Source organism: Grampus griseus (assembly GCF_964374135.1).
Source record: "Grampus griseus genome assembly, chromosome: 6".
NCBI classification, from domain to species: domain Eukaryota; kingdom Metazoa; phylum Chordata; class Mammalia; order Artiodactyla; family Delphinidae; genus Grampus; species Grampus griseus.
Window position 1 is genome coordinate 42,251,592 of NC_139000.1, and position 576,716 is coordinate 42,828,307.

General features: G+C 38.5%; 2 protein-coding genes and 2 pseudogenes across 4 annotated transcripts; 3 read left to right on the forward strand and 1 right to left on the reverse strand.

Annotated features, from left to right (window-relative positions):
* Window positions 1–55,982: 55,982 nt before the first annotated feature.
* Window positions 55,983–211,228, forward strand: GNA14 (G protein subunit alpha 14). The gene is made up of 7 exons (XM_082656229.1): window positions 55,983–56,096; window positions 115,789–115,973; window positions 202,118–202,272; window positions 204,856–204,984; window positions 206,376–206,505; window positions 209,050–209,203; window positions 210,206–211,228. The coding sequence occupies exons 2-7, from the start codon at window positions 115,827–115,829 to the stop codon at window positions 210,394–210,396; spliced, it is 906 nt and encodes a 301-aa protein (XP_082512355.1). The 5' UTR covers window positions 55,983–56,096; window positions 115,789–115,826; the 3' UTR covers window positions 210,397–211,228.
* A 17,416-nt stretch (window positions 211,229–228,644) lies between these two features.
* On the reverse strand, window positions 228,645–464,370 carry VPS13A (vacuolar protein sorting 13 homolog A). The gene is made up of 72 exons (XM_082656304.1): window positions 464,156–464,370; window positions 439,268–439,311; window positions 437,006–437,048; window positions 433,748–433,843; window positions 433,382–433,483; window positions 428,991–429,100; window positions 428,235–428,294; window positions 426,005–426,064; window positions 425,715–425,795; window positions 422,902–422,959; window positions 419,744–419,871; window positions 419,438–419,544; window positions 417,826–417,997; window positions 416,177–416,239; window positions 415,563–415,692; window positions 414,636–414,730; window positions 414,157–414,299; window positions 400,246–400,435; window positions 400,045–400,159; window positions 395,562–395,698; window positions 393,630–393,762; window positions 391,055–391,172; window positions 377,204–377,342; window positions 376,514–376,595; window positions 375,135–375,289; window positions 374,455–374,611; window positions 362,357–362,436; window positions 361,033–361,098; window positions 360,690–360,843; window positions 359,887–360,003; window positions 359,705–359,808; window positions 347,570–347,737; window positions 345,936–346,240; window positions 332,061–332,208; window positions 328,842–328,992; window positions 321,696–321,823; window positions 321,227–321,396; window positions 320,467–320,684; window positions 319,250–319,482; window positions 308,479–308,571; window positions 307,668–308,024; window positions 306,415–306,516; window positions 304,951–305,109; window positions 304,520–304,775; window positions 303,014–303,174; window positions 297,988–298,091; window positions 293,992–294,274; window positions 291,623–292,018; window positions 291,255–291,359; window positions 290,988–291,134; window positions 286,241–286,369; window positions 285,499–285,632; window positions 280,374–280,503; window positions 272,990–273,222; window positions 269,395–269,548; window positions 268,740–268,886; window positions 268,461–268,542; window positions 267,803–267,872; window positions 266,834–266,939; window positions 264,397–264,510; window positions 263,369–263,514; window positions 262,088–262,169; window positions 261,134–261,247; window positions 259,927–260,002; window positions 259,677–259,840; window positions 259,318–259,363; window positions 259,085–259,208; window positions 254,645–254,759; window positions 238,246–238,331; window positions 234,921–235,044; window positions 232,251–232,325; window positions 228,645–230,354 (listed from the first exon to the last, which is right to left on the reverse strand). Exons 1-72 carry the CDS (start codon window positions 464,253–464,255, stop codon window positions 230,304–230,306), a joined length of 9,525 nt encoding a protein of 3,174 aa, XP_082512430.1. The 5' UTR covers window positions 464,256–464,370; the 3' UTR covers window positions 228,645–230,303.
* Window positions 353,157–354,505, forward strand: LOC309823762 (transcriptional enhancer factor TEF-4-like; annotated as a pseudogene). The gene has a single exon. The product of its transcript is annotated as a transcriptional enhancer factor TEF-4-like (transcript).
* Window positions 367,112–367,305, forward strand: LOC309823763 (translation machinery-associated protein 7-like; annotated as a pseudogene). The gene has a single exon. The product of its transcript is annotated as a translation machinery-associated protein 7-like (transcript).
* Window positions 464,371–576,716: the final 112,346 nt, after the last annotated feature.

A 576,716-nucleotide genomic window follows, 5' to 3' on the forward strand; every position in this document is an offset into this window, starting at 1 on the left:
TCTATTTTGTCTGATATGAGAATTGCTACTCCAGCTTTCTTTTGGTTTCCATTTGCATGAAATATCTTTTTCCATCCCCTTACTTTCAGTCTGTAAGTGTTTCTAGGTCTGAAGTGGGTCTCTTGTAGACAGCAAATATATGGGTCTTGTTTTTGTATCCATTCAGCCAATCTGCGTCTTTTGGTGGGAGCATTAATCCATTTTCACATTTAAGGTAATTATCGATATGTATGTTCCTATTCCCATTTTCTTAATTGTTTTGGGTTCGTTACTGTAGGTCTTTTCCTTCTCTTGTGTTTCTTGCCTAGAGAAGTTCCTTTAGCATTTGTTGTAAAGCTGGTTTGGTAGTGCTGAACTCTCTTAGCCTTTGCTTGTCTGTAAAGGTTTTAATTTCTCCATCAAATCTGAATGAGATCCTTGCTGGGTAGAGTAATCTTGGTTGCAGGTTTTTCTCCTTCATCACTTTAAATATGTCCTGCCAGTCCCTTCTGGCTTGCAGAGTTTCTACTGAAAGTTCAGCTGTTAACCTTATGGGGATTCCCTTGTGTGTTATTTGTTGTTTTTCCCTTGCTGCTTTTAATATGTTTTCTTTGTACCTAATTTTTGACAGTTTGATTAATATGTGTCTTGGTGTATTTCTCTTTGGATTTATCCTGTATGGGACTCTCTGTGCTTCCTGGACTTGATTAACTATTTCCTTTCCCATATTAGGGAAGTTTTCAAATATAATCTCTTCAAATATTTTCTCAGTCCCTTCCTTTTTCTCTTCTTCCTCTGGAACCCCTATAATTCGAATGGTGTGTTTAATGTTGTCCCAGATGTCTCTGAGACTGTCCTCAGTTCTTTTCTTTCTTTTTTCTTTATTCTGCTCTGCAGTAGTTATTTCCATTATTTTATCTTCCAGGTCACTTATCCATTCTTCTGCCTCAGTTATTCTGCTATTGATCCCATGTAGAATATTTTAAATGTCATTTATTGTGTTGTTCATCATTGTTTGTTTCATCTTTAGGTCTTCTAGGTCCTTGTTAAATGTTTCTTGCATTTTGCCTATTCTATTTCCAAGATTCTGGATCATCTTTACTATCATTATTCTGAATTCTTTTTCAGGTAGACTGCCTATTTCCTCTTCATTCCTTAGGTCTGGTGGGTTTTTATCTTGCTCCTTCATTTGCTGTGTGTTTTTCTGTCTTCTCATTTTGCTTATCTTACTGTGTTTGGGGTCTCCTTTTTGCAGGCTGCAGGTTCGTAGTTCCCGTTGTTTTTGGTGTCTGTCCCCAGTGGCTAAGGTTGGTTCAGTGGGTTGTGTAGGCTTCCTGGTGGAGGGGACTAGTGCCTGTGTTCTGGTGGATGAGACTGGATCTTGTCTTTCTGGTGGGCAGGTCCACGTCTGGTGCTGTGTTTTGGGGTGTCTGTGGACTTTTTATGATTTTAGGTAGCCTCTCTGCTAATGGGTGGGGTTGTGTTCCTGTCTTGCTAGTCGTTTGGCATAGGATGTCCAGCACTGTAGCTTGCTGGTCGTTGAGTGAAGCTGGGTGCTGGTGTTGAGATGGAGATCTCTGGGAGATTTTTGCCGTTTGATATTATGTGGAGCTGGGAGGTCTCTTGTGGACCAGTGTCCTGAAGTTGGCTCTCCCACCTCAGAGGCACAGCACTGACTCCTGGCTGCAGCACCAAGAGCCTTTCATCCACTCGGCTCAGAATAAAAGGGAGATAAAGTAGAAAGAAAGAATTAGTAGAAGTAGAAAGAAAGAAAGAAAGAAAGAAAGAAAGAAGGGAGGGAGGGAGGGAGGAAAGAAGGAGGGAAGGAACAAAAGAAAGAAGATAAAGTGAAATAAAATAAAGTAAGATAAAATATAATAAAGTTATTAAAATAAATAATTTTTAAGAGAAAAAAAGAAAAAAATTAAAAAAAACAGACGGATAGAACCCTAGGACAAATGGTGGAAGCAAAGCTATTCAGACAAAGTCTCACAGAGAAGCATACACGTACACACTCACAAAAAGAGGAAAAGGGGAAAAAATCATAAATCTTGCTCTCAAAGTCCACCTCCTTAATTTGGGATGATTGGTTGTCTATTCAGGTATTCCACAGATGCAGGGTACATCAAGTTGATTGTGGAGCTTTAATCCGCTGCTTCTGAGGCTGCTGGGAGAGATTTCCCTTTCTCTTCTTTGTTCTCACAGCTCCCAGGGGCTCAGCTTTGGATTTGGCCCCACCTCTGCGTGTAGGTCGACGGAGGGCGTCTGTTCTTCGCTCAGACAGGACAGGGTTAAAGGAGCCGCTGATTCGGGCGCTCTGGCGCACTCAGGCGGGGGGGGGGGGGGGGGGGGGGAGGGAGGGGCACTGAGTGTGGGGCGGGCCTGCGGCAGCAAAGGCCACCGTGACGTTGCACCAGCCTGAGGCCCGCCGTGCGTTCTTCCGGGGGAGGTGTCCCTGGATCCCGGGACCCTGGCAGTGGCGGGCTGCACAGGCTCCCCGGAAGGGGATTGTGGATAGTGACCTGTGCTCGCACACAGGCTTCTTGGTGGCAACAGCAGCAGCCTTAGCGTCCCATGCCCGTCTCTGGGGTCCGTGCTTTTAGCCGCGGCTCGCGCCCGTCTCTGGAGCTCCTTTAAGCAGCGTTCTTAATCCCCTCTCCTCGCGCACCAGTAAACAAAGAGGGAAGAAAAAGTCTCTTGCCTCTTCGGCAGGTCCAGACCTTTCTCCGGACTCCCTCCCTGCTAGCCGCGGCGCACCAACCGCCTGCAGGCTGTGTTCACGCAGCCAACCCCAGTCCTCTCCCTGCGCTCCGACCGAAGCTCGAGCCTCAGCTCCCAGCCCCGCCCGCCCCGGCGGGTGAGCAGACAAGCCTCTCGGCTGGTGAGTGCCGGTCAGCCCTGATCTCTGTGCGGGAATCTCGCCGCTTTGCCCCCCCGCACCCCGTTGCTGTGCTCTCCTCCGCGGCTCCAAAGCTTTCCCCCTCCGCCACCCGCAGTCTCCGCCCGCGAAGGGGCTTCCTAGTGTGTGGGAACCTTTCCTCCTTCACAGCTCCCTCCCACTGGTGCAGGTCCCGCCCCTATCCTTTTGTCTCTGTTTATTCTTTTTTCTTTTGCCCTACCCAGGTACGTGGGGGGTTTCTTGCCTTTCGGGAGGTCTGAGGTCTTCTGCCAGCGTTCAGTAGGTGTGCTGTAGGATTTGTTCCACGTGTAGATGTATTTCTGGTGTATCTGTGGGGAGGAAGGTGATCTCCGCGTCTTACTCTTCCGCCATCTTCCCCAGCAGTTCCCGGGACTTCCTTTGAGGAGAGTGTTCGGGAAGAGGGAAGAGGCAAAGGAGAAGGAGAAGAAGGGGAAGGAGAGGGGGAGGGGGAGGGAAAGAGAACAGAAGCCTATGGGCCCTCAGCTGCTGGGCCTGGCTCAGCCTACTGTTTATCTGGCGACTCACTACTTTGAGACAAGGCTCAGTTACCGCAGCGCCATAGAAACTACGTTATGTGCTGACCCGGGGCCTGGCTTTCCTTTTATGACTGGCTTAGTCCAACACAGACTTGCTTTTCCTCTCTCTACACACGTCTCAAGAATCTCAGACTGGCTCAGTCCAGGGTTCCTCAGCCTTAGCACTACTGGCATTTGGGGCTAGATAACCATTACTGGTGGAGGCTGTCCTGTGCACTGTAGGATGGTCAGCACCGTCCCTGGCCTCCACCCCAAATAGCCCTCCCCTCCCTAGCTGTGACCATCAAAAACGTCTCCAGATATTGCCAAATATCCCCTGGGAAGGCAAAATCCTCTGGCTAGTTGAGGATGACTGCCAAACTTCCCTCCCTGGAGGGGAAAGGAGTATTGGCTCTATTTCCTGAACACACAGGGTTTTTGAGGCTTTGTTTTGGGAATGGTATTTTCAGACCAATAAGCTCTGATATGCAGTGTATAAAGCTTTATTTTTTATATCCAAACAATTTCTTTTTTGAGACTCCCTCCACAAACCAGTCAATGCTGGGTAAACTCAGTCAAATCAGATCTTTCCTCCCCCTCCCTTCCCCTTTATTAACCATAAGTCTGTTTTCCATGTCTGTGGGTCATTTCTGTTTTGTATATAAGTTCGTCTGAAACTAACACAACACTGTAAATCAACTATTCTTCGAAAAAAAAAGTGCTATCTTTTCTTCTCTCCTTTAAGATTAAAAAAAAAAATCAGATCTTTCTCAGTCAATTCATGGTCTCATGTCTTTCCTCTTCCCTAAGTCCCAAAGGAAGGAGGAGGGTGGAGGTCAGGGAGAGGTCTGGTCTGAGCTGGCTTTTGTCAGAGCTGGCTTCTACCGTGGTGTCCTCCTCTCATCCAGTCCTGGGTCAAGGCATCTCTTCTCTATGGCATCCACTGAGATACCCAGATTTCTCTCCCTGACTCTGAGTGCTGTGTTTCATCTGGGCATCCTCTCCTTGAGTCCCTACAGCCCTTCCGCATGCCACTTCCTTCTCCATTGCCTACATCTGTACCTCTCTCCAGGAAGACACAACTTCTTTCACATGTTCCCTCACAGGGCTCCAGAGCCATAGGAACAGAGATTTTCTTCCCCTGCATGTTCCAAGTTACGCTTTTTTCTATTCTATTCTGTTCTATTCTCTTGTGTTCCATTCCATTTCATTCTACTTATGCTAAAATGAATCTTTAGAGTTGCCCATCCAATGCGGCTAGTGGCTGTCGAACACTTGAAACGGGGCTAGTCCAAATGGAGATGGCTATAAGTGTAAAATACGCACTGCAAACTCCAGTTTAATATGAATAAAAAAGTCATTAGTCGGGCTTCCCTCGTGGCGCAGTGGTTGAGAGTCTACGTGCCAATGCAGGGGACACGGGTTCGTGTCCCGGTCCGGGAGGATCCCACATGCTGCAGAGCGGCTGGGCCCGTGAGCCATGGCCGCTGAGCCTGCGCGTCCGGAGCCTGTGCTCCGCAACGGGAGAGGCCACGACAGTGAGAGGCCCGCGTACTGAAAAAAAAAAAAAAAAGTCATTAGTCATTTTAATATTGAACAAATGATAATATTTTGAAAATGTTCAGTTAAATAAAATACATTACAAAAATTAATTTCATACTTGAGGGGTGGATATCTGATCTTGGCCTGGTCAGCAGAGTACTCCGTTCCCCTGGTCATAATGAAGCAGTTCAGGGAGGGGCGATTAATCAGACTCAATCTTGGAACTTTTGCTGGAATATTGAAAAGGGGAAGTTCTCTTTCTGCTGAGGTTGCTGGTAGATATGGATGAGCGTGGGGTTTCTGGCAGTCATCTTGCCACCATGCGGGGAGAGATCTACCTGAGACTAGAGTTCAGAGGAAAGTCCAGCCAAAAAGGTGGAGAGAGATGGCTTCCTTATGACATCATTTGAGCATCTGGATCCAGCAGAGCCTAAAACCAAGACCATCCCTGAACTTCTCAGTCTTAAGCACCAACACCTTCTATTTAAACGTCTCAGCTCATACCAGGGCTCTCCCTGGCAACCAACATGTCATGGCAAATATAGGCAGGGTCCCATTTCCACAAATCAAGCATCCTCAAGGGTGTTTTGTTTTCCTTGGCATTATATGAAGTAGAAAAAAACAGACAAATCACAAATCCCATATATATATGAGGCACCACAATTTGCTGAATATTCTAAGACTTGACTGTATTGTTGAAATGGTATCTGGACAGAGTTCAGACATCAGTAGTTCAGGATGATGCAGCCTTCTCTCCCTCCCCCCCACCCACTGCCCCCTCCTCCAAAATCATTGGGCAAATAATTCTGAATAAATATTTTTTCTAGTAGATGATGAGATCTGTAAGGATAAGTCTTGTTTGTCACAGTTGCTATTGTTCCAGTGCTCAATACGTAGTGGGTACTCAAAAAATTGGTATACGAATACCACGTTCCTTTGGATTGCTTGTGTGCGCTGGGTCCTTTATATCCTCACTGACACCACAGTTAGTGATGAACATTCAGTGCAGCTCACTCAGAAGAAAGAGGTATCCGCTCCACAAAGTGGAGACTGTCATCATTTAGCCTTTCCTGGCCACCAAACCACTCTATGTTTGATGTCCAACCTGCTTTAAGGACCTCCTTGTGGGTAGTTTTGGTGTGCTCTTTCAGTCCCAGGTCAGTTCAGAAGTAACCTGATTTAGCAGATTACTAACTCTGGCACTATATGAAATATTGCCAGAGGGTTCAGGTTACCCACAGCTGCTTAGTAAACTACCTCAAAACTTAGTTGCTTAAAACAACCACCATTTTATTATATATCAAGATCTGTGGGCCAGAAATTAGGGCAGGTTTGCCTGGTGGCTCTTCTGCTCTACATGGTATTGACAAGGGAGCCACTTGGTGGTACCCAGCTGGGCCGGGCTGGAGGGCCTGGATGGCTAGACTTACAGTCCTAGCACCTTGGTGGTGCTAGACTTACATTCCTAGCACTATGGCTAGAAGGATGAGCTCAGCCAGGTGGTCTCAGGGTCTCTCCAGGTGATCTCTCTAGATTCTTCATGAGGCAGTTCAGGGCTCCAGGAGTGAGTGAGTCAAGAGACAGGAAATGGAAGTTGCTGGTCTCATAAAGCCTGGACTTGGAGACTGACACAGTGTCATTTCCACTTTGGTCCATCAGTCAAAACAACCACATAGCGTGCCAAGCTTTAAGAGGAGGGAACATATGCCTCACCTCTTGAAGGAAGGTGTGTCCCAGAATTTCTGGGCATGTTTAATCTACCACAACGCCATTAAAAAGGGACTGGGTGGACTTCCATGTATCTAAAGGCATCAAAAAGTGACTTGGGTACTGAAGAAGCTAGGAGGCAACAACATATATTCTTTTCAACTCTATATTTCTAACTGTATTAACCAGTTACATTAACCAGTAGATTTTAAAATCATGAAGAAGATACATAATGTATTGAATATTTAGGACAGAAGAACTTGAGTATCTTCTGATGTTAGCTCTCTTCATGATGACTTTTATTTATTTGTTTTTTTTTATTGGAGTATAATTGCTTTACAATGCTGTGTTAGTTTCTGCTGTACAATGAAGTGAACCAGCTATGTGTATACATATATCTCCATATCCCCTCCCTCTTGGACAACTCTCCCAACCCCCCACCCCCACCCCCCCCACCCCCACCCATCTAGGTTGTCACAGAGCACCGAGCTGAGCTCCCTGTGCTATACAGCAGGTTCCCACTAGCTATCTATTTTACGCATGGTAGTGTATACATGTCAATTGTAAGCTCCCAATTCGTCCCACCCTCCCCTTCCCCCACTGTGCCCACATGTCCGTTCTCTACGCCTACGTCTCTATTCCTGCCTTGCAAATAAGTTCATCTGTACCATATTACTCAGCCATAAAAAGGAATGAAATTAGGTCATTTGTGGAGATGTAGATGGACCTAGAGTCTGTCATACAGAGTGAAGTAAGCCAGAAAGAGAAAAACAAATATTGTATATTAATGCATGTATGTGGAATCTAGAAAAATGGTACACATGATGACTGTTAAAAGGCTGAATATTTGATTCAAATATTTAACTCAACATTGATTTTCAAGAGGACTCAATGGCTAAATTCCTATCTGGGTCAGACAGGCCATGCAAGGTGGTTGTTTACTTCTCTACCTCTGCTGGGAAGCCTTGCAACATGATTCTCATCTGCTATTGCTCCCAGACAGTCGGAATTATTCCAAATGACTGTGCAAAGTTCAATCTTTCCTTCTCCCCACAGTACAAGAGTAATCATGAATATATCTTTTCATTCTCTGACATAAATCATACCAATGTTTTCTTAGGTGAGTCCCCAAGGCAATAAAAATAAAAGCAAAAATAAACAGATGGGACGTAATCAAACTTACAAGCTTGTGCACAGCAAATGAAAAGATAAGAATGGGAGAAAATATTTGCAAATGATGCAACTGACAAGGATTTAATTTAATTTCCAAAATACACAACGGCTCATACAACTCAATAACAAAAATACAAACAACCCAATAGAAAAATGGGCAGAAGATCTAAACAGACATTTCTCCAAAAAGGACATACAGGTGGCCAACAGGCACATGAAAAGATGCTCATTATCGCTAATAATTTAGAGAAATGCAAATCAAAACTACAATGAGGTACCACCTCACACTGTTCAGAATGGCCAGTATTAAAAAGTCTACAAATAAGTGCTGGAGAGGGTGTGGAGAAAAGGGAAACTTCCTATACTGTTGGTGGGAATGTAAATTGGTGCAGCCACTATGGAAAACAGTATGGAGTTTCCTAAAAAAACTCAAAATAAAGCTGCCATATGATCCAGCAATCCCACTCCTGGGCATCTATCCAGACAAAACTATAATTCAAAAAGATACATGCACCCCAATGTTCATAATCATAAGAGCACTATGTACAACAGCCAAGACATGGAAATAACCTAAATGTCCATTGACAGATGAATGGGTAAAGAAGATGTCATACACACACACACACACACACACAGTGGAATACTACTCAGCCATAAAAAAGAATGAAATAATGCCATTTGCAACAACATGGACAAACCTACAGATTATCATTCTAAGCGAAGTAAGTCAGAAAGAGAAAGACAAATACTGTATGATATCACTTATATGTGGAATATAAAGTATGACACAAATGAACATATCACAGATATGGAGAACAGACTTATGGTTGCCAAGGGGGAAGGCGGCAGGGTGGGAGGATTGGGAGTTTGGGATTAGCAGATGCAAACTAGTATATATAGGATGGATAAACAACAAGGTCCTACTGTATAGCACAGGGAACTATATTCAATATCCTATAGTAAACCATAATGGAAAAGAATATGAAAAAGACTATATATATATATATATGTGAATCACTTTGCTGTACAGCAGAAATTAATACACATTGTAAATCAACTACACTTCAATAAAATTTAAAAAATAAAAATTAATGTATCTGTTGTGTTGAAAATGAAATTTTAAAAATAAATTTATTTATATTTATTTATTTTTGGCTGTGTTGGGTCTTCGTTGCTGTGCGCGGGCTTTCTCTAGTTGCAGCGAGTGGGGGCTGCTCTTCGCTGTGGAGCACGGGCTTCTCATTGCAGTGGCTTCTCTTGTTGCGGAGCATGGGCTCTAGGCGTGTGGGCTTCAGTAGTTGTGGTATGCGGGCTCAGTAGTTGTGGCTTGCGGGCTCTAGAGCACAGGCTCAGTAGTTGTGGCGCAGGGGCTTAGTTGCTCCGCGGCATGTGGGATCTTCCCGAACCAGGGTTTGAACCCGTGTCCCCTGCATTGGCAGGCAGATTCTTAACAGCTGCGCCACCAGGGTAGTCCTTGAAAATGAAGTTTTTGATGATAATGCTAATGATACTTAAAAAAAAATAATACTATCTACTACTAATGAGTGCTTACTAGCTTCAGGCAAGGAACCAAAAGCTTTATATATTACTTTTTCTAATCTTCACAACAATCCAATGAGATTGGCGTTATTCTTTCATTAATTCAGCAAATACTTATTAAGTACTACATGGCTTCCTTATCACATCACTTTAGTACCTTGATCCAGCAGAATTTAAAATCAAGACCATCCCTGAAATTTTCAGTCCTAAGCACCAATAAATTCTATTAACTTAAGCCTATTTACACTGGGTCTCTGTTGCTTGTAATTAACATATCCTGGCAAACATAGGCAGGGTCCTATCTCTACAAATCAAGCGTCCTCAGGAGTGTTTTGTTTTCCTTGGTATTACATAATGTAGTATAAAATCGGCAAATATTAAATCACAAATCCCATATTACTGATTTTTCCAAGATTCAACTTTACTTTTGAGAATGCTTCTGAACAGAGTTCAATTTTAAGATGACGTAGCTTCCCCTGATGTAGGCTCTAGGGATACAGTGGTGGATATGACAGTCATGACCCTTCTTCTCATAGAGCTTACTTTCTTTTACTGGTGTGAGAAGATGATAAATAAAGAAGAAAGGAAACAAGAGAAACCAGAGAGAGACAAATGCTACAGTGAAAATACAATGATGATATCAAGTGGATTGGCAGGGAGGAGTGGCTACCTTAGGCTAACGGGTCAGGGAAGCCAGCACTTAGTAAGTCACATTTACGTTGAGACCTACCTGACAAGTAGAAACCAAGCACCTCAAGGCTTGGAGGAAGCGTGATTCAGGCAGCAGAGCTGATAGTATAAAGCTGTCCTGAGGTATGCTCAAAGAAAATAGATACAAGCATGATGGGAACATATTAGGATAGGAGGGAGAATGTTAGGATAGGAAGTTAGAGAGGTAGGCAATGGCCTATCATGTAGGGCCTGTGGTCTAGAACAAGGGCATTTAATTTTATTCTCTGATGGAAATCCATTGGAGGATTTTAATCTAGAGAATAAGGAGATCTGCTCTGGGATTCTGAAAGCTCATTCTGGCTATCTTGTCCTGTGGAAAATGGATTTTAGAGGTTCAAGACTAGAAGCAAGAAGACTAGTGACAAAGCTTTTGTTTTAGTCCAGGTCAGAGGTGCTGTTGGCTTGCTCAGAAGTGGAAGCAGCAAAAATAAAAATGAACATACCTGGGGGGGGGGCACTTATGATCTAACAGGGAGCCTCATTCACAAAGATTAATTGTGCATGACAGCTCCAGAGCGGCTCAGTGCAAAAGCTGTTGGCTGCATGCAGTGGTTCTAAAACAATATATGGTTTAAAGGAGGAGTTCATAACTGCTAAGACTGGGTGCCAGAGGTGGGGCAAAGAAGCAATCCATTGGGTGTTTGGTGGTCTGAGTTGGAAAAGATAGCAGTAAGGTAAGTTTTGGAAAACAAAATCAGAGTTTTGTTTTGTCTTGTTACATCGAGATGCCTCTAATATGTAAGCCATTATGTCAAGAAAGCAGTTGGAGTTAGGGTTAAGGTTAAGCTGTGACGTTCAGGAGAGAATCATTGATAAATGGTATTAAAGACGGTCCCCGACTTACCATGGTTTGACTTACAGTTTTTCGACCTTATGATGGTGTGAAAGCAATATGCGTTCAGTAGAAGCTGTGCTTTGAATGTTGCATTTTAATCTTTCCCAGGCTAGTGATGATATGTGGTGGCATACTCTCTCATTATACCGGGCAGCAGAAGCGAGCCGCAGCTCCCAGTCAGCCATGCAATCACCAAGGTAAGCAACCCATACACCTGCAATCATTCTGTATGCATACCAGCATTCTGTTTTTCACCCTCAGTACAGTATTCCATAAATTACATGAGATATTCAACACTTTATTATAAAATAGGCCTTGTGTGAGATGATTTTGCACAACTGTAGGCTAATGTTACTGTTCTGAGCACCTGTAAGGTAGGCTAGGCTAAGCTATGATGTTCAGTAGATTAGGTGTATTGAATGCATTTTCAACTTACGATATTTTTATTTTTTGATGGGTTTACTGGGACATAACCCCATCATAAGTTGAGGAAGAGGAAGATCAGTATAGTTCATATGGAAGAATAAGTATCTGAACACAACTAAGAAGAGTTGGATAACTCTGAAGGGGTGATATATCCTATCAGATACCAAAATGTTTCATAGAGCCCCTGTAATCAAATCGAGATGGTATTGATATAGGAATAAATAGCTCAGTGGAACAGTCCAGACTTAAAGAAATGGATCTCAGTCAATATGAGAGTGTAATACATGACAAAGATTGAAGTTTAATTCATTGGAAAAAGGATGGAATGTTCAATCAATGATGTTGGCACAACTGGCAATCCATCTGGAAGAAAATAAAATTAGTGTCCTATCTTACATATTTTACAAAAATAAACACCAGATGGATTAACTATTTCAATGTAAAAAATGAAATAACGAAAGTACTTGCAAGAATATCTAAGATACTGCATGTACAGTATAGAAATGGAGAGACCTTCTTACAAAGACTGGGGCTCTGGAAGCTATGCAAGAAAATAGAGATATTTGGATACGTAAAAATAAAATTTTCTATGGCAAAAGATGCCATTAAAAATGATAAAGAACAAAAAACATATTTGAAAATTTGTAATTCAGATGACAAAGAGTAGATATGTAATATGGAAGAGCTCTTACAGATTGTCAAGAAAAAGACAAATGACCCAATTAAAAAAAATGAGCAAAGGATGTAAATAGACAGTTCACAGGGTAACAAATGCAAATACTAACAAGCTATGAACAAATGTACAGATTCACAAGTAGTCATGGAAACACAAAGTAAAACCACACTTTAAAATTATTTGAATCCCTTCAGGCTGCCAAAAATTAATAAGTGGTCGTATTTATTGCTAGTTGGGACATGGGTATTTCTATTTTTGGTAGAAATGTGAATTATTTTAGTCTTTTTGGAAAGGAATCTGGCCACCATAATGAAAACGAAAAATGTATATATCCTTCGATTCAGCAGTTTTTACCCTGGGAATCTATCACACAGAAATAAAAACACTAGTGCATGAGGATTTATATACAAAGATCCTATTACAGCTTTGTTTTTAGTGGCCAAAATTGGGAATAAAAGAGAATGTCCTTCAAAGGGGAAAATTAAATAAAATATGGTCCTTTTACCCTGTGGAATATTATGTATGAATGTATGAAAGACTGAATCAGAGTTTACTGAAATTCCCACAAGGTAGTATTAAAAGAGAAAAGCAAAATATAGAGTTCATGTAATACAATACAGTCCCATTTTTAAATTAATGTTGACAAACTCCCTCTGTGTATGTTTATTTACATTTATGAGTGTTTGTAAGCTTATATATGATTATAAGAGCATAAAAAAGAAGAAAACATACTAGGTTGTTAACATTTGTTCATTCAGGGAGAGAGTGATGTAAGTGGAGGAGGGGAGAACTTAAGCAAAAAGGAAAAGAAAAGAAAAAGAAAAAAAAAATATCCAAACTCCTCACCTTGAAGATTTTTACTTAAATTCTTGAGATACCTAACTCCCCTGGGAAGTCAGATTCAGAAACAAACAATAGCGATTCCTGCCCACTCAGAGTCATGTGTGTTTGAAGGTGGGCTTAATTGTCGATAATTCTAGCCTTTTCAGTAGAAATTATACAATAAGCAATTTCTGGTCTTCAGGCAGAAAATATTTTGGAGCAACACGTTGACTGCCTTAGAAAAATAGATGTTAAGTACATCCAACCACCAGCTACAATTATTACTTATTCGTCTAAATACCCATCACCACTCCATCGACTCTTACGTACCACGCTCATCAAAACTGGAAAATGATTGGGTGGAGGAAGAGGGGAGTGGTGAGGGGAGAGGAGGACTGAAAACATTTTAGAGAACACATTGGATTCAGAAAATTGAATGAAAAATTGGGAACATGTCAGTCTCAGAAAAATGAATTAGAAAATTGGGAATTATTTAGACCAACCCATCTGGGATATGGAGAAGCAAACCCCCATTAATGACTTGTCTGCTTAAGAGTTGATATTTATGTATACAACTGAAACAAAAGTTTCATGAAACAATAATACATGTTGCATACTTTGTTATTTCCTGTTGATATTCTATTCTTTTTCTTAAAAAAAAATGCTGGTCACAACCTAAGAATGGGTCACATGTGCAATTTGAAAAGCAGCATAGGTGTATTATTATTAGTGCTATTTTAGCCTTGTATACTTCTTTAAGGTCATGTTTTTATTCTATGTTACTTGTTAAAATTCTAAGATGCCACATTTGTCAAAGAGAATAGCATTTTTCCAGCCCTCTATGTGCACGTTTCCTTGGAATTTCCTTAGAAACAGGGCACTCTTTCCCTCTAAGGGGGCAAATTGGGGACAGAGTCCTTCCTAAGTCATACATTGATTGGCTGTGGACTTGCTTGCTGTTGTTGTTTTTACTGTCTTCCACCATAAGAACTTTCCGTTCTCTGTTCTAGTTTCTTCTTTCTCTTATCTCAGGTTAATTCGTTTTGGTTTCAATGTTATTCAGTCAACGAAATGTTATTAATTTAGAAATACCAGGATGAACAAGAAAAAACTCTCTACTTGTGAGTAACTAATGGATTAGGAGAAGAAACAAACAGGTATAATAGAGTGAGATGTTGAAGAGAGGAACATAGGAGGTGCTCAGGCAGCAGAGAAAGATGGGTCTGACTGACAAGGGGTGGAGATGGTGTCTCAGAAGAGATGTGTTTGGGAAAGAAAGTACCTAATTTTGTCTGGGGTGAGAGAGAGCATTCCTGGAAGAGGGAACGCATGAAGTAAGACATAGAGGTGTGGAGAACATGGAGTTACATTTGTCTGAGGTTCCAGGAGAATGATGGGAGATGAGGTTCAGCTGAAGGGCCCCTGTGCACATCTAAAGGCTGTGGGGAACCGCCCAGGTGATTCTGTGCTCCACTGTTTGCTCTCTGGGAGGAAGCAAGGAGGGCTGACTTCAGATTTCAGGGTTATAGTCTTACTTCTTTCTACTAGACTATAGCCTACCTAAAACCTGGAATGTCTCAGTATCTGAATTCCCAGAGCCTGGTAATGGGCTTGGCATGGACTCGATGGACATTCAGACAATTAGTTCACCTTTGCAGCCCAGCACTTGGCAGGTATCTGAAAAGTCATGTTCAGCCTGTGCTCTGATCTTCAAGAGGAATGAAATGGAATTGCAGCACTTCGGGAATAACCCAAGAAAACAAATATTCTTTTTTACTGAGACTTTTTTTCCAAACTACCCCTTCCTGGAAAGATGTGGTAACAGAGCAGGACCCTGTGAGGCCTTTCCAGAATAGACACCCACTCATGTCCTCTGCCTGCCTTTTGTCTGTAGAAAAACTTGTCAAAGAATATATTTAATCAGAGAAGCGAGAAAATGCAGAAAGAAAGGAAAACAGTCAAGCAAGACCAAATAATAATATTTTAGCCATTAAACAAAGTCAAGGTCCTTTAGTGCTTCCTCAAGGACTATAGATAATATTGAGCCATGTGCTTTGAGCTGTCTGGCAGATACCGAAAGCCCCACCAGGTGGAAGAAGTTAACTGTATGGGGCCCACAAGCACATGTACCCCCAGACCAGCTGGAACCAAGTTGATAATGCTGACTCCCAATTACCTCACCACCAGCCAATCAGAAGAATGTCCACGAGCTGATCACACCCTGTTACTTGAATAGTGTAAGACTCCTCACTACCCACTCCAGGATGGGACATAGAGCCTTGAAGCACTACCCAGCTGTGGCCCCCTTTGCCTGACAAAGCAATAAAGCTATTTCTTTCTGCTTCGCCCAGAACTGTGTCTCTGAGATTTAATCAGCCACCAATGTACAAGAAGCCAAATTTCGGTAACAATGTTGCAAATGAATCAGTAACTTAAAATTATTCCCATCCCTTCCCCAGATCCTAAAGATAGGGAAAATAGAGATGTGAATTTAAAAAATAGAAGTATAAAAATAATTGACTTGCGATATCCTAGTTTTACAATCCTCTCTAGCTACCACTCGTCAATAACAACTTTTGGTTTATGATTATTTTTATACTATCTTATAAGTGTGGAAATCAGCAAAGAAATAATTGATGTTAGAGTTGGGAGATCCCTGTGAGTTTATTCTGGTTCTTCCTCTTTGATTTTACAGCTGAGGAAATTAGGGCCTAGATTACTTTATGCAAGCTGCCCCCAATAATTTTATATCAGAGAATTAAAATCAAGCGAAAAGCTATGACTCAGAGCAACTTACCTTGTTGGTATATGTTCTTTTAGTCCCTTAAAAATGCATTATGTGTTCCCATAATAAAATTTGTATCATACTGTTTATATTTTTGTATCTTGACTTTTACACTCCATATATTTTGAGGTTTTCCCCCCAAATCTTTGTTATTCACATTTTTCTTACATATTCACATATTTAATGACTATATAATATCTCATTGTATGCATAATACCATAATTTATTGGAACTATTCACCTTTGTTGGGCATTTAGATTGCTTTGATTTGTTGCTATTAGAAATAAAAACTTTGGCCTCTCCGATTATTTCTTAAGGGGAGAATTACTAGTTTGGTCAAAGGGGATGGACATGTTTAAGGCTTCTGATACACACTGCCAAGTTCACCAGCCCAGGAAAGTTTTGCAGATTTGCTGTAAACAATACGCTTCATATCTTTCTTGCAATCTTAGCAATTTTAGACCTAATAAAGTTATTCCAGTTAACTTGGGAGTTCAAATTTGCCCTAATTTTAATCATTTAAAAAGTACTAATAATTATGACGCAATTATTAATTTGAGAAGCCAAGAGGTCTTACTCTCAAATTGTAAATGAATGTAAGAGCTAAGAGAGATGTGTGACTAAATGGCTAAGATCATGTCCAGAAGCTTTCCTGTAGGGGTCGCTGTTACTGTCAATTTATGCCTGCAAGGCAACTAAAATAATTATGCATTTTAGAATGTAAGCACATGCATTTTTAATGCCTGATTCCTCTACATTCCCTAAACTGTAAAATAAATAATAAGACCTTGCAGCCAGATAGCATCCTAATGCCAAGTTCTTTATATAATGACATATACCACTCTCTCCACTCAATATGCTCCTCAGTTTGAATTGAAATATATGCTACTCTTAAGAAAGGCACTTGGGCTTCTATTAATAGAGGAAGCATTAGCTAATTGCCTAACGCCATAAAGTGTTTACGTGGCACATGCTGACTTGACGAGAAGGAAAAAAAAACATTCATTGCTGTGGACGACGGGATCCCCTCCCTCCACCTTCACTTTTCTGCTTTTCCCGCGAAACTCTTTGCCCTCTGCCTCAAAGTGTACACAGAAGACAAAATCAGATGTTGTTAATACGCATTCTATTGTGCCACTTGAGTACAAAGAGGTGCTTTTTAATTTTTATGAATGCAGCTCAAACGTGATCCCCACGTTCCAGGAGCCAGGCCAATGTGGCTGTGCGGACACAGCTTTGCGAGACGGCTATCAGGCTTCAGGGCTGGGGCAGGGACCATGCCAGGGGCTGCTGGAAACGGGTCAGCCCTCTTTACAAAGGAGGAGTCTTTCCCATCGTAAAATGCAAAGTAGCCAGCCGTTTTCCATTCCTCACGTCCTCAACCCTCCTCGTCCGGCGGGTTACGAAGGGGCCGGGAGGATATTTACCCTCCGCTCTCTCACTTCTCTTATTTAACTGAACCCAGGGGCAGCTGCTTCTGAGTGCAGCGCCAGCCGGCTCAGGCCCAGCCCCACCTTGCAGGCAGACTGCCGAGCTGACCAAGGGCTTTGGCCGAGCCGGCGCTGGGCTGCGGCGTCCGGGAAGCGGAAGGAGCCCGTCTAGGAAACCGCGGTGTGCGTCGTGCTGAGGCTGGCGCGAGAGGCTCAATTTCAGGTCGGCAGAGCTCAACCTCGCCGCTCGCGGGCTGCGTCGCGCTGCGGACGCTGGGCTCGGCTCCTCTCGCAGCTGGGAGGAGTTGAGGCTGCGAGTTGGCGAACCTCACTCACCTGTCGGAACCTGGCTCCGGACAGGGAGCTGGGCCTGGCGGCCCCTCGGCCCACCGTCTTCCCCGCACCGGGACGCCACGGCCAGGGAGAAAGGTGTGGGGGCCGCTCCCCGAAACTCGAGACGCCTGGGCTCCGCGCCCCAGCTCCCAGCTCACCTCTTTCGCCCCCAGGCGCCCTCGGCTTGGCGTGCCCCGAAGACCAGCTTGGGCAGACGCCAGGGCTGCGGGTTCGAGAAGCTCCGCCTCCTTCTGCCACTTAGAACCACGGGGGCCTCCAGGAACTTTTCCATTCGGTCTTAGGCGGCGATCACTGCTGAGGTTTTCAGAACTTTGTAGGAAAGGGCCAGCCAAGGACCTCTGCCTCCATCCCACGCCTTGCCTGCCACCTGCCTGGGACACCGCCAGGCCGGGAGTTCCCGCTCCCCACCGCCCCCCGCAGCGACGCCCCAACTTCTCACGAGCGGTCTGCGCTCCCTGTCACGCTCCTGTGCCAAGGGCCGCGCTGATCTTCCGGGGGCCGGCAAAGCTGTCTCCCCCGGCTCGCCCTCCTCCTCCCCTGAGCGAGCTTGGGGCTGGGTGAGCCCAGAGCTGCGGTGCACTTGAGCTTTCCCAGAGCTCCAAATTCGCTCCCGCCCCGGAGCCGACCCTTCGAGGAGGGATTGAGCCGTAGTGGTCCCGGCCTTATACTCCGAAACTCGAGTCGGCCCCCCAGTCTTTTCCCACCGACCTCGGGTGCTGTCGCGGACCGGCTGGGAGAGCGGCCGGCGGAGCGTCCGGGCCCTGGAAACGGCGTAGCCCGTCGGGGGCTGCGCGCACCATGGCCGGCTGCTGCTGCCTGTCCGCGGAGGAGAAGGAGTCGCAGCGCATCAGCGCCGAGATCGAGCGGCAGCTTCGCCGGGACAAGAAGGACGCGCGCCGCGAGCTCAAGCTACTGCTGCTGGGTGAGTGGCTGCGTCTCCCAGACCCCTGAGCGCCGAGTGTTTCCCTCCGGGCCGCTTCCCTCGCGTGCAACCCGCCTGGAGGACCTGGAGCCGAGCGGGGTGCAGCGCAGCTTCCTCCCCTCCCTAGGGGCTCGCGGATGGCAGCAAGTTGGGCCCAGTCCTTTGCACCTCCAGCTGGGCGGCATTCTAAGGCACCCCCTTTCTTACCTCCAAACTAGGGCTGAGGTGTAATATTCGACCCCTGTCTGCTTTCCCCGTTGTGCTTTGCCTCTCTCCCTAAAGCCTCATCCACCCCACCCCTCGGTCCCCAGAGTCGTACAGCCTCTGCAGAACCGTATCTTGGATGTTGGGGGTCGGTGGTGGGGAGCTGCTTGATCCCCATCTTGGGTTCAGCGCTAGCTCTGCCCCCTGCGCTCTCAGGTCTAAACAAGCACGCGGGACCGAGAGCTTACGAAGTGTGGAACTGCGCTAAGTTCTTGGCATCACCGCGCAGTGATGCGAGCAGGTGATTTCTCCGTTTGAGAATTAAAAACGGAGGACGGAAAGTTGGCGAACTTTTCCTGACTGAGGAAAGGAAGGCACAGCAGATAGCGGGTCGGTCGTCGGGGTGAAGCCCAAGCCTTAACCACTGTCCCGCCTGCCTCCCGGGGGTCCCTTTGGGGAGGCTTGTTTGCCGAAGGCCCACACCTGCCTAGCTCAGATCCGCTCAGCGTGTGCTCGTATGCTCGTTCCTAGGGTTGGGACTCCGCTGCCCCAGCCGCGCTGGCTAGTTCTTCGTCGGCTTATTTTGGCCTCCGCACAGGCCTAGGTGGGACGCCCACTTTCAAAACCGGAAAGAGAATGTTAGGGTTTGCCCCAGATATGCCATAGGGCAGGGTCCCTTCTCTTCTGACGTTATAGAACCCTGTTCAGTCCATTTGCTGTTTGAGGAATATTTACCTTTTCCTTCTTTCAGACCAGGGTAGCAGCTATCATATCTTTCTAGAGAGCTGCAAATATTTAACTTTTTCTTTCATCTCTTCCAGACAGGAATCCTCTCTTATACCAGTTTATTCATCTTTAAGGAGTCACCCTCCCAAAAAGCTTCAAGGAAAGAAAAGTCCATTTAGCTAGAGGAAAATAGAGAAGGTTTTTTGTCAGTTTTACCTTCAGACCTGGGCAAGGGAACCCCTGTGTAATTATTCCCTGGGTTTAGGAGGGCAGGGTCTGCCCTTCCACAGGTTGTGCCCTTCCCCACTGGGCTAGTGTCTGCAGGTGGACCGGACTGCCTACCCAGAGTCCACACTGCCCACTGCAGCCCAGACCCCCATTGAAATAGGGAATTCAAAGACCCCAAGCCTGCTCTGTGCAAGTAGGGGGAGCAGACCCCCTCCCTGAGGAGTGCGTAATGAGGCAGCTGTACTGGGGGTGTGGAAGAGCCTGGCAATGTGGGCTGAGGGCCTACAGGTGTGCCCAAGAGGCCTTCCTGGAGGAGATGGAGCCTGGGTGGGGAAGGGAAGGGATTCTGTCCATTGGCTGGGGCTGCCCTCTCACACCTGGCCCAGAACTCTGAGGGGTCTGAGAATTCTAATTGTACCTGGCCTTCCAGGTTGTTATAAAGCTGCATATGTCAAGGAAGGACGATTCTGTGACAGTCTGCTAGAGGATAGCAATTTCGAGTAATTATGTGGGCCCTCATCGTCCTCTTGCCCCGGATCCCCCAGAGGTTAGGGGCGGGCCTGGCTTTAGCTGCATACTTTTTCTTTTCAAGGACAGGCTGAACCCTCTATCATTGTGAAATACTCTGATCTGTGTCAGTGTGTGAAGTTCAGTGTCTGGAATATACCAGGAGCTTGACAAATGAAAATTAAACAGTAAGCTGAGCCACTCTGGTGATTCTTATCACCATTCAGGTGATAAGCCTGTTCCAAGTAAAATGCTTGGATTTACTCACGCTCAGACTAGGGTAGGAACGTTTGTAGGTATGTTTTCCCTGGAAGTCATACTTAATCCAGGTGATTAGCATCCTTCTTTGTACCCGCCAGGCCCTTGCCCCTCTCAGCACTGCCTGACCTTCCAGGATCCCCCTTTTCATCGTGCCCAGCTGTGACTAGCACACAGGCTCAGTGCTAGTCACTCAGAAACTGTTAGAAAGTTTCCATACCACATGGAATTGTCTACAGTCCCAAGGATGGACTTTGAAACCTCTGGTCACTCTGTAAGGGAGCCGGTCATACTTGCATTTCTTAAGATGGAGGAGGAGGAGGTGATGCCCAAGATAAAGGAATCAGGGAATGCTGCTTTGTCTAAAGTCATGCAATTTAATTAAAAAAAAATAAAACACCTGAGCCTCTGTAATGGGTGCATTAGATGATCTGCTGCCTGGATACCTCAGGTGAAAACTCTGTTTTGCAAATGGGAATTGAGGATCCTGTGTGGAGCATGGAATGACCTGAAAGGCCACCAACTCTTTGACAAGGAAGCATGTTGTTGCAACTAAATGATTTGAGGATGTTTCCAAAGTGCATTCAGTGGGGCAGTATCCCGTTTGTGCATAATAAAAGCATGGGTCAGTGTCCGCAGGGAAAGATAAAAATTGCTGTCTGTTTGGGGCTGGTATTCGCAAGATGTCAGCATGGTGGTCTCTCAGTGGAAGGAGATGGGGGAAATAAAGGAGACGGCTGACTTTAGTAGAAAGAAATTCCTTATCAGTTCTTCAGATAAAAGTGGGACAAAAGAGTTCTAAGAGCCCTGATGAGCACCACTCAGTATAGGAAGAAAGTGTCTGGACAATAGCAATTAAATGGGGAGAAATGTGATCTTTTATTGGTTCTTGGTGTGGAATGAGGCTTGGGAAAGTGTTGCTTGTTAATTGGGTTGAGGGTCGCCAGCAACTCTGATGGCTTAATTTTGGATGCAGACCCCATCTTGGAACTGTCTGGAAGGAATGTGTACTGGGGCATTGGTATTTAACTTATGCTGGTATAGGGATTAAAAATGTAGGTTATGAGGCCTGACTGCCTGGGTTCAAGCCCTGCCTCTACCCTTTGTTAATTGTGGACTAACTTCTCTCGGCTCTGTCTGGCAGTGGTAAGTGGCAGCTAGCATCACACTGTTTTTGAGCATTTTTAGCCACCAGTGAGGTGTCATTTCCATTTTAGTTGACCAGTTGTAGGTCTCTAGCAGTTTGTGTAAGTTGTCCTGGTCGTGCTTTAACAAAAATGTTTCACCTTGGGTTTGCCTTACTGTTTTCTGAACCTTAAGCTGACTTTAAAATCTTATTCTCCTTACACTAAAACGTTGAAAAATCTGAGTCCCCCAAAGTTTTATTGCATTGGTTATAACAAAATTCCATTGTAGAACTCACTGTCATGTTCCTGGGCTGGAAGTCTATTAGAGGGAATGGCGTAGACAGTGTGGGTTTCTCAGTAGAAACTGACAGAATTTTCTTGCTTTGTGAGGAGAGGGAGCAAAATGGTGAATATGCACATGTTCCTTCCTCTTGGCTTTGTTCAATCCAGAGTGCCAGGCACTGCACCGGATTTGCGCAGTGGTTCCCGTGTCCCGCCCCCATCGCTTTTGGAGCACCTTCTTCTGGCATAACTACATGCCCCAGGCTCACCTCGTACCACTCTGCCCAGTCCAGGAATAAGACATTTCACTGCAGGGCCTTGATCACTTTTAGTAGAGAACTGCACCCTTTCTTCTAAGATGTTTAAGCCACTTGAAACAAAGATATCAAGTCCCCTAATTCAAATCAAATCACCGGTATAGTATCTAAGCACCTGAAGAACCACATCTCTAAAGCACTGAGTCAGAGGATGAAAATTTTGAGGCTGTGCTGCTGTGAGCAGATTTAAAATGGAAAAATCTACCAGTGAAGTTTGACGAAAAACAATGTAAAAAGAAAAAAGGCTTAGCCCTCAAAGGTTTTCTTTTCTGTAAAAGATTAAAAAAAAAAAAAAAAGATGGCTTCTAGTCTGTATCACCTTTTTATTTTCTTTTTTTCTGTGATACCTGAATCATAAGAGAAAAGTGTCCTTGTAAGAAGCCCCATGTGTGGCGTTGCAGGGAGGGAGATGGCTGGATTGAGAAGGCAGACAGAGAGGGGTGTCAGCAAGTCAGTGTAGCCAAGCTATTGTGTTACTAAAGGCAGAGATTGAAATTCAGGCAAAAGAGGGACTTTATTGGAAGGATTCTTACCAGGGCCTCCCATGAAATGAAAAGGATCAAATAGTAAAAAGCGGGAAAGCAAGTGCCAGGGCGTTCCTGGGGCCCTTCTCCACGGCCACCAACATGACTTGGCTCTGTCCCCTTTGGAGCTCTAGAGCCCCTGGGCCTTTCTTGTCCCTGTCAGAGAGCCTGCGGCCCCGTGTGGGTGAGGGTGCGCTCCTGGATCAATCACTTTTGTCTGGGAGACACACAGCACAGACGTGGCTTCATCTGAATACAGGTGGCCTGGGGCCCGGCTCCCTGCAAGGGCAGCAGCCACTGCTGCAAACACTGCCCAAGGAATCAGAAGCGTACCAGCCGAAATCCCAGGGCTCTGAAAGTGGAAAGCACGGCAGGACCCTCTGCAGAGCCCCGCTTTCATTGCAGCAGTTGGCTGCTGGGTAAATTAATGGCTTATCACATTGGGCGGGGTTCTTGGTTGCAGACCATTTAAGCCGAAGAATAATTTGTTGGCGGGGAAGCAGGAAGCTCATAGAATTGATAGGGATTGGAGAGCAGGCTAAGCCAAAGGGCAGGATCCAAGGTAGTCTTGACGTTGGGGTCAGACCAGACTGCCAGGCACACAGCCAGAGACGCGTCACCCCGAGCCGAGAGTCGCCGAGGCTGCCCTGGATGCTTACCTCCACGTGAGAGCCGCAAATGACTGTCTCCCGCTACTCTGTCACTTTTCAAAACCTCGGGCCATCTGATTGTGCCCATCTGCCAGAGAGCTGGGGGGAGAGGCAGGAAGGTATAGTGGTGAGAGCGTGCTCTCTGGAGCCAGGCTTTGTGAGTGTAAAATCTAGGCAAGAAATCGTTCCCATTGTGCTGCTAACCCCCGTCTGGGCTTGGTTACAAGGTCACTGATAGAAGTAGCATGCAGTTCCCAGAAAGGTATGGAGATAGGGCAGCCAACAACATGAAGTCCCTGCTGGTGCCCCTTCTCAGAGAGCAGGCACCGGATGTGGGGTCATAACGTAGAATCTTTTTTTTTTTAAATTTATTTATTTTTGTCTGCGTTGGGTCCTTGTTGCTGCGCGCGGGCTTTCTCTAGTTGTGGTGAGCGGGGACCACTCCTCGCTGCGGTGCGTGGGCTCTTCACCACTGCGGCCTCTCCCTCTGCAGAGCATGGGCTCTAGGCGTGCGGGCCTCAGCAGTTGTGGCTCACGGGCTCAGTAGTTGTGGTACACGGGCCTAGTTGCTCCGCAGCATGTGGGATCTTCCCGGACCAGGGCTCGAACCCGTGTCCCCCACATTGGCAGGCTGATTCTTAACCACTGCGCCACCAGGGAAGCCCCATAACTTAGAATCTTGAAGGGAACAGCACGTTAAGGCTCTGGAAACCTGAGTGTTTTGTTTTGTTTTGTTTTTGTTTTGGTGGAGGTAGCCCCTGAGTAGTCGGTATATGACCATGAGCAAGACATTCCCTTTTGAACCCTAGGATCCTCACCTGTAAAATGAAAGGCTTGGATCAGGTGACCTCTGAGGTCTTTTCCATTCTGTCATCAGATGGTTTATACCAGTGGTTCTCAAAGTGTGTTCCCAGGACCAGCAGTATCAGCACTGGGAACTTGTTGGAAATACAAAGTCTCAGTCCCCATCATGTCCTTCTGAACCAAATTCTGGAGTGGGACCCGCAGGCTGTATGTTATAAGGCCTCCAGGTGACCTGTTTTATAGCATTAGCCTGCAGCTCAGGACTGGCCAGACTCTGCTGCCCTAGGCTCTAAGGCAGATATCCTTCTCTTTCAGCGGATATCTAGGAGGCCCCTAGGATCAACCTGCCTAGCGGATGCTCTCTTTCTTGAAGTTGAAGCAATCTTTCCCTCACCAACTTGAAGAAGGGTCTTCAGAGTGTGAGCTGGGTAATCTGTAGCGACTGTTTAGCCTTTGTCCTCAGCTGCCGGGTTGCTGGGCAAAGAGGAAGAGCAGGCACGCATGTATGTACGTCTTACCTTGGCAAGAGTCCTTACAAAAGCAACAGTGTGCATTTGCGTGGACCCTTGCACTTTGATGTACAACTCCAAAAGTTGTGCTCCTATAAATTGCAATGGTTTTATGGCCAATAACCATTAAGTAGTTACCTTTCCAGTATGGACTAAGTGGTGCGGAGGAGACATATTTTAGCGTGAGCCACCATATATCAGTCTGCTCTTTGAAAGTTCACCCTCTGTGGAACATTGGCTGGTATTTCCATCCAAAGGGTAATATTCCTGGTTCTCAAGTTTTGTTTTCTTTCCTAAGTAACTGATACATTCTCATGTTTTGTACTTTTTTAATGAATGAGAGGAAAAGAGAACATTTATCTTTTATTATTTTGTCTGAAAGGCATCTTTTGTATGGTCAGTCAGTTGTCAGTGACCCACAGATGATTAACTATTGCCACTGCTGTCTTGAACCTGCCATGAATAACACCTTCATTTGAGTAACTCATCCCCAGGATGCTTTTCTGTTGCTCAGCTACTATGTAATTGGGAAATATAAGCTAATTGTATTACTAAACAAAATGAGATAAATGAAGGTGATAAATCATTTGCAGAATCATCATCTAATGTACCTAGTGGTCTAAATCCTAGTTGTCCGAGTCAATGCCACTCAAAAAGTAGTTGTGGGCCCCGGACCAGTGTGCATGTAAGACAAGTACAGAAATCAAGAATAAGCATCTAGAAACTTTTATAGCAATTTAACATTGCTGTGGCATCAGAGGGTATTTTTATTGTATTTCATTGATGTAACAGTCTGCAACTGAATGGGAAAAATTTAAAAACTGGTCCCTTACCACAGTTTGAGAATCACAAGTGCAAACTTTTATGGGTGGGGTGGCAAAGGTCCAGAGGACTGGAGAGACTCAGCAGATGTCACAGGGCTTGTAGTCAGTAGCTAACTGACAGTAAGCCATAGTGAGGAGTCCAGTCTCTTAGTTGCCAGCCCATTCTTTCATTAAGTCACCGAGTCTTCATACTGAATTTCATTTCTAAGGCAACATCCATTCTAAGATATGCCATTGATTTGAAAACAGATTTTCATTTACTATACTGTAGGAAATATACACATCAATGCAAAGGCATCTTGACCTTGAGAATGTTAATTTGTGTGGCAATAAATCTTGAAATCAAGGATATAAGGTTATGTTTTTCTCTTTTTTTCCCTCTGATAGTACACATTTAAAATGAAGCAAAACTGCCCCAATTATTGACAAAGAATTCAATTTCGTACAACTGATTAAGTGCTGAAATTAGATTGGAAAAGAAGCCTCTGTCATATTGCCATCAGCCCACTGAGTGCAAGTAATCTTATGCTATGAAACTCTAAAAAGAGTTGCTTCCTAGATTAGTGGGACTTTTATATATAAAGAAGTTTAAGAAGAAAATTAGAGCAACAAAATGTTGTGAGAGGACCGATATATGCTACTGTTTGCTCCAGTGTCTGAATAATTGTGGATGGGCCACATTCAGGCAATTGGTTGAGTCTAGGAAGAGTTTCACATGAGACCTTGAACTCTCTGGTGGCTTTGTTCACCACTGAACCCGCAATGTTGAGCACAGAGCCTAGCTTAAACACTGGTTGAATAAATATGTTTCTCTGTCTCTATAGTGGTTTCCATGAAATACCAGATGAGTAGTGTGAATTTCTTACAGGAGCTGGACGTCTCTGTTGTTTGGGGCACTGTAGGAACATTCATGGAAGGAAGACAAACCTGGTTTGGGCCTTGAAGAAAGGAGAATTAGAAAATTCCAGGATTGGTTTGTTTTTTACGTGTATAAGATCTGGGCTAATTACTCATTTTGAATGTGCTTATACCTGGATTAGTGGTGTCAATAAGAAAATTGAGCTCGGATCCTAGAAGTGAAATGATATTTGGCAAAATATATTCTTTGTACTTCTTTCCTAGTAATGGTACTTGATAAGATTTTGATATGTAAACAGAACTATAGTTGAGACATTTGCTAATTGTTCTTCGCTATTGCTTTATTCTGAAATAATTTGAAAAAAATCATAGTTCATCTCGTCTTTATGTAATTTTTGTAAACATCTAGTAGTTCTGTCTGTATTTAAGAGTTAGACTTCATGATTTTGGAGACCCATCTCACAATTTTATGAATATGAAATTTGGAAGCTCTAAAAGAATCTTTCATTACAATGACTTAAATCCTCTGAAGCTTAAGACCTAGTCTGATGTGTTAAGAGCCACACCATAACCTGACCAAATTTCATAGGAAAATGACCTCTTTCTGTGCAGCTGGCAGAAGTGAGCATCTGATATCGCACTAAGTGGGGATATTTGAAGTGGCAAGACCTTATGTGCTTCACATATATATATGTTGGTTTGTTGATATAAATCTTTGTAATTGGTATTATTTAAAACAGTGGTCTTCAGATTTTGTAATTTTGAGTTTGTTTTTAAAAATTTGGGAAAGTAAACAAAATGGGGCTATCCATTCGAAAAATTTACCAAGTGAGAATGTTAAAAATATTTTAGTGTATTCCTCTGAAAAGCAATTTAAACGGTGATATTAGACACATTTAACAACTCCTTTCTTAACATGTCCAAAATGGAACACATTGAACCAACCTGAAGGGTCTTCACTTTACCTCTCCCTGATTCATGCGTTTCCACCCATCTTTCTTATCTCAACAAATGGTACCCCTGACCACCCGTGTACTCAAACCAGAATCCAGAGAGTCTTTCTTGATCTTTCTTCTACTACACCTAACACTAGAAATGGAATAATAATAATAAAACATTAACATGTGTACATCCCATCATCATTCTGGGCACTTGAAATGAATGATCTCATTTGTTTCTCTCTGTGCTTGGAGGTGCAGTGACTATGGTCCTCCCCATTCTACAGATGAGGAAACTGAGGCTCCAAAGCAAGGTTCACCAGCCAGGGTAGAACCAGGGTTCGAACCCAGAGAGTCTGATTCCAGAGCCCTGGTTCTGAATCATGGTCCTATTTCTGTCTCCCAGAACCAACATCTCACCCCAATGTACTTCAAGAGGCCAAATCTCCACTGTGCCTACTTCTTGCCATTGTATTTGCCCCAACTCTTGTCTGGATTACTTCATCCTCTACTGCTCCCTAGCCCTGAGTCCTTTCTCCATGCTGCAGCCAGAGTGACCTTTTAAAAATGTAAATTGGATTCTTGTTTTCCCACTCAAAACCTTTCTATGTCTTCCCATTGCCTTTGGATGCAAATCTAAAATCTGTGCGCGGCCCGTGAGACCTTCTACCCATCCCCTGCCACCCCTCTGCCATTATTCCCTGGGATCACTCACTTCTGGCTGTAGAGCCCCCTTTTAGGACCTTTATTGGGGCCAAATGCTTCCTTTTTAGATGTCTGCACATGCCAATCATCTGCCTTCAACATGAGTCCTTACTAGTCTTCTAGCTAACTGCTACTCATTTTCAGAAGGCATCTTAAATACCCCTTCCTCCTGGAAGCCTTCACTGACTCCCTGATCCAGAATAAGTCCCCCCAGAGTATTCTCCCATAGCCCATTCTGTATTTCTTTTTTAAAATGGTAGTCATCATGGTTTGAAACTCTGTTTCTAATATGGTTCTTTTCATCTTCCCCGCTAGACTCTATATCTGCTGAGTGTAGGGATTATTAGAACCAGTGAGTCCTCAAGATCTTGTATAGTGCCTGGTTCTTCCAGAAACATCTGCTGAATGAAAAAATGTATTACCATTTAGTATCAATATAATTGCATAAATGAAAGGATATTTTAACTTCAAATGGTGGAAAGGGCTTATTCTTAATAGACGATACTTTAAATTGGATAAATAAATATTTATGACTCACTATTTGTTCATATTAAACTTTCACTTTTGGACTGATGAAAACTTTGTTACATACTGACATTGGATTGTGGGCCGATGTTCTGGAACCAAGGATTTATTGCATGCATCTTATTTGTTTCCTAAGTTTTCATATTTTCTTATGCACAAAAGTGAAAAATTAAGTTAAAAATTTTTTAACTTAAAGAGTGGCATATTTGTACCAAAGACTGCTAGCAGTCTCCTGCATATCTTCTTTTCTCCCTCCTTCTGTAGTAAGGTAATATCTTGACACATGACCCGGAGGTAAAGACTGTATTTCTCAGTTTGCCTGCTGCTGGTGTGGTCATTTGGCTAAGTTCATAGCCCATGGGATATAAACTGTAGTCATATAGGCGATTTCTGAGTTGTGACCTTAAAAGGAAAGGGGCCTCCTTCCCTTCTAGAGAAGAATGCTGATTTGGTGGTAGCAGTTAGAGCAACCATCTTTTCCCCATGAGATGGAAGTTGGGTGTTGAGGATGAAAAAGCAACACGGTAGAAAAGGCCTGTATCCCTGATACTACGAAGGTGCCATACTAGCCCTGAGCTAGGAACAATGGGACCCTTTTTCAATAGCAGCTAAACTGGTATCCTAGCTAATAAAATATTATACATTCTGTTGTTGTTTTTTTAAAGAAGATGTTGGGGGTAGGAGTTTATTAATTAATTAATTTATTTTTGCTGTGTTGGGTCTTCGTTTCTGTGCCAGGGCTTTCTCTAGTTGTGCAAGCGCGGGCCACTCTTCATTGCGGTGCGCAGGTTTCTCACTATCACGGCCTCTCTTGTTGCGGAGCACAGGCTCCAGACGCGCAGGCTCAGTAGTTGTGGCTTATGGGCCTAGTTGCTCCACAGCATGTGGGATCCTCCCAGACCAGGGCTTGAACCCATGTCCCCTGCATTAGCAGACAGATTCTCAACCACTGCGCCACCAGGGAAGCCCCATACATTCTGTTTTGCACTCAGCTTTTAAACTCCCGATATATCTGGGGGTTCTTTCCCAATCATATGCAATTCTAAGGCAGAAAAGTCAGAATGTAATATGTTTGTGGGAGGGGTGTCTAATATCCAAAATGATGAGGATCTTGGCTGGAAGTCAATACCATATCTGGGTCTCTCATTCTCTGGACATTCTAGTGATATATGACATACTTGTATTTTCTGCAGTTGACTTTTCAGATATTTTATAGGAGGTTTTTTTTTTGCGAGCAAATAAACATTTGAAGCTGTTTGTTTTACTTGATATTGAGTTTGTCAAGGTTGAGAAATATAAAAGCCTAGTTTTCCTAAGCCTTTAATGTCCATTTTAATTTTTAAAAACCTCATAATTTTTTAATAAAAATAACTATGACTTTCACTTAATTCTTTGGTTAGTTTTTAATTTACTACTAAGTTAACTCTACTTATTAATTCGGTGAAGTAAATAATTAAATTTCCCTTAAACACTTAAAACCTATTAACACATTTAAAAAACCTGAGTGTCCTCAAATATATCAACGCACTGACAAAGCTGGCAAGAAAAAGCTAAGCATTTAAGTGGCTCCAGTGATCTCATAAACCTAAAGTTCTAGATTAAATTAATCTTATTCTTTTAAACAGTCAAATACTGTTTTCTAAATGTAATAAAATAAAATACTATTCTTAAGTGTAATCAAATCAAATAATAATCTATACTATTAACTCCTGTAAATTAATCACAACTCTAATATTCAGATTACTTTGTATCAGATTAAATGCTTTAAATGACAGCATCAAAAAAAATTCAGTGCTGCTCATGATTATCATACCTATTCTTAAATTTAACTTGAGCATTATTACTGTATATTTGATTCGTTCCTTTTTTTTTCTCTTTTTAAATTTATTTAATTTATTTTATTTTTGGCTGCCTTGGGTCTTCGCTGCTGTTCGTGGGCTTTTCTCCAGTTGCGGTGATCAGGGGCTACTCTTTGTTGCGGTGCGCAGGCCTCTCGTTGTGGTGGCCTCCCTTGTTGGGGAGCACGGGCTCCAGGCACGCGGGCTTCAGTAGTTGTGGCATGCGGGCTCTAGAGCACAGGCTCAGTAGCTCAGCGGTTGCGGCGCACGGGCTTAGCCGCTCTGCCACACGTGGAATCCTCCCGGACCAGGGCCCGAACCTGCGTCCCCTGCATTGGCAGGCAGATTCTTAACCACTGTGCCACCAGGGAAGCCCTTGATTTGTTTCTTATTCCTTCACCTTTTGTGGCTTGCAAAGTTCAACGCAACCAAGAAGATGTACAGTCTCAGCCTAAAAATCAGCCACCAGGGAAGTCCCTACTGTCACTGAACTTTAAAGAAGAAAAACTTAGATCTCAGATTCAAGAGATGAGAGCTATCAGGTTGTTTCTTAAAGCTTGTCTATATTCTGCTTTTGATATTCTGTGTTTGAACATATCAGTCTAATATTGTTTATACGTTTCTTTCCTTTCAATAGAAACACTAAGCTATTTAAGAATGAGTTAATTCACCCTATTTCATCCTGTTCTTTAAATATAAAGCCCTTGTCACAAACCATAAGCCTACCCAAACCTCTACCAACTGTAAGCCTTCAAAGCAAGTGTTTGGGTTTAAATGCTTCTTCTTGGTCTAAAAGTTGACTGAATCACCCCCTTTAATATCTTCTCTCTGCCTTTGTATTTGTCACTGTGGAATTGCAGACTGACTACAGGTAGCTGATGGGTGAGGAACCTGCTGGAACTTTCCCTGACCATTTTCAAATTACCGTTCATTTAGGGTAATGAGGAAGTCTTTCTGCCTTGCCTCAGTTAATTTGTGTCTGTGTTTGAGGATAGACTGGTGGAAGAAATGTGGAGGAGGCTTTGGTTTATTTGACATAAGCTCATCAGAATAGGATTGGACACTAAAGGTAGTGACTATCAATTAGGCATGGCCCCAGTGAAGCCAATTTGTGTGTACACATACACACACAAATACACACATACCACCACCACCACAACTACCACCAGAGAATTTGCATTTACAAGGCAATTTGAATTTGCCCTTAGGAGAATTAAACCAATTTTATCTGCAATGTAATTATATCTTGGTGCAAACCAGAAAATGGCAAAATTTATTATTCAACAAAAGTATATTCATTTGTCTAAAGTGTTCATTTTGAGCATCTAAAATTTCTGTTTAAAGTCACCTTGCTCTTTAAGGAGAATCATACTGGTCAAAACAGAAAGGGTTTTGTTTTTAATTATTATGATTCACAAAACTCAAAGAATACCTTAATTTATATTATGACATCTGGTAGAGCAATAATTAGAAATATTATTTCTGATTTGTATTTTTTCCAGAATTGTAAACAGTTCCTTATTTCATCTGATAATCACCTGTTTAATGAATTGCTTTTCCCTTTAATACTTTTCACCTTTCGACTACCTGAAAAAGCTGGTTGTTGTCTAAATGCTTGTGGATGAATTGCCAGAAATCTTTGGTGTAGGTCCCAGAATGGCTTCTATTTTGCAATGTGACCCTGGGCAAGTCATAAAGGCCTAGAGGCTCCTCAATGGTAAAATGAAGAGGCTGGATTCAGCAGCTCTGAGTTCCTGTGGTAACTCTTCAGCCATAGTGGAAGTGTTACCTTGATCACTCGGGGCAGAAACTGTGTGTGTGTGTGTGTGTGTGTGTGTGTGTGTGTGTGTGTGTGTGTGTGTGTTTAGTGCCTGCCTCCAGCATAACTGAGGAAATAGTAGCTGGTTGCTGTTTGCCTGGGTGACAAGTGACAGAAATAGAATTCTTCATATTCCTTTGTTCTCTGTGTTTGTATTTTCAAGTAACATGAGACTTTACATATGCGTTAATCTCAGGATATCAGAACAGGTTTGTCAGGGACAGAAATGTATTGAATTGGTAATCTAACTGGAACTTCTGATTGTAGAAATATCTGTTGACATAAAAATGACTCCTGGGGGGGGTGGGTGAAATGGGTCCAAAGGTATAAGCTTCTAGGCATAAGATAAGTCATGGGGATGTAGTATACAAATAAATAAACAAACAAATAAGTAAATAAATTAAAATGACTCCTGAACTAACACTATTTGTCATTAGCCAAAAACTTTCTAGCCTTCAATTTACTCTAAAGCATAGGAACATTTAATAATAATAATGGCAGTAAACTTATATAACACTGTTTATATGTCAAAAATGATTATAAGGGTTTTATATCTATGAATTCATTTCATCCTTACAAGTTATTGAAGCATGCAGTATACTTTGTCCATTTTACTGATGAGGAAACTGAGGGTAAAGAATGATTAAATGAGTTTCCCAAAGTCACTCACTACTAGATGTGAAGCTGGGATTTGATTGACCAGGCAGTTTGATTCCAGGGGCTCCTTACTTTTCTTATGGCTCTTCTCTTCTCCTGAATCACCCTAAAGAATCACCTGAAGAATCACTGTAGGACACCCATGGTTGGATTAGGCAGTGGAAGGAAGTCCAAGTGGAGGCAGAGGTCTGGCACGCGATTCTGGGTCTTCCATTACAGTGCAGTAATGTACTTGCTTTGCAAAGCAAGTGCAACTTGCTTTGGGCAAGTCATCTAATCTCGCCAGTGGTCTGTAATGGAATAGAATGTGAATTGCAAATGTGAGCCACACATGTATCAATAACTTACAATTTTCAAGTAGTCACATTTTTTTAAAAGTAAAAAGAAACAGGCAAAATTAATTTTACTAATATATATGTATTATATATATGTTTTTTTGTCATTTAATCTAATACGCCAAAATATAGTCATTCAACATGTAGCCGATAAAATGTATCAATAAGATATATTCTTTTTTTTCATATTAAATCTTTGAAACTTTACACTTACAGCACATCTCAATTCAGATTATCCACACATTGTGTTCAATGACCCCATATGGCTAGTGGCTACCCTATGGGGTCATTGAACGGTTAATATGTGGATAATATGGGACAGCACAGCTCTGAACCCTTGGGAGCTCCTGTAAAATGAGACCATGGTGATGGATGATCACTAAAACCTCAGCTCTGAAATTCTAGGAATCTATGATGAGAAACACCTGTACCACTTAAGCTGCTTACCGCGAGATGACTTGTTTCTTCCCTGCTTAAGTAGCATGGAGAATGCATTCTAAGATAGAGAATTTTTTTCACCGTTGAATTCTTAAGACTCACAAAGGCAGTATAATGTCAAGATAGCGTGTACATACCAAAGAAGGATTTTCAAAAAGTAACTGTGCTTTAGTGGGTAAAAAAAATAATAAAAGTCAATTATTGATATTTTCGCCGCAAATGTCTGGAAGCTTGCTGTCATCCAGGTCCTGTTCCAGGCCTCTGGGACTGAGAAGAGAACAATTTGAAGCCTCTGCTCTCTTGGTGCTTACACTGTAGTGAGACAATAAATAGATACGTGGGACGATTTTAAGTTAGGCAAGTACCATGAAGAAAAATAAAGCAGAATAAGGGGTTAGAGAGTGGAGACCTGGGGGATCAGTGGGTCTAGTTTTGAAAGGAAGACTTCTCTGAGGAGGTGACTGTTGAGGGGAGATTGGGTTGAGAGATGGGACAATCTGCGTGAAGACCCAGAGAACAGGGACCAGGGAGTGACAGAGTGTTCTAGGCGGGGAGACAGCCTGAGGTGGAAATGGGCTCAGCGGGTTTGAGGAAGAGCTGAAGGCATTGAGTTGAGTGAGAGAGAGGACGACAGGAAGCATGGTTGGGAAGCAGCGTTTTGGATTTCAACTTAAGTGCTGTGAGAGGCCAAGGGAGAGCAGTGATTAGCAGAGAGAGAGGTGATTTGATTGTCTTTTTAAAAAGAACACTTGGACTTCCGGACAGAGAGTAGACTGTATCTGGTAAGAGTAGAAGCAGGAGGACCAATCAGGAATCTATGGAATTGTTGAGGTGATCTGTCATGGTGACTTGCCTGGCATAGGAATGATGGAGGTTGACTGAATTGGTTAGATTTCGTATGTGTGTTGAGGGTAGAGTTGATTGGAAGTGTTAATCAATGGCCCAGGGGTATCCAACGACAGAATCAGATGATCCCTGGGCTTTTGGCTTGACCGACCCAGCCAGTGGCAATGCCATTTACTGAGGTGGCTGAGAGTAAGTAAGGGGAAGATGGGTTTGGCAGCAGGGAGGGGGACAGAGAATCAGTAGTTTTGGTTGTAGACATTTTCAGAGTGATGTCTACATATGAATGTAGACATCAGGATTAAAATTGAGGCTAGAGAGATCCTCTTCATCTTAGATATCTGGAGAGAGGATTTTGCTCTGACACAGGGAGCTGGAAGTAGAGTTACTGCTTATCTGGGCACTGACTCTAATTTTTTCCCCAGGATAAGGATGAGGCCTTGATGATGCTTAGCTCTGGATAGTGATATGCGTAACAGGGCCGGGGATCATGACTTAGATAAAGAAGTATTTTCCTTTTATTGCTGCAGGTCTTGGTTCTGTGCTTGGGCAAGAGCTGTAACCAGCAATAATAATCAGATGCTGAGCATGCTTGCCGGTACAAGGTGTTAATATTGAAATATTCCTGTACCAACTGGTAAATAGCCATTGGCCTGAGTGCTCAGTCCTCTTTTTTTTTTTTTTTTTTTGTGGTATGCGGGCCTCTCACTGTTGTGGCCTCTCCCATTGTGGAGCACAGGCTCCGGACACGCAGGCTCAGTGGCCATGGCTCACGGGCCCAGCCGCTCCGCGGCACGTGGGATCCTCCCGGACCGGGGCACGAACCCGTGTCGCCATGATCGGCAGGTGGACTCTCAACCATTGCGCCACCGGGGAAGCCCGCTCAGTCCTCCTGATGTTGTCACCCTAGCCATCAGGGCCTCACCTCTGGAATATTCCACATCTCCCTGTACTTAGCAACTAATAAGTAATGCCTCACACAGTGATTAGCTTCCTTGGCTCCATTCCAGCCACTAGAGTGGGTCAGCATCTGTTCTGATTGGTCAGCACCCACGCCACGCCATAAGCATTGTTAAATATTTTGAGTATAGCGCATGGTTCTACCCCTGGGTAGGCCATGACCAAGCCATGTGAAGTTAGGAAGAGTCACCTTCATGGACCAGTCTCTTGCAAATAATTCAGGATGTTGATGTCCTTGATCTCTTGCATGAATTATGTTTCCATTCTACCTTACTATTCCATGAACACTGCACAACACGTTTTACAATAACCATTGTCTGGGTTGACAAGGCCTGACGTGCTTTACTTACATCCCAGCATGAATACTACAGTGGGCACACTCTGTCTTGTCTTACTCTGTGGCCAAGAACTATGAGATTTCAGACAGACCCTTTAATCGTTTATTTCACATTTGTACCATAAACCAAACTTATCTTGGTTCCAAGACCAGGATAAAAAATATCTGAGTTACTACATTGAAACAAGAGAAGATCTTGTTCTTTCCTTTTGACTCCACGTTATCTTTTATACTTTGAGCTGTCTCTGATAAAGAATGAAAACAAAAGCAAAACTGATGATTCTGTTGTACTTTGAGGGCTTGCATGCAAAATGAAGCCTTAGATATGATAAAATTCTTCACTCATAATTTAACTAAATATATATATATACACATATATATAAAAATGGTATATATAATGTGCAATAATTTTTATGTATAATTTATATATAATAATATATAATTTTACATCATTTTCCACCACCAACATTGAGTTCGGGGATGTTCTGAGTACAGACTGTGCATGATGATAAACAGGTTGGTGAAGGGACTTGGGTTGAGGGAGAGTGTGGACTCAGCTCCTTCTTGGTCATCCTGTTCTGAAGGAGGGTCCCGTCTCCTTAGAGACCTGGATGAAGGTCTACAGCTGGATGAAGCACATGCTGAGGGCTTGGTGAGGGAAGGGCCAAAAGTGCTGTTTCCTGAGGGCTGGGCTTGGGAAAGTTTTCCTGGAGGTAAGAGAACTGATCAGGACCTTGCCATGTCGGAGGTACTTAAATAAGGAGACAAAGAGAGAAGGCACTTGCCATATTCTAGACCATAAATAAGTGTTTGTTAAGATTGATTTCCCTTTAATGGCTTAAAAGCCATTCTCTCCAGACATCCCAATTAACTTGGGATAATTTCTGAGAAGTGCTGGGAGAGTTCTCTAAAAGTTAATGGCTAATTTGGAGACTGATGGACTCAAGCGGCCATCACATTTGTTACTGGGTCGAGGTTCGATGATGGTGCTCCAGGCACATTTGTTTCAGCCACAAATCCATTTGCCTTAATTCCACAGGCAGTAGAGAACTTTCTCTGTGCCAAGAACTGTGGGTACAGAGAAGAGTAAGATTGACAAATGTTAAGTGGATTTTTGGTTAAATTAGACTTTTCACCCCCACCCCCACCCCTGCTCCGGTCTTTCCAAGTTTATGACCATTTAGGAGGCAAGCTGGCTTCCGCTGCTTTAAATGCTTTTGGCACTTACAGTAAATTATGATTGTGGGAGTATTTGCAATCTACCACCGCTGGCTCTTTCTTTGAGGACAAGACTTTTTTACTAGGTCAGCCAGTAGCTCTCCCTGGGAGCATCTAGCATCTAGCTCTCCCGAGAAAATGCTAAAGAAGCAAGGCAGACCAAGTTGATATATAATACAGAACTGAAGTGGGGAAGAGGAAGGACAGAGAAAAACCATGGGCTGTATGGCAGGGGGCTTTTTGGGAGGGAGGTTTCAGTTTAGGAGGATTTCAGAGAACATTTTCTGTGTGGAAGATATTCAGAGGAACAGTGATGAGAGAACATTTTGAAAATTAACAATATACCTCCCCTTTGGCACTTTATAAAGGTTCAGAAAGAATTGGAAAATAAAACAGGTATTAGTTGCCTCACTGTGTTTATGTGAATGTGACACAATGTCAAAACTGAGCTGCCTGGGGCCCCAGGACTTTTTGAGGAAATTCACTGAAAAAACAAAGACGTGGGGCTCTGACCCAGATGTCCCAAGAACTGAGGACCCAGAGTAGTTTGGGCGACCCCTGTGTGACAGTGACACTGAGATGGATGGGACATATGTCTAATTTTGGTCATTGCAATGTGGGTGGATGTGATGTGCACTATTTCCGTGTATTAATTGGGACATTAGGAGATACTTTTTTTAAAGTCATTAGAGGGAAACCCATCTTAAGGGAGGTTTATTTACAGTTTTCTCTCTTTTTCTGCTTAGGCGAGTATCACCTATTCGGCAGTAGTAAATCTGGCGCATAAAAAGACCTCCCATTCACAATCCTCTTTATTTCCTATAGTCATCTTTGAAGCCATTAGTTGCAGAGTGTATGGCTACAAGGTAAACAGTGCCTTGTGACCTGAGTTACCACTTAGAGGAAAGCTGCTCAACCACGAGCACCTGCGTTAGACTTCGTTTGCATGAGTAAAAACTAAATGTCATTGTGTCAAGTCACTGAGATTATGGGATTTTTTTGTTGCTGTTGTTACTGCAACAGAGCCTAGCCTACTGTGACTAATACCCTCTATTTCCAAGCGGGAAGTACAGCAGTAACCTCTCTGCTACTCTCACTGACTAACCACTCTACTAGCTGCTGTTTCTTTCCGCACACTGTGGGAGAAACAGCTGCTTATCCTAGTGAATATATTCCTCTAATCTTCAATGTGTTTTACAACAGGATTAAACTATTAACGATGCTGCTTTGGCAACTGGAACAGGAGATAGAGTATTGGGAACAATTCAGTGGCAGATCATCAGCGCATACCAGATTATGGTAGAATTTTCCTGAAGCCAGTTCAGAGTCTACAAGTTTAGCTTATGGATGAGCGAGTCTTTGTCTTCCTTTCTTTTGCCCTGTGTCTTCGTATTTGTTTGCATTTTAGATTTTGGTATTTGCTTTTTAGTTTTATTTATTTGTTTCCCATTTTCCCTGGTTTCCGACTCAAAGAACATGAGAATCCTTGTGGAGATATTTGGGAGATAGGGATAGTGTTTGGAGCTACCTACCCTCCCAGGTTAGTAGGAATGATGTCTGGAACAGGATCTTGGGGGAAAACCTTTTCCATGGTTGTCTCACTTTGACTACCTGCTAGTCATGGTCTTTTGGTGAAGATTTTGATTTTGGTTCTTTGAATGAGTATGATCTTACTTTTTCTTTCCTGTCAGAGGCAAATTGGTAGACTGTGGAAGAACTCAGTTTTTGGTGTCTATATTCCAATTGTCACTTACTGTCTATGTGACCCTTAATAAGTAACTTGAAGTTTTAGGACTCTGTTTACTTTCTTATTTGTAAAATTAAAAAATATATATGTATTTAGCATAGCTTCTGGTTTATTATGTCCATTAAATAATAACTCTTGTTGATACTATTATCAGTGAGAATATTACCTGTTGTTTCCTCTCTAGCTTTTTCTTATGTTGATGTTTTTTAAGTTGTAGCCTTGATCATAGGTCTTCATATTTTGCATTTTGGGGGCACGTGAAGTTTAGAAGCTTCCAGATTATGAGAGCATTCTGAGTAGATTTGTGTCTACAATGGCAGCTCAGAAATCTAAAAGATAAATGCTGTTTGGATTACTCAAAATAGTCTTTTCCATTTTTAACTTCAGCAGGCTGTGTTGGGTACATCAAGAAGGACAAGTTACTAAAATCCACCAGTTGCAGAAAAATGAGTTATAATTTTCATTGCCTTGTCTTTGATTCCTTCTTTTTCTCTGGAGATCACGTGTGTGTGTGCAAGAGAGGGGCTGGAAAGGGGGCAGTACAAAGGAGGACCATTAAAGCCAAGGGAGATTCATTGTCCGAAATCTGTTTTCCACCTCCATGGCCATTCTTGGGAGGTAATTTCTCACGGACCTCTCCTGTTTCTGAATGTCTTGGAAGCAAGGCACTAACTGTCCTTTCCTTGGACTTTCTTTTCAAGGATGTTGGTATAACGGTCTTGAAAGATAGTGTCTTTCTCCAGAGTAAAGGGCAGGCCTGCTTACTGCCCACTCAAAAGATTCAGGTTTCCTAAGCTCAGAGTTCCTCTCCTGTAATGAAACCACAGAGCTTTCAGGCATCCATCTGGCCCGTCCACATAGCTCCCTTGGGTTGTTGGGGCAGAAGAACTGATACAAATATTCGGGTGCTTATGCTTCTTTCAATGCTTTTTGTAATAGAGTCCTTTGTCTCTGACCCTGGAGTTTCATGCCTTCTCCCAGCATCTGTGAAAACTGTGGCAGGCTAACTTGCTAACTTGCAAGTAGGGTAAAATCCCACACCCTTCTTAGTTCTTGACAGCCACCACTGTAGTCCCAGTCTTCTAGCTGCCTTAAAACCACTTGAGGATAAAGCAAACAAACAAACAAACAAAAAATAAGCACTTGAGAATAAGGCAGAGTAAAACAAATGTAACTGGATCTAAGCCCTGAGCCATGCGGTTCGTTCTGAGTGTGTCTTTATCCACTTACTTCTTACTCTTCTGCTCCTCCTTTCCTCCTAATTCTGCATTATTAAGTCTCCAGTTTGACAAGGGCAAAATCATCCTTGAAGGATGAGGGAGGAGAAAATGCTTAGGGAGTGAAACCAGAATCCTTTTTAACACAAGTGAGAGGGGGAGAATGGGTGGCATTCAGATGTTAATCCTCTCTGTCCCATTACAAGCAAGAGTCCAGTCTTCTTAAATCTCACAAATATTTCCAATAGATGATTATTGTTTTTCTTTGCTCTGGTCTATAATATTATAACAGAATTATGTATCACAAGTAGTTTATTTGGTTGCCTGCTCTTGATCAAACTCATATAACTATTGGCACTAATGAATAAATGGCCTTTTTAGCTTTAAGTTTGTGAGTGTAGAGGAGCATGTTATAGACTGCATGGCTGTGTGCCCCCTCCCCTGCCACACCCAATTCATATGTTGAAGCCATAATCCCCAGTGGGATGGCATTAGGAGATGAGCCTTTGGGAGGTTAAATAGAGGTAGATGAGGTCATGAGAATGGGGCCCTGGTCTAGTGAGATTAGCGCCCTTATAAAGAGACACTAGAGAGCTTGTTCTCCGTCTGTCTGTCTGTCTCTCTGTCCCCCATGTGACGATACAGTGAGAAGGCAGCCATCTACAAGGTAGAAAGAGAGCTCTTGCCGGGAACCAAATTGACCAGGACCTCCCAGCCTCCAGAACCATGAGAAGTAAATTTCACCCAGTTGTTTAAGCCACCCAGTGTGGTATTTTGTTATGGCAGCCCTAAGAACTGAATATAGAACAGGAAGCAGGCATTGAAGAGACGTTAAACAGTCAGAAAATTTCGTGAGGGTCTTTGGAGTTGGTCTCCCTGGGGAACCTTCTGGTTTTCCCAGCCATTCTTTATACCAGGTTCAGGTGTGTGAGGCTCAGATGATGTTAATCTGCATTAAGATACGTCTGAACAAGTTTGGCCCAGTATGCCCTCCTCAAGAACCTTCACTGTGCCATATCAACTCCCATACATACTTACTTGAATCATCTGCCTCAGACAGTGCTTCTATCAAGCCACTCTCCCTGCTCATTGATTTATAGTGGTTTCTGTTTGTAGGATTCATCAGTAATCACTTATTATTCTGATTTCTTACTAGCGCCTTCCCAGCATGTCACTTGATACCTCTGTCTGTATGAGCCAGTGATTAATTTGAAATTCTCTTATTCTACTTCTGTGGTAACCTTTCCTTTCTTTTATTATCGTAGACTTTTGACCTTGAAAGAATCTCAAATAATTCCATGCAAATCCATTGTTTTCCAGATAAGGAAAGGAAATTGTTTTAGCTTGAGCTGCTATAACAAAACACCATAGGCTGGGTGGCTGAAATAATGGACATTTATTTCTCAGGCTTCTGGAGGCTGGGAAGTCCAAGATCATGGTGCCAGCATGGTTGAGTTCTGGTGAGAACCCTCTTCCTGGCTTGCAGATGGCTGCCTTCTTGCTATATCCTCACATAGCAGAGAGAGGACGTTCTGGTATCTCTTCTTAGAAGGACACTAATCCCATCATGGGGACTTCACACTCATGGCCTTGTCTAAACCTAATTACCTGTCAAATGCCCCACCTCCAGTAACTGTCACATTGGGGGTTAGAGATTCAACATAGGAATTTTAGGGACACACAGACATTTAATCCAAAACAGAAGGCTTAGGGAAGTTGAAGCTTTTGAGCCATACAGCATTTTTCCTGTCTCAACATCTACTCAGAAAATGACTCCTCCATGAACTCTAACTAATTAAGCCCTTTATAGCCCATTTGATGGCAGCATTTATGCAGCAATTCTCTTTTGAGCTTTGCTAAGACACAGTGGGTATGCTAATATGCAGGAGACACAGCATCTGAAAACAGAGATCTCAGTTTTGATATTCATTATACTTGTTTTAATGATAATGGCCATCTACCTCCTGAAAAGAAGGGGGCTATGCATATTAATGAAAAAAGAATTCAAGAGGTTGATATTCTGATTTTGCATCATCACAGGAGACTATTTATTAACTAGTTCCAAAAATAACAACCAGCATAATGCGTTTATAGGGAGAAATGTTGCTTGACTTCAAAGAGATTTGTACATATGTGTACTAGAAAGATTTAGTAAGAATGAGATTTTTTTATCCTGGTAACAAGAAAATTACTTTCTCAGAATGTAGTTTTTGGTTGGAGATAGCCTTTTTTTTCCTTTTTAGAAAACAATGGCTTTTAATTGTTGGTGATTTATCCACATCAATGATATATTGCCTTCTCCTGGGTCAAGGCCTTAAAAAGAGAGAATAGTTTTCTTCCTTTTTTTGGAGAATAGTGAAGCACTTACAGTGTTCCTGTTTCATTTCACGGCTGCCCACCCACCAAAGAATCTAGCTCATCTTGCTCTGGCAAACGTTTCCTGAATTACTTCATTGTTTGAATGGTTCCCCCTGCCACCACCCCGCCACACCATTAACAGGAAAGGGAGATGTCTCTCAACAGAGTGTATTAAACCTACCGAGACTTGCTCTTTGCCAATGGATAGTCTTCTATCTAGTTTTGTTTTGGAATGGAAAAATAATGCTGCTTATGATAGGATCCGAGGACTTGGAAGGAATTTAGAAATTGTATAGTTCAACTTCATTATTTCAAGCTGAGGTTACTGGGACCACGAGAAGAAACTTGCTAATTAGTAAAGCATCAGAACTAGAACCAAGAGTCCTTGGCTTCCAGCTCAGTGTGGTTTCTGACCCATGACAGTGGCCTCTTTTCTCATTGGATGGGTCTTTGTCAGCTGTATTTCATCCTGGTCCGTGATAAGTGACAAACAAAAGAGCAACTCTCTTGGCAACGTTCCTGCCATAATTCTTTTTTGAGCCTTCTCTGTGATGCAGAAATGACTTGTCTCACTTGTCTGTGAGACAAGTCACCAGAAAACAGGAATCTTGGCCTCTTGAAAATTTCCATACTGACTGATCATTTCTTTGTGCCAGACACAGTGTGGGTCCCAGGGTCAAGTTGGCATTCACACAGCAGTCAGTAACTATCATGTGCAGTGAACACTTGTTTTTTTTTTGGCTCTGCAGCTTGTGGGATCTCAGTTCCCTGACCAGGGATTGAACCCGGGCCACGGCAGTGAAAGAGCCGAATCCCAACCGCTAGACCACCAGGGAACTCCCTGCAGTGAGCATTCTTGCTTAGACTCTTCTTGAAAAAGAAAGAAGGAAGAAAAGAAAATTCTGACAGTGACTCTAGTTTATGAAGGACTCTGGTAGTCCAGTGGGGAAACGATAGGGACTTTCTGTGCCTTAAAATGCAGAGATATGGTACATGAAAAGAGAGAAACATGAGTGAGTCTTAACCTGATTTCTGTGTTAATCTTCCTCTTTGAGTTAGCCCAAGTGAAGTTTCTCTGGGATTTCCAGCCTCCTCTTCCATCACCTTTTCACCTTACACCAGTGTTTCTACTTCATGTCATTCTGCTTCCTTGGTAAGAACTACAGGACTGCCAGGTGGTTAGTGATGAGGGAGAACCAGATGTCATGTTTTCAGACAGTATCTGTGGAAATGTAGACTTGTGAGGGTGGTCAGCTGGTCCTGTTGCCCACGTGACCAGTTTCACCATAGTGACTGTCTGAGTAAGGAATAGCATCCACCCTGAATTCTACTCTTCTCTGCTGACTTAGGGCTTTGCCAAAATGAGAGCAGCTCAACCTCAACCTTTGAAGTTCTGCCATTTTATAGGATTTCGGGAACATCTATTTCCACCAGATATTTGCTTTCTTCCAAATACAAAGCACGGGACTATCATCCTGTGAGACCTTGCCATACTGTGGTTTTGGACATAAGCAGAACAGAACATCTCAATTTTTTTTACCCAAGTGTCCTTAGCCGCAGAGGAGAATGAAGGAGGAACCCCAGGCACTTGGGCATAAGTTCAAGGTAACTCAGCAGGAAATATCTCTGAAGTCTTATATTTACAAAAATGAATAGGGATCTTACATTAAGCTCTAAAACATTCCCATATTAAAAATAACATTTCAGATTAATTACAGTGAGAGACAGAGACTTTCTAGATGTTTCCTTTGTGGCTTTGTGAACCCAGCACACTGCTGGCTGCCCTTGGGTTTCTCTTTCCCCGTTTAAGAAGCACAGACCCAGGCTAGTACTTGAGGTCTTCCTGTTTTCCTGGGACTGTAGGAACCTGGGGTCGTTCCTGATAACACAGGTAGATGTGGTTTGGGGTCTGCATCAGTGGCTCTTAGACGACAGTCATCAGACCAAACCTGTCACACGCCACCCACTCTCCATTTTCCATACCCCAAAACTGTCACAGTGATGTAGCCAGGAGGAGGGGCATTGCTTTTGTAAGAGTAAGAAGTGATGCCTAATTTTAATACAAATGTCACTGTATTTGTATTCTTCATGGGAGAATGTAAGTGGGCCCATAAAACGGAAATCAGTGTGAGCCTGCTGACTGTGAGAAGAGCTTTGTGGGCCAAAGTTTGACGGCCACTGATTTGTCAGGAGCCTGGCGTGACTGCCGTTCGCCCTACTTTAACAAAGGCAATAAAGAGTTGTCAGCAGGCAAATATAATCCAGGACGTGGAGGGCCTTTATGAGTTGGGTGGCAGGTGAAATGATGTTCAAGACTTGTTACATAACTTGCAGGCCGGTACAAAATCAAAATGTACAGTCCCTTGTGCCAAAAGGATGAAGAGTGTCAAGGTGGCAACAGTAGAGCATTAAACTAAGCCCAGGGCCCTTCTGAGCGGGAAGCGCTGGGCAAATCGCACAGCTCACCTGCCATGCGGCTGGCCCTGATAAAGCTTCTTCAATTGGGAAAGTTCTGGGTGTAGCAAGAGTGTAAAGGAAGAGATCATAAATACAAAGTTTCCAGGAGAAAAAAGGGAAAGAGAATGACACAAGGAACAAAGGTGGTGGGGTCGGCTGTAAGCACCGATGAGTAATATCCTAGTAGACAGAGTAAGACCTCCACAGAGCACGGAATTGGTTGGTTAATTAATTGTAAGGTTCCCTTTCACACCATTCGTTGAAACTCATTGGCAGTTGTATTTGCTTTGAGGTCAGAGAACCATGAATGAGCCACTACTATTTGTTTTGTCCACCTTGGAAAAGAATTTAGTCTGTAGTATGGAGAGATTCAGGGAATTGGCATGGACGATGCTTTCCATGTCTTAAATAATGGAAACTTGAACATCTGTGAACTATAAAGGGCTGAGAGCATAATTCAAGCCTTAGGGCACCCAGTAATCAAATGCAGTGCTCGTTTATTTGTTCAGGCAATACCATTAATGGGGTGAGAGGCCAGACTCATACATAAATAGGAGCAGGCAGGGAAGGTAGACGTGTGAGGCAATGAGGGGCAACAGTGACTCAGGCAAGCCAGAGAGCGTGGAGCCTGCTGAGAGATGCTCAGAATCACGTGATTCTGAAATACAGTGAGGACTGAGCAGAATCCTCCAAAAGGTGAGGTTTCATTGGTTGGCCATCAGTTTACAAGCCCTGATAGACGAGTCACTGAGAAAAAGAAGACCCTTTAGTGGCTCGGGAAAGCGCTGAATCATTATCTCCCAAGCAGGAGGCAGGCACGGGGCTTCTATCGTGCGTACGCACAGCCGCCTTCTGCTGTTCAGCGGCAGTGTTGTTCTGTGTCCCTAAGGTGGCTATAGGCTACTTTCATGATCTACTAGGGTTTAATTACTAATTGGGAAGCTCTTTTATTGCTGTGGGTAAACGCACTTCATTTTCATGATGTTTCTGCTTTGTGCAGCGCTACCTGCTCCTAAGAATGACATAGAATTATTTCTACGTAGAATAAAGCCCTGTTGTTACAGGAGTATGTGTTGTTTTCCCATTTGAAAATATTGGAAATCCTAATTTCTAAAACATACAGTGTGCGGGGCCCGAGGGTTTGGTACCATCAGAATAAATGAGGGTTCTGTCTGTGAACACAGATGTTAGTGATTGATTAACCTTGAGTAAAAAATATTCTTCCTTTGGCTTCTCTTTTGCCAAAGATCCCTAGATCTTGCCATCATTCGTACTGTGTTTTTAACACTTTGGTTCCTCATCTTGCTCTCTGAAATCCCTGAGTCTCTCAAGAGGTATCGCTTGAGTATGTTTTAGCAACTCTGGGTGTCATGTGACAAGCATAGAGAGTTCGTACGTTTCAGGCCGGGAAGGAGATATTGGAAGCCACAAGTTTCCTAGCTGTATCAAAGAGAACCCTCATACATTCCTGTGTACTCCAGGCATTAGCAAACGGAAGAATCAATTGCTCTCAAATTTTTCCTAAGGGAAAAAAAGGTTTAAAAAATCAATTTTACTGATAGAAGCTCTTGGTAAGAATACTTGAGTTCTCAGAGACTTGACCATCGTTAATTTTTACTGGTTTAAATTGTGATGAAAGGGGATGTGCTCTAGCTTTCCCCTCTTTGTCTCCATTAGGGAGATACAGAGTTTGGACATCATAATCAAATCTGGGCCTCCAGTACTTTTTTTAACTAGAGAATTGTGAAAAGCCCTCCAAACAAGGACCTTCAGACCATTTACAGCTGGATCTTAAACAAAACAGGAAGAGAAGTGTTGTTACCTCTCTTTTAAAACTGAGATACTTTGTGGTGTAAATGCATACTGTACAGTTACCTCTTTGTTTTACTGGTTTAAAATTTTTCCTTTGCTTTATTCCTGTCAGCAGCCCCTATGTCCCAGGAAAGGGACACCTGTACCCTTCATCCTTGATGTTACTCGGTATGACGGAGGATGATGGAAGGGATGTCTCACCAGGAGAAATGCCTCAGATTGAAGGAGGCCCAGTGGCAGCTGTCAGCTTGTGGTCCACACACCAACACATCCCCGCTTGACCGTTACAGGAAATAGACCACAATAGACCAGGCAGGCTCCCCTGGGGTTGGCAGAGGCTGTGTCCTCAGGGCTGGGCTTATCTCAGTGATAAAACTGGTGATATTTGTCCCCACTGTCCTCTGTTTTCCGTATGGCAATCAAATTTTGTTAACCAGCACAGGGCTGCAGTTAGACGCTACAGCGCCTTTGTGGGAATTAGGAAGGGTTGTCTCTCGGAGCAAATCCAGCGGCTGGATTCAGCCTGCTGGCCACCCTTTGTGTGAAGTGTGAGCTACCCACAGTCCCTTGCAAGGATGCTCAGTATCACAGCAGAGGTGTCTAGCCTTTCTCCTCCCGACTTGAAATTTCTCTGTTGTGTGGCTTTTTCTTCCAGGGCCTTCATTTTCCTGAGTGGCCTAATTACACAATGCATAAATTCAGACCAAGATGTTAATAGCGGTGGTTATTCCAGGCATGCAGTTGTATCGCCAGTGCTGTTTTCATTGTCCAGAATACTGTCTCCTGAGTTGACATCTGCTAAAAATCCTATTCATTTTGCAAGACTTAAGTCTAATATTAATTACTCTGTGGAAAAAAATCCTGACACTCTCATCTGAGTGAGTTTTCTTCTCTGAATGCTTGTAGTACTTGATGTGCTCATCTGTTTTCTTTTCTTACATTGCTTAATAAGTATTTTCTTATCAGTCTCCCCTAATAGGGAGATCCCCTTGAGATCAGAGGCAGTGTTACCCATTTTTATATCCCTGGCTCGTGGTTTATTATTTAGACATAAAGAGGTGCTCAACAAATAAATAGGAATCATGGTGTTGAATGAACTGATCAATCAGACTTAGTACCCACCATGGTGCTTTTCGCTTAAATAGGGGACGCCTGGAGACTACTCATTAAAGCAGCTAATCAAAGCATAGACAGCCCGAAGGACAGAGCCCTCCTGGCTCTTTGCCTGGAGCCCAGTCCGTGTTTTGCATTCCATTTGTGGTTGGATCAGGAATTAGTAAGAATTCTATAAAGAGTGGTTTTCATGCCTGTTTCTTGCTTTTTAGATTCCTTGAGCCTCAGAAGCGATGGGAACTTCCAAATATATGCTCGGAAATGTTTTGATTTCCTGGACTTAAGGCAAATTTACAGCTTACATTCGCTCAGCAGCGCTATTGATCAGGAAACACTTTCTGTGAGAGCTAAAGAGATAAAGTGAGAAACTACACAAGAGGTCAGAAATCACCACAGTCTTTGGTGACCAAAGAAGTCTTCATGGGAGTGGATTTTGAGCTAGATCTTGGAGGTCTTGAATGATGAGTAGAGTTTCTGTTTGTTCATTCAACTGAGAAATAGTTATCTGATGTGTTCCATTCTGTCCTAGGATGTAAAGATACAAAGATGGCTCAGTCAGGAGTATGCTTGTGTTAGTTCCAAACTTTTGAGGTGGTCCAGCCCCTAAAAGTAATAGAGTTCTTTGCGCAACCTCATGAAATATTTTCCAAATTAACTCAACATGACTAAATGGGCTAAGTAATGTATCAGCCAGGTTTCAGTGCAAACAAAAGGAAAGAGGTTCCGCGTGTTCAAAAAAAGTTCTTTTTTAAATAAAAAAATTTGTTGGAGCAAGTTAAAGGGAGAATTTTTATCAAATATCTCATCTTTCTGTATATGTGGAAAAAATTCTACCAAGAAGGGCACTGGGGCTGGAACACCAGGCAAAACCAATATTTTAAAAACTTACTGAAGATGAGTCATAAAAATAATCTTAAATTGAGGTAGAGGCTGTTCATCCAGTTCATCAGCACGATTGGGTATGATGCTATAGGTTTTGTTTTCAAAGCTCAGTTTTGTCTTTGAAGTTATACTGTGTCCATTTGAAAGCCACTTAGTTAGAGCCATTTCTGCTAACTGTGTTCATCAATTCTCGAGAGAAGTTCAGGCTGTGGGATTAAAAGTTACGTGGTACAAAGGCAACATCTTTAGAAAGAACCTAAATGTGGACAAGATGTCAGCTTTGTCAGGGCAGTTCTGATGGGTCGAATTAGGTCCCGAGGAATGCTGTTTGAAGTGCGGCCAATAGCTATCAAATCATCCTTCAACAAATTCAACCAGGATTGAAATTCAAGACTTATTTCAAGATAATAAAATGGCCAGGCTTCCTTTTTCTCCCTTTTGGGATATTTTGGAATTACTCTAATCTCGTATTCCTGTTTCTTCCCCTGATGCTACCACCTGAAGTGTATCCCAAGGAGCATTTCATCTCTTTTAATCACGGCAGCATCAGAAGCGCTCATTATGGGATGCTGGGGGGAGGAGGCATAGAAGAGAGCAAGAACCTGAGTTAAAAGGGAGCCTTTTGGATTTCTCAGTCAGGTCTTTATTTCTAATCCTAAGTAAAAACAGTCAATAAATATCAGGGTGTTATAAGCACCCTTTGGCCAGAAACAAAGAAATTAATGTAAAACACTGTCATCCTTCCAGAGTTTTTGTCATCAGTTTGATGAACCATAGCTTAATTTCAATCATTAAGAAAATGGTATCCTTTCATTGATCCCTACGTTTATGTTTATACTTGATGCAGTGAATGACGTTTGCTTGGTGCCACTGTCTGTAAAGGATGAACTTAGGCATACTGGCATTCAGAGAGAAGCAAGTCATCACGCTGAGGGGTATGAAGTGGCTTTGCATTTTTCTGTTCAGAAGCATCAGTGGTGCTGGACATTTTCATGCAGTGCACTGAGTGATGCGTTCATGGCCTCCCAGCCCGCAGGGGACATAACACCTCCCTCCCTGAAGGTCTGACTGAGCCCCAACGTACCATTTCCATTTTCCCTGTCCTGGGAGATAAACAAAGTCCTGTGCTTGGGCCATCTTCCAAAAGACTCATATCTTGTCTTTGTTTAAAAAAAAATCAGCTCAGTCCACGAAGAGGCGCTTGTCTTTTGAAAACATCCCCGAAGGCCTTGAGTGCTTCTTTCCTATCTTTCTCTTGTCAAAATGGTTGCTATTTGAATTTCGCCACAGTAAAATTCATTTCCTGTTCGTGGCGCTGTCCAGATTTACTTTATCACACTCACATGCCTGTCAAGTGATAGCGTGGGTTAGTTGAGAGCAGCAGGAAGTGGAAAGGAAATGAGAGACACAGTGTTTCATAATCTCACAATCAGCGTTTGCTTTGAGAACAACAGTTCGGAAGGGAGTCGTACGATGGGCTGGATAAAAGCAGTGGCTTTGAGGAAGAATCCCACTTCTTCCTAACTTGCCTCTTCCTAACTGTGCGCTCTCAGGCTCAGGGAAGTTACATAGCCACTGGTTTCGTCTTCTGCAAGCTGTGTGAGTGTGCGTGCGTGCGTGCGTGCGTGTGTGTGTGTCGCACTCAGCACAGTGGATGTAGAAAGCCCGCCATAAACGGTAGTTATGTTAATATGAGTTAGGAGCTAAGAGGAATCACTGAAGGCATTTGTCACTGTGTTCGTGAGCTGTGATGGCCCATTTGGGGTAGAGAAGGCACAGTCCCATCTGTAATTGATTCATGTAGCTCTTTAAATCCTTGGTGAGCTAAACCAAGGAATAAATCTAGATGTTAATTTAACAAACGTTCATCTGGGGAACACAAATATAAAAGATGTGGCAACAGTAGCAACCAGTCTAATGGGGGCATGACACGTGCTGAGCAGCTATAAGGCTTAACTCGTGCCAAGCCAGGGGTGTACAGTGTTGTGGTTTGGAAGTAGTCAGAGATTTCTTGCAAAAGGTGGCATTTGAGCTGGGCATTGAAGAGTGGGGGAAATTCTGGGGAAGGGTATTTCAGGCAGAGGCTTAGTTTAATCCCCTACACTTACACACAAAATGCTGGTCGCTTATTTTCTGTTCACTAGGGACTGTGGTATTTTTATTTTTTTTATAGATAACACATTAGTATCTTCTTGCTTTAAATAAAAACAGAGTTGTTTGCACTGGGCATGGACTTATTGAGTGTAGGTTGCTGTACTTCCCCACACGTAGGGAAGATGCCATCATTGATGGGAAACTTGCATGAACCTGGCCAGGCCAAGGTCAAGCTCAGTGTCTTCCATTCTGAGCAAGGGTGGTTGTTACAAACTCGGTTAGGACTCAGGAGAGGGCTTCTCATGGCAGTTGACAAGTCCTTCAGTTCCTTTCACTTTTTATAAAGTCTTGACTTTTCAAAGTGAGTGTGGGACCCTTTTCAAGGTGGAAATTCTAGGGAAGAAGGTCGTTTTACCAAGACCAACTAGCTCTAGAGCATTGATGTCATCTCAGCTCGCGTTCTTTAGAATCCAGCAGCCTGCCCATGGACACCTGAAACTTTGGGTGTAAGACATGTTTTGATTTATTTTTAGTTCTTATCCTATTTACGGCCAGCCGGAAACCAGAGCTGTAGGATGGTCCGTGGAAACGTACCTTTTCCTTCCGCTCCTCTGAGCTGATGTAGAGAGGGCTGAGAGTGCTGATGAAGTTCTGAAACTCGGACCATGCCTGTTTCTGCAGGGCAGGCATCACGTCACCTGGAACTAGAAGAACTGAGTATCTGGAAAAACGTCAACCTAGATTCAAGGAATGGGCCTGCCCAGTCTCTAAACTCAGAGTTCTTGTATTCTGACCCTTTTGAGGGTCCAACATGCAGCTGCTGAATTATTTCTTTATCCCTGTATCTGTTTCCAATTTATTTAATCTGTGCGGTGGTGTAATCTTACCCCCTGTCCACCCACCCCCTTGTGAGAAGACTCCAGCAAATGAGGCCTTGCTTGTGAATGAGCTTTTCAGATTCTGATGCTTTAGGCAAAAAGGAAGCAGTTCTAGGAAGTACTTTCTGAACGGTGAACAACTGTACAATGTAAGGTGCTTTTAGCATTATCAGACCATCTCATTTGCTCACTAGAAGGGAAGAGTTTAAAAAAAAAAAAAAAGCTTGGGACGTCCCTGGTGGTGCAGTGGTTAAGAATCCACCTGCCAATGTAGGGGACACGGGTTCGTGTCCCACATGCCATGGAGACACGAACATGCCACAGAGCAACTAAGCCTGTGCGCCACAACTACTGAGCCTGTGCGCTAGAGCCCGCGAACCACAACTACTGAAGCCCGTGCGCCTAGAGCCTGTGCTCCACAGCAAGAGAAGCCACCACAATGAGAAGCCCGCACACCACAACGAAGAGTAGCCCCCACTCGCCGCAACTAGAGAAAGCTCGCACGCAGCAACGAAGACCCAACACAGCCAAAAATAAGTAAATAAATTTATTTTTAAAAAAATAGGGTTTTAAGCAAACTTTTAAAACTATGTACATATTTGACCTGGATTTGTTTTCTTTTGCTTTTTCTCTGTGTTGCCGATGTGTAGTTGAATAGCACAGTTGAAAAGGAGAATCTGTAGAAAAGAGAGTGATTGTGATTCTTTGCAGGATGTGTGGTGACAGCCCTGATCAGAGCTTAGATGGTGCAGACCGACATGTTGCCATCAGTTCTCTCTCTCTCTCTCTCTCTCTCTCTCTCTTAAATATTAGGGGATGGATTCAAGCACTTACTGCTCTGCCCTGTGCAGGTCTGCATACCCTTTCAGCTTTCAGAAGTTAGGAGCTTTTAGGGAGGGCGTTTGGTTCATACAAAATACAGTTTCAGCTTCCACCTCTGTAACTGGAGGCAATAACACTGCCTTGACGTTACAGTTTTTTTGTGAGCCTACAGGAATCATATCTCTGAAAATACACAGAACAAAATAAAGTGTTAACCAGATACAGAATTATAACACATCTGCTATTCAAGAGTTTAAGGAATACTTTCCTGCAAATGAATCTAGGACAAAATTTGAAACTGGACATCAGGCTTATACGTGTGACTCTCTCTCCTTCCCTAACGGACCTACCTTCCCCCGCCACTTCTTGCCATCTCCCTGCCCCGGCTCCCTAGTAATTTCTCCTAGGAGGAATAATTGATGATTGAAACTTAGCCCAGCCCAGGGAGAAAAGTGTGCATGCCTTGTGAGATGTGGACTTTCTCATGATTAAATACCTGATTAAAAAAAAATTTTTATTGAAGTATAGTTGATTTACAATGTATTAATTTCTGCTGTACAGCAAAGTGATTCAGTTATATATATATATATATATATACACATATATATTCTTTTTCATCTTCTTTTCCTTTATGGTTTATCAGAGGATATTGAATATAGTTCCCTGTGCTATACAGTAGGACCTTGTGTGATTTTTGTTCAATTAAAATTATTAATCAAACGCCTGCTTATATCTAATGCCAAGCCAGGCATGGGTTCTGTCTCACAGGGCTTGTACTTCAGGAAGGGCAATAAAGTAAAAATACAAAGTATTATACTACAATATACTGTAGTGTTAGTGTTATGGCAGGGACATGCCTTAGCAAATACAGCTTATGAGAATTGAAAAAGAGGAAGAAAAATCATTTCTAAAACCGAAGAATCAAGGAAGAATTTATGAAGGGCTTAGGATGGGTAAAGCTTCGATCAGGAACTGCAAATTCAAATGCCTTTGGAATGCCAAGCCGATAACCTAATGAGTAAATCAGGCTGGTGTAACACTATAGGGAGTGGTGGTGACAGGAGTAAATCGGAGAAAGTTTGTCTCTCCTAAAGTTTTGGCCACTGCTCAGGCCAACCCAATGGTTTCCACCCAACAATGTAGGCCCAGAGTGGCCAGATCTTATGTTTTATGAGAATGTAGAAATCCGTTCTTGGGTGAAATCTCCCAATTTTTTACAACTGATAAAAACAAGCTAAGATTCCATGCAAGTAAACATGAACACACACACATATTTAAATGTTGGGGGATGGACTGAAGCACCCCAGGCAGAGAGAGCAAAGTGTTGGACGGGAACAAGAAACTCGGGTGGTTCACATGAAGCTGGAACACTGAGTGCATGAAGGGCTTTGTGGCAGATCTACTTGGAAAGCAGGTCAGAGGACCTCGCATATCAGATAGGAAGATTGAACCTTATCCTCTCGGAATGCGGAGTCACTGAAAGTTTTTGAGTGAGGGAAAGGAATTACCAGATAGTGGACTAATCTGATGCACTACAGAGATGCATTAAACCAGAGAGGGCAAGGCTCTGTGCCTACTTATTTATATACCCCTGGGCCACGTGTTTCCTGCAGATTATGCCATCTCACCCTAACAAGCTAAGGGAGAGGGAGATGTTGCTAGTTATGTTTGCTTAACACATGAGCAAATGGAGGCTTCCAAGAGTTCCCCCAAGATCATAGCTCGGGAAGGGAGGGGTCGGGATTTGAATCCAGAGACATTTGATTCTAAAGCCTGCATAGTTAGCCTCTCTGGTGTACCCAGATTTAGAGAGAGAGAGAGAGAGAGAGAGAGAGAGAGAGGTCTATTATTTCTTTTAATCTACTACCTTTATCTTCCTGTCACTTCACCAAATAATCAAAGATCCGAACGCAAGGATGGAGCAACCAGTAATCAGTTCACCCAGAACAGCTGAAATTGTTAGGAAGCAATTTGCTGTAAGAGGGAGAGCTCTGGCTGTGGGAAGAGCATGCATGATCAGTACAGTTCTCCTTGGAAACAGTGGCTGATTATCCTGAAAGTACAGGATTTCACTGCAATGTCTACCTTCCTAGAGGGTGAGGCACATCTCCTGAAGCATGTTGACATTGTCATTCATTGCTGTATATGAGATAACTAAGTCTACTGATTCCTTCTAGGTTGTGACCCAGGTTTCCTGTTCCTTGGGAGGAATGTGGAATCTCTCACCCCAAAGCCAGGTCTGGCATGTGGTCCACACTCCTGACCTGTGGCAGTAGTGATTTCAAACATCACTACGTTCAAATATGCTTAAGGTGTACAATATGTCATTCTTACTTATTTATATACCTGGCTTTGTGGTTTTCTAATCAGAAAAGTGAATAAGATAAAGTTTAAGATCCACTTAAGTTCTGGAATTTCTTAGTTCTTTGAACATGAGCTGACAACTGTCAGTAGACCTATGGAACAGTTGGACAGAACGTATGAAATCAGGCTGTCATGAAAAATGTGGGACATCTGGTCGCCATGCCATATCTCCAGCAAAGAAGAGGGACAGTTTCAGGGCTCATAGAAAACGTGAAATTGTGCTTGCCATCTGCGTCTTTAGATCACTTTGGTTTTGTTGGGGTCTTATGGGTATTCCCTCAACAATGTGCACACACCAGTTTCCTTCAGTGCAAAGCCTGAGCTCAGAAACTTTATTTTGCAGGGAGAAATTGCTTAGTAACTGACTACCAAGGGTTAGGAAAATGATGGGGAGTTTGGCTGAGTTTAAACTTGACATTGTACTGGTTTCCTTATTCTTAAGCATTGGTTTTCTCATCATGTTGGAGGGGAAAGGCATGATTATACTCTTACTCAGCGTTTCCCTGACTATAAAAGACATAAGCTGCAAAACATCATTTTAGGACATTAAGTTCTCAGTACTGAAGGCAGTAACTCTGATGGTCACACTTAATTAAAATCCTAGAGACTATGCCTTCACTGGCAACTCCAACCATCAGTGTTTCTTTAGGTAAGCTAGTTCATACAGTGTGTACCGACTGAAGGTTATAGCCCAAGCAGAGAGGAAAAAGGCAATATCCAGCCACCCTCAGTGCTTTCTCCACCCTGGACGAACAAACACCATCTTCCCCTTTCGACAAACGCATATCTATAAAGGCAGAGCTGACCCATGCTATGGCTCTTGAGAATGCTAGGCAAGGAATGCCTGAACACCAAGATGATACGTTGAACAAGGAGTGTTCTTTGCTCTTCCAGGAACCTTGACTTCCTAATAAAAACCCGGCTCGCTTGACTTTGTGTACATAAAATTTCTAGGTCAAAGTCGAAAGAATTGGCAATACTAGCAGAGTAAGGCAGAGGCAGTCAGATAGCTTTGCTCTGAAAAGACTCGGAAATAAAGTGGCCTGGCCTATCAGAAAGTTAGACTGTTCCCACAATTAATGATTAGCTCATCGGGCCAGCAGGGCTTGCGGGAAATGCACCTGTGAAAACTAATGGCAGGTTTTGGTAAACTCACCCTAAAAGTTACTGAACTAAATAGTTTCCTGGGGCATCCAAGGGTTCTGTGATTCTCAGCTTGATTTTTTTCAAATATGTTGCAATCTGTATGAAAATGGAAAAAAATGAAGATGCCTTTGAAGGCTGCCTCCAAAAGCTCTCTGTCATTTTGCTTTTCTTTCTTTCTTTTTTTTTCTTTTTCATTTTGCTTTTCTTAATGTGATTAACATGCGAACCCCCACGGTGTTCCTGAGCACTTTTAGGCAGTGGCTGAGAGCCAATTTGAAGAACTGACCATGCCTCTAACAGCTCAGAGCAACACAGTGTCAGTACATGGGTGGAATGGAGAAAGCTGTTAATTCTGTCTGGGGACAACAGAGGACTTCCTGGGGCTGAGGTGATCTCTGAATCGGATTCAGGCTTGACGGTAGGAGGCTGTCACCCCATAAAGAAGGGTGGTTACCGGCTTTCACGCTGTATGTGCTAAACAGTGCTGTAACTTGGGGTTTTATATTTAATACATTTTCCTGACGCTGTGCAGATTTATCTTGCTTCTATGGCCTCTGATTAAATGCTTTAGTTAAACTTTCCATATTTTATTCTTATCCCTTTTTTCATTCAGCCCTCAGACACTCATTAAGTATCTGTTTTTCTGGCTTCCTTGTTCCTGGGGAAAGCACTATACCAAACATAAAATTCTTACATATTTCCTTAGTCATTCTCCCGTCATGGCCAAGACATCACCAACCCCTGCTTGCTACTTGATGTTCCCCATTCATTCAAAATGCAATGATGAAAAATAGAAAGCATTTTATTGTTTGAGGTTCTGTGGTTACAAGCAACAGACACCCACTAACTTAAGCAAGTAAAGGAATTCATTGAAGGGGTAGGGAGTGTGATAGAGAGAATAATGGCCTCCCAAAGTTGTCCATATCCTTATTCCTGAAACTCGTCAGTATGGGTTTTTTAAAATTAATTTTTATTGGAGTATAGTTGCTTTACAGTGTTGTGTTAGTTTCTGCTGTACAGCAAAGTGAATCAGCTATACATATACATATATCCCCTAACCTGTCAGTATGTTACCTTACATGGCAAAAGGGACTTGAAGATGGATTAAGGATCTTGAAATGGGGAGAGTAGCCTAGATTATCCAGATGGGTCCAATGTCGTCACAGGGGCCTTACAGAGGGAGGCAGCAGGGTCAGTCAGAGAAGGAGACATGATGACAGAAGCAGAGGTCAGAGGGATGCCATTGCCAGAAGGAGGCCACAAGTAAAGGAATGCAGTAATCTCTAGAAGCTGGAAACAGCAAGGTACGAATTCTTCTGTAGAGCCTCCAGAAGAAATGCAGACTTGTCAACCTTTTGACTTTAGGACTTCTGACCTCTAGCATTGTGAGAGGATAAATTTGTATGTGTATGTGTGTTTTCTGAGGTGAAGTTTACATAACACAAAATTAACCATTTTAAAATGAACAATTCACTGGCATGTAGTATATTTTCAAAGTTGTACAACCACTAATTTGTCTGGTTCCAAAACATTCTCATTACCCCTAAAAGAAACCTTGTACCTATTCAGGAGATGCTTCTCATACCTCTGTTCCCCCTTCCCCTGGTAACCACCCATCTGTGTTCTGCTCTGTGGATTAATCTGTTCTGGGCATTTCACACAAATGGAATCATATGTGACCTTTTGTATCTTCTTTCACTTACCACAATGTCTTTGAGGTGCATCCATGTTGCAGCCCATCTCACCTTCATTCCTTTTTGTGGCTGAATAATATTCCATTGTGTGGATGTACCACAGTTTGTTTATCCGTTCGTCTGTTGATGGACATTCGGGCTGTCTTGACGTTTTGGCTGTTGTGACTAGTGCTGCTGTGAATATGCATGCACGTGTCTTTACTTGAGTACCTGTTTCCAAGTCTTTTGGATATAAACCTAGGATTGAAATTGCTGGATTGTGTGGTAACTATATGTTTAACTTTTAACTGCCAAACTGTTTTCCTTAGCAACTGAATCATTCTATACTCCATCAGAAATATACAAGGGTTCCAATTTCTCCACATCCTTCTCAATACTTATTAATTTCACTTTTCCTTTTAAAAAAAAACTATAGCTATCCTAGTGGGAATGAATGCTATCTCACTGTGGTTTTGAGTTGCATTTCCTAATGACTAATGATGTTGAGCACCAATTTTCATGTGCTTGTTGACCATTTGTATATCTTATTTGGAGAAATGTCTATTCAAGTTCTTGGCCCATTTTTTAATTGGGTTTTGGTTTCCCCAAGTTGTGGAAAAGATGCTCTGGGATTCTGGGTCATAGGAATTAATGGATGGTCTATTTGAGTCATTTCTTTTAAGATGTATCTATTTGAATTTCTTTCAATTCTTAGGTCCTTGATTTAAGAGGGGCACAGGGGCTGGTATAGGCTGAGGAATGTTCAGTCCCTAGGTTGGTCAGAAGAAAGCAGACTTCCTTGACTGCTAGTACCACTAAGCCTGCATGTAAATGAAATAGAAGTGCTATCACCAGAAGAAAGGTGAATGGATGCTGGAAAGGCAAAAACGAAAGGGATCCACATAGACATACTAAGTAGATAATACTGAAGAAAAACAATAAAACAAACAAACAAACCCTAATATGATAGAGACTTTAAAACTCTGATAGGGGCTTCCCTGGTGGCACAGTGGTTGAGAATCTGCCTGCCAATGCAGGGGACATGGGTTCGAGCCCTGGTCTGGGAAGATCCCACATACTGCAGAGCAACTGGGCCCGTGAGCCACAACTCCTGAGCCTACGTGTCTGGAGCCTGTGCTCTGCAACAAGAGAGGCCGCGATAGTGAGAGGCCCCTGCACCATGATGAAGAGTGGCCCCCACTTGCCGCAACTAGAGAAAGCCCTCGCACAGAAACGAAGACCCAACACAGCCATAAATAAATAAATAAATAAAATGAAAAAAAAAACCTCTGATAGTCCAAGAGATAAATCTGGAATTATTAAATGGGGAAGATGTAGCAGAAGACAAGCACCAGTAAAAAAAAAAAAAAATAGAGGGTTCAGTGGATAGACATCACAAGCTCCATCATTTTGGGCAAACTATCTGGGAAAAAGGAGGTGATGATCCTGTTTGTTCTGCACTGGTCATACCCCACTTCAGATGAGCAACTCCATTTTGTGTCACTACCTTGAGGGTCACACAGGCAAAGTAGAGCATGTTCAGAGATGAGAGGCCAGGGGACTGGAATCATGCCATTGGAGTAATGGTCAGAGAAAATGGCATGTTTAGCTGAATAAGATTCTGGGCAAGAGGATATAGGCCATGATGAATGTACTCGAAATGGGGAGGATCAAGACCAAGATCTCAGTAGCTGAAGAACATGGAAGTCCATTTCCCACTCACATCACAATCCCAGCAGGTCTGTGATGGTAAGAAGTGAGTTCAGCTTCGTGGATCATATGTCTCCACCTTCCTCCAGACTTTTGCCTCCTCATGCAGTTAGGGAAGAGGGGAAAAGAGTGAGGAGCCTGTGTGTGTTTGTGCGTGTGTGTGTGTGTGTGTGTGTGTGTGTTCTTGGACCACGCCCAGCTGCTCTGCACAGCACTGCTCACATTCCGTGGGCTAAAACTCATCTACATGGATACGCCTACTGCAAGGAATGCTGGGAATGTAGTCTTATTGAGAAAGAAATGGTGATGTGGCTGTTAGTGAGCACGATCACTTTCCCAAGGCCATGCATAGTGGGCCTACAACTCTGGGAAAGCAAGATTGATTAATTACTGACACTCCCAGGAGGAAGCAAGCAGGAAAATTGCCTTTGCTCTCTCGTTCTCATTAGCTTGGCCTCTTCATCTCCTTTTCTTGCCATTTCTTTCTCTTTTCCTTCCCCTTTACAGATTTTAACATTGTGTTGACTCTGACTTCATGACTTATGAAACTTGCTCTTCCTTTCCTGCCTCTTTGATTAATTTTATTAATTATGATTAATTTTATTAATGAATTATGACTGCAGTTGAAGGTTTTATACTACACACAGTGGGTAGAACAAATGAATGGCTCATGGTCCAAATGTGCCTTGAAGTCTTGGCAAGTTAAGTGTGTGTATGTATCTTTGTGTGTGTGTGTGTATGCACGTGCATGCACCTGTTTAAACATTGTGTAATATCCAGTAAAATTTGAGATGCAATTTTCCCTTGAAATATCATAAAATCTGGCAACTCTGGGTCTGCATGTCCATATGGGCAAAGAATAGCAAGAATAGAAGGCATGCATTCTCCATGCTGCCACAGTCTCTACTAATCCTTATTACTTCTTAATGCTAAGACCTAGAGTCAGTTTCCACCTATTGTCACGTGTGTGTGTGTGTGTGTGTGTGTTTTTAAAAATACTCTTCTCTCTTTATGATTTTGTGACCCCTTCCTGACTGTTGTGGGCATTTGAGTTTGGGATCAACAGCTTTTCCTACTGTTACTTCATCTGAAACATAGGTTAGAGTGAAGGGTGGAGGGGATCACAACACCCGAGACAAGGTAGGATGCGGGGTGGGGGTTAGCCAAGGATGCCAGCATATTTATTACATAGTGCAGGGGAGGCCAGCTGATAGTATGGAGCAGTAGTCTCCAAATCTTGATTGTACACCTAATCAGAAAAATAATACTTGCATACGTACCCATCAGAGTAGGAATTATTACCTAAAAATTATATGCACATACTCCTGTTATTTCCAGATACAATATACTCTCAAGATCATAATTAAAGGACTTCCCTGGTGGCACAGTGGTTAAGAATCTGCCTGCCAATGCAGGGGACATGGATTCGAGCCCTGGCCCGGGAAGATCCCACACGCCGTGGACCAACTAAGCCTATGTGCCACAACTACTGAGCCTGTGCTCTAGAGCCCGCGAGCCACAACTACTGAAGCCCGTGCACCTCGAGCCTGTGCTCCACAACAAGAGAAGCCACCACAATGAGAAGCCTGCGCACGCAACGAAGAGTAGCCCCCACTCGCCGCAACTAGAGAAAGCCCGCGTGCAGCAACGAAGACCCAACACAGCCAAAAATAAATAAATAAATAAATATATATATAAAAAAAATCATAATTAAAGAAGGCTATATGTCCATATTCCAAATAACCATTATAATTTTGGATTTCTGGTCCAACTTTTTGGTTGGCAGATGTAGGTTCTTAATGGCATCTTTAATTAGCAGTTTCTTGACATTATTTAAGCCTCATACATTTTGTGAGGGTTAGTTTAATTGAAACTAGTTAATGCATTCTGTAAATTCTGTGACATACACATTTCAGCATATGGCAGTGAGCTGAATGGGAATGAAAAAGTTGGTTCACCTCTGACAACCCCGTCTGAACTGCAGAATTTTATTTCTACCCTTTTCTTAGGATTCCTTTCATTCATCCTGATGGGAGGCCATTTGACAGATGAAGGTACCTGTGTTTGTTTAGATTTAAAATTTTAGGTAAAATTAACACAAATAGAATTCTAATACTTCCTGTGGATCAGTGGAACATCTTGTTTGTTTGTCCCCTGGATGACCCACTTTGGGTCTACTGGTAGAGGGGTAGAGCCTTGCTACTCAAGGAGTGGTCCCCAGAACAGCGCTGGCATCACCTGGGAGCAAGTTAGAAACACTGACTCTCAGACTGCCCTCTCACACAGACGTAATGAGTCAGAATCTGCATTTTAACAAGAATCCCAGGAGATTGGTATACACAGAAAAGTTTTAAAAACATTAATTAATGGGACAACCAAGGATCTGTGTGTGTGTGGGGGGGAGGATGTTAGGGGGCAGGAGGCATGTAGAGGAGATAATAGGATCTCATCATAACCTTCTTAGACACTAGACACAGTAGTGAGGATGTTCAGCCTCTTCCCAGACCTATACTCAGAAGTGTGTCAGTTGACCATACTTCTCAAGACAGTCTACAGATTCAGTGCAATCCCTATCAAATCACCAATGGCATTTTTCACAGAACTAGAACAAATAATTTTAAAACTTGTATGGAAACACAAAAAGTCCCTGAATAGCCAAAACAATTTTGAGAAAGAAGAATGGAGCTGGAGGAATCATACTCCCTGACTTCAGACTATACTACAAAGCTGCAATCATCAAAACAGTATGATAGTGACACAGAAACAGAGACATAGATCAATGGAACAGGATAGAAAGCCCAGAAATAAACCCACACACCTATAATCAATTAATCTATAACAAAGGAGACAAGAATATACAATGGAGAAAAGACAATCTCTTCAATAAGTGGTGCTGGGAAAACTGGACAGCTCCCTAGAAAAGAATGAAATTAGAACATTCTCTAATATCATATACAAAAATAAACTCAAAATTGTAAATGTTAGACTGGATACTATAAAACTTCTGAAGGAAAGCATTGGCAGAACGCTCTGTGACATAATTCGCAGCAATATCTTTTTGGATCCATCTCCAAGTATAATGGAAATAAAAACAAATAAACAAATGGGACCTAATTAAACTTAAAAGCCTTTGCACAGCAAAGGAAACCATAAACAAAAGAAAAAGACAACCTTGCAGAATGGGAGAAAATATTTGCAACTGGTGCTAATTTTTGAGGATTAATCTCAAAAATATACAAACAGCTCATACAGCTCAATATTTGCAACTGGTGCTAATTTTTGAGGATTAATCTCAAAAATATACAAACAGCTCATACAGCTCAATATCAAAAAAACCCCAAACAACTCCATCAAAAAATGGGCAGAAAACCTAAATAGACATTTCTCCAAAGAATACATACAGATGGCCAAAAGGCATATGAAAAGATGTTCAACAACGCTAGAAATGCAAATTAAAACTACAGTGAGATATCACCTCACACCAGTCAGAATGGCCATCATCAAAATGTCTGCAAATAATAAATGCTGGAGAGGGTGTGGAGAAAAGGGAACCCTCTTGAACTGTTGGTGGGAATGTAAATTGATACAGCCTCTATGGAGAACAGTATGGAGGTTCCTTAAAAAACTAAAAATAGAACTACCATATGATCCTTCAATCCAACTCCTGGGCATATATCCAGAGAAAATCATAATTGGGGGAGAATGAATACATGTATATGCATGGCTGAGTTGCTTTGCTGTGCACCTGAAACTATCACAACATTGTTAATCGGCTATACTCCAATATAAAATAAAAAAGTTAAAAAAAAAAAAGGATACATGCAACCGAATGTTCATTGCAGTACTGTTTACAATAGCCAAGACATGAAAGCAACCTAAATGTCTATCAACAGATGAATGGATAAAGAAGATGTGGTACATATATACAATGGAATACTACTCAGCCATAAAAGGTAGGAAATAATGCTGTTTGCAGCAACATGGGTAGACCTAGAGATTATTATACTAAGTGAAGTAAGTCAGACAGTGAAAGACAAATACCATGTGATATCACTTACATGTGGAATGTAAAAAAATGATACAAATGAACTTATTTACAAAACAAAAATAGAATCACAGACATAGAAAACAAACTTATTGTTACCAAAGGGGAAAGGTGGGAGGGGAGGGATAAATTAGGAATTTGGGAGTAACATATACACACTCCTATATATAAAATAGGTGAACAACAAGGATCTACTGTATAGCACAGGGAACTCAGTATTTTATAATAACCTATATGGGAAAAGAATCTGAAAAGGAATGGATATATGTATATGTATAACATATCACTTTGCAGTACACCTGAAACTAACCCAACATTGTAAATCAACTGTTCTTCAATTAAAAAATGTAAAAAAAAAATTTTAAGAAGTGGAGCCACATAGAACTATGATGAAAAGATTTTTAAAAATCTTCAACTCCTCAACCAACATGAAGATAAAGCAAAAACAATTAAAATCTCAAACAAAAGTTTACTGGAATTTCATGAACTTACAGAGAAAGCATTTGTTTTGGAATCTGGAGTCAGAGGAGTCCAGATCCCTGCAATGGTGTTGTTGTTTGTTGTTGTTGCCAAAGCGTCCACATTTCCCAGCTGCCTGCAATTTATCTGCCTTGTTAGCTGGAGGGCTAATGACCTCAGGAGTACGCTTAATGCTTTCTATCTCCCTTGGCTCTTTTCTTTCTTCCTGTGCCTCCAAACTTGAACTCCGCGTTTAAGGCCTTTTGCCTCCTTTTCCTGAGCAAATTCAAAAAACAAAGGCTTTGCTGTCTCTTGCTTTGTTTGGGAATTAGGGCAGTTGGAGACGTGGTAAAGCTCTTGCTTACCCCAGGACACCTAAGCCTTGCACCGGTGGGGCTGCGGGGAAGTCTCCACGCATCCTTCTATATGCAGTGTGACCAAAACACATGTCAAACCCGTGAGCCGAGGAGGAGTGGGAATGATTGGTCAAGTTGTAGAGGGTAGCGCTGAAGGTGGGAGTATAGTGGGTGAGTGACTGACCACAGTGGAGGGAAAGTGCAGCACGGAGGGCCTGCTGAGACTGTAAACTATAACTGAATAGCAGCACACGTCTCAAATATACTGTAGCTGCTTTTGGGCTTTCATGTACAGAGTAGGATTAATTTAGGGTTGGGAGCTTTGGGTACCCTGGGTGGAGAAACACTGGAAGGTGAAAGTAAAGTGCTGGTGAAAGGGAATTAAAATGATAGGACACGTGATCCAGGCTGTGTAGAAAAGAAAATGAAGCCAGGAGGAAAAATACTTTGAGGCACAGTGAGGGCTTCAAGGACAACAAGGTATAGATGAGCTTCAGGGAGGTGAGTTGATCTGAAGCTGTGATCAGAGAGTAGGATGTAGGATTGACGATTTCACAAATGGAAGGTTCCATCTGGGGTCCCAGATTTTTCCTGCACCTCTTCTTCTTTGAATTAAGCTTGGCCTGTCCCCCGTGAATTTAAGGTGGCAGAAGAGATCCATTAACAGATGAAACTGGGTGATGGGAGATTATAACAAGCATACACAGGAGTATGGGGTCAGCGCTGTTTCTTCTAGGGATTCAGGAACCTTGGGGCCTAAGGATTCTGTGACTGGGCCAAACTGTGGGAACATAACTTCCTGTCACTTGAGATTCAACTTCAGTGACCTGCCTTGTCCATCAAGCATTTATTTCCTAGAAGAGAGAATCTTATTGGGTCGATTTTGTCAATGCCCAAACCAAAGTCTTTTGCGCCAAATCTCCTCTGAATGTGGACCTTCCTTATGTTTGGCCAATGTGTAGTTGTCTGTGACTAAGATTGGGTCCAGGGCAATCCTCTGTGGCAGAAAACACTTACAGCAGTTAGTATGCACAGGCCCATTGACTCGTGTTATTCACAACGACCTCACGAAGTAGGTATTCGTATTAACTTCACTTTACACATGAGGAAACTGAGGCACAGAGAGGTTATATAACTTGCCCATGTGTACATAGCCTGGAAGTGGCAGTGCCAGCTTATCTGGCCGTGGAGTCCATGCTCTCAACTTCTCTATGTGGCTGCGTCTGAAAAGAAATGATTCCAAACATGTTTCTTAAAACGTGACAGCAGCCTTCATAGTTTCCTCCCACAGCTTGTGCCGGTCTAGCAGATAACTAAGGCTTCTTGTGGTCTCTGTGATGTGGGTCCTTCTCCTCCCCCACTCCCACCCCACACGAAGCCTACAAGAACTGCAGGTGGATCTGCTTATCTGGTGGTGATGTAAGTTATCACTCAAACTGGGACAGTCTGAGAGTGAATGAGGGCACTGTTAATAGCTATGCTGGTACCACAGGCACAAACTAGGACTGCCCGGGGCAAAGCAGTATGTATGGTCACTCTAGTTATATGATATATATTACATGAGAATTGAAAGAATCCATATGTGGACCTATAATATTTCTGATCTGCCAGAGGAAGACAAAAATTCCAAATCCCAAAATGCCTGATTGATAATAGGTGCATAATAGATTTTGAATGGATAAATAACTAGGTTCCATTATGTCCCCAAGATGCGTGGAGAAGGACAGAAATATATCACCAGGAGCAAGGAATGGTCCGAGCTAGGAAGTGCCAATGGGCCACTCGTAGCAATAACTTCTGTCCAAGCACTTTGCAGTTGAACAAGCTATTGACCTAAAGAAATCAGTCAGCAGGCCCAAGGGAAACTTATTAAATCCCATTTTTGCATCTCTCTGTGAGACTGTCATTAAAATATCAGTATTTGGAGGAGAATTTGGGGTCCACTCAGCATAGCCTGCTGTAGAAAACAACCATAAATGGCTAAAAGGAGGAATAATAGGTCTTTGACAAGCCCAGGACCAGGGACTGCAGGCATCAAGAGTTCCTTTGAATTTGCAAAGCGAACATCACTTTACAAAACTGAAGAAACTTGATTGTTGGGAAATTGAAAGAATGTGCTCGAGGTCACAGAGCAGACATGAAACAAGCAGCTGGTCTCTGGTTCTAAGTCTTTGTTCTTCTCTGTTGTTGGCGGAGGGGGAGGGCTTGGGACACCCCGCTTCCTAGAGCTTCTGGGCCCAGTAGCATTGGGGTTTGGGGGAATGGTTGCAGGATGTGAGAGAGAGCAAGTGGTTCATGTTGGCACAAAGCATTCTCACCTGAAGACGGTGGTGAGCCCCACCTGCCCTGCTCCTTTGCACTCAGCTGGCTGTACCCAGCCTTAGAGTGAAGACCTCTAACTTGTTCCGGGTGCCTGAGGGCTAGCCACATAATCTGGTATCCCAATTTTACAGGAGTGGCAGAGGGTGGGACTAATGACCGGATCTTAGCGATCCTGGTTAGAGACAGCCTATCCCATCTCCGCATCACACTCCCAGCCTCCCAGGGTTGGACTCCCAAGGAATAGGACAGGACCAGTGACCTGGCAATTGCCCCAGACATCATGACCAGTGTCACCTTATATAGTCTGGGATAAGGGCCACGGCGTTCTCTAGGTCCATGAGGCTTTTTTTGAGATGGCAGTCAATTTGGAAGGATTTATTATTTCTGAAAACGATGGATCTCTAGTTTTACTGGAGTATTTTAGATGGACGTATAGTCTCTGCCCCTCTTACCCAACTGGTCCATTCCCTTTTCTGGTAATGAATCCTCTTTGTGTTTGAAACCTATTTCTTTATAAGGACAAAATCTGTGCAGAAATGAGGCACTTGAGGATTTCAGCTAAACTACAATATGGGAAACATTAAATGAGGGTAAGGTTTTAAGTGAGATAAGTGTTGGAAAAACAGTCATTACTGTTCAAACTGAGGATCTGGATATACTTGCACAAAACTAATTTTTTCATTATCATTCAATTTTTAAAATTTTGTCTTTTAAGGTAGCCTGTGCTAATCTATAATTTAAGATTGTAGCACTTGTGACCAAACTTGTTCCTTTCATATTATAGATTAAGATTTTTCACCATTATTTTTATTCCAACAGCTGAGTCATATTGGAAACACAATGTAGAACAAGTTCTAAACAAGTTTTTCAAGTGATATAAAACTGTCATTGGCCCTAGACATAATACAGTTTTCTGGAATTATGTGAGAGACTGAAACCACTGAGGCACTGATAGGACAGTCCCAGAGGTCCTCACATAAAAGCGAGGCAAGACTTCATCTTATTGCCATGATCATTCATTGTTTCACTCCATCACCCCTGGTCTGCTGTTTGTGGGCTCTGATGATGAGTGTCTTCACATTAAAGTGATATGAACTCTTAATGGTGAGAGAGGAGTATTTATGATTTCTTTGTTTACTTCCATAAAAAAACATGACTCCTTGGAGAACAAGAGTTTTGGATCATTTGATGGGAAAAACAAATTTACTGCAGAGCTGTGTCAGCAGCTGAGCCAGACACTGGGGTACTGGGATCTGTCGTAGCCTGAGGAGGTTATGAGTTCACCATCAAAGCAGCCCCCTGGAGCTCCGGTAGTGTGACCAGAAATTCCAAAGACCTTCCTTCAAAATCTTTTTCTGTCTTCCTGTTTCTGGATTCTACAGAGCCCTCTTTGAAAGTGGTCAATAAATAGGCAGGTTCCCAGAGTGTTTAGTTTATAGATAGGGAATACGAGTAGTTTAAAAGAGGCTATGCTAAAATGATTCTAATTGTGTTGACAGTAAACTAACTCTCTCCTGAGAGCCCTTTTGGCAAAGAGAAGTCTTCTCTGATGACAGCCTTGGCGGGGGGAGGGCCCCATTGGAATATGGTTGGACTTGAGCGTTGGTAAAAACACCTTGACTTGAATCCACTAAAGGCTTGTGACTATCAGACCCACTCATTAAATGTCTGAACAGATGAAGGATAAGCTGTGTTCAAGGTGTGAGAACTGTACTCTGTTTTATTGCTATACTAACCAAATTGGCAAAGCTCTGAACTTTCATTTAGGGGAAAATGGAATTTATCTGAAATTCTTTCTTTGAAGTATAGAGTGTTTAAGAAAGGATGGGGCAGATACTCTTCTTTTTCCCAAAGTAGTAAATTCAGGTGTTCAAGCTTATACAGCCTGGTAATAAGTAAAATGAGTTCTTGAGTGATTTTAACTTAAGATGAGGGATATTTTTCCCCTCATTAACTCTTCAAACAGCCCATGGATCATATTAGCGAGTGCTGCTTTGGGTGTCTAGCCTAAGGCCCTTAGTTTCCAAGTGCTTGTAGAGGAGTAGGAAGGTAACTGCTCCAAAGGAAAGTCCTGTGTGATTGATTAGATTTTGTGCATGCACATACTGCTGCCTTTTGGGAAAGGTTAGAATTTAGCAAAGAAGAGGCATATGTTTCCGAGCTGTTTGCTGATAAGGTGGGGTTCAGATGTTTGGCATTTTCAGGTTAGCATATCAGGCTCATATCTTCATAATGTAATTCACTGTGGAAAATGTTTTCTGTGTTTCAGAGAACAGTCATAAACTGGAGAAGGTTTAAAGTGTTCATCCCTTTTGTTACTGAGTTGTTATTGAATGGAGTCATGGAACATATAGCATAGACGTTTGAGGGAATGAGCGTAGGTTTTTAGACCATGGAGAATATAAGAAATGACTGACTGGAAAATTCAGTTGTGGTCATTATATAAGGAATGTGGAGGGAAAGGTGGGAAACGTTAACCTCTAGGCCATATCTAGTTATTGGGGTTATAGCACCATATTAATTCCTTTTTTATGAAGCTCACAAATGCATCAACTAGAAATCTTCAGTGGTAGTATCATTAAATAGTATAAGATGAATGTTACTCTGTGAAAATAGGTTGTTTCTCAAACTATTTCACTTCCATCTTCTTAAGCAGAAAAATAAAAACAATAAACATTTATGCTTTCCAATTTTAGATGGGAAGTAAAGTATCATATTTTTAAAAATTCTAATAATTTAAAACTTTAAAAAATATTCAGGATACTATCATAGCTAAAAAATAAAAATGTATAGATTTTCCAAGCGCACCAGTCATAATTATTTTGATCTTTGCCCTATCTGATCTCTGGACAAATAGCAAAGCAAATCCTCTTTCTTTCAAAATCTCTCTCCCTTAACAAACCATAACATAGAACCGAAAATATACATACCAGTAGTTCTGTGCTTAGGAGAATTTTTATATCTCTCAATTAAAAATATGAAATAGTAGAAGGTTTTGTTTTATCAAGTTGAAAATAAATGTTCATTGCTGCTACCAATTAAAAATTCCTTGCAGTTCCATTTCAGCACCACGGATAGCACCACATGGTGTTGCTTCCCTCTCCCCAATTTTAGTCACTCCATCTCTGGCCTGACAAGGCGGTTTAGGGATGACTGTGACACCATAAATAGTACTTATGCTTGACGTTACAGTGAAATCACCTGAGGAATATCCCAGTGTCCATTCCGCACCACTCTGACCAGTTAAATCAGACTATCTGGAGTGGGTCCCAAGCATTAATTTTACTTCTTAAAGCTTTCTGGCCTTAAAACCAGTAACAACTGGTAATTTCTAGGGGATGGGGTGGCTGTCTTCTAAAATAGAGATTCTGAGACTTAATTGCCCCTTAGAATTACCCAGATAACTTAAAAAAAATCATTATCTGGGCTTGTCCCTAGACATTGTAACTCAAGTGGCCTGAGTTGGGGCACAGACATCGCTAGTTTTAAAACAAAACAAAACAACCATTCCAGGTGATTCTAATTAACAAGGTTGCCTAACAGTACTCTAAAGTAAGACCTGAAATTAATTTTTTTTCATGTGGAAAGTTTAGGCGACTTTGATATTTCAGTAGGAGCCCCACATTCTAGAAGGAAGCAATGTCTAGTTTTTATGACATTGGACTTGAAGTTGAGAAACTTGGATTCTAGCCAGATTTGAAATCAAAGGGGACCCCAACAGCTACTTTCTGTACCTTGCCTGGGCCAAAGCCCCGACCCTAAATGTAGAGCAACAGCATGAAGTGTGAAATCATCACCTTCTCGCAACTTGTCACAAACATTATGTTTTGTCTCTAGATAAGGTTGGTGATTTCAAACTATCCTCTAGAGAAGTTAAAGTGTCCTTAGTAACCTTATTTACTTTACCCCCAGTGAGGCATGTGTCTGGCGGATTCATACTTCTTCAGTAAGTTAGGAGTGTGTGGCAGACATCAGTTATATTTGGCAGACACCAAATATTTTTCGTGCCCCTCTGTGCTTTCCCTCCTCCCTTGCTGTTATATCAGAGCCACGTGCTTTGAGCAGAGAGTCTCTTCTGGGGCAATGCAGGTAAGAGCCTACGTGCACTTCTTCTCTTCCTTTGCTGCCTCAAGGTTGGATGGACCATTGTTGCAGATAGCATAGCTTCAACATGGAGGAGGGCTGCCTGCCTGTGTGAGATTGAGTGTAAATCAAAAAGCTACTGAGATTATATACCAGAGCTTGTCAGATGTGACGGCTACTGTTAATTGCACGTAATGAGATTCTCAAAGATTCGTGAATATTTCTAAGAGTGTCAGCTGATGAGAATCCTTATGTTACCACCCATTATAAAGTGAGAGGAGAATACATATGTACATTAATCCTTATGTTCCCATCTATTCAAATTAAGAGAAAAAACAGTAGATACAATATATGGATTCCAGGTTGTGTAAATGTTTTTTCTTCCATTATTCTTATCAGTAGTTCTCCTGTGTACGTTTAACCACCTTTCCAAATTTATGGCAACCTGGAAAAGAACCTCTTCATTTCACCCGAAATTACCAAACAGGTTCTTTCTTTCAGAAGTAAGGCACAGAAAATCGTGATTTCTTTCAACCTTGCTTTGCCTTTTTCTTCACACCTTAAATACCCATAAGGTCAAGTATATCACTCTGTTGCTGAGACTAGTTTTTACGCCAAACCCTTGTTTATATTCAGTGCCAACTTGCTCCCCTGTGTTTCTTGCAGGTCCACTCTTTTGCTAAGCTGATTGTGTGCTGCATTCCCTTCTTCCCCGAGGTAGAGCTATAGGATGCCAACCCCCAAATTTCCCCCAACCTCTGGTCTAGTGACCACAGAGAAGCAGACACAGGTTAAAATAAACAAACAAATGGCGGTACCTAAAGGGTACAAGAAGTCCAGTTGTTTTGGGCCACTGACTGTCTTGAGCTATGGTGGTTCTCCACCTGATGTCAAGCATCCAGGTCTCTTAGAGGTTTTGATGAAAGATCTTTCTCATTCTACTGCTCATTCCTTGCCTTCCCTCCTTCCCACTTCACTCCCTCACAGAGCCTGCAGATGCCCTGGGAAGTGGAGCCAGCTTACTGGCATTCAACTCCTTGAGCACAGGTTGATTATATCCCAGTGGAGGCTGAAACCTAGATCTTCACTATAAATGCTCCCCTCTCCTGCATCCCCAACGTGCTTTATACAGAAAGATTCAACCTAGATTGTTCTCTGGAAGTTTTCAAGGTTTGAGAAAAGTAATTTTCAAGCAGGGTATTAAAGTAACCTATAATCTAATTTTAGCTGAAATAGCGTTACTAAATGTTACTAAGTATTCATTTAGCACTAACTGTGTTGTGGGCTTATTATTCATGGCTTATACCTGCAGGTCCTAATCACTTATAGACCTGTGCTAATCTACCTACAATATTATCTCCATGAAGCCACCAATGGAACATTTAGCAAATTATTGCTATAGCTCATTAAATTATGACCCCAAAACATTCAGAAGCATCCTGTATTCACCCTTCTAATTGGACCTGGCCTGACCTCGTTTTTAAAATGTACAGAGTCCCCAGGAGACACGCAGGCAGCAGGTTTTTGCGAGATTTGCAAGGCACTGGATGCCTTTTAGGCTAATTTACTGCTTTAAAATATTTAATTTCTCTGATAGACTCCATTACCTTGGCTAGTTCAAACCAATTAGATTTTTTATTTGTACCTAATTGTAGTTAATTTCTATTTTTAATTACAGATTGTGATTCTAACATAAATATTTTTAAAAACCGTGGGTCACAGGTCACAGATCAGTTTATTGCATATTGAAGCAAAGCTGCCTCTTGTAAGATATCTTTTGGAAGGTACTTGGAACTAGTGTCTCATTGCATAGTCTGGAGAACTAAGAAGTATATATTTGTTTTCATTTTATGAAAGAAAGAGAGGGTGGAAAGAGAGAAATGTCCGAAAGGTAAGACTAATCCAAGATAGAAGGAAGATGTAAGACTTGTCTGAATTTTTTTGGATATTATTTCCCAGTCTAAATACTTGTACAGACACCTTTTATAATTTCTCCTCCCTCCAAGTTAGGTCTGTGTTTCTTCTGCTGATATTTTTTTCTTGTGAAACATTTGTTGCCACTGTGACTGTTCCTTTTTCAATTCCTTATCGCTCGCTGGCCAAAAAAATCACTACCTACCACTGAAGACCAACTGTAGTTTTCCAAATGACCTGATTTTTCTGCTTAACCTTCTGAGTTGTCATAGTCTTTCCAGTTCCCACTGCTCAGGGCTTCCCCCAAGCCCTTTGATCTCAGCGGCCTCTTTGAATTGCTCCTCAGTTGCTAGAATACCAACATTCCCACAGTGTAAACATGCTCAAGTGAAGACAGACTCTCCTATAATGTGACACCCTAGCATCAAAGGCAAGGCCCCCTGACTTTCCTCAGTCCATCTGTGACCCTCCTCCAGCTCCTGAAGGAAAGGACCAATGACTGTTTTCTCACTGAATTCAAATTCTCAGGATAAAGGCTTAGTTTCAGGTTAAATAAAATGCGCGTTCTACTTCTTCACATTCTCATCCTCCAGAAACTGGCATGTTACGGGAACACCAGAATGATCACGGGAATGAATGATGGGACTGAAAAGCAAAAGAGTTGAAGGAAAACAGTTCTATATTTTAATATTTCTATGTCTTTTCCCACTTATGAACTGACATAATGCTTACCATTTACTCAAATGACTACACTGTTGAGGATAAATACAAATGGCAAAATAAGTATTTTTCCTCCTTTGACTATTAACTGCTTATAACGTAGAAGCAGCACAGACTGGCCTTTACCCTGTGTCGTATTGTGTGGCCTCATCTCTATACCCGTGTCTGCCTAGTCTCCCAGTCTTTCTCTCTAGTTTTGGTTTCACTTTTTCCCATACCCAGTCTGAATTCTTAGCAAGGCGTCACCTCTTCAACGTTCTGTGACCACTGTTTTGCACCTAGCTCGGGCAACCCCGGGTAACCTCAGTGTTTAGGCCACACCTGAGATGGTGTTTATGGGAGTCCATGGCAGCCGGGCCCTCCCTGCCACTCGTCACTGTTCCTGGGGCCTTCCTTGTCTCAGTCCAAGCATCAAACCTTGTTGTAGGCCCTCAGCCGCTGTGCTCCCCGTTCCAGAAGAGCTCCGTGGCTTAAATGAGTATCATTTTGAACCTGTGGTGGACATCAGCACCTTTTGCCTTTTCGAAGGCTCCATCTTTGGTCATTATCTTCCTCTAAACCTGCTCCTTCGTTGATTCTTCTTCTTGCCTTGATCTTTAGAACCACTCTTCTGTTTGACTGACTTCCTCCGTATGACTCTTGCTGCTAAAAAGAAATTCCTTTGATCTGTTTCTCTCTTTAAGCGACCAGCAACCTGTCTCTCCAAGTCACTTCTAAAACGTTCAGAGAAGGTCGTGTTTGCTACCCTTGCTTTTTTCTGTTCCAGCCACCGTGCTGATACTGCTGTCTTTGAGGCCTGGGGTAACCTGTAATCACCAGATCAGAAGCACTGTCTCATCTTTGTCTGTTTCCACTACGGCTCAGCAGTTGGCACCCGTGCGCCCCCCCCCCCCTTCTCGACACTGCCTTTGCTTAGCTCACCAGGCAGCACCATCTCCCAGTTTTCCTGCACTCTGTCTTTACAGGATCCTACACCGGCTCCTTTTCTTTTTACTGACATCCCTTGTCCAAGCTTCTGTCCTTGCCTCCACCGGCAGGATTTTTTTCTAGTGCCAGTTTTACGTGTGTGTTTCAATTTCTCATCCCTTTTTGTGCAGGGCAGTGACCTGGGCTCCTCTCCCCACACAGATGTGAAAGCCTCAGCCCCCAGATCTAATGGCCTGTGTCCTGTTCCAACACACCTGAGCTTCTTGACCCATTGCTCTGGTATTTAATTGCTTCTGTTTATGGCAGCTGGGAATTCCTTTTCCTGCTTTTCCAAGTTTGGCTGTGTATTCTTGTGGCATTACACTTGATCCAGCATTTTTATGAGTTTGGAGAGTTGTGGGGTGGGTTTTGGTCTGGTCACCTCTGTCAATGCTATTGACTAAGGGTTGCCAACATCCGCCTTCTAAGGCACAGACCCGATGATTTCACTCCCCTTTCAAAACCTTTGACTCTCTGTTACATCCAGACCAAAGTTCAAACTGCTTGGCACTGCAGGGCACCTGAGCCCTAAATAGTTAGACCTTCACCTTCTTTCTCAAGTTTGTTTCTTGTTACACCTCTTGGATTTTTCAGTGATAGCAATCGATGATCCCGGCATATTCTCTGCCATCTTTATTTCTTAGAGCTGCACTGTCCAATAAAAATATGAGCCACCTAGATAATTTTAATGTTCTGTTAATTGTATTTTTAAAGGTAAAAAGATAGGAAAAAAAGTAAAAAGATAAATAGGTGAAATTGTAATAATATATTTTTAACTCAGTATGTCCAAAATATTATCAACATGTACTCAATATAAACATTATTAATGAGATAGTTCACATTCTTCTTTTAAAATACTAAGCCTTTGAAATCCAGTGTGTTTTTACAGCACTTCCCAATTTGGACTAGTCATGTTTCAAGTGCTCAATAGCTGCATGTGGCTGATAGCTACCATATTGGATGGCACAGTCTTAGAGCATTGATTCTACCCACACCTGCCAAACAAAACCCACCTTAAATACCACTTATCCCAAGATTCCAATATTTCCTGTATAATTTGATCTCTGGCCACACAGAGTACTTTTAGAATTCCTTTGATTGAGTACTTATCACAGCCTGTTTTGTATTCATTTATTTATGTATTTATGTGTCTCAGAGATTGTGAAATCATAGAAAGTACATATTATCCCTTGCTCATCTTTGAACAATAGTGAGAAGGTATAGAGGAAAATTGGACTTTGGCAGAAAATCAACCCAAGTTCAAATGCTAATACTACCATGGTGCAGTGGCAGAGACTATATAATTATGGCCCTTTTTCTTTTCTTTTTTTTAAATTAATTAATTAATTTTATTTACTTATTTTTGGCTGCGTTGGGTCTTCCTTGCTTCATGCGTGCTTTCTCTAGTTGGGGCAAGCGGGGGCTACTCTGCGTTGCGGTGCGCGGGCTTCTCATTGCGTTGGCTTTTCTTGTTGTGGAGCGTGGGCTCTAGGCACGCGGGCTTCTGTAGTTGTGGCTCGCGGGCTCTAGAGCGCAGACTCAGTAGTTGTGGCCCACGGGCTTTGTTGCTCCGCAGCATGTGGGAACTTCCCGGACCAGGGCTTGAACCCTTGTCCCCTGCATTGGCAGGCGGATTGTTAACCACTGCGCCACCAGGGAAGCCCAGCCCTTTTTATTTCAATTGAAGCATAGTTGATTTACAGTGTTGTGTTAATTTCTGCCGTGCAGCAAAGTGATATACACACACACACACACATTCTTTTTTATACTCTTTTCCATTATGGTTTATCACAGGGTAGTCAATATAGTTCTATGTGCTATATAGTAGGACCTTGTTGTTTATCTATTTTTTATACAATAGTTTTCATCTACTAACCCCAAACTCCCAGTCCATCCCTCTCCGCCCTGACCTTGGCAACCACAAGTCTGTTCTCTGTCTGTGAGTCTGTTTCTGTTTCGTACATAGGTTCATTTGTGCTACATTTTAGGTTCCACATATAAGTGATATCATATGCTGTTTCTCTTTCTCTTTCTGACTTACTTCACTTAGTATGATAATCTCTAAGTCCATCCATGTTGCTGCAAATGGCATTATTTCATTCTTTTTGTTATGACTGTGAGATAGATAGATAGATATCACATCTACTTTACCCATTCATCTGTCGATGGACATTTAGGTTGTTTCCATGTCTTGGCTATTATTGAATAGTGCTGCTATGAACATAGGGGTGCATGTATCTTTTTGAATTATAGTTTTGTCCAGCTATATGCCCAGGAGTGGAATTGCTAGATAATGTGGCAACTCGATTTTTCATTTTTTGAAGAACCTCCATACTGTTCTTCATAGTGGTTGTACCGATTTACATTCCCACCAACAGTGTAGGAGGGTTCCCTTTTCTCCACACCCTCTCCAGCATTTGTTATTTATAGACTTTTTAATGGTGGAATTATGGCCCATTTTTGAACCTCAGTTTCCTCATCTACAAATTAAGGTAATACCTCTGTTACAGGGTAAATGAGCATTAAACAAGGTGTGCCTAGTACTTGGTTGAGGCTCAGTGAATTATTACTATATCATTATCTCCCTTATTCTAGGATACCACTAATTTAAAGTGCACCATTAACTTAATAACAGACAGCTATTAAAGAAAGTAAGGAAAAGATCACTATATTAAATATGCACATGGATTATAAATTGTACCCACATTCAGAAACATTAAAATTTGAGGACTTGTACATTGCTACTGGGAATATAAAAAGATGCAGCCATGTTAGAAAACTCTTGGACAGTTCCACGAAATGTTAAACGTGGAGCTAATATATGACCCAGCAAGTCTATTCCTAGGTATCTAGCCAAGAGAATTGAAACCTAGGTCCATTCAAAAACTTGCACATGAATGTTCATAATAGCCAAAAAGTAGAAACAACCCAGTCTATTAACTGAAGAATGGATACATGAAATAGGCATAGCCATACAATAGAATATTATTTGGCAATAAAAAGGAATGAAGTACTAATGCGTGCTATAGCATTGAAGAACCTCAGACAACGTTATGGTCATCGAAAGAAGCCAGTCACAAAAGAGCACATGTTACGTGATCCCATCCTGAAGTGTTCTGAATAACAAAATCTTTAGAAACAGAAAGATTAGTGTTGCCTGGGCTGGCGTGGTAATGGCACGGGGAATCTCTGCTCATGGGTCTAAGGTTTCTTTTTGGGATAATGAAAATGTTCTAATATGAGATTATGGTGACCTTACAGCTTAAGATGCATCTGGATCAGTAGGGCTCTTTAATGAAATAAGAGTGGGCGTGTGGGACTTGGGTTCCTCATCAAGGCTCGGCTAAATGGAAGGCCCGGCAAACTTGTCTGATGTGAAGTTCCACGAGACTCAAGTAGCAGAGCGCTCTGCTGCTCTCAGAAGTGGTGTGACATTCGCTTTACCAATTGAATCCCATGAAGGCTTGCTGAAGGGCCACTCTAATGTCTAAATTGCATCTTTGCTGCCTCCACCCGGCAGCCAAAAAGGGTTTGCTGGGCGCAGGCCTGTCTGCTCTGAGCAGGCTGCCAAGGGTGAGCAGTGGCAGAACAAGAAAGGGCCCCCTGACCGATTCTGAGAGACTTGACTATCCCTACCCACCGCTGCGCCCCCAGAAGGCACAGTTAGTGTTGCCTCCTCAGAATGACTGGGGCTCTGCTTACCCTCTGCCAGCCTATCCAGTACTCCCAATTTGGCCAGATCCTCATTTGTGCTTCTGAACCAGTATCTTAGTCTAACTTGTGTGCTTTTTTTTTAACCTGGGTAATTATTTTTCTCCGCCTTGCATTCTTTTTTTTGTTGTTAAAGTATAGTTGATTTACAATATCATGTTAGTTTCAGATACACATAGATAGTACACATATCTATATACACATATATAGATTCTTTTTCAGATTTTTTCCCTTATAGGTTATTACAAAATATTGAGTATAGTTCCCTGTGCTCTACAGGTCCTTGTTGGTTATCTATTTTATATATAGTAGTGTGTATTCTATCTTGCATTCTTTAATCATGTGTTTGAGTTATGTTAGCTATGTTGAGACCTGGGCTAGGAGCTGTGGATGAAGTGATAAACAAGAAAGATGATGCTGTTTCCTCAAGGAGTTTCCAGTCCAGCCTTTCCTCTGTCTTTCTCCTCTTCCTCCCCTTCTTTTTTCTTTTATTATCTGGAATCTTTTAGGCCCCAAATATGAAAGTCAATAAGTATCAGTTTAGGGGCTTCCCTGGTGGCGCAGTGGTTGGGAGTCCGCCTGCCGATGCAGGGGACACGGGTTCGTGCCCCGGTCCGGGAGGATCCCACATGCCTCGGAGTGGCTGGGCCTGTGAGCCATGGCCGCTGAGCCTGCGCGTCCGGAGGTTGTGCTCCGCGACGGGAGAGGCCACAACAGTGAGAGGCCCGCGTACCGCAAAAAAACAAAACAAAACAAAAAATAAGTATCAGTTTAGACCAAGACATGGTAAATGTCATCACAGCGCTTGCTGGCCACAGTTTGAATACTTTAACTCTGAAAACTGCCCCCTAAAAACATACTTTTTAAAACCTGTGTGGGAGAAATGGTGATAAGTCAGAACTAATTGTAATTGTTTCTAGCGCTTGTCTCATTTTGCGTGCTCTCATACTGAGAATGAATTCATGATTCAAGTTCACTCCAGGAAGAAAGTTAAAATTAGTTCTTTATGAGGAGTTCATAACAGAGGAAGCTTATAAGAGTCACAGTTCTCCTAAAGAGCTTTATGGCTGTAGAGTACCTTACACTTGTCATGCGGAGAACTTGGAACATGAACCATGTTTGCTACAGTTTGCATTTTTGTAAATATGGAAATTGAAAATTGGAGAAGGTTAATAATCTTGTTTTCTAAAAAAGAGTAGGTAAAATGTAAGTATAGGAACAATGCATTTCAAATCAACATTACCTCTGCGTTTGCATTAACAGATTAAGATCTGTAATGTATTTCTACGTGCGGCCTTGTTTGGCAGGATAATTTCTAACTCAAAAATATATGGTACCTTGGAGAACAAACACCTGATCCTGGCACATGGCTTGTATTATCAGTTACTATACATGAAGGTCATTCCAAGGGTGACATTTGCTGGGAAAACAGACAGTGCTCTAGGGCTCTGGACGAGGGTGTAAGATAAATACAAGTTATTTTTTAAACATTAGCAAAGTATTTGAGATTTGCAGTTCACTCTTCCAAGATTCAAATTTTAGCCACATTTGAAAAGCAGAGAGATATACTAGTTAGTTGTTTAGTTAGTTATAAATTAACTATGCTAGGGCCCCAAATGATTTATGTTCTGAGAGCAAAGAAGACAGTTTTTAAAAGGGTGGGAGTAGGTTAAACGTCCCAATATTACTTAAAACTCTGGGACTTAGAGTTGTATTGTCATTCCTGGTGATGAGAGTAAGAACTTACAATATTGAGTGGACATTTTGAAGCCTTTTGAACTTTTCTTGGTTGGGTTATTTGTTCTTTTACGATTAATTTGAGTATTTCCACGCACTGCTGATGAGATATGCTGACTGGCATATCCACTCCGGAGGGCAGTTTTTGTGGTGTCTCAGTGTTTCAGAAGCACAGGCAGTTTTTTGACTTCAGGTCTACCTTTGAGAAACACTTCCATATGTGGACAAGGATTCATGCATAGCTGGGTTTTTCAGCCTTAGCACTACTGATATTTCGGGCCAGACGATTCTTTGTTTTGGGAAGCTGTCCTGTGCATTGTAGGATGTTTAGCACTATCCCTGGCCTCTACCCACTAGATGCCAGTGGTAACCCCGGTTGTGACAACGAAAAATGTGTCCAGACATTGCCGAATGTGCCCAGGGGAGCAAAATTGCTTCCTGTTGAGGGCCACTGATGTATAAGAATGCTACTGGGGCACTTTCCTTGTAATGTCAGATGAACGGCAAATATCCTAAACGCCCATCTTTTAAAACAGAACCGTTCAATAGAAATATAATGTGAGCCACATAAGTAATTTTATGTTTTCTAATGATTGCATTAATAAAAGTAAAAACAGGTGAAATTGATTTTAATGTTTTATTTGATCCAATATATCCAACATAGTTTCCTTTCAACATACAATTAAGATTAAAAAATTATTAACAAGATAATGTATATATTTTTTCTTAGTAAGTATTCAAAATCTGGCATGTATTTTGTACGTACGGCACATCTCAGCTCATACCAGCTTCGCTCAAGTATTCGACAGCCACCTGTAGCTAGTGGCTACCATATTGGATGGCATGGATTTAGAGGAATGGCTTCTAAAAATAACTATGCCATGTTCCTACTGTGCACCAGTTACAAATAATGAGGCTGAGAAGTACCGCATGGAAAGAGCTCAAAGGCATATTATTAAGTGAAAACATGGCAGCAGAATAATACGTGTGGTATGACACATGTTAAAAATTATTTTGAGGGACTTCCCTGGTGGCGCAGTGGTTAAGAATCAGCCTGCCAATGCAGGGTACACGGGTTCAAGTCCTGGTCCGGGAAGATCTCACATGCTGTGGAGCAACTGAGCCCGTGCACCACAACTACTGAGCCTGCCCTCTAGAGCCCGTGCTCCACAGCAAAGAGCAGCCACCGCAATGAGAAGCCCCTTCACTGCGAGGAAGAGTAGCCCCCGCTCTCCGCAACTAGAGAAAGCCCACATGCAGTGGCGAAGACCCAAAACAGCCAAAAAGAAATAAATTAGTTAATTTAAAAAATTATTTTGAAAAATGAAATGTACATGTATTTTCATATATATATATATTCACTAATATATCTGTGAAAATACATATGTATGCAAATAAATAGAAAGAGTTCTGGAAGAACACCCATAACTGAGAAGGGACTGGGGTTTGGGCAGGGGAGCAGTGGAGGTGGCCAAGGCAGGATTTAGCTGTAATATTTTAACTTTTTAAATAACGAAAGATATATTCATGTATAATATATTCGTGTATAACTTGCGTAGTAATAAGGCTTTAAAAAGAGCTCATTAGGTCTAACTGTACTGACAGCCTCTGCATGTCAGTGGTTTTCAACCTGGGCTGTACCTTAGAATCACCAGGGGGGCTTTCTAAAAATATCCTGCCTGGACCCCACCTTGCACCGATCTTCTATCTTAAACTCTTCAGGTGATTCCAAAGTGTGGCCAGGATTGAGAACCACAATCCTGGTTGAAGCTGTGTCCTTCAAACAATTATCTGAGGACATTTCTCGAGAAAAGAGTTTGATAAGGATCTGATGGAAGGTACTTTGAGGCATATTGTCTGGTGAGGGTTTTCTGTTGTTGAAAAAGGGCAGATTCGTATTTTAAAGATAAACAGATCAAATGAGCTGAGGGATGGGTTTAACATTGTTTTGTGAAAATTGTACTTCCTGACAAGACTCTTCCTAATCCATGGCCATCCAACTTCAAGTCAAGTTTCGCCAAGAGTCTGTAAAAGTAGCGCTGGGGGCTTCCCTGGTGGCACAGTGGTTGAGAGTCCGCCTGCCGATGCAGGGGACGCGGGTTCGTGCCCCGGTCCGGGAAGATCCCACATGCCGTGGAGCGGCTGGGCTCGTGAGCCATGGCTGCTGGGCCTGTGAGTCCGGGGCCTGTGCTCTGCAGCGGGAGAGGCCACAGCAGTGAGAGGCCGGTGTACCACAAAAAAAAAAAAAAAAAAAAAAAAAAAGTAGCGCTGGTCTTTCTTTAAAGCAATTCTACATGAACTCTAACAAACGAACATATATAGTGGCAAGACCCAAAGTTGCACTCCATAGAAAATTGTCTAATAGGTAGTTCACAAAAGAAAGGATTATATAGACTTTAAAAAATTATTTATTTAGATTCTTGAGCGCATCGTCACCATTTGAAAATAGGAGATTAACCATCCTTGGTATTTAGAAAGTACCACTTCAGTTGGATTGATAGGAAAAATCTCGTTAAAAATTTTTTTCCCTTTGCTGTGTTCTGCCTGAGTGCATGACAATTACAATGTCAGTGCCAGCCAGGGTGAAGCCAGTGTAATTTCATTTGACAAGATAAGCCCCTCTGAGAATCAGGCTTATTTTACACTTGATCCAGGGTCAATATTGGTTTGGGATGCAGTTCTTATATATTTCTCCGTCATTGGCCTCCTCTGCACTTAGAAATGAAACAAATCAATGTTTGGTAAGACTTAGAGCCATTATCTGTCTGTTCTGAGGCTTTGAAAATACACAGAAATTGCCTGACTTACTGAATGCTCCATTCATTTGTCCCGGGGTTTAAAGGAGCACACTCTTGTCACCATGGAAACAGACTCACATTCTAAGGAAACTGATTCAGAGCCTCCCTCCTAATGATAATATATAGCATGAGCTGTGAAGAGAATAAAGGATCTATATTAGATTCCATTGTTGAGACGATGGTGTCGCCTTGATCCACGGATCTCTTCCTTGTTTGGTTTTAGTCCCTAGGTTGACATTTGCGGGGCAATAGTATCTGGTGAGAGTTTGAGACTTTAATCCCTTGCCACTGAGCAACTGCATTTGTGTGAACAACCCAAATGTCCGATTGGTTTCATACAGACTCTGAGGTTGGTGGGCATTTGATAACAGCTACCAGTGTTTGTTCCCAGAAGCCTAGTAATCTGGTATTGGCCTCTAACTCTGGCTGGGGCTGGAATAAACTAGTTAAGACCTATAGGAGGCCCCATGATCTGAAAATGGTCGATTTAGGAAAAAGACTACTTAAAGTGACCCTAATTAGAATGGGTCCCAATATTTTATACTAAATACTGGGGGTAGGGGTGGCTTAATTGGAATTTTCATTTTGAAAAATAAAACAAAAATTCTAAACATAAAGTTATTTGATCTTACAATTTAAAAACTTAGCTTTTAATGTCAAGAATGGTTGTAGGGCTTCCCTGGTGGCGCAGTGGTTGAGAGTCCGCCTGCCGATGTAGGGGACACGGGTTCGTGCCCTGGTCCGGGAAGATCCCACATTCTGCAGAGCGGCTGGGCCCGTGAGCCATGGCCGCTGAGCCTGCGCGTCCGGAGCCTGTGCTCCGCAACGGGAGAGGCCACAACAGTGAGAGGCCCGCGTACCGCAAAAAAAAAAAAAAAAAAAAAAAAAAAAGAATGATTGTAAATATAGGTTGAATCAGCACGAAACAAGTATGGCATTTTTAAAAATATTTATATGCACAACACACTGTCATAAGCAGGTATAGATTTTGATATCATCTCTCAACTCACCACCTACCCAATAGACACAAGTATGGTATTAAAAAAACCTTTTTTTTAAATTGAACTATAGTTGACTTACAGTGCTGTGCCAATCTCTGCTATACAGCAGAGTGACTCCATCATACGCATATAGACATTCTTTTTTTTTTTTTTTTTTCTTTTTTCCTTTTGTGGTACGCGGGCCTCTCACTGTTGTGGCCTCTCCCGTTGCGGAGCACAGGCTCCGGACGCGCAGGCTCAGCGGCCATGGCTCACGGGCCCAGCCGCTCCGCGGCATGCGGGATCTTCCCGGACCGGGGCACGAACCCGCGTCCCCTGCATCAGCAGGCGGACTCTCAACCACTGCGCCACCAGGGAAGCCCCATTCTTTTTTTTTTTAATATTCTTTCCCATTTTGGTTTACGGCATATTGAATATAGTTCCCTGTGCTATACAGCAGGACCTTGTTGTTTAAATATGGTATTTTTTGTTGTAAAATTTCCAGCAGAACTTGGTAGCTAATAGGTGTGTTCCGGCACTTGGGGCTTTTGCCAGATGCTAGTGTTTGAATGTTTCAATCATTCAAACCACTCCCTCTTCACTACCTCAGTAGGTTCCTGCCTCCCTTTTTCCTGTTACTTTCTACTTCCTAGAATAAATGCCTTACTCTAGCTTCGTGGCTCCCTTCTTTGCCCTCCTCCTCCCTCATATGTGATAATTATTTTGGATTCTGTCCCTTCATTTGTGTTCTTCAAGTAGCTTCCTTGCTCCTAGCCCTCATCCCTTACTCACTTTAGGTGCTCCGTCCTTGTTAGGACTATTCAGACTCTACTCTTTCTTTCTCCCTAGACTTTCCGTAGCACTTACCTGTTCCATTCAATGTGGCACTTAATCACACACTACTTTCTAAATGTATTTAAATGATGTGTTGTTATATGCCTTGCCTACTCACACAGTGTCCTTGAGAGAAGGGATGGTGTATCTTCAGGACCCTAGCACAAAGCCATTCACACTCTTGGATCTCAAGATCCTATTGTCGAATTTTGTTCAGTTATTTGAACTCAGTGGTTTCCGAGTTTTCTGAATACATAGCGTTAGCCTATGATTTTACTTTTTCACAACTGCTGAAGTTTTCTAACGAAATCCCATAAGCAGCTATTCCAGAAACATCTACAGACTCATAGGATGTTAGAGGGAATTATTTCTAAAAACACATATGGGTAATTCCTGTGGCTAAAATCTTGACTGTGGGTTGAAAATGTCCTAGTCCATCAAGCTTTGAAATCCTCCAAAGAAAGTCAATAATATTGGGTTGGCCGAAAGGTATGTACCCAATACATCGTTTGAGCTTTATCCCAAAGTGAAGGATGAAGCAGTGCAAAAGAGGAGAGATTTCCTAAGAAAGAAAGACCCCTCTGTAAGGCCCCTTTTGACTGGTAGAAACTAGGCAACAGGAAAATAAGATATAGCTTTGATGTTTGTTAGTGTACTAATAAGTTAGCTAGCTAAAGGAAAATGGAATCACATCCTAGCTTCCTGAGTTTTGTGCTAAGTATTGACTTAAGTGTTAGGAAACACTTATTATAAAACATATTTTTAAAAATTGAAGTGTAGTTGATTTACAATATTATTATTAGTTTCAGCTGTATATCATAGTGATTCAATATTTTTAGAAAAATATGGAATACTTCACGAATTTGAGTGTCATCCTGCTAATCTTCCCTGTATTGTTCCAATTTTAGTGGATGTGCTGCAGAAGTGAGCACCACCATTTTTTATTGTGATAAAATATATATAACAAAATTTACAGGCTTTCCTGGTGGCGCAGTGGTTGAGAGTCCGCCTGCCGATACAGGGGACACGGGTTTGTGACCCGGTCCGGGAAGATCCCACATGCCGCGGAGCGGCTGGGCCCGTGAGCCATGGCCGCTGGGCCTCCGCGTCCGGAGCCTGTGCTCCGCAATGGGAGAGGCCACAACAGTGAGAGGCCCGCGTACTGCAAAAAAAAAAAAAAAAAATTTACTAAACCATTTTAAGATGTACAACTCAGTCATTAAGTACATTTACAATATTGGGCAACCATCACCACTATCCATTTACAGAACTTTTTCATCATCCCAAAGAGAAAGTCTGTACCCATTAAACAGTAACTCTCCATTGCTCTTAACCCAGCTCCTGGAAACCTTTATTCTACATTCTGTTTCTATGAATTTGCTATTCTAGCTAGGTACCTTGTATAAGTGGAATCATATAATATTTTCCCTTTTGTGTTTGACCTATTTCACTTGGCATAATGTTTTTAAGGTTCATCTGTGTTGCAGCATGTATCAAAATTGCCTTCCTTTTTAAGGCTGAGTGATATTCCATTGTATGCAGATACCACATTTTGTTTATCCCTTCCTCTGTTGATGGGTGAACATTTTGTTAAACTGTGAAATATTGGTATCACTTGCTTGGCATGTTATAGTGTTTTTTCTGATTCACCCTCACCCTTCCCCCCTTTAAAAGATTTCTTATCTCTGGCCTCTACAGAGGGATTTCTGTATCGCAGTAAACAAGTTTGTTCAACTAGTCTGGGAAGGTATTTTGACCCAACAGAGAGGGATGGATGAGACCAGGTGTGATCAGCTTAACCGCACGCCATCCTTACTGTCAGCCCTGCATGGAGGTGCCTTTAGAGGCCTAGAGGGAACAATGCCATATATTATAATGGGTACAGAGTGACACTTGTGAAGCTTGTTTAAATCTTTGTGTAAAAGCTCTGAAAAAATTCTGATCTAAGTTTGTATTTGTGAAAGCTTTGGGAAGGAAGACTAAACATTTGAGAATTATCATTCTGGCTGAGGCAGCTCTCTGGAGCAACACGAGTGGAGGCTCAGAGGAATTTGTGGAGTCCTAGCCAAGAATCCCAAGAGACAGTATTTCTTCTGGTTCATGTGAAAGTGGTGAGAGCAACAGACTTTAAATCAGGCTCAGAGATAAGAGGAAGAACAAAGGCAGGCAGCACCGGACAAGACCCAGATATTCAGGTCCACCTGCTCATGACGCTCGGGGCAGGGTTTCCATTTTCACTAACGGTACTTCCTAGGGGAGATACAACACGGGGTTGCTTTAGAATACAGAGGAAAACAATGGTCGTGAGTGTCTGAATTCTGTTTTTTGTAGGCTTCTTCTGCCTTTCTATAGAAGGCAGGCCCCAGTCTCCATCCCCACCCCAGCCTTTTATGGGAGGAGCAGCAAGCAGGGACACCTGGGTCCAAGGTCTCCTCATCTACGCTGAGTGGACAACCTCACCTGGTTTCTACCACTCCCTACACACACTTTCTAGACATGATTTTGCTGTAATTAGGTTTAGACATACTATCTGGGAACCCCATAAACCCCCTCCCCTGGAAGGCCTGGTTAGCTGTGTCACATGAGGTATCTGAGCAGCTGGGCACAGAGTCGGTCTATTACTTAAAACTGGAAATGCTTTAAAATAATGAGTTTTGAAAACATAGCTACATTTCCTCATTTTTATTATGCAACATTTAAAAAAATAAAAACATCAAAGCCATGGTATAATGAACTCCCCTTCTCGTCTATCTAAATTCAATAATTTTAAACATTTTGTTATATTTATCTATCCACCTGTCTATATCTGTCTATCCTGTTTTGCTGAACCATTTGAAAGTTAGCTGCAGACATCATGGCAGGGCATCTCACTGCTTCTTAATTAAGAACACTCTTCTACAAAAACAAAACACCATGACCACACCTGAGAGTATTAACACTTCCATATTATGAACGATACAATCTAGGTGGAGATACTCTCAATTTTCTTAAGAATAATAAAAAAATTAGTTTCCTAACAGAAGCCTCAGAGACTGGGAAACTTAGATTTCAGAGGCTGAAGAATTATAGAGGAGGAGTGATGTGGTGTCAGGTGGAAACTATGAGACTTGGAGTCGGAGTCCTATGTTGCGGTTCTAAATCATTATGAGGCGTCAGGGAAGGCATTTGGCTTTCTGAGCTCATTGACAAAATGAGGGGGTTGGGTAGAATAATCCCTAAGGTCCCTCTGATTCCCCCCTCAAATATGTGATTATTAATTGCTAATGTAAAAATATTGTGCAAATGATACCCTGGGTGTTTGGAGAACGTGTCTTTTTCCCTCTTCGTTCTTGATTAGGGATTGTCTAGTTGAGTGATGAAAATGAAAGGTAGCCTGCCTTTCTGTGGTGCTGTTTTCTCCTATGAAATAATTATCTGTTAACCACTGCACCTCTTGTGCCACTGGAGGAAGAACAGTTTTAAACTTGGCTGACTTCTTTGTACCATTTATTTGTATCATTTATTCCAGGCCTGCTCTTGTTTTTCCATCATATTTTTGGTTAGTCATTGAAAAGACGGTTTCATCCCCAGAAAGGCTCCCTAATGTGGGCCATTCATATTCCCTGCTAACCAATATTTTGTTTTTAATGAAACATTGTTTGAGTCATTATGGAGTGAGAGTGCTCAGCAGAATGTCTGTACTTGGCCCTGGTCCATGAAAACACTGGGAAGACCAAGGTGGTCTTCTCTGCCTTCCCTGTGATTTTATTGATACACATCGGGTTCTGGTTATGTTCCCAGTGGGCCAGAATTGTTATACTCTCGGCTATAAGTCTGGGAGTTGTGGCTGGTTCTTTCAGCTCACATAGTCCCACTGAGTCGGTTGCTTCTTTTTCTGCTTCTATCATCCTTTTTTCTCTCTCCCTTCTCCTTTCTTTCTCATTCACTTCTTCATTCGTTCATTTCTTCAGTATATGCATGTATTGCGTGCCTCCTCAGACACAGGGCAGGGGCTGTGGGGAAGGGGCATCCCTATCCCGTTGGTTTATTTCTACATTGGCTGTAACCCATGTCAAAATGAAGGGCTGTTAAAGGGTCATGGCCTTGAAGACCTTGCTTGATTCCCGTAATGAAAAAGAAAAGAGACCTGTGGAATGTGTGTGTAGCATATTAGTTACTTAGGAGGCAGTTTCCACCCAAGCTTCTGATTTGAGAAACCTGGGACTGGTTAGGAGCGAGAAGGTGGGGAACTGAGCGCACACGGTGGTGACCGGCCTGGGCTGCAAGAAGGCGGAAGGCTGGTTCTCTGGGATTTGCTGACACAAATGCAGACGCGTTGTGATGTTTTGGTGGTGGCCTGGAACGAACTAGTTTTATGATGAGTGCATTCTCTTCCTTTCTAAAACATTGATCCATTAGGTTAAGAAAATAGAAATAAAACCTTCCCCAGATGTAGTGCTCAGAATTGGATTGCTTTCATCAGTGTCATCTTTAAGCTCTGTCATGGCCCCTCCTTTGCCCTCATGATTACCCCCCCTCCCATTAACATCCATCTGGATGTAGCCACCATGGATTCTTTGAAGCCATTCTCCATATATTTCATAGCTATGTAACTGTGAAGTACCACATTTTGTGTGTACTTAAAAATGAATGTGGAAGTAAATGGTATGTAAGACTCATTTGGCAACCTCCTTTGATTTATATATTTATCTTTCACTCGGCACTGCTTTATAAGACCCATCTATGTGAGAGGGTGTGGAGAAAAGGGAACCCTCTTGCACTGTTGGTGGGAATGTGAATTGGTACAGCCACTATGGAGAACAGTATGGAGAGTCCTTAAGAAACTACAAATAGAACTACCATACGACCCAGCAATCCCACTACTGGGCATATATCCTGAGAAAACCATAATTCAAAAAGAGTCATGCACCACAATGTTCACTGCAGCTCTATTTACAATAGCCAGGACATGGAAGCAACCTAAGTGTCCATCAACAGATGAATGGATAAAGAAGATGTGGCACATATACACAATGGAATATTACTCAGCCATAAAAGGAAACGAAATTGAGTTATTTGTAGTGAGGTGGATGGACCTAGAGACTGTCATACAGAGTGAAGTAAGTCAGAAAGAGAAAAACAAATACCGTATGCTAACACATATATATGGAATCTAAAAAAAAAAAAAGTTCTGAAGAATCTAGGGGCAGGACAGGAATAAAGACGCAGACATAGAGAATGGACTTGAGGACGTGGGGAGGGGGAAGGGTAAGCTGGGACAAAGTGAGAGAGTGGCATGGACATATATACACTACCACATGTAAAATAGATAGCTAGTGGGAAGCAGCCGCATAGCACAGGGAGATCAACTTGATGCTTTGTGACCACTTAGAGGGGTGGGAAAAGGAGGGTGGGAGGGAGACGCAAGAGGGAAGAGATATGGGGATATATGTATAGCTGATTCACTTTGTTATAAAGCAGAAACTAACACACCATTGTAAAGCAATTATATTCCAATAAAGATGTTAAAAAAAGTTATTAAAAAAAATAAAAGAGGGTTGCCTGCACTTAGAGACTTGAAAAAAAAAAAGAAAAGACCCATCTATGTGACTCTACACTAGATCCCATTAGAGTAGAATGAAAAGCACTCCTTTTCATTGCTATGAAACATTTCATCCAACAAATACACATTTCTTTGTACATGGGGGCAGTTTTCACTTCTTCACATTAACAAACAGTAGTGCTGCATGTTGCCTTGTGCACGTGAAGATATGATACTTTTTTCTCCAACTCTTTTGTTTTGAAAATTTTCAAACCTGTAGGAAAGTTAAAAGAGCATACAATCATCACCTGCTTTTTTTAAAACCTAAAATATCCAATTATTTAATTTGACTATATTTGCTTTCTCATCTCCCGCACTCCCCTGCCCCCAACACCAGTCCATTTAGGCTGCTATAACAGGATACCGCAGACTGGGTGGCTTATGAACAACATAAACCTTTCACCGTTCTGGAGGCTGGGAAGTCCAAGGTCAAGGTGCCAGCAGATTCTGCGTCTGGTGAAGGCCTCCTTGCCGGTTCGTAGACTACATCTTTTCACTGTGTCCTCATGTGGCAGAAGGGGGAAATCTAACTCTCTGGAGTGTCTTTTATAAGGACACTAATCCTGTGAGAGTGGAACCCTTATGACCTAAGCACATCCTAAAGGCCCCACCTCCTAATACTGTTACCTTGGGTTCATAATTCCATCTTCCTAAAACTTTTTATCTTTTTGAGCAAAAAACTGTTCCAGGTGCCTTTTACAGCCTTCCAGGGAATTGAAATTTTTTCCATTAAGAGAATTGTGTAAAGACCGAAATAAATAGAAATCCGAAGGTCAGTGTGTCTGGTGAATGTGGCGGATGAATCAGAACTTCCCAGCCAAGCCGTAACAGTTTTTTGCCTGGTAGAAACATGTGGTCTTGCGTTATCCTGATGGAAGATTATGCGTTTTCTCTTGACTAATTCTGGACACTTTTCATCGAGTGCTACATTCATTTGGTTTAATTGGGAGCAGTACTTGTTGGAATTAATTGTTGGGTTTTCCGGAAGGAGCTCGTAATAGAGAACTCCCTTCCAATCCCACCACATACACAGCATCACCTTCTTTGGATGAAGACCGGCCTTTGGTATGGCTGGTGTTGGTTCATTCCGCTTGTCCCACGATCTCTTCTGTTCCACATTACTGTAAAATATCCACTTTTCGTCGCCCGTCACAATTTGTTTTAAAAACAGAACGTTTTCATTACGTTTAAATAGAGAACTGCATGCAGAAACACGGTCAAGAGGTTTTTTTCGCTTAACTTATGTGGGACCCAAACATCAAAGCGATTAACATAACCAAGTGGTGCAAATGATTTTCAGTGTTTGATTTGGATATTTTGAGTATGTTGGCTATCTCCCGCGTGGCATAACATTGATTGTTCTCAATTTATGTCTGGATTTGATCACTATCAACTTCACCTGACCGTGGAGCATCGTCCAGCAAGAAATTTCCAGCACGAAACTTTGCAAACCACTTTTGACACGTTTGATCAGTCACGGTACCTTCTCCATACACTGCACAAATCTTTTTTTGCATTTCAGTTGCATTTTTACCTTTCTTGAACTAATAAAGCATAATATGCTGAAAATGTTGCTTTGTTTCCTTCCATTTTCAGTATTAAAATGGCTACAAACATTCACCAATTTTGATAAGTTCTTTTAAAATGCACGCTGATATGACAGCTGTCACAATACAGTCTAACAAAATTCTTTCCAATGAAGTTAAAGACAACGAAGTGCTAGTAGTGCCATCTTACGGGAAAAACCGAACAAACTTTTTGGCCAACCCAGTATATACACACACATGTATGTATATGTGTTTAAGTGTTTTTTTTTAACTGAATCTTTAAAGTTTTAGACTTCACTCCTAAATATTCCGCCACAGATCTTCTAATAACAAGGTCATTCTCTTATATAACCACAATACAGTGATCATGCCTAAGAAATTAAATAATTGCAGAGTATCATATAGTACCAATCTAGAATATGTATACTTTTATTTTAAAAAATACTGCTGGGACTTCCCTGGTGGAGCAGTGGTTAAGAATCCGCCTTCCAATGCAGGGGACATGGGTTCGATCCCTGGTCTGGGAAGATCTCACATGCCGTGGAGCAACTAAGCCTATGTGCCACGACTACTGAGCCTGCGCTCTAGAGCCCGTGAGCCACAAGTACTGAGCCCGCATGCCACAACTACTGAAGCCTACACGCCTAGAGCCTGTGCTGCACAACAAGAGAAGCCACCACAATGAGAAGCCCACATGCCACAATGAAGAGTAGCCCCCGCTTGCCACAACTAGAGAAAGCCCGCAGGCAGCAACGAAGACCCAACACAGCCAAAAATAAATTAATTAATTAAAAAAAAATACTGCCAAAGTCTTTCCAAAGCATCTGTACTAATTTATTGTTACGAACAGCCATGCATGAAAATTTCAACTTCCCCAGACATTCATCAACATTTTATTATCTCACTTTAATTTTTGCTAGTTAGTTGGATTAAAAAAGGTATCAACTTTTACATTCGCATTTTAAAAAAGAAAAATCAGCCACAAAAACATGTAATTTAGCTATAAGATTTTATCTTTGTCAAAGTCGAAATGAGATCCCAATTTGGCTTCCAGCACAGGGTAATACGCTGCATGTCTGTGAACAATTTAGAGCAGGATTCTTCCTTTTTTTCTGAAAATTTAGGAAAAAAATATAATGCAGCTCAGTTCTTCATTTTGTAAACATAGACCTTTCAGCCAGAAGTCTTGTCAGAGAACGTTTTGCCACAGTTATCTTGGGGGTCTGAAGTTTTTTCAGTGATGCATTAATAGTATCAGTTTAAAATTCATATAAATCGTTAACTTTAATATTAGAATAGCCTACAGGATATGAAGCCCTCACTGAGAAGCTGAGAACAGAGAGGAAACAGAACAGACTGGGTCCCTGCTCTTCATGACAGTTAAACTGATACTAAAACTTAAAAAAATTTTTTTTAGCAAAAACTCTTAGGTTTAACCTTTGACAACTGATAGACATGGATGCTCATAACCAAACGTGGATAGAATTTTGTTTACTTTTATGAATAAGTAATAAAAACAAACAGTATATCTGTACTACCCAGTGATTAACATTTGGTGACGATAATTCTGACTTACAAGTATATGTATGTGTGTGTGTGTATGCAAGCATAAGAATAATCCAGATCGCTTTCACCTTAAAGTAACACTGACACTCATTGAGTGTTTGCTGTGGGCTAAGCACTGGTTTAAGTGCACGTACTATTGTCATTCCCATTTTCCACAGTCAGTCATTGAGGTTCAAGGTTAGGCAGCAGATGAGTGGCCGACCTAGAATTTGAGCACTGGGAAGCCCTCTTCACCTTTACTGTACTCCCTCCAGTTTTATGCGTTCCTTTTTCATTCACTGTACTAGAAACATCATTTCATGTCAGTAAGTATCTATCTACATTGATTTTCTTAGCTATATAATATTTCCATTGTATAGTCACCATAACTCATTGATTTTGTCACCTACCACTGGGCATTTAATTGTGGTTTTTTTGCTATTGTGTTTAATGCTGTGATCACTGTCCATTATATTTATATTTGGCTACTTGTCCAACAATTTCTTCTGAAATCCTAGAATTGGAATTTCTGGATGACATGACACATTTTGAAGTTGATCCAAGCTGTCCTGTTGCTTTGTATTGCTGCACAGGTGCTGCAGGAATAAATTGGAGTAGGGGGTCTGTTTTCTTATATTCCCACTGACACTGGAGTTTTTTCAAATTTGCCCCTCTAATAGACAAAATACGGCACCTCATGGTTTTCATTTGTACTCTTCCATTATAGTGAGGCGAAACATTTTTCATATGCCTACTTGTATTTTCTTTTTATGAGTTGCCTTTTTGTACTTTCCATGTTTTCTCTTCTATTGATGTTGTCTTTTAAAAATTGATTTGCAATAGCTCTTTCAATGAAGAATATAAATTCTTTGTTATGTTAGAACAGTTTTTGCCTAGCAAAGCCTTTGCTTTTTCATGTTTTTTTAATGGTGTATTTTACATTTTGTTTATAATTTTTAAATCTGAATTTCCCCTAGGCAATGTTGGACAAATTTTCCCCTTTACTTTCTTGACATATATTGATTATTTAAATTTTTTGTATATAAATCTCGCATTCATCTGGGATTGATTTTGATGTACCATACAGATCTGATTTTTTCCCTTATGGTTAAGATCTAGTCCCCACACTGTTTATTGAAATGCCGTTTATGAAAATGGTAGGAGCAGTGCCTGGGACACACAGTTTCTCCATAAACAGTCCTAGCCTCCCCCTCTCCCTGTCTCTGTCTCTTGCATAGTCTTAGAGGTACAAAGTAAGGAGCTTTGCCATATCCAAGAGTTAGGTTGGAGGAGGGGAAATAAGAGCAAGACTACTAATCGGGATTTGACCATTTCATCAATGATAAATATTTATGAAGCTCCTCTGAGGGATGTATGAGGATTGTTAGCTTCCATAAAGCTAGTTTGGGATCTCGATAGGCCTTTTCTCTTGGGACGTGTTTTTCCAGAAGGTCACATCATCACTAGGTAAATGGGAGTTGGTCCTTATCTGGATTTTCATAATGATGCAGCAGACAGCAAGCTTTAGGAAACCCTGGATGAGTTACTTTTGCTTTTCTCCTGTTAGCCTGCATTACAGTGTTTCATTTTCATGGTCTGGCAAGGTTTCCATTGCTTGATGCTAGGTGGAAAATAAATTAGACTCTCATTGTTATAGGCATGGTAGTGTTAAGCAGACTAATTTTATTTGGTTACAAGCACCCAAAATGTCTGAGACATTAAAAAAAAAAAAACAACTAAGGTAAAATAAAATAATCATGATTTTTAAATTAGCTCTTGTTTCTCTGATGTATCAAGGCTAAGTAGGGCTACAATGGTAGATCATTGTGGAAGAGATTGCTCCTGCCCACTTGCTGGGTGAATTGGGTCTTCATTTGTTTCCTTTATTGTATCAGAGAGTAATCATCCTTTGTGAGGTGATCTTGGAATTCTTAAGGGAGCAGAAAGTAATTATTATAACTAATATGCCATAACAAAAAAGATAACCTAATTTACCAGTTAATGTAACTTGTATCATACCTCAGAGTATAAGACTAAGAAGAATGTCAGTTTTCAACACTAGTTAGGAAGGTTCATCAACAAATTCTGTTTTGTGCCAAAACCCAAGGTTTTACGAATCTAAAAATGCTCAGAGCATCTTTTCTCATATTATTTTCATTTCTAAATCTTTTTTCTCAGATTTGCTCATCTCTCAGTATCTCAAAGCCTCCACAGTTCCTTCATTTTTTACCACTAACTCCCCATAAAAATAAACCAAAAAAAGCAAACACATAAATAAATAATCCCCTAGAATCTGGATATTATAGATTCTTTCTGTTTTATATTAGAGCTTTTGGGGAATAGCTGAATGCTTCAGTTTCTTTGTATTAAGGCTGTATTGCAAATATTGTCATTCTAAAATCACTGTGCATATTTTCTACCATATATGCCAAGAAGATGAAAATGATTGTCTTTTAAGAAAAACAAAGAACATGCCACCAACACCCTTTTTTTTTTTTTTTTTTTAAACTGTTTCTTGTTTCCTAAAGATGCTGCTTGAATCGGATAGGAGAATAATCCTTTTCATGCATTTTTTACTATATTTCCTCCTGTGGGGCTGGAATCGACCAGGCTTTAGGAGCAGGGGAGGGTCCCATGATAGAGACCTGCAGCTTCAGTTTGGAAACAGCTTCAGAATCTGATGGCCTAATGATTTGGGGTCACTTGGAAGGGTGAATGGGTGAGCATGTGTATATGTCTGAGGCGATCCCAATTGAACTATCTCTTGACTAGTCTTACGTCTGCCACAGTTGTACTTCATGGGGGAAGAGGGCAGGCTGAGGTGGACGGAAGGTGAGTTTATGCCAGCTGGCGGTTGACCAGATGTCACAATCAGGATAAAGAAAGTTAAAGACCCTGCTTATCTGCAGGACAGAATTTGGATTGTAAAAACTTAGTAGATGAATGAAAATTGTATCCTCCAGAAACCCAAGAAGATTCAGAATTTGAAAAAGAATGAGGAGGGAGAGGAAGAAAAGAATAGCTAGAGGATGTACATCAAACTGTGCAAAAACATGAGCCAAGGACTCTTGATTTGGGTGGTTGCTGATTTGCAGGCACAGAAGTTTGCATAAAGTATAACGAAAAGTCTTAGCTAATCTGCCAGAGGTTGAAATTTTTCCTCTTCATTCCATCATGGAAAAACATTCATCCATATATGTTCAAATGGGGGTAGGGGCAGGGGAAAACTAAGCAGACTGCTTGGAAATATTCACTGTTTCCATCAGGAAAATCAGAACTGAATTTTCAATTTCATAGAGGACTTAAAGCAGGAATTAGGCCCACAATATTATACCAGTAAGAGAAAGTCTCACGTCTGATCTTGAGACCTAATGTAACTAAATTTTCAGTGTATGAGAGTGAGTATGGAAGTGACCATTTTATTTATTAAAATATTTATTTACTTATTTATTTTTGGCCGCATTGGGTCTTGGTTGTGGCATGTGGGATCTTTCATTGTGGTTCGCGGGCTCTTTGTTGCGGCGCGTGGTCTTCTCTCTACTTGTGGCGTGCGAGCTCAGTAGTTGCAGTGGGTGGGCTCCAGAGCGCGTGGGCTCTGTAGTTGCAGCATGTGGGCTCTCTAGTTGTGGCGTGTGGGCTTAGTTGCCCCGCAGCATGTGGGATCTTAGTTCCCCGACCAGGGATCGGACCTGCGTCCCTTGCATTGGAAGGTGGATTCTTAACCACTGGACCACAAGGGAAGTCTTGGAAGTGACCATTTTAACACGCACACTATAGCCTATAACTAATCTTGTTTCTCCTGTGGACAACCTGACTCTGGTAAAAGTCCTGCCAAGGCCAGCTCATTTCCGTCTCCCATTAGATTCCGTTTGGATTTCAAAGTGTAGATAATGGTTAGATTATAGGAGAATATATAAAGTGTGATGTAATGGCTACTTCGAAGATACTTTAAATGCACTTTTAATTAATATTTTCAAATTGATTTCACACTGTAGTGCCTAACTTGAATGCATTTTATGATAATGCACGTGTCTGGATGATGATGGTTATTTCAGGGTGGATATTGATTTAAATGTGATCCCATGACATCACTCCCAGTTATCCTGGGTGATATGGCTGGTCCAGAAGCACTGGCTAACTCAGAAGAATCTTAGCATACTTAGGAAACAGCATGAACCATTCTTACCTGCTTTTGAAGTTTTCTTCAGTTCTTAAAAACCCTGGGTGAAAACAAGTACTCTCTCTTTTAGTCTATCATCCTTTCAGCAAATAACTAAAAGTCAGGTGTTTCTGCACTGGGTAGATATCACTATATACCAAAATATATCCAGGCTGGGAGAGTATATCCTGGGTAAAAGTGAGAAATACGAGTATTTGCCATGGATATTTACCTCTTCGACCCCATGTGTGTGTCAAGCCAGGGAGGCACTTAACATTTGTAGGGCCTGAGCAGGAGTACAAATGGAAGCCCCTGGCTGGTGTCCCTTGGTCACCACCACCTCCCACGCACACTGCAAAGGGCTCTGCATGCACTCAGGCCAGCACATCCAAGCTTTGTCCACTACGCCTCACACACATCTGTCTCTTGGCTACCTTTCAGGCCTAGGGATGTGCACACCTGTGTCATGCTCACCCTCAAGTGGATGGATTGGGGAAGGGCCTGTGTAGGCCCTGAAAGCGGGTGGGGGGCCACTTTCCAGGATCTCAAGTACCTTGAGCACGGCCTTGCAGCTGGGGAGAGGACATGGACTAAAAGCGAGTATGTGTCCTTGGCCCTGGGGCCTCATGGCACCGCTGGGTGGGGAGAGGTGAAAGCGGGCCAGAGCAAGGCCCTCTAAAGTTTGGAAGCTCTTTTGTCAACTCTGAAGGTGGCACTGTGTCAAGCCCTGGAATATGAGAATAATTGCAGGATGTTGTTTTGCTGGCCCTTTTGTTTTTAGCCAGCACACGCTGGAATGTCTGTTCTGTGCAGATTGGGAGGCTGGGTATTGTGGGAGGATACAAAATACAAAGCTGTTTTTAATCGAGTTTTGGGGAGATAAAAGCTGAACTGAGAATAATTACAAAACAACTGGTTAACGAGGGAAAAAGCTAGCCCCTAACTGTTAAGGAAGGGAATTTGGGGTGAAATGGAGTAAAGTCATGTGACTGGTTTTGTGCCCGACCTGGGCTCTGGGACTCTTTAATCAATAGAAATTGAGAAGAGGCCACAAGAGGAATTCAGGCAAGGCTTTATCGGGACTGGTGCTGCAGCATGAGAGAGTGAAAACAATTAACAGGTTCCCTTGCTCGCTCCTGGAGATGGGGCGAACTGGTTCCTTAAATGGGGTGAGTGTAGGGGTGTGTCCAGGGGTCGGGCAGGAGGGGTGGCTTAGGTGATCTGCCCACCCCCTGGGGGGTGCTGTGTGCGGGGATCATGCGCAGTACCTTGCTTTTGCTCCCAGCACCTCAGAAGTGGCAGCTGGGTTTTGGCTTTTTTGTATCTTATTGTTCATAGTTTGTCCCAACTGCGCATTCATGTTTATTTTTAGTTCCTTACAGTTTCTTTGTATTCTGTTACTAGAGGAGACGTTCGTCGAGGTGGCAGCAGTCCAGTAAAGGGTCCCAGGTCCCAGCCTGTCTTAGTTTCAGGGTCATAGGGTTTAGGGATCATGGAGATCACGGCTGGCAACCTTGTGCTTCCAGGTCTCCCGCGGGTACCATAAATGTGTGACTGGACCAGATACAAGGCAGTGGGACCTAGGGGGAGACTGTGGGCACACTTGTGTTTAACTAGTGAGGGTGTGCCCCAGCAAAAGACGTTCAAATTAAAAATAAAAAGCTGAGCAATGTGCTGACCAAACAACATGGGAATGCAATCCCTGACTCTAAACTTCTGGGGTTGTTGCTGATGACATTAAAGTGATGTTGCCACACTGATGCAGAAACTTAATTGCTCACCCACAGTTACACCTAATAACGTAACTTCAGTTATGGAAGGTGCTTCACATACAAAATAAGTGGGAGGGGAAAAGCTGTAAAGAGAAAATTCTTTAGGATCCTGCAAACAGTCCAAATGATGGATAAGACAAGTGGAAAGAAAGAAGAGCCCTTTCCCCTTTCATACTAGAAGTATTAAAAGATTGCTCTGTTTGGAAAACATAGAGGAATCCCCTGTTAGTCTTTTCATTTCTGTAAATCCTACCAGTAATTATTATATCAAGTTTCTCTGAGTGTGAGCCTGTGATCACCTTTCCCAAACAGGCACTGCACTGGGTTAACCAGGGTGCTCCCCCAATTCAGGATGAATTAGGAACCTATGAATGTGAGCTTATTTGGAAGTAGCGTCTTTACAGATGTAATCAAGCCAAGATGTGGTCCTACTGGGTTAGGGTGGGCCCCAAATCCATTCTGACTGGTGTCCTTATAAGGTGAGTTAAATTTGGACCCGCCCCCCCCCACACACAGAAGAATGATGGCCATGTGAATACAAAGGCACAGATTGGAGTTATGCTGCTCCAGACCAAGTAGCATCAAGGACTGTCAGCCACCACCAGAAGCTAGGAGAGAAGCAAGGAGCAGATTCTCTTTCAGAGCCTCTGGTGAGAGAATAAATGTCTGTTGTTTTAAGCCACCCAGTTTGTGGCACTTTGTTGCAGCAACTTAGGAAACGAATACACGCACCACTTCTAACTTCCTCATTGTTATTAGAAATGCCACCAAGTTCCTGGTCTCAAAGGTTATCATTCCCGCTTCTAACCTTCTCTTGCAAATGCATTCAGTCTTCCAAACCATTACATTTCCTTCTTCCTCTCTACTTCCACAGTTATCACTCATCATAATAATTAATATTTGAATTCTGCTTTCTAGAATTAAAGCAATTTTAATTCTCACAACAAATGATGATAGGAATGGTATTGTTACTGAACGTAAGATCTTGTGCCCGACGCATAGTAAACCCAAACAAACCAAAACGTCGCAGTTTGGAGCAGAGAAAGGTTTTTGCAGGGCCATGCAAGGAGACGGGTGGCTCGTTCCCAAAGAGCCCCAAACTCCTCGAAGGCTTTTAGCAAAGCGTTTTTATTTTATTTTATTATTTTATTTTTTTAAAGAATTTTTTTTCTGATGTGGCCATTTTTAAAGTCTTTATTGAATTTGCCTCAACACTGCCTCTGCTCTATACGTTGTTCCCTTGGCCACGAGGCACGTGGGATCTTAGCTCCCTGACCAGGGGTCGAACACTCACCCCCTGCATTGGAAGGTGAAGTCCTCAACCATTGGACCGCCTGGGAAGTCCCAGCAAAGCGTTTTTAAAGACAAGGTGAGGGAGGGATACGGTTTGTCGTTGCAAACTTCTTAGTGTTGGAATCCTTTGTTCTCACATCTGTCCACGTAGGTCAGGTCGTGATGTTCCTGTAAACCTCCAACAAGACAAATGTTATTCTCTGTTCTGCAACTTTTTATCTCCATATGAATGGACTCTTAAAGGTCAGAGCCCTGAGACTAGGCTATCCTGTATATTTCATGCTATAGGCAACATTCTTTTACAAAAGGTGCAGAGCCAGCATGACTAAGCACAGGAAAAGGAACAGATCTAATATGGTATCAGATTTGTTCTTGCTTATTACAGTATTATTCTGCCCACTTAATTGATGAGGAAACTGAGGTTCAGAGAGTGTAAGTAATTTGTCTAAGGTCAAACAGCTTTCTAGCATATTACAAATTTCGGATTCCAACAAGGATAGTCCCTTTACTCCAAGAAACAATACTCAACCCCAAATGGAGTGCTTGGCTTTAATTATTTTTCTATACTGCTTTCTCCATCATTCCAAAGAAAAGACTATAAGAACTTATCTGTATCATTGGGGTAAAACGAAAATAATCCTCAAATCATTCTCCTTTGCTTACCCACACCTTGGAGGACTATCCCTTAGTTATTATCCCAGCAAAGGCATCCCAGTGTTGATGGAACAAAAGAGAGCTCATTTGCCTCTTTTTTTCCTTGTAACAACAGAATTTCTTTTATATGTTTAATTACAGCCTTAGAAGAGACATCAAATTGGCTTTTAGTGGAAAGGTTTTTTTTCCCGTAGGTGGGTCACTGGAGATATAATTAATACAAATAATAGCTATCATATGCAGATTTCTTTTAGTTGAAATGACCTCTTTTGCGTACATTTTCCCACTGTCTGTAACAAAGCAGCTCCTTGGGTTATGTTGTTCAGCTGGTTTTACAGCAAAGTCAAAGAGTACATCCTTCCCATATGAGAAACATGTTAGCAACTCCCACAGTTGTCTTAGTGAAAAGCTGTTTTTTTTTTGTTGTTGTTAAGGTGGAGGTTTATGAAAAGAAAAAGCTGGTTGGTTATTGATTTTCTTATCTTAAGCTGTATGTTTTAGCAGTAAATTAGTGTTGTAATGCCAGAGGAGGCTGTAAGGTCTCTGACAACCCCGATATGGCAGAGTTATACTGAGAGTGACCATATACTTTATTATCCAAACCAGGACACTTTTGAGAATGAGAAAGGATACTATTAATAATTACCTCAGGACAACCGGTATAAACTAGGACTGGTCCTGGACAATCAGAAGATGTGGTCATCCTCAAACTATTATATATAGAATGGATAAACAGCAAGGTCCTACTGTATAGCATGGGGAACTATATTCAATATTCTGTGATAAACCATAATGGAAAAGAATATTGAAGAAAAGAATGTATATATATATTTGTATAACTAAATAACTTTGCTGTACAGCAGAAATTTACACAACATTGTAAACCAACTATATTTCAAGAAAAAAAAAAAAGGCAGTGATATGGTCATCCTGGTCATTTTAACCCACCCTGGAGAAGAGGGGTCCAGCCTGTTTTTGCAAACATCTTTCCCCAAAGAGATCTTGATGAGTGGAACTAGAGGTTAGTATTACTCATGAATCATTAGGTTGTCACTTGGAAATTATATATGCATATATATATATATATATTTAAGTAATTTTTTTTGGATATCAGTAAGAGACATATTGAAAAACTCTTGACCAAATGTTTTTGTCTTAGCCATCCTGGAGTTCATGGTTCTGGGAAGACTGAGGCTCAAATGGGTCTTGGGCTGGAGGAAAGGAAATGACAGAGTTGGCCTTCCCCACTGAGGTGGAGACTCATTCCTTAGAATCAGAGCCCAGCCCAGGCACTCAATATATGCTGAATAAATAATGGCTGGAATGACTCCAAGCACGTCCCGAATTAGACTGTGATGTTACTTGATTCACAGCTGTACACCAAAAAAGAAACTTCTTTCTTTCAGAGGGTGAAGCCATAATGAAGACCATTTGATGAGAACTCAAGTTTCTGAGTTGGCACAAAATTGTTTGTTGTTTTGGGGACTGAGAGAAGAATTAAAGCAGGAGAACATATTTCATTTACATTGGGAAAGGCCCCTGGGAATTAAATGGTAGGAAAGAGTCCAAGGTTTTTTGGTGACTAGTTGAGGAATGCTACAGAAAGTGGTATTAGGAAATTCTTCAAATATTCAGACAGTTAGTGAGCACCTACTGCAGGTGTTGTCCAAGGTGCTGGGGTTCAAAGGTAGAGAAGAGAGTTCCTAATCTAAGGAAAATCACAGGCTAATGGGAAGACATATAAACATCATGACAAGGCCGTAATAATGGTATATAAAGATATAGTAGGACCAAGAAGAAGAGAATGAGTCTTTCTACCTGGGAACGCGAGGGCATTCATGGTAAAAGCGATGGTGGAACAGTGCGATAAGATGGATGAGTTGGCCTGGGAGCCAGCTGGGCTCCTGGGATAGAGAAAGGAAGGCAAAAATGACGGGACCTGAGTTTTACCTGGCTGATACAACATTGCCAATATCTTGGTATTACTTAACCCATGTGTTCTTAAACTGGACCTTTAAGGGTGAATTCACATATTTTGATCACAGTGGTGCTGAAAGACACCATACACCTTTTTGGATATCTACAGTAGTCCCTGTTTATCCATGGGGGATACATTCCAAGACCTCCAGTGGAGGGACTTCCCTGGTGGTCCAGTGGTTAAGACCCCGCACTCCCAATGTAGGGGGCCCGGGTTCAATCCCTGGCCTAGGAACTAGATCCCACATGCTGCAACTAACAGTCTGCATGCCGCAACTAAAGATCCCACACGTGGCAACGAAGATCCCACGTGCTGCAACTAAGACCCGGTGCAGCCTAATAAATGCATAAATAGATAAATATAAAAGACCTCCAGTGGTTACCTAAAACCACGTATAGTACTGAATTCTCTCTCTCTCTCTCTCTCTCTATATATATATGTATAGATGCACTATGTTTTTTTCTATACCTACGTACCTATGATAAAGTTTAACTTATAAATTAGGCACAGTAAGAGATTAACAACATAACTAATAATAAAATAGAACAATTCAAATAATAAAAGTTATGTGAATGTGGTCCCTCTCTCAAAATATTGTATAAATTTAATGCCTTTTCTATCTTAACTAAGTACTTTTCACACAGTGTGGCCATAACTTGTTGCAGTTTGAGATACAACAGCAAAACTAGCATGGATTTCTTTTTCCTTCTTCACAACTTGGGTTATGATAGAAGATTCATTCTTTCCATAGATCTTAGCCACCTCAGCATATGTTTTTCTTTTCTTATTAAGTTGAGAATTTTTACCTTTTCTCTTAAAGAAAGCACTTTATGACTTCTCATAGGCATATCCAAATTGTCAGCATCACTACTCTTGTGCCTTGGGGCCATTATTAAGTAAAAAAAGGGTGACTTGAACACAAGCACTGCGATAACTGCACAGTCAATCTGATAACCACACAGCTACTAAGTGACTAATGGGTGGGATATGCTGGATAAGGGGATGACTCACGTCCCAGGCAGGACAGAGTGAGATGGTGCAAGCTTTCATTATGCTACTCAGAAGGGTGTGCAATTTAAAACTTAAGAATTATTTATTTCTGGAATTTTCCATTTAATATTTTCAGACCACGGTTGACCACAGGTAACTGAAACTGCAGAAATTCAAACCATGGATGGAGACGGAGGGGTTTACTGTACTTAAATCTGAATACGACTAATTTCATATTCTGCCAGAATGGTGAGAAGGACTTAAAGAGAACAATTTTTTTTTTTTTTTGGCTGTACGCGGGCCTCTCACTGCTGTGGCTCTCCCGTTGCGGAGCACAGGCTCCGGACGCGCAGGCTCAGCGGCCATGGCTTACGGGCCCAGCTGCTCTGCGGCATGTGGGATCTTCCCAGAACGGGGCACGAACCCGTGTCCCCTGCAACGGCAGGCGGACTCTCAACCACTGCGCCACCAGGGAAGCCCGAGAACAATTTTCTTGAAAAACCATCCAAAGTGGATGATAGCGCATGGAACTTTGAAAGTCCCACGGTTTTGGAATTCTCTGTGCTTTCATTCTTAACCTGAACCTGCATTTAATTGCACTAGTGTCTACTTTTGTTTAACTACAATTTAACTTATTTTCATTTAAATTTATCTTTGGAGTGGAGGAGGATGGATAGAAGGGTGGGTCAGATACTCCCCGTGTTTCAGCAAGATGCTTTAGTATTTTGAAATAGATATCTTGTCTCCTTGCCTGCCCTTATTGAGGTTTGAAGATTTTAAGTCCATCCTATCTTTTTAGAGCTTCCTCTTTTCCTTTAAGTAATTTTTGTCTTTGCTCTATCCTTCCTCCTATTCTTTTTCAGCATGAGCAAAAATTCAGCTTTTAGACAATCATAACTTGTGAAGGAACGAGTTCTGAATTTAGACTCCTCCCTGTGTTGACCATTCTGGGTTTATATGATTCCTCATATCCTTTCAAAGGTTGAGAGGCTAAAGTCTTATTAGCGCCCTGGTGGTATGATTTCTTGGTAAACGTTTCTGTAAGAATGAGAGAAATGTCAATTTTCAGGAAGAGCAGTGAACTGTGGAAGATTCTAAAATCATTTATGAAAATGCTTACAATTTGTCTTTTTAAAAATAAAACAATTATGAGTTAGAGTCATAGAGCAGAAAGTGATCTCTTGACTCTCCTTATAAGTGAAATGAGTTTTACTTCTAATGGGATTGCTAATATTTTAGTTGTAAACCACAGAGATTATTTGAATAGGTTCCTCCCTATCCTTTGTGTGGTTTATTCATTTTTAGGGAAAAGTAATTGATGTCCTCAGCATTTTCCAATATAGAGTTTTGTCACTAACAGGCATTTGTTTCTTAAGATTCTGTATATTTTGTTACTTTTCCGGAAACTTATACAGACGAGCTATTGACACAGAACAAGCAAAATTGTGTAACTCTTTGTGGAAGGGTCAGTTAGAATGTCTGGCTAACAAAGATCTCTGGATCATGTTGACTGCATACAAGAGATGCATGTCAATTAATGACAACCGTTTCCTGACATAAAGCAGTTAATTCTAAGCTGAATATTTGTATTGAATTTTTTACGAATACCACATTTCTAACAAATTATAGAAATTTGGTTGTGTAGGTAAATAGCTCAAATTAATTTAGAGTAAAAAGTAGCCTTGCTGTCTCCTTGCATTTGAACTTTTAAATGCACTTGTGGCAAATATGAGAAGTACATTATGTTTGATACTTCAAATTAGAAAAACATTTATTCAAAAAATCTTTGTGATTGAAAATTGTTAGCATGATCTTTTGGCTTTGCCTGATATAAGAACTGCTCAGAAATCCAGTTTGGACTTGAAAATACCATCTTGATCAAAATGAGGCCCAGAGACAGAACGTGGCAGGAAAGACTTGGCATTGCTGCTTTTCTTGGTGAGTCAATACAAATGATTTTGTAGATTAATGAAACAAAAAGGCTATAAAATATACAGCATCTTGAATTCTGCTCCATTGTTTTAGTGTTGGCTTCTTTTTTTAAAAAAAAATCTCAAACTGTCTATTGAGCCTCATCACTTAAGTTCTTTCAGCTTTTCCTTTTTGTTTCAAAAGCCTTGTACTTACCTCTTTTGTTGAGAGAGCAGCCATGAGCTCTGTGTCCAGTTGTTTCCAGTTCTGTGATGCCTAGGACATTGCCACTTCTCCTTTTATGGTGAAAAATAGCACCTTTTCTGTTTGCAAGAGCAGAGGCTGGGGAAGATGACATGATTGTGATGGTGATATGGGGATCGGGGAGGACTGATTTGAATAAGTGAATCTTAATGGCACCTTCAAAATGTTTCCCCTCTGGAAATTGAAAAACAGAGCTCCCACAGAGATATTTTATTCATGCAGAAATGAAATTGGAACTTGGTGTAAAATCCCATTGGCTAAACTGAACATGATGTAAAAATTTGAGCATTCCAGTCCCAGGTAGATTACATTAGTAGAGGTTCCTCTTGGGAGAGCCTGGAGAAGTGCTTCCCAACCAGTCCATGGACTGGGTGCATCAAAACCCTTGGAGCTCTGGTTAAAATGCATAATGCCAGGCTCCTGCAAGGATGAGTCAGAGTTGAACTGAGGAGGAGCCCAGGAACCTGCATTTTTATTGAGTATCCCTCCCTCCATTGGATTGCACTTGGGTAGATGTCTTAGTTCACTTAGGCTGCTATGAAATACCACAGACTGGGTAGCTCATACACAACAGAGGTGTATTTCTCACAGTCTGGAGGCTGGAAGTTGAAGTTCTGGGTGTCATTAAGGTTGAGTTCTGATGAGAGCTGGTCTCCAGACTGCAGACGTCTCCCGGTGGCCTCATATGGTAGAAGGGGCAAGGGAGCTCTCTGGGTTCTCTTTATAAGGGTACTAATGTCATTCATGAGGGCTCCACTCTCATGACCTAATCACCTTCCAAAGGCCCTCCTAATGCCATCTCTTTGGGCATAAGATTCTCAGCCTTATGGGGTGGGGGGGGACACAAACATTCTCACCGTAGCAGTAAGGGATCATTTGGAATTTTCCCCAATGTTAGCCAGATTCTCTCATGAATCAGTATCTTTAGAATAACAAGTACCAGGATAGCAGCACTCACAGGTGCAGAAACTCCTGCCACCTGGGGTGGCTGCTGCCCAAGGTCAGCTGAGAGTTATAGGGGACCAAGCAGAGTGCCCCCAAATCCAGGCACTCTCCTCCGGGCCACCCTCTTTGCTACTAAGAACCTCTCCTGCATAAAGATTCCAAAAGGCATTTTCCTAACTCCTGTACCCAACTACCAGGAAACTCTGATACAGAACCTGGGCCTCCCTGTGTGGCTGGCCCCGGGGCCCCACGTGTCCTCATCGGAAAGGGCAAGTGGCAGTGTGCCTGCTCCTGTGTGAGGCTGCTTTGTCACTCAACAGACTCATCCACTTAGTCCTGAGTCCTCTCTTGGCCAGGCAAACCCTCTTCCCATTGCTTTCCCAGACCGTGATCATCCTTGTTGTCTTAGTCAATGAATACCGAAGCACAGATAGTTATTAGGCTCCTACTATGTGCTCTGTTTTAGGCTCCAAAGACACGAGGAAACAAGAGAAATAAGGCCCCGTAGAGCCAACCTGCCAGTCCCAACAGAATGTGTCCATACCCTCTTCTGCCCGTTGGTTTCATAAGTCATTTACACCAACGTACAGAATTGTGTCCCCATTTCTGTTCTGTTTACGTACATCGTCTTCTGTAAAACTGAGCTGAAGCACAATGGCTTCTCCCAGATGGTTTCAGAAAACATCCCAGACTATTGGAGTTGACTTTGCCCATCTGAGAAGCTTTATCAGCTCCTCCCTTTGACTCTCAGGGAGGCGGCCTTGACTAGAGATTATAGGTAAACTTTAGAACAATTGGCTTTCTGTTTAGATATGCTTGGTTTATCACTTGGAAAGGCCTTTTTGCTTTGGCCTCTGTTCTCTCCTGGCTCCTAAAAACCAACTTTCTTTTTCCTCCCCATGAGTCTTTCTGAGTCTTAAGCTGAAATTCGAACCTCAGACTGCTTTCTCAAATCTCAGAGTTTAGAATTTTAGTGCTAAGACGTTTTTCTGGCCCGTTTTTAGTTACATCAGTTTCAACCCTCAGTTTTTTTGTATGTGTGTGAGGTTCATGGGTAGAATTTCAGAAGCCTCTCAAGAGAAAGAGGGGGAAAGCTCCTTTAAGGATGGAGAGTAAAAGAGTACATTTCACATAATACACACCAAGATGAAATACCCAGATCACTGGGGGGTAGACCAGATGTTTGTAGTTGGAATATCACCAAAGTCTTATGATAATATTTAATTAATCAAATATTTAATTTGATTACCCATGGCAAATGACACTGGTTTTTTACTCGTAACATTCATGTTTCCTTACATAAGAAGCTTATTTAAATAAAAATTTTTTAATATTATATAATCATGCAGATGGTACATGGATATGATAAAAATAGCAAGGTAAGTACGGAAATAATGGAGTTTGGGGAAACACTGGTAAGTGAATGCCAAGAACAAGTATCCTGTAGGAAAGCTCCCAGCCCTGCAGAGTGCACACCCACCACCCACGGACACAGGAAGCCTGCGGAGGTGAGCTTTCACTTAAATAGAACACAGGTTATCCACGTGTGCCAACCATGCCCGAGTAGCAAGCCACGTAAGTGCAGATTAACCACTTGCCGAGCATGTATGCTGGAAAAGGAAGTAACTCACATTTACGGTGAGGGGAGGCACAGGATCCCGGCAGAGCATTGCAGTGAGAGACTCAGGGGAGTACGAGAGGCTTAGTGAGAGGCAGGTTGGTCTCCTGCCTGGAGGTCAGCGGGCACAAAAGCAGGGAAGGCGAACCAGGCCCTCGGAGGAATCTCTGTTACAACCAGGGTGCCTTACTCAGAGGTTACCCCCTGATTTTATTACAGACCACATTTGTAGTAGGATGACGATAAATAAGAACCTGAAACCAGTAGGCTCTTAACGATAATGAAAGTTTTAAAGTACTTATAACCCATCGTTGGTTTTCTTTCCTCCAAGTATGAAAACAGTGAAGCAAAAACTAAGTGGAAGAGAAGAGGCATTTCCCTTATTTATATTTGGAACAGAATCTAGAGATGGAATTGTAATTTTACTCCTTTCTCTGCTCTGTATTTTAATAGCATTGGGTCCAGGAGCAAAAGTCCTTCTGGCCTGTGGTTCCCTCCCCTGTCCCCCTTTGTCTCATCTGATTAAATCTCTTGGTCACTTGATACCAAAGTTCGCCTTCCAAGCCACGGCTCTCCCCTCCCTGCTGCTCCCAGAGTGAGGGAATGCTGCTCCCAGAGTGAGGGCTCAGTTCTCCTGCTATCTGCAGAGGCTGTGGAGGTGCCGTCCACCAGCATGTTGATTTTGTGGAAGAGCCAGTGAGAAAATTCTCACAAAGAGATAAGAAACAAAGCAGAGTGGACCTGTGCTACTGACTGGCCCAAAATACATTCTAATACGCAGTCAGGAGGGATGTCAGAGCTAAGTCACCTATTCTTCCAATCACCAATAATTTTCGTTCTAAAAATCATATCCTTTAGATTTTTCTTTTGTGTGGAATAAATGAACGGTTGTGCTCAATGTCTGAGTGTTGAGTTTCTGTTTAGAAGAAGTGAGGATACAAAAACAAGCCCCGTATATATGCTGCCTATACCAACTCACTTCAGACCTAGAGACACATACAGCCTGAAAGTGAGGGGATGGAAAAAAGTATTCCATGCAAATGGAAATCAAAAGAAAGCTGAGTAGCAATACTCATATCAGACAAAATAGACTTTAAAATAAAGACTGTTGGGACTTCCCTGGTGGCGCAGCGGTTAAGAATCCGCCTGCCAATGCAGGGGACACAGGTTCGATCCCTGGTCTGGGAAGATCCCACATTCCGTGGAGCAACTAAGCCTATGCACCACAACTACTGAGCACATGCCACAACTATGGAAGCCTGTGGGCCTAGAGCCCATGCTCTGCAACAAGAAAAGCCACAGCAATGAGAAGCCCACACACTGGAATGAAGAGTAGCTCCTGCTCGCCACAACTAGAGAAAGCCCACATGCAGCAGCAAAGACCTAACGCGGCCAAAAATAAATAAATAAATAATGTTTTTTTTAAAAAAAAGACTGTTACATAATGATCAAGGGATCAATCCAAGAAGATATAACAATTGTAAATATGTATGCACCCAACATAGGAGCACCTCAATATATACGGCAAATATTAACAGATAATAAAAGGAGAAATTGACAGTAACACAAGAGCAGTGGGGGACTTTAACACCCCACTTACATCAATGGACAGACCATCCAGACAGAAACTCAGCTCAGATCCTTAGCTTGAGTTTACTGGTCCCTCTAGTCCTGGTCACAGCTGTCATTGCAGAGACTGACTTACGTCTCGTGTTTCCACCCCCTCTCCCACCTCAGCCCCCATCTGCTGTTGGGACTGTCTCATTTAGAGCAGAGCTCTGAAGAATTAAAGATAAAGTTCCAAGTGCTGGAGTCTCAGAACCAGGTGAAGACAGTGCTTAGCTGATAGAAGGGTGTGAGTTGGCCATTTATTTGGGGAAACACTCAGTGTAGAACTAGCACATGGTGTTATCATGGGAAGTGCGTGTACCAACAGAGACCCAGATTTAGACCCAAGACTCAACAAACACTTCCAAGCTGAGTCACCTTGGACAGACTTTGACCTTGGACAGAGATTAAATAAACTATCTAATCTTTTTGATATTCAGGTTCCCTTCTGGAAAAAGAAGATACTAACCGGGTTGTGTTGAGGCTTAAATGAGAGGGAGAGGATCCTTCACCCCTACCCCCAGCCCACCGAGTTTCTTTGCTCTCTTGCCCTCAGCCCCAGGTGGTGTGTGTCTTTCAGTCTTTCTTCTTTGCCTTTAACCTGTCCTTTTTTTGTCCTATGTTTGGTTTTTTATTCTTCAAATAACCACAATATATTAGTAGAATTGAAGAACGTTTTAAAATATTGGTATTGATCAAATACATTTATATCATCTTTTTATTAATCTTTAAAATCATTTCTAACCTTTTCTTTTCAAAATCTTCCATGTCCAAAAGCAAAATCAATGACTTTTTACACATGATTCTGTGTTTGGGGCTGCTGGTGGGGTTGGCTTTAACCTTTTGTAAGTGAATGGCCTTTATAATGCAAAAGATCCTCTACCTTGGTATAGAACTTTGGGGTGAGTCTTGAGTGATTTTTCTGGTTTAAGAGGGCCCAAATTCCAGGTGCTTCGTGATAATTGCATAATCTCTCCGTTCACGTCAGCTTTGTGGTATGTAGAATGTGGAAGTATTAACCTTCACTTAGGATAAGGTAGCACTGTACCCAAGGTCAACCTTGCCGGGGTGGAATAGAAACAAGCGTGGCAGCATCATAGAAGAGATGCAGGGAACCCCAGGATTCTGCAAGAGCAGAGATCTCATCTGATTCAGGATTCTAGACCAAGCTCTCACCGTATAGGACCTTCCCACAGGTCCTCAGTTAACACACGAGGTCTTGTCAGCCAAGAGTCCTCATGAAACCGGTCTCATCACAATCATCTTTCGACAATTCGTATCTCACTTTTCTGCAGTTGTCTGCGATATAAGACCAATGGGGGAAAACTGACTTCTCATGTTTGTTCTATTCATTCCTCCATTTAGTTGTTTTTTGAGAGCTGACTATATGGCAGGCACAGTGTTCGTGGTACCCAAATGCGTGACTCCCAAGCCTTACCCTTCCTGGACTTAGGGTGTAGCAAGAGACATATCTGCAAACAAGCAGTTAGGGGATGGGCCCCACTGGGCTGTCCACAGGCACTTTGAGAGCTTAAAGGGGGCAAGCCTAACTGTTGGGGGGACGAAGGGGAAGAAAATTCCTTTAGGGCAGTGTTATTTGTGTTGAACCTTGAAGGCTAAGGCTTTAGCAGCCCGGTTGCTAGCCGCAGCTCTGAATCTGCATCAGCGTTGCCCTGTTTGCTGACTCACAGTTTCCTCATCTCTGACCTGGGAAGACGGCACCCACCTTTCCCATCTCTGGAGGTAGAAGTAAGGCAACAGGGAGGCTTGTGAGGTCGTGAGGACACTCACCTGTCGGGAGGTTCTTCTTCATGCCCCAACAGTGTGCGCCTGCAAGATGGTGGGTGTGCCTGGGCTTAGGGTTCAGTGTGCGGCTGTGAACTTCCCATCTGTCCTCATTAGACCAGTATGACTAAGTCCATTTGGTCATGATCCCGATGTTCTTCTCTGATAGTAGAGTCCGCATTAGAGTCTGATTGAGTAAATCCCCTCTTTCTCTTGCTGACAGTGTGCACTTGCAGAGATCACTGAACAGTATGAGCCCCAGGTTTCTCATCTGTATGATAAAGATGACGGTAATAGTTCATACCTCGTGGGTTGGTTGTGAGGATCAAAGGAGATCATGTGTGCAGAGTACCAGGCACAGTGTGACTCTCTAACAGTCACCATTATTAGGACTGGGGAGTAACCAGGAAGGGGTCACAGAGAATCAGGATAAGCCTCCTGCTTGGCCATTTTCATGGTGGTTCCTGCCATGGTTGAGGTCACTGCCACCCACATAGCACACTGGGTGGTTGAGAGAGGATGAGCCACCTCTTTTCCTATTTGTGGATAGTGAAGGCAGCTGAGATTGGATGAATTCCATATCACTATCATGTATTCAAAAAATACTTTCAATTCAATAATATTATTCAAGATTTTAAAAGGAAGGAGGAATATTCCATTGTATATATGTGCCACATCTTCTTTATCCATTCATCCGATGATGGGCCTAGGGGTAAGACGGGAATAAAGATACAGACCTACTAGAGAATGGACTTGAGGATATGGGGAGGGGGAAGGGTAAGTTGTGACAAAGTGAGAGAGTGGCATGGACATGTATACACTACCAAACGTAAAATAGATAGCTAGTGGGAAGCAGCCGATAGCACAGGGAGATCAGCTCCATGCTTTGTGATCACCTACAGGGGTGGGAGGGAGGGAGATGCAAGAGGGAAGAGATATGGGAACATATGTCTATGTATAACCGATTCACTTTGTTATAAAGCAGAAACTAACACACCATTGTAAAGCAATTATACTCCAATAAAGATGTAAAAAAAAGGAAGGAGGGCTTCCCTGGTGGCACAGTGGTTAAGAATCCGCCTGCCAATGTAGGGAACACGGGTTTGATCCCTGGTGTAGGAAGATCCCACATGCTGTGGAGAAACTAAGCCCGTGCGCCACAACTACTGAAGCCCGCGCGCCTAAAGCCCGTGCTCCGGCACAAGGGAAACCACCGCAATAAGAAGCCCGCGCATCGCAATGAAGAGTAGCCCCCGCTCGCTGCAGCTAGAGAAAGCCTGCACGCAGCAAAGACCCAACGCAGACAAAAATAAATAAATTAAAATAAATAAATAAATAAAAAATAATCAGGGTCTTTAAAAAAAAAAAAAGGAAGGAAATGCTGTCCTAGGCTACAACATGAATGAACCTTGAGGGTATTATGCTAAGTGATATAAGCCAGTCACAAAAAGACAAATACTGTGTGATTCCCCTTATATGAGGTACCCAGAGTGGTCAGATTCTTAGATACAGAAAGGAGAAAGGTGGCTTGGGGGGGAGGGAGGATTGGGGAGTTGTTTAATGGGTGTGGAGTTTCAGTTCTGCAGGATGAAAAGGGTTCTGGAGATGGCACAACAATGTGAATATACTTAACACTTCTGAACTGTATACCTGCAAATAATGAAGATGGTAAATTTTGCTGTGTGTATTTTATCACAATTTTATAAAAGCTTAATGAGCTTGTGCCAAGTGTAAGGCATTATACCTGGCCCAAGGGGAGGTAGTGTGAATAAAAACAAATATGGCCCCTGTCTCCTCTTACGAAACTTACAGGCTGGTAAGGGAGGCATATGTCAAAGGAAGAATGACATTAATGGGCAAAAGTGCAGCTGGAACAGGTGCTCCAACCAGAAGTTCATGGTACCCTGAGAACCTAGAGTATGGGGACTTGACCTCATCAGGCAGACCAGTCCAGGTGAAGAGCAGCAGTGAGAGGGGTGAAGGGAGACCATCCCAGGAACGTGCGAGGCATGAGCCGAGGCTGCAACGAGGAGGCCATTGTGTCTAGAGTGGAGAGGGAGGAGGAAAGCGTGTTGTGAGAAGAGGCTGGCGAAGACAGAGGGGCCAGACCACACGGCCTTGTTGGCCACAGTAGAGTTTTCTTTCTTCCTGAGCTGAGGAGAGGCCATTGAGGGTTTTTTTGTTTTTTTTTTTTTTGCGGTATGCGGGCCTCTCACTGTTGTGGCCTCTCCCGTTGCGGAGCACAGGCTCCGGACGCGCAGGCTCAGCGGCCATGGCTCACGGGCCCAGCCGCTCCGCGGCATGTGGGATCTTCCCGGACCGGGGCACGAACCCGTGTCCCTTGCGTCGGCAGGCGGACTCTCAACCACTGCACCACCAGGGAAGCCCCCATTGAGGGTTTTGAGCCGAGGTTGGGAAGACACACAGAAAAGCAGGTTTGTGTTTTGAAAAGATCAACCTGAAGGAACATTTTTTTTTTCTTACAAGGAAAGATCTTATCAAATGCTAAGAGGTGTCTCAATTATTCACCTGGAAAAATCGTTCGAGTCCCCTAGATGTTTCTCCGGGGCCTGATGTTCACAGGGCCCTCGGCGAGAGTGCAGACGGAGACCCACATCCCATAAGTCTAAATGGTTACAGGCAGTAATCAAGCCAACAAACCGTGATTAATATGTTCTGTCCTCTTACCATGACAAACATCTCTTTATAACTAAAATGTCAAAAAAGATATGTACAGCTATGGTTTTTAATATGACTAAGAGCGAACAAAGTATCAAAGATGATTGAATTTAACTATAACCGCACTGTCTGGGTATTCTGTTGGGTCAGTGAGATGTGGATACGTAATAAAATATTTTATAATTAATCCATCATTTCCTATTTCATAATTTTTGGCCTTCTTTATAGTAAAATCATGAATTATATTATTTTAATTAAGATTTTCATACAATTCGTGTTGTTTTAATAGAAATGCTGTTAGATGACTTTTTTATAACAAGTATACTGAATATATATTGTATATATATTTGTATATATGCAGTTCACCCATTTGAAGAATCCAACTTTTATTGAGTCATTTTAGTTCTGAGATCATTTTCATTAATTCCAATTAGAAGAAACTTTGCCCTACTGAGATCATATCAACCTGAATTGTTAAAAAAACTTCTTTAAAGCAATACTTGGATTTGAAAATGAACCATAAATATAGTATATTATGTTCCAAACATGGTAATGGGATCTCTGAGATAAATTATCTTTATCACAAAAAATATTAGAAAGAAAATATTTTAATTCCATCACACAAATGTCTGTCACGCTGCACCTTTTCCTGTCTATTCAAACAATATCTCAATCTAATATTAATGTAAAGCCCTGGCATCATGTTTCACACGTATTATCTGGACATCTATGCACATTTAAGAGCAGTAGGAATGGTTTGATGTTGTAAAATGTTCCTTGGCTGCCATGTACAAGTGTTGTGAGTTTGGAGGACCTCCTGAACTACAAATTGGAATATGAGGAGGGGGAAGAATATAGACATTTGGTACAGCTAGGGATGGTGCTTCATTGTGCGAGGATCCATTGTATTCATGTATTTGAAAGAAAGGAATTGACACGTTAACTAGCCTTTTCTCACATCCCGGTGTTTCTGCTGCTCAAACCTTCCCTGCGCTCTGAAGCAGCCCCCATCGCTGCCATGGCTGGTATTAGCAGTGGGGAAACCCTCGAATGTTTGGGGCTTTCAGACACGCATGCCAATTGTTTCGAGGTCATAGGGCAAGGGATGTCGGGGAGCAGTTCCCTGGGGCCTAAACAGTGTTAGTCACCAGAGCTGATGTTTAGGATTACTCCAAGTGACATGGGCACTCATGTGTCCTTAATAAATTGTGTGTGTGTGTGTGTGTGTGTATGTGTGATATTTGTGGACTTCTAAAGCACAGGGTCCAGGGTGGGGACCCCTCTGCCCAGGGGTTTAGGATGGCACTGCCTGCAGCCTCAACTTGCATAAGCACTCGGCAGGCCCTTTCCAGATCCACCCCCATCAATTTACTAATCCTCATATTGGCCAACGCTGCCAGGAGGAACTTTCTTTCTCACTCTGTTCCTTTTAAAGACTGCTGACTGCGTTTTTCACTTGTTTTGTCTTATTAGGAACTGGAGAAAGTGGCAAAAGCACCTTTATCAAGCAAATGAGAATCATCCATGGGTCTGGTTACAGCGACGAAGACAGAAAGGGGTTCACGAAGCTAGTTTATCAAAACATATTCACCGCCATGCAAGCCATGATCAGAGCCATGGATACCCTGAGGATACAGTACGTGTGTGAACAGAATAAGGTAACATGCTTAAGAGTGTTGGACCCATTTGTGAATACATGCTATACTCCTGGTTAGCATATGTATCTGAACTAAAAGATTTACTGCGTGCTTCCATCAGAGGCCTAAAGAAGCTCTTGAACTCAGATTCTGGGGTAGAGATACTCCAGAGGAGTGCGATGAATTTAGGAAGAGCGCCGCAGTCTTATTTCTGCAGAAGCTCTAGCATAGTGGTAGTGTGGTGCTGCCCAGTGCGCAGCAATTCAGAAATGTGGGTAGTCATGCTGGTGACTTCTTTCAGATGCTGAGAAAAGGAAGACATACATATACATCTCCTCTTTCAGCTAAGATACCTGGTTAATTTCTTCATTGGAGCAGTGGAGATCTTGGGTTTACAATGGCCAACTTTTTAAGAATTCCCAGTCTTAGGAAAATGCCCTGCAGACTACTCAAAGAAGTCAGCGGGCTTTGTTTGTTTGTTTGGGGAGCTAGCCCTTCTTAGGAGCTAAGTGATGATTTATGAAGGGTAATGCTTGTGTCTCAACTAGCAGAGGACTCTCATAAAGTAATGGTATGGAGTTGCCATTTGCTTTCCTGTCACCGTGGGTTATTTAAAATACATATCTGTTTAAGACTATAGGAAAATAATGAGGCAGGAGGGTGGGAGGAGGAGACAAATAATATTTTCTATGGTGTATTGGAATGTAAATCCATAGGAAAATACTATGTATAAGTTCATTAAGAATCTAACTGATAGAGTTTCTTTAAAATAATTGATACCAAGTTACGACATGATATGATGATAAAGAGAAAAATTCTGTCTGATTCTCTTGTGGATCAACTGAGAAGAATTTAGCTGCTCAAATGCCAGAATAGTGGTCTAAGTATGGACCTCAGGGACAACTTTATCATGAACTTGTGGCATCTGTGTTCATGTACATTACACAAAGAGCTTCAGAGCAATCAATCTAATTTTATTTTATTACTCAGTGACTGGATTACATAGGAAAACTCAACATGCACCAGATTTTAGACGTACCTTTACAGTGTGACTGCAACCTTGTGTCTTTACCACCATTTCCTTGCAGTCTTGAGGAAATGAAGGAATATAGCTTGCCCACAGCTTCAACCTTCAACAGTGTTACGCTGAAAAATGTGTGTGTGTGACAGGTGGTGGGGGGAGGGTGTTAGTGGTGGGAATTAGTCTTTAGTATATCTGATGCCAAGGAATATGAGAGGTGCGTCCTGAGCCACTGGGTGATTCTACAAGTGACTCTGATTCCTTTACACATTGGTTTTGAGTATATACATCATATCTTTTTGAATGCATGCAGTTAAAAAAAGAAATCACCCTTTACAAAGTATTTTAAAAATTAGGTCATCTATGGAAATTTAGGATTATTTCAGAGAAGAGGTATGTCAGGAACGTCCTTGCGGTAATTTTAGTTAATCTACTTTCCTGCTTTGTAAAAGGCATTTGTTTCCCCAGTCATAGTGGGGTGACTAACTGGAATTTAGGGATAGATTTGTAAACAGGCCTATTGGGAAGAAAAGGCTCAAGTATAAGTCAGTTCTGCTTATCTTGGCAACATGTGTTTGTAAAAACCTGGTCAGATTTAGTCATCAAGGTCCCTGGGTTTTTGTTTGGTTTTCCCTCAAGGTCTTCTAGAGGAACTCTGAGTTTATATTTCAAACAAAAAGGTTTTATGGGGTTTGACATTGCACCACTTTCTTGTGCTCTCTCGATATGAATTCTTTCTCACAAGGCCATGTCCCCTTGCCCACTAATCTGCATTAGTTTCCCCCAGCTGCCATAACAAAGCACTTCAAACTGGTGGCTTAAAACAGAGATTTCTTCCTTCACAGTTCTGAAGCCTGGACGTCTGAAATCAAGGGGCTTGGTTCCACCTGGAGGCTCTGAGGGAGGCTCTGTTCCATGCTGCCCTCCTAGTTTCTGATGGTTGCTGGCAATCCTTGGTGTCCTTTGGCTTGTAGATGCTTCCATCCAGTCCCTGACTCTGTCTTCCCACAGAGCTCTCCCCTCTGTATCTCTGTGCTCACATGGTGTTCTCCTCTCTGTGTCCAAACCTCCCTCTTCCCATGAGGACAGCAGTCATTGGGTTAGAGCCCATCCTAATCCAGTATGACCTCATCATCGCTTGATTATATCTACAAAGACCCTATTTCCCAATAAAGTTACTTTCTGAGATTTGGAGTTTTCATGAATTTCAAAGCAACACTATTCAACCCAGTACAGTCTGCCCTCTGCCCCAATCCCCCAAAGAATGTCTAGCCTATAAGCAAAATACATTCACCCCATTCTAATATCCCCCAAAGATTTAACCCTAAAAACAGCATCAACTCCAAGCCTCAAATCTGATCTAAATATCAACTCAAACGGTCCCCAATCTCATCATTTAAATACTCTAAATCAGGAATGGGTGAGACTCTGGGTATGGTCCATCCAAGAGCAGAATTCCTCTCCTTTCACACACCTGTGAAACTGGGAAATGAGTCAGTAGTACCTCTGTCTCCTCCTCATTTGCTGTCTCTGGCTCCATTCTCAATTCCTTCTTTCTACTTCAAGTACCTGCATTCATGCTTCATAAACTTCCTCTTATCCTTCAGACATATGCCAGGGATGAACCACATAGTGACATGGCTTAAGGAGAGGCAAAAGGTTGAGTAGAAAGATCACTGGATTTGTTCCCCCAAATCTGGGCTCTGCTCATCGCTCACCTGTGGGTCTCAGGCAGGAGTCAGCAAACTTTTTCTGTAAAGGGCCAGAGAGGAAATATTTTCGGCTTTGAGGGCTATACAGTCTCTGTTGCAATTACTCAGCTCTGCTGTTGTACAAAACCAGGCATAGGTAATGCGTAAACGAATGAGTGACGCTTGCTTATAAACTCTGTTTGCAAAAGGTGAAAATGATTCTTAACTCACGGGCCAAACAAACAAAGGCCAAGAGCAGATTTAGTGCATGGTCTGGAGTTTGCTGACTCAGTCCTAGGGGAAGCCGTGTAACCTCTCCGGTCTCGCATTTCCTTGTCTGTTAAATGCAGACAGCACGTGCTCTGTCTACTTCATAAGCCAACATGAGCAAAAGGAAGTGCTTTACAAATTAAATGGCACTGGAAAATAGAAGGTTATTACTGGGGCAAGTTCAAAAGCCAGAAATCAATTCATTGTTTCTTCTGTTGATTGTTTAGGTCAGTCATTTTGATCGATTTCTTCTTTATTATTTTCTGAATAATTTTCTCTGTGGGCTAGTCCTGATTGCAAATGTGAAACTATAACAAAGTACCCTTCTTAGGTCATAAAATGATAAAATGATTAGTGCTCTAGGAGTTTAAGTAATTACTTAAGAAGCATGATCTATGTCTTCTTTTTTAAAAAAAATTTATTTTATTTATTTATTTTTGGCTGCATTGCATCTTCATTGCTGCGCACGGCCTTTCTCTAGTTGCAGCGAGCGGGGGCTACTCTTCGTTGCAGTGAGTGGGCTTCTCATTGCGGTGGCTTCTCTTGTTGTGGAGCATGGGCTCTAGGCGTGCGGGCTTCAGTAGTTGTGGCACATGGGCTCAGTAGTTGTGGCTCGTGGGCTCTAGAGTGCAGGCTCAGTAGTTGTGGTGCATGGGCTTAGTTTCTACACAGCATGTGGGATCTTCCCGGACCAGGGCTCAAACCCGTGTTCCCTGCATTGGCAGGTGGATTCTTAACCACTGCGCCACCAGGGAAGCCCGTGTCACCACCAGGGAAGCCCATGTCTTCTTTACAAAGTATTGCTTCATTCAAAACAGTTGACTAGTTAAGTCAGGGATGAACAAACCTAATTAGCTTTTCTTTTCAGTCCTTCCCTCACTTCTTTTTCCATTATTTGATTTTTTTCAGAGCTAGACACTTTCTTAAAAGTCTGTAGAAGGGAATTCAGAGTGATTTTAGGGGGTTTTATTTTAAATGTTAGCAAGATTATTGGTCAGCCAGGTTGTTGAAAATCTTTGCCTATTACTTGACAGGCTAATTTTGAAAGGAAATTTATCAGAAATTTAGTAGCGTTTGGTTTTTAACCATGTTTTAACCAACATGTTTTTTCAATTAAGATTTAGCCTTGAAGATTATTTTCTCATACATTGCCTACTTTTCTTAAAAGAAATTATTCATATGTATTCACTCACTTTGTTGATAAGCCTTAATTTTTATGTCTCTCAGGAATGTCATGAGCACATATTAGAATTTATGACTTCTTGGATAAATACTACAGAGGCGTTTGCTCAGTGTCAGGACTACTAAATTTGAATTAAGCTTCTATCTTGTGTTTCCTGGTGATGATTTCACGGAAATCTTCATCTATTTTACCGTTTGTAGTGTCTCCAACTTGAGAAATTCTCACTGTAGGTCTGTAGTGTGGTAAAGGAAATCTTATCCCCTTAAAGGTTCTGCAGAATCGGCTTGGATGATTTACATACAGAATTTCCCAAGGGCAAAGGACAGCCCTGCCTAACTTTTCAAAATGTTTGGTTCTGTATTCAGTGATCTCTAGAAAAAAAGTACAAGGTCTACAGGTTCTTTCGGTAGCTGACCCCAGCTTCTTACTTGCCCTCCTTCTTATAGGAGGTCTTCCCCACACTGGGGTCACATCGTATTTGCATGTAACATGCACACATTTAACTGCAAGGGCTCATCCTGAAAACAAAAACAACACCTTAAAAAAGGAGAGTTAATAATTGAACAGCAAGAGGAGTATTTTGCCTGCCATTCCCCTCTAGTACTTAACTTGGAATTCGGTGTTTCTAGAAGTGTGAGGTCTGAAATTTCCTTCAAAAAGCATCTTTCTCTTCTGCGAGAAGCTTTTCCTGAATTCCAAGTCACACTTGAGGCAGTGGGCTTGGGCCCTGTAGCCACCTACAGCTCTTGAATGGCTGAATTTGGGAGGTTTAATTGACTCACAAGGTCTCCGCTGATGTTGTTTCAAGTTTTTCAGGTCCTTCATTTAGGTACACGGATGTCTTTGTCATCCGTTCCCTGTAGTGTCTTGAGTTTCAGCCCCTTGGAGCGGGATCCCCCCTCTCCTGACTGCTGGATGTATCAGGAACATGCAAAACAATGGTCCTCATTGGGAGCTCTTGGGAGGCTTTTCTGCTGCCGCCCAGGGTACCAGCCCTGGAGAGTCGGGCCTAAGTATTCTTGGCACACAGCCCGAGCTTTTGGATTGACTTTTAGAAGCTTCCCAGGTGATTCTGATTAGGCAGCCAAGTTTGAGAGCCACTGCTATATGTATCTTAAGATGATCTGGAGGCGTTCAGTTCGGATTCTACTTTCTGATGAGCCTTTCCGTAGAGGAGAGGGAGACTTCTGGTAATCTCTTCCATGCGATGACCTAATCAATCTTTATCCAAAGGTAAATTGAGGGGCCAGCACTGAGGATGTTTGTTTAGTTCAGCAGTACCGGGGGCGGGGAGGTCTTAGTGAGATGAGGTGATGGTAGTGGTGACAGCATCTCCAGGTGACATTTTTGAATTCAGGGCAGATTCTGTGTTTTTTCCTTTGAGTCTTGCAGGAGCCTAGCACAGCATCATGGCGAGAGCTTCCAGGGATGGGGTGGGGGTCAGGGGGGAAGAAACAGCTGCATTTCCTTCGCTGGAGTTCACATTACTGGGCCTTCTCAGTCTCCTTTTCCCGCTGTTGCTACACTGAAGTTATCGTTTCTTTTTGATCAGTAGAGAATCAGGGATGCAGGTTATATTGATAACATGCCCAAGGTATAGATATTGTTTGTAATAAAAATACCTTACAATTTCATTTTGTAAATAGAGACATTATATTAGGAAATTAAGTAGTAACATATTTTCACTCATCATTAATAGATATTTTTATTTATTGAGATGGTAATTCACTAGGTATAAAACTTAAACATCAAATATCCAACTTCACATTTAAGCAATAAAGTCAGGTATTTGCAGGTTAGGATTGCAGAAGACATTTTTTTTTTTTTTTTTGCGGTACGCGGGCCTCTCACTGTTGTGGCCTCTCCCGTTGCGGAGCACGGGCTCCAGACGCGCAGGCTCAGCGGCCATGGCTCACGGGCCCAGCCGCTCCGCAGCATGTGGGATCTTCCCGGACCGGGGCACAAACCCGTGTCCCCTGCATCGGCAGGCGGACGCTCAACCACTGCGCCACCAGGGAAGCCCCAGGAGAAGACATTTTCTAACACCAAAAAGAGCTTTGATCATGTCTCATATCTGTGTATATTTAACTCTTCCAGCTTAACTTTTCATTTTCAGAAAGAGGCTGAAGTTCTAGAAGGGTCTGTTAAGGGTGCGTGTGAGGAAATCAGGCACAGTTAAGTGAAAATGGTCAATTTATGTGGCTCTTTACAGAAGAGCTTCTCAGGGTTTGACATATGTTAAGACCCCCTTATTTTCTAATTTTAAAAACATCTGTTTAAATATGCTTTTCACTCCTACTTCCTCCAATTTGAAAAGTCATATTCTGCATGAGCCTCTGGGAACAGGGAGGCCAGTGCTCAGACTTTGGCTTTGGCCCAGGGTCACTGGTTCTCTGGCACATGTTAAACTCCGACTCTTTGTTCCCATGTCCTATTGGATATTAAAAATCGTGTGGTACATTTTTCTCCTTACTAAGAACTTGGAGTCCTAGCCAGTGTCATAACAACAACAAATTCTCCGTCAAAATCCTAGGCTGGAGTTTTTCCATTTATGCCAATAGTTCTCTGATTAATCAATGTTGACTTCAGTGTGAAAGTTGCTCAATCACAGCTTGCAATGTAGGAGTTTGGAAAATGGGAAAGAATAGGATAAAAATAAGAAAGAACTGGTTTTCTCCTTAATCACTGTCACAAGTAAATCTGACCACCCACTACGCATTGGGAGATGAGGAAAGTTTGGGGCCAGTGATGAGATTGATTTGACCGTTGAAATGTTAATTTCTTCCCTTACCTCACCACCAGGTATGAACGTACCACGTGCAAAGAAATGCTTTGAAAAAGGGAACATCTCACAAAGTTATAACCCAGGAACTAGTGTGACCATCAGGCTATTTGAACACCTATCCATCCATCTAACATGTGAAGTATTTTCCTTGAGTCTTAAATTGCATGCAACTTTGTTGCTATCTTAAAATACAAAGGGGAACATGTGAAATACCCTCACAATTCAAAACTCTTTAACAGAAGCTAGAACCATGGTCGGTGATGCTAGCCAAATTCTTTTTTAAAAAAGTCTTACTGAAATACAGTTGATTTGCAGCGTTGTGTTTAATTTCTGCTGTACAGCAAAGTGACTCAATTATATATATATATTAGGTGGGCCCAAAAGTTCATTCGGTTAGTGAATACGTTTCATTTTCATGAAAATGAAAAATGTCTACTGAAAACCGAACGAACTTTTTGGCCCACCCAATATATATATACTTTTTCATATTCTTTTCCATTATGGTTTATCACAGGATACTGAATACAGTTCCCTGTGCTATACGGTAGGACATTGTTGTTTATCCATGAAAATTCTTGTTAGATCCAAAGTCCTTCACAATTTGCTTTCTCTTCATGGCAGAGCCGCACTCTCATTTTCTGATGGTAGAGAGGTAACAGGTGTGTTAATGCTACTCTGTTCTCAGCCCTGCCTTTTCTTATCACCCAGTTTCTTCACTGATGAATGAATGCCATAAACATGTGCCAAGAGGTAAATGAATCCCCAGGTTTGTTTTGGAGTCCTGCCAAGAGAATCATCAGTTCACCTTGTTGCATTGAATTGCGAGGTAGATTTTCTTATTAACTGGTTAATAAACTCTGCGGTATTATCCTAGGCAAAGCATTCTAGAAAACATCCCTTATTAAGAACATTTTTTTATTCAGGTGGGAGCTCAAATGGGATACAGTAACTAATCCAACAGAAACAAATAGTTAAAAGGTTTGTGTATGTGTGTCTGCGTGCATGTGTGGGTGTGTAGGTGTGAGTGAGTGGGCGTATTCACCAGTCAACCCACCTTCGGAGTTAAAACCATATACATTGGAAACCAGAACAGCTGGCTTTTTAAATTTTCATGGACTCTTCTTTTTGGAAGCTCAGATGTTTCCAGGGAGCTTTGAGACATTGCATCGTGTGTACTTCACCGTGATTTCTTTTTCTTTTTAATTTTTATTTTATATTTGGAGGATTTACGATGTTGTGTTGGTTTCAGGTATACAGTAAAGTTATTCAGTTATGCATATACATATATCTGTTCTTTTTCATATATCTATATGAAATAGATACATATACCTATTTTCTTTTCCCATATAGGTTATTATAGAGTATTGAGTAGAGTTCCCTGTGCTATACAGTAGGTCCTTGTTGATTATTTACTTTATATGTAGTAGTGTGTCTATGTTCATCCCAACCTCCTAATTTATCCCTCCCCCACACCTTTCATCTTTGGTTACCATAAGTTTGTTTTCTAAGTCTATGAGTCTGTTTCTGTTTTGTAAAAAAGTTCATTTGTACCCTTTTTTAGATTCCACATATAAGTGATATCATGTTATTTGTCTTTCTCTGTCTGACTTACTTTACTCAGTATGAAAATCTCTAGGTCCATCCATGTTGCTGCAAATGGCATTATTTCATTCTTTTTTAGGGCTAAGTAATATTCCATTGTATATATGTACCACGTCTTTATCCATTCCTCTGTTGATGGGCATTTAGGTTGCTTCCGTGTCCTGGCTGTTATACTGCAGTGAACATTGGGGTGCATATATCTTTTCAAATTATGGCTTTCTCCGGGTATATGCCTAGGAGTGGGATTGCTGGGTCATATGGTAGTTCTATTTTTAGTTTTTTAAGGAACCTTCATACTGTTCTCCATAGTGGCTATACCAATTTACATTCCCACCAACAGCATAGGAGGGTTCCCTTTTCTCCACACCCTCTCCAGCATTTATTGTTTGTAGACTTTCTTTTTTTTTTTTTTGGCGGTACGCGGGCCTCTCGCTGTTGTGGCCTCTCTCGTTGCGGAGCACAGGCTCCGGACGTGCAGGCTCAGCGGCCATGGCCTAGCCACTCTGCAGCATGTGGGATCTTCCCGGACTGGGGCACGAACCCGTGTCCCCTGCATCGGCAGGCGGACTCTCAACCACTGCGCCACCAGGGAAGCCCTTGTAGACTTTTTGATGATGGCCATTCTGACCCGTGTGAGGTGATACCTCATTGTAGTTTTGATTTTCATTTCTCTAATAATTAATGATGTTGAGCATCTTTTCATGTGTTTGTTGGCCATCTGTATGTCTTCTTTGGAGAAATGTCTATTAAGGTCTTCTGTCCGGTTTTGATTGTTTTTTTTTTTTGTTTGTGTTTTGCTGTTGAGCTGCATGAGCTGTTTGTATATTTTGGAGATAAATCCCTTGTTGGTCACATAGTTTGCAAATATTTTCTTCCATTCTGTGCGTTAGCTTTTCAGTTTGTTTATGGTGTTCTTTGCTGTGCAAAAGCTCTTAATTTTGATTAGGTCCCATTTGTTTATTTTTGTTTTTATTTCCATTACTCTAGGAGGTGGATCCAAAAAGATACTGCTGCGATTTATGTCAAAGAGTGTTCTGCTTATGTTTTCCTCTAAGAGTTTTATAGTGTCCGGCCTTACATTTAGGTCTTTAATCCATTTTGAGTTTATTTTTGTGTTGGTGTTAGAGAGTGTTCTAATATCATTTTTTTTTTTTTACATGTAGCTGTCCAGTTTTCCCAGCACCACTTATTGAAGAGACTGTCTTTTCTCCATTGCATGTTCTTGCCTCCTTTGTTGTAGATTAATTGACCATAGGTGTGTGGGTTTATTTCTGGCCTTCTATTCACCTTGACTTCTGACACTTAAAACTCTGTCAGGTTTAATTAAATATGATCTAAAGTAACATAAAATAGCTTTCATAACATAAAAACATTGTTACTGTTGCTTTGTATCTTCCCTAAATTAAATTTTAAATATTTTGGCATTTTTAATCTGTAATTAGAAGTAAAGATATGGGCACATTTAAGTTGGCCATTTATGAAATCTGGTTAGAAAATTGTTTGCTTTTGTGTGTGAGTATATAAAGAATAGAAAGTTTACTAATTTTTCTAGATTCTCTTTTTTTTAAAGTCACAACTAATCTAGTCTTTTAATCATTTAAATAGTTAAGGTGGAGCTAGTTGCAAAAAGGTTGAGGATGATAGGAATAACTTTGTATTTTAGGTGCCTCAAAATTCTCTCCCTTTCATTTACACTGAGAGCTCCAGTGGTTGAATGATGGCATTTGTGGGAGGCCATCATGATCAACCAGTGGCCACCAATTCTCCCCAAGACCGCAAACTCTTCCCCCTCCTGTTGTATCTTTGCTTTGTGTTGACATGGAATGTCTTTCCTACTGAACTGTGTGGAGGCTTCACTTTGGGGTTTAATCATCATTTATCGTTATTATCATGCATGTATCATTATTTTCATGCATGATCACCATGATTTGCATCAGTCCATATGTAGAGCCCTAACAATGTTAGTAATTACAAGAAAGTCTTTCTTTCCAAGTTCAAGTTAGTTCTTGGTGTAGTAGGATGAGACAATGGCTGACCTGAAATTGAATTCCTGTCCTGCCTGTCATTTATATCTTCAACAGCCTTGGGCCGATCACCAGCGCTCTCAGTCTTTGTGTTTCCTTCCTTAAGTGAGGGCTTTGTTGGCTCCCTGTGATATTACAAAATTTAAACATGTGAGTAACCTACCTTCAGAAGCAAAAAATTATATTTTTCTGTGTCCTAAACAGGTTTCTTTTTTCAGCAAAATTTTATTTTTTGTCACTTTGTCTTATCAACTTCTTCATTAATAAGACACTACACCCAGTACAGTGTTATATATAGTATGTCAACATAGGCTATTTTATTTCATATAATCCAGGAGTTCTTTTCAGACACAGTAGAAAGTACCAGAATAAGAAACAGAAAGACACATATATCAGACTCACAGTGAGTAATCCATGTTCCAGAATATATATGGTTTGCAGATGTGCCCTTGCCCCCTTTCTGAGGATAATACCAATTTTTAGGTTTCAAGAGAATGAATCGAATGAATGAATGAATGAGTGGTCCTCCTTCCTGCAGATGCTGGCATCTGCATCTCCTGCATCTCCTCTCACATTTCACCATGAGAACAAGCATCTGTGGACAAGAACATCCCTCACAGAAATTTTGGGTCAGAAGGACAGAAAAATGAGGCAGAATTCATGCAGTGTCTTTCAAGTTGCTTGATTTCCTTAAAATTTTTTTAAATGACAAGGTTAAAGGATTGGAGAAGAATCTTCCTTAAATTGTCAACTGAAAAAAAAAAAGCACAACATGAGAGCTGTGAGTTAAATTGTATTTGGGGGCAAATTGAGGACTATAGCCCAGAAGACAGCATTTCAGATAGCTCTGAGAAGCTGCTCCAAAGAGGCAGGGGGGAAGGTCAGTATATATGTGATTTTGGTGAAGGGGGGTATACATGCAATCAAGCACATATTTTTTTTTTTTTTCATGGCACGTGGGCCTCTCACTGTTGTGGCCTCTCCCGTTGCAGAGCACAGGCTCCGGACGCACAGGCTCAGCGGCCATGGCTCACGGGCCCAGCCGCTCCGCGGCATGTGGGATCTTCCCGGACCGGGGCACGAACCCGTGTCCCCTGCATTAGCAGGCGGACTCTCAACCACTGCGCCACCAGGGAAGCCCCAAGCACACACTTTTTGCAGAAGGATGCTGCTAGTCACAAGGAGCAGACGTCATCATGAAGGATTATAGTGCTTTTCTAGATATGAGGACATGCAAGAATTGGGCTCATAAAATCTGCTGAAAATATTTAACTATCTGAAGACCTGTTCTGCCAGTTTTTCCCAGAGCGCAGAGTGCCTCATTCCTTATCCCTGCCCTGAACTCCTTTCAGGGGTGTTGAAGGTCAGCAGCTGTAGCAGCTCACGATTTAATCCTTGTAGAGGTAGATGGCAAGTGCCAATTTGTAGTTGGTAAAATGATGCGATTTCTGGTGATTTCTTCACTCCCCCCCTCCAAGAGCAATGTCCAGGCTGGCCCAGGCAGTTGGTGGCTCTGGCTGTGCACATCTGAGTCTAACGCAGGCACTGGGCTTTGTTTCAAGGGAAACCATGCTCTCCACTTTCTTATCTACCAGGGACAAGTCATCACCGTTGTAGTTAGAGTGGTTCATTTTTATTTTTTTCTATTTGGCCAGTGATGACCCTTCTCACTGTCAGTAAAGGTGATAAACCATGCCTCCCTCCACTGCAAAGTCAAGTCCTCCGTTGATTTGGGTATGAAAATCTGCTTTTGATAGTTCTGCATCCCTGCTTCCAGATGGGTGGTATTTCTGCCACTTGTGATTAATGTGAATGGCTGATAATGCCTAACGGTCATTGCCACCTAGGAAACCTAGAGATGAAAACTCAACCCATAGCAGTAGTAGGCACTTGATGTGTGTTTGTTTTATGGATAAAGTGAATGGTACAAGCCAAAAGTGTTCTCTAGATGAAAAGCTGGGCCCAAGAGGAATTAAAATGGACAGCCAGTCTGGAATCCTAGTGCCTTAAGAATCTAATGTGGCCTGGCTTTCCCTTGAAGCAGGGTCCCCTGAGTGAAGGTCTCCCGGTGGCCCCCGTGTCCTCACAGTGACTCTCCACAACCCTCCCAGGGCGCGTGCCACGTGCCACGTGCCTCTCTGAGTGCTTCTCTCTCCTGCGGTGGAGGCCGTTACAGGGCTGTCTCTCCCAGCTCACTCTGAGCTCCTCAAAGGCTCTCAGACAAAGGTGGTACCAAAAAAAAAAAAAAAGAAAAGAAAAATCTGCCTTTTGAATTCCAGGTGGACAGTATCAAGTTGTTACATCATAGTTTTGGCATTAAAAACAAAACATACCCATCCAATAATATAGACCAGACAGGATTTTTCTCTTCTTCTTTTTTTTTTTTTTAAACAAGCATGCTGGCTTTGGCATCAGTGTCTCGGCCGCTCTTCTGTTCGCTCCTTCAGCTCCAAACACAGTCACCTCCTCTCTCTTGGCCCCCGTAGTCCTGATGCTCCTTTAAGTCCAGGACTTTGCACATGCTCTTCTCTGCCCTCCCTTCCTCTCTTTGTCTAGCCAAGTCTTTCTTGGCCTCCACTAGAATGGAAGCTCCGTAACGGCCAAGGACGTGTCTGCTTTCACACACCTTTGTAGCTCCAGCACTGAGATGCACGCAGGCTAGTTTGCCAAAAGCCTTTTCATTGAAGAACCAATTTCTGGGGCAAAGGAATCCGAGTTTTTGGGAGCCCTCACTGGTGATCTTAGGGCCACATTCTGGCCTCTCCTGACCTTGTCTCTGACAAACCCTCCAGCCTCATCTGCTCTCCCTGGTGGAGTTTTGGGTTTTCTAGCACATCCCATGCTCCTCTGTTTGCTTATGCTCTTCATCTGTTGACACATCCTGACACCCATTTCCTCTGCACTCATAAGTAGCTAACTTGGTTTATTCATCTTGAATAAGGTATCCAATACCGTAGCAAACTTTCTTTAACGCCCTCCTCCTTCCATCCTCCCTGAGGTGAGGCACTCTTTCCAGTGTACCCATAACACCTTGCATTAAAATTATTTATGCACCTCTTCCACTTTAGTCTAGGAGTTCTTTGAGATTGGGAATCGTGTCCTGGGATCTCTACATCCCTTTGGGCTCAATAATTGTTAGTAAAGTGACATTATAGCCTTGTGTGAAGATATCATGACTCCATAGCTGGCTGTGAGCTTTGTTCAGGGGGTGAAATCCACAATCTCAGAGGATGACTGAGCTGTTCTTACATAATATATTTTCGCACTCCTTACCTTTAGGATTGTGATAATGGGCAAAAAGAACAGAGAGTCTACATGACCGTGTTTTTCTTTTTCTGAGAAATATTGGGCAATGGGAAATAATGCTTCTGAGTTGCAGGATGATCGAGAAGCCTTGCAGAGTCATGGGGCTCAAAGTTCATTGTAAGAAGCTTGGGATTGGGCATGTTCAGCTCTTGGGATGTGTTTGGTGAACTGCAAACATACTCCACCTGTGAGAGCTGGGTCAGTGGTAATGAGTCTTTTCACGCTGCATCACCAGACAGCTGTTTTGGAATCCCACAGGGCTAAAAAAAAAAAAAAAAAAAAAGGTGCTGTAGGAAGAATGGCTTGTTAATGAGCTAGAAGAGAAGCTCAGTAAATAACCCTCTTCAACATCCAAGTTCTAAAGGAGTTGAGAAATAAGACACAGAAATAGGCATATGATGACCAAGGTATCATGTTTGTTATTGCTAAAGCTAAGGATAGAGAAGGTGGCTCATAACTAAGGCGGGTCACCTCTCTAATACTGAATCCAGAATGTGATAGACTGACCCATAAGGTCATCATTAGCTCTAGGAGATCCCAGGCCTCATCCACAGGGGCAGGCCTCTAACAGCATAGAAGAGAGGAAGGGGCAGAGGCTGGGAGTGTTACTCTGCTGATATACCTCCACGTGGAGAGTGGCAGGTGTCTCACCGGTGTCATAGAATGTGTCACAGGCCCTCTCTTCCGTGCTTAGTTAGCTCCCTAAGGGCGGGGACTATATATACTTGTGGACACTAAAGTGAGTGTGAATCTGTGCTAGGTTTTATTGAAGATATACCCTTTTTTTAAAAAAAAATTTTATCTAAATGTATTTATTTTTTTATTGGAGTATAATTGCTTTACAATGGTGTGTTAGTTTCTGCTTTATAACAAAGTGAATCAGTTATACATATACATATGTTCCCATATATCTTCCCTCTTGCGTCTCCCTCCCTCCCACCCTCCCTATCCCACCCCTCCAGGCGGTCACAGAGCACCGAGCTGATCTCCCTGTGCTGTGCGGCTGCTTCCCACTAGCTATCTACCTTACGTTTGGTAGTGTATACATGTCCATGACTCTCTCTCGCCCTGTCACAGCTTACCCTTCCCCCTCCCCATACCCTCAAGTCCATTCTCTAGTAGGTCTGTGTCTTTATTCCTGTCTTATCCCTAGGTTCTTCATGACATTTTTTTTTCTTAAATTCCATATATATGTGTTAGCATACGGTATTTGTCTTTCTCTTTCTGACTTACTTCACTCTGTATGACAGACTCTAGGTCTATCTGCCTCATTACAAATAGCTCAATTTCATTTCTTTTTATGGCTGAGTAATATTCCATTGTATACATGTGCCACATCTTCTTTATCCATTCATCCGATGATGGACACTTAGGTTGTTTCCATCTCCGGGCTGTTGTAAATAGAGCTGCAATGAACATTTTGGTACATGACTCTTTTTGAATTATGGTTTTCTCAGGGTATATGCCCAGTAGTGGGATTGCTGGGTCATATGGTAGTTCTATTTGTAGTTTTTTAAGGAACCTCCATAATATTCTCCACAATGGCTGTATCAATTTACATTCCCACCAACAGTGCAAGAGGGTTCCCTTTTCTCCACACCCTCTCCAGCATTTATTGTTTCTAGATTTTTTGATGATGGCCATTCTGACTGGTGTGAGATGATATCTCATTGTAGTTTTGATTTGCATTTCTCTAATGATTAATGAAGTTGAGCATTCTTTCATGTGTTTGTTGTCAGTCTATATATCTTCTTTGGAGAAATGTCTATTTAGGTGTTCTGCCCATTTTTGGATTGGGTTTTTTGTTTTTTTGTTATTGAGCTGCATGAGCTGCTTATAAATTTTGGAGATTAATCCTTTGTCAGTTGCTTCATTTGCAAATATTTTCTCCCATTCTGGGGGTTGTCTTTTGGTCTTGTTTATGGTTTCCTTTGCTGTGCAAAAGCTTTGAAGTTTCATTAGGTCCCATTTGTTTATTTTTGTTTTTATTTCCATTTCTCTAGGAGGTGGGTCAAAAAGGATCTTGCTGTGATTTATGCCATAGAGTGTTCTGCCTATGTTTTCCTCTAAGAGTTTGATAGTTTCTGGCCTTACATTTAGGTCTTTAATCCATTTTGAGCTTATTTTTGTGTATGGTGTTAGGGAGTGATCTAATCTTATACTTGTACATGTACCTGTCCAGTTTTCCCAGCACCACTTATTGAAGAGGCTGTCCTTTCTCCACTGTACATTCCTGCCTCCTTTATCAAAGATAAGGTGACCATATGTGCGTGGGTTTATCTCTGGGCTTTCTACCCTGTTCCACTGAGCTATCTTTCTGTTTTTGTGCCAGTACCATACTGTCTTGATTACTGTAGCTTTGTAGTATAGTCTGAAGTCAGGGAGCCTGATTCCTCCAGCTCCGTTTTTCGTTTTCAAGATTGCTTTGGCTATTCGGTGTCTTTTGTGTTTCCATACAAATTGTGAAATTTTTTGTTCTAGTCTGTGAAAAATGCCATTGGTAGTTTGATAGGGACTGCATTGAATCTGTATATTGCTTTGGGTAGGAGAGTCATTTTCACAATGTTGATTCTTCTAATCCAAGAACATGGTATATCTCTCCATCTATTTGTTTCATCTTTAATTTCTTTCATCAGTGTCTTATAATTTTCTGCATACAGGTCTTTTGTCTCCTTAGGTAGGTTTATTCCTACATATTTTATTCTTTTTGTTGCAATGGTAAATGGGAGTGTTTTCTTAATTTCACTTTCAGATTTTTCATCATTAGTGTATAGGAATGCCAGAGATTTCTGTGCATTAATTTTGTATCCTGCTACTTTACTAAATTCATTGATTAGCTCTAGTAGTATTTTTAGGATTCTCTATGTATAGTATCATGTCATCTGCAAACAGTGACAGCTTTACTTCTTCTTTTCCGATTTGGATTCCTTTTATTTCCTTTTCTTCTCTGATTGCTGTGGCTAAAACTTCCAAAACTATGTTGAATAAGAGTGGTGAGAGTGGGCAACCTTGTCTTGTTCCTGATCTTAGTGGAAATGCTTTCAATTTTTCACCATTGAGGACGATGTTGGGTGTGGGTTTGTCATATATGGCCTTTATTATGTTGAGGAAAATTCCCTCTATGCCTACTTTCTCCAGGGTTTTTATCTTAAATGGGTGTTGAAAGATATACCCTTTTATATTAAGCAGTTCTTCAGTATAGGTGCTCTCAGTTGCTCCCACTTCAGAGATTTGGAAACTGAGGTTTATGGAGGTTAAATGATGTCCCCAAGATCATGCAGGTGTTGTGTGTCAGAGCTGGAAGCTGAACCCAGTCACCTTCCCAGGCTGTTAACCTCTATGCTTCGAGCTTCTCTATGGTCATATAAGGCCATGTGCAGTGGGAGGTCCTAGGTCATCACTTACAGTTAATTATGAAAGCAGTAAAGGATGTGAAAGGAGGGTTCTCCGTCTCGAAATCTCTCTATCTGACCACTCTCATTAATTCCTTGTTCCCTGGCTGGAATCCAACCAGCTTACACAACTATCAGTCTTATCTCTATCCGTATTTATACAAAGGGGTCATGCAATTAAAAAAAACCAGAAATATCAGGATGTTAGTACATCTGTTGGATGAAGTTTAAGGATTGGAGAGCTTTCTGTTAAGTGGATTTGAAACGGTTGCTTGGAGAATATATTTTTAAATTTTATTTCCCTAGATGAGAGAACTGAACAAGCCAGAGATGATTTCAAATTTATTTTGCAAATTGAAACAATCAAAACATAACAGTGGCCTTCGAACCAGTGCCAGAGAGTCAGGAAAGATCAAATAAAATCTGAAGAATATATTCTGATAGTGGCGTAAACGGGGCTCATTTTGGCTTTGATATTCTCCCTGGATTATATCTCAAGTGCAGTTATGTGTTTTAACTCGCTTTACCCCAGTCTATTCAGACTTCCAGATCTGCTCATGAGCTCGGTTTAATTCAGTTGGAAAAATCACAGGAGGAGAAAGAGGAGGGCTGTGAACATGAGCTCTCTCATCTCCCCCAAAAGGCACACACACTTGCTGCACCTGCAAGTTCTCTGTCTCAGTGAAGAGCGGTCCCTGATTCCCAGCACCTTCAGTGAGCTGGCTTATGGGACCCATACAGAGAACGTGCATCTTCTGTTTTCTGTGCAACTTTATGGACACTTTGACTGCCACTCTTGGGGTCTAAGAGTAAGGTCTGTTCTAGGGAGCAAAGAAGCAAAGAAACTGTGCCTTTGTGGCTAATTAGCTGGATAACTTGGACAAGTTACTGGCCTCTTTCAACCTGCTTTCTTGTTTGTAAAATGAGGGAACTGGACTGGTGGATCTGTACATTTTTGAATGATAGAGGCATGGAGGATCCATCTTAGAACTGGAGAATAGCAAAGTGAGGACATTCTGGGATTTCAAAAGGTTATGGTCAGCTTGGGAAGATTCTTTTAAGCTCTATTCTCTCCTGCCTTAAAAAATAAACTTTTTTTTTGAGATAAGAAAATGCCTAGTGCCCTGTGATCTTGGAGCTTGAGGTTCAACTCCACTAATATGGAGACAGTTTGGCCCTTTGCTGACTTTGGCTGGTTCTGAGACCATCTCCGCTACCCCCCAAGGGCTGGACTGCTTCATCACTTATCATGTAATCTTTGAATCCTAGAGCATCTCCAGACAAGATGTCTCCTCTGTTCTCTCCCTCTTCTCTCCGTAGACACTTTTCAACTTAACTTCTGTCTGCTCTGAGAGCTACCTCCTAATTATATCCTAGGAGCCTGATATAGAAAAGGCCAAAGGAAACATTCCATCTCTGTCTGCCTGGCTGTCCCAGGGGCATCTTGGGTCATGGAGGCTCACTCCTTGGTGAGATGCCCAGAGGCCATCAACTGGGAACCGAACCTAAATGTGCAACAGGACCCATGTGAGAACAGTGTGCTTTGGCATAAGGACTGAGGGATATCCTTACTGTGTTCAGGCTCATCTGTTTAAATGTGATTAAACATTCCTGGTTAATATTGAAATAAAGTGCTCATTTCATCTAAAGCTCTGATGAAGCAAAAGCCCTAAAATGTCAACCCAATGAGAATATATTCGAAGGGAGATTGATCCTGAATCCTACTTGAGAAGTATGATTATAGAGTCGGAGAATTTCAGAGCTTGAAAGAATGGTCAGGTATCCTCTAGGTCAACCCAGATCTTTTCTATTTCTTGATAGTTTAGAGAACTGAAGTCTGAAGAGTTTAAGTGATGTGCCCAAGGCAGGTTAGAAGGACTGGAAATAATCTCAGTAGGGTTCTGTTTTATGTCAGTCTAGCAGGGATCTAAACATGAGGCTTCAAGTGAGGTTCTGAGGTTTGAAACATCTCCTTGTCAGAAGTGAAGATCATGAATTGAGGAGGTGTCTGAAAAGCACTCTCTCTCCTTATTTTTCAGTTCATGCTTTATATAGATTGGGGCATTATTTTATTTTGTGCTTCTCAAATAACTTTTCCTCTGAAATTTTTTTTTTCCTCTGAAATTTTTAAAAGATTTCACAACTAGAAAAATGTTGAAAGAATAGCACAATGAACACTCATATACTCACTGCCAGTTGTTAATATTTTGTGATACTTTCCCTCTTTCTTTCCCTCCCTCCCTCCCTTTCCCTCTCCCTCTCCCTCTCTCCCTACTTTTTTCCCACATGTATACACACACACACACACACACACACACACACACACACACACACACTTTATGTAAGTAAAAGTCAGCTTCAGGCATCGAGATGTCACCCTTAAATACTTCCACCAGAGTCTCCTCAGAACCAGGCCATTCTCCTGTATAACCACAATCGCATTAGCACACTCAGGGAGGTGCACTTTGTAGCTTTAATATTATATATAAAATGCATATTCAAATGTCTCCATGTGCCCCCAATATGTCCTTTATAGCCTCTCTTTCTTAACCCAGGAAGGAATCAAGCATTACATTTAGCCATCATCCTTATTCTCCTTTAAATTACAGCATCCCCCTACCTTTTTTTTTCCTCCCTACCTTTTAATTTTTGTCTTGAGTGACACTGACAGTTTAAAGGCTCTAGGCCAGTTGTCTTATAGAATGTCCCACAATCAGGATTTGTATTTTTGTTTTCTTATTAGATTTAAACATTTTGGCTGTAAAATGGTGCAGCCACCTTGGAAGAGAGTCAGGCAGCTCCTCAAAAGGTTAAAACAGAGTTCCATATCACCCAACAATTCCTCTCTTAGGTATATACCCAAGAGAATTGAAAACATATGTTCACACAAAGACCTGTAAATACATGTTCATAGCAGCATTATTCATAATAGAGAAAAAAGGGAGAGATAGCACGAATGTTCCACACAAATGAATGGATAAATAAAATGTGGCATATCCATATAACAGAATATTATTTGGCAATAAAAAGGAATGAAGTCCTGGGCTTCCCTGGTGGCGCAGTGGTTGAGCGTCCGCCTGCCAATGCAGAGGACGCGGGTTCGTGCCCCGGTCCGGGAGGATCCCACGTGCCGTGGAGCGGCTGGGCCCGTGAGCCATGGCCGCTGAGCCTGCGCGTCCGGAGCCTGTGCTCCGCAACGGGAGAGGCCACAACAGTGAGAGGCCCGCGTAACGAAAAAAAGAAAAAAGAAAAAAAAAAAAAAGGAATGAAGTACTGATGTGTGCTACAATAAGCATGAAAACGTTATGCTATGTGAAAGAAGCCAGTCACAAAAAGCCACCTTTTATAGAATTCCATTCATTTGAAATTTCCAGAATAGGCAAATCCAGAGAGAGAGAGAGAGATCTGTGGTTGTCCAGGGGCGGGGGAATTGGGGGAAATGGAGAGCGACTGCTAACGGTGTGTGGTTTCTTCGGGGGGTGGTTAAAATATTCCAAAAATTGTAGTGATGGATGCACAGTTCTGTGGAGATACTAAAAAATTACTATTGAATTGTGCACTTTAAGTTGTAAATGATACGTGTATGCTATGTGAATTGTATCTCAATAAAACTGTTATTAGAAAATAAAGAATACTATGTGGTGATGTGTCCTCCCCATTGGGCACTTCAACAGCCACTTAATGCCAGTTTGTCCCACTGTTGTTGATGCTAAGTTTTGATCACTTGGATAACATGGCTCCTGTCAGGTCTCGCCATTGTGAACGTATCCCTCGCCTTGAGATTAGTAAGTAATCTGAAGGGTGACACTTGCCACTGTGTGGACATCCTGTTCTCCACCCATTAGCATCCTCTGGTGATCCTTGCCAGTAAGATCCTTTCCATAGATGAATGCAAAATGATGATTTTTAATGGCCATGTTTCTTACACTTATTAACTAGTGATTTTCTGTAGAGAAAGTATTCCTTCTTCCTCTTTTTAAAAATTCATTAAGCCTCAAAAAATTAGACAATTATCATATGACCCAGCAATTACGCTTCAGGGTATATACCCAAAAGAATCGGAAACAGGGACTCACATACTTGAATGTTCATGGCAGCATTATTCGCAGTAGCCAAAAGGTGAGAGCAACACACGTGTCCATCCACAGATGAGAGGATAAACAAAATGTGACATATACATACAATGGGATATTATGCAGCCTTAAAAAGGAATGGAATTCTGACACGTGCTACAATATAGATGACCCTTGAACGTGTTATGCTGAGTGAAATAAACTGATGCAAAAAATCAAATATTGTATGATTTTCCTTATATGAGGTACCTGGGGTAGTCAAATTTATAGAGACAGGAAATAGGATGGTAGTTGTCAGGGCCGGGGGAAGGTGGAAATGAGGAGTTATTGTTTAATAGGTACAGAGTTTTGGCTTACAAAGATGAGAAAGTTCTGGAGGTAGGTGATGGTGATGGTTGGACAACAAGGTGAATGTACTTGATGCCACTGAACTGTACACTTAAACAGTTAATCTGGTAAATTTAATGTTACGTATATTTTATCACGAAAACCCCTCAGTAGATTCTCGTTTACTCCTTTTTCTTCCAATATATTATAATTACTCATTTTGATGTTGGAAACTGGCCACCAGGAACCCCTTCAAGCTACTCCTATTCCCTCCTGGACATGGCCATTTCCCTAAGGAGACCTGGTTCCAATTACAGAAACCAAGATCTGGATGCTAGGTTGGCTCATCACTACTTGGTTGTCATATGTTTCTCGCCCTTCAGTGGACAGAGTCCGGAGAACATAGACATACACACACACACGTGTTCACGCACACATACCCAGCACGTATACACACACGCACATGTACACGCACATATAAATCCATTCAGACTTATTAATCATTAGTCTCCGATTGAAATCCAATACCACATTTTCCCCACCTCACCTCATGTTTATCTCTCTTCTCCCATAGTAACAACTCTGATTCCCAACAATACCAGCATATTTACTCATTTGCTCTATTTTTTTTTTTTTAAGATTTTTGATGTGGACCATTTTTTTAAGCCTTTATGGAATTTGTTACAGCACTGCCTCTGTTTTATGTTTTGGTTTCCCAGCCCCGAGGCATGTGGGATCCTAGCTCCCCGAACAGGGATCGAACCTGCACCCCCTGCATTGAAAGGTGAAGTCTTAACCACTGGACCGCCAGGGAAGTCCCCCCGCTCGATTCTTCAGTAACCAAAATAGTTTCAGATTTATCACACCGATACCACAAATCATTTTAAAAACTAAAGAATAAAATTCACATCTTCGGATTCCTAGCAGTGCTAAATGCATTTTCTGGACCTATTTTCCTTCTTTTCTTACTGGGTGGGGAGGATGAGATTGCGATCACGGTGGTACTGGTAGAGATTAAAAAGGAGAAAGAGAGGTGGGGGAGAGCGAGAGAGCAGCAGGTGGAGGAGAGAGAAAGAAAGAACAAGAGAGCTTTTCAACATTTAAAATTTTCACATGGCTAAACCCACTGAATAAGAGTGAGGTATAGAAGAGGTAAGAATTGGGCAGAGAGAGCCAAATTAATTCTTTTAAAAAAAGAATCTGCTTTTCTGACTTTGGGAGTAAATGCTTTGTATGTTTACTTAAACAAGAAATAGTACATAAGGTTAGACTCAAGGAAAATAGAGGGAAAGACAGCTGTTTTTTATGAATTCCGATAAGATTTTATCCTGTGTGGAGAGTTCAGTTGCTACATTTGGCTTTGATGGTGACATTTTCTCAGACGTGGCATTCGATCCAGCATTCATGCTCTACATGGTTGTTCTTGAAACGAGGAATTGATTTATTTTTAAAAGGTTCTCCTGGCTTTGGAAGAGAACCAAATACCTCTTTCAAGTTGGGGAAATAACTTCCTTTTGAGACCTAACCTCTTTCTCACCCCAGCAAGCCATGTGGCCTTTTGTGTAGGAGTTGGGTAAGCATATTGAAACAAGAAATTCTTTTTCTTCATTATTTAACTCTCAAACAAGCTGTTTTTCCCTGCTATGAAGTATTCTAAGAGAGATGGTGAGATGGAAGTATAGACACTGTGGAACAAGTGTCCCAAGACCTATCTTTTAGTTACAGCCTGAGACCTACTAGCCCTGTGACTATAGATACCTCGTGACTCTGAACTTCACCTCTTCAACTATGATATGAGTGCAAAAGCTGCTTTGGGTTTTTTGTTTTTTCCATTTTAAATTTGTGCCCTATACACTTGGAAAAACTAGTTCAGGTGATGTAAGAAATGACACATCTGTATCCACTCTGATAATGTCAGGGTAAATGATTAAGAGTTGTGAGACGGGAGGAGGAAGTGAGTGACATCAGAAACCCAAACAAGAAGGAGTTGCTGCCGATGAGCACAAAATATGTTTCTAACCCTTTGCTGTCCGATATGGTAGCCACTAGCCCCATGTGGCTACTGAGTCCTTGAAATGTAGCCAGTTTGAATCAAGATGTGCTGTAAATGTAAAATACACACTGGATTTCAAAGATAGTATAAATATAAGAAATTAAAATATCTTAGTAATTTTTACATTGATTATATGTTGATGTTTTGAATGTATTGAGTTTTTAAATATTTCATTAATTTCTTTTTAAAAAATTTTAATGGCTCCTAGAAAATTTTAAATTCCCTAAGAGTTATTAGCATTACATAATTCCTAAACATCTCACTACATTTCTGCCAGTTAGTGCTATTTTCATCCAAGGCCAAAGGAAAAAAGAAAGGAAGGAGGGATGTTGTTTTGCCAGCATGCCATACATCCATAAAGAGCTGTTTTATATAAAGTAAGTTTTTATATAAAAATAAGGCAAAAATGGTGGTGCCTTGCTGTAACGGTAGTTCTTTCTCCCTGTTGGAAAACCAAGTCTCAGTTCATGTCACTCTTTGTCGTTTATGGGAGTCTCTGATTAGCAAACAAGGTGTGGCTCAAAATCTGCTAATTTATTCCTCCTTGATTCATTGATTCATTCACACATCCATTTATTCATTTCATGAGTTTTATTCAGACACTGCTGTATCCTCAGAGTACAAAGATGAATTACGACTCAGTCCTGCCTAAGTCATCAGGGAGATACAGGAGGAGGAGAGAGCCAGCCATGTAGACTAGTAATTTACAACATAGCACGGCGAGCCCTGGTCTGAGCTCTGTGCGAAATGTAACCAGAAAGGGGGAAAGGTGACCGAGACTTGGCTTGGCCTTGGGGTAATTCATGCTTTTATTACTCATATTGTTATTCAAAGAAGCGTCACCAAGTTTATTTAAAGAGTTTGCAAGGTAGCAAATACAAACGTTAAAATAGTTTCTTTTTCAGCCTGCACTTTCAAAAGATCCTCATCGTAAATATGTATTCTTTATTCATCTGGCTGGGTCTACTTATGCCCTCAAATTTAGTCTGTTCACTAAGGTGTATCCTTGGCCAGACTTATTCTCTGTTAAGAGAAGACATGGGTTACTTAGTGATGATCCATTTATCAGAAGCCTGCTTCTCAGGGAGAGGTTCCCACTTGAGATTCCCCTGTTTGGATCCGTACCTTAAATCTATATCAGCTCAGGCAAGGGCAAGTACAGATGATTGAGGACTTTTCCCCTGAGATGACCCAGTGAATTCGTTTTGAGTAGAGCAGACTACCTGAACTCCATAGCTCAATAACGCCATGGCCTTCCTCAACAGGGGGCACAGTCAATTGGATTAAATGTGGGCTTGTTTCCCATTTAAAAACAAGCCGGAGGGAGATCATACTTTTGCAGGCTGTTTCTTTTGGTTAGGAACAAGCTGCAAACCTGGTCACGGTAACGAGTCTTCTCAGGAGATTTTTCCTCTTGAATCATTTCTGCTTTTGGTCTTCAGAAGAGGGCTCTGTGTGGTCTTGACAAGGTTGCCCTACAAGCTGAAGGCCTACGGGAAGCAGCTTCCCCGTGAAAGCAGGCCTCGGGAAACGAAGCTCTGGTTTGTATAGTCTCAAGGAAGTGATCAGATACTTAAGGCCTTTAAAAAATGACAGTGTTTATACGGGCCCTTGCAAAGAATTTCTGATGGAAGGTGGTGAAAAAGATTTGTTTCCATTACTCATAGCTTAAGTTGGCTGTGATGGGAGTTGTTTAAATTCTCAATTCTTAGATGGAAACTTAACGAAAGTAGGTGATGAAGGCTGTTGGAATGGGTAGTTTGGGGCCAGAATGAGTAGAGAGGTGATAGCGTCTCGACAGGGGCGACTGCGTGCTTGATTTTTATACACACCCTGTCCATTGCCTTCTGCCCTGGAATCCTGGTGTCCTGGCTTGTGTGGGATGTGAATATCTTTGTGTACTTACTCAGTCAAGTTAGATATTTGTTATATTTCCACAGAACATTTTTAGAAATCAATGCAAACACATAGCTCCTGTCCAGAGGAATGGGGAAACGGGGAGGGACCTTAACATGACATATTTCCTAAAGTCAGTTTTCATTTAGCAAGTTCCTCTATATTTCTGTGGGACGTTCAGTTGAAGCTTTTGAAATCATGGTACAGAAATGGTTCACTCGGTATGAAAGCATTTATTGGGTGCCTCCTATCCAGGCTCCTTACCTTTTACATCATTTGCTCTCCCTAAAACTCCTTGAGGATCAACCCATGAGGACTGGTATTCATCACACCCTGATGGAAACAGTTGGTTAACCCATGAAGACCGGCATTCAGAACAGGTCCTGTCATGTTTGTGCATTAAAAACGAATGGGGGGACTTTCCTGGTGGTGCAGAGGTTAAGAATACGCCTGCCAATGCAGGGGACACGGGTTTGAGCCCTGGTCTGGGAAGATCCCACATGCTGCGGAGCAGCTAAGCCCATGCGCCACAACTACTGAGACTGCGCTGTAGAGCCTGCGAGCCACAACTACTGAAGCTCACGTGCCTAGAGCCTGTGCTCCGCAACAAGAGAAGCCACCGCAATGAGAAGCCCGCGCACCGCAACGAAGAGTAGCCCCCGCTCGCCGCAACTAGAGAAAGCCTGCGCACAGCAACGAAGATCCAACACAGCCAAAAATAAATAACTTAAAAAAAATTAATTTAAAAAAATGGGGACTTCTGCTTCTAGAAAAGTGTAGTAGACGTATTTTTCCCTATTCTTCCTGTTAAGTACAACTTAAAGCCCTGGACGTTATGTGTAAAATAAATATAAGAAGACTCTAAAAGGCAGTGAGAAGAAGGAAGGCTAGCAGAGACCTCAGGACCCAAGGAAGAACTAAGTGGAGAGTTCCCTGGGTTTCCATATTGCCTCATGTATTTCAGACTTGGGTCTGAAGATGGCAGTAACTTCACAATGCAACAGGCACAGATGAAAAAGCCCCCAGCAAAGCTGCTCTCTCTAGCCAAAGACCAGGAAAAGTCCGCCTAACAAGACAGAAAACTTCAAAGCAATAGCCACTCTACTCCAGCCAAACAGCATAAAAAACTGTGGTTCATGCCAGCAAAAGGTCAGAGGGGAACTGCGACATCCACCCTCACCAGACTGTAACAAGATGCCCCAACCTCTTGGCTGGGACAGTGTCAGAGAAAGCCAGGACTTAACATCCCCGCAGGGAGGTAACAAGGGGCCCTTCCTCTCCCACTGGGTTGATGTCATAACAGGCCAAGTGGAGATTCAGGACTTTTATCACTGCCCAGCTGTGTTTTCAGGGTAGCTGAGATTTGTTTTAATCAGGTGTGGCAAGACATGCAGATACAGATATGATTCATGAAGGGAGAAGTTTATAATGACAGTTCCCTAGAAACAGGAGGCACACCACACCAAGCAGGGCCACACAGGGAATCACCGGGGTGGGTCAGGAGGCAGAAGGAGCAGGAGAAAATTTGGTAAGAGTCTTTATTGTGGTTTCCATGCAAAGGAATGGAAGAGGCAGGGGAAGTAGGTTAAGGATTGGCTAGTTTGAATAATTTCTGCTGGGCTGTGTAGGGGTTGTTCTGAGTTGCCTGATACCTGGTCCTGGGGTATTTAGAGCAGAGGAACAGAGTCCCAATGTATAAGAGCCCAGTATAGGAGGTGGTTGTAGGTTTGGGCTCTGGATTTGTTGGCTTATATATGAAAGTTGCTCTCACAGGGGAGTGATTTATTTTCTCTAGGAATTGACTAGCTCTGGGGGGGCCGTTCCTCCCAGGTCAGCAAGGCCCTAAGAAGTCAAAGTACCATAAAATGAAAGGCATGGTTAACACAAGGAGTAACAAGGCCACCCCTCCCAGCGGTGGTGTAGGTGGAGATCACACGGGGATCAGTAATGAGTCTCTCCTAGCTCTCCCAGCAGAGAAGTGTCAGTGGAGGTCGGGAGGGAGCTGGGACTCTCATCCTTACCCTGCATTATCAAGGAGCCCTGGCCACCTCCATTGCCAGAGCAGGGTGCACCCGTTAAAACAGAATTCAGAGTCTCATCATATAATATGCAAAATGTCCAGGTTAATTGAAAATCATTCATCATGCCAAGTATCTCGAAGATCTCAAACTGAATGAAGAAGACAGTGTATGTCAACACCAAGGTGCCTGAGACGTTAGTATCATGATGACAAGATTTTAAAGCAGCCAAGATCAAAATACATCAAGAAGCAATTACGAACATGCTAGAAACAAAGATTCAACGACAAAAAAATAAAGGTATCAAGAAGAACCAAATGGAAATTTTAGAACCACAGAATACAGTAACCAAAACAAAATACTCAGTGATCGGCTCAACAGCAGCATGGATGAGACAGGGGAAGATGCCGTGAACTAGAATATAGAATAATAGAAATTACACAGTCTGAGCAACAAAGAGAAAGTAGACTTTAACATCATGTTAAAAGGATGAAGACACAACCTACAAACAGAGAATATTTTCGAACCATATATCCGACAAAAGACTGGCACTAGAAAGTTTTAAAAACTCTCAAAACTCAGCACTAAAATAAATAAATAAATAAGCAATCCAATTAGAAAATAGACAAAAGACGTAAAGAGACATTTCACTGAAGAAGACATACAGATGATAGATAAGCCCATGAAATGAAATGCTGTTCAACATCATTAGCCGTTAGGGAAGAGCAAATTAAAATCACAATGAGGGCTTCCCTGGTGGCTCAGTGGTTGAGAGTCTGCCTGCCGATGCAGGGGACGTGGGTTCGTGCCCCGGTCCGGGAAGATCCCACATGCCGCGGAGCGGCTGGGCCCGTGAGCCATGACCGCTGAGCCTGCGTGTCCGGAACCTGTGCTCCACAACGGGAGAGGCCATGGCAGTGAGAGGCACGTGTACCGCAAAAAAAAAAAAAAAAAAAAAATCACAATGAGATATCTCATCAGAATGCTTAAAATAAAAAGTAGTGACAACACCAAATGCTGGGGAAAATGTGGAGAAACTGGATCACTCACACACTGCTCACGGGAAGGAAAATGGTACAGCTACTCCGGAAAGCAGTTTGGCAGTGTCTTAAACAAATTAGTATGACCATACAACCCAGCAATTGCACTCCTGGACATTCATCCCAGAGAAATGAAAACTATGTTCACACAAAAGTTTTCATGCAAATGTTCATAGCCACTTTATTTGTACTAGCCCCAAACTGGAAACAACCCAGATATCTTTCTCAGGTGCATGGTTAAACTGTGGTGCATCTATACCATGGAATACTACTCAGCAGTAAATAGGAAGGACCTGTTGATATGCTGGGTGAATAAGGCCAATCCTAAAAGGTTACATGCTATATTATTCTGCTTATATAGTGTTCTTGAAATGACATACTTACAGAAATGGAAAAAAGATTCTTCTCTATTTTTTTATTGAAGTATAGTTGATTTACAGTGTTGTACTAATTTCTGTTGTACAGCAAAGTGACTCAGTTATACACAGGTATACATTCTTTTTTTTTTATTCTTTTCCATTGTGGTTTATCCCAGGAGATTGGATATAGTTCCCTGTGCTATACAGTAGGACCTTGTTGTTTATCCATTCTAAATGTAATAGTTTGCATCTGCTAACCTCAAATTCCCAGTCCATCACTCTCCCTCCCCTGCCCCTTGGCAACCACAAGTCTGTTCTCTGTGTCTGTATGTTTCTGTTTTGTAGATAGGTTCATTTGTGCCATATTTTAGATTCCACATATAAGTGATATCATATGGTATTTGTCTTTTTCTTTCTGACTTACTTAACTAGAGATTATCACACTAAGTGGCATCCGTATTGCGGCAAGTGGCATTATTTTGTTCTTTTTTATGGCTGAGTAGTATTCCATTGTATATATGTACCAGATCTTTATCATTTGTCTGTCAGTGGACATTTAGGTTGTTTCCATGTCTTGGCTATTGTGAATAATGCTGCTATGAACATAGGGGTGCATGTGTTTTTTTGAATTCTAGTTTTGTCTGGGTATATGTCCAGGAGTGGGATTGCTAGATCATATGGTAATTCTATTTTTAGTTTTCTGAGGAACCTCCGTACTGTTTTCCATAGTGGCTGCACCAACTTACTCTCCCACCAACAGTGCAGGAGTGTTCCCTTTTCTCCACACCCTCTCTGGCATTTGTTATTTGTAGACATTTTAGTGTTGGCCATTCTGACTGGTGTGAGGTGGTACCTCATGGTAGTTTTGATTTGCATTTCTTTGATAGTTAGTGATGTTGAGCATCTTTTCATGTGCCTACTGGCCATCTATATGTTTTCTTTGGAGAAATGTCTATTATGAAGACTCTTCTGCCCATTTTTCGATTGTGTTGAGTTGTATGAGCTGTTTGTACATTTTGGAGATTAAGCCCTTGTCAGTTGGATCATTTGCAAATATTTTCTCCCATTCTGTAGGTTGTCTTTTTATTATTTTATGGTTCCCTTTGCTGGGCAAAAGCTTGTATGTTTGATTAGGTCCCATATGTTCATTTTTGTTTTTAAGAAGTGGAAAAAAGATTAATAGTCATCAGGATGGGATGGGGCCAGGATGAAAGTGGTTGTGGCTATAAAAGGACAACGTGAGGGATTTTTTTTTTGGCCATGCCATGCGACTTGTGGGATCTCAGTTCCCAGACCAGGGATTGAACCCTTGCCATGGCAGTGAAAGCCCAGAATCCTAACCAGCAGGACACCATGGAACTCCCAACATGAGGGATCTTTGTGATGATGGAGATGTTCTATGTCTTGACTGTATTAGTCTTGATATCCTGGTTGTTGGAGGAAACTGGGTAAAGGATACACAGGACCTCTCTGTATTATTTTGTTTTACAACCACATGTGAATCTACAATTATATCAAAACAAAAAGTTTGAATTAAAAAATGGTTATATACCCTTCCCCTCAGTGTAGGTTCACTCCCCAAAATTCATCCTGAAGAAATAATCAGAGATTGGCACAAAGAGCATAGATCCTAAATATTTAACAGGAGAAAGATTAAATTATGGCATATCCCTGGGTTACATACTATGTAGTCAGCAAGAATCATATTCCAGAATGTTCATTTTATTTTCCTTATTCTTATTGTTTAAATGTACATATATGTTATGTAGCCCTTTTTGTATGCATGCTTTGCTTTACAGTAGACTAAAAACATTCAAAAATTTTCAGTCTACTTAATAACATAAGATGTACACAGTCTAAATGGAGAAAACACAATATTTAGTTCTCTGCAATACAGTCATGAGTTTGTTTTTTAAAAAAGTAATATATAAATCATAAAATACTGAAGGAGATTTACCAAAATGTTAACAGTGGACTTCTCTGGTGATGGTGAAGTTTTTGTATTTCTTAATCATTCTTCTGGTATTTTCCAGAATTTTACAGTGAACTTTTATAATGATGAAAAATGGAATGAGCTTTTGAAATCAGGGAACAATACAAATGTTATTTAACAGAGCAGTGGTCTGACAGGGATGCTTAAAGGTGGCAGGGCTGAAAGGGCTTGGGAGGAACCACGTGACTAAATTACTTAGCCTTTCCTTAATACCATCTTATGTTTCCCATATGTTTGTGGAATTCCCCACATAGTAGCATTTTGCTTATTATTCTTTCCAATCTAAAACATGCTTGACATTTGCTCCCCTCATTTCAGGCCAAGGTGCCAGAAAATTCTGCTCATGTAATTCCTCACAGCTGTGAGCGTTTCTCTACCAGTCTGTGGACTCTTCTTTGTCTTATCCAGTGTCCTGGACGCTTGTATGGCCAGGAAGCTTGATAGCATGGGGAGGAGGGTGGAGGCGAAGGAGTGAAAGGGTGGATCCACTCATGGCCTGTGGTCTGTCCTTCGTCATGTGATCCTAGGAGCTGTACCACACAAAGCCAGGAGGACCAGACAGGCCCATCAGTGCCACTTACACTGGTCATTATGCTGTGGGAAAAGCTGAGCTCACGGCACCTCAGTGTGGGGAGATCTCGGGGCTTTGAGACCAACATCAAGACTCAGTGAAACTATGACATTCCCTCAGAGCCACGAATTAGTAATCAAAACCATTACTTTACAGACACAGACAACATTGTTACCAAAGGGGAAAAGTGGGGGAGGGATAAATTAGGAGTATGGGATTAACAGATACACACTACTATATATAAAATAGATAACCAACAAGGATTAACTGTATAGCACAGGGAACTATATTCAATATCTTATCATAACCTATAATGGAAAAGAATCTGAAAAAGAATATATATATATAAATATATATATAAACTGAATCATTTTGCTGTACACCTGAAACTAACACAATATTGTTAATAAAAAAGACAGAGACACCATGTCACACCTACAAAAAAAATCCCTAGAACAAAACCTATTATTTTACAGAGGTGTGACTGTGCTCACTACATACCAGGCATCGTGCTAAGTTCTTCCACGTTAAATCACATTCTCCCCACAGTGATCCTAGGAGGTGGGTCCTAGGAGCCATGCCTTCACTGACTATACTGTATACTGACTTCCAGTGATGGGCCCAGCCCTATTTATGGTGTGTTGTTAGATTTGTGAATAAAATAGACCTAAATCCTTGCCCTGGTGCGGCTGGTCTTCATTAGGGCTGACAGATGACAAACTGAGAAACAAAGAGGTTAAGTAATTTGCCATGACACATCAATGGCAGCGTCTGGATTTGACCGAGAACAGCCCAGCTTCAGAGGCTTAGGCCTTGGTCGCCATCATAGGAGATTTCCAGGTCCAGCAATCCAAGTTTCAGTGCTCGGGTGGCGCGGTCCTGGCTCCCATTATCAGTTATGCTAATTAGTGTTGCCAAATGAGAATTACAGCTGGTAGTTTTTTGTATGCTTTATAGATCATGAATATATGCATATAAATATGTTGGAGTGTAAAGACATTTATGTCTGATCAGTTTAATTCATCCAGTATTTATTGAGCACCTATTATGTGTCAGGCACATGGTCCCTACTCTCAAGAAGTTCACAGTTGAGCGGAGAAGGCAAGTGAGTCAACAATTATTATACAGCTGTGAAATGTACAATAGCACTAAGTTCAAGGTGCTGAGGAGGCACAGCAAAGGCACACAGACACAGCCCTGGGAGGCTGGCAGCTCAGGCATGTCGTGTATTCATTTTAAAGTTAAATAAATGGGCTTGGAGAGGCTAAGTGTCCTGCCCGTGGTTACATTGCTAGGAGCTGGAGGAGCTCTGATTTGAAACCAGGATTTCTGACTGTTGGTCTAGCATGGTCTTTGTCTCCGCAGAGGTGCAATTTCTGAGTGTCCACATCAGGCCCTGATCAGCTGTGGACAGATAAGGAGCCAAAGGGTACATCAGATCCAGTTCTTTCTTCCCTCTACGTCTTAGGTTCTAAGTCTAACCTGATCTTCTGGAAAGAGCTGGACTTTGAGACAAGGCCAGGATGCTTTATCATTCGTGCCAATCTCACTCAGTGGAGTCCTGGGTGGAGATCTCTTCTAAGGTTCATGGAAAGAATGAATAGTCCATGAAAGGCATCTGCCAGGGAGGAGAAAGTAAAAAGCAGAGGATACAAATTCCAAATTAGAGAAATGAGTGCCATTTCAAGAGGGCGGTTACCTCTGGAGACAAAGAGAAGAATACAAAGCAGAGGGCTACCTAGGAAGCTGCAATGTGATATTAAGACCTAAAGCAAAAAACATAAAATGTTGTGATTTGACAAAGCAGGAGAGTGGATACAAAAACATTTGTTCTATTATTCTTTTTTTTTTAATTGGAGTAAAATTGCTTTACAATGTTGTGTTAGTTTCTGCGGTACAATGAAGTGAATCAGCTATATGTATACCTATATCCCCTCCCTCTTAGACCTCCCTCCTCCCCCTCCCCCCCCCTTTCTAGGTCATCACAGAGCACCGAGCTGAGCTCCCTGTGCTATATAGCAGGTTCCCACTAGCTAGCTATTTTACACATGGTAGTGTATTTATGTCAAACCTAATCTCCCTATTCGTCCCACCCTCTGCTTCCTGCCCTGTGTCCACATGTCCGTTCTCTATGTCTTCGTCTCTATTCCTGCCCTACAAATAGGTTCATCTGTACCATTTTTCTAGATTCCACATATATGCATTAATATATGATATTTGTTTTTCTCTTTCTGGCTTACTTCACTCTGTGTGACTGACTCTAGGTTCATCCACATCTCTACAAATGACCCAATTTCGTTCCTTTTTATGGCTGAGTAATATTCCATTGTTCATATGTACCACATCTTCTTTATCCATTCATCTATCGCTGGACATTTAGGTTGTTTCCATGTCCTGGCTATTGTAAATACTGCTGCAGTGAACATTGGGGTACATGTGTCCTTTTGAATTATGGTTTCCTCAGGGTATATGCACAGTAGTGGGATTGCTAGGTCATAAGGTAGTTGTATTTTTAGTTTTTAAGGAACCTCCATACTGTTCTCCATAGTGGTTGTATCAATTTACATTCCCACCAACAGTGCAAAAGCGTTCCCTTTTCTCCATACCCTTTCCAGCATTTATTGTTTGTAGATTTTTTGGTGATGGCTATTCCGACTGGTGTAAGGTGATACCTCATTGTAGTTTTGATTTGCATTTCTCTAATAATTAGTGATGTTCAGCATCTTTTCATGTGCCTCTTGGCCACTGGTATGTCTTCTTCAGTGAAATGTTTATTTAGGTCTTCCACCCATTTTTTAATTGGGTTGTTTGTTTTTTCAATATTGAGCTCCATGTATATTTTGGAGATTAATCCTTTGTCCATTGCTTCATTTCCAAATATTTTCTCCCATTCTGAGGGTTGTCTTTTCCTCTTGTTTATGGTTTCCTATGCTGTGCAAAAGCTTTGAAGTTTCATTAGGTCCCATTTGTTTATTTTTGGTTTTATTTTCATTACTCTAGGAGGTGGATCAAAAAGGATCTTGCTGTGGTTTATGTCAAAGAGTGTTTTTCCTGTGTTTTCCTCTAAGAGTTTTATAGTGTCTAGTCTTACATTTAGATCTTTAACCCATTTTGAGTTTATTTTTGTGTATGGTGTTATGTAGTGTTCTAATTTCATTCTTTTACCTGTAGCTGTCCAGTTTTCCCAGCACTTATTGAAGAGGCTGTCTTTTCTCCATTGTATATTCTTGCCTTCTTTATCAAAGATAAGGTGACCATATGTACATGGGTTTATCTCTGGGTTTTCTATCCTGTACCATTGATCTATATTTCTGTTTTTGTGTCAGTACCATGTTGTTTTGATTACTGTAGCTTTGTAGTATAGTTTGAAGTCAGGTAGCCTGATTCCTCCAGCTCCGTTTTTCTTTCTCAAGATTGCTTTGGCTATTTGGGATCTTTTGTGTTTCCATATGAATTGTAAAATTTTTTGTTCTAATTCTGTGAAGAATGCCATTGGTAGTTTGATAGGCATTGCATTGAATCTGTAGATAGCTTGGTTAGTGTAGTCATTTTCACAATATTGATTCTTCCAATCCAAAAACATGGTGTATTTCTCCATCTGTTTATGTCATCTTTGATTTCTTTCATCAGTGTTTTCTACTTTTCTAAGTACAAGTCTTTTGCCTCCTTAGGTAGGTTTATTCCTAGGTATTTTATTCTTTTGCGATGGTAAATGGGATTGTTGCGATGGTAAATGGGATTGTTTCCTTGATTTCTGTTTCTGATTTTTCATTGTTAGTGTATAGGAATGCCAGAGATTTCTGTGCATTAATTTTGTATTCTGCAACTTTACCAAATTCATTAGTTGATTAGTTCTAGTAGTTTTCTGGTGGCATCTTTAGGATTTTCTATGTATAGTATCATGTCATCTGCAAACAGTGACAGTTGTACTTCTTCTTTTCCAATTTGTATTCCTTTTAGTTCTTTTTCTTCTCTGATTGCCATGGCTAGGACTTCCAAAACTATGTTGAATAAGAGTGGCGAGAGTGGACATCCTTGTCTTGTTCCTGATCTTAGTGGAAATGCTTTCAGTTTTTCACCATTGAGTATGATGTTTGCTGTGGGTTTGTCCTACATGACCTTTATTATGCTGAGGTAGGTTGCCTCTATGCCCATTTTCTGGAGACTTTTTACCATAAAAAGGTGTTGAATTTTGTCAAAAGCTTTTTCTGCATCTATTGAGATGATCATATGGTTTTTATTCCTTAATTTGTTAATATGGTGTGTCACATTGATTCATTTGTGTATATTGAAGAATCCTTGCTTTCCTGAGATAAATACCACTTGATCATGCTCTATGATCCTTTTAATGTGCTCTTGGATTCTGTTTGCTAGTATTTTGTTGAGGATATTTGCATCTATGTTCATCAGTGATATTGGTCTGTAATTTTCTCTTTTTGTGATATCTTTGTCTGGTTTTGGCATCAGGGTGACAGTGTCTTTGTAGAACGAATTGGGGAGTGTTTTTCCCTCTGCAATTTTTTGGAAGAGTTTGAGGAGGATGGGTGTTAGCTCTTCTCTAAATGTTTGATAGAATTCACCTGTGAAGCCATCCGGTCCTGGACTTTTGTTTGTTGGAAGATTTTTAATTACAGTTTCAATTTCATTACTTTTGATAGGTCTATTTATATTTTCTAATTCTTCCTGGTTCTGTCTTAGAAGGTTGTGCCTTTTTAAGAATTTGTCCATTTCTTTGTGGTTGTCCATTTTATTGGTATATAGTTGTTTGTAGAGTCTCTATAATCCTTTGTATTTCTGCAGTGTCAATTGTGTTTTCTCCTTTTTCATTTCTGATTTTACTGATTTGCGTCTTATTTCTTTTTTTCTTGGTGAGTCTGGCTAAAGGTTTATCAATTTTGTTTATCTTCTCAAAGAACCAACTTTTAGTTTTATTGATCTTTGCTGTTGTTTTCTTCATTTCTATTTCATTTATTTCTGCTCTGATCTTTATGATTTGTTTCCTTCTACTGACTTTGGGTTTTCTTTGTTCTTCTTTCTCTAGTTGCTTTAGGTGTAAGGTTAGATTGTTTATTTGAGATTTTGCTTGTCTCTTGAGGTGAGGTTAAATTGCTATAAACTTCCCTCTTAGAACTGCTTTTGCTGCATACCATAGGTTTTGGATCATCGTGTTTTCATTGTCATTTGTTTCTATGTATTTTTTAATTTCTTCTTTGATTTCTTCAGTGATCTCTTGATTATTTAGTAGTGCACTGTTTAGACTCCTTGCATTTGTGTTTTTTACAGTTTTTTTTCCTGTAATTGATTTCCAGTCTCATAGCGTTGTGGTCAGAAAAGATGCTTGATACGATTTCAATTTTCTTAAATTTTCTGAGGGTTGATTTGTGGCCCAAGATGTGATCTCTCCTGCATAATGTTCCATGTGTGCTTGAGAAGAAAGGGTATTCTGCCACTTTTGGGTGGAATGTCCTATAAATATCAGTTAAATCTATCTGGTCTATTGTGTCATTTAAAGGTTGTGTTTCCTTATTTATTTTCTGTTTGGATGATCTGTCCATTGGTGTAAGTGGGGTGTTAAAGTCCCCTACTATTATTGTGTTATTGTCGGTTTCCCCTTTTGTATTTGTTAGCATTTACCTTATGTATTGAGGTGCTCCTATGTGGGGTGCATAAGTATTTATAATTGTTATATCTTCTTCTTGAATTGATTCCTTGATCATTATGTAACGTCCTTGTAGTTACCTATTGTAACAGTCTTTATTTTAAAGTCTATTTTATCTGTTATGAGTATTGCTACTCCAGCTTTCTTTTGATTTCCATTTGCATGGAATATCTTTTTCCATCCCTTCACTTTCAGTCTGCATGTATCCCTAGGTCTGAAGGGGTCTCATGTAGACAGCATACATATGGGTCTTGTTATTGTATCCATCCAGCCAGTCTGTTTCTTTTGGTTGGAGCATTTAATCCATTTACATTCAAGGTTATTATCAATGTGTATGCTCCTATTACCATTTTCTTAATTGTTTTGAGTTTGTTTTTGTGGGTCTTTTTCTTCTCTGTGTTTCCTGCCTAGAGAAGTTCCTTTAGCATTTGTTGTAAAGCTGGTTTGGTGGTGCTGAATTCCCTTAGCTTTTGCTTGTCTGCAGAGTTTTTGATTTCTCTGTTGAATCTGAATGAGATCTTTGCTGGGTAGAGTAATCTTGGGTAGGTTTTTCTCTTTCATCACTTTAAGTATATCTTGCCCCTCCCTTCTGGCCTGCACGGTTTCTGCTGAAAAATCAGCTGATAACCTTATGGGGATTCCTTTGTAGGTTATTTGTTGCTTTTCCCTTGCTGCTTTTAATCTTTTTTCTTTGAATTTAGTTTTTCTTAGTTTGATTAATATGTGTCTTGGTGTATTTCTCCTAGGGTTTGTTCTATATGGGACTCTCTGTGCTTCCTGGACTTGGGTGACTACTTCCTTTCCCATGTTAGGGAAGTTTTCCACTGTAATCTCTTCAAATATTTTCTCAGACCCTTTCTTTTTCTCTTATTCTTCTGGGGCCCCTATAATTCGAATGTTGGTGTGTTTAGTGTTATACCAGAGGTCTCTGAGACTGTCTTTAATTCTTTTCATTCTTTTTTCTTTACTCTGCTCCTCAGCAGTTATTCCACCATTCTGTCTTCCAGTCCACTTACTCATTTTTCTGCCTCAGTTATTCTGTTATTCATATGAATAACAGAATAACAATGAATATTCTGTTATTCATTCCTTCATTTCAGTTATTGTGTTGTATTTTTCTTTTCAGTTATTGTTTTGTTCATCTGTTTGTTTGTTCGTCAGTTCTTCTAGATCTTTGTTAAACATTTCTTGTATTTTCTCCATCCATGCCTCCATTCAATTTCTGAGATTCTGGATCATCTTTACTATCATTACTCTGAATTCTTTTTCAGGGAGGTTGCCTATTTCCTCTTCATTTACTTGATTTTGTAGGTTTTCACCGTGCTTCATCTGTGACATATTTTTTTGTCATCTCTTTTTTTTTTTTCTTTGATGGGTGGGATTGTGTTCCTGTTTTACTGGTTGTTTTGCCTGAGGCTTCCAGCTAGAGTTTGTAGGCTGTTGGGTAGAGCTGGGTCTTAGTGCTGAGATGAGGACCTCTGGGAGACCTCACTCCATGAATATTCCCTGGGGTCTGAGCTTCTCTGTTAGTCCAGTGGTTTGGACCTGCAGGAGCTCTGGCCCGACCCCCAGCTCGTGAATCGAGATCCTGCAAGCTGCGTGGGGGGGCAAAAAGGAAAAGAAAAAAAAAAGCAGCAGAACAATAACAAAGAGTAAAAAATAAAATTAGATTAGAAAACTAGCAGATATGTTAGAAAGAATAAAAAATCGAAATAGAGATGAAACAGTGACTGGAAGGTGAGACAGAACCATAATGGTAAAAAAGAGGAGAAAAAGAAAAAAAAAGCCAGGAAGGACCTTGGCTGTGGGTAGCAGGACTTAGGCAGGGGCCAGTTTAGGTGGTAGGCGGAGCCTATGCTTAGGACACACAGGGCAGGAATAGGCCCGGGGGTGGGGGTGGGGCTTAGGCTCAAGGCAGCAGGAGGGGCCACAGCAGGAGGGGCCCAGGAGGGCGGAGGACAAGGTTTAGGACCCTAGCAGGCTCACTGGGCCCGAGTGGGTGGGGAAAACACTAGGCCTGTTCCCCCCTGATCCTCTGATCCTGGACGGCCCCTCCCTGTTGACCTCTCTTCTTCTTCTCCCTTTTCCCTCCCTCCTATGCCTGTGGGACCCACCTGGTCAGAGGGGACTCCGGAAGGCAGGGGACCCGGCCTGGCAGCCTAGCAGGCTTCCTGGGCTGAGTGGGTGGGGGAAACGCCCTCTGTGCCTCCCCTGATACTCCAATCCCACAGGGCTCCCCCCACCTACACCCCTAGGACCCACGTGGCCTAGAGGGGGCCTTGGAGGGCACAGGACCCGGCCTGGGAGCCCAGCAGCCTTCCTGGGGCCGAGTGGGTGGGAGAAACGCCTGCTGCACTTTCTGTGATCCTCCAGTCCTGGTGGCCTCCCCCCCCACCATCTGCCTCTCCTCCTCTTCCCCCCTCTTCCCTCGCTCCCAGCCCCTAGGACCCACAGGCCAGAGGGTGCCCCAGAGAATGGAAGACCAGGCCCGGGAGCCCAGCAGGCTTCCCGGGGCCCAAGTTGGAGGGGGAAACACCCGCCGCGCCTCCCCTGATCCTCTGGTCCCAGAGGGTCCCTCCCGCCTGGCTCTCTTCTTCTCCCCCCCACCTCCCTCCTATGCCCCTAGGACCAATAAATCCTGGAAGGAGCCTTGGACGGCAGAGGACCTGGCCGGGGAGCCCTGCAAGCTTCCTGGGGCCAATTGGGCAGGAGAGATGCTAGACGTGCTCCCCCGATCCTCTGAGTCCCCGAGGGTTCTTCCAAGCGTGGGAACCCCTCCCCACTCCCAGCCACCCCTCAGGTGCACCAGTCCTGTCTGGCCTCCACTTCTCCTCCCCCTCCACTCCCCCTCGTCCTACCGAGTCGCTCAGGGGTTCCTCCCGTCTCCTTGGGCGTCAAGGTCCCCCACCAGCGTCCGGCAGGCACCCTAGTTGTGGGGAAATGTGAACTCTGCCTATATGTTTCTTTATACCTTTCTGTTTGCTTGAAATATTCCATTAAAAACACAAAGCATACCGCGAGTGTGGCATAAAATGTGAATGAATCCCAACTCACAGTAAGCACTTTACTGATTTTCAATAACCTTGACCTTTCCTGAACAGATTGATTGTTTCTGTAAGGTCTGGTTCAAATGTCACTTCCTCCATGAAAACAGCTCTGATTCCCTATTGTGGCAGAAAGAATGTCTCCATGAATTCCTGCCATACAAATTAGTACCTCTTTTTTTTGGCAGATCCCGGTGACATCTCTGCTACTGCACTGTCTGCTCTGTGCTCCCCACAGCCCACAGTCCTGGGCATTGCTCAGAGAGCTCTCTGTCGGTTTGCTAAATGGAAAAGGAAGCCTCTGATGCCAGAGTGGAAGCCAGTTGTTCAGTCGTTTTAGCTCTGAAAGCTTCAAAGTTTTACTTCCTTGAGTGGGTACTATGGACGAATGTTGGCAATATCAAATGTGAACTCATGGAAGGAAAATGGACCAAGCACACCCTCCCAGCACCAGCAGCGAGGGCAAAGGAATGGACGTGGTTGATGCCCTCTCTGATGGGAGACCCCTTACCCTTCTCTCACAGCCATTCCTATTCCTGGGCCACAGGGGCTGCTTAGGAAGCTCTCAGGAGTTCAGACTGTCCTTAAACGTTTATGGATCTGAGCTCTGAATAAGCAGGGCGTTCTAGGGTAAAGCTCTTCTTGAAGGAACTTAGTCACACGTAGTTAAAGAACTTTATGTTATGTCCTGTGAGAACTTAACTCTTGTACCTGTGGCTTTAGAGGAATCAGTCAAGGGGAAAGTAACCCAGCCAGTGTTCATACTTTGACCATGCAGGCAGATTACATAAAAGTTTCCTGAAAGTCAACTGTTTTAAAAACAGTATTTTTCCACTATCATGATTTGAAATGTCATTGTTTACCAAAGGAAGGAAAAACAGTAAATTCCTTCCTTATTTACTCACCTTCGGAGGGAACAGTAATATTCCAAGAGCAGTGTAGATGTGCTACCCCTCCACCCCAGAGCACTTCCTAATGCAGAAGGTGTCACAGACATCACTCCTGGTTGCCTTGGGTCCAGTCATGTAGAGCAAGTCCAGGGTCTCCTTGGTATCATGCACCTTCTCCATTCCTTTCATGAAACGTTACCCTCTCTGGGAAGAAAGCCGACTAATTAAGGATATTGTTTTTAATTGTTTAATAGAGCAAGTAGCCTTTTGTGTTTGGCTAAGTTATCTCAGAACAACTTGTTTTTAAAGAAATAGAGCATTAAATACAGTTGAAGTCCCTTGTGTATACTTTCTCCTTCTCATTTGCTTCCTTTTTTTTTGTTTGTTTGTTTTTGCGGTACGCGGGCCTCTCACTGTTGTGGCCTCTCCTGTTGCGGAGCACAGGCTCCGGACACGCAGGCTCAGCGGCCATGGCTCACGGGCCCAGCCGCTCTGCGGCATGTGGGATCTTCCCGGACCGGGGCTCGAACCCGCGTCCCCTGCATCGGCAGGCGGACTCTCAACCACTGCGCCACCAGGGAAGCCCTCATTTGTTTCCTTTTTTCAGACTATGACCTGAAGTGGATTTCTCAGAGTCCCTAAAGGTGTAAAGCATCCTGTTTTCTTATTTATTATGAAATATTCTAAGCGTGTAGCAATCTGTAGAGAATAAAATAAATATCTTTGTGCCCACTTTGTCAAAACCTGTTGGCCACATTCGCTACCTAGTTGGGGAAAGTAATATTAGCTGCTGTAACAAGCAGTCCCAAAATCTCAGTGGCTCAACACAATAGACGTTTATATCTTGTTCATACAATATTCCTGTACTCTATCAGGCAGCTTTCCAGCAAGCAGCGACTCAAGGATCCAGGGTACATTCTTATCGTGCTTCTGCCATCTTCAACATGTATCTCCAAGCCACTGTGGCACAGAGGGCTAACAAATTAAGAGGTTTCCTTGCAACAACTCTGTACTATGGCAGGTGAGAAGAATCTGTTCTTGGCTAGTTAGCTACTACTGCCACATTTCAGTATTTTTCGGGGGCGAGTGGGGAGGAGTTTTTTCACTCATCTAAGGCAGCTTACTTGCTGTGTAGCAATCTGAGAGCTCACAAAGTTCTTCCTTTGATCTAAACTAAGTCTCTGCTGAGTCTGAAACCCATTTCTTTGTACGTGAACTTCATTATTCTGTGCGTGAACTGTTATTCTGGTTTTGTTCATTCAGAAGGCAAGGAGGAGCCAGCTGCTATGCTGAGCTCTGGGGTCACCCAGAGGTGAAGATGTTTCCTGCTCTCCGAGAGACTTTCTCCATTTACTAGAGATGGCAATGCCAGTTTTCAGTATCTTTTCTGTGATATTTTAAAGTACCCAAAACAGACATTTTGTTGGTATAATTTAGCCATTTCAGTATGTTAGAAAATCTAAAATCTGAATCATTTCCCCAGGAAGTTGGATGCTACATGACGGAACAGATTTTTTAATTTCTAAAGCGTTCTGACCACATCCCTCCCCTGGTTCAACCCTTCTAAGCTACACTGCTGTTTGAATTCCCATTTCCCAAATTACTTCTGAGGTGGGGAGCGTCTCTTTTCTTGGTCATGTGCAGTTTTACTAAACCAGTTTAATTCTCAAAGACTCAAGCTAGAGGGCCCCACTCTGACCTGCTCCTGCAAGAATTTTAAGGGATCGAAAGAACATGCCCCCCCTGGAGCCTGTACTCTGCTCCTAGATCTCTCTGGGTACCCAGTTCCCTAGAGTCCCCTGCCTGGCTGCGCTGAGTGGCTTCCAGGGCCCATGTGGGTCTCTTCTCCAGGTGCCTCTAGTGAACAAGGGAAGCCACACAATCCTAGGCCACAGGGGTTGTACAGGGACCTGAGAGAGCATGTCACGTCCCCTTTAATTGTGTACCCCAGATGCTCTGCTTATCTCAGCCTGGTCCTGACCTCGGGAGGATGCTAGGGAAAGAACGAGGACGAGTGCTGGGAGTCAGAAAAAGAGGTGGGCCAAAAGGAAAATAAATTCCCATGCTCAATTCTCAGCCCTTCCACTGGAGCCAGACCACTCACTACCCCCAAGGCCAGATTCCTCCACTCTGTCCCCTCTTTTACTGAAGAATCAGAGCCACAGCTAGGATCTGAGCCACAGCCCCAGAATATGTTTTAGGTTATGCAAAATACATACGTTAAGTATGACTGTTGTCATTTTGCTTTAATACTTCAAGAACTATCATCCACCTAAGCCTTTTCAAATTCTGGTTCTAGTGACCAAAGTTTTCATAATAAGAGCCTCATATTTCTGCTTATCTTCATAAAAACCAAACCTGACTCTAGGTGTGGGTGATTATGAGGTGAGCAGATTGCCTTGCAGAGCTACACTGAAGAAGAGGGTTTATAGCAGTACTTCATCTTCCAGGTCAGACCCTCTTCTCATTTCTTTTCTTTTATAATTATAATATGACTTTCCATCGCCCATAAGCAATGCAGGTGAGCTGTCGCTCCCTTGCCTCTGGGCTTTCATCAACACAAACAGCTCTCAGGCAAGTGGCACTCCTACCTTTTTGGAGTACAGAAGCACTTCTCAAACTTAGGTGTGCTTCAGAATCACCTGGAGCACTTATTATTACTATTATTATTATAACATAGATTGCTGGATCCTACCTTCAGAGGTTCTGATTCTGGAGATTGGGGTGGGGCAGGAGAATTTGATTTTCTTACAAGTTCCCAGGTGATGCAGATGCTGCTGGTATGACGCACACCTTGAGAACTACTGGCGTACCTCAGAGATACTGCAGTTTGGTTCCAAACCACTGCAATACAGCTAATATCACAATAAAGCGAGTCACACAAATTTGGGGGTTTCCCAGTGCATATAAAAGTTATATTTGCACTATACTCTTCAGTGTACAATAGCATTATGTCTAAACAAATGTACATACCTTAATTTAAAAACACCTTATTTCCAAAAATTGCTAACCGTCATCTGATCTTTCAGCCAGTCATGTTTTTGCTGGTGGAGGGTGTTGCCTTGATGTTGATGGCTGATGACTGATCAGAGTGGTAGCTGCTGAAAGTTGACCTGTGGCTGTGGCAGTTTCTTAAAATAAGATGACAGTGAAGTTTGCCATGTTGACTGACTGCTCCTTTCATAAACGAACAGCATGCAATTCTGCTTGGTAGCATTTTACCCACAGTAGAACTCCTTTCAAAATTGGAGTCAGTTCTCTCAAACCCTGCCACTGCTTTATCACCTAAGTTTATGTGCTCTTCTAAATGCTTTGTTGTCATTTCAACAATCTTCACAGCATCTTAACCAGAAGAAAATTCCATCTCAGGAAACCTTTCTTGGGGGACTTCCCTGGTGGTCCAGTGGTTAAGACTTCACCTTCTAGTGCGGGGGGTGCGGGTTCGATCCCTGTTCAGGGAGCTAAGATCCCACATGCCTCCCAGCCAAAAAAAAACCCAAAACGATAAAACAGAAGCAATATTGTAACAAATTCAATAAAGACTTTAAAAAAAAAAAAGAAAGAAACCACTTTCTTTCTTCATCCATAAGAAACAGCTCATCATCTTTTCAAGTTTTATTATGAGATTACAGCAATTCAGTCACATATTCAAGCTCCACTTCTAATTCTCACTCTCTTGCTATTTCTACCATATCTGCAGTTCCTACTTCTGTTGAAGTCTTGAACCCCTAAAAGTTATTCATAAGGGTTGGAATCAACTTCTTCCAAACTCCTGTTAATGTTGGTATTTTGACCTGTTTCACGAATCACAAATGTTCTTAATGGCACCTAGAATGGTAAGTCCTTTCCAGAAAGTTTTCAATTGACTTTGCGCAGATCCATCAGAGGAATCACTATGGCATCTATAGCCTTACAGAATGTATTCCTTAAATAGGAAGACTTGAATGTTGAAATGATTCCTTGATCCATGGGCTGCAGTATGAATGTTGTGTTAGCAGGCATGAAAGCAACATTCGCCTCATTGTACATCTCCATCAGAGCTCTTGGGGACCAGGTACATCGTCAATGGGCAGTAATATTTTGAAAGGAGTCTCTTTTCCTGAACAGTAGGTCTAAACAGTGAGCTTGAAATATTCAGTAAACCATGCCATCCACAAATGTGCTCTCATCCAGGCTTTGTTCTGCTGATAGAGCACAGGCAGAGTAGATTGAGCATAATTCTTAAGGGCCCAAGGATTTTCAAAATGGTAAATGAACATTGGCTTCAGCTTAAAGTCACCAGATGTATTAGCCCCTAACAAGAGAGTCAGCCTGTCCTTTAAAGCAGAGGTCACCAACCCCCAGGCCATGGACTGGTACTGGTCCGTGGCCTGTTAGGAACCAGGCTGCACAGCAGGAGGAGAGAGGCGGGTGAGCAAGCGAAGCTTCACCTGTATTTACAGCTGCTCCCCATCACTCGCATTGCCGCCTGAGCTCCGCCTCCTCTCAGATCAGCTGTGGCATTAGATTCTCCTAGGAGCACAAACCCTGCTGTGAACTGCACATGCGAGGGATCTAGGTTGCCCGCTCCGTATGAGAATCTAATGCCTGATGATCTGAGGTGGAGCTGAGGCAGTGATGCTAGCTCTGGGGAGTGGCTGCAGATACAGATTATCATTAGCAGAGAGGTTTGACTGCACAGAGACCATGATAAATCAATTGCTTGCAGACTTATATCAAAACCCTATCAGTGAGTGGCAAGTGAAGACAGGCTCAGGGATCCCACTGATTATGCATTATGGTGAGTTGTATAATTATTTCATTGTATATTACAATGTAATAGTAATAGAAATAAAGTGCACAAGAAATGTAATGTGCTTGAAGTATCCTGATACCTTCCCCTCCCGCTCCCCGGTCCATGGAAAAATTGTCTTCCATGACTGGTCCCTGGTGCCAAAAAGGTTGGGGACCGCTGCTTAAAGCTTTGAAGCTTTGACTTCTCCTCTCTAGCTAAAAAGTCCTAGATGGCATCTTCTTCCAGTAGAAGTCTGTTTTGTCAGCACTGAAAATCTGTTGTTTAGTGTAGCCACCTTCATGAATTATTTTAACTAGATCTTCTGGACAACTTTCTGTAGCTTCTATGTCAGCACATGCTGCTTCACCTTGTACTTTTATGTTATGGAGGTGGCTTCTTCCCTTAAACCTCATGAATCAACCTCTGCTAGCTTCAAACTGTTCTTCTGTAGCTTCCTCACCTCTCTCAGACTTCACAGAATTGAAGAGACTTAGGGATGGCCTCCTCTGGATTAGGCTTTGATTTAAGGGAATGTTGTGGTTGGTTTGCTCTTCTATCCAGACCGCTCAAACTTTCTCCATATTTGCAATATGGCTGTTTTGCTTTCTTATCCATCATGTGTTCACTGGATAACACTTTTAATTTCCTTCAAGTACTTTTTCTTTCATTCACAATTTGGCTAAGTGTTTGGCGCAAGAGACCTAGCTGTTGGCCTGTCTCAGTTTTTTTTTTAAATTTTTTTATTTTTTTGCGGTACGCGGGCCTCTCACTGTTGTGGCCTCTCCTATTGCGGAGCACAGGCTCCGGACGCGCAGGCTCAGCGGCCATGGCTCACGGGCCCAGCCGCTCCGGGCACGTGGGATCTTCCCGGACCGGGGCACGAACCCGTGTCCCCTGCATCGGCAGGTGGACTCTAAACCACTGCACCACCAGGGAAGCCCCTGTCTCAGTTTTTGACCCGCCTTCCTCACTAAGCTTACTCATTTCTAGCATTTGATTTAAAGTGAGAGACGTGTGACTCTTCCTTTCACTTGGACACTTAGAGGCCATTGTAGGGTGATTAATTGGCCTAATTTCAATATTGTTATACCTCAGGAAGTAGAAAGGCCTGAGGAGAAGGAGAGAGATGGTGGAATGGCCGGTCAGTGGAGCAGTCAGAACACACACAACACGTGTCACTTAAGTTTGCTGTCTAATATGGGTGCAGTTCGTGGCACCCTGAAACAATTACAATAGTAACATCAAGTTGGATCACTGATCACAGATCAATATAACAAATATAATGATAATGAAAAAGTTTGAAATATTGCGAGAATTACTGAACTGTGACACAGAGACACAAAGTAAGCAAATGCTATTGGAAAAATGGCACCAGTGGACTTGCTTGACGCAGGATTGCCACATACCTTCAATTTATAAAAAATGCAATATCTGTGAAACATAGTAAAGCAAAACATAATAAAAGGAGGTATGCCTGCACTGGAGTAGAGGAGTCATTCTGACCCATGCCTTAATTAATTAATTAAAACTAAATTGTCCATTTTATTAAAAAATTTTTTCTTTTATTGAAGTATCGTTGCTGTACAATATTATAGAAGTTACACATATACAATATAGTGATTCATAATTTTTAAAGGTTATACTCCATTTATAGTTATTATAAAATATTGGCTAAATTCCCTGTGTTGTACAATATATCTTTGTAGCTTATTTTATAACTAATAGTTTGTCCCCCTTAATTCCTTACCCTATATTGCCCCTTTTCCCTTCCCTCTCCCCACTGGTAATGACTAGTTTGTTCTCTATATCTGTGAGTCTGCTTCTTTTTTGTTATATTCACTAGTTTGTTGTATTTTTTAAGATTCCACATATAAGTGATATCATACAGTATTTGTCTTCCTTTGTCTGACTTATTTCACTTAGTATAATAATCTCTAGATCTGTGTTGCTGCAAATGGCATTATTTTGTTCTTTTTTACGACTGAGTAGTATTCCATTGTACATGTGTACCACATCTTCTTTATCCATTCATCAGTTGATGGATACTTAGGTTGCTTCCATAACTTGGCTGTTGTAAATAGTGCTGCTATGAACATTGGGGTGCCCACACCTTGAAGTTAGATCTGAATAACTGAAAGGAGGCGGAATGTCCATAAATAACTAAGGTATCGTCACCATTAAGCAGTTTAGTTATTGCTTCAAATGTCTTTCCCATGGTCCAGAATTCCAGATGTCTGTATCTTCTATCTCTTCTGGCTCCTCTTTCTAAACTACCATTTAAAAATTGTACACATTTATTGAGATATATTTCACATACTAAACAAATCAGCCTCTAAATTACACACTTTAGTGTATAATTAAATGTTTTTTCGAAAATTTTTGTCTCCCATAAAAGAAACCGTATACCCATTAAACAGTCACCAGCGCCCCCATTCCCCTCACCACTGTCCAGTCCTAGGCAACAACTAACATACTTTTTATCTCTATAGATTTGCCTATTTAGACATTTCATATAGATGGAATCATACAGTATGTGACCTTTGATGACTGGCTTCTTTCACTTAGCATAATGTTTTCAAGATTTATCCATGTTGAAGCATGTATCAGTACCTCATTCCTTTTTATTGTTGAATTAATAGTCTGTTGTATGGATATACCACATTTTGTTTATCCATTCATCAACTGATGGGTATTTGGGTTGTTTCCACTTTTTGGCTATTATGGAAAATGATGTAGTGAACGTTCATCAGCAGGTTTTTATGTGGACATATATCTTAGATTCTCTTGTGTATATACCTGGGAGTGAAATTGCTGGGTCATCGAGTAACTCTATATTTAACTAGGTGAGGAAATGTCAAGCTGTGTTTCAAAGTGGCTGCATGATTTTCCAATCCCACCGTCAATGTATAAGGGTTACTATTTCCCTACATTCTTGTCAACACTTGTTATTTTGTGTCTTTCTGAATGTAGCAATCCTAGTGGGTAGTAGACCTAGTGGATCTCTATGGTTTTGGTTTGTATTTATCTGAGAACTAATGATTTTGAGTATCTTTTCATGTGCTTATCAATTATTTGTATATCTTCTTTGCAGAAATGTCTGTATAAATCCTTTGCTACTTTCTGAGTTGTTCATCATTTTATTACTGAATTGTTAAGAGTTCTTTATTCTGAATAGAAGTCTCTTATCAGATATATGATTTAAAAATATTTTGTCCCATTACATGGGTTGTTTTTTCATTTTCTTGCTGGTGTCCTTTGAAGCACTGAAGTTTTACATTTTTATATAGTCCAATTTACCTCTTTTTTTCTTTTGTTGCTTTGCTTTTGGTGTCATATCTCAGAGCCCATTGAGATATGACACCAAAAAGGTCAAAAAGATTTACTCCTGTGCTTTCTTCTAACTGTTTTAAAGTTTTAGCTCTTACATTTGGGTTGATGATCCATTTCGAGTTCATTTTTGTGTATTGGGTGAGATAAGGTAGGATCTAGCTTCATTCTCTTGCAGTGAATATCCAGTTGTCCCAACACAATTTGTCGAATAGCCTATGTATTCTTTTACGATTGAGTTGTCTTGGCAGCCTTGTAAAAAAAAAATTCATTGATCATAAATATAAGGATTTATTTCTAGACTCTCAATCTACTGCACTAATCTGGGTGTCTGTCCTTGTGCCAGTACCACACTGTCTTGATTACACTAGCTTTTTAGTAAGTTTTGAAATTGGGAACTGTAAGTCCTCCAACTTTATTCCTCTTTTTCAAGATTATTTTGGTTATTCTGGGTCTCTTCCACTTCCATATGAGCTTTAGGATTAGCTTGTCAATTTCTGCCCCCCAAAAAGGCAGTTGGGACTTTGGTAGGGATTGTATTGAATATGTAGATCAGTTTGGAGAGCACTGTCATCTTAAAAATATTAACTTCTCAGATCCGTGAACATAAGATGTTTTTCCATTCATTTAGATCTTCAATTTCTTTCAACAATCTTTTGTAGCTTTAGGTGTACAAATATTGTACTTCTTTTATTACATTTATTCTTAAGTATTTGATTCCTTTTGATGCTATTGCAAATGGAATTATTTTTAAATTTCATTTTTGAAATGATTATTATTACTGTATAAAAATACAGTTGCTTTTTATATCCATCTTGTATCCTGCATCCTTCTGAACTTATTTATTAGTTCTAATAATTTTTTAGTATATTCCTTACAGTTTGCTACATGCACGATTATCTCATCTATATATAATTTTACTTTCAATCTGGATTCCTTTTATTTCTTCTTATTGCCTAATTGTTTTGGCCAGAACCTCCAGTACCATGTTTCTTGCTGGAAATTAAGGGCCCAGAAATGTAGTCCTCCATCACTGTGATTGAGGTCGTGCCATGGAAGATTCATTAAACAGAGAGGGATTTTGTGAAACTGATAGTAACATGGTTCCACTTAACACACTTTCCCACGATGATCAAAATATCTTTAAGCAGAAAAATACTGATATCTTGTCATCCGTGTTCCAAGTCATCAGTGGAAGCTCTAGTGAAAAGATTTGTAAGGGTGTTTTATCTATAAATAATTTGAGGGCTGGACAACAGTGCTGATGTTAAACCACATGGAGTGAATTCATTTGGACAACCACTGCCAGATTCAGCACTTTGTCAAATGCCAGAAAAAGACAGATTCAACTGCTAGAGCATCACTGGTAATTATTTTGTTAGTGAGGTGATCACGTGGGGAAACAGAACTCCAAATAACCCAGAATACTACTTACTGATACAGTTGGCACACGTGTTACCTTTCATGTATTTATTTATACAGTTGACCCTTGAACAACATGGGTTTGAACTGTGTTGGTCCACTTATAGGTGTATTTTTTTCAATAGTAAATTCTGTGGTACTACACAATCCATGGTTGGTTGAATCCTTGGATGCCGAACTGCAGATCTGGAGGAACTGCGTATAGGAAGAACCGAAGAACCGTATACACGGACTATAAGTTACATGCCGATTTTCAACTCTGAGGAGGGTCAGTGCCCCTCACCCCTGCATTGTTCAACGGGGGGGTCAACTGTACTTTTCATAATAATTTGCTGAGTGTGTACTTTCTCCTCCCATTATGCTTGAGAACAGAGACCTTTTTCTGCCTTTACAAGTCCTTACACACCTGGTGTGGTGTAATGTTCAGGCTGCATGGACAGTTCATCCTAACTCAGGCGTGACTTGACTTTAGTGATTGATTTGCCAGGCACAGGACCAGCCTTAACTGTTCTCCTATGCTCCCATCTTCCCTTCGAACATCTCCCCTTAAATGCATCTCTCACACCTCAAACAGTCTGTACCAAACTGACTCTCCACGGCCCCTTCTTAGATTGCTCTTCCTCTAAGATTTCCAACTTCTCACGATGATGCCGTTACACTTCTTGTCCTTTTTCCCCATCTCAGCATTTATCCTACTTCATTCTTAAAACTCATCTCAAATCCTACCTTCTCTTTGAAACGTTTCCTGATCTCTCCAGTTAGTATCAATCGCTTGTGCTTTCTGAACCCCTGTAGCACTTTTTTTTTTCAGTAAATAAAATAAATAAATTTATTTTTAAAAAAGCATGAATCACAGATACAGGGACAGATTGGTAGTTATCAGAGGGAAAGGTGGTTAGGCAAAAAAATCAATTGCTTATTGTGGTGATCGCTTTCTAGTGTATATAAATATCCAAAACATTGTGTACCCAAAACTAATGTAGTTATATACCAATTTTACTTTTTAATTTATTTATTTTGAATTTTATTTATTTTTTTATACAGCAGGTTCTTATTAGTTATCCATTTTATACATATTAGTGTATACATGTCAATCCCAATCTCCCAATTCATCACACCACCAGCACCACCCGCCACTTCCCCCCTTGGTGTCCATACGTTTGTTCTCTACATCTGTGTCTCAATTTCTTCCCTGAAAACCGATCATCTGTACCATTTTTCTAGGTTCCACATATATGCGTTAATATATGATATTTTTTTTCTCTTTCTGACTTACTTCACTCTGTATGACAGTCTCTAGATCCAACCATGTCTCTACAGATAACGCAATTTCATTCCTGTTTATGGCTGAGTAATATTCCATTGTATATATATATACCCACATCTTCTTTATCCATCTGTCTGCTGATGGGCATGTAGGTTGTTTCCATGCCCTGGCTATTGTAAATAGTGCTGCAACAAACACTGCGGTACATGTATCTTTTTGAATTATGGTTTCCTCTGGGTATATGCCCAGTAGTGGGATTGCTGGGTCATATGGTAATTCGATTTTTAGTTTTTTAAGGAACCTCCATACTGTTCTCCATAGTGGCTGTACCAGTTTACATTCCCACCAACAGTACAAGAGGGTTCCCTTTTCGCCACACCCTCTCCAGCATTTGTTGTTTGTAGATTTTCTGATGATGGCCATCCTAACTGGTGTGAGGTGATACCTCTTTGTAGTTTTGATTTCAGTTTCTCTAATAATTAGTGATGTCGAGCAGCTTTTCATGTACTTCTTGGCCATCTGTATGTCTTCTTTGGAGAAATGTCTATTTAGGTCTTCTGCCCATTTTTTGATTGGGTTGTTTGTTTTTTTAATATTGAGCTGCATGAGCTGTTTATATATTTTGGACATTAATCTTTTGTCCATTGATTCATTTGCAAATATTTTCCCCCCTCTGAGGGTTGTCTTTTCATCTTGTTTGTAGTTTCCTTTTCTGTGCAAAAGCTTGTAAGTTTCACAAGGTCCCATTAGTTTATTTCTGTTTTTATTTCCATTACTCTAGGAGGTGGATCAAAAAAGATCTTGCTGTGATTTATGTCAAAGAGTGTTCTTCCTATATTTTCCTCTAAGAGTTTTATTTATAGTGTCCAGTCTTACATTTAGGTCTCTAAGCCATTTTGAGTTTATTTTTGTGTATGGTGTTAGCGAGTGTTCTAATTTCATTCTTTTACATGTAGTTGTCCAGTTTTCCCAGCACCACTTATTAAAGAGACTGTCTTTTCTCCATTGTATATCCTTGCTTCCTTTGTCATAGATTAGTTGACCATAGGTGCATGGGTTTATCTCTGGGCTTTCTATCCTATTCCATTGATCTATATTTCTGGTTTTGTGCCAGTACCATACATATTGTCTTGATTACTGTAGCTTTGTAGTACAGTCTGAAGTCAGGGAGTCTGATTCCTCCAGCTCCATTTTTTTCCCCTCAAGACTGCTTTGGTTATTCGAGGTCTTTTGTGTCTCCATACAAATTTTAAGATTTTTTTGTTCTAGTTCTGTAAAAAATGCCATTGGTAATTTGATAGGGATTGCACTGAATCTGTAGATTGCTTTGGGTAGTATAGTCATTTTCACAATGTTGATTCTTCTAATCCAAGAACATGGTATATCTCTCCTTCTGTTTGTATCATCTTTAATTTCTTTCTTCAGTGTTTTATACTTTTCTGCATACAGGTCTTTTTTCTCCCTAGGTAGCTTTATTCCTAGGTATTTTATTCTTTTTGTTGCAAAGGTAAATGAGAGTGTTTCCTTAATTTCTCTTGCAGATTTTTCATCATTAGTGTATAGGAATGCAAGAGATTTCTGTGCATTAATTTTGTATCCTGCAACTTTACCAAATTCATTGATTAGCTCTAGTAGTTTTCTGGTGGCATCTTTAGGATTCTCTATGTATAGTATCATGTCATCTGCAAACAGTGACAGTTTTACTTCTTCTTTTCCAATTTGTATTCATTTTATTTCTTTTTCTTCTCTGATTGCCATGGCTAGGACTTCCAAAACTATGTTGAATAAGAGTGGTGAGAGTGGACATCCTTGTCTTGTTCCTGATCTTAGAGGAAATGCTTTCAGTTTTTCACCATTGAGAATGATGTTTGCTGTGGGATTGTCATATATGCCCTTTATTATGTTGAGGTAGGTTCCCTCTATGCCCAATTTCTGGAGAGTTTTTATCATAAATGGGTGTTGAATTTTGTCAGAAGCTTTTTCTGCATCTATCGAGATGATCATATGGTTTTTCTTCTTCAGTTTGTTAATATGGTGTATCACATTCATTGATTTGCATATATCGAAGAATCTTGCATCCCTGGGATAAATCCCACTTGATCATGCGGTATGAACCTTTCAATGTGCTCTTGGATTCTTTTTGCTAGTATTTTGTTGAGGATTTCTGCTTCTATATTCATCAGTGATATTGGTCTGTAATTTTCTTTCTTTTTTTTTTTTTTTGCGGTACGCGGGCCTCTCTCTGCAGTGGCCTCTACGTTGCGGAGCACAGGCTCCGGACGCGCAGGCTCAGTAGCCATGGCTCACGGGTCCAGCCACTCCGCGGCATGTGGGATCTTCCCGGACCGGGGCACGAACCCGCGTTCCCTGCATCGGCAGGCGGACTCTCAACCACTGCGCCACCAGGGAAGCCCCTGTAATTTTCTTTTTTTGTAGTATCTTTGTCTGGTTTTGGTATCAGGGTGATGGTGGCCTCATAGAATGAGTTTGGGAGTGTTCCTTTCTCTGAAATTTTTTGAAAGAGTTTGAGAAGGATGGGTGTTAGCTCTTCTCTAAATGTTTGATAGAATTCACCTGTGAAGCCATCTGGTCCTGGACTTTTATTTGTTGGAAGATTTTTAATCACAGCTTCAATTTCATTAGTTGTGATTGGTCTGTTCATGTTTTCTATTTCTTGCTGGCTCAGTCTTGGAAGTTTATACCTTTCTAAGAATTTGTCCACTTCTTCCAGGTTGTCCATTTTTTTGGCATAGAGTTGCTTGTAGTAGTCTCTTATGATGCTTTGTATTTCTGTGATGTCTGTTGTAACTTCTCCTTTTTCATTTCTAATTTTATTGATTTGAGTCCTCTGCCTCTTTTTCTTGATGAGTCTGGCTAATGGTTTGTCAGTTTTGTTTATCTTCTCAAAGAACCAGCTTTTAGTTTTATTGATCTTTGCTATTGTTTTCTTTGTTTCTATTTCATTTATTTCTGCTCTGATCTTTATGATTTCTTTCTTTCTACTAACTTTGGGTTTTGTTTGGTCTTCTTTCTCTAGTTGCTTTAGGTGTAAGGTTAGATTGTTTATTTGAGATGTTTGTTGTTTCTTGAGGTAGGATTGTATTGCTATAAACTCACCTCTTATAACTGCTTTTGCTGCATCCCATAGGTTTTGGATTGTCATATTTTCATTGTCATTTGTCTCTAGGTATTTTTTGATTTCCTCTTTGATTTCTTCAGTGATCTCTTGGTTATTTAATAATGTATTGTTTAGCCTCCATGTGTTTGTGCTTTTTAAGTTTCTTTCCCTGTAATTCATTTCTAATCTCATAGCGTTGTGGTCAGAAAAAATGCTTGATATGATTTCAATTTTCTTAAATTTACTGAGGCTTGATTTTTGACCCAAGATGTGATGTATCCTGGAGAATGTTCCGTGCGCACTTGAGAAGAAAGTATAATCTGCTGTTTTTGGATGGAATGTCCTATAAATATCAATTAAATCTGTCTGGTCTGTTGTGTCATTTAAAGCTTCTGTTTCCTTATTAATTTTCTGTTTGGATGATCTGTCCATTGGTGTAAGTGAGGTGTTAAACTCCCCCACTATTATTGTGTTACTGTCAATTTCCTCTTTTAGAGCTGTTAGCAGTTGCCTTATGTATTGAGATGCTTCTATGTTGGGTGCATATATATTTATAATTGTTATATCTTCTTCTTGGATTGATCCCTTGATCATCATATAATGTCCTTCCTTGTCTCTTGTAACGTTTTTATTTTAAAGTCTGTTTTATCCTATATGAGTATTGCTACTCCAGCTTTCTTTTGATTACCATTTGCATGGAATATCTTTTTCCATCCCCTCACTTTCAGTCTGTATGTGTCCCTAGGTCTGAAGTGGGTCTCTTGTAGACAGCATATATATGGGTCTTGTTTTTGTATCCATTCAGCGAGCCTGTGTCTTTTGGTTGGAGCATTTAATCCATTCACGTTTAAGGTAATTATCAACATGTATGTTCCTATTACCATTTTCTTAATTGTTTTGGGTTTGTTTTTTAGGTCCTCTTCTTCTCTTTTGTTTCCCATTTAGAGAAGTTCCTTTAGCATTTGTTGTAGAGCTGGTTTGGTGGTGCTGAATTCTCTTAGCTTTTGCTTGTCTGTAAAGCTTTTGATTTCTCCATTGAATCTGAATGAGATCCTTGTCCGGTAGAGTAATCTTGGTTGTAGTTTCTTCCCTTTCATCACTTTAAATATGTCATGCCACTCCCTTCTAGCTTGTAGAGTTTCTGCTGAGAAATTATCTGTTAACCTTATGGGAGTTCCCTTGTATGTTATTTTTCATTTTTCCCCTGCTGCTTTCAATAATTTTTCTTTGTCTTTAATTTTTGCCAATTTGATTACTATGTGTCTCGGCATGTTTCTCCTTGGGTTTATCCTGTCTGGGACTCTGCAATTCCCGGACTTGGGTGGCTATTTCCTTTCCCATGTCAGGGAAGTTTTCAACTATAATCTCTTCAAATATTTTCTCAGGTCCTTTCTCTCTCTCTTCTCCTTCTGGGACCCCTATATTGCAAATGTTGTTGCATTTAATGTTGTCCCAGAGGTCTCTTAGGCTGCCTTCATTTCTTTGCATTCTTTTTTCTTTATTCTGTTCTGCAGCAGTGAATTCCACCATTCTGTCTTCCAGGTCACTTATCTGTTCTTCTGCCTCAGTTATTCTGCTATTGATTCCTTCTAGGGTATTTTTCATTTCAATTATTGTATTGTTTGTCTCTGTTTCTTTGTTCTTTAATTCTTCTAGGTCTTTGTTAAACATTTCTTGCATCTTCTTGATGTTTGCCTCCATTCTTTTTCTGAGGTCCTGGATCATCTTCCCTATCATTATTCTGAATTCTTTTTCTGGAAGGTTGCCTGTCTCCACTTCATTTAGTTGTTTTTCTGGGGTTTTATCTTGTGTCTTCATCTGGTACATAGCTCTCTGCCTTTTCATCTTGTTTATCTTTCTGTGCATGTGGTTTTTGTTCCACAGGCTGCAGGATTGAGGTTCTTCGTGCTTCTGCTGTCTGCCCTCTGGTGGATGAGGCTGTCTAAGAGGCTTGTGCAAGTTTCCTGGTGGGTAGAGCTGGGTGTTGTTCTGGTGGGCAGAGCTCAGTAAAACTTTAATCCACTTGTCTGCTGACGGGTGGGGCTGGGTTCCCTCCCTGTTGGTTGTTTTGCCTGAGGTGACCCAACACTGGAGCCTACCCGAGCTCTTTGGTGGGGATAATGGCGGACTCTGGGAGGGCTCTATCCAAGGAGTACTTCCCAGAACTTCTGCTGCCAGTGTCCTTGTCCTCACGGTGAGACACAGCCACCCTCCGCCTCTGCAGGAGACCCTCCAACACTAGCAGGTAGGTCTGGTTCAGTCTCCTATGGGGTCACTGCTCCTTCCCCTGGGTCCCGATGCGCACACTGCTTTGTGTGTGCCCTCCAAGAGTGGAGTCTCTGTTTCCCTTAGTCTTCTCAAAGTCCTGCAGTCAAATCCCCCTAGCTTTGAAAGTCTGATTCTCTAGGAATTCCTCCTCCCATTGCCAGCCGCCCAGGTTGGGAAGCCTGATGTGGGGCTCAGAACCTTCACTCCAGTGGGTGGACTTCTGTGGTATAAGTGTTCTCCAGTTTGTGAGTCACCCACCCAGCAGTTATGGGATTTGATTTTGTTGTGATTGCACCCCTCCTACCATCTCATTGTGGCTTCTTCTTTGTCTTTGGATGTGGGGTATCTTATTTGGTGAGTTCCAGTGTCTTCCTGTTGATGATTCTTCAGCAGTTAGCTGTGATTCCAGTCCTCTCGCAAGAGGGAGTGAGAGCACGTCCTTCTACTCTGCCATCTTGAACCAATCTCCCCTGTAGCACTTTAGCTGTAGCTTTCTTAGGCATTTGCCACTTTCTGTGTTAATAGTTAGTTATATTTGTAGATGTGTAAATAACTTAATCTCCTATAAGCTCTTTGTATGGAAATGGCTGTCGACTGAATCCATGGCAGCGTATTCTATAGCCAACATGGTTGACATGGCCGTTTGATGGGCCCAGACCCTGATCACTTCTCACACGTGTTTTATAGTCACCTGTATTTATCTCCCAGCCTCCTGCTTCTCTTTCCAGTTTATTCTCATTGAAGATACTATCCAAAGTTACCTGACCAGGCACGCCCCTTCCTAGTATGATTAAGTGCCACCAGGTCCTCAGGACTTAATCCAGGCTCCTTACCCGTACCAGCCCCCATCTCCCTGTCCCCCACCACCTCCCACCCCATACACACACACGCACACACACAGGCTCACTGGACATCCTGAAGGTGCCATGCCCATTCTGTACCCCTGAGCATTCTCCACTCCCCAGAGTGTCCAGATGCCTTGGTGACTCCTTGCTGTCTTCCAAAATATAAATATTTCTTCTTGAAGCCCACTCCATACTCTTACTTTACTCTGCCGTCACTTATAAGCCCAAATAAACCTGCTTCCTCTGCTTGGCTTGCATATCCCCTGAACATACTGGGGTCCGCTGAACACAGTTTTGGGTTTTTTTTACACAATTACGTGGACATATCTGTCTCCCCGCAAAGGCTGTGAACTCCCTGACGAGCAGAGACTTTTTTTTTACCTTTATATCATCAGCATCTAGTCATCTCACAGGTATTCAGTAAATGTTTGAATGCATGAAAACAAGATTCGGGAATGCCTTTGAATTCTGTAGAGGAAGCTGATGAGTGAAGCACAACTAATCAAGCCAGGACTGTCCCTTTATAGCCTCCTGCAAAAGCAAAATTGTCCAAACCAAGTCTGCAGCAGAACTTTCTGCAGGATGTAATTCTCAACCTCCTCTGGGAAGTAATTCACACGCCTGATTAAATGCTTGAGCAATTCTCTGATACTCCTAAATGATTGAGCACTTCTGGGAAGTTAGTGTTGTCCACCCAACTGACTGACTAACCTAATAATCTTTGACCAGACTTTTTTTTTTCTCGTTTTCAGTCTTTCCTTGCAGAGTGCTTGAAAGAAAACTTTGACACATGCTTGTAAACAATTTGTCTGGAAAGTTTTTGGTTTTTTAAAAACACCATTCATCTTAAGACTGTTGTTGGGCCCTCCCACTTTCACAAAAACTTGTATGTGAATGCAGTATCTTGTTCGTTCTCTCTTCACTCCATCTTCCCTTCCCAGCCCTCCTGGGCCCTAGAAGAAGGCACATACTGAGTCTGGGAGGATGGATGGTGGTACCATGCGAAGGAAGGGTGGGAACAGATGGTTTGCAGGAGGGTGGGAGTCTCATGCAGTTATACACAACAAGAGAGGAAAGGGGAGGCAGTGTATCCTCGGAGGAGGGCAGACCAACAGATTAGCAGGGCACAGCCCTTGTGGACTGGCTAAGGGGCTTGGATTTCATACACGTGCCAAGGGATGAAATTGACCTTAACCAGAATCTTCCGAATTCAGAAAAATATATACTGCATGTGATTGGAGTTTTAAGAAGAATAGCCTTTCTAGCAGGATAGGCTAGGGTGTGCTGAGAAGGAAACAATCCCCAAACCTCAATGGCTTAGAACAGCCAAGATTTATTTCTTTTTTATTTATTTATTTATTTATTTTGCGGTACGCGGGCCTCTCACTGTTGTGGCCTCTCCCATTGCGGAGCACAGGCTCTGGACGCGCAGGCTCAGTGGCCATGGCTCACGGGCCTAGCCGCTCCGCGGCATGTGGGATCTTCCCAGACCAGGGCACGAACCCGTGTCCCCTGCATCGGCAGGCAGACTGTCAACCACTGCGCCACCAGGGAAGCCCCAACATTTATTTCTTGCTCACATCACATGTCCAAGCAGAGGAGTGAAGGCTCTGCTTCATACCATCATTACTCAAGATCCAGGATAACAGAGGTTTCCCCATCTTATGATGCCTTTGCTCCAAGTTTTGTTGCAACAGAAGAGAGAAGATAGAGAAACATAGAGCAGCAATTAAGCCATTAATTCTAAGCTAACAGTTCTTCTTGGAAGTGACAAACGTCTCACATGTCATTGGGCAAAGAGGATTGCAGAGTCACACCCAACTTCAAGGAGGGCAGGAAAAGATAATCTTTCCATATTCCTGGAAAGAGAGAAGTGCCTGAAATATTTCTGAAGACTGGGAATGTCTACCCCACATAGCTAACATGGTACAAAGACAGAAGAGCCACTTCAGACCTTGGAGGATGTTCTAGATGGTGGTGGAAAAGAGAACTCAATTGACCTCTGCATGTCTGACTATAAGAGGATTTTAGGCCTTCAGCATGGTGGTGTGAGGAGCTTGGTAGACCCTTTCTCCAGTGAAACCATTTAACTGGTGAAAATTGTAACAACCATTTAAAGTCTGTGGAAATTGTCCTAAAAGCATACAGCAAATAGAAGCATTTATTCAAGAAAATCTCTATCTCAGTAAAAACATTGAGAGTTGGTAGCATTTGAGCCGTGGTCTGTTCTCATGTCCCTTCCCCTTACTCCGTGTGATGAAAGCTTTATCCCAGGGTGTGTCTGAGAAGATGCAAGACACAGCTCCTGGTCTTCCCCCCAAGCTCCTAGAGCCCAGGGCTATGGTTGTGCTCCAGGAGGGGCAGGCTGCCAATGTGTCTCATCCTCTGCAGCCCTGTGTGTGGAGTTGCCATCTCTGGCAAGTGTGGTTGCGAGGTCTGGGCTCCCTTTCCTCACTCTTACTCATGGGGCATGGGCTCTGTCCCAGGTGTGACAAACTGAAGATACTGGGACCTCAGTTGCCCCCTTCCAGGCCTGCTTGTAGGGTGGAGGTTCCATGTCAGGAGGGCTAAGAAGAGAAGACCAAGGATTATCAGTTTCCAACTAGAGCAGAGGTTTTACTCCAGGAGAAGTGAGCCCTGTCCCCACCCCCAGCTCTGGCACAGGATTCTATCCAGCAAAGCTGTCATTCAGAAATGAAGGCAACCCTCAACATTATTGGTGGGAATTTAAAAATTGGGGCAGCTGCTCTGGAAAACAGTTTGACAGTTCCTCAGAAGGTTAAACATAGAGTTACCCACAATTCCACTCCTAGGTCTATATCCAAGAGAAGTGAAGACACAGGTCCACACAAAAACATGTTCATGAATGCTCATAGCAGCATTATTAATAAACAGCCAGAAAGTGTAAAAAGCTCAAATGTCCATGAAATGATAGATAAATGTGAGGTATTCATACAATGGAATATTGTTAGGCAATAAAAAGAGATGAAATGCTGATACATGCTACAACATGGATGAACCTTGAAAACATTATGCTAAGTAAAAGAAGTCAGTTGCAAAGACCACATGCTGTATGGTTACATTGTGTAAGATTTCCAGAATAGTCAAATCCATGGAGACAGTACATTGCTGATTGCCTAGAGCTGGGAAAGTCTGGAGGGAATGGGGAGTGAGTGTGTATTAGTTTCCTAGGGCTGCTGTAACGACAACAACAGAAGAAACACCCACAAACTGGATGACAGAGCACAGAAAGAATTTATTCTCTTGCAGTTTTGGAGATTAAGTCCAAAATCAAGGTGTTGGTAGGGCCAGGCTTTCTCCACACACTCTAGGAGAGGATCCTTCTTTGTCTCTTCCTGCTTCTGGTGGCCCCAGGCATTCCTTCACATGTGGCAGCATAACTCCAATTTCTGTCTCCATGTCTGTGTCTGGCTTCCGATGGCATTCTCTCTGTGTATGTCAGTGTCCAAATTTCCCTCTTCTTATAAGGATACTAGTCATATGTATTAGGGCCCACCCTAATGACCTCATCTTAACTTGATTACATCTGCAGAGATCATATAACCAAATAATGTCACATTCGCTAGTTACCAGGGGTTAATACTTCAACATATCTTTGGGGACTTCTTTTTTGGGGGTGATAAAAATGTTCTAAAATTGATTATGAGGATGGTTGCACAGCTTCTTGACTATTCAAAAAAACCATCGAATTGCACATTTTCAGTGGGTGAATTATATGTCATGTGGATAATTTATTTTTTAAAATAAATTTATTTATTTTTGGCTGCGTTGGGTCTTTGTTGCTGCACATGGATTTTCTCTAGTTGCGGCGAGCAGGGGCTATTCTCTTGCGTTGCGTGGGCTTCTCGTTGCGGTGGCTTCTCTTGTTGTGGAGCACAGGCTCTAGGCACATGGGCTTCAGTAGTTGTGGCACGTGGGCTCAGTAGTTGTGGCTTGTGGGCTCTAGAGCGCAGGCTCAGTAGTTGTGGTGCATGGGCTTAGTTGCTCTGTGGCATGTGGGATCTTCCCGGACCAGGGCTCGAACCTGTGTTGCCTGCATTGGCAGGCGGATTCTTAACCACTGTGCCACCAGGGAAGTCCACGGCATGTGAATTATATATTTAAAGTTGGTTTAAAGAAATGAAAGAGAAATAAAGACATCCCCAGATTTAAAAAGAAAACAAAAACAAAATCTATGGCTAGCAGGCCTTCCTTTAAAGGATGTTCTTTCAGGCAGAAAGGTAGGGACACCAGACAGTAATTCAAATCCACAGAAAAAAACAGAGTTCCAGTGAAGGTAGTTGTATAGGTAATGATGAAAGACAATATAATTGTATATGTTTTCTTTCTTCTCGTTGCTGATATAAAAAGCAGTTTTATAAAAGAGAGGAATCCACACATTCATTTTTACCCACATGAAGCCAGAACGACTCCAGCATTTCTTCTGAATTGTAGCCATTCACTTAGACAGGTTCTGTCCGGCTTCCACGGTACTCCCTGATGCTGAAATTTCCTGGCTCGTTCAGGGCTCATGGAGTATTGACCTGTTGAATTTGGCATTATTCTACCACTACCCCTCCTGAAATGGAAACCAAATAATCATTTTTGAGACATTTCAAGTTTCTTTTGTTATTGGTTAAGAAACTACATATGTTCTTTGCTAAAGGAAATAAAAAACTTATCTAAAAGCTAATCACACTTTCTAAATGACAGAACTATTTGGCTGGAGTTAAAAACTAAAGGTTAAGGATAAAGGTCCATTTTCTCAGGTTTAATCCCTTGGCCATGGTCCTGCCCTGTGCCACACAGAGAGATTTCCTAAAGCAAAGGTCAGCTTCTGTCTTAGAAGTGACTGGTCTGCATGTAATGCAGGCTGTTTTTCTTTTTAAAATGACATCAGTGGATTCCAAACCATTTTCATTAGCAATCCTGGGTCTCGGGCATCTGAAGTGGAGAATTATTGGCTTTGCCCAAATTGTGGCAGCTGTTTTGGGTGCTCTGTTGCTGTGTCTGATTACGGTGAGGATCCAGAGTATCTCTTCTCATCCAGAGGACAAATGAGTCTCTGTGTTGGTGTGAGAGTTTTATGATTCCCGTGTTCTACTGCCATTTGCTCTAAAATCTAAAGGAGAGCCAATACAACTCAGTGTTTGAAATCGCATGTCTTGTATTAGCAGCAAAGGATCAAGAGCTTAGTTTTTCAAACCCTACTCTCTTACCCTGTGCTTCCAACTCCGAGCTCTTTAATGTCCTTGAGTTGTTGCCACCAGGGGGCAGTGGACTGGGGGTGAGGCAGAAGTCACATTTGAGTTCCCTCAGGAGGGAACTCAAGTGGGTCCTCCCCCATGAGAGGAGCCGTCTCCTGGAGAGGCCATCAGAGTCCAGTGGGGAGGCCCAAGGCAGCAGATCTGGGGAAGGAACTTGGCGTTTGGGGATCTGTGGATCCTGGTGGAAGTTTGAAGCTGCCCATGCAGCTCCCTGAACCCTAAAATGCTGAGAGGGGCTGCAGAAAGGGTGAGCCAAGTCTTGCCTGACCAAAGTTAGGGACCTCTAGAGAGATTGCATCCGGCTCTTTCAAGAGGGAGCTGACGGCAAGAACCACAGGGCCTTTCACTGCAGGGGAACCCCGCCACTACCAGCAGGCCAGTCACCAGAGCCGGGTGCGGGGGGCTTGCGGAGAAAAAGAACTGCCCGCCTGGTCATCCTGGCTGAGCCAAGGCCCAGGGAAAGAGAGCCAGCATTTGGAAGTCAAGGAGTTGGCAGGCTTGACTCCTGGCACCTCTGAGGGAGAACCTGTTCCATGCCTCCTCCTAGCTTCCTGCAATCCAGCTGTTCGTTGGCTCGCAGACGCATCAGGCCAATCCTGCCCCCTCTTCCCTATGTCTCAGTGTGTCCTTTCCTGCCTCTTACAAGGTCCTCTCATTGGATTCAGAGCCCACACTAAGCCAGTATCATCTTGATTCTTAATTACATCTGCAAAGGTACTGTTTCCAAATAAGGTCACATTCTGAGGTGGACATAAGTTTGATGGAGATACTAGTCAACTCACTAGAGTTGGGAAGAGCTTTCTGACAGGTTTGTAGGGTAGGGAACCATGGGAGGGAAGCCAAAGCAGAGAAGAAAATGAGCTTGTTCAGGAGCGGTGCCAGGAGCAGTCCTGGCCCAGAGACGTGGGTGCTACAGAGCGCTCCCCACGTGCCTCGTGGGTGGCCTCCCAGGACCACAGATAGCTTGGTGGGCAGGTCTCCTGGGCTCCGGCCACTGTGGAGTAGGGGGATGGGGCAGAGCATGGAAATGGCTGGCAGAGGGCAGCTGTGAGATGCCAGGAGGATAAAAAGGCACTTTGTGGGCCCCATGGGTTGTGAGAAAGCTTTGTACCTGTAAGTCGGGGGAGTTTGGGGTTGAATAAGGACACATTATTATGCTTGGCGACCGAGAAGCTGATTTGACATTTGGAAAAAAAAAACAAATGAAAATTGTTGAGGGATCAGGCATTGCTAATATCTCATAAAGAGCAGGAGAAATCATGGCCCAGCCTCCCCTGCAAGTCGGATTGATGGGGGAGAGCTCAGGAGAGAGTTTGCAGGTAGAACCTTGGAGATGGAGGGCTGAGAGCGGTGAGGGCTCCTCAGTGGGGAGAGACCCCTGGGAGACACACCGTGGAAGCAGGAAGGGTGGGGGGCTTGTGCGCAGGTGCAGGAAAGAGCCTGTGGAGGCAAACAGGAGAGACCAGGTGTCACTTGGGCTGAATTCTGCAGGCGGGAGGGCGCCCGGGGCACAGCAGGCTTGTGCTGAGCTGTAGGCCATCCTGTAGTAAGACCCCTCTCTTCCTTACTTTCTGTTTTCTGAAATTGTGGTGAAATATACATAGCGTGAAATTGACCACTGTAACCATCTCTAAGCGCGCAGTTCAGGGGCATTAAGTACATTGTTGAGCACGTTCCTTATCACGTGCGAGGGGCGGAGGGTGATAGTGTGGGGCAGCGGGGGCTGCAGAATGTCGGTGACAGAAAGAGTCCCATGAGGAGGTGGCCTGGCGATTTTGGGTGAGGGGGTGAAAAAGGTGATCTACCCAGCTTGTTCTACAGATAAGTGGCTTTCTGGAACATGGGGAAGTAGGGCAGAGACCCCATTTAGAAGCAGATGGGCACTTACTGCTGCTTTCTCCCCTCGAGGAGGTAGCCCTGCTAATGCCAACTTTGCTTCAAAAGCCAGGGAAAAGCCCCCAAATCGATAAGCAGTCCCAGATACAGAAGCGCCCAGATTTCTTTAGGGTCTTTACTACAGTGAAATATTGGCTTGGCCAAAAAGTTCGTTCGTTTTTTTCTGTAAGATGTTATGGAAAAACCCCAACGAACTTTTTGGCCAACCCAATATTACAGTAAATTGAGACGGTACTTTAGCACAAGTTCTTCTCAAATATGGGCATACTTAGAGTAAAAGAGTATTTGTGGTGTATCTGAAAATCACACCTCGCTAGCTGTCCCCTGTTTTCATTTGATAATCATATTCTGATGCAACTTTGATACCTGGGCTAATTAAATCCTGAACTTAGGTGAACCGTATGTAGTCGTGGTGGGGTCTCTTTCGACCAGCCCATGACCCATCGGAAACACTGCAGGCTCGTGCACACGTGGTCAGCCCATCCCTAGCCCCCGACTCTGCTCTGTCACAAGTGCCACCAAGACAAAGCACCCACGGCTCCCAAATACCCCTCAGGCCACATGGAGCTCCTGGGAGACCCCTCTGCCCCCTTCAAAGCTGTCTACTTGGATCTGGTGTCACCTACAGGAAGTGAGTGGTGGTTGCTAGAGGACAATATGGGCCAGCCTGGTGCCCCCCCCCCCCCCCCCCCCGCCAGAGGCAGTCACTCCAACCCCACAGTCCTTTCTAGAGAGAGGCCAGGGCATACACTCTGAAGATTGCAGGGTTGGGGTGCTACAAGGGACTCCACAGAGCCCAGGATAAGAGACTCCTCGGGAAATCTGGGATGCCCTGCTCTCCCATCGCTGCTCCCCGGGCAGAAATGCTTGTGGGTTCTCACTGCAAAAGGAAAAAAACAACCACATACGCAGCCAGGATTAAAACCATTTCGAAAGCACATCATTAAAGTAAGCTGTGACCCAAATATTTGTTGTGGTGTGTTTAAGAGTTTTTCAAGCCATTGAAAAGAATGGAAAAAGTGAAACACTGCCGCCGCCCCCCCCCCCCCCACCAAGAAAAAGAAATAAGGAGAAAAGGGAAAGAACACCCGAGAGCAAGGAATGTTTTGGATGACTCTCTGGGAGTTGTGTGGTAATTTCTTTTTAATTTTCAGAAGCTCAGTGTGGAGGGAGGACTATTGCAGAACTAGATGCAAAGCATCATTGGAGCATGACTTTGAGAGTTTACCGGGTGGCCGGGTGGGTGGAGTGTCTGTAGTCCGATGGACATGCATGTGAGATGAAAGGCACACCAATGGAAAACATGAGCGCCTGAAACTTGATGTTAAATTCAGCGCAGAGTAGGACAACCTCACGCGGCTCCTTGGATGCCCAGGAGACCGGCTGTCCTCTTGGGCACTTTTTCACACATTGGTAGGACCTTGCCTGTCAGCCGCACAGAGATGGTAATTGGAGCATCGAGGAAGTCACATGGACAGCTCAGAAGATGGGCAATTGGAGTCAGTCCCGTTACCAGTCGTTCGCTTGTGGCTAATGGAAACAACTTAACCTCTCATCAATTTTTATACACTTCAAAGGACATACCAATAAAATTTATAGAGCACTGCCCTCCAAGTGGTTAATATTCTACTAGCCTTAGAAGTAGCAACAAGGGCTTCCCTGGTGGCGCAGTGGTTGAGAGTCCGCCTGCCAATGCAGGGGACACGGGTTCGTATCCCGGTCTGGGAGGATCCCACATGCCGCGGAGCGGCTGGGCCCGTGAGCCATGGCCGCTGAGCCTGCGTGTCCGGAGCCTGTGCTCCACAGCGGGGAGAGGTCACAACAGTGAGAGGCCCGCGTACCGCAAAATAAAAAAAAAAAAAAGGTAGCAACAAGGATGTGCCTTCCACTAAACTCTAACTCTCAAACTCTCTCTCACTCCTATTCACTAAACTTTCCTATCAAAGAGTGAGAATGTCTGGATCTTTATCCAGATGCTATTAACTGTGAGATAGACTCCAAGATAAAAATTCAGACCATGTGATTCGCTGAAACTTTGTGATGCAGTGTATAAAGCGCGCACCCAGGAGAGTCTTTCTACTGTCAGCAGATGCAATCAGAGAAGCTGTCACTAGGTGGCGCCATGAGTCATAGTGGAGTGAACAATATGGCCAGACTCTCCCTACTCACTATTCATGGGCCTTGGTGAGCATGTAGACTAATCAGTGAAGCTTATTTTTTCTATAAACATCACATTGATATTGATATTTACATAAACCACCACCAACAATCTATCTGATTTCATTTTATTTATTTTACTTTTATTGTATAAATCATATTCTTAGAGGAAGGTTATGTGGCCTGGCACCAGTGGTGGCCTTCAGAATGTGCCTTTCTAACTCCGGTTCTCCATACTCTGTGTTAAGCAGAACCCGCTGTATTCCTCAGTTGCGTGGTGAATACCTGAAAGTCTTCTGTGTGGAAACAGTTGCATTATGCTGGAGGCTTGGTGTCAGATGCTCTCTTAGACTTGTTTGCAACTCACTGTGGGAGAAGCTTACTTATTTCCAAGCTCTTCTTTTCCCTCTGAAGGCCTTTTTCCTCCTTTCTTTTGAGAAGGGCTTGGCTATTGAAGTCCGTGTGCCAAGAAACTTCATTTTAGGTTGCAGAAGAGCAGTTGGCAGGCAGGGGGTGCCGGAAATCCTTCTTCTGGCTCTCCCAGTGCCTAGGGTAATCTCTATCTAGTCTGCAGGTTTCCACAGGCAACTGCTACACCCACTCCTTCCTCCCTTTAAAATGTAAATGTTGTAAATTAGTTGAGCTGGTGGTTAACTGCATAGATTTTGGGGTCAAGCACGCTGGGCTTCCATGGCTGTTCTACCAACACTCTCTCTTCTCTCTAAGCTTCAGTTTCCTTACATATTAAATTGGGATATTCAAAGTATCTAATTTCATAGGTTTGTTGTAATGATCAAATGAGATAATGCTTATACAAGGTGGTCACATAATAATGGTTCGGTTTATACTAGCTATTGTTTTAATGATCAAATGAGATAATGCTTATACAAGGTGGTCACATAATAATGGTTCGGTTTATACTAGCTATTGTTATTTTGTTAGTTCATTTGTATTTATGCCCTATTTCCTTATGTAACACGTTGGAAACTACTTATAAGAATATATACCTTAAAAAAACCCTCAATGTCAGAAAAAGTTTGAATTAAGAAAGAAGAGTGAGGCTGAGGGAAAAATAGAACACAGGTGTTATAGGATATGAGCACTCATCAACCTCTACTGAGTTACATAGACTGAGCTACAGATTTGTTTAGGAGCTTCCCACCAGCTAAAGTGAAAAGAGAATCAGGTTCACGTATATGATTCCTATGGACCACAAGGCAAAACCTACCATTCCCTCAAGGAAGCGTAATTGTTCTTCGTTCTTTTTTTTATTATTATCGAAGTATAGTTGATTTACAATGTTGTGTTAGTTTCTGATGTAGAGCACAGTGATTCAGGTACAAATATATATATATATATATGTAGCATATATATGTTTTATATATGACATAGAACATATTGTATATATATATGTTGTATATAACATATATATATGTTTTTTTCAGGTCCTTTTCCCTTATCGGTTATCAAAAGATATTTGAATATAGTTCCCTGTGCTATACAGTAGGACCTTCTTGTTTATCTGTGTTCTTGTTTCTTAATTCTAAAAATATATATTTCTTACAGGGGGGCAGCATAGAGCAAATGCTAACTGATGTAAGAGCCCGTAACCCCAACAAGAGCCCTATAGGAGATATCATAGGAACGCCTTTATTATAAGCCAAGGGAAAGGTAAACAGCAGTTACGCTCACCAGAACTGTGAATAAGACCACGTGGTAGGCAGAATTCTAAGATGGACCCCCTGTTATACTCGCCCTGCATAATCCCCTCCCCTTGAGCATAGGCAAGACCATGATCAACATTACTTCCATGATTAGATTATGTCATATGACAGAGGTGAAGGGATTTCCTACATGTAATGTCCCCTAATCAGTTGACTTTAAGTTAATCAAAGGGAAGATTGTCCTGGGTGGCCTGACCAAATCAGCCCATTAGAAGAAGTCCTAGGGACTTCCCTGGTGGTCCAGTGACAAAGAATCTGCCTTCCAATGCAGTGTACACAGGTTCGATCCCTGGTCAGGGAACTAAGATCCCACATTTCCACAGGGCAACGAAGGCCACGTGCCACAACTATTGAGCTCGCACACCTCAACTAAGAGCCCACGTGCTGCAAAACTACAGAGCCCACACACCCTGGAGCACGCGCACCACAACTAGAGAAGAGAAAACCTGCTCGTCACAGCTAGAGAGAAGCCTGCGCACCTCAACAAAGATCCCGCGTGCCGCAGCTAAGACCCGATGCAGCCAAAAAATAAATAAATAAAAATAAAACAAACAAATAAATAAAAAAGAAGTCCTAGAGGCAGGGAGATTCTCCTGCTGGCCTTGAAGAAGTAGCTTCCATGTCGTGAGAGGGCCACATGGCTGGGACCTGAGGGCAGCCTCTAGGAGCTGAGAGTGACTTTCAGGGGACAGCCATCAAGAACACTAGGACCTCAGTCCTGGAATCACGAGGAACTGAATTCTTCCAACAACTTAAATGAACTCGGACGAGCACCCTGAACTCCAGATGACAGCACAGCCCAGCAAACACCTTGATTTCAGCCTTGTGAGGCCCTAAGCAGAAAACTCAGTGACAATATGCCTGGTTCCTGGCCCCCAGAAACTGTGAGATAGTAACAGAAGATTGTTTTAAGTTGCTAAGTCTGTAGCAGTTTGTCATGCAGCAGTAGAAAAGTAATACAGATACTATGGCTGAAGTCCACAGCCTTTGGATAGATTTAGAAATAAAGCCTCGAACATCAAGGGTACTTCCTAAACTGAATTTAATATAACATTAATAGAGGGAGATGTTAGTAGATGTACCATGAGAAAAGGAAGTCTTCTGTTGCAGACCCTGACTGTTCACATCAGAGAGAGAGCCGTTGTTCTGCTGATGGGACAGAGTCAGGTTCTTGGGTTGTGAGTACCAGGACCAAGCTGGGAGTTTATGAAAAGGCTGTCCTGGAGGTCATGGAATCAAGGAGAAGCCTGAAGAAACAGTCTCAAGATGGACAGGAACCCAGAAACTCCTGGGGTCTCACTACCCAGAAAATCCTTGATGACCTCATGGCCACCAAAAGAAAAGCATTTCATCTGTTCCTTTCCCCTGTCTCCACTGCTATCATCTAACTTCTGCTCAAGGTTGACAGTCTCTGCCAAGTGTGAACAGCCTGACACTGAGCCAGCAGAGAGCAGGATCCCTGAATCAGCAGACCTGCCGGGACCCACAGAATAGTTCCCCCAAAACCATGGTAGCCAGAAGGAGGGAGGCTGGGTGGTGGACCACGCAAAAGCTAAGGGGGTCCACAAAAGTAGGATTGAGCTTGTAAAGGTGGAGTAGAATCTGAGCTCTCCTCCCCTTCACCTGAGTGTTGGAAAGGGGAAATCAGTCTTAAAAGGTGAAGAATTTGGAGCTCCTAAACTTCAACACTGCAGGAGAGTGGGCCGAGGAGGTGGAGATGCGAGTGGGGGGTGGAGCCGTTGAGATGGCAGGAAGCTGCTTGGGGCAACCCTGCCTTTTGAAAGCCAAGGTTGTGAACAGTTGGGTGCTCCGTGGAAGGGATGGACAGGCTGAGTTTTGTGCCTGAGCAACTGAGAAGAAATACTGAACCATGAAGATGCAGCCCCGGGGAACTGGCAGAAATTGTGGGAGAGCTTCTGACTTTCACAGGCCATGGAACTGGCTGGGGTCTGAGCCAGTAAGACCCTATGAGAAAATGGGGCCCCAGCTGCCACTTCAGTGACATGAGTTTGGCAAGTCGTGTATTCTAAATCTCTTTGGAAATTCGTAATGAAACGAGCCTATTAAAGGTTCTGTGCTCTCTTTTGGGCATCTTTACTCAATGTTGTTCTCCTTGTTGTGGTTCTATTTGTTGCTGCAAACTTTTCACTGCTGATGGTCAGTAAGTTGTCACTAAATGCTGCATTTGTTGATGGAGTCCTGCTGTAGTTTCAGGGATTTTTTTCCTAACATGCATATGTGCCTTCTCATTCTCATGTTTAATGTTCTGGTGAAACATTCCAGTGATGAAACGTTTAAGAATTGGGCGTGCACAGTTACACAATTTCATGAACTGTCATATCCTGTTAATACACATTGCTCTTTGATTTAATATATTCTATCAGTATTGACTAAATACAATGATTTTCATGCAACATTTGTTTATTCATTCCAACAATATTGATGTGCCAGCCACTGCTCCAAGCACTTGGGGTACATCAATGAGAAAAAGAGACCAAGATCCCTGCCCCGTCAGGGTGCATGTGATGCGCGCGCACATGCGCACACGCGCGCACACACACACACACACACACACACACACACCTTCTGAGAAGTCCTGAAGTTAAAAAAAAGTGGGTAACTGTTTCAGACCTTGTCCTAAACTTATTTGGACAAGGAACTTCTTTGTGTGTACCTACAACATTTTGTAGAGTCATGGTCTGTATAATATAGCCCTCTGGGAAATACTGACAAAGGCATAGCTAGACTATGTGTACTTCAGAAAAAAATCCATCAATATCATTTGTTTCAACATTTGATAAGAGTCAGACAGCAGAGAGATTACTGATAAATATTCTCTACCAGGGTCTGGAGTGCAGATATTCTTTGTCGCTGCTTAAAGCTACATCCATATGCTTCCCGTGTCCAAAGAGCAGGTGACTTCAGCAGATGGTGCTGAGGCCTCATCTGAGACTGTTACTTGACTAGATGTCGATCCCTCACCCACTGACAGGGCAGGGATATTTCCAAGGGATTCCGGATCAAACAGTGCTGCGATTAGATATGCGATGGTCTTCGTCTCTTACTGGACTGTGACACTCTTAAGTTAGGATCTGTCGATTTATATCCACTCCCCGAGGGATCCAGCATGACACCTAGCACATAGCTAAGCGTGTAGTCCACTCAGTTGACCTTAAGAGAACATATCCAGTTTTTTACACGAGTATCTACCACCTTCACGTGCTCGGCTGGTTTATGGGTTGGTAGTTTTTGACGGGAAGTAATGGATCTTGGTTAAGTGTCTGTATAACTGTGAGATGCTTGAGGAGAAGGCGCTTTGCATTGACCCCAGTGGGTTTCCTTATTCACCCAGTTACTGCAAGGAATCTCATGTCATTGCTTGGAAGGGTAGCTGAGTGGCTTTGGGCCGTGTTGGCACAGTCCATCTGAGATGGAATAACCTGAGGTCCAGAGCTCCCAGGATTACTGATGAATATGTGATAAGGGAGGGAAGTTGGTTTGGGGTGACGTCGTCTCTTGGAGGTACCTGCCTGTGATGCTTACTGGTTATTTTGGGGATGAGTAAGACACAGGAGAGAGGTGGGCTGACGCATAGGTCGTGTTGATGATTTTTATTTTTTTAGGGCCAACCCGGAATAGCCTTAACCTTGGGTCCCAGGAGCAGAAACGGCCCCTCATCCTTTGTGGTTCTGTGCCGTGTGTTCCTAGTTCTTTAACGGTGCCAATCCCTTATGTCCTCAACTAGGTGTAATTCACTCATCCTCTTGGAAATTATGATGACTGCTTCTGGGTTAGAAAGAGCGATTAGGGTGGTTATGTTTTCCTTTACACTTTGAAAGAAGGGCATCCACAAGACTCAGTGTTTATGAAACCTAATGATGAAGGAATACATCCTTTAGCACCGTTAAACGCTAACGTTGAAAAGATCTCCCCCACTCAGTTCTCTGTGGTCACTTTACCAATGAGGAAACTGAGGCCTCAGGGTCAGATGAATTGATCCTAATAAGGCTCCTAATAGGTGGATGAACAGGAGTTATATCCTGAGTCCCTTCCTGCCCGAACGAAGCTTCTCTAACAGGTATTTTCTCCACGGGGTGCATCCCAGCCTCTTGTGCTAGGCACTCCGGCACTGTGCTGGGGGCCCACTAAACAAGGAAGTCACCCGCAAAAAGCATAAAAATACAAGAAACCTGACACCTAATGGACCATGGAAAGGGCACTCGATTACTGTACAAGAGCTGAACAAGAAGACAGAGCCCGAGTTCCCCTTCCGTTGGGATCGTGGGCACTGAGCGATGCGAAATTCTCACTGCTGTATGCACGTCTGTAAATGGCTGTGATTTTTTATTTGGGGGTTACAAATTTTAGCAAGTAGGTGAAGTTGCAAATACAGAATCCATGAGTAAGGAGGACCACTGGTATGTGTTCCTGATTTCGTGGTGGCCCGTGAGCCCCAGGCGCTTAGGAAGGCACGAGGGAGTGGGTGAGGGCCAGGCCCCAATCACTTCCATCTATCGGGAGTTTACTGGGCTCTGGGCACTGTGCTGACACTTTATATTTTGCTGGGCTGACTGCAAGCCCCATGGCAGAAATGATTAGAGACCGCAAGAGCCCCTCACCTTGCACTGGTGTAGCCCGTCTTGTAAATCAAGGCTCAAGACCAGTGAGCGTGAAGGCTTGTGGGTGGAGACAGGAAAGTCTGATGGGCTGGGAACCAGAATTCTAACCAGCATCCTGCTGCCCCTGGGACAGGTGCCCTGAGGAGGCAGAGGGGCACAGAGTACCAGCGTCTTTCTGCCCAGATCCAGCTTCTAGTTGGCCCCGGACCACTTCATCACACTGATTTTCCGTGTTCTCTTTCCGTGTTCTCATGTTCACGTCTGGGTGTGTGTTTGGGGGTGTGGGTGGGGTCTGAGTCACTCTGAGGCACACAGAAGGGATTTCTAGAATTACGCCTGGCCCTAAGGTGGCCTTTAAAGAGAGAGACGTCCAGAGAGAGCTCTGGCTCCATGTCAGGGGAAGCATTTCATTTCTTAATGTTTGTTCTTCAGCTCAGCCTTGGAGGTGTCTGCCTGGCTGGTATTACTGAATTAACTCTTGAATCTAGTATTTACTTCCCTTTGCCTTCGAACAGAAAAGCCGTTTTACAGGAGTAGGAGGGAGGATTTTTGTTTCTGGAGTTGCCTTAAAGAGGCCTCCTCCTACTCGGAGGGCTTCTCTTGAATGTCAGCAGTGCCCCAGGAAGAACACTGGGGACCTTGCACCTACTCCAGGGCCAGCCTCTGCCTGTCTTGGATTTCAGGGTTTCTGGAAACAGCTGGTCTGGTTCCCAGGCTGGTTGACACAGCATTGACTTTACAGAAACAAAGAATGTAATATGACACCTTGCGAAACAGGGACATAATACAATGGTCTGCTTAAGGAAGTAATGAAGGAAAAAAAGAAATGGCAACATTCTCTAAATTTTGTGAAAAGGAGTCTGAATCAGAAACAATTCCAGCTTTCTCCACTGGGGGGTGTTTTCGTTTAATGTTACAATATGCTTGCAGTCTCAGGGCAGGTTCACAATCCAACTTAGTTCTGGGCTTTGCCCTTGGAAAATTTTGAAGAGTTGGGGAAATGTACTTAGGTGGAATTCTCTTGCTTTTTACACTAATTAAATATGTTTTTTTTTAGAGGATTCTTTTTCCATGTCCTATATGCCTATTACCATCATTCCCATAAAGACTGGAAACTTGAGTATAAAAACAAAGTCTTCTTCACAGTTGTAGTCTCATACTGAGCACTGGGGCTGGCAGAGGGTGGGCGCTTCATAGTTACGTTGCCACTGATTCGATGGAGGAGGGAGTGGAGATTGCAGCAGAATCCTCCTTCGATGCACTTACTTAGAGATTATCTGTCTATACCAGAGTCAGCAAACATTTTCTGTAAAGGGTCAGCGAATAAGTATTTATGGTCAGCTTTGTGGACCACACAGGCTCTGTTGTAACAACCTGACGCTGCCTTTGTAGCAGTGACATCAGCCCAACAGTGACAGGGCGTGACTGTGTCCTAATAGAACTTCATTTACAAGAACAGGCGGGGAGCTGGACCTGGCCCACCTGTTGTTGACCTTGGTCTATACAAAAGCACACATGGGCACCTTGCAAACCTTGGAGGTCTCTGAGACAAAGAGAAGAGACTGGGAGTCTGTGAGCGGCAGAGACAATGCTATGTGTTGACCACATCTCGTGTCCTTCCGCCAGGAGGACCACGTTTCCCAGCCTCCTTTGCAGTCAGATGGCCCCTGTGACGAGTTCTAGCCCGTGAACCATGTGTCCACCACGTTCAGACCTGACCCATAAAACATCCTGCCTACTGCTCTGCGTTCTCTTCCTCCACCTGCCTACTGGGTGCAGACGATCCCCTGCAGGACTTGAGGGCCCTGGGAGCTGGCAGAGCCACTTGATGGAGGGAGCCTGGGGCCCTGGATAACTGCACGGAGCAGCGTCCTCCCCAACCCCACCATCGGTACATGTTGGACTGGGAAGGAGCGTAAAGTAAACCTGTGTGGGGTGTCCGTCGAGGTACTGACAGTTGGGGCCATTAGCCTGTTCTCTCTAGTATTACCACACTTGGGCTCAGATACGGGTAAAGGAAAGACACCGAAAAATAACTGCTCAGAGCCGTTCTCTCCAGGCCACACAGCCTCCTGTCTGGAGGACCTGTAGTGTTTGATGGGAGAGAAGGGCGATCAGGAGGTTTGAGTGCTCGCGTTCTCTTGGAACGTATGTGTATAGGAAGTGGTCCTACAGTTTGGGTCTGAGAATCTGGGGCCATGAAGAGAGAGCCACTGGGAGGCAGGATGGGGGCATGGCAGACATGAGGAGACCAGAGATGAGTGGCTTTTGATCCACACTAGGCCTTGTACCCCGGCTGTGGCCAGTGCCTTCAGTGCATTGGTTTGTCTCTGCTGGTTCACGTGGGTTTCTTGGAGCTAGCCCGGGACTTCTCCATTCTCACGTTGCTTCTCTTCTTTCTCTTTATGGTTGCATAAAGTAAACTTTGATAGCCGCTAAAATAAATCAACACCAAAACTTCAGTGGCTTAGCAAAATCAGTGTTTATTTCTGGGCCACGTCTGTCTCAATCCAATGGGAGTTGGTGAGTGATGGGCTCTGCTCCGCATATTTCCTCAGGGATCCAGGTCTCCTGCACCTGGAGGCTCCCCTCCTCTTGGCCCTCATCATCCTGTCCTTTCAGCTGAGAAATGATAAAAGGTAGAGTGGAGGAGGATTGCATGGGAAGTTTTTAAAGCCAGCCCTGGTAGTGGTGTGCGTCATGTCAGCCCAGATTTCATCACTCAGAACTCAGTTACATGACTGCAAGGGAGACTGGGAAATGTAGCCCAACCTATGAGCCCGGTAGGGAAATAAAACAGGATCGGTGGACCCAGAGCAATCTTTGTCTTAATGGGAAAACGCTTTGAGCTCCCAACAACCAACTTTACATTAAATTGGAACCAGCCTATTCTTGAACTGAGACCTTGCCTGTGTGCTTTTTATATCTGTAAGCCTTTATTATGCCTTATTTTCTGGAAGGGCCACAGACAGAGTCCAATACCAAAGAGAGAATAAGATTCCTTATAGCTGATCGTGGTGCTACAGGAAGCCAACGGGGGAGCAAAGCATTTATTACTTTCCCTTCAAGGGGGGCGGTGGAGGGTTGGGGGGTATCTTTTGGTCTAGAAGCCCCCCACCCATCCCCAGCCCTGCTCCTCTGGTCTCTCTTCTTTTTCTGCCCCTCTGCCTTTCTCTGTAAGTCCTGGCCTTCCCAACATCAGGGCCCTGGCCACCGTCATTCCCAGCTTTATGTGGGAAGGACCTGAGTGTGTCCTGGCATAGACGCTCCAGTCCTCCCAGCAGATTCTGCAGAGAGGCACAGGTACAAGAGAGACAGATCCTTCTCTTGCTAATTTGAACAGTCTCTCATAACCCAATTTTGATGTGCTAAAAAAACCTAGAAAAACTCTCAACTACAGGAGGGAGGGGGAGGAAGAAGGTGATAGGGACAGAAAATCCCAACTTGCTGCGGAACATGACCATGTTATTATATGTGACCTCTGGGCACATGCAGTTAAAAGGGCCTAAAACAAATGATTTTCTGAGAGGCAGCTTCCATTGGACCAATATACTCATTTCTTTCTGGGGGGGTGCAGAGTGGGGGGTGGGCTCTACCTTGAATATATTCAGGACCCTGGCACCTGAGGGAGTTCAGGTGCTTTCCAAAGCATCTCAGGGGAAGGAATGTTGTGTGAAAGGTGATATAGCAAAGAACTGGTCTGGTCCCTGCACTTTCACGGTGCTGCCTTTAACAAGCACACTCGGGAATCCACATTCATGAGTACACGAAGGGCAGACACAGCCCTTCTCTTTATGAACATCAGGGCAACTCTGGTGGGAAATCTTAGCCCATCCTGTCACTCACCCCCAATTGAAATGTCTCCCTTTCTTTGATCTCTTAGCGTTTGTGTGCGGATCTGTCATTTTGGAACCCTCAGGGGCAGGGCCACAGTCCTCTTTATATTCCCAGAAGCAGGCCTGGATCTAGCAGGGAGTAGGCATGTGATACTGTGCCCTGAATGATGATGGAGTCTGGGTGCGAGTGCCTCGCTGAGTTTGGGTCCATTTCGGTCACCCCAACTGAGGCCTAAACTGTTACCATCACCTGGACCTACGGTTACAGGGTATTTTGCCCCTAAAGAGAATTCAATGGACCAGCATGGAAGATTCCTGATTTGATCAGGAACTCAGTCACTCAAAGTGATGTGGAATAATGGATTCGTTTTAGGGATTGCATTGTATGTAGCTGTTGGAGTCGTGAAGATGTTGGAACTGCCTCTGCGTATCTGGTGTTTGGGCAGCAGGGCTGGTAGTCGGGGAGAAAAGCTGGATGTGAAGGAGCCAGAGCAAAGGCAAACTGGAACCTACAGAGACAGATGGGAACCCATGAAGGCGAATGGACCCCGTGGGGACTAAGTGGAACCTGCATCTGCCTCTCACATCTCCGTGTTGACAGTGCAGGTGACTTGCAGCGGAAACTGGCATCCTTTGCTGTGGACCTGCGTGTATGTCTGCCCCAGGATGTGGAGAAGTTGAAGGAGGAAGGTCCAAGTGGGAGCTAGGGGTGCTGAGGCCCAGCTGCTGCACATGCCCCCCCCATCAGTGAGGTTGACCAGAAGACCAGTCACGATGTGTGTGTGTGTGTGTGTGTGTGTGTGTGTGTGTGTGTGTGTGCGCGCGTGCGCACGCGTGCATTTGTACTAAAGCAGAGCTCTGACCTTCAGAGCACGACGGCCGCTGTTTCTCCCGACTCCCAGATCCCTTTCAAACTTCTCTTGTAGCAGATCCTAGCCCAGAGTCACACAGGGAAGGGAGCGTGCTTCGCCAAGCTGACACAGCGTGAGGCCAAAGATTCTATCTCTCAGCTGCATTATTAACACTCACTGTAGCTTTGGATGTTTGTGCCAAAGTAATTTATGGCAGGACTCTTTGGAAAGAGCCTTTTAAGTTAAACCCACTGAAATTTTGACTGACAGGAAAAAATAAAGTAACTTGGCTTTTCATGCCAACGCTTTGTGGCCAGTGAATTCTGTTATTTATTTTTGTTGGAGAGGAGATAAGGAGAAAGAGGAGGACAAAGATTGGAGTAGAAATAAAGATTTCTTTTGAATCTTGAATTGGGTTAGAAAAGCTTCCTTCCCATTCTGAGTGTGGTGGAAGACTGCCTTTCTATGAGGAGAAATCTAGGTAGCTTTAGAACAGTGGTTAAATATTCAGATGCCTGCACAGTGGGTCGGCTGGGCTGGTGGCAATGGTGGCATCCCTGCTGGAGCCAAGAGTTGCTATAAAGAAATGGGAATTAGAAAGTGATCAAATGAAGCTGGAAAACCAGTTTTTGAAAATGTGAAATCTCAAATTAATGGTCATTTTTGTAACTATTCTTGGTGTGCTTGAAAAAAGTATATATTCTAGTTATTTGGAATATAGGGCTCTACATGTGTCCATAAAGTCCAATTTGCTGATTATGTTTGAATTGTGTATATCTTTACTGAATTTTTTGTTTATTCTATCAGTTACTGAGAGAGGTATGTTTCAGTTGCCTGTAAGATGAAGATTTGTCCATTTCACCATTTAGATCTTAGAGATTTTTTCCTTATATTTATATTTTAAGCCTATGTTATTAGCTGCATACAACTTTAGAACTGTTATGTCTTTCTGAACCCTTTTGTCATTTGAAATATCTCTATCTCCAGTTATACTTTTAACCTTAAAGTCTACTTTTTCCCCCCAGCTTTACTGAGGTATAATTAACAAATAAACCTTAAGGTCTATTTTTATGATAATAGATTCCTCCTTCCTCTGGGTTACTGTTTGCATGGTATATCTTTCTTGCATCTTTTTACTTGTCACCTCATTTTTGGAGTTGTCTTATCTTCTTATGCTTGGTTCTTTTTGTTAGTGTGCTGGACACGCATGAAAAAATAATTCGAGGGTAAGGAAGATGCAATCTTCCAAGCTTCAAAAAGAAACTTTCTTTTCTTCTGCCAGGTGTCTGGGGATACTCAGTTTCTGATATTGTGGTGATTCCAAGCTGAGTTGCAGGTCACTAAGAGCTACCCCTTGGATCCCAACCTGGAGCCAGAGGGCTTCTAAGGGCCTTTAGCTCTTGCTAACTTTTCCTCGTCCTGTAATATTGAAAAAGGAACTGTTCAGCCTCACACTGCTCCTTCTAGAACAAGAAGAAGCCCCAGGGAGAAAGGTTTCCCAAATGCTGGTTCAACTCCTTGGATGCCATCCTACCCTACACTCTGGCCCAGCAATAACTTACTGTTCATTAGTTTCCTGATTATTCTTGAGCATACTTTTGAAAATATTTTGTCCACCATCTCTAGCTGTCCTTAGTAGAAGAGTTGATCTAAATGTCCTAGTCTTCCTTTACCAGAAGCAGAAGTTCTTTGTTTTTTATAGAAAACATTCCTTTCTCTAGCATAGTTTACCAGCATTTTCTTTATAATGTAATTTTTGAGATGCTTTCAAAGCTGATCGTTATGGAGCACTGAAATTTTGTTTTGTTTTGTTTTGTTTTTTTGCGGTACGTGGGCCTCTCTCTGTTGTGGCCTCTCCCGTTGCGGAGCACAGGCTCTGGACGCACAGGCTCAGCGGTCATGGCTCACGGGCCCAGCCACTCCGCGGCATGTGGGATCCTCCCGGACCGGGGCACGAACCCGTGTCCCCTGCATCAGCAGGCGGACTCTCAACCACTGCGCCACCAGGGAAGCCCGAAGCACTGAAATTTTACTTCCTAATTTTAGTTTGATAGAATATGTAGTGTAGTTCTGGATCTTGATGTAGATGTTAAAACAAGGAGGAGTGATTGTGTGAAAGTCAGAAATATTATGTTACGGGGAACTTTCATTTTTAATCTTATTTTAATCTCATTTGTTTTTACAAAGCTTTTGAGGTACTGCATATGATAGTAGACACTTGAAATAGTATTAAATTAGGCTTTTATTATCTAGAATATGTTAATGGATAAAGGTTTTAACGAAAATGATTAAGTATCTGATGAAAGAACAGGAACTCTGGCTTCTGACTAGGGAACAGTCTCCCCTAGTCAGTGAGAAGGCTCTGGGCCCTGCAGTGCTGGGCGGTTAATGGTGTAGGGGCTCCCCCTGTGAGGACCTGGTGGAGAATGGGGCTGCCCACTGGGCCCTGGATTCCAGCCAGAGGGGCTGGCTGGGCTCGAAAGCGACTGTCACCCAGGCGGCCGGGGATCCAAGTGTGAAGCCAGCAAGGCGACACTTCAAAAGCAGCTCCTTCCACTGTCACCCTGGGAATTACTGAGTGAAACACACATGTAGGACATCTGGTTTCTGTGTTCTTCTTTCTTCAGAGCAGTGAAAATGGTGCTTTTGTCTGAGAAAGGAAGAGAGGAAAAGCCAGATGTGAGCTCAGTGTTTGAGAAACTGTTTGCGTTTCTGCATCTGCTCTATTTGCTCCAGTAATATTTACTGCTTTGTGATTTTTCTTGTCAAAGAAATATATGAGTTAGGCAGTTTCAGTTCAATACGCTCCTCTAGCCGAGGACCTTTCCATGAACTACAGACCCATTTTATTCATCTGCTTCCTGGATTTCTCCACTTAGATGTCAGCCCCCTCAGACTCGGCCTGTCCCCTGCCCAAATCATAACATTTCTTCCCTCAATCTGATCCTCTTAGAACAGTTCTTCTCTCTTTCCAGGAGATGAAAAAGCCCAACTACCTGACACAGAATTTTGCCCATTATGTAAGGACGCCCTGCTCTCAGACGGTGTGCACCGTAGAAGTGGTTTGAACATAATGATAAAAATGCGCACACTCTGTTATGAAACTCTCCAGCCAAGTCAGAGGGAAATCTGCACAAAACCCCACTTTTTAAAAACACACACTGTTAACGTGGAGAAGGCTTTCATCTCATATTTCAATACAATTTATTTAAAAACCAGGTCACCCTCTTCCTCATTGCTCTCTGCCCTTTGTAATATTTGCCCCTGGAACACACTCTGGGGGCTCGGCTGTGCCACTCTCTCCACCAGCCATCCTTGTGATGACTTGTGACTCGAGAACACATCCTCGTCGGGCCATTCTTGATCAGAGTAACACAAACGGCTCCTCTGACTGCAGAGCCTTTCCAGATAGATGGAGACTAAAGAGACAACCGAATGCAATATGTGAGCCTAGACTGGGCAGGTAAAGGACCTTTATGGGACAACTGTCAAACTTTGGATAGGTCTGAGGAGTAGACTACAGTATTGTGTCAGTGTTAGTTTCCTGATTTTGACCTTTATATATGATTATATATGTTTGTTTTTTTAAAAAATTTTATTTATTTTTGGCTGCGTTGGGTCTTCGTTGCTGTACACAAGCTTTCTCTAGTTGCGGCGAGCAGGGGCTACTCTCCCCTGTGGTGCGCAGGCTTCTCACTGCCATGGCTTCTCTTGTTGCAGAGCACGGGCTCTAGGCACACGGGCTCAGTAGTTGTGGCATGTGGGCTCAGTAGTTGTGGTACACGGGCTTAGTTGCTCTGCAGCATGTGGGATCTTCCTGGACCAGGGCTCGAACCCGTGTCCCCTGCATTGGCAGGCGGATTCTTAACCAATGCGCCACCAGGGAAGTTCTATATGTCTGTTTTTAGGAAATAACACTGAAGTCTTTAGAGATAAAGAGGCATTGTGTCTGCAGTTTCCCTTCAGATATTTCCAGAGAAAAATATATGTGTGAGTTATGTGTGCAGGTGAGGGTATGTACGAACACATGTGGAGGGAGTGGGGAGAATGATAAAGCAAGGTAGGAAATTATGAACATTTGGGCAATCTGGAAAGGCAGAGATGAACTCTTTGTACCATGTTCCCCACCTTTTCCCAAGTCTTAAATTATTTCAAAATAAGAGGTTTAAAAAAAATTGATCCAGGGCTTCCCTAGTGGCGCAGTGGTTGAGAATCTGCCTGCCAATGCAGGGGACACGGGTTCGAGCCCTGGTCTGGGAAGATCCCACATGCCACGGAGCAACTGGGCCCATGAGTCACAACTACTGAGCCTGCGTGTCTGGAGCCTGTGCTCCGCAACAAGAGAGGCCACGACAGTGAGAGGCCCGCGCACTGCGATGAAGAGTGGCCCCTGCTCGCCTCAACTAGAGAAAGCCCTTGCACAGAAATGAAGACCCAACACAGCCAAAAATATAAATAAATAAGTTAAAAAAAAAATTGAACCAGACAGGCGGGAGAGCTAACCAGGAGCAGCCAAAGACGGACAGGAGACCTCTAGACTTGGAATCCTTCTGGCCGCCTTAAGTCTAGTCTGTTCCAAACCAAAGTCCCAATTGTTGAGTCTTTAAGGATCCTCTGTTCTCCTCTTCTTTCAAGCAGGATTCCACCCAAATCCCCTTGCTGGTCTGAACAGACAGTATGTTTTTCTCACCTGGCTGAATTCCCCTGGTTACCCGAAATCCTAGGTCTATGTCTTTTCCCCAAATTCCACCTCTCCCCCAAGAAGCCTATGTAGAAGCCTGAATTCCTCTCTAATATCTCACTGGGATCCACTTTTTCTATCTACTGGAAGAGCCAAACACTGGGTTTATCCATGGCAACATGTATCAGTCAGGATAGAGTGGGTTATGCTGCAGTAACAAACTTCCCCCAAAGTGTAGCTTACTTAATTAAAGTTGATTTCTCACTCATGCTCCATATGCAGTCTGGTGTGTTAGCTCATCATTGTCACTCAGGAAGCCTGGCTGCTGGAGGCTCTATCTTATCCCATGGTAATCACCACAGGAGACAAAAGGCAATGTGGTGAATTACTCACTGGTTCTTTAAAGTTTCTTCCTAAAACAGACAGATGTTGCTTCCACTTACGTTTCCTTCATCACAGAGTACAGTACTTCATTGCCTTTGTGAGGAGGAGAGGTAGAAATATCTGTAACATCGCTGATGATTCTCACAGGGCTACCTCTCAGCAGGTAAGCTGAATTTAAGTTACGTGTAGAAAAGCAACACAAGAGGCCTGCCTTGTGTTGCTGACAAGCAACAAGCAAAGATGCTGACCGTACCAGGGGCAGAGTGGTTAAGACCAATTGGCCAAGAGTCACTGGAGCCTTTCCTCCACTAGGGAGGCTTTTCCGTCTCCCAGCTCCTCTGTGTTCCCACCATGCCCGGCACAGGCTTCCATCATCCTGCTCGTGTTCTTTCACTGTTATTTTCCCGTGGTTATCCGTTAGAGAGATACAGTTTTATGTGCACCACAGATGTTTACTGGGCACCTGCATCCACAGAGGCCACCTGTTATTTGCCAGGCACTGCATGAGGTTCTGGGATGTAAGGATACATAAGACATTGGCTCTGCCCTTGTGGCATTTCCTGACTTGTCACGAAGATGGGAAAACAGATAATTTAGAGCTACGCCCAGGTCAGCGCCCTCACCACGCCTGGTGTGGCCACATGGGGTATCCTGGGAAGCTCTGTCATCCTCATCCTCCAGTGGAGACCCTCTGACCATATTTGGGAGGTGGGAGAGTGGCGAGAGGAGGGGAGGAAGCGGGAGACAGCCCTCCTGCTACATTGAGACACTGTCCACGTTCTCCATTTATTGTTCTCTCTGGCTAACAATAGGGCACACGGCACAAAATGTGCCACTGGGCAGGATTAGAAGTCCTGGTGTAAGGGCTGTCACTGTGTCCTGTTTTGGCAAACAAGAAATATTTATTAGGCGTCTATTGCAATAATAAGGCGAGATCTGCTTACGTTTGGGTGATACTTTATAAATCAGGTTCCCACTGAAAATCGCTGGCTCCTCCTACAAATGACCATGCTGAGGCAGGGAACCTATTGGGCTCCTTAAAAGTCCCGACTGAACTACTTAGAATTCAGGGTCCTGATTCCCCGCCCAGGCACTGGCCACTAACCCATACTGCCTAGACCTTGTCTGAGACTCTGCAAAGATCCTCTACCTGCCTGAGGATCCCACAGTCTAGGGGAAGAGTTTGTACTCCCTCTCGATGGACGTAGGGCAAAGTCGTGTTGATTGAATCACAGCCCTTGGTTTTTCCCTGAGTCAAGTGAATCTATAAGATCTCCCTTTCCTCCAACCTCCTGTTGGGTTTCATGATGAGAAATGCGAGACGAGAGTGACTTTTCAAGGGGTGCAGGAGATCAGAGCTGCCAAAGGTTGCTTTGCTGACTCACAGCTGCCAGTGCATGATGTAATTGCTGTGAGATACAGCAAGATGGGAGAGGGAAGACGAGGCCGGGCTCCTGTCTCCCTCAGCAGGATTCTCTTGTTTGCTGCAACTTGCAGCCAGGGATCGGATGCTGAGTCTCTGGGGCCAACAAAAGGATGTGTTGCGGATACAGGCCAGTCTTATCATTTCTATTTGCTACGGTTTGGAAAGACTTCTGGCCTCTGGCTTGCCTTCTGTTGATGAGATAATATATGTAGAGCTCTGAGCACTTATTAAGTGGGTAATAAATGATAACTGCTGTAACAGTAATAATTACAGCAATAATGATCTTAACAGTTACTGGAATAAAGCAGTAGTATTAGAGCAATAATAATTTAGTGATGGAATAGTAAACATAATATTAGAGCAGTCAGTGGCATGGTGTGAGGGTTCCGCTGGGTGTGGTCCACCCAGTGGGAAAGAGTTTTATTAGTGATGCTGATAATAAAAAGCAGACTGTATGAGAACTCTCTGTACTTTCCTCTCTGTTTTGCTCTTAACTTAAAACTGCTCTAAAAAGTAAAGGCTATTAAAACATCTTTTAAAAAATAAAGGGAAGAGAAAGAAAGCCGACTGGTGATTGTTGGTGGTGTTATTTTTCAATAATCTGAAGATGACGCACTCCTTTATTTCCTGCACTGGGGTGGACCCGCTTACCCCACCCTTGGTATGCCACTAACAATAATGTTACTTTTAAATTGTTCCATTGGCTACACACGTATTCAAAATGAGTTGCATGTTAATGAGGAAGTAATGTTTGTTAGTACGATGATAATCAATGATGATCAATCGTTCCCGTGTTTCTCTGTTCACAACTGGGTGTTGAATGCTGGTGAAACTGGCCCCCGGGGTACTGCTGGGACCGAAGGCCACAGGTCTTGGGCCTTCTCTGGTGCTCTCCACCGAGTTAAGCAGCCACATCATCTCTACGCAATGAGGCTGCAACGGAGTGGCTTGGCTGTGAGCAGCTCTTCTGGAGAGCACCCACCACACCCTAGCCTCTAGGGACATCTTCCCTAATCCACGGACCAGGGCATGTCTTGTCCCCAAGTCATCAATATGTTGGCTTCCTTTCCTTTGCCTAATGAAAGGTTCTCTTTTCCTTTGAGCAGGAAAATGCCCAGCTGATCAGAGAAGTGGACGTAGACAAGGTCTCCACGCTCTCCAGGGACCAGGTGGAGGCCATCAAGCAGCTCTGGCAGGACCCGGGAATCCAGGAATGTTATGACAGGAGGAGGGAATACCAGCTGTCAGACTCTGCCAGATAGTGAGTACAGAGCCCCAGGCTGTGGCCACCCAGGGTGCTTTCAGGCAGGCACGGCCACACTTCAAGGGCGGAGAAATGAGCTACTTGCTAAAATGAGGCACCCGGGGGCCACACTACCTCCCTTCTGCTCGTCGGTAACCCACTCTTACTTTCAGTTGCCTCTCTTCCCACCTCCTGAAATCTTCAGTCCCCCTGTGGAGCCCCAGATAGCTCTCCCTGCCCATATCTACCTTTCCTCGTCAAGTTCTAAGCCTCTGTCCTTTTCAGTGAGAGAGTAAGTCAAATGTGGGCTTCCCTTGGTGGGACTGATCTCATTTGGGGCGCTGAAACTATCTGATTTAAACCAGGACTGCGTCTGCTTCTGGCTTCTACTTCCCCCTCTCCATATCCCTCTGCCTTCTGGGTTCCTGATCAGTAGACAGCAGGTCCAATTGCCCTAAAATCTAAAATCAGAGTTTAGAAGCGCAGTGCAATACACCCGTCAGTGGCTGATCTGGTGCTGCCCTCTAGTGGGCGAGATAGGCTCTGCGGGCCCAGCCATGGAGAAAGCTCAGTCCGGGAGCCCTTTGTTTGCCTACACATTATATTTGGGATCCATAAGGCTCTAGTTTTAAATCAGTAATCCATTGCGTGCACACTCTCCGACGGAGATCACAGGGTTTGATTTTATTAAGAATTTCCCAAGGCAGTGCTTCCATCAGCCAGATCACTGGGCAAATAGTTGTCATGGTCCTTCTTGAAGGGGTGAGGATTCCTGCTTCTTCTGCAACTCAGCTCCTTCCCTCTTGCCCTATGTCATTTCCGCCCTCTGAAGGCCCTGGAATCCTTTCCCCAGACCCATCCCCTTCTCTTCAGGTGCTGTCATTGCCCTTCGAGCTGGTGTGGGTGGGTAATTCACCCATCATCTGGACAAGCCAGTGGGCAGGAAAGGAAACCAGAATCTTACCTCCTCAGTTTCACTAGCCTCCCTTTGGCATTTGTCCCAGGCTGAGTGTTGAGTGACATTAATCCAGGTTAGCACAACCAATCTGAGTACAGGAACATTTAGGTCCAGCACAGCAGCAAAGGAGGAAAAGGAAGTAAAATAAGCCCTGACACGTTGTTGGATCAGCATAGGAGACAGCTCGCAGGAAGGAAGGCTGTGTCCCCAGGAGGAGGGCAGACTGCCTCTGACAGCTGGGGAGCCAGGGACGGTGCCAAGCCAGCCAAGGCATCCCTGGCCCTTCCCTGGGACAGCCTGTGTCATTTGCTTCTGTGAAGGCCCTGGGGAGTGGCTGGGGCTCTTGATGTAGATCAACTCGGAAAAGAGCCACTGGGCCTGCTGTAGAACTCAGTGGAGCCCTGAAAACTGGGGCAAGTCCACTGAGAAGAATGTGGGGAGTGGCTAGGGTGGTGGACAGAGCTGCAACGACAGAGAAAACGGCACTCACAGACCCGGACAGTGCCCTGCCTTTGGAACTGGCAAGATCCCAGGCACTTGGGCACTTCCTGGGTCCAGGTCAGTGGTTGTCATCCACTCTGCTGGTACTGTCTGCTTATTTGGACAGGTATTCATTTCACAAAAATGTGATGCGTCTCTGCTGTGTGCCAGGCACTGAGGTAAGGGCTACAGGTACAACTGGTGCTCTCTGCCCTGAAGGAACATACAGTCCAGTGGAACGAGACAGGTGTAAATCAAAATATCACAAACGGAAGTCCATGACAATAAGCCCTGGGGCCATGCATGGGGGTGTGGGTCACAGAAGGCTGACCCAGTGGTTTGCTTCCTGCGCTGAGGGCTGCACAGGAATAGGGTTTGCCTGTTACCTCTTGGCTCCCCTTGAGGCCACGTGTTCAGCGCCAGCAGACCTAGGTGAGCTCTGCCTGTAAGGGGGTAGGTGAGGGGTGGAGGGGGTTGGGGGGAGAAGGCGGGGCCACCTCTCTTTGCAGGGGGCTCCAAGTCACCAACGCCGTCATTGGCCAGGGCCTCAGCCATTTATGCAAAAGTGCCTCTTTAAAAGGCCTTAAGATTAAAAAAAAAGTAGTGTCCTCTTGTTTTACCACAGAAAAAGTGATATGTATAAGCTTAGGGCTTTAATATTTGGCCAAAAATAATCCAAGACAAGCTTTGGGTTATTTTAGGTGTTCAGTTTCCCAGTGTAACAGGGAACTTTTTCTCATTTTGAGAGGACTTCCCATTGGACTAACTCATTGAGCCAAGTGTCCAAGAACAGCATCTACATTCTGTAATGTTCTTGGATGAGGGCGTGTGGGAGGGAGAAGGACCTTTGGGGAGAGGAGGACACGTGAGACGTCAGAGGGCCTGTTCCAATCTCCTCCTCCTGTGGCCCCGCTGGCTCCCTCACTGGCCAGAGTGATGGAGCTGAGAACCAGCAGGAAGAGAGGCGAGCTCTGCACATTTCCCAGAAGGCTCACGAAGGCTTCTGATCCATATTCTCTCCACACAGTTGTAGGAGGGCTGGAGTGTTGGCTCTCACGAAAGTCACTGATGAATCCGTGAATCTGAGTAGGGTCACTGTGAGTTGGGATGACTTCCCTGGAGGGGCATTTCTCCCTTCTCAGCATCTTGTTCTCTAACATCAGTTACCTGACGGACATTGACCGGATCGCCATGCCATCGTTCGTGCCAACGCAGCAAGACGTGCTTCGTGTCCGAGTGCCCACAACCGGCATCATTGAGTACCCATTTGATTTGGAAAACATCATCTTTCGGTAAGTCTGTCACCCTGACATAGTCCGTTAAGAATCTGTCCAGGCTTGGAAGTCCCCAAATGGAGTCTTAAATGTGTTATTGCTAAAAGGGCTTCCATCTCTTAGGGCAATATTGGCCCTCTCCATCACAGGGTATTTAGAATTGTGGTTGGTCTTAAGTCCTACAGTGGAGAGAAAACCACCTTTCTATTCCCCTTAGAGAAGAAGAGACTCCCTACTGATGTCTGGAATGATTCTTATGTGTAAAACACACACACACACACACACACACACACACCTGTATATTTCTGTAACCCACAGAGTGAAGATACTGTTGACTATTTCTCTTCCCTTCTATTCTCTTCTCCAAGATTTATCACTGCAGATTTCAAGGGACTTTTATATCTGTTAGTGCCCTTGTTCCTCCTAATAATTGTTACACACGCTTGTCTAGTTGAGACAGCGTAAGTACAGTCCTGCCGTGTCCAGGTCCTGTCTGTACCCCACCTGCATCTCAGTGCTTCTGGAGCACTGTCATGTTGGGGGAGCCCTCTGATCGAGCCCCTTGATATTCTGCATCTCTGCAAGCACATGCCCTATGCCTGTGTGTCCATAAGTTTATCCAAACCTTTTCAGAATCAACTGCTGCTTGCAACTTCCAAAACCTGACTCTGGTCCACAGATGTAATTCTCTTTAGCCCACTTGACGTTTAAAAACATTTTTGAGCCAATATTTATAAAGACTGGGCTATTTTGCTTAAAACATTTGCTATCTCTTGGTAAGTTGGGGGATAGTTTCTCTTGAAAAGTTGGAGGATCTGGTCCAAGAGCGAGGCTGTGTCTTTGTCCAGCTGCAGTTGCTGCAGTGGTGTAGCAGCCATCCCTTTAGACAGGGCCCAGCACTCTTGAAGTACATGCTTTTCTACTCTAGAGAGGCCCCTTGGACTCATTTCCATAAGCTGGTGGCGTCCAGCTAATGCAGAAAGGATTTGTAGAGTAACTGGAGGAGCCAGTGAAACAAGAAGGGGGAGGGCTGGAAGGAAGCCCAGTGGTCCTGAAGCCTGCCTACCTGCATTTCTCTCTTTTGTGTCTGGTGTCCTGGCACTCTGGTGGTTAGGGCAGTGCCCAAGTGGATGCTTGAGCCTTCTGCCTGGACTGTTGCAGCAGCTTCCTAACCAGTGTCTCCAAGCAGGCTCCACCTGAGTGACCTCGGCACACATCTTTAGTAACTTCTCTTACATTCTGTGCCTCCTTTGCTAGGAAACATCCAGTGGTTCCTCATTGCCTAAAGTAGCAGTGCTCAAACATTTTAATCTTAGGATCCCTTTTTATTCTTAAAAATTACTGAGGACCCTAAAGAGTGTGATTTCCATGTCCTTTTCCCCAAAGAGTCATATGTTTCTGTTGAACAGGATGGTGGATGTTGGTGGCCAACGATCTGAAAGACGGAAATGGATTCACTGCTTTGAGAGTGTCACCTCCATTATTTTTTTGGTTGCTCTGAGTGAATACGACCAGGTCCTCGCTGAGTGTGACAATGAGGTATGCTGGGTGAGGAATTCAGTTAGCTGCGGAAGACAGAAACCTATTTCTGCAGTTTGCAAGAAGCCAGCCAGCTCTGGCATTAGACCCTATCCCTTAGGTTAAATCGCCTCGCTCTGCAAAGTGAAGTCTGTGGGCTAACAGCACAGGCGTCACCTGGGTGCTTGTTAGAAATGCACACCTTCTGAATCAACCCAGACCGAATAAATCAGGATCTTTAAGATCCCAGGTAATTTGAGAATCACTAACCTAGAATCCTGGTTCTGAAACTCAGGCGTACACTAAAATCCCCAAGGGACCTTAAAGAAAAACCTGGCGGCTGGGGCCAACCCCCAGAGATTAATTTAATTGGCGCTGTGTGTGGCCTGAGCTTGGGGATCTAATCTAATGCACTACAAAGGGTAGAGCCACTCAAAACCATGGGTCTCAGCCTTGGCTGCATATTAAAAAAAAAAAAAAAGAATCTTTAGGACCCTACAGTAGAGATTCCTATTTCCTGCTTTTGAGTTGGGGGTATCTTCACTAAGCCCCCTGGGGATGTTAATATACAGCCAAAGTTGAACAACACTATTTCTAATAAACTTCATCTGAGAACAGGCTTCCCAGCCTCCATGGCCCATGGCACTCCACATTAGGTCCCTAGCTGAGTTGGCATGGGGAGTGTTGCCATATGCTTGGAGCTGTCCTGGGCCCGCCTGGGATAGCATCTGCCCTTTGCTTTCCCTGGAAGGGACTTGCTCAGGGCAGCTGGGACTGATCCACCCCAGTCAGGCATTCAGTGTCCTCTGTAGAGTGGCCATGACGCTGGCTGGGGGAGCTCTGTTAGCTGGATCTGCCTGGAAAGTGAGGGGAACCGTTGCAGACACTTCTTTGTGAGGTTGGGGGGTATTTTCTGTGTGATAACCATTGTCTTTTCCCCGACCCTTTGCACAAGACCTCTTGACCTTTTACAGTAGAAATATCTCTTGCTTGTAGGGCACGAAAGTAAATCAATAAAGAATTATTTCCAGGATTAGGCCATAATTATGAACAGATTCTATCTGGTATTTATTGAGAGCAGACATTTCTCTGAGGAGCACAGTTACATTAGCTTATTAGTGGAGGATTAGCCCATTTACTAGTGTCACTGTGCAAAGAAGAATAGAAATCTTGGCGGCTGCCCAGCTCTTCCAGTGGAGAGATTTTTTTAAAAAAGTGAAGGTATTGAGTTACCAATATGAAAAATTAGCTCCAAATTTGTCTCAGGAATTACCTAGGACATTTCTCAGGAAACTCAAAGGATTAGTCAGGTGTGCCAGGGGTAAGTACCTTACCCTGATGTGCCTAGAAATTAAATATTTTCTCCTCTCTGAAAAATCCTAGGTATCTGGGGAAAAAAATCCTAGGTTGCCACTCCAGCCTTTTCCATCCTAGTTGCAGACATGTGTTGCATCCACGCACTATGCCGTAGAGGAATTGTTTTTTCATATGTTGTATTTTCTTGGAGATCATTATTGGTAAGATTATAATAAATTTTAAAGAAGCTTTAAAAACAAGTGAGATGTTACCTTTCTGGTAGTAAATTCCAGAATTGATCTCCAGAAACGTACTGAGTAGGGTAATGGGCCCAGGAGTTGGGAGTTGTAGGAATAGAAATTTAGGGCGTGTCCCTCTGGAGCCGGTGCACTGGGCTTTCGTGTTTCTCAGTCTAAAGGAAGGAAGGAAAGTGTTTCTTTCCTCTTAGAAATACTTGAGAGCGGAATGCTAGCCAGAACAATTATTTGTCACCAGATAAGATTTGTAGGTGCCCTGTCTGCTCTCCATAAATTAGGATCACTTAATATTTTCTTGCCGGTGTCTAATGGCCAGAAATGATTACTGTCCTTCTGCATAGCTTCCACTAGGTTGTACTATTATACAGTCTTGGAAAAGTACTTAAATTTTGTGAACGATAGTATGCTCACCTATAAAACGGGGATCCGTTCCCCTTGGGGAGCTCGCTTGTGTTACACACGTGTCAAGCATGGTGCAGGGCAGGTGCTCAGGAGCGTTAGTTCCCTTCTCTGCCAGCGTCCAGCATTCCTAAGGGCGGTGGCCCTGCCGGAAGAGCCTTCCTTCCTCTCATTGTCACCGGCCTCCTGACACCCAGCCTGGAAGCCCACACCCAATTAAAGTGTGTCTCAGGTCGGTCTGCACCTCTGAACTGCCCCAACTTGGTAATCCCAGTAGTTATACACAGAAAACTTCCCGTCAGCTATGGGTTTGAACCTGCTTTTTCCAAGTTGCACAGAAGCCTTTCTTATATCCTTATGTGTTTTGGGGTCAGAGAAGAGTTTGGGTGCTACAGGAGAGGAGATCCGGAAGGGGGTGATTAATGAGAGGGTGGGGACCAGGGAAATAGCGGCTGGAGACCCCACTTGGTCAGCAGCCTCAGCAAGGACAGCAACCTGGAGACGGCAGCTGGGTAAGAGGAGGACAGATGGGTGGAGCCAGTGATTTGGTATGTTGTTCCCGAAGCGTTGCTTTTCTTTCTAATTTATCCTAAGTCTCTTGTTTTTCACTTAGAACCGCATGGAGGAAAGCAAAGCCTTATTTAAAACCATCATCACCTACCCCTGGTTTCTGAACTCATCGGTGATTTTGTTTTTAAACAAGAAGGATCTTTTGGAGGAGAAAATCATGTACTCTCATCTAATTAGCTATTTCCCAGAATACACCGGTAAGTAAGTGTCCATCTTGCTGCCCTGGCCTCCCTGGCATCAGTTCAGAGTTCTCAGCATGGCTCGCAGGGGCCTCCCTGATCTGCCTCTAATGGACTTTCTCCCCATTCCTCACCTCTGAATGGAAGCTCCAGTTGAATCACCATGTGTTTTCACCTCAGCACCTCCGCACACGCCTCTCCCAATGCCTGGAATACACTGCCAGCTCCTTTGCTAACTCCACTTTGTTCTCTGAGACCCGGCTCAGGCACTTCCCCCTTTGGGAAGTCCACCCCGCCTCATGCTCCCTTGGGGGCCTGGGCTTGCCTTGCTCTCTCTCGGCCTTCAGCTCTCACCCCAGTCAGATCCTGAGGGCAGAGACTGGGCCTGACTCACCTTTGCACTTCCAGGGCTAGTCAGAGCACCTGGCACTTCTGATGTGTAAGGTGAAGTGTGGCAGCCCTTTACCAGACGCAGGGTAGACGCTGAAGGTGTCTATATGACCTATCCAAGGCAGGAGACTTTATGCCCTATTGCTAATTATTTCTGGTGTAGAACCGTTACCAAATTTGACATTGATATTTAGAGGAGTAGTGTTTAAGCACTCTCCTTTTTCCCTTTATTCTCCACGTTGCCATGTAGTATACGGCTCTCAAGCTTTAGAGTCAGACTTGGGTGACTAGTTATGTTAGTCCCCATATTCTTTCTCTTTGCTCTCCTAGTTCACTTAAGAATTACCTCTTCAAAAGTGGTCCAAATCAGAAAATTAAATTAGGTCATTTTTCAACAAATCTCCTTAAAGTATGATTTTTAGATACCAGGGGACACTTTAAAATACTCTTTTGCAGGTTAATAATAAGGTATAATAAAAATAGTGTCCCAGGTAAATGAGTCTCTAGAGAGAAGATGGCTCAAAGGAGGATTCCAAATAAGAACAAGAGTGCATTGAAAATGATTTTGGGAGGACGTGGTGGTGAGTTGGGATCTTTCTTTTTTCTTCCTCTAACTGCCCTCATGACTAGGACCAAAGCAAGATGTCAAAGCTGCCAGAGACTTTATCCTGAAGCTCTATCAAGATCAGAATCCCGACAAAGAGAAAGTCATCTATTCCCACTTCACATGCGCTACAGACACAGAGAATATCCGCTTCGTGTTTGCTGCTGTGAAAGACACAATTCTACAACTAAACCTGAGGGAATTCAACCTAGTTTGAAAGCTGCTGCCCACTCCTTACCCAGGCCAGCAAACCGGATTTGCAAGCTCCTCGTGTTTTTATTTGTAAGTGCTTCTGACCTCGCCCGGCCCAGCCCAGAGGTGGCACCAAGTCCATCCTGCAGGCCACAGGGACGGGGATGGGTGATGGAGCTTGTAAGATATTTGAGTTTAGCAAAACTTTTTCAAAGTCTTTATTCCCAAATTGTTTTTACATTTCTTTTCTTGACTTTAGGCTGTAAGATTTTTGTGTAATTTTTGAAGTTGATATTTTATAGAATTTTTAAGAACCACTGTGATTTACGATTTTGTTTTTTTTAATTGAAGTGTGTGTAAGAATAGCCGTTAAAAAAAAAAACCACATAACAGAGGACTCAATTTATAGGTCATGCTTTGAGACCTCTAGGATTATCCTTTTTTTAACTAAATCTTGTAATTGAGTGTTTTTCTCTCTTCATGCTGAAGTATAACATGCAAGCAGAGACATTTTTTTAAAAACAGATGGTTCTTCTTTGTGTTAACTTTCTAAGGCAAATTAATGACAGTATCAGTACCTCTAATTTAGTTTTGCCACAATTTGATCACTACGGAACCAAAGCTGACATAAGAAGATAAATGGGCTCTAGATAGTATATATGTTGTATTGGTGGAAAATGTGTGTGTGTGTGTGTAAAAATTCCAGTGTAAATGAGCAGGTCTTATAAACTTATGAAATAAGTTTAAAAACCCAACCTGTTTAACAAATGTAATTGTAAGCCCTGCCAAAGGTCTGATGCCCACCACAGATTTGCTGTTTGACCCATGTGTGCTGTGCCTTTCTGAGGCAGCTAAGAATATACCATTTTTCCATTAGCATTGGACTATGTTGTGTTTCCTTGAGCTCATGGTTGATTGATTGATAGTTATGCTCCTAAAAAGAAGAATGCTGTGACTTTAATAGTTAATAACTCCTTAGAGGGGAGGAAAACTAATTTTACCTCCACCCTTCTAGGTTCCTGGCTGAGACCCCCACCCCTGTAATATAAGATTAACAGGAGAAAAGTAACAGAAGTCTAACAAACACCATTTATACCTCCTGTATACATGGGAGCTACCCTGGAAAACTGAGTTTAACTCCCCTGAAATGGCCCAAGCCATCACCTTAATTACCTTCTTCAGCTAAAGACACAAGAAAGATGGAGGAGGAGGGAAGGTCAGTTATGGGAGGTTAACAGGAACAGGTAAAGCACAGTAGAAAAGGGTAAGGTTGTTTGTTTTGCAGAATTAAGTTGGGCACCTTCCCCATTGATAAAGAGTTTCTTGTCATTTAGAGTCACCCTTCTCTTCTAGGTACAGAGAGGGAGACACGCTTAAAATGGAGAGTTCCCTTATAAATGTAAATTTCCCTAACAATAGGTTTTCCGAGCTTTTCCTGTGTCTGTCGTTTCTTAAAAATAATCACCAAAAAGCACATGAACAGATGCTAAATCAAAACTACAATGAGGTATCACTTCACACCAGTCAGAATGGCCATCATCAAAAAATCTACAAACAATAAATGCTGGAGAGGGTGTAGAGAAAAGGGAACCCTCTTGCACTGTTGGTGGGAATGTAAATTGGTACAGCCACTATGGAGAGTCCTTAGAAAACTTAAAATAGTTACCATATGACCCAGCAATACCACTCCTGGGCATATATCCAGAGAAAACCATAATTCAAAAAGACACATGCACCCCAACGTTCACGGCAGCACTATTTACAATAGCCAAGACAGGGAAGCAACCTAAATGTCCATCGACAGAGGAATGGACAAAGAAGATGTACATATATACAATGGAATATTACTCAGCCATTAAAAAGAATGAAATAATGCCATTTGCAGGAACATGGATGGATCTAGAGATTATCATACTAAGTGAAGTCAGAAAGAGAAAGACAAATATATAATATCGCTTATATGTGGAATCTAAAAAAATGGTACAAATGAACTTATTTACAAAACAGAAATAGACTCACAGATGTAGAAAACAAACATGGTTACCAAGTGAGGGGGAGGGATTAAATTGGGAGATTGGTATTGATACATATACAGTACTATATATAAAATAGATAACTAATAGGAACCTACTCTATAGCACAGGGAACTCCACTCAATACTCTGTAATGCCCTATTTGGGAAAAGAATCTAACAACTAAACTAACAATAGTCAGCTCAAAGTAATCCTTATACTGAAGAAGCAAATTTTGGGGTGGCATATTCTGTTCCTCTTCAGTCCTGCCTTTGAAAGCTCAATGAGGGACTTCCCTGGTGGTCCAGTGGGTAAGACTCCATGCTCCCAATGCAGGGGGTCCAGGTTCAATTCCTGGTCAGGGAGCTGGATCCCACACGCATGCCACAACTAAGAAGCCCACATGCTGCAACTAAAGATCCTGCATGCCACAACAAAGATCCCCCATGCTGCAATGTCCCAATGCAGGGGGCCAAGGTTCAATCCTTGGTCGGGGAACTAGATCCCACATGCATGCCGCAACTAAGAAGTCCACATGCCACAACGAAGAGCCGGCACAGCCAAAGTAAATAAATAAATAAATAAATAAATAAATATTTTTTAAAAGTTCAATTAAGTTTCACAGTCTAGAAGCTAGGTTGGTAAGAGTGCTCTATTATTTCATTGAACCAACCTCTTAATCTCGAGGACAGGTCAGCTCAGTTAAACAGTTGTGTCTCATTTCAGGAGCTGGTGTTGCAGGCGGGATCCCGAAGTTAGCCTTATACGGTGCGAGCAATTGGGTATTAATAAGAGGCATGTCTATGGAAACAAGAGAAAAACAAAAGTTAGTGGTTGGGTCAAATTATAAACTCAGCCTGAGTCCCGAAGGCTGCCAGTCAGATTTCTAGATGTTGGGGTTGAAGCGTCTTCTGCAATTTGAATTTGTCTGATGTCATCGGATGTTCAGATAAACTTCCTGAGTGGTCCACACAGCAACAGGCACAAAGATGATCTAAACGTGAGCCGCTGGGGTCACTTCTCTGAACTTTATGTCAGTCCATTCACATTCAGTTTGCAGGGCTTTGGGAAATAACTTTTGCAAAAGCACAACAATAACGTTCATAAATGACAAAAGACTTAAAAACAGCCATGGTTAAAGATATAATGAGCCTTTGTTATAATGCAATTGACAAGGAAATATGTTTATGTCTGTGACATACATTTTAAGATAATACTAGAATTACAAGTGATAATATTATATCAGGACATGTCAGATTTCTAGGAACTTCATACAATTTGTTCTTAGTGATTCCAAGTCAAAAGAGTGGAAGAAAATTGGAAACGTTAGTTTGAAGAGATATAGCCAGATTACTTGAGGAAAGTAGGATCTAGTCCAGTTTACAGGAAAATAATGAAACTTCAGACAGTTAACAGGACTAGAACCTGATATCCACAAGGGTATATTATTTACGGAAGCATCATTTTTCTCTCTACAATCAGCCACATTTTTACCAAAGGAGAAGATTTCCATTCCAACTGAGATGGAAATAACATTACTGTGTTCTGGAGCTTTGGGGTTTAGTACAATTTATCTTTGTAAAGTCTGTATAAAGCATTCAGCAAAGGCCTTCGAATGCTCTCCTTGAGTGTACAATTCAACCTTGGACCAGTTCACTCTTGCTTCTGTCATCCTCTGAACACTAACCTCCACTGATCCATTTCCTGATCATTTGCAGGAGAGCCTGGGAGAAATTCTGGTCATCTGTTTCCTTGGTTGGGAGTGGGGGGGGGGGTCCACTAGGGGGCTGTCTGGCTTCTCTGATAACTGCAGTATAATTATGGGTGGGAAGAATACCCCCGAGCATCCAGTCAAGGTCCTTGTGAGTGAGGTTGTGAATGGCCACTGATCTTTCTAACTCTAAATCTGGTAGGATCTTCTGAAAGTGCAGGCAAAAGGGGCTTTGTAATTTTACCTTGTTAAGAGTCCCTAAAGCTAGACACCATACTCCTTTGTGTCCTCTTTTCAATTTGATCTTTCCATAGGTACTAATAAGACAATTCCTTAGAATGAGAATTTTTTCCCAATTTTATAAGTTTCCAATTGGAAATTTTTTTTCCAATTTTATAAAAGTTTTTCCAGTTCAAAAGATCCATCATCTTGCCATTGATGAGGAGGATCTTCAATGGTATATTAATCTCAATAGCAACTCAAACCAGTACGGCTCTTTATGGCTTAACCGTGGATGCAAGAGGTGTCCCCTAGGACAGTGCAAAAGCCTGACCCTCATAATGTCAAGAAAGTTCACTCCCAGAGTTAGCCTAAGAAAGCAAAGACCTTCTTTGTCACAGGTGGTAGGAATGGTGTACTGAAAACAATCTCTCATGTTTTCTGTGAGAACATGAAACACCTCCAGTCACAAACCTGCTAATCTGTAATACCAGGCAAGACACTACTGGAATGGGGCTTTTCCACCACTAACAAGACAACAGAGGTTGAGACGCCAAAGGCCCCTTATGGACTAGGACCCCTTAAGACAAACTCCCCGGAGAGCTGGCACAGTGGGACAAAGAGAATGTGTTTCGAGTTGCCATCCTATAGTGGCTGCCGGACACAGGCTGATACTAGCACCTTCCAGCTGGTGATGAGAGAGTTTTCTTACTAGTCAAAAAGCCAAGCTCTCAAGACAAAGAACAAGATGAAAGGAAAACCTTATCTGACCTGTGGTTCTCCTCCTTATGACAAATGACACAAAAGACAGAGACAACATAAGACCATCTATGGAAGGGAAAGGATGACCATCTATGGAAGGGAAAGGATCAACAGAAAACAAGAGTGCTTATAACAAAATCTTTACCAGTCTTTATGCTCAAGGAACTAATTCACACAAATATTTTCTTCTGTGAATCTAAATTTGGAAAGAATAAGGTGAAATTTCCCCTTCCTCTCTCTACTGGGCCCTATAGACAGAGATCCGAGAGAGGTGACTTTGGTAAGAATTCTTACCCTTTGCTGGCTTCTGCCAGTTTTCCAGGTTCCTATCTTCAGGCTCCAGAAGAAGTACAGTGTTTCAGCAGATCCCATCACGGGTCACCAAACTGTCAGTGAGGAAAAAAAATTTTCCCTCTACCATTCTAGGTTGTTGGCTGAGACCCCGCCCCTGTAATAAAAGACAGATTAACAGGAGAAAAACAAATAGAAAACAAATAACATGTATACATCCTGTATACATGGGGGAGACCCTGGAAAACTAACTCCCTCAAATAGCCCAAGCCATCATCTTAAATTCCTTTTTCAGCTAAAGATACAAGAAAAATGTTGGGAGGTGGAGAAGGCCAGTTATGGGAAGTTACTAGGAAAAACACAGTAAACAGAGTAAGGTTGTTATGCAGATTTAAGTTGAGTATCTTCTCCACTGATAAGAGTTTCTTGTGATTTAGAATCATCCTTCTCTTCCTGGCACAGATTAGAAGACACACTTACAAATAAAAATTTCTCTTATAAATGTAAATGTCTCCTACAAATGAGTAACTTCTACTAGATTTTTAGAGCTTTTCTTTTGTCTGTTTCTTAAAAATAATCCGCTCAAAATAATCCTTATGCCAAAGAGGCATATTTTGGGATGGCATGTTCTGCGCCCCTTCATCCTCCTTTTTGAGGCAAGTCTATTCATCATCGCACTGAGGTTCCCTTAGTAGCTGGCTCAGTAAAGCAGAAGCAGAATCACCTGGGAAGTGCAGAGTGCTTCAAATCAAAGGCCCAAGATGGTTTTGTTTCTGTTTTTTATTTGAAGGTGTGTACACACATATAAATACACATACACACGTAAGCACATCGTTCAGAGATTTAAGATGTGACGTGTTTTATCACCAGTCTACAAAATGTACCCAGATTAGTTACATATGTTATGGAACAATCAGCATTCCTGTAACTGCAATAAGCCTTTATCAGCCACTAAGGATAGTCAGGTTCTCATTCTGTTGGAACACTTCCAAGTGTGAATCTATTGAAGAAGAGAAGAACAGCTATGCTGGAAAAGACAGAAATTAAGCTTATGAGAAGCTAGTGATACTACAATAGTAATATTAAGCTAACTTCACTCAAGAAATGAAGGCAAAAGCAACAGTTTTTGTGAAACCTGACAACGATATTAAAATTTTATCTAGAACAGTAACAGTCCAGGAATAGCCAAGACAATTTTGCACAAGAAAACAAAGAACGGGAGACATGGAAGCAGGTGCCAATCGCTGCCCCTGCTGTCCCGGGAGTGCATGGGCTGCCACCACCACTAAGAAACACGGGAGCACGTGCCAGTTGCTGCCCCCACTATCCCGGGGGCATGGGGGCCACTGCTGCCACTGGAAGACCCATGAACAGGGGCTGACTGCTGCCTCCACCGTACTGGGAGCACACACAGGTCACCGCACCCACACACCCCATATAATCAAACCCCATACCCACTGGGTAGGTGACCCACAAACTGGAAAATAATTATGTCACAGAGGTTCTCCCACAGGAGAGTTCTGAGCCCCACGTCAGGCTCCCCAGCCGGAGGGTCCAGCATCAGGAGGAGGAGTCCCCAGAGCATTTAGCTTTGAAGGCCAGTGGGGCTTGAGTGCAGGAGCTCCACAGGACTGAGGGAAACAGAGACTCCACTCTTGGAGGGCACACACAAGTTTTCACGTGCACGGGGACCCAGCACAAAGCAGTGACTTCATAGGAGACTGGACTAGACATACCTGCGGGTATTGGAGGGTCTCCTGAAGAGGTGGGGGTTGATTGTGGCTCTCTCTGTGCGAGGACACCTGTGGTGAAGGACCCAGGGAATATTGATTGGTGTGAGCTCTCCCAGAGGTCACCATTTTGGCACCAAGAAGTGGGCCCCACCCTACAGCCTGCAGGCTCCAGTGCTGGGAGGCCTCAGGCCAAACAACCAGCAGTCGTGGGGTGGGGAGACATAGCCCCACCCATCAGCAGACAGGCAGCCTGAAGTTGTACTGAGCTCACAGCCACCTCTAAACACACTCCTTGACACATTTCTGCCCACCAGAGGGACAAGACCCACATCCATGCACCAGTGGGCAGGTGCCAGTCCCTCCCACCAGGAAGCCTGCACAAGCCCCTAGATCAATCTCACCCACTGGGGGGGCAGACACCAGAAGCAAGAGGAACTACAATCCTGCAGCCTGAGGAAAGGAGACCAAAAACACAGAAAGTTAGACAAAATGAAATGGCAGAGAAACATATTCCAGACAAGCGAACAAGATAAAACCCCGGAAGAACAACTAAGTGAATTGGAGATAGGCAATCTATTTGAAAAACAATTCAAGGTAATGATAGTAAAGATGACCCAAGATCTTGGAAAAAGAATGGAGGCACAGACCAAGGAGATACAAGAAATGTTTAACAAAGAGCTAGAAGATTTAAAGAACAAACAGATGAACAATACAATAATTGAAATGAAAAATACACTAGAATGAATCAATAGCAGAATAAGTGAGACAGAAGAACAAATAAGTGAGCTGAAAGAGTGGTGGGAATCACTGCCACAGAACAGAATAAAGAAAGAAGAATGAAAAGAAATGAGGACAGTCTAAGAGACTTCTGGGACAACATTAAACACACCAACATTCCCATTACAGGGGTCCCGGAAGAGAAGAGAGAGAGAAAGGACCTGAGAAAACATTTGAAGAGATTATAACTAAAAACTTCCCTAACATGGGAAAGGGAATACTCACTCAAGTCCACGAAGTGCAGAGTCCCATACAGGATAAACCCAAGGAGGAACATGTCGAGACACATATATTAGTAAAACTGACAAAAATTAAAAACAAAGAGAAAATGTTAAAAGCAACAAGGGAAAAGCAACAAATAAGAAACAAGGGAATCCCCATAAGGTTATCAGCTGATTTTTTCAGCAGAAACCCTGCAGGCCAGAAGGGAGTAGCACTATGTATTTAAGTGATACAAGGGAAAAACCTACAACCAAGAGTACTCTACCCAGCAAGGCTCTTGTTCAGATTTGACAGAGAAATGAAAAGCTTTACAGACAATCAAAAGCTAATAGAATTCAGCACCACCAAACCAGCTTTACAACAAATGCTAAAGGAACTTCTCTAGGCAGAAAAGGCCACAACTAGAAACAAGAAAATTACGAATGGGAAAGCTCACCAGTAAAGGCAAACATACAGTAAACGTAGGAAATCATTTACACACAAATTTATCAAAACCAGCAATCCTGAGGAGAGTACAAATGCAGGGTACTGGAAATGCATTTGATATTAAGAGACCAGCAACTTAAAACAATCTTGTTTATATACAGAGTGCTATATCAAAACCTCATGGGAACAGCAAACCAAAAACCTGCAATAGATACACATACAAAAAAGAAAAAGCAATCCAAACACAACACAAAAGATAGTCACCAAATCACAAGGAAAAAAAAAGAGGAAGGGAAGAAAAAAGACCTACAAAAACAAATCCAAAACAATTAACAAGATGGCAATAAGAACATACATATGATAATTACTTCAAAGGAAAATGGATTAAATGCTCCAACCAAAAGACACAGGCTGGCTGAATGGACATGAAAACAAGACCTGTATATACAGTGTCCACTAGAGACCCACTTTAGATCTAGGGACATATACAGACTGAAAGCAAGGGGATGGATAAAGGTATTCCATGCAAATGGAAATCAAAAGAAAGCTGGAGTAGCAATACTCATATCAGACAAAATCGACTTTAAAATGAAGATTTATAAGAGACAAAGAAGGACACTGCATAATGATAAAGGGATCAATCCAAGAGATCTAACACTTGTAAATATACATGTGCCCAACATAGGAGCACCCCAATATATAAGGCAAATGCTAACAGCCATAAAAGGAGAAATCAACAGTAACACAATAAAACTGGGAGACTTTAACACCCCACTTACATCAATGAACATCATCCAGATAGAAAATCAGTAAGGAAACACAGGCCTTAAATGACACATTAGACCAAGGGGATTAACTGATATTTACAGAACATTCCATCCAAAAGCAGCAGAATACACCTTCTTCTCAAGTGCACATGGAACGTTCTCCAGGATAGATCACATTCTGGGCCACATAGCAAGCACTGAGTAAATTTAAGAAAACTGAAATCATATCAAGCAACTTTCCCGACCACAACACTATGAGATTAGAAATCAATCACAAGAAAAAAACTGTAAAAAACACCAACATGGGGCTTCCCTGGTGGTGCAATGGTTGAAAGTCCGCCTGTTGATGCAGGGGACACGGGTTCATGCCCCGGTCCTGGAAGACCCCACATGCCGCGGAGTGGCTGGGCCCGTGAGCCATGGCCGCTGAGCCTGCGCGTCCGGAGCCTGTGCTCCGCAACAGGAGAGGCCACAACAGTGAGGGGCCTTCGTACCGGAAAAGAAAAAAAAACAACAAAAAACCCACTAACATGTGGAGGCTAAACAATATGTTACTAAACCACCAATGGACCACTGAAGAAATCAAAGAGGAAATCAAAAAACACTAGAGACAAATGACAATGAAAATACCACACTCTAAAACCTATGGGATGCAGCAAAAGCAGTTCTAAGAGGGAAGTTTATAGCAATAAAATCTTACCTCAGGAAACAAGAAAAATCTCAAACAACCTAACTTTACACCTAAAGCAACTAGAGAAAGAACAACAAACAGAACCCAAAGTTAGCAGAAGGAAAGAAATCATGAAGATCAGAGCAGAAATAAATGAAATAAAGAAGAAGAAAACAATAGAAAGGTCAATGAAACTAAAAGCTGGTTCTTCAAAAAGATAAACAAAATTGATAAACCTTTAGCCAGACTCATAAAAAAAGGGAGAGGGCTCAAATCAATAAAATTAGAAATGAAAAGAAGTGACAACTGAAACTACAGAAATTCAAAGGATCATAAGAGACTACTACAAGCAACAATATGCCAATAAAATGGACAACCTGGAAGAAATGGACAAATTCTTAGAAAGCTACAAACTTCCAAGACTGAACCAGGAAGAAATAGAAAACATGAACAGACCAATCACAAGTACTGAAATTGAAACTGTGATTTAAAAAACTTCCAACAGACAGAAGTCCAGGACCAGATGGCTTCACAGGTGAATTCTGTCAAACATTTAGAGAAGAGTTAACACCTGCACTTCTGAAACTCTTCCAAAGAATTTCAGAGGAAGGAACACTCCCAAACTCACTCTATGAGGCCACCATCACCTTGATACCAAAACCAAGCAAAGATACCACAAAAAAAGAAAATTACAGGCCAACATCTCTGATGAACATAGATGCAAAAATCCTCAGCAAAATACTAGCAAACCAAATCCAACAATACATTAAAAGGATCATACACCATGATCAAGTGGGGTTTATCCCAGGGATGCAAGAATTCTTCATTATCCACAAATCAATCAGTGTTATATACCACATTAATAGACTGAAAAATAAGAGCCATATGATCATTTCAGTGGATGTAAAAAAACCTTTTGACAAAACTCAACACCCATTTATGATAAAAACTCTCCAGAATGTGGGCATAGAGGGAACCTACCTCAACATAATAAAGACCATATATGCCAAGCCCACAGCTAACATTATTCTCAATGGTGAAAATCTGAAAGCATTTCCTCTAAGATCAGGAACTAGACAAGGATATCCACTCTTGCCACTTTTATTCAACATAGTTTTGGAAGTCCTAGGCACGGCAATCAGAGAAGAAAAGGAAATAAAAGGAATCCAAATTGGAAAAGAAGTAAATTTGTCTCTGTTTGCAGATGACATGATACTATACATAGAAAATCCTAAAGATGCTATCAGAAAACTACTAGAACTCATCAATGAATTTAGTGAAGTTGCAGGATACAAAATTAATACACAGAAATATTTTGTATTCCTATACACTAACAATGAAAGAGCAGAAAGAAATTAAAGAAACAGTCCCATTTACCATCACATCAAAAAGAATAAAATACATAGAAATAAACCTACCTAAGGAGGCAAAAGACCTGTACTCTGAAAACTATAAGACGTTGATGAAAGAAATCGAAGATGCTATAAACAGATGGAAAGATACACCATGTTCTTAGATTGGAAGAATCAATATTGTCAAAATGACTGTACCACCCAAGACAATCTACAGATTCAATGCAATCCCTATCAAATTACCAATAGCATTTTTCACAGAACTAGAACAAAAAAATTTTAATTTGCATGGAAACACAAAAGACCCCGAATAGCGAAAGTAATCCTCAGAAAGAAATATGGAGCTGGAGGATTCAGACTCCCTGACTTCAGGCTATACTGCAAAGCTACACTAATCAAAACAGTATGGTACTGGCACAAAAACAGAAATCAGATCAATGGAACAGGATAGAAAGCCCAGAAATAAACCGATGCACCTATGGTCAATCTACGACAAAGGAGGCAAGAATATACAATGGAGAAAAGACAGTCTTTTCAATAAGTGGTGCTGGGAAAACCAGACAGCTACATGTAAAAGAATGAAATTAGAACATTCTCTAGTACCATACACAAAAATAAACTCAAAATGGATTAAAGACCTAAATGTAAGGTCAGACACTATAAAACTCTTAGAGGAAAACATAGGCACAACACTCTGACATAAATCTCAGCAAGATCTTTTTCGTTCCACCTCCCAGAGTAATGAAAATAAAAACAAAATGAAAATAAAAATAAACAAATGGGATCTAACTAAACTCAAAAGCCTTTGCACAGCAAAGGAAACCACACGCAAAATGAAAAGTCAACCTACAGAATGGGAAAGAATATTTGCAAACGAAGCAACCAACAAGGGCTTCATCTCCAAAATATACAAACAGCTCATGCAGCTCTATATCAAAAAACAAACAACCCAATCAAAAAATGGCAAAAGATCTAAACAGACATTTCTCCAAAGAAATGTCATACAGATGGCCAACCAACACATGAAAAGATGCTCAACATCACTAACTATTAGAGAAATGCAAATCAAAACTACAATGAGGTATCACCTCACACGGGTCAGAATGGCCATCATCAAAAAGTCTCCAAGGACTTCCCTGGTGGCACAGTGGTTGAGTGTCCGCCTGCCAGTGCAGGGGATACAGGTTCAGGCCCTTGTCCAGGAGAATCCCACATGCTGCAGAGTGGCTGGCCCCACGCGCCACGGCTACTGAGCCTGCACTCTGGAGCCCACGAGCCACAACTGCTGAGCCCGCCTGCCACAACTGCTGAGGCCTGCTTGCCTAGAGCCAGTGCTCTGCAGCGAGAGGGGATGCTGCGATGAGGGGGCCGCGCACCGCAGCGGGGAGTGGCCCCCGCTCGCCACAGCTAGAGAGAGCCTGTGCACTGCGGCAAAGGACCCAATGCAGTCAAAAATAAATAAATAAAATAAATAAATTTATTAAAAAAAAAAAAAACTCTCCGAACAACAAATGCCGAAGAGGGTGTGGAGGAAAGGGAACCTTCCTACATTGTTGGTGGGACTCTAAAACTGGTACAACCACTATGGAGAACCGTATGGAAGTTCCCTAAAAATCTAAAAGTAGAACTACCATAGGATCCAGCAATCCTACTCCTGGACATATATCCAGAGAAAACCATAATTTGAAAAGATACATGCACCCCAATGTTCATAGCAGCACTATTTACAATAGCCAAGACATGGAATCAACCTAAATTTCCACTGACAGAGGAATGGATAAAGAAGATATGGTACATATATACAATGGAATATTACTCAGCCATAAAAAAGAATGAAGCAATGCCATTTGCAGCAACATAGATGGACCTAAAGATTATCATACTAAGTGAAGTAAGTCAGACAGAGAAAGACAAATATCAGTTGATATTACTTGTATGTGGAATCTAAAAAAAAAAAATACAAATGAATTTATTTACAAAACAGAAACAGACTCAGAGTCTTCAAAAACAAACCTATGGTTAGTTACCAAAGGGTAAAGTGGGAGGGAGGGATAAATTAGGAGTTTGGTATTGACATATACACCCTACTATATATAAAATAGATAATCAATAAGGATCAACTGTATAGCACACAGAACTCTACTCAATATTCTGTAATAACCTATATGGGAAAAGGATCTGAGAAAGAATGGATATGTGTATAACTGAATCCCTTAGCTGTATACCTGAAACACAACATTGTAAATCAACTATACTTCAATATAAAATAAAAATTTAAAAAACTGAATTACTATGTTGTATACCTGAGACTCATATAATATTGTAAATCAACTATATTCTAATAAAAAAAAAGATCAATCAATAGACTGAAAAAACCAGAACAAAAAACAAACCCAAAAGAATGGAGAAGTAGCTCTCAAAGATATCTAGAAATGTAACAAACAAAAAGCAAAACGAGCCGGGGTGGGGGGTGGACACCATGCTCTCAAGGTAAGGAGCTGCTTCAGATCATCCAATTAAGTGAAAAGGGCTCAAGAGACTCAGTAACCAGAGGAATTAAACAATGAGGAATTTTGTTTTTAGGCACTTTCTAGCACTGAGTTATTATTTTTATCTTTGGCTGACAAAGCATATAAGAAAATGGCTTTGAATCACTTCTAATTGCAGAGGGCTGTTGAATAAATTAACAAAAGGTAGTAATATAATATTTTCTTAACTCATGGAAAGGCTGAACTCTCCATATTAGAAGACAGATATTACTTATCTCTGCTAATATTAATTCTGCAAGTAGAAAATTCTCTCCTAGCCCTTCTTTCAAAATATACTCATTACTTACCTCGGAAATGAGCCATTTGAAGTCTTCTGATGTTGGGAGGCACAGTCTTGGTGCTTAAGAATTTACTAGATATTACCACTCAACCTCTTAGTCAGCACTGATCATGCTAGGCTGGAATGCTGTCAGCTTTGACTGCAAAATTAGGACCTTGGGCAATCTGATAGTTATCTACATTTATTTAGAACCCACAGAGGGCAGAGTTTAGATAGGTAAGGGAAGGCTTATTGGTAATGTTTCTAGTTCTATCCAGTAACTAAAGACAGAGGCAGACTGAAGATCAGAAATCTTTATTTGACTCAATTTATTTGAAAGACGTACACATAGTTAAACTGGGCAGTCAGTGATCAAGCAATCCAATTCTACCAATAGCAAGAAATTATTATTATTTAGAAAAAAGTCATTGGTGAACATAGCCAACCAATTTTCAGTGGAAAATAAGACTAAGTTCATTTCAAGAGGAAGAACTTCACTGTAAACGTTTGTGTTTATAAATTAATTATTTTACCAGAACACACAAAATCAAGGCAGAGACTGTATAACAGGCAACTGGGTCAGACATAAGTACAAGGAACCCAAAAGTGAAGGAAATATTGCACTGATGCAGAAACAGACATTTAAAGAACTGTCATCATCAACAACCATATTTTTGCTAAAGAATAAGCATTCCAAAGGAGCAGACTATTTGGTCAATACAAAAATTAGTAAGGAAATATTTTTAAAGTGCACATTCCCTGAAGAGTTCAATTTTATATGTAATACACATATTCACATACGGAGATGATCATTTTAAAAGGTCTACAACAACCTGACCTTGCAACAAGTCCCACATACAATTTCTAATAGTCTGTGAGTGTCGGTATAAAATTACTGACATTGAGAACATTTCAATGTAGTCTACATTGTTACTTGAACATTTTTCAGCTCCCAAAGTGGAAACTTTTGGGTAGCCAATAGAACGCTGGTGGTATGATGGCATTAGAAGAAATGTTGGGGGTTTCCAACACGATCTATTTTAAGTACACTTCTGATTATTAGACTTTTTATTATATTACTCTTACAGGGTTTCTTATTACAAGGACTTCATTAGAAGGAACCCATTATTAAAGGTATCAGAGCAATACTAAATGAATGTGAATGGTATTCAGTGACAGGGATTTTCAGGCTGACAGATATTACAGCAGGTGCTAAACTATAATACAAATAACTTTGGATTTGTATAAAGTAATAAAAACTTTAAAAATATACTCATATCAACCTATAAAATTTGAAGTTTCATCTCTTACATGGCTCATTGGGTAACCAGAAGTATCAGTTTTTTTGGAAATGCCATAATGCTTTTAGAAAAGAACTAATCTGTAATTGTAAAGCAAAACTTAAAAAAAAAAATGACATTGAACAATTTACCTTACAAAAGAGGAAATAAAGTAAAAAAAGGTTTCAATTAAAGAAACATGAAGAAGGTTTGTAAAAGAGTAGGACCCAGCATATTCTCAGTCCTTGTGCTGGCCTTTTAGGATAGCCCTGAAACAAGTACTGCTTTACACCAACTGTGGTAGAAAGAAAAGAAGCAGGAGAAAAGGTCTGCACTGATAGCTGTTTTGGGCAATGATCCAAAATACAGATGATAAGAATCCTAAAAATTTTAACTGATCAGTGCTAGCTTGATTAGGTATAGCATTAGCAGTAAGGTATAATTTCAAAAGTATATTTCAAAGGATTGGGCAGGAGGGTGGATGGTCCTCGTTCAGAGTATGCAAAGGAGCTATCAGTGATACTGGGTAGCACCAAAGAAAACCAGAGTGAATAAGTTTTGTATTGAATCTCGCAAAAAGAGTCAGATTATGCGTGTTTTCTACTTGAATCCTACAGAAATTAGGAAATCCAATTATTTTCAGCTAAACAGCACTGGCATTTATTTAGCACCCTCCAGAGAATAAGTATTTTGGCCCTAAAAGATTGTGACCCGTGAATAAGCTCCCCATTTGCCTGGGCCACCTGTATGGTGAATCAGACAGAAGGCAGATGGAGCACACTCAATGTACTTAAAAGGAGAACTTCTGTGCCCATCTCAGTAGAGTGCTTAGTGCGCAAGAGATTGAAATACATGTAGCTAAAGGATATCCTATGACCTTTTTTGGGTGCTTGCTGTTTGTGGATCTAACGTGTCTATGCTTTTTCTAGACCACTGATATCTAGTGGAACATATGACACAGGTATCTAAGGGTATCTGATACACACCAGGAAAGGGAAACATTTCTGAAACAAGAGCTATCCTGTCTTCTCACTCAAAAGAAAAAGGCAGTGCTCACAACTTGGCACAGCCCAGATTGTTTCAACAGTCACTGGATGGTGAACGCCTCCTACAGCACTGGCTTCCAAGGGTTTTCTCCCCGCCCCCCCAAATTGCAATTCCCAATAAGAGAGTACGTTTTATATTGTGACCCGGTACACACAGTATAGATTATTTAACTGAAACGATATTTCAGGAAACAATATTTAACCTTGTTACACGCAGAACTCTCTTCTTTTCTTTGCTATTCTATTTTTAAAATATGCTCATCTTGAACTGATTTTACGGCTCACTAATGGGTTAAGAACTACAGTTTGAAAAACACTGTCCTTGAGGATTTTAGCTGATCTTGAGAAAAGGTAAAAGCAATGGCCCTGGAACCCCAACAGATTTCTCTGACTTGTGTTGGCTGGGGCATTAAAACACCCATTTCCAAACAGCTACTTCTCCCTTCAGTGTATGCGGCGCACACTTTCAGTTCCTACAGGCAAACTAATCCAGTACCTTGTGCCAACCTTCTTAATACTGGGGCTTTGGCTTGGCCTGAAGTACCAACTAAAACTGGTAACTAATGACTGAATAAGGTTCATAAAATTCGGCACTGAGTAGTCTTTATTTTTTACCAGACAGGAATAGGATACTACTTTATTTCTAAGAGATGAGCTAGGTGCGTATATATTCACTGGGATAGTATTATATTACTGCTACTACCATTGGAAAAAATGAGAGAGATAATTTTATGGAAATGATAAATAAGTTTAAGAAGATTTTCTTATTTGGAGGCCACAGGATAATTTGGGGATGGATTAGGATTCTGGAGGAGAGAGGGACAGGGAAGGACTGCCTACAGCTAGTCATGATTATTTAGGAACCAGAAAATAACTCAGCTGTACTAAACTGAGCCTGGGAAAAATTCCAAGGTCTTGCTAACACCAGGGAAGAAGCAGCCAACATACATACTTTAATAGGGAAGCCACTGCAGAAGTGCACATGCTCTTTGGTTCAGAGAGTATTTTGTAAATGTGAAGAAATCACAAGCTTCTTATTGTATCAGAAATCAAAGTTGCCATGTCTAGGGACTTCCCTGGTGGAGCAGTGGTTAAGAATCCGCCTGCCAATGCAGGGGACATGGGTTCGATCCCTGGTCTGGGAAGATCCCACATGCCACGGAGCAACTAAGCCCATGCACCACAACTACTGAGCCTGCGCTCCAGAGCCCGTGAGCCACAACTACTGAAACTGTGTGCCACAACTACTGAAGCCCATGCGCCTAGAGCCCGTGCTCCGCAACAAGAGAAGCCACCACAATGAGAAGCCTGCACACTGCAACCAAGAGTAGCCCCCGCTCGCTGTAACTAGAAAAAGCCCACACACAGCAATGAAGACCCAACACAGCCAAAAATAAATAAATAAATAAAATTGATTCTTAAAAAAAAAAAAGTTGCCATGTCTAGGGATCATAGTTTTCTGGAGGAGAGTTGGCAGGGAATAGACACTCTGCCTTCAGCTTCATACAATAAACACATATTAGGATACATGAAGGGTACAGGGCTATAGCTAACACATAATATCAATACAAAGAGATAAAGGACAGGATACTCAGGACATCTTCCATCGCAATTACCAAAAAACGAAGACAAGTTTGCAATTCTCAAGCAGACAGCCACTAAACACAGTTAAATATAATTCAGGGTAGATTATTTTTAAATACCATAAGATTATGGACTCTGTAATATTCAAGAAAAAGACTACAGAATCAAACACATAATTGTAAAATGTTATGCTAAAAAGACTGACATCTAGTGATCTACTTATGTTCTTTGTTTAGATGAAGAAAATCTTCTAAGACAATTGATAAACTACTGCTCTTGAAATCGTGGGTCTTTCCATTCTAGAAACAGGAATTGATAGGAGGTGTTAGTGGGTAGATGACTGATGGGTAGAGAAAGAATAAGGAAAGATGTTTCTAGGTTCTCATTGGTAAGGGAACAGGAAGGATAGGCACACTGGCTTTGCATGTATAGTAGTTACAAGACCCACTTTGCCTGGCCTCCAGAGGATACCAGAAGAATTTCTATCCTTACTCTTTTAGACTTTTCCCTTTTACTATGGGATACCCAAAAAGTTATGGGTCTGTATTTTTCTGAGTATAAAGTCATGAAACTGGAGTAGGTAATGAGGTACTTGGCTAATGGCACTGACTAGAACTCCAGTAAAACAACATTTCAGATGAGGACAATCTGATAAAAGCTTTCTGACTACCTCTACTCTTAGGTTTAATTCTAACGTATGCAAAATTGGCAGAGCTCAGCAACAGAGAAAAAGTGCATGTTACTTTGAACAAAGGTCATCATGGGAGCATGCACTATGATGAGATTTGAAATTTGTCATCTCGTGACTAAATTTATGTTCAGCAAAGAAAAAAATTCTGAAGGAAACTATTAATAAACAATGAGATTTTTAATCAGAGGAAAATCAATAATATTTAGTAGCAAGATTTCGTCAGGAAGAAATACAATTACAGTCTGGCATGCTGTTTATTTTAGCTTTTACAACAAAGCGAGGAATCTGAGGAGAATTTCACAACCATTGACTTATATAGTCTCCAATTCTAAAAACGGTTTATAGTAATTTGGCGGTACGTTCAACATGCATCAAATACTTTGTATTATTCAATAACTAAGACACTGCATCATTTTCTTCATGGTTCACAATCATATATTCATCCCCTTTCACTTGAAAAAGTCCATTAATATCAAGGTACAAGGATCTTGGACAAAAATCAAGGAAAATACCCCCCCTGACATCTTTACTAATGTGCAGCCCACGATTTTTGTTCTGACGAGTATACACTTAAGAGTAATTCTCACTTGAATAATTGTAGAGAAAGCAAACCAGAAATTCTCAATCTATTGCCAACAGGACAGGTTACTGGGTTAGACTTTAGGGTACACACACTTACCCGACATGCGTATAGAGAGGGGCTGTCTGTTCTGAAGCATAACTCGTATTAAGATGGTGGGACTTTTGTTTATTTCATACTACCAGTGAATAGGAAGTTGGTATTGTTAAGGCCTCAGGAATTTTCCTTTAAGGTCAGCAATCTATTAAACATGACCTTGGTAAACCAAGTAGATCTCAAGGCGTTGGCTTGAGGAAGTATTTCTAAGGCTTGAAAGTTCTGAGAGGGGCCTTCCCTTTTTGGGTAGCACACTCATTTCTTCAAGACTTTCTTAGGATGAGGCTTGAAGGGGTATTAGTCAATCTGTATTATATAAAATAAAAAAGATTGTTTTTCATAGTCACGCTATGTACTTCAAATAGTAATTCAAACCTACCCTCTATTTAAAAAAAATAAGGAAAATCATACCAAAATATTTATCTGTAAAAAGAACTTCATGTTTCTAAAGAAACTACCACCAAGGTTATCTTGATACCACTAAGGCAATGTTTGATTTGATCATTTACCCATCACTCATTCAGGGACCTTGAAGCAAGCATGATAGAACTGTAAGATGTGAACTAGGAACATTACATTTAGCGCCATTAAATTTAGGCTAAATATGGGCAACTTCTCCACCATTACAGAGAATCACCTGGAGCAAATATTTAAGATTCATAAAAGAAATATTTCCTTTATAAAGTAATTAGAATTGTAACCAGATGCATGATTCAAGTTAGAAAACCAAATGGATCCCCAAAGAGTTGAAATAGTTTCATCACATAACTGTTTTACTTGATTCTGATTTTTTTTTTAAAGTACTTGTAATTACTCCTATACTATACTCCCCAAACAGGTTTTAGAAGGTACAAGGTAGAAATTGTAATGATTTATTGCTGTGTATCTTCAGGCAGCAGTCTCTGTCAGAGGCTCGGGGAAGGTTCTCTTGCTTCTTCTAGCTTTCTGAGGATCCACTGTTGTGGGGAAATGAAGCAACATTTACTTAACTTCAATGAACTTGCAATGACAAAATATAATGAATGAAAATCTAGAAGTTGTCTTTCCAGTTTAGTTAGGAGTATACTGCTATAGCCAATAATTAAATTCTCTATGCAGGAGAGATCATTCACTGACTTAAATGGCCCAGATGACTCAGGGACAATGGTACTGGGTTTGATTTAACAGTAGTAATAATGTTTTTCTAAGGTCTTTGGACTTAGATGTTCATCTTCAGAATAAGCAAAGTAAAATGAAGCATCCTGACAGAGAAGGGTAATTTAACAGCTGGACTGAATAACTCTGGCATAGTGTGAAAATCATCTATGTAGAATTCCTTTCAACCTATGCCAATTCTGTATCACAAACCTTCACGATTCCATGTATTGGATTCTACTGATTGAGTAGGAATAAGTACATATAATTCTACAGTGGGTAGCAGCATAGCAACATTCTTGAGCATATTAGGTGCTTTTATGATACATTTTTCTAATTTGAAAGGATCTGAAATCACAAAATTAAACTGCAAATGAAGTGTAAACCTTTTTGTCAATAATGTCTATTATCATTAGGCCTGCATGACAAATAAAAGCCATGGAGGTGATACTCGTGTTATCCCATTATGAAAAGCTTAAGCAAAGATATTTGTGCTTTTTTACTTAAGAAGAACCTAGTGAAAATAGCTCTAAGATAAGCAGAGAAAGAGAAATGGACTCAGTAGCCTTTTCTGGATGTTTCTGGCAGAGCAGGAGGATTAAAAAGAAACCTTCTGGGATAAAATAACACAGTGACAGAGATTAAATGGAAAACTTATTACAGAGAAACTGAAGGTAATGTCCTTCAGCAGCACAAAGAAGATGGCCTGAAAGTCGTGCTGTCATCATGCTCTACTGTCTCCCTGTTCCAGGCAACATGCATATTGAGGGTGTAGTAACTTTATCTCTCTTTCTTTGTAACTTGGCCTCCTTTCAGTTTTCTACTGTTAATATGTCAGTGTTACCTTATAACCCAATGTCTAGATAGAAAATTGCACAGCACATGCTAAATGGTCCAAGGTACATGTGTATGGGTGGGAGAGGTTTCTGGTTTGAGCTCCAGATGTGAGAAGTGAACTGGTAAATAATCATAACCAGCCAGGACCAACACAGAGAGGTCGGGAGGCCCAGGGATTCAGTAAAGAACCCATGTGTTCTTATTGTAAGTTTCACGACAGAGTGAGTATACTTCAGTATCAGGAATAGTGTCTTAGTTGTGACCAACGAGGTAGATAATCAATTCATAGTCTTCCTTTTCTTGACAGTGCACTTCCCTATAATTGCCATAATCCCTAAAGTATGTATAGTGCTTTTCAGTTCACATAATTCACATTTTGAGGAAGCTGAGGTTAACTGACTTCCCCAAGGTCCTACAGTCAAGAAGGAACAGAACCAGTATTTAAACCCAGATTTTCTAACCACAGGCATGGCTCTTTTTCCCTTGTGCCAGGCTACAGTAATTAAAGAAAAAAAATCCCTATAGCTATACAGTAGAGAAATAAACAATGTGGGGCTATACTTTTCCTGTTGGAGCTGGTAGATTAGCATTAGAGTGCATTAATTTCTTTCATTTGTTGGCTTTTTTTGGCAAAGTATTACAGTTAGGATTTAAAATAAGAGAACAATTTGATTTCAAAGACAAGTAGGTGTGTTGAATTCAATCTAATGAAAAAATAATTTGTGGAAAATATTATCTAGTTACATATATTAAAACTGTCAAAATGCAAACATAAAATTAAAAAACAAACACAACTTATCTGTCTTAAAGAATAATGCAACTTACATGGCTTTGAAATGAGAAGCTGCTATCTGTTTAACCAAAAGATTGACTATATTTACCCTTGCATCCTCTGGAGTCTTGAAGTTAATTATTTTTCCAAACTCTTTGGCATGGAATACAGACTTCACCCGCTCCTATAAATAGAATAAGTAGCTTCATTAACATGGGAATCTAGTTGTAGAAATACCATAAAGAAATGCCACCAAAAAAAAGCCAAGAATGAGAAATCAAGAAGAATCAAACACAAATGGAAAAAAAAGACTAAATTCGAAGCCATCCGTTATCACTAAACCTAAGATAAAAAGCTTTAGGTGACATTTCAGTTGCTAAAGCCGTCAAGGCTTGATGCAGAGGATGGGAAGGAGATCAATCTAGAAGCAGTACCACTGTTTTCCCTCTCCAAATAATGTCTCAGATAGTTCCTGATATCTGGCTATGGCCTCATGATAAATTCAGCTCAAAAATAATGTACACATGTATGTCTGCATACATATACACGTGTTGTATAGGTACGTATGTGTGTGTATGTATGTGTTTATATATGTAACTTCTGACATTTTAAACCAATAAGAATGCAATAAGAATGTAGCTTCAGAATCAAAGAAATCAGGGTGGGTCTTAGATTCTATACGATTGTCCTCCACTTTTTGGTTTTTTTTTTTGGCGGTACGCGGGCCTCTCACTGTTGTGGCCCCTCCTGTTGCAGAGCAAAGGCTCCGGACGCGCAGGCTCAGCAGCCATGGCTCACGGGCCCAGCCGCTCCGCGGCATGTGGGATCTTCCTGGAGCAGGGCACGAACCCGTGTCCCCTGCATCAGCAGGCGGACTCTCAACCACTGCGCCACCAGGGAAGCCCTGTCCTCCATTTTTTAAACTCCTTTGATATTCTGTTGTGTTTGTGGGAGGAGAACTACCTAATGGTGGATATTAAGCATTAGAGGGGCAAATAGAATAGGATTATCGAGGAGGAGTGTGGTGATTACTTCTATTAACCATGAGTAATAAGGACACAGAGGAAGCAATATTTTACTAGTCTAACAATCTCTATAAGTAATTCAACTAACCATGCATATACAGACTCCAGAAGAAATCAGATTATTAAAAAAAAAAAGTATGATTGCTGATATAAGGTCGCAAGGGAAAGGTGAAAGGGGAAGAAATGAAGGAGGTAAGAAGTTTATCCTTGGAGATAAAAAAGCCAGGAAATGCAATATGGGCTACAGCAGAGCCTAACAGCGACTACTATCCATCATTTCATATATGGCCACAGGGTTATTCATTTTCTGAGTGAATCAGAGAAATTCTCAATGGGTAAGTTGGTCTAAGATCCTCAAAAACTAACATCCAGTCTCCTTAAGAGCTGCCCCATGTCTTTGGAATGAATGGTAAGATTGGATAAATGGTCTTCACTAGTTAAGCACAAGGCCTAGGGACAGTTCTGTTCTATAGGCTAGTCTAGAAGAAATCTGTTGTCTCTGCCTGTCTGCATCCAATGCCCCTTCTTCCAGTAACAATTTCTTGAATGTTCTTTGGGTAATTATTTTTCACCCTCTTTCACTCCCAAAACTTCATATAGAGCTGACCCTTCCTTCTTGGTAGCACCACAATGATCCTCTGACCCTCACCTGGCCAACTGGCCCATTCCAGCCCCTGACTAAAGTGACTGGCTCAGGAACAAGGAAGTGACCAAAGGTGGCCCAGTGAGACCCAGTGAGAAGCTTTCATTCTGCTGAGCTAGTAGGATATGAGCCTGGAACTTCTGCTGGGCATAGTGTCACCAAACGATAGCCTGCTTGAGAATGAAGCCAACCTGAAGAAAGCAGAACCTAGAGATGAGGGCAGCAAAGATGGACAAAATGAAGGAGGAGAGGAAGGGTGTGAGAATAAATACTAAAGACATCATTTGAGCATAATTAAGCTACAATATATAGACTTGGATTTTTCAGTTATATGAGCCAATTAAATCCCTCAAAATCAAACCAAACAAAAATAACAGTAAACAAAACTAACTTGGGCTGAGTCACGTATTTCTGATTAATATAGCCAGTGCCAAAGCGGCCCTTTTCACATAGGTGTCTGGTCAAATACTGTGAGGCCAAATATATTATCTTTTATTTCTCTGTGTCACCTACGGTACCTAGTGCAATCATTACAACTTACAATGGATATAGAGACTCTGATGATTTACCAAATGACTAGCAATTTGCTGTATTTTATATCAACATCCAAATACCAAGTACTGTTCTAGCTGCTAGAAATCAGAGTGAGAAATGGCCTCCGCATTCAAGAAGATTATAACTGAATTAGGAAGATAATATCTATAAAAAGAGAAAGAACTACCAATAATGGGCTGTTAGAGCGAGAACTTTTCAAGTGTCCATCAGCAAGATTTTCAGGGAAAAAAATTCTGTAGGCAACTGCTAGGGATTCTGAGGTGTACAAATATCTCACTTTAGTGCCTTGGATAGCAGTGGGAAAGCTGCGGTTCTGTTACTGAGTATAAAATGAGGGCCCAGTAACGTTGTGGTCCATGTAAGAGCACATAAGGTAGCACATTTTTTCTTGGCCTAGCTTTCTTTTCTTTAAGCTTGAGTAAGACAGCAGGTGTAAAGAAAAACCATACAAAGACCAAGCAACATGTAAAAAAGAGGGAGAAACATTACAAAAGTAAAGACTATTTTAATGTGTTGTTTTCAGTTCCAAGTTTTCAAAAAAATCTATTCAACATACCTTTGCTTCGATGCGCAACCTTCTCTCGTGAACAATGAATGGCTCTTTGGTAAACTCATCAAAACTATACTGCCACTCACATGTAAGCTGTCCAAACGTTCCTTTTGTTACAAACAACACACCACTCAGAAAAAGAAAGAAAGACACCACTTTAAAAACTGAAGCACTTATATTCAATAATATAATAATAATAATAGCAGGATACACATTCTTTGCAAGGGCACATAGAACATTCACCAGAAAAGACTATATTCTGGGTCATAAAAAACATTAATGAATTTAAGAGAACTGAAATCATGCAAAGTATATTCTCAGATCATAATGAAATTAAACTAGAAAACAAGTAATGGAAAGATAACAAGAATACTTCCAAATGCTTACTTAAAAGCATACTTTTAAAAAAAAATCCACGGGTCAAAGAATCTCAAAGGAAATTAGAAAATAGTTTGAACTGAACGAGAATGAAAACATAAAATTTATGTAGCAACGTTTAGTGGGAAATGTATAGCACAACATACTTATCTTAGAAAACATAAAGTACTTATAAAGTAAAATGTATAAGGAATGTTTTTAAGAAATAGGAAAAATGTAGAGAACCAGCTACCAAGCAATATTTTGGAGAACCTTCATGTAATTAATGCTTTAGAACAAAATGCTTTTAAGGCTCCATGTAATATATTTACCAACCTGTATCAGAAAGAGGTTTTTAAAATTAATTCTTGTTTTCCCCCCATTTTGAGGAAGGAAATCAAGAGATGAAAATTCATTCTGTCTATAATAATTCTATTTAATTCTTCCTTCAAAGGTCTTTCTTCCCCAAATCTTCTTTCTGGTTGAAACATCAATTGTAGGTACAACCAGAGGTTTCTTTAAGTGACATATACTTTAAGTTAAGGGACTAAATTAAAGTAACAGCTGGCACCTGGCTAGAATGGAAAAGGAGAAAGCTAATTAAGATTTATTTCTTTCATCTCAATCTTCTGCCTCTGATCCCCTCTTTCACCAATCTTGGATTATAGGGGCTGCTGGAACAAACCTACTGGTCTTCCAGTACATCTTCAACCATGTGAAAAATCAAAGATAGGCTAATCTTATTTCAGGCGCCTAGTACTCCCTCTCCTGATTAAAAGATTCTTTATCTTCAAGTGCAAAATTTGGAAAGAAAGGACCTCCTAAGTATAAATATCATCTTTCAATCAACTACAACTAGCTTACTACATGTACTCTGTCAAGGTTTATGTGACCTCATTTAAAGAGGTCTACTATGTTGAGAAGAAAGTAATTTCTAAAATGCTGCAATGGACTTCCCTGGTGGCGCAGTGGTTAAGAATCCGCCTGCCAATGCAGGGGATACAGGTTCGATCCCTGGTTCGGGAAGATCCCACATGCCATGGAGCAACTAAGTCCATGCACCACAACTACTGAGCCTGTGCTCTAGAGCCCGCAAGCCACAACTACTGAAGCCCACGTGCCTAGAGCCCATGCTCCACAACAAGAGAAGCCACCGCAATGAGAAGCCCGCACACCGCAATGAAGAGTAGCCCCCACCTGCCACAACTAGAGAAAGCCCACGCACAGCAACGAAAAACCATCGCAGCCAAAAGAAAAGAAAATGTTGCAAGATCTGGAAATAATAAACTTTGCAACTGATTCTTGTTTAACTCTGATGAGTCACCCTTCCCTCAGTCAATGGGGAGAAGGGTTAATAAAACATGAGTGAATGCTGCTATGAAGAAAAATGACTGTTGAAGCATTGTCTGTAAGTATAAAAGTTCAGAAACAACTTAGATGTGCATTATAGCACATACTTCTGAATGAATACCAGGCAGTCATTTACAAACTAAGAAAGATCTCCATATGCTAACATGGAATACTCTTTAAGACACAGATCTTGGGACTTCCCTGGTGGTGCAGCGGTTAAGAATCCGCCTGCCAATGCAGGGGACATGGGTTCAAGTCCTAGTCCAGGAAGATCCCACGTGCCACGGAGCAACTAAGCCCGTGTGCCACAACTACTGAGCCTGCGCGCTACAACTACTGAGCCCGCATGCCACAACTACTGAAGCCCGCGTGCCTAGAGCTCGTGCTCTGCAACAAAGAGAAGCCAACACAATAAGAAGCCCGCGCACTGCATCGAAGAGTAGCCCCCACTCGCCGCAACTAGAGAAAGCCTGTGTGCAGCAACGAAAACCCAATGCAGCCAAAAATAAATAAATAAATAGATAAATAAATAAATAAAAAGACATAGATCTTAAGTAAAAAATTAAGGTACAGAATGGTGTTAAAATAGATTCCTATTTACATTAAAATATGTATGTGTATGCCTTTATAGGCAGATGTATGCTTTGATAGCATGTTTGCTTGCATAGGCATAGAATATTTCAAAGATACAAAAGTAGTTGTCTCTAGGAAGGGGAAAAGAGGGACTGGTATCTGAGATGGAATGAATACTGGCTTTCACATCTATACCTTCTAATACTGTGTGAGTTTTCTATATTTTATGTTACTTTTTAAACAAGAAAATTAAGATAGTGCTATAAATTTGGGGCTCAGAAATTATTAGGATTAAAAACATTAAAAATGATTGCTAAGTTCAATAGTCAACTCGAACCAACAAGATGCTTATATAAGTTTACCTTTTTGGCAGTGAACAAAGCCACACAGCTTAATTAGCCACTCCTTTCTATTCAGCCATAATCTCTCCTCCTCAGCCACAGTTTCACTCTGCATCATCCAGAAATCCACCCTACTACTGCACTTGCTTATTCTTTTCCGTGGTTTCATAATAATACTTCCTGCAAACACTTGCCCCTCCGAGGCTATGCCACTGTGTATTTTTACATGTATCCGTCTACTGTCTACAGGTTTATTTGAAGATTTGGCTGTAGTTGGGAGTATCCCCCAAAAAACTAATGTCTCCAGTGGTATATCTACTTATGTGAGTGAATCTCTATATATTCTAATGATTAGATACCACCAGAAGACTACTGACTTCTGGGGCAACCTGAAATTGCATACTTTTTCAGAGAGGGGGAAGGAATGGTATTGCCTACACTTGAGAGGATAGTTTTACAGGAATTTCTCTATCCATTTAGTTGGTTGAAACAAATGCTAAAATATTTAATTTAAAATTATGTTTGTGCATGGTTATGCATTTATCTGTATGCGTACAAAGTTTTAGGCACGAGGCTTGTAGAGCAAGAGAACCATAATTAGTATGAATCAGTGTTAAATATGTGGAACAAGATGTGAATAAAAACTGCTTCACTTCATGGGTGGCTATCAGTTAACCCCTTATCAAATTATATTAGAAAAAGAAAGTTACCTTTTGGTTATCATTAACATGTCTGTTTTATTGATCATGACATGGGTAAAATATTTGTATTTTGCAAATCTTCCATTTTCCATGACCTAAAAAAAAAGGTGAGAGTGAGAAAATTGATAATATCCTATTCTAATACAAGTAATGCCTTACTGATCCTCTAAAAACCTTTCTCAAGGGGGCAAATCGTTAGCACACTTACACAGTAAACATATTGTCAGAAAGTTGAATATTCAAAAAATCACTTCTGCTTCCTTTTTAAAAGCACCTATTTGTACTGCTTTATTCAAGATTACTCAATTGCAGCTATACCAGTGTTTAATGCTAGATTTTTAGAAGATACTGTTATTTTACAAAGTTTAAGTGGAACCTACTGAAGTTACTATTAAACCATCACATTCATTTTGTCTTGGAAAACAGATTAGTATTTGATCATACCTGTACAAAAACACATGTAAACACTAACACATATTTAAACATATGCATCACATAAATTACTATTAGCTCCCACCTTGCCTCTTCCCTGGAATTTCCATTATCTGCCTTACAAACATGCTTTTCTTTGCTAATTTCACAATTCATTCAAAATTAAGGAGCAGACCGTTTCTGGACAAACAGGAAACCCGAGGACCAGCATATGCAATAGCCTTTATTTATCTTTAAGACTGCTGAAACACTATCCATGACATGATCAACAATTCTTTGTCTCAAAAAATATAAAGTTAACTACATAAGCAAAATAGGCTTTTTAAAATCTGTTCTCAATACCATTTGCTCTGAGGATGGAGTTACTCTGGCTATTTAAAATATATAGCAGGCTAGACTTATTTTTTAAAGGCAAGCAATGTAACTGCGACTAAGATACATCAAAAATTTAGCCAAAAATGTTAGATCTCTTGAAGAAATTCCAAAAGAGAATATAAAGATTCTGGAAAATTATGTTCCATGAGGCTATATCAAAAAACTAAAATTATGTAATTTAGAAGAAAACTAACAAGTGACTTCATAATAAGGTTGCTTTAGAAGGCTGATACAATAGACTTTTTATGGGAGACAGAAGTTAAAAAAAAACCCCAGCAGGATAAAACATACAAATTAACTGCACGGAAGAATTTTCTAACTTCAAAGATCCTAATATTGAGGAAAGAGTATCTTTACTATTTACTGTAGTGGGTGGGGCAATTAAACCCCAATTCCTGGAATTACAAATGAAAAAGGGACATAACCAGAGATTCAGAAGAAATTAATAAAAATTATTAACATATAAATTATGCAAATAAATTTGTAAAAGTAGGTAAAATGGGTCATGTTTTAAGAAATGATAAATTATTAACAGAAAGAAGCATCAAATATTGGAGAGGAAGAGTAGAAATTACTTTCAGATGACAGTATCTGGAAAACTCAAGTACACAAAATCCAGTAACTTTATTATATAAACAATAATCAGTTTGAAAAATGGAAGGAAAACAATCCTGCTTACAAGGGTAATAAAGATAAATATTTACACATAAGTTTAACAAATAACATGCAGAATTTGTATGTTAAAAGCTGTAACAGTCTACTGAGGGGAATAACGGAAAATTTGAAAATGGAAATCCATGTCTTATTATTATTTTTTTTTTTTGCGGTACGCGGGCCTCTCACTGTTGTGGCCTCTCCCGTTGCAGAGCACAGGCTCCGGACGCGCAGGCTCAGCGGCCATGGCTCACGGGCCCAGCCGCTCCGCGGCATGTGGGATCTTCCCAGACCGGGGCACGAACCCGTGTCCCCTGCATTGGCAGGAGGACTCTCAACCACTGTGCCACCAGGGAAGCCCCATGTCTTATTCTTGAATATAAAAATTCATTATAATAAAGATGTTATTCCCCCACCCCATTTTTATACATACACACTGTGATCCCAAAATGATGTTTGTTCATTTGTTTTGGGGAGGGGGAAAAGTGATCTGACAATATTATAATGAAATTTATCTAGAAAAAAAAGTGATATTATCCAGTAAATTATGAAAAGAGAATGAGAACTACCCTAGCAGATATTAATACAATTTATAAAGTTGCAGGCGTGAAACAGTTTGATGCTAGTGGAAATTGTATACAGAATATCAATAGAAAGAATAGATTCCAGAAACTGACCAAAATGCAATAGGATTTTATAAAATCCTATATATCCAAACATAGGAATTTAAGAAATCAAGACAGCATTTCAAATTATTGGTCAAAACCATGCATTTTCAAGTAAATGGTGCTTCAAGCAACTTGCTGGCTAAAGCTAGATTCCTACTTCTCTCTCTCTTTTATTTTTTTCCTACTTCTCTCTTTACACCAAATTAATTCCACATGGATCACTGATTTAACTATACAAAATGAAACTACAGAAGTACTAGAATAAAATAACATTTTAATAATCAAAGTGAAGGGTTAAAAATAAAACACAGGGCTACCCTGGTGGCGCAGGGAACTAATGAATAGCATTAGTTAAACACTAATGAATAGCAAAACAGTAAGCAAATAAACAGAAATAAAACAAAAAATAAATTGGGAAAATATCTGTCAATACAGTGATATATAACTAATTTCATAACACACAGAATTCTAGTAATATGAATAAACCAATAGAAGAAAAATGAGTAAAATCTATAGGAAAATGTGTACAGGATATGAACAGGTAGTCTAGCAAAACACAAAATCTGACAATTAACATATGAGAAAATGTTCAATCTAACTCAAAATCAAGAAAATTCAAGTTAAATAAATGTATCCTTTGAGCCAGCAATTCCACTGCTATGATTTATCTTATGCAAAGATGTGAGAAGACATACTTATAGGAATCTTCATGGTTATATTGCGTTAAATGCAAAAAACCTAAATGTTCAGAAACAGGAGACTGTTTAATTATAGTATAGGCATACAATGGGACATTATGCATGAAAAAGAAACAATCCTGCTTACAAGGGTAATAAAAGGTAGATCTGGGACTTCCCTGGTGGCTCAGTGGTTAAGAATCCACTTGCTAATGCAAGGGACACGGGTTCTATCCCTAGTCTGGGAAGATCCCACATGCTGCAGAGCAACTAAGCCCGTGTGCCACAACTACTGAGCCTGCGCTCTAGGGCCCCCGAGCCACAGCTACTGAAGCCTGTGTGCCTACAGCCTGTGCTCCGCAACAAGAGAAGCCACAGCAACGAGAAGCCCGCGCACCGCAACGAAGAGTAGCCCCCGCTCGCCGCAACTAGAGAAAGCCCGCGTGCAGCAACGAAGACCCAACATAGCCAAAAATAAATAAATAAATTTATTTTTTAAAAAAATGTAGATCTGTGTGTACTGATACAGAAAGATGGGCAAGATATAACTGAAAATAAATTACTAATAATGAATTACTTACTTAATGAATAAATTACTAAGAATTTCTGGAAGTGTTGGTGGTAACACACCAAATCTGTTCACAGCATTTAACTCTGGGCTTGGGAAGGATAACGGTGGAGGTGGGGTTAGAAGTGAAGCTTTTATTTTTAACTTTACATCCTTTTGTTTCAGTTTTTTGGTACTGGAAAAGAAATTAGCTTGTAAGTATTTTCTTTTGTTCTATATGGCCAAGTTTTAAAATATAGAATACAAATGTTGATTTCCTTAAGACATCACTACTACTAGAAGACGAGAGTCTATAAACCCCATTAATCGATTACAATCTTCAAATAACTTGAAAGCTAATGGTTCAATTCTAAGTAACTAACTTCTATTTCAATATTATGTTAAGTCTGGGTATTGCAGTTGAGTCTGCCTTTCATCACTTTCCACTTTTCAGACCCAATCTAATCCGTACATTTAAGAAATTAAACCACTTTTAATAGTCACAATAGCATCTGATATAAATAAAAGCTAAAAAAAAGTAACTCATGCAGTGCTTTCTGGAGTTCATCAAAAACCTTAAATGCAACACTTGAAACATGAATGGTCAATCTTTAAATAAACACATCAAAGATAACTCAATATACAGCAAAATTTTGCTAGTCAGTCTCCATTAAAACATGCGACTATGGAATAAGAACAGCATTAATGAGAAGAAGCTACAACTTTGAACTAAATCCTATAGAAGGATGGGAGAGAATGTGATAGCTTATCAGCCATCATCTTCCATCATGCTGTAAAGAATCTACAAATGTCATGCCTTTGGTCACAATTTCCTGCCAAATTATTTGACTCTGTAAATTCACTACATATGAAGCTTTATACTTTTCAAAACATCATTTGTAGTATTTTGAAAACCTGGAATTTTAGACCTCAAGGAATATTATTGTTCATCCAAACTAATCTCTTCCTTTTACACATGAAGAAATCGAGGATCATTTAAGTGTCTTTCCCATCTAATCTTCACAACAACCTTGTGTTATTAGATTAAGATTACATTTAAGTGACTTGCTTGGGGTCATATTGTCAGTTGCAAAACTGGGCTCAAAAAAGTGGTTTCTTCACTTCTAATTCCAGTGCTTTTCACTACACCATGATAGTATCAGTCACACGTTTCCATGGTACCTCAAAAATGTCTTCAATATCCCTGGATGCTGCTGAGGAAGGCTGCTAAAGCTGCTCAGGCTGGCTTAACTTTTTTAGGTTAACAGTGTTCAAATAGTGTAATATTAATACCTTATCTTCCTTCACCCCAATCAGATACTAGGTATGAATGTTTCTACTAAAATAATTTGGGATACCCTTTAAAATAAATGAAGAATTAGCAAAACCAGGGCTAGGAATCACATGTAGGCTTTGCATCAAGACCAAAGTTAGGCAGAAAAATCAATAACTTTGCCTGAATTATCAAGTACAATAGCCAGTACTATAGACATGTTAGCCTCACTTACATGCTATAGTGTTAAAGGAAAAGCATTTTTTTGCCTTATTCATTAAAAAAATATATGAATTATCCATCATCATTTAAGAACTTTAAGAAATAAACAGAGAAGCACAAAGGAAACTACATTCGTTATATATAATTGTCAGAACCTACAGGTAACAAAATGTATGGTTATTGATAAGGGTCCCTTTTGCATTAGAAAAGTTGAGTATGTAAGCCTTAGTTTACTAGATATAAATAAATCCAAACCAAATTGATTATACGTTAGAAACACACAAAAAGTAGGAACTGGAAAGACAGTTGTGTCAGCGTTATTCTCTAATAATATCCGTATTTCCTGCTAGTTAAGTCCCAGTACTTTAGAAAAAGAACATACCTAACAACTATAGTAATACAGAAAACACTGCTAACACTTTCCAACCATCTAAATGCTATGAATTAGCACAGTTCTATAACAAACACATTTCTGAAAAAACAAAGCAAAATATGAAAAGATAGATATGAACAAATCACTAACATGGAAGACTTTAAATCCCAAACAATATAAGGTGCTAATATTCATTGCAAATATATTTAAGAAAATTGGGTAAAGATAAGAATACAGTTAAGCAAAAAACAAAAACAAAATCTGATCAATATCTGTTTCTTTTGGAAGATGAGTTTCATAGAGGTGTATATATATAGATATATATATATTTTTTAAGATAGCAGCATGAGTGATAAAAGGAAAATGAAATTCATCTAGATGAAAAAGATAAAGAACAAAATGCTATCGAGCAAGAAAATCTACTGGATAATGAATAAATGGTTCTATAGATTGGCTAATTTGAATAGTTTGGAGACAATGGGGAAAGATGAAAAGTTTATCAACAGATTATACTAAAAAATTAAGTGTACTTTTAAAAATGACAAAATTCAGGGAGGTAAACAAAACAAATTAAAATGGTAAATGCTGCCATTTCTCAATTATTTAAGAAGTAAATAAATAAATGACTTGTAATCTTCTCTTTACAGAAAAATGTAGTCAGTAAGTATAACTTCCTTAGGGTAATATGATTAAGGCTTAGGGATAAAAAAGGTTTTATCAATTTACTTTAAATATAACAGATCTGAGAGCTATAGCCAGGAAAAACAAGGTATTCAACTAAGCTTCATGGGCAAATATAGAAATTCATTACCTGAAAGCTCAATGATTTCATATATATAGCAGAATAAATATAAACACAAGTGAAGAATTGGTATTTAGCTTATTATGTTAGGCAAATTGGTTTTTTAAAAAAATTGAATCTCATTGACTGTGTCATCAAATCTGAAGAGGAATAAGGCTTTGTTTAATTCCCCCCATACCTTTGTCTCCTCCCATGCAAATAAGCTATTTTGACAGTCAGCCAAAGTATAAACTATGCTGACAGCTTACACAGGACAGCTGAGCATAACACTGTGACATAAAATCAAATAAAAGAAACTATTATCTTAAGAGATGTGAATTGTCACCAACTGGTTCAACTAAAACAGTCTGGAGAAAGGACAGAATTATGCTCATGACATAATTATGTGCACTGACAACAGCAGACCATTAATTAACGTACCTAATACATTCTACAAGAAGAGCCAGAGAAACTGGTCAGAAACACTGTAAGTGAATAGTTACAAAAGTCTCTCTAATGCATTTCCAGCAGAACCTCTATTGAACATTTACTGACCCATGATACTATATAAACTTGAAAAGAATAACATTTCTTTCAAAATACTGAAATAATTCAGAGCAGTCCAAATCACTGAGGTTTTATTGTTTCTATCGCTTACCAATTAATGTGTGGAAACCGTCACAACATTCTAACTATTCTATTAACCTTAAAAGAAAAAAAAAAAAAGGCAAAATTTAATGATGGCTTTTATTTTGGCAAAGAGGAGACAAATGAGGAATATAGAATAATGATGACCAGAACCAGCATACACTGGTTATTATTCATCTGGAATAATGAAAATATATTAAGTTCCTATTAGACACTGTACTAATAATCACATATATTACCTGGCTTTTTAATCCTAGCAACACCATCAAGGTACTATTATCTTGGTATTATATACCAAAGTACTGTTAGTACTACAATTATCTTCATTTTATAGTCTGGAATATGAGATCAGACTAGAAAAAAAAGCTAGTAAAAAAGCTAGTATAAAGCTAGTAAAAAAAAGCTAGTATAAAGCTAGTAAAAGGAAAAGGCTAGTACTGAATTCAGGTTTACATGGTTCCAGAATCCAGGCCCTGAGCCATACGGTATTACTGCACCCCAGGTATCTTTACTGTCAAAATGAGTTAGCATAGAAGAAATACATATATTCCACTAGATGAAGTGGGATCCCATTTTAACAGCTCATTGGAATATGGATTCAGATAGTTCACAAGCTGTGTCACATCTCCTGTAATACTTCCATTTCATATAATACCCAGGGATAATTATCTCTTTGGAAGGTAGTAAGACTAATAAACAACTAACTCAGACTCAAAGTGCACAAAATGTCTAAATGTACATTTCTCCATACTGCTTCCTATAAGATTCTTTAGCGGTAAATTTTCACTGATATACAGTTCATCAGAATCATCACCAGATAGGATATCAGTTTCATTTGAATTTACAACTAAAGACTCTTAACTGGCAAAAAACTATACATGGTGTTTCCTTTTATAGATGACATTAAATTTTGTTTTTAGATGAATGAAAGCAGCCTCCAATCTAATTTTCTATGAAGATGAACTGTTTCATTTGGCAAGACAACAGCTTTTCTCTCATAGGATATTTGGCTAATAAAGAAGACTTTTCATAATTTATAATAAAGTCTTCTAACAATATTATTGTTAGAGCACACACTAAAATAAAATATGAATCAACTTTACTAAGCTCAAGTTATATTGAGAACCTATGTGCTGTTAAAAGTAACCAAAGGACATTGTAAGGTAGGGCTCTCATGTATCAGTAGAGAAGTCATGGGTTGAATCCCAGGTTACAATTTAGCACCTTTAGCTAAATAAAGCCTAAAGACCTTTTAAACTAAAACTTACTGCAGAATTTTAGCTCTATTTGCACATCCTCGGTAAGCAGAAAGACTCAAGTTGAACCTATCTGAGCTTAACATTTTTACTTCTTTTAAATGTGCTACATTTTCTACTTTAATATTTATCCTTCCATAATATATTTATAAATTTATGGGATGAAATGATGACAAACTTTTGAAAAAGATTTAATAATCAAATTAGTCTCATTTCAGTTACTGGATTAAAAAATAATTTAAAAATTCATTGTACACTTTTTTGACAAAGAGAAAACTGGAACCTCCCCTAAGTGGGACCATCACCTCCAGAAAAAGATACAATTTCAAAGTCTTATTCACACAGTTATTTTTATGTAATTCTGGAAGGTTCTAAGTGGGGTGAGTTAGTCCACTGGTCCAAAATAAAGTTAGTGGGACTTACTACTAAATGTTCAAAAGTATATGCTTTCAAAAATGATGTGCCAAAGACTCTCCAAGAGAGTTCTATTAAGCTAATAAATGAGGTATGAGAATTGTATCCAAGTTGGACAGGTAATCTTTTCATGGCATCTGCTTTATCTGAGATGCTAACTCTAATTTGCTTTGATAACAGAATTTGGCTCTCTTCAGTTTTCTCATCCCATTCAGAAGTATGCTTCTGGAGAGGAAGAGTTAAAAATGAAGAGTGAAATCCAATAGTCCTTTATCTCATAGTTCTTGTCCACTTACTCAAAATTTCAGATGAAGCCAGGAAGAATGTTCAGCACTACTCTGGTGATCTGACTGCCTATGATAAGCCCGTTTTTTTCCCAGATCAGTTGTAATTCTCTTCCGGAAGTAAAGGGAAAGACCACATCAGCTGAAGGTAGTTATCTTCCAATTGCTATTAAGGCAGTGTTTGAAGCTAATTATAAACATTTGTAATTTCTGAAAGAAAAGAAATATACAACAAACGAAAACAGCGTCCCTTCTACAACTTATATAATGGCATCTATGATATCTTTGTAAGACATGTAAGAGATTCAAAGAAAACACAGATAAAATTTTTAGATGTCTGAAATGGCTGAAAAATACTACCCCCATGGGACAACCCAGCTGTCAATATCTGTACACAATGAAAAACACAAAGATTATACATACATGTACATACACAAATGAATTTTGAGAAGATTTATTTAAGGGGTAAATTTTTTTAAAAAAAGGCAGAGTCAAAAGGTAAAAATATGTTCAATCAAAAAGAAAAAGCTTCTACATCAACTATAAAAACATAGAGGGCTTCCCTGGTGGCGCAGTGGTTCAGAATCTGCCTGCCAATGCAGGGGACACGGATTCAAGCCCTGGTCTGGGAAGATCCCACATGCCGCGGAGCAACTGGGCCCGTGAGCCACAATTACTGAGCCTGCGCATCTGGAGCCTGTGCTCCTCAACAACAGAGGCCGCGATAGTGAGAGGCCTGCGCACCGCGATGAAGAGTGGCCCCCACTTGCCACAACTAGAGAAAGCCCATGCACAGAAACAAAGACCCAACACAGCCATAAATAAATAAATAAATACATTTAAAAAAAAAACAAAACAAAACATAGAAAGGTCCTGCTGGTGATAATGTATTCCATAAGTAAAGACCAGGTTTCCCACACTGGGGACCGAATGGGTCACATTTTTACTCTTTAGAAGTTAATAGTAATTCTATTTATAAAAATTTACAATAATAAAAAATATATAACAAATTTATATATTTGAATCATAATTACATGAATAAAAATTAAAAAATGAAATACACCATAATAAATGGTGGGGAGACAGGGTAAGTTTTTTCCTTTCTATTCCTATTTTTCTTTACTGAGCATATATTACTTTAACAATATAGAAAATAATCTACTTTAATTTTTGAAAAATTTCACATCTTTTGTAAAATACTAAAACTGTAGATTGAGAATCAATGTTAGTCCAGTGATTCGCAAGAGAGATTTACCTTTTTCCATGGAGTGCGAGTCTCTAAATTTTTTAGTTCAAAGAAACTCCAAGCTTTACTGAATACATTCAAAAAATCTTTGTAGACATAATATAGTTAACAAGCTATTCATAGATAATAATTTACAGTATAAAAACATAGCATTCCCGATTAAGAATTATATATACTATCCTGATTATCTGTTTATGAAAACACAATGACTATATTTTGAATGCTCAAATAATTAAGGATCTCTAAGAAATAGCATAATGCAAATTTAGTAGATATCTTTGTTACCATTTCACTGCATAGGATATGTATATGCAATAAAGATGGTTACATTAAAAACCAATTTTATAAAATTATTAAATGTTTATTTTAAAGCTGATATTTGGAGCTACACTATTCCTATATACATATTGGTTGATATGAAATAATTGTTAAATAAATTTATCACACTGATTGAGAGATAATTACAGACATGAAAATAGGTCTACCACATTAAAACAAACCAAGCCATAAACTCCTACATATGACCATCATAAATTATTCTAATTAGCTCCCTAACACGGTCTGCGTTATTTGAAATCATGTGTTTCATTCTTCTTTGATTCAGGCCTTTCTTTGAGGTGTTGTATATAGTATGGCTTGTACTCACTGCACTTCATAAACTTGAATATTCATCTACTGAAATTAAAGATTACATTAACAATCTAAACATTTTTAATTGATCTCCATTTATTTCAAAGGTGTAGGATAATAAATAAAACTGACATTCTCTTTACATAACCATCATAATTATTATTTGACTTAAATGAATGATTTGTGTATCTTATTTAGACCCTATAGGACCTATAATATTTTGGACTACTACAATAAATTACAAATATGCAAGGAAACCTATAAAAGAAAAAACTGTGGCTTGAAGATACAGTAGAAAAGTACTCAGTAACAGTTGGATTGTTGTTTCTGGTCCTCCTCCCATCACTATAGGAAAAGTATAATGCAAAATTTCACCATGGGACTTAAATCAGACAAACTACTATAGTAGCTGTCACAGCAGTCATCATTCTATAGTGTATATGACCCTGGGACGAAAAATACAGCAGCACATACTTCATGTTGAACTTTGATCTCCTACTCACAGATCTAACTCCATCTGTTAATTTTCATAACATGACCTTAAAGTCAACACTCAACACTACATCAATGATATGTGTTTTGAATAATTTCAAAAGGTAAAATTTATAAAATTCTGATTATTTTAAAAATAGAAGCAAATTGAAATTTATTCCAACTTCCTTTTCAATAAGGAATATTGAAAGTCAGTAATATTACTCTGGATTTACTTTGTTATATCTATACCAATGTGAGCATCAATTAATTTCATTTATAGGCTCTTAAAAACAGATTATTTATCCATGATGATAGGTGTTCACAATTTTAGGATTTTTATAAACTCTTCTTCTTGCCAGTTTTCACTATGTTATTCAAGTGTCAAGTAGACACAAAGGAAAATAGAGAATGAGTGATTATTCCCTTAGAAAAGAAGACAGAAGAACTCTCCATCCCTTTATCCCTTTTTCTATACATAGGCAATGACCACATAGAAATTTGGAATATAAATAAAGTTAAAGGTTATGGAAAGGTGTGGTATTACATAGTCAATCTTTCAAACTCAGCTTTCTCACTATTAGATGGATACTCCCATTTTTAAAGTTCTAATTAATTACAGGGCCACTAATAAACAAACAAAAGAACGGTTCATCTCATTTAAAGTCCCAAAATTGAACTAATTTTCTATATATTTGATGAGGAATAAGAAGATATTTTTGTCCAAGTCCTATTTCTCCATCAAGAAAACATAGAGCAATCCTCAGGCTTAAATTTTTCTCAAATAAAATTAACATAATAAATACATTTTTTAAACTGAAAAAATAATTAATACCTGTCAGCAGAGAAGCTTGAAAAGATTATTTCACTGGGGCAGGAAAACAGAAACAGAAAGAACAAGGCCAATTATACTGTTAAAAGAATGTATGCCACTTTTAAGGGCTAAAAACTTAAGGATGAATCCCTAAGGCCACATGAACAAAGTTTACTAGTTACTAGAATATTATTTTAAATCTTTTTTACTGTTTAAGAGATTTTAAATAAATGTAATTCTACCTCCAATTTTCTTTTCATTAAAATGGTAAGGCACTGCTAAAATATCCAGAACTTTTCCCAGATAAATTCATAAGGACCTTTGTGAAATCTGTACAGACACTGTACAGTGTCACAGACCAACCACAGGAAACTCAGTAAATTTCTTGCAAACAAGCAGTTAGCATTTTCTCCTTTAGAAAGGCCGCATGCTTAGCATAGTTGGAATCAAGAAGTCAATGAAATTACCAAACCCTTCCTTCCTCAGGCATACACAATACATAACAATAGACTATGTTCTTTCCAGCTTCCAGTAGAAGCAGCAGACTTTGCTTGATTTTGACCAAGGGTGAGAGAGCACTGGATGCAAGACAAAGACAAATTGTCTCTGATACCAGCAGTGACTATTTTAATGGTCACTGTTTTAATTTATTTACCTTACTCCAAAAAGATAAGAATACTATATTTTGATGAAAACAGTAATTAAATTCTTTGACATTCACATATTTCTTAGTCCTAGCATACACAACCTGGATTTCTACTTAATTTGAATCAATGCTACTAGGCAGGTAGAAATTTCAAGAGCAAAATTTTTTAGCTTCTTTTTTTGTAAGCTCAATACTAAAAATCTGAAATAGTCATTTTCTAAGAAATAATGATTTATAGAGATAAAATCTTGATAAACCTAAGAATTAGAAGAGATTCAAGTCATTGGCTGAATAAATTAAACCAAAAGCTGAACAATTAAGGCAATTATCTACTACAGTCTAATATAAGCTCATTATAAGCAAAATGCTTAACATAAATTAAGGTAAATGTTCCTTTGTTGATCCAAATGCAGAGCAGTCATAAGGGTTTAAACATCATACTATTAACAGTCATTAACTTTTTCGAATTTTTTTTTAAGTACATCTGATATACTAGAAAAATAGAACAAAAAGTTTCATCTAAGTTTGAAATTAAAAAAAAAGCCTTCAGTATGCAAAACATAAAACAGATTTGCTTATACATCTTTCAGAAACATAGATAACATTTTCCCAATATTATCTAGAAGAAATACATATAATTATGCTTACTATAACAATTCTTCTGTCCTGAATTCATAACATTTTATAATAAGGATATAGCACATGGATATGTAAGCTAATAAGTAAATATAATGATTGTAAAACCAACTTTGTTCACTGTTTCAGAAAATGTATACATAATAAAATGAAATAAAAGAACCAAAGAACATTTTTCTTCATTCTCAGACTATAAATTATTTCACTATCTAACCTTTATGACAAATCATGAATGTTTCTTATAATAGTAGTTCAACCTATATGATTTTGGAATAGAACAACAAATTCGTATTGCTTCAAGTTATATAAGTTTGTTATTATTAGAAGAAATTTGACGAAGATGCTTTTAAAATACTAAATAAATATAAAATATTGACTGGCTATTACTATTCTTTTTCTTTCTTTTTTTTTTTTTTAACTCAATTACATTATATTACAGCCCAGAAAATTTACAGAGAACATTAAAAACAGCATTTTGCTAACAAATAAACAGATAATTTAAAATGAAACTAGTGAACGTTAAAAAAAAAAATTGTCTATAACTTTAAATCTTAAAGACAAACTGTTATTACAAAGCTATAAAACACATAAATGCTATAATATATGGTATGCCCTACTTTGGCTATAAAATACATTTTTCCGTGCTTAAATAATGCATACATTTTTGTTTTTGAAAATACATAGAAAAACATTTTAAAAGGAAAACGTACTTTTAACTCCATATGGGCATTATGGTAGTAGTCATACAAAACATGTTAATGAAACATTCCAAATAAAATGACAAAGAACATATGAATTTGAACATTTCAGATCTGACTAATCATCGTCATCATCATTATCATCATCACTACTTCTACTGTGAGTCATAATCCACTCCCTGTAGACCTGAATTTTCTGTAAGCATGGTAAAGAAAAAAAGAAGCACAAATGTTAGTTAAGTATGGCAAATTGCTTGGAAAACATGTAAAATTATGAAATGTTCAAGAAGTCAATAATTTTGAAGAAGACTTCAGCTCTAAGTGTGGCAGTAATTATGGATATAATTTCTTAACCTAATAAGACTTAACTAAACTCCACTGGTTGGTACACTTAATGTACAGAATAGCTTGATGATACCAGTAAATTATTTTGTGACTATGTTAGAATTATTCTATTTCTCTAGTAGGTAGCTTTAATGGACTACTAGGAAGCACTATAATTATGTGCCACTTTCTAGATAGAAAGGTACACAATAAGAGAGTGTATCTCATATTTAATTATCATATATAGGCATATATAATTTAGTGAACACAGAGCACCCTTTTTAGAAAATTAGAAAACAAAAGGACGAACATTTGAAAGTATTAAATGTTTTCTAAGGGCATTATTATTAAATCAGATTAAATCTAGGCAGATGAGATTTGAAATACTGTTTATATGTCATCTACTTCTTTGCCACAGCACTGGTATTTGTATATTTCAAAGTGTTTGCTAATAGTAAAGTTTTGATTCAAAAAAAGCACCATTACCACTAAAGCAACAACCCAATTCTTACACCTGTAAGAGAGTAATGCCAAACACAAACATCCTAAGGCATCTGGTGAATTCCTATAGGTATTCCGACTAATACTGTGTTTAATACTCCTGCTGAAAAATAAGTAATGGCTGACAAGGATTGTGAGATTTTAGTCATTTAAACAGCTCTTTTAGCAATTAATTCTACAACTGGCCTAATGAAAATAATAGGCATGTTTAAAAATACAGTCAATAGTCATGATCTTAAATCCCAAACTTCAGAGCTTTAGAAAACAATCAATGGAAAAAAGTATAGAACAAATTTACTTGTTACTGAAATCAAATTATTAGCTGTGAAAAACTTGGTATGTCATGGCTTTCTTATCATCTGTTCTCTAATAATGAGGATGTATGTCTAAACTCTCCTCACTACTCATCCTTACTTCCTACTAAGTTTATAAAACAGTTTCTCAAGAAATAGTTTTGTGAAAGGTGATTTGATAACTATTCAGTTTAGTAAAATGAATTAGTAATATGTTAACTGTGTTCTAATAGGGGAAGGCAGGTGCTGAGTAGATATGTATGTTTCAATTGTATAACTATAGGTGACTTCTGCAATATTTTCAAAGAATGATATACTGTCATTGTAGAGTTTGTCAACCTGCCATTTAAAACACAATCTCTCAGTAGATTGCCAGTTCTATCCCAATATGCAATTATTCTGATGCTTTAAAAACATTTTAAACACAATGTAAAACCACTTAACTAAATATCACACATTAACACAATACTTGTAGTTTATGGAAGTACATTTAATGCAGAATTATATACTGTGAACGTAAAGATATCAAGTACTAGCAATACTTTCAAGTCTGTACTATGAGTATTTTCAAATATGTACAATTTATTATTACTATGAGTATTTTCAAGCCTCCTTGTTTTCAATTAAATGATTTAATTTAGTATTTCACAACTAAACAACAGAAACGACTTTAAATTGGTATATCGTATTGTGTATGTTATCTGCAGCATAATCCAGATTTTAAAAGTCTAACTTTCAAAGTAGAAGTTATATAAACAGATAAAATATTCTATCTTCAAACTGACTATTGTTCTAAAAGCTAATTTTCCTTACTAAAAGATGTTGGTTTTCGTGTAAATTGCTTATCAATTCCACAGGGTTTTAAATAGACCACACAAGCATAAAGCAGGAAGAGGGTCATGGCCATTTGAGCATCTTCGAAAGAAAAGCAGGAGAACCCAAGAATTCACAATAGCAGTGGTCATGATTTTTCTTTTCCTTATGCATACCTAACTGGACATGAGGATTATATCTGGAATAAAAGCTGTTAGTGGTTTGAAGGAAGCACCCTAAATAGAAATGGTCTAACCGGGTAGATAAGTACCATCAACTGTGAGGGCACATAAGGCACAATGGCTTTCGACTAATCTAGTAAATCCAGTACAGAACTTAGAGTACCCTATAAAAAGGTCAGATTTGCTAAAAATCCTATACAAAAAGTTACCAATATAAAAGCTTTTCTTTGCATTCAAAATACTGAAACAGCTGTACGTAGTTTGTAAATTTTAAGACTAAAATTTACTGTTGGCTTTCACTTGCAAAGTCATGCATTAACTATTTTCATATCAAACTTTTTGATGCCTGTAAAAAAGAAAAAAAAAATTCTTACAGTAAATAAATGTACATTTAAAACCTAAGTAAATGTAAGAAACTTTAAATGGAATTAAGCAAAACATATAAAAGCCCAAATAATCTAATACATATTTAAAGCATTATATAGCTACTTTAAATAAAAAGCTGACTTGACTATATTAATCCTAATTCATAAGATATTTCTTCACCCACCTGTAACATTTGATTTCCAGTACCATCCCTCAACCTGTAAGGTCTGATAACTCCATCTTCATTAAAGAACCTAGGGGGTCGCAGACTCTCCACTTCATTAGAAGTCTCTGTAGCTCTAGAGGGAAAACATATAACTTGATTTTTAAAATTACTCAAAAACTCCTAAGTATATTTTAAAATGAAACTACTAAAAAAAGATCTTCTTTTGGATAAAATGAGACTATTACATCACTTCTCTTTTTTAAATTTTGTCTTTTGACACAAATAATAAGTTCTCTAGACAAATGTAGAACTGTAAAGAAGTGTGATTATAGATTCTCTTGGATTTTCTTTGTAGACAATAATCAGAGAATCAGCATATGAGTACTGCTTTTTCTTTTCTGGTTTAAGACTTTTAATTTCTTTTGCTTTTCCTATTTCCTATTATATTGCATTATTAGCTCCTCCAGCACAATGCGAAATACATGAGGGGATTGCAAGCATCCTTCTCTCATTCTCAACTTTAAAGGTAAAGCTTCTAAGAGTTATTCATGAAGTACAGATATCAGCAACTTTTTTTTTTTTAAAGGCACTGCTTGTTAAGCCAAGGAAATTCATTTCTACTCTTAGTTTGCTAACTTTTTTTTTGTCATTGTTATTGAAAATCTTGAATGAAAAATGAATTTTAAATACGGAATTTTCCCCTGGTCATTGCTGTGATCCTGTGGTTTATCTCCTTCAAACTATTAATGCTTTAAGTCACATTACATGGTTTTCTAATGTTCACATACCCTCACATTCCTTCTAAGGCTTGATATGTACTGTTTGAAACACATATACACATTGCTGAATTTGGTTAATATTTTATTTAACATTTTTTGACTGTATGGACCTACATGAGAAAGACTCATTTATTGTTCATTCATTCATTCAACAAACATTCACATATTCAACAAATATTAAGAGCTTACCATGTAATGTATCCATATGTATAGACACATACATATGGATCAATTTCCAATTAAAAGCAGAAATTGGCAGAATGTATAAAAAAATGTGATCCAACTATATGCTGTCCAAAAGAGGCTCATTTTAGAGTCAAAGACACAGATAAGTTGAAAGTAAAAGGATGGAAAAAGATATACCATGTAAATAATAACCAAAAGAGAGCTGGAATGGCTATACTAAAATCAGAAAAAAATGAGACTTAAAAAAAAATTCCTATTAGACACAAAGAAGGACATTTAATTTTTTTAATGAATTTTTATTGGAGTATAGTTGATTTACAATGTTGTTTTAGTTTCAGGTGTACAGCAAAGTCAATCAGTTATACATATACATATATCCATTCTTTTTTAGATTCCTTTCCCATACAGGCCATTAGAGTATTGAGTAGAGTTCCCTGTGCTATACGTTAGGTCCTTATTATTATCTATTTTATATATAATAGTGTATATACATTAATCCAAATCTCCCAATTTATCCCTCCCCCACCTTGCCCCTTGGCAACTGTAAGTTTGATTTCTACATCTATAACTCTATTTCTGTTTTGTAGCTAAGTTCATTTGTACCATTTTTTTAGATTCCATATATAAGCACTATCATATTTGTCTTTCTCTGTCTGACTTACTTCACTCAGTATGACAGTCTCTAGGTCCATCCATGTTGCTGCAAACGGCACTATTTCTTCTATGGCTAAGTGATATTCCTTTGTATATATGTACCACATCTTCTTCATGCATTCATCTGTCGATGGACATTTAGATTGCTTCCATGTCCTGGCTATTGTAAATAGTGATGCAATGAACACTGGGGTGCATATATCTTTTCAAATTATGGTTTTCTACAGATAAATGCCCAGGAGTGGGATTGCTGGATCATATGGCAGCTCTATTCTTAGTTTTTTTAAGGAACCTCCATACTGTTCTCCATAGTGGTTATACTAATTTACATTCCCACCAACAGTGTTAGAGGGTTCCCTTTTCTCCACACCCTCTCTGGCATTTACTGTTTGTAGACTTTTTTTTTTTGTGGTATGCGGGCCTCTCACTGTCGTGGCCTCTCCCGTTGCAGAGCACAGGCTCTGGACGCGCAGGCTCAGTGGCCATGGCTCACGGGCCCAGCCACTCCGTGGCATGTGGGATCTTCCCGGACTGGGGCACGAACCCGTGTCCCCTGCCTCGGCAAGCGGACTCTCAACCAATGCGCCACCAGGGAAGCCCTGTTTGTACACTTTTTGATGATGGCCATTCTGACTGGTGTGAGGTGATACCTCATTGTAGTTTCGATTTGCATTTCTCTAATAATTAGTGATGCTGAGAATCTTTTCATGTGTTTTTTAGCCATCTGTATGTCTTCATCGGAGAAATGTCTATTTAGGTCTTCTGCCCATTTTTTGATTGTGTTGTTTGTTTTTTTGATACTGAGCTGCATGACCTGTTTGTATATTTTGGAAGTTAATCCCTTGTCGGTTGGTTCATTTGCAAATATTTTCTCCCATTCTGAGGGTTGTCTTTTTGTTTATCGTTTCTTTTGCTGTGCAAAAGCTTTTAAGCTTAATTATTTTTGTTTTTATTTTAATTTTCATTACTCTAGGAGGTGGATCGAAAAAGATCTTGCTGAGATTTATGTCAAAGAGTGTTCTGCCTATGTTTTCCTCTAAGAGTTTTATAGTATCTGGCCTTACATTTAGGTCATTAATCCATTTTGAGTTTACTTTTGTGTATGGTGTTAGGGAGTGTTCTAATTTCATTCGTTTACCTGAATGAAACTGGTTTTCCCAGCACCAGTTTTCCCAGCACCACTGATTGAAGAGACTGTCTTTTCTCCATTGTATATTCTTGCCTCCTTTGTCATAGATTGGGTGACCATAGGTGCATGGGTTTATCTCTGGACTTTCTATACTGTTCCATCGATCTATATTTCTGTTTTTGAGCCAGTACCATACTGTTTTGATTACCGTAGCTGTGTAGTATAGACTGAACTCAGGGAGCCGGATTGCTCCAGCTCCTTTTTTCTTGCTCAGGATTGCTTTGGCTACTTGTGATCTTTTGTGTTCCCATACAAATTGTAAAATATTTTGTTCTAATTCTGGGGAAAATGCCATTAGTAATTTGATAGGGATTGCACTGAATCTGTAGATTGCCTTGGGTAGTACAGTCATTTTGACAATATTGATTCTTCCAGTCCAAGAACATGGTATATCTTTCCATCTGTGTCATCTTTGATTTCTTTCATCGGTGTCATGTAGCTTTCACAGTACAGGTCGTTTGCCTCCTTAGGTAGGTTTATTCCTAGGTATTTTATTCTTTTTGATGTGTTGGCAAATGGGATAGTTTCCTTGATTTATCTTTCTGATCTTTCATTGTTAGTGTATAGGAATGCAAGAGATTTCTGTGTATTAATTTTGTATCCTGCAACTTTAACCAATTCACTGATGAGCTCTAGTAGTTTTCTGATAGCAGCTTTCGGATTTTCTATGTATAGTATCATGTCATCTGCAAACAGTGACTGTTTTACTTCTTCTTTTCCAGTTTGATTTTTTATTTCCTTTTCTTGTCTGATTGTCATCGTGAATTCCCTATGAGTTATTGACTTTTGAACTTCTCTGATGATTATGACTCAATAATTATATTTGTGAAACTAAAGTTACAGGTAGAAAAAACTGTACCCTTTTTCCCAACCTTAACTCTAAACTAAAACTGGAAACACCCCATTATGGGCATAGTATGAAATACTGACTTAAAAGGAGCAACTAATTTAATGACAATACTTATTGCAATAGAGCAGAAAGCCAGAGAAAGTACAAAGGAAAAAAGTCAGGGAGATATCCACCCACCAATTTTCTAAGTTAGGTTTCTAAGTTAAATTCATTAGTATGAATTTAATCAATTGTTTTATGTGTTACAAACTTCTAGAATAGAGGTAACAATAACACAACTACTAAATTTTAGTCTTATGCTAAATTTAATTTGGAGGAAAAGAGAACATGTTTAAAATTATTTGCACAAGTGAAGAGAAATAGAGGGAAAGGATATAATAGTTTCATAACAAAATAAGACCATAAAGGAAGGGGTGAACACAAGCTGAGTTTGAACCGGGAATGTAAAATGCCATTCTTTATTTCTCAAAAAAGGAGACAGAATATTATATTTGCTAATTTTGTAACTGATGTATAGCATTACATTCTTGTAATGTATTGCAATCAAGGAAAGTGAAAAGCTTAACTTGCCAAACCTTCCCTGCCAAGGCTGCTGGGAATGAATGACAAATGAAGTAGAACTCTATGAAGCTGAAATGATGCAATACCAACAATTTAAGAAGTATCAAAAGCAATTAGGAAGATCATATGCAACTTGCCATTATTGCAGGTTCATAATTAAGTGCCTCAAGCCAAAGAGATTTATCTCATTTCTCTTGGTTTAAGCATTTTACTCATATTTTACATCAAAGAGAATTTACCTTTTTATTCCCTGAAATGTACTGCTAGCCATGTCTATGATGCCTCCAGTTGGCCTTGTCACTGCTCCAACTAAACCTTTCCCAAAACCTTTAAAGAAACCAGCCGCTCCTTCTTTTTGAGCTCCTGGATAGAAAAAAGACAGAGTTTTAGACAATTGGATTAGGAACGAAAATGGAATCAGTTTATGAAAGCCTTGGTAATATATATCACCCAAAGGAATCACTATACTTGCCTTTGATCGGTTTTGTAACAATTCCTGTTATGCCACTTACAAAACCCTAGAGGAAAAGCACAATTGAAAATTTACAATACTTTGACATGATACCTTGAAGAACCAAGTCTGGCTTACAAAAGAAATGCAAAGATCTGCTTTCTAGATACCATAAGAATTAACATATTTCCTAAGTATTTTATTTAAACAGAATATTTCTCGAGGCTACTGACATATTTTTTATTATGTCACAACCCATTGCTCCACCAACATCCAAATAATATTTGAGTGAATGAAAGTTTTATGTCTATTTCCTTACTCACAGATCATGGCTTTAAAAGATATTCCTAAAATGTTCACAACCATGGGAAATTTCTTACAGAAACTAATCCTTTTCCTCCACGCGTGATGCCTTCTCTAAGACCAGCTGGTTGCTTGTTCATGGCTTCTCTTCTCTTCTGTTGGTAGTCTTCATCCATAGTCATAGCTGCTACCCCTTTAGCCATAGCACTGGTGATTTTGGAGGCAGCACCAGCTAATCCACCTAGCAAAATTGTAATACTTTTAGTAAAACAAAACATATCATTATTTTCTAGCATAATCATTCTTGGTAGGCATTCTGTTTCTTACCAACAGCTCCACCAACTAGTGCTTTCAGTCCCAGTGCCATTCCTTCCACAAACTCTTCAGGACCCTGGATGGCTCCCTAAAGGGTCAAAAAAGAATAACAATAAATAAAGTTACGCTTACGTTTAAAGGTAAATTTTTTTTTTGGTATATACAAGAAGAGTAGTAGTGACAAAAAGAATAAAGATGTCCCAGAGAAAGTGATATCAGAAGAAAACTTCACATTAACATAATTCTCAGATATTTCATGGCATTCAAAGTATAAAAGATAAAATGTTAGAAGTTGATCCAAACTTAGAAAGGAATATGACTATTCACCAAAGTGTACAAAAGATGCTTACTCGGAGTATATGTTATATTATGAGAAGGTAACCACAAACTACTCTATATAATATTTTTAAAAAGAAATAAAAACACTTTAATTCTTAATATTTCTAATATTTTAGATTATAGTGTACAAAATAAATACTAGTTTTACTTTATTTTTCATTATCTTCTATGTTTAAAAGTGAAAGTAGGAGAGTTTTGAATGTTTTGACAGAAATTTTTAAGGGACAGAGAACAATCATAATTTTTGCCATTGATTAATAAGATTGTTTCACACAGTGTCAGTTTGCATGGTTATTTTTACTGTCCCACACCACTGTGCAAAGCAAGACTGTGTGTCCATGGGAATCTTCCTTCTACTACAGTACAAATTTTATCCATCTTTAATATTCCAACAGAACACTTAAAATTTGGTATTTCTTAGTAAAGTCTTAAGTTTAAATTCTGAAGGAAAAGGTAAATATTTGAAAAGACTTCTCAAAAACCTCTTACCATTGTTTGCTTCAAAATAATGTCCTTTTGTTGTGTTTCCAAAAATCCATTCACAACTACAACTCAAGTTAACTGGGGTGATTATTATTATCATTTTTAATTAAAGTACAGTTGATTTACAATGTTGTTTTAGTTACTGGTGTATAGTAAAGTGATTCAGTTATACATATATATACACAAGTGTGTGTATATGTATGTATATATATACTTTTCATATTCTTTTCCATTATGGTTTATTACAGGATATTGAATATAGTTCCCTGTGCTATACAGTAGGGACCTTGTTGTTTATCTATTTTACATATGGTAATTTGTGTCTGCTAATGGGATGCACTATTTATTCAAAAGTATTAGTGTGATATATTGCACAACACAAGATTAACTATTTTACCTGGTAAGGCTCATAAAAAAATGCTTCTACACCTTCAGAAAATTCTCTAATCAAGCCAAAGGGATTTCCCAAAACATCAAGTCCAAGAATGAGTACATACATCTGCTTAATGGCCTAAAAATGAAATAGAAACATTAGTCAAATCAGATTATCAGATTTAATATTTTTTTTCCTTATATTCAGTAAACACATCCAGTTTTTTTTCAGGCTAACACCCTCACCACCAATTTCAGCCTAAACCATATCACCGTATTCATCAGTAGTCTTAGTTTTAAAAAGCAATTTGGTGTTAGAGTACGAGAAATAATATGACCTATTTACATAAAGTTTTAGAATATTCAAAATACTTTTACAACTATGTGTGACAGTTATTATTACTGCCACCATTTTATAGACTAGAGAAACATACAGGTCAAATGATGCCCGGAGCCATGGTGGGTAAACAGCAAAACTGCGATCCAAACCCAGACCTCTTAAGTCATGCTCAGTGATCTGTCCACCATACAACTATCTCAATGCTCTATAAATTATACCACAAAATACAGGAGTCTTCAGAGGTGGACAAAAATCCACTAAAATAATATATCTAATTGACTAAACAACTTAATTACACTAAAAATGCCCTGTGTTCATCAGTTACTTACTGATAAATAGTTTCCCTTGACCTATTTTTTTAAGTAAGTGAGCTGAATTACTTAGCTGATTATTATTTAAAGATTTACATCTAGTCCACACTGATCCAGGAAAGATTTCTGTCAAAGGCTAAAAGTAGAAAGGCAAAAAACTGAAATGGTGGTTGGGCTCAACTTCTTTCTACAATCCTGAGGGAAAAAACCATGTTTTAAAATTTTGAAACGGCTATTCCCTTCCTGGCCAAATCATTATACCTCTATAGACACATATGCCTTCACCATTTTATCACTTTGTCCCTCTGTAAAATAATCTCAGACAAACCTGTTTTGAATAGTGTCTTATTACTTCAGACTGTAGTTCAGATGTTGTATGGAACTGATAGTTGAGTTCAAAAAATGCAAGCCTGAAAAAAAAAACACAAAAAAATGTATAAATATATAGAGAAAAGGAGATTATGTTTTTAATATTAATGAATGGTTTTATTTTCTTTAGAATTTTTCTCCAAAAAAATTCCTTTTAGTACATTTTCCCATACCAGTCAGGAAATCCACTCCTATATACATCTCTGCATATTCTGGTCAAAGAACCCTCTTAAGAATCTGATAAAAGCTATGGATCTTATCTTCAGAAAAGCCATCAATATACACATATTTTCACAGAATTCAGGCATTTTAGAGACCTTGGGTCCCACTCCTGGACATGAACTATATTTCTCAATTCTGTCCTATCATGGCCCACACAGAAAATGCCTGACACACTGAGATAAATGGAAGAGGCTGCTCAAGAATGGCCAGGGTTCAGCTGCTGCAGGTCCTGCCTGATCAGCTGACAGCTGAAGAATCACCATCAGTTTATTTATAACCTATTCACAGCATATACCTGGAACCACTAATTGGGAAGTTCTATGCTAAGGATAGGACAGCAGCAAGATTAGAAATCTCATCCTATTTCTGATGTCTTCAAACTTGTGTTTTTAAATTTGACTGTTTCCTAACTTTTATCTAGATTTACAGTTATGTCTTACTAGACTCACTGATTCTTACTACTGTTCTTAATAATAGCTCTAGGTGCTATCTGCAAAGGTCATGCTCATCTAAAGTCTCCACTCAGACTCTCTGTCTCTTTGGTCAGATACTCTAATAGCTTACATTATGACTCACATTAAATTCTTGACTGTAACATTTAAACTGATCCCTTCACTTCTGCTATCATGGCATTCATTTTCTTCTAGTCACATATGCTTTGAAGAGTCTTGATCCCATAGGCCTTAAAGCAACATCTTTTAAGCACCACACATCACATCTTTGGGTATACACAGCTTCTTAGGAATCCTTCCCTAGGCTAAAAAGGCCTTATATAACACACAAACTTGCATGACCTCTGTCCCTCTTTCTTAAGGAAATTATTTAATAATTATTCTGTTATTTAATAGTTAAGGGTTACCAGGCAATATGTTTCTTAAATTATATTCCATTTAACAGCAAAAAACCATATTCAACCTATGATCTGCAATGTACTTTACATACTTTTTCACTTATAAAATTTTAATGTATATATAAAATGGACTTTTCATCAATTTATACATTTGAATATTAAACATACTTAAAAACTACATCTTGTACATCTGTAAGAGTGGCACCAATACTCTTCAGCAAAAGATTTAAAGAATGAACTGCTACCAGTCCTTCAGGTTGTTCTGAATCTTTAGCTTCTTCACCACCTGAACTCAGTGAAACACTTAAATGCAACTAAAGAGATAAAGAAAGAAATATTTAAAGCACTTTCTTCATAATGACAGTTTTAACTCTTAAAATTCAATATCATCTTAAATTCACTATACCATAAATAAGATTTCAAAGTTACCTAGATTATATCAAAATTAATAACTGGAATGTTGAAAGAATTTAAAATGTAAACAGCCCTTTAAAAAATTTAAATTCAACCATGTAATGTATGATATTTAGTTCAATCCAATTCTTTTGGTAAACGTAGGAAAATATTAATCTTCATACATTTTTTAATAACATTAACAATCTAGAAGTTGAAATTGTTGAAAATTAACTCAAATATCTCCAAAAGTGAACGTTTCAACTATTAGAATTAAGTTAGTGTGGTAAAGCTAGTTAAAAAGCACTTTTGTATTATATGTATTATATATAGTATAAGTAGTTATACAGTAATTTTCTTCAAGTATTATGTAAGTTAACTCATAGAAATTTTATGTTAAGAACTTACTTTTAGTTCCATTCAATCTTCAATTTTAAAATCAAGGTTACTTTATAAATTATTTTCAAACTTATACTAATATCATACACAAAAGTTTGAAAATTGTCACAACACCTTAATAGATAGCAAGTTAACATAATGTTAGGTCAAGATGTAAACATATAAACATACTGTAGGTGGTTCCACTATTATTTCCACATGATAAAAAATTATTATAAGAATAAATAATAAAAATTTAAAAGTATCATTCCTTTGTTATTTACTTATATTTGTAATTGTGAAGTTATAGAACTTATATACTATTAACAATATAATTTAAATGTTGTATTCCCCCAAACAGATCAAATCAATCTGCTATTACCAAGATTATCAAGGACAATAAAAATGACTTATTTTTCCCCTACCTTGATAGGAGATATATGAAAGTATTCATAGAGACTGACTTGTGATGAATCTCCTAATGAAACTATTTTATATTCTTCTTGGAAAGCTTCTGTATCTTTATGAAAAAGCTCAACCTATAAAGGAACATAAAATATTAAAAACATAAGGGATATTTCTGTAGAAGTATTAAGCTAATAGCTCACACGCTGCAGAATACTTCCCTATAATATCCAGATTCAACATTGCTCATGATTGGGAACCTACTGCCTTAGAAGGGAAACTAACATCTCTACTGTTAGGAAAGTTCAGTCACTCACAAACTGATAAGCATATCTTCTATGTTTCCATCCAATACATTAAAAGACACTAAGGTTTTCTTCACGTGACCATAGATTTTATTCCAAAAGGCCACTAATCCAATCCATCAACACTTTCTTAGGAATAATACAATCGTACTTGCAGCTTTTTGATAAATGCATTACTGACATCTACAGAGGTCACTAATATAAATCAAAAAAGGGAAGGCACTGAAAGTAATTTTTCATGAAGTGATTAGTGCTTTCATTCTTGATAATCAACACTATTTCTTTTGCAAATGCTCACAAATCTAGTACTTCTGTGTGTTGAGAAACGGCCCAACATTCACATTTTAACTGATTAACAAAAACTTCAAAATGATAACCTTATTAAAAGTATATTTAGAAATTCACTTCTGGGATAATGGTGTAAGGAGATCTTTAGCTCTCCAGTGAAACTGGTAAAGTTCATTTAAAAAGACAAACTTTTAAGGCCTCTATACCTAAGGGTATAACCAAATAAAACATCTATTCAAGAAAATCTATAAAAATTTGGTAGGAAAAGTGACTCTGTGGTATTTGAAAAAGGACCATTCTCTCAGTTCCCCCTCCCAACTCAGTAAGCCGGAACTCCAATCTAGACTGGTGCACCCAAGAACTCAGAGTTCCTTCTCTGCCCCACCTCCCAACTGGAAGACTTTCATCTTGGGAGGATCAGAGGTCAGCACTTCTCATCCTGCCCCCAGCTACTAGCTGCTGAGCCTAAACTACAGGGGAAGAAGGAGCTTCCCTCTTCTGCCCAGCCTCCACTCAGAGAACAAAGGCTCTACTTGGGTGTGACACCACTGAGAATACTGAGGTCTGATCACCCTTGGCCCACCTCTAGAGGTCCAAAGCTCTGGTCCCGAGATATTGCCTGGGGGTGGGGGTGTATGTGTGTGTGGGAGTAGACTTTAAAACAGACAGCTCCTCATCTCTTCCCAAAGAAACTGACTTCATTTACAACAAAATGTAAAGTTCAGGCCTAAGAGTGCTCTAGGAAACAGTGAATGTTGTGGTGAAAGGCAACTGGGAGGAAAATCCTTGATTCAGTGAAGATACAGGCTAAACTGTAGGCCTGTTAAGTTTTTGTGAAAGAAAGAACTGGGGAAAGAGACGGGGGTTGGAACAAATAGCAAACACTTATCTTCAGATCACTTCCTTCAAAGGAGGCCAAATTTGACTGGATTAGTCTGTAGAGCAATTTATGCCCTAAGGCATTACTGAAAAAAACTCGAGCAATCATCCAGCAATTAGCAGTTGCCATCATGGAAAGAAATGCAAAGAGCCCTGTAAAAAACCACTTTTATTCCAGGGTAACTGTGGGTGTCCCAAATCTTTACCTCCCTGAGGAGCGACATCAAAGGCTTAACAATGCAGGGAAAGGTAAGGGTGGGGGTGGGGTAGACTTCAATAAAATAATCCAGCCAGTCACTGAACTAATAAACAAACCAGTAACAATAATAAGCCTTGGAGAAAGGGGGACAAGTACCCAGCACTGTTTCAGTATACAGCTGACCCTCTGTATCCACAAGGTTCCACATCCGTGGATTCAACCAACTGTAGAATGAAAATATAAAAGAAAAAAAAAAAATCCAGAAAGTTCCAAAAACCAAAACTTCCATTTGGCACACCCTGGCAACTACTGACATAGCATTTACATTGTACTAGGTATTATAAGTAATCTAAAGATGGTTTAAAGTACATGGAAGATGTGTGTAGGTATATGCAAGGATATCTTACCTTTTATTTGCCTTATCCCTTTTCTCATCAAATATCCTGGCATATCCAAATTTCTAAATTACTAATCAATACAAAAGTAACCCAGAAAAATAAAATAGGAAAAAAGTGATGTAAACATGACTGATTATCCTCTTCCCCTTACTACTGGCCTAAAACCTTTCCTCCTATTTTCTAAGTCATCATAAAAAGGTTATTTGTCTTGCTTCCAACTTCTATAATCTGAAAATGTGATGTCTGCCAATGTAGAACCACGGCAGCATAATAAAAAAATTTTGATTTTTAAAACCATTTTAATACATTTAAGAATGTATAATGTTACAATTTTTTTAAGTCCTCCTCTTTCCCTAATTCTTCCCATCATATTATTAATAAGTCTTACCTCCGTTTTTTCAGTTACTTCAGCTGCTGTCATAAGTTCTGATACAGCATAGACAAACCCAAGATCTAACCTGAGATCCATTTCTTGGATCAACACTTTGAAATACCTATAATACAAGGTGAAAAACATTTAAAAATCATTGATTAACTGCATTAACAAAATTATATAGGAAAAAATATTAGATAAATATTAAAACATTGAAACTTAGGACTTTTTAGGTGAATGAATGAAAAAATGTCACGGCAACACTGTTCATAATGGCAACAAACTCATAATACGAAAATGCCTACAAAGAGGAAATCGGTAAGTAAACTGTGGTATATAGTCACACAAGAGTCACACTACATGCTAGTGATAATAAATAAACTCTAGCTACATACAACAAAATAAATTGTAGTAAAAATCTGAATGAAAAAAGCAAGTCCCAAGAATATATTTACAGTTAAAAAATTTTTCTTTAATTAGGAAAAATTTTGGCAAAGTAAGAAGCATAATGTTTAGGTACACATAAACAATAAAACAGTATTTTAAAAAGGGAATAAAAATAGTATTTATCTTGGTGATACGGTGGAGGAAACAAGAAATATGGTAGTGATACATAGATGGATGTTTCTGTCAGTGTTCTATTTTTTGAACTGGGTGGTGACTGAATTGAAAATATTATTTTCTTGTTTCTAAAACAGTATGCAGTAATTATAGACAACTTAATAGAGAAAACAAATAAAAAAGAAAATAACAAAATACACACAATTCAGAAATGACTATTGTTAATACCTAGGTATAATTCATTTGGAGCTTTCTGACTCTCCAAGATTATGAAATAATTGATTTTTCCTATGACCTTTATAATTTAATATTTTACACTTAAATCTTTGACTCATCTGAAATTTATTTATTTAAGAGTACAATTAACTCATATTTAAATTAAAACATTAAATGCACACACAATAAATGTACTAAGACGCTTACTTAATACGTGATATCTGCGAATGTCCTGCAGATCTCATGACAATACTGACATCTGTAAAGGGCTTTGGTGCTGTAAAGATTAATAAATATGATTAATGATGCTTTAAACAAAAGATAAGCATTTTCTTGCAATTTAATACACATCACAGTGGACGATTAAATTATTTACTAAATCGTGAGTATCAATTAAAATTACTGATATCTGTAAGATCTATCACAACCTTAATTTCAGACTCCAGGATTGTTTTTTTTAATTATCTGTATTCACTCTAAGGTTAACTGATCCTTTAAATTAGTGATTTTAAACCAGAAGTATGTATTAGAATCATTAGGAAGTCTTTGTGAAAACAGATTCAGGGTCTTATCTTTTTATTCAAAGGTTCTAGTGGCTTCTAAATTAGGGGTTTACAAATTAGTAATCTTTTTTAAAAATTAATATCTCTAAACATTATATATATATTTCTAAATAATCTTTTCTTCAGTATTCACTCAGTTTTATTGAAGTTAGTTGAGTACTTCCTGGTTTTTTTTCAAGCTAATTTTCCAATGATCCTATAGACACTAAACTTGAGAATGGTTTCACTTCATATTTTTAAAGTAAAAGAAACCAAATAGCTAATACAACCATTTTTATGGCAATGTAAAAATACAAACAAACCTGAATCCATGGTGACCGACTTAGGAGGTTTAATGGGGTAAAACACAAATGGAAATATAGCACCATGTATCTGGTTTTGGATCTAAGAAAACAAACAACAGGTCAGTATATTAATATGTTAATTATAGAACCTGACTGGAATAACAAAATTTAAGAAGTACAAGGAATCAAAAACTCTAGTCCAACAATGAAACTTAAGTACTAGACAAAACAGACTATGCGAATACATTTATTGTCATATTCCTTTAGAATATAATTTGACTATCTTTTCAAACTCACCTGTATTCTGTAAATTTGAATTCTAAATGATGATTGATGTGCAGATGTGCTATATTCTACCTTTAATGCTGGAAGGTAATTTCTTCTTATAGCTATTACATGTGGCTGCAGAATTTTCATGTTAGTACCACTAGGTGTGAAGCGAACCTGAAAAATATGCCCATACACACACACAAACACATGGAATTTCTCTTTATTTATTAATTGATTAAAATTAGAAATCTGTATCAAAAAACTTTAAAGATAATATTAAATAGTAGGCTAAATATTTGATGCGATTTTGACTGAGATCTACTCCATATCCATACAATTCACAGAAATATTCATATAATCCTTATAACTTGGTTTTATCACTTTTTATATAACTTTACTAAAATTTATCAAAAAAATAAAGCAATAAAAGAAAAAACAGTTTTAAAAATAAAACAAAGCAACTTATTGCCTTCTTGTTAACCAAGGAGTAGATCATTAGCGGCTTAAGAAAGTCTGAATCTTGATACAGAGAACTATCCCTTTAAAATATTCTATATAAAGTATGTATAATAGGATTCATTGTTTTGTAAGCAAACTAGTCTCTCCTTAAAAACTAACTTGTGATTCATCTAATTACAACAGATAAAAATTAAAACTTCATATCAGTACTTAAAAATATTACCGGAATGTTAGTGTCCAACTCAATAACCTTATCTTCTGATGGTGAAGATTCAGTATATTCCTTAAATTCTTTCTCTAACTTCTCAGTGTGCTTTACACTCATTGGCTTCCATCTTGCCTTCTTCTTGGGTTTTGTCTCCCAAACCACATCAGAACTTATATATGAAAGCAAAAATCATGGTACTAATTTATAAACATTTTCATTTTATCTGGTTTATTACATGAATTACCATTACTGAAAAACCTTCAGTAAATTTTTGCAATATCCCTAGTTGTAAGCAAGCACATTACAAGTTTAAAAACATGAATTCATTCAACCAGTACTTATTAAACTCCTATTTAGGCACTATTCTAGGTGGCAGGGAGATTATCAGTGAACATTTCTGCCATTTTGGAGCTTTCTTTTACCTGAGGAGTGATAGACAATAAATAGTAAATTAGCATCTTTTAATATATTAGGAGGTGAAAATGCTTTTGAAAGAAGAAAAAGTAGACGGGGTAAATTGGATGTTGAGTACTGGGATATGCAAAGTGGCAGCATCAGAAAAGAGTGGCCACCAGAGGTGTCATTAAGAAGGCGAGATTTCAACAGTCTTAAAGAAGATGAGGGAGTTATCCAGCACGGAAGAGAAGAACAACATTTCAGGTAGAGAGACAAGCTAGAGCAAAGACTCCAAGCAGAGCATGCCTGTAGTCGTCCAGGTAGAAGAGCAAGGAGGCTGGCATGCCTGGAACACATTAAGAGTAGAAGATGAAGTAAGACAGATAATGAGAGGCAAAATAACGTAAAGCCTTGAGGATACTGTAAAGACTCCGAGTTTTATTCTGAGAGGAGGACCCACTGAAAGATTATGAGAAGATAATCAGCCACATAGTCTGACCTAAGGTTTAAGAATGTACTATGTGTTGGAGTGGGAAGAAAGAAAAAAAAGGGATGAAGACTAGAACAGGAAAACTTGTTAGGAATGTAATGCAGTAAGCCAGGAGAAAAACGGTGATGGCGCTGCCTGCGGTGGCCTAAGGGTGAGGCAGTACAAAGTGGTCAGATTCTACGTGTGTTTTGAAGCTAGATCCAAAACACTGCTTTTAGATGGATTACATGTGGGGTGTAAGATAAAGAGAGGAATCAAAAATGATTCCAAAGTTCTTGGCCTGAGCAGCTGGAAGAATGTAGTTGTCATTAACTCCAGTGGGAAAGCAGGTTTTGGTAGAAGGAGATCAGGAGTTTGGTTTTACATACTACAAAGCTTAAGAAGTCTCTTAGATACCTGAGTAAAGATTTTATGTAAGTCGTTGGATAGGTAAGTCTGGAGTTCAGGACAAAAATCTGGCTGAAGATATATTTTTAGAAGTTTTTGGCATATATACGGTATTTGAAATCAAAACTGAAACAGAGAAGAGGACTAAGGTCTGAGAGCCTCAAGGTACCCAATATTAAGCAGTTGAGAAAAAGACAAGCAAGCAACAAGTGAGAATAAGAAATGTTGGAACAGAAAGAAAAACCAAGGTGGTGAGATATCCTGGGTGTAACATCAAGGACACTGTATCAAGAAGGGATCTGTGTTAAATGTTATAAACATAATCAATACAAAGACTGGTAATTGTACACTGGACCTGGCAATACTTAGGTCTCTGGTGATCTTACCAAGACCAGTTTCATGGTATACTGAAAGCAAAAACCTGTTTGGAATAGTTAAAAGAAAAATGGGTAAAAAAAGAATTGGAGATAGTGAATATATCTTCTGTAATAGATTAACACTTCTAAGGGGTTTGGCTATAAAGTAAAGCAAAGAAATGTGCAGTAGGTAGCAGGAAAAGTGGGTTCAAGAGAATTTTTTTTAGTTGAAAGAAATTACACTGGTTGGAACAATTCGATAGAGAGCCAAAAATTATTGAGGTAGGAGAAAAAAAGAAGAGAATTGCTGGATCAATGTCTCAAGAGGCAAGAGTGAATGAAATATAGTGCAAAAGTAGAAACATATGTTTAAATAGGAGCACATACAATGTGTCTATGATAACTAGGAAATGTGTCACTGCAATATGTAAGTAAAAAATATTGGTGCATAGGAAGCTGAGATATTGGGAGTGGGTCTTTGGACGTTCCCTTTTGATTGTGTCAGTTTACTCGGTGAAGTAAGATGCAAGGCAGTGAGCTGAGAGAGAATGGGGGTTTAAAAAGAGATAAAGTGTGAAACAGTAATCTAGGAGAGACAGTGAATGGAACAAATCTAATTTACTAAAAAATTGCTATAAGACTTAATTGCAGAATTTAAAAGCTTTCCACATTCTAAAATTACTTCACTTGTTTTGCTTACTGAAGTATGTAAGTTATTTAATTTTATTTATTCTATTTGTTTATTCCTTCTAAAATTTATGTTCACTTAATAAACAGAAAGGTACAAACCATGTATTAATCCCCTTTGCATTCACATCATTTAGCATAGGAGATAGCACATATCAGGTTTCACAGCTTAAAATCTGTTATCTATTTGACATTTTAATTTAAGTAATAAACATACTTTTTTGAGAACAAAAAAAATTTCTAAGAAAATAGTTTTAATATGCCTTTTTATTCATTTGGCCATGCCGAGTGGCATGCAGGATCTTAGTTCCCTCACCAGGGATTGAACCCGTGCCCCCTGCAGAGGAAGTACAGAGTCCTAACCACTGGACTGCCAGGGAATTCCCTTTAATATGACTTTTTAAATGGCGTGGATAGCATTCAAGGAGAAGTCAGGGGCATTTCCAGATGAATTTACATAGAAAAACAAAGTCAAATCTGTATCATATACCTTTAATTTATATATTTATTTGAGAGTTTAACTCAAGTAAAGGATTAAAACTACATTATCCTTGTTATACAGACTGCAATATAGAAACACTCTCAAATTTGGCAGTAATATACATAAATTAATTTTAAGTGTTTATAAACAGGAATATTAAGTGCAAAAGGGAAAGAAAGAGTTTTACTGGTGATGACTTATGTGGGAAATGGTAAATACAGTATTATCTTATTAGATCTTAAAGTGCCAAGGTCAAAGTAGAAAGTGATTAGAAAGTGAAATGTACAGTGTGGGGAATATAGTCAATAATAATATAATATCTTTGTATGGTGACACATGGTAACTAGACTTATTGTGATCACTGTAATGAACAGAAATACTGAATCACTATGTTATGTACCAGGAACTAACATAGTGCTGCAGATCAAATGTACTTCAAAAACAAACAAACTCATAGAAAAAGATTAGATTTGTGGTGTACCCTGCACTGTGGTAGGCGGTAATGAACAGTTAAACATTTCCTTATGACATATTAAAGAAAGAAAATATACCTTTGATAAGTTGAATAAATCTAATTTTTAGAGAACTGGGAAAATCAACAACATGATGAGATAAATTTGATTTTTGGTATGTCTTTATCTCAAAAGGCAAAAAAAAGCATCAAAGCACTTTTAAATTAGCATTACCTCAGATTAGTATCAATGAATAGTCAAAACAGAAAATTTAAACTAACTCATTTTAGATTTTACAATCACCACTCTTAATGATTAAGAACTGATCACTTAAATGTATCCAAATTTTAACGCATCTAACCTTGTAATGCCAATATAGGCTACTTCTTGCTTTGTATAATTGTTGACAAGAGAAATTCCAACATCTTGTAATGCCAACACAATTTCTTGCTCTGCTAACTCTGCTTTCTCACTTTCATATGTCACTTTAAATACCCTTGGATCTTCAGTGAATAAAATAATGCGTTGTAAGCCTTCAAAGAATGAAACTAAATAAATGGTCTTTTCCCCCAGATCTATAGGTGTCATCATATCCTGAAACAAAAATCATCAAAAAAATAAAAAATTAGAGTTTGGTCACATCCAACACAAAATCTAGATTCCACATTTGAAAAATGAGAATAGTAATGGCACCTCGTTCCCAGGGTTGAACAAAATAAATTAGTAATTGTATAACATTTGGAAATTTACATAATTAAAATCAGTTGATGACAGCTTCTGCCATAATCATTATGAAGTCAGGAAGACAGGTCAACTGTTCTTTTAATACCATAGTAAAATCTAATTAAATAGTCTTCCTTTCTAGGCTAATTAATAACACAAAATTTTATTTTCTCTGATTTATTATAAGACTAATCAATGTGTTATGCATTAAAAGTTGTTCAGTCAGAAATTCATATTTCCTTGTAGAGCTGAACTAAATAAGATAAAGAATATCTGACACCTCAGTTGCATGCTCTACAAAGCACAAATACTACAGGATTAATTCTGCAGGAAGCCTTTATATATAATTATTGTGCTGATATCAGGGTCTTCAGTTTCAATAATTAACTTCTAATAATTAACTGTCAGCAATGAATTTCTAGTTAAGTGAACACTCTGATTAACAGGAAATTATAATATATAGTACACATTCATGTTATAATCCACTAAAATTAAAAATGAGTTGTTACCACAGTCATGTTACTTGTAACACTTTCTAAAATAAAATACATAGTACTAAAACTACATTAAGATATAAATAAACTAATTTCCAAATAAGTCTGAAGTTTTTCTAATATTTACACTGGATTACAGATTTACCTTTATAAACTTGATCTATCATTTTGATATAAATATGCAAAAGTACTAATCAACAGGTCAAATATTTGATTATTTTTATTTTTTATATTAAAATGAAGTCTTTTTTCCTGAATAAATCTAATAATCATGAATTTAAAAAATAAAGTTAGGCCAATTATGGGCAGCCCTCTCAAATACATTCAAAGAACACTGGACTCCATAAGAGCAACACTGAAAAGACTGGAAAAATACCATCAATATGCTAAGAGAAAACAATTCAGAACCCAGAATTCCTTACTCAGCAAAAATATCCTTCAGTGAAGAAAAGTATAGGAAACAAAGATGCCTAAAGACAAATGAAAACTACTAAATATCATCATCAACAGAGTCACTCAAGGAAATTCTATAGGAGGAATTAAACACTGGCAAAAGGAAAGTGATCCAAGATGAGTGTCTGAAGCAAGAAAGGAATGTTATGTAAATAAAATAGTACTTATGTGGCAGAAAACATTTTACAAAATTCAATATCCAGGCATAATAAAAATTTTTGGCAAACAAAGACTAGATGAGAAGTTCTTTAACCTCTTATCAAACCCCCCAAACAAACACACACACCATACTTTGGCAAAGATCCCACTTAAAGGTAAATATTGAAGTTATATAACTTGAGACCAGAAATAAGGCAAAGACATGTGTTAATATCAGTTTTTATTAAACAGTATATAGAGATGCTAGCCAGTCCAGTAAGGCAAAAAGAAATTAAAGATGAAAGGATTGAAAAGGAGAAAACAAAACTCTCATTATTTCTAAGTGTCATGATTGTCCATATGGAAAAATAAAAAACAAATAATCAATATTAATAAGAGAATTCAGTGAATTTTCTGGATAAAAAAAATCAACACACAAAATGCCATTACACTCCCCTATGCTAACAAGCTTAATTTTAAAAAGATACCAGGGGTTTCTGCTCTGGCAACTGATGACTAGGTGGTCCTGGACCAACACTCTTCCTAACAGCAAAAGCTGGACAAAATCTAAAAAGGAAAAATATGTGTTTGAAAAGACAGAAAAGTTACCAAGGTAGTGAGAATGGGGCCAAGATCTGAGAGAGAAAGAAAGCCAATAAAAGTGAACTTTGTATTCAGAGTTCACAAGTGCCAGTTCTAAAAGCAGAAGCAAACACTGAGAGCTTAAGAAAAACATTAAAATTGGGAGTCTCATGTTTGGAAGGACCAAAACTGGAGTGCAGGGCATACCAAAAAGAATGGTCAACAGCTTAGGCTTTTAGTTGAGTCCCCAAAGGGCGATACTTTAGGTGCCAGGGTAAACTGGAAATACACAAGTCCTCACAAGGACTGAAGACCAGGTTCAAATAATTTCAATCCCCATTAAGGTACTCTCCCCCTAGACTAGCTACCTTACAAAGGTAAAATCACATGTTCTTAAGAGAAAGGGAACATCATATGGAGCCTCGAATTGCCTTTAAAATTTTTCATATACTTTGTCCAGCACACAGGCAAAAATAAACATGCATGCAAAAAAAATAATAAACATGCATGCAAAAATAAACAAGAAAAAAAAGAAAATATAAAAATATCCATATGAAATCTAGATATTGAAATTGTCAGATAGGCTTCAAAGTAGTTATGATCAAAACATTCAAGAAATTATGTAACAAGACAGAATTTTGGAACAAAAACTTCTACAATAGAAGTCTTAGAACTCATCATTTCAATAACTAAAATTAAGAACTCCATGGATGATTTTAAGAGCAGATTAGATACAGCGAGAGAAGTATAGTGAAAAATAGGTCAGAAGAAAATATCCATACTGAAGGAAGGAGAGAAAAAGATGAAACAATACAGAACACATAAAAGTCATGAGACATGATGAAAAGTCTCACATTTATGTAATGGTGAATTCCAAAGATAAAGAGAAAAAAAAGAGGTGCCAACCCTGAAATTTGATATCCAGCAGAAATACTCCACTAAAAACAGGGCAAAATAAAGACATGTCCAGAATAAAACTGACAGAAAACTAATCAGCTGTAGACGCTGATAAATGGAATACTGGCTGCCATATCAGTAAACAAGGATGTTACAGTCATCAGCTATTGCAGCTACAGCCTATGGTGAGCTGGTAAGCCCTGAGGAAACTCACGAAGAATACCTGCCATCTAGCAGCCATCAGACTGCAGCCACTCCCCACGGTGAGCCCTGAGGAAACTCAGGATGTGAAAACACAGGATACTGGCCAGAGATAGCTGAGATGCATATTAAAGGAATGATTTCAGTGAGCCCAGACTCTTGCATCTTCCTATACACAGAAAAGTACTAAGTTCCTTAACTTGGGATATCTGGTTTTCTTTAATTAACAATAATCTTTTGATGTTCCTGACTACCTGCCCTTTGTTGTAAAACTTCTATATAACCTGGCTTCCCCCATTGCCTCCTCAGAGCTGTTCTCTCAGGGTTACTCGAGATGCTGCCTCCCGGGCTTGAAGTCCTAAAAGTTCCCGCCCAATAAAACATAACTCTCAACTTTTAGGTTGTGAATAACTTTTTAGTCAACAACTCACACTAAAAAAATAGTAAAGAGAAGAAAAATGATCCCAAACAGAAGTATGGAGATGCAGGCAGAAATGAAAAGTGGCAAAAGGAGAAATATGTGGGTTAATTTAAATGGAATACTAATTGTAGAAAGCAGTAATAATACTTCTTATGGGAGTTAACCTATTTAGAAATAAATCACACAACAATATTACATAAGACGGAAGGAGTAAATGGAGTTAAAGAGTTCTAAAGTCCTTACATTACTGGGAAAGTGGTACAAGTACTAATTTACAGCAGGTTTTAATAAGTCAAGAATGAATGCTGTAATACAGTAGGAAGCTAAAGCCTTAGGCTTCTGTTAATGTGATGATCTTTTTGTGTCCCTTGCAGAAAACCTACAAGCTATGCTCATGGGTTGTTATAAGAGATATCTGCTACTGTGGGGTAGGGCTTCTAGGTCAAGGGGGCTCATAACACAACCAGTGAGCTTTGTTTTCCCTCACATCAAAGCTGTTGTTTGAAGTGACCAAAGAGAATACCTCCTAAACTTGTCTGATGCTTCCTGCTGGTATGCTGTGTTTCCTGGCCTGTATCCACCCAAGCAGGCAGTTGTAAACTGTGGCCTATGATAGTTTTGTAAGTCTGAATGTTTAAGCCTAAAAAGATACTGTGGTGGGCACTGTAATATTACATACTGATAAAAGAATCAATTTAACAAAAAGACATAACAATTCTAAATTTGTATCTACCTAATCACATAGTTTCAAAATATAAGAGCCCAAATTAACAAAACCAAAAAAGGAATGTGTAAATCCATGATTTTAACCACCACTCTCCAAGTAACAGAACAAGCAAACAAAAAATTTAATGAGATAGATTTAAACAATTCAACAAAACTTGAATAAATCAACATATATATGTAACAGGGAACAGCCGATTTTGACTCCATGTTGGATCTCTTTCTTTGACTTTAACCTTTGCTTTTTGCTGCTTTTGTTATTATAATCATACATAATGGCATGCCTCAGGGAACCCTGCCTCTCTGCCTGAACCTTAAACTAAAGTACCTCTGTTCAGCTCACAGGGAGACAATCTGACCCTGCCCACCTGTGAATGGCTGCAGAAAAGAAGAAACTAACACATTCCCTCCCCAATGAAGGCCACTGTGAGGAGATGTTTTGCAAGATAAATGGGCTTTTTACTTTAGTTCCTAACCTCCTCCCGCTCTCTGTTCTATAAAAGAAACTGGCATCCAGATCCCAACAAGATGTTTTTTTGGGCCACTAGTCCGCCATCTTCTCAGTCTGCTGGCATTCTGAATAAAGTCGTTATTCCTTGCCTAAACACCTCCCAGGGCTTCCCTAGTGGTGCAGTGGTTGAGAATCTGCCTGCCAATGCAGGGGACACGGGTTCGAGCCCTGGTCTGGGAAGATCCCACATGCCGTGGAGCACCTAAGCCTGTGCGCCACAGCTACTGAGCCTGAGCGTCTGGAGCCTGTGCTCCGCAACAAGAGAGGCCGCGACAGTGAGAGGCCCGCGCACCGCAATGAAGAGTGGCCCCCGCTCACCGCAACTAGAGAAAGCCCCCGCACAGAAACGAAGACCCAACACAGCCATAAATAAATAAATAAATTTATAAACACCTCCCAATTTACTGGCCTGTCGTGTGGCGAGCAGAGTGAGCTTGGACCTGGTAACACATAGAATACCGTAACCAACAACTACAGAATACATATTTTTTTCAAATACACATAAAATATTTACAAAAATTGACCACATGCTGGCCTACAAAGTCAACTTCAATAAATTCCAAAAAATTGAATCAGAGTATGTTCTCTAGTCACAGTGGGATTAAGTTAGAAATAAACAAACAAAACTAGAAAATACTTCTGAAAAGTGATAACCTAAGTAACCATGAAGCCAAAATATAAAAATAAGTCACAATGAAATTTAGAAAATATTTTTAACTAAAAGATAAGTAACATAAAACACAGGAAAATTTGTGAGATAAAACTAATACTGTTTTTGGTAGGAAGTTCGTGACGTTAAGTGACTTGAAACAAGAAGTGAAGGAAGTCTAAAAAGCAATGATCTAGGTGTCTGCTATGAACTCATTTGCCCCCTCCCCCAATTCACATGCTAATGTCTCAACTTCCAATGTGACTGTGTTAGGACATAGGGCCTTTATGGAGGTTATTAAGGTTAAATGACAGCCTGGGGGAGGGGGAAGGTGTAAACAGGGTTCTGATCCAACAGTATTAGTTTCCTTATAAGAGATACCAGAGGGCTCGCTCACTCTCTCTTTGCCATGTGAGGACACAGCAAGAAGGCAGTCATCTGCAAGCCACGAAGAGGCCTCACCAGATTCACCAGAACCTGACCCTGCTGGCACTCTGATCTCAAGCTTCTAGCCTCCAGAACCATTAGAAATAAATTTCCATTGTTTAAGCCATCCAGTCTAAGGTATTTTGTTATGGCACCCTGAGCAGACTAACACAGTATCTATTTCAAGAGTTTAGAAGAAACTTATCAAATTAAAACGGAAGAAAGGTGAAAGAATATAGACTAGAGCGGAAACAGGTGAAAATGATAACAAATGTATAAAAGAGATCATCAAAAGAGCAAATTGATGGTTTTCTGACAGACAAAACTAAACTGAAACTAATTAAACTAATAAAATCTCAGCAAAACTTATCAGGAAAAAAGGAATGAAGGGACAAATAGTCTATGCTAGGAATGAAAAAGAGAATCATCCCCATAAATATTAAAAGATAAAAAGGTGGATATTATGAAAACATTTATATCAATATATTAGAAAACAGAGATGAAATAAAAGCATTCTTAGAAAACCTCTTACCAAAATGACACAAGTAGAAATAGAAAGCTGAATTGCCCTATGTTTAATAATAAAATAGCATTCATAATTTAAAACCTTCCTACAAAGACTACTGCAGGTTAAGATGGCTTGGCTTCACTGGTGAACTCTAGCAAATATTCCAAACATTCTAGAAATCATACCAATCTTACATAAGCTCTTCCAGAAAATAGGAAAATCGTAGATATTTCCCAGCATGTATTAGAATGACCTTAACATCAAAATCTGGTTAGGACATTACAAGGCAGGAAAGTTACAGGCCAACTTCTCTCATGAATACAAGCAAAAGTCTTAAAGCATTAGCAAGTCAATTCCAAAAATACAAGGTTGGTCTAATATTAAAAAACCAACCAAATAAGACAAAGCCCAGATAACATATAATCATCTCAAAAGATTACAAAAAGTCATAAAAATTAATAAAAGTTCAATACTCATTTGATAAGAGAAATAATAACTAGTGGCAAGAAAAAAGACACTGGAATAGGGAACAAATTAAGATAAATTTTGAAAGACCAATAAAACTTTAATAAAACAATTTCTGAAAGTCATTTAATATATTACTGCAGAATGTTTATACCTAACTTTATTATTATAAAAAATAACAGTTTGCCATCCAGAGGTAAATTCTTTCATTAATAGATCCCTAAATATCCTTCACAGAAGTTAAATTGACTTGGGATGACTTTCAATGCACAGAATGTATTTATATTGGTTTATAAATTGAATGCTGAAAATACCTAAGTTTACCCTTTATAACATAATAGAATATAAAAAGGCAGACAAAATACGACTGTTTCCAGTTTTAAACATTTCTGGTTAAGTTAAAGTTTGAATACTGTTTTAAAAATCTTTCGCAGTTTTTAAGAAGTGGAAACACAAAAGAGGCCTCAAAACTAGTAAGGCTGAAAGAGAGTAACTTAAAAAATAAATAAATAAAAGACTTCTGAGAACACCATAATAATCAATCCAGTACATACATCCTTTTGTGTTACTTCACCGTGGCTTTCTCCACATCTCCACTTCAGCTTTCTAGAGCCCACTGGATCAGCCCACGTATAAAGAATTGCTTTTCCAGGAGGGAGGGAATCTTCTATTTCACAGAGGGAACTGACATAAATAGTAAAAAATATGCATTAAAGTAAGTGCAAGTATACGATCATTTAAAGAATCCAAAATAATACTTCGTTAATTCTGAGTCCATTAATTGAGATTTGTGATAGTTCTGATTAAGAGTAGACTGAAAATTTTCCTCAGGCTTCCCTGGTGGCGCAGTGGTTGAGAGTCTGCCTGCTGATGCAGGGGACATGGGTTTGTGCCCCAGTCCGGGAGGATCCCACATGCCGCGGAGCGGCTGGGCCCGTGAGCCATGGCTGCTGGGCCTGCGCGTCTGGAGCCTGTGCTCCGCGGCGGGAGAGGCCACAACAGGGAGAGGCCCGCGTACCGCAAAAAAAAAAAAGAGTAGACTGAAAATTTTCCTTATACAATAAAAAAGTGGTTTTCTGAGAAAATAATGAGAATATTTCAAGGGAAATATTTGTCCTATTTAGGAAATAAATATCTCCAGGTTGCTGAAACTACTTTGTCAACTTTTGTTTTAATACAAATTAATTATAAAAGAAAATTATTCCACTTACTTTATCTTATCTATACCAAATCTAAGAGAATTTAATTGGTGACCCTTTCCAAAGTATTGTTTTTACTGTGGCAAAGACAATACAGCTCAATTATTTCTAAAAACCATAAGACATGGGATACAAATCTAAGAAACTCAGTCAACTCATAAAACGATTCCCCAAAAGAAAATGGAGAAGCTACAAACCAAAGAAATAATAAAATATAACTTTTCTGAGCTGAAGAAGCTGACTCTGCAGATTAGACTTCATTGGGTATCAGACTAAATTAATGGAAACAGAATATCAACCTAGATAGAGCTTTGTAAAATGTTCAAATTTTAAGAAAATAGAGGAAAACCTGCCTATAAACATCTAGGACAATTACCCATGAAGAAATAAAAGTAAGACTGTTCTTACACTTTTCTGTAATACTGAATGCCAGAAAACAATGGAGCAATGGCTACACAATTTTGAGGCAAGAAGTTATGACTTAAAATTTTCTGTCAAATTGTTAATTTGCAAGAGAAAGACATTTTCAAATAAGCAATAGCATAACCTATTATCCACAAACCCTTACTTTTTCCAACCAAGCCAGAGATGACTAAAAATAAAATTTTAAGAACTAGGATGTAGAAATATTAACTAAACCAGTCAAATAAATTAACTTGTTGTTAATATGCTATGAATCAATGCAAATACCTTCAAGAACATATTTTTGAAAAACTAACCATTTTATATTCATCTGGGTCAAAAATCCCAAATTATATTGATAAGAAACTGAGAATTTGGAAAGAGAAATTAAAGAAAATGTAAACTACTCCAAATTTTTCATGGATGAATTAGCAGATAACTGTTTCACTCTCAAAATTTAAAATGCATCAAAATTGGGACTTCCCTGGTGGTCCAGTGGTTAAGAATCTGCCTTCCACTGCAGGGGACATGGGTTTGATCCCTGGTCGGGCAACTAGGATCCCACATGCTGCGGGGCATCTAAGCCCACACGCCGCAACTACTGAGCCCACGCACTCTAGAGCCTGTGCATCGCAACTATTGAGCCTGCGTACTCTGGAGCCGGTGTGACACTACTAGAGAAAAGCCCACGCGCCGCGACGAAGAGCCTGCACGCTGCAACTAAGACCTGATGCAGTAAAATAAAATAAAATAAAATAAAATAAAGTAAAATATGCATCAAAATCTCCAAGAACACAAAATAATTATCTACAAGAGAAACTAAATGTATATTTTCCAAATCATCCTTAGAAGAAAATAATCCATATTACCAAAAAGTATGGCAAGGAATTATAAATTAGTTGTTATAAGAATTACAAATGGGTTCAACATTTTTTTTGGGGGGGTTCAACATTTTTATTAAAAGACAAACAGGTTCTAACATTATAAAACTGGAAATAAATTCTCAACAACAGAAGAACATTTGATTATAGTGCATCTAAATGATGGAATATCATGCATTCATTGAAAATTGTGTTTTTGAAGCAAATTTACATGCTCACAATAGCTGTTAAAAACAAGAGATTCAGAAATATAAACAGATAGAGAACAATAGTAAAAAAAATAACTGAATCAAAATGCTGACAGTGTTGGGATTCCAGGGATTATGTTTTTCTTTTCACAGTTTTCCTACAGAATTTTAAAAAATAATGGACAGTTGTTATTTTTATATGTAGGAAACAAAAACCATATTAACAACAACAAAAAAGCCAAGGGTAGGGAAGGCAGAGGAAACAAAAGCCCTATATTCCTTATTTTTCTATGAAAAAATATCAAATGTAACCGTGTTGATCAGATAAATTTGGTTTAAAAATATTTAGAAATGCTTTAATTCATATAAATTTTAATCTATTTAATTCACTGCAGAATATTCCTCATGAAAAAATTCATCTCAAATTTATCTCAGGAGGGCTTCCCTGGTGGCGCACTGGTTGAGAGTCCGCCTGCCGACACGGGGGACACGGGTTCGTGCCCCGGTCCGGGAAGATCTCACATGCCGCGGAGCGGCTGGGCCTGTGAGCCAGGGCCGCTGAGCCTGCGTGTCCGGAGCCTGTACTCCGCAACGGGAGAGGCCACAACAGTGAGAGGCCCGCGTACCACACACACACACAAAAAATTTATCTCAGGAAATTCAAAGAAAATAAAAAGTAACCAGAGTCCTCAGAATGTTAACTATATATGTGTACAAGTCTTAACCTCACAAGAAAATAACAACACAATGTGACAAACGCTTTAATCTATATATTAATTTTATAAATTTCCATTAAAACTGTAATTTTTAAGTTTCAGAATTTCTACACAGGATCACATTCTAGTTTCTCCCTTATCCCTTACTTTTACAACTGTAACAATGCAGTAGATAAAATTTCTAGACACTTTATATCTGAACTGTACTATGAAGAACGGTGCAAAGTCAAGGCCAAAGAAAAGACTGAGAAGTCTCTAGTTCAGCCTCAGTCAGGCTCAACCAGATGTCAGAGAATTAAGCTACAATGCCCTACATCACCCACAGTATGTAAAGAATTAACTTAGCTCCTGTGTATCTTAGAATGTTACCATTTATGTACTAACCTTGAGAGAATCGAGAAAATAGTCACCCAAATCATTTTTTGGACGTCTTAATTCTGTGACAGTTTCTTTGGGAAAGGCTAGTTGAGGTACGTGAATTGAAGGACAAATAAGAAAAAAACCATTTGTTTGCCTTTGTCAGTTTTAATCAACCAACTTATTATTTTTATAATATGGGTAATCATAGAAAACAGGCTCTACTCTCTCTCAACATCTTCCTCAAATGAGAGAACTGATAGGCAAGGAGGAGTTCTAGATATGTGCTAGCTCAAGCTTTGGGTTCTCACTCAATCAATGCCTATTTTAGTCAATGATTCTAAGTGTACAGTTAGCAGTGGAAAAAAAGCATAAATGCACTGATAAATATGAGCCCACTGATAAGTGACATGAAAACAAACTAAGAAAAGTAGACAAAATAAATTCAAGACAACCTGGGACACATAAGTAGAGGAACAGAAGGTTACATAAATTGTAGTGGTACTAAGAGGATAAGGTATCACAGTATATTGAAACAAATGATATAATGAGTAGTCTTGAAATATCAAGACATAAATATAGTCTTTAGAAAAGCTTAAAAATGTAGCGCTCCTTTCCTACATGCCTCAGCAAGAAAAAGGTATCTACTGTTTGAAAAAAATCTGAAGAATCAATATTTACATTATGTTCATTAAAAACAAATTTCAAAAATAGACAAAATTCTTACGATAAACCCTGACAATTTCCTCACCAGATTCCACAATGACCAAGATTTTGTCATACTTGCTTCAGTTCTTTTCGTTTTTGTTTTTGAAGCATTTAAAAGTAAATTATATCACTAATCATCAGGGAAATCAAAACCACAATAAGACATCACCTCACACCTGTTAGAATGCTTATTATCAAAAAGACAAGAAAAGAAATAAGTGTTGGCAAGGATGCTGAGAAAAAGGGAATCCTTGTGTATTGTTGGTGGGAATGTAAATTGGTGCAGCCACTATGGAAAATAGTATGGAGGTTTCTCAAAAAACTAAAAACAGAACATGTGATCCAGCAGCTGGATTATCTGTTCAAAGGAAATGAAAACACTAATTCAAAAATTATATGCATGTTCACTGCAGCATTATTTATAATCACCAAGACATGGAAACAACCTAACTGTCCATTGATGAATGAATGAATATAGAAAATGTGGTATATATAAAATGAAATATTATTCAGCCATAAAGAAATCTTGCCATTTGAGACAACATGGATGGACCTTAATGGCATTATGTTAAGTGAAACAAGTCAGAGAAAGACAGATACTGTATCATTTCACTTATATGTGGAATCTAAAAAAAAACAAAAAAAGAAAAAAGAAAACAACCAAAAAAACCAAACACACAGATACAGAGAACAGATTGGCAGTTGCTAGAGGCAGGGTTGGGGTGGATGAAATGAGTGAAGGTGGTCAAAAGGCACAAACTTCCAGTTATAAAATGTATAAATCATGGGGATGCGAGGTACAGCATGGTGACTATAGTTAATAATACTCTACTGTATGTGTGAACGTTGCTAAGAGAGTAAATCTTAAAAGTTCTCATCACAAGAAAAAAAAATCTTAACTGTGTTTGGTGATGGATATTAACTAGACTTATAGTGGTGATGATTTTACAGTATATACATATATTGAATCATTATGTTGGACACCTGAAACTCATGTTATATGTCAATTATGTTGGAATTTTAAAAAAAGTAAATTATAGATCTCAAGTCAGTTTTAACCCTACATACTTCAGTATACTTTTTTTTTCTTTTAATGAGGACATTGTTTTACATGGCCATAATGCCACTAACGGTGTTTATACTCTTAGGAAATTATCATAAAGTCAATGTCTCATCAGCTAGACTCTGCTAAAATCAGGGGATACTGTATTTGTAATAATCTTCTTACCTTTGCTTATATTGAACAATGTCATTCTTGGTGTGATTTATTAACAGGAATGGAGCTGCTCCATCACGATAATCTGAAAATGCAATAACTGTAGAATGCTCAGCCAAATTAACTTCTGCTATGATACCTCCAAGCTAGCAAAAAGGGAAAGAAAATATTCTCTAATGTGATCATTGTCCAAAGAATATTAACCAATAACATTTAATAATAAAAACTATTCATAACTTAATATATTTTTTGATGATTTGGAAAGTAATTCAGGATTTTATACTGCATTTCTGGAAAACCATGACTCTCAATTATCATATACAGATGGGTCAAATTCAAGATGTGGTATATTGTAGTATTCTAGGCACTTTAACTCAGCAGTCCCCAACGGCGCCGGGGAGGGGGGAATGTTCAGACAGTAATGTGAGCGATGGTTCGGTCAGTAATGTGAGCCATGGGGAGCGGCACATGAAGCTTTGCTCGCTCGCCTGCCACTCACCTCCTGCTGTGCGGCCCGGTTCCTATCAGGCCAAGGACCAATACCAGTCCATGGCCCCTGGGTTGGGGACCCCTGCTCTAACTTTCCATATAACAGTTAAATTGTTTTATGTCTCTTGCTTCCTTTTAGAACCTTTTCCCTTTGCAAAGAGAAATGTTTGTTCATTTTTGGTGAAACAAAAAAAATCATTTAATAAAAAAAAATTAGTAAGTATATATTAGCTTCTCTAACTACACACACAAAAGAATCACTTACCTCATTATCCAGATGCAATAAAATACAACTTTCTTGCTTGTTAAAATGTATCTTTTTGGGAGAGCCTTCACTTCTTTCAACTTGAATAAGAAGTTTATTAGAAGCATCCTCAGGCCAAAAGGGGATACACTAAAACATATATTACATACATTTATTTAAGTAAAACTGATTTCACCATAAAGACCTTTATCATTTTAATAAACCCATCAGAGTAGACTTAAAATAGTCTTAAACCTCTTTCAACACTGCTCTCGTTACTGGACTGCTTAGCTATAAGCTGCTGACTTCAAGATGGGGTGCCACTTGGGGGCACTTTGAACACAAGCAGTAATGGGTAGTAAGTTGAAGAGCTATTGATAGAGTGCTGTGAAGAGGCGTTAGTGTGGTCCAGATCTAGAGATGGATTGAAAAAAAGTAAGTAAACTGAGCCAAGTGATCAGTTTAAAACAGGGGAATGTTCAGTTACTAAAAGTTGTAATTGGGCTGTGGGCATCACTTAGTAATTAAGCAGTAGTCAAAGTACACACAAATGTCAAGTCAGGACATATATTAAATCCAGAGTCCTGGAAGTCAAATAAGGATTAAAAAAGCAAAAACAAAAGCAAAAACCAAGAGAAGTATCTAAAGTCTAAAGTTCAGAGTAGAAAACAGGCTCAAAATCTTAAGAAACCACCTGGACATCAGTGATCTGGAAACCAGACTAACAGAATAGGAGACAGTCAATGCACCCAGAAAGAAGACCAGACAACAGGAGCTGGAAACAAAGAAAAGAGCTAAAAGAACAGGAATGGAGAGCCAGCCTTGTCTGTAAACTATTATGTAAATCAGGTCTTAGTGTGATCCGACTCTGACTAGGCTGGTAACTTCACATAATTCAATGAGACTGCTCATGTGCTCATCATGATCATCACCATATGACCTGAGGGCAATGCAGAAGAAGCTAGATGGTTGAGTCAAGTGCCTTAGCTTGATAAAGTCAGTTTTATTCAACCATAAAAAGTAGTTAATGGAACTAGACATGGGACATGGTTAAGGCTATAACAGGCTGAGAAAATTCCCACTTGAGGCTTCTTGCAACCCAGTGGAAACTTATCTGGGAGTCAGAACAGTAGCAATACTAATCCAAGCATATTTCCCAGGAGGAACTGAGAAGACTAAAAACGATGTGCTCTCTGAAAACCCTCAAGCCTTGCTTATTTGTAAGCCTTCCTTACAAATCAACACTGCTAATAATCATAAATATGCATTTTAAGTTAAGGTTCACTACTGTAAGCCAAAATTAAAATGTGAAGATTTTAAATTAGCAAAAGAAATTTATCTTAAGAAAAGCTGAGGGACTTCCCTGGTGGTCCAGTGGGTAAGACTCTGGGCTCCCAATGCAGGGGTCCTGGGTTTGATCCCTAGTTGGGGAACTAGACCCCACATGCATGCCTCAACTAAGAAGTCTGCATGCCACAACTATAAGACCACATGCTGCAACAAAGATCCCACATGCTGCAACTAAGACCCGGCGCAGCCAAAATAAATAAATAAATGTTAAAAAACAAAACAAAACAAAACAAAAAACAGAAAAGAGAAAAGCTGAAGTTGGCAACAAAAAGTAAAATAAAAAATAAGTTGTTGTGCATTTGTAATTGCAATTACTGTAAATATAAACTAACTGTTGGAAGACAGAAGCTACAGATTAGGTTTTTAAAAAGAGAAGACCCAATAATCTTATCTGCAATTGACATATAAGGCAAGACATAGAACTACTGTAAATAAAAGTATGGAAAAAAATATACCTAGAAAATATATAGAGTAAAACAAAGCTGCAGTTATAATTTGGCATCTAGATATATAGAGAGCTCTACATCCAACAAACCAAGAATCCACACTTAATGAGCACATATGAAACATTTGCCAAAGAAAATCTATACTCATTCAACAAATATTTATTGAGAGTATACTGTGTTTAATCACTGTTCAGAGCCCTCCAATAGCTCTCTCCATTTCACTCAGAGCAAAAGTTAAAATCCTTGTAATTCACAAAGTTTTGTGTCACAAAGTTCTGCATGATTACTCTTTATCACTGTTATGTCTTGTTCTCTTCTAAATACTTTTCCCTCTCCAATAATATCGGCCCCTTTTGCTATCCTTCAACCATGCCAAATATTCTCCCATTTTAGGGCACCTACCCTGGCTGATTCTTTGTCTTTAATGCTCTTTCCCCAGATATCCACACTGCTGAGGGGTCCAGCTCCTGGCTAAAAACCTATATGCAATTTTTCAGGTCAGACCACTGGTAATTACAAAGGCTTTACCTTTATCTGGCAGGTCTCACAGGGCAAAGCTGCCCTCCCCATACCAGACTAGGTGCACAGCCAGCGCACTGCATTCTCAAGAACTCAGCCCCCACTTCTAGCTATGCCCTTACAAATATCTGCATTCCTACTACAGGCATCTTTGTCCAGAGGCCTCTTTACCAGGGCCTTTGGCAGAGGCCTTCCTCAAGAATCTCTGCAACACCTCTTTATCAAGGAGAGAGGCGGAACTTCAAGATGCTTTTTCTCTACTCTGACTTGGTGCTCAGTACTTTTCCATTCCTAGCCCTTCCCCTTTGTTTTCTGCCACCCCCAGATCCATAAAACAGTAAGAGCTATTTGTTCAGGGCTCCCCTGACAATGACACTACCCTCACTGATCCACCTCACCCCTAACTAACGTTGTTCCATAGGAAAAATGGTACAAGGGGAGGTGGTGCTTTCTTCAGTTTAGCCTCTTACTTACACTACTGCAGTAAGTAATTAAAGTCCTGAGTGTTACTTTCGTTTTAGCTTGTTGTCTTTATCAGCTATTCCTGTACCTGGCATCTCAGCTCCAACTCAGCTGAACTCTTGACAAGTGTACCTCTCACATTTTCTCCAAGTTTGTTCAAATGTGACCTCAGTAAGTCCTATCCTTGACCACCTTATGTAAAATTATAGCCCACTTCTTGCTCATTAGAACTCTTAACACCTCTTAGCCTGTCTTATTTCCTTTTTCCCTATTAGACCTGTCACCTCTAAACATACTATGTATTTTACTAGTTGACTATAGTATTATCCATTTAATGATTTCCCTACACTCCCACTGAAATGTAAACTACACAAGGACAGGTACTTGTGGTTTTGTTAAAAGATGTATCACAAGGCACATAAGGAGTACACACAATAATACTGTTGAAAGAACAAACAAACAGGCAAACATGAAAAAAGGTACACCTTCTAGAAATGAGAAATGTAATTATTCAAATAAAAAACTCAGTTGGGGCTTCCCTGGTGGCGCAGTGGTTGAGAGTCTGCCTGCCAATGCAGGGGACACGGGTTCGTGCCCCAGTCCAGGAAGATCCCACATGCCGCGGAGCGGCTGCGCCGTGAGCCATGGCCGCTGCGCCTGCGCGTCCGTAGCCTGTGCTCCGCAACAGGAGAGGCCACAACAGTGAGAGGCCCGCATACCGCAAAAAAAAAAAAAACTCAGTTGAAGGCTCAAATAGCATATATATATATATATATATATATATATATATATATATATATACTGTATAATATATATAGTAAAAGTGAAAATCTATGAAAATATATATGTAGAATTTATCCAGAATGAAGCAAAGAATTATACAGATAGAAAATATAAAAAAGATAATAGGATATATGGAAGAAAGAATATGAAGTTCTAGAACAAATCTGATTAAAGACCCAGAAAGAGGAAATGGACGAAGAGGAGAGGTAGTATTTAAAGAGACAATAGCTGCAAATTTTACAGAAGGTATGAAATATATTAATCTACAGGTCTAGGAATAAAGTATCTCAAGCAGGATATATCAAAGCAACCCACATGCAGACAAACAGTAGTATGACTGCAGAACATCAAAGACAGAGAGAAAACTGTGAAGGCAGCTAGAGAAAAAGGAAAGATAACCTCCAGAGAAATGACAGAAGCACAGCAGAATTTTCAACAAAAATGGAAGCCAGAATATAATAAATGCTACAACATGTAGAAAAAAATAGAATTGATTATCAAGAAAAAGTATCATAAAAGAAAGGTGATGATTAAAACTTTTATGGATAAACACAAACTGATGGTATTTACCTCCAAATCAGCTCTAAAGGAAATGCCAAAGGATGGTACATCAAGAAGAATGATTCCAGAAAGATGGTTTCAAAGCAAAAAGGCATAATGAATATAAATAGCAAACACTTCTCTAATAATCCTAACATACTTAAAATAAAATTTCTTCAGAAGTATTCTATTAACCTCAGGCAGTCTTTCAGAAAGCTCTTACCCAGAGACCTAATAGCTACAGATAGAGTAGAATCAAAATTTCATTCCTAAGACACTACTGTCTTCCTAAAATAACTAGCTTAACCTACCCTATACAGGCATCTCTAACAGCTTCCTAAAGAGAATAAATAATTTCCTTCTCTTTGCTGCATTTATACTTTACCCAGTCTTCTACTGCCATATTTAACGACATTTGGTTAGTAATTATTAAATGTCTACCTCTATTATCAAGCAACACATTCCTAGATGACAATGTTCGGATTTTAATAATTAAATTATTTACTTGGTTTATTCTGGTACAAATAAATACTCAAATGTTCATGGAACTGAAACAAAATTGGGAGGTGGGGGTGGAGAGTTAGAACATTACATAGTGATTTCATGTATCAAACTTCAAAGAAAAATGAAAATCTAAAGAGGTACCTTTTTGGAATTCATCTACCCACCTGCTCCAAATCAAGAGAGAGCCATTTATCACTTCCCTCTTCAGCCACTGATATACGATATTTACTTTTGTTTTTAAGCAAAAAAAAGGGTGTAAAGGTGACAATTCTGGTAATGTTAAAACTGCTAAGATCTATAGTGACACCAACCTACAGGAAAAAAAAATAGCAACATTTCAAAAGCTATTCCATTATCATAACATCCTGATAAAAATTAAGTACTCAGTAGAGCTTAAAAAAAGTTTCCTGATGAGCATAAGATGAACTCACTTGATATTCCATTTTCAGGCCCTTACATTTAACAGCTCCGTGACTACCAACAGTATCAATTGAAAACTGATCTGACAATTCACTATCAGTTACCATAAGCTGAACCTAGAAAAAAATATTTCAAATATATTAGTATTTAGGTACCTTTAAAAATTCCTACCTAAGTTGATATATTTTTTGCTTTTTAGCCTAAACTAATATTATACTGTTAATGCACTAAACCCTTCCCAAGACTAAATTTTAACCTTTTTAACCTCAAATATTTCACAAATGTTATTTCTACCTATTTCATAATATTTTATTCTTCTAAACAAACAAAAAGGAGTGATAAGTAGATAAAGAATGAAAGTCAAAAAAACTTCACATACCTTATTGTTATTAAAAAAGTGCTTTGGCTGAAAAGAAAAGAGAACTGGCTTTTTATAATTAGGTGGATGCTTTCGATGAATTCCATCTGCTTTATACTGTAACATTCGACCAGTTTTATTGACCATCCAGTAAGGACTATGAAATGCCATAACTGTCTGGCCAGTATTATAAGTCACATGGATAGCAATATCTAAATCAGTCTTTTCTATTTCTGTAACACAAGTAAAACTGATGAAACTAATATCTTGTTGATTAGGTTTTATATGATATTCACTTTTCCAATCATGATTAAGATAGTCAAGTAATTCTAAATGCAGCCTGGCTTTATCCAACTGTACAGTACAAATCTGGGCTGAATGGCCTTCATGTAGAGTAAAAACTCTATGTTCAGTGCCCTATAATAAAAAAAAAATACAGTAAATTTTTAATGTTTCAGAATAATACACTAAAATATTCTATTTAATGATTCCAAATGCTATACAAATGATTCTGAAATACCTCTGTCAGAAAGAGAAGACTTATGTTCATGTTCTAACTCTGTCAACTGTATAAATTTCTATAAATTGAGATTTGAGTTACTGTATTTGTAAAATGGTCTAAATGATCTACTTCAAAGGACTATTGTGAAAATAAAATAAAATAGTGTGAAATTCTGCTGGCACTAATGAAGATTATAAAACACTATAATTAGTAAAACAAAAATCTTATCCACTAGTGATTTTAGTTGTAAAAACTACAAAATAATGAAAAATGTATGTAATCCAAAATAAGCAATCCCTACTAACTCCCATTTTTGATTTTTAACAAACTCTCATAACCCATTTCCAATCACTGTTTATACTGAATCTTACGTAGCTTTCAAAACTGTTCATTTCTCTCCACTCACACTTGCATTACCTTAGTTCATGTCACTGTAACCTCTCCCTTTAAGAGTCTCCTAACTGCTCTTATCTCCTCTAAGCCCTTTTCCACACCGCAGCTAAACTGTCTTTCTAAAAAGTGATCATATCCTTTGGAAACTAGCAAACAGAATGTGATCCCTAAAAGCATCAAGTTAAAAGTTCTATTAAAATGCAACATAGATAGACATTCCATCTGGGTATTTCACCTGTTTTTCCAGCAACTCTAATCTGGTTCCCTCCTGTTATAACATGGGAATCTCTTCACCTTAAGATTTTAAATTACTTAAAGCAAAAACAAGGTAAGCTATCAATACTTGACATGTTCCACAAAATAGAAGAGTAGTGCTGGTGGTGCTAGAGAGGTAAATAAATGGGAACCATATGCCTGTCAGGCACTGTGCTAAGTCCTTTACAAACATTATTTAATTTGATTTCACCATATCCCAATCATGAAAGTTTTATTACTATCCCCCTTTTATAGGCTTGGACAAATGATTTAGAAATTAGCTTACCTAAAGACATAGCACTAGTAAGCGATAGAGGTAGGATTCAATCTCAAATCTATCTGACAGCAAAGTGTAAATTCTTAACCACTATGTTATCTGTCAACCATATGGAAAACAGATATTCTTAAACCATAGATGTGTTCACTCCCCCACTCCGAAAAAAATTTAACAGAAAAGTGTAAACAGAGTAAATCCCAATAATTAATAATTAAAAGACTGCAATAAAACAAATAATATACTACAATGAAGAACTACTTTCTTATATTTGACAAGCAATGGCAAATGGAATATTTACTTAAAATCCTAAGATGGAGAGATTCCTGTTACAGCAACAGGAAGGAATCAGATGTAATATCTTAAAACAAAGAGTATTTAAAAGAAAAAGCATCTTTATAGGGCATAAAATCCTTTTAGAAAACTAGCACAAGAATAATACAATATAGCAAGTTTTAAGTCTAGTACTATCATTTTAATACTAATTCTCATACATGTTTGAAAAGTTAGTATCCATCTTTTAAATATACATGAAATATACATTCATGGAAAAGACTGAAAAATATATATTTTAGCACTGAAATGATAACTTCATCAGAAGTGCTACCTTCAGATAATGTGATTATAGACAATCTTAATAATCTTTATTTTCTAAAATTTTCTACAGGAATATCTATTACTTTCATAAATGATTTTTAAAATGGCATATCATATTTGTGTGTATGAATTATAGTCAACTTAGTAACCAGATTCCTAAGGTAAATCAGTGGAAAAAAAATTTTTTTAATTTTCTTTCATATAACATGACTGAAACATTTCTTTTCCATTTGAAGAATATCTGTACTGTCTATTCACCAGTACTATAATTTTTATTAGAATTTTAAAACATTGTTTTATTGTTCATAACTTTAAATAACTAAAGCTACAAAATCAAAGACAGGAGGGCATTAAAAAATTCCAGAATACCTCTATATAATAAGCAATTTTGTAAGGAAGAAGATTTCGGAGTAGAATAGGTGGCCACAAATGCATTATATATGGTAAGTCCCAACCATCTTCTGAATACACTGACACAGATGTCAAATTATCTTTTTCTGGGACAATATTAATGATAAATGGCTTCTTGGAAGGGTTTATAGATCTACATTGCTTCTTGAGAAAAGTGCCATCATTTTTTATAATTTCTTCAAAATCAATTCCTTCACACATTTGATAGTCCTCATCTTCTGGCTTCAGGGAAAGGAGTGATCTACATAAAAGATTAAAAAATACATTTTAAAATGCTTTAAAAGAAAATACATGTTTAATTGTTTGATTACAGCTTTAGAACAATGAAATTATCTCCCTCCATACTATTGTAATAAATTTTTATATTTTCACATTCTTCTTAGAGATAGTAAGATAGACATACAGATACCAATTTCCATCTTAACTTTCTGGAAACCAATCAAGTTATTTGGCTTCCAAGAGAAGAATATTTTTCTTACAAACTTGCTGTCTTAGAAGTATGTTTACAAGATAATAACTGGTTTCTCACAGAAAATACGTAATCATACCCATCATATATGCAAAACACACACATACAGCTGTGACTTAAACACTTAACTTAAAGAAGTTGGCTTTCCTGGAATATGTGGTCCCAAGTACATACCATGATTGAGTTTGTGAAGCAAAAATATATTTCTACTGAAAAATTAATCACCAGGTATTCAAGGTTAATCAAATGAAAGCTTTCAATAGATACTTAGCTTTACAGAAATGTTCAGCATAGTTGCAGAAGTGGTTGTAAGAAGACAGTAATAAAATTATTAGGTGTCACATATGATTAATCCTTATATTTAAAAATCACATTCTTTGTTTACATTGCAAATGTACTTTGGGTTTAATAATTTTTTTAAACCTAAGGTGTGTCCAAGTATAAACACTTAAGTATTTTTATACTTGTAAAACTAATTACCTATAATTGTGACACTATCCCTTACTGTGTGACAAGTGTCAATACTATCTCTAGCTGTGATTGTTTTCTTAAGCTCTAGTCCCCAAAATTTTAAATATCTACTACATATTTCTGTAATGATGTCGGATGGTGCCTTAAATTGCTAAATTGAACTCTGAACCCTCCACACCCACTTCTCTGTGTGTCCTTTTTTCAGGAACTTCCAGCTATTGGCACTCTGGACTATAAAATAATATTAACTCTTCCTTATTCCCCCCTTACATACATAGATATAGTTACCTGTAAAATCAGTTATCAGATTTAGCCTATTTTACTTCTACATTCTCTCTGAAATTTCATTTTTTTTCCATCAAGACATTTATTGGACTATTATTTACCAATGAGAAGGTAAAACTGAAAATGAACAAATGAGTAAGTCATTCTTTACTCTTAAGGAGATACCAATCACATGGGAAATGTAATGTTAAAAGATAACTACTGCACTGTGATTGGTACCCCCCCTCAAAGAAAACCCAGATGTATACTGAAGACTAAGGGCATGAAGAGTGTGGTTAACTCTTTCTAGACTGGCTGCAGAGTGTTTTCCAGAGGTCACAATTTTCCCCAAAAGCTTTGTTTCTGAAGGGTAGAGCTGAACTAGAGACATATGCAAGGTTAAAGGAAAGTTTAAGAAATGAATGAAGAGAAAACATGAGAGACAGATGATCAATGGCAAGAGGTTTTGAGTGAGAAGAGCTGATGCATTAAATGGTCTTAAAACAGAAGAACACCAAATGGTCTGAGAGAGGAAGAAAGAAATAGATATTAAAGATGAAGATAAAATTTATATAAATGGGGCAAGACAATGAGCGAGCAACTATCCCAATGTGGACTTAACCTTTCAAATTTCATATTCCAACATGCACACTACATTCCAGGCAAACCCCTAGTCTTTTATAGACCTGTACAAATCCTGTGCATTCATGCCTCCTTATCTTTGTTATGCAATTCCTTCCATTTAAGATTGCCCTTCCCCACTAATCTCCACATTATTATATTTTAACTACAATTCATGTACGTCTCTCAGGAGTTAATCATTAATCCCTTCTTTCCTTTTCATAGTTTTCTGCAACTAAAACTTTTTCTGTGATTCTCAACAACCCATTGTTTTCTACTTTCTGTACCTATATATCAATCTCTCAAGCAGAATAGCCATGCCAATTCCTCTTGGCATCCTACAGTAGTGCCTTCCACACAAAAAAACACTTGGTAAATACTTGTTAAATGAATTAAACTTAAGAATAAGTATACCTAAATTCTACAGAATGATATCCATTTGTTAATTTAAGACCTCACATCTTAAATATGAGTATCTATATCTAAGCATTAGATTAGAAGAATATCTAATGTGAAATCCAAGCTAGTCAGTCATTAATAATTCTAATTAAGATAGATTAACTTTCATGTAACAAATATTTAGCCTTGAACAAAAAAGTGTAAAGATACTCTAATGGCCTAACTTTTCTCTTCTATGGACAGAAACACAAAATATATAGTAATATTTACTAAAAATAAAGCAGAGTGTCATTAACTTTTATTATCCAAGGACAAAATGGATTTCCTCACAGAAACTTTTGAACATATCTTACATGCTACTTTTTAATCTACTCTTATAACCCACCCCAAATCCTCTCTAGAACAAGGTCAGATACTATAAACAACTATTTTGTGGTTGTTCTCTAGACAACATAACTCTTTCCCTCAGCAAGTCTGAACTAAGCAATAAAACTCATTAGAGTTAGAAGGTCTAGGCAATAAAACACTCATTAAGGTGAGCAGGTCTACTCTCTGAAAATATGTGCCTAAAACTGCTAGGCTGTCTTCTAAGCATTAGGGACCCAATCTTGAACTCCTACGTATGGGGCAGAATAAATAGAGGTAAGGAATATTTTAGCACTGCTTGTAATTTTGCCTCCATCCTTTTGTAGCATAGGTCTAAAGGTCCATGTCTAGAGTGTGTTGTGAAATGGTACTTAACAAGCTATGATGCTTATTCTGAGGAAGTTTTTATTCTCCAAGAGAGCTTAATCTCCCTAAAAGAGATTATCTTCAATTCCAGATTAAATATCCTAAATAATAATAATACTTGTTTGTAATATTAAGCCTATGATTAAGAAACTAGCCCATCATTAGTACTGTTACAATTTTAATAGTCCTTTCTTAATACATAAAAGATTTTATATGTACTATACAGCTGACCCTTGAACAACACGGGTTTGAACTACACGGGTCCATTCATAAGCAGACATTTTTCAGCAAATAAAGTACTTGATGACTAGCAGTTGGTTGAATCCATGGATGTGGAAATAGAGGTGTGGAGGACTGACTATGGCACTTGAGCACCCAGGGATTCTGGTATCTGCAGTGGGTCCTGGAAACAATCCTCTATGGATACTGAGGGACAACTGAATGTATATTTTTGACTACATGGGCGTCAGCACCTCTAACCCACATGTTGTTGAAGGATCAACTGTCTACCTCTATTTACATTACAATTCTATCAATGAACAATTAATAGATAAATATGTAGATTAAAAGATAAAATATTTTACATTTTCTAAAGAAATTTCTTAAAAATTCTATCATAAAACCCTAGAAAAGTAAAAATCACTTCATAATAGTGTAAATAAATCTAGAAGCCACCACTCATGCTCAGTAAGAAATTTTTTAAAAATCATAAATATATATGACTATGGCCATGATAGTTATATTGCAAGCATGTAATTTATATTTACTAGTGAAAGCATAGATAATTTATAGGATATACATTATATACATTAAGTTAAATAATATTTCTTTAAAAAAATCTTCTAAGAGTGCCGAAACTTAAATAAGTTAGATGAGATATTAACAAGATAAATTTGATCATGGTTTGATAACTTAAAGATAGATATCACTACTAAATCAGAAACTAAAAAGTGTATAAGAGACCTTAGGGCAAACAAAAGGATAAAGAAAAAAATCACCGGTAAGATGCTAATGGTATGTTAAATTCACTTCCAGGTGAAGCCGTTCCCAATAAGGTGTCCCCTCCATAAACATAAAGTGGTATTGAAAAATGATTTCTAATCTGGGAAAGAAAAGTAACATTTAGTATCATTAATCTAAGAATCTAAAGACATTTAAAAAATATTCCATCTAAATATCCCAGCAAAGGAATTATCAGGCAATATTTATCTTGCTCATATAAATTAGAAAAAAAAATCCAAACATGCAATTATCTTTGCTAAAAATTACAAGGAAAGTTTCTAGTTTTAGAGAAAAAGAATCTCAAAAACAAAACTTTAAAAATCTTAGAAGAAAATAACATCTTCTTGAACTTGATATAAGGAATAACTTTTCGTTTAGACAAAAATAGTAGAAAAAATTAATAGGAAAAATATTATATCCAAGTTTTAGATGTCTATATGATAAAAGTGAAAACCAAGCCACTGGCTGGCAAATGTCTACCTTTTTACATCACTGTTGTATGCTACTCATTGAATCAAATAGTGTGTAGGGAACAGCTCACCCACTGAGTAGCATACAACAGTGATGTAAAAGATTAACATTATTTTGATTAACACACATTATGAGATAAACCTCCGTTTATATTTATCTTTGGGATAGACAAAAACAAACTGGTTAGTAACACCATTTTCTTGTATTCTTTCTATATCTTACTAAAATCTTTATATTTTAAAAATCATACCAAAATATAAAACATACTGAGTGCAAACTAAGAACTGATAAATATATAAACTTAACTACACTATATTTTATTTCTAGATAAACTGCTCTACCAATTTAAAAGAAGAGACATATATTTTCATTTCTATGAAAGTACCTATAAGAAATTTAACATTAATGTTTTACTATTTAATAAAATTCAAAAGTAATCTACGATAATGACGCAGCCCAATTGTCATCTTTTATTTTATTTTATTTTTTTTTAGCGGTATGCAGGCCTCTCACTGTTGTGGCCTCTCCCGTTGCGGAGCACAGGCTCCGGACGCGGAGGCTCAGCGGCCATGGCTCATGAGCAGCTGCTCCGCGGCATGTGGGATCTTCCCGGACCGGGGCACGAACCCATGTCCCCTGCATCAGCAGGCGGACTCTCAACCACTGTGCCACCAGGGAAGCCCTGTCATCTTTTAATACAGTTCATCATAAATCAAAAATGAAAGAGAAGGAACCTCTGTTTTCAGCCCTGATGGAAAAATAGAGACCAGATATAACTTCCCAATATAAACAACCAAAACACCAGGGAAAAAAAATACACATGAAGTAATGGACAAAAAGGTGGCACAGGAAGGAAGGAAAGGAAGGAAAGGAAAGGAGGGAGGGAGGGAGGGAGGGAGGGAGGGAAAGAAAGAAGGAAAGAAAGGGGGAGAGGAAGGGAAGAGAAGGGAAGGGAGGGAGGGCTAGAGAGAGAGAAAGAGGGAGAGAAAAGAAAGAAAGGGGGGGAGAGAGGGAGGGGGGAGAGAGAAGGGGAGGGGAGAGAGAGAGGAAGGAAGGAAGGAAGGAAGGAAGGAAGGAAGGAAGGAAGGAAGGAAGGAAGGAAGGGAGGGAGGAAGGGAGGGAGGGAGGGAGGGAGGGAGAAAGAAAGAAAACTCCACCAAGATAAGCCCTAAGATTGTCACCTCATCTTACTACCTGGAGAGTTTCTGGATTACTGTGTGGAGAAGGAGAAGTCAAACAGAGCCCAGTCTGAGTTGAAGAGATAGATATTAGAATGTGGGAAAGCCAATGAGGCTTACTCTAACAGCACATTACATGAGAGAGAAGACAGCTGCATGGAGAGGTGAGAGTTACAGAGAGGTAACTCCTGAGACTTTAAGAGTGCCCCCTGTTCCAAAGACTTCAGTACAGTACCGTCTGGCACATGCACATCAGTACACTGTCTAAGGCTCAGTAAAGATCCATCTGAAAGCCGCAGGCAGAACAATCTCTGGTGCTGACACACAGTTCCTTTTCTAACCAACCAAAGTGGTAAAATCTTGTTTAGTACAAAGGGTATTGGTTACAGTGCTTTACTAGTGGGGCAAAATTAACCCTAGGCTACGGGCTGCTTGAGTCTCACCTAAGAAGTTTTAAAACAAGCAATGAAAGGATCACTTTCCAACTAACATAACTGTGTTGGAGAATTAAGTTCAAGAATACATAAAGGGGTACAAATACATCTAAAGCACCTGACGAGGTAAAATTCACAATTTTAAGCAACTGGTAAAAAAATTACTGGACACACAAAAAGAATTTTAAAATGACCCATTAAAAAATGAATAAAATGAAACAAATCAGAAATGAAACACATGACAGAATTAGTAGACAAGGATATTAAAACATTTATATAACTATACTTGATATGTTCAAAAGTTAGGGGAAAGCTGAGGATATATAAAAAGACATGGAAAATGTAAATAAAAATGCAAGTTGAACTTCTAGACATAAAAATACATTGGATGAGATTAAGAACAGATTAGACATTGAAAAGTGAACTTAAAGACATAATAATAGAAACTATTGAAACAGAAACATGGGGGTCAGGGGAAGCTGAAAGAAAAACTGAACAGAGCATCAGACAGCATAAGTTTAAACACTCTAATATATACCTACTTGAAGAAGAGAAGAGAGGGGGAAGACAGAAAAAAATATTTGAAGAAACAATGGCAACATTGTTTTCTAAAGTTGATGAAAACTATAAATCCACAGATTCAAGAAGCTTAAAAGACTCAAGTACAAGAAACATGTAGGATTCATCTCAACCAAATTTCTTAAAACCAGTAATAAAGGGAAGAAACTTAAAAGTATATAAAAATAAAATCACACATTTCATAGAACAAAGGTTAAGAATAACAGCAGACTCTGGTCAGAAACAATGTAATAGAGTTGATAGTGAAATGACATCCTAAAAGTATGGAAAAAATAACTGTCAATCTAAATTTCTACACCCTGTGAAAAGAAAAGTGAAGTAAAAGCAAAAATAGTTCACTGACAAATTTCATTAAAGACAAAATTACTAGAAGAGCTCACTCAAGAAGTGACAGATAATATGAATAGCCCTTAAAGTGAAACTGTCGTTTAAAAACTTAAGAAAAACATTACAAGAAAACTCTATACCAACACCCCTCATGAACATAAATGCAAAAATTATAAACGTGAATTTAGCAAATCAATCCAACAATATATTAAAAGGTTAATACTTCAAAACCAAATGAGGTTTATCCTGGGAATGCAAGGTTCATTTAACATTTAAAAGTCAATCATTATTTAATATAATAATTAAAAATCAATGTAATTCATCATATTAACAATTTTTTTAAAAGATCCTCTCGATAGAGAAAATCATTTGACAAAATGCAACATTCATTTCTGATTTAAAAACTCTCAGTAAACTACGAACAGAGGGATCATGAACAACAACAAAAAAAACAACTCAAAATATACTAAATGGTCAAAGACTGAATACTTTTCCCCTAAGATTGAGAACAAGATAAAAACATCCACTTTCATAATTTCTATTCAAATTGTACTGGAGATTCTATCCAGTGCAATAAACAAGAGAAAAGAAAATAGGGCTTCTCTGGTGGCGCAGTGGTTGAGAGTCCGCCTGCCGATGCAGGGGACATGGGTTCGTGCCCCGGTCTGGGAAGATCCCACATGCCGCGGAGCGGCTGGGCCTGTGAGCCATGGCTGCTGAGCCTGCGCATCCGGAGCCCGTGCTCCGCAGCGGGAGAGGCCACAGCAGTGAGAGGCCCGCGTACCACACACAAAAAAAAAAGACAATAAACATCAGATTGGAAAGGAAGAAGTAAAAATATTTTTATCTGCAGACATCATAACTATCTCTATCTATAAAAAAGCTACTAGAATAAATGTATCTAGTAAGGTTACATAATACAAGTTAATACAAAAACCAAATGTATTTCTACTAGCAAGAAAAAATCAAAAATTAATATTAAAAATGCCAACTTAATCAAAATTTCTAAATAAAAATTGAAAACTTGAAGTCTAAAATTTAAATGGAAATGGAAAGGACTTAGGCTAGCCAAAACAACTTTAAAAAAGAACAAAGTGGTACAACTTGTACTACCTGATTTCAAGACTGAGGATAAAGTAGTAATCAAGACAGTGTGGTACTGACATAAATAGATCAATGAAACAGATTAGAGACCTCAGACATAAACACACACAGATATGGAGATATGGTCAACTTATTTTTGACAAAAGTGTCAAGGCAATTTAATGGAAAAAGGATAATCCTGGTCAGAACAAATGAATAGACAAGCGGAAGAAAATGAACCTCAACCCTCACTTTATAGCATATACAAAAATTCATTAAAAATGGTATGTGGTATATACATAGAACAGATTACTACTCAACAACACGTAACTGCATGCAACAACATTAATACACAAAAGTTGACACATACAAAATTATCCTGAGTGAAAGAAGCCAGACTCCATTCTGTACTTCATTCATTTACATAAAATTCTATATTGTGTAACTAACGCACCACAAGAACATATAAGTGGATGCATGGGAATGGGGTGACAGGGGATGAGGAAACTTTTTGGGGTGATAAGTATGTTTATTACTTTGATTGCGATGAAGGTTCATATGTGTATTTTTTGTCAAAATTCATCAACTTTAAATATATGCAGTTTATTGTACATCAATTTTACCTCAATAAAGGTGTACAAATTTCTCTCACTGTATTCTCTAATTGAAACGAAAGAATAAATACATACTACAAAGAGCTAAAACAAAATATTGACTTTTTTGGTTTTTGTTTTTTTACAAAATAATATTCCAAAAACATTTACAAAATATTCCTACAACTGCTTGTATTACAGTAGTATAATTACTGATAATGATTATTCTTTTTGCTATTAGCTATATTTCTATTACAGTTTGTATTCTTTTGGTAGTAATTTGCTTTAGTTTTTTTTTTTTAATTAGCATACAAATATACACAATATGACCTCACAAAAAAATGAATCATTCCGTACCTGCACTGGGGAGCGAATTGTTACCTTCTTACTTCCTTCCACTGCATCAATTTGACAAACAATAGATCTTTCAACTCCAGACTCTCTGTGTCTTACAGTGTACAGTCGTTGTCCCACTTTTGTTAAAGGGATTTTATCAGCAGTAGAGTGGTTAGCTGGTGCTAAATTAAATATACATGTTTGAAAGTTTTTATTATAATTCATCATATATTAATTTTAAGTAGACATTTTAAACCAGAAACATCAGATGATTTCTTAAACTTATGAATAATTATCACTGAAAGCTACAAAAAGGGATATTTTAAAAATCCACAATACATACCTACATCATTCATTTAAAACCTTCAAAGCATTTTACCAAAAAAAGTTTTTAATTGAAAAAGAAATCTCATTCAGTAGTTTAACCTAAGACAACAACATAACCTTTTAAAAATAACTGACTGATGAGAGAAATTACTAGAAAATACAAGAACACTGTTCTCTGGTTTGCTGTCATAATAACCAGAGCCTAATACATTCAGGCAGTCATTGGCAACTACCAAGTAGCTGCAATTTTTCAGTTTTTAAGTTTTTCCACCAACCTGTGACACTTTGTGATATCTAAGGTTTGATTAAAATTTTACAGTTGTATCTAATATATATATATACATATATTGTATTGGGGTGAATTATCTATTTATATAACCTTCTTCCCTACTATCCCATAAAAATGTCAGTTTAAAAACAAACAGAGGTAAAATTGATGAGAATAATTCATGGACAATGCTGGGACAACATCTGAAACCTAGCCACTGTTATGAATCATTTCCTGACTAGGAAAAAGTATTAGCTATCAGTTTTAGTACCCCTCCTCCATGTCTAATTAACCTTTCTAATATCCTCCCTTCCATAACTACTTAAATGTCAGAGTGTCAGAAAGTGGTGTCAGTGAGGCTTTGGGACTATTTAATATTTAACTTCACAATGACTATATACTATGATAATTTAAAAATGTATTTACTTTCACCTCTCATGAAAATGAAAAACTTCTGGGAAACATAAAGGACAAAGGAAAAAAACCTCTACCTCAATAGGCAGAACACAAAAACCATTTACAAACCCCAAAACCATTACCCTGTGCCATTTCATGAATTCAAACCTTATTCTGAATTCGTTCAGTTGCAAAACTGGTGCAATTCTACTGAGTTATACTAAAAGTGATTAAAACAACCACCTATAGCTAAGTCTGTAAATGCTGACTGAGGATGAGATTTAATAATTTTCCTCTCCAAAACATAAAGTAGTAAATTACCATACTCTAAATAAAGCAGTGGCCAAAGAAAGTCAGAATTTGAAATACAAAGATAAAGTGACAACAGCAAGCAAAGCCCTGCAAAGGAAATAATGAAATTTGCAAAATATTAGAAAGGAGATAAAAAACCTGTGAGATACCACAAATGAGTAAAATGGGATATAAAATGTAACTTAAAAGAAATTAAAGCCCCAGGAAGGTAATTTATCACTTACTAAGAAGAATGAAGAAGAATTTGCTGCTTAGGCTGGTCATTGCATTGAAATGATCATTGTCTTTAGTTCGGATATAATCCATACTTAAACTCTCCTCATTTTTCAATTCATATGATTTTGCCATAGGTACGCTGAGCACACTAAAAGAGTCACTTGGTGAAACAGAGATACTAAGTCCAAGAGAATTTAAAATCATAAATGGTGCTAGATCCCTTATGAAGGCGGCTGAAGATCCAGTGGCAGCTTCTGTAAATGCCTAATAAGAAAGGGTTATCATAAATAAAAGAAAATGTAGAAAACTAAACGACAAGCAGAACACTACTGGACATATGACAAATAACTAAGTTAACAAAAACTTCTTGTTCAATAAAAGAAAAGGGTTAACTCAGACTAGTACACCAATGTTTAAAGTTTCAAGTTACTTTTCTTACCTTGACTAAATTATTTAACATTACAAGGCCACATTTGGATAATGTAATGTTTAGTTGGTCTTTTGAATGGAAAGTGATGACAGTTTTATATTCTGGTACCTTGTAATTTTCTTCTTCAGTACTTGACTCAACAATGGCCTTTTTGGCTTTCTTTTTCATCTAAAATAAAATATAAATTGTAGAAATATGAGAAAAATTTGTTCCTAGGAGCACAACATAACTCATTTTGCAAAGGAAAAGCAAACATTAGACAAATTCCAATGACAGCATTAGAGAGAGCAATACATTTTATCAGTTCCACTGCCTTACTTGGAATTACTTGGACATCAGCCAACTAAGGTCGCATTGGATAGAAGCAGTATTGGAAGAAAAATTCTCCTCCTCCTCAGTTATACTAAAATGGCAGGCACAATTTAGAAGGGAAAATAACCCCTAAAATTACTAAATGCATGGAGCATCTGAATGAAAATTAGAAGCCCATACATCATAGCATGTGGAAATTCAGGGCAAGAAAAGTCGTTTAATCTACTGGTGCTATAAATGCTATAAATAAAGAACAGAAACCTAGGGACTTAAAAAGTCCAACAATAGTTGCAGAACAGTGCCACTAGGACCTAGGGCTCATGTGAATCAATACCACCTACCTCTTTTTAGAACTCACAGGTCTACTGCCTATGTGTATCCTGACCTAACAACCGCCAAATAAGTTCCTTTATCCAAATCTTTTATCTGAAATATGTGGAAAATCAAAAGTCCTGGTTTAATACAAAAAGCTGGATATGCCAAGCCTTTACTGTTCCTTTAACTGGCTTTAAACCACTGAACATTTGTCTGCAGGTTGATTGAATCATTATTAGGGAGGAGATATGCTAGGAATGCTGCAGTCTCTTGCTTCAGAAGCACAATTTCATCCATCTAAAGGTCCTGATTCGTATGATTACATAAATTCACACTATATTTCAAACAAATAATATTATATTTTCTTCTATATATACACCCTTCAGAGATCAAAGAAAACTTGGGATAGACAACAACCTTCAAGAAAATGCTGGCGATATTTTAACATGACGGTTATGTGTGGGGACTCTGAAGCCAGTATTTAATTCCACCTCTTCCAATTTAAAGGTATTATTGCTTTATGGAAGTCCTTTAACTTCCACAGTTTCAGTCCCATCACATGTTAAAATGAAGTTTAAAACTGTATATTCTTCAGAGGTTTGTTGTAAGGGTTAAAGCAAAAGTAGATTATTTAGAACAATGTCTAGTGCATAATAAATGCTACATAATTATTTGTATTACAAGCCCATGAGGCAGTGGCCTTGGGTTTGAAAATTACATTCAGAGGTCAAACAAGGAAGCATGTGGAAAGGCTCATAATGAGATACCTGAACTCTGTTGCGATTAAAGTATGTGTAATGTGGACATCCTCAATATTTGAAAAAAATTTTCAGACTTCAAAAATACCTTGATTCCAAGATTCCATGGTCTAAAATCCTCAGTCTGATCAATTTCTAAGGGTTCAAGCAAAGGTTCCCACACACCAAACATTTCATTGTAATAATGTACCTAGAGAGAGAATTTTTAATTTTTTAAATAAGGCACTCTGATATGTTCTAAAATGATCTTCCATACTGTTTCCCACCAGCATTCCTTTTGGCTGTGCTATTTCTTCCATGTGAAAACCGTCTACATGCCATTCATTAGTTTCCTCATGCTCTCCTCACTTGGCTAACTTCGTGGTCTAGTCTTCACAATTTAATCCAGAAAAAAACTCTCTTTTAGGTATCTTTCCTTGACTTTCAGGCTGGGCTTAACATCGAAAGCTGTGTTCATCTATCAAACACTACTGACATTTTTTAAACATATCTGTCTACCTCCACTGACTTTTCGAAAGCCCTTGAGGCAAGTAACATATGATTCAATGAGTATGCACTTATTTGAATTCTCTGACCTTCTTGGACATCCTAGATCAAATCCTCTGCAAAATACAGATAATTCTAGCTAAAATTTGGAAAGTTGAAATCTAGTCTGTCAGTTCCACCTCTATTAGCATATAACTCTGTATCAACACAAATGTTATAGGAGCTTATAAATTTTCATATTTACTGACTTAGGTAGAGTATCAGATTAGTTTCTACTTGACATCAACTCAATTAATAATTTAAAGCAAAATATCTCTGGGATGATTCTATGTAGATAAATTCTGAAGCAAAATATATGTTGGTTCAAAGCAAATATCTTCCATATAACTAAAGGACTCTCACAAAAATCTGAAAGACCTTGGTGGAGTCTCACTACATTATAAAGATTCTGCGTTATATAAAAGTATAAGGCATATTTTTCTCATTCTTTACATTACTATCTTAGAAGAGATTAAGAAATAGTCTATTATCATTTTAAAGGAAAAAGGATATTCAATTTAATTCTTAAAATTAAGAATTTTTCATCTACTCAAAACTATCTATTAATATCATCAATTTTAAGATGAATGAAACCAGTTGAAATATAAACTTAATATGGACATGTACTCTAAAAGTAACATACACATAAAAACAACTATATCAAGGGCATAAATTTGTACACTTTCTTCCAAAAGTTTTGTGAACCAACATCATACTTAGGATAAATTTAATTTAAATGTTTAAGTAAGAGTCCCCAAATAGTCCATGTATAGCATTATTTGTTATAAAATCTGGAAAAATACTACATATGCTTACTTCTAGCTCAAGCTGACAGTGGAGATTTATTAGGGAACTCCAGTTTTTGCCTTCCCCTGAGAAACGTGACTTTGCCAAAAGCATAGGTACTGTTCGATGACCAATTCCAGCCCCAAGAACTAGAAAAATAGAATCAATGTTCATTCTTATTATCTCTCCTTTGGGTACCAATTCAGTTGGGGAAGCTATTTTTTCAACTTCATTTGGTTCTTCAAGAAACCACATTTTTAAATTCTTTGTATTCTTCTTTTCCCATAAATGTGCTGTAGAAGAAGCAGTTTCTTGTGGGATGGTTTCCTTAGCTGTATAAAGTGCTGAAGTTATGGTAATCACAGTGTTTATGATAACTGGTGAAACCTAAGGGGAAAAATTTAATTAAAAAATCTACATAAACCACTTTCAAAAAATACACACTTCAAAAAGCATTAAATATATTTGTAAAGGATCAAGAGGAATTAATATTGAACTAACCTTACAACCAAGAAATAGTAGATACAATTTGCTGCCCACAAAAAAGTTTTTTGATTATCATAACTAATTTCAATAGTTAAAATATTTATATGTCGATATTAAACGGATCAACCATACTATAAGGATGTTAACTACAGAAGCAGTCAACTGCCAATAACAAAATATATGAAAACGTTCATTATAAAATATGTATTAAATATCATTTTAAAATTACGTGTCATAAAAGATTTTCAAAAATAGTTTTTTTTTTGCTTATTTAACAAAAGAGTTGCTATAATAATTGCTTATTTCTAAGTTTCATTAATTTTTTCAAAAGGGCACTGACTACATTGTAACTTACCTTCAGTGTCAGGGATTTTACTGATAATTCAATCACTTGTGGATCTGTACGTATCTGAGTAGCTTGATAGAACAAGTCACAAGGCTGCAAAACCTGTGAGAGAAAAACCAATACTATTAAATTAACATGTTCTTAAAATATTTTTATTTAAAGACTTGCCCAGTAATAGATAAGTATGTTAAATAAACAAGTTAGTAAAAATAACTATTTAAAAACAAGTGAATCGGTCTTCCCTGGTGGCGCAGTGCTTGAGAGTCCGCCTGCCGATGCAGGGGACGCGGGTTCATGCCCCGGTCCGGGAAGATCCCACATGTCGCGGAGCGGCTGGGCCCGTGAGCCATGGCCGCTGAGCCTGCGCGTCCGGAGCCTGTGCTCCGCAACGGGAGAGGCCACAGCAGTGAGAGGCCCGCGCACCGCAAAAAAACAAAAAAAAACAAAAAAAAACAAAAACAAAAAAAGCAAGTGAATCAATAAAACATTTCTTAATTATCCTCTTATTCATTTTTTATAAAAAATAGAAAGTACTAACATTAGCAACACTATTGATATAATAAATAAAAGAATTTCTTAAATATGCTTAAATACATGAAAATTCCTCAAAACTTGTATTCTGTATTTTATTTTACAGAAGTCCCTTGGAATCCCTGGGGAATTGGTTCCAGAACATACACACCTGTCCCCTACCCCCTACCCCTCACCCATGGCAGATACTAAAATCCAAGGATGTTCAAGTCCTATATATAAAATGGCATAGTGTTCAAAGACAAATACTATATGATTCCACTTACATGTGTAATATAAAAAATAAAAAACAAACAATATAAATGAACAAACCAAACAAAAGAAACATGTAGATATAGAGAACAGAGGGGAAGTGGTGGGGGACAAAACGGGTAGGGGTCAACTGTATGGTGACCGATGAAAACTAAATATTTGGTGGTGAGCATACTGCTGTGTATGCAGAAGTAGAAAAATAATATTGCATACATGAAACTTATATAATGTTATAAGCCAACATTATCTCAAGAAAAAAAAGGCATAGTACAGTCAGCCCTCTGTATCCACAGGTTCTGTATTTGTGGATTCAACTGTGGATTAAATTACTAAAATAAAATTTTATCATGGTATTTTTTTCCATTATAAAATGAAGTAAAATGAATTAATCTATATAGGACAAGCTACAAAAAATGAGAAGAAAAAATTATAAATACATTAGACTTACTAAATAATTCTTAATATAATTATAAATTAACTGAGTTTTCCCTAACTATGGTAAGCATAAATCTGTCCTGTAGCCCCTAGTGACTCACGTTCCTCCCAAATGCAAAATATATTCACCACCTCCTAAGGTTCCCTTTTTAATATTTATTTATTTACTTATTTACTTATTTGGCTATGCTGGATCTTAGTTGCGGCACATGGGATCTTCGCTGCGGCATGCGGGATCTTTTTTTTTAGTTGTGGCATGCAGGATCTTTTGTTGCAGCATGCGGGATCTAGTCCCCTGACCAGGGATCCAATCCGGGCCCCCTGCATTGGGAGTGTGGAGTCTTAACCACTGGACCACCAGGGAAGTCCCCCTCCTAAGGTTCCTAATAGTCGCCTCCCATCATAGCCCAAAGTCCAAAATCTCATCATCTAAATCTGTATCTCACCACATAATCAGTTCATCTACATCTCTCATTAAATAAAAATTCTAAAATCTCATCCCTCTCATCAGCTCAAAGTCTAAAATCTAAATCAAGTCCAGATGTTGATGAAGTTCCTGGGTGTAATCTATTAAGTACAACTGCTGGGGCACAATTTCTCTTAAAACCGAAACTAAGATGAGTTGCTTGCTCCCACCACTCTCAACATAGAATGGTGGGACAGATATAGGATAAGAATTACAGATATTCCAATTCAAATACAAGGCAGAGGAGGTTCCTTAAAAAACTACAAATAGAACTACCATATGACCCAGCAATCCCACTACTGGGCATATACCCTGAGAAAACCGTAATTCAAAAAGAGTCATGTACCAAAATGTTCATTGCAGCTCTATTTACAACGGCCAGGAGATGGAAGCAACCTAAGTGTCCATCATCGGATGAATGGATAAAGAAGGTGTGGCACATATATACAATGGAATATTACTCAGCCACAAAAAGAAATTGAGCTATTTGTAATGAGGTGGATAGACCTAGAGTCTGTCATACAGAGTGAAGTAAGTCAGAAAGAGAAAGACAAATACCGTATGCTAACACATATATATGGAATTTAAGAAAAAAAATGTCATGAAGAACCTTGGGGTAAGATAGGAATAAAGACACAGACCTACTAGAGAATGGACTTGAGGACACGGCAAGGGGGAAGGGTAAGCTGTGACAAAGCGAGAGAGAGGCATGGACATATATACACTACCAAACATAAGGTAGATAGCTAGTGGGAAGCAGCCGCATAGCACAGGGAGATCAGTTCAGCGCTTTGTGACCACCTAGAGGGTGGGATAGGGAGGGTGGGAGGGAGGGAGACGCAAGAGGGAAGAGATATGGGAACATATACATGTATAACTGATTCACTTTGTTATAAAGCAGAAACTAACACACCATTGTAAAGCAATTATACTCCAATAAAGATGTAAAAAAACAAAACAAAAACAAATACAAGGCAGAAGGAAGCCACTAGTCCAAAGAAGCTCTGAAATCCAGCCAGATAAATAAGTTTCTTGATTAGATTTCAAAGTCTAGGAACAATTCTCTGTGGCTCTCAACTCCACCCTGAGTCATCCTTCCTTTTTTTTTTTTTTTTTATAAAAGGTTGCACAGGGCTTCCTTGGTGGCGCAGTGGTTGAGAGTCCACCTGCCGATGTAGGGGACACGGGTTCATGCCCCAGTCCGGGAAGACCCCAAATGCTGCGGAGCGGCTGGGCCCGTGAGCTATGGCCGCTGAGCCTGCGCGTCCGGAGGCTGTGCTCCGCAACGGGAGAGGCCACAACAGTGAGAGGCCCCCGTATCGGAAAAAAAAAAAAAAAAAAAAAAAGTTCGTGAATCTTTAATAAACATGTGCATGTGTCTTTTTGAAATATGGTTTTCTCTGGGTATATGCCCAGTAGTGGGATTGCTGGGTTATATGGTAATTCTGTTTTTAGTTTTTTAAGGAACCTCCATACTGTTCTCCATAGTGGCTGTATCAATTTGCATTCCCACCAACAGTCCAAGAGGGCTCCCTTTTCTCCACACCCTCTCCAGCATTTGTTTGTAGACTTTTTGATGATGTCCATTCTAACCAGTGTGCGGTGGTGCCTTACTGTAGTTTTGATTTGCATTTCTCTAATAATTAGTGATACTGAGCATCTTTTCATGTGCATGCACCCCAAGGTTCACTGCAGCACTATTTACGATAGCCAGGTCATGGAAGCAACCTAAATGCCCATCGAAAGACGAATGGATAAAGAAGATATGGTACACACATACAGTGGAATTTCACTCAGCCATAAAAAGGAATGAAATTGGGTCATTTGTAGAGACGTGGATGGACCAAGAGACTGTCATACAGAGTGAAGTAAGTCAGAAAGAGAAAAAAAAATATCGTATATTAATGCCTATATGTGGAACCTAGAAAAATGGTACAGATGAACCGGTTTGCAGGGCAGAAATAGAGACACAGATGTAGAGAACAAACGTATGGACACCAAGGTGGGGAAGCGGTGGGGGGTGGGGGTGGTGGTGGTGTGATGAATTGGGAGATTGGGATTGACATGTATACACTAATATGTATAAAATAGATAACTAATAAGAACCTGCTGTATAGAAAAAAATTAAGTAAAATTCAAAAAAAAAGAAACTGTTTTCTAATATAAATGACTATGATATCAATTAAAGTTCAACTAACTGCAACTTATCAAAATGTATGTGGCTAAAACAGCTAGCTGGCCATAAATATCTTTCTCAAAATTCCCAATAATCATAGATGTTTCCCTTATATGGTTGTTCAGCTAAGGATCTCCTTTTTTAGACTTCTATTTCCATCTGTGAAGGAGGAAACTTGTGACCAAGCAATAATCCACCTACAAGTTGAAAAGTCATGTTAAAAAAAAGTCTGCGTGATATAAAAGAATGAAATTGGAACATTCTCTAACACCATATACAAAAATAAACTCAAAATGGACTAAAGACCTAAATGTTAAGATGATACTATAAAACTCCTAGAAGAAAACATAGGCAGAGATCTTTGGCATAAACTGCAACAATATTTTTTAGGATCCCTCTCGTGAAGCAAAGGAAATAAAAGCAAAAATAAACAAATGGGACCTAATTAAACTTAAAAGCTTTTGCACAGCAAAGGAAACCATTGACAAAATGAAAAGAAAACCTACCAAATGGGAGAAAATATTTGCAAGTGATATGACCAATAAAGGGTTAATATCCAAAATACAGAAACAGCTCATACAACTCAACATCAAAAAACCAAACAATCAGATTAAAAAATGGGCAGAAGAACTGAATAGACATTTTTCCAAAGAGGACATGCAGATGGCCAACAGGCACACGAAAAATTGCTCAACATAGCTAATCGTCAGAGAAATGCAAATCAAAACCACAGTGAGGCATTACCTTACACCTGTCAGAATGGCTATCATCAAAAAGAACACAAAATACAAATGTTGGCGAGCATGTGGAGAAAATGGAACCCTTATACACTGTTGGTGGGAATGTAAATTAGTGCAACCACTATGGAAGACAGTATTGAAGTTTCTTAAAAAACTGAAAACAGAACTACCATATGACCTAGCAATTCCACTCCTGGGTAATAGCCAAAAAACCCCAAAACCCAAATTCAAAAAGATACATGGACCTCAATGTTCAAAGCAGCATTATTTACAATTGCCAAGATATGGAAGTAACCTTAGAGGCCATCAACAGATGAATGGATCAAGAAGATGTGGGGTGTGTATACACACATACACACACACACACACACACACACACACACACACACACACACACACACACACACACACACACACAGGAATACTACTCTGTCATGAAAAAGAATAAAAATTTGCCATCTGCAGAAACATGGATGGATTTGGAGGGCATTATGCTAAGTGAAATAAGTCACACAGAGAAAGACAAAGATTGTACGGTATCACATGTAGAATCTAAAAAATAAAATAAACTGGTGAATATAACAAGAAAGAAGCAGACTCATATTCTAGTGGTTACCAGTGGGGAGAGGGAAGCAGAAAGAAGGGCAATATAGGGGTAGGGGAATAAGAGGTACAAACTGAGTTATAAAATAAGCTACAAGGATATACTGTACAACAGAGGGAATATAGCCAATATTTATAATAACTATAAATGGAGCATAACCTTTAAAAATTGTGAATCACTATATTATACACCTGTAAGTTATGTAATATTGTACAGTAACTATGCTTCAATTAAAAAAAAAAGTCTGCTTGAAACTATAAGCATGCTACCTAGGCAACCTTGCAAAGTCCCCAAGGCAAAAAACAGGAGCAGAGAAGTTATCTCAAAACTTCATGGTAGTTTAGCTTCTAGTTATTTGTGAAGTGCTTTAGACACACACACACACACACACACACACACACACACACACACACACACACACACACACACACACACACACACTAAGCAGAAGGCTATTGCTAAGTAGAGTGAAATGGTCAGCAATTTTAGAATGATATGGAGAATGGGGCTGAAAAGAAAAAAAACAATTTCAGAATCTGCCAAAAATGGGCTTTAATATGGGCCCTAGGAAGTACTCCTGGCTGTCAGATGGGACGCAGAGAGAAATACTATATACTAGTGGATATGAACCAGGAGTAAACAAGGCTTTACAACAACTGCAACCCAGCCTCCAGTAAGTTTAATTCCTACTAGATAAAGGTAAATTGTTCCCAGTCTAGATGTCTAACAAAGAGCAAGTGAAAACCTCCTTACAGGAAGAAAATAATCAGTGAAACCTCTATAACATTTCATTATACTGTCTGGCATTCAATAATAAAGTATCTGATATAAGAAGAAACAAAAACTAAAGAGAAAACAGAAATAAACAGAGATGACTCAATTATTGGCATTATCAAGAACTTTAAAGTAATTTTGATTAATATGTAAAAAAAAAAGAATGACAGAGGGGTCTATAAAAAGAAATTATATAACTTAAAAATGCAATACTAGAAATTAAGAACTTGATAATAATGTTTAATAGCACGCTAGACAAAACAGAAGACAGAATTAGGAAAAAAATTAGGAAAAAACATCCAGTGTGAAGCATGGAACAATATGAATGGAGAATAAAGAAATGCGCTTAAGTGACATATGGAATATGACTAAAATGTCTAACAAGAAACTGTGAGTCGAAGAAGGGAAGGAGAGAGAATATGTGACACAGAAGCAATATCTAATGAGATAATGACAAAGAATTTTCTAAACCTATGAAATACACAAAGCTACAGATTCAAGAAGTACCACAGGCTCCAAAAGAATAAATATCAAGCACATCTAGACATACCATGAAAGTTTTAAATGTACATAGCTACCAATTTAAAACTTTATATCCAGCAAAATTATCCTTCAAAAGAGAAAGCAAAATAAAGACATTTCCACACAAAAACTGACAGTATCTGCCACCAAGAGACCACATTAAAATAAATACTAAAAGGGGCTTTTCAAAAAAATAAATAAAATAAAATAAAAGGAGCTTTTCAGGAAGAAAGAAAATGGTTCCAGATGTAAAAATGGAGATGTAGGAAGAAGTAAAAAATAATAGAAACAGATTATATGTGGTTAAATATAAATGAATACTGACTGCAACAAAAACAAAAATACCCTGTAGATTCTAAATATATATTGAATTAAAATCTATGACTACTATTACAAAATGGTAGAAGAGGATTTAAAGCATTCTAAAAGCTTTAAAAGTGGTAAAAACATTTATATTAGACTTTACTAAGTCTAGAATGCATGTTATAATATCCAGAAAAATTTAAAAGTCCTATTAATCCCCCAAAAAGAACAATACAGAGAAGAAAACAGAACATAAAACATATGGAACAAATAGTATGAATGGTAGGTCACAGATTTAAAACCAATTACAGTACAGGAGTTACAGTGAGTAAATGCACTAAATATCTTAATTAAAAGACTCAACTATGAAAAACAAATAAATATGCTGCTTACAAAAATACCACAGCTTAAACATAAGGAAACTGAAAGGTTAAAAGTAAAAGGACAGGAAAAGATATACCATGCAAATGCCACAAAGAAGCTGGAATAGGTATACTAATAGTAGGTAAGTAGAATTTAGAAATCATTTCCAGAGATAAAGAAGACATTTTAATAAAATGGTCAAATCTACCAGCAAGATTTAATACAGAATGTGTACACATTTAAATGATCTAGCTTCAAAATATATAAAGCAAATATTGAAAAAACTAAACATAAAATAGCTAAATTCACAATGAAAATAGATTTTAATAGATCTCTTTCAATAAACTGATAAAATGGACAGGGAAAAAAAAGGTTCTCAGAATATAGCAGATTTGAACAATATTATGGACAAAATCTATCTAAATAGAATGCTATTCCTCAAACAACAAAACACACTTTTTCCCCAGTGGACATTCAATATTCATAAAAACAAAACCAACCATATCCTGGGCCATAAGATAAGTCTCAACAAACTTCAAAGAATTAAAATCAGAATATGTTAATAGACCACAGTGATATCAATGTAGAAATCAACAATAAAAAGACAACCAGAAAACCCCTAAATATTTGGAAATTAAGCAAAACCCTTCTAATCCATGCATAAAAAATAAAAATGAGAAAGTATTTTTAACAGAATAAAAATACAACATATCAACACTAGTAGGTGTGCTTAGAGGAAAAATTACTCTTAAAAGGCATATGCTGGGAAGAAAAAAGACAGAATACCAATTATCTAAGCATCCATTAAGAAGTTAGAAAAATTACAGCAATTTAACCCAAATATAAAAAAAACAACACAACAACAATAATAAAACAGAAAACAAATGTATAATGAAGGGACTCAAGCAGGTGACATTTTGGTCTTTAGAAAGACTGCCTTTGTTGGGCTCCCTTAAAACTGTGTGCTGACGTATTACTAAATTCTGGCCAAAAGGATGTGAGCAGAAGTGGTATGTGCAACTTCTGGGCAGTGCTCTTAGAATGGGCATCCCTTTTTGCCTTCATGTTCTCTCCTTACCACCACCACTCACCCCCAGCAACCTGCAACGTAGGTACATTGTGAACTATCTTTGAACAAGCAGATTAAGTTACAGCCTACGAATAGTGGAACAAGATGGAAAGAGCCTGGTTCCCCTACATTACACCAGAGCCATTAAACTGAGTCATTATTCCATGTTTCTAGAAAGAATACTTAGTTCTACCATGCATTAGCTACCTTTTGGAGGGGGGACCTCTTGTTACAGCAGCCTAATTAATATCCTAATACTAAATTTCATACCTAAAAATTGGCACTACTGCAACAAAGTAAGAAGTATCTGTGACTGATTTAGCAACTGGATAGACAAGGGATATATCAAAATACAAAGCTGATAATTCTAACAATGCTACAGCAAAATATTTGGTAAAACTGCTACTGGTGGTACCTAGGAAGACAGACCATGTTCTTAACAACAACAACAAAAAAGCCTAAAATTTTAGCTAGACAGGTCTGGCTAGAATCTTGATGTGTATTACCTCCTTCTTTCTATTGTTTGCAAAGGCCTATAAGAGAAGGGAAAACACTGAGGAGAGCCAAGCTCTAAAGAGGAAACTCAGCAAGAAATAAGACTGTGGCTGCTATTTTTTCTCTGGCAATTTTTGTTAAGATCAGACATGGGAGCCAAAAAAAAAAAAGATAACAGATGTGGCTATCCCCCTCCCCCAAACCTACTGTTAAAAGTAGCCTTTACTAAGTCAGGATGAAGGGAGGATAGGCAGATGACAGATTCGTAAATAAAACAAGAAAACCACCCTGTGAATAAATAGTAGCTTTGGATATTAAGGTTACTTACAAATGGAACCACCGAGATGGCAAACTAAACGTTTAACGAACTAAGGACTGCCAAAGAGACCAGTATCTGGCATACAAAAGCTTGTTATTATTAAAACTGCTAAAACAATCTCCAAGTAATAAACTCAACAGGAAGTAAGCTGTGAAAACAGTGCAGTTCCCGAAGAAAGAAAACAGCCACTTCAGATGTGTCTACAGTGGATAATGATTAAAAAAAAAAAAAAAAATCTCTCAGAGGGGAAAGCCAGAGCCACGTGAGAAAATGAGGACAGTGTTCTTTCAAGAGAAAAAAAATCAAAGACTCCAACTCAGGCTATCCAAGGAATTTACTCCACTGCTGGAGCTTAAAGTTTTCACAATTCCACTCAGCAGGATATGATAATTGTTATGAATCAATGACTGCCAAGTGTTTCCCATTCTTTCTTTTTCTGAATGGGTTTTTAAATTGCAATTATCCTGTCCTTACAGCACTGTTATACTAGTGGTTGCGTAGATAGTGGTGAAGTGTGTGCCTGTTGAAAAGTGGTAACTTATTTGTCTAGTACTTAATCTATTATATTGCCAGATCAAAAGAAGTCACATGCAGACTCAACAGAGAAAACTGTCACCTAAAGATCTTGAACTCTGAGCTGAGATTTTATCCCTTGAGGAAGAAGTGAATATGTTCTGTGGGTGAGAAAAGACAAGTATGGATTATCTGTATGAACAAAGGAAGAAACCTTTGAGTGGACTGTAAGAAGACCCTCTAGTTGCCACCTGTTATCTGTTCTCCTTTTCTTCCACAGTAACAAATTTCATCTGAGCATAACATAGCTCAGAAAAGAGACTACATTCTCCAACCTTTTTTGAAGGTAAGGGTGGTCATACAGCTACATTCAAGCCAAAAGACTGAATAGAAAAAATACATGTAAAACATCTACGTATAACCTAAAAGAGAATCAGTATGCCCTCCATTTTTTATTTCTTTTCTTTGCTTAGAAGTGAGCCATCAGCCTTGCAAACTAGGGAAACAGTCTATCCTATATCCTAACCAATACATAGGTATTTACTTTTAACAAAATTACATCTTGTATTTCTGTGTTGTTAATACTTAGAATATTTATACTTCTATTACTCCTGTAGGAGCCTAAATATTTTTATAAGTGTTTTATACGAGTACTAGGAGTCAGATAGTTAACTTGAAAAGACGTCTTTGAAGAAATGAATTTTAATCAGTTATGAAGAGGAGGAAGGCCAAGAGGATATTACAGAATAAAATACAAATGTGAAGTATGTCAAAACAAATGGCTGATGGTACAAATAAGCCATACGGAGAAAAGGAAAAAACGGGTCTGAGCAAAAATGTCTAGACAGGAGAAAAAAATTAAAAATAATAAAACTGAAACAGCACCAGAAACAATTGGTAGAAAGTCTTAAAGGCCAAAAAGCAGTGTGGAATTGATATGGTTAGAAAGTCAGAGTAAAGTCTTCACTGAGAAGTATCTAGATGAAAGCAACTTCTTAGTGAGACTATCTCCACAAACACATAAAACAATAAGGAACAACTGGAAAAATGAAAAAGAGTTTCAAAGCTGGTGTAATAATAATCTACATTAGGCTCTACAAGCAGAAAGAAAGGTATTTTACAGAGTAAGGGTGGAAAGTATGTAGGCACTTTCTTAAATGACATACACTAAATACAAAATAGTTTACAATTAAGCTGATAGGTAAATAGTAAACTCACAGTAGTGATTTTTCCTTTTCTCTTGACTGGAAGAAATGGGCATGCTCTCACTTGGAGATCTTTAATGGCAGCGGTCATTGTATTATTTTCAAAGTCACCTTGCCAACAAATCTCACATTGTGTTGTAAGGACTAAGGCAGGGGCATCATTTCTTGTCATATCAGCCACAAACACAATTTCAGGATTTTTAATAATAATATTAATTTCCCACTTCTCTGATTGCTGTACAAGTGCTAAAATAGAAATAAAAACAATGTTTTAAAATAGTTATAAATCTTTCTTATATACATTACTTATGAAAAATTATTATTTATAGGAAATGTTACTTTCATTCTAAGTAAAAAGTAAAATAAAAGAATCTTAGGTCCCAAAGGAATTTACTGCAACTCTCTTGGTATAAGATTTAAAGAAGGTATAGCCATAAGAATATTTCAAAATGTAGGGAAAAATCTCCACTATTTAATGGCAGAGCTGGAAATAAATCTAGTTTCTAACTCTCAGCTTGACACTCTTTCTACTATACCACAATGAATGAAATATGTAAAAGATAATAGAAAATTATAAATATTGAATATAACAAGAATAAAAGAGGACTTTAAGTTAAAATACTATCTTTAATTATGAAAAGGAGTGGCTGTTTTATTATTCTCTTTCCGTTTTCTTCCAACGAATTCTTTCAAATTACTGTCTTCAGGGCGAGAGAGAGTCATGGACATATACACACTAACAATCGTAGTAAGGTAGATAGCTAGTGGGAAGCAGCCGCATGGCACAGGGATATTGGCTCGGTGCTTTGTGACAGCCTGGAGGGGTGGGATAGGGAGGGTGGGTGGGAGGGAGACGCAAGAGGGAAGACATATGGGAACATATGTATAACTGATTCACTTTGTTATAAAGCAGAAAGTAACACACCATTGTAAAGCAATTATACCCCAATAAAGATGTTAAAAAAAAAATTACTGTCTTCAAAGAAGTACAGTTACTTATTTTAATAAAGGTCTCATAATTTTTGAACCCAATATATATTTACACCTTGAAAAATATGCAAACTGTACATCTTATCAGAAAACACATTTAAGTTTTCCTTTTACCTCTGAAAAATAAAGATTTTTAACTTATTAATCCACTTAACCTCATCATCTAGAAGGCTAATCAAGGTAAGTGCTATTATAGCACTTCAATAATACAGATATTAAATGTTTTAGCCAATAACTAACCTTCTTCTTTAGCAGGCCATGTTTGAACACTGGTTTCTACAGCAGTGCCTGTAGTGTAGGCCTCAAGAAACACATTTGCAACTGTCAGCAGAAATTCCACACTTGCACAAATATACATTTCTTGAAGGACTAAATCAGCCACCCAACCGTCTCTGACTCTCCTATACCTTATATCCATCATGTCCTTTTTGTCAAACCCAGCTGTTAGCCCTATCATTCTGAAAAACACAATAATAACAATTCCTATGAGTATCTTACAAATAATCAAACACACCAATAAAACTCAAAGACCTCTTATCACTTTCACTGACAGCAAACCAGCATTCTGAAGTCATTTCTCTTAGTAAGATCACAAAGGACTCCAAATAATAAACTTACAGACTTTGGGAGCTCAACTGTTTCATAAATTAGGAAGTATATCCTTAAGAAATTATCAGAATTTTGAATCTCAGCATATTTTTTCTCAATTTTTCATATATTTCCCATTACAATTTGCACAGATTAATACTTTAGATAATACAGATTAATTTAAAAACTGATTTAATTACACTGATTATTTCTATATAACCCATCAATCAACCATTCAGCAAGAACAGCACATAACCAGGGCATTTCAAATGTTGGCTTAAAACTATGGACTCAACTGCACTGAAGCTCTGAAGATTTTAGTAAATATCCAGAAAATGAACATGCAACTTTGGGAGTAAGTTCTGTAAAATATACCAACCATTTCTCAAGTAAAAACTTAGAACACTATTACCTAGGAGTTGCTTTCTTGACATGAGGCCTTTTGTCATCTAAAATACAGTTTTTTAATGAGAAGGAAGAAAATGTTGAGTCATCTGTATACATTTTTAAAGTACTTATAATATTCTCCAACTTAAATTCAGCAAGTTTCAGAGAAGGATCACGAATATCTGTAAATGAAGTCTGTGGAAGAGGAAATCAATACAAATTTTACACAAAAACACAAATTTAAAACATATTTTAAGACATGAAATACCACATTCTCTATCTCCAAAGAGCTCATAATGAAAGGCATGAAAAATAATAACTTTAAAATTTTATTTTTCATATCACTGGCAATAGGAAAGACAACTCATTTTAAAAGGCAAATAGTTAAAATTATTTTATTATTAAAGTAAAAAGATCAACAATTTTTCTCAGAGGAACAGATATTCCAAAATATAGGAAACAAGAGAAAATATATTTTTTCTTCTTCACCTTACCTGTTTAGGACCTGGACTATACAGTACCATGGTGAGATAATCAGTTCTGAAACTCATATTTAGTGTTGTCTTAACTTGGGAAGCATGTGAATGTACTTCTACCACAGCAGCTGTCACTACAGTTGTTCCTTGGAAAAATTACAGTTATTGGAGAAAAGAAGAAAGTCAGGAATGGTAGAACTCATTAAAACAGACCTGAACTAGATTTAAGATAATTGTTAAATAAATGGGTATAGTATAATGTTTTTCCAAAAAATTTAAAAGATTTAAAAATTCTGATGTTGAACTCACTAACTACTGGCTTAGGATTCTTTACATAATAACCTGAGAGTATTAATTAAACTCTTGGTTTACTTTTAATAAACTCTTGGTTTAATTTTCGTAAAACAAGAATAAAAGAACTAACCACTGGGTTTGTTTTGGAGATTAAGCAAAACAGCATGTGTAAAATGCATACTAGAGTACCTGGTATATGTGTTTGGTATTTAAATTTTACTTCAAAATCTAAAACCAAACAAGATACTTTAGATGACATTTAAAAAATTGTTCCACTAAACAAAAGGATCCAAAATTCAATCTTTTCTACGTTTTATATTTTGGGACAAGGTATTATATATACATGGTACATATTAAATGGACATATAATAAAAACATAGCAATTCCTAATTCTCATTCTACCTGACTCCAGAGACAAGGACCACCATTCCAGGTAACTTATTTTTTAATTTCGGTAAAATTTACATCCGTGAAATGTAAAGATCTTATCTGAAACATTTAATGAGATTTGATAAATATATATATACATCCATGTCACCAACACTCCAATTAAGATACTGAACATTCACATCACTCCAAAAAGTTCCCTTACAACCCTTTCCCAGTCTATCCCAACCTCCCTACCATTCTAATTTCAATCACCTTAGATTAGTTTTGTGGGTTCTTAAATTCTGTATAAATGCAGTAAGATATATCATACTCTTTCATGTTTAGTTTCTTTCAGTTAATATTTCTGAGATTCACCCATGTTACTGTATGTGTCAGTAGCTCCTTCTTTATGTACTCCGAAAATACACTGCATGAAAATAAAGTTTATCCATCCTAGTGCTGATGAACATATGGGTTATTTCCAGATTTAAGCTATTATGAATAAATCTGTAGTAAATATTCCTAAATAAGTCATTTTGTGTATATATGCACTTATTTGGGGGTGCAGTGGGAGTAAATACTTAGGCTTATAATTGTTTGTTATAGGGTAGGTATACATTAACTGCCTAACTTTGTCAAAAGTAGTTATACTATTTCACTTTCTTAAGAGCCACATGTGAGAGTTTCAGCAGTTTCACATTCTCGTCAACATTTGGTGTTGTCAGTCTTTTAAACTTTAGTCTGGTAAACGGAAGTCCTCCTGATAAATAACTATGTTAGCACCTTATCATGTGCTTACTGTCCATTTAACCTATTATCCTTTCTAAAGTATCCAAATCTTTTGGGCATTTGTTTTTTAAAAAGTTACTAATTTCAAGGAGTTCTGTATTCTAGATATAAGAACAAGGTCAGATAAAGGCATCTTGAATATTTTGTCTAGTCTGAAGCCCAATCTTTCACAATCTTGATACTATCATTTTTCCCTTTTTTTAAAATTAATTAATATTTTTTTAGCCGCGTTGGGTCTTCCTTGCTGCGGTGGGCTTTCTCTAGCTGTGGTGAGTGGGAGCTCCTCTTTGCTGCGGTGCACGGGCTTCTCATTGTGGTGGCTTCTCTTGTTGCGGATCGCAGGCTCTAGGGGCATGGCCTTCACTAGTTGAGGCGCGTGGGCTCAGTAGTTGTGGCTCGCGGGCTCTAGAGTGCAGGCTCAGTAGTTGTGGTGCATGGGCTTGGTTGCTCCGCAGCATGTGGGATCTTCCCGGACCAGGGCTTGAACCCATGTCACTGGCATTGGCAGGCGGATTCGTAACCACTGTGCCACCAGGGAAGTCCCTGACACTATCTTTTGATGAGCAGAAAGAAGTTTAACATTTTGACGAGGTCTACTTTACAAAGTGTTTCTTTTATGGTTATTGCTTTTTTATCTATCCAGGAAATCTTTGGCTATCCCATGAAGATATTCTTTCATGTTCCTTCTTCTAGAAGTTTAAAAGTTTTAGCTTTCAAATATATGCCTTTCATCCATCTCAAATTGATTTGTGTATGGTGTGAAGGGACAAGTTCAATTTTTCCTACATTTACCTAGTTATGACAGCACCATTTGTTTAAAAGTTTATCTTTTCCCTATTGACCAGTCTTTGTTGAGTATCAGTTTACTTGTATGTCTTCTGGACATTCTGTTCTGTTTTACAAATCTATTTGTCTATGTTATGCCAATAACATACTAACTTAATTATTGAAGATTTATTGTAAATTGTGAAATTAGATAGTGTAAATCTTTGCTCTTCTTTCATACACACACACACACACACACACACACACACACACAGCTATTCTTGATCCTTAGCTATATAAGCTTTTAAAGTAATTTTTAAATTTCTATTAAAGTTTGACTGGGATTATGTTGAATATATAAATCAATATGGTGAGAACTGACATTTAAACAATATGGATATTTTAACAATACTGAGATTTTTCAATGCACAAACATGGCATACATTTTCATATATATAGGTCATTTAGTTTTTCTCATGAGTATTTGGTATCTTTCAGTGTAGCAGTCTTGCATAATTTTGTTAAATTTCTTCCTAAGTATGTTTTCTGATGCTACTGCAAATAGTTTTTAAAGTCCTATTTCTCAATTGTTACATATTAACCCTGTATCTTGTTAAAAATGCTAACTTGATTTAATTCTAGGAATTTGTTGAAGACTTCTTAGGGTTTTCTGTGTAATCAATCATGTTGAGAAAAAAGGCATTTTTAATTCTTTCTACTCTGTAGACCTTTTCTTGGGGACTTCCCTGGTGGTCCAGTGGTTAAGACTCTGCGCTTCCACGGCAAGGGGCGTGGGTTTGATCCCTGGTTGGGGAACTAAGATCCCACATGCCACGTGGTGTGGCTGAGAAGATATTTAAAAAAAAAAAAAATCCTTCCTTTGGCTGTATTGCTCTGTCAATGACTACCAGCTGAACAGGAATGGTGAATGTGGACATTCTTGCCTTGTTCCTATTTTAGGTGGAAAACTTTCTACTTCATTAAGTATGCCTTTTTAGACATTTCTAGTTTTTACCACAAATATGTGCTGAATTTTAAAAAATGTTTTTCCTGCATCTATTGAGGTGATATAACTTTTTCTCCTTTCTCTATTAATTTGGTGAGTTAGCTTAATTGATTTTTGAGTGTTAAACCAACTTTTCATTTTGGGATAATTCTCAGTTGGCCAAGATGAAATATCCTATATCCTTATTGCTGGATTCAGTATACTAATATGTTGTTAAGAATTTTTATGCCTGTGTTCATGAGGGATACTGGTGTGCAATATTCTTTTCTTGAAGTGGCTTTTTCTGTTTTGTTTTTGATTTTAGTTTTTGGTACCAGGGTAATGTTTGCTTTATAAAATGTCTAAGGAAGTGTTCCCCTCTCCTCTATTTTCCAAAGAGTTTAACACTGGTATTATTTCTTATTTAAATATTTAATAGAATTCACCATTGAAATTCAATTCTTTTAATAGATACAGAGCTGCTCAGATTTTCTATTTCATCCTATGTCAGTTTTGGTAATTCTTTTTTTCCAAAAAATTTTTACACTTCATATAAGCTCTAGAATTTATTATCACAAAATTATTCATAATATTCCCTTATTGTCCTGGTAGTGAACTACTACAATCTAATTAATTCTGATATTGATAATTTGTTTTCTATCAGTCTTGCTAAGGATTTATCAATTTCATTAGTCTTTCCAATGAAAACAATTTTGGACTTTGGTAATTTTCTCTCCTGCTTATCTGTTTCTCTTTCACTGATTTCTACTGTTGTCTATATTACTCTCTTCCTTTTATTTATTTTGGGTTTGATCTGCTCTTCTAGTTTCTTGAGGTAGAAGATTTTATCTTTCATTTTTAACTCCAGTACAGTCCTTTATAGCTACAAATTTTTCAGCACTGCTTTAGTTGCATCCCACAAATTTTGACATTTTATGTTCATTATTTTTCAGTTTAAATAATTTTGATCTCCCTTGTTTTTCTTTTTTAACCCATCAGTTATTCAGAAATTGTTTAATGTCCAAGTATTTCAAGCTTTTTTGACATCCAATTGCTATTGATTTCTAACTTAATTCCATGTGGTCAGAAAACTTTAGCTCCTCCCTCCCCACAATGGTCAATCTTTGTGAATATTCCAGGAGTCCTTTAAAAAAAGTATATTCTGCAATTGTTGAGTGAAGTATTATATTAATGTCAATTAGGTCAAGTTTTTTTTAACAGTATTAAAATATTCTATATTCTTTCTGATTTTTTAGTCTATATTCTATCAACTAAGAGTGGTGTGCTAACTATCCAACTATGATTTTGTGTATGTGTATATCCTCCTTTAGTTCCGTCACTTTTTGCTGCATATATTTTGAAGCTCTGTTATTAGCACATACACATTTAGATTTCTTTGTGAATTGATCCCTTTAACTTCATTAAAAAAAACAAAAAAACAAAATTGTATGTGTCTTTTTGAATTATGGTTTTCTCTGGGTATATGCCCAGTAGTGGGATTGCTGGGTCATATGGTAGTTCTATTTTTAGTTTTTTGAGGAACCTCCATACTGTTCTCCATAGTGGCTGTATCAATTTACATTCCCACCAACAGTGCAGGTGGGTTCCCTTTTCTCCACACCCTCTCCAGCATTTATTGTTTGTAGATTATTTTGATGATGCCCATTCTAACTGGTGTGAGGTAATACCTCACTGCAGTTTTGATTTGCATTTCTCTAATAATTAGTGAAGTTGAGCATCTCTTCATGTACATGCACCCCAAGGTTCACTGTAGCACTACTTACAATAGCCAGGTCATGGAAGCAACCTAAATGTCCATCAACAAATGAATGGATAAAGAAGATGTGGTACATATATACAATGGAATACTACTCAGCCATAAAAAGGAATGGAACTGGGTCATTTATAGAGACGTGGATGGACCTATAGACTGTCATACAGAGTGAAGTAAGTCAGAAAGAGGAAAACAAATATCGTATATTAACACATATATCTGGAAACTAGGAAAATGGTACAGATTACCTGGTTTGCAAGGCAGAAATAGAGACCCAGATGTAGAGAACAAACGTATGGACACCAAGGGGGGAAGGGGAGGGTGGGATGAATTGGGAGACTGGGATTGACATATATACACTAATATGTATAAAATAGATAACTAATGAGAACCTGATAGACCTTCTTGACTCAGAGTTGCTACACACTTTCAATTTGTAAAAAATACAGTATCTGAAAAGCACTATAAAAAATGAAGCACAATGAAACAAGGTATACCTGTAATTTCTTTAGGAATGGGTATAAAGAAACTAAACTTTGAGTCACTGGAAATCTGAAAATTATTGTTTTCACATTTAGATGATGGTTTGGCCATATATAGAATCCTAACTTCAAAATAACTTTCCTTAGAAATTTGGCTATATTAATTACTCCATTGTCTTTCATCCTCCATCCATCCCATCCCATCCAGTTTCATTCATGATAAATCTGAGTCCAGTCACTTTTTCCCCAAGCCCTAAAAGGCAGCCTGGTTTTTCTTCAACTAAAAATATTACTTTTGTTGTTCTGACATTTCATGAACATGTGTTTGCATGGGGAGTCTTCAATCAGCTTGAAACTTGGTAGATTCTTTACATCCAAGATTTTGTTCCAATATTTACTTAGTTCTGGAGAGTTTTCTTCTATTATTTCTTTGAAAGATTCTTCTCTTCCATTCCCTCAGTTCTTTCTCCTAAAATACTTATTATTCTGGAAATTGGACCTTTTGAACTAAAGCTCTACCACTCTTAAGTTCTATATCACTTTCCATCGCTGTGCTTATTTTTTCTGTGTGTCATAGGAGATTACATTAACCATACAGTCCAACTCAGTACTTACATGCTAACCCCATGCTTTGTGCATTTGTTTCAAAATTTTGGCAATCATATTTTTGGTTTCCAAGAACTCTTTCTTATCTTGGAAAGGCAGAAGGTAGTGAAGGTAGGATCCGGTTCTTATATTCTCAAAATCCTCTGATTATGAATTAGAGTTTGTTTTCTGTTTGTTCACGTTCTCTTTTGTTTCCTTAATTATTTCTGTTTCATTCAGGAAACACTATCTCTTTATCTTGGTTGCTTTCAGGCTTAGGTTCTTGTGATTTTCTTTATATCTGACCATTAATATTTAACAATAACGGACCAGGCTGGTTATTCTAGCTAGTAAGAATGAGGATTCCGGTAATGTTACAAATGTAGGTTGTTTCTTTGCTGGGATTCTCCCTGACTGGAAAAGCTGTGCAATGTATTAGTGCTTTGCAAGAGTGAGTCTTGTGAACTAGCAGATTTCACTTTGAGGTTGGCAGATTTGGGGTTCCTCAAAATGCCAGAATGAAGAGAACTTTATTCTAGTGAAGCAAAATCATCTCAGCAGTTCTAATTAACCCAATTCTCTATATGTGCTGGTGCTGAACTTAGCACCTAGTTAGGATTCTACATAATAAATTAAATCCAACATTGGATGCAGACTTCTTCTGAGTTACAATTTCCTCTGCTCTATTCCATCCACCTTCTAATTATTTGTTGAAATCCATCATTTACTAATGATCATCCTCTCTTCACATCTCTAATATTTTGATACTCCTAATATTAATATAAAATATTCCATCTGGAACATATGCTGCACTAGGAATAAGGGAGAAGGAGGGGATGAAGAGAAAAATTGAAAATAAGGACTTACAGGGAAGTTGGGATAACAAGAATAAATACATACTAAGGAATTTTGTCACAACAAGACTTGAAATTTTGATTCAAAGAAAAAAAATCAACAGAATGACTAATAACAGACAAATCAGAAATACCTGAATGAGATTAGCTAAAGAGAAAAGGTTTATAAATCTTATTTTACCCAAACCTAGAACTAGGAAGAATGAAAGGAAGGATAGAAGGAAAGAAGGAAAGAGGAGGGGGACTAATTTAAGGTTAAGCACATACCTCCTGAATGGTGTGAAGCATTAGTAGCACCACTAGTAACACTAGACTGATCTTTTATTACTCCACATGAGGCACTATCACTTTCTTCATACCGTATGTTGCCATATAATGTTTTAAAAATAGTTGTTATATCTTCTTGACTAAGAATGAACTGTTAAAAAATAAGATTTGCTTATTTTAACATTACTATTTCATGCAGTCAAAAATTTTCATACAAGAAAAACAATTTTCATTTCAATCCTCTAAAAAGCCAACTTTTAACATATTAGATAATTCTACTAACTGAATATTCCATTTTTGAAATGACCATGTGATCTTCAGTACCTTGTGAAATACAGAACTAAATTAAATGTCAGCATCAATGAAGCTATGAATGATGAACGTTTCTTGTTATGAATGTAGCAATTAACCTAATTTTAAACCGTTAAAATGAACTTTCATTTTCAAGTATTCATGTAGTGCCTTTGTTTTTTTTGGTTAGTAAGCATCTCAATTTACAAATATAGAATAATCAAAAATAATAAATTTATACAATTGAAAATATTTTACAATATATTTTACATGAATTATTTTAGTTGACCCTCACAAAAGTCGTAGGTTAAAGAGTATAATCCTGATTTTATATGAAGGTGAGGCTTGAATGATTAAGTATCATGCTTAAGTCCACTTGAAGAATGCAACACACTAACTCAAAACTCCATGTGTTACAAATTTAGCCTAAAACCACTACCATAAGACCTGTCTTGAAAGCTGTGACTGTTAATTTTATGTCAACCTGACTAGGTCGTAGTATGTAGAGATTTAGTCTAGATGTTATTATTCTAGATGTTATGTGTATGTATATATATATGTATATATTATATAATATATATATAAAGAAACACACACATATATATATATACATATATGTATATATGTATATGTATATATATATATGGTCCTGCAGACCACCTACAAATGCCCAGCTGTCTTCTGGGGCAGATCCACTAGAATGAAATTGAGTCTTCCCCTATCAAGAGACACCCGAGGAGTTAGCAGCTGTTGCAGCCCACCTTAGGGGACCACATATTTGACTCCCCCTGGATCTCAACTTCAGAGTCAGGGAGAGGTTAAAACTGAGTCTTCAAGAAGTCAGTCTAACGCATCCAGACCAAGAGTATTCACACACATACACACACACACACACACACACACACACACACACACCCCACATATCCTATTGGTTCTATTTCTCTGAAGAACTCTAACAGAACAGCAATTCAGTTAAAAAAAAAAAAGACCTGTGAGTTTTAAATTGGTATGTCTAATAACCTCAAAGGGATAACTTTAATTCCACAAAATTTAACAGTTTCATTTGCATCGGGCTTCCTTTGACTACATTTCAAAAGTGATAAACTAATCTAGTGTTTTAAGATTAATTCCACGTGTACCTTATTCCTGCTACTTATGTTTTGTTTTTAAATTTTCATTTATTCATGACACTTATTTTGTGATTATTATGTAGCAGGTATTGCAAAAATAGTATATTCATATAAATTAATAAAATGAAATTAAATATTACAACTTCTAAACCATAGTCTTTCAATTAGTGCATGTTTACTGAATACCCCCCAAATAACTGATATTAATCATTACTCTTCACTCTTGCCAACAACTCAGTACAGGAAGCTGGAAGAACTGTAAGGATTCAAGGAATACTGGTCTGTGGCTCCTGCATTTCAGGACTGGCTGTGTATGCTACCACCGAACATCTGACAAGTCAAAAATCACAAACTGCAGCACTTAGCCTGGATGCATTAGAGTAACCGATTCTAGCCTCTTTGTGATGCAGAGGATGATGTCCAAGAGGGTTCCAATGTGTGAACCTGGGGGTGAGCCACAACAGCTGCTAACTATTCAGACAGATCACTGCAGGGGAAGACCCAATTTGATCTGTCCTGGAAGGCAGCTGCGCATTTGCAGAAGGTCTGCAACATCATCTGAACATTCTGCATGGCTTTTCTCTGGAGAAGAGTGAAGGAAAATGGTGTCCCAGCCGCCCCACACAAATCTGCCTAATGTTGGGCCCAGTGGGGAGAAGATTTGCCCAGTATGCTAGGTAGAACTTGCTACTTATGTTTTATAAGTTTCTAACTGTTGTCTTACCAATACAAAGAGACTTCAATTATTTATCTTAAGAAGATATGGCCCATTTATAATTTAAGGAGTCCATATGATCTTATACACAGAATTTAAAGATCTTGAGTTGAGATCATCATGTTGCATTTGTTTTACATCTTTATTGGAATATAATTGCTTTACAATGGTGTGTTAGAGGTCATCATGTTTTAAGTTTTAAATACATTTTTAAGTTACAAATCTGAAATTTTTTAAATGATGATTTTCTCTTTTTGAATATAATTTTTATGGGGAGAAACAGAAAGGGAAACAGGGGGGTGAAGGGAGGGAATAGAATCTGTTAAGTAGGTTTCTTAAAGAAATCTTCCAGAAAGAGTGTGTGTTGCTGTCACTTTAGCAAAACATGTGATACAGTTTTGACTTCCATCCAGTCGAGAGGTAAAAATACGAACTTGTGGATAGTTACACTGGAGACCTGTGACACGATATCAACCAATAGGGAATTAAAGTTACGTCTAAATTACTAACCATTTGCCATTTTCATCTTCAACCACTCTATTCTTCTAGGACCTTTGCTACGTTACTTCATATATTCCCATAGCTTCAAATACCATCTATAATCTGATGATTTCCAAATCATTATTTCCAGCCTTAGACCTCTCCACTAACATCTTTATTAAAATATCTAACTGACTACTTACAGCACCATGTCTAATATTTGTTTCCTTCATGATATTTACCATAATTTAGAACTATTTTAATTGTGTGCCTGTGTACTTTTTTACGGTCTATCCCACCTCTGGACCACCACCACCACCAACCCCTGCATTACACTGGTAAATTCCATGAAACCAGAGATAATGTCACAACTTCTTTGCCACAGGATCTCCAATATCTGGCACAGGGTCTAACACTCAGTAGGCACTCAAATATTTGTTGAATAAATGAATGACAAACATTCAATGCATTCTAGGTTGTATGCTATTATTTCATTTGTGACCAAGGTAATTAATATATAACTTATACACACAAAATGACTTATGTCCCCAAGCAATATTTTTTAACAAACAAAACAGGAATCAATAAGCATTCAAAAGTTACCTCCATGGGCTTTAGTTGAGCATTTACATTAAAACAAGGAACTTCCTGGTACCACTCCCAGGATAAATTTCGCTCAACAATCACCTCAAGATTTAGTGGCAATAGTAGATCCAGTACTTCCTGGTATGCATCATTAATAAATTGAGACCTATAAGTAAAAATAAAATTGTTTTGAATAGTTTCATACAAAATCAGATAGTTAAAAAATTAATCATTTTATATACAAATAATAGAAATCAATAATTTTGTGTGTGTGAAGAGAAAAATAAAATCGAACAGGCTTTCCATGTAAAATGAGAGATGAAAGTCACACACTTTCAAAGTCACCCACTAGAAACCTACAAGAAACCTGGGTGACTTTCTCTGAGGTGAAGTGTTCCATGTTGAAGAAAAATGAATTTTTTCAATAGGATTTTGCAATATGTTAAAAAGCGCCAAAAATATACAAGTTGAACCGGTTTGCAGTGCAGAAATTGAGACACAGAGGTAGAGAACAAACGTATGGACACCAAGGGTGGAAAGTGGCGGGGAGGGGTGGTGGGATGGTGTGATGAATTGGGAGACTGGGATTGACATATATACACTAATATGTATAAAATGGATAACTAATAAGAACCTGCTGTATAAAAAAATAAAATAAAATTCAAAAATAAAAAAATATATACAAGTTGGACAATAAACTCTTAAAATGAGAATTATCTCTACATCATCTATAAACATACATTACACGAGACATTATGAAAACATTTAGGGGCTTCCCTGGTGGCGCAGTGGTTAAGAATCCGCCTGCCAATGCAGGAGACATGGGTTCGAGCCCTGATCCGGGAAGATCCCACATGCCACGGAGCAACTAAGCCTGTGCTCTATAACTACTGAGCCTGCACACTAGACCCTGCGAGCCACAACTACTGAGCCTGCGTGCCACAACTACTGAAGCCCGTGTGCCTAGAGCCCATGCTCTGCAACAAGAGAAGCCACCGCAACGAGAAGCCCGCACACCGCAAAGAACAGCAGCCCCTGCAACTAAAGAAAAGCATGTGTACAGCAACGAAGACCCAATGCAGTCAAAACTATATAAATTAATTTAAAAAAAAATGAAAATATTTTAAATTCACTGATTTACACATGTTAGCCGATTACCACATATCCCCTTACTTCATAAGAAACCAGTTTGCACCATATGAAATTCCTATTTCTATGGATCAAACATACTTGAATATGGACAATTTCATATTAAGTTGAACCATATTGGCCTTTCCAAGTACTTATAAGGGTAGGACTGATGCTCAGGAATGATGAAAAGAGTAGTAGGTTACCAAACCCCTTTCAAGTGACATGTGACCAAAGAAGCCTCCCATTATACCTTCAAATGACAATCTCAAGGTGGTACTCCTCAATAATACATTTATATTTTAATTGGCAGCAAATCCCAAATTCTTCAACTAGGGAATGAAGCTATGACTGTAGAATTTACATATCACTTATTCAATTGGAGAGAAATATGGGAGTCACCAGGGATCTCCTAGAATTCCTAGCATCATATCATTGAATGTATTAACTATAGGGTAACATTATACTTAGCATGTATGCATCCTTGCAATCTCCCTTAATGGTACTAAGTTAAGGAATCTAAAAGCTCTAAGCGGATACTACATGTACAATTTTAACAAGTGAATATGAAAATATATAGCTATGCCATAAGTCATTAAGTCAACCTTATATTGTTAAAAAGTTATTCTGTTTCCAATTCATCACTGTAATAAATAATACTTGGTTCATTATCTTTGTACATGTCTTTGAGTAAATTTCTTCCTCTGGACTAATTTCAAGAAATATTAACTGCTGTGTCAAAAGATTACTTCCTCTGGAAAAACCTTTCCTTACCAGTACTAGTCTTCCAGGGAATTAAAATTTTTTCCATTAGGAGAATTTTGTAAAGACTGAAAGAAATGGAAATCCAAAGGTGCAATGTCTGGTGAATACGGCGGATGAATCAGAACTTCCCAGGCAAGCTGTTAACAGTTTTTGCCTGGTCATCAAAGACACATGCGGTCTTGTGTTATTCTGATGGAAGATTATGCATTTTCTGTTGACTAATTCTGGACGCTTTCCTTCGGGTGCTGCTTTCAGTTGGTCTAATTGGGAGCAGTGCTTGTTGGAATTAATTGCTTGGTTTTCGGGAAGGAGCTCATAATAGAGGACTCCCTTCCAATCCCACCATGTACACGACATCACCTTCTCTGGGTGAAGACGGGCCCTTTGGTGTGGTTGGTGGTGGTTCATTTCTCTTGCTCCATGATCTCTTCCGTTCCACACCGTTGTACAGTATCCACTTTTCATCGCCTGTCACAATTTGTTTTTAAAACAGAACGTTTTCATTACGTTTCAGTAGAGAATCACATGTGGAAATATGGTCAAGAAGGGTTTTTTTTGCTTAACTTATGTGGAACCCAAACATCAAAGTGATTCACATAACCAAGCTGGTGCAAATGATTTTCAACGCTTGATATGGATTTTTTGAGTATGCTGGCTGTCTCCTGCATGGTATAACGTTGACTGTTCTCAATTACTGTTTCCATTTGATCGCTATGAACTTCAGCTGGTCTACCCGACCATGGAGCATCCTCCAGTGAAAAATCTCCAGCACAAAACTTCACAAACCACTTTTGATCCGTTCGATCAGTCACAGCACCTTCTCCATACACTGCACAAATCTTTTTTTGTGTTTCAGCTGCATTTTTACCTTTCTTGAAATAATAAAGCATAATATGCCAAAAATGTTGCTTTCTTTCTTCCATCTTCAATATTAAAATGGCTACACAAAAATTCAACAACTTTGATAAGTCTTTTTTTAAATGCACACTGATATGAGACCTGTCACATATAATCTAACGAAACTGTTTCGAATGAAGTTAAAGACAACTAAGTGCTACTAGAGTCATCTTACGGAAAAAACTGGACGAACCTTTTGGCCCATCCAGTACATTTAATAGGTCATTGTCTTGTCTGTAGTTTCAATTAGAATGAAAGATTCATGAGGGTAAGGACTATATTTATGTTATTCTTTGATGTACTGCCAGTACTTGGCTCAGATGATTACAATATGACATGTACGCCTCAATTATTTGCCAAACTAAATACAAGAAATTGGATCAATATATAAATAACAACATATGAGAGTATCCATCTCCCTGCACCCAGAGTGAAAATTACTGATTATTAAGATTTTCCAAATTTAATATGCAAACATTTCACTGTATTAATTTTCATTCCCTTGAATATTAATGAGGTTGAACATTTCTATTAGCTATACACCAGCTATCACCGTTCCTATAAAGAATCATCTAGTCATGTTCTTTACCAATTTTTCAAATTATCTTTTACTTACTGTCTTAAAATATTTAAGGATTTTTATCCTTTATTACAGATGTTGCTAATTACCCCATATGCTATGTTTCCCAGAATTTTGTTTTGGTAATTAATATTCAGAAACTTATACTTTTATACAGTCAAAGCCAATTGATATTTTTCCCTTATCACTTTTCTTCTTTCTTCAGTGCTTAAATTAGCAAGTTCTTCTCTACCATATGACTGGTACTTATGTGTTATTTGTCCATAGTTTTGTTTTTTTTTTTTTTTTGCGGTACGCGGGCCTCTCCCGTTGCGGAGCACAGGCTCCGGACGTGCAGGCTCAGCGGCCATGGCTCACGGGTCCAGCCGCTCCAAGGCACGTGGGATCCTCCCGGACCGGGGCACGAACCCGCGTCCCCTGCAGCGGCAGGTGGACTCTCAACCACTGCGCCACCAGGGAAGTCCCTGTCCATAGTTTTTTAAAGAGCATTACTGAGATAATTCATATAATATACAATTCACTCACCTTTAGTTTTTTTATGCTTATAAATGGCATTATGCTCTGGGGCCATTTTAAACAGCAAAATCACCAAGGTAAAGCCCCTAAATGCAAAAAACATGGCACACAAAAAGGACACTGTTTACAGCATGAGAGTTCAAATAAGAAGGCAGGGCGTCACCTTGTTTAACACCTCAGCTGGGAACAAAGGCCTTGGGAGACCCAAATTTCTTGCAGCTCTGCGCATGTCCACAAATGACTGTAAAAGTGCCATGAATATTGATTTTGTGGTTACAAGTAAGTTTTAGCAAGCAGAAATATTCACAAATATGGAATCCATGAATAACAGGGATTGACTATAATATATATGAATAATGATGATGCACACACACATACACACAACAGTCAGCTGCTGAGTTTTCTACTGTTTCACTAACTTAATTATTTTAATTTTGTAATATATTTTAGTAGTATTTAATGTAATTTAATATATTTTAGTAGTACCTCTAATGTTATGATTCTCCCATGCCCAATCTCAATTAAAACAAAAAAATCTTTTCTACATCTTGCCCCCAATTTATATTTCCAGAAAAACTTTACAATAATTTTGAAAGGCTTTAAAAAGAACAGCTGTTGTGATTTTTTTATTAACAGTGCATTAAATGTATAAATTAATTTATAAGAAACTGACACCTTTATAATATTAGATGTAGGAAAATATTCTCTGAAAAATTATTCAAGATTTCTTTCTGGCCCTTGGTTAAGTTTTACAACTTTCCTTATAGAAGTATTATAAACATCTTTTTAAAATTTTATATTGCAGTTAACATCTTCGCGATAAAATTATTTCAGGGAAAATTGGTTTACTCTATAAATGAGTAATTATGTTTCTAGGAATTCATCTGAAGGAAATGAATTATCCTAAAGAAATGAGTAGAAAATCATATAAGTATTGAGAAACAAAGATATCAATCATCATTATACTGCTATTTAAAACAACAATAAAAAACTTAAATTTTTAACAGGCAGATGGATTTTTTTTAAAAACTATGTATTAAAATATTTAGAAAAAATTATGCACTCAAAATAATATGGAAAAATGTTTATAGCACATTTTTAAGAGAAAATTACAATCTGCAATATACAACAGAATTCTTATTTCACTTAAATATATGTGCAGATATAATAAAATAGAAAACAATTCCAAATTATTAACAGTAGTTATCTTTGGGTAGTCATATCACCAGCAATCTTTTACATTCATCCCCAATACCATTTTATGTATTTCTTCAATAAAAAAATTCTTTTTTGGACAGAAAAGAATATATATTGTTATTTAATGCTCTAGAAACATTTAGAGAACACTTTTTAAAAACAATCTATTTGTAATACAGACTCACACCTAATTCATATCTATATCATTTTTTTGTTTTTTTAATTTTTTAAAATTGAAGTATAGTTGAATTACAATGTTCTGTTAATTACTGCTTTACAGCAAAGTGATTCAGTTATACATATGCATACATTCTTTTTTTATACATATTCTTTTACATTATGGCTTATCACAGGATATTGAATATAGTTTTCTCTGCATTACAGTAGGACCTTGTTTATCCATTCTACTGATACATATAAAAGCTTACACCTGGGGCTTCCCTGGTGGCACAGTGGTTGAGAGTCCGCCTGCCAATGCAGGGGACACGGGTTCGTGCCCCGGTCTGGGAGGATCCCACATGCCGCGGAGTGGGTGGGCCCGTGAGCCATGGCCGCTGAGCCTGCGCATCCGGAGCCTGTGCTCCACAATGCGAGAGGCCGTGGCAGTGAGAGGCCCACGCACCGCAAAAAAAAAAAAAAAAGTATACATCTGCTAACCCCAACCTCCCACTCCATCCCTCCCCACTCCCCTTGGCAACCACAAGTCTGCTCTGTATGTCTGTGATTCTGTTTCTGTTTCATAGATAGGTTCACTTGTATCATATTTTAGATTCCAGATGTAAGTGACATCATTTGGTATTTGTCTTTCTCTTTCTGACTTACTTCACTTAGTATGATAATCTCGAGTTGCATCCATGTTGCTGCAAATGGCATTCTTTCATTCTTTTTTATGGCTGAGTAGTATTCCATTGTATATATGTACCATAGCTTCTTTACCCATTCATCTGTCAATGGACACTTAGGTTGTTTCCATGTCTTGGCTATTGTGAATAGTGCTGCTATGAACATAGGGATGTATGTATCTTTTTGAATTATAGTTTTGTCCAGATATATGCCCAGGTGTGGGACTGCTGGATCATCTGGTAGTTCTGTTTTTCATTTTCTGAGGAAACTGCACACTGTTTTCCACAGTGGTTGCACCAACTTACATTCCCACTGACAGTGTAGGAGGGTTCCCTTTTCTCCACACTCTCTACAACATTTGTTATTTGTAGACTTTTTAATGATGGCCATTCTGATTGCTGTGAGGTGGTACCTCACTGTAGTTTTGATTTGCATTTCTCTAATAATTAGTGATGTTGGGGCTTCCCTGGTGGCGCAGCGGTTAAGAATCTGCCTGCCAATGCAGGGACACGGGTTCGAGCCCTGGTCCGGGAAGATCCCACATGCCGCGAAGCAACTAAGCCCGTGCACCACAACTACTAAGCCTGCACTCTAGAGCCCACGAGCCACAACTACTGAGCCCACGTGCCACAACTGCTGAAGCCCGCACACCTAGAGCCTGTGCTCCACAACAAGAGAAGCCACCGCAATGCAACGAAGTGTAGCCCCTTGCTCGCCACAACTAGAGAAAGCTCACATGCAGCAACAAAGACCCAACACAGCCAAAAGTAAATAAATAAAATAAATTTATTTTAAAAAAGAAGAAGAATTAGCGATGTTGAGCTGCTTTTCATGTGCCTGTTGGCCATCTGTATTTCTTCTTTGGAGAAATGTCTATTTAGGTCTTCTGCCCATTTTTGGATTGGGATTTTTTTTGTTGTTGAGTTGTATGAGCTATTTATATATTTTGGAAAATAAGCCCTTGTCAGTCGCATCATTTGCAAATATCTTCTCCCATTCTGTAGGTTGTCTTTTCATTTTGATTATGGTTTCCTTTGCTGTGAAAAAGCTTGTAAGTTTGCTTAAGTTCCATTTGTTTTTGTTTTTATTTCTATTGCCTTGGCAGACGGACCTAAGAAAACATTGGTATGATTTATGTCAGAGGATGTTTTGCCTATGTTCTCTTCTAGGAGTTTCATGGTGTCATGTTTTATGCTTAAGTCTTTAAGCCATTTTGAGTTTATTTTTGTGTATGGTGAGGTGTGTTCTAACTTCACTGATTTACATGCAGCTGTCCAGCTTTCCCAGCACTACTTGCCAAAGAGACTGTCTTTTTCCCATTGTATATTCTTGCCTCCTTTGTCAAAGATTAATTGACTGTAGGTGTGTGGGTTTATTTCTGGGCTCTCTATTCTGTTCCATTGATCCATATGTCTGTTTTTGTGCCAGTACCATGCTGTTTTGATTACTGTAGCTTTGTAGTATTGTCTGAAGTCTGAGTGGGTTATGCCTCCTGTTGTGTTCTTTTTCTTCAGGAAGGCTTTGGCCATTCTGGGTCTTTTATGGTTCCATATGAATTTTACAATTGTGTGTTCTAATTCTGTGAAAAATTTCATGGGCAATTTGATAAGGATCACATTAAATCTGTAGTTTCCTTTGGATAGTATGGTCATTTTAATAATACAAGAGCATGGGGTATCTTTCCATTTCTTCAAATCATCTTCAATTACCTTTATTAATGTTTTATAGTTCTCAGCATATAAGTCTTTCATCTCCTTGGTCAGGTTTAGTCTTAAGTATTTATTTTTGGGGCTGCAATTGTAAAAGGGATTGTTTTTTTACATTCCCTTTCTGATATTTCATTGTTGTTGTAAAGAAATGCTACTGACTTCTATATGTTAATCTTGTAACCTGCTACCTTGCTGAATTCGTTTATCAGTTCTAGTAGTTTCTGTGTGGAAGCCTTTAGGTGTTTCTATATATAGTGTCATATCATCTGTATATAATAACAATTTTACCTCTTCCCTTCCAATTTGGATACCTTTTATTTCTTTTTCTTGTCTGATTGCTGTGGCTAGGACTTCCAATACTATGTTGAATAGAAGATGTGTCTAGGGCTTCTCTGGTGGCACAGTGGTTGAGAGTCTGCCTGCCGATGCAGAGGACACGGGTTTGTGCCCCGGTCCGGGAGGATCCCACGTGCTGCGGAGGGGCTTGGCCCGTGAGCCATGGCCGCTGGGCCTGCACGTCCGGAGCCTGTGCTCCGCAACGGGAGAGGCCACAACGGTGAGAGGCCCGCGTACCGCAAAAAAATAAATAAATAAAAATTAAAAAAAAAAAAAAAAAAGAAGATGTGTCTAGATCATTTCTTGAAGTCAAACAAGACGTGATTAAATATAGATGCATAAATGTTCTGTTTTTAGTAAATTCAGACTTTTACACAGTTTAAACTCCAAGTTAATGAGCCTCCTAAAGGTTTAAATTATTACTGTATGTCTATAGCCTATTATTAAAATAGAAGTCTTTCATTTCAATATTTCCCTGTAATTTCTGAAATCCCTGGACTTGGCTAAACAAATCATTCTACATTTTCCTATGTCTTCACTAAATGTATCATTCATTTCTTATCTTAACTGAAACCCGGCTTTCCATGAAGCTCTATTAAAGTCTGATTTCTCTCCAACACTCTATCTACCTCAGAGTTGAGGGATACAAACCATTTTTCTTAATTTGGAACAATGCTCATCCACTCTCTCTTCTACTCCTTTAAGAGTAACACCATCCAGGTTAACCACCTTCTATTCTTGCTGCAATCTATCAATAACTAGTCAGTGTTCATTTTTGAAGACTTTGAGACTACTGAATCTCCAGTTTATAAACCACTCTCTATATTCCATTAGTCTATCAGTATTTTCTTGTCTTCAATTTCTTCCCTCTCCATTATCTGTCAACATGACTTTCAATATTTAAAATCTTGTCTCACTATCTTCAGTCACATCTGCTTGTTAAAAACTGTCTTGCCTGAATCCAACAGACTGTTGGATTCCAAATACCAAATATCAAGTACTACATGAAAAAAATCATATACTGTTTATTCATGGTTATCAACAACATGATCCTCAACGCTACTTCAATACATTCTCCTGGTTCCCTTTCCATCGTTTTGCTTGCTCCATCTTAACCTCTTTTGAGGGATTTTCATCTGCCATTCCTTAAATATGGACATTCCTCAGCATTCTGCCCCACATGTCCCACTCTACAAATTCTCTGTGTGACCTTACTCACTTTGATGGCTTCTATAACTAGTTAAATATTATTAAACACTCCCAAATCTAGAAATCCAAACACTTTCCAATATCCAGACACTATATCTAGGTGCTTTCCAGATCTGGTTCTAGATATCTTCATATAAAAGTCATGTAACCATTTTCAAGTTACTTTGCCCATTAGAGAACTTGTTAACATCTCCACTCTACTTTTTTTTCTGCATTGCTCTGTCATATCTCGCTGAACTGCATTATTACCAAATGCTGAATTTTACAAACCTGCAAGCTGGAGTCTATTTTAACTACTCACTTTAACCCTGACACCCCTTTAATAATCAGTTACCTTTAATTCTACTTCTCAAATTTGTCACACCTGGTTAGTCCTCTACTACCTCACTTCCTTATCCTAGACTGAGTCACATCTAATTCTTATGTGAATTACTCCAGCAGTTAGCAAACCATTCTTTCAACTTCCACTTTTGTCTCCTTTTGACCTATTTTCTACAACCCTTCCAAAATCTAAATATGATCCTGTTTTTATGCATCAGCTCATAAAATTCATTAAATAGTACCTATCTCAACAATCTAATGAGGGAGGTACTATTTATTCATCCCTTGTAAAGACTGCTCACTACAATACTTCACGTTCCTAGCACAGTGCCTGGGATATATTACACGCTTAATAAATACTCAAATATTCAATTGATGGAAATTTCTCCTTCCATCTAAGATGAAATACCATGAACTAGATTTACTCTCCTGCCTGAAACAATTCCTCCCTCCCCCCACAAAGACACACATGCAAGATATATTAAAAAATGTTTTTCAAGATACAGGACATTAGGCAATGGACACTGATTACTGAGGCAAGAAAAAACAAGATGAGCCCTAATGCTCCAACTTCAATTGTTTTGAGATAATTTAAAGGTCATGGAAAAGCGGGGGGATGGATAAGCCAAGAAATAACCAGTAAAGTCCATGAGTTATGAAGACAGACCTGAGAGTCCAGGGAAACCAAGGCAGCTAGAGTTCATATGGTAAAATTCCAGAGAGGACAGAGCTACAGAGAAGAACTCCAAATTGTAGTACTAAATGCATATACTAGAAAAGAAATGTTCAAATCAATCATCTGAGCCACCACCTAAAGAAACTTAGAAAAAGAGCAAAATTAAACCCAAAGTAAGCAGAAGGAATAATGAATATCAAAGCAGATATCAATGAAAGAGAAAACAGAAAAAGAAGAGAAAAAACCAAAAGCTGGTGCTTTAAAAGCAATAAAACTGAACTGTCAAGAATGGATAACCAGGGAATGGCCAAGATAGAGGAATAGGAAGACTCTAAGATCACCTCCTCTCAGGAGCACACCAAAATTACAAATATTTACAGAGTAACTATCAATGAGGATGACCTAAGACCAGCAGAGAAGAAGCTATTTAAAAACTAAAGATATGAAGAAGGAACCACAACAACACAGGTAGGAGAAGTGCAGACACGGTATAGTAAAGAACCATACCCCCAGGCCACAGATGGGAGGGTAATTATAATTGCAGAAGTTCTCCCCAAGGAACGAGGGGTACAACCCCCCTCATCAGGCTGCCCAGCCTAGAGTTCCCAGAATGACTGACTTTGAAGACCAGTGGGGCATACTTTTGAGAGAGTCAAAGGGCAGTAGGAAACAGACTCTACTCTTAGAGGGTGCACACAAAATCTCACATGTTCTGAGACCAAGGGAAGAAGCAGTAATTTAAAAGGAGCCTGGGTCAGACCCACTTGCTGATATTAGAGAGCCTCCCAGAGAAGCAGGAAGCTTCTGGTACTCACGCTGGGGACACAGATGCTGGCAGAAGCCACTTCTGGATGCTCATTCAACCACGAGGACAATGCTGCAGGCAAGCAACATTTTGGAATCCTCCCTCTAGCTCATTAACACTGGGACCCGTCCCAGCCCACCAGTCAATAGGCACCAGTCCTGGGACATCCCACACCAAGTAGCTAGCTGAGCACTGACACAGCTCCACCCACCAGCAGACCAACTCCCATAGGACCCCCTGAGCTCCTGGCCGCCCCAGGACCCAGCCCTGCCACCTGTAGGCTGACACCAGCTCTGGGACCACCAAGCTCTACAGCAAGAGACCACAGGACCCAGCTCTGACCATCAGCAGGCCGGCACGCTCCCCCTCTGAGGACATGACCTTACTCCCGCAGTGGGCAGACACCAGCCATGGGACCACTGGGCCCCAGCCCTGCCCACTAGTGGCCCAACACCAGCTCTGGGACACCTTGAGACTCTCAATCACCCCAATATCTGGCCCTGCCCACCTCAGGGATGACACTAACTCTGGGACACCCTGAATACCGCAGCCAGCTTTGTCAGGAACTGGCCCCGCCCAGGAATCCCATTCCTGAGTATTTATCCAAAGAAAATGAAAACACTAATTTGAAAAGATACACATACCCGTAAGTTCATTGCAGCATTATTTACAGTAGCCAAGATATGGAAACAATCTGAGTGTTCATCAGTGGCTGAATGGATAAATAAGATGTGGTGCGTGTGTATATGTATGTATGTGTGTGTATATATACACACACACACACACACACACACAATAAAATATTACTCAGCCACAAAAAAAGAATGAAATCCTGCCATTTGTGACAATATGGATGGGCCTAGAGGATATTATGTTAAGTGAAATAAATCAGACAGAAAGATAAATACTGTATGATTTCACTTATATATGGAATTTAAATAACAAAACAAATAAGAAACGTTGACAAAAGAGAAACCAGTCATAGATACAGAGAACAAACAGGTGCTTGCCATAGGGGAGAGGGGTGGGGGGAGGAGAGAAATAAGTGTGAGAGATTAAGAGGTACAAACTTTCAGTTACAAAATAAATGAGTCGTGGCTATGAAATGTACAGTGTGGAGAATACAGTCAGTAACTATGTAATATCTTTCTATGGTAGAGACTTACCATGGTGATCATTTTGAAATGTACAGAAATACTGAATCACTATGTTATGATACAGGAACTAACATAGTTCTGTAGGTCAATTATGCTTCAAAACAAACCAACTCATAGAAAAAGCAATAAGATGTGTGGTCACCAGAGGCAAGGGGTAGGAGGAGGGCGAACTGGATGAAGGTAGTCAAAAGGTATAAACTACCAGTTATAAGATACATAAGTACTAGGGATATAATGTGCAACATGATAAATATAATTAATACTCTTGTATGTTACATATGGAAATTGTTAACTGAGTAAATCCTAAGAGTTCTCCTCATAAAAAAAATTTTTTTTCTATTCTTTTAATTCTGTATCTATAGAAGATGATGGATGTTTACTAAACTTATGCGGTAATCATTTCATGATGTAGGTAAGTCAAATCATTATGTTTACAGCTTAAACTTATACAGTGCTGTATGTCAATTATATCTCAATAAAACTGGAAGGGAAAAAAATAATGGACACCCAGTTATCCCATAGGAAAAAAAAAAGATCAATAAAACCGATTAACCTCTAGCCAGGCTGATTAAGGTATAAATTATAAATATCAAGAATGGGGGAGGTAACATCAATATAGATACTAATGAGTAAGAAGAGAGTATTTTGAACTTTATGTCATAAAACTCTACAATGTAGGTGAAATAGACACATTTCTTGAAAAAAATTAAAAATCACTCAAAAATAATTAATTTGAATAGTCCCAAGTTTACTAAAGAAATGGAAATTGTAGTTAAAAATCTCCCACAAGCAAATACCAGCCCCAGTGGCTTCACTGGTGAATTCTACAAAATATTTAAGGAAGAATTAACACAGTTGTACTCAAACTATCGTAAGTGTATACGTATCAAATTTATCAAACTGTATACTTTAAAAGTATGCAATTTATTATATGCTAATTATATCTCAATAAAGCTGTTTTAAAAATATTCAGTTGATGGAAAGAATGGCAGGAGGGAGACAGACCTGCCAGAAGCCAGAGAAGCAGCAAAAATAAAAAGGAAAAAAATAAATAGAATGAGATCAAAGAAAAAAATTACAGAAAGAAAGAAAAGAGCAAGTTTACGTAGTGATGAATCCAAGTTGTAAGAGGAACAGGGCATTAAATCTAGAATAGATGATTAGAAACAGCACAGTAAAAGTTCTGGAAACTATCTGGATATTCACTTATTCTCCTAATTCCTAATCCTATGCAGAGTGAATATATAAGATTGTACTCTACTGTATGTGTGTGTGTGTGTGTGTGTGTGTGTGTGTGTGTGTGTGTGTGTGTGTGTGTGTGTGTGTGTGTGTGTGTGTTGTGTGTGTCTTTAATTAGCGTATCAGATCCACAGCACAAAGCTGATAGAGTACTTCGGGTACTGCTGTACTTGCTGAGTGAATAAATATATTAGAAATTCTACCATTTCTTCCATAACCTTATAATTTATAAAGAACTGCAAGTAAGTACAAATATTCTTCCTCAGATAACAAATTTTACAGCATTCCTAATTACCTAATGAGGAATTTTCCAATACTTCCTAGGTTTTTAAAAACTAGAAGACTATAATTGATCTTACCAAAAAATACTTGGGGAAGAGGAAATCACAAAATTAAGTACAGTTATAATAAAATTAAGTTCCACTCTAAACAGAAAACTCAAGATACCAAAGCCTTAAATGTAAAAAGTTAGAAAAAGATTGCATTCTACATAAATATATTTGTGAAAAGCTTACCTGTATAGTCGCATTTCACTCAGCTTTATCGTTATCAAATCAATAATGGGTGGGGGGTTGATCTGACTCTCTGTTATCACATGGAATGTATTTTTCATTGTAATTAGTCCAAAATCAGCAACAAAAACATTTTCAGAAACTGGAGACTGTGGGATAACCACAACTGGGGCTTTGATGTCAACATCCAATGCCATTCTAGAACTCCTTTGTGCCAGTTCTTTTACACCAGTAGCAGCCATTTCTGCTGCCTGAACAGTTGCCTCTGCGAAGGCTTGTTTAGCTGCTTGAAAATTATCTATAAAAGCCTATAAAGAAAACAGAATTATATTCTTAAGGCTACCATTAATGAATAAAACTATTAAATGTATATTGATATTTCTGATTTTACCTCCATAAGAAAAATTTTCTCTTGGAACAACTAAGCATTATTTATTCAAAGTCTGACTTGTCTATATTAAACCGTAATTTTCTGCAATAAAGGTTGAGAAACACAAAGATACAAAAACACAGTAAAACAGTAAAAATCTAGTCCCTGGACCAAAGCAACATGTGGATGCTCCAATGTTTCACTGGCATCTATTTCCCTTTTTATCTCACTTTCCTTAATGGCTCAACAATCACACTGTATTTCCCTACACAACCACAATGGACAGAGAGCTTATTTACGTTTATAAGATAAAACAGTAATAAAAATATGTCTGTCAAGAACTCTAAAGTTTTCTGATTCCTGAAATGTGGGAAAAATACTAAATGATATAAAATACACCCAGAATTATACTTAATTTTCATGCTTAATTAATTTCATGTTTTAATTATTTTCAATAATTTTTCAGTATAAAGCTATCACAAAAGGGCTCAGTGATATAATGCTTCTGAGTTATAAAAAGAAATTAGAAAAAATTAAACAAGAATATTTTTTCATTTTTACTTTTTTTGTACAAAAAAGTTTTTATGGCTATAGGAAAAACTGCATGATAACCTCAGTTTAAAAGATCACAAAAACAGCAACACTATTTATTTAGAATCAACTGATTATTTAGTTTATATACCACAATTTAGTTAAAAGAATGAATAGTGAAGTCATAGAGACAGGTATGACACAGGAAAAAACATCAGCTGACAGCAAGGGAAAAAAAAAACAAAACTATGAAAGGCAGAAACAGAACTTAAATACCTCAGGGAAGTGTAATATAGGGATTAAATCTAAATCCCTCAAAGCCCCAAATATTCACAGAACTAGAATGCAATAGAAAACATAATTTTCTTGATGACCAAACCAAACTTCAATTATATATTTAGCACTTTTAGTTAGAGCTGGAAGTCAGGTAAAACACTCAAACTAATAATGTATAAAGAATTCAATTAATATAGATAACATATATGATATATAATATACATATATTTAATATGTTTATAAAATACATATTTCAATTAGCTAGAACATTCCCATGTGAAAATGATGTTATATAAACAGTATACTATACATTTCAGTCATGATATATGGTACCCAGAATATCTTGAAAAATCAGGACAAAAAAAAATCAAGTAAGGAATGCTTCATCTATGCTTGATGCACAGCAAACACTTTCCAACTAGTAGGAAAGAATAAATAAAAAACCGATTAACATACTTACCAATACAGAATACAGAAATTTTGTGACAAGAACTACTTCAATGCAACCAACAGTTAAATTAACTTGACTGTCAAACACATTCATGTCTGTGTACGCAGAACCAGCAGTTGCACCCATATAAGAAACGACTCTGAAGCTGAAAACTTCTTTTCCAGTAATATAAACAGCCTTAATGAGAGAAAATTTAATTGTCAAAATCCACTTTCGAAATGATATGTCTTCAGTACAAAAATAAAGCAAACGCAAGATATACACACATATCTGGAAAATCTTGTAAGTAGTCAAGCCAAGTACAAATAAGACAACAATTCTAACTTCTTTTTTTTCTTTTTTTGCGGTACGCGGGCCTCTCACTGTTGTGGCCTCTTCCGTTGCGGAGCACAGGCTCCAGACGCGCAGGCTCAGCGGCCATGGCTCACGGGCCCAGCCGCTCCGCGGCATGTGGTATCTTCCCGGACCGGGGCACGAACCCGTGTCCCCTACATCGGCAGGCGGACTTTCAACCACTGCGCCACCAGGGAAGCCCCTAACTTCTTTATTAGAATCTACACTTGCAAGTTTTTTCAAATCAGTAGTGGCAACTCCCTTTATGGGCCATGAAATCCATTTACTAGGTCTGGCACAAGATTTTTTTAAATGGAAAAAACAGAAAAAAAATCAGAATACACATTTTCATTTAGTGTGTATACATGTGTACTGAGAACTGCCATATAAAGGTATTTTTCAGTCACTGTCAAAACTTAATATAATCTATTTTCTTCATTTGAGATATGTGAATTATTATCCAGATCCTTCCAAGGAGTTTTCTCCTATCACTATACTTCTGTTCCTTACTAGTTTGTCAAGAGTCATCTCAACTGCCAAACAAGAATTACCTACAGCAGTATAATGTCTCAAACTCTGCAATACCAGTTAAAAATGGTGGAGATATTAGCAGATGTGAAATGTCAAAAATATTCTGAAAGATAAACAGAGCACTCACTAACTTAGTTTATAGCTTTCTTGACCCTCTAAATGCTAGAAGTAAGGCAGAGGGCTGAAGAATCATCAAGAAGTAAATGAATTCCAACCATGGAACAAAAAAACCTCAGGAATCAAGGATAGTTGTCTGAAGGTTGAGGTGTAAGATGAGACTAAACAGAAGTCTACAGGAATTCTGCTTCTGCCTAGGATGTAGAATGCTGGAGAGACAGTTACTCCAAACCTTAAGAACAAGAAAAACAAAAACAGATAAACTACAAAATCATAACTTTTCTTAAAACCATTAGAAATCTGAGGTCACAAGCCAACTAAGCAGCCTAAAATCTAAAGAAAAAAGGTACCTTCAAGAGAGAACCTTAAGCACCAGCTCACCTGTGGTAAGGGGCAGAAGAAAAGAGCTGTCAGATACCATACAAGCTAAGTAAGAAGTCAGATAAAATGGTAAAGGTTGACTATGAACTTATAATGTGATATACAGAATCCCTGGGAGTCACAGACACAAGAGGAGCTCACACTTAGTTGCAAGCACTTCATTGTGTGCTTTCTGCTGGGAGCTCCTGAGAGACTGGGGCCAGAGTGGAATACCAGAGGAAGCTTTCCTTGGTACAACCCTCAAAGAGAGGAGAAGCCTCCACTCTAGAAAAGGCCCAAAGTTCCATCGGATTATTTCTCTTAGAACAGAAGCCTTAAGAAACTAGCAGACAGGCAGTAACCTTGTTGCCCTCAGAGCACAGGTGAAGATACCATACCCTAGAGGAAAAGATAAAACTCCCTCTACACTCGGGGGAAGAAACCGTTCTGGGACCCATTATAGAGCACCTTCTACTGGAGCAGGAAGGCATACTCTCCCATACAGGAGCTACCAAAGATCTGAGTCAAATGCCATGGGAGGGATGGACAGGATCACCAAGAATGCCCCATTTCTGAGACCTGGAGAAACAGATCTGGCTAGACTGGACGTGAACTAGGACAAATGACAAGCCTACCTAAAACATCTTCCCACTCTACCGCCACCCCCAAATACCATCAAGACGGCAAGCTCTACGAAAAAGCAGCAGTAGACTCTAAACATCAAGGAAAGAGCCAAGAGTATGGAAAGAGAACTTTCTGAGGTACAAGAGTAGAGGAAAAGTCAACAGCATAGTATGAAGCAGCACTCCAACAAAAAATCCCCCACATAGCTGAAGGAATGTGAGGCAGTGGTATATTGAAGGGAATCATATTAAACAAGAAAACTCAAACCCAGTTCAGCTCTCCATTAACTGGATTCAATCCCTCATGTTAATAGACTAGCAGAAAAAGGAGGCACACTCACTTTCAGACATAAATACTATTCACTTCTGTCTCTATTATCCTATATATGATGTCTTACAGTCAATCATTAGTTATGAAACAACCCAAAAAGCAAGAAGAAAATAAATGACAAAGCAATCAACAGAATCAGACTTGCTTATAACATAGATGTTGGAACTTTCAGCCGGTGGATTTTGAATTATTATGATTACTAAGGTAAGTGCTTCTAGCGGAAAACGTGGAAAATATGAATGAACAGACTGAAGAATATGAGCAGAGAAATGGAAAATGGAAAAAAGACTCAAAGGGAAATATTAAAGATTAAAAAAACATGGTAATAGATGAAGAATACTTTCAATGGGTTTATTAGCATATTCAACGGAGCCAAGGACAAAATCAGTGAACTTAAAAATAGGTCAAAAGAAATTACACAAGTGAAACATAATGAGAAAAGAATGGGAAGAGTGGAACAGAGGATCCAAAGGTTATGGGACAATATCTAACAGGAATCTAATAAGAATTTTTGGAACCCAAGAGGGAGAAGAATAGGGAGGAGGCGGAGGAGGAAGAGGAGGTGAGGAAGCGAGAGAGGTGGAAGCAGAACTATTTGAAAAGGTATAAAAAATATTGAGACAGATCCAGAAAACTCTGAACAGGACAAATATGAAAATATACTTTCATATACCTAGCATACCATACACAAATTCTCAAGTCAGTCAGATAAAGATGAGAAATTATGTACACCTAGCAAAAATATCACTCAGAAAATGAAGGTGAAATAAAAGCCTTTTTTTTTCCAGTTCTGATGCCTCCTTCCTGCCAAAAGATGAAATAATTCATAACCTGCAGACTTGCATCATAAGAAATGATTAAGTTCTTCGAGTAGAAATACAAATAACAGAATTTTGAAGGTACATGAAGAAATGAGTTCCGGAAATAGTTAGAATAAAGGTAAATACATCTCTTATAAAAAATTAATTGCTCTAAAGAAAACTGACTAAACCCCGATTGGTAGGTATACATTGTGGACTTTCAGCATACACAAAAGTAAAATATATTACAATAATACTGTGATAGGCAAGAAGTAGGAATTGACAGTATAGCACTGTTAAGATATGCGATACTACATAAAGCAGTAAAGTATCAATGGAAGGTAGACTGTAATATCCCCAATACTATTAATCAATAAAAAACAATATCTTCCATAAGTCACATGAGTGACTTGTGACTATCCCCCTTGAGTCCAACAGAAGAGAAGAAATTTTCATAAAACAGTGTTTAATGCACAGAGGTTGTGGCCTAGGAGACAACAGGTGTAGATAAGGGGTAAATAAAACACCATACTGAAAAAATGGGTATTTTAAGTAAAAATCTGTAAATTGAAATGTAAGGTCCCCACATTCTTCAACCAACTGGCTCCCTGAATCTAGACTGTCAGGCCTATACTTATAGTACTTTTCTAAAAGGAAAATGACTGGCCTGAGAGAGGGGAAAAAAAAAACAAACTTTAGATACTCAAGTTTTGAGGCCATCAAATCACTACATTACTGACTGACCATCTACCATGATGTCCACCTGTCCCAACTCCTGCCCACAAAAAGCTTCCAATCAGCTCTGAATATCTAGGCAAAATTACAAAGTCCTTCTAGGAGAAAGAAAGTGAAACTGTCATCAGAATCATAAGCAGCAATGTGATTGAACACTAGGCCAGAAGACACAGAATAACATGTTTAAGATCATCTAGAAAAAAAAAATGCAAGCTAAAGAATCAAAATCCAGCCAAAGTACTCTGTAAATATAAATGTAATGCAACATACAGACACTCATGAAGTACTATTCTTATGACTATGAGCCCTGCCTACAGAATCTACCAGGGAATAAACTTTTAAGTAGCCAAAATTTTGAAGATGTCGGCATAAAGACTGGTGAAAACTCCCATTTAATAAAGAAGAAATGTTTGAATCAGAATATTATCATTTTGCAATCCTTAATGAAATAATGGTTTTTAACATTACAAAAACAACGACAGCTAGACATTGTGCATCCTTTGAAAATACACAACACCAACTATGAAGTATTCTTGCCCTCCCCAGTCCCTGTAAAAAAAAAACCAAAAATAACCCTGAATCTCACTGAATGAGGTTTAACTATCAATTTACAGGAAATACAGGGAATAGAGGAACATGTTAAATATCACGAAAACACAATCAGCACAAGCTGATGGAAAATTCTACAAAACAAATAGGATAGCAACAAATGGCAAAGGAGAGAGAGATAGAAAATTATAGATTAAAACAGACTTGAGAGGCATATTAATCAAAACGCACTGTATGGACCTCCTCTGGATCTGATCTAAACAAACTAAAGGAAAAAAATTATGAGACACTCAAGGAAATATGAGAACTCACTGGATGGTTGATAACATTAAGAAATAACTGTGCCACCGGTCAGAATGGCCATCATCAAAAAATCTACAAACAAGAAATGCTGGAGAGGGTGTGGAGAAAAGGGAACCCTCCTACACTGCTGGTGGGAATGTAAATTGATACAGCCACTAAGGAGGACAGTATGGAGGTTCCTTAAAAAATAGAACTACCATACCACCCAGCAATCCCACTACTGGACATATACCCTGAGAAAACCATAATTCAAAAAGAGTCATGTACCACAATGTTCACTGCAGCTTTATTTACAATAGCCAGGACTTGGAAGCAACCTAAGTGTCCATCGACAGATGAATGGATAAAGAAGATGTGGCACATATATACAATGGAATATTACTCAGCCATAAAAAGAAACAAAATTGAGTTATTTGTAGTGAGGTGGATGGACCTAGAGTCTGTCATACAGAGTGAAGTAAGTCAGAAAGAGAAAGACAAATACCATATGCTAACACATATATATGGAATCTAAAAAAAAAATGGTTCTGAAGAACGTAGGGGCAGGACAGGAATAAAGACTCAGATGTAGAGAACGGACTTGAGGACATGGGGAGGGGAACGGTAAGCTGGGATGAAGTGAGAGAGTGGCATGGACATACATACACTACCAAATGTCAAATAGCTAGCTATTGGGAAGCAGCTGCATAGCACAGGGAGATCAGCTCGGTGCTCTGTGACCACCTAGAGGGGTGGGATAAGGAGGGTGGGAGGGAGACGCAAAAGGGAGGAGATATGGGGATTTATGTATATGTATAGCTGATTCACTTTGTTATAAAGCAGAAACTAACACACCATTGTAAAGCAATTATACTCCAATAAAGATGTTTAAAAAAAAGAAATAATTGTGCCCAGCCCCAGGCCGGGAGGCCCACATGGGGGAACTGCAGGCTGGTGCCCCTCTGGACGATGGCAGCGGCTGGACAGGAAGTGAGGAAGGAAGCGAGGAGGGCACTGGCGGCAGTGAGGGGGTGGGGGGAGACAGGGGCCCAGGCACAGAGGGTGTATGGAGTCCAGACATCGAACAGAGCTTCCAGGAGGCCCTGGCCATCTACCTACCCTGTGGCTGGTGGAAAATCATCCTGTCTGATGAAGGCAAGATATATGGTCGGAATGAACTGATTGCCCGCTACATCAAGCTGAGAACGAGGAAGACTCAAACTTGCAAACAGATCTCTAGTCATATCCAGGTTTTGGCCTGAAGGAAATCGAGGGAAATCCAGTCCAAGCTCAAGGACCAGGTTTTCAAGGACAAAGCTTTCCAGACAATGGCCACCATGTCCTCGGCCCAGCTCATCTCAGCAACTTCCCTGAAGGCCAAACTTGGTACCGCCGGTCCTCAGGCCCCAGAGCTTTTCCAGTTTTGGTTGGGGGGTTCTGGGCCCCCCTGGAATGTTCCAGATGTGAAGGCATTCTCGCAGACACTGTTCTCCTTGTCACTGACTCCTCCTGACCTCCCAGGGTACGAGCCCCCCCAAGCCCTCTCACCTCCTGCTTTGCCTCCACCTGCCCCATCAGCCCCAGCCTGGCAGGCTCAGGCTCTGGGCACTGCTCGGTTGCAGCTGGTGGAGTCCTCGGCCTTTGTGGAACCTCTGGATGCAGCTGACTCTTACCAGAGGCACCTGGTTGTACACAGCAGCCAGCACTACCCCAGCCCCAAAGCGCCCCCCTTCGGGAGTGTGGACGTCCGGCAGATCTATGACAAATTCCCTAAGAAAAAGGGCGGTCTGCGGGAGCTGTATGACTGTGGGCCCCCCACGCCTTCTTCCTGGTCAAGTGTTGGGAGGACCTGACCTGGGGGCCGAGTGGTGAGGAGGTGGGGGCCGGCAGCAGCAGTGGTGGCTTCTATCTAGTGAGCAGCCAGTACGAGAGCCTGGAGCACATGACCCTCACCTGTTCCTCCTGTTCCAAAGAAGAAGGTCTGCTTCTTTGGCAAGTAGGTAGGTGGTGGAGAAGGTGGGGACGGAGCATGCCCAGCTGGAGGACGGGAGGTTCATGTACTGCCTGCTGCGCTCACCCACGTGCAAGTACCTGGTGAATTTCCTGCACAAGCTTTGGCAGCTACCCAAGCGCTATATGATGAACAGTGTCCTGGAGAACTCCACCATCCTCCAGTGGTGACAGAGACACCCAGGAACTGCTGCTCTGCACCACCTACGTCTTCGAGGTCTCCACCAGTGAGCGGGGCGTCCAGCACCACATTTACCGCCTGGTCAGGGACTGAAGGGGGACCCCAGAAGTGGCCCACCCCCGGAATACCCTCCTCCCAGGAAGGACCTCCAGCTTTCCTCATGTTTCTTCCTTGGTGAGGGGGCTGCTCCCTGTTAGGACCTTAAAAGGTGGGTGGTGAGTTGAATGGGCTGGGACTGAGAAGAAAGGATGGATCCTGATATTGGGACCTCACAGGGGTGTCTGAAAGGACAGATCACTCCAGAGCATTTGACACTGGGGGCAGGAGTGAGACAACCCCTGGAACAGCACTGGTTTCTGTCTCTGACAGGCACCCTTCCCCTTCTCTGTTTTGGATATTTTGGAAGGCCCCAGTTACACACTGGCTTGTCGCGCTCTGTTTTTCAGGGCCCTCTTCTTCCCAATCTGCCTCTCCTTACCAGCCCCATCCTAGGACCCTGATACCAAATTTTGAAGGTTAACCCTTTCCGTGCAGGAGTAAAGCCAGCTGGGCCCTGGAAATTTTTTTTTTTTTTAACATTACAAGAGATATTCATAAGTGGGTGTTAGGGCCGTGACATTTTCTCAGCTGGGCAAGCCAGTGGGGCGAGGCTTTTAAATCTCATGTCGCCTTCTAAACAGGCTGTGGCGCTGGGCTGTGTTGCCTCCCTCTCCTCTCCTCCTCCCAAAGTGTGTTCTGACAGAGGATAAAGCTATTTTACCAAGAAAGAAAGAAAGAAAGAAAGAAAGAAAGAAAGAATTGCTTGCTTTTTAAAGGCGAAATACCAATGGGTTTTTTTTTCTTTGGTAGACCGTGAAAGATTCTAAAATTTATATTTATATACGTAAACGCAAAAGTCCAGCAACAGCCAAGACATTATTGAAGAAAACAAACAAGATGGAAGATGAATTATAAAACTTAAGAATTAAGCTCAATAATTCAGTTTGGAATTGAAAGGCAGTATAAAATAGTTGTTAAGAGCATAAACTACAGAGTCTGAATGCCTGTTACATCCAGGATGTTAGATGAAGCTCTATTAGATATGTGACCTCAAGAAAAACCTTTATGTGCTTCAGTTTCTTTATCCATAATATTGGAAAATGAAATTCTGATCTAAATGACATTTGTGAAGATTAAATAACTTAATATTTATAAAGCATTTAGAACACTATCCAGCACCAAGTAAGGACTATATGTATGTTTGGTACTGATTCAAGGATAAGTAAACCAATGGAACACAAAAGAGAGCCCAGAAATAAATCTATCCATATATCTACACTTAATATTTAATAGATATAGTACTGTATACAAGTAAGAAAAGGATAGCTATTTAAATAAATGATACTAGGATAAAAACAACCCAGTGTGAAAAAAAAAATGAAATTGGACCCCAGCCTCAATTATATAGAAAAATCAATTCCAAGTAGGATGAAAGACCTAACAGTGAAAGGCAAAATTATATAACTTTTAGAAGGTCACATAGGGGAATAACTTTATGAATTCAGGGGATGGAATGATTTAGAAGACTAAATTCTCAAATCAAAAAAGAAAAGAATGATAAATTCAACTTAATTAAAATTAATAACTTTTGTTCATCAAAAGACATCATAACCAAACTGGGAGTAACTATTTGAAACACAAACTAAGCAAGGAATAATGTATAAAATATTAAATGATTTCCTACAAATCAATAAAGAAAAAAATAAACATTCCTTCCTCTAAAATTGATAAATTAAACCAGGTGTCAGCAAACTACAAACAGCAGGATTAGGTAAAAATGGTTTACATACTTTTAAGTAGTTAAAAAAATATCTAAATAATATTTTGTGACATATACAAATTATATGAAATTTACATTTTATTATCCATAAAATAAAATTTTACTGGAACACAGCCAAATCACTCATTTACACAAATGACTGCTTTCACACTACAAGAGCAGGGCTGAATAGTTGCAACAAAAACTTCATGGCCCACAAAGCCTAAAACACAATCTGGCTATTCACAGAAAAAGTTTACTGGCACCTGAGTTAAACTAATAGGCATCTCATAGAAGAGCAAGTATAAATAGTCTATAAGTATATGAAAAGATGTGCAATTTCATTAGTGTGGTAAGAAAAATACAAACTGAAAACACCATATCATACACTCCAGATCTTCAAAAAATGTAATATCTGACAATTCCAAGCACTGGCATTGAAATGAAATACCAGATCTCTCTTCCACTGCTCCTGGGAGTACATATGCCACTAGAAATAGATTCTCTGAAAAATGCTTGCATGAGATATGTCCAAGAATATATCAGGAGACATGTATTGATACAAGACTAGTTACAGGAGCAATACTCATAAAAACAAAAGAGTAGAAACCAAATATCCATCAACAGAACAATGAATAAATAACCAGTGGTAACAAAAATGAATGAACTAATATTACTCAGCCATAAAAAGGAACGAAATTGGGTCATTTGTAGAGATGTGGATGGACCTAGAAACTGTCATACACTATGAAGTAAGTCAGAAAGAGAAAAACAAATATCATATATTAACACATACATGTGGAATCTAGAAAAACTGGTTTGCAAGGCAGAAATAGAGACACAGATGTAGAGAACAAGCATATGGACACCAAGCGGGGAAAGTAGGAGGGATGTTGGTGGGATGAATTGGGAGATTGGGATTGACATATATATACTAATATGCATAAAATAGATAACTAATAAGAACCTGCTGTATAAAAATAAATAAATAAATAAAAATTTAAAAGCATGGTTAAAAAAAAAAAATGAATGAACTATACCTACAAACGTCAACATGGATACACCTCAAAAATATAATGAATGATAAGATGCAAGGCTAAAGAAATACATATAAAATATGATCTCCTTTAAAAAGGGGAGTGCAAGATGAAACAACGTGTTATGTAAGGATTCATACATAGCTGGTAACATTTATTAAAAATACAAAAAGCCGGACATAGTTAACTCTCCAAGGAGACAGTACAATAAAGTCAAATTAGGGCATACTGGTGACTTCTGGGGTATGTTCTATTACTTGGCTTGAGAGTTGGGTATAAAGGTATTTGTTTTACTGTTGTTCTTTACGTTATATTACTTGCTTTTGTGTATATGCTATATTTCAAAATAAAACATATTTCCAAATACCACAAAACTGGGCAATATATTGTTTAAGGATGCAAACATATAAGGTTAAAAACTACAATGAAGAGTAAGGAGGAAAAAAAGCAAGGATATACAATTTATATAATAGCTTGTTATCATCTCAATTTTTAATAAAAATATGTAAGAACAATAGAAACAAAACCATATGTGCAAAAATTCCAAAAAAGATCCACATTATCAAATCTCACTCAAGAAGAACAAGAAAATCTGATTAGACTTACATCAAGTAAAGAAATGGAACAGTAATTAAAAATTCTTCCCCACAGAAAACCTCAAAGCCACACAGCTTCACTGCTGAGTTCCATCAAACACTTAAGGAAGACATAATATATACCAATTCTACATAAATCTTTCAGAAAACAGATGAGAAAACACTTCCAAATTCATTTTATGAAGCCAATATTAGCCTGATACTAAAGACAGAAAAGTATAAAACAGTTAGAAATACTGGTGTACCTACCACCAAGAATTAACAAGCTTAACAACTGGATAAATTTTTAAACACTCATAATTTACAGTGATATTTTATTTCATGAGAATGTCAGGTCAGCTAGAATCTTTTTCAGGTTATGGCACACATAAATAACAGTATCTGTACAATGATACTAGTATAAATGAATGCTGCTCCAGGACAGAGTCAAATAATCTGAGAACTCTAGTCCTTTCTCCAGCTGCCCAGAAAGCTGAAGGGCTCAATATATTATACTTAAAACCCACTCAGGGCACAATAGTGTGTCATGGAACAGTAATTACAAAGCTCTGATCCAGGGCAAAAAGATTATGTCTCTTTGGTTCCTTGACATGTGGAGAGTTATGAAGGTAGTTTGTTTAAAAATCATATACATCGGAATCAAAGTCAAGAAATATGGAAAGCAAAATGGGGTGGGACAAGAAGACACAAGTGAGAAACTTCATTTTGTAGCTTTTCTTAAGTTGGATTTTTAACCTTAAAGATGCATTAAAAATAAAATTACAGAGAAAAAAAGTAAATGTCTTAGGTTATAATATCAGTTCCATTACTAACTACTTGTATGACTTGTAGTAGATTCATTTATTTATATTAGCTTTACTTTCTAAATAGGACAAATAAAATGGACAATCTACTTCCTAAACGCTCTAATACTATAATTTTTCAAATAAAAGCAATGGAAGCAAATCAAACCATGGCTTCTGAAAAATTTCTTGTTCTTTATTCCTATGAGCCATGTACCTTTGATGTTTTGGGGACTCTTGTTATCTCATGCTAACAAACCACAATAAGAAAATACAAGGCATAAGAATTTTTATTTAACATAAAAATCAGGTCATCACTGTATCTCATCAGTATTATTTGCTAATAAGCCTATACATCTATTTCCTTTCTTCCTGTCACATTCCAAACTTTGACTTCCTGACTCAACAAGTACCTCAGCCTTTTCTAATCCTACTATTTGATGTTCTCTTCACTCCTTTAAATATACCACCTTACCCAGATGCTCCACTGTTTAAAAATTACCTGTCCAACTCCACAACAGTATCTAGTCCAAGAACCTTACTCTCTTGCACCCAGTAACAACAAAAGGACCTATCCTTCAACCACTAGCCACCTAGTTCCAAGGACTCTCTTAACATTATAATGCTACGTTAGTAAGTATCCATGAAAATAAACTTAAAAAAAAAAATCTCGTTTATTCAATCTGACTTCATATCCTCTGCTCTGAAATCTGAAATGCAGTACAAGGTTCATAATACTTCAAAATAGCAAAAAGATAAAAAGTAAATAATGCATTTGCTACTCCCCTCCCCCCTTCCCCACAAAAGCACTCCACAACTAAGTTCCAGCAGTATCACTTGTACTAATTTCATTTATGAGATACTTAATCGTCATTTTACAAATAAACAGATTCTGAGATTAGGCCACCCAACTACTGAAGAGCAGGGCTAAAATAAGAACCTAATTATGCCTAACTTCAAAGCCCATGGACCTACTAAGACACACTGCTAAAATCCGATGACTGTTTAATTTATACCTATGAACAATCTTAAAGGACAATTATGTTTAATAATGTTAATGAATAGAAACAAATTCATACCTTTTTGTATACAGCTGCTATATCAGAATCCAGAACAATTATATTCCTTAGCTTTGCATTTATTTCAGTCACTGATGGCCTCATAATCATCTCAGAATCAAGCCCTAAGGGAAAAAAAAATTATTAAATTCTTTTTCCTTCATTTAATAGTTCTGAATTTACTTTTCCTCAAATCTTATTACCTTCAATCTTAATTTCTGAAATGTTATGTTTCTGATCTTGAATAAAGATCTGTAAACATGATAATTCTGCTAAAATCTGTAAGGTAATAATATCTTCATTCTTGGATAGTTTTAAAGCTGCAAAAAGAAAGTCATATTGTAAAACATAAGACAAAACTTTTAGTAGTTACCTTACTACACTTATAAAGTAACTGAAATATCACAACAATGATAATGCTAGAGGAAAACGTGATTTGCAAATTGAAAGCAAGCAATATATTACCTACTAAATTAGGAATGCTAAAGAAAATCCAATCCAATGAAAACAAAGCCAAACAAATGCAAAGAGACAAAACAAAAATAGTTCCTAGATGAGAATAACATTTGAAACTAAGAAGTCGTAGTTGTAAAATCATAAATCTTTTGCGATTTAATGATTACAGGGTGATACATATTATTATCAAACTTGCAACTTTTGACTGCTTAGAAAAGCACTCCGATTAAAAAATATACTCTCATATTATTCAAATTTTGTTAGTTCTATTTTTCTAATTTAAATAATATTAAATGCATGAAATTTAATTACATTAAATACTTCTACTGTATAATCTTCAACTAAAATGAATAAGATAAATAAAAGCCACTTTTCTTCAGCAATAATCACTTTACTATTATTTTCTAAAATTAACCTGTTATATAATGAATCTTTCTAAATATTAATCTAGCAATAGAATTCTAAAGCCAATATTATAATAATAACGCAAGAGCCAAAATTTATTGATCTACTTAGTAAAAATTTGATGTTGAATTTTAAAGAAACATACGTATTTTTTTAATAAACTCTCCTTTGTCTTCAGTCTCTGCAATATGCACTGGGGCTGGTTTTTCCTCCGAATATGGAAGGATATTATTAAAATAATTTATTGTATTCAGAAGTGCTTCAGTATGTAAATGAATATCCAAAGAGGAAAAATTCACCTAAAGAACAAAGCTGATTTTAGTAATACAAATATTTGTCTGTATTCTTTGTGGTATAAAGGATACAATTTATAATATTCAATTTTTATCCTCAATGATCTTACAGTTCTAGTTATAAAATAATTTTCATAATATATTTGCTTAGAAATACAGTATCTAATTAAAAAATAAATTATTATTCACCTATACCTTAATCAGTTGCACAACATTGTTATAGGTGTCCTTCAACATTGTTATGGGTAAATTCTTTTCAGCCTATACAAAGTGAAAAAAACAAATCTGTTAGATTATCATAGGAAGACATATGTATATATATAATTACATAATGGTCCTAACACACATTTATATAATTTGCCAGCTATTTTTATATATATATATATATATAATTACTTAAACAAACGACTGCTTCACCAGAACAAATTTGCTAAGTATTCAATAAATGTTACGTACTATCTTGCTTATTATCAAGAGTGGATATTTAGGTATTATCACATGTAGAGGACAATCATTTAGTCAGCGACAACTCTGTAAGATACTTCCCAAATCTTCCTATATGTTAAAACAAAATTTTGACGCAACAGTCTGCCAGGTATCAAATACTCTGTGGTATCTTTAGATTTGGAACATTTCTACAATATAAAAGCTGTTTAATTCATAAACAACAAAACACTAAAATATCTATATCAATAATAGTAAAAACTGGTCTTAAAAGTGATATAATTCTCATTTACCATTAAGTACTGTAATTATTAAAATAACATGGCACTTACATAAAAACAGGTCAATGAAAACAAGGGCTAAATCATATGTAGACCACAGTACACATAAAAACTTAATAAATGACGAAATGGTTATCATAAATCCATAGGAAAGGAATAGAGTCACTGACAGCAGGAAAATTAGGTAACTTCAGACAATGGTGGGAAATCAAGTGAAAGCCTCATCTTATATCCTATACCACAATAAATTCCATCAAGACTGAAAAGTTTGTTGACATCCTGATGGGGGGGGAAATAGCCAAACTGCAGGTCATTTCTACTTAGAATGTGGGCTGCTTATTATCTTGCTATGTGAAGTGTTTATAAATCACAAGTATCTAACAGAGGATGACAAAACAAAAAAATCTTAAACTTTTAGGAGTTATAGCGATCACATCAGAATGAAGATTAAACTAAACTTATTGCTAAACTTATAAACTTATATTGCTATATATAAACTTATAGCAATATAAGTTAAATGAAATATAAGTTAATGAAATATAAGTTTAAATGAAATATAAGTTTAAATGAAGATTAAACTAAACTATAAGTTAAATATAAGTTAAATATAAGTTAAATGAAATATAAGTTTAAATGAAGATTAAACTAAACTTATTGCTAAACTTATAAACTTATATTGCTATATATAAACTTATATTGCTATATATAAACTTATATTGCTAAACTTATAAAACTTGATTTTAATATTTCAGCAGCATGCTTACCATAACAAGAATATAAATCAAACTACTTACCTTCACATATTCCAGTGTTAACAGATCTTCCATTGTGTTATCCAGTGTTGTAATCAAATAAACTGGTTTCTTGTTTTCATCTAAAAATAATTTCTAAAATTATTCTTTCATAGAAAAACTAATGGAAAATAAATGCAGGCAATATTAATAATTTTAGAATTGGAAAAGAAGGATTTCCTGTATCATATCAATTCTGGGCCTTGATTTCTGTATTACTCAACTCAGGTCCTTCATCCTTTATTTTAAACTCTAAAAATGTAATTTCATCTCACAATTCCCTTCTCTTATGCCACAATGCTGAAGATTCTTACCCTTCTAAACCTAGATAGGAACATGAAGAGATTCTAGTCCTGAGTCATAGAAATAGCTAGAAAGAAAACTGTCAGTATCTCTAAAATCCTAATTGTAGAGAAAAAGCATCAGGTATCTGATGAGAAACTAAACTGTTGTCTGTATTAGTTTAGATTAAAATAAACTATTACCATATTATCAGTCTTTACTAGTTGTATTGTTGCTGCTGCTCAAAATCTAAGAAGATAAGTGAGGAAACTGTTGTAGAATAGTATTTTGTGTAAAGTCTTTATAACTATCATCAGCAAATTACTTACAACTGTTCAAAATCAATAACTAGATACTGGAAGAAAGGACTACAAACCAATCATACTACTCTTCAGGAAAAAAATGCAACATATTTCCACAGAATCCTCCAGATTTAAAAGCTTATTAGCAATTAAGCTAGTCTTCTACTGTAGATGCTAATCACATTTCAATCCTTAAGAAGGTCTCCACTTTTTTCACACATTTATTCATTCATTGAATAACTATTTACTGATCATTTACTTTGTGTAAGAAATTGTGCTATTCACTTCTTCCTACTCTTTCTAAGAAAACAGAAGCAAATATATTACAAAATAGGTGCACTAATAATTATATATCTTGTATTATGTGTGTAAGCGTTTTCTTATCATTTGCTTTTGGGAAAACAAAAAATTATAAAAAAACATAAATATTAACAACTGCTATAATACTTCTGGATTACTGGTGAACACTATCAAGTTGGTTTACTTTTCTTTCCAACTGCCAGAGCAAACTTTGATGTAAAAAGCATAATAAAGCAGAACTCTGTATCTTCCATGTATGATAATTTTTTCAGGAAGAGATAATCATAACACAATTCACCACATGCAAGTTCTCAGAGGCTACATAACAAGTGTAGAGTATGGAACTAAAATGTATAAATCATATCCAATGATTAAGTTTTCAGGCCACAATACTTAATCTGCTTCCCAAAATACATAGATCACATTTAATTCAGGGCTCACAAAAAAGGAGAAGTTTTCATTATACCAGTTAACTGACATCTTTTGTCTGGGAATGAGTTCCCAGAGAAGATGGCCTTCTCAAATCCTTGAGATGTACATAAGCATATTTCTTACCTTTCTTATTCCCAGAGATAGTTCATTTTTACTTTAGTTCTCTAACTCCCTTATTTTCTGTATCTCAATTCACTGGGTAAAGAAATTCCTAAATGAGTTCAAAAGATTTCACAAGATAGCTTCCATTTAAAACTTAAATAACTTATAAACATTAAAAAAATAAAAAGTCAACCATCAAAAGAACATGGAAGGGGCTTCCCTGGTGGCACAGTGGTGAGGGTCCGCCTGCCGATGCAGGGGACGCGGGTTCGTGACCGGGTCCGGGAGGATCCCACGTGCCGCGGAGCGGCTGGGCCCGTGGGCCATGGCCGCTGGGCCTGAGCGTCCGGAGCCTGTGCTCCGCAACGGGAGAGGCCACAACAGTGAGAGGCCCACGTACCGCAAAAAAGGAAAAAAAAAAAAGAACATGGAAGAATTTCCTGGTGGTCCAGTAGTTAGGATTCGGCACTTCACTGCCAGGGTCCAGGTTCTATCCCTGGTCAGGGAACTAAGATCCTGTGAGCTGTGCAATGCAGTCAAAAATTATTTTTTTAAAAATTAAAAAAAAAAAGAACATTGATTCCAGGACAGCTAAGAGTAAGGTACTTTTATACACATGCAAATAGAACACATTCATGTGGTCTCAAAAACAAAAGTAAAGCCCTACTAACTTTTAGTTAGAAAAAAATTATTTTACCCAACTGTATCAATGATCACTTTGAATATCAATGGTCTAAATGTACCAAATAAAAGACAACAATTGCCAAAATGGATCAAAAAAACAAGACCCAAGTATACACTGTCTACAAGAAACCCACTTTAAAGTACGTATAGATTGAAAGTAAACAGATGTTGAAAAATACATTATGTTAACACTAATAAGAAGAAAGCAGAGATAGCTATATAAATTTTCAGACAGAGCAGACTTCAAAGCATGCAAAAGTTATCAGGGATAAAGAAAGGCATTATACAATGATAAAGGGGTCAATTCTCCATTAGAACACAACAATCCTTAAGGTGTACTTATCTAACAATAGAAAGCAAAAGTGATAATACTGCAAAGGGAAATAAATGAACCCACTACCATATTAGAACACTTCACACTCCTCTATCAAAAATGGACAGATCTAGCAGACGAAAAATCAGTAAGGACATAGTTGAACTCAGTAATACCATCAAATAACTGGATGTAATGGATATCTACAGACTACTTCATCCAGCAAGAGCAGAATATTCATTCTTCTTAAGCTCACATGGAATACTCACCAAGATCAACCACATTCTCAGCCACAGAACACACCTTAGCAAATTTAAAAAAAAGAAATCATACAACATCTGCCTTCAGACCACAACAGAATTAAAATAGAAATCAATAACAGAACAGTTGGAAAATTCCAAAATATTTGGAGAATAAACAACACACTTCTAAGTAACACCTAAGTCAAAAAAGAAATCTTAAAGAAAGAATTAAAAAACACTTGGAACTGAATAAAAATGACAACACACCTAATCAAAATCTGTGGGCTATAGTGAAAGCTGCACTTAGAGGGAAACATAGCATTGAATGCATATATTAGAAAAGAAGATTTAAAATCAATTGTCTATGCTTCCACATCTTAGGAAACTAGAAAAAGAAGAAGAGAACAAATCCAAAGTAAGCAAAAGTAAAGAAATAATTAAAATTAGATCAGAAATCAATGAAACCAAAAGAAATCATTAGAGAAAATCAAAGACACCAAAAGTGGTTCTCTGAAAAAAATCAACAAAGTTATACATCTCACCAGGCTAACTTAGGAAAAACAAAGAGAACACAAATTACTAGTATCAGAAATGAAACAGAGGACATCACTATAGGTATCATGCACATTAAAAGAGTAAAGAAATACTATGAACAACTCTGCCCACCAATTTGATAACCTAATAAAATGGAACAATTCCTTGAAAGACATACCCTGTCAAACTCACACAGGAATAAACAAACTGAATATCTATTAAAGACATTAAGTCAATAATTAATACCCTTCCAAAACAGAAAGCACCAGGCCCAGATGGGTTCACTAGTGAATGTTAACAAACATTTAAGGAAGGTACTATACCAATTCTGTACAATCTCTTTCAGACTATAGAAACAGAAAATACTTCCTAACTCATTCTATGAAGCCTGAATTACCCTAATACCAAAACTACAAACACACAGACCAAAAAAAAAAAAAAAAAAAACGGGGGAAAGGAGGAAGAAGGGAAGAAGAGAACTACAGGACAGGAATTTTCATAGGAATTTTCATTAACACAGATGCAAAAATCTTCAACAAAATAATAGCAAATTAAATCCAACAGTGGAAAAAATTATGCACCATGACCAAGTAGGATTTATCCCAAGATAACAGGCTGGTTCAACATTCAAAAACCAACTGACATAATCTATCACATCCATAGGCTAAAGAAGAAAAACCACATGATCATATAAATTGATGCAGAAAAGGCATCTGACAATATCCAACAACCACTCATGATAAAAGCTCCCAGTGAACTAGGAATAAAAGAGAACTTCCTCAACTTGATAAAGAGTATCTTCAAACAACCTACAGCTAACATCATAATGGTGAGAAACTCAAAGCTTTCACACTAAGGAACAAGTAAGGATGTCCTTCCCCTCTTACCACCCATTTTCACATTGTAATGTAGGTCTTACCAAATACAATAAGAGAAGAAAAGAAATAAAAGGTATACAGACTAGGATGCAGACTGGGATGGAAGAAATAAAACTGTTCACAGATTACATGATCATATATGCACAAAATCTAAAAGAATCAACAATAAAAAAACTCAAACTAGTATGTCATTATAGTAAGGTTGCAGGATACAAGTCAACGGCTTTCCTATATACCAATAAAGGACAAAGTGGAATTTGAAATTAAAAACACAATTTTCATTTACATTAGCACCCCAATAATGTAATTCTTAGGGAAAAAAATTTAATAAAATATGCACAAGACCTCTATGAGGAAAACTACAAAACTCTAATTAGTGTTTAGAGTTCAAGAATCCAAATATATGGAGAAATAAATGATCCATGTTCAAGGATAGGAAGACTCAACAGTTCCAAGATGTCAGTTATTCCCAACCCGATCTACAGATTCAATGCAATACCAATCAAAATTCCAGGAACCAATTCATGTATACTGACAAATTGATTCTAAATTTCATAAGCAGAGGCAAAAGACCCAGAATACCTAAGACAATACAGACGGTCCCCAACTTAAGATGGTTTGTATCATGATGGTAAAAAAACTTATATCCACATCTGGTGGCAGGGTCTGGGGAAGGGGCGGCAGGCGCCATGTCGGGCCGTGAAGGTGGCGAGAAGAAGCCCCTGAAGCAGCCCAAGAAGCAAGCCAAGGAGATGGACAAGGAAGATAGGCATTCAAGCAGAAACAGAAGGAGGAGCAAAAGAAACTTGAGGAGCTAAAAGCAAAGGCCACGGGGAAAAGCCCCCTGGCCACAGGTGGAATTTAGAAATCTGGCAAAAAGTAAGCTGTTCCTTGTGCCTGAGGCAATGATGATCCTTAGTTCCATTCCTGTTTAAACATCTGGATTAAACATCTGGATTCCCTGCCATAACATCTGTTGCCACCTATAGCTGGAATGAAGTGTTGTCTTGGAACCTATTGTACATTTAAGAATAAACTTTTGTGAAAAAAAACAAAAAACAAAACAAACAAAAAAAAACTGATAAACTTACAACTACTGTACCCTTACAACCATACTGATTTTCACTTTCAGTACAGTATTCAATAAATTATATGAGATATTCATCACTTCATGATAAAATAGGCTTTGTGTTAGATGATATTGCTCAACTGTAGGCTAAATAAGTGTTCTGAGGATGTTTAAAGTATGCTGGGCTAAGCTACGATGTTCAGTAAATCAGGGGAATTAAATTCATTTCAGCTTAGAATATTTTCAACTTACAATGGTTTGTTGTGACATAATACCATCGAAAGTTGAGGAGGATCTATATTAAAGGAGAAGAACAAAGTTGAAGGACTGACACCACCTGATTTTAGAACTTGCTATAAAGTTACAGTAATCAAGGCACTGTGGTACTGGCAAAAGAACAGACAAAACACATCAATAGAACACAACGGAGAGTCCAGAAATAGACTTCCCTAAATATACTCAATTGATCTTGGACTAAACAGCAAAAGCAATACAATGGAGAAAGACAGTCTTTTTGACAAATGTTGATGGACTAAATGGATATCCACACACAAAAAACCACCCTTCACAAAAATCAGCTCAAAATGGATGATGCATCTATATATATAATACAAAACTATAAAATTTCAAGAATATGGGAGAATATCTAGACATTCTTGGATTAGCAATGACTTTTTTTTTTTTTTGCGGTACACGGGCTTCCCACTTTTGTGGCCTCTCCCGTTGCGGAGCACAGGCTCCAGACGCGCAGGCTCAGCAGCCATGGCTCATGGGCCCAGCTGCTCCGCGGCATGTGGGATCTTCCCGGACCGGGGCACAAACCTGTGTCCCCTGCATCAGCAGGCAGACTCTCAACCACTGCACCACCAGAGAAGCCCGGTAATGACTTTTTAGGATCCAACACCAAAGGCATGATCAAGGAAAGGAAGAATCAATAAACTGGACTTCATTAGAAATAAAAATTCTTCTCTGCAAAAGACTATAAGAGAATGAAAAGACAAGCCACAGACTGGAAGAAAATATTTGCAAAAGACACATATGATAAAGGACTGTTATCCAAAATATACAAAGAATTCTTTAAATTCAACAAGGAAACAAACAATACAATTTAAAAAATTGGCCAAAGAATTTAACAGAGACCTCACCAGAGAAGATATACAGATGGCAAATAAACATATGAAAAGATGTTCTACATGTTATCATCAAGGAAATGAAATTAAAACAACAGTAAGATACACTACACACCTTATTAGGATGCTCAAAATCCAGGCCATTGACACCAAACACTAGTGAGGATATGGAGCAACAGGAACTCTCTTCATTACTGATGAGGATGCTAAAAGGTACAGCCACTTTGGAGAATGTTCGAGAGCTTCTTATAAAACTAAACATACACTTATATTAGACTCAACAGTTGTGCTCCTTGGTATTTATCCAAAGAAACTGAAAACTTATGTCCACACAAAAACCGGCATATGGATGTTTACTGCACCTTTACTCAGAACTGGCAAAACTTGGAAGCAACCAACACATCCTCTGGTACTTGAATGGGTAAACTGTGGTACATCACACAGTGTATTAAGTGCTAAGAAGAAATGAATTATCAAGTCATGAAAAGACATAGAGATAACTTAAATACATATTAGTAACTGAAAGAAGCCAGTCTGGAAAAGCTAGATAGTATATAATTCCAACTATATGACTTTCTGGAGAAGGCAAAACTATGGACAAAGTAAAAAGATGAGTGGTTGCCAGGGATTGAGGGATGACAGGAAAGGATGAATAGATGGATCACAGAGGGCTTTTAGGGCAGTGAAACTACTGTGTACGATACTGTAATATTGGATACATGTCATTATACATTTGTTCAAATCCCTTAGAATGCACAACACCAAGCTGAACCAAGTAAACTATAGAATTTGGGTGTAGTGTGTCAATGTAGGTTCATCAACTGCAACAAATGTATCACTCTGGTGGAGAATATTTATCATGTGAGAGGCTATGCCTGTGTAGGTGCAGGGGATATATGTTAAATCTCTATCATCTGCTCAACTGTGCAGTGAATGAAAAACTGCTCTAAAAATAAAGTCTATTAAAATAGTTTTAATGTCATCTCTACACATAATAATGTTCTTATGCTAAAAAGGAATATAATGAAATTAAACTAGTGAATAGTTTGTCTTTTCCTTTAATTGAGGTATAAATGACATAAAACATTATATTAGTTCCGGGTGTACAACATGACTCCATATTAATATACATTGTGAAATGATCACCACAATAAGTTTAGTTAACATCTGTCCTCACACTTACTTAGAAATTCTTCTTCTTGTGATGAGTACTTTTAAGATTTGCTCTTTCAGCAACTTTCAAATATGCAAAACAGTATTATTAACTACAGTCACCATGCTGTACTTTACATCTCTATGACTTACTTTATAACTGGAAGTTTGTGTCTCTGGACCCCCTTCACCCATTTTCTGCACCACCCCCCCCCCCACCTATGGCAACGACCAATCTGTTCTCTGTACTACCTTGGTTGGTTTTTTTTTTTTTAGATTCCACATATAAGCAAGATCATACCATATTTATCTTTCTCTGACTTATTTCACTTAGCATAATGCCTTCAAGGTCCATTCATGTTGTCACAAATGGCAAGATTTCATTCCTTTTAATGGCTGAGTAGCATTCGATGGTATCTACTGGGCTGGCCAAAAACTTCGTTTGGGTTTTTCCATAAGCTCTTATGGAAAAACCCGAATGAATTTTTTTGGCCAACCCAACAGACAGCACATCTTTATCCATTCACCCATTAATGGACACTTAGGTTGCTTCCATATCTTGGCTATTGTCAGTAATGCTGCAATGAACATGAGGGTGCACATATCTTATCAAGTGAGTGTTTTTGCTTTCTTCAAATAAATACTCAGAAGTGGAATTGCCAGATCAGATGGTAATTCTATTTTTAACTTTTTGAGGAACTTTAATACTAGTTTCCATAGTGTCTGCACCAATTTACATTCTCATCAACAAAGCACAAGGGTTCCCTTTTCCCACATCCTCACCAACACTTTCTATTGCTTGTTTTTTTGATAATAGCCATTCTAACAGGTATGAGGTTATATCTCATGGTTTTGATTTGCATTACCCTGATGATTAGTGAGTTGAGCATCTTTTCGTGAACCTGTTGGCTAGTTGTATGTCTTGTTTGGAAAAAATGCCTATTCAGATCCTCTGTCCATTTTTGTTTGTTTTTTTCCCTATTGAGTTGTATGAGTTTTTTATATTATTTTAGATATTAACACCTTATATCAGATATACGAATTGCAATTACATAACACTATTTCATAGACTGGCTTTTCATTTAGTTGATGGTTTCCTGTGCTGCGCAGAAGCTTTTTAGTTTGATGTAGTCACATTTGTTTATTTTTGTTTTTGTTCCCTTTTGGGAATCAGAACCAAAATAATCATCACAAAGACCAATGTCAAGAAGCTTACTGCTTATGTATTCTTCTAGGAGTTTTATGGTTTTAGGTCTTACATTCACATCTTTAATTCATTATGAGTTAATTTTTATTTATGGTGTAAGACAGTAGTCCATTTTCATTCTTTTGCATGTGGCTGTCCAGTTTTACCAGCATCATTTATTGAAAAGTTACCCTTTCCTAAACGTATATTCTTGGCTCTTTTGTCATAAATTAATTGATCACAGATATGTGGGCTTATTTCTGGGCTCTCTATCCTGTTCCACTAATTGATGTGTCTGTTTTTATGCCAGTACCATACTGTTTTGATTACTATTGCTTTGTAATATACCTAGAAATCAGGGCTCATGATGTCTCCAGCTTTGTTCTTCTTTCTCAAGATTGTTTTGGCTATTCGGGTCTCCCACGGTTCCACACAAATGTCAGAGTTTCTTGTTCTAGTTCTGTGAAAAATGTCATTGGTATTTTCATAGAGACTGCATGGAATTTGTAAACTGTCTCAGGTAGGATATACATTTTAACAGCATTAATTATTCCAACCCATGAGGCACAGAATATCTTTCTGTTTATTTGTGTTTTTTTCAATTTCTTTCATCAATGTCTTATAGCTTTCAGTGGATAGGTCTTTTACCTCCTCAGTTAAATTTATTCCTAGGTACTTTGTCCTTTTTGAGTCAATTGTAAATGGTGTTGTCTTCTTAATTTCTCTTTCCTGATAGTTTGTTATTAGTGTATAAAAATGCAACAGATTTTAGTATGTTGACTTTGTATCCTGCAACTTTAATGAATTTGTTGATTAGTTCCAACAGTTTTTTTGGTGGAGTCTTTAGAGTTTTTGTACATATAATATCGTGTCTTCTGCAATAGTGACAGTTTTACTATTGGGTCAATTAATAAATCAAAAGAGAAATTAAAAAATACCTTGAGACAAATGGAAATAGAAATACAACATACCAGGGGGCTTCCCTGGTGGCTCAGTGGTTGGGAATTCGCCTGCCAATGCAGGGGACGTGGGTTCGTGCCCTGGTCCAGGGGGGATCCCACCTGCCGCAGAGCAGCTAGGCCCGTGTGCCACAGCTACTGAGTCTGTGCTCTAGAGCCCGTGAGCCACGACTACTGGGCCCACGAGCCACAACTGCTGAAGCCCACATGCCTAGAGCCCACGCCCCGCGGTGGGAGAGGCCACGGCAGTGAGAAGCCTGCACAACACAAGGAAGGGTAGCCCCCACTCGCCGCAGCTGGACAAAGCCCACACACAGCAACGAACACCCAACGCAGCCAAAAAAAAAAAAAAAAAAAGAAATACAACATACCAAAATTTACGGGATGCAGCAAAAGCAGTTCTAAAAGAGAAAAGCATGGATGTCTACTTTAAGAAACAAGAAAAACCTCAAATAAACAAAATTACTGTTTACACATCAAGAAATTAGGCAAAAAAAAGAACAAAACCCAAAGTTAGAAGTAAAAAATAACAAAGAAGAGAGGAGAAATAAATGAAATAGAAACCAAAACACAGCAGCAAAGATCAATTAAACTGAAGAGCTGATTCTTTGAAAAGACAAAATTGACAAACCTTTAGCTAGATTCACCATGAAAAAGAGAGAGGGCTCAAATAAATATTATCAGTTATGAAAAAGGAGATGTGACACATGATACCACAGAAATTTAAAGGATCATAAGAGACTAGCATGGATATTTTTATATGTTAACGAATTGGACAACCTAGAAGAAATGGATAAATTTCTAGAAACATACAACCTTCCAAGACAGAATCATGAACAAATAAGAAGTCTGAATAGAGCAATAAGTCCTAAGGTCGAATCAAAACCTCCCAACAAAAAAAAATCCAGGAATAGATGGCTTCACTGGTGAATTCTATCAAACATTTAAAAAGAATTAATACCAATCCTTCTGAAACTCTTCCCAAAAAAATAGAAGAGGAGGAAACATCTGCAAACTTATTTTACGAGGCCAGCATTACCCTGATACCAAAACCAGACAAGGACGCCACAAGAAAAGAATATTCATCAGGCCAATATTCCTGATGAATACAGATGCAAAAATCCTCAACAAAATATTACCAAACCAAATTCGATACTATATTAAAAGGTTCGAACACCAAGATCTAGTGGAATTTGTTCCAAGGATGTTGCAGTTCAACATCCACAAATCAATCAACATGATACACCATGTTAACAAAATGAAGGATAAAAATCATATGATCATCTCAATAGATGCAGAAAAAGCATTTGACAAAATTCAACATCCATTTAATATAAAAGCTTTCTACAAAGTGGGAATAGAGGAAATGTATCATAATAATAATAGGCCATCTATGACAAGCCCACAGCTAATATACTACTCAACAGTGAAAAGCTGAAAGCTTTTCCTCTAAGATCAAGAAGAGAAGGATGCTGACTTTGCCACTTTTGTTCAACATAGTATTGGAAGTCCTAGCCAAAGCAATTAGGCAAGAAAAAGAAATAAAAAGCACCCCAATTGGAAGTGAATAGTTTTTCTTAATATTCTGATGGAATTCATGAACCATTCAGAATTATGTTTCAAGGAAAAACCTCAAAATGTAAAGGAGGGAAAAAAAACAAAAAACTCTTCTAAAAGTCTGCCAAAGCAAACAGAAACATTTTCTAAGATATCATATAATTTATATGTTAGGATTTGGGACATAAATTGTTTGTGGTAGGCAGAATATTTACACACCCCTCCCACAAGGATGTCCATGCTCTAATCCCCCTAAACCTGAGAATATGTTATTTCATATGGTAAATGTAACATTACAGAGATGATTAAGGTTAAGATTAAGGGGAAATTATCCTCAATTGTCCAAATGCACCAAATCTAATTACCTTAGTTTTTTAGAGTGGAAGAAAAAGGTAGAAGAAAAGGTTAGAGAGATTACAGCATGAGAAGGATCTAACACCCCATAATGGTTCTGGGATATAAAAAAAAATTAGTGCAAGGACCTAGAGAGGCCTGTAGGAGCTAAGGCCAATCCTCACCTTATAGGCAGCAAGAAAACAGACTTAAACCATATAAAACTAAATTCTGCCAACACCTGAGTGAGCAAGAAAATAGATATTCCCCTACAGCCTCCAAAAAAGAAGTCCTGTTGACAGCTTGATTTTTTCACACTGAGACTTGTGTCAGACATCTGATATACAGAACTTTAATAAATCTGTGGTAAATTGTTACAGTATCAATAGGAAACTTATTCAGTATTTTAGTATTCAGTTAAGTAGACTTAAAATTAAACCATTTTCCTTAATAAGAAAAATTGTCTTCATTTTCTCTCTAGTCTACACCTTAAGATTCCAAAGTATAATATGAAAGTTGAAGACTAACACATTTCTTTGATAATATTTTATCATATGTACTGACTAAGCACCCAGAGAATTTATCTCCAGAAGGTAATCAAACAGTAAAATTAATTAATTTAGTTTTTTAAAACAGAGATTCTTACCAAAATATTCTGGGCATTTTAAGCAGACCTCTTTCAAAAAGGCATTTGCTTTCAAATCAAATGTTCGAAGCTCAATGACTGTGCCCAATCCCAAGACATTAATTTCTACCACAGGTAGTTCACAATCTCCAACAAGGTGACAGAATTGAATCAAAACCTGGAAAAGAAAGAAAAAAGAAACTACGACTACCTAAAACAAAAAAATTGTTTATATTGATGGTGGCTATATATGGATATGTGAGGTATACGTGTAGTATAAATGACACATATTTAAATTTAGGAGAGATTTTATACACACACATATACAATACACACATTGTACAAATTATTTTCAATAAATATATACTGAATAACAACAATACCTCTAAACTCTTAATTCTTTTTTTTAAGTGAAAGCAGATTTATTTAGAGAGATACACATTCCACAGGCAGAATGTGGTCCCTCTCAAAAGGTGAGGGTGGCCAAACCTTTAATTATTGATTAAGGAAATTAATCTTAAGATTAATTAATTAAGAAAGGGGAGGGAGAACCACAAGGTAACATCTGGATTGAGTTTAAATAGGATGAAAACAACACTGTCTATTAGTAATGAGACTATATAAATGAGCTGTGAATAGTAGAAATGACTGACAATTTAAATAAGCCATATTAATTTTACCATAGTACACACAATGCATACCTCTGGCACTTCAAATCTTATTTTATATTCAGTCATATTTTTTGAACAATCTGGCTTTTGAAGCTTTTCTTGTTGAGGACTTTTAATTCTAGATGGAGGTTGAAGAGGCTCTTCCAAGGGACTACATGGGGCATCAAAAAACTCCTCATCTGAATCTAAATACCATAGAACATTTAAGTCAATAATCAAAATGACTGATTTAATAATAACATTCTAATAATTTTTCTGAAATAAATATGAACACTAAAACACTATTTCAAAAAATTGAATGTAAGGTCAAAAATAAATAGAAAAGAATATAAAGATTACATGTGAAAAAATAACATTCTTAACAACAAAATGTATGGAAAATTACAAAATACAATCTTTAGCTTAATGAACATCATCTTTAAAATCAAGATACTAAAAACTGCTAAAGAAAATTTCATAGCAAATGCCAAGGCCAATTATTACATACATGATGAATACTGAAAGGAACACACTAATATGCTCACTCTACCTGGAAACAGGTAAACAGGACTTAGTTACAAACACTGCAATATTAAAAGTAGAAGGCAGGCCCTAAAATTTGAATGGAGAAACTAAGATCAAGCACTACTTCACATATGTATGACTATATAGGAATATATATATGATAGTAAATTTCTACAACATGCTATTTAAATGGACCCAAAATCTAGTAAAACCATTAAAAGAAGGTTTAAAGGAAACTAAAATCATCTAAGTATATCCCTAAGAACATAAAATTGAATTTTAGGGTAGATGATCTCACAAACAACATTTCCTCCCCCTCCCCACCCACCCTGGTCACTACACAGAAAGGAAAACATTCTCTAGAAAACTGAGGATCAACATGGCAATTTCTGTTGTTTAACATTTACAATTTTTAAAGTTTTAAAAATAGAAAAATACATTTATTTTTCTTTCTAATGCAGCCAAAAAAGCATGTATTTCATAACAAAGTATTTACCAGTTTTCATATGTTAATGAAGGTATTAAGGCTTGATTTTTCCTTTAATAACAAAAAAGGAAGTGTAAAAAAAAAAAATTACTATAATGAAGATCTCCAAAAGCTAAGTAACACATTATAAATTAGACACAAAGTTTCATGGGGTCTCTTAGATCACAAAGGATAAAGATGATTAATTTGCTAGTGGTCCCTGTGATTATGGGGTTCAACTTTTATATACCAAAAAAAATCCCACTGCAAAAGCAACTTTAAGGAACATCCAAATTACACTGTTTTAAAGGAATTTTAGTGAAATTTTGTGGATAATATGCAAATATCTGCTATTGCCTGAAAGTTTTTATGTGGTCTCAAAATTTTTTTCATAATATATTTATAACAAGGAAAATTTCCTAAAGTAGTTTCATTTTACCATCTTCAACACATGGAATTTCCAAAGAAGAAAACTTTTTCTGTGAAATCTGTGATGTTCCCAAAGAAGTGGATCTTTGAATCTGGAAGGAAAGTTAATTCACTGTCAGCACACAGACTTTTATTATACGTTCTAAGACAATTCTGACAACACACACACACACACACACACACACACACACACACACACACACACACACACACACACACACACACACACCTCAATCTGAATTAACTGGAAAAAAATCCAGCCTGAATTAGAAAGTTAATTTGTAAAATGTAGATTTAAAGAAGTGCTTTTACAATTTCAAGGCTAAATACAAATTGCAGAACTGTTATAATCAGTTAATCAGAACTGTTATAATCATACGTATACACACAGAGACATGCATGTTTCTATGTGTGTGTATTAGTATGTGCTATAAACATTTTCAAAAAACTAGAGAAGCAGTAGTTAACCATTGAGGAGAGGGACTGGAAAAGTGAAGAAAGGTAGATTTATTATTTCATTCTTTTGTTTACTATTTGCACCTTTTACTATTTCATCATTCTGTCTTTCAGTATGTAATTTAAAAAGTCTATTCACAATGAATTGAATTGTTTTACCCAAAATTTCTGTGGCTGTTACAAATACTGTTTGTGGAATTTTCTTTTTTAACTCGTGCTTTCATTAATTTTGAAAATACATTACCTGAAATGGTTTGACAGGGACATTTACTTCAGTTGCAGGTGGGGGTTTTGGGATGCTTTCAATCAATTCCAATATCCCTTGCAGTTTTTTATCTGAGATTCGTAAAGAAATCAGTGGTAAGTTTCCAAAAATCTTGAATCTGTTTCAAAAAGACAGAAATCATTATAAAAAGATGACTGTTCATCTTAAATTATCTAAGAATAATAAAATGTGATTTTAAGTACTAAATATTATCTACACAGTCCATGGGACAAATTATCTCACAATCTACAGTCAAATTCCCATCATTTTACCTTATTAACCAATCTCATCAGCTGAACTAACGTCATTATTTTTCAAAGGCTTATTTTCTATTATTATTATGTTTACTATCCCTCTGCTATTTTGCCAATGCCAATTGACAATCACTATTTATGAAGTGTTTACTACAGACAGGCATTAAGGAAAACACTTGATATGCATTATCATAAATAATTCTCACAACCTAATAGGAGGGAGACAACCTATTTCTGCTCGCTGTTTCTTATAAGAAAGAAATGTGTACATATGTACATGGTTCCTATCAGGAAACTAAGGTTGGCAGGTACAAATAACTTGTCCAAGAGATTATATATTTAAAACCAGGTTTAGAAATCAGATCTGAATGAAAAATCAAAATCATATAAGTAGATGCATGTAACAAAATCCAATACCCATTCACCATAAGAACTCACAGTAAACTAGAAGAAGAACTACCTCAACTTGATGACGAATATCTTTGAAAAACTTACAACTAACACCATACTTAACAGTGAGAAACTCAATGTTTTCCCACTAAGATTAGGTGCAAAACAAAGATATCCCTCTCACCACTCCATTTCAACATCACACTGGAAGTCCTTAAATGCAGTAAGCCAAGAAAAGAAAACAAAAAGCATACAGATTGATAAAGAAGACATAAAACTGTCTTTGTTCACAGACGACACAATCATCTATGTAAATTATCTAGAAAAAAATTCCTGAAACTAATAAGCCAATACAGCAAAGTTGTAGGATATGAGGTTAATATGTAATAGTGAATTACTTTCTTATATACCAACAATGAACAAGTATAATCTAAAATTAAAAATACAATACCATTTACATTAGCACCCCAAGAAAGTAATACTTAGGTATAAATCTAACAAAATAAATACAAGATCTGTATGAGGAAAACTGTAAAACTCTGATAATATATTAAGAACTAAATAAATGAAGAAATATTCCACATTTAAGGGTAGGAAGATTCAATCTGTCAAGATGTCAGCTCATCCCAAACTGATCTATATAGATTCCATGCAATCACAATCAAAATCCCATCAAGTTATTTAATGGATATTGACAAACTGATTCTAAAGTTTAAATGGAGGGGCAGAAGACCCAGAATAGCCAACATAATACTGAAGAAGAGCAAGGTTGGAGGGTTGATATTCCCTGACTCAAGACTTACTGTAAAGCTACAGTAAGCAAGACGCTGTGCTATTGGCAAAAGAATAGATAAACAGATCAATGGAAGAGAACAATGGAACAGAACAGAGAGTGCAGATACAGACCTCCATAAATATAGTCTACTGAATCGCTGACAAAGGAGCAAAGGCAAAATAATGGAGCAAAGACATTCTCTTCAACAAATGGTGCTGGAATAAATGAATATCGACATGCAAAAATTAATTCAGACAGGCCTTACACCCTTCACAAAAGCTAATACAAAGTTGATCACAGACCTAAATTTAAAATGCAATACTATAAAACTCCAAAAAGATAAATCAAAGAAAACTTAGATGACCTTTTTAGATACTTTTTAGATGATCACTTTTTAGATACAACACAAAGGCACAATTTATGAAAAAAATAATTGATAAGCTGGATTTGGTTAAAATTATAAACTTCTGGGACTTCCCTGGCAGTCCAGTGGTTAAGACACCACGCTTCCACTGCAGAGGGCACAGGTTTGATCCCTGTTCGGGGAACTGAGATCCCACATGCCGGCGCCAAAAAAATTAAAAACTTCTGCTCTACAAAAGACAATGCCAAGAGATTTAGAAGACAAGCCACAGAGTGGGAGAAAATATTTGCAAAAGATGGAACTCATAAAGGACTATTATCCAAAAAGTTCAAAAAAATTTTTTTAAGTTTATTTTCTTATATAGCAGGTTCTTATTAGTTACCCATTTTATACACATCAGTGTATACATGTCAATCCCAATCTCCCAATTCATCCCACTTCTTTTTTATTGAGCTGCATGAGCTGTTTATATATTTTGGAGATTAATCCTTTGTCTGATGACTCATTTGCAAATACTTTCTCCCATTCTGAGGGTTGTCTTTTCATCTTCTTTCTGGTTTCCTTTGCTGTGCAAAAGCTTTTAAGTTTCATTAGGTCCCACTTGTTTATTTTTGTTTTTATTTCCATTACTCTAGGAGGTGGATCAAAAAAGATCTTGCTGTGATTTATGTCAAAGAGTGTTCTTCCTAATTTTTCCTCTAAGAGTTTTACAGTGCCCAGTCTTACATTTAGCTCTCTAATCCATTTTGAGTTTATTTTTGTGTATGGTGTTAGGGAGTGTTCTAATTTCATTCTTTTACATGTACCTGTCCAGTTTTCCCAGCACCACTTATTGAAGAGACTGTCTTTTCTCCACTGTATATCCTTGCCTCCCTTGTCATAGATTAGGTGGCCATAGGCGCGTAGGTTTATCTCTGGGCTTTCTATCCTGTTCCATTGATCTATATTTCTGTTTTAGTGCCAGTACCATAGTGTCTTGATCACCGTAGCTTTGTAGTATAGTCCGAAGTCAGGGAGTCTGATCCCTCCAGCTCCGTTTTTTTCCCTCAAGACTGCTTTGGCTATTCGGGGTCTTTTGTGTCTCCATTACAAATTTTAATATTTTTTGTTCTAGTTCTGTAAAAAATGCCATTGTCAATTTGATAGGGATTGCATTGAATCTGGAGATTGCTTTGGGTAGTATGGTCATTTTCACAATATTGAGTCTTCCAATCCAAGAACATTGTATATCTCTCCAACTGTTTGAATCATCTTTAATTTCTTTCATCAGTGTCTTATAGTTTTCTGCATACAGGTCCTTTTTCTCCCTAGGTAGGTTTATTCCTAGGTATTTTATTCTTTTTGTTGCAATGGTAAATGGGAGTGTTTCCTTAATTTCTCTTTCAGATTTTTCATCATGAGTGTATAGGAATGCAAGAGATTTCTGTGCATTAATGTTGTATACTGCAACTTTACCAAATTAATTGATTAGCTCTAGTAGTTTTCTGGTGGCATCTTTAGGATTCTCTATGTATAGTATCATGTCATCTGCAAACAGTGATAGTTTTACTTCTTCTTTTCTAATTTGTATTCCTTTTATTTCTTTTTCTTCTCTGATTGCCATGGCTAGGACTTCCAAAACTATGTTGAATAATAGTGGCGAGAGTGGACATCCTTGTCTTGCTCCTGATCTCAGAGTAAATGCTTTCAGTTTTTCACCATTGAGAATGAGGTTTGCTGTGGGTTTCTCATGTATGGCCTTTATTATGTTGAGGTAGGTTCCTTCTATGCCCACTTTCTGAAGAGTTTTTATCATAAATGGGTGTTGAATTTTGTCAAAAGCTTTCTCTTCATCTACTGAGATGATCATATGGTTTTTATTCTTCCGTTTGTTAATATGGTGTATCACATTGATTAATTTGCGTATGATGAAGAATCCTTGCATCTCTGGGATAAATCCTACTTGATGATGGTGTATGATCCTTTTAATGTGTTGTTGGATTCTGTTTGCTAGTATTTTGTTGAGGATTTTTGCATCTATATTCATCAGTGATATTGGTCTGTAATTCTCTTTTTTTCTAGGATCTTGTCTGCTTTTTGGTATCAGGGTGATGGTGGCCTCAAAGAATAGAATGAGTTTGGGAGTGTTCCTTCCTCTGCAATTTTTTGGAAGCCTTTGAGAAGGATGGGTGTTAGCTCTTCTCTAAATGGCTGATAGAATTCACCTGTGAAGCCATCTGGTCCTGGGCTTTTGTTTTTTGGAAGATTTTTAATCACAGTTTCAATTACATTACTTGTGATTGGTCTGTTCATATTTTCTGTTTCTTCCTGGTTCAGTCTTGGAAGGTTATACCTTTCTAAGAATTTGTCCATTTCTTCCAGGTTGTCCATTTTATTGGCATTGAGTTGCTTTTAGTAGTCTCTTAGGAAGGTTTGGATTTCTGCGGTGTCTGTTGTAACTTCTCCTTTTTCATTTCTATTTTTATTGATTTGAGTCCTCTCCTTCTTTGTCTTGATGAGCCTGGCTAATTGTTTATCAATTTTGTTTTATCTTCTCAAAGAACCAGCTTTTAGTTTTATTGATCTTTGCTAATTGTTTTGTTTCTATTTCATTTATTTCTGCTCTGATCTTTATGATTTCTTTACTTCTGTTAACTTTGGGTTTTGTTTGTTCTTCTTTCTCTGGTTCCTTTAGGTGTAAGGTTTGATTGTTTGAGATTTTGCTTGTTTCTTGAGGTAGGCTTGTATTGCTATAAACTTCCCTGTTAGAACTCCTTTTGCTGCATCCCATAGGTTTTGGATCGTCGTGTTTTCATTGTAATTTGTCTCTAGGTATTTCTTGACTTCCTGTTTGGTTTCTTCAGTGATCTCTTGGTTGTTTAGTAACATATTCTTTAGCCTCCATGTGTTTGTGTTTTTTACGTTTCTTTCCCTGTAATTATTTCTAATCTCATAGTGTTGTGGTCAGAAAAGATAATTGATTTGATTTCAATTTTCTTAAATTTACTGAGGCTGATTTGTGACCCAAGATATGATCTAACCTGGAGAATGTTCCGTGCACACTTGAGAAGAAAGTGTAATCTGCTGGTTTTGGATGGAATGTCCTATAAATATCAATTAAATCCATCTGGTCTATTATGTCATTTAAAGCTTGTGTTTCCTTATTAATTTTCTGTTTGGATGATCTGTCCATTGGTGTAACTGAGGTGTTAAAGTCCCCCACTATTATTGTGCTACTGTCTATTTCCTCTTTTATAGCTGTTAGCAGTTGCCTCATATATTGAGATGCTCCTGTGTTGTGTGTATATATATTTATAATTATTATATCTTCTTCTTGGATTGATCCCTTCATCATTATGTAGTGTCCTTCCTTGTCTCTTGTAACATTCTTTATTTTAAAGTCTATCTTATCCGATATGAGTACTGCTACTCCAGCTTTCTTTTGATTTCCATTTGCATGGAATATCTTTTTCCATCCCCTTTCAGTCTTTATGTGTCCCCAGCATATATATATGGGTCTTGTTTTTGTATCCCTTCAGCAAACCTGTGTCTTTTGTTTGGAGCATTAAATCCATTCACGTTTAAGGTAATTATCGTTATGTATGTTCCTATTACCATTTTCTTAATTGTTATGGGTTTGTTATTGTAAGTCCTTTTCTTCTCTTGTGTTACCCACTTAGAGAAGTTCCTTTAGCATTTGTTGTAGAACTGGTGCGGTGGTGCTGAATTCTCTTAGCTTTTGTTTGTCTGTAAAGCTTTTGATTTCTCCGTAGAATCTGAATGAGATCCTTGCCGGGTAGAGTAATCTTGGTTGTAGGTCTTCCCTTTCATCACTTTAAATATGTCACGCCACTCCCTTCTGGCTTGTAGAGTTTCTGCTGAGAAATCAGCTGTTAACCTTATGGGAGTTCCCTTGTATGTTATTTTTCGTTTTTCCCTTGCTGCTTTCAATAATTTTTCTTTGTCTTTAATTTTTGTCAATTTGATTACTATGTGTCTCGGCATTTTTCTCCTTGGGTTTATCCTGCCTGGGACTCTCTGCGCTTCCTGGACTTGGGTGGCTATTTCCTTTCCCATGTTAGGGAAGTTTTTGACTATAATCTCTTCTCATATTTTCTCAGGTCCTTTCTTTCTTCTCCTTCTGGGACCCCCTATAATGCGAATTGTTGCATTTAATGTTGTCCCAGAGGTCTCTTAGGCTGTAGGCTGTCTTCATTTCTTTTCATTCTTTTTTCTTTATTCTGTTTCACGGTAGTGAATTCCACCATTTTGTCTTCCAGGTCACTTATCCATTCTTCTGCCTCAGTTATTCTGCTATTGATTCCTTCTAGTGTATTTTTCATTTCAGTTATTGTATTGTTCGTCTCCGTTTGTTTGTTCTTTAATTCTTCTAAGTGTTCTTTAGTTCTTCTAGGTCTTTGTTAAACATTTCTTGCATCTTCTCGACCTTTGCGTCCGTTCTTTTTCCGAGGTCTTGGATCATCTTCACTATCATTATTCTGAATTCTTTTTCTGGAATGTTGCCTATTTCCATTTCATTTAGTTATTTTTCTGGGTTTTATCTCGTTCCTTCATCTGGTACATAGCCCTCTGACTTTTAATTTTGTCAATCCTTCTGTGAATGTGGTTTTTGTTCCACAGGCTGCAGGATTGTAGTTCTTCTTGCTTCTGCTGTCTGCCCTCTGGTGGATGAGGCTATCTAAGAGGCTTGTGCAAGTTTCCTGATGGTAGGTACTGGTGGTGGGTAGAGCTCTCAAAGAATACTTAAAGCTGAATAATAAGAAGACAATCTGGTTGAAAAATGGACAAAAGATCTTAACAGACACCTCACCAAATAAGATACATAGATAGCAAATAAGCAAAGATGTTCCACATTATGTATAATCAGAGAAATACAAATCAAAATAAGAATAATGAGATAGTACTACACACCTACTATAATAACCAAAATCAGGAATACTGACACCACCAAATAATGGCAAGGATGTGGAGCAGCAGGAACTCACAATTACTGCTGACTGAAATGCAAAAGGGTATAGCCCCTTTGGAAGACAGTCTGGAAGTTTCTTAGAAAACTAAAGATACTCTCACCATATGACCCAGCAATTGTGCTCCTTGATATTTACCCAAAGGAATTTAAAGTTATGTCCCCACAAAAACCTGCACATGCATGTTTATAACAGCTTTACTCAGAATTTTATATGAATCAAGTTTATCCACAAAAATTTTATATTCCAATTTTATCACCAAAACTTGGAAGCAACCAAGATGTCCTGCAGTAGGTAATGGATAAACTGTGATACATCAGATACTGGAATATTATTCAGCACTAAAAAAAAAATGAGTTCTCAAGTCATGAAATGACAGGGAGGAACCTTAAATGCATATTACTAAGTGAAAGATGTCCATGTGAAAAGGCTTTCTCTTCTCTAATTCCAATTATATGACATTCTGAAAAAGGGAAAACTATGGACACAATAAAAAGATCAGTGCTTGCTAGGGCTTGAGTGTGACAGGGGAGGGATGAATAGAAGATTTGTAGGGCAGTAAGAATACTCTATATGATAAACTCTATATGATACCACAATTATGGCTACATATTATGCATTTGTCCAAACCCATTCAAGGTACAACACCAAGAGTGAACCGTAATGTAAACTATAGACTTTGGGTAATTATGATGTGTAAATGTCGGTTTATCAATTCTAACAAATGTACCACTAGGTGGGGGATGTTGTTAATGGGAAGGCTATGCATGGGTGGATGCAGGGGGTGTATGGGCAATCCCTGTAGCTTCCTATCAACTTTTTTGTGACACTAAAACTGCTGCAATATGAAGAAAGTCTTTAAAAAGTAATAATGATTTTAAGAGACTGACATCAAAGAAAGAATAAGTTTTCGTTCACCATTTTTATCCCTGCATTTTAACTTATTTTTTCAATCACACACAATGCTAAAAATATACCTGAATTACTTGAGAAAATTATAAGCTTTCTTTTACCTCCAGTAACCTAAGTATTTGTAACTAATCCCATACATCCTAATTTAACAGGTACATATTATAGATCTGTCTCATTAATGTACCTAAACTTTTCAATTTCTTTAAATATGCCAGCTTAACAACCTGAGTATGGCAGGTGCCAAAATAATACCTACCAAATAACAGAGGATTTCCTTTTATCTGCCTTAAACTTTTTAAGCTCAAACTTCAAAGGAAGTTGCCTGATACTTGTAGAGTTCCAGGACTTTATATAATGTCATATCCACTTTATATTGCTCACAACTTACAAAACTGAAATCAAATGCTTCTCAGATTTCATCTTTCTAGATCATTATAGTTTCTGCTTGTGATTGTTTTCGGCACAATTTTCTGGTCCTAACTTATAGCCATTTTAGTATCATAAGAATACTAGTACAGAAGGCTTTCCTGGTGTCTTCTGCCTTTATTCGTTGCGTCTGGGTATAACGCACTGAACCAGAGTTTGGCAAAATATGGCCATGGATTAATCCAGCCTGCTGCTTATTTTTGTAAATAAAGTATTAACTGGAATACAGCTATGCCCAGTTACTATGTACTGTTTATAGCTGCTTTCATGCTAATATAGCAGAGTTGAGTAGTTGTGACAGACAATACAACTTCAAGCCTAAAACATTTAATATCTAGCCCTTTAAAAAAGTTTGCTGACTGTTACACTGGATTAATCTCTCATACTCTTGCATTCCATTATCTGTCTATATATAGACATTTTAACCAACTGTTTTAATTCCTGCTAGGCTATGCATATTCCCTACATTACTGGACGTAAATTCTCCCTAATCATAGATTAACAGAGCAATCTAAAGCAAGGGAAGTTAGCCATTTCTTCTCTCAGAGTAATATCACTTTTTTTTGGTACCCTGTAACATCCTAGATTTTAGCATATTTAAGTATAAAATGCTGAAAAAAAATCTATTCGTAAACATGTTTGCAACAGGAAATTACATACATCTTTGTCCTTTCTCACATACTGACAAACTTTAAAAGAAATATCAGACAACAGTAAATAGGCAGGAGGACATTTGGGAAGGAAGCCAAAGAACCTAAGCGTGTCTAAAATTAACCTATACCTAATGCTTGATTGTAAACAACAGCAAAATGTATAGAATGGTTTTCTTTCCTCTTCTCTTTCTCAAACCAAATTCCTGGCATTCCTCTGCTTTAAGACACTCAGAGTCCCAGTTTGATACTCTTGAATAAGGAAGTCTAAGAGAATGAGAGTAAACTGCACAATGTTTTCTAGAGAATTGAGTCCTAAAATTTGAAAGGCAAAAAAAAAAAAGAAGGCGTGTAGGTTTCACTTAGGTCTCTTCCTTTCACATGGTGACAACAGTAAGTAGTATGAACCGGGTCTGCAACATAGCATATGGGAAAAAGACCAGGCTATCACTACTTCCTACTATCCCTTCCATCCATACTTGAGCCACAAAACCTTGAGCACTGCTACATGAGCATTCTCTTCTTGCCTCTCTAGTAACAATTTCACTTAGATTGTTTGGTAGTTGTTAGATGTGTCTTTCTTTAAATTTTAAAATGGATCTGTGGCTGAAGTTTGAATGCTTGCAAGGGAGAGAAAAATTACTGGTGGAAAGAAAAGGTGAAAGGGCTAGCTACGGTCTTAAACTATAGGACTAAATCAGCTAACTAGTCCAGTCTAATTTAACAGACTTCTATATTTAGGATACTGGGCTCAAAGCATCAGTCAGCTAACAATAAAATATAAAGATCTCGGTAAAAGCAAACACACCATAAATATAAAATCAAGTATTGTGATTTTTTATTTTAACTTCACCTTTTATTTTCTACAGGATTTAGAAAATATAAATCTGTGCTAATGGGTACAATATATAATAAAGATATAACTTGTGACATCAATGACATAAAATGGAGGGGGTGGAGCAGTAAATAGTAGAGTTTTTGTATGCAATTAAAGTTAAGTTGGTGTCAATTTTTAAAAAATTGTCAACTTTACAATGTTATAGGTAATTTCCATGATAACTAAAAAGAAAATATCTATAGAACGTGTATATGTGGAAAAGAGAAGGGCAATAAAACATGTCAGAACAAAAAATCAACTAAACACAAACGAAGGCCATAACAGAGGAAAAAAGGGACAAAAAGCTATAAGACATACAGAAAGTAAATAACAAAATGACAAAATTAATTTGTTCCCCATCAGTATTTATTTTAAACATAATGGTTTAAACTTCACAAAGATATAAATTGACAGAATGAATTAAAAAAAAACGATCAAACTGTATGTCTGCAAGAGACTGACTTTAGATCTAAGGACACAAATAGTTTGAAAGTGAAAGATATTCTATGCAAATAATATCCAAAAGAAAGCAGGAATGGCTATAGTATCAGTCAAACCAGACTGTAGGTCAAAACCTGTTACAAGAGACAAAAGACATTATTTAATAAAAAGTCACTTCATCAAGAAGATATAACAATTAGAAACATATATGCACCAAACATCAGAGCTCAAAAATATATGAAATATTGACAGAGTTGAGGGAAGAAATAGCTCTACAATAACATGAGACTTCAATACCCCACTTTCAATAACTGATAGAACAACCAGAAAAAAGATCAATAAGGAAACAGAGGACTAGAACAACACTGTCAACAAACATAAACAAAACACTCCTCCATCAACAGCAGAATACACATTTTTTCATACATGCACATAGAATATTCTCCAGGATAGACCGAATTTTAGGTCATAAAGCAAGAGTCAAAAATTTTTTAAAGATTGAATAAAAAGCATCCTTTCTAATCACAATGGAATGAAACTGGAAATCAACAGCAGAATGAAAAATGTAAAATTACAAATATGTAGAAATTAACACATTTACTGTTAATGAGTCAAAGAAGAAATCGCCACGGAAATAAAAAAATATCTTGAGACAAGTGAAAATGAAAACACAACATACCAAAATTTATAGCATACAGCAAAAACCGTGCTGAGGGAAATTTATAGCTATAAACACTTAATATTGAAAAAGAAAGATCTCAAATCAGCAACCTAACTTCATGTCTTAAAGAACTAAAAAGGAGCAAACTAAACCAAAAGTTAGCAGAAGTAAGGAAATACAGATTAGAGCAGAGAGAGAGAAAATAGAGAATTGAAAAATAATTGAAAAAAATCAACAAAAGAGTTTGTTCTTCAAAAAGATGAACAAAACTAAAGAACCTTTAGGTAGATGGAGATAAAGACAGAAAAGACTCAACTAAAATCAGAAATGATAGTGTGGATATCACTATCAATCCTACAGAAAAAGGAAGGATTTTATGCCAACAAATTATATAACCTAAATAAAGTGGACAAATTCCTAGAAACACACATCTATCAACACTGAATTTTGAAGGAACAGAAAATCTAGATAGACCTATAACTAATATGGAGAGTGAATCAGTAATCAAAAATCTCACAACATTTCACGAGTGAGTTCTACCAAACAGTTAAAGAATTAACACAAATTTTTCTCAAACTCTTCCTGGAAACTAAAAAGAAAGGAATACTTCCTAACTCATTTTAAGGACAGCATTACTCTGATACCAAAACCAGACAAAGATAATACAAGAAAAGAAAACTACAGACCAATATCCCTTACAAACACTGATGCAAAAATCTCCAAAAAAAACACGAGCAAACAAAATTCAACAGCATGTTAAAAAGATTATACACCATCACCCATCACCCAGGATTTAACCCTGGAACAGAAGAATGGTTCAACATACGAAAACAAATCAGTGTAATACACCACATTAACAAAATGAAGGGACAAAATAACACATGATCATCTCAACTGATGAAGAAAAAGCATTTGGAAAATGCAACACGTTTCCATAATAAAAATACTCAAAAACTAGAAATAGAAGGAAACTACCTCAAAATAATAAAGGTCATATATGAAGAAACCACACAGCACACTCAATGCAAAAGACTAGAAGCTTTTACTCTATGATCAAAATAAAGGATGCCCACTTAAATTACTTGTATTCAACATAATATTGGAAATTCTAGCCAGAGTAATTAGGCAACAAAGAGAAAAAAAAAGGTATCCAAATTGGAAAGGATGAAGTAAAACTGCCTCTGTTCTAACATGAAGTGGTCGTATATGTAGAAAACTGTAACAATTCCACACACACAAAAAATGTTAGAACTAACAAACAAATTCATCCAAGTTTCAGGATACAAAATCAACTTGGAAAAATCAATTGAGTTTCTATTAACCAACAAATAAATTAAGAAAACAATTCCATTTATAATAGTATCAAAAAGAATAAACTTAACCAATGAAGAAAAAGACATACACTGAAAACTACAAAATAATGCTGAAAGAAATTTAAAAAGACATAGGTAAATGGAAAGACATCTTGTATTCATGTATTGGGAGACCTGATGTTAAGATGTCACTACTAAAAACATTTGCAAATTCAATGCAATCCATATCAAAATCTCAATGATACCTGTTGTTAAAAATAGAAATATCCATCTTAAAGTTCAAAAGGAATCTCAAAGGACCCCAAATCACCCAATCAATATAGAAAAAGATTAATGTTGGATGACTCATGCCTCCTGATTTCAAAAGTTACTACAAAGCTACAGGAATCAAAACAGTGTAGTACTGGCATGAAGACAGACACAGAGACCAAGGGAACAGAACAGAAAGCCCAGAAATAAACCATCACATATATGGTCAAATGATTTTCAACAAGGGTGTCAAGACTATTCAATAGGGAAAGGCCAGTCTTTTTAACAAATGGTGCTGAAAAAAAACTACACATCCACATGCAAAAGAATAAAGCTGGATCCTTACCTTACACCACATCCAAAAATTAACTCAAAAAGGTTTCCTAAGCATTAAAAGTATAAAACTCTTTGGAAAAAAATATACAGGAAAAACACTGGATTTGGTGATAATTTCTTAGATATGACAACAAAAGCACAGGCAACAAAGATAAATTAAACTTAATCACAATTCATAGCTTTTGTGCATCAAAGGACGCTATCAAAAGAGTGATAAATAAGACAATCCACAAGAAGAAAGAAAATATTTGCAAATCATTTTATCTGGTAAGAAGTTAATATCCAGGAAAATATTTTAAAAAAACCAAACCTCCAACTTAACAACACAAACAACCTAATTAAAAGGTGGGCAAAGGACCTGAACAGACATTTCTCTAAAGAAATATATAGATTGCCAATAAGAACATGAAAATATGCTCAACATCACTAATCATTAGAAAATGCAATTCAAAACTATAATTAAATACTACTTCACACCTGTTAGGATGGCTATTATTTTTTTGAAAGGGAGAAAATAACAAGTGTTGGTGAAGAGGTAAGAGAATTTAGAACCCCTGTGAATTGCTGATGGGAATATAAAATGGTGCAACTGCTATGGAAAACAGCAGAACAGTTCCTCAAAAAATTAAAAATAGAATAATCCAGCAATTCCACTTCTGGATATATACCCCCCAAGAGTTAAAGCAGGGACTCCAATAGATATCTGTATACTGATGTTCACAGCAGCATTATTACAACAGTCAAATGTCCATTAACCCATGAATGGATAATATATGATATATACATGCAATGGAATTAGGCCTTAAAAAAATGAAATTCTGACATACACTACAACATGGGTCAACATGAAGACCTTATGCTATGTGAAATAAACCAGGCAGAAAAGGAGAAATATTGTACAATTCCACTTACATGAGGTACCTAGACTAGTCAAATTCATAGAGACATAACACAGAATGATGACTGCCATGGACTTGGGGGAGGACAGAGTGGGGTATTATTGTTTAACAATGGGTAGAATTCCAGTCTGTGAAGCTGATATGGTGGAGTGGTTGGACAAAAATATGAATGTACTTAATGCCACTGAATGATACACTTAAAAATGGTAAATTTTGTTATATATATTTTACTACAAAAAAATCAATGAAACATGGCATTTCTTAGCTATATAACTACTAAGAAAATCTACAATCACATGAAACAGGTAATACATACTTGGGCATCCTTATATCCATGAAAACCATGGCCTTAGAGAGTTCCACATTGAAGTGCATAGGTACCAAGATATGTTGTGTGGATACACTGAGTTTTCGTGCTTCTTTCCAATTATCACCTAATTACAGAAAACAGTACGTGTTTAACACATGTGTAATTTGAAAAACATACTAAACCTAACATTACCATTAATACTTCATAGTCATACAGTGCATGGTATGAGGAAATCTTCCTACATCTAGATAATCTTAATGCCATATTCCCAGGTACACATACTTAGCAGGTAAATTCTTTTCCCTTTCAAACTCTGTGTTTTAATAGGAAAAATGCTTATTAAAATGTTAACAACAACATAGCTTTAATCAAATCTACTGTGCATCCTTGGCAATCACTATGCCAACCATACATTACTCAAAAAACATGGCTCTAATGCAATAATGAAAAAGGTAGGGAAAAGTGCAGTTCTTCAGTATTAACTAATAAAAGTTACATTTAAGATTTATAACTGACACTGTTCTAGGCAATGTTTAAATTTTCATTTAATTCTCACAATGGTGTATAACATCCCATTTTAGAAAAATGAGACTGAGAGGAATTTACAGCTTGCTTATGGTCAAAAAGCTAGTGAGTGATAAGGCTGAAATTGTCACCCAGGTCTGCCAACATGCAACCCTCTGGCAACATTCACTGCAGTGTCACAAGCCTAAATGTTCAGTAAAGGAATGGCTAAATAACTGACAGCATAGCCTTAGAACTTTAGATGGCCAGTAAAAATCATGAATTTAAGTGCCCAAAATATTACTGGTAAATGAAAGGGAGGTCAGCATATAAAACTATGTAAATCATGTTAAAAACGCATTCACAAACACTCCCAAACACCACACAAAATACATCCCATACATTCATAGGCACACACATTGAAAAAAACACCAAAAGGATATCCACTGAAATATCAACAACGCTTATGTGTGAGCAGTAGGATAAAGAATGATGTTTTTGTTTTTCTGTATTGTCCAGATTTTCTAAAAGACGCGTCTACATTACAAAGAAATAACTTTTAAAATTTATAACAAGATTAATGGGATCCATATAATACAAAGCAGTTTCATGTACATTATTCCATTTGAACCTAATAATACCATAAGTCAGTTAAATCTTCAGTCAAGGAAAACCAAGCAAATGAAAGCTTAGACTCCTGAAGACAGGTAGTAAAATGGACTTTATTACAATTTTTAAAATTCCAACAGTACCGAGATAAATCAAATATTTCCTTCACTTCTCAATTTACAGATAAAAAATAAGATATTTAGAAGCATGTGTTTCAGTATTTATCAGGGAAGTCTATGACAATTACATAAAGTAACCCCAATGTCAAAAAAACCCTGCCCCCCAAAAGATTTAATTATTTAAGAATAGTTAATGCTTATCAAAAACAACTCCAAGGAATTCCAATAATTTTCAGATAATAATAATGAAATACTGAAAACAATTTTTTACAAAGCATCTCAATATCTTAACTATTAAGTATGGCTCATGGACTTTGAAAACCAGTTACCAAAATGTATCAAACACACCAAAATATAGTAATGTATTCCTTGAAAATAAATTTATGGATTTTTCTATAAACAATTTGCATTTGCCATCCACTATACTTCTGGGCTCCTTTTACACCAACTGAAATATGATAAAAATAAAAACCAAGTTCATTACTCTTAAAGCAAGTACAGTTAAAGAAAAAAATCAAATGTTCCAGTCCTATATACACTAACATTTTTAATAATCGTAACTTTAGGATCTCATTGCTCCTCCTTCTATTAGTTAGCTCAGATAATTAAAATTTCACCATATACACATCTCAATGTTCACTAACACCCTGGAGATTCAGAAGCAATATGACAGTGGAAAGAGGGCTCAACTAGTCTGGGCTCTCTGTCTATTTTAATGGATCCTGACAAGTGAATTTCTGGCTTTGGTCACTTCAACTAAAAAACTAGATCCAGATCAGAGACGCCTATTTGTACACCAAAGTGAATAGGGTAAAGGTATTCCTACGATAGCGACCTTCTGCAGTCTTTGTGTAACTGTTTACAGCCTGGGCTATCAGAGCCCCTAAGCCAGCTGCCTCTGGCCTTGAGCAGCCTCTTCTGGTTATCCCATTGTGTAATACAAATATCACTTTAAATATGTGCCAGTGCTTTCCAACCTTTACTGGTATAGATCAGGATTTCTCAATCTCAGCATTACTGATATTTGGGCCAAGTCTGTTGTGGGGTGGCTTTCGCCCATATTGTTTGAGGTTTAGTAGCATCCCTGACCTCCACTCACTAGATGCTAGTAGTGCCCCAACTCCCCACTCGTGACAACAAAAAATGTCTCTAGACATTGACAATGTCTCTTGAGGGATAAAATCACACCTACTTGAGATATTGCTCCTAGGAAATATCTACTATCACTTCTAATTCAAAAATATAAAAGTTCTAACATATTTAGGATGAAAGTCTTCAGAGAAACTGTCTAAAAACCTAATTAATCACTTCAGCAAAATGAATCAACAAATAATGCACTGTATACTTACCAACTCTGCTATAAAGCAGCTGTATGCTTGTAAGCTGAATATCAAAGGAGTCATAAGCTCTATGCATTATCTCTTCAAGTTTCGCCCCACCTTGTTTTAAATCTGGTAATTCTGAACGAATTTTACTTGTCACCTTGAAGATAATTTTAATAGTTTAAATTACTTCAAAATGAAAATATAAAGTTTTTTATCTTTCAGACTATAATATAAAAATTTAACAGGAGGAGATAAACTCACAAGCTGACATACATTATAAGACTATTAGAAATGTCTTCATCCATGACATATATAATGAGAAGGCCAGGTATAAAGTAAAGTTTTACATATTAAGTTATATTTTCCAATCATTTATATTAAAAAAGGGGAACAAAGCCAGTCCTGGTAAATAATAGATCTAAAAATTTTTTTAATCTGCTAAGAAGCCTTTTTATTAAAAACAAAATTAAGAGAAAAATATAACTTACAAAATGTTTCCATGGCACAATGACAGATATTTAGATAACTTTATAAGAAGACGTGAGAGTCCACAATTAAATATCAGTGTACCTGAATTTTAGTTCCAGCTCTGCCATTTATGCAACCTCAAGCAAGTTATAGTTGTACTTCCCCTTGCTTGGTATACTATGCATACTACTGTTTTCACTCAGGTATCCTGGAGATCACTTCACAGTAGTATATAAAGATCTTATTAATTCATATTTTTATATATATATATGTATACACACACACATACATGTACATGTATACATATTTTTTATTTTAACATTTCCCCTTTATTTTACATAGTTCATGTGAAGTAGACAGTCAAAATTGATTATCTGTTTGAAAGGTAATAAATTTTAGGCAAAAGGTTAAGCAAATTGCTTCAGGTCATAAAACTAGAGAGATACCCTTCTGACCACTATACCTTTCCACTGGCTGTTTCCACTATACCGTGCTGCCCATAAACCAATTCCATAACTAAGTTCAAATATGAATAATTATCTGTATAAAATTTTATTATAAATGTAAATCCAGCAGTGTTACATAATTACTAACTGAAGAGTAAAATATATATATACATACAGAATAAAGGAGAATGTCAATATTAAGGAAAGGCACGAATTTGTTAGGTAGCCAGAAAGAGCATTCCAATATTATCCATCCCTTCTGGGTCTTTAAATTGTTGAAGTTATTCCTCTACATTTCATGATCTGGAGTACTGCTGTCAGACAGAACTTTCTATGATGATGGAATTGTTCTCCATCTGTTCTAATACAGTAGCCACTAGCCATCTGTGACTATTAAACACTTGAATGTGGCTAATGTAACTAAGGAACTGAATTTTTAAAAATTTTAATCAACTTAAACAAATACATGTGGCCAGTGGGTTACCATACTGAACAGCATAGATCTAGAAACACCGAAAAAAAAGTATTCTCTACTCAAAACTGAGGGGAAAAAATCATACATAATTGAATAAGAAGCAAAATGCAAGAAGACCATCTCTCAATTTTAGGATTCTTTAATAGAAATATTAAAATGCCAATATCTAAAGTATATACACAAAAAATTTCAGAAGGATGAATATATATTTGATTACTTCCAGAACTCCCTTCCACTCTACACACTTTAATTGACCAAGTAATAAATTTAAATTGAAAAGGAAATAAACTCCTCAAGCATTACTCTCAAATTTTATAAATATAATTCTTAGGTTCACCCCTGACCTTCAGCATTCAATTGGTCATTTTCCTATTAGAAATGTAGGGAAACTATCTAATTAAATGAAACTTCACTTTACTTGCCAGAAGGGAAGATTCCTCAAATCCTAGTTTCTGCTATTAAGCTAGAAATTAATATACCAAATCAAACCTCTAAAAACCAAAATACATCTTAAACAAAGAAACACCATAAGTGTCATATTATAAAATAATTATTAGTAGTATATACCTTTAGATGACCAAGATCCAAAAGAAGCAGATTTGATGTAGGGTTAAAAATTCCATCTTGTGGGATAATAATATATGAAGCCTTCAAATTAATTTTGAGATCAAGAACTTTCTGTGTTTCAATAATATACAGCAGACCTGCATAAAAGTTAAATCTTTAAAATGAATTGTTTTCACAAATTACTCAAGAAATAGAGAATCATTAAACACATGAATTGGTACCACAACCTTAAAATAATGTGAAATTAGTATTAATTTTAAAATAAACTTGAGCAAAATATTTTCAATATAAAGTAAGATATTTGTTAGTCAATGTGTATACTCATTAAATATAACTGAGTACAAAACTGGAATACTTCTTCAAAAAGAAGTTTTTGACCCATAAACCCAATTTGGGAAAACTGGGGAGATACACATCTAAAAAAATTAAGTTACATGAAATATTAGAATCTATATAATTCTTCCCAATTCGTGAACTTAATACAGCTACTTCTACCATACTGAACAATGATACTTGATCTTTATATTACTCTGAGACAATGAAAATCCTGGATTATTAAATCATCTTCAATAAAACTGTATGTAAACCAGAAAAAGCAACCAGAACTTTCTATGAAAATGGATGAATCTACCAAAGTGAATTTCAACTAAGATGAAGTCTTGAACTTATACTAAAACATTTAACTAGATTTCTAAATCTTGGTAACATGAATAAATAGGTAGGCAAACCTACTCTTCCACTAAAAGCAACAAAAATGGTTGGATATAAAGCAAAACAAACAAACAGCAACAACGAAACCTACTAAAAACACTAAGAGGAGGCAAGAAAGTAAGGATCTATGAAGCCAAAAATCAGATTGAAAGAGAAAACCTAAAAGATTTAAATGGGAGCCATAAAAATTTTATCCTGAGACCATTTTCTGCACTTGGTAAACTCTGGAACTCCTTTCCATAGCCTCACAGAGTATAAAGAACAGATGACAGGGTTTCCCTGGTGGCGCAGTGGTTGAGAATCTGCCTGCCAATGCAGGGGACACGGGTTCGAGCCCTGGTCTGGGAAGATCCCACATGCCACGGAGCAATTAGGTCCGTGAGCCACAACTACTGAGCCTGTGTGTCTGGAGCTTGTGCTCTGCAACAAGAGAGGCCGTGACAGTGAGAGGCCTGCGCACCGCGATGAAGAGTGGCCCCTGCTCGCCGCAACTAGAGAAAGCCCACACACAGAAACGAAGACCCAACACAGCCAAAAATAAAAATAAATATAAATAAATAAATAAAAAAGAAAAAGAACAGATGACAAAAATGAGGAGTCTAGGGCTTCCCTGGTGGCGCAGTGGTTGAGAGTCCGCCTGCCGATGTAGGGGACACGGGTTCGCGCCCGTGTGGGATCGTGCGTGCATGTGGGATCTTCTCGTGGGTCCGGGAAGATCCCACATGCCGCGGAGCGGCTGGGCCCGTGAGCCATGGCCGCTAAGCCTGCGCATCCAGAGCCTGTGCTCCGCAACGGGAGAGGCCACAGCAGTGAGAGGCCCGCGTACCGCAAAAAAAAAAAAAAAAAAAAAAATGAAGAGTCTAGCAGGAGTTCTTTTCATAAATCTGGGATCTAAAAGGTACATACTCAAAGTAAGAGTAATCCAGAAGTTAAACCTCCCTGTCCCTAAAACCTACGCATAGAATGCAAAGAATGTCTCTGAGAAAAACTGGGAAAAAGGGGTAGTCTCCCTGTGAATCATAATCACAATACAGTCCTCAAGTGGATATGTAGCACAACTTTTGTCATTCCAAAATATCTCAAGTAATGACTTTAGATAGTGGTCCCACCAACATGCTCGAGATACCTGGCAGGAAAAAATGAAATTCTTCCCTGAATGAAAGTCCATTTATCCTAGACTTCAGGGAATTCTCCCAAATAATTTTCCAATAAAAATGAGCAGCTCACAATCAAAACTCAACAAAAAGACAAAGGTTAACATGAATATAAGAAACAGCAGAAATAAAAGAGAGGAGAAATAAAAACACAAAAGTCTTAACATAATGGAACTGAAGAGATAATTATCTGGTGAGACAATATAAAATAACTATACAGTTGACCCTTGAACAACACAGGTGAGTCCACTTACACAAGAATATTTTTCAAAAGTAAATATTTACATTACTACATGGTGTCTGGTTGGTTGAATGCGGGGATGTGGAAGAACTACAGATACAGACGGCCCACTGCAGATTATACAGATTAACTCTCGCATTATTCAAGGGTCAACTGTGCTTATAATGTTTGAAGAAATAAAAGACAAGTTTGAATATATCCATGGGAAAGAGAACTATAAAGAATAAAAAATCAGATTTTAAATATAACAAAGCAGAATTCCTAAAATGAAAATATAATCATTGAAATTAAACACAATGGGAAGATTATTAAGCACATTAGACAGCTGAAGAGGGATTCAGTAAAAATCAGAAGATAAATTAAAGGAAATTACCCAGCATGCAACACAGGAAAAACAGATGGAAAGAAAACAAAATATATAAGTTAAGAATGACAGAGTAAAAAAAGCTAAAATATATTTAGCCAGAGTTCCAGAAAAAGAGAATCAAGAGAAAAAAAATCTGAAGAGTTAATGGCTAGAAATTTTCCAGATGGATTTTCTAGAAATAATTAAATCTACCAATCCTCAGATTGGTCCACAGTTGGATACATCATACTGAACCTATAGAATATAAAAGATAAAAACATCTTAAATGTAAAAGAAAAAGGATAATCTACAAAGAAGCAGCAAACACACTAACACCTGAAATTTCAACATCAGTAACAGGAGCCAAAAGACAGTAGAATGGTCACTTCAGTGTGCTAAGAACAATATAATCATCAACTCTGAATTACATATCCAGTAAAAAAATATCCTTCAAAACTGAGGACAATTACCTTCAGACCAAAACCAAACGATACAACAAACAAAAAAGTTTGCCATCAGCAGACTCTCAATAAAGACAACAATGTATAAATGAACTACCGAAAGAAAGGAAATAATTCCAGATAAAGGGTGTTAAGTTCAAATAGGAATGAAGAGCAAAGAAAGTAGTTGATATATATGTAATTATAAACCAATGCATTGACTCTACAAACAAAAATTGTTCTATGAAGTTAAAACAAGAAAAAAATAACAATAGCATGTAAGTAATGAGGATGGTGAAAGGAGTTCAAGTGTTCTAAAGTGTTCCTTGCAATGACTGGGAGAAGGTAAAATGTTTCATTACATTTTATCTCAACAAAAATTTGTGTTTTAATTACTACAGTAAAAAGAGAAAGAGAATATTTAAGTTTCAAATGGTACAAGGGTGGGAGTGGAGGAAGTAATGCTAGAATTTATCCAAAGGCAGGAAAGAAAGGTCAAGAAATATGACTGTCAGTATCACAGCTTGAAAAACATCCCACTATATGTTGTTGACATGACACATCTAAAAATAAAGATAGAGGGAAAAAGTAAGTAAAAGAATAAAAAAAATACAGCAGGCAAATTATAACCAAAAGAAACCTAGAATATCCATACTAATATCAGAACAAAAAAGGAAAAAATATTAAAAAATTAAAGCATTACTAAAAATATTGACAACTTCATCCAGATAAAAGATCTGGTTCATTGGGGAAAAAATATCTCTGCATGTAACTAATATAGCACCAAACTTTATAAGGAAGAAAATCAAAGATCTACATGAAATAGACAAATCCAAATGGAAAGTTTGGTGTTCTTCATATATTTCTCTAAATAACTGTTAGAATATGGTGAAACAAGAAGGAAAAAAATCCAGTAAGGATACAAAAGATTTGAAGTACATGATAAACAAATGTGACTTAAAGGATATGTATAGATATTAAAAAGATATGCTTTTCAAACATATATGGAATATTTTTTAAATTACCATATATTGAGCCAGAAAGCAAGTCTCAACGAACTACAAAGCATTAAAAACCACAGAGATCATCTCTATAGTCCACTATATTTTGAAAATGGAATCTCTAATTTAAAATCTCCCCCAAAGAAATCTCCAAACCCAAATTATGCCAAACACTGAAAGAAGAAATGAGACCCAACAAACCAATTGGCTGAACAAACCAATCTTACACAAATTCTCCAAAGGAGAAAGGATGGAACTTTTATTTTCTGAGGCCATATACTAAAATCTGCAAGTCATTACAAGAAAGGAAAATGACAGGCCAGTTTCTGTCATAAACAGAATTTCAAAAATCCTAAAAAAATTTTGCAATTAACTTGAATGTGGTACATAGGTTAGACCTTTCTAAGTGTAAGAAATGATTATCATTATATCTAAATTTAAATATAAAGGTACCAAATTAGCTTCAACTAAAACTGTATCTAGTCTAGAAATATAAACTCAAAAAATACTTTACCAAAATCAGCATAACATGACTGAAAGTTTAGTATAGGATAAGTACTTAATTCACCAACATTAATACTGGCATTTACCTGCTGCTGTCTTATCACGAAATTCTTCAAGTTTTGTCAAAGTCACTGAAGTCAGCTGTGCTAGATTTACATCTTTTGGAGGTCTGAAGAATTCCACTATACTATTTACTGTTCTCTGTTAAAATAAGCATCATTAACATGAGGCACAAACTCAAGGCAAATTGAAATATATTAAAACTTAGGAATTACAAAAATGCTTACTGCATCATATAGCATTTCTAAAGGTTCAGCTTCTATGATACACCTTTGAGCAACAGTTTCATCTAATGGATTTATCTCAAATATAATTCGCAAGAGTGATGCAGCATCATCCAATGAAGACAGGAGGCGGGGTTTTGTTGAATTATCTGGTAAGCCAGTAATATGAAATGAACCTATTTTGGTTTCGAATCTGCATGAAAAAAGATAGGACAGAAATTAGCAATCAGTACAATTTTAAAGTATTTTTCAAATTAAAAATAATAAAATAAAAACAATTGCACTTTAGGGCTTCCCTGGTAGCGCAGTGGTTAAGAATCCACCTGCCAATGCAGCGGACATGGGTTTGAGCCCTGGTCCAGGAAGATTCCACATGCCACAGAGCTACTGAGCCCACGAGCCACAACTACTGAGCCTGCGAGCCACGACTACTGAAGTCCGTGCGCCTAGAGCCCCTGCTCCGCAACACAAGAAGCCACTGCCAACGAGAAGCCCGCACACTGCAACGAAGAGCAGCCCCCACTTCCTGCAACTAAAGGAAGCCCGCACGTAGCAACAAAGACCCAACATAGCCAAAAATTAAAATAAATTTATTTTAAAAAAAAATTTCACTTTGCATTTCTTGCTACTCCATTCCATGCACACCGAAGAAAATACACAACTATTAGATCTAAACTGACATAGATTAATTCACAAAGAACTCTATTCACATGTTGATTTCCAGGTTAAGAAGCTTTTGAAGGGTCAGGGGTTTCTGGTTCCCTATGAAAGGAGTCTGAAGTCACCACTCCATATTAACAATAAGTAAAAGGCTGAACAAACCAAAAAATCAACAACTCTTCTTCAATATGTAAGAGAGGGGAGTACATAGGGCAAACTGCTGCCCCTAAGACTGAAGACACAGACAGGGAGTGGAGTCATGGCTTACCAGAGCAGAGATCTGCAAAAAGGAAACCACCACGGACACTAGAGCCAAGGTTGGAAAACCTAAACTGTAACTGAATTGCTGGAGACTTAGTGTGGACAACTCTGAGAGTTAAAAACTCCAGAGGGAACTATTACCTGACACCGGGCAGAATGGCCATCATCAAAAAATCAACAAACAATAAATGTTGGAGAGGGTGTGGAGGAAAGGGAACCTTCCTACACTGCTGGTGGGAATGTAAATTGGTACAGCCACTATGGAGAACTGTATGCAGGTTCCTTAAAAAACTAAAAATAGAGCTACCAGATGACCCAGCAATCCCACTCCTAGGCATATATCCAGAGAAAACCATAATTGGAAAGGATGCATGCACCCTGATGTTCACTGCAGCACTAGTTACAATAGCCAGGACACAGAAGCAACCTAAATGTCCACTGACAGAGGAATGGATAAAGAAGACATGATACATATATACAATGGAATATTACTCAGCCATAAAAAGGAATGAAACAGTGCCATTTGAGGAGACATGAATGGACCTAGAGATTGTCATACAGAGTGAAGTAAGTCAGAAAGAGAAAAACAAATACTGTATAATATCATTTATACGTGGAATCTAGAAAAATGGTACAGGTGAACTTATTGGCAAAGCAGAAATAAGAGTCACAGATGTAGAGACCTTATGGTTACTAAGCGGGGGCGGGGAGAAGGGGGACGAATTGGGAGATTGAGATTGACATATATACACTGCTATGTATAAAATAGATAACTAATGAGAACCTACTATTTAGCACAGGGAACCCTACTCAATGATCTGTGGTGACCTAAATGTGAAGGAAATTTTAAAAAGAGTGGATATATGTATATATATATAACTGATTCACTTTATTGTACATCAGAAAGTAACACGATATTGTAAAGCAACTATACTCCAATGAAAATTAATTAAAATAAAAAACTCTAAGGGGACCCAGCCACAGGGGAGTCCCCCAAATAATTTGAGATACACCTCCAAGAATTCGACCAGGTTCCCACAGTAAATATTGGAGAAATATCCCCTCCTCAGGCAAGTGGAGAGGACGATGAACCTTTTAAAAATATGCCAGAGCACTCTATTGTTCTTCACAAGGCCTGCCCTCTGGAGAAACGAGTTAACTAGAGCCTTACCTAATGGGGTATTATCAGAGCCAAAATGACCAAGGGAAGGGAAATATCCAACTCCAGTCAAGTCTACCACTCCATATGGGGGGAGGGAAATACCCAACTCCAGCCCATACTACCCATTCTATCCCCCTAAGGGGGTAGGGAAAAAAACTGAGAAACTCTTGTTAAGTTCACAGTACAGAAGCACAGGCTCATTCAAAGACTGAGAGCTCATCACAGAACTACAGAACTCTTCCCTTTCTCCCACATCTTATAACCAAATTATTAAGGACCTATTTACAGCAATTCCTTTTACCCAGTATATAATGTCTGGCTATCAGGAAAAAATAACAAGGCATACAAAAAGGCAAAAAACACAATTTGAAGTGACAGAGCAAGCATCAGAACCAAACATGGCAGGGATGCTGGAATTACATGACTAGAAATTTAAAGCAACTACAATTAATATGTCCAACGGTTAATATGTCTAACAGATAAAGTAGACAATCTGCAAGAACAGATGAACAATGTAAACAGAGAGATGGAAATCCTAAGAAAACCAAAAATGAATGCTAAAGATAAAAATCACTGTAACAAGAATGACTTTGATGGGTTTATTAGGAGACTGCACAGTTGCACAGCTAAGGAAATCCCTGAGCTGGAGAAGAGATCAGAAAAATCATAAAAATACAGAAAGCATTTCTAAAAAATCAGAAGAGAATATCCATGCATAACTACAAAAGCTGTACTGTACAAGTAATGGGAATACCAGAAGGAGAAGAGAGAAAGGAACAGAAGAAATATTTCAATCAATAATGATTGAGAATTTCTCCAAATTAATATCAGATACTAAATAGCAGATTTAGGAAGCTCAGAGAACATCAAGCAGAATAAATGCTAAAAAAACCCACAAAACATACAAAACAAAAAGCAAAAAAAACCCACTGCACCTAGGCATATTTTCAAACTACAGAGAATGAAATATAAAGAAAAAAATCCTAAAAAGAGCTAGAGGGGAAAAAAATCCTTACTTATAGAGAAGCAAAGATAAGAATTACTTCCACATTCTCAGAAACCATACTAGCAAGAACAGGGTATAACAAATATTTTAAAGTGTTTAAGAGCAAAAAACTCTAAACTAGAATTCTGTACCCCATGAAATTTCCCTCCAAAAGTAAAGAAGAAATAAAGACTTCCTCAGGCAAACAAAAATGGAGAAAAACTGTTGTCATTAGACCTGCCTTTCAAGAAATATTAAAAGTAGTTACATAGAGAGAAGAAAGTAAATGTAAGTTGGAAACTCAGATTACATAAAGAAAGAGCACTGAAGTAGGAAAGTGAGGGTAAAATGCAAACATTTAATTGTCCTAACAGATTATTAGTATGTTCATTGTTAATAATCTAAGAGTGTATTGAATAACAGGAATGACACAAGGGATTAGAGGAAGGAATTAAGATATTTTGTTATTACTGGGTACTCACATTACCTGTGAGATAGTATAGTATTATTTCAAAGCAGACTTAGATCAGTTGTTTAAAAAAAAAAAAAAGAAACGAAATTGAGTTATTTGTAGTGAGATGGATGGACCTAGCGTCTGTCATACAGAGTGAAGTAAGTCAGAAAGAGAAAAACAAATACCGTATGTTAACACATATATACGGAGTCTAAAAAACAACAAAAAAAAGACAGGTCATGAAGAACCTAGGGACAAGACAGGAATAAAGACACAGACCTACTAGAGAATGGACTTGAGGATACGGGGAGGGGGAAGGGTAAGCTGGGATAAAGTGAGAGAGTGGCATGGACATATATACGTTACCAAATGTAAAATAGATAGCTAGTGGGAAGCAGCCGCACAGCACAGGGAGATCAGCTCAGTGCTTTGTGACCACCTAGAGGGGTGAGATGGGGAGGATGGGAGGGAGGGAAGCAGACACAAGAGGGAAGAGATATGGGGACATATGTATAACTGATTCACTTTGTTATAAAGCAGAAACTAACAGACCATTGTAAAGCAATTATACTCCAATAAAGACTTTTTTTTTTTTTTAAAAGAAAGGGGCTTCCCTGGTGGCACAGTGGTTGAGAGTCCGCCTGCCGATGCAGGGGACACGGGTTCGTGCCCCAGTCCAGGAAGATCCCACATGCCGCGGAGCAGCTGGGCCCGTGAGCCATGGCCACTGAGCCTGCACGTCTGGAGCCTGTACTCCATAACGGGAGAGGCCACAGCAGTGAGAGGCCCGTGTACCGCAAAAAAAAAAAAAGAAAAAAAAGAAAAAAGGCATTCCACAATAAAGATGTTAAAAAAAAATTAAATAAATAAAAAGGCAAAAAAAAAGCTATACATACTACTATATATAAAATAGATATCTAATGAAGACCTACCGAATAACACAGGGAACTCTATTCAATATTCTGTAATGACCTATATGGGAAAAGAATCTAGAAAAGATTCTTTTTGTGTATATGTATAAGTTTTTTACTTTGCTGTACAGCAGAAACTAACACATTTTAAATCAACTATACTCCAATAAAAATTAAACATTTTTTAAAAAAATAAAATAAAATAAAAAAAACAAACAAAAAAGTATATTAAATGCTCTAGGGCAACTACTAAAAAAAGTTTTAAAAATTTTAACTGATGTGCCAAGAAAAGAGAGAAAATGGAATCATACAAAATGTTCAATTAAACTGCAAAAAGAAGAAAAGACATGATAGACAAAAACAGGAACAAAGAACAAGGGCAATAAATAGAAAAGAGTAACAATTATGGTAGATATTAATTTTAAGAGAATAAGAAAATAAGCCACAGAATAGGAGAAAATATTTGCGAACAACAATCTGATAAAGACCTGTTATCTAAAATATATAAAGAACACTTTAAACTCAACAAGAAGAAAACAAACAACACAATTAAAAAATGGGCTAAAGATCTTAACAGACACCTCACCAAGTAAAACTGACAAATAAGCATATGAAAAGATGCTCTACATCATATGTCATCATGGAAATGAAAATTAAAACAACAGTGACATACAACTACATACATATTAGAATGGCCAAAATCTGGAATAATGACAACACCAAGTAATGACAAGGATGTAGATGGAGCAATAGGAACTCTCATACATTGCTGGTGGGAATTCAAAATGGTACAGTCACTTTAGAAGAAAGTTTGGTGGTTTCTTACAAAATTAAGCATATTTTTACCATGTGATCCAACAATCGGCTCCTTGATATTTACCCAAAGGAGCTGAAAACTTATGTCCATATAAAACCTACACAGCTGTTTACAACAGCTATATTCATAACTGCCAAAACATAGAAGCAACCAAGATGTCCTTCAGTAGGTGAATGGATAAACAAACTGTGGTACATCCAGACAATGTAATGTTATTAAGTGCTAAAAACCATGAGTTATCAATTCATGAAAAGACATATAGGAAGCTTAAATGCATATCGCTAAGTGAAAGAAGCCAGGCTACACACTGTATGATTTCAACTACAGGGCATTCTAAAAAAGGCAAAACTATGAACACAGTAAAATAATCAGTGGTTGGGGGAGTGAGTAAGGAATGAATAGCGGAACGCAGGATTTTTAGAGCAGTGAAAATACTGTGTGTGATACTGTAACAATGGACACTTGTCATTCTATGTTGTCCATACCACAGAATGTACAACAAGAGTGCACCATGATGTAAACTATGGACTTTGGGTGATTATGCCAGTGTAGGTTCATTTTTAGTAAAAATGTACTATTCTGGTGAGTGGTGTTGATAATTGCAGGGGGGCTCTGTATGTGTAGGGGTAGAAGGTATAGGAGAAATGTCTATACCTCCCTCTAAACTTTGTTGTAAACTTCAAACTGCTCTAAAATAATAAAGCCTTTAAAAAAAAAGTTAATGGATAAGTATTGTCTTTGGAAGTGACAGAAAAAGGTGCTCAAATAATCGAGTTTCTCCACTGAAATGACGATTAAACTAACAAAAACTCCCAGAATCAACTTTCTTGCAAGTCTGGAATTTAATAAAAAACTTACAGCAACCAGGGAAAAATGAAAGAGGTAAAGACAGCTGAATTTCAGAAAGATAGCACTCTGGCATTTCTGTTTATCTGCCTATCATCCCCATTCCTTAGCAAAGCAGTGGGCAATATTCCTGGTGTGGCTTCCTGGAGCCAGGGGACTAACACAAGCTGCTATGCTGTGAATGTCTGTGTCCCTCAAATTTCATTTGTTGAAATTCTAATGCCTAATGTGATGGTTATTTGGAGGTAGGACTGTTGGGAGGTGATTAGGTCATTAGGGCAGAGCCCTCATGCATGGGATTAGTGGTCTTTAAAAAGAGGCGCTAAAGGCTCCAGGATAGGTTGCAAGCCGCCGCTGCTGCCCTCCTGGGCTCCAGGAGCAATCTTGAGCTGCTGCTGCCACCCTTGCAGGCTCTAGGAGCGGTTGCGAGCCGCCTCCGCCGCCATCATGGGCTCTGTAGGCGTGCACGAGCTGCCATTGCCACCAAGTGCCCTGGGAGTGGGTGCCAGTAGCTGCATCTACACACCCCCTACTAATGGGGGTAACGGCCAGCACATGCTGAGGAAAGAAGGCCACAGGCATTCATACTAAAAACAGCCCTCACACCAAATATATTAAACCCACACAAGCTACCCAGGGATGCTCACACATAAAAAAAGCCCTCCAAGACCACAGTAGACAATTGTTTCTCTAAAACTCACAGAGTAAGAGAAATATAAGTAAAATGAAGAAGCAGAGGAAACACTCCCAGTTAAAAGATCAAGAGAATTCCCCTGAAAGAACAAACAATGAAACAGATATCTTCTGTCTAACAGACACTGAGTTCAAAAAGGAGATAATGAAAATACTGAAGGAATTAAGAAAAGCTATTGACAGAAATGCAGAGTACTATAAAAAGGAACTAGAAAATATAAGGAGGAGCCAAGAAAACTCATTTGCTGGGACAAAAAGTGAGCTAAAGGCAATGAACAGGAGAATGAATAATGCAGAAGAATGAATAAGTGATCCGGAAGATAGAATAATGGAAATCACCCAATCAGAACAGCAGACAGAAAGCCAAATGAAAAAAAAAATGAAAGCAATATAAGAGACCTATGCGATAATATACAATCTACACACAATAGGGATTACAGAAGAAGAAGAAAGAGACAAGGGGATTGAAAAAGTATTTGAAGAAATTATGGCCGAAAACTTCCCTCAACTAAAAAAGGCAACAGGAAAGCACAGAGAGTCCCAAACAGACCCACACCATGACATATTATAATCAAAATGTCAAAAGTTAAAAATAAAGAGAGGATTCTAAAGGCAGCAAGAGAAAAACTAAGAGTTAATTACAAGGGAATCCCCATAAGGCTATGGGCTGATTTCTCTACAGAAATGTTTTTGGCCAGAAGGGAATGGCAAGATACATTCAAAACTCTAAAAGGGAAAAATATGCAACCTAGAATACTCTACCCAGCAGGATTATCATTTAGAATAGAAGGAGAGATAAAGAATTTCTCAGACAAACAAAAACTAAAAGAATACAGCAATACTAAACCTATCTTAAAAGAAACACTGACAAGTCTTTTCTAAACAGAAAAGAAGCAAGAGTCTATAGGAAAGAGAAAATCACAACTGGCAAGTAAATCTCTTAAATAAGCCAGTACATTTTTTTATTTAAAAAAATCAAAACAACCTTGTGAAAACAATGATAACCACAATGAACAGCAAAAGGATAAACATGAAGAAGTAAAAGAGGACTTCAAAATCATAAAATGTGGGGGAGAAGAGTAAGAAAAGGTAGATTCTTTGTTTTTGTTTTTTTTCCAATGTGTTTGACCCTATATGACTATCAGTCTAAAGCAAGTATATAGCAAGGGGTAAAAATACTTAAAAAACAGGGTAACCACAAAGGAAAAACCTGCAATACACTCACTAAAACCTAAAAGAAGAAAACAAAGGCATAAAATAAAAGGAAATCATCAAACCACAAAAAAGAAAAGCAGGGGAATTCCCCGGAGGTCCAGTGGTTAGGACTCTGCGCTCTCACTGAAAAGGGCCCGAGTTCGATCCGTGGTCAGAGAAATAAGATCCCACAACCCGTGTGGCATGGCCAAGAAAAAGAAAAAGAAAGGAACAAAGAAGAAACACAGAATCAACTGGAAAACAAGGTTTAAAAAGGCAATAAATACATATCTATCAATAATTACCTTAAATGGCAATGGCCTAAATGCTCTAATCAAAAGACAAAGAGTGGCAGACTGAATCAAAAAAACAAGAGCCTACAATAGGCTGCCTACAAGAGACCCACCTTAGAGCAAAGGACACACATAGATTGAAAGTGAGGGGACGGAAAACATATTTCATGCAAACGGAAACGACAAAAAAGTGAGGGTCGCAATACTCGAATCAGACAAAATAGACTTTAAAACAAATGCCGTAAAGAAAGAAAGATAAAGAAGGACACTATATAATGATAAAAGGATGAACATGAGAGGATTTTACACTCATCAATATATATGCACCTAATACAGGAGTACCCAAATACATAAAACAAATACTAACAGACATAAAGGGAGAAACTGATGGGAATTCAATAGTAGTAGGAGACTTTAACACCTCATTCACATCAATGGACAGATCTTTGAGACAGAAAATAAGGCAACAGAGATCCTAAATGATAAAATACAACAGTTAGACTTAATTGATATTTTTAGGACATTACATCCAAAAAAACCAGAATACACATTCAAGTGCACACGGAACATTCTCTAGGATTGACCACATACTAGGGCACAAAACAAGACTCAACAAATTCAAGAGTATAGAAATTATCTCAACAACTATTATGACCACAACAGCATGAAACTAGAAATCAACCACAGAAAAAGAAATGGGAAAAAAAACCAATTACATGGAGACTAAACAACATGCTACTAAAAAATCCAATGGGTCAACAATGAAATCAAAGAAGAAATTAAAATATACCTTGAGACAAAGGACAATGAAAACACAACCAACAAAATCTATGGGATGCAGCAAAAGCAGTTCTTAGAGGGAAGTTCAGAGTAATACAGGCCTTCTTTAAGAAAGAAGAAAAATCTCAAATAACCTAACCCACCACCTAAAAGAATCAGAAAAAGAAGAACAAACTATACCTAAAGTTAGCAGAAGGAAGGAGACAATTAAAGACCAGAGGGGAAACAAATAAAATAGAGATTAAAAAAACAATAGAAAAAAATAAGTAAAACCAAGACCTGGGTCTTTGAAAGGGTAAACAAAATTGACACACCTCTGAGCAGGCTCACCAAGAACAAAAGAGACAAGACCCAAATAAACAAAATAAGAAATGAAAGAGAATAAATCACAACTGATACTGCAGAATTACAAAAAACCATAAAAGAATACTATGAATGATTATATGTCAACCAATTTGACAACCTAGAGGAAATGGACAACTTTCTAGAAACATACAGCCCACCCAAACGGAATCAAGAAAAAATAGATAACTTGAACAGACTGATCACTAGAAGTGAAACAGAATCTGTAATGAAACAAACTCCCTACAAACAGAAGTCCAGGGCCAGATGGCTTCACAGGTGAATTACACCAAACATACAAAGAAGAACTTATACCGATCCTTCTCAAACTCTTCCAAAAGACTGAAGAGTAAGTAACACTCCAAAAGACATTCTGTGAAGCCAACATCACCGTGATACCAAAACCAGACAAAGACACTACCAAAAAGAAAATTATAGGCCAATATCTTTGTTGAATATAGATGTAAAAATTCTCACCAAAATATTAGCAAACTGAATTCAACAATACATAAAAAAGATCATACACCACGACCAAGTGGGATTCATCCTAAGTTCACAAGGATGGTTCAACAAATACAAATCAATCAATCTGATACACCACATCAACAAAAGAAAAAACAAAAACGACAGGATCATCTCAATACATGCAAAAAAGCATTCAATAAAATTCAACATCCATTCATGATAAAAACTCTTACCAAAGTGGGTATAGAGAGAACATATCTCAACATAATAAGAGCTATTTATGACAAACCCACAGCCAATATAATACTCAGAAGAATTCCTGCTAAAATGTAGAACAAGACAAGGATGCCCACTCTTATCACTTCTCTTCAACATAGTACTGGAAGTCCTAGCCACAGCAATCAGACAGGAAAAAGAAATAAAAGGTATTCAAATTGGTAGGGAAGAGGTAAAGTTGTCATTATATGCAGGTGACATGATACCATATACAGAAAACCCTAAAGACTCCACAAAAAAAACCTACTAGAACTGATAAACGAATTCAGCAAGGTAGCAGGATACAAGATTAGCATACAGAAATTGGTTGCATTTCTTTACACTAACAATGAAATATCAGAAGGGGAATGTAAACAAACAATTCCTTACAAAATAGCATCAAAAAATAAAATACGTAGGAATAAACTTCACAAAGGAGGTTAATGACTCATATGCTGAAAAGTACAAAACATTAATAAAGTAAACTGAAGATGCTTCAAAGAAATGGAAAGATATCCCATGCTTTTGGATTGGAAGAATTAATATTGTTAAAATGGCCATACTACCCAAAGCAATCTACAGATTTAATGAGATCCTTATCAAACTACCCATGACATTTTTCACAGAACTAGAACAAATAATCCTAAATTTTACATGGAACCATAAAAGACCCAGAATTGCCAAAGAAATCCTGAAGAAAAAGAACACAGCAGGAGGCATAACCCTCCCAGAATTCAGACAGTACTACAAAGCTACAGTAAACAAAACAGTGTGATACTGACACAAGGACATATGGATCAACAGAACAGAATAGACAGCCCAGAAATAAACTCACACAACTATGGTTAATTAATCTTCGACAAAGGAGGGAAGAATATACAATAGAGAAAAGACAGTATCCTTAGCAAATGGTGTTGGGAAAATTTGGACAGCTGCACGTAAATCGATGAATTTGGAACATACTCTCACACCATACACAAAAATAAACTCAGAATGGCTTAAAGACTTAAATATAAGACATGACACCATAAAACTCCTAGAAGAGAATACAGGAAAACATTCTCTGACATAAATCATACCAATGTTTTCTTAGGTCAGTCTACCAAGGCAATAGAAATAAAAGCAAAAATAAACAAATGGGACCTAATCAAACTTACAACCTTTTGTACAGCAAAGGAAACCATAAACAATATGGAAAGACAACCTACGGACTGGGAGAAAATATTTGCAAATGATGCGACTGACAAGGGCTTAATTTCCAAAATATACAAACAGCTCATACAATTCAGTAACAATAGCAACAAAAAAACCAAAACCACTGTAAATCAAAAAATGGGCAGAAGACCTAAGTAGACATTTCTCCAAAGAAGATATACAGATGGCCAACAGGCAGATGAAAAGATGCTCAACATCACTAATTATTAGAGAAATGTAAGTCAAAACTACAAGGTAGCACCTCACACTAGTCAGAATGACTATCATTAGAAAGTCTACAAATAACAAATTCTGGAAAGGGTGTGGAGAAAAGGGAACCCTCCTATACTGTTGGTGGGAATGTAAGTTGGTACAGCCACTATGGAAAACAGTATGGGGGTTCCTCAAAAAACTAAAACTGGAGTTTCTATATGATCCTGCAATCCACTCCTGGGCATATATCTGGAGGAAACTATAATTTGAAAAGATACATGCACCCCAATGTTCAATGCAACACTGTTTACAACAGCCAAGACATGGAAACAACCTAAGCGTCCATCAACAGAGGAATGGATAAAGAAGATGTGGTAGGTATATACAATGGAATATTACTCAGCCATAAAAAAGAATGACATAATGCCATTTGCAGCAACATGGATGGACCTAAAGATTATCATACTAAGTGAGGTGAGTCAGAAAGAGACAGACAATCCCATACAATATCATTTATATGTGGAATCTAAAAGATGACACCAATGAACTTACCTATGAAACAGAAACAGACTCACAGACATAGAGAACAGACCTGTGGTTGCCAAGGTGTAGGGGGGAGTTTAGGATTAGTAGATGCAAACTATTATATATAGAATGCATAAACAACAAGGTCCTACTGTATGGCACAGGGAACTATATTCAGTATCCTGTGATAAACCATAATGGAAAAGAATATGAAAAAGAATACATGTATGTATAAATGAGTCACTTTGCTGTACAGCAGAAATTAACACAACATTGTAAATCAACTGTACTTCAATATAATTTTTTAAAAATTAAATAAAAGAAAAAAATGGGCAAAGGAATTTAATAGACAGTCCTCAAAAAAACTATACAGAAACAGCCAATAAATACATGAAAAGATGCTCAACATCATTAGCCATCAGGGAAGTGCAAATCAAAACCACAGTGAGATACTACTTTACACTCATTTAGGATGGCTATAATCAAAAGGACAGAGAAGTGTTGACAAGGGTGTAGCTAAATGGAAAACTCACACAATGCTGGTGGGAATGTAAAATGATGCAGCTGCTTTGGAAAACAGTCTGTCAATTCCTCAAAAAGTTAAATATAGAGTTACCATTTGAGGCAACAATTCCACTCCTAGGTATATAAACCCAAGAAAACTTGAAACTTGTCCATACAAAATACTGTCCATTAATTTTCATAGCAGCATTTTTCATAGTAGCAAAAAAGTGGAAACAAACCAAAAATATCCATCATCTGATGAATGGGCAAACAAAATGTGATGTATCCATACAATGAAATATTATTTGGCAATAAAAAAGAATGAAGCACTAATTCATGCTATACCATGGATGAACCTTGAAAATATCATGCCTATTAGTAAAACAAGCCAGACAGAAAAGGCCACATATTATATGATTCCATTAATATGAAATACCCCAAACAAATTCTTAGAAATAGAAAGTAAATTAGCGGGACTTCCCTGGTGGTGCAGTGGTTAAGAATCCGCCCCCAATGCGGGGGACATGGGTTTGATCCCTGGGAAGATCCCACATACCACGGAGCAGCTAAGCCAGTGTGCCACAACCACTGAGCCTGCACTCTAGAGCCCGCGAGCCACAACTACTGAAGCCCATGCACCTAGAGCCCGTGCTCCACAAGAGAAGCCACCGCAACGAGAAGCCCGCAAACCAAAACGAAGAGTAGCCCCCACGCGCCGCAGCTAGGGAGAGCCCACGCACGCAGCAACAAAGACCCAACGCAGCCAAAAATAAATAAATAAATAATTTTTTTAAAAAAAAGAAAGAAAGTAAAATAGTTTTTACCAGACACTGGGGAGAGGGAGCAATGGGGAGTGACTGCTAATGGGTATTAGTGTTTCCTTTACGGGGTGTTAAAGTGTTCTGTAATTAGGTAATGATTAACTGTTGTACAAGCTTGTAAATATACCATGTGGATTTGGTATACGATACAGTGTGACAAAAAAGTGAATTGTACACTTTAATGGGTGCATTGTATGGTATGTGCATTATACCTCAATAAAGCTATTTTTAAAACAGAAGATAAAATAAAGACACTCCCAGATAAAAACAAAATTGTTAATGCTGTTTCTTTTTCAATACTGTGATTGCTGACATTTTTGTATTATTCTTTAGTGTCTCTCGGCATGAAGTTTTCTACTGATGAACATGTGTTATTTTAACAATCCCAAAATATATATATTAATGAAAAAAACTACCTTTCTAAAAATACAAAAGGACAAATTAAACCACAGTACTCTTTACAAAATACTGTATGACTAAATTCCAATCTCACAGTGAACTATTTTCTTACAGATAAGAGAAAATAAATTAATACTTACTTAACTGCTTGTGCTCCTGGTCTTTGCACAATCAAAGTGCTAAATTCTTCCACTACAATATCTAACAGTTCAGATTTTTGTTGTTGTTCTCTTAGAATAATAGACATACTTTTCAAGTGAACAAAAAACTTCATGGCTTCAAACTAGAGTATATTCAGAGGAATAAAATGAAAAAAATTATCTATATGTATATATATGTATATATATATATACAACAAATACTCCTATTTATATAGTTTATTCTTTCCAAAAACCAGAAAAATACTTCAAACACAACCCTTCGTATATTAAAGGATCACCACATAACACTAAAAAGTAGGGGACAATTTTTATCCCTACCTTGGAAACTAAAATAAATGCAATATTTATAGACTCAAAGAAAGATGACAGAACAACTCAGTAACATATATTTCTGAAAGGATTAAAAATAGGCATATCTATCACTAAATGCTCAGGTATAAGGCAAGAAAACATTTTACTGTTTTTGGCAAGGTTGGATCAACTGCTGTTTCACTATAGCCAATTGCTTCATATAGTAAAGTTTTTTCTTCAGGTGTCAACATTTCTTCAAGACCTAAAAATCATAAAAAAGTGTTTTATGTTCTTAACTGGTAACAAGATAAAACCGGCCCAAAATTTAGCTGCTTTTAATGAATTAAATGCAAATTTTACTCTCTTTTTATAATACTTTTAAGAAATTATATTCACTGAATGCTAGATGGCATTGCCAATTTTAGAAGGTTTATTCTCCCAAAATATAAATTGCTAAATACATAAATTTAGCAATATAAATTTCTAAATATTTGTATTAAGCACACAAAATAGATACCTGTATTAGGCACTTAATGGCATTGTGTTAAGCAACATACTTAGTGTACAAAGTAGGTAATATTAATATCATTTCTCCACATTTTATTACAGATGATGAAATTGAGGTTTAGAGAGCTTAAATAATATGCCAGGGCCACACTGCTAATAAACAATAGATCTAGGATGTAAACCTAAGCCCCTAAGCCTCCATGGTCTTAAGCATTTTGTTGGGAAGCAAAAATCTTTCCAACAAATAATTTCGATAAAAATTTACAGTGGTTTACACCCTTTCGGAATTTTTATTTTATCTATGACTGTGCTATATGCACTTACTAAATCCTCTAGACATAATGCTCTTTTGCAAGCATTAGTAAGATTCTAAAATTTATTTTATTTGATTTTTATTTAACACATATATTTACAATATCTAATAGTAATATTACTGATAATAATAAGAATTATAATAAATAAGACTTAAAATGTCTATTTTAATGAAAGAGAAAATTTCCTACAAAACTTAATTGCACACCTGATGGTTAGCTACACTACCATAGCCTGATGATTAACTGCACTACTATAAAATGAAATGGACATACTTCCAGGTTTAAGATCTGGTTGTTGTTTAGTATATGATTCTGACCAAGTCCACAGCCAGCTAAACCATCCTTTATTATCCTCTGACTCTTGTGCTCCTTCTCTGAAAATCCTGTATCCAGCTTTCTTTACCTAAAATGAATAAATTTACAAATAAATGACAAGTTATCCTTTATTAGTAATCTAAAGAAACAGGATAATATTTCTAAAACTTATCTACTTTAGTGAATAAGTGTAAACAATAACATACTGACAATAAAACATAGTAGCCACAACATTGGCCAAACATCAGAATTTAGGATTACCAGGTACTTAGCACCACTGTCTTATAAGCAATGGTAATGGGGGGAAAAAAATTGGCTTTCACCTTCATATGAACTCTCAGTATTTGATAAGCCCAATTAGTTAGAAAGAATTTTTTTCCCATAGAACCTGTCTGGTTTAAATACATGTAGCAAAACAGTGCATCAAATTTTCTTATAATAGAAATAAGCAAATTTGAACCCTTTTTAGGAAACAGTATATTACAGCACAATACCAGTAACATCACAACATCTATCAAATCTGTATAAATTCTAGATTTATTTTTACTAATTGAAAGACAATCTGGAATTACCTCAACTTCTGCCTGTTGTCTTGCTATAGTTATATTAAATACATCCAAAGTCTTTTCCAACTCCTAAAAATATAAATAAAGTGTGTTTACATAAATAACTTTATATAAATAATTTTCATATATTCTCTATCAAATTGCTATACTAAAGAAGAGATAGGAAGCAGAAAACAGGTCACCCATCAACATAATATTCCTGTTAAATTCTGAAAAGCAATGCTTGTATATACGTCAGCTTGGAAATTAGTAATGATGGAACAACTTTCTCAACAAAGAAATCATACATGTCATGCATGTAAGAGTTAAAATACTACAAGATACACAGGCACGTACTAGAAGATAACATACATGCACTGTTTTAAATGACTTTTATTTGGGCTTTAACTACAGTTAAGGGTAAACACATTAGTGTCACTTTCAACTAAAAATACAATTATACGTCCTTCATATTACATGCACATTTCGTACGTCATCATTAAGATATATCAAGTAGATCTAGATACACTTAAAACTTGTTTTTAAATTTTATACTTGTCCAAGTATTTCAGTATAGCTACTGAAATAAACTGAGATAAGCTCAATCTTTCATCATATCTATACATTATTTCCATGATTACTTTTGAGAGCTTCATGCTCAAACCACTTTTAGTCCCAAAGAGAAACAGTGATGACCAACCATTACCTTGGAAAACTTTACTCAGGGTTCTACAGTCCAGTAGACTTAGAGGGTTAAGGTTAAGATCCAAAACTAGGTAAGGAAATCTGTAACCACCAAAGCAGAAACCCAAGCATTCATAATAGCCTAGGTCTTCAGAAAGTCTTCTATTTCAAAAATAAAAATAAAACTTAATCTTAGGGAGTTTTTTGGAAATTGGCCTGGATTCATAATGATTCCATTACTTTGAGAGACTAACTCTTCTTAGACTCCCTAAGCTGTACTTCATCCATCGGTAAAACAGTCCCATCTAGAATATACCATAATGCTAAAAGATTAAGACTAATATTTAGAGAACTCAGGAGCCAGCTAATTAAACGTAAAGTTGCTGGTGAAGACCAGAAATGCCACAAAGATTAAGAGGAAAAAAAACACTGTTTGAGCAAAAAATTCAGAAAAGTTCATACAAGAGATGGGATGTAAGCAAAACTTGAGGAATGAGTGAAACTGAGATAGAGATGAAGAAAGGCAGATGGAATGCATGAGCAGACTTGGCTATAAGTATAAGCATATACATATAGAAGATAAGAAATTTATTTGATTAATGCACAGTTAGATGGTAACATAGGGAAAAATGGAGTGGTGACATAACATAAGGCTTTGAAACCAACACAGAGAAGACTGGAATCAATGGAGCAAATACTTTCTAGGCTTTTGAGGTTTGTAAATGTCATAATAATGTGAGGCTTCCAATTACTATTTGCATAAACCCAAATCTCTCCAGATTGAGGAGAATCTCAAATTCCAAATGCACACAGGAAAACATCACCAGGGTTTGTAACATCCAATAGAAGTTAAGGAGTATGAAAAAGTCTAGTAAGTAAAAGAGACAGAGAATGATCAGTACAAATTAGAACAGATAAGTAGGGAGTGTTAGTCACTAAAGACTGAGGAGTTAAGTAGTACAAAATATTTAACAAATTTTTTAAATGCTAACCTCCAAAGAGTTGAGAAGTTCACCAGACGGCTTCTTACTTGTTAGTTTTTTTTTATACAGTTCTTTATATTGCTTCATTTTTTGCCTATGTTCTCTTATATGCTTCCATGACCACATCCGTAAGTGGGGCCGAACATTTACTTCAAGAATACCACGTATAGCATAAACCCACCTAGTTAAAAAATAAAAACAAAAACCCTACGCTTAAAAGCACTCTCAAACCAACAGTATAAAATATAACTGATACTGCTTCTACTCTAACAGCATACATAATACAGAGACTATGAAAATGGTATATTATCTGGGCACTTGCTTCTTCCCAGCCCTATTAGTAATTAACAATACACTATTTAGTCTTATCTCTTTCCTAAATGTAAATAATCAAAATCACTGAATTTTGTTACAATAAATATAGTTCTACAGAAAAACTATTAAAGTATTAATTGGCAACTAGCACTTCAGCCACTTGAATAGTAATTAAAATAGTCAACTGAAAGAGTAATTGCAACTTCTAGAATCTAGGAAAGAGCTTAATAACTGGAAAAATAAGACTTTTCAATTTTAAAAAGGGGTTGCACTTTATAGACTACCATAACCCTTTCAGGTTTATAATAGGTTTAATATGTCTGATACCGAAGTTTGAAAACTAAAAAAAGACATGGTTAGAAAACAAACTGGGATATGTTTCTTAATAATTCCAAAAGTACAGTAAATGAATGGAATGCTAGTATTTCCAGTTGTAAATTCATTATAAAGAATCCTTTAACTTAATTTTACTCATGTAATAAGCAAAAGCCACTACAAGTGTTTCAAGACAAATATTACATTATAGTTTCTATCAGCCCTTAAAGAGTATCTTAAAAAGTCAAGAAATTCACTTTTATACCATATTTTTTAAATCTTAAAAAACTTAGATTGAGCAATTCCACTGGGTATCTACCTGAAGAAAATGAAAACACTAATTCAAAAAATATATGCACTCCCATGTTCACTGCAGCATTATTTACAAGAGCCAAGATATGGAAACAACCAAGTGCCCACTGATGGATGAATGGATCAAGAAAATGTATGTATATATTTATACACACAATGAAATGTTATTCAACCATAAAAGGAATAAAATCTTGCCATTTGTGACAACACGAATGGCTACTGAGGGCATTATGCTAACTGAAATAAGTCAGACAGACAAAGAGAAAGACAAATACTGTATGATCTCACTTATATATTGAATTTAAAAAAATGAGCTCATAGATCCCGAGAATACACTGGTGGTAGCCAGAGGCAGTGGGTCGGGGATGCTCAAAATGGGTGAAGGGGATCCAGAAAACTTCCAGTTATAAAATAAATAAGTCATGGGGATATAATGTACAGCATGGCAACTACAGTTAATAATACCATATGGCATATTTGAAAGTTGCTAAGAGAATAGATCTTATAAGTTCTTATAACAAAAAAAATAGTTTTGTTAACTATGCATGATATTGGATGTTAACTAGACTTACTGTGGTGATCATTTTGCAATATATACCATATCAAATCATTATGTCATACGCCTGAAACTAATATATGTCGATTATACTTCAATTTGAAAAAATTTAAGGCATATTACCATTCTTTGGCATGGTAGTGGAGAGGTACATCAGGTTTGAATTTCCTGTATGGTAGATTTTGCGTCATCATATCAACCGATTCAAGAAGTTCCATAAGACTGAAATACTGAAGAATGAAAAAAATTGAAGTTCTTAAATGTTTCAGATTTCTTGTTTAATTGTCAAAGATAAAAGTTAAATTATTGACTTTTTTAAGGAAATGTTATCATATATCATTATTGAGTTTTTGAAAAACATTTAAAATCTTAGCTCTCCTTTTATCAAACTATAACTCACAATTTAAAATTTCATTTAAAAAAAATCACCTGTGGTTTATTAAGTTCAATTGTTATGTCATGTAACTCAATATCCAGGCTTATTTTGGGGACAGAAAAGTCAAAATCCAATCCGCGATTCATCTGAAGTTTGGCATTAGCAGATATGGGGCGAAATACTGGAAAATAACACAGATTTTTAAAAATTAAATTGAGTTTTTTTGAAGAGTCTCAAAGTGCTAAAGGAATCAAGTTGAAAATACTGATTTTCATTTCTTATATACCCTTTCTACAGCTCCCAGATTTCCATACTGCTATGATTTGATCATATGAACTGTCACTTAGTGTTGAAGAGTCTTTTATATTTTTCCTATCTATAATTCATATTGTCTTTTATGAGTACAATAAAAGCTAAGTGAACTTCTCAAAACAACAAAATAATCCTTACAAGCAGGAACACTCTCTAAAAGGCAAAACAGTCCAGTAAGACAATTTTAATAAAAGTATAGTTTTAAGGAATGAATATAATTTGAAATGCTAAGGGGAAAAATATTTTATTTAGCCACTGACTTTCATTATATAATTATAATTCCTGAATTTCGGGTCAGTGTCTCTGTATCCATCTGTCCCCCCTTTTAACTTGAAAAAAGAGAGGAGATAAGATGAGAGTTTATCCAAGATAATCTTCTTGGCTCAACTCATAATCTAAGATTTCTCTCAACCCTTTGTATTTAGTGCCAAAAAGAATAAGAATAATGCAGAGGGAGACCAGTAATAGCAGAATCTAGAAAGATATCAACCACTAAATTATAAGCTAATCTGTATACAAAGATAATATATTCCTCTTCTTTTAATCATCCCTCAGGCATAGCACTAAATTCAAAAATATTTTTTTTTTTTTTTTTGCGATACGCGGGCCTCTCACTGTTGTGGCCTCTCCTGTTGCGGAGCACAGGCTCCAGACGCGCAGGCTCAGCGGCCATGGCTCACAGGCCCAGCCGCTCCGCAGCATGTGGGATCTTCCCAGACCGGGGCACGAACCCGCGTCCCCTGCATCGGCAGGTGGACTCTCAACCACTGCGCCACCAGGGAAGCCCAGGAAAGATTTTTATACTTTTAAAGGGTTGTTTAAAAGAAACAGAAAAATATGTGACAGAGACTATACATAGCCTATAAAATGTAAAATGTTTGTTTACTACATGGCCCTTTGCAAAAAGAAAATTAGCCAAACCCTACTCTGGCCCAGTGGTTCTCAAACTGTAGTATTCATCAAAATCACTAGGATAGCTTGTTAAAAATAGATTGCTAAGCTTCACTCTCAGATGTTCTGATTCAGTATGTCTGGGATGGGCCCTGGAATTTATATTTCTAACATGTTTCCAAGTGATACTGATGTTGCTAGTCTAAACAGCACTTTGATAATACTGCTCTCATCAATTCATTCTCTCATTCCCCTACATGGCTATCTCATAGCCCCTCCTCCATCTGAAAACCTCTAATTCCTCAGATAGTTTAAAAAAAAAAAGAGTTCAGAAGAAAAAAACCCCATTAACTCCAATCACCATATTTACTTGTTCACCCAACACAAAGACTTCCTCCCTCCCTCCCTCCCTCCCTGCCTCCCTGCCTCCCTCCCTCCCCCTCCCTCCCTCCCTCCCCGGCTGTGTTGGGTCTTCGTAGCTGCATGCAGGCTTTAGTTGAAGCAAGCTAGCGGCTACTCTGCATTGCAATGCATGGGCTTCTTATTGTGGTAGCTTCTCTTGTTGCAGAGCACGGGCTCTAAGTGCACGGGCTCAGTAGTTGTGGCCTGTGGGCTCTAGAGTGCAGGCTCAGTAGTTGTGGCACGTGGGCTTAGTTGCTCTGTGGAATGTGGGATCCTCCCAGACCAGGGCTCAAACCTGTGTCCCCTGCATTGGCAGGCGGATTCCTAACCACTGTGCCACCAGGGAAGTCCCGGACTTCTCTCCTATAATTGAAATCTATCTTACAAACAAACTGACCATGCTCCTACCTGTGGCAAAGCACTCCATTTGTACACTAGATTCTACCCCCTTTCACCCATGTCAATACAGAAATAATCCCTTCTCTCTCTTATTTTTCATGTTCTATGGATCATTCCAATCTTAGCCTATAAACAAGATGCTATCTCTCCCATTAAATAAAAACACAAAAAACAAAACCAAAAAGGAGTCCTTCATTCATCCTTCCCCCTCCAGCAAGTGTGCCAGTTATCAACTGATTGCCCATAACCTCCAGATCACCCTTCCCTGCCTGCTCTAAAACCTAGATTTGGGTCCTCTAAATCGTTTTTCTTTACCAGCTAGCATAATGTTAATTTATCAGCAGAGGACACGGGAGAGATACTGCAGGAGCAAGGAGCTATGCTTCCTGGTTCTAATGTACTCATTCAGCAGACTCCTGCAGTGCCATGGTTCTGCAACATGCAGCTCCTAAAGAAAATGGCTTCTCCAGTGTCCAGGTCCTCCAGCACAACAGATTTCTTCAGCACCAGACTCCTGCAGTACATGGCCGCTTGCACCATCCAACAGCCAGCAAATTCTCTCAGTACGCTGCTAAGGCAGTTTTACAGTGGAGTGCCTTCTGGAGACAACTCTCCATGAGGCTCCCTAAAGGGTCTGTTTCCCTAAAGTTCCTGAATGAGAATTTACAGGTTTAACTGGCAGGGCACCACAGACTTTCCTGCCTCCTAGTGATCCATGGCCACACCCTTTCCAACAAGTTCTAGATCTCAGTGCTGAGGGAGGTAGACCCTCTTCTTTGGACACTCCACCTAAGTCCTAGGGTAAGGGCTGTTCCTTCTTTCTACTATTCTTATGTTCTTTAGAGTTCTCTTTACTTTTCACTAGCCAATCCCTTGTTACTCTAATCCCCTGTTATATTTAGTAATTCTTCATAAATACTTTCCCTGCTCAAATTAGTATGTGGTTTCTCTTCCTTCATCAGACTCTGACTGAAACAGCCAGAAATAACAGTAGGGTAAAGGAGAAATAAGTCAAATTTGAAGTGACAGATTTGAGAATCGTCAACACACATGACACAGAAAAGTGTTTTGCTTCTGCATATATATTATAAATATATTTAATTTTGTGGGAAAATTAACATGAAATATCACAGTGACATCAACAATATTCATTTAAAATTTATACTGATTACTTTAATTGTACATTTATTTTATGAAATGTACTTACCAAAATCATAACCTTCTGGAACAATACTTTCATCAACAATACCATTCCTCAGGCTGTCCTATTAAAAGACAAATTGATTTTATTTATATTCGTGTCAATATACCTTTATTCTACAAAATCCTATTATATGCAAAAGAAAAATGCCTAAAAGCAATTAAAAAAATAACTCAAACTTAGCAGAACTTAGCTAAGAAAATATTAAAATAGTTAGACACTATCTCATTAAACTACTATTATATAAGACTGCTCTAGAAATTTTTAGGATATGTGTGTTTATATATATGTGTACAAGCACATACACAAAATTTGACAGAATTCAACATCTATTTATGAAAAAAACTCTCAACAAAGTGGGTTCAGAGTTAACGTATCTCAACATAATGAAGGCCATAGATGGCAAGCCCACAGCTATCATCATACTCAAGGGTGAAAAGCTGAAAGCTTCTCTTCTAATATCGGCAACAAGACAAAAAGGCCCACTTTCACCACTTTTATTCAACACAATATTAGAAGTCCTAGCCAGAGAAATTAGGTAAGAAAAATAAAGGCATACAAATCGGAAAGGAAGAAGTAAAACTGTCACTATTTGCAGATGACATAATAATATAGATAGAAAACCCTAAAGATTCCACCAAAAACTGTTAAAACTAATACTAAATTAATTAAATAAAGTTGCAGGATATAAAAATCAATATATGGAAAACTGAGGTGTTTCTATATACTAATAACAAACTATGAGAAAGAGAAATTAAGGAAAAAATTCCATTTACAATTGCATCAAAATGTAACAATAAATTTCACCATGGTGAAAGACTTGTACCCTGAAAATGATAAGGCACTGAGGAAAGAAAATGAAAAGAACAATAACTGATGGAAAGACATTCCATGCTCATGGATTTGAATAATTATCATTGTTAAAATGTCCACATTACCGAAAGCAATCTACAGATTCAATGCAATCACCATCAAAATACCAAGTGCATTTTTCACAGAAGTAGAAAAAACAATACTAAAATTTGTATGGAACCACAAAGGAACCCAAATAGCCAAAGCAATCTTGAGAAAGAAGAACAAAGCTGGAGACGTCATCCTCTCTGATTTCTAACTAAATTACAAAGCTTTAGTAATCAAAACAATATGGTACTGGCATAAAAACAGATACAGATCAACAGAATAGAACAGACAACCCAGAAATCCCATGCATATATGGTCAGTTAATTTATAACAAAGGAGCCAAGAATATACAATGGGGAAAGGACAGTCTCTTCAATAAATGGTGTTGGGAAAACTTGACAGCCATATGCGAAAGAATGAAATTGCACTACTACCTTACATGATAAATGAAAATAACTCAAAATGGATTAAAGACTTGAACATAAGACCTGAAACCATAAAAATCCCTAGAAGAAAACAGGCGGTAATTTCCTTGACATCTCTTTTGGTGACAATTTTTTGGACTGGACAACAAAAACAAAGGCAACAAAAGCAAAAATAAACAAATATGACTACACCAAATTAACGGCTTCTGCACAGCAAAGGAAACCATCAATTACATGAAAAGGAAACCTTATGAATGAAAGAAAATATATGCAAATCATATACCTGATAAGGGGTTAATATCTGAAATATATAATGAACCCATATAACTCAAAAGCAAAAAAATAAACAATCCAATTAAAAAATGGGCAGAATACCTAAAAAGACATTTTTCAAAGAAGAAATACAGATGGCTAACAGGTACATTAAAAGATGCTCAACAACACTAATCATTAGAGAAATGCAAATCAAAACCACAAAGAGATACCACCTCATACTTGTTAGAATGGCTATTTTCAAAAAGACAAAAAATAACAAATGTTGGTGAGAATGTGAAGAAAAGAGAACGCTTCTGCTCTGGTGGTGGGATGCAAATTGGTGCAGACACCATGGAAAACAATAGCGGAGCCTCAAAAAATTAAAAATAGAACTACCATATGATCCAACAGTTCCGCTTCTGAGTATTTTCCTGAAGAAAACAAAAGCACTAACTTGAAAACATATCTGTACCATGTTCACTGCAGCATTATTTATAATAGCCAAGATATGGAAACAACCTAAATGTCCTTCAAAAGGTGAATGAAGAAAATGTTTTACACACACACAATGGAATATCACTCAGCCATAAAAAAGAATGAAATTGTGTCATTTGTGACAACACAAATGGACCATGAAATAGCTCAGAGAAAAACAAATACTGTATTATCTCACTTCATGTGCAATTTAGGAAAAAAAGACAAACTCATAGATACAGAGAACACACTGGTGGTTGCCACAGGTGGGGAGTGGGGATGGGCAAAATTGATGAAGGGAGTCAAAAGGTCCAAACTTCAGTTATAAAATAATTATTATGTCATGTGGATGTAATGTACAACAGGCGACTGTAGTTAATAATACTGTATTGCATATTTGAAAGTTGCTAAGAGTAAATCTTAAAAGTTCTCATCACAAGAAAAAAAACTGTGTAACTGTGTATGGTGATGGATGTTAACTAGACTTACTATGGTGATCATTTTGCAATATATACAAATATCAAAACATTATGTTGTGTACATGTAACTAATAAATGCTGCATGTCAATTATACAAAAAAAGGCATGTATTTATATGTTTCTGTACAGACACATATATATTCACCTATTTCTGCTAATGGATTTTGCCTAAGGGAAAAAAGGACAACTGACTACAGTATGTTAGACAAATGACAATGAATAAAACCTTATGCAAAATATGATACCAACAAAAGTATATATGCATATATCAAAAAAATTTACTCACCAATGATTCATCATAATTACTAAGATAAAACATCTGAGACTTCACATTCCAATAGGCAAAAAGGTTATCCAATAGGATTAACTGAAAATAAATCAATTTTATTGTAAGCCTCATTTTCATTGAAGATTCTTTAACATATGCTTTTTTCAGAATCTCAAATAATTTGTCATATAACAGTTAAGCAAGTAAACACAATTCACAAAAATCCTTATCTATATATTATCATTTGCCTTCCTAATTAAAAGTATCTTTTGTCAAGCCCATGGGTTGAAAAAACATATTTATTTTACCTTACGAAATAGTTTCTCAGTTTCATCATGTAAACATGGAATCCAGTATTGGTCAGTTGTCTGAAAAGGAAAATAAAAAGCAGTAAAAAACTGTCACTTGCATGTGAAATGGCAGAGTGATAAATAGAATCTATCATGCCCTAGACCAAGTTTCCATTAAAATGTCCTTGAAAACAACATTCAGGGGCTTCCCTGGTGGCGCAGTGGTTAAGAATCCGCCTGACAATGCAGGGGACACAGGTTCGAGCCCTGGTCCGGGAAGATCCCACATGCCGCAGAGCAACTAAGCCCACGCACCACAACTACTGAGCCTGTGCTCTAGAGCCCACCAGCCGCAACTACTGAGCCCGTGTGCCACAACTACTAAAGCCTGCGTGCCTAGAGCCCGTGCTCCACAATAAGAGAAGCCACCGCAGTGAGAAGCCCACGCACCACAAAGAAGAGTAGCTCCTGCTTGCTGCAGCTAGAGAAAAAAAAACCCACAGGCAGCAACGAAGACCCAATGCAGCCAAAAATAAAATAAATAAATTTTAAAAAATAATAATAGTAACGTTCAGTCAAAGAATATTAACTGAATATTCTGCATTCAAGGATCTCATTGCTTGGTGGAAAAGCAAACTTAGTAAACAAATTACAAACAGGTAAATGCCATTCTGGAGGTTAAATACACAGTACTCAGGGAGAACATGGTGGGAGCCTCAATCTCAGGGATGTGATGGCAAAAGTGATATCTAATCTAATAAGTGACTCATTAACAGAAATTATCAATTCTAAATTCAGTAGGGAATATGATTCACGGTAGGAAGATATTTGAATATATGACATGTTCAAAGAAGTGAAATAGCCCAATATGGCCCAAGAACATACTCAAAACAACGGAAAGAGGTAAAATTAGGTATCTTACCTGGGGACAGATTACAAAGGGATTATAAACTATTTTAAGACAAAACTATGGACTTTATTCTAAGAGCAATGAAAAGTCATGAGGGGAATAAACTGATATCTGAAGCTTATGTTAAAAAGACGGTTTTCATTTTTTTTCTAGAGAACTAAATGGACTAGAACAGTGTTGCTCAAAGTTTTCACACAATTAGGATCACCTGGAAGGCTTTTTAAACTAGATTGCTGGGTCCCAACCTGAGTTTCTAATTTAATATGTCTGGGCTGCGGGACAAGTTTCCAAGGACCTCCAAAACCAGTGGTGAAAACCACTGCTGACACAGTTACCAATCACCTTCACATTGCCAAATCCAATGGCTAATTCTCCACCCTTATTTTTCAGCGTTAACAGTAGCATTTGACAGTTTACCTCACCCAACTTTATTGAATAACTTTTCATTTGACTTTTCTTTTTTCTCTTTCTGCTTGAGGTGGATCCAAGTTTTAAAAACAAATCATACACAAAAGCTTAATGAACATAACAAATAAAAGAATATAATGAAATACTATAGAGCAGTTGAACTGGATCAACTGAACTACACGTGGCAATAAATACACGTCACAAACAATGTGTAGAGAAAAAGGGAACTTACAGAAGAATCACATAACATATTTATGTAAACTTTTAAAAATCTACCAAATATTACACAGTTTTAATGGATATATTATATAAAGTTTAAAAACTTAGGATGTTTATCTCTTGGGTGGGAGAGAAGAGTGGAGTGGAATACAAAAGGAATTTATACTTTATTCATAACAACTTATTCTTTAAAAGTATTTAAAACTTAATCTAAATGACAAATTCAACAATCATGCCTTCTGGATATGAGCAAATGTTTCATAATTCTCTATGTGCTCCTATACTTTTAAAATTTCTCAATTTGAAAAATCAGACAGGAAGAAAATATGCCACAATTATTAATAATAGTGATGATAAAATGATTTGTTTCTTTAGGCTTTTCATGACTTATCAAAGATTCTGAAATGAACATTACTTTTATTTTGTACTTATGCATTTAAAATTCAGAATAGATTTTTAAAGAAAATAAGTATCAAATATCATAATTGGCAAATAATAATAGTCTCTCACATTTGAAACTAAATTTGATTGTCAACCATTTTTTGAACTGTAAAACTACCTACCCTTAGTTCCAACCCAGTCTGTGCATTTCCTGTACCACTTCTATATAGATACCTACTCCTGATGCTGGCATATATTAAAAGTAATTACTAATTTAATTAACTATACTGCAAAATTAAATATGGTTGAATTTCTTTTTAAACAAAGTACCTGCATGCTGAGATTTTGAAGGGAAATACCAAATGACAGTGGGTTGTCTCGGTTTGTGACCTAAAGAGGAAAACAGAGTAAATTTTACTCAGATTTTTAGTAGTTGTATAAAATTCATATTATAGAAGAACTTCACTTTCTGGGAAGTATGCTATTTTGAACATTCAGAAACATATTCCTACTTTCCGGAATAATTTTTATTCCTATATTTTTCCTAATACTAATTAAAATATTAAGTATCAATGTATTAGTGTAGTACAACAATACATCTGCATAATGTTTTTCAGTCTGCAAAAAAAGAAGTTTATAAAAAAAGTGATTGACCCTCACAATAGAACTATGAGAAGCCAATGATTATGTGTTTGAGAGAATACATGATCTATTTGACATCAAACAATTAGTTAAGTCTAGCTCTAATGATTCCTAGACCATTGCTCTTTCCAGGAAGAAAACACAGTATAATTTAAAGTATTTTAAAAATATATAACTGCTAAATTCATAACTCCCATTTATCAAAGGTGGTTATAATATAAGCAAGGCATTTACCTTCATTATTGATGTTTGAACATTTTAGGAAAGTGTAATCAAGGCACTAAGGACTGCAAATTACAACTATAATTACAAAAAATAAAGATAATGTCATCTTCAGCTCTATATCCCTCCACTTCCCAGCATCTCATAAGTTGACCACTACAGAGCAGGTGTCAACAAACAGTAAAATAAATATAAACCATTATCACCTATTAAAATACTTACATCATCTTCATAGCGAATATGGATGTTGGAAATTTTCACTTGAAGATTTTTTATGATCTGAGTAATTAATTTTTCTGTAAAAGTGTCCTGTTTCTCCACCCGATGTTTTTCTACAATTGCAAATATCCATTTTTGATTTGAATGAAAAATACACTCTATGTGTATACACTTATTGAGGTAACGTAACTGTTACCTGTTAAAGAAATATATCTGTATTTGTAAACAGAACACCAAAAGCCTGCTTTCCAGAAGTCTTACATACCAAAAGGCTTTCACAGGTGACTAAATGCACACAGTTTTCAAAAGCCACTTTCTTATCCAATCAAACTAAAGCCAAATATGTAGAATTTACTGTCATCAAATTTTATAATTTCTGTTAGCTATACCTGAGTATATAAGGACATAGAAAACAATAAAGATTATTAGGTAAGAATTATGATAGGCTTATATTAGAAGAGCCAGAAACGGTAGCAAAGAATGAATCTCTGCTAAAATTTATGCTATCATCATAAGTTGTCTGTGGTTAGAAGTAAAAAATAGCTGAATATGCTCCTTCCCCAATGAATACAAAATAGGAAGATATAAGATCCTTTCCCTCTCTCCTTTCAAGCAAGGATGAAGGAAGTTCATCATTTGTTTCATTTTCCAAAATGAGATAAACTATCTCTTCAATACTTTCCAGGGAAATATAAAGAATTGAGGTTCGTAATTTCTTTTTTAATATGCCTGTGATAATCACTAATTACTAACGTTTTTGCCCCCACTTGAAAATGCCAATGAAGGTGATCTCCTTTCCCATTTCTAGTTCTATTTCACCTGTATCTACATATTGTCTATCTTTTCCTCTAATGACCTACTACTCCCTAATTCAGCTGACCCAGAAGGTCTCAGATAAAAAGTTGATGAAGATATCATATGTACATCAAAGACAAGTGTGAGTGAACAAGAGATAAGTGAATATATTTGAATATATTGAAAAGGACTTTAGAATTAAAAAGTGGAAAGTAGAATATAAACTCTTTGAAGACAGAACATTTTATTTTAAATGCTGAATGAATCCCACCACTACCTAATAAAATCCTCTGCTCTATAAATTTATTCAGTCATTCAATTAAATGCTAAATCTTTCTTTCCCTACCCACTAGTTTCTTTCTGACTTCCTTATCTGGCTCTGATTCCATAATAAATTATTTCACCAACACTTTAAACTCTGAGCTCTCTTTTTTCTCCTTTTCCTCTGTCAGCAAAGCTCCAACCCTGCATAAAACCAGCAGTCTACTTTTTATATAAACGTGTATGCCTTGCCAGGTGAGTACTGGAGGAGAAAAATTACAACAGAACAGACTGCAGCTACTGCGAGTTAATCATTACCAACTTCAACTCACCAGCAACCTTACTACATTTCTCCAGTCAACTTGTTCACACTCTCCAGGATAACTATTACAAAATTCTTTTTGATACTCTTCAAAGGTCCAACAACCCTTCCACTGCTCTCTTTACTCTTAGCAAATGACCTTACAACTATGGAAAAAATAGAAGCTTATTTTCTGCAATCATCACTCAATCAAGACAGCTTTTTTTTAAGGTGACCAATGGCCTCCATGTCATAAATAAAACAATTATTTCTTAATCCTCAATTTACCTGATATCTCAGCAGGATCTGACATATTCTTTGCTTCCTAAAACACTCTTTTCCCATGGAGATATAATCTCCAAATTTCTTTCTCCTTATCTAACCACTCTTTCTTGATCTGTTCTTTTTTTTGGGGGGGGGGGGGCTGTTTTCCTCCTCTATACAATCCTTAAATGTTGGATTTCCTTACGGCAGGCTCAGTCCTAGAAATGTTTCTCTTCTCATTCTGTACTGTTGCTGCAGGGAATCTCATTCACACCTTATAGCCTGAACTATCATCCTAATGCTGACAACTCTCAAAAGTATACTGGATAAAGTCAGAAATGAGATATAATCACAGAGAAGTTGGTACATTCAGTAAACTACAAAGGTCAGTATGGCTGGAACAAAGAACAGAGAAGATATGAAAGGGATGGGGCCAGTAATGAGGCTGGAAAGGTAGACAGGATTCAAATCATAAGAGCTTTTATGTATCCTGTTGAAGAGTTCAAACTTCTACCTGATAACAGTAAGGTATAACTGATGTAATTTAAGCATGGTTATTTATATTTTAGATTTAAGTATAAATAAGAGGGACTTCTGATTAAACATGAGTTGCATCTATTTTTCTATTCCTCAGTAAAAGTAAAGGGGGAAAATGGATAAATCTCCAAGACCAAAAGAAAAAGAGTGTAGAAGAAAGAATGAATAAGAGAGAGCCTCAAAAATTTAGAAGCTGGAAAGTAGACAACATGACAGAGGAAGAAATCTGATCCTAAATGCCCATAAATGAAGATGCCAATTGGATTTGGCAGGAGTTCTTGCATATGACACCAAAGGCACAGAAACAAAAGAAAAAGTAGACAAATTGGACTTCATGAAAATTTTAAAATCTTGTACATCATAGGACGCTATCAACAGAGTAAAGAGGCTACCCAGAGAATGGAAGGTAACTTGCAAATCATATATCTAATAATGGATTAACATCCAATTATATAAAGAACTCCTACTATTCAACAATAACAACAAAAAAAACAATTAAATGATGGGCAAAAGACTTGAACAGACATTTCTCCAAAGATAACATACAAATGGTCAATAAGCACATGAAAAGATGCTAAAATACTAATTTTTACAGAAATGCAAATCAAAATTACACGAGATACCACTTCATCCCATTAGGACCCTATTATCAAAAATACAGAAAACAACAGATGTTGGTGAGGATGTGAAGGAAATGGAACCCCGGTGCACTGCTTGTGGGATTGTAAAACGGTACAAGTCCCTGTAGAAAACATTATGGCATTTCCTCAAAAAATTAAAAATAAGAGTAGAATTACCATATGATCCAACAACTCCACATCTGGGTCTATACCCAAAAGAATTAAAAGCAGTGTCTCAAAGGGATATTTGTACACCCATGTTCAGAGCAGCATTATTCACAATGGCTGAAGCACAGAAGCAACCCGAGTGTCCACTGATGGATGAATGGATAAGCAAAATGTGGTATATACATAAAACGGAATATTATTCAGCCTTAAAAAGGGAATTCCAACATATGCTACAACATGGATGAACCTTGAAGACATAATGCTAAGTGAAATGAACCACTTGAAAAAACATGAATACTACATGATTCCACTTACATGAGTACTGAGAATAGTCAAAATCATAGAGACAAAAAGTAGAATTGTGGTTGCCAGCGTCTGGGGATAAGGGGGGAAGAATGGGTGGGTTATTGTTTATTGGGTGTAAAGTTTCAATTTTACAAGATGAAAGAGATATGAAGAGATATGGTGGTGATGGTTGCAATACAATAAATGTACTTAATACCACTGAACTGTACACTTAAAAGTAGTTAAGATGGTAAATTTTGTTATATGTATGCCACAAAAAAAATTTTTTTTTAAAAAGAGGATGGGGGTAGGAATGAATGACAACAGAGAGAAAAACATAATTACAAGAAGTGTTGCCAGGAAATGTGTTAGATCTCCTTTAATGTTCTTTTACCTGTTTGTCAGCAGGTAAATTGTTTATTATTGCATTTTTTAATTTAAAAAAATAAATGCATGGCAAGGATATTTTGATCAGTACACATATATTTCTTTTAAGATGCTTAGCTATCAAATGAAGGACAGAGGAGCATAAGGTAAGCAGATGACAAGGTTAGGAAAATGACTTTATGTTTAAAGATAAGGGAGGCAACATTATATTTATATGCCAAAGAGAAAGATTCACTAGAAAGAGAAGTTAAGAGTATAGAGCGTAGGTGTTGATGGTGACACCATTGCTATCACTAGCATAAATGGAAAGGGATTAGATTTCTGCAGGACATCTCTGTCACTGACAAAAGAAGTGGATTGAAGTAATGGACCATTTTGGTCTAGGCTGAATAGGAATGGATGTGAGCCAGAGGGTAAACAGATTTGGGAAAATATATCAAGAGACTAAGTAACTCCAAAAGGTGAAGAATTGATACAAGTGGAATAAGAAAGACAAGAAAGGTAAGAAAATATACTTGATGAAATTAATTACTATAGTTAAAATCTAACCTTACTCTTATAAGCTAGGGATATTATTTGCACTAAGGTAAATTTCTATAAGGTAAAATTTCTGTAAACATGATAAAACATAGAAACCACATTAAAATTCCTCATGTAATAAGATTCTGTCATATTTTTAAAGTAATCTCAGTGCTTCCAGAAGAAAATAATACTCAAATGTGATAAATATTTAGGTCTTTTCCGCTTTTCTTATTACCATTCTTATTTGTTTTTACCTTGATCAGCTACTTTTCGTTTTGCTTCTTCTATCCTTTTCAGTTCCTGTTGCTTTGCTTCAAAGAGTTGTTTTTCTTCTTTTAAAGGATCATATTTTATTCCTACAGGAAGTATAAAAAAGGAAGAATCTTAATTACCTTAAATTAACTCATTCCAAAAAATATCCTAGAAAATAATCACTAACTCACAGTCTGCAAAAATTAGAGTAAAAACCAATTTATGTTGTATTATCAAATACCAAATTTAAATATTAAAAAAACTCCAAAAATTCACCAGAATTATTTGAACAAACATAATTATCAAATACAAAGATTTTTCCATGCACAAAAAAGAGTAACTGAAATGATGTTTAAAATTTGACTTACTAGAAGAAGGCACTATGAGTAAATAAATGTCTTCCAATAGAGCTTCAACTGGTTGGGTATAAAGGTTTTTCCATGGAATTAGAAGATTAAGATTACCTATATGAAAAAAAAAGACAAAAAATATTATTCTTTCAACCTAGATTTACTATCAGCTTATTTTCTGTCAGGCATTAAAAGAGATAACAAAGTAGCCTTTGACCTTATGAGCTCATTAACTTTGCAGAAAGCTATTTTACAACCATAAACAAAAAGCCTTTACAGTGACTATTTGAAATTATTTGTACTAGTACTGTTGGAAAATCTACTAAGCCATATTCTAAATATTTACAAATTTCTATTTCTGGTGATATGTACCACAAACATACCAATATTATTCTTCCATTAATCAACAACCCTTGATATTATAATAATGATTTTCCCCAATTCTTACTCAAAACCTCTAAGAAATATCTTTCTCATACTTTAAAAAGGTAGGTTACATTCTTTATATGTGTATTTTTTATATATAGATTTTACATATATATTACATGATATATATATAGCATATACATAAGTATGATTATCATAAGTGTATGTACTAACAAATTTCTATGGTAATAATCAAGGATCCTAGGCAATATTACAAAATCGTTCCAACTAACGAAAATATTTTACAACCCAATAGCAAAGTATTTTAAAAAGCATTAGATTTCTTGAACTAAAAAATACTATGTAAGGGGCTGATTATACTATTAATTCTAGTTTTATGTATTTACAAAATTTCTATAATAGTTTTTTTCAATATTTAAAAATTTTTTTACAAAGTATGAATCTCTAGATTTAGAAATAGTTGTCATGACTGGGGAAGGGAAAGACTTCTTAAATACACCAGTGTTGCATTAACTGGTTAGTAATACATACCTAGACATGTCACATTACATAACCCCCAAAATCCATGTTTTAAAAAACCCCAAATTGAGAAAAAGATTTCTTCATACTAAGTCAATTCAGAAAAAAACAAAGTACCTGATTTCTAAAAGAGGAATAACTTTCTAAGTTTTAAAATCAGAGAGGACAGTGACCATTTCAAATTTCCATACTATCCAAAATATAACCAAAATGAAGTGAGCAAATTGGGAAAGATAATTGTGACGAATTTGACAGTTTACTTATAAATGTATCAAGCAGACTGCTTACACACATATACACACATACATTAATAATCCAAAAAAGTAAGTGAATAAAAGGACATAGAACAGTGCCACAATAGCATTAAGTATGCAAAGAAACACATATAAAACTAACAATGTACCATTTTTACCATTAAGTTTTTTTTTTTCTTTTTAAAGCCAAACTGTTTTTCCTCTCCTTATGAAGTGCAGGTTTCTTATAGAAAATTTAGAAAATTCAGAAAGATATAAACGAAGGTAATTTCAAAAATCTTCCACATGAAAACAATTACTTTGAAAATACATGAGTATTTATATTTGATATGTATGTAATTCTGCATGCTTAATGAGGAAAACTTTGAAAGATCAGTAAGATTAACAACCCCCATTAATGGCAAGGGGGTTGACAATATGTTCTTATAAAACTGGCTGTACTACTGTACCACTCATTTGGAAATGTGTACTTCTTTCCTTCAACAAATTGTGTTCCTACTATATGCCAAGTATTGTGCTAAGTGAGGATACAATAAAATTAAAATAAAAATTTAAAATTAAATCCACTTCTGAAAAAACTTACTGTTTAGAAGAAAAAATAATAATGATATAAAAGAATGTCAGGTTCTATGATAGAGATATGCAAACGACACCTTAAATGATTCTCAAGATTATCTTATGTATTAGGTATTAGCGCAGTGTACCTTCTACCACCTTATATTAACACTGAAAATTATCTTATCATCATTTTTAAACATGGTCAAAAAAGAAAAGAAAGGAAAGAAGGTAGGTTCTAAATGAAAGCAGGTCGATTTACTGCCCTTATATATTTTTTTTTAATTTTTCTTGAATTGATGTTAAATTTATATACACTGATTTACAATGAATATAGTTATAAAATTCAATGACTTTTAGAATATTTTCAAAAGGTATGTGAAAATGTTTACTGTAATATTTTTGTACCAATAGAAATATAAGATTACATTGTCCAAATATGCATTCAATGGATTATTACACTACCTTAAGAAATAAGGGAGGTCAAATTAACATGGATTATGAGCAATCTTTATTAAATATTAACTTAAAAATAGAATATAAAATCATACATATACCATGATTATAGGAAGTCAAAATGTTCACATGTAAACAATCATTTAAAAATCTGCAAAAGTAAATATAGTAGGTGGAAATAAATATATTAGGTGGGTGACATTTTTCCCGTCTTATCTATACTAAATAGTCTTTAAATTGTGGGGGTGGGAGAAAGGAGGGAAACAGAATTTGAGTCTCAGCAATGTAAATGTAAATGATAAAAACTTTCTTTGGCATACAGTCTAATAACAACTATAAGAGCACAAAATTGTGGAGACATTCATCATGTAATTTATATAAGCTTTCAGAACACCTTGTTCCCCAAGTGACACTAAAACACTGCAATAACATTATATAAATTCTACTACACAAATTATCTGTATAAAAAACTTCCAAGTCACAAATAATAACACTATCATCTTGCACAATACTTAAACCAATAAAGTTTAAATAAACCAAAATAATTTAAGAAACCAAACATACATGTCTTTATTAAACATGTTAAAACATCATATTTGAATCAATTATTTCTGTTCAACCAGTACATTTAATATGTAAACTACAAAAACTGGAAAAGTAATACAAAACAAGAAAGATAGCACAGTGTTTCCTAGAAAACTAGAAAACTTCCAGAGCGGAAACTAGGTTTTTGATTGGTTCCTAGCCATACTGCCTGGATGATCCAGACCCTACTCCTTATACCACATATCCATGGCCAATCGGAATACAGCAAGGATAACTAGTCAGAAACCTAAGAAACTGAGACAATCATGCTATTAGATTTAATGCTTTGATCTCAACTCATTTTAACACTTAACAATATGCATAATTTCACCAGTATTAAACAAGGGATTCATGGACAGCATTTTTAAGTTACACAACTAAGCTCTACATAGATGAAAACACATAATGCTTTTAATTTATTCTCAGAAACATTATAAATATCACATTATAGAGATATTAGACATATTATTCTGGTTGCAGGTCCGACAAGAAGGACATTCAAATACTAAGGATAGCTTACCTATATGGCCAACTTTAATTTTAAACGGTACATCCAGTTGACTCTACAAAAAATACACATATGTAAAATATTAGTACATATACAGTTCAACAAAACAGATGATTATTTGTTTCTTCCCAAAATTACTTAAGGGATTTAAGTTAACTTACACCTTCTCTTTACCCTCAACAGTTATTTAAATTTATAAATACATAATTGCAATATTATCTTCAAATCCATAAAATTCAGAGACTGATCACCTTAAAATAACTACAAAAAAGTTCTACAGCAATACTGACCCCTAAGTTACCCATACCAGAATCACTACAGCTTTTACACTGCTTGAAAAAAGGAAAAAGAAAGTAGAAAATTCCACTGTCAGTTTGTATTTGTAAGGAGATTAAACTCCACTTTGCAAAAAACATCCTCAAATAAATTTCTCCCCATTCAATTGGGAAGGACAACCTTTTCAATAAATGGTGCTGGGAAAGCTGGATATCCACTTGCAAAAGAATGCAGTTGGACCCTTATCTTATGCCATATACAAAAATTAACTCAGAATGAACCAAATACCTAACATAAGAACTAGAACTATAAAACCTTAGAAGAAAACAAAAGGTAAAATCTTCTGGACACTGGATCGGGCAATGATTTCTTGGATATCACATGAAAGGCACAGGCAACAACAACAATTAAATGATAAAGTCAATTTCATCAAAATTAAATTTTTTTGCATAAAAAATTGTACATAACACTGTTAACAGAGGCATAAGACAACCCACAAAATGGGAGAAAGTATTTGCAAATCATATCTTCTGATAAGGGGAAATAACCAAAATATATAAAGAACCGAAACTAAACCAAAAAAAAAAAAAAACTTGATTAAAAAATTAGCAATGCTTTTCAGTAGACATTTCTCCAAAGAACATATAAAAATGGCCAATAAGCACATGAAAAGACGCTCAGCCTCAACAGTCATTAGAGAAGTGCAAAGGAAAACCAAAACGATATACCACTTCATTCCCACTGGGATGGCTGTTATCAAAAACCAGAAAATAAATGTTGTCAAGGATGTGGAGAAATTAGAACCCTCATGCATTGCTGGTGGGAATTTAGGCATACCTCAATTTATTGTACTTTGCTTTGTTGCGCTTCCCAGATACTGTGGGGGTTTTTTTTGTTTGTTTGTTTGTTTTTAACCAATTGAAGGTTTGTAGCAATTCTGTGTTAAGCAAATCTATCAGCGCCACTTTCCCAATAGCGTTATTTATTAATTGAGGTATGTAAACTTGTTTTTGAGAATACAGTATGAGTAAATATAATTTTTATATGCACTGGGAAAAATTCATGTGACTTGCTTTATTGCAATAGTATTCACTTTATTGCAGTGGACTGGAAATGAACCTGCAAAATCTCCAAGGTATGCCTGTGTAAAATGGTTCAACTGCTATGGAAAGCAGTGTGGCAGTTCCTGAAAAGGCTAAACATAAAATAACCAAATAATCCAGCAATTTCACTCCTAGGTATTTACACACAGAAACTGAAGGTAAGAACTTGAACGGACATGTATGCTAATGTTCATTGTAGCATTATTCACAAGAGACAAAAGGCAGAAACAACCCAAGTGTCCATCCACAGATAAATGGACAAAATGTGGCATATACATACATTTTTCAGCCAGATAAAGGAGTGATTTTCTGATAAATGCTACAACATGGATGAACCTTGAAGGAATTATGCTAAGTAAACTAGACACAAAATGACAAACATAGCATTATTCTATTTATATGAGGTACCTGGAATAGGCAAATTAAGACAGACGAAAGTAGAAGTTAGCAAGGTATATGGAGAGAGGGAATGGGGAGTTAGGTATTTCTTACTGGTTACAGGGTTCCCCTTGGAGTATCAAAAATGTTTTAGAAATACATACTGATGACAGTTGTACAACACTGTAATTCACGCCACTGTATTCTACAGTAAAAAATGATTAAAATGGTATTAGGGAAAAAAAAACCTGAAGATGATTGGAGAGGTAAATTAACAATCTAAAATGAAACCATATAGGAAGAGATAAATTTTAGAAGTATTTTTAATGGGGAAAATTACACTGTCAGTTTGTACTTTTATGGAGATTAAAAGTCCATTTTGCAAAATTCACATTTTACAAAAATTACTTTTTAAAATTTTTCTCAAACTTAAATAATTTAAGATGTTAAAGTAAATCAGGAAGAAGTCTATGCAGCTAACTGCACTAATACAACAATTTTTATAGTCAAAACCTACCAGGGCATTTTCTTTAATTTCAAGATTCTTCAGGGCTACAGCTCCTAAAAAGAAAAATTATTAAAAAATAAAATTGAAATTTTCAAATAACTTTTATTTTAACAAGCTAGGTAAACGTCATTCCTAAATGTCATATTAAGGAAAATAATCATAAAAATGTACATAACAGAAACAGAATCCAACTATGATTGTTGGCTCACCTTCATCCTTCAACTTAGTCTAAGCTTGTATGTCTGACCAAAACATCATTTACTATAAGTTCTGACCTCTACGGTTGCAGCTCACTGTTAATGAATACATTTTCATTAAAATTATACAAATAATATGAATTTACCAACACAGCATGATATAAGAAAATATAGGAAAAAATGAACTGTATTTAAATATATTTGTTTAAATACAATTGCAAAGAAATTTTTAATCCATCAATGTGAGGTTAACAAGGATTTCCTAGAGATACTGGAATGTTGTCATATCTTGCTGTTTTAATTCTGATACACAAAATGAATGCCTTCACTTTTAAGCAATAATTTGTATATGAGTAACTGCTGTCTAGACGTTCACATAACGTCTGGGGAAACAAACAAGAAATAAACATCAGTAAACATCTAATAAAGGTAAGCTGTACAATTAGACAAACTTATTGATCCATTGTGGTAGTGACCAATCAGTGAATGATATAGGTACATGGAGTATCACTTATTGTTTTTCCTACTGTAATGTTCAAATGTAGAGCGTGAACTTTTCATTTATGGATAATTCTTTGTACTGGCAGCCTTCAATATACTTTGTGCTCTGAATTTTTTTTCGAGTCAATATACTATATAGACATAAAATGAATCACTGAGTACAGCTGAAAAGTGCTATACTGTAAAACATTATTTTACATTAAAATGTATCTTCTATAAATAGCTTTAAATAAGTCTATAATGTTATACAATATCTCCACATACTGGTTAAAAAAATTAAATTTGATAGAAATATTTCTATTAAATCTTCTTAAATAAAAAAGGGCTCACAGTGCAGCAAAATGAAAAATACATGACACTAAAAAAAAGATTAAGAGATAACGACATTAAAATATCCAACAAAGTTAATATTTCCATATAAAACTAACTTTAGATGCTTGTAGTACCATTTAAAGTACAAGTGATTTTAGGTTTTTGGTTTTTCCGGTTACCATGAGGTTTTTGCATAGCAGTCTATATATATATTGGGTTAGCCAAAATGTTCATTTGGGTTGTTCTACAAGATGTACAGAACAACCCAAATGAACATTTTAGCCAACCCAATATATATATTTGGCCAACCCAGCATATATATATATATATATATATATATGTGTGTGCGTGTGTGTATGTGTGTGTGTATATATATATATATATATATATATATGGGTGTGTGTGTGTATATATATATATGCAATTGTTTTAAGTTGCTGATCTCAAATGCATTTTTAAAAACTTGCATTTGTACTCTCCTCCTCTCACAATGACTGTTTCTAATATCACATTTTATATCTAATTGTTTTGTGTATCCCTTAACTGCTTATTGTGGGTATAGATGATTTTACTACTTTTGTCTTTTAATCTCCCTACTAGCTTTGTGTGTGGATGATTTCCTACCTTTACTGTATGTTTGCCTTTTACCTGTGAGTCTTTTCATTTAATAATATTCCTGCTTTGAATTGTGGCCTTTTCTTTTTTCACCTAGAGAAGTTCCTTTAACATTTGTTGTAAAGCTGGTTTGGTAGTGCTGAACTCTTTTAGCTTTTGCTTGTTTGTAAAGCTTTTCATCTCTCCATCAAATCAGAAGGAGAGCCTTGCTAGATAGAATATTCTTGATTATAGGCTTTACCCTTTCATCACTTTGGATATATTGTGTCACTCTCTTCTAGTCTGCAGAATTCCTGCTGAAAAATAAGCTGATAACCTTATGGGGATTTCCTTCTTATGTGTTGCTTTTCCCTTGTTGCTTTTAATATTTTCTCTTTGTCTTTAACTTTTGTCAGCTTGACTAATATGTGTCTCAGTGTGTTCCTCCTTGGGTTTATCATGTATGGGACTCTCTGCACTTCCTGGACTTCAGTGAGTGCTTCCTTTTTCACGTTAGGGAAGTTTTTGGCTATTATGCTTTGTATAGATTGCTATACAAAAACATCATGGTAACCACAAACCAAAAATCTACAATAGATATACACACACAAAAAAGGAATCCCAAACACAAAGATATTCATCAAATCACAAGAGAAGAGAACAAGAGGAGAAAGGGGAAGAACCTACGAAAATAAGTTCAAAGCAGTTAACAAACTGACAATAAGAACATACATATCAATAATTACCTTAAATGTAAATGGACTAAGTGCTCCAACCAAAAGACAGAGTGGCTGAATGGATACAGAAACAAGACCCATATATATGCTGTCTACAAGAGACTCACTTCAGATCTAGAGACACACACAGACTGAAAGTGAGAGGATGAAAAAAGGTATTCCATGTAAATGAAAGTCTAAAGAAAGCCCAACTAGTAATACTTGTATCACACAAAATCAACTTTAAAATAAAGATTATTATAAAAAACAAAATAGGACACTATATACTGATCAAAGGATCAAACCAAGAAAAAGATACAATTGTAAATATACGTTAACCCAAGACAAGACCACCTAAAGATGTTGGGGGTAGGAGTTTATTAATTTATTTATGCTGTGTTGGGTCTTTGTTTCTGTGTGAGGGCTTTCTCTAGTTGTGGCAAGCGGGGGCCACTCTTCAGCGTGGTGTGCGGGACTCTCACTATCGCGGCCTCTCTTGTTGCGGAGTACAGGCTCCAGACGCGCAGGCTCAGTAGTTGTGGCTCACGGGCCTAGTTGCTCCACAGCATGTGGGAGCAACCTGTGCTAAGAAAACTGGACAGCTACACGTAAAAGAACAATGTATTCAGGGCTCGAACCTGTGTCTCCTGCATTAGCAGGCAGATTCTCAACCACTGTGCCACCAGGGAAGCCCAGTAAGGGATTTTAACACCCGCATGTACATCAACGGACAGATCATCCAGACAGAAATCAATAAGGTAACACTGGACTTAAATGACAGACTAGACTACCTGAACTTAACTGATACATATAGAGAATTTGGTCCAAAAGCAGCAGAATACACATTCTTTTCAAGTGCACATAGAACATTCCCCAGGATAGATCACATGTTGGGCCACAAAGCAAGTCTCAGTAACTTTAAGAAACCTGAAATCATATCAAGCATCTTTTCCAACCACAACACTATGGGATGAGAAAACAACTGAAAGAAAAATATTGCAAAAAACACAAATATGTGGACTAATCAGTATGTTACTAAACAACCAATGGATCACTGAAGAAATCAAAGAAGAAATTTAAAAATACCTAGAGACAAATGAAAATGATAAAAAATGACCATCCAAAACCTATGGGACACAGCAAAAGCAGTTCTGAGAGGGAAGTTTATAGCGATGCAAGCTTACCTCAGGGAAACAGGAAAAATCTCAATTAAAAAAACTTAACCTTACACCTAAAGCAACTAGAGAAAGAACAAACAAAACTCAAAGTTAGCAGAAGGAAAGAAATCATAAAGATCAAAGCAAAAATAAATGAAATAGAAACCAAGAAAATAGAAAAGAACAATAAAACTAAAAGCTGATTCTTTGAAAAGTTAAACAAAATTGATAAACCTTTAGCCAGACTCATCAAGAAAAAAAGAGAGGACTCAAATCAATAAAATTAGAAATGAGAAAGGAGAAGTTACAACGGACACCAGAGAAATACAAAGGACCGTAAGAGACTACTACAAGCAACTATATGCCAATAAAATGGACAACCTAGAAGAAATAGACAAATTCTTAGAAAGGTACAATCTCCCAAGACTGAACCAGGAAGAAATAGAAAATATGAACAGACCAAGTACAAGTACTGAAATTGAAACTGTGATTAAAAAGCTCCCAAAAAACAGAAGTCCAGGACCAGATGGCTCCACAGGTGAATTCTACCAAACACTTAGAGTTAACACCTATCCTTCTTAAACTACTCCAAAAAATTGCAGAGGAAGGAACACTTCGAAAATCATTCTATGAGGCCACCATCATCCTGATACCAAAACCAAAGATACCATAAAAGAAAGTTACAGGCCAATATCACTGATGACCACAGATGCAGAAATTCTCAAGAAAATACCAGCAAACCAAATCCAACAATACATTAAGAGAATCATACACCATGATCAAGTGGGATTTATCCCAGGGAAGCAAGGAGTTTTCAATACCCACAAAACAATCAGTGTGATACAGCACATTAACAAACTGAAGAATAAAAACCATATGATCATCTCAATAGATGAAGGAAAAACTTTTGATAAAATTCAACATCCATTTTGTCTGTAATATATGATTACAAACCCACAGCTACCATCATACTCAATGCTGAAAAGCTGAAAGCATTTCCTCTAAGATCAAGAACATGACAAGGACATTCACTCTCACCATATTTACTCAATGTAGGTTTGGAAGTTCTAGCCACAGCAATCAGAGAAGAAAAAGAAATAAAAGGAATCCAAATTGGAAAGGAAGAAGTAAAATTGTCACTGTTTTCAGATAACATGGTACTATACACAGGAAATCTTTAAGACACCACCAGAAAACTACTATAGCTCATCAACAAATCCAGTAATGTTGTAGGATACAAAATTACATACAGAAAGCTGTTGTAATTTTATACACTAACAACAAAGTATCAAAGAGAAAATAAGGAAACAATCCAATTTACTATCGCATAAAAAAGAATAAAATACCTAGGAATATATCTACCCAAGCAGGTAAAAGACCTGTATTCAGAAGACTATATAAGACACGAATGAAAGAAACAGAAGATGACACAAACAGATGAAAAGATATACCATGTTCTTGGATTGAAAGAATTAATACTGTTAAAATAGCCATACTACCCAAGGCAAAGTAGATTCTATGCAATCCCTATCAAAATACCAATGGCATTTTCCACAGAACTAGAACAAATAATTTTTAAATTTTCATGGAAACACAAAAGAGCTTGAATAGCCAAAACAATCTTGAGAAAGAAGAACAGACCTGGAGTAATCACACTCCCTGACTTCAAACTATACTACAAAGCTACAGTAATCAAAACAGTACTGGTACTGGCACAAAAACAGACACATTAATCAATGTAAGAGGAGAGCCCAGAAATAAACCCACACACTTATGGTCAATTAATCTAAGAGAAAGAAGACAAGAATATACAATGAAGAAAACACAGTCTCTTCAACAAGTGGTGCTAAGAAAACTGGACAGCTACACGTAAAAGAACAAAATTAGAACATTTTCTAACACCATATACAAAAATAAACTCAAAATGAATTAAAGACCTAAATGTAAGACCGGATACTATCAAACTCCTAGAGGAAAACATAGGCAGAACACTCTTTGACATAAATTGCAGCAATATTTTTTGGATCCATCTTCTAAAGCAAAGGAAACAAACGCAAAACAAACAAACAAACAAACAAAAAAACCAATTAAACTTAAAAGCTTTTGCGCAGCAAAGGAAACCATCAACAAAACAAAAAGACAGTCTACTGAATGGGAGAAAATATTTATAAATGAAATGACTGATAAGGAGTTAACATCCAACATATATTAACAGCTCATACAACTCAACATCAAAAAAAAAAACCCGGGGAATTCCTTGGTGGTCCAGATGTTGGAACTCCACGCTTCCACTGCATGGGGCCCAGGTTCAATCCCTGGTTGGGGAACTAAGATCCTGCATGCTGCATGGTGTAGCAAAACAAACAAGGACGCCAAAAAAAAAAAAAAAAAAGATTAAAAATGGGCAAAAGAGGGCTTCCCTGGTGGCGCAGTGGTTGAGAGTCCACTTGCCAATGCAGGGGACACGAGCTTGTGCCCTGGTCCGGGAAGATCCCACATGCCGCAGGGCCGCTAGGCCCGTGAGCCATGGCCGCTGAGCCTGTGCGTCCGGAGCCTGTGACCCGCAACGGGAGAGGCCACAACAGTGAGAGGCCCGCGTACCACAAAAAAAAAAAAAATGGGCAAAAGAACTGAATAGACATTTTCCCAAAGAAGACAAGCAGATGGCCAACAGGCATATGAAAACATGCTCAACATCATTAATCATCAGGGAAATGCAAATCAAAACCACAATAAGATATCACCTCACACCTGTCAGAATGGCTATCATCAAAAAGAAGACAAGTAACAAATGTTGGCAAGGATATGGAGGCAAGGGAACCCTTGTACACTGTTGGTGGGAATGTAAATTGGTGCAGCCACTGTGGAACACAGTATGAAGGTTTCTCAAAAAATGGAAAACAGAACTACCAGATGACCCAGCAATTCCACTCCTTGGGTATATATCTGAAAAAAACCCAAAACACTAATTAGAAAATATACATGCACCCCAGTGTTCATAGCAGCATCATTTACAATTGCCAAGATACGGAAGCAACTTAAGTGTCCATCAACAGATGAATAGATTAAGAAGATGTGGTATATATATACAATGGAATAATACCTAGCCATAAAAAAGAATAAAATATTGCCATTGCAGCAACATGGATGGACTTGGAAGGCATTATGCTAAGCGACATAAATCAGAGAAAGACAAATACTATATATCACTTATATGTGGAATCAAAAAAAAATACAGCAAGCTAGTGAATAAAACAAATAAGAAGCAGACTCACAGATACAGAGAACAAACTAGTGGTTACCAGTGGAGAGAGGGAAGGAGAAAGAAACAATATAGGGGGTTGGGGGGAAAAAGATTATTATGGTTATTATGGGATTATATGAAATTGTATGTGTGAAACTTTTGAAAACTGTGGAGCACTATTGGATTTAAAGAATCTTTCCTTCAATGAAAAAATCAATTAAAAATTAAAAATAAATAAAAATAAAATACAAGTGATTATGTGATAATTTCTATCTTATTTCGCTGGGTCTGTTCATAAATTTACAATACTGAACAGTTCTGAAATGCACATTTTAAATAAAGTTTAAGTCATTTTACATCAAAAAAAAATCAGCAAGCTTGAGGATATGTAAATATAAACTTCCAAACTGAAATGCAAAGAGAAAAATAAAGTAAAATAAAAATAATGAAACAGAATGTCCAAGAACTGTAGGACAATTATAAAAGCTGTAACATATGCCTAATGGAAATACCAGAAGGCAAAAAAGGAGAAAGGAACAAAAATATACACATATATTTGGAGCAATAATGGCTGAGAAACTTCTGAAATTAATGATAAAGACACCAAACCACAGATCCAGGAAGCTCAGAAAATATCAAGCAGGGAAATAAAAAATCTACACCTAGGAATACCATAATCAAACTGCAGAAAATAAAAGGAAAAAATCTTGAATATGATCCAGAAAACCCACTTCTTCATATACATCCAAAGGCAAAGAAAATGGGATATCAAAAAGATTTCTGCGGGACTTCCCTGGTGGTGCAGTGGTTAAGACTCTGCACTCCCAATGCAGGGGGCCAAGGTTTGATCCCTGGTCAGGTAACTAGATCCCTCATGCATGCGCAACTAAGAGTTCACATGCCACATCTAAGGAGCCAGTGAGACGCGACTAAGGAGACTGTGAGCCACAACGAAGGAGCCCGCCTGCTGCAACTAAGAGCTGGCACAACCAAATAAATAAAAAGATTAAAGAAAAAAGATTTCTGCACTTGCATGTTTATTGCAGCATTATTCACAATAGCCAAAATATGGAAACAACCTAAGTGTCATCAAGATGAATGGATAAAGATGTGGTTCATATATACAATGGAATATTAAGCCATGAGTAAGAAACAAACTTGAAACAACAAGGATGGACTCCCTCTGAGGGGCTTATGGTTAGTGAGATAAGCCAGACAGAGAAAGATGAACACTGTACGACATCATTTATGTGAAGAATCTAAAAAACCCAAACTTGTAGAAACAGAGTAGAATGGTGGCTACCAGGGACTGGAATGTGGGAGAATTGGGGAGATGTTGTTAAAGGACATAAACTTGCAACTATGATAATTAAGTTATGGAGATCTAATGTAGCGCATGGTGACTACAGTCAAAATAGTGTATTATATATTTCAACAACTGCTGAGAAACTAAATCTTAAACATTCTCACCACAAAAAAGAAACGATATTGACGTTAATCGATAGAGGTGTCAGCTAAAGCTATGGTGGTAACCATACTGCAATATATAAATGTATCAAACCAACATGTTGCACACCTTAACCTTATTCAATGTTGTATGTACATGAGATCAACTACAACAAGTCTTGAAAGAAAGTAGAAAACACACACACACACCAACGGAGATACAAGGAATAACTGGATTGAAAACTCACTAGAGAAAATCAAAAGCAGACTTGAACAGGCAAAAGAATGAATCAGAAAACTTGAAGACAGGTCATTTGAAAATACACAGGAGTAAAAAAAAAAAAATGAGGAAAAGTGAACAGAGGTTAAGGGACTTATGGGACATCATTAAGGGGGTCAATATATCGTTAATCATGGGAGTCCACAAGGAGGACAGATAAATGGGTAGAGAGCTTATTTGAAGAAATAATAGCCAGAAACCTCCCAAATTTGAAGAAAGACATGGATATATAAATTCAAGAATTTCAAACAAGAAACACAATAATCAAAGAGAGACTATTAAAGGCAACAAGAGAAAAGCAACTTGACATGTACATAGGATCCTCAATAAGATTATCAGTAGATTTCTCAGCAGAAACACTGTAAGCCAGAAAACAGGGGAATAATATATTTTAAGTGCTGAATTATAACAAAAACTGTCAATCAAGAGCATTATATCCAGAAAAAATGAGGGGAAAATTAAGATATTCACCGATAAACAAAAGCTGAGGGAGTTCATTACCAGCAGAGCTGCCTTACAAGAAGTTTCAAAGGGAGTCCTTCAAGTTAAAAAGAAAGGATGCTAGGTGCTAACATGAAGCCATATAAAAATATAAAGTTCTCCAATAAACAAAGATACATGGGCAAATATAAAAACCAGTACTATTGTGGTTCAACTTTTTAACTCCATTTTTTATTTTTACAGGGTTTAAAAGACAAAAAGATTAAAAAGTTATAAAGCTATGTTACTAGATACATACTATATAAAGATGTCATGTTTTTTTTTTTTTAACATCAATAACAAAGATGGGGAGGCAAGCTGTAAAGGAGTAAAGTTACTGTATGCAATTGAATTTAAGTCAGTATCAGTTTAAAATATACTGTTATAACGTTAAGATATTATATGTAATCCCTGTGGAACCACAAAGGAAATATCTATAGACTATACACAAAAGGAAATAAGGGAATCAAAACACATCACTGGGCTTCCCTGGTGGCGCAGTGGTTGAGAGTCCGCCTGCCGAAGCAGGGGACACGGGTTCGTGCCCCGGTCCGGGAAGATCCCACATGCTGTGGAGCAGCTGTGCCCGTGAGCCATGGCCGCTGAGCCTGCGCGTCCGGAGCCTGTGCTCCGCAACGGGAAGAGGCCACAACAGTGAGAGGCCCACGTACCGGAAAAAAAAAAAAAAAAAAAACACATCACTACAAAAAAATTGAACACAAAGAAAGCAATAAGAAAAAAAGAGAAACAAAAAGTCATAAGACATAAAATAATGAACAAAACAGCAATAGTAAATCCTTCCCTATCAGTAATTGCTTTAAGTGTAAACAGTTTAAACTTCCCAATCAAAAGACACAGATGGACAAAAGGGATTTAAAAAAACAAAAACAAACAAAAACAGGGTCCCTCTATGTTAGGTCTAATGCCACACATAGCTCACAAGTGAAAGGATTAAAAAAGATTTCCCTTGTGAATAATAAGCAAAAGAGAGCAGAAATAGCTATACTGATATTAGACAAAACAGACTTTAAGTCAAAAGCTGTTACAAGAAACAAAAAAGGGCATTATAAGATGATAAAAGGATCAATTCACTAAGAAGATATAAAAGTTATAAACATATATGCACCAAACATCAGAAATCAAAAACATATGAAGCAAACACTAACATAATTGAAGAGAGAAATAGACAGCTCTATAGTATTAGTAGGCGGCTTCAATACACAACTTTAGTAATGGATGGAACAACCAGACAGAAGGTTAACAAGAAAATAGATGAATTGAACTTAACAAATATATACAGAACACCCTTACCCAACAACAGAATACACAATTTCCTCAAGTGCGCAGGGAACATTTTCCAGTATAAGACTGTTAGGCAACAAAAGAATCTAAATAAATTTTAAAAGACTGAAATTATATAAGCTATGTTTCCTGATGGAATGAGTGGAATGAATCCAGAAATCAACAGCAGAAGGAAAACTAAAAAATCCACAAATAGGGGCTTCCCTGGTGGCACAGTGGTTGAGAATCCACCTGCCAATGCAGGGGACACGGGTTCAAGCCCTGGTCTGGGAAGATCCCACATGCCACGGAGCAACTAAGCCCGTGCACCACAACTACTGAGCCTATGTGCCACAACTACGGAAGCCCACGCACCTACAGCCCGTGCTCCACAACGAGAGAAGCCACTGCAATGAGAAGCCTGCGCACTGCAACGAAGAGTAGCCCCCACTCTCCACAACTAGAGAAAGCCCGCACGCAGCAACGAACACCCAACACAGCCAAAAAAAAAAAAAAAAATCCACAAATATATGAAAATTAACACACTCAAGCAATGAATCAAAGAAGAAATCACAAGAAAAATTTTAAAACAATTTAAGAAAAATTAAAATGGAAACAACATACCAAAATGTATGGGATGCAGCAAGAGCAGTCCTGGGAGACAAATTATAGCAGTAAATGTTTACATTAAAAAGGAAGAAATGGGCTTCCCAGGTGGCGCAGTGGTTGAGAGTCTGCCTGCCGATGCAGGGGACGCGGGTTCATGCCCTGGTCCGGGAGGATCCCACATGCCGCAAAGCAGCTGGGCTCGTGAGCTGTGGCTGCTGAGTCTGCGTGTCCGGAGCCTGTGCTCCGCAACGGGAGAGGCCACAACAGTGAGAGGCCCTCGTACCCGCAAAAAAAAAAAAAAAAAGGAAGAAATAATCCCAAATCAACAACCTAAATTTGCATCTTAAAGAAACAGAAAAAGATTAACTACACCCAAAGCTACCAGAAGGAATGAAATAATAAAGTTTAGAACAGACATAAGCAAAATAAAGAACAGAAAACCAAGAGAAAATTGATGAAACCAAAAGCTTGAAACCACACATAGCTCAAAAGTGAAAGGATTAAAAAAGATTTCCCATGCAAATAATAACCAAGAGAGCAGAAATAGCTATACGGATATTAGACAAAACAGACTTTAAGTCAAAAGCTGTTACAAGAAACAAAAAAGTTCAACAAAATTGATAAATCATTAGCTAGCCTGACCAAGAAAAAGAGAGAAGAGTCAAATACAATTGACCCTTGAACAACACAGGTTTGAATTTTGTGGATCCACTTACATGTGGATTTTTTTCCAATAAGTACGTACTTCAGTACTACATGATCCATTGATAGCTGAATCCAAGAATGTGAACCACAGATATGGAAGGCCAATTGTAAAGTTATATGCAGATTTTCGACTGTGTGGGGGTTCGATGCCCCTAACCCCTGCATTGTTCAAGAGTCAACTGTAACTAAAATGAGAAATGAAGGAGGGGATAGTACTACCAATTTTACAAAAATAAAAAGGATTGTAAGAATACTACGAACAGCTGTATGTCAACAAATTTGATAGCCTAGATAAAATGGATAAATTCCTAAAAACACTCATCCTACCACTAATGAATCATGAAGAAATGCATAATCTGAACAGATCTATAATTAGTAATGAGATTTCATCATTAATCAAAAACCCACAACAACAACAAAAGCCCAGGATCAGATAGTTTCTTCTTCAAACATTTAAAAGAGAACACCAATCCTCCTCAAATTCTTCCCAAAAACTGAAGAAAAGGAAATACTTCCACAAACTTAATATATGAGGTCAGCATTAATCTGATACCAAAGCCAGACAAAGATACCACAGGAAAGCTACAGATCAATATCCCCCATGGATACTGAGGCAAAAATCCTCAACAGAATACTAGCAAACAAAATTCAATGGTACACTAAAAGAATTATAAACCATTACTCAGTATAACATTCTAAGAATGGAAAGATGGTTCAATATACAAATTCAATCAATGTGATACACCTCATTAACAGAATGAAGGAAAAAACACAGATCACCGCAACTGATGAAGAAAATGCATTCAAAAAAATTTCAACATTCTTTCATGATAAAAACACTCAAAAAGTTAGGAATTAAAGGAAACTGCCTCAATATATTAAAGCCATATATGAAAAGCCCACAATGAACATCATACTCAATGATGAAAGACAAGTCTTTTCCTCTAACATCAGGAAAAAGATAAGGATGCCCACTTTTGCCACTTTTATTCAACATAGAAAGTCATAGCCAGAGCAATTGGGCAAGAAGAATAAATAAAAGGCATCCACATTGGAAAGGAAGAAGTAAAATTCTCTCTGTTCAGACAGCATGATCTTATATGAAGAAAAACAAATATTCCACAAAAAAACCATGCTAGAATAAATGGATTCAGCATGTTGCTGGGTACACAATCAAAACACAAAAATCAGTTGTTTCTATACACTTACAATGAACAATTCAAGATGGAAATTAAGAAAAAAATTCCATTTACAATAGCGCCAAAAATAATAAAATGCTTAGGAATAAACTTAATGGGGGGGGAGGGAAGGGAGAATGACTTATACCCCAAAACCTATAGAACATTGTTGAAATAAAGTAAAAACACATATAAATGGAAAGATATTCCATGTTCACAGACTGGAAGACAATATTGTTAAGATATCAGTACTACTCAAAGCAACCTACAGATTCAATGTAATCCACATTAAAATCCCAATGTTTTTTACAGAAATAGAAAAATTCATATGGCATCTCAAAGGACCCACAAACAGTCAAAACAACCTTCAAAAGAAACTTGGCAGTCTCACATTTCCTGATTTTGAAATGTACTAACAAAAGCACAGTGATCAAAACAACATGGTGCTTGCTAAAAAGACAACATATGGAATGGGAGAATATATTTGCAAATGATGTGACTGACAAGGGGTTAATATCCAAAATATGCAAACAGCTCATACAACTCAATATCAAAAAAACAAACAATCCATTAAAAAAAATGGGTGGAAGACTTGAATAGACATTTTCCCAAAGACAACATATAGACGGCTAATAGGCACATGAAAAGATTCTCAATATTGCTAATTATTAGAGAAATGCAAATCAAAACCACTTCACACCTGTCAGAATGGCTATCATCAAAAGTCTACAAACAACAATGCTGGAGAGGATATGGAGAAAAGGGAACCCTCATACACTGTTGGTGGGAACGTAAATTGGTGCAGCCACAATGGAGAGCAGTATGGAGGTACCTTAAAAAAACTAAAAATAGAACTAGCATATGATCCAGCAATTCCACTCCTGTGTATATAGCCAGAAAAAAAGAAAACACTAATTCAAAAAAGATACATGCACCCCAATGTTCATAGTAACACCATTTACAATAGCCAAGACATGGAAGCAACCCAAATGCCCATCAATAGGTGACTGGACTAAGATGTGACACACACACATACATACACACACACAATGGAATATTACTCAGCCATAAAAAAGAATGAAATACGGCCAACTGCAGCAACAAGGATGGACCTAGAGAATACTACGCTTAGTGAAAAAAGTCAGAGAAAGACAAACATTATACTATATCACTTATATATGGAATCCAAAAAATAATACAAATGAATGTATATACAAAACAGGTTCACAGACATAGAAAACAAACTTGTGGTTACCAAAGGGGAGAGGGACAGAAGGAGGGACAATTTTGGGGTATGGGATGAAGATATACAAACTGCTATATATAAAATAGATAAGAAACAAGGATTTACTATATAGCACAGGGAATTATACCCACTAATAACCTATAGCAGAATATAATCTGCAAAAATAATGACTCACTATGCTGTACACCTGAAACTCACACAGTATTGTAAATCAACTCTATTTCAATAAAAACGAAACAAAATCCAGCATGGTGCTGGAACACAAAAACTTAGACCAATCGAATAGAGAGCCGAGAAATAAACCCTCACATATATAGTTAAATGATTATTTACAAGGCTACTGAGATCATTCAATTTGCAAACTGTCTTTTCAATACTATATCCAAACATTAACTCAAAATGGATCAAAGACTTAAATGTCAGACCTAAAACTATAAAATTCTCAAAAGAAAGCATAGGTAAAAAGTTGCATGATCTCGATTTGGCAATGATTTCTTGGACATGACACCAAAAAACAACAACAAAAAATAGAAGATTTGGACTTCATCAAAATTTAAAACTTCTGTGCATCATAGGACACTATCAACATTGAAAAGGTAACACATGGAACAGGAAATATATACAAGTCACACATCTAATTCAGAATATATAAAGAGCTCCTACAACTCAACAACAAAAAACCAAACAACCCAATTAAAAATGGTCAAAGATCTTGAACACATATTTTTCTAAAGAAGATATACAAATGGCCCATAAGCACAAGAAAAGATGTTCAAAATCACTACTAATAAATATGGAAGTGCAAATCAAAATGACAATGAGATGGCTCCTCACATCCATTAGGATGGCTACTACCAACAAAACAAAGTAATGATTTTCTGAGGATGCGGAGAAATTGGAACCCTTGTGCACCACTGGTGGGAATGTAAAACAGTGTGACTGCTATGGAAAGTAGTATTGTGGTCCCTGAAAAAATTAATTACCATATGACCCAGCAATTCCACTTGTGGGTATATACCAAAAATATTTGAAAGCAGGGACTCAAAGAGACATTTGTACACTCATGTTTGTAGCAGCATTATTCACAATAGCTAAACCGTGGAAACAACCACTGTGTCCACTGACAGATGAATGGAGAAACAAAATGTGGTATATACATACAATGGGACATAATTCACGCTTAAAAATGAATGAAATTCTGACATATGCTATAGCAGATTAACCTTGAAGACATTATGCTAAGTGAAATATGTCAGACACAAAAGAACAAATATTGCATGATACCACTTACATGGGGTACCTAGAATAGTCAAATTCATAGAGGCACAAAATAGAATGGTGGTTGCCAGAGGCAGAGGGGAGGGAAAATGTGTAGTTACTGCTTAATGGGTACAGTATTACAGTTGTGCAAGACAAAAAGAGTTCCGGAGATGGATGTGGTGATGGTTACACAACAATGAGAATATACCTAATGCCACTGTACACTTAAAAATGGTTATGATAAATTTCAAATTGTATGTATTTAACCACAATCTGTAATGGGGATGGGGGTGAAGGAGAAATAAAATCTTTCTCAAACAAAAACTGACAGAATTTGTTGCCAGTGGACCTCCCTTGCAAGAAATGTTAAAAGTTTTCAGAGGGGCTTCCCTGGTGGTGCAGTGGTTGAGAGTCCGCCTGCCGATGCAGGGGACATGGGTTCGTGACCCGGTCCGGGAAGATCCCACATGCCGCGGAGCGGCTGGGCCCGTGAGCCATAGCCGCTGAGCCTGCGCGTCCGGAGCTTGTGCTCCGCAACGGGAGAGGCCACAACAGTGAGAGGCCCAAGTACAGCAAAAAAAAAAAAAAAAAAAAAAAAAGTTTTCAGAAAGAAAGGAAATGATAGAGGTCAGAAACTCAGACCTACAAAAGCATTAGAGAAGGAATAAATTAAGGTAAAATTAAGCCTTTTAGTTTCCTTATTCTTAAAGGTCTAATGGAAAATTGTTCTAAATAATAATAGCAACAGTACATTGAGTACAGTTTATGGATAAGTGAAATGAATAATAACAATGTTATGAAGAAGCAGAAGAAATGGAATGGAATACTGTTACAAGATACCTCCACTATCCCTGAAGCAGGACAGTATTATTTGAAAGTGGACCTAGATTAGTTCTAAATTTTAAATGTATACTGCAATTTTAAGGCAATGACCAAAAAAAAAAAAGAAAAAATTAAACCATATAAAATACTCAATTAAAACCAGAGAAAGAAAAAGAGGCGGAGATTTTTAAAAGCAAAGACAGACATGCAACAAAAAGAGTTACAACTATGATAAATATAAATCCATTAACCCGACTATATCAATAATCATTTTAAATTAAATGTGAATGGTCTGAACATACTAATTAAAAGAGACATGATAAGAGTGGATAAAAAAACAAACCCAACTACAAGGTGTCTACAAGAAACCCACTTTATTTTTAAATTATTTTTTAATTACTTTTTATTGTGGTAACATTGGTTTGTAACATTATATAAGTTTCACGTGTACAAATTATTTTTCCACTTTTGTATAAAAGCTTGCTCACCACCAAAAATTTAGTTTCCAGTCATCACCATACCTCACCATACACCCTCTACCCATTTTGCCCTCCCCCCAACCCCTATCCCTCTGGTAACCACTATTCTATTCTCTGTATCTACATACTTGTTTTTTGATTGGTTTGGTTTCTTCATTTACTTTGGTTTTGGGTTTTTTTGTTTGTTTTTAATATTTTGGCCACACCACACAGCATGCAGGATCTTAGTTCCCTGACAAGGGATTGAACCCATGCCCCCTGCAGTGGAAGCATGGAGTCCTAACCACTGGACTGCCAGGGAAGTCCCTGTTTGTTTTTTTCACTCCACATATGAGTGAAATATAGCATTTGTCTGTCTCCATCTGACTTACTTCAGTTAACAAAATAATTCTCAAGGTCCAACCATGTTGTCACAAATGGCAAGACAAGAAACCAATGTTAAATATAAAGACACAAATTAAAAATAAAGGGATATAACAAATTTATAGAACATTTCATCCAACAGCAGCAGATTACATATTCTTCTCAAGCTCACACAGAACATTAACCAAGATAAGTCATATTCTGGGCCGTAAAACATACCTTAACAAATTTAAAGGAACAGAAGTCATACCAAGTTTGCTTTCAGAACACAATGGAATTAAACTAGAAATCGTAATGATTTCTGGAAGAAAGCTGGAAAATCCCCAAATATCTGAAGATTAAATAAACACTAGCTTTAAATAACACGTAAGTCAAAGAAGCAGTCTCAAAAGAAATTCGTAAAATATTTTGAGTCAAATGAAAATATGACTTATCAAAATTTGTGACATGCAGCAAATCAGGGCTTAGAGGGAAATTTATACCATCCAATGCATATACTAGAAAAGGAGAAAGATCTAAAACCAATAATCTAAGCTTCCACCTTAGGAAACTAGAAAAAGAAGAGCAAAGTAAATCCTAAGTAAGAAGAAAAGAAATCATAAGAATTAGAGAAGTCAATGTAATTCAATCCAGAAAATCAATAGAGATTTCAATGAAACCAAAACCTGGTTCTTTGAAAATATCAATAAAACTGGTAACTCTCTAGCCATGTTAACTAAGAAGAAAGAGAAAAGACACAAATTACTAATATCAGAAATGAAAGGAAGGGCCATCACTACTGATCCCACGGACATTAAAAGGTTAGTAAAGAAATATTATAAACACATCCACAAATGTTATAACTTAGATGAAATGTACCAATTCCTTGAAAAATACACTCTACAAAAACACATACAAGAAAAAATCATCTAAATAGGCCTATATCTATAAAAGAAACGGAATCAATAATAATCTTTCAAAACTGAAAGCATAATGCCCAGATGGTTTCACTAATGTTCTACCAAATATTTAAGGAAAAAATGACACTAATTCCTTACAATCTCTTCCAGATAACATATGAACATTTTTAACTCATCTATGAGGTCAGTATTACCCTAATACCAAAACCAGATGAAAATATTACAAGAAAGAAAAACTACTGACCAATATCTTTCATGAACATAGATGCAAAAATCCTCAATAAAATATCAGAAAATTGAATCCAACAATGTATAAAAATAATAATACTATGGTGAAGTGGGATTAATTCCAGGCATTAAAGCCTTGTTCCACATTCAAAAATCAATGCAATCCTATGGCTCATAGAAAAATCCTATGATCATATCAGTAGATGTAGAAAAATCACTTTACAAAATCCAACACACATTCTTGAACAAAACCTCTCAGTATACCAGAAATAGAGGTATGTACGGTAGAAAAAGTAGTAATAATGGATTTCTCTGGGGGTGTGGGCAAGCAAACTTTTGGGCATGATGGATATGTTCATTAGCTTGATCATGATTATGATTTCCTAGGTGAACACGTGTTAAGATTTATCAAATTGTAGACTTTAAATATGTGCATTTTACTATTTGTCAATTATACCTCAATAAAACTGTTAATATCCAATTAATGGTAGAATCTAGATTGTGGGTATATGGATATAGACTGTAAAATCTTGTAACACTGATGTATGTTTGACTACTTGTCATAATAAAATGTTCCCTTTCAACTCTAAAGTTTTATGAAAGTATCTTAGAATGTAACCAAGCAGGACCCTATGAGGCCTTCCCAGGATAGACACCCACCCATGTCCTCCGCCTGCCTTTTGTCTGTAGAAAAACTTTAGTCAAAGAATAAATTTAATCAGAGAATTGAGAAAATGCAGAAAGGAAAACAGTCAAGCAAGGCAAAATAATAATAGTTAGCCATTAACAAAGTCAAGGACTTTTAGTTCCTCCTCAAGGGCTATAGATAATATTCTGAGCCATGTCCTTTGAGCTGTTTTTTCAGATACTGAAACCCCCACCAGGTGGAAGAAGTTAACTGTATGCTGCCCACAATCACAGAGACCCCAGACTGGTTGGAATCTCCAGGTTGATGATGCTGACCCTCAATAACCTCACCACCAACCAATCAGAAGAATGTCCACGAGCTGTTCACATACCTCACAAATCCCTCCCTCACCCTGTCTTTATAAACCTTTCCCTGAAAGCCTTTGGAGAGTTCAGGTCTTTTAAGCACTAGCCGCCCTGGACTCCTTGCTTGGCGCCCTGCAATAAATGCTGCACTTTCTTTTACCACAATCCGGTGTCAGTAGAATGGCTTTACTGCATGTCAGCAAGCAGACGGAAATTTGGTTCGGTAACAAGAACATAAAAGAAAAACCAATATTTAATTGGCAATTCCACTAGACAATCATTTGTTTGGTTTCCCAGTATATTCCTATCACAGAAGAATGACTTCTTAAAATCAGGAACTGTGCCCTGGCTGAATCTTCATCTTCCTATAGAGTTAGTGTTATACTGGGGGTATGCATTAAGAGGCCACTGAATATAAGACTATATATAAAGAGAAAACTGAGAGATTACCATTTCAAAAATAGAATATGCAAGTTAGTTTAAGATAAAGAAGAAGAAATCTGAGTTTCTAATGTTACATAAAGATGGCGGGCATAACAAAATTTTTTAATTTGCCCAAGTACTGTAATTCTGGAGCAAACAACAAGAAAGTGAGAAGGAAAACTATAACATTAAGAGGTACGCTCTATGTTACAAATGATAATTCTATCATACAAGCCACACTTACTATTACTTCTGCCCCTGAATTTCTAGTATTTTTGCCCTGAAAGTGCTCTTCAAATGCACCCAGTTGTACATCACAATCCCCTGTGTCATTTGTTTTAAAAAAAACTTTTTTGGTGTCCTACTCTAGATAAATGAATGATAATGTCTGGGAAGTGGTTCCAAAAAAATCTGTATTTCTAACAAGCATGTATGACTGATTCTGATGCAGCCTAGCTCTTGAAGGAAATATTAAATGCTAGATGGTTTAGCAAAGTAGGGAGGCGAACTTCAGATGAAGTCTATGAAGTATAAATACTACCACCTCCCTAAATAGGTGATACACGGGAAGGGTGGGTGGAAGGGTGTAAATAACACTGTATAAAAAGTATACTTTACCAACATCAGAATTTGCCAGGAGTTTGAGAAAAAACTCAATTCGTCTTTCTCCTTACACAAAATAGATGCTTCTGGCACTCAGTCTACATACTGTACAGGACCCAGTATAGTAGTACTGTTCTGCTGCACTATAATTAGTTTTTGTAAACTCCATTCATATATAACAATGTTTCTAAGGAAAAATGAATTCTAATTTCCGAAGAGCCATCTCTGAAACAATTTTTCCATTATTAGATATGAAACCATCCATTTAACTCCTGTATACTAATTCATACGATTCATATGCCAATAGTGAAATTGGCTGGATTATTACACAGAAACCTAGCAAAACCATACATTTAAAACTAACAGATCCTTCTGATATTAGACCATAAAATATTAAGCCCATCATCTTAACATTTTTCCTATGTAACATTTAGCTTCTATTATTGAAATTTTCAAAGAATTTTTTAACCCTCTAAGTTTATCAAAAAATTATTGCTTTGGGCTTCCCTGGTGGCACAGTGGTTTAGAGTCCGCCTGCCGGTGCAGGGGACACGGGTTCATGCCCTGGTCCGGGAAGATCCCACGTGCCGCGGAGCATCTGGGCCCGTGAGCCATGGCCACTGAGCCTGCGCGTCCGGAGCCTGTGCTCCGCAAGGGGAGAGGCCAGAACAGTGAGAGGCCCGCGTACCGCAAAAAAACAAACAAACAAACAAAAACTATTGCTTTTTAAATTCTCCAAGAATTTTTTAAAATTCTAGCTATTATTCAAAGCTTCATTTAACAAAATATAACCAACTTTGATACATAAAACACTAACACATTATTTTTAAAATGTGGTAAACACCAAAATTAGAGGGATCACACTACCTGATTTCAAGACACTATAAAGTTACAGTTATCAAGATAAGCATGGTATAGGTGAACAGATGGACACACAGATCGTTGAAACAGATACAGTTCAAAAATAAACCCATAAAATATAAAGTCTACTGATTTTTTTACAAACGTTCAAAGATAATTCGATGGAGAAAGGATATTCTTTTAAGCAACTCGTCCTAGAAAAATTGGACATTTGTATCGACATGCAAACAAAGAAACCCCAACCTTCAACCTATACTGCACTTTATACAAAAATGGATCAGAAATTTTACATTTACAAAAATGTAAAATATAAAATTATAAAACTTCTGGAATAAAACATAAGAGAAAATCTTTGTGACTTCGGGTTAAAGATTTCACAGATATAACTGACTCATGAAAAGCATGACATTGGGACTTCTCTGGTGGTGCAGTGGTTAAGAATCTGCCTGCCAGTGCAGAGGACACAGGTTCGAGCCCTGGTCGGGGAAGATGTCACATGCTGTGAAGCAACTAAGCCCATGTGCCACAACTGCTGAGCCTGTGCTCTACAGCCTTCGAGCCACAACTACTGAAGCCTACGCGCCCAGAGCCAGTGCTCCACAAGAGAAGCCACTGTGATGAGAAGTCCGTGCACTGCAATGAAGACCCAACACAGCCAAAAATTAAAAAATTAAAATTAAAAAAAAGCATGACATAAAAATTTTTTGATAAACTGGAATTGATCAAAATTTTAAACTTTTATTTTGCAAAAGACAGACTTGGAAAAGACTGGGAGAAAGTATTTTTAAATCACGTATCTTACAAAGGACTTGTATCCATAATATTTAAAGAACTTTCAATACTCAACAATAAGAAAACACTTTGGAAAAGAGTTTGGAAGTTCCTTAAAAAGTCTAAAAGAGTTACCATATGACTCAGAAATTCCACTTCTAGGTACATACCCAAAGCATTTAAAATATATGCTCACGAAAAACTTGTACATGAATGTTCACAGCAGTATTACTCATAAAAGGAAAAATAATAACTTAAATGTCCATCAACTGATGAATGGATTAACAAAATGAGTTATATCCATATAATGGAATATTAGTCACAAAAAAGAATGAAATACTGATATACGCTACAATATAAACGAACCTTGAAAATATAAAATTAAGGGAAAGAAGCCAGAAAAAGAGGCCATGTATATTGTGATTCCACTTATTTATTTTATTTTATTTATTTATTTTTGGCTGCGTTGGGTCTTTGTTGCTGTGCGCAGGCTTTCTCTACTTGCGGGAAGCAGGGGCTACTCTTTGTTGCGGTGCATGGACTTGTCATCGCAGTGGCTTCTCTTGTTGCAGAGCACAGGCTCTAGGCGCGCGGGCTTCAGTAGTTGTGGCTCGCGGGCTCTAGAGTGCAGGCTCAGTAGTTGTGGCACACAGGCTTAGCTGCTCCGTGGCAGGTGGGATCTTCCCCGACCAGGGATCGAACCCATGTCCCCTGCATTGGCAAGCGGATTCTTAACCACTGCGCCACCAGGGAAGCCCCTGTGATTCCATTTAAATGAAATGTCCAGAATTGGCAAATCCACAGAAGACAGAAAGTAGATTACTGGTTGCCAGAGGAAGGGTGGGGATAAATCTGTACTGACTGTTTATAGGTATAAGATTTATTTTTGGAGTGTTGAAAATGTTCCGGAATTAGATAGTGGTGACAGTTGCACTATTTTGTGGCTATACTAAAAAACACTGAATTGTACATTTTAAAAGGGTGAATTTAATGGTATGTAAATTAAATCTCAACAGAAAAATAATCCAATTAAAATGAGTAAGATTTGAACAGACATTTCACCAACAGAAATATACAAACAGCAAGGAATAACATGAAAAGATGCTCAACACCCTCAATCACTAAGGAAATACAAATTAAAACCACAAGGCTTTACCACTATTTACCTATTAGAAAAGCTTTAAAAAAGTGTTTTAAATGACAATACTAAGTGCTAGTGAGAGTGTAGAGCAACTAAACACCCATACAATGTTAGTGAGATAGCAAAATGGATAGCCACTTGAAAAGCAGTTCCACAGTTTCATATAAATTAAGTATTCCCTTACCATGGAACCTCGAAATCCCAAAAAGAAATAAAAATTTATGTCCACACAAAAACGTATACATGAATGTTTATAGTAGCTCTATTCATAATCACCAACTGAAATGTCCCTGAACTGGTGAACGGATAAACATTTACAGGATACAATAAAATATTACTCAAAAATATAGGAATGAAATACTGATGCATGCCACACATGGATGCCTCTCAAATCCATTTGTATAAGTGAAAGGAGTGAAATTAAGAAATCAGACCCCAAAAGCTACATACCACAGAATTCCGTTTATATGGCACTCTAGAAAAGGCAAAACTGTAGGGATGGAAACAGATCAGGGGTTGCCAGGAGAAGGGATGGGGGTTGGGTGGGAGACTACAAAGGGGCAGCAGAGGAAATTTTGAGGTCTTCATGTAATTTTGCTGTATCAAGATTGTGGTGGTGGATACTTGCTTCCTTGCATTTGTCAAGACTGACAGAACTGTACATCACAAGAGTGAATTTAGTGTATGCAAATTTTAAATGAACAAATCCGTTGATAAATCACACTCCACACAAACCTCCGCCTTGAATGTAGAAGCCACTTCCAGTATAGGTCAAAGCACAACACAATGTTCTCAAGGCTTCCTAATGAGGTAGGTGGAGACCACTTTTATCATTTTTATTTTGCAAATGAGAAGCAACACAGTATAAACCATCTGCAAATTTCTGGTACTAGTCAGAGTGATGAGCTAGCATTTATGTCCTTAGTTCTTGTGGTCCCACTCTCTATCAAGGTACTAGATGCCAACAGTAGTAACAAGAAGTTTTCTTTATCAAACTAAATTATCTATTTACACTATTTCATAAAGGAGAAATATTAAGATAAATAAGTACTTTAGAAGAAGGCTGCAGGGGCATATTCAAGAACAGTAAAATTTTAAAAAAAAGAAACAATATACTACTGACACACAAAAATTAACTCTAGCTTTGGCCTGGGAGACGCATTTCATAAAGAAAAGGAATCTAATTTCTAATGGGTGTTTAAAATAGATAAAAGTATAATACAAAAACAGTGGAAGCACTGAAAATCAAACTCCAAATAAGGAAGCGCACCAGAATAAACAGACACAAAGTAAAGCGTCGGTCCTTCACCATCTCAGCAACCTAAGGACAGGTTCATCCCCGTCTTTTACAGGTCTGAGATGCTGCACAGCGCACCTAGTTTCTTAAAAAATTCAGTAACTCACTGTGACCCACAAAACCCCAAAGCCTTAACAAGCGTGACACCCTGCTGGGTCAGGTCGTGAATTGAAATCACACAACCAACCGTTCGAGTAATTCTGCCCAGGAGTTTTCACTCTGTGTTATCAGCCGAACCCAGGCGAGCCACCGGGACTCCAGGTGGTGAGGCCGGAAAGGGGAGCCGAGAAACCAGCACAGTTTAGCGGTACCCGGAGACTGGGCGAGGAAGGAAGAGAGCGTCTTCGGTCACAGCGCCTTGCTTTCACGTGCGAGGCGGCGTGCGACACTCCGTGGGCTGCCCGGGGCCTCCGGCACAATCCAAGGGGGGTAAAATAACAGGGACCAGACCAAGTCCAGGTGTGTCTCGTGGCCGCCCCTCGCCCAGCACAGCTGAAACCCGACCGCGAGAGGCAGAAAAGGGCGCCTCTGTGGAACATGAACTCCAGAACCCTGGAGTCTACTGCGGGTCCCCTCAGCGGAAAAAGGGGGCCCTTTTCATCCCGCACCCGAGACCCCACTCCCCTCCGGCAAAAAAATAACTTGCCGGCGGAGGCCCCGCAACTGCCGCCCGGCTCTATGTAATCTGACCCCAACGAGGGCGGCGGCAGGTGGCAGCGAGGGGCCCGAGGCCCCACGAAGGCTGGGCCGGGCTCCGGCAACGGGATCCCGGGAGGGAGGCGAGATGGAGGGGCAGCGGCGGTCTCGTTACCTGCCCAGATGCCCAGATTGAGCTGGGACTTGTCCAGGTTCACCACATAGTCCCCCAAGAACCGGTTCAACACGTCCACGACCACCGACTCGAACACCATTTTTCTCAGCCGCGGTGAACGCGGCGCTCCTTCTTCGTGCGCCTGCCCTCCCGTGCCCTTCTGACGAGACCACTCGATTCGGCGGCTCCGACCGCGGGTCCGGACGCTCAGCGCCGCCGCGAGCCCTACTAGAGGCGGAGGCGGCCGCTCGCGCGACGCATGCGCAGCTCAGGCTCCAGGGTTGGGTCGGAGCGGGAGGCCCCGAAAGGTGGTAGGGCGGCTGCGCGGCCGCCTTTCTTACGTGTTCCCCTGTCGGGCGGAGCGCCGCTGCTCTTTCTCCTCAGCCCCTCCTCCTCCCCCCATCGCCTGGCAACGGGACGAGTACCTGGAGTTCCCAGGCGTTTTACGACCCCGCCCCACCGGCAGTCCGGAGCCGGGAGTGGAGACGAGGACGGGGCGCCGGGGGTCGCAGCGGTTACTCCGGGCCAGGAACGCCCCGCCCCTAACCGAGGAGACACGCCCCCAGCCGGGCGGGGAGGTCCTAAACCTAAGTAAAGCAGGCTTCGGATTCTAGTCTTTTCTCTGTTAGGCTTGAGGCGTCCCGAGGGGGTCCCAGGGAGCGCCCACTTGTTATTACAGGTTCGCAGGTACAGGCAGAGCCCGGGCGTAGCCGGCTTCCTGGGTCCGACCCCCCCTTAGTGTCTCGGTGCCTGTAACTGCCCCGCCCGGCCCTCAGAGCGCTTGGCGAGGACGCGCCGTTGGTGTCTTAACTTCCCGGGCTGCAAATCCAGAGAGGGAAGTAAAGAGTAAACTCTGGGTTGTAATTCCACGCCCCCTTCCCTGCATCTGAGATCACACTCTTTTTTGGTCAAGTTATGTAGACGGAGCCGTCTTTCATCCTTTAGAGAGTCAACCGGCCCGGAAGCTGCGGAGCGCCTTCTAAAAAATACGTAGATACCCCTGAGCTTACACAGAACGGCTGACAAACAAAAATTAGAGCGCTTTCAGACCCACTCCCTCCCCCGCATTTGGTCTTATATATAAATAGGGCCAAAGGCCTGAGGTCACAGAGATGCTGGATGTGAAGTTTGGAGAACTATAATTAATAACCCTCTTAAGGATTTAAGATGTAGGGGTGTAGTTTAAACTTTTTCTTTCTGCATGGCAAATGATGACTTTCTATTAATTCTTGTATCATTTTAGCGCATTTTGTGTATAGTCATCCAGATTTTTTAAGGTTTAAAGGTTTTCCTTTGCAAGTAGAATGCCTGGCAAATACAGTGTAAAATGTTATATTTACATGAGTTTATGAATTATTTTTATATAATCTCATATTTGAAGGGCCTTTATTATGTCAAAATTCAATCTCTCGGTCTTTAAGATAATGAAGCTGCAATGCTAGGGATTCGTCCAAGTTGACACAACTAATTTTCTGCAGAAACAGATGGAACTTGTTACTTCTGGCTGACTCCACTCCACCATCCCACCTGCTCCTCTTGCATTTGGCTAATGACATTGGAAATCCAGCTCAGAATACCTGAACAGAGAAATTAATAGAAGCTAAAATGCCTAGAAAAAGGAAAAGGTTTCTATAATCAGGTATTTTGCTACTGTACTATCATTAATAAGAAGCCAGATATACAGTAGCTAGAAAATTCCACTGTTATATCTAGCACCATAAATTTAAAGTACAGGAACTTCTAGAACTCACTCCAAAAATATGCTTTAAGTATCTTGCAAACACTTCACACTAGTTTTCTACAATCCATGAAAATACTGTGGAATTGGGGTGAGGGAGAGTGTGCTGCTGAAATTTTAGAAGTATCAGCTTTTATTTGCTAAAGAGAACAATGAGAAAAATTCTGAGAAACTGTTGGAAATAAAAAAGAAGACATGTTGTAACTGAATTCTTATCTAGTGTTAGGTGGACATTTTTTTTTCCTCCTAATTGTAATTACTCTGTCCACAAGTTAATGTCATTGCCATGCTGCTTGTCCTTATCATTCCCATCACTATTGTGGAACTAAGCTAGATGTTCAGATAACAAAACCATTGAAATACACCAGGTTCCTGAAAGGTTTTTTGGAGGAAAAGGTCTAGAAGATGGCCATTCTACAGGACTTTTCCTGACTAGCCTCATAAAGCCCTGCACTCCTATCTCAGTTAGCAGTTTAAAAATTATAAACGAAAATTAAAGTCCATAGAAAAAAGGACAAGAAATAAACCAAAATGTTAAAAAATATATATATAAATGATCAAAAGTCATTTGGATATGTGTTCCAATCCTTAAGAAAAAAATAAAAGAGAGAAATTTGTTAGAAGGGAGACACAAGGAAAAGATTAAGAAAGATTTACGAGAACCTTACCCAGGTAGTGTATGTGAAAATTTAAATCAACACGATCTTTCTAAAAGGCAGTTTGTAAACATGTACAAACTGACATATATATATGTGCACATACATGTGCATATGACTTAGCTCAGCAATCCCACTTCTTGAGATTTACTCTAAGAAAATAACTATAAATATTCAACAAGCTATCCCACAAGCACATTCATTAAAGCATTGTTTATAATAGCAAAAAATTAGAAACAATCTAAATGTCCACTATAGGGAACATGATTAAGTAAACACACACACACAATGAGTTACTATGCAAGTTTTAAAAATGAAGATCTATACTAATATGGAAAGAAGTCAGTGATATACACTTATGAGAAACAAGGTGCAGAATAATATATCAATTATATAAATTGTGGATGTGTTTTAAGTGTGCAGAGAATATATATACAGAAAGAAATCTAGATGTATGCTCACCAAATGTTAACGGTGATTATCTCTACCTAGACAATGAGACTTCGGATAATATGTATTTTCTCTGTTCTCTCAAGCTTAAAAAAATTTCTTTTACAGTGAGCATGTATCTTTTTACCCAAAATAAGAAATCTGTCTAAATAAAGTAAGAAGATAACTACGAACCAAGTATAATAACACTTCTCTTACTCATACTAATTGAAATGCTTTTAGTCTAAAACAAATCAGCTTTGGAGATTTTGAACCAAGGAGACTGAGTTTCATTACATTCAACTGTATGCTGTATACTTGGAACATTAAAAAAAAGGAAGATGTAAACTTAATTTATTCTTCTAAACTGGTGAAGAGGGGTGTACTGGAAATGTCATTATAGTGGATATTCTTTTGTAATGCTTCGGGAAACTGCATATGCACATGGATGAATTGCTCTTCCTAGAATAACAGCCAACTGAAGTTTGTAAGCAAGGTCCCAATCTTGGTGGAGAATTGATATACAAACATGTGTGAATTCTCAAAAGTCAGCCAAAAGAATTGAACAGACATTTCCTGAAAAGGATATACAGGTGTCAAATAAGCACATGAAAATATGCTCAACACCATTAGCCATTGGGGAAATGGCTAAAACCACAAATGATCTACCACTACATACCTATCAGAATGGCTGTAAAAAGAATAGGTGATAACTCAAAATGTTAGTGAGGATGTGGAGAAACTGGATCATTTATGCATCAGCGGTGGGAAAGTGAGATGGCATAGTCACTCTGGAAAACAGTTTAGCAGTTTCTAGAAAATAATAATAAAATATATATGCACCTACCATCTGAACTAGCAATTATGCTCCTGGACATTTATCCCAGAGAAAGGGAAATATGTGTTCACACAAAAACTCATACATGAATGTTCATAACAGCTTTATTCATGATGGTCAAAAACTGGAAACAACCCAAATGTTTTCCTACAGATGAATGGTTAAACAAACTAGGCTGTACACCCATAACATGGAATACTACTCAGCAATGAAAGGAATAAACTATTGATACATGCAACAACTTGGATGGATCTCAGGAGAATTAAGCTGAGTGAAAGCTATGATTCCATTTATAAAAAATTCTTGAAATAACAAAGTTATGGAAATAGAGAACAGATTAGAAGTTGCCAAGGGTTAGGTATGGGGTGGAGGGATAGGTGTGGCTACAAATGGATAGAAGGAAAGGACCTTATGTTTTTGGAACACTTCTGCATCTTGATTGTGGTAATGATTACATATAATTGCATAAAACTGTACACATACACACAAATGAGTGCACATAAAACTGGTGAAATCTGAATAAGCATTGGTACCATGAATGGTACCCATATATTTATTTCCTGGTTTTGGTATTGCAGGATGTTACCTTTGGGGAGCACTGGGTGAACGGGATGTGGGAACTCCTTGAAATTTTTTTGCAACTTTCTATGAATGTATCAATATAATTATCTTGAAACAATATTTTAAAAGGCTCTGCTAATTTGGGGTCCAATAAGGGATACACCTGAGGATCAGATGAGCCTGAGTTAAGAGATTCCACATGGTTCTTTAATATCCCTACACAGGATACTTGGTAAAATATGTGTTGACTGAAAAAAAAGTGCACAACCTAAAAGTTGAGAATTTGACAGACATTCTGAGGACTTCAAGCCTGGGACACAGCATCTCAGATAACACTAAGAAACTGTTCCAAAGAGGCAAGGGGGAGAGCCATCATATATAGGAGTTTTTGCAACAAAAGACCAAGTAGTCGGAACATCAAAAGATTACTGTTAATAAAAGAAAAGTAGCTATCTCAAGTTAAGGAATTTAGCACTTTTCTATGTATGGGAAGATGCAAGAGTCTGGGCTCACTAAAATCATTCCTTTGATATGCACCTCAGCTATCTGGGGTCAGTATCCTGTGTTTTCTCACCCTGAGTTTCCTCAGGGTGCACCGTCAGGGGATAGCTGCAGCAGCTGACTGCTAGATGGACTTGGCAGGGTACAGCCCCTTTGTCTCCATCCTGAGTTCCCTCAGGGCTCACCACCTGGGTGGCTGTAACGTGATGGCTTGATGGCTGCAACATCCTTTGTTTACTGATACGGCAGGTAATAGTTCACATATTTGAGAAAGAAAAGTATCTGAATGTGATGCCTTATCAGAAAGCGTTAAAATATCAATTACTCTGTGGTCCCAGTAAAATACTAGAGAGAGAGAGAGAGAGAGAGATGTACAATAAGGGATTTTCAAGCACATTCCTCTGGCTCTAAATATCTCAAATGACCATTTCCCAGATTAAGAGGACTCTCAAATGCTGACGCCCATCAGTGTTTGCTGACCCCAGATTTTCACATGGCTGACTGCTTATCATTCAGGTTTCTGCTCAAATATCTAAGGCCTAAACAGAGGCCTTCCCTGACCTTTCAGTCTCCAGTAGCCAGCTGTCATACTCTGTCATAGCCAACTTGTTATCTTCATGTCATTTATCACTCTCTGAAATTATCTTCTTTACAGGTTTTTAAAATTTTTGTCTCCTCCATCACTGCTACCTCTAGAACAGGGCACTGATGTATCTAGTTCACTGTCATCCTCAGTACATGAGTACTTGTCACATAGTAGGTTTTCAATTTATATTTGTTGAAAGAATGAACAAATGTTGGATAAGAAGCCACCCCCAACTCTCACAAGGCTGAGCGTACCACCAGAGATGTAGGTTAATATATCAAGACCAACTGCAGGAGAGGCTATTCAGAGGGTACAAAAAACAGAGACCGTGATTGTGGAGTGAAGTTGCAGGCCCAAGAGAAGAGGCATCTGAACCTCGGCTGGGCGCCCACTGAAGTACTATGAAAGGCAGGTACAGAGAGACAAAAAGGATGCATTTGGAAGGCCAGACTCTAGACCCAGAATTAGGTTCCTGATGGCTGGGCCAAGATGAATCCAGGGAGGAGAATCTAATTTCAAAAGAGCACCCAGAAGGATCCTTCAAAAACACATGAGATCGTGTCACTTCTGTGCTCCAAAGCTGCTAATATGCGGCCCATATCACCATGATAATGGCCACACCCCTTCTGATGGCAGATAAGGCCCGGCACAATCGGCCTTCCTCTCCACCCTACCCTTATGTAGAAGCTCTTTCCTCACATATTTTCGTGACTCAGTCCCTCCATCTTTGTTTACTCTGTGTCATTTGCTCAACCCTTCCTTTAACAGCCTGGTTAACCTTGATACCTGCCCTTCCCACCCCTCAGCTGTCCTATCACCTTCCCTGCTTTACCTTTCCTCAGAGCACTTACCACCTGACATGCTATGTTTTTTACTTATTTTTTGTCCACCTATCTTTCCTCATTATAATGTAATAATATAATGTAATGTAAGCTACTCGAGGAGAAAATATTATTGTTTTGTTCATTGTTCTATCCTCTGTGCCTAGAACAAGGTAGACACTCACATATTTGTGGAAGGAAGAAAAGGCACACCTGCCCGGTATTGAATTACTGCCAATCAGCTCTAAACCTACACTTCAATGTGCAGCTCTATGATGCTGGGGCACATTGCAAACCACATTGGGCATTGGCAGCTGGTTCCTATTTAGGTTTTGCCAAAAGGGGGCCCTAGAGGGGCTGGAAGGGGAAGAAGAGGCTTGCTCCTTTATGTCTGCTCCCCATGAAGCTGCCTGGCTACTTCCTTCTGTTGTCACCCCAGCAACCTTTCTTCAGCCAACGGCAGCACCTGAATCTGCCTTGCATTTTCCACAACCTGCAGAATCAGTATCATCTCACCATCTCAGAGACATCAGAACCAACCTCATTGTTCCTCCTCCTAAGTATGCTTCTCTCAACTTGGAGACACAGCTTCCTCAGAGGTCCGTGTTTCATCTCGAGGACTCCTCTTCTAAGTTTCCAAGTCTGTCCCTTTACTCACTCAATCCTTGGGGTTATATCCACTTCCTGGAATAACTACCTCCGAAATACCTTAGAGCTCTCTTTTCTCTCTTTCATTATCTAACAATCTTATACCTAATTAACAGTTCTGTATATATCTTTCTCTGCGGAGAGCTGAGTCAGGACCTGCAGTTGAGTCTGTGCCCAGGGAGATGTTTGGCTGAGAGGAAAGCAGTATCATCGAAGGGAGTAAATGCAAACTGTGGGTGAGGAAAGAAGCCAGACTCAGGGCCAGAGATCAGATTAAGTGTCAGGACTGGCAGCACCTGTCAGTCTATAAATATGTAATGAGTCCAAGGATCAAGGTTAGTCAAGAACAGGTCAGGGGGCTTCCCTGGTGGCGCAGTGGTTGAGAGTCTGCCTGCAGATGCAGGGGACGCGGGTTCGTGCCCAGGTCCGGGAGGATCCCACGTGCCGCCGAGCGGCTGGGCCCGTGAGCCATGGCCGCTGAGCCTGCGCGTCCGGAGCCTGTGCTCCGCAACGGGAGAGGCCACAACAGTGAGAGGCCTGCGTACCGCAAAAAAAAAAAAAAAAAAAAAAAAAGAACAGGTCAGGCAGTGAAGTGCGAGGTGGGTCAAGATGAAGGCTGCAGAAGACAGGCTTCCCAGATGAAGTGCTGGTGTCTGCTCTTAATGGTCCTGTGCACAGGAGCCGCATGATAGCACATGATACCACTCCCCTCCTTCATTCAGTGCAGGCTCTCCATTCCTGAGCCTTAGACAGGATTGGAAAGACCTCCCAGATATGAATTCTTTGCCTCTCTGGACTATTGAATACTGACCACTGTCTCGATTTCCTGTTTCTATTCTCTATCCTACCTTTGTGAACCATTGGCTGCATTGGAGGCTGTGTGACCCTGTGTGTGTTGTCGCTTCCGTGAAGCCCTTTCCCAGAGCCTAAGCCACCTCAGTGTGCAGTTCTAAGGCCACTCGCTGTCACTCTGTCTTGCCTACTCTACCCAAACTATCTGTTAACGCAAATAACCTGAAACATACAGATAGGAGGCACTGACCAGGATGGAGTGGGGTGAGACAGTCCAGAGTTAGAGAGCACCAGGACGTCACTGTTGAGATTAAGGCAGGTGGCAACTATGGAGCTCAACTAGGTCATGGCAGTTGAAACAAATAGAAAGGCATGGAGCCTTGGAAACTAAATATGGTGAGTGAGATAAATAAAATAATTCCAAGATTTTGTCATTCATAATAGCTGAAATATAAAAATGAGGCATTGCTTTTATAGGAGATGATAAGGAGTTCAGTTTTTGCTTGATTCCATGAGATTTGAAATCTAGGAGGAAATATCCAGGACACAGTGTAATTTGTCTGGAAATAGTTAGAAATTAAGGAATGAAACCCCAGTGAGAGTCCAGGACAAAAGATGAACACTTAAGAGCTTCCTACACAGAAGCAATTATCTACATTCAATGTGTAGATGACACAGGAGTAAAGGAATGTAAAGAAAGAAAGGCAGGCTGAGAATAGAACAGTGAGGAAACGTTCTCATTTAGGGAAGAGCCAAATGGACATGAGGTAGGAAGCCAAGGACAGGAACCAGTGTGCTTGGAGTGGGATGACAAAGAAATCCAAGAAGGATTTATAGCAAGAAGAGGTGGGCAACAATATCAAAATTGTAGAGATGTTAAAAAAGATAAAAACTGAGAAAACTCAATGAAATTTAGCTATTGGTGAGTACTTGCAAGGTCTTTTGATTCACCTACTAAGAGATATCTAACTGAAGTCATTTTTTTTTAACATCTTTATTGGAGTAAAATTGCTTTACAATGCTGTGTTAGTTTCTGCTGTATGACAAAGTGAATCAGCTATACGTATACATATATCCCCATATCCCCTCCCTCTTGCGACTCCCTCCCACCCTCCCTATCCCACCCCTCTAGGTGGTCACAAAGCACCGAGCTGATCTCCCTGTGCTATGCAGCTGCTATCTATTTTACATTTGGTAGTGTATATATGTCCATGCCACTCTCTCACTTTGTCCCAGCTTACCCTTCCCCCTCCCCGTGTCTTCAAGTCTGTTCTCTACATCTGCATCTTTATTCCTGTCCTGCCCCTAGGTTCATCAGAACCTTTTTTCTTTTTTTAGATTCCATATATATGTGTTAGCATACGATATTTGTTTTTCACTTTCTGACTTACTTCACTCTGTATGACAGACTCTAGGTCCATCCACCTCACTACAAATAACTCAATTTTGTTTCTTTTTATGGCTGACTAATATTCCATTGTATATATGTGCCACATCTTCTTTATCCATTCATCTGTCGATGCAACTTAGGTTGCTTCCATGTCCTGCCTATTGTAAATAGTGCTGCAGTGAACATTGTGGTACATGACTCTTTTTGAATTATGGTTTTCTCAGGGTATATGCACAGTAGTGAGATTGCTGGGTCGTATGGTAGTTCTATTTTTAGTTTTTTAAGGAACCTCCATACTGTTCTCCATAGTGGCTGTATCAATTTACATTCCCACCAACAGTGCAAGAGGGTTCCCTTTTCTCCACACCCTCTCCAGCATTTATTGTTTGTAGACTTTTTTTGTTTTGTTTTGTTTTGTTTTACCTCATTGTTTTATGGCCTTATTGTAGACTTTTTGATGATGGCCATTCTGATCAGTGTGAGGTGATACCTCACAGTAGTTTTGATTTGCATTTCTCTAATGATTAGTGATGTTGAGCATTCTTTCATGTGTTTGTTGGCAATCTGTATATCTTCTCTGGAGAAATGTCTATTTAAGTCCTGCCCATTTTTGGATTGGGTTGTTTGTTTTTTTGATATTGAAGTCACTTTAATAGAATAGATTTTAATAACAAAAGCGTTACTACCACACTCGAAACTTATGTTATCAGTAATATGCTTTTATTTAGAAAATTAAGTTCATGTCAACACTTAACAACTACTTAAACACACACAGCTTCAATATTAAAATAACGATTCATTGTTAATGAGGGTTCATCAATTCAACAAGTGTCCACATTATTTTTGTACTTTTGCAGTATATGAATGCTTCCTGTTGTAATATATGCTTTTATCATCACGGTATAACATAATTCCTGATAAGAATCTTAACTGATCCATAAATAAACCAAACAGTCACCTCCACATATTCTATTTTTTGCTGTTTTAATCACAGTTTGTCTCTGCATTCTTTATTTAAAACTACTTACCTGGAAATATGCTAACCTATAAATGGATATTTAACAAACTGTATGTAAACCTGTTTTCTAAGTTTATGTACTTCTATCAATGTTGATAAGATATGCTGTTAACTAACAGCATAGGCATGTGTGTGGGGCTATGAGCAAACAAATCTCTTGCCTCTCAGTCTGCATACACATGAACACACATGAATGTGATATAGAAGTTGTAGTATGCTCCAATATTTTAATAAGTAACCTTGTCTGTGTCATGTAGAGATAGCATATGTGCTTCCTATATATACAATTCAGTTTTGTGTTATATTATATCATATTACATATATAATTCACTCATAGTGTCACAGATTGAGGATAGATTTTAATTTTTAACAGGCTATTGGCAAATTTGAGCCTCATGTATATCAGTAGTGTGTTTTTTATTAAACTCATTAAATTTTATAAATTCAGCACTTATTAAGTAAAACCTGATAGTGTCTAAAATTTCCCAATGTTCACATTGTATAAAGTCTTATTTTCTAAAGAGCACAACATAATATTCCCAGAATCTCTTCCTTGAAAGTAATCATGGTATTTTTCCACTGCTAACAAAAGTAGTCTTCATCAATTAGTTATCACAATTATACTGTTCTTAGATTATATCCTGTGCTTTTTATATCCAAGGGAATTCTGAGTCAGATGCGCTAATTTGGTTTTGTTACCATTAAATTAGCTGAGTTAGGCATCAGCTACAAATTCAAACTTCGTCAGTTTTCCTTTAAGGAAGTTAAAAGAGCACCATCTAGTGGAATTTTTGACATAAAATCCTTCCAAATTAATCTTCAAATTGAAGTAATCAATATTTTAAACAAATTTTCTTTTTATTTATTTATTTTTAATTTTTTTTATTTTTTTAACATCTTTACTGGAGTATAATTGCTTTACAATGTTGTGCTAGTTTCTGCTGTATAACAAAGTGAATCAGCTATACGTATACATATATCCCCATATCCCCTCCCTCTTGCGTCTCCCTCTCACCCTCCCTATCCCACTGCTCTAGGTGGTCACAAAGCACCGAGCTGATCTCCCTGTGCTTATGCGGCTGCTTCCCACTGGCTATCTATTTTACATTTGGTAGAGTATATGTCAATGCTACTCTCTCACTTCATCCCAGCTTACCCTTCCCCCTCCCCATGTCCTCAAGTCTGCATCTTTATTCCTGTCCTACCCCTAGGTTCTTTAGAACCATTTTTTTTTTTTAGATCCCATATATATGTGTTAGCATATGGCATTTGTTTTTCTCTTCTGACTTACTTCAATCTGTATGACAGACTCTAGGTCCATCCACCTCGCTACAAATAACTCAATTTTGTTTCTTTTTATGGCTGAGTAATATTCCATTGTATATATGTGCCACATCTTCTTTATCCATTCATCTGTCGATGGACACTTAGGCTGCTTCCAAGTCTTGGCTATTGTAAAAAGTGCTGCAGTGAACATTGTGGTACGTGACTTTTTTTTTTTTTTTTTTTTTTTTATGGCTGCGTTGGGTCTTCGTTTCTGTGCGAGGGCTTTCTCTAGTTGTGGCAAGCGGGGGCCACTCTTCATCGCAGTGCGTGGACCTCTCACTATCACCGCCTCTCTTGTTGCGGAGCACAGGCTCCAGACGTGCAGGCTCAGTAATTGTGGCTCACGGGCCCAGTTGCTCCGCGGCATGTGGGATCTTCCCAGACCAGAGCTCGAACCTGTGTCCCCTGAATTGTCAGGCAGATTCTCAACCACTGCGCCACCAGGGAAGCCCCATGACTCTGTTTGAATTATGATTTTCTCAGAGTATATGCTCAGCAGTGGGATTCCTGGGTCATATGGTAGTTCTATTTTTAGTTTTTTAAGGAACTTAAAAAACTGTTCTCCACAGTGGCTGTATCAATTTACATTCCCACCAACAGTGCAAGAGGGTTCCCTTCTCTCCACACCCTCTCCAGCATTTATTGTTTGTAGATATTTTGATGATGGCCATTGTGGCTGGTGTGAGGTGGTATCTCATTGTAGTTTTGATTTGCATTTCTCTAATGATTAGTGATGCTGAGCATCCTTTCATGTGTTTGTTGGCGATCTGTGTATCTTCTTTGGAGAAATGTCTATTTAGGTCTTCTGCCCATTTTTCGATCGGGTTGTTTGGTTTTTGATATCAAGCTGCATGTATATTTTGGAGATTAATCCTTTGTCTGTTGTTTTGTTTGCAAATATTTTCTCCCATTCTGAGGGTTGTCTTTTCATCTTGTTTATGGTTTCCTTTGGTCTGCAAAAGCTTTTAAGTTTCATTTCGTCCCATTTGTCTATTTTTGTTTTTATTTCCATTTCTCTAGGAGGTGGGTGACAGTGATTATAAATTAACTTTTATGTATTTTCTAAAATAAGTCCTAAAATATTTTCAAGTAAACTTCGGATTAGAAAATTAAAATCTATAATATGTATGATATTGGGTGGGCCAAAACGTTCATTTTGTTGTTTCCATAAGATGGCTCTAGTAGCACTTAGTTGTCTTTAACTTCATTTGAAACAATTTTGTTAGATTGTATGTTACAGCTGTCATATCAGCGTGCATTTATAAAAAGACATCAAAATTGGTGAATTTTTATGTAGCCATTTTACTATTGAAGATGGAAGGAAAACAACATTTTCGGCATATTATGCTTTATTGTTTCAAGAAAGGTAAAAATGCAACTGAAATGCAAAAAGAAAGATTTGTGCAGTGTATGGAGAAGGTGCTGTGACTGATCAAATGTGTCAAAAGTGGTTTGCAAAGTTTCACGCTGGAGATTTCTCACTGATCAATGTTCCATGGTCAGGTAGACCAGTTGAAGTTGATAGTGATCAAATCAAAACAATATTTGAAAAAAAAATCAATGTTATACCACGCGAAAGATAGCCGACATACTCAAAATACCCAAATCAAGTGTTGAAAATCATTTGTACCAGCTTGGTTATGTGAATCGCTCTGATGTTTGGCTTCCACATAAGTTAAGAGAAAAAAACCTTCTTGACAATTTCTCTAGTGAAATGTAATGAAAACGTTCCGTTTTTAAAACAAATTGTGACAGGCTTTGAAAAATGGATACTGTACAATAATGTGGAACAGAAGAGATTGTGGGGCAAAAGAAATGAACCACCACCAATCACACTGAAGGCTGGTCTTCATCCAAAGTAAGTGATGTTGTGTATATGGTGGGAGTGGAAGGGAGTCCTCTCTTATGAACTCCTTCCCCAAAACAAAACAATTAATTTCAACAAGTACTGCTCCTAATTAGACCAAAAGAAACTGGCGCTCGATGAAAGGAGTCCAGAATTAGTCAACAGAAAACGCATAATCTTGCTTCAGTATAACGCAAGACCACACGTTTCTCTGATGACCAGGCAAAAACTGTTACAGCTTGGCTGGGAAGTTCTGATTCATCTGCCATATTCACCAGACATTGCACCTTTGGATTTACGTTTATTTTCGTCTTTACACAATTCTCTTAATGGAAAAAATTTCAATTCCATAGAATACTGTAAAAGGCACCTGGAACAGTACTTGCTCAAAAAGATTAAAACTTTGGGGAAGATGGAATTATGAAGTTGCCTGGAAAATGGCAGAAGGTAGTGGAACAAAAGGGTGACTATGTTGTTCAATAAAGTTCTTGGTGAAAATGAAAAATGTGTCTTCTAGTTTTACTTAAAAAACTGAAGGCACTTTTTGGCCCACCAAATATTTTTAACCACCATATTGGTTTTTCTCCCATTTGAAAGTTTTGTGGGTTATTTTTCTTTCTTTCTTTTTTTTTTAGATTCCATATATATGTGTTAGCATGTGGTATTTGTTTTTCTCTTTCTGACTTACTTCACTCTGTATGACAGTCTCTAGGTCCATCCACCTCACTACAAATAACTCAGTTTCGTTCCTTTTTATGGCTGAGTAATATTCCATTGTATATATGTGCCACATCTTCTTTATCCATTCATCTGTCGATGGACACTTAGGTTGCTTCCACATCCTGGCTATTGTAAACAGAGCTGTAATGAATATTTTGGCACATGACTCTTTTTGAATTATGGTTTTCTCAGGGTGTATGCCAAGTAGTGGGATTGCTGGGTCATATGGTAGTTCTAATTTTAGTTTTCTAAGGAACCTCCATACTGTTCTCCATAGTGGCTGTATCAATTTACATTCCCACCAACAGTGCAAGAGGGTTCCCTTTTCTCCACACCCTCTCCAGCACTTACTGTTTGTAGATTTTTTGATGATGGCCATTCTGACCGGTGTGCGATGATATCTCATTGTAGTTTTGATTTGCATTTCTCTAATGATTAATGATGTTGAGCATTCTTTCGTGTGTTTGTTGGCAATCTGTATATCTTCTTTGGAGAAATGTCTATTTAGGCCTTCTGCCCATTTTTGGATTGGGTTGTTTGTTTTTTTAATATTGAGCTGCATGAGCTGCTTGTATATTTTGGAGATTAATCCTTTGTCAGTTGCTTCCTTTGCATATATTTTCTCCCATACTGAGGGTTTTCTTTTCATCTTGTTTATGGTTTCCTTTGCTGTGCAAAAGCTTTTAAGTTTCATTAGGTCCCATTTGTTTATTTTTGTTTTAATTTCCATTTCTCTAGGAGATGGGTCAAAAAGGATCTTGCTGTGATGTGTGTCATAGAGTGTTCTGCCTATGTTTTCCTCTAAGAGTTTGATGGTGCCTGGCCGTACATTTAGGTCTTTAATCCATTTTGAGTTTTTTTTGTTTTGTTTTGTTTTTGTTTTTGTGATACGCGGGCCTCTCACTGCTGTGGCCTCTCCTGTTGCGGAGCACAGGCTCCGGATGTGCAGGCTCAGCGGCCATGGCTCACAGTCCCAGCCGCTCCAGAGCATGTGGGATCTTCCCAGACTGGGGCACGAACCCGTGTCCTCTGCATTGGCAGGCGGACTCTCAACCACTGTGCCACAAGGGAAGCCCTTGAATTTATTTTTGTGTGTTAGGGAGTGTTCTAATTTCATTCTTTTACATGTAGCTGTCCAGTTTTCCCAGCACCACTTATTGAAGAGGTTGTCTTTTCTCCACTGTATATTCTTGCCTCCTTTATCAAAGATAAGGTGACCATATGTGTGTGGGTTTATCTCTGGGCTTTCTACCCTGTTCTATTGATCTATATTTCTGTTTCTGTGCCAGTACCATACTGTCTTGATTACTGTAGCTTTGTAGTATAGTCTGAAGTCAGGGAGCCTGATTCCTCCAGCTCCGTTTTTCTTTCTCGATTGCTTTGGCTATTCGGTGTCCTTTGTGTTTCCATATAAATTGTGAAATTTTTTGTTCTAGTTCTGTGAAAAATGCCAGTGGTAGTTTGATAGGGATTGCATTGAATTGCAATCAAAGTTCCCGGGGTTCAGCTTTGGATTTGGACCCTCCTATGAGTGTAAGTTGCCTGAGGGCGTCTGTTCTTCACTCACATAGGACGGGGTTAAAGAAGCAGCTGATTCGGGGGTTCTGGCTCGTTCAGGCCAGGGTGCCGGGGTGGAGGGAGGGGTACGGATGTGGGGCGAGCCTGTGGTGGCAGAGGCCAGCGTGATGTTGCACCAGCCTGAGGCATGCCATGCGTTCTCCTGGGGAAGTTGTCCCTGGCTCATGGGACCCTGGAAGTGGCGGGCTACACAGGCTCCCGGGAGGGGAGGTGTGGACAGTGACCTGTGTTTGCACACAGGCTTCTTGGTGGCGGCAGCAGCAGTCTTAGCATCTCATGCCCATCTCTGGGGTCCACGCTGATGGCCGCGGCTCGCTCCTGCCTCTGGAGCTCCTTTAAACGGCACTCTGAATTCCGTCTCCTCACGCACCAGGAAACAAAGAGGTCCCATTTCAATGTTAATTATGACATACTAAAAACTTTCTTACTTTTCATGCAGATTCATATCTTTTAAAAAAGAAATGTAATTGATTTCAATTTTAAGTTATTGAATACAAATTTGACGCTTTTTTTTCCCCAACATTTTTTGTTAATGGAGCAGTTCCTAAACCAGGAAGCTTTAATTCTACTCACTATTTCAAGCATTTGAGCTGGTCTTGAGGTGGTTCAAAAATTTTAGCTATAGGATTCCAATTTTATCTTTCAGTGGCTATGCCCAATACAAACTATTTGACTTTTTCCCTAGCTACATAAAATCTATTAATACATTTGCTATGAAAAGACAAACATGGTAGATGGCCAACAGATACAAGAAAAATGCTCAACGTCATTAATCATCAGGAAAATGCAAATCAAAACCACAATGAGATATCACCTCACACTGTCAGAATGGCTACCACCAAAAAGACAACAAATAACAAGTGTTGACAAGGAGTGGAGAAAAGGGAGCACTGTTGGCAGGAACGTAAATTGGTGCAGATATTATGGAAAACAGTGTGGGTATTTCTCAAAAAATTAAAAATAGAACTATTATATGATCCAGCAATTCCACTTCTGGGTATTTTTCCAAAGAAAACAAAAATGCTAATTCGAAAAGGTATATGCATCTCTATTCATTGCAGAATTATTCACAAATAGCCAAGACATGGAAGCAACTCAAGTGCCCATTGATAGATAAATGGATAAAGAAGACGTGGTGTGTGTATATATATATGTGTGTGCGTGTGTGTGTGTGTGTGTATATATATATATGTATATACATATATATACAAAGGAATACTACTCAGCCATAAGAAAGAATGAAATCTTGCCATTTGCAACAACATGGATGGATATGGAGGGTATTATGCTTAGTGAAATAAATGAGACAGAGACAAATACTGTATGATTTCAGTTATATGTGGAACCCCCAAAATAAAACAAATGAACAAATATAATAAAACAGCAACAAAGTCATAAATACAGAGAACAAACTGATGGTTGCCAGAGGGGAGAGTGGGTGGTACGGGAAGAGTGAAATAATAAGTGAGGGAAATTAAGAGGTAAGAACTTCCAGCTATGAAATAAATGAGTCACAGAGATGAAATGTACAGTGTGGGGAATACAGTCAATAATCACATAGTATCTTTATATGGTGACAGAGGGTAACCAGATTTATCACTGTGATCATTTTGAAATGTATAGAAATATCAAATCAATATTTGTGTACCAGGAACTAACATAGTGCTGTAGATCAATTATACTTCAACAAACAAACTTACAGAAAAAGAATCAGATTTCTGGTTACTGGAATCAGGGATATGGGTGCGGAAGGAGGGGGAATTGAATGAAGGTGATCAGAAGGAACAAACTTCCAGTTATAAGATAAATAAGTACTGGGGCTGTAATGTACAACATAATAGATATAATGAACTCTGCTGTACATTATATATGAAAGTTGTTGAGAGAGTAAATCCTAAGAGTTCTCATCACAAGGAAAAAATTGTTTCTCTTTTTCTTTTAATTTTTTTGCAGTACATGGGCCTCTCACTACTGTGGCCTCTCCTGCCACGGAGCACAGGATCCGGAGGTCCAGGCCCAGCAGCCACGGCCCACGGACTCAGCCGCTCCGTGGCATGCGAGATCCTCCCGGACCGGGGCACGAACCCACGTCCTCTGCATCGGCAGGCAGACTCTCAACCACTGCGTCACCAGGGAAGCCCATTTTTTTCTTTTATTTTGTAGCTATATGAGATGATGGACGTTCACTAAATTATTGTGGTCATCATTTCGCGATGTATGTAAGTCAAATCATCATGCTGTACACCTTAATCTTATACAGTGCTGTATGTCGATTATATCTCAATAAAACTGGAAAAGGAAAAAAAGCAAGTTGAGGGAAAGACAAAAATGATAAATAAAGGATATTGCAGGGGAAAAAAAAAAAGACAAAAGTGGTGACTGCCTCAGTCTGAAATACTGATTTCATCATCAGACTACAGGTCCTGTAAACAACATGAGCAGCAAATGAAGTTCATGGATCTTTTCAACCCTGAAAACGCATTAAATAAATGTATAAAAGTGATCATGCAACCATATGGGCTGATGGGAATACAAGTTCATAGTTTCCAGCTGAGTTTTCTTTTCACTTTTGTTTTCTTATTCCTTTATTTCATTATTTTTAAATTTTGTTCCTTTTAGCCTCTGTTCCTCAAATTCCCTAAATGGGCCCTCTTCACGTTAAGGGCTCTCCTCAAATATCTCCTAATCAAAGCGGTTTTCCTTGACCATCCTATCAAAAGTAGCACCCTCTATCACCCCTATCCCCACCTTAACATTATTTCCATACACTATTTTTTCTTATGTAGTTATCACTACTTCTCATAATATATGTTCATTTTCTGTCTCCCTCTGTAGTAATTTCAACATCGGCTCCATTATTTTACCCACCTATGCAGCTTGTCATTTAACTTTGTTGGGCTTTCCCACTGTGCATGGGATACTCAGCCCCACCTTTGACTCCATGTTCAATTGTGTAACTTGCTTATGCCTGTGAGATATTAGCAGGTGTGATACAGGCAGAGCCGGAAACGCACTTGCACAGTTGGGCTTGCTCTCTCCCTCACAGCCATTGCAATGAGAACACACCTGGGCTAGGCTACCAGAGGGTAAGCAATGAATGGAGGTGTGCCGAGTCATTGGGCTTGCCCCAGTCATCCCAACTGGCCTAGTTAAGCTGCCTCTCAGCCTTATGTTCTGAAAACTGTAATAATAATGGTTATTTTTTAAGACATTGCATTTGGGGGTTGTTTTGTTACATAGCAAACAGTTTTAAAACACTTGGTTAAGTAGGATCATAGGTCACTGTGAAACATTATTCATTTAACCAAAACGAAAATAAAAGATTTTTAAGGCAAATACAGATCATTTAGAAGGCAAAGAAACTCACAATCTGTTATCAAAAGTAGCTCAACATTCCAAGAAAACTTTGTGGTCTTAATAGAGAGAAAACCAAACTCCAATCCTGCACCAGCTCACCCTCAATAACAAAATTCACTTACCCGGTTAAATTCAATCCAATCCCAGCCTGATCATACACAAAGCTCTTTTCTCAGGGCTCTCTTTCTACAAAGCTTCCACAACTTTCTGTATCTATATTAGTTTATCTCTCATTTTCCTTTCCCATTTAGAAATAACCAGCTTTAGGACAAAACCACTTTCTTTTCCCTAAGCAAAATGCATTTCCATTCCTCATACCTTCTTTTACTGAAAACACACATCCCACTTTCCTCGCATACTGAAATGCTTCCCTAATTATCCCAGTAGCTTTAATAACATATATTACAATTTTAACCCTTAAAAACCTTAATCTCCAAGAAGCAAGTGAAAATCAAAAATCAAGTAATTATGAACTGTTTGTCATATCAATATTTCCTGACTGGCAAACTTAGGAATATTACATAACCTCTAGAAACATAAATCTTCTCCTTGTATAATTTCTTTCTTCAATATGGTATAAGACATATGTCTAATAAACCCAAACATCTTTAGTTTCCCTCTCATGAGAAGACAAAACTAGGCAAACTTAGACCCATTTAGCAATTAATGTTCCAGTACTTTATCTTACTTGAAATGATTTAGATATTCAGTGAATTCTCATCATTTAACTAAATTTAGCAAAACTCTAAATTAGTTTTAAGTTACTAAAATATCTGGAGAAACTATTTTAGATAAACATACCCCAAACATAATTATTCCTAATGAGTTCATCTGAAAACTTCTACCTCATTTACCTCTATTTTATAACTTATGAAAAGATCATCATACCAAGATAATTTTTCTTGTTGACAAACACTGCAACATAAATAGTATGAACTTATTGACCTTCAGTAAACCTAGGTACAATAAAAGTAAGACATATCTGTATTGATTAAACCAACAAGCTTAAGCTAGCTTTAATACCAAATATTAATTTAATACTGAGTATTTCCTAGACCACATGAACCTGAAATTCATTCTGGCCAGTTTAATTTTATATATTTAGAAATATTTAATTTGCAAGCATTTACTTTAAAGTCAATTAAATAGAGCTCTTTTATAATTTAATTTTGATAATACAATTCTGAGGTAAAGACATACCATATGTGTAATGTACACACAGACATAAAAACAGACATAACTAGAGATCTCATAGCTTCACTTTAAAACTTGGTTATAAAGCAGGTATTATAATATAATATTACTAGTATATAAATAACAGTTGGAATAAGTTAAATTTATTTACTCAGATGACTAAGGCTTTACTATTTGTGGAAAAGACTTTTAAGATTTGTATTCGTCCTTGATAAATCCTTAAGGGGGCTATGAATTAGATTTTGGGTAAGAGAGCCTTTACAGTCTTTTGAGTTTAAAAAGGCCTTTTGCCCCGTTTTCCCACTTTGGTTTCAGGTTTTACCTGATTGAGCTAATTAGGCTCAGTCTCAGGTCATTGTGGACTGTATTTACATTTCTGATTTGTAGAGATTTTCAAGACAAAGACAGTTGCTTTTAATTCCCCAAATAACTGGTCTGCCACCTAAATGATATTAAAAGATGGATTTTTCCAGCTACCTTTTCTTTAATTTTCCTTTTTATATCAGTGAGAATGATTTCCAACTAAACTGAAAATCAAGAATTCTATGTTCTAGAACTTTAGAGTTCAATTTATCATGCCTTCAAAAGTCTGCACAAGGCATTCAACAAAGACCCTCTTTCTGAGTGCACAAGTTAAACCCAGAACAAAAATCTCCATTATTGTTTTTATTAACCCCTGAATATTAGCTCCCAGTTTTTATTTCATATTGTGTGGGCTCAGCTAACCCTACTGGTTTTCTTTAGTATAATTAATATTGCCTGGGGGGCAGATTTCTATGCCCTGTCTTATAATACCAGGTAGAGGAAACATTTCCCAGTGAGACATAATGTCTATCCCACAATATAATCAGGCAAAAGAGATATAACCATCTCATATAAGCCCATTTAAATATACCAGTTTTTATAAACTTTCATCTCAGTTCTACCAACATTTATACCATTAAGTTTAGTTTCTTTTAGGACCCCATCAACAAGCCTTGGTCTTAAAAGGAGTCCCAGGGCTTCCCTGGTGGCACAGTGGTTGAGAGTCAGCCTGCCGATGCAGGGGACACGGGCTCGTGCCCCGGTCCAGGAAGATCCCACATGCCGCGGAGCGGCTGGGCCCGTGAGCCATGGACGCTGAGCCTGCGCGTCCAGAGCCTGTGCTCCGCAACGGGAGAGGCCACAACAGTGAGAGGCCCGCGTACCGCAAAAAAAGGAGTCCCAGAAGTTCTCCTTTTATGATTTTGCCTATTTTTGTATATAGGGTTATGGGGACCCCAGTAAGGGGTTGAGCCAAAGGACTCAGGCCCCTTTGTCAATCTTTTAACTTGACTAATTGGCCCAGCTGTTGCCCTAAGCAATTGCTGCTCAGGTATCTCAGTGTAATTTTCTTCCAGCTTTATAAATAAACAAACAAACACCCACACATATATTTAAACTTTCTATATATTTAAACTTTAGTTGCTTATTTTTCTGGCCGTGCCACACAACTTACGGAATCTTAGTTCCCTGACCAGGGATTGAGCCTGGGCCCTCCACAGTGAGAGCATGGAATTCTAACCACTGAACCGCCAGAGAATTCCTAAACTTTATATACATATATAAGTTTATATATTTAAACTTTATCTATCTATCTATATCTATATATATCTAAACTGGGGTAAATAGAATGGATTTGTTTGGGGCCCTTTAATGTTGGGGACCAATAGGGGGATCACTTTGGCCCATCCAACCTTACGTAGTGTTGTATCAAACCTTTGTTTTAATCACATTAACATCCATTTTTATTTATCCCATTTCTTAATGACCATCTAAAGATTTCTTATCCTTTTGGGATGAGTCCCTTTAAAATTTCCACCTTGTTGGGAAGAAGCCGCTAGACTTTCCCCTCAGTTTTTTCTTATTTCCTTGTTAAGCAACCTACTAAACATTAATTAACCTAATGTTTTTATTAGGTGAAGCTGAGACCACAAATCAGGCTTCCTAAACTGGTTCATTTTGTTTGTTTTAAACAAAGTGATTTCTTAGGTTAGCTGTTTTATATATATATAATTTATCCACCTTCTAATTTGTTTTTTTATAGGTTCCAATAAAACAGCTGTTTATAACGAGAGCTCTCTAAAAGTTTACCAATTTAGAAGTTTCTCCTCTTCAAAGAATCCATCATCTGGCCATTGATGAGTATTATCTTAATAGCTCCTCAAACCAATAAACTCAAGAGACAGCTCCACAAGAGAGTGCAGAGCATGAGCCCGCACAAGATTTAGAAAGTTTACTCTCAGAAATGTCCAGGAAAGTAAAGGCCTTCGTTGTACAGGTGGACACGACGAAAGTTAAGGTGACAAAGGCCTTTGAGAGTCGGCACAGCCAGACAAAAAGACTGCTCAGAATCCCAGTCTATTTGACTGGCTGTCAAATATATGCTGTATGCGTACCTTCTGGATGGCAGAGACCAAGCTCTCAAAACCCAGAAAAGACAGCCTAAGATCAGGTTGAACATTTACATCTCAAAGACACAGGGAGAGAAATGCAAGTTCTCCCTAGAAGGGTTTTTGTTCTTTTAAGGTCAGAATTCTGAAGAGATGTCTTACCAAGCCGGCTTTTTCTAGCTGTGCAAACACACACACACACACACACACAAATTAATTTTGGAATGTCAAAAAATCCCCATTTGGCCATTTTTAGGGCAAGATTTCCTTTAGTTCCCAATTGAGTAATTATTTGTAAGAATGAATTCTCTACGCATATAATAAAATCTTCCCAGTGTCTTTCAACTAAGGATACCCCACTCCTGGAAACTAAGTTTCAAGCAAAACCTACTCCTCCAGAGAGGACCTTAACACCACCAAATAAAACTTAGGATCATCGGCCAATAACAGGAGATCCAAGACCCAGAAGAGGCTCACCCAGTCATCTAACTCTCCAAGTAGGCAAACGAGCACAAGAGGCCTCTCTGCTGGTGCCAAGTCTCCAGATCCTCGTAGGGTTCAGGTGAAGGAGAGAAATTTGCTCTGGGTCCCTTCGTTGGTCACCAAAAGTGTCGAATGATGAAAACGCACAACCTAAAAAGTGAGAGTTATGTTTTACTTGGGGCCCTTACCAAGGAATATAGCCCAGGAGACAGCCTCTCAGATTGCTCGGAGAAACTGTTGCAAAGAGGTAAGGGAGGAGCCGGGATATATAGGAGTTTTTGCTTGAAAAAAAAAATCAAAAGTTTACTGCTAATCACAACAAACAGCCATCTCAAGTTAATGACTGTAGTGCTTTTCTATGTGTAGGAAAATGCAAGAATCTGGGCTCATTGAAATTATTCCTTTGATGTGCATCTTAACTATCTAGGGTCAGTATCTTGTTTTTCTCCATCCTGAATCCCCCTTAGGGTGCACCGTCCTGGCTGCTGCACTGGCTGATGCCTTGATGGCAGGCGACATTCTTTGTCCACATTGCTCACTTAACTTTCATACATTTCTATATGTGTACCTAAAAAGAACTAATAAAGATAAAACATGCTGTCAGAATTATGATTATTTTTTGTTTGTTTGTTTGTTTTTTGTTTTGTTTTGTTTTGTTTTTGTGGTATGTGGGCCTCTCACTGTTGTGGCCTCTCCCATTGCGGAGCACAGGCTCCGGACGCACAGGCTCAGTGTCCATGGCTCACGGGCCCAGCCACTCCACGGCATGTGGGATCTTCCCGGACCAGGGCACGAACCCGTGTCCCCTGCATCGGCAGGTGGATTCTCAACCACTGCGCCACCAGGGAAGCCCAGAATTATGATTATTTTAATACATCTTAACCAATATGGATATTTTCTTCCTCAAGAATTTCATTCAACACCATGTCAATCTGAGAAAGCATTTGCACCTGGTTGGTATAAAGCAACTCAGTTTATTTTTCAGCCTTACTGGAGCCCAAATTTTGTAAAGGGTTAAATTATATATATACAGTCTCTCTATATATTTTAATATATGAAATTTTGAAATTTCCCTTTTCAATACTATTTAAGAAACTGGGTACTCAGTTACTATGAACTCAGACATAGTTTCCTCTTCAATCTTTAAATTTCTATTTTCCTAAATGACCTACTTTAAAGGTGTGTTTTCAGCATTACGGAAGACACTAGATTAATCTATGCAAGCAATTGAAAGGCATTGTGTGGGATCAGGGGAAAGCACGGATATATTCAATTGCCTTCATTTTAAATCAATGAACTAATATGGATCTGTATACAACACCCATTTGGTGGGCAAGCTCACCTTGCCTATAAAACAAGTTACTTCTTTTTTTTTTTTTTTTAAAAACAAGCTACTTCTCTTAGCTCTGATCTCAAAACTAATGAAAGTCAATAGTGATTTTTATCTTGATACCAGAATCATTAGGGCAGCAGGATGGCAGAGCAGCTGAGAGCATTGCAAGGAAAGCCAGAGGGGTGCCATGCCAGTCATCACTGATGGGAGGTAAGGGGCATGTCAAGGATTTGGAAGGTCTTAACGGAAACTGCAGGGAGACAACACGAAGGCACCTGCCTTGAGGAAAGACCTGCTCCTTTGTCCCTGGTTGCTTCATATTACTGGTATCCATTTGCCCTGAACACCTGCCCCTCCAAATACAGTACTAGAATCATCTTTCTTTATTCACTCCTATAGCCATTATTCTCTTCACCTCAAAGGACAGAGCCCATTGAATTTATTACTCAGCTTGGTTGTACACAGCCACTAATCCTAGTCATGGTGTAAACCTGCATTTGATCCAAGAGCACACAACGAAGGGCCAGGAATATTCTGAGTTCTGACTCCTTGAAAAATGAAAATGATTATAATAGGAATAATATGTAAAACTTAAAATACATGAATTACCCCGATATGCATATAACTAGGAGATGTGTTAGCGCACTGTCCGGCTTCCCTTCAGGACCAAGACTCACCCCCTCAGCTTCTGATAACTGCAGATGGCTCACAGCTGAGTCCTTCTCTGAGCATTGCCCTGGGCAGGAGAGAGCTCGCACCTGAAATTTATGCTTCCTGTCCAGGAGCTGCCCACATCCAGTGACTTGTTAATGCAGGGGTACAATGACTCAGCCCCCTTGTCTTGACATAGGAAAACTTCTGAAAGGCCATCTCAGCTCCAGAAATTCGCATAAAATCGGCTGAGCTCTCTCTTGCAGCTGCTCTGCAGCTCAGCTTCTCCCACTGCCCAATCCTGTTTACCTTCACTCCCTCATGGGGATTGTTCCCAAGAGCCTTCCTGTAAAACTCCCGTATGTAAACATCCACCTCAAACTCTGTTTTCCAAAGAGAATTTTATTGAGCTAAGTTTCATACTCCCAGTTTTATTAAAATTATGGTATGTCAGGTTTAGTTGCTTTTAACAGAACATCCAAAGAAGTGGCTTAAATAAGGTAAAGTTTGATTTTTCTCTAGTAAAAGAAGTCTACAGGAGGGAGTCCAGAGCTGGGATGGTAGTGCCATGGTTATCAGAGATTTTAGTTTGTTCTTTTTTCTTCACCATGTTGAACCTTTGACCTCTATCCTCATGTCAGCTCAGAATCCAAAATAGCTGCTGAGGGTCCTGCCATCATGCCTGCATGCAGGAAAAGGAAAGAGAGGATTTAAAAAAAGTTATCTCTTTGTGGCTGTCAGCCATTTTTAAAGACTATTCCCAGAAGTCCATTCCATGAACTTCCACATATATCTCATTGGTGATTACTCTCTGCAAGGGAAGAGGGGAAATATAATTTTTAGTGGGGTCCATGCCATCCCTGATAACAGAGACATCAGTTACTAACAAAAAAGGGGAGAATTACTAATGAAAAAAGAGGAAAATGCACGAGTAGAGAATGCAACTAGCAGGCTCTGCCTCACACAGGTTAAAAGTCTCTACTTTAAAAAAATAGAGAGAGAGCAAGGATGATAAGTAGCATCTTACCCTTGGGCTCCATGCAGGGAGATAACAGGAAGTGATGGAAACTGTTGAGCAGGAGACACATCTCATCTAATGGGCACAGCAGAGCCTGCCTGGCCATGTGAGAATGGAGTCCAGTTTTGTCTGATGTTTGAATTTTTCAAAAGAAGCTAGCAATCCAGATTTTTATGTGAATTTTCCTTATTTTAAAATCAACACCCCCCAGCGCGCCTAGAGCCCGTGCTCCGCGACAAGAGAAGCCACTGCGATGAGAAGCCTGTGTACTGCAACGAAGAGTAGCCCCTGCTCGCCACAACTAGAGAAAGCCCGCGCGCAGCAGTGAAGGCCCAACGCAGCCAAAAATAAATAAATTTATTTTAAAAAATAAAATAAAATCAACACCCACATTTTAATAAAATTCTAGGTCTAAATTTTGTAATCTGTATCTTACCTTCATTTTGCAATCTCTGATTAAGAAAAGCTAATTTTCCTTGGGGCAACATTTTAGGAAATGCCATGCCACACAATAAGAAATGGACTCTATAGCTAATCATGTTGTACACCTGCAACTAATATAATGTTACATGTCAATTATACCTCAATTAGAAAAAAAAAAGAACTCTATTCATTGGCAATCAAAGGTGTGGGGGGAGGAACTTGAAATGAAGCTGCAGGTGACCAGATACTTGGACCAGGATGGACACTTATGCTTAATCTGTGAGCAGGTAGCTCATCTCCCCTCTGCCATTCAGAAGGGGCTCGCTGTGAAGCCGGGGTGCACAGTATTTTTACACGCACAATTTTGGATAATTAACTACTGCCAGCCCTGTAGAAGTGTGGTGCCAGAAATCTGATCCAATTCTCACATTTGTCTGTTCCTTGCAGCTTTCTCTTTTGACCAACAGATGGCAGCAAATATTGACAGGTTGGGTACTAATTTACACTTTAATAGTTGATGTTATTTTCGATGCATATTCTTTGACTTGTGTCAATAAAAACAACGAATGTCATTTACATTTGCCTCACTCTTTGCTTCTCACACTGAGAAGCAAGAAGGTTAATCCAGTTTACACCGGATTTATCCTTTTGAAAGGATCGTCATGAAAGTCGGCATGAAATAGTGGAGCAAAGGTCTTAATTTATTCCTTGGTAACACAAGGATATAAAGTTTAATATATACTACCAAACAAGGATTACTTATTTAATCTTGACTCTGAGAGCGGCTCTTAATAAAAGACTATAAATTTTTTTCTTATGTGTCTAAGTAGAATACAACCACTTCAGGACATGAATATTTACTCTTATCATTTTATGAATAATGCCCACATTTGTCCCCAAACACCCCTTTTAAAATGTACAGCATCCTTTTAGTCATCTGGAGATGCAAATAATGAGATATACATCAGGAAAAGTTATTAAGAAAATCTCCTACACGGCATTAAATTAAACTTGTTACATTATCTTTTGGAGAATAGCAATTTTTGAGAGTTTTTGTTATATCAGCAGTGATTATGGAATAAATAAATGTCTTTGAGGAGAAACGAAAACCATACTCAGGGTTTCCCTGGTGGCGCAGTGGTTAAGAACCCGCCTGCCGATTCAGGGGACACGGGTTTGAGCCCTGGTCCGGTAAGATCCTCCGTGCCGCAGAGCAACTAAGCCCGTGCACCACAACTCCTAAAGCCCGCGTGCCTAAAGCCTGTCCTCCACAACAAGAGAAGCCACCGCAAAGAGAAGCCACCGCAATGAGAAGCCCACGCACTGCAATGAAGAGTAGCCCCCATTCACCGCAACTAGAGAAAGCCTGCGCACAGCAACGAAGACCCAATGCAGCCAAAAATAAAATAAATTTTTTTTAAAAAGAAAACAAAACCGTACTCAATACAGTAATGCAGGCATTAGAGGGGATTAGGTCTTATTCCCTTACTTCATGCTTCAAAATTTTATACAATGTAAACTAAAATCTCAATAACCTATGAAGAAAGAAATACAAAAAAGGAGCAATCAGGCTACACAACAAGAAAGAAGGAGATCTGATGTGAGAAGTAGGAATTACCAGTGCCTGCAGATGTCAACAGCATTTACATCTAAGTTGTTTGGGTTTATTAAGAGATGCAATGAAACCTAAAAATGATGGTTAAAGGTAAATGCATGGAAAAGCAACAGACTGAGAAAGATGCTGTGATAGTTCTAAAATAATCAAAATTTTTGTGAAGTTAAAAAAAAAACAGATAAATTTGTTATGGATTGCATCTTAGAATTACAGAATCACAGAAGTTGAATGAGTGTGGAAATTTTCCTAGTGTAGCCTTCAGCCTGCCAGAAATCTATGGATTTCTTTCTCTGTATCTTTGGGCATGTTTATCTGGCCTTTGCTTGAGTGCTTCCACTGATCCAGAGCTTTTGACATTTTACTGTAAAGATTTGTTATAAATTTCCTTTTTACAGAGATCTGAAACCAGTCTTCCTAACGTCTGCTCATTGGTTCTCCTCTGGAGGAATAGTTCTAAATATTTTTATTTTGGGTCATAAACAGCTTTGTGAGATTTATGAAGGTTATGGCTGCTCATCCTAGAAAAAGTGCATACCCTAAATTCATTCACAGAACTCAGATTAAAGCATCCCTACTACAGGAAGGATAAAGCCTTTTCTACATGACAATTCTTCAGAATCTTGAAACAGCATCGTGTTCTTCTTAAAACGACCTCACTAGTTTTTTCTATTCCTGCTTTCCTTACTTTTTTCCTCTCTCTGTCCCTTCATTCATCTTCTAAGCATCTATTCTGTGCCAGTCACAGTGTTAGACACTGGGGATGAAAAGATGACTAAGACACTATTCTCTCTTTGGGGAGTTCACAGCTTAACTGGGAGGATAGATCTGTAAACAGATGAGTTAGGTCAGGGAAGTGACATTTGAATTGAGCATGGCTTTAGGGTTGGATTTCGTCTAAATTGAAATCCCAGCTTTGCCACCCGTAAGTTGTGCCCCCTTGGGAAAGATACTAAGTCTCTTGGGACCTCACTTGGCTCATATATAAAATAGGCACTCGATGTATTACCGTTATTATTGTCACTTGTCAAATAACGGATCTGGATTTAATTATGTAGACTTCTGCAATAGGAGTAACAGAATGATTTTATTTTATCATTTTTACTACTTTTATTTTAGGGCAAACCACTCTACGAGGGAATACGATGAATAAACTGGACCAGGGAGAGACAGAAGAAACAGAGACTAGATAGGAGACTTGCAATTGGAGAGGTGAGAATGGTGAGGACTTGAGCTAAAACAGGGGTAGTAGGGATGGAGAGTCGTCACGCGATATTTTTCTTTCCCAGCCAGGGACTGAACCTGGGCCACAGCAGTGAAAGCCTGGAATCTACACCACTAGGCCACCAGGGAACTCCCCTGATATTTTTGAGGTATAAACTATATATAGGACTTGGTAGTCAGTTGACAGGGAGAAGGCAGAGTGAAATGTGACTCACAAATTTCTTTCTACCTTGGGAGACTGGTTGGGTGGTGATTTAATTAAATTAGGTGATAGCTATAGCAGAAGAAGCAGTGAGAGATGATACTGAGTTGGTATGTTAAGTGTAAGGTGTCTTTTAGTTCCTTTGGGCATTGGAAATATGGATCTGAAATTTGGGATGGAAGCTTCCACTGGAAGTAATAGATTTGGAATTTTGGTCCTTGGTAGCCAGTCATGAAAATGGGTGAGTTCACCTGGAGGAGGCGCAGAGTGTGTGAAGAAAATGGAAGGCAACCAAGGAGAGAACTCAGGGGACCACTAGCATTTAAAGGGAATAGTGTGATGAATTGAGAGATTGGGATTGACATGTATACACTGTTGTGTATAAAATGGATGACTAATAAGAAAAATAAATAAATAAAAAATAAACATAAAAAAAGGAAATGAGGAGGAAGAGTTAATAAAGGCAACTGACGTAGGAAGTTAGAGAAATAGAACTCAGGAGGATTAAAAAAAAAAAAGCTATCACTCTTTTAAGAAAAATCGGAATGCCCAGTAAACCCCAGGCATTCTGCTAATTGTTAATCTTATTTTTCCCCCTTATGGATAGCCCATTGCCCAATGCCATCCTTTTCTACAGATCTATGGCCACTCCTACTATAAGCTAAGGCCTCTCCCACGCCTGGATGTGTTTCTGTGCTCTTTGTTACGCTCCATTGGACTAGATGTCTATCTTTGCACTAATGCCATGCCATTTTAGTTACTCAGTTATAAAACCTTTCAAACATTATCTCCCCCTACTCCAAAGTAAATGTGAGTTATTGTCATATTTCAAATGGACAAAGGTGTTGGCACACTTTCAGTCCTATAGATACGTGCTGCATATGTGTACTGATTTAGAAACCCTTTCTCTGTGAAGCCACCTCTAAAATGAAATTAGAGACAGTTAACATACCATATGGTCCGCTTTCTCTCTTTCCTCTTTTGATCTACATAAATCACATTCTCTTAGATTAGACAGCGATTCACAAACCTGGCTGGGTATCAGAATCACCTGGGGAGTTTTACAAAATGTGAATTCCAGAGCCCCATCCCAGATGTACGGAACTGGGTAGCATGGGGCGTTTGGGGCCAAGGGATAGGTATGTGCAATAAAATATTCCTTAGGTTATTGTGATGTGTGCACTTCATGGACTGCCATTTGGGAATCCTTGATTAGGGTTAGAAACTTATGAGAACATTGATTAAAGACATTGTCAGTGATTTTAGAGTGCTATTTTGCAATTATCTTTCAGAAAGCAAGCAATTTTTTAATCTTACTGTTTTTCTTTTTGTTACAAACAATAAATGTTAGTATAAAAATTACAAACATTGTACAAATAAAAAGGAGTGTAATGTAACCTCATAATTTCCTCCTGATGTGAACAATTTGGTGAATACTTTGTATGTTTTCCAGTGCATTTACTAGGTTATTTTTTTCTGGAAAAAATTAGATCATATTATTTTGGGAATCCAGACTAAGAGCCTGCATTTGGGAGCCAGGCTTACCTGGGTTCAGATCCCGCGTCTGGTCCTTACTGGCATCCTTGGTCAAATCATTTAAACCCTCTGAGTCTCAGGTCTTCCTATCCATTAAATGCAAATAGAAATACTACCTACATCATAAAGTAGAGGGCTTAACACAAAATGCAAAATGAATTCTCAATGAATATTAACTTTATTACACTTATTTTTATTATTGTTATAATTGCTACTAATAGAGCTGCTCATACTATAGGCATTTTCATGTAATATGTATTGAACATTCTAATAATACAAGCTTTTCTTAATTATTTTATATTTATATATAGTTTTTCACTATATGGATGTACAATAACTTATGTAACCAATACCCTACTCACACATATTTAGTTTTTTCCCCCCAATTTTTCATGATCATAAACAATCCTGCAGGGGATATCCTTGTACATATATCTTTTCATATTTGTATAAGTGTCTTTCTAATACAGGGAGTTTTTGAGTCAATGAGTATGAATATTTTAATAAATTTTTACCCATTAGCTCCACAGTTTGTCTATTTATAAATAAATAAAACAATAAATCAACAAATAGTGTAAGACTGTTTCTCTACATACTTGCCCAAACTGGATATGAATATTTTCCCCAAGTTTTGCTAATGAGCTAGGCAAAATTATATATTATATAATAACCTATTTATATTAAATATTAATCTATAGATAGGTTAATATTCATCTATATTAAAATAATCTATTTATGTCTCAGTTTTTTTATTTAGCTTTGTATTTTCCTGTATGCCCCTGGTTTATCTTCTTTTTTTTTTTTTTTTTTTTTTGGTGGTATGCGGGCCTCTCACTGTTGTGGCCTCTCCCGTTGCGGAGCACAGGCTCCGGACACGCAGGCTCATCGGCCATGGCTCACGGGCCCAGCCGGGCCCAGCCGCTCCGCGGCATGTGGGATCTTCCTGGACCGGGGCACGAACCTGCGTCCCCTGCATTGGCAGGCGGACTCCCAACCACTGCGCCACCAGGGAAGCCCCTATCTTCTTTTTTCAGTGTTTTTTTCCTTTTTTACCTTATTCCTTTCATATCTTTTTCTTCCATTCACCTTCTAATTTTCTTTCTCCTTGATTTGGCATCTGACTAATATTTTACAAGTCAATGTCATTTTCCATCTTCCCTTAATATTAGCTTGTCTCTCAGTCCCTTTAAGTTTCTCTTTATTCGCCTTCTTTAAACAGAAAACTCCAAATGATTTCATCCCATGACTTATTCAAATCAGTGTTTTCTCTTTCCCTGACGCCTCGTATTCTGTAGAAGAGGGGAGGGTGCCCAGTATTGTAGCTTCCCACTACCTGTTTGAAGTGGAAAAGAGCTGGCTTGTTTTATATTTCCTTCCTTCCCAAATCAAGTTATCTTCTGCAGCATGTAATTGATTTCCTGGCTTTACAGCTATTACCCTATTGCTGATAGAAAAAAGTCATAGCTTGTGCGAGTGCCAGTAGCAGCCAATTATATCCTAAATGATCTGCGTTGGCATGAACAGGGTTGGCAGAATGCGTTCTGCTTTGGTGAGATGAAAATTTGCTTCAATAAATTGTGCTCGCATGGGATTTGACCGCAAACGAAATCACATCGCTGTAGAAACTGAAGCAGGGGTGGCAGCAAAGTATTAGACAACCATGATAGCATGAATAACCAAATGGTATTTTTAGATATGTTACTATTATAGCATATTATAATAACAATGTCATAAACAGGACCCCATTCTTTTTATTCCAAATTCACTATATTCTAATTTTACTAAAGTTGATATCTTTTCCTTATCTTCTACAAAAATAATATATAGATAAATCCCCTAAACAAGCACATAACATATTTAAATTTTATGTTAGATAAATTAATATCATTTGGTATTTATTGTGAAAGTAATTCGTACCTTCAAGGTACGTTTTCACATTTTCCAAGTTGAATTAAGTTAGTTCACACCTTAGCATTACAATGTTTTCAAGAGCCTAAATCATTAAAATAATAACTAACTGAAAAAATATTTTTAGTGGCTTGCATTGTATAAGTTTAAATATATGAGGTGTGCCAAAAACATTATTACCATTACATCTAATCTTAAAGTGATAATGTCATAGTTAAAATCAAAACTATTTACACTAACATAGTATGCAGCCATTGAAATATGATTAGAAAAACTATGTAGAGATAAGGAAATATTTATTACCATGTAAAGTGAATAAGGCATAATATTAAAATATGATCACAGGCCTAACTGTAAAGTCCAATGAAAATAGTTACCGTCTATTTTGGAAATTAAGTTTTCTTTATCCTGCTATTATATTGCCTTCTCAATAAAAAATTCCTGTGCAATAAATCTGAACAGTGGCTAAGGCTCAATGTTTATTCAGTAATTCAACAGTTTTATCTTTCATTAAACAAAAATCAGTAACAGTCACCTGATTAATATTTATATTATGCAATTAATCTTCAGAATGTATTTATTCCCTGTCTTCTTATTAATCTTAGAAACTTGGTCCTGAATAGGTTTGGCTAGAAGCAAGGGTCATATTTAAAATATTAAAAATTCAGTGAGTCAGAAGAGACAATGAACAAGCAGAACAGACACAGCCATACTCGAGTGTAGGGGCTGAATATCCACGTTGGATGGAAGTGAAAATGTGCGTCTAGAAACAGACTGGAGGGAGCCCTGATTTTTTGGACATCAGCATAGTTTGATGAATAACACATTTGGTTTGCGAAGAGAAGGCATAGGTTCTGGTTCCAGCTTTGCCACGTAACTCCACTGAGTCTTATTTTCTAGATCGATAAAAATAAACTATTGAAAGAATGAAACAATACTTCTGGGAAAACACTGGAAATTTTAGAGTACGACAGAATCCAAAAGATCTTAACAGTCATTAATGAAACGTTAACATATTTTACTGATTTCCTTGTAAGCTGTAGACACAATAAGCATTCTTGTTTTTCTCACTTCTATCACTTAATAAGTCTAGTAACTGAACTCTGACTTTTTAAATAATGCAGATTTCAGATGATATATGCTGATTCAATCAGAAATCTGTCCCTGCGAACTGTGAATGATTGAAACTGCCAAATGTATACGAAGTTGTCTTCTTTAATTACAAAAGCCATAATTTTCTTTTTTGGCTGTGCAGCGCAGCTTGTGGGATCTTAGTTCCCCGACCAGGGATCGAACTTAGCCCGGCAGTGAAAGCGCCGAGTCCTAACCACTGGACCGCCAAGGAATTCCCTATAGAAGCCATATCTGTGTTCAGTGAAATAAGAAGCATGTGCCACATGTGGTCACAAGGCTCAGAGTTAAGACACATATTTCCTGTGTTAGACTCTTCCAGGGCTGATTATAATTTGCTGAACATTTACAAATAGTGCTGACATTTTATTAATCCTATTGAGTTTTGCTATTTCATTGGCATGTCAACTATAGATTCTCTGGGTCTTTATACACAGATAAAGCAGTTTTATACCTCTAAAACTTCTAAAACCTTCAAACTTCTGATTTACTTTGCAAATGCTTGAAAAGCACCACAAAGTTATGTTGTTTAAGTAGATGGTGGGAAGCGCAGGCAAAGTCTTCAAAAAAATTTTTGCAATCTATTAAAGTTTGCATACTACAAAAACTCTGAACTTAATTTTAGAAAACTTACTTAAGCAAATGCTCAAAAACTCCTACAATTGTTACCTCACTTTATGGACCACCTATCAGGGTCAACATTTAAAAAGTACTTGACAGTCATCTCTTGATAACAATATGCCTATATATTATATATATAATTATATGTACTGTATATCTAGATATCTGGATATATTTCTAGGAATAGTACTAGGGACAGAAGTAGTACTTGTAGTAGTAAAGACAATTTTGAATACCTTATAGAGACTGAGGACTAAGACAGTGTTATTTGTCCCGAATGGTTAAATCAAATCTTGCCCTATGCATTTTATCACCAAAAAGCAATACTGTCCTAAAAACCCCACAACTTGAGTATTTATGTGAATTACAATCTCGTTTTTTACTTAGGGCAAATATATGTATTATATCCTCAAGGGCCTCTTCTCATAAGAATTACTTCATTTTTCTAACATTGAAACAATATGGCATTACAGATAGACTCCTGTCATATCATTTATCTTAATACAAATACACCTACAGCTCATATTTTCATGTGTTCTTTACAAAGTACCAACTTATTTTGTACCCATGCACACACATCAGAATAATACAGTTACAGTAACACAGTATAATCTTAATGATCTTTTCAATGAAATGACTGAAATGCTTACAGGGACTAAGGGATTCTCTACCCTCCCCATCCTCCCTCTTCAGGAGTTTGTCTCTGGCAGAGAATGTGTCACACTGCCACATCAAAAATACTTATATAGGGCTTCCCTGGTGGCGCAGTGGTTGAGAGTCCGCCTGCCGATGCAGGGGAGGCGGGTTCGTGTCCCGGTCCGCGAAGATCCCACATGCCGCGGAGCGGCTGGGCCCGTGAGTCATGGCCGCTGAGCCTGCGCGTCCGGAGGCTGTGCTCCGCAACGGGAGAGGCCACAACAGTGAGAGGTCTGCATGCCGCAAAAAACAAACAAACAAAAACAAACAAAAAAACTTATATACACATAAAATTACACAACAAATATCAAATCTGCATCTTCCTCTCTGTTCTTTTGGATATTTTCATATAACGTCATTTCTTGGCTCTCTGCCGTCTTTCACAATTCCCAAATCAGGAACAACGTTTCTTCCTACTATTTTCCTATACACACTCCTAGTTGTAGTTCAACTAATTTTCATTACGTTCAAAACAAACAAAAAACAAGGAAACAATGGTTCCATCTTATTTATTTTTGCTCTGCTAACTTATCAGCTACAAGTTACATGATGCTGGGCAAGCAAGCCTCTCTGGGCATCAGCTTCTCTTCTATAAAACAACTGCTTAAAGACCTCATCTGGTTGCGAAATGCTGTATTTTACCCCACAGAGCCCCTTACTCTTGAGACCCTGTTCCACAGCATTATATTAAAATGGAGTTACTGCACCCACAGATTTTCATTGCCTCCATTTGAACTTTTTATCTTAAACTGACCAGCATTCCATTTTCCAAACTCTTGTGCTAATCCCTTTGCCTTCTGACTCTTGGGTTTGTTTTGTTTCTGGCTTTGCCTCCCCATCTCTTCAACCAGAAATGTTTGTCTGTTCTTCTAGCACTAAATCTGATTTCCCTCCAAGTGATCCGTCACCCCCTATTTCTTTGCTTTGGCCTCTGTGCGTAAAAACTTTGTCTTGGCCACATGTTTGGTCTTAGATCTTCACCTTTGGCAGAACCACTTGGGGCTGATGCCTTTGCCAGGTTTACCCTGGCAGGAGTGGGAACTTGCCATTATGATGCTATGCTTCTCTCGCCTACAAATTTTTCTGCTTCTTATACAAATGCTGTCCATCCTTCAAGGTTCAGCTCAAGTTCTAAAAATTCTATGACTATTTCCTACCTTTACTATATCAGCTACCATTGATCTTTTTCATTTTGGACTCTTACAATACCCACCTGCATCACATCAGGCATTAGATTACAGGATAGATTTTTTTTTAGTAAATTTAGAGGTCATTTAGTCAAATTACACTGTGCAAGATTCCACTTTTTCTCATTCCTCACCAAGCCTTAATTGGGATAATTCTTCTACTTGGGAAAACAGTCATTCTGTTTGAACAAAGCAAATATTTCAGATATCATTTTCTTCTCTAGACATATTGGCTCTGCGATATTTCCAATGAATGTGTATCAACTCATTTTTAGAAAAAGTAAAATGAATTCCCAGGAAAGATAAAAATTCTGCTGTTCAGAACACACCAGCTTGTCAGCTTTAGGTAGAGGGCATGGCATAGAGGATTCAGAGTAAGGGAGGAAGTTTAATGGATGGTTGGCAGGAACCTTTCATCTAAGGTCTCCCAGTGGAGAAGACGAGAGGTGAAAACTCCTAATGGTTTACTCTACAGAGAGTGAAACTTCTACATGGACAGATCTCTTTTTTTTTTCCTATTAAATACTTGATGATGATGATGACAATGATATATAAATGGGTTAATGATGGCTCATGTATCTTGGCCCCTATATTGTTTACTTCTTTGCAGCAGGCTAGGACTATTAGTTCAAACTCCACTGATGCCAAACACAAATTTTTACTAATTGCTTTAAATAAAGCCCCATTAGACAGATTTTTTAGCCATTTAGAGCCAATTGCTTTGCATACCCCACAAAACGGCACCTAACATCTGCTAGCCATAAATAAGACACACCTTGTAGCTATAAGAGACCCCAAAGCACTGCTGCCGTTTGGAGCTCTCTGACCCAAAGATTCCCCACTTTGCTGCTTGGCAGTGTTGCATAAACATGTGACTTCCCTCTCCAATTCCCTTCTCCTCTGAGAATTCTCTGGCTCACTTTCTTTTCTGGGTAGTGGAGCCACTGTCTCTAGAAGGTCTCCTGCTGTGAGGGCTTCCTCTCTCATGCAAGCTTGTTCCAGTGGTGCCCAATGAAACTTGTGCAATACTACCATCTCTTAGTCCTGGCTTTTTCTTGATCAGCCCTGAAATTCTCAAACTAACCACAGATGTATATGGTAAAAGTTAAAGCAGTACCAAAGTTAGTCTCCTTTCCTCCTCACACCTCTAGTTACCCTCTCTGAAGATAAATACTATCGACTGTAAGAGACATCCAGAACTGTCCCATGTGCATATATGCGTACATATGTTGTATTAGTCTGCTAGGGCTGCAGTAACAAAATACCATAGACTGGATGGCTTAAACAACAGAAACATTTCTTACAGTTCTGGAAGCTGGAAGTCCAAGATTAAGGTGTCAGCAGGTTTGGTTTCTCCTGAGGCCTCTCTCCTTGGCTTGTGGATGGCGGTCAGGTATCCTCACATGGCTTTTCCTCTGTGCCTTTGTGCTCCTGGTGTCTGTCTCTATGTCCTAACCTCCTCTTCTTATAGGAATATCAGTTTGGGCTTCCCTGGTGGCGCAGTGGTTGAGTGTCCGCCTGCCGATGCAGGGGACACGGGTTCATGCCCCGGTCCAGGAAGATCCCACATGCCGCGGAGCGCCTGGGCCCGTGAGCCATGGCCGCTGAGCCTGCGCATCTGGAGCCTGTGCTCTGCAACGGGAGAGGCCACAACAGTGAGGCCCGCGTACCGCAAAAAAAAAAAGACCCTATCTCCAAATATAATTATGGTCTGAGGTACTACAGTTTATACACACACACACACACACACACACATATATACACACTGTCCTTGTTGTCTTCATTTACTATATACTGATGGTCTTTTCACACATATATACACACTGCCCTTGGCTTTTTTCATTTACTATATATTGATGGTCTTTTCACATCAACAAACAGGGCTACATCTACTTCATTGTTTTAATGGCTGCATAGTATTTCATTGTCTGGCTAGATAGTGTATTTTATTTTCCAGAGTCCAATTCTTGAACAATTAGGCTGCTTCCACATTTTATTTCTTTTACAAACAATTCTACAATAATATCTTCATAAATGTGCTTTCTTTTACAAGTGGAAAGATAGGTGTAAGATAAATTTTTATAATGGAGACTCAGTCAAGAGGTATGTGAATTTTCATTTGGATAGATATTGCTAATTGCTCCACAGATAGACAGTACCAGTTTACCCTCCCATCAACAGTATATGTGAACCCCCACCAAACCCATGCCATAATTCTACATTATCAAATGTTTTCATCTTTGTTCATTGAGTCATGGAAAATGATATCTCAATATAGTTTTAACTTGACTTTCTTTCATGGAGAGTAAATACTTGTATTTACTCTCTTGTAAATACTTAAACAAGAGTATTTCTTGTTTAAATCCCTTATCCACTTTTTTCCCATTGGATTTCTGGCCTTTTCCTTAGTGATTTACTTGTCAGAGCTCTACATACAAGAGAGGAATGAGTCTTTTATAATATGTGGTTTCATAGGAGACAAGGTGGCAAAATGGCGCTGGCACTCTTGGGTCTTTTTTTGTGTGTGTGTGGTATGCGGGCCTCTCACTGCTGCAGCCTCTTCCGTTGTGGAGCACAGGTTCCGGACGCGCAGGCTCAGCGGCTGTGGCTCACGGGCCCAGCCGCTCCGCGGCATGTGGGATCTTCCCGGACCGGGGCATGAACCCGCGTCCCCTGCATCGGCAGGCAGACTCTCAACCACTGCACCACCAGGGAAGCCCTTGGGTCTTCTTGAACACTTTCCTGGGCAAATGGTTTCCAGAACCAAAGCATCTTAGTCTGGTAATGTGGGCACAGATAGAAAGCGAATTTCCATCCCCATACCTTACAGTCTTTTGTTATGACTAGGATATCAGAAAAGTGAGAAAATTCAGTTATTGAACCCACTTCATTGATTCCATGTCAGGCACTTTCCAGAACTTTAATTTTCTTACTAACTACATGATTTAGTGAACTTAGTGCATAATTACAAATTAAATAATTTAGCTTGTAACACATTTTTTCCCTCTAAAAATTAAACTCTCAATTTCAATCAGTAAATCTGCCTGGGAAGTGGAATCATCATTCGTGTTGATAGGATCAAAATTTATAGAATATATCTCTAAACCCTAGTGATCTATTCAGTAATTTGAAAGGACCACACTCCTTCCTACCACTGGCCATTTGTCATGGAAGATTTTCCCTGCATGGCATCTTCTCATCCTTCGCATTCCAGCTTAAATGGCCTTTCCTCAGAGAAAGCTTGCCTGACACTTACCCGTCTCCTGGCCTGACATAGACCATTCTCACTAGACTCTCAGAGGACTCTATCCTTCCCTTATCAGCACTGAACACAATTGGTAGTCACATATGTATTTATTTAACACAATGTCTGACACATATTAGACGTTCAATACAGAGCTGAATATATAAAATATAAATTCCTTTGGGTTCTAACATTGTACAATGAAATGTCAAATTCTAAAGAAGCTATAGACATTTCTTTATCTTATCATTCCTGAGGTTACTATAAACACTTTGCCACAGAAACATCCATGTCTGGACAAAACTCGACTTTCCCTATTCATTTTCATCCATATTCTTGGAAGACAAGTATCTGATACATCCCTGACTCTTGTCCTGTTGACTCCATAGCTACCTTTCTCCATTTTGAACTCTCCACAAGTCTTACCTTATAACTTAGAAGTGAAGAAAGTGTGAGAGAAGGCAATTAATATGTCCAGTTCTTTGCTCCAGTGTGTAGGTACAGGTTAAATGTCTTTTTAATTTTAATACAACAGACTTTATGACTGCAATAAAGTTGTGAGTGGTTTCCTCAAAGATAAACATCTGAAAGGGAGAGATGGGTTACATTCTAATAGCCTGTGGCTGCTGTCAGTAATAATTTAATGCTTAGTGCTTTGTTGGCTGACCCAAGTCTTTTGAAAAAGTGAGGCATGCTACTTACACCATCATGGCTGCCCAGAATCCACTCATTTATGTGAGGTGCTCTGTAGTGCTCCTCAATAAGGGCAAGAAGCCTGAATTTGGTCATTGAGAATGAATGTCAAGTAGTGGAAGAGACCTCAATTCATAAGGCTGATAACTCCTTCTGTGATTGCATTTCCATTTTCACAGCTGCTTCAGTGGCCACGTTTGCAGCCTTGTTTGAGAAAGTGTATACATTACAGGACTCTTGGCACTGCCTGAGAAGAAGCTAGTATTTTTCTATTCATTTTTAAGGGTTGTGGAATTTTCCAACTATTATAAAGGTCAATTTTATAAAATTTATAAAGAGATAGAAGGAAAGAAGAGAGAAACCTTTTAAAAGACAAGAAATAAAGGAAAAACTCTCATCTTTGTGCTGCTCTTCTAGCAATCACACATTTAAAAAAACTTTCGACATTGGCAATATATTTCTTTGAGAGGAAGAAACTTCCTTAAATGAAAATATATGGTGAAGAATGAATACAATTTCTAAAATATTTTAGAACTATAGTTGTTTAAATTGAATAATATACATGTTACCCCTAGCATAGGGTCTAGCCCCTCTTTCTGTAAAAAGCTAGAGAGTAAATATTTTAGGCTTTGGAGGCCAAATGGTATCTGTAGCAGTTACTCTTCTCTGACATTGCTTAAAAGAAGCATAGAAAATATGTGAATGAGAGAAGCAGCCATAGAAAATATGTGAATGAGTGAGCATGGCTGTGTTCCAGTAAAACTTATTTATGGACACTGAAATTAGAATTTTTAAAATCATTTTGTGTGTCATGAATAGTATTTTTCTTTTAATTCTTTTTAACTATTTAAAAATGTAAAACTCTTTCTTAGCTCGTGCGTTGTACAATTAATAGGTAGTATGCTGGATTTGGCTCACGGGCCTAGTTTGCTGATGCCAGGTTTAAACATGGTAGATGCTCCGTATCTGTGCCTGAGTCCCTTCTAAAATACAGTTATGTCTCATGGATGAGTCGTCTATATGGGCAGGAACTGAATCACATTTAGCAGGACCTTTAGTCGGTGCTTCATGCCAGAGTCTTTCAGCTTTGGGCTACACATAGTGATGTCTGTTTTTGTCAACAATTTGCTCCACACACAGAAAACTATCTGGGCAAAGTTAATAGATAAAGGGAAGCGTGAACCATGTCAAGGACTCCTCCCCACCTTCCCACTCTGCCCCTTCAAAAAAAAAAACAAACAAACAACGACCCTTTTGTTTTCTTGGACTGATCTGGAAATCAGATATAATAGTCAGATACGATATAAAGAATATTGCAACTGAAAAAGATGTTTCCAGTTACTCTGAAGCCAGGGTACCTTTTTTTTTTTTTTTAACATCTTTATTGGAGTATAATTGATTTACAATGTTGTGTTAGTTTCTGCTTTACAACAAAATGAATGTTATATATATATATACATATGTTCCCATATCTCTTCCCTCTTGCATCTCCCTCCCGCCCACCCTCCCTATCCCACCCCTCCAGGTGACCACAAAGCACCGAGCTGATCTCTCTGTGCTATGCGGCTGCTTCCCACTAGCTATCTACCTTACGTTTGGTAGTGTATATATGTCCATGCCTCTCTCTCCCTTTGTCACAGCTTAACCTTCCCCCTCCCCATATCCTCAAGTCCATTCTTTAGTAGGTCTGTGTCTTTATTCCTGTCTTACCCCTAGGTTCTTCATGACATTTTTTTCCCTTAAATTCCATATATATGTGTTAGCATATGGTATTTGTCTCACTGTTTCTGACTTACTTCACTCTGTATGACAGACTCTAGGTCTATCCACCTCATTACAAATAGCTCAATTTCGTTTCTTTTTATGGCGGAGTAATATTCCATTGTATATATGTGCCACATCTTCTTTATTCATTCATCTGATGATGGACACTTACGTTGTTTCCATCTCCGGGCTATTGTAAATAGAGCTGCAATGAACATTTTGGTACATGACTCTTTTTGAATTGTGGTTTTCTCAGGGTATATGCCCAGTAGTGGGATTGCTGGATCCTATGGTAGTTCTATTTGTAGTTTTTTTAAGGAACCTCCATACTGTTCTCCACGGTGGCTGTATCATTTTACATTCCCACCAACAGTGCAAGAGGGTTCCCTTTTCTCCACACCCTCTCCAGCATTTATTGTTTCTAGATTTTTTGATGATGGCCATTCTGACTGGTGTGAGATGATATCTCATTGTAGTTTTGATTTGCATTTCTCTAATGATTAGTGATGTTGAGCATTCTTTCATGTGTTTGTTGGCAGTCTGTATATCTTCTTTGGAGAAATGTCTATTTAGGTCTTCTGCCCATTTTTGGATTGGGTTGTTTGTTTTTTTGTTATTAAGCTGCATGAGCTGCTTATAAATTTTGGAGATTAATCCTTTGTCAGTTGCTTCATTTGCAAATATTTTCTCCCATTCTGAGGGCTGTCTTTTGGTCTTCTTTATGGTTTCTTTTGCTGTGCAAAAGCTTTTAAGTTTCATTAGGTCCCATTTGTTTATTTTTATTTCCATTTCTCTAGGAGATGGGTCAAAAAGGATCTTGCTGTGATTTATGTCATAGAGTGTCCTGCCTATGTCTTCCTCTAAGAGTTTGATAGTTTCTGGCCTTACATTTAGGTCTTTAAACCATTTTGAGCTTAGTTTTATGTATGGTGTTAGGGAGTGATCTAATTTCATTCTTTTACATGTAGCTGTCCAGTTTTCCCAGCACCACTTATTGAAGAGGCTGTCCTTTCTCCACTGTACATTCCTGCCTCCTTTATCAAAGATAAGGTGACCATATGTGCGTGGGTTTATCTCTGGGCTTTCTATCCTGTTCCACTGAGCTATCTTTCTGTTTTTGTGCCAGTACCATACTGTCTTGATTACTGTAGCTTTCTAGTATAGTCTGAAGTCAGGGAGCCTGATTCCTCCAGCTCCGTTTTTTGTTCTCAAGATTGCTTTGGCTATTCGGGGTCTTTTGTGTTTCCATACAAATTGTGAAATTTTTTGTTCTAGTTCTGTGAAAAATGCCAGTGGTAGTTTGATAGGGATTGCATTGAATCTGTAGATTGCTTTGGGTAGTAGAGTCATTTTCACAATGTTGATTTCTCCAATCCAAGAACATGGTATATCTCTCCATCTATTTGTATCATCTTTAATTTCTTTCATCAGTGTCTTATAATTTTCTGCATACAGGTCTTTTGTCTCCTTAGGTAGGTTTATTCCTAGATATTTTATTCTTTTTGTTGCAATGGTAAATGGGAGTATTTTCTTGATTTCACTTTCAGATTTTTCATCATTAGTGTATAGGAATGCCAGAGATTTCTGTGCATTAATTTTGTATCCTGCTACTTTACCAAATTCATTGATTAGTTCTAGTAGTTTCTGGTAGCATCTTTAGGATTCTCTATGTATAGTATCATGTCATCTGCAAACAGTGACAGCTTTACTTCTTATTTTCCGATTTGGATTCCTTTTATTTCCTTTCCTTCTCTGATTGCTGTGGCTAAAACTTCCAAAACTATGTTTAATAAGAGTGGTGAGAGTGGGCAACCTTGTCTTGTTCCTGATCTTAGTGGAAATGCTTTCAGTTTTTCACCATTTAGGATGATGTTGGCTGTGGGTTTGTCATATATGGCCTTTATTGTGTTGAGGAAAGTTCCCTCTATGCCTACTTTCTGGAGGGTTTTTATCATAAATGGGTGTTGAATTTTGTCAAAAGCTTTCTCTGAATCTATTGAGATGATCATATGGTTTTTCTCCTTCAATTTTTTAATATGGTGTATCACGTTGATTGATTTGCGTATATTGAAGAATCCTTGCATTCCTGGAATAAACCCCACTTGATCATGGTGTATGATCCGTTTAATGTGCTGTTGGATTCTGTTTGCTAGTATTTTGTTGAGGATTTTTGCATCTATGTTCATCAGTGATATTGGCCTGTAGTTTTCTTTCTTTGTGACATCTATGTCTGGTTTTGGTATCAGGGTGATGGTGGCCTCGTAGAATAAGTTTGGGAGTGTTTCTCCCTCTGCTATATTTTGGAAGAGTTTGAGAAGGATAGGTGTTAGCTCTTCTCTAAATGTTTGATAGAATTCTCCTGTGAAGCCATCTGGTACTGGGCTTTTGTTTGTTGGAAGATTTTTAATCACAGTTTCAATTTCAGTGCTTGTGATTGGTCTGTTCATATTTTCTATTTCTTCCTGATTCAGTCTCGGCAGTTGTGCATTTCTAAGAATTTGTCCATTTCTTCCAGGTTGTCCATTTTATTGGCATAGAGTTGCTTGTAGTAATCTCTCATGATCTTTTGTATTTCTGCAGTGTCAGTTGTTACTTCTCCTTTTTCATTTCTAATTCTATTGATTTGAGTCTTCTCTCTTTTTTTGTTGATGAGTGTGGCTAATGGTTTATCAATTTTGTTTATCTTCTCAAAGAACCAGCTTTTAGTTTTATTGATCTTGGCTATCGTTTCCTTCATTTCTTTTTCATTTATTTCTGATCTGATTTTTATGATTTCTTTCCTTCTGCTAACCTCGGGGTTTTTTGTTCTTCTTTCTCTAATTGCTTTAGGTGCAAAGTTAGGTTGTTTATTTGAGATGTTTCCTGTTTCTTAAGGTAGGATTGTATTGCCATAAACTTCCCCCTTAGAACTGCTCTTGCTGCATCCCATAGATTTTGGGTCGTTGTGTCTCCATTGCCATTTGTTTCTAGGTATTTTTTTAATTTCCTCTTTGATTTCTTCAGTGATCACTTCGTTATTAAGTAGTGTATTGTTTAGCCTCCATGTGTTTGTATTTTTTACAGATCTTTTCCTGTAGTTGATATCTAGTCTCATAGTGTTGTGGTCAGAAAAGATACTTGATACAATTTCAATTTTCTTAAATTTACCAAGGCTTGATTTGTGACCCAAGATATGATCTATCCTGGAGAATGTTACATGAGCACTAGAGAAAAATGTGTATTCTGTTGCTTTTGGATGGAATGTCCTATAAATATCAATTAAGTCCATCTTGTTTAATGTATCATTTAAAGCTTGTGTTTCCTTATTTATTTTCCTTTTGGATGATCTGTTCATTGGTGTAAGTGAGGTGTTAAAGTCCCCTACTATGAATGTGTTACTGTCGATTTCCCCTTTTATGGCTGTTAGTATTTGCCTTATGTATTGAGGTGCTCCTATGTTGGGTGCATAAATATTTACAATTGTTATATCTTCTTCTTGGATCGATCCCTTGATCATTATGTAGTGTCCTTCTTTGTCTCTTGTAATAGTCTTTATTTTAAAGTGTATTTTGTCTGATATGAGAATTGCTACTCCAGTTTTCTTTTGGTTTCCATTTGCATGAAATATCTTTTTCCATCCCCTTACTTTCAGTCTGTATGGGTCTCTAGGTCTGAAGTGGGTCTCTTGTAGACAGCAAATATATGGGTCTTGTTTTTGTATCCATTCAGCCAATCTGTATCTTTTGGTGGGAGCATCAATCCATTTACATTTAAGGTAATTATCGATATGTATGTTCCTATTACCATTTTCTTAATTGTTTTGGGTTCGTTATTGTAGGTCTTTTCCTTCTCTTGTGTTTCTTGCCTAGAGAAGTTCCTTCAGCAGTTGTTGTAGAGCTGGTTTGGTGGTGCTGAACTCTCTCAGCTTTTGCTTGTCTGTAAAGGTTTTACTTTCTCCATCAAATCTGAATGAGATCCTTGCTGGGTAATCTTGGTTGCAGGTTTTTCTCCTTCATCACTTTAAATATGTCCTGCCAGTCCCTTCTGGCTTGCAGAGTTTCTGCTGAAAGATCAGCTGTTAACTTTACAGGGATTCCCTTGTGTTATTTGTTGTTTTTCCCTTGCTGCTTTTAATATGTTTTCTTTGTATTTAATTTTCGACAGTTTGATTAATATGTGTCTTGGCGTATTTCTCCTTGGATTTATCCTGTATGGGACTCTCTGTGCTTCCTGGACTTGATTAACTATTTCCTTTCCCATATTAGGGAAGTTTTCAACTATAATCTCTTCAAATATTTTCTCAGTCCCTTTCTTTTTCTCTTCCTCTTCTGGAACCCCTATAATTCGAATGTTGGTGAGTTTAATGTTGTCCCAGAGGTCTCTGAGACTGTCCTCAGTTCTTTTCATTCTTTTTACTTTATTCTGCTCTGCAGTAGTTATTTCCACTATTTTATCTTCCAGGTCACTTATCCGTTCTTCTGCCTCAGTTATTCTGCTATTGATCCCATCTAGAGTATTTTTCATTTCATTGATTGTGTTGTTCATCATTGTTTGTTTCATCTTTAGTTCTTCTAGGTCCTTGTTAAATGTTTCTTGCATTTTGTCTATTCTATTTCCAAGATTTTGGATCATCTTTACTATCATTATTCTGAATTCTTTTTCAGGTAGACTGCCTATTTCCTCTTCATTTGTTAGGTCTGGTGCGTTTCTATCTTGCTCCTTCATCTGCTGTGTGTTTTTCTGTCTTCTCATTTTGCTTATCGTACTGTGTTTGGGGTCTCCTTTTTGCAGACTGCAGGTTCGTAGTTCCCGTTGTTTTTGGTGTCTGTCCCCAGTGGCTAAGGTTGGTTCAGTGGGTTGTGTAGGCTTCCTGGTGGAGGGGACTAGTGCCTGTGTTCTGGTGGATGAGGCTGGATCTTGTCTTTCTGGTGGGCAGGTCCACGTCTGGTGGTGTGTTTTGGGGTGTCTGTGGACTTATTTTGATTTTAGGCAGCCTCTCTGCTAATGGGTGGGGTTGTGTTCCTGTCTTGCTAGTTGTTTGGCATAGGATGTTCAGCACTGTAGCTTGCTGGTCATTGAGTGAAGCTGGGTGCTGGTGTTGAGATGGAGTTCTCTGGGAGATTTTCGCCATTTGATATTATGTGGAGCTGGGAGGTCTCTTGTGGACCAGTGTCCTGAAGTTGGCTCTCCCACCTCAGAGGCACAGCAGTGACTCCTGGCTGCAGCACCAAGAGCCTTTCATCCACACGGCTCAGAATAAAAGGGAGAAAAAGTAGAAAGAAAGAATTAGTAGAAGTAGAAAGAAAGAAAGAATGAAAGGAGGGAGGGAGGGAGGGAGGAAGGAAGGAAGGAAGGAGGGAAGGAAGAAAAAAAGAATATAAAGTAAAATAAAATAAAGTAAGGTAAAATATAATAAAGTTATTAAAATAAAAAAATAATTATTAAGAGAAAAAAAAGGACGGATAAAGCCCTAGGACAAATGGTGGAAGCAAAGCTATACAGATTAAATCTCACACAGAAGCATATACGTACACACTCACAAAAAGAGGAAAAGGGGAAAAAATCATAAATGTTGCTCTCAAAGTCCACCTTCTCAATTTGTGATGATTTGTTGCCTAAAGGAGGGAAAGAAAGAAGATAAAGTAAAATAAAATAAAGTTATTAAAATAAAAAGTAATTATTAAGAAAAAAATTTAAAAAAAACAAATAACGGACAGATAGAACCCTCGGACAAATGGTGGAAGCAAAGCTATACAGACAAAATCTCACACAGAAGCATACACATACACCCTCACAAAAAGAGGAAAAGGGGAAAAAATCATAGATCTTGCTCCCAAAGTCTACCTCCTCAATTTGGGATGATTCGTTGTCTATTCATGTATTCCACAGATGCAGGGTATATCAAGTTGATTGTGGAGCTTTAATCCGCTGCTTCTGAGGCTGCTGGGAGAGATTTCCCTTTCTCTTCTTTGTTCTCATAGCTCCCAGGGGCTCAGCTTTGGATTTGGCCCTGCCTCTGCGTGTTGGTCGCCGGAGAGCGTCTGTTCTTCGCTCAGACAGGATGGGGTTAAAGGAGCAGCTGATTCGGGGGCTGTGGCTCACTCAGGCCGGGTGGGGAGGGAGGGGCGTGGAGTGCAGGGCGGGCCTGCGGCCGCGGCAAAGGCCAGCGTGACGTTGCACCAGCCTGAGGAGCGCCGTGCGTTTCCCGGGGGAGTTATCCCTGGATCCCGGAACCCTGGCAGTGGCGGGCTGCACAGGCTCCCCGGAAGGGGTGTGTGGATAGTGACCTGGGCTCACACACAGTCTTCTTGGTGGCGGTAGCAGCAGCCTTAGCGTCTCATGCCCGTCTCTGAGGTCCGCGCTTTTAGCCACGGCTCGCGCCCGTCTCTGGAGCTCCTTTAAGCAGCGCTCTTAATCCTCTCTCCTCGCGCACCAGGAAACAAAGAGGTAAGAAAAAGTCTCTTGCCTCTTCGGCAGGTCCAGACTTTTCCCCAGACTCCCTCCCGGCCAGCCGTGGCGCAGTAGCCCCCTGCAGGCTGTGTTCACGCCGCCAATCCCAGTCCTCTCCCTGCGCTCCGACCGAAGCCCGAGCCTCAGCTCCCAGCCCCGCCCGCCCCGGCGGGTGAGCAGACAAGCCTCTCGGGCTGGTGAGTGCCGGTCGGCCCCAATCCTCTGTGCGGGAATCTCTCCGCTTTGCCCCCCGCACCCCTGTTGCTGTGCTCTCGTCCGGGCCCCGAAGCTTCCCCCCTCCGCCACCCGCAGTCTCCGCCCGTGAAGGGGCTTCCTAGGGTGTGGGAACCTTTCCTCCTTCACAGCTCCCTCCCACTGGTGCAGTTCCCGTCCCTATCCTTTTGTCTCTGTTCATTCTTTTTTCTTTTGCCCTCCCCTGGTACGTGGGGGGTTTCTTGCCTTTTGGGAGGTCTGAGGTCTTCTGCCAGCGCTCAGTAGGTGTTCTGTAGGAGTTGTTCCACGTGTAGATGTATTTCTGGTGTATGTGTGGGGAGGAAGGTGATCTCCACGCCTTACTCTTCCGCCATCTTCCCGGAAGCCTCTCCAGGGTACCTTCTTAAAGAGAGGGAATGGTGAAGATTGGAGAGCAGTTTGTAAATCTGCAAAACTGAAAATTTGGTTTAATATCATATGGTTGGTCTCTACTTAAATGCTGAGTCTACCTACTGCCTTCTTTTCTCCCGAATTACGTATAATTGATTAACAGAGCTTCTCATATTGGAAGTTTTTAAGAGATTTTGGTTATAAATGACATATTAGGGAGAGTCTATTTTTTTTCTTATTGTTATATAAATTGTCTTGGCAGACAATATGGAAATCGGCCGAAAAAATATATTGATTAATTATTTACCTTTTCCCTGAGAGTAGAAACCTGAGACTTAACTCTAGCAGTTGTGAAATTAAAAACAAAACAAACAGAAATGTCCAAAACATTGGAGTTATTTTCACAAAATCAATCTGGGTGCCCACTTAGTGAGACTGGAGCTGCTTTAAAACTGTCCCGTTTTAAACCTTTCATTTTGTGCTGACTGCATACCAAAGGGTGGTAATGATGAGAATCTAATCCACTGAATTGCAAGAGCGACTGTCTAGTTTGTCTAAGAAAGGGAATTAATATATAAAGCAGATGCAAAATTGGATCTATTACTCAAGAACCAGTGTGACTTTTACATAATGAATTCTGGTAGTTTAAAGAAGTAGCTTCAGCTATGGAATGTTTAATAATTCAGAAAATAATTTTGAAAGCCCTATAAAAGCTTTTACAGTTTTCTTGTGCCGCTATTCTTATATCTTAAAGGCAAGTGACAAAAGTCGTATTTGCTTTCATGGTATATAATGTGCTTTGGGAGGCCCAGATAAAACTACACAAGGATTTGGATACAAGTTTCAGGCACTTATTTACATACTTCCTAATCACAGAGTCAGCTTACTGTCTAGATTTTTCCCAGTAACAAATATCCTGGTAATTGAGGAGGTCTTTGCGTTTTCCTCGGATGTCAGCCATTGTCCAGGTGTCTGAGGCTACTTAGCATTTCTATGCCACTTTAGAGGTGCTTTCAGACTTTGGGTGGCTAACAAGCTGTTTTGCACAGCACTAAGAATCTTAATCTGGTCAAATGGTGGTGCTGAAAAGCTCCCTTGGTTTTTAATATGATGATCTAATGCTACGAAATTGCAGTCCCTTGTTTCTATACATAGAACAAGACATTCCATTCTGGACATAGACTGTCACCTCTGCAGACCTATTCTCTTGCTGAAGATCAGAGGATCTTGGGGCCACAGGAGCAAGTTTAAATGTCTTTATTTTGTCCACAAGTATCCTTCCTCCCACTCCCATCCTGAACACATCTGACTCCAAAGCACAGCCTTAATAGAAAAATGGATGGTTCATGTAATTTTAATTACAAATCACATATTGTTGGATAATTAAATAATTCCTTATGAATGACATGAGCTAGATTTATTTTTAAATGTTTTCTGTTGATAACCTTTCCATTCACCTCAATCCTTTTATATTCTTTATTCTCAGCCTTTAGATGTTGGGACCAGTACAAATTGATCATAGTGGTTCTTCATAGTCTTGATTAGAAAATAGTCATAAGTCTCCTGAATGTCACGTAACTTAGGTGAAATAGTCAGCATTTGATAAGTCCCTGAAGTGCTTCCATTAGCTTCATCAAGAGTTTAATGCTTGCTCTGCCCATACCTTCTGGCCGTTTTGAGCAGTTCTCGTCATCATGTATTTTTATTTTCAAGTAGATTCCCTGCTTCTGGCCATTGGAAAAACTATTTTACTTATCCATCATCTGGTTGATAAATATAATACTATATTTTATTTTACCATAATAGCTTTAGGGTAGTCAGATTCAAGAGAGTCCTATTAAGTCGGATCATGGTCATAAGTAATGTCAGCCTTCCTGAAAACCAACTCACCTGAAAGCAGCTAAGTATCTCCTAACTGAAACAAATCAAATGCAGAGGTTTTTACTTGGGTAAGCTAGTAAATTGTCTCTTCTCTTTCTTCACAGCATATTCTCTCTTCCAATAATGTCGTAGATTTTTTTGTGATTTTTGAAACTTTCTTGGTTTGTCATGTACAAAAGGCAATTTTTCTTAAAATGGAATGTAAACTTAGCATTTCTAAGAAATTAAACATTTTTTTTCCTTTTCATTATATCATTTAGATGGTTTGGGATTTTTTTAAAACCCTCATGTTCTTAGTATTTAAATGTAAGATTTCTCATTTGGCCTCCCAAATATTATATTATAATACTGATACAGTTAATGTAAAATAAATAAGCTCAGTTTTGACATGGGTTCAATTACATAAGTAGGTCTTGGGCATCAAAGACAGGTTTTCTTTCTTTTCCTTTTCTTTGAGGGTTTTTTTTTTTTGCTATTACAAAGAGAAAGAGAACTTAAGTAAAAATTGGAGGTTGCTGCAGCTGCTAAAAGCTCTCTGAAGCCCATTGAGCAGGAACAGAGCTGTTGAATAATGCAGACAAGATAATGAACAGCAGACAAATGATCCCAGGAGGCTCCCCGCTGGGTAAAGGGAGTGTATACTTAGAGGCTAGATTTATTATCCTAACATCTTTTCTGGTGACCTCCAATTTATTGGAAATACCTGAGACATTTATAAACTCTGAGTTCTTCCTCTTCAGCTGAAGCCAAACATGTTCATCATTTCTACCTCAGCTTCTTGAAGTCACATAGCAAAGCTGCAAAACCCAAAACTTCCCCTCTTTGAAAGTAGAAACTGAGATTTAACTAATCATGCAAAGAGAAAAAGAACCAAGAATGCAACCTTGTGGTCGAATTGTTAACTGAATTATGTTTCCCTAAACTAAAGGACAGAATCCCAGATAGAAGGCTTTCTTGTTTACTAGAAATTGCCAGTAAAGTTTAAACCCTAAGTAACTAGATTTAATAATGCAGCACTTTACAGGTACACTCTGTGCCCAACCAAATTTGGGCCATTTTCTAACAAAGGTTAATTTGCAGGATATAGCGTATTGTGGGATTACAAATCACCTTTGTTTTAAAATGAACATTCTTAAAGGCAGCTTTTGATGTTTACCTTATTCTTTGAATGCAGTTCATCAAATTTTATTTATACAATCTCACAGTCAAATTCAGTGAGAACTTCAGTTTGGGATTGAAGAAATTATTCCATGAAGGAAGAAAAGAATAGTTTCCAAAGCCATGAGTAAAATAGTTTTGAGATTCTTTGAAACTTTCTAATGAGCTCCTAAGATACCTGGTCCATATTTTTCCTTAACTCCACATTGCTGGTTTTCTTAGGAAAAACAAACAACAAAAACCTACCTAACTTTAAACCTCAATTGTCCTGACCTATTAGGCCAATTTACCTTATTGAGATTTTAGAGCTTAACATATGTCAGTATGTTAATTTAAGACAGTAAAATTCTAAACACCTTTGTTGCTTGAAAGGTACTACTCTAAGTGTTTATTGATATTTGTATCCGTCATTTCAGACATATTAAGAAAAAAGTTTGGGAATTTTAAAGTTAATGTTAAGTGACAATACTTAAATCATTAAGAAATCTCTGTTTTTTTTGTGTCTGTATGTGTGAATAAATGAAATGGAAAGGTTTTAATTTGCAAAAGGGGTTAAACTGAATGAGATTAAATGTGAACTTGGAATAGCTGCAAGTTTTTCCCATCCTCCTGAGAAATACTGGAAAGAAGAAAATTAGGGTGGGGTCTTGCAGAAGGCTGGAGGAGGGGGTGGGATTCTTAATAAAAATTAGATTAATTAAACTTAGTATAGCTGAGATAAGATATGTTCCATTATAATATAGTAGGTGCTGAAGTAGCACCTAAATGTCTTAAGTAAGTATATGACTTTAAATGTCCAACAATATCACAGAATAACTAAGGCTGTGCCTATGTGATGAGTCCATTTGTCCTTTCTTCTTTACCTTTGTTTTGACTTCTGTAATGATTGAATTCTGAGTTCTTGACCAGTTGATGTCTATTTGAATCACATTAGTGAACTGATTGCATCGATTACTTGCTAGTGTCACTGAGGGCACCACAATGATTTTTGAATAGTCAAACTAACAATGCACATAAAGCCAATCACAGACATTGAACAGCAAATTGCATGAATTGATATAATTAAACCTGTAGAAGTATATTATGTATACTGTGTATATTCCTGTTAATTAAATACAATGGTAAAGTATAATAAAACAAAGGAAACATATGTGCTCAGGCTTATAAAATTACATATCATATATTAATGTATATATGTGGAAACTGAAAAATTGGTATAGATGATCTTATTTACAAAGCAGAAATAGAGACACAGATGTAGAGAACAAATGTATGGATACCAAGGGGGAACGGCGGGGGGTGGGATGAATTGGGAGATTGGGATTGACATGTATACGCTATTGATACTATGTATAAAATAGATAACTAATGAGAACCTACTGTATAGCACGGGGAACTCTACTCAATGCTCTGTGGTGACCTAAATGAGAAGGAAATCCAAAAAGAGGGGATATATGTATACATATAGCTGATTTACTCTGCTGTACAGTATAAATTAACACAGTATTATAAAGAAGCTATACCCCAATAAAAATTAAAAATTAAAAAAAATAAAATAGATTACATACAAAAAAACCCCAAAACAAAACAAAACAAAAAAATTTCTATACCTAGAAAAACTATCCATCATATGAGAAGGTTGCAGGTATTTAATGACCCCCCAAGTTTATCCTCATACATCCTTTCTCAGAAAGCTCTTAGAGGATGTATTCCACTGAAACAAAAAAAGCAAACCAAGAACATAAAAGTATGGGATCCAAAAAACAGGGGATACAAGACATAGAAGGGTAAAAGGAATCCCCAGGATGATGGTGAGAGAAGATTCCCAGAACGACAGCTGGAAAGCAGCTGGAAAGCAGCAATCCAGAGTGAAGCAAGGGAAAGTGAGCTCCAGGAGGAACATATCCCAGAAAGAAAAAGAGACAACTCTGTATATCTGATGTTTTGTTTTTTGTTGTTGTTGTATGCGGGCCTCTCACTGTTGTGGCCTCTCCCATTGCGGAGCACAGGCTCCGGATGTGCAGGCTCAGTGGCCATGGCTCACTGGCCCAGCTGCTCCGAGGCATGTGGGATCTTCCCGGACAGGGGCACGAACCCGTGTCCCCTGCATTGGCAGGCGGACTCTCAACCACTGCGCCAGCAGGGAAACCCTATCTGACGTATTTTAATATATCAAAAGATTTTTTTCTCCTTTACAGAATTTGGGGATGACTGGTAATTGACTCATAGATATAAAAAAAATAAGGACAAGAAACATGAGATAATCATTAAGTCTAGGGGAAAAAAGCATTTGAGATAGGAAAGCAAACACAGTATTTGATGTACTCCACTGTGAATAATATTTTGTATAGTTATGATCATGTAAATGCTGAATATTTAATAAAAACAGATCTATGTATAATGTATTTGGATAGAGAGATAGACGTGTATGTGTGTGTGTGGCAGTGATGTGTAAGAGAACAAAAATCTGTAGGATGTCAATAGATAACACCTAAAGACTGAAATATTAGAAAAGAGTTAAAGAAGTTGAAATGACTATCACTGGGAAAAGCCACCCATTACTGTGGTCCATCCTGGTCAGTGTTTGCAACCCAGAGTAGTAAAATGGGGAGGGATAAAGGCTGAATCTGAAAGAGCAAAGAGAAGAAGGAATTTTCAGAGAAAAATGGGGAAAGATCATAGAGAAATATAAAGAAAAGGAAAATGAAATGTTAAAATAATCAAAATTCTTAATCCTAGAGAACAAAATGATTAATAATTTCTAGAATATGAAGTTTCTAGACTAGAAAATAGCTATTTTATGTGGACTTTTAAAAATTCTGGAATAAATAAAATGGGGTTTAACTTTGTAGATTAGATAGCATGACAATATGTCAGCAAGACACAGTAAAAACTTAAACACTTAAATGATTCCTTGGAAAGGTATTGGGCCTTTTCTCATGATATTGATACATTTCTCTGAAGATTATTTAAACCTTCCCCTTTTAAAAGCAAGAAGGATTTACCAACACTTCTGCAGTTCTAAATTTTTTTCAGTTTGTAGCCCAGTTAAAAACCACATTATTTTTGGAGGCATTTGTAATGTCATTAGAAGTTGTATTGGTTTTCTATTGTTATGTAACAAACTACCACAAACTTAGTGGCTTAAGACAGCACATATCTACTAAATCACAGTTTCCACAGGTCAGGAGTCTGAGCATGGCTTACCTCGCTGGGTCCTCTGTTGAAGGTCTCACAAGACTGCAATCAAAGCCTCAGATGGGCTGTGTTCTCATTTGGAGGTTCAAGGGGAAAAGTCTGCTTCAACGCTTATTCCGGTGTTGCCAGAATTTATCTCCTTGTGGCTGTCTGACTGATGGCACCAGCATTTTGCTAGCTGTTGGCTGGAGGTTGCTCTCAGATCCAAGAGGCTGATTGAAGTCCCTTGCCATGTGGGCTTCCTCAGTATGACGTCTGACTTCATCCACCCAGGAAGAATCCTTCACCTCAGTCTGCTAAAATGGAGTCTTATGTAATGTAACCTAATCGTGGGAGCCCTAGTCCATCACCATTGCCATATTCTATTTGTTAGAAGCCAGCCACAGGTCCTGCTCACACCCAGGGGAGGGAATTACACAAAGATATGGACAGCAGGAAGTGGGAAATCAGTGGGGGCCACCTTGGGTCTGTCTGCTTCAGAAGTATATAAAAAATATAGGGAAAGTTAACATTTGTAAAACCTTGGTGTGCAGATGTGGTATTTAACACGATGGTTTCTCTACACTTATACATATTTCAAATATTTTAGAGTTTAAAAGTAATTTATTGACAGAACAACTTATAACTCTACTTTGCTCTATTTTCATCATCTCTTTGACTTGCAGTGCAATGGAACCCAGTTCAGTGGTCATGCATGGTGTCCATCTTATTTCCCATACCTGGCATGGTGCCCAACTCATAGGAACTGATCAACGAATGATTGATAATCAAATAAATTCCCTAAAATGTTTCAAACAAAATCAGTTATATATCTTCTTCAGCTTTACACTGTCAGAACGTGCCATGTAGTTAACGATTGCCACTGTCACTCAGGCACAGAATGACAATAAAGACTAAAATGTACTGTGTGCTTACTCTGTCCCAGGCACTGGTCAAAGAGCTATACATGTTTGACAATTTAATTCTGACAACTATTCTAAGGAGGAAATTATATATTTTTAAAATGGTTAATTCTTCTAAAAATCCTATGTTGGTAAGTTTTATAGTCAGTAAAGCTGAGATTTAAGCAACTCACTCTTTTTTTTTTTTCCTTTTAAGGTAATGGTTGCCTAAGCAAACACTAACCTTGACATTAAAACATCTTTCTTTCCTTTGACCTCAGGTGTTCAACAGGTCTTTGCCCTTTGCACAAAAAGTAGCCTTTCATATTTAAACCAGGAATGATTCTTTTATGCAGACCTCAAAATGTATTTATAAATAATCATGCGTTCAAACATATTAAGTCATTTAGGACTGTAATTAGTCATTGTCAAGTCCTGGCAAACAGCAGGATTCTAATTGGAAAGCAGTGTTTGCCCTACTTGTGCCTCAATGAAACTTTCAGAGAAGGGCAGCATGTGCTTCTTAATCTGTTTTTCTAACAGCTAGTTACAAATCAATGAAGATGAGGCTGGTGGGTATGATAAATTAATATGCACACTGACAACTTATAACCATACAATCGCTTAGGGAATTACTATGCGACTATATCCAAGTAATTATATGTTTTAAATGATTTATCTCAATTTGTTAACAATACACCCCTAAAATGGAAATAAAAAGAGGGAAAATGCTAATAGCATCTTATACCAACTTTATGTTGAACTTATTAAGAGGTTGCCCTTTTAATGAAGAATTTAATGAATTAAGAGGTTTGTTATGAATAAGCATTCTTACTACTTGTTAAGTATTTGTCACCACAGACCTGTCATAGTCATTCTAATTATGATTAATATCTTATCTTGAATTCCATCTTCATTCACATTTCAGTAGCAAATGTAACTTCTATTATATGATCAAGGTTCGTGAAAACAGGATGATTTGCCCATGACCTTATATTTTATTCATTTTTACATTCATATTTAACAGATTTCTCTGAAAGTTAACCTTATGAATCTTTTAATTTTTCAAGTGCATTTTATCCTTGACATGATTTTCAACCCTTTATACTGTTTCAAATCATGGTTATGTACTCAAGATAAATGAAATATCCTAACATTTTGATTATTCTCAAATATACCTAGAAGCTGCTACTCTGAGGCACTGTTTAAAAATATTTTTTGTATCCTATGGAAAGAGCTACTTTAATTCTCTCAAGCACTGCTAACATTCTCAGTATGGAAGACACAGTTTTATGAAGTTCAAAGAATCATGCATTAAAATTTTCAGATTTTTCATTTTAGTCTATGTATAAATTGTGGCAAATAAGGAGGTTTTTGTTGTTGGGTTTTTTTTTTTTTAGTGGTACAGTATAATCCACAATCCACATTATATTATGTTATGTGTCACATAGCTCTTCCTTTTCAGTTCTTTCTTTTCTTCCTTTGTATCTTTTCCCCTCTTTTACTTACTTTTCTCCCTTTTCTTCTGTTTTATCCTATTTCTGTCCCCATTTTATTCCCTCTTCTTTTAATTTTTTCTCCATCTTCATTTTATTCCCTTCTCTGCAGTTCTCCTTTGTCCCTGTTCTCTACAGACGTGTTCTCACCATTTCCATCCTCCTCTTTGTCCTAGTTCCTTCTCATCCTTTACTTTCTAGCACCGTTCATCTCCCTCAAAGGAGTTCGTACTCTCCACTTTCATAAAAGGCTATAACCCGTCTTTGCATTTGATTTTTGTGATTTTAAGAGTCCTCACTTATTCACACCAGGGGTTAAAAGCTCTGAAAGGAAATAAAAACAATAATATTACTTATTTTTCTACCCTTTTTAAAAATTAGATTAAGAGAATCTCTACAAAAGTATAAAGTGTTACATTAACTAATAAGCTCACTGGAGTCACCATGAAAATTAAGCCAGTTAATTTTGGGCAATAATAATAACAATAATAGTAAAACGGACTGGAAGAAAACCAAATCATTTATCAAACATGAAGTGTACTCTCCTAAGGGCTGGGTATCATGGAGGGGCGGCTTCTTTAGCAGGAAGAAGCTCTCTGGTCCCCAGAGCCACTGGATCCTTCTCATTCTCTGGTGTTGATGAGGAATGCTCCACGCACACACATCATCAAGGCATTTGTAGTAAGCCAGGTAGTATGAGTGAAGTGTATGCAAATTGGAGAAATGAATCCTCTCCTGGGGGTCTTCCAAATCACTCAATTCTTGAAGCAATTAGCAGATAGTCTATTTCCCTTTAAACTAGATGCATTTACATTTTCTTCATCTTTTGAAGCATGTCTTCACACATTTCAGGTTCTCCATTATAAGCAGAGATAAGTACTATGCACTTATTGTCAAATTCAGTGGAATGAAGTCAAACACTCAGGTATGCAATATTCGAATGTTGCAAAGATCTGATGAGTTTTCCCTTAAAAAAAAATACTGCAAAACAGATGACATTTTAATTACATTTTCTCAGAGCTATCTGGGGGAAGGAGTGGCATATATTTGAGTGTTTAATGTACTTAAAAATTATATATTCTAGCAGTGTCCAGTACTAATTTAATAGGTCTGATCTTTTGAAATGAATCATATCATATTTATGGTGATGTCTTATTCGAGAATGAGGCTAAATCTAATGAGAGGCAATTCCTTTGATGATAGTGACAATTACATCACTTGAACCAACACATCAACAGCTATCTCTTCTTACTGACAATAAGGTTTTTGGTTATCATTCATGAACAAGCCAGCTTTAACTTAGGTGTGTCCATAATCATGCAAAACAAAGAGAAATCAAATGCCAGAGATAACCCCAAATTTCTCATTCACCATCATTTTCAAGTTCCCTAAATCCCACATCTTTCCTCTAAATTCAAGTAAGTAAAAAGAACCAGTGGGACTTCCCTGGTGGCACAGTGGTTAAGAATCTGCCTGCCAATGCACGGGACACGGGCTCGAGCCCTGGTCTGGGAAGATCCCACATGACGCGGAGCAACGAAGCCTGTGCGTCACAACTACTGAGACTGTGCGTCGCAACTACTGAAGCCTGCCCTCCTAGAGCCCGTGCTCCGCAACAAGAGAAGCCACCGCAATGAGAAGCCCGTGTACCGCAACAAAGAGTAGCCCCTGCTCGCCGGAACTAGAGAAAGCCCGCGCGTAGCAACGAAGACCCAATGCAGCCAATAAATAAATAAATAAATAAATAAATAAAATAAAGCTACTAAATCTGGTCAAAAGTATGGATCATTAAAAAAAAAAAGGAAGAACTAGTAAATATGGAGCTTCTGCTACGTGGCAGACTGTGCAACAATTGATTTTTCTTATCAAATTCTTTTATTTCTTCTACGAATCCTTTGTAGTCAGAACTAATAAGTACTGAAATGGCAAAAGTGCCAAAGGCTAGGAAACATGGCAAAGTCCTATGTGCTTCATGATCTTCTGATGAATTTTACAAAAATCTGGTTTAAAGCTGTGTAGTCTAGATCTTCGAATGCTTAATAACTGAAAGACTTAAAAAGGTAACTCTTTTGTTGAGGAAAAGGGTAATGAGAAGCACAATTCACCGATCTAACTTCATTAAGTTGAAACAGCACAAAGCCAGCACGCTTGGTAAAATATATATTAGTCAATAAATAATGATGAGACAACTGTCCAGGCAACTGTAAACAAAAACCCCCAAATCCTTGCCTAAGTTCTAATATCATGGTAAATTCTAGATGAACATGTCGAATCACAATAGCAAAAATATACTCCACCTAGCTCTTAGGTACTTTGAGAAATGAAGTTTCAAACTGTCTTTTTTTTTTTATTTCGGTGAAGAATATTACTAAAACTGCAGAGAACATTAAGTAAAAGGTTTTGTGTTGTCTAAATACAAACTTTATTTGTAGACTTTGCTCATCCATCTGTGTATTTGGCAGTCAGCACAAATGTATATTTTGGCAAATTACATTCAGCCTATAAACTTACCGAAGAAAATGAAGAGATTTTACTAGTTAGATGCACACCCTGACACAGCACTGCTAAAAAGAGGTGTGATTTGCTGACCTGTGATATTGAGACTTTCATAATGAAAGCTTTGGGTCACTTTTCATTTTCTGCAAAACCTGCAGAAGCACTTAATGAGATTTTTTACTTTATAGAAATGAAAGGAGTTAGCTTCCTAAGACACATGCCTGCAAGATGGCAATCACTGATGCTGAGAAAAGATGTTAAAATGTTGACCTGGCGTAAAACTCAGGTTTTCGAGGCGTGAGACAAGCAGAAAGTCCGTATCTTGTTTGGAAATACGTTGAGAATGAACATCTCTAAAGAGGTCATAAAGAGTCATGTAAAGGAAAACCTGATTGTTTTGTCGCCTGATTTTTCATATTACGTGCCAGTTGCAAGAAAAAAATTGACTCTTTTTTGGAGAAAGACTGCCTTAGAACTAGAAAAAATTGCCCCCAGAAAAAGGCAGCCGAGTTAAACAGGACCTTTTAAATTTCTTTAGTAAAACTGTGACTTTATTTGAGATCTTCCTTTGATTTTACAAGTTCAAATTAGCTTTGTGCTTTAAAACCATTTGCCCTGAAAAAGAGAGGCTTAATTAATGATGACATTTAATGTGCTTCAGAGTGTTTAAAAATGATGGACAATGTAAATAGATATGGATAGCCTGTAATGATGAAATTACAGATGCAAAGAACCTGACAATGAGCTGATCCCCAGAATAAGCCTGTCGGTGAAGAGTAAGTCTAAATGCTGCAGTTGCTAGTAAGTAAAAGCCTGAGTATTCCATGTTCAAATGCTTTTGCTGGGAGGATATTTAGTTTGACTGACATCACACTGGACTGATACCAGGCATCTGCTTTTTGATAAAAGCAGAACTGCAAGTCGAAGTGTATCTTACTTTTGACTGTATTCAGTTTTACCACCACATAAAAGAAAAAAAGGACATCTTACAGGCTGCAGGCAGTTCAGAGAAGTGTTACTGGAAAAGGCAACAGAGAGACTAAAAATATCCTACTGGATCATAGGACAGAGAGAAACATCTCATCATTTTTTAACTGAAGTAATATCTTTTATTTTTCCTATTGTATTTATGTTCTTTTAAAAATTTATGTATAAAAAATTTATGTTTATATCTTAAGAATGTTCAATAATATAATCTAAATTTTTTAAATTCAATAAAGAGTTTTAAAAAAAGAGTCCAATTAAATTGCTGTATCAAAAGACAGAAACAAAAAAACAAAACAAAACAAAAAAAGACAGAAACAGGGAATTCCCTGGCGGTCCAGTGGTTAGGACTCAGCGCTTTCCCTGCGGGGGTTGGGGGCAGGGGTGGGTTCAATACGTGGTCAGGGAACTAAGATTTCGCAACCCGTGCAGCGCAGCCAAAAAAAAGAAAGAAAAAAGACAGGAACAGACACACAGGCATTACAGCTCTGGGTATGCGGGGTCTTGTAATTCTCCTTTCCCCAGTAGCTCCTCCCTCACAGAGTCAGGTGGTAGGTGTCGCTTATAGCAGATGCTCGGGAAATGTTAGCTGTCAGGATTATGATCCTCAGGTGGAACGCTAATTGCACCGTCCCCTCCCTGATATCCTTGTGAAGCTGTGTGACCCAAGGCAAGTGTCCCTGTCCCATCACAAAGGTGAGTCTAGAGAAGGGACTTGCAGCCCTGCCTGCACAGGAGTGTCACATGGGTCAGGAAGGAGCTGAGCCTCTGCCCAGAAAGATGACCCGGAGCCCTGAGCATCTTTGGCGGGTGGGGGCACCTGGGCCGGCAGTGCCAGGTGTGGTTGGGAGGAAGTGGAGTCCTCAGTTAGGGCTTTGAAAACCATTGTTTGTGGCAGGCTTTGGGACTCACAGACCAGAGAAAACCGTCAGGTAGGAGGAGAAGGAATCAGAGGACGCTGCAGGGCTTGCTGGAGGGCTTCTGGAGGAGGGGGGCGTGAGGCAGGAGCAGAGAGGGTGGGGAAGGCCCCTCCCCTCTCCCCTCCCTCAGGCAAGAATGACCCAAGGCCATGGGAGCAGGGGTAGGGGGTCTGATCTTGGAGGGAAAAAAAAAACAAACAAACATCGCAATACACTGTTACATTTTCTCACACATTAATTACTCCTATTATTAATCACTTCTAATTACTGTTAAGTGGGCTTATTTTTGTTTTGTTTAAATAATAGCTTTCATTTAACATAAAAATAAAATGGAATATACAAAGTAAACACCTGTTTTCATATTTTTATGTTAAAGTAATAACACATTTGAGAATAGTTATTTATTATACGCTCTTACTGTGTTTGGGGTATTTTTAATCTGGTGTATGTGTGTCCTGGGTTGGCTCTAAAAAGTTGCTCATCCTCCAAGCCAGGGTTCTTACGTGTCAGTCCAAGGCTCCCAAAGTACATGTCTCAGGGAAGAGAGATCCAGGTGGAAGTTACATTTCCTTTTAGGACCTTGTCTTGAAACTCTCATATCCTCACTTATGCTTGTAATGTATTCTTTAGAAGCAAGTCATTAAGTCTGGCCCACATTCACTGGGAGACTTAGACTCCATCTTTTGATAAGATGAGTGTCAAATTGTAAATACTTTTTAAACTACCACGAAGTGTGTAGAATACCGTCACTCTCGTACACTTTTGGTAGGTAAATGCACTGGTACACTCTATTTGGAGAGCAACCTGGAAATTCTAGGATTTTAGAGTATGGACAAACTCACAGAAATCTTCCAAATATATTCATTAAAGGTTTCCCCACCCCACCTCAATTTTTGATTTTGAAAATATTCAAAACTATAGAAACCTATCATGGAAGACTTAGAAATGGGCACAAGTTATTTGACACTCTTCCCATTGAGACATGGGATTTCTTTCCCCTTCCTTTGAATCTGAGCTATTCTGATTTCTTTGAGCAATAAAAAGTTGCAGAAGTTACCCAGTACCAGTTCTGGACCTAGCTTTTAAGAGGACTATGTCTTTTTTTTAAAATTTATTTTATTGAAGTATAGTTGATTTACAATGTTGTGTTAATTTCTGCTGTACAGCAAAGTGATTCAGTTATATGTGTATGTGTATATATATATATATATATATATACATATATATATATATATATATATACACACACATTCTTTTTTATATTCTTTTCCATTATGGTTTATCAAAGGATATTGAATATAGTTCCCTGTCCTATACGGTAGGACCTTGTTATTTATCCATTCTATATATAATAGTTTGCATCTGCTAATCCCAACTCCCAATCCATCCTTCCCCCATGCCTCCTCCCCCTGGGCAACCACAAGTCTGTTCTCTATGGAGGACTGACTATTTCTGGTATGGTTTCTTGAAGCCCTGAGCCACCAAGTAAATTCAACTATCCTGTGGAGAGACCTTGAGACTACACGGAGAGCAAGAGGATTTCAGCTGAATCCAGCCTTTCATTCATCCCCAAAGAGAAAACAGGCAAGTTTTGGATTCTCTGTAACAGCCCAGTCATTAGCTGAAAGCCATAGAGTGACTTCAGGTAGTGCCACATAAAAGCCAGAACAATTATCCATCCAAGCCCTTCTCAAATTCCTGATCCAAGAAATGTGAAATATAATGAATGGCTACTTTTTTAGCTGCAAGTTTTGGAGTTGTTTGGTATGTGGCAATAGGTAATCAGGACACCTCCACACCCTTCATCCCATATTCATCAACTGTTAACATTTTGCCACACTTGCATGCTCTCTCTCTCTCTTTCCCTGAATCATTTAAAAATAAATTGCAAATATCATGACACTGCACCTCAATACATCAGCATGAACTTTCCTTCATAATCATTATGCCATTATCACCCCCAAGATATTTAAGGTAGATTCAATAATGTTATCTAATATATAGTGTGAACTATATAGCTTAAAAAAATCCAGTATCTAATGAAGGATTATGTGCAGCATTTAGTTGCCACGTTTCTTGAGTCCTGTTTTGATTTATTACCATAAGCCCCTGCCTTTTTGTCTTTCATGTTATTGATAGTTTTGAGGAGTCCAGAGCAGAATGTCCTACCATCTGGATTTGTAAAATTATTTCCTCATGATTATCTTAGGGTTAAACATTTTTGGTAAGAGTGCAGCATGAGGTGATATGAACTTCCCATTATATCATACGAGGAGGCCCATTATGCCAATTTGTCCCATCATCAATAATGCTTGATAAACTTAATAATTTGATTAAGGTGACATGTGTGAGATTTCTCAGTTGTGATTAAGATGGTGTGCACTATATACATGTGTATATTCTTTTATAATTAATAAGGACTCTATAGGGTGATACTTTGAGACTATATGATTCTCCTGTTCCCAAGAACCTTTCCCAAGTTGTAGCATGCATTCACGATCCTTGCGTGGCTCAGTTATTATGGAGGTGGGTGCATAATAGGGGTTTGCTAATTCTGTCTTTCTTTCTACATTTGTTAGTTAGCATTCTCTCTAAAGGAGTTCTTCACCTCTTATCTCTCCTTTTTGCTTATCACCATAGACTAACAGATTCTGTTTTTCAACTTTATTGAGGTGTAATTGACAAAATTGTAAGATATGTAAAGTGTACAGCACCATGATTTGAAACATGTACACACTGTGAGAGGATTCCCCCCACTGAGTTAATTAACACACTTCCACTATCACTTCACGTATTTAACTTTTTAATTTTGGTGAGAACATTTAAGTTCTACTCTCTTAGCAAATTTTGATTATATAATACAGTATTACTAACTATAGTTATCATGTTATACCTTGGATATTGAGACCTTATTCATCTTATTCCTGGAAGTTTGTACCCTTTTTCCAACCTCTCCCTATTTCTCCCAGCCTGCAGCCTCTGAAAAACACTTTTCTACTCTGACTTTTTTTTTTTTTTTTTAGCTTTTAGATTCCATATTTAGGTCATACCATGCAGTATTTGTCTTTCTCTGTCTGGCTTATTTCACTTAGCATCATGACCTCCAAGTTCTTTTATAAGGCTGAATAATATTCCATTGTCTCTATATACCACATTTTCTTTATCCATTCATCCACTGAGGGACTTAGGTTGTTTCCATACCTTGGCTATTGTGAATGATGCTTCAATGAACATGGGAGTGTGGATACCTCTTCAAGTTAATAATTTCATTTCCTTTGGATAGATACCCAGAAATGAGATTGCTGGATCATATAAATGATTATTTTAAAAATTATTGGTTATGATGCTCGAATTATCCCAAATTAGGCCAGTTGGCTCCTTTTTTCTCTTTGCTTGTCTCCTTAAGTCTTGGTACGCTTCCTTCCTTTTTTGTGTGAGACTTTCCAGGCTCACTCAGACCTGGGATTGACCATTTCCCCAAGGAGCCCTAGTTCCCTTTTGTGTGGAAGGTATTTAGAAACCAAGTTCTGGGCTCTAGGAATGCTTATTGCTACTGGAACTCAATTTATACTAATATTGCAAATTCAAATCCATCATCACAAGGTCCCTCACATTCCCTTATTCCATATCTGTATCTCCCTTTTCCCGCAGTGAGAAACCTAGTTTTGAAAAACATTTACTCATTTGCTCCATCTTACACATACACAAAAAGTTTCAGAATTATTCTACCAACACAAACAGCAACAACTGAGTCAAATTCAAAATTTCTTTGAAATTATTTTCACCCTTAGAATATATTTCACTAAGGATTGTCAGCCAGAGTTCCATGTATAAAAACTGCCTGAATTAATTCTTACTTCTGTTTGGTTATATTATCAATTTTATATATAGTCAAATTCTGTTTTTAGTATTAGTGACTTCCTATTTTTAAAAATCTTTTTCAATTTAATTTTAAAATAATGTGTAAACCATTTACATAGGTCAAAAGTCAAAACTATATGAGCAGGTATACTCAAGAACTGTTTCTGTTGCATATTCATTCTACTCCATCCCCACTTATCACCTATAGGTAACCATTTTCATTAGTTTCTGTTCTATATATTTTTCTTTTTTAAAACTCGAAAAATATATTGCCCATTCATTTTTACACAAAATGTAGCAAAATATATTTTTTAACTCCTTTTTGTTCCACTTTATCTGAGAATTAATATATCTAGGAATATTCATATCAACTCACAAATATCTTATTTATTCTTTTTTTGTTGTTTTGTTTACTGCTAGCCACAGAGTCTTTTTGTAATAACTAAATGCCGTTTTAAAAAATGGTTGCAAAAAAAAAAAAAATGGTTGCAACCATATTCTCTGAGATTAACCGGCCTGACACAACTCTTCACAAGTTGCTTATTCTTTCTAAGCCTCTTTTTCTTTTTTCCCTACTGATATTCCAAGGTTCCTTCTTTAATCATTTTTTTCTCTGTTTAGAGAACTTCTTGAGAACTTCCTTTGGGCATAGGCTTCTGGATTGATAGTTCTTTTCTTTCAGCACCTAAAATATATCGTATAATTTTCTTCTGGCATCCATGGTTTCTGATGGGAAATATGCTGTAATTCTAACTGTTTTTTCCCCCTTTAAATATGGTGCTGTTCTTCTCTGGCTGCTTTTTAAAAAATGGTTTTTGATCTTTAGTTTTCAGAAGTTTAATTATGACACATCTTGGTATGGATATCTTTGGGTTTATCCTGTTTGGAGTTCACTTAAATTCTTGAATCTGTAGGTTGATGTCTCTTGCAAAATTTGTGAAGTTTTCAGCTATTATTTCTTCAGGTACTTTTTCAGCCCTTCCCTCTTTTCCCTCTTCTTTCAGAATTCTGATGACGTGATACTAGATCTTTTAATTTTAGTCCCACAAATCTCTGAGGTTATGTTCTTTTCCCTTTTTTCTTCCCAGTTTGTTTTCTCTCTGTTCTTCAGGGCAATTTTATTGTTCTGTCTTTTTGTCCACTGATTTTTTTCCCCCTCTGTTCCTCCATTCTGCTATTGGAGCCCATCCACTGAGCTTTTTACTTCAGTTATTGTATTTTCATTTCTAAAATTTCCACTTGGATCTTCTTTATATCTTCTATTTCTTCACTGAAGCTTTCTATTTTTTATTTGTTTCAAGCATGTTTGTAATACTTGTTGATGTATTTTATCACAGCTGCTTTAAAATATGTCAGCTAATCCTATCTCTGTTGTCATCTATTCATTGACTTTTCATACAGTTTGAGATCTTCCTAGTTCTCAGTATGATGAATGATTTTTAGTTGAAACATGGACATTTTTATATTATGTTGTAAGACTCTGCATCTTATTTACAATTTCTGTTTTAGTTAGCTTTCTTTGACACTACTCCATCAGAGGGGAGGGATCACTGTCTCATTACTCATTACTTCTACCAGGTGAAGTTAAAAGTCCAGTTCCAATCAGCCTCAGTTGATACCTGAGTTGGCAAGATTTCTTGTTACTGCTGCGAGGGGGGTGGAGTTTTGGCTCCCCATGTGGTCTCCACTGCCACCACTGTGGAGGTGGCCTTGTTACTGCTGGGCAGTGGTGAAAGTCCTGACTCTTTACTAGTGTCCTCTGAATCACCCCACTGGGGAGAGAAGGAGGTCCTCATTACCACTAGGTGGGGGTGGAAGCCCAGGCTCCCCACCATCTCCAATGACATAGCAAAGGCGTGGGGGAGGCCTTGTTACCAGACAGTGGGGATGAAAGTTCTAGCACCTTATTTGGCCTTCTCTGATACCACCATGGCATGGTGTTGAGATGTCTTGTTATAACTTTACAAGGGTGGAAATCTGGGCTTCCTACTCAGTCTTTGCTGGTGAGTGTAGGGATGGGTCACAGTCTTTTCTGTGGTGCTTGGTTGGAATAGGTTGGTTATTAACTAAAAGTTTTCATCTTGCTAGATTGTCCATTTCCTGGCCCTTCGGCTAAAAAGAGCAGGTTTTGTTGGGATTTCCTTGGGTCTGTGCCCACTGGTGTTTCAGGTTTACCATCTTCTTCAGCTGTAAATCTGGGTTGGTATGAGGTAAAAAGAAAACCCAGGGGATTCATCACTGTGTCATTCCTTGGGTCCCAGGATCCCTATCCAGTTTTCCTTCTTCTCTCCATCTTTCAGAATCTTCTTAAGTTTGTTTAATATACAATGTCCAGAGTTTTCAGTTATACTTAGCAGAAGGAATAGGGAAAAGCATGTTTACTCCATATTCCTGGAAGCAGAAGTTCCCTAGTGTTGAATTTTATCAAAAGCTTTAAAAAAAAATCTCTTGAGATGATCTTTCTTTTTTGACTATTTGATGTATTGATTTGACCTGTTGATATATTATTGCTCATTAAAAGATGTTCTGAAAAAAATACATAGTCCTAGTTTAAAAATATATATATATAATAGATTATAGGACTATGTGTATGCAAATTAGATAAACTTTTAAAAAAATAGCCTTGTATATTTAAAAGAATAATTATTGGGTATGTACAAAATAGCTTACATGAAATAGTATTCTTCAATTCTAAAAGAAATCATTGGCATGTATTTTAAAGAGGATTGCTTATTATCGAATTTTCAAATATAACAATGCCCATTTTCTCTTTCTTCTCTTTTCCCTATCAGTTTAAAATTAAATTTAAAATTGAATTTAGAAGAGTGGTGCCCAGAATATTTTAATACTTGGTTCATTTTTGCCCACAGAAGGTCCTCATTAAAATGGCAACCTGATTCTTGCAGTTGCTTGGGGCAAAAACCTTGGAGTTCTTCTTGATTCCTCTCGTTCTCTCTGCCTCATTATCTCTTTAGCTATGTATCCATGTATCTTGTTCTCAATTCCTTTAGGTCTCCTCTGCCCCATCCCAGCCCCTCATATAAAATAACCCCCCCTACATATGCTTTCCCTTTCTTCCTTACTTTGCTTTATTTTTTTCTCCATACCATTTATCCCTACCTGGCATGTTCTGTTGTATTTGTTTATACAAACTGTAAGCTGTATCAGGGTAGGGAGTTTATTTTGTTTACTGCTTTATCCTAGAGCTCAGAACAATATCTGTTATGTTGTAGGGCCTCAAAAATATTTGTTGGATGAATGGATTAGTAAAAGAATGGAGACTGTAATGCATAAATGATGTTAGTGAAGATAGGCTTGTCTTTGTACTTTTCATTCTAATTTGTTATCTGTATTTCTTATATTGCTTCATTTTAATGTTATGAAGCCAAAACTTACACTTTAAGACATAAAATTAAACTCCCTAATAAGGGAGACTCTTAACGTTTATCACAAACCACCAAAATAAAAGTCTGTCTCCACCTTGATATGATATGTATTATGGACTGTAATTATGGTACATTTTATAGACAGTATGCTAATAACGGGCATGGCAAAGAATGCATGGGGAGTTTAATTGCAAGTCGTCACTGCACTTGAGTCCATCCTTTCTGCATAGAGCCATTCATCATGAGTGACAGCCAAGAAAAGGAGGAGAAGCAGCAGATTCTTCCACAGATCACTCTGCCCCCTATTCGCTTCACTCTGTCATTCAGTTTACAGTCCTCTTTGTTGGCTGCAATCATTCCCAGAGGATGTATTTATCACCATGGAAAAAACCCGAATGACATCAGCAGAAGCACTTACCACTCTGTGCTCTGATCCAATAAATAAGGTGTGCTCAGTTTGTGGAAGTGTTGAAGCAGCCCCTAATGTTATCAAGAACCAAGTGGGGTTAGCACACACCGGCCTTCCTTGGGAGCTGGTTAAACGAGCAATCTCAGGCCTGCCCCAGACCTGCATTTTTAACAACATCTCCAGTGATTTGTCTGGACATTGGAGCATGAGAAACACTGATCTATAGAAGATCTGACTAATGCCTGAAGCCACCAACTCTTTAGGACCTGATTTAAGAAACATCGTATCACAAACAGAGTTCAACTAAAGTGAGAATACAAAGCTTCTCACTTCTCACCTGGGAGATGTAACAGAAATATTTAGAAGTTGAATTAGTGCACTGAATTGACCTATGTGGGTATATGATTCCCAAAGCTATTATATGTAACTCTCATTCCCTTTCCTATAATACGGGTATCATCATTCTTGTTTTCAAGTAAACTGACTTTCAGAAAAATGAACCGACTCTCCTAAGGTGACACAGCTAGTAAATGGAGTAAAAATCAGCAGGACCAATTTTTGGACACCTCCCCCATCCCAGTCCAGCTCTCTTTCACTTCATTATAAGATTTTAAAGGTTATCCTCCTTCCTCCCTCCTTCCTTCTCTCCCTCCCTCCCTCCCTCCCTTCCTTCCTTCTTGCCTTCCTTTCTTTCTTTCTTTTTCTTTCTCTTTCTTGGTAAAGGATGATATAGAGCTAGCCAAAGCGCATATTTTCCCCCTTCTCATAACTGAATCCCACAATCATTTAATGTAGCACAGCTCTGAACAGATCAATTTTGGATGCTTCTTTACAAATCACTTATTTGAATCCATCTGAAAGGCCTCTGCCTCTGGTGAATGTACATCATTTGGTTGATGTTATATAGATATAGACTAAGTGCATACCTGGGATCAGCTAAATGAGTACTCAGCACTGTAGCAATTGGTAAAGGGATCCCTAGTTAACTGGTACCACTTAGCTTTGGCTTATTTCTTAAATATGTATTCATGTTCATAAATGTTTTTGCTGCTACAAAGGAAAAATGTAACATAATTTTGGGAGTAGGAATAAATTGTGAGGGTTTAGGAAGAATGAGGACATATACAGTAGTTCCCTAAGAAGATTTTTTAAAATGGGACTTCCCTGGCAGTCCAGTGGTTAAAACTCTGCATTTCCAGTGGGCGCAGGTTCGATCCCTGATCAGGGAACTAAGATCCCACATGCCACGCGGAGCTGCCAAAAAAAAAAGATTTTTAAAACATACATGAAAAAGTAGAAAGTATTTGTATTTGACTTAATATATGTTGGCAGGAGGGTAGGAGGGGAGACAGCAGAAGGTTATGCTCATGCACACACATTATTTGATCCTAAAACTTACTTAAACATCTTTCCTTGCAGCATTTTAGGACAGATCCTATATACTTTAGCTGATATCTTTCCAAAATCTGTGGACTGACAATAACAGCACTGAGTGGATGATACTTCTGTAAACAAAATTATCAGTGATTAAGGTAGAGTATACTGGGCTTCCCTGGTGGCGAAGTAGTTAAGAATCCGCCTACCAATGCAGGGGACACAGGTTCGAGCCCTGGTCCAGGAAGATCCCACATGCCGCAGAGCAACTAAGCCTGTGTGCCACAACTACTAAGCCTGCGCTCTAGAGCCCACAAGCCACAACTACTGAGCCCGCGTGCCACAACTACTGAAGCCACGCATCTAGAGCCTGTGATCCTCAACAAGAGAAGCCACCGCAATGAGAAGCCTGCGCACCACAACAAAGAGTAGCCCCCGCTCACCACAACTAAAGCCTGCGCACAGCAACAAAGACCCAACGCAGCCAAAAATAAATAAATAAATGAATAAATGAAATAAATCTATTTAAAAAAAAAAAGAGTATACTTAGATGAGCTCCAGTGTATCATGACGACTTACGTTTTAACACTCTTCTAGCTCTCTTCTGTAGAGTCTTTGCTAAAAATAATGGAAGAGCTGAAGGTTTTAAAAGCTTTTTACTCCTCCACAAACCTGACATTAAATGGCTGTTGGGAGGGGGGTACACAAAATATTAAATGTAACAGATTTATAGGTTTTGTTTATTTTATGTGTCCAAACCAGTTCTGTTTGGGAATCTGAAATCCAATTTTGAGGGACTACCACTTGGGTAGCCTCTGTGCTCCCATCAGCACACCAGAAGGCTTTAAGTTACAAAAATATGGCGCAAGAAATAATCGTTGACATTTTGTACGTGTACTAGTAGGTCTCAAGGGCCCAAGCAATGTGTATGGTCTAAACATTGGGTACATCATGTGAATTCTTTATACACTCTGTTTTCCCATCAGCCATATTTCATCAGCAATCATTTAATTAAAAATTGGAGCACTATAGGAGGTTCATAGCTTATTGCCATTATTTAATATTTGTTTTATGACCAGCCAGGAAGGGGTTGTGGAAACCAGCAATTTTTCTCTTGAGGAATAGTTACAATCAGAACTGTCAACCCCAAGCATACATAAAACAGGATCTAAGTCACATTTATCTACCACCAGAGAACCAGAAACACAGTGACTATGTCTCCAGAATTAAAAATTAATAGCCATAAAAGGGACTATAAAAGAGGTGAAAAGGAGGTAGGTTTTGTAACAATACACAAGGAGCACCTAGAGGACTATTTATTTGCACTTTGGAGCTGGAGAGTTACAAAGATGGTCAATTCAGGTTCACAGTTTTTAAAATGAAAAAGCCTTGTTTGGAAAAACCAACTTGAACTCAGTGAAACTACGTTTTGAAGTGAAAGATTTTTACCCTGAATTTCTAGTTCAACTGACAATGAAATGCAACCAGATAATTATACAATCTCTTTATTTTGTAATGCTTGAATACAATTTTATTGTAATAATATTACTTTTTGTTCCAATTTGTAGGTATTTGTAAAATCAAATATTGACTCTCTCTAAAGGGGAAAATCCCTTTGATCTTAAAAGGAAAGTAATGAAATCATAATATTTTCTACTTCATTTCATAATATGTTAGCACAAAGTCACTTATTTATCCATCTGGAGATACTTTTACTATGCTACATTTTTAAAGAAAAAAGCCTGGGAATTAAAAGAAATGTTTAAATTGGAATATAGTTGATTTACAATGTTGTTTTAGTTTGAGGTACACAGTGAATCAGTTATACATAAATATATATGTACATAATATATACATTCTTTTTCAGATTCTTTTCCCATATAGGTTATTACAGAATAATGAATAGAGTTCCCTGTGCTATACAGTAGGTCCTTATTAGTTATCTATTTTGTATATAGTAGTAGGTATATGCTAATCCCCATCTCCCAGTTTTTCACTTTCCCCCATGTTTCCCCTTTGGTAACCATAAATTTGATTTCGAGATCTGTGAGTCTGTTTCTAGTTTGTAAATAAGTTCATATGTATCCATTTTTAATTAGATTCCACATATAAGTGATATCATATGATGTTTGTCTTTCTCTGTCTGACTTACTTCACTTAGTATGAATATCTCTAGGTCTATCCATGTTGCTGCAAATGGCATTATTTCGTTCTTTTTTTTTAGTATTTTTATTGGAATATAATTGCTTTACAATGGTGTGTTAGTTTCTGCTGTATAACAAAGTGAATCAGCTATACATACACATATATCCCCATTTCTTCTCCCTCTTGTGTCTTCCTCCCACCCTCCCTGTCCCACCCCTCTATGTGGTCACAAAGCACCGAGCTGATCTCCCTGTGCTATGCAGCTGCTATCTATTTTACATTGGGTAGTGTATATATGTCCATGCCACTCTCTCACTTTGTCCCAGCTTACCCTTCCCTCTCCTTGTGTCCTCAAGTCCATTCTCTTTATTCCTGTCCTAGGTTCTTCAGAACCTTTTTTTTTTTTTTTTTAGTTTCCATATATATGTGTTAGCATACAATATTTGTTTTTCTCTTTCTGACTTACTTCACTCTCTATGACAGAGTCTAGGTCCATCCACCTCACTATAAATAACTCAATTTCGTTTCTTTTTACGCCTTAGCAATATTCCATGGTACATATGTGTCACATCTTCTTTATGCATTCATCTGTCGATGGACACTTACTTAGGTTGCTTCCATGTCCTGGCTATTGTAAATAGAGCTGCAATGAACATTGTGTACATGACTCTTTTTGAATTATGGTTTTCTCAGGGTATATGCCCAGTAGTGGGATTGCTGGGTTGTATGGTAGTTCTATTTTTAGTTTTATAAGGAACCTCCATACTGTTCTCCATAGTGGCTGTATCAATTTACGTTCCCACCAACAGTGCAAGAGGGTTCCCTTTTCTCCACACCCTCTCCAGCATTTATTGTTTCTAGATTTTTTGATGATGGCCATTCTGACTGGTGTGAGGTGATATCTCATTGTAGTTTTGACTTGCATTTCTCAAATGATTAGTGATGTTGAGCATCCTTTCATGTGTTTGTTGGCAATCTGTGTATCTTCTTTGGAGAAATGTCTATTTAGGTCTTCTGCCCATTTTTGATTGGGTTGTTTGTTTTTTTAATATTGAGCTACATGAGTTGCTTATATATTTTGGAGATTAATCCTTTGTCAGTTGCTTCATTTGCAAATACTTCCTCCCATTCTGAGGGTTGTGTTTTTATCTTGTTTATGGTTTCCTTTGCTGTGCAAAAGCTTTGAAGTTTCATTAGGTCCCATTTGTTTATTTTTGTTTTAATTTCCATTTCTCTAGGAGATGGGTCAAAAAGGATCTTGCTGTGATTTATGTCATAGAGTGTTCTGCCTATGTTTTCCTCTAAGAGTTTTATAGTGTCTGGCCTTACATTTAGATCTTTAATCCATTTTGAGTTTATTTTTGTGTATGGTGTTAGGGAGTGTTCTTACTTCATTCTTTTACATGTAGCTGTCCAGGTTTCCCAGCACCACTTATTGAAGAGGCTGTCTTTTCTCCATTGCATATTCTTGCCTCCTTTATCAAAGATAAGGTGACCATATTGGCGTGGGTTTATCTCTGGGCTTTGTATCCTGTTCCATTGATCTATATTTCTCTTTTTGTGCCAGTATCATACTGTCTTGATTAGTATAGCTTTGTAATGTAGGTTGTCCATTTTATTGGCATATAGTTGCTTGTAGTAATCTCTCATGATCCTTTGTATTTCTGTTGTTACTTCTCCTTTTTCATTTCTAATTCTGTTGATTTGAGTCTTCTACCTTTTTTTCTTGATGAGTCTGGCTAATGGTTTATCAATTTTGTTTATCTTCTCAAAGAACCAACTTTTAGTTTTATTCATCTTTACTATTGTTTCCTTCATTTCTTTTTCATTTATTTCTGATCTGATCTTTATGATTTCTTTCCTTCTGCTAAGTTTGACCTTTTTGTTGTTGTTCTTCTTCTTTCTCTAATTGCTTTAGGTGTAAGTTTAGGTTGTTTATTTAAGATGTTTCTTGTTTCTTGAGGTAGGATTGTATTGCTATAAAATTCCCTCTTAGAACTGCTTTTGCTTCATCCCATAGGTTTTGGGTCATTGTGTTTTCATTGTCATTTGTTACTAGGTATTTTTTTATTTCCTCTTTGACTTCTTCAGTGATCTCTTGGTTATTTAGTAGTGTACTCTTTAGCCTCCGTGTGTTTGTATTTTTTACAGATTTTTTTCCTGTAACTGATATCTAGTCTCATAGCGTTGTGGTCGGAAAAGATACTTGATACGATTTCAATTTTCTTAAATTTACCAAGGCTTCATTTGTGACCCAAGATATGATCTATCCTGGAGAATGTTCCATGAGCACTTGAGAAGAAAGTGTATTCTGTTGTTTTTGGATGGAATGTCGTATAAATATCCATTAAGTCCATCTTGTTTAATGTATCATTTAAAGCTTGTGTTTCCTTATTTATTTTCCTTTTGGATGATCTGTCCATTGGTGAAAGTGGGATGTTAAAGTCCCCTACTATGATTGTTTTACAGTCAATTTCCCCTTTTATGGCTGTTAGCCTTTGCCTTATGTATTGAGATGCTCCTATGTTGGGTGCATAGATATTTACAAATGTTATATCTTCTTCTTGGATTGATCCCTTGACCATTATGTAGTGTCCTTCTTTGTCTCTTGTAATAGTCTTTATTTTAAAGTCTATTTTGTCTGGTATGAGAATTTCTACTCCAGCTTTCTTTCTTTCTTTTTTTTTTTTTTTGCAGTATGCGGGCCTCTCACTGTTATAACCTCTCCCATTGCAGAGCACAGGCTCCAGACGCGCAGGCTTAGCGACCATGGCTCACGGGCCCAGCCACTCCGTGGCATGTGGGATCTTCCCGGACTGGGGCACGAACCCGTGTCCCCTGCATCGGCAGGTGGACTCTCAACCACTGCGCCACCAGGGAAGCCCCTCCAGCTTTCTTTTGATTTCCATTTGCATGGACTATCATTTTCCATCCCCTCACTTTCATTCTGTATGTGTCCCTAGGTCTGAAGTGGGTTTCTTGTAGACAGCATATATACGGGTCTTGTTTTTGTATCCATTCAGACAGTCTATGACTTTGGGTTGGAGCATTTAGTCCATTTACATTTAAGATAATTATCAATATGCATGTTCCTATTAGCATTTTCTTAATTGTTTTGGGTTTGTTATTGTAGGTCTTTTCCTTCTCTTGTGTTTCCTGCCTAGAGAAGTTCCTTTCACATTTGTTGTAAAGCTGGTTTGGTGGTGCTGAATTCTCTTAGCTTTTGCTTGTCTGTAAAGCTTTTGATTTCTCCATCGAATCTGAATGGGATCCTTGCTGTGTAGAGTAATCTTGGTTGGAGGTTTTTCCCTTTCGTCACTTTAAATACGTCCCTTCTGGCTTGCAGGGTTGCTGAAAGATCAGCTGTTAATCTTATGCGGATTCCCTTGTATGTTATTTGTTGCTTTTCCCTTGCTGCTTTTAATATTTTTTCTTTGTATTTAATTTTTGATAGTTTGATTAATATGTGTCTTGGAATGTTTCTCCTTGGATTTATCCTGTATGGGACTCTATGTACTTCCTGAACTTGATTGACTATTTCCTTTCCCGTATTAGGAAAGTTTTCAACTATAATCTCTTCAAATATTTTCTCAGTCACTTTCTCTTCCTCTTCTTCTTCTGGGACCCCTATAATTCGAATGTTGGTGCAGTTAATGTTGTCCCAGAGGTCTCTGAGACTGTCCTCAATTCTTTTCATTCTTTTTTCTGTATTCTGCTCTGCAGTAGTTATTTCCACTATTTTATCTTCCAGGTCACTTATCTATTCTTCTGTGTCAGTTATTCTGCTATTGATTCCTTCTAGAGAATTTTAAATTTCATTTATTGTGTTGTTCATCATTGTTTGTTAGCTCTTTAGTTCTTCTAGGTCCTTCTTAAGCATTTCTTGTATTTTCTCCATTCTATTTCCAAGATTTTGGATCATGTTTACTATCATTACTCTGAATTCTTTTTCAGGTAGACTGCCTATTTCCTCTTCATTTGTTTGATCAGGTCGGGTTTTACCTTGCTCCTTCATCTGCTGTGTATTTCTCTGTCTTCTCATTTTGCTTAACTTACTGTGTTTGGGGTCTCCTTTCTGCAGGCTGCAGGTTCATAGTTCCCACTGTTTTTGTGTCTGCCCTCAGTGGGTAGTGTTGGTTCAGTGGGTTGTGTCGGCTTCCTGGTGGAGTGGAGTGGTGCCTATGTTCTGGAGGTTGCAGCTGGATCTTGTCTTTCTGGTGGGCAGGACAATGTCCAATGGTGTGTTTTGGGGTGTCTGTGACCTTATTTTGATTTTAGGCAGCCTCTCTGCTAATGGGTGGGGTTGTTTTCCTGTGTTGCTTGTTGTTTGGTATAGGGTGTCCAGCACTGTAGCTTGCTGGTTGTTGAGTAGAGCTGTGTCTTAGCGTTGAGATAGAGATCTCTGGGAGAGCTTTTGCCGTTTGATATTATGTGGGGCCAGGAGGTCTCTGGTGGACCAATGTCCTGAACTTGGCTCTCCCACCTCAGAGGCTCAGGCCTGACACCCAGCCAGAGCACCAAACCCTGTCAGCCACTTGGCTCAGAAGAAAAGGGAAAAAAAAAAAAGGAAAGAAAGAAAAATAAAATAAAGTTATTAAACAAAAAATAAAAAAAAATTATTGAAAATAAAATATAAAAAAGTAATTTAAAAAAAAAAGAAAGGAAGAAGAGAGCAACCAAACCAAAAAACAAATCCACCAATGATAATAGGCACTAAAAACTATACTAAAAAAAAAAAGAGAACGGACAGAACCCAAGACAAATGGTGAAAGCAAAGCTATACAGACAAAATCACACAAAGAAGCATACACATACACAGTCACAAAAAGAGAAGAAGGACAAAATATATATATTAAAAAAAGGGAAGAGAGCAATCAAATCAATAAACAAATCTACCAATGATAATAAGCTCTAAATACTAAACTAAAATAAACATAAAACGAGAAGCAGATTAGATGCAGAAAGCAAACCTCAAGTCTACAGTTGCTCCCAAAATCCACTGCCTGAATTTTGGGATGATTCATTGTCTATTCAGGTTTTCCACAGTTGCAGTGTGTACATCACGTTGATTGTGGAGATTTAATCCACTGCTCCTGAGCCTGCTGAGAGAGATTTCCCTTTCTCTTCTTTGTTCACACAGCTTCTGGAGTTCACCTTTGGATTTGGCCCCACCTCTGCGTATAGGTCGCCTGAGGGCGTCTGTTCCCTTTTGGGAAGTCTGAGGTCTTCTGCCAGCATTCAGTAGATGTTCTGTAGGTGTTGTTCCACATGTAGATGTATTTTTGATGTATTTGTGTGGAGGAAGGTGATCTCCATGTATTACTCCTTTGCCATCTTGAAGGTCCCTCCTATTCCATTCTTTTTTATGGCTGAGTAGTATTCCATTATATATATATACCACATCTTCTTTATCCATTCCTCTGTTGATGGACATTTAGGTTGCTTCCATGTCTTGACTATTGTAAATAGTGCTGCGGTGAACGCTGGGATGCATGTATCTTTTTGAATTATGGTTTCCTCCATATATATGTCCAGGAGTGGGATTGCTGGATCATAAGGCTAGGAATTTTGAACATCATATTTAACAGGACAATTGGTACTTTGTGCTGGTCAGAGTAAAATTAGTGGTATTTCACCGAACAAAATTGTTTGTATAGCTTCATATGAGAAGGATTATACTTTATATTTATTTATATTTATATCACGCATTTTCTAAGAATTCCTATACTTTGGGATCTTAACAAATGTTTGTTGAATGACTAACCATTGTCCATTACTCTCCCTGCCAAATGTGGGCAATAGGACAAATAGCAAACTACTAGTCCCCATTAGCAGATGATGAGCATGAGGGAAGAGAGGTTAGATGTTTGCCAACATCTTAAATTTAAACTGTGCAACATATCTTTTGGCTACTAGAAGAAACATGAAGTGGAGAGATCTAGGGGACAATCTAGACCCTGGTTGCAGCTCATCTTTGCCTGGAGGTTGAGGAAGCCTTTCCATACCTCAGTCATCACAGATCTGGTTACTTCAAGAGAGTGGCTGTCAAATCTCTTACAAATTGCCTTTAGTTTTGTACTATTTACTTACAGGCCAAAGTAGATTTCTCTAAAACCAACAAACAGACAAACAAGCCATTAAGACTGAATCTTTCTTGTCCCAGACGGGATTATTGATCCTTAAAGAGTTTTATAAAAGCTATTTTACAAAGGCGAAGAATGTACCAAGGTCAAGAAGACTTGGGTTTGAACTCTATGTGTTTTATCAGCTGTATATCCTTGGGAAAATTACAAAACTTCCATATGCCTCAGTTTCCTCATCAGTAAAATTGTAGTGAGAAGAGTTGCTAGACTGTAGTTGGTTGTGGGGATTAAATGAGCTAATTCTTATAAAGAATATAGAATAGTGCCTTTCACACATAACACTTAATAAACATTAAGCATTATTAATATTTCTCCTGACTTTGCTTCATTGTCCTACAACCATGAAATATAATGAGACTAGTTGAAATGCTTTGTTATGTTTTATTTTGTAAAGGCAATAACATTAGAAAATTTTCCAAAATTCCCCTGTGAGCCACAACTACTGAGCCCACGTGCCACAACTACTGAAGCCTGCACACCTAGAGCCCGTGCTCCACAATGAGAGAAGCCACCGCAATGAGAAGCCTGCGCACTGTAACCAAGAGTAGCCCCCGCTCGCCACAACTAGAGAAAGCCCGTGCACAGCAAAGAAGACCCAATGCAAACCAAAATAAATAAATAAAATAAAATAAAAGTAAAATTAAAAAAAAATAAAAAGAGAGATGAGATTTGTGGTTACCAGAGGAAGCAAGTGAGGGGAGGGGGAATTGGATGAAGGTGGTCAAAAGGTACAAACTACCAATTATAAGATAAATAAGTACTAGGGATGTAATGTACAACATGATAAATATAATGAACACTGCTGTATGTTATGAAAAGTTGAAAAGTTGTTAAGAGAGTAATCTTGAGTTCTCACTGCAAAGAAAAATATATTTTCTTCTGTTTCTTTAATTTTGTATCTATATGAGATGATGGACATTTGCTAAACTTATTGTGATGATCATTTCATGATGTATTTAAGTCAAATCATTATGCCATACACCTTAAACTTATACAGTGATGTATGTCAAATTATATCTCTGTAATTTTATCTCAATAACACTGTAAGAAAATAACACATTTTAAAATAATATGAAAGGCTATAGAGTGAAAATGGGAATATCCCTTTCCCACCACCCCCCGGTCCTGTCCCACTTCTTAGAGTTAACTGCTGTTACCAGTTGCTTCTAGGCGCCTCTATAAATGTTTCTAGGCATTTACAACTAGTATTGTTTGATAAATGTTATCACACTATACATGATATTCTACCTCTATTTTTTTTTAAGTTGACCATATATATCACACATCATTTCTACAAATATCTATAGATGTATCAAATGTTGTATTGCTTGAGAACACCTACTTGGGGCACTAGCAAACCAGGGTAGGAAAGAAAGAAAAAGAAAGGAAGGAAGGAAAGAAGGGAGAGAGGAAGGAAGGAAGGGAAACAGGAAGGAAGAGACCTATTTTGATTAATTTATACAAAATGTGTTGCAAAATATTTTCAGAATCTATAAAATGAAAAAGAAGCTATTTTGATTTCAGTTTGCAGGGAGTTTTGAGTTTTGTGGCTTACATTTATTTTAAATTGGAATTAGATATTATTTAACCAGTCCCTATTTACATTATTTCCAATATATGATTGCAAACAATGCTGCAATGAATAATCTCTGTATCTGTTTGTTTTTGCTTACCTATTTGCACACATCTGTACAAACAGCTATAAATTCCTACAAGTCCATTCCCCAGTCTTTAATTCTGGGATTTCCTTGACAATTCAAACACTTTGTAGAAGAAACAGGATCTTGTATGAGAAGATCACAGTATTAACTAAGGTTCTGGAGAGAGGGGACATTTCCTTCTTTCATTGCTCTTTTAACTTTAGGAAATCTTGTTGGGAGAACACAACAAATCTCCTTGTACTTGGTAGAAAAAACTGGAGAGTTTTTTGCACAGGTATATTTGATGGAGTTTGGAGTCCCCCAGGAAATTGAACTCACCATTTTCGGCAGTAGATACTATTATTACATACTTTCCAATTCACATGTTTTCCTTTTCACACCACACAGTAGCCCACAGATACGAGGAAATAAGGAGGAAGGGCAAGACTCTTCATCAACTTTTTTATTACAACATTCTGTTGAGATCCATTGGCTTTCTCACTAGGATGTGGGACGCGCCATTAATTTGGAGTCTTGCATAGAGGACAGACTCAGAAATGAGTCTTACCTTACTAAGAGTTTCCTTTAAAAGAGATTCCTTTAAAAGTTCACTGAAGAGGCCCATTCTAACACTGCTGCTTGTGATGGCTTGTGCTGAGTCCTCCTTTAGAACAAATACCTGTGATCGTGCAAGACACTATTATGTTTTATAGGCCAGTATCAATCTTTCTCTTGGAGAGCATGCTGCTATAATACGCCATTTGGACATACACAGCAGAGGGTAGAATTTGGCCGGGAGTAATTAGTTTGTAATTAGTCAGCTAAGGGTGTGTGAGTTTGCACATGTGCAAATACACTAGTCGTCGAATATTTACCCTGAGCCTCCTTTGTAGATGACACTAGCCTAGCTGTGTGGAAGAGGAAAAGTGAACTCTTAGCATTGTAGAACTCTCAGTTATTTCCATAAATCATCATTTTTTCTTACCCTCAAAAGATTTCTTTCCAGGAATCCAATCCATTTTATACTCACTTCTGTTTTTGAGACTGGATAGCCATATTGGAACCCCATGTTTCCTGGAGAATTTGCTGTTTTCACAGAGCAAAGGAGCCTTAGATCCCTGATTGCTTTGTAAAGAGTGACTCTCCGAAATGATTTAGTCTTTAGCACATGTAGCTTACCTGATTAGTTGCCATTAAAGCTAATGTAAGACAAATACTCAGCCTGTGAGGAGAGTGCCTGTAACTTTAATAATGCCCAAGGGAATATGTATGACCTCACACCTCCAGCCCAGACATTGCTTAACCATACTCCGCAACTTGTGAATTTCAATTATTTGTTCAGAGGGGCCATTCATAATTGCCTGGTGTAAGCCTGCCTTTAGGATGCAAAGCAGAAGACAATGAAAATGCTACCCGAGCGAATTAGGGCAGCAGCACTTAAACATATAAATTAACTAGCCCTCTTTTCACATCTCCCTCTTTCTATTCTGAGAGGTTTCGGTCTGGTGACATCAAAGACAGGATTATGGGAGAAGATAAAAACTTGATCTAATGTCCATGTTTGAAGTCATGAAAGTCCCCCTCCCTCCATGGCAAAATAACCCTCTTCATAACACACACAAAAACCAGGGTCCAGGTGCAAAGGAGTTGGGGGAGGGGTGAGGATGAGGGAAGCCTGCAAGAAGGCCCCGGCTTCCTGAGGTTGTAGGAATAACTGGGTGTTAAAGCCCTGCATTGCCAAATGTGCTAATAGATTGTTTGTAGGCTTGGGCTGGCTTTGTTCTGCAAATTAATATGTTAAGTCTTTCTTTTAAGCCCCTGTGATGTTGGAATGGTTCTTTAATGAGATTTTAACTAGGTTTCTCCTACTGTCAGCAAAGCCTAGAACAGAAGTGTTTCTTAGGTGAAAGGAGAATGATCTTTAACTTCAACATCATTAGCAAATATTTCCTTAAATGTCATTTTTCAATCAAATTTCTTGCCCCATAACCAACTGTGATATTTGTGTCCACTGTACCAATGGGATATGAAGCAAATATATTCACATTAAAGTGATAGGCTTAAAAAAATGTCCAATAGTTTCTTTGGGGGGGGTGAGAGTTTACGGAAGGTAAATATACTATAATTTGAAGATATTGAAGTCTTACGTTCTTTGAAATTCATAGAAATTGTTTGAGATGGATACAGACCTTGCCCTTTAAAAATATATGCAGCTGCACTGCCTTATATTACAGCCTGGAAGATTTATTTTGAAAACTCTGCAAGCTACAGCCCCGTGACTTTTAAAGTCTTTAGTCCTTTAAGCACTAAATCAGCATTCAAGTGGCTGGTTAATCTCCCAAGGCCAAAATGAAGTGCTCTGGCCTAGTTTATAACACAGAGTGACTGTTAGCAAACTCTTTCTTAGCACCAAACCCAGTAAGCATGGAGTATAAACACAGCCTTTGGCCAAAATTGGTGTATTGGCTTCCTTCCTCGATTTCTCCTTTTTTCGTACTTTGTAGACTTGTGTACACTTGAACCCCCAAATAGAAAAATATAAAATCTTGTATTGTGGGAGGGAGGTAACAGGTATTACAATCTGCTCTGACAGACTTAGTTGTTTAGGTTCAAGTACCATGAAAAGCTCTTAGTTCCTCCCTGTATTCCCAGCCTTCTTGGTTGGAGATCTCCTAGTCTTTATTATTGCTCTCTGTGTACTGTGGTTCGCACATCTCCGGAGGGCAGTCCATCCCAGCCAGTGATACGTTCCATTCTGAACAAGGGCTCTGCCTCACAGTTGAGGAGGTCTTTAATCTCCTTTCATTTATCCAAGCTTAATCGAAAAATTAAACCTCCTGGTTCACCCAGAGGGTGGGTCTTTGCTATGTGGTGGAAGGTGTGGATCTCACCGTTTTCTAGAAAAGTCACATTCTTAGAAGGAAACCTAGAAGCCCAATGGCTTAGAAGTCTGAGCAGCCCCTGGTGACCTTCCCCAGTCTCAGTTTCACATCTTTACATACTCACTCAGTTTTGTGTTTATGTATTTACCTTAAAAGTTATTTGATTAAATGTGATAAAGGCCAGTCATTTATTCTGTTTAAGAAAATGTGTCAGCCTCCTGATTTCTGCTTCGAAAGACGTTTAAGAAAGTTAGCACATCCGAGGCTTGAAAACTTATGCCAATAAGTTACAAAAATGGTCTACAGTGAGTTTTCAGAGTATAAGTCACGTACTAGAAACCAGTGAATCAGACTTGTCTCTAAGAAATAGTCAAGAAACTTTCCCACTTACATCTTCAAGGTGCTCTCTGTTTTGGACTAATCTTCCAAGGTATAGCCAGACCTGTATAATTTCTATCCCTTTTCCTCAAAAACCCTTCATGGCTGGTATAACATATGAATTACTCTGCCTTGAGTGTTGACTATGTCGTGGACTGAGGTCAGCCTTTGTAACAATTTGTAAACAATTCTGTTGGGAACCCATGGCTGTGATGTTTGTCTGCATCTTCATTGCCGAATAGCACGCATGGGTCAGGTGTTCTTTGCTGGATGATTCGTATGCTAGCATACACGCTGTCACCATATTTCTTCTAGGCCTAATACTTGATCTTTTCTAATCAGTGGATACAAGAGAAGATGTATCATGAGTTTTCTATATTTCGTAAAAATTTGGAATAGCTCTGAGATGTAAGAACTAGAGCCAGAGTGATTTAGAGGAGAGCGTTTAGACTTCCTAATCATTACAGAGTCAGATCTTCCATTAGGGCACATCCTTCCAGTATGGTTGCAGGCATTGTTGCTACTGTGTAAGTTCCTGCAAGATTAAAGGCAAAGGTTTTCATTTCTTGATGGGGTTCTAGAAACCTTGGTTTTCCAGGATTTCCTGGATTACCAGGACATTGAGGCGGGGAGCAACTCTAGTTCTTCAAGAGGCTCTTTAAGGTCCTTGTAGCACAGTAGCCCTATGTGGCCCTCCCATGGTGGTGATGGGGTTGCTTGAAATGTTCTTAAATCAGTGCACTTCCTGGAAATTCTACAAGTATCAGTGAGGGTGACTGTTCGATTGTTTAACATGATCTCAATACCCTCAATCTCCGGGACTGCTAGTTATTCAACTTATATACTCTCATTTTTCTAAGTCCCTAACCTATCAGAAGCTGAAAGGCCACTTTAAGCATACTCCATTGCCAGACATCAGGAAAGGAATAGGATTGATAGTCAAAGCAACTAGAAGTAGAGAAATGGTAGTCACCATTAATAAGAATTGCCTAGCTAGCTCCAACTCAAGTGACTCTGTATAAGTTTTCTATTTCATCAGTCATTGAGGGAGGGGTATTGAAATATCCAGCTATAGTTATAGATTCATCTATTTCTCCTTTCAGTTCTATCATTTTTGCTTTATGTGTTTGGGGCTTTATGTATTAGTTTTTTTGGGGGGCTTTATGTATTAGTTTTTTTTAGTTTAGTTTTTTTTAATATTTAGTTTATTTTTTTAATATTTAGTTTTTTAAAATATTTATTTATTTATTTGGCTGCACTGGGTCTTAGTTGCAGCACGTGGGATCTTTAGTTGCAGCATGCAGGATCTTTAGTTGCAGCATGTGAACTCTTAGCATGTGGGATCTAGTTCCCTGAACAGGGATCGAACCCGGGCCCCCTGCATTGGGAGCACGGAGTCTTAGCCACTGGACCACGAGGGAAGTCCTCCGTGCATTAGTTTTGAATACAAACATTTGTTGTTTTCTTATATTGTCAAAGTTATTAGGAGGTATAAAAATCAGACACAAATAGGGATCTTGACAAAGAGAATAATAACAATTAGGAACTGATGGCATTTGTTATCAAAATCTAAAGTCTAGGGGCTTCCCTGGTGGCCCAGTGGTTGAGAGTCCGCCTGCCGATGCAGGGGACACGGGTTCGTGCCCCGGTCCGGGAAGATCCCACATGCCGCGGAGCAGCTGGGCCCGTGAGCCATGGCCGCTGAGCCTGCGCATCCGGAGCCTGTGCTCCACAACGGGAGAGGCCACAGCAGTGAGAGGCCCGTGCACCGCAAAAAAAAAAAAAAAAAAAAAAAAAATCTAAAGTCTACTCTCTTTACCACACTGAGGTGTATAGTTTGTGTGTGGCGGGGGAGTTGGGGGGGTGAGCGTGTGCTTGGGTAGCAGAGGGAGCTGCAGGAGCAATTTTCTTCCATTTGAGTAAAAGTGCAGATTAAAAACCTCCAGAGATTCTGCTGTAGAAGGTTTGTGTAACTTCCACTGTTTCCATCGATCTAATATTTTCTAGCATTCCATAGATTGCCTTTTCTTTTTGTTGATTGTTTTCTTTGCTGTGTGGAAGCTCTTTGGTTTGACAGAATCCCACCTGCTTATTTTTGCTTTTGAGGTCATATCTAAAACAAATCATTGCCAAGTCGAATGTCAAGGAATTTTTGTTTTAGGTTTTCCTCTAGGAGTTTGATGGTATCAATTTTTACATTTAAGTCTAATCCACTTGAGCTGTTCCTTGTGTATGATGTAAGATATAGGTCCAATTTTATTCTTTTGTATATGGATATCCAATTTCCCCAGCACTTTTTATTGAAGAGATTATCCTTCCTCCATTTTGTATTCTTCATGCCCTTGTAGAAAACTAATTTACCGTATATGTTTGGAATTATTTCTGAGCTCTCTGTTCTATTCCATTGGTCTATGTGTCTGTTTTTATGCCAGTATTACATTGGCTTGATTCCTATAGCTTTGTAATAAAACTTGAAATCAGGAAGTGTGATGTCTCCAGTTTTTTCTTCTTCTTTTTTTTTTTTTTTCAGTTTTTTCTTCTTGCTCAAGGTTGTTTTGGGTACTTGGGGTTTTCTGTGGTTCCATATGAATTTTATTCAATAGAATTATTTTTTCTATTTCTATGAAAAATACCATTGACATTTTGATAGAGATAGCATTGAATCTGTAGATTTCTTTGGGTAGAATGGACATTTTAACAATATTCTTCCAATTCATGAACCCAGGATAACTTTCAATACTTTATGTCTTCAATTTCTTTTATCAAAGATTATATTTTCAGTGTACAGATCTTTCACCTCCTTGGTTTAATTTACTCCTAAGTAGTTTACTCTTTTTGATGCTAATATAAATGGGATTGTTTTCTTCCTTTCTTTTTTGGATAGTTCATTGTTAGTGTATAGAAATGCAGTTGATTTTTTTTAAGTGTTGATTTTGTATCCTGGACCTTTACTGAATTTGTTGATTAGTTCTAACAGTTACTTGAAGGAGGCTTTAGGGTTTTTCATATGTAAGATCATATCATCTGTAAACAGAGATAATTTTACTTCTCCCTTTCTGATGTTGATGGTTTTTATTTCTATTTCTTGCCTGATTGTACTGGCTAGGACTTCCAGCACTATCTTGAATAGAAGTGGCAAGAGTGGGCATCCTTGTCTTGTTTCTGATCTTAGAGGGAAAACTTTCAGTTTCATTGTTGAATATGATGTTAGCGGTGGGCTTGTCATATATGGCTTGTGTTATATTGAGTTACATTTCTTCTATACCTACTTTATAGAGAGGTTTTTTTTTTATGAACAAATGTTGAATTTTGTCAAATGTTTTTTCTGCATCTATCAAGATGATCATATGATTTTTATCCTTCATTCTTTTAATGTGGTATATCATATTTGATGATTTGTGTATGTTGAATAATTTTTGCATCACGGGGAAAAATCCCACTTGATCATGGGGTGGGATTTTTTATTTTTTTATTTTTTTATTTTTTATGGGATCTTCCCGGACTGGGGCACGAACCCCCGTCCCCTGCATCGGCAGGCGGACTCTCAACCACTGTGCCACCAGGGAAGCCCAGGGGTGGGATTTTTAATGTGTTATTGAACTCAGTTTGCTGGTATTTTGTTGAGGACTTTACATCTATCTTCATAAGGGATATTGGCCTGTAATTTTCTTCTCTTATAGTATCCTTGTCTGACTTTGGTATAAGGGTAATGCTGGCTTCATAGAAAGAATTGGCCCTCATAAAATGAATTGTTCCCTCCTCTTCAATTTTTTGGAAGAGTTTGAGAAGGATTGGCATTCATTCTTCTTTAAATGATCGGTAGAATTCACCAGTGAAGCCATCCTCTCTTGGGCTCTTTTCATATACTTTTATTTTCACTTTAAAAATTTTAATTGTGATTAAAATACACATAACATAAAATTTATTATCTTAATCATTTTTAAGTGTACAGTCAGCAGTATTAAGTACATTCGCATTGTTGGGCATTCAATTCCCAAAATTCTTTTCACCTAGCAAAACTGAAACTATATCCATTTAAACAACTTTTTTTTTTTTTTTTTTTGCGGTACGCGGGCCTCTCACTGTTGTAGCCTCTCCCGTTGAGGAGCACAGGCTCCGGACGCGCAGGCTCAGCAGCCATGGCTCACGGGCCCAGCTGCTCCGCGGCATGTGGGATCTTCCCGGACTGGGGCACGAACCCGTGTCCCCTGCATCGGCAGGCGGACTCTCAACCACTGAGCCACCAGGGAAGCCCTAAACAACTTTTTATTCTCCCCTTCCCTCAGCCCCTGGCAACCATCGTTCTACTTTCTCTCTTTATGAATTTTCTGCTTTAGATACCTCGTATAGGTGGCCTAATATAGTATTTGTCTTTTTCTAACTGGCTTATTTCACTTACCACAATGTCTTGAAATTTCATCTATGTTGTAGCATTTGTCAGAATTTCCTTCCTTTTCAAGGCTGAATAATATTCTATTGTATGTATGGACCACATTTTGTTTCTGCATTCATTCATCAATGGATACTTGGGTTGTTTCCACCTTTTAACTATTGTGAATAATGCTGTTACAAACATACAACTATCTGTTCAAGTCTTTGCTTTCTGGATATACACCTTTTCATATACTTTAAACTTTGAACTCTCTAAGAGTTTTTTTTATATAAAAAAGTAAAATAATATAAAAGAAAAACCCTAAAATTAAAATCAAACCCCCAAATTGAAAACACATGAAGCTATCAAATTGGCATCCTAACCACACAGAGAAAAATAGTTATTTCAAGCTTTTCACAGAAGAATGAAAGCCAATCATGAAATGGTAAATGGAAGGATCATCAATTGATTATAAAGCCTTTACATGAAAAGATGTAGTGGAACAATATGTTTTAATGGTGCCAAAGTATAACTCCACAAATTTTTTGCTAATTTCAAAGAGAAAGAAATAGCTTTGTAAAAGAGAAATCTCACTGTCACCATCGTAACCAATGATCAAACTTAGATCAGAAAGAATGACATACCTGATGTTGTGTACTCCAAGCATGAATACATCCCCTACGAAGTATTCTTGCCAGAAATGTTGAACCAAAATCTATTTGAGCCCTTAAACTTTTAGTTTACAGGAAATATGAAAGCTAAAGGAACAAGTTAAAATGACTCCAGGAGTAAACAATCAAACGTACAGAATGTGGAACATTTACAAGAACTTGGTGTCTTCAAAATATTGGTGTTATTTTAAAAAACCAAGAGGGATGGGGCAAGATTATTGTAGAATAAAAAATTCTAAGGTGATACAACAACGAACTGCAATGCCTATATATTATCTTAATACTGGTTTTAAAGATCAGCCAGAGGGCTTCCCTGGTGGCGCAGTGGATGAGAGTCCGCTGCCGATGCAGGGGATGCGGGCTCGTGCCCCGGTCCGGGAGGATCCCACATGCCACGGAGCGGCTGGGCCCGTGAGCCATGGCCGCCGAGCCTGCGCGTCCGGAGCCTGTGCTCCGCAACGGGAGAGGCCACAACAGTGAGAGGCCTGCATACAGCAAAAAAAAAAAAAAAAAAAAATCAGCCATAAAAAACAATTTGGAGACAAATGGAGAAATTCAAATTTGGAGTGAGTATAATATGATATTAGGGAAACATTGTTAATTTTCTTAGATGTGTTAATGGTATATGATTATGTAAGAGAATGTTCTTATTCTTAAAGATGTGCACCACAGCATTTAATAGTGAAGGGTCATGATAAATAAAAAGATATATTCAAATATGCCAAAATATATTCATATCTGTGTAGGTATATGGGTTTTGAATTTGAGTGATGGGTCTATGGCTGTTCATTATACTATTTTTTAATACTTTCATCTTCCCTGCATGTTTAATGTTTTTCATAATATACGGTTGAAAAAGTAGAAAATCAAGTTTTGAGAGTCAGCACAAAAGACGTGTACATATGGCCTGCGGAGGCTCCACACGTAAATTCCACATCAGGGAATTGTCTCAGTTGAGCTGTGGAAAAGAGACTTGAGACCTAGAAAGTTAGCGTTTGTCCAGGGATGGCTCTTCTTCTCCCCAAAAAGAGACAGGATTCAGTGACTAACTTTTAATTCTAGGCCCCCAAGCAAAAGTTTCAGAAAGGGACCTTTTAGCCTTTGCTAATTGTGAATTAATCAGCTCTTCAGTGGTGAGAAGACCCTTTTTTTCTGCACCCCTCCCCACTTCCCATTGTTTATGCCTAGGGCAAGAACAAGACATTTTATGGAATGCAGAGAAGCTCTTAGAGAATATGATATGCCTGGTTAGTTGATAGTGACGAATAGAGCACTGGCATGATTATGATGGGTAAAATCAGTAAGGATGATGAATACCTTTTCCTTTATTGAATGGAGTAGATGGTGAAAGAGTGGTTAAGAGGGTGAGCTGTGGAGTTAGATGAGCTGGGTTCAACACTGGCCTCTGCCGCTTAGTCACTGTGTGAAACAGGAACTGTCCAAACCATTTTCCGTACTTGTAAATGGAGATAATGAAAGCACCAGAGTCCTGTGCGAATGAAGAAAGACAAATAATGCAGGCTGTGCTAGTAGCCCAGAACCTAGTGAAGAGTAAGCCCGAAAACGTTAATGAGGATTGTTATAATTCTTACTCACAGAAGGAAAGTGAACATACGTAACAGTGGAAAGGTAGATTCCTATCGAGTCTTCAGAACATCCATAGGCAGGAAGTAAGCTTTTGGCCACTTAATAACTTAAATTTATTGTGAATTTAACTATTTCCCTGAGCCTCCTGAGAATGCTTTCAGCACAGACCTGACACCACCTGTCCATCTCCAGCATCGTGAGTAAAGCTGAAGTCAGGGTGCCATGGAGAGAGCTAAGAACCACAGCCATTGTCACTATAGGACAGTGACGCTCTGTTTCACTAGCTTGCTGTCTACAGAGCAAGCTGTTTACCCCTCTCTGTGGGAGCTGTATTTTAGTGCTCTTTCCCAGCAGGTGCTGAAATGTAAAATCATTGTTAAATTAGCTGATAGTTGTTGGAAAACAAAAATTTTTCTTAAACACATTTCTTTCATTTCTTGCCTGAGACCCTTTTTCAAATACTTTGGGGTTCCTGGCAGTTGAGAGAGCATTTTGTGCCATGATTTCACTGGTTATGCACCAAGCACTCAAAGATACCACTTTAGCTTCTAATTTTATTTAACATATTTAAGAAAAATTACAAGTGGCCAGTGACACCCATATATTTCTACTAGTGAAGTCTTTTTGGGTGGAAATCAATTAGTAAACCATTTTATTTTAAGGGTTATCTTGAAAAATAAGACTTCCCACTTAACCATTAACCTTCAAACTTCTGAAAATGTCTTCGAGAGAAAATAAAATCTATAAAAATCATAAACGATGAAATGAGACTTCTCCCAATTAATAGTATAAGAATTTAACACTTCTTTAAAAAAACAGGTTCCCAAGGAAAGTTTAGTACTACCAAGAAGGGCAATTCCGTGATCCTCAAACTGGAAAGGCTGGAATATAGAGGCGAATTGCGTAGGACACCTTCATTATAACTGCCTCCCTTAAGAGAGAAGGGTCATATATAATAGAAACAACAAAAGCCGCTTCTTTTTTAAAAAAATGATGAAGAACACTAACATCAATGCAATGTAACTGCTTTGAAATGAGCTGCTAAGTTTGTATAAAGTGTCCTCTATTTTCAAGTTGTAGGTTTAGAGTCAGGCTTATCTCAAGTGCCCTGCATAAGACAAGTGCTTTTTGTGTAATCATTGGTATCAATGGTGTCATTTAAAGGCTAGTTGTATGTATATTGTACTTACATACAACTTCCTTTTGGCTGCCTTTCAGACCACAATTAAAAGCCTGCTGATAATTCCACTTCAAGGAGAGAAACAAAAATTATAAGTGAGTCTACTATATAATAGTTCTGGCCACAAATCCACCAACACCTATTTCAGAGTAAATACAGACAGTGTCTAAGATTATATTTTAAACATAATTTTGAAGATGTTCATGAGAAACTTTGACCATATTAGATTTGAAAGCCTTGTACTCTAAACCAGGATGGGTTAGGCCAATTTTCCTTTATCAAAGCAACTGAGTGTGAAAACCTTAAGACTAACAAAAGCGTTTGCTTTTCGTTTTTACTATTAAAGACACATAGGCAGTGCAATCGAATACCTGTACATCAAATCTTACATTCTAGGGAGGGTGTGGCCATGATGGCAGAGTAGAAAGACCTTGAGCTCACCTCCTCCCATGGGCACACCAAAATTACAACTATTTACAGAGCAACTCTCTATGAGAACAACCTGAAGACTAGCAGAAAATAGTTTCTACAACTAAAGATATAAAGAGGGAACCATAATGAGATGGTAGGAGGGATGTAGACATGGTATAGTCAAGCCACACCCCTGGGGAGATGACCCACAAATGGGAGGAATCTCCCAAGGAGTGAGGGCTCCAAGTCCCACATCAGACTCTCCAACCTAGGGGTACTGCATTGAGAAGATGAGCCCCCAGAATGGCTGGCTTTGAAGACCAGCGCGGCTTGCATACAGGAGAGCTGGAGGGCTGTAGGAAACAAAAACTCTGCTTTTAAAGGGCACATGCAAAATCTCACAGGCACCAAGTCCCAGCGCAGAGGCAGTAATATGGAAGGAGCCTAGGTCAGACCCACTTGCTAATCTTGAAGAGCATCCCAGAAAGGCAGAAGGCAACTGGGACTCATCCTGGGAACATAGATGCTGACAGCAGCCACGCTGGGGAGCTCATTACCATGAGGACACTGGTGTTGGCAAGCGCCATCTTGGAATCCTCCCTCTAACCTATTAGCCTGGGGTCTTGCCCACCCACTAACAGGCCAGCACCAGCCTCAGCCCTGCCAGGGCCCAAAAGCACACCTCCCTGGGACCCAGTCCTGCCCGCCAGGAGGCTGGCATCAGCCCCAGGACTCCCCAGGCCATGCAGCCAGCTGTGCTGGGACCCAGCCCCACCCATAAGTGGGCTGCAGCCACTGCACAAGGCAGGGCCTAGCGGTCAACTAGTCAGCGGCCAGCCCCACCTACAACATGCCCATGGTAGTCAGCCCTGCCACAGCAGAATGGTGGTGACCCTACAAGAAAGTCTATTAATTTAAAAAATCATGTTCAGATCTTTACTTCACCACTTATTAGTTGTACAACATTAACAACATCTCTAGGCCTCCATTTCTTCATCTGTAATATAGGGCAAAAGCATCCATCTCAAAGGGTTGATGTTAAAAAAAATTTTATGGAAATTCCCTGGTGGTCCAGTGGTTAGGACTCTGCGCTTTCACTGACGAGGGTTCGGGTTCGATCCCTTGCTGGGGAACTAGGATCCCACAAGCCACAAGTTGCAGCCAAAAAAATAATAAAATAAAATAAAAAAGAGTATAATCCAGATAAAGTGCTTAATATAGAGCCTAGCACACAGTAAGCCTTTAAGACATGTTGGCAGTTATTATTATTACTATTATTATTTCTCTTATCTCACAGTCATGGAGATCTCATTGTCTTTCAGAATATAGAGCTTTTGCTGACCAAGGAAGTGTGTAATGTTTAGAATTTACCTGACACCCTTCCGCCAGATGGAACTCAAACGACCTATGCTGGCGATGAATGTTAGCTATCTCACTGGTTTGGAGAACTGATAGGTACCTTGAAAAATTCCTCCCATGAAAAATTTATGTGTGTTTTTCTTTGGACAGCTACTCTGCCTCAAGGCTTCAGGTGTTTCTTCTGTTCAAGACAACAGGTATTTTCAAAACTTTGATGGGGTTTAGATCACTTTTTGAAAGCATACTGCTGCTTTTTTTTTTTTTAGCAATTGGTGAATTTGGATTATTTACGTTGCCTTAAAACTTGTGGCTTTGTTCTCTGTGTTGTGAACTACACTCAATGGGCAAAACAACAAAAACTTGTATCACTTGAAAATTCACGGTGACCAAGGCCACTTTGCATTTCATATGATCCTCATTGCCTTTTAACATCTAGATTAATTAATTTCTGTAAGGTGCAAAATTTAAATTAAAAAAAAAGAACAAAACCAGAACATGAATACAAAATAATGAGAAATGGCAGGAACCCAGCTAAAGGCATCAGTTGCCCAGGTGCCTTTAGTTGTCTGGTGCAATTTGTTCTGTGTGTCACACAAAAATGTGGCTTTCCTTTCCAGATGACAAGTATAATGGAGTGCTTTGTGAAAACAGCAGCATTATCGATGGCAATTTATGATAGAGTCTCACTGACAACTCATGGTTATAAAATTTAAGATGCTCTATACTAGGTGGAAAATGAACAAAGCTTTCAAAAACATACATATTAGGGGAGAAGTCAGCTCTGAACTTGGAGTTTCTAACACTATCCCTATTTTAACCCAATTCTAGGAGTTGAGCTTGAGTAGAACTTGGGAGGATTCATGCGGGGAACTTCAAATATGCTCTTGTTCTGGGAGATCCTGCCAAGCGTCAGGTAGTCTATAGAAACTCTCTCTGGAGGGCACGTGGAGCTTCAAAACAAATAGAAGTTTGTTTTGAAAACAAACGAAAGTTCTTCTGAAATATTTTGAGAGATCTTCTCATGCACAGTTCTTGGCACATAGTAGGGGCCTAACAAATATTAACTGAATAGAAATCTAAATTTGTAACGATGATCTTCCTAGCGGAAATATAGCACCTAAAGCCATATTTCTGACAATCTGTAGTGGTCACAAGTACGGTATGAATACATTTCTAATGACTTTCTACTGCTTCTCACTAAACAGAGTTCTGTGTTGTTTTCTCTCCTCCTCTTCTTTTTATATTCCTCTCTTTCTTTGAGAGTGGCCAGTGACACACATGGGAATTCCATCCTCTCTGGATAAACCTCATCATCAGAAAGATTACTGGTCCTTTGGCTGGTCATCAGATAATGGAGTTGGGGGGTGAAGCCCATCTAGGGTGATTGCAGAAGCCAAGGAAGCTTCCAGCTGTCATCTCATCCACTGATTACATAGGATGTCACATACAATTAAAAGCTAATTTTTGTAATTTAGGTACTACTAGAAAATGAGCTTCTCTCACTAAGGACAGAGTCTCAGAGCCACAGACATATGTTCACAGAAACAAATATGATCAGGTTAGCTCTCTCTATTGCTGTTTAAATCTTGATCATACGTTGGAAGCAGTAGTGAATTGAACAATTCAATTCAAGAAACTAAATTGTTCCTTGTTTCCGGTTGCTTGTATTTGAGGTATCTGTCACAGTGTGATCTAAGGATTGACTAAAGCCTATTTGGGGGAAAAAAAAGAAAGAAAATGAGCTTCATAATTTATCAATCAACAATCAAATTATTGAATGCTTGCTATAAACAAGATCATGTACTAAGCCCTCGGAAGGCTACAAAAATAAATAAGGCAATGGGGCAATGACCTGATCAGATTTGCAATGTAATAAGATCAGTTTAGTTGGATTGCAGAAAAAGGATTCTGGCTGGGAGAGAGAAGGGATTAGTAGTGAGGGTATTGGTTTTGTGGTTATAACAGAAGATAAACAACAGTGGCTTCCGCAGGAAAGATTTACTTCTCTCTTACATAAAAGTTTGAGGTGGCCAACAGTCCAGGAGGAAAATGTTCCTTTTATCTTGTGGCTCCTTCATCCCTTACTGTGCGGATTTTTCCTGCAAGGTCAAACTCACCACCATCTCATTACCATCCAGACCGCAGAAAGAGGAAAGAAAAGGGAGAGGACAAGCAACTTTATTTCAAGGATGTGGTTCAGAAGGTGCACACGTCACTTGCATTCTCAGGCTAGTGACCAGAACTTACTTCAGAGGTGACATTGTAGTTTTGGCCATATGGAGCTGCCAGGGAAATTGGGCAATGCAGTCTCCAGCTGGGAGGCATGGTGCTCAATTTACTACGGAAAGGAAGAAGGGAGTATGGATATTAGGTATAATTAGCAGTGTCTGCTACAGGGGGCAAAGACTGGAGGCAAAGAGATAAATGTAAAGACTATTACTTTACAGACATAGAAAACAAACTTATGGTTACCAAAGGGGAAACGGGGGGGAGGAATAAATTAGGAATTTGGTATTAACAGATACACACTGCTATATATAAACTAAATAAACAACAAGGACCTACTGTATAGCACAGGGAACTATATTCAATATCTTGTAATAACCTATAATAGAAAATAATCTGCAAAAGAAAAAATATATATATGTATAACTGAATCACTTTGCTTACACATGAAACATTGTAAACCAACTAATTGTCAATTAAAAAATAAATAAGAAAAAGAGACTTATTAAAGAGATAACAGTGGACTGAACTAGGTTAGTGACCATCATAAGGATTGAAAGAGTGTTTGAAAGGAAGAATTGACAGGACTTGGTAATTTATTGAATGCAAGGAGTAAAAGAGAATAAGGAGTGCTTAACTTATTCCTTAAATATGTATTGAATCCTTACTGTGTGCCTAGTATTGTCCTGGGTTCTTGATATACAATGGTGAACAAATAGACACTATTTTTGCCTTAAGGAGCTTAGAGCTGAGGGTATGATATCTAGATTTCTATTGAAGCAAATTGTACTGCCATCCATCGAGATAGGGACTACAGAAGAAAGAGCAGGTTTGCGGGAAAGGTAATGAGTACACAATCATCATAATAAGATTGAGGTACCAGTGGGGCAACCAGTTAGTGATATTCAGGACATGGTTGAATACATGAGTCTGAATCTCAAGAGGGGAATTGGAGCTTGAGATAGTTATGCACAGGTGGTAATTTGCAGCCACGTGAGTAGTAAGATTGCCCAAAGAGAGTAGAGTGAAAGGAGAGGGCCTCAGACAGAACACACTGTCATTTAAGGAGGCGCCTATAATGGAGGCTAAGAAGGAACAACTGAAAGGGTTGAAGGAAAACCAGGTGAGCTCAATATCATGAAAGCAAAGGGAAGGGAGTGCTTTTAAAAGGATCAGATACTTTCAAGAGATTAAATAAAATGGAGACTGAAGCTTGGATGGTGGGAAAAGGAGGAGGGTGCGTAAGACAAAGGACTGCAATGGAGTCATTTTATTTAGACTTAAAGATGGGAGAGAATTGCTCATGTTTAAATGATGATGGGAGGGAGTCAGTACAAAATAAGACACTGGTGATAAAGGAGAGAGGATCAAGGCTCCTGAAGGTGGTGGTTGGATGGACAATGGAGTTTATAGAACAAGAAAAAAAAAAGATTCTAAGTGTTAACCACTGATTTTAGAATTGCTTATTAGCACAGCTTACCTTGGCCTATTTTAAATAATACAAGCTCTATAACCAAAGAGCTCTCTGGCTCTACATAATTCTGTTTGTTTTCTGAATCAGTAGAAACTCTTCTATTACCCACCTTCCTGACCTCAGAGTCAGAAGTTGCTGTTTGAGATGTTATTGCTGCTAAACATTAATTAGATTCCTAGATTTCTTCCATCTCCCACCTTTGTTCTACTGCATGATCTTAGGCAGTTACCTAAACTTTTTCCCTTAAGGTTTTTTAATTGGAGAAAACAGAACAGAATAAAACAAACCTTGCTCTACCTTGAATCAATAATGAAAGGAATCGCTACTAAAAGGATGGAAAGGTGCTTTGGATGGAAAGGATACGAAGCTGCAAGGTGCTTTTTTGATGGGTGCCATGAGAATGCAGATTATTGTTTCTTTTTCTTTCAAAGTTCTCAGTACTTTAATGAGAAAACTAGTAATTACCATACCCTGCCATTTGGTAAAGGATCTGTTGGAGGGGGTGGGTTTGGGATGAAAGTTGCATTGGTTACGTCATTGAAAATTTTAAACCATGTTCTTAGGAAAAACTATACCATTTTGACTTTTAGGTCTTAGACTGGAGCATGAAGGAAGAAATTTCTTCAAAATTACTTACAAAACCGATGTTTTGTGCATAAAAGATGATAAAACCAAACTGGATGGTAAGTATTAAGGAATCTTGCGGTTTGGACAGACAATTTGCAGCTACCTGTTGGACTTCAGAATTTATTTCTGGGTAAATCTAACCTCCCTGGACCCACAGCAGCTCTCTCTGGTGATTACCAACTTGACGTAGGTCTGCTGGATCCCTTTCATTCACTCCTCGCCATAATTCTCCATTCTTTTCCACCCTGCTTCCTTCCCTGGGAGGCTAATCTTTGAGTCAGGGAAACTGGCTTCCTTGCCTAATGGTTTCCTGTTGGGTTTGGCCAATGGGGAGCCTTCCAGGGAGATCAGAGGGAGAAAGGTGAGGTCAGGTATCTCTTTGTAGGGTGGCCTCAGGCTGGCTGTGCCCCTCCATCCAAGGTTGCTGCTCAACAGAAGTCTCTCCTATGTGGTTCTAGTAACCACTTTCTTCCCTCAGGCCAAGGGGTGGTAACATCTCCGTTCCTACAAACCCCAGATTGATGTATTATTATTCCTTGTGTTTCACTTACACTTCCTTTATAAATAAATCCTCCTAAGTAGTCTAATTTAAATGTGTATTCTGTTTCCTACTGGACTTTCATTTGGCACCTGGGACATTTCTAATGCATCCCCACAGCATAGCAGTCAACTTTCTGCTTCTGTTTATTATCAAATGATGAACAAGGCCTTCTCTCCTATGAGCCTCATGCAGAGACCCAGGATAAGGGCCAGAAATGGTGTAAACTAAGAAGTGACATAAAGGGTGGAGTACCAAGAGATAGGATTGGTCTTAGGATTCCACTCTGAGCGTTAAGCTCGGAGTGGAAATCAAAGATATGGTCAATATATTCCTTGATAATAAAAACCAAAATGTTTACATTTTAGTGAGATCTGGTTTGATGTAGTTCATAAAAATTCTGTTACTTTTTTTCCATAGAATTTTAGAGATGCAGTATAGAATTCTGGTTAGAACATGAAGTTTGGAGTTAGTCTTTCTAGTTAAATCCTGATTCTGCCACTTACGAGCTATATGACTTTGGACAAGTTATTTAACCTTTCTGTCTCAGTTTTCTTGTCTGTTAAATGTGGGTAATACTATTGCTTACATTCTAAGGATTTGTGAAGGTTAAAGTAGTTGGTATATGGAAGTGCTTAGAATAGCACCCAATTCATAGTAAGTGCTCTGTAAATGTTAACATTAATATTTAGAACCAGAATAAATCTTAGAGATTATTTAGACTAACTCATCAGACAGAGAAATAAAGGAGTAGAGACCAAATCACTTGGCCATGGTCCCATAGCAAAGATTAATTTCAGGTTTATTCACTGATTCATTTGTGCAACAAATGTTTATCTCACCAGGATACCTGAGATAACAAAAGCTCCATTAATCTGGCCAAGTCTATACAAATGGTTAGAGCCAGAGTGAGAACTAAGCAAACAACAGTAATAGCAACAAACATAACCACAAAGCAAAGCCTTGGATCCCACCTGTTCAGCTGTCTTTCCCCTCATCGTGCTACCCATGGTGTCACCTAGCTGTCAGAATGCCCACCTTGGATTTTAATGAGTTCCTGTCTAGCATCCTTTGGAAAATCCACTACACTATACTTGGGGCTTATGATACTACAGTTAGTGCTGAGATCTTGGTTTTTGGCTGATATACAAAAATAAAAGAGAGCGAGAAATTCCCCCAGAGACTCCACAGCTGTGCATGTGAAACAACACAAATCTCTCCAACTAAGATCTAGCAACAAAAAACCCTCCAAGTAATTTATGCTCTAAGATTTCCCCTCTGATCTGCATTTTCTGAAAGTCTCAGATGGTATGTTTTGTGTGTGTGTGCACTAATTTCATCCTCTTTGGTCAAACCATCTACTTCTGGGAGTGCAGATATCCTGCTGGCTGGGGAGTTGTCTCTGCCACTGGGAAGGACAATATTTCAGTAAATCCTCATTTAACTGTGAAGACAGCTGTGAGCCCTTTAAATTCATAAGTGAAATTAAATCGCAGAATTCTGTAGGGTGGGTTTAATGCTACCCAAAGATTCCCTAAGTGCAAAGCTAATCCTTGGGTTAAAAAGTAACAAATCTAAATGCTCCATCCAAGATGGATGATTGCCCTGACTGCCAGGAAGAAGAGTTAGATGATATTTAATCAAATAATAAAACAAAACAAAATCTGTTGATAAGTAACGCTGGGTCAACATGGTACATGATGAAGTGTACAACTGAAGTAAACTTCCAGAGAATTTGTCTTTGAAACAATGCCTTAGAGAATAAAAAGCTTATATTTTAAACCTGCAGTCAATAATTTTAATAAAACTTGCTCAGCTTTAGGGAGAGAAGTTGGTATATTTTTCATGGTCCTGCCTGGAAGTCAAAAGTCTGGTGTCTGAATTGTCTGCAGGTGTTTTTCAACCAATCACTTCTTCTTGTGCCTCAGCTGTTTTATTATTAGAAATAACGTATAATCTCTGTGTGCTCTGCTTTTAACACACGCATACATAGTGGGGAGTTCGGGATTATTAACATTGAATCTGAGTTATAAAATGGAGTTTGTATTTTAGGAACACAACTATTGAGACAAGTGAAGTACACCATCCCATGCTATGATTGGAAAGGATATTTACAGTTGTTTCGCGGGGGAAACACTACTTAGAATTCAAAACACTTTCTCCATATACTCAGTAATGACAACAGTGGAAAATGGGGCTTTATGTTAACTTTTAAATGAACAGATCTATATTACTTGAGCACATGTTATATATCCTCTTGAAAATAAAATAGCCTCCTGCACAATTTTATGAAATAGTTTGTCTTATTTCTGAGAGACATCTGCTCTATGTCATATGTCATATTGTCACCAGAACTCCTGAATTACATTTAGTATCAAAACACACACACACACACACACACACACACCCTTCCTTTAAATGTGGACACGTGAAGATCCTTATGAATTACAAATAGTAAAAACCTCTGTCTTTTCATTGAAGTAAGGATCGGCTTTTCCCTTTCCTTGTTGTTTCTTTGCATATCAAAACTAAGGGTGGATTCAAGGTTCTCGATCCCATAGCAATTGTTAAGGTCGGATATTCACCACCTTCCCCCCACTCCCTGTCCTTTTAAGGGATGAGATCCTAAATGTTGGAAGGATCAAACTCTCCCTACCTTGTAATCCTCACTTCAAAAGTCAAATGAAGATTTCTCTTGTGACGGATTTGCATTTTCCTAACAAGGTAAAAGATCTCTATTGTTCACCCTCAATCAGGCTGTTAAGGACTCTTTCAAACACACTTTATAGTTGTTCTACAGACTAGTCAGATTGTACGGATTTGGTCTAAATATTTGAGGACTCATCTCAAATTCCAGGAATTAGCCATTCCTGGGAAATTGAGCTTCTTTTTTAGGCGACTCTTCTGAATCAGATTTCTGATTTGCTTATTCATATTATGTTAGTATCAAAAACTAAAAGAAAATTGTTTCAAGAGGAACCACTAGGACAAAGAACTAACATATCTCCAATTGAGAATCTTTTGGTTTGTTTACTCCTGAGATTTTCAACACAGGCTAGCTTCCATTCGCTTTGAGTGTGTCTTTAACTCAAGAGATGGAGACTGAGGGCAAGCGAAAGATCTCATTGGATATAAAATCATCTTGTCCTCGATTGACCCGAGGGATGTGTAATGGGACTTTTTTAGTTATTACTTTCTCTTCTGTTTTATTCTTTCCCGCCTCATGATTTTGAATGCCAGCTGCTTTAGTTGGAGTTCTACCTAGAACTCACTCTGAACAACAGATCAAGACATGAAATCAAAAGTTATTTTGTCATTTCATGTAGTGGAAAATCTGAGTGAGGTGTATAGAAGCCCTCAATTAATGAATGATTCACTGTGTGGTAGACAGAATAATGGCTCCCCAAAACATCCACATTCTAATTCTCAGAACGTGTGAATGTTAATTTATATGACGATAGGGATTTTGCAAATGTGACTAAATCAAGAATTTTGAGATGGGGAGATTAACCTGGATTATCTTCGAGGCCCTAAATGTTACCATTAAGTGTCCTTATAAGAGAGAGACAGAGGGAGACTTTTTTTTTTGAATTTTATTTATTTTTTATACAGCAGGTTCTTATTAGTTATCTATTTTATACACATCAGCGTCTACATGTCAATCCCAATCTCCCAATTAATCCCACCCCCACCCCCACCACTTTCCCCCCTTGGTGTCCATATGTTTGTTCTCTACATCTGTGTCTATTTCTGCCTTGCAAACCGGTTCATCTGTACCATTTTTCTGGATTCCACATATATGCGTTAATATACGATATTTGTTTTTCTCTTTCTGACAGAGGGAGATTTGACTGCGGAAGAGGATAAGGTGATGTGATGATGGAAGCTGGCTTTGAAGATGGAGGAAGGGGCCACAAGCCAAATACACATGGATACTAGCAGCTGAAAAAGGCAAAGAAACAGATTCTGCACCCAGAGCTTCCAGAAGGAACCCAACCTGCCAATATCTTGACATTAGCCCTGTGAAACTGATGCCAGACTTCAGACCTCCAGAACTGCAAGAACAAAACTGATTTGTTTTAAACCACTAAGTTTGTGACAATTTGTTACAACAGCAGTAGGAAACATATATCTGGCCTTCAGCATTTGGATTTGTGTCTATACAAATAATTTCGAACTTCTATTTTGGATTCTTATCCACACTGACTGTATATACAATATCACATTGTTACAAAAAATGAAATGGATATTTGGCTGTAGAGTTCTGAATCTTGGCTTTAGTATGAATCATGATATGATATACATATAGCCATCTAATTTAGAAATTTAGGAATCTCAATATTTTTATTTTAAAAATGATAGTAATAGAGTGTAATGACTGGGATTCTTTTCAGTAGCTTTGTCAATATCATATGTAAAAAAATGAGAGAGAAAATTTTCTAATTCCTCAATTTTTATTTTATTTAACTCAAGCAAACTAGTTGTGGATGTCAAGTGTTTCATTTTTTTTGATAAATTTATTTATTTATTTTTGGCTGTGTTGGGTCTTTGTTTCTGTGCAAGGGCTTTCTCTAGTTGTGGCAAGCGGGGGCCACTCTTCATCGCAGTGCGCGGGCCTCTCACTGTCGCGGCCTCTCTTGCTGCAGAGCACAGGCTCCAGACGCACAGGCTCAGTAGTTGTGGCTCACGGGCCCAGTTGCTCTGTGGCATGTGGGATCTTCCCGGACCAGGGCTCGAACCCGTGTCCGCTGCATTGACAGGCAGACTCTGAACCACTGCGCCACCAGGGAAGCCCTCAAGTGTTTCATTTTTATCTTTCAAGACATAGAGTGCTCAGTGTACTAGAAGTAATCAGTATGTGGAGGGGCAGGTAATCAGTCCTGGGACTGTGTTTTTCCAGTGAGATACTCTGAAAAACATTCAGCCTGAAAATCCCATTGAGCAGCTTAGAAAATTACAATTCAGTAGGCCCTTATATAGCTGAGTTTCTGTCTAAGTCTGCCTGGAATCTTGTCTGTAAAAAGTGTTAAAAACCTGCTTATTGTTTTATGTCATAGAGATCTCAGGAATCTGATCTCTGAGAACTTGAACTCAGTGTTTATATATGTGCTGTAGGCTCCATGGTGTCTACATGAGATCAAGGCCCAAACTTCTCCCATTTCCTATCCTATTTCCATGCCCATAAAGGTTTTGTTTGCCTCTGAAATCCTCAGTGAGCCTAGAAGGGCAGCACCAACCTTCACTTAAGCACTTAAGCACTTAAGTAACTATTCACAGCATCCTCCTTCTGTGGCCATCACCATCCTATGGTCATCACCACCATCTCCAATGCTAGTCTTTGTAGCACAGTTAGTTCACAAAGAGCTTTCATTTCCATGACCTCTTCAGAAGGAGAATTATTGGCGTTCGGAGCTGGATGGAGCATTTCATCTTGCAAAGACTTTGTGGAGAAATCAGGGCAGCATTATTATTCTCCTTGCACAATTCCCAGCACACCATGTGTTACGTAGTGAGCATCTGATGAGTGTTTGTGGAACGAACATTTGTAAATAAGGAAGCTACATTTCAGAGAAGTTTTATAGTTTTCCCAATATCTGACAGGCAGAAAGGGAACTGTAGACACTATAATACTGGTCTCTCCATCTATTACATGAGAGACACCCCCCCTCATAAATAAAGTCATATATAAACCCATGGAAATGTCTCCATGATGTCGTAGTTGAATAAAAGTCAGAGAGAAGATCAAAGGCAATGATTCATCAAGAAGTACATGTTCATTGGTCTTATCTCACTGCATGTGAAGAACAGAGAAAAAAGAAATAAAATTGATGAGGCACCAGCTTAAAAAAAAAAATCAACATCATAATATTGTCACTGGATGGTGATGGAAAAAACAGGAAAGGATTTAGCAGTGTCGCTATAGGTCATTTGTATTTTCTTTGTCCATTATTTTTCTCAGTGGGAAGTAGGAGTAAGAATTCCTCCCCTTTGTGAAACTAAAGACAGTTTCCTTTTCTAGACTTTCATTTTCCTCACCAGTGGTTAATACACAGCCAACCCAAGTCGGGTTGATACATATGTAAATTCACGTCATTGTTCCTACTTGTAAAGGGAAAAGCTATTATCCATAAAACGTGGCAAGTGCTTTTTAAAATATCCCCAATCACTCACAGCAAGTGTGTTTAAACTGCTAAGGACCAAGGGAGGCATCTCTGAATCTTGCGCTCTGTCGGAAACCCAATTCTGCAATCACAAAACAGCTGGGGCATTGGGATGCCAATAATCAGTTGGAAAAACAGGGGGTGAAATTTAGGGTGTTATACAGAATGTTCCTTTGTTTCTACCAAAGATCTTAATTCAGATTGATTTAGCTTGATGAAGTTCCACAGTTCCAGGTGAAAGAAAGCTCAAGTTGGACTGCTACAACAAGCCAGTGAGGGAGAAATTATTTGCTTGGTTTTTAAGATGAGCAAACCGAGAAACAGAGAGGCTAAGGAACTTAATGGAGCAGCGTAGCATTGGAGTTAAGCGTCGGGGCTTCAGTCTGAGTTCCACTTCTGACACAATCATTGAGTAAGCTGTGTGACCTTGGGAAGAAAGCTGACTCCGATCCTCTTTTTCTTTACAGATAAAATGAGGACAGGATTTTGGACTAGGACCTACTGCGCTCAAATGTTTTGAGGATTAATGTTAGACTATAACAATCAATTATTGTCATTAAAGTGATGAAGTGATCAATTTCAGAACTGGGGTTCAAAGCTCAAGCCCTTCTCATTGCACCATGTCACCCTTTGGACAATACTCCCCAAACCCAGAATTTCTCATAGTGAGATGTCTAAGATTAGAACTTTAAAATGATATTGTGCTCAATTTAAATCTGCTGTGGAGCAAGTTGCCTACCTGGAGTTGGGGCACCTGTTCTGTCTTAATCTGAGTGCTATCCATGGCTGTAAGCATATGGGATTAAAGGCCATCAGTCCCACATAATTTCATGTCACAAGACATGAAATGGGTACCAGAAGATACAAATTGAGTTGTACAACAGAGAATCTGCCCATCTCGTTAGGAAACAGCTTTGAAGGAGACCGGCAAAAGGTAATTTTGTTTCTAACACACACACACACACACACACACACATACACACACACTTCTTGAGTCCATACTGTGTGAAAAACACCCATGCAGTGAGGAATACAAAGATTTCAATACAGATAAAGTGTACACTGTTCTACAGCTCATTTTGGCAGGAGAGCCAGTGACATGCCCAGTCCAAATCAAGGCGCACTGTGCCATGGATCTCATAATATGCTCTAAGAATAAGGAAGATTAATAACAGAGAGTAGAGGAGGGCAGAGGAAATCTTCTAAGACTTCTTGGAAAAAAGAAAGGAAACATTTGGTTCTTACAATGTATCAGGTACTTTAAGAGTTGGTTTTTACATTGGGTTTGAAGGAAAGATAAAATTCAATAGTTGCATACAGAGAGAGAGGGGGACTGGAGAGAAAGAAGTTAGGGAATGAATATGCCTGGGCTGCAGAGAGCAGTATGATTTATGTGGCAGAGAATTACTCATCATCCTGTTGAATTCACATTTTCATAAGGACTTTTAATTACAGTTAATTTCAAGGTTTGCCTTCTTATCACGATATAGTCTAAGATTTCATTTTAAATAATGTTCAAATTGTTTTACAATTTTTCTTTTAGTATGCTTTTAATATTTTTGAAACCAGGAAAAGTTACTTTTAAGGAAATACCATATAATACCAAAATTAATTTTAAAGACAGGAAATTGTTTCTATAGATATGGTTTTAAAATCATCACACAGCTTTGAAAAGTTGTAAGAAATATTGCCTGGATCTAGTTTGTTTTTTAAATATTGTCTAAAACAATTTCCTCTTTTCCGCTGGTCTGCTTTACTGAGTCATATTAATTTTTGAGTTTCTTCAATCTGCCTCCAATTACTAAGAAACATTTCTCAGTTGGTTTTTGAAAATATGAATTTCAATTTTCAAAATACTTGATTTTATTTATTGGTTAAATTAAACCAAATTAGATAGGCATTATTTGTCCAGTTTAACCGATGTGAAAACTAAGGAAGAGAGAAATTAAGAAACTTTTCAAAGCAGTTTAACACTGTGGATCAGAGCTGGGTTTGAGCTTGCTCTGAGACTGATGAATCCTGGCTCCGTCACAAACTAGCTAAATGACCTTGGCAAAGTAGTTGAATATCTATCTGTCTCTCTTGAAGTCATTTAAGCTAAGTAGAATTTAGTTATCTAAGTTTTTTTTTAAGCATTTAGGCATAGTCTACACATCTGAATATTCCATAAATCAGAATGGAGGTATGTATTAACCAAATTCTTTTTTCTCTTCAACAAATCTTTATTAGGAACTTAACTGTGAGCAGGTTTTACACTAGGGAGTAGAGATACAAAGATGAAAAAGATAGATACCTTTAGAAACTTTGAAAAAGTTTCCACAAATATTAATCTCAAACCAGCAAAATAATATGTAGTGGGTCAACTTGATCTCTGACATCATAATAAAACTTGCATGGACCCCATAGTACACAAATATGTCTTGAGCTTCTTGAATACTGTCAAAACTACTGTTTCTAAATGAGTCTTTGTTGCCCTAATAGGAAACCACAGAGGTCCCTGAAGTGTATTTATTCTAACCTGCTATCTTGTGTGTGTGTGTGTGTGTGTGTGTGTGTGTGAGTGTCTTAAGGAGCTGGATATGAGCCAGGATCCCTCCAGTAGAGAGCTCTGACTTTTGTTCATTTGAGCCCGAGTTCTTACTCCCAACCTCCACTTTGCATGGTCTTGGGCAAGTTCCTTAAGACCCTATGCCTCAGCTCTCTCATCTGTAACATGAGGATAAAAGAAACACCTAAGTTAAAGAGTTGTTGTGAAATTACATGAGATTCAGGATGTAAAGCATTTAGCTCATAGAAGCTAAATCAAAAAGCTCAGTGAATTCTAGCTTTTATTATTGTAAATAGTTAAAAAGTTTTAATATCCTTGTGTTACATCCATGAGCAGAATCGTCAAAGTTAGAAAATTTGAAAAACACCCTATTTACCTTTGACTTATTTGATTAGTTGCTTTGTTCCCAGTGGTGAGGGGTTTTTTGGGTTTGTTTTGTTTCATCTTTTACCATTTTGCTTTCGAGTCTCCTACCTTCCCAGGGAGAGCTGTGTCCTTTTTGTTCCTTGATTCTTAGAGGGTGGAGGCCAAAAGTGGTCTGGAGTAGCTTCAGCCTGGGGAATTAGCTCCTGAAGGTTCTGTGACACTGAGATTACAGAACCTAGCTGCAAAATGAAGCAACTTTTCAAAACCATGTTGCAATAAAGTCATGCAGAAAGAACACTGTCATACTGCTATAAATGCATGCTGTAGCAGCTTTGAAGTAGTATATCGTATTATTTGCAAAGGTAAAGAAAAGTCTTAATGTTTTTCTTTGTTGATATGTATTAGCATATCTACAGCTATACATTTGATTTTGTATTATCAATTTGAATCTTAACATTCTCCTTCATGCTCCCCTGCACTTACTTTGTACACACCTTTGTCAGAGGAGACCATCTTCTGTTTTAGACTATCTGGTCCTTGAGGGCAGATGTATTGAAGTCCAGTGAGAAGACAAAAACCACGCCAATTGTTTTTAAGGACAAAATTTACTATAAAGAATAGTTAACTAGGTGTAAAGATGTTAACAACTGAAAGGGTAAAAAGAGAGCTCTGAGATATGACAGACTGTAGCAACTGCAGGAAGCAGCTACCACCCTTAGGGTGGTGAGTGCAAAGGGAAGAAGTTGGAATTATTAACACTTAGACCCTTGGAGGTGATCCCCACGGAGCTAAAGCTCAGAACCTTCGGGCGAGCCTGCTCGTGGTCCTGCTGTCTCTGAGATGGAGTGTGATAAGTCTGGTTCTTCAAGTGTTGAAAAGACTTCCAACTGATTCAGCTGCTGCTACAGGAAGGAAATGCAGGGTGAAGCAACTTTGCCTTCGTGATGCTTCCAGGAATTCCCAAGCAGAAAGAAAGCCCTAGAGGGAAAAAAACAGGAAGGAGCAAATCCCTTCTTCTGTATCCACCTTTGCTAACTCCCACTAGAGACCCCATGTTACCAGATCCAATATAAAGCCAGCTGGCAAAGCAGAAATGGGGTTTGCAAAGTCTCAGCCCCAGCACCTGAGAGCAGAGTAGGAAGGATGGGTTTGGAGATGAGAAATAATAGCTTAGTAATTGGTGTAGGCAACAAGTAGGCAACTTGTCTTATTGTCAGCCCCTGGCATAGTTCCTGAACTACTGTACTGAATAGAAGCTTGTGGAATGGATATGTGTATAGTTAGATTTTAAAATGATTTTAATAGCTAACATCTTAGTTCCGCTTATAAAAATAGCTGTCTTCATATAGGAAAATAACGTGATAGGCCACTTTCATAGTAGAAAGTGAGGTCCCAATGGCTACAGTCTGGAAAGAGAGAAACAAAGAATTAAACCATCCTTCATAAGGAGTTAGCAGATATTGGGGTGGAGTAGGGTGAGGGGCAAAGTAAGCAGCTGGAGAGGAGAGGGAAGATCAAACAGTCAAAGAAGAAAGTCAAGGCCACGCAAACTAAGAAGGTTAGATGGGATGGTGAAAGGGAACCAGTGAGAAATTCCTGGTAGAGAGATGATAGAATGACTTTTAGAAATGATAAATATTTGAATTCAAGTTTTAAGACTATGAATTTAAAGTAAACTCAAATCTTCAAGACATTGACATTTGCTACTCACACCAGTTTACATCTGGAGTATATGCAAATAAAAAGGCAGGTTTTTTTTGGACATTGAGATGATCCATAAATTTAAACAAGTCTCTGGAAGCTGGAGTTATAAGTCAGAGACAACTAGGAGCAACGAAGCCTCTATACACTGTTTGCCACTGACTAAAATTCCCCAGAGAGACCGGGGTGTGAGTCTATCACAGAACCCGGGATGAGGCTATAGAAAATTTCATAAACTCTCAAAGATCAGAGGGGATCCTAGCTCCTATCCTGGCAACATTTGTGTTGTTATAATGTACATTATTTAATGTTTGCCCTGAAGAACAAAATATTTTCATAAATATTTGGCTAAATGGCTCCATTTTTAAGTAAAGTGGGAGTTTACTGAGTTGATGCATCCTCTGTACACCTGGATAAGCTCCAGTCACCAAGTCGCAGATCTGAGCCTGCGCAGATTTAAACTCAGAATAAAACTACCTCCCCTATATAAAATAGCAGATATAAAAATCCCTCAGTATAACGTGTAAAGCGTCATGTAAAAGTGTGATAGGCCAACATCATGGCACTGCAGTAAAGTAATAGCTTCTTTTTTTGTTGTTGTTTTGTTTTTTTTTCGGTACGCGGGCCTCACACTGTTGTGGCCTCTCACGTCGCGGAGCACAGGCTCCGGACACGGAGGCCCGGCGGCCATGGCCCACGGGCCCAGCCGCTCCGCGGCATGCGGGATCCTCCCGGACCGGGGCACGAACCCGCATCCCCTGCATCGGCAGGCGGACTCCCAACCACTGCGCCACCAGGGAAGCCCTCAGTCGCCTTCTTGAGGAAGTAAATTTGCTGCTGCTTTCTGACCCAACTTTTCTGTCTTCAGGTGACTTATAAAGGGGAGTGCTCCAGCTCTGGAGGCATATGGAGTTTTTCTGTTTCTCCTGTGCATTAATATATATTATTATTATACTATATATTAGTATATATAGACAAGGGGATGGGTAAGTGCGATAGGCACCAATGAGTTTTTGAGAGAAAGGGGATAGAGATCGTAATGGCTCTTCTATAATGTTCATAGTTATTTGGGTATTTCTGATGGACTGAGATGGCTGCAACTGAGGTATTGATAAACTGATGAAAAAGGATCTCTTTTCTTGCAGAACTTCTCAAGGTGCCCGGCAACATCAGCATCACCTGGGAGGTTGTTAGAAATGTGCAATCTCGGGCCCACTTCACACCTGCTGAATCAGAATCTTTGCAGATGGGGCCCAGCAGAGAGTGTTTGAAAAACCTCTCCAGGCGATTCACATACATCTAAAGTTTTGAGGTGCAATGTTAGCAGATGCATTCAACTTTTCATATTTTTTCTTTGTAAGGCAGGAGTAAGCAGGCTCAGGTCAGCCTGGGGTCCCCGGCAGGGAAGACGAGAAGGAATTTTCTAGAAATAACTGGAATGAAGGTTCAAAATTTTTGCGTATTAGAGAAATAGGATGTTATTTTGTTCTCGACACTGGCAAAGCAGATATATTTGATTCTCTGGTTCTTGGGTGAAAATTTCAGTCTTATAATTTCAAGAATTTTAGTTCTCCAGTGCAAGTTATTAAAAAAACTCAAGTCTCAATGATCTGTGGTCATTTTTAGAGGTTATCAAGCTTCTAGCATAAAAGTTGAGACATGTTTAATCATCTGAAAACATGCATATTCTGAGTAGTTACATGCTTTTGCATTTTGGGGGGAAAATAAACTATTTCAAGGTAGATAGGGAAGACACAATACAGCTTTACTCAAACCAGTATAAACAGTATCTAAAACTTTTCCCTTGAAAACATTGTCACTACACAAAAAAAGGATTTGCCAACTAGGAAAAAGAAAAATTACATTACTATTTTGGAAAACTAGATGTTATTTTTTCATTTAGAAGGAAATGCCTAAGCTTGTAGATTATATTTACTTCGTGTTCATTATCTGCCTAGTTTCAAAAAAAGTTCAAGGCTACTACAAAAGTTCATGAAATGCAAAAGATAGAGAGGAAGCTATTTAAAAAGGTAATAAAATTATGTGAGATTTATTCTTTAGCCAGCCCCCTTTGTAATTTTAACGCTTCCACCTTTCCCATTCCAGCATTATGGGACAGCGAGTCTCTGAAAGTTCTCCAAAAGTCAATGCTTCAAGTGACAGCCTCCTTTTCCTCCCACCAGAAGGGTCTGCTGCTATGGGCTCTTGTCAAAGCCACAGCAGGAGGGCGGCAAGGTGTGTGAGGTTCGTTTGTCTTTGCTGCTCTTTGCTTTTAAAGTATATTTCCTCAGCTAGTTCTTCTCTCCTTCCCCTCCCCCACTTAAGGTACTACATTTAAAAATAATAATTCATATTGTTGAAATGCCAGTTATACTGGCTGGACAGATTTGAGTAATCCTCTTCATGGTTATAAAAGTAAAGTGTGATCGGTGTATGTAGACAATCTAAAACAGTCTCAGACATATGGGGAACAAGAAGAAAATGACTTAGGATTTCACCAATCTAAAGGTACCACGGTTAATATTTGGTGTAGTCTCTTCTGGTACATGTTCAGTGACATTAGTGGGTTGAGCTTATTCCTTCAATAGGATTTCATAAACATTTTCTATATGAGTTTAATTTCATAAGCATTATTTGTAATGATATTCCACAGTATGCAAATAGCATCATTTATTTAAACATTTCCCTATGGGGATTTAGGTTAATCTCTATAAAATAAATTGCAGCAAAGTTAATGTCACAAAATCCTCACCTAGGTTGAATTCTTCAGCAGACTAAAGCTTCATCTTTTTAGGCAATAAATGGAGCTGCAAGTTAGTTATACAATGTCCTGTCCTCTCTAGCTAAGAAAAGTGCTAAGAGAAGAGGAATATTGCTTTCAAGGCAAAACGACTTCAGTCAAGTAGTTATAGTCACATACATTGAAAGAGTTGATCTATA

Bases quoted from the DNA above. Each gene is read 5' to 3' on its own strand.
- GNA14 (XM_082656229.1), top strand. From the start codon at position 115,827: ATGAGAATCATCCATGGGTCTGGTTACAGCGACGAAGACAGAAAGGGG. The intron at 202,273-204,855 runs GTGAGTACAGAG...CTCTAACATCAG, and splicing joins CTGTCAGACTCTGCCAGATA to TTACCTGACGGACATTGACC. The intron at 204,985-206,375 runs GTAAGTCTGTCA...TCTGTTGAACAG, and splicing joins TTGGAAAACATCATCTTTCG to GATGGTGGATGTTGGTGGCC.
- VPS13A (XM_082656304.1), bottom strand. From the start codon at position 464,255: ATGGTGTTCGAGTCGGTGGTCGTGGACGTGTTGAACCGGTTCTTGGGG. The intron at 426,065-428,234 runs GTACTTTGTTTA...TTTCCTTTTCAG, and splicing joins TTCAAAATCTCAGCATGCAG to ACAACTGACCAATACTGGAT. The intron at 332,209-345,935 runs GTAAGCTTTTCA...TTTTACTTATAG, and splicing joins AGTGAAATGCGACTATACAG to GTCTCAATTTATTAATGATG.